Below are 492500 nucleotides of genomic sequence, written 5' to 3' on the forward strand. Positions count from 1 at the left end.
TTACATTTTTATAGGACAAATCAGACTGCTAGAGCCTAAAGATAAAAAGCAATTAAATAGGATCACGGAGTAGGGATTTTTATATATTGCATCCTAAATTCATACTGACATGATTTTCTTTCTGGTAACTGCAGTTTGTAATATATTTATAGGGTTAGGCTAGCTTTCACATCACAGAAGGGACCTCCAGAGATCATCTAGTCCAACTGTGTCACAAAAGCAGGTCCAGTCAGAACAGGTTGCTTGGGGCCTTGTCCAGCCAAATTTTGAATATCTCCAAGAATGGAGGTTCCACAGCCTCTGTGGGCAACCTGTTCCAATGTTTGAGTAACCTCATGGTGAACTCTTTTTTTTTTTTTTTTTGGTATCAATACAGAATTTCCTATGTCCCAACTTATTCTTATTGCCTCTTATCCTTCTACTCTGTGCCTCTGAGAAGAGCAAGGCTCCATCTTCTCTGCAGTCTTCTGTTAGGTAGTTATAGGTAGTATTAAGATCCCCCCCTTACCCTTCTCAAGGCTGAACAAAACTAATTCTCAGCTTCTCCTCATAATGCCATGTGACATATCTTTGGATTATAAATAAAACATGAGAGGGTGAAATAAATATCAGATATTTCTTAGTTAAGATGGACTTTATTATTAAGCAGAGATAAGAAACCCTTTCATGTCCATGAAATAAAGAAGCCACTTGGCAAATAGAGATTCTGGTAGTTGGGGAAGTGATGGTATTCGTCTCTTGGAGTACCAAGGGGTATTGTTTGTTACCAAGGGGAGTGATAAGGACATCTGTGCCGAATATTTTTTTTAACAGTTCTAATATCTGTAGACTGAGGTGGTAACAGTCAGGTCAGTTCAGAAACGTGTAGATTTTTTATTTTCATCTATTAAGTAACAGCATCAGTAAAGTAGTAGTACAGACAGAACCATGAGATGTAGTATATTAACTCTTAATTACCAAAAATTTAATTCATTTTTGTATGTATGTTTGTGGTTGAGGTGGATTTACAGGGTCTTGCTAAGTAATTAATTGAAAAAGTACTGTATTTAAGTAATAAGTAATTGGTAGAATAATGGTTGTGAGTTTTTTTCTTCACAGGCCCTGAAGTGAGAGAAAATGCAATTATTTTGATGAGTCCTGTTCCTTTCTTAAAAATGAGCTTTAAAGTTCCCTGCTGTTTCCTGTATTTTTAGATTTTCTTTCTGTACTTCTGAATTCTTGGAGTTCTGGAAATTTTGTGACTATATTTACATTTTCTGTGCAATCTATCATTTTAGCTAATTTGTTTTGCTAAGAAAGGAAATGGAGTGGTGATAGAGCCATTTGTCAGTGTTGTATGCAGTTTTGGCTGATATGCTGTAGAACATTTGTGAAATCTCTCTTCACAGACAGTATGTAGGTTTTCTATTTCCTTTTCCCATTAAGTAGCAACTGAAAACAAAAAGCGCTAAAATCTCCTAGAATATCAATTATTTCCTATGCTACAGCCATTGACCTTGCTTGTAGTCTCTACAGAGTGCTTATGCAAGCAAGACGGTTCCATGTAATTATGTTTGTAGTCCTCCATTCTCTCATAGTCTGTTTTCAAGCATTTGTACATGTGTCAGTTGCATAATAATTTCACCAGGCTCAGCTGCAAGTCCTTCTAAAATTTCTGTTAGTGTATCATATGCTGGTCATCTGTGTCTGATCATGATACCCTCTAGCGGCTTTTCTAGCACCTGTACCTTTTCAGTTATTAAAAAAAGGCATGGCCAGATTCACTTGTGAGAAGATATGCACAGATCTTGGATCCACATGTCAAAGTATCATTTCCTGGCATTTTAGATGAGTATCTGAACATTGAGAGTTGTGGCTGAGTCTAAAAGATGCTACAAAAGAGATAGGAGTATCTTTTTTCGAACACTGTATAAATACTGTTCCTGAATGGTAGGATTCTGGCATCACTGAATTTGCTTCAAGTGACCAGTTTTAGAATCCTCACATCTTCATACATTCTTCACTCTGTGAGCTGTTTTTGACCACTTAAAGACTACAAAAATGTTTTATCCTGTGAAAACCAATACTTGTAGTCAATTTGAAAGGTACATAAAATATGTTAATTGAGGATGACAGAAAATTTAGTGGGAAGGAGAGTTCTTTCAGATCTGTCTGTTTAGGATCATGGAAAATTCAGGTTGGAAAGAACCTCAAGAAGTCTCTACCTCAACCTCCTCCTTAAAGCAAGGTCATCTAGGAAATCAGACCAGGCTGCTCATGGCTTTAGCCAGTCTAATCTTGAAAACTTCCAAGGACAGAGACTGCACAACCTCTCTGGGCAACCTGTTCCAAGGCCTGGATGTCCTCATGGGAAAAAAGTTTCTCCTTATATCCAATGTGAACCTCTCTTGTTTCAACTTATGCCCATTGTCTGTCATTCTCCTGCCTCACATCAGTGTGATGAACCTGGCTCTGTCTCCTTGATAACCACCTCATAGGTATTGGAAGGCTGCTGTTAGGTGTCTCTGAAGCCTTCCCTTCTCCAGGCTAAACAAGCCCAGGTCCCTCAGCCTCTCCTCCCAGGGCGAGTGCTCCAGGCCCCTCTTCATCTTGGTGACCCTCTGCTGAACTCGCTCCAGCTTATCAATGTCTCTCTTGGGGGGGGCGGGGGGGGGGGGGCAAACCTGGGCACAATATTCCAGATAGGGTCTAACAAGTGCAGTGTAGAAGGGCAAAATCACTTCCCTCACCCTGCTGGCTGTGCTCCTGCTAATGCAGCGTGGGAGGCTCTTGCCCTTCGTGGCTGCCAGGACACACTGCTGGCTCACCTTCAGCTCGCTGTCTGTCTGCCAGCCAAGACCCCCAGCACCTCTTCTGCAGAGCTGCTCCCCAGCCAGTCAGCTGCCAGCCCATATATATTCTTGCAAAGGGCTCGCTCTTCCCAGGTGCATGCCTTCGCATTTGTCCCTGCTGAATTTCCTAAGGCTCCTGTTGGCCCATTCCTTCATCTTGCCTAGGTCCCTCTGAATGGTAGCCTGCCCTCAAGCATATCAACTTCTCCCCAAATTTGGTGTCATCTTTCTATCTGTATTCTTTTTTTTATTTATTTTTAAGGACCGCATAGCTCTTATTCATTAGTAACAAAATTTACCCACTTATTTCTGAAGACTGCCAACTTGTAATTAAAAAAATCCTGTAAAGTGTTTACTGTGCAGCAGCCATTAACCATTTTTCTCTTTCTACTTGCAAGTACATAACATTGGCATTGAAACATCTATCTTCCTTTTAAATGGTATCTTCATATTTTCACTCACAGGGTGTGCTGGTTAATATAGCTCCTGTTTTATAACTGTTAGGTAGCTATTGTAAATAGTTGTTTTTAATGGATTGGCTTTAATTGCCTGATAATGATCTACTGGTTGAATAAGAGAATGAGTTTTAAGCTTTGTATATATGTTCTGTCAACTGATTTTTGAAGGATATTCAGTGTTTGCTATGAATCAGAAAGAGACTATGGTGTTCATGTTGTTCTAATTTCATTAAGCCTCAGCAGTATTTTTCGGATTTCATTTTTACATTATGTTTATTTTTTATCATTCATGAATTGTACAACTTTACTTATCAGTATGGATACCCACCCCAGGTTTTGAATCTATTCCTGGGAAAATGCAAATGGGAGAATGTGAACATTCAAACCATGATAACTTGAAAATATGTTAATCTTAACCCTCCCCCCCCCCCCAAAGGGTTTCCTGCCATTTATAGTCATGTCTTCCTGTCTGTACAGGAGGGAGAAATGTGTATGTATTTTCCTTTGTTCTGTAAGTGGTTCCATCTACTACAAAAAAACTGTCAGAAGAATGCTGGTGAAAGAAAGAAAAAGATTTCCTTGAAGAAGCTTATAGTTTGTTTGCAGGTCCCTCTTGGGGGGCAGGTGTACCATAAGTAGGACAAGCCTCTAAGGGGATGTGGAAAGATACAGTGGATGTGGGAAAAAGTGAAGCTTAGAAATGAAGTCTCTTTTACAAAAGTAGTGCATAAGTAAAGTAAGCATGTCATTCTCTTAACTATTTCTTGAAGGAAAATTACATCTCCTGGTGGTGGTGATGTGGAAGTCATTTTGGTATTTTTACTGCAATAGGGCCTGTGATGTGGTCTATCAGAATACATGTCATCAAACGCAGTATGGTAGTAGTCTTATTTTGACATACAAATCAGTATAAACAGATTCAAATGAAGCATATCCTAGGGCTCTGGAAAGAGAGTGGGAAGAAATCAAATTAAGTCAGAATATCACAGGTCAGTATTTGAAGGAATATTTTTTTTCTGTAATAAATTAGTATTGCAGCTTCTGACATTTGTCATATATTACTGTAATTTGATGTCATACTCCTTTATTTTAATTATTATAATTTACCACTGCTGTTTTCTTTAGGTCATTTTTATCGTCTAGAAGGACAAAAGGATTTCCTGCTTTGTGGCAATAGCTCAGATGCAGGGTAAGATATACTGAAAATTACACATTACCATTTGTCTAAACAGAATATAGAAATTATCACTGTAATGTTAAAAAGCGAATTTACCTAACTTTGCTGTCAGCAGTCCATAGCCCTTCATCGTAAGTTAACACTTGAACTAGTAAAAATACTAATGAGAAATACTTTGATGTGAATTTCCTTTAAAAATTCTTATGTAACTAGAAAATTCCATTTCAACTGATAGATCTTGCATTGTGAATGACTTAAGAACATACTTTATATCAAAGATTTCATCCTATTTCTCGTCTCTAAAGTAGGCAAATCAGCTGTTTAGTTTGCACTGGGATTTATGACAAACTTTTGGGAAAACATCTTCAGGATTCTTCTCTTTATGAACTGCATGCATGGCACTGTCTTGGTCTCTGTAACAAAATTTGTTGCAACAGGATCACAGGTTTCTAGATTCTAACGATAAACCAGTTTATCCATTGTTCTGGGATGCTTATGTTTTCAAAACAGATACACTTAATCTTTTTTGTAAACATGTCAGGTATAGATATAAGTATGTATCAGATACTTTTATGTATGTGTGCTGAGTCTATGTGTGCATAAATATTCACACAACACACACGCAACACACACACACAGCAACCTTTATGGTGGCTTTCTGTGGAGGTTTTGAAGGACTGAACCTCTTCTAGCCCTCAGGAATGGAATCACAACAGAGACAGCCTGCCTACAGTTGAAACAATATTGGATCACCTACTATCAAAACTGATACATACAGTTTTAAGAGATAAAATTATCACTATGACAGTTACTTCTTGTTTTGGAAGTAGTAGAATCTGTTAATTCAACTTGACTAATTCACACACTGCCAAGAAAGCTGATATGCCAACCCTGCTGGCAGATGAAATTTAGTGTAAAATTGCAGTAGGACACATACTAAAATATCTGTATTGATTTTTTTTTTTTTTTTAACATGGAAGTGTTCATCTTATGGAACCTCTGTGCTGAGTGAATATATTATTCCCATTGAAGAGGTATATGTAGAAATAATTCAAACTGTTGAGAATAAGTTTTATTGTGTAGATAAAGGTGAAAGAAGGTTGGAGGAAATTTTTTCTTTTTTGTTTGGTCTTTTTTGCTTTTTAATTTGTTCATTTCCTCACTCATTTTTAAAATATTTTAAGCCACAAATGGCAGCCCCCTTCACAAATTAGATCTAATGAGTTTCTATTAGAAACTCAAGATATAATAATTTAAAAACAATTTCAGTGTTACCTGTTTTTTATTTGCATTGCTTTACATTTTTTTTCTAGTAAATGCCCAGAAGAATTTATCTGTGTGAAAGCTGGAAGAAACCCCAACTATGGGTATACTAGCTTTGACACATTCAGTTGGGCTTTCTTGTCATTGTTTCGACTCATGACACAGGACTACTGGGAAAATCTTTATCAGCTGGTGAGTATGCAGCAAAAATTCTTTGGTGTCTTACTGGCCTAAAATCAAAATAAATGTGGAAAGGGCCTTTATATTACCTACTGTTGATATTGTTAACAATTTCAGATGAGCCATATTTCTCAAAGAAAGCAAGTTCAGTTGCAAAATTGAGCAGAAACTTGGGCAGTTATTACAGAATCTCACATGATTTCTGTAGAACTATGCAAGTTTTTCTGAACCTTTCTTTCAGTCTTCAGCATGTGTTTCATTTAGTGCTTCATAACAAGATCTTCAAAAACTTTAGTACTGAGTTGTATAAAGATCCTGTGACAGCAAAATCTGAGTCTTGACTTTTGTACCTTGAATCCCATTTTGGGTAGCTAAGAATACGTCTTGGTATATAGACTTTTCTTGCCATAGCCTTTCATTATAAGGTATGCGAAAATCTGTAATAATAGTAAGCATTCAGTTTTGTATTATTATTATTGATTGTACCATCTTTAATTCTTCTGGTTAATCCAAGAGGAAGGCATGCTAATGCAGTTTTCAGTACTGAAGAATCTGAACCATGAAATAAGTGTGTTTTACATTGAAACTCTTAACTCTACTTCCTTCTCAAGATTATTGGGTATTAAAATAGGTTCCTCTCAAAGCAGCCAGTTTCTCAAGAATGCATTTTCTCACATAAATGCATGTTTCCTTTATTTTGATTACATTGTAATTTAGAAAGCATGTATGATCTTATTACAGAAGGAAGAACAACTCCTACGTAATACAGTTTTGCACTTTTCAAATTCAGTAAATGCTTATCAATTTCAGAATTGCTGTTTGTCTTCATCGGCTGAATCATTTCTCTTCTTCTCCTCTAGACATTACGAGCTGTTGGCAAAACATACATGGTATTTTTTGTTCTGGTGATTTTTCTGGGTTCCTTCTATCTGATTAACTTGATCTTAGCTGTGGTTGCCATGGCCTATGAAGAACAAAATCAAGCAACTATGGTTGAAGCAGAACAGAGGGAGGCAGACTGGCAGCAGATGCTTGAACAGCTGAAAAGGCAACATGAGGAAGCTCAGGTATCTTTTTAATGAGAGTTCAAGCTTTAGTATATTTCTTTGTATGTTATTTGTTCATGTATTGCTAATACATGTATTAGCAATAAAAAGACAGAGAAAGCAATCAGTGTAGAGCACTTGTGAGATATGTAAAAGAATGGCTCTTTTTTCTTTTGAAAAATATTAATGTCTAAAGTGTTAATGAATTTCAGAACTGAGAATAAAAATTACCCCCAAATCAGAGGAATAGTTTTAAAATAAACATTTCTTAATTAGGTGTAGTATCTAGTAACTTATCATGCTGAATTTACAAAATTCCTGGCTTAGAAATAATTGCAATTCTATGTTATAAATGCATTTTTAAATATTGATGTTTACTTCAGACCTTGATTAGAGTTTAAAATATTTTTGTCCATAAATTTCTAACTGCTTTATGATACTTATGTTATTTCCAGTGAATCAGGGACTGGAAGTAGTTATCAGTAAGAGCAACTTAAGGAAGCTTGAATACAGTAACAGTTAATATTAGTTTACAAAACTGAATTAACAAAACCTGAGGTATAATGGCATTTAGTTCTTTCATTTTCTGTTGTATTCATTCCAACTAATTAATAGATTTAATAATTTCCAATTCTTTTTGATGAACTTTGAGAGAGAACATGTTTTACACAACACATTTACTCCATGATAGAGACACAAAGTAGAACTCTATTAGAATGGTAACTTTCACAAATGCCCTGTTGTTTCTTTCTTTGTATTCGTAGCACATAACAATTTGATTTGAAGTTTTGCATAAACCCATCTAGGCTTTTGCTACATATATAAAAGTTACTTGATATGAATTTCAGAAACAAGGACTATTGCTTTCTTAATACAGCTGAAATGGTGTGATTGTGAAGCATCTGGTAGTTAAATATGCTTGATATTACATTAAGAAATTGCTATGACAGGCTATTGCAGCGGCTGCAGCAGAGATGAGTAAATTTAGCAGTGATGGTGGACCTTCAGATAGTTATTCAGAAGCATCCAAACTTAGCTCAAAAAGTGCTAAAGAAAGGAGAAATAGAAGGAAAAAAAGAAGACAGAAGGAGCTGTCTGGAGAAGAGGATAACATGAAGGATGGAAAGCTTCCAAAGTCTGAATCAGATGGCAGTATCAGAAGGAAAGGATTCCGTTTTTCTTTGGAAGGGAACAGACTTGCATATGGGAAGCAGTTGACGTCACCCCATCAGGTACTATGAATAGTAGTCATTTTTTGAATTTGTGAGGTAGTTGTAATAACCAGCAAACTTCACTGTGACTTTGGAAATATTACAACCAAGGAAAAAGAATTTTGCAATATTTTAAATGTATGCTGCATCATTCTAGAGTATACCTAAACAAATATTTTGCCTCTTCTCGTGTTATCATTTAGGATCTAGTGGATCTTAATATGATGCACGGCAACATTACATTTTCATAGTTCTTTTGAAATAGAAATTCTGAAATCCTTGAGTTTTCATTCCTTTGTAATTCATAAAAGGAAGAAATACACCATAAAGTATATTGATACTATTTGTATAAAGTATATACTATTTGTATAAAGTATATTGGTAATATTATTCTCATTGATACTAGGAAGTATCAATGAGAAGAATAAGGGTATTAAATGCTCTATACCTTTTTGATATAACTTATGACCTACATGGGCCATTAGAATTTCTAGAAGTCTTGATTTTCAATTTAATACAGACATGGAAACTAATATGGCCTCTGCATGTCCCCTTTGTTCTTTTCAATAATTATTTTTAGGTGTACTATAAATTTACCCATTCAGATGACTGGCATCTCCAGTGCATATCTGAACTCTGCCTGAGGCACTGAATTAAAATACAGCAGAAAGATTCTAGGGAACGTAAATGATATTTTTACAAATAGACATGCATTTTGTATATTAAAAATCTTAAATAAAAGTCTTAAAGTTACTTTCTTTGTTTCCATTATAGTCTTTACTGAGTGTTCGTGGCTCCCTGTTTTCTCCCAGACGTCATAGCAGAACAAGTCTTTTCAGTTTTAGAGATCATGGAAGAGAGGTAGGATCTGAAAATGATTTTGCTGATGATGAGCATAGCACATTCGAAGATACTGGAAGCAGAAGAGGTTCTCTCTTTGTGCTGCGCAGGCACAGTGAACGGCGCAGTAGTAACACTAGCCAGACCAGTAGAACATCAAGAAGGCTGCCAGTGTTTCCAGTGAATGGGAAGATGCATAGCACTGTGGATTGCAATGGGGTGGTTTCCTTAGCAGATGTACCACCATGTCTCTTTTCACCTACTGGACAGCTTCTGCCAGAGGTGGTAATAGATAAACCAACAACTGATGACAATGTAAGGAAGTTTTAAGTTACTCCAGGCTTCATGACCATTACTTACTGTATCAGACAGTGTTTTTACAAAATGGAATGCTTTGAGAATGGTTGAGAAGTTATGAATGCTTCTGCATCTTGAAGTACCTTTTAACATAATGAAATGGGCTTATAATAATTCTGTAGTATTTGGTATATGTATGTGAAAAAGCACTCCAAAATGAGAGGATGAAGTGTGACAATAAATGAGAACAAAGAAGCATATATTTTAGATACATTTGGGATATGCATGCACTTGCATACTGAATAAAATGAGTAATGTTCCATTGCTGAATCTGTTTTAGAGCTCAAAATAAGATGATCGGCTTTTTAAGCATTCTGTTATTTCTGCTAGTTATTTCTGCTAGTTATTTCTGTTATTCTGATTTTTTTACTTACGTTTCAGCCTCCCTGTAACTGTATTTCCTAATTATCTGTCAGTAATCTGCTGGCTTTTGCATTCCTTCCCATATATTTGGTATTGTGCAAATGTGCAAAAACAACTTTTAAGATCATGTTGACATTCTAGAAGCTCTGAAAGCTTTTTCTGGGTCTCAGAGATGGTCTGAGTTTCTCACTGCCAAGGGTATAATATAATAATAATAATTTAAAAAAGCACATTCAAATTGACCTCTTGCTCCCTCTGGTCAGTCTTCCCTTTTTCCCTCAATCCATTTTTATGAATGGGACAGAGGAATCTGTTGCACAATTTATCTTAGAAACCTTCTGTTACTGAAGCAAAAAATCTTATGCAGGTCACAGCATCTGAAAGTACATCAGCCATATTCCTTAGAGTTATGATCTCCTTGCAGTCTATTATCCTTTCATTTTCATAATTTATTTAATTTCCTGAAAAAAATTACACCCATGCTCTTATATTCAAAACTTTATAATTAAGGTGTGCTTGATGATATAATACAGCTCCGTAATTTCAAGGTCATTTAATAAAAACGTCCTAAAAAATAAGTTGTCATTTTTGGAGTCAGTTAAGGCAGGCTTGTTTTGTTTAAGTCTGAATTCAAAAATAAATCACAGTCAATAGCTATTCATTGTAAAATTTAAATCAGATCTGTTGAGTGGGTATAGAGATCAAGACTGACCTATAACAATTGTATTTGGAGAATAATTACTATTGCTGAAAATTTCCTATCATAAATTACTTCTTACGAGTATCTTGTGTTTTAAACTAGTTTGGAAGTGAAGTATAGCTAGAGAAGGCACTAAGCATGGAAATGTGAATTACGAATTTTTCTGATTCCAGTGCTACAACAGTCTTGATTTGTTACCTTGGTGATGTCATTCTACCTCTTCCAAAATTCCTTGTGTCTAATACAGAGTTAATAGTAGTTAACTATAATGCAGTGATAATATGGGAATTAATTATCAAATACTTTTTTAATATTTCAAAAGGTGCTTGAGAGTATTCAGAAGTCTAACATGACAATAACAGGGTTTTGGGTTTTTTTTGAAAAATACTAGGTTTATGTTATAATGGAAAAAATCTGATGTAATAGATGACATAAATACAAAGCTGCATATATTATGAATACCTTCAAAATGAGAAGCATCTGTGGTGCCTTTATGTTTTGCAGTATTTCTAAAGTTGAATTTAATTAATCCCCCCCCTTCTTTTATAGAGCACTACTACAGAAATAGAAATAAAAAAGAGGCATTCAAGTTCATATCAAATACCGATGGATTTGCTGGACGATCCAAATTTAAGGCAAAGAGCCATGAGTATAGCCAGCATTATCACAAATACAATGGAAGGTATGTCACAGTTGTAGATGTGTCTGTCTAAGACATAATCTTAGACTTGCTTGAAGGTATTATGTTCATGATGCACATACAGAAGTCAAAAAATAAGTAGCTATTGCAAATACGTAGACTGAATGATAGAACAAAAGTACATGAGCATAGTGAAAAAAGAAATGAAAGAATCTGATAAGCATATTAAACCAAGAGGTATGTTCTGATTAAAACAGACAAAGGTGTGTGCTTTTATACTAGCTATTCATGTTTAGCTGTCCAGTTACTGAAAGAAGTGCCTTTCCTTGTGATACTAGTATAAGCTTCCATTAGCTGTACTATAAAAATGTTACGTAACGTAAGGGGCAAGGCCTTATTTAACAGAGAGAAGGAAATTAGTGGTAGGGTTATTTTGGAAGAGTGAAATTATTACTAGTTCAGTTCTTGATAAAACTTGATAAGTTGTCAAAAACCTATTCTCAGTGAAATTAATCTTTTCATGCAAATTAATCATACGTTTGAGAGGATTGTGGAGCTGGAAGCTTTACTAAGAAAAATAACTTTAAGGAGCTTTTTTTTTTTCTTTTTTTTTAACAAGATCATACAATAGTATAAGTAGACAACTTTTTCAACTGTTAGCTATAAAATCTTGAGTTTTTCCTTCTAGTCTTATCAACTCTTGTCAGGCAGCAACAATAATAAAGTTCTAAGAAGGTTCCTAAGAAGGTTGTTTCTCAAATACCTAAATATGCAGCATTGGTCCATAGATCACTATTTCCTGACTGTGGTGTTTTATTGACTAGATAGATGATTCAGCTATTCATTCAAACATTCCCATCGAGCCTCTGTAGTAGAAATTTTGATTAAATAATTGAATACACTTTTTTTTAAGCTCAGCTCACAAATTTCATTTTGTAGTTTAAATGCTTTTTGTTAGTTTGGATTGTTTTTGACTGAGGGATAGACATTAAAACCTGAAAAATAAGTAAAAATCTGTCTTCAATTTATCATCGACTTATTCAGTCTGCATTTCTGTTTTGTCCAGAACTTGAAGAATCTAGGAAAAAATGTCCACCCTGCTGGTATAAGTTTGCCAACACTTTCTTGATTTGGAATTGTTGGGAGCCTTGGTTAAAAGTAAAGCATATAGTTAGTTTCGTTGTAATGGATCCATTTGTTGATCTGGCTATTACTGTTTGCATAGTTTTAAACACGCTGTTTATGGCCATGGAACATTATCCAATGACTGAAAGCTTCTGTAATGTGCTTAAAATAGGAAACCAGGTAAGTCCATCAAACTATATCATTTGATACATGAACATAGTTTCTATTTGGAATATAATTAATTTTGATTTTATTATTTTTATTATCATCCCATAAAATACATTTTAAATGTTTAATTGTACTAAAAGTAGTTTAAAAATACCATTTGGGGTGTGATGTATTTAGGAATGTGATTTCCATATTAAAATTTCTGCAGATAGAATTTTCATTAACAGGACTTGAGATGACACACACAGCCACAAAGATATCTGATTTGTTTTTATTTAGCATTAAAAGAAAAGTAGGATCCAAATTTGGTTCTTTCTACCGTAAGTATCATTGATAACACCAGAAGTGTTGGATGTTATTTTGCATTGGTATTTTTTGCTCTGTTTTTTGTAGTTCTATGAAGGATGTTGCTTCAATTGAGTTTTTTGAGCATAACTATTTGAAAGGCAAAGAACTTGTGAATTTTACTGACAGTGCCTATTGATACAGTTGGCTTTTGTTTCCAAAGAACCACAGTCTTGTTTTTTTTCTTTTATAATGACAATAATACTCGTAACGTTGTCTGCTACACTTCTAACCTACGCTCATTGTAAGTGGTAATTCTAGTGATTCTGGTATAGCAAAATAACAAAACAATTCAGTTCTTAGGGTATATGAAATTCTAGTTACATGTTGGGAATATATCCAGCTTTAAGTCCAGAGATGTCATGGTGTTAACACTTGTATTCTGATACTTTTAGCCAGTCTAGACACAGTTCAATCTTTTTGCCTTTGTTTGGAGTCAGAGATCATTTTTTGTGGAAGATGGTCATGTTTGGTCATGTTGCTGCTTAAAATTATGGCTAAATCCTTAAAGATGGGTAAGGGCATCTCTCATATGAGAAGCATCTGAGAGCTGGGACTCCTCAGCCTAGAGAAGAGAAAGCTCAGGGGAATCTTGTCAATGTTTACGAATATTTGATGGGAGGGTGCAAAGAAGACAGGGCCAGACTCTTCTCAGTGGTGCCTAGTGACGGGACGAGGCAGTGGGCACAAACTGAAACACAGGAAATTCCACTTGAACACAAGAAAGCACTTCTTCACTCTGAAGGAGGTCAAACACTGGAACAGGTTGCTCAGAGAGGTTGTGGAGTCTCCATCCTTGGAGATACCCAAAACCCGACTGGACATGGTCTTGGGCAACCAGCTCTACCTGAACCAGCTTGAGCAGGGGGGTTGGACCAGACAATCTCCAGAGGTCCCTTCCAAACCCAACTATTCTGTGCTTCTGTGCAAACAGACTCAGGATGTATCTGAGGAGCAAGACAGGGAGGACCAACAGCTGCTGCAGAGGATTGTCTTGTGATTATGTCTATACCTTATATCCAGAAAAAACACCATATTTGGATTTGATAAGCAATAAAATAGCTTAATATTAATCTAATTTTGAGCTCTGTAGGTATAGGTGCTCCTTCATGCCGATAAGAATTTGTGTTTACTCCAATCAGCTGAAACTTTGGTACAATACTGACATACTGTTTCATCAGTTGCTTTCTTGCTTTTTGAACTGTGTAGCACTACCTTTAAAAGCCTGTCAAATGCTCCTGTATTTTTTCCAAGTTTGTTCATCTTTCTGGTCAGAGAAATTATGAGTATCTTTCAGTGTTCTCTTTTGCATCAGAAATTCTGTTACACTTGGAAACACTACTCTCTTAAAATACACTTGCATATTTCAGTAACTCTTTAAGTTAGATCCATGTTATTGTGTTTCTGTGACAGTTTTAATTAGTATTTGAATGTTGTTCTTTGAGTGGTTAGCCATATGAAATCCCATCAGTGTTGAGAATGCCTCTCGTGCACAAGATGACATTTTACACTTCTCTTTTTCCTTGCACTTTTCTCCTTCAACTCCACAACTTCAGTGATGGAGCAGGTCCGCTTGTTACTCAGAGCACATCATGGATACACAGAAAAGTTGTTAAGTTAATTTATGCTATTCAATAGATATCTGTGGGCATACATCTACAGTAAATACAATGAATTTACTCCCTTTCCAGAGGCTTTTTTTTTGCCTTTTGCTTTGTCTGATCCTGTCAGAGGCAGAAAGGAGTTCTGCTTCAAACATGAACCTAAGCAGAATTAGTCTTTCTTGGCAGCTAGCAAGAAAAGACATGCTTACAGTTTCTGTTCTCATGAAGACTTCATTGAATAGCAAAAACTCCAAATCACTCTCCAATTCATGATCAATTCATAATTTTCCACACTCCTTTGTTAAAGTAGCTTCCCTTGTGGCAAGAACAGCTATTATTATCTTGCTGGGGAACGTTCCTTTAATTTTGCAGGGCAGATGTAGGGAGCAAATAGGAGGCTTGTTAGAAATAGTTTACTTCTTACTAGTCACTAAATGTATCTCGGGTTTAAATAAAATGTTAATAAAGATACACTGCAGTTCATTTTGATGTTGTCTTGATGTTATCTTTACTGTGAAGTTCAGCTTGTGACAATTTTCCTTACTGACATCCTGCTGTAGGAAGATTATCACACGTTTTTTAAGTTGTTCCTTGTCTTCTGGTACAACTTATTCATACTCATCTATAAAATAATAATAAACAATGTTCTTCCTTTAGGTTTTTACTGGAATCTTTGCAGCAGAAATGGTTCTCAAGATAATTGCCATGGATCCTTTTTATTATTTCCAAGTCGGCTGGAATATTTTTGATAGTATTATAGTCACCCTTAGTTTGGTGGAGCTTTTTCTTTCAAATGTGGATGGATTATCCGTTCTCCGATCATTCAGATTGGTAAATAAATTAATGATGATAATATATCTGCTAATGCACTATGTTTGTTTTTTAACCATACTAATGTACTAATGTAAATAACACTTTAGTTACATGATATATATATAACTTTTCTTAAGTGTCACGGGATATCTCTGCAAGCAGGACTTTCAAAATAATTTATGTCATTAACACTAAATAGTGTGTGCTATTTTATGGTTCAGAAGCAGCTAACTGTTTTCAAAGGGAAAGAGTTGTAATTTTATTGTAATTGTATTAACATGGCTGGATAACAACACAGTGAAGTGTGCAATTTAGTGCATATTGAGAGAAGATGTAAATAATTAAACATTCATGTCTTTTTATCTGCTCTCATATCTGACAGCTGGCAAAACACTAGAACTGCTCTTTTAAATTGTAGGATTTATAAATTTATTTAGTAAAAAGATTGATTTTCTTTTTCCTCAGGAAAAAATGGATGCTTTATTTTAATAGAAAAATATTTTTAAAAAGAGTAGTGGACTATTTGAGACATTCTGTCAGTGTGGTTTCTTTCACTGACTGATTTTCCATTATGCTTTTATCTGAAAATAAAAATATTTTATACTTTTGTTCTTTTTGCTGTGTTAGGGATAAGGAAGAATGTGAGTCGTACTTTTTTTCCTGCATAAGTGGGAGCGTTTGGTTTAGAGCTTATGTTTGGCTTTTATTTCCAAACTGTGGGCCTGATACTTTTTATATTTGTTGAAAACAATATTCTTTTGGAAGACTCTGTCCTTTGAGTGTTTTTGAATCCTTTATTTTCCTTCAGCAGAATCCTTTTGTTTTTTGTTTTTGTTTTTATTTCTCCATGCGTTTTTGCACGTAATGGTTGAGATATATGCCATGTCAGAGTTCACTAGCCAAATGAATTCAACCGATGGGCTGTTCCTTTCATATAGAACGGAATACAGATATGCTATGTAAAAGATAGGAGAAAGGTCCAAAATTTATTAAGTTTATAAATGGGGAATTTTATGGAATTCCTGTTTCTGAGTAAGTTACGGTTTTTGGAAACTTGTTGAAGTTTTTTTGGTGTTGCAGAGAGACACTAGTCCATGATCTGTTGCTTTCTCTGTATTTCTATATCATTTTTGTAACTACTACAAATAATGTCTCCGTATTTTTGTTTTTCAGTTGCGAGTTTTCAAATTGGCAAAATCTTGGCCAACTCTAAATATGCTGATTAAGATTATTGGCAACTCAGTGGGGGCTTTGGGGAATTTGACCCTGGTGCTGGCCATCATTGTCTTCATTTTTGCCGTGGTTGGGATGCAGCTGTTTGGGAAAAGCTACAAGGAATGTGTCTGCAAGATCTCCAATGACTGTATACTCCCACGCTGGCACATGCATGACTTTTTCCACTCTTTCTTGATTGTATTCCGAGTGCTGTGTGGAGAATGGATAGAGACAATGTGGGACTGCATGGAGGTTGCAGGCCAACCCCTGTGCCTTACTGTCTTCATGATGGTCATGGTGGTTGGAAACCTAGTGGTATGTAGCCAAAATAATTTGAGAATTCATTTAGAGAAAGAATTGTAATGAAACCAGTAATGGAGTTGTTTTTAGCATTAAATGTGTTATTTACCTATGTTTTATATGATTTTGAATTCATTATGAATAGGTTCAGAAATACAATTTTCTGTTTGTTAGGTTTTTGATCCTGTGTAGTAGCATCTTCAAATTGGAGGATGGGCTCACTCAAGGCTCTAGACTGTAATTCAGAGGATATGGGGTGGGGGGAAAGAGAGAGACAGAGAGACAGGGAGAAAAGCATCTTATGTTCAGGTTCTTGCAGACTACTCCTAGAGAGAGTAGAAAAGGAGTCACGAGAAGTATGCTCCCAGGACAGAGGTTACCTGCTAGCAAAAGATAAGGGCTTTTTCTCCCTAATTGGTGGAGACGTTACTTCCAATCACATACAGACAGCTTTTCTCTTTTTCTGCTCTTTCCTGTCAAAAGGCTGCTTTAAAATTCTTGGACTCTGAAGTTTAAGCCGTTTTGAGTCCTTTCTGCTGGGAAGGAGAAGCAGATTCTTCTCTTCGGAAAAGCAGCAGATTAAAATACTTCATTTCCTTCACCTTTTTTCCTCCTACTTGTTAAGTACTTTTTACAGACATTTTTAAAGCAGACTATATTTTAACTTCTTTTCCTCTTGAAGAGGAAAGTATCAGATCCACTCCATAGTTTATACATTCACATATACCAGTTTGTCTTCTTAAATATGTATTGTATTTATTAATTTGCTAGTTAATAGAGTAATAGTTAATAAAGAAGCCTTCATTGCTCTGCCTTTTGCTCTGCTCTTCTCACTGCCTACAGAGTTTCCCCATGGTTTTTATCTTCCCTTTAGGCAACTGTCAGCAGCAAAAGAGATTTTAAATTAGCTGTCCTAGTGCTATTTTTTAGGAATAAAATTTCTAGCAATAGGAATTACCTTTAAATGAGTCATGCATTAGTACTAGTAACATAGTTTTCTAAAACACTGCCTTGTCTGTACTGCTGTTATTCACAGTCATTCCCATTAAAACAAAATAGCATATTCCCATCTTCTGTTCTCAACTGCCTTCTTGTATTTTATCCCTGGAAATACCTTTTTTGGAGATATGCTCCACAATTTTGTAAAAATATCTTGATTTTGAATCCTGTGATGAAGATAAATATGAAGTTAACTGCCAAACAAAACATCCTCCTTAAATAATTTTCTAAACCAGAAGAGGGAACTTCGTGGAATGAAGTGTCCATCTCTGATTTTTTTTTTTCCAGTATTCATTGTATCCTGATTTTGTACCATAACGTTAGCAGAATTTCTTACCTGAGTAGACAGTCACTGCTGTATTTCAGTGCTCTGCCACCCGGTTCTCTTTCTGTCATCCCGCTGCATTGTTTTACCCTGTTGTCTTGAGAGCTGCTTAGAAGAATGGCCCAGTATAAAGAATTTAAGAACTGCCACTCTAGAAGTTCTTTGGACAGACTTTTCCTAATACCACCTGAGCTGCTGGTAGACACTGGACTTACATAACTGAAACCTATTGTATGTTTCTTATTGCCAGGGGAAGAGGATGAGAGATGAGTAAGATTTGGGGGGCATTTTGAGTCGCGTAGAGCAAAATATTTGTGTGTGTTTGAGCCAGCCTCTTAAGAAAGCTGTTTTCTGCAATAAAAGACACAACTAATCTTTGCAGAGTGCTCCACTGTGCCAGAGAAGTAAACATTTTGAATCTGGTCAGTCAGTAGTCAAGGCACATTCACTTCTGACCTTAATACCCTTCCACAGACATTGACGGAAGAAGAATATGCAAGTGGCTTCATAGTCAATAGCAATGTAAACCACAAAAAAACCTGCATTGGATATAGGACAGGTGTTGTGCTTACATTGTGTTTACATTTTATTTACTGTTTAATTTCCAAAATCGTATACAGCAGAGAACAACGTGAAGCCTAAGTTGTTAATAATCAGTGATAGAAAAAGCGTGTGAATGAAGAATAAAGTGGGAAAATCCAGCTGTATTGTCTTTGTTTTTAGGTATTGAACCTTTTTCTGGCCTTGCTGCTGAGTTCATTTAGTTCAGACAGCCTTTCTCCTACAGAGGATGATAACGAAATGAACAACTTGCAGATTGCTTTTGCAAGAATTCAGAAGGGAATAGATTGTGTGAAGAGAAAAGCAGGTGAATGTGTCCAGAAATATTTTTTTGGGAAACATACTGTTGTAAGTGAAAGAAAAGCAACAGATCAGTTGAATGATAAGAGAGACTGTTGCATTTCCAACCGTACCATCGCTGAAATAAAGAAAGATCTGAATTATCACAAAAAAGAGAATGGAACCACTGGTGTTGTAGGTGGCAGTGATTATGCATCATTCATAAACAACGCAAGCCTTACTGTTACAGTGCCAATAGCTGTTGGAGAATCTGATTTTGAACATCTAAATACAGAAGAGTTTAGCAGTGAGTCGGATCCGGAGGAAAGCAAGGAGGTAGGATTTCAAAATTTATATTTTGTACAAACGAATTGTTATGATCTTCTGCCATATACCAATTGTATTCTTTCATAGTATGGCTTTTCTTGCTTAGAAATAGAAAGCATTTATGATTTGAGATTGTTGGAGAGGGCTGTGAGTGAATAAACTCTGAAGTGTGAAAGTGGAGTGAAGGAGATTGGGAAACGCAGCATTATACAAAGACATACTAAGCCATTTATAAAAGAGTTTTTCAAAACTAGCTTTTCCAAATTTTTCAGTTGGATAGATGAATTAATATATATGTACAGAATACACAGAAATAAAAGCTCTGTGTCCTGAAAAGGCATATTGTTCTAGTATATAATCATTAAGTTTCTGTGAAGTAAGGATGACAGTAAAGTGCTATTAAAAATAAACAGTGGACACATTAAAAAAGAATATTAATGCCCTTTGTATCTGAATCTTAAACCCACTGAAGTCTATAGAAATGAGCATTATTAGTACAGGATAAGCTAATGAGGTGCTAACAGGTGCTAATGAGAGCCATAACAGTTAGCTTTTCTGTTCTCCTAAAGTTAAAAGAATGGGAAAAAAACAAGGGAACAATGGCAGTATTGTAAGGTGAATATCCCAAAGAAAATGAAGGAGAAAAATAGAATTACTGAATGAAAAATATTAACTTCTTGCTTGTTTCTGAGAGTTTTGAACCAGTCACTTCAAATTCAACTGCCTGACCTTAAACTGGGTCGGCTTTAGGAAAATATTCACTTGTCAGGAGCAGCAGACTGAGGAGGGCAGCAAAATCATGGATTTAAGTAGGCTCCTGAGAGAGGCTTTTCCATCTGCAGGCTGTGGCTGCGGTGCAGCCTGTGGGGAGCAGGGAGCACCAGCAGAGCACCAGGATCAACCTCTCCTGGCACCTGAGGGCACCGAGGACCGCTGGTGCAGTCAGCACTCCTCCAGCCTGGATTGCTTTGGGTCGTTTTGCTTGCTTTTTGAACCAGCAATGAATTTGCATTACTAATTTGCCGGAAGAAATAGGGTACTGCCCATATTCTTTCCAGATCATAGAAATAAGCTTGTTGTAGCAAAATGTAGTTAGATTAAATTTAAATTTGGAAGGTGTAGTAAGGTGAGTCTTTAGTAGAATGCAGTGCTGCAATAACACTGTACTTATTTGCTATTTGAACAGCTCATTTACTGAAACTTGATTTGCTCTGTCTGCTTTATGGAGATTTTGTGTATTAGCTTGACCTGTCAGTTGAGAAGACCTTAGATTACCAAGAAGCCTTTCAAAAACAAACAAATAATATTCATAAGTATTCATAAAATGTTTTAAAGTGTTAAGTGCCCTTTTTTAGGAACCTATAATTCCTGCTCAATAGCTGCTACATCTTTTTTTTATTATTAATCTGAATAAAGGCTACTGGCCTTCTTGTTAGCATGTTTGAATAAATCTTGGTTTTGTGGAATGAATATCTGATGATTCCAGGTAACTTACTTTTTCTCTGGTAACTATGTTAAATTTAACCCTTACATGGAAATTATGTAGCAATTGAAGATACCAGGTTCTTCACTCTTTTATATTAAATAATTGGGTAACAGAGTCTATGCTTTCTCACCTCTGATATTTGATACGAAACACAAACATCAGCTGTTTTTTAAGATGCAATTATCTATGGCTTCTTTTAACCTACTCCAATGTGGAGAAGTGGCTAAGGATTTGCGTAGTTAAAAGACAAACATATGAGATAAGTTAATTAAAAACATAAAACTATTTCATGTACAGTAGTTTTGCAGTCAGTAAGGAGATTGTCTTTCGTTTTGTAGACAGATCACAGCTTTTGGACAAACAGTCTTGTCAGTCACAGGTCCTCAGAGCATACAAGTGTTTGGTTTCACCTCTTCCTTGCAGGCTTTGCCTTTAAATGGGAATAGGTTATATTGGAGGTGTTAAATACCTACGTTATTTGGTGATCCTTTGAGAAGTCATTGGTGAGAAGTGTAGATGAGATTTGTACCAGAAGATTGAGACAAGATAGATTTGAAGTACTTTAGAAAATTACAGGTTTATAGCTCAGGTTTATTGCTTTTTACTTTGCTGTATATCTGTTACAATCCATAATGCACTTCGTACTATTTGAAACATTTTTCTTTTGAGTTATACAGTTTAAAAGAAAACCACACTAATGGTGATGGAGAAAAAATGCTTGCCCAAAAGTTTTTGTCTTTGACCCTGTATAATTGATATTTTTGTTTGTTTTGTTTTGCCCTGTGGTTACTTTCAGAAAATGTATTTAGCATCTAGTAAAGACTAGGGACAACCTTGAAAATGAAGTGCAAGGATAAATTTATTTCTATTAATTTAAAGGTTTAGTTACTACTATTTAAAGGACTCTTAAAGCTGTAATATACGTAGTGTGGGTGTAGTTGTCTCTCATTTTTTACGTTCAGGCCCAATCCAATATACATCTATAAAACTTCAGATATTCTGCTAATTTCATCTCTTTCAGTGTGTCTTTGGATATGCTTAAGCCTCTAATCAATGACTGTGAATGTTATGTTTTGCAAATGTGTAACATCTAGAAAAAGCATTTTTAAATAAGTTGGAATCCATACTTCTGCTGTTTCCAGAATTCAAACAACCTAGAGGGTGCCATGTTTTGAACTTCATTGCGTACAATTCTTACTTCTCACAGGAGTAAAATCAAGCTGGATCAGTCAAGAGTGCAGCTCTGGTGCTTTTTAACCAGGCAGAGCAACATGTCAGCACGTTTACACAGGTTACCTAAACAAGTCATACATATATGATCACTTTTAAAATGGACTGGCCTGCATGCTACTCAGCAACAGTATATTTTTCCCCATCCATTGTAATGTAGTGGAAACATGCACAGCTCTTCTGTAAGCTGAGTCCCATGGCTCACGTCACAGCATGGTTGGGGGCAACCCCAACATGTTTCTCTTTGTTACATCTTTGGTATTTTCTGTACTACTTCTGTAGCATAAGCTGCATGCTCTGTATTTTTTAATTATTAACTGAATTATTAAGTGTCAAGACTGTTCAGGTTTAAATGGATTAACAGCCTATGATTTTATGAAAACGCAAAGGTTTAATTGAATTTTTCTGTTCATCTGTTGAACCATGCTTTTAGCTGTCATGTAATTACAAACATTTTCTGATCATGTTCGTTTGAACAGTGGCTATTAATATCTTAATATTACAAGTATAATTATTTGTATGCTAAAATATTTTGTATTTTAATAGAAATTTTCATATTTCTTCATAATATTTTTATCATTTAAATTCCATTTTTCTCATATAAGAGAAGTCGGATGAAAGATACACTCCTGGGAACAGTCAAACATATCTTTTTTTATACATATGCATAGTCCTTTTGCTTTTAATAGGATATAGTATTTTAGTTATATTCAAATCATGAAGTTAGTGTGTATCTGTAAGATCAGAAGTTAGGAAAGCATCTGTATCAGTTTTGTTCTTCATCAGCAATAAATGTTTCTTTGTGAATTTAGTCCAGCTGATTATGTGGAAGGCAGGCATAAAACATAATTCCAAGCAAAAATTCTGTGCAGGATGTAAGTAAATGTCTAAATTAATGATGGTATTTTAAAACAATATAAAATTAGGAAGCTAGAACAAGAAAGAAAATTAAAAAAACAAAGATAAGGCTAAAATTAAGAAAATTATTGTTAAAAAGACAAAATAGCAACTAGTGTCCTCCAAAACCTCTAAACTCTTGATCTCTAGAACCAAAAAACAAACCTTAATTCTTCCAAATTATGTGCTCCCTATTCCCAATCATCTCTTCTAAATAGATGGGCAGTTTGCTGCTTGCCATTTAGGTATCGAGGCTTCCTTTTTAAAATATAAATTTTGTTCATGTGGATTTTTTTGTGCAGTCCTGCAATATATTCTTCATACATTCTTTTGTACTGTATTATACTAAGTGTTAATTAAGCACCCTGGGAGGTGAAGGATGAACATTTCTATTTTTCCTAAAACTGTTCTTACTGGAATGGTTCACAAAATCAGTTAGATCCCTGCAAACTTTGTATATAGGAAAGAAACTAACTGAATTTTTATTTAAAACAGAGCAGGAAACTTTTCCATACATAGTGCTCTGGTAGATGTTTTTATTTGTTTATTACTTTAATTTTAGTAGGAGGTTTTGGTGTGAAAAAAAGAAGCACTCCACATAAAAAACCTACTGATGTTTAATTAAAACTGCCACTCTTCAAGCCAAGTCCAGAAGAAAGAGGGAATGAGGCCATCTCTTCTTGATATCAAAACAATATAAGAGCCTCTGATCTTCTTTCTAGAGTCAAGAAGACTACCCCTTTTAACTAAACTCTGTAATATCTGATTCTTCTACCAAGTATTAAATGAGATATTTACCTTGATGTCCTAAGCACACTGCTTCTTTCCAGTTTCTTTTCCGTTTGTGATTGTTCATCTTTTAATATTGCTCATTCTTAAAAAATCTGCATTTTTTCAGTTGAATTCATATCATCTGTTCAAAATGTATACTAATTAGCTTACAGTTCAAAGGACCCAGGCCACTTCATGTTGCTATTAATTTCCATTAGTAATATAACACAAAATTTCTTTACTCCTTTACAAAAGAAGAAAGTGTTTTTAAAATTACTAATTTTTACTAATTTGTTTTATAATCTAGTTCATAAATTCAGTTTACCCATCACTGCCACAGCATTTTGCTTGCGCACGCGTGCTCGCTCTCTCTCTCTCTCTCTCTCTATATATATATATGTGTGTGTGTGTGTGTGTGTGTGTGTATATATATATGTATGTATTTATATATGCAGACTGTCATGGAATGATGAAAGCAGCATATTAATAAAGTGGTGTAGTTATATAGTGGTATCTTCAGGTTCAGTAGAATTAGTCATAGGAAAAGATGCTTGCTGTGAATATTGATATTTTAAAAATTATTTACTAAAAATGAGAAGAGGTATTTACATAAATATGAATAACGTGGGGATTCTGTTCCAGGTACTCAGTTTCCACAGTAGCAATAAAGTAGGAAATACTATTTAATCAGTTTTTAATAAAAGTTAATGTAGAACACCTTCTCTTATTAAATTATTTCTACCTTCTTTTGCAAACATAGCAAAACATAACTTTTTTTATTTAATACCTAAAATGATTTTGTCCCTTCACATTTCGCAACCAAATTGTTAATACAACTTGATTGGATGGTGCCTCCAACTTGTCTGCTATTATGTCTTAAGTATCTCTTAATCATGAAAGTCTTGCTAAATTCATGAAAGTGATATTAATTCTACAAAACTGAGGCTGTTTTACAAGGTGTGCTTACATCATTCCCTGCACACATTTATTTGTGTGTCAGTGAATCCATTACTGATGTTATATACTTATTGGTGATAACATTGTAAAACGTCAGAGAATGCTGTGATCAAAACTACTTTGTCTTAGTTTGGTACTCATACTCTGATTAATTGTACAATACACCACAGTCTTCCTTTAAAATTTCCAGAACATGATTTTTGCAAGACATACGCAGATTGCAAGATAAAAAAACAAATTCAGGCTTATTCATGTATTAGTATTTGTTTTATTACTTATGTAATTTATGTCATTTTAATTATTTTTTTAAAAATCCTTTTTTGCTGTCTGTTGAACGTACAGGTATGCGTACCAGAGTAATGAGTAGTTTCAGAATGCACAATGTTAACACATCTGTGCATTGGCAAAAAAGAATGCAAATTAATGCCAGTTGAAATGTATTTATCATACTTTTTCCTTTTTGAAACTTTTCAGTATATATGAAAAAGCATAAAAGGTATTCATATGGTAATGATAATTATGAGTTAAGACAGGTTTAAAATTAAGGATTGAAATGTGTAACCTGACTACTTTTATGCCTAATCTAACCATGCAGCTTTCTACTGTGTGACCGTTATGTTGGGGGAAAAAAATGGATGTATTTTCCCAATTTAATTTGTTTTATAAAGGTATTGAGCGAAACGTCCTAATAACTTCTCACATCTGAGTTTTCCTAATACTTACAGATTTTCTTTTAGCACTTTTCAATCTACTGGTAAGCAATCCCTACCTAGATCACATACCTAAATAATTTTTTTTTTTCTTTGAGGAATATTGCCTAATACTTTGACATCACTTACAGCATAACTAAAGAAAAAAAAAAAACCCGAACCCTAAGTACTCAATTTTATTGTAAAAATTGTCATATATGCTAGAAGTAGTTAACTCAGATCATTCTGATATTTAAGATGGCAATGTAAAAGAACTGATAATTCTTTTCCTCTTGTTTTTATGTTATAAAAAACTGGCACTTAATTAAAACCAATCCTTGAAAGTCTGCTACATGATTCTGGGACAGTTTATCCTTATAGTTAACAATTCAAAGTACTTTTGTCTGTCAGGATTTACTGTCTTAAGGTTGAGGAGACAGTTATAATGAAAGCTGCTTGTAACTTGCATCATCTTAGAGCATGCATTATAATGGGTACTGGTTTAGATTGTAGTAAGAGAAATATTTATTAAGTACATAGTATCAGAATGCAAAATAAATGGAATATTTTAGAAAATCCACTTGATAATAGTTTTAATGAATGATAACACTGTGCTATAGTTACTCCAGAAATTCTGAAATTCTGTGAAAGAGATTACATGATACACCTTCCAATCTCTAGATGGGAAGTGAAAGATTTATGCACATTTCAACAGCATTGACTGCTATATGTGGATGTTTGTGTGTATTCTTGGCCACAAATATTGTTCTTGGTTGTTATTTGCACACAGTGTTGCATGCTTAATGTTAATTCCATTTCTAAACATATAAGTATCAATAAAGTAAAACTATTATTATGGAATTTTATTTTCAGAAGCTAAATTTTTCTAGCTCATCTGAAGGAAGTACAGTTAATTTAGCTCTCTTTGGAGAAGAAAAAGCAGAGACTGAACCAGAACAAGCATTAGAGCCACAGGCGTGTTTTACAGAAGGTATGGAAAGAAAATTTGGGATTAGCAATTACATTTGAGTTGTCTGCAACAAGCATTGGCAGTGTTTAAATTAAGCTAAGCCTCAGGGAAGCTACAAGTCCCAGGTCCTAGACTGTCAGTTCTTACGATATGATTAATTTTGCCCATTGTAGATGTACTGAAGTCCATGGAGTCATTTGTGTGATACAAATTAAAATATGTGTGTACATGTTAATTTATAATATTTTAAGTAAACTTTAGATACTATTCCATAAGCTTTTTCTCAGCAATCAGTAATCCTGTTGATTTAAATGACATGTTCTCAGTAGTGAAATCTGCAAGATCTAATCCTAGACCAGATTCATTCCACTTAAATGGAACCACCCAGCTGAGAAGCTTACAACAGAATCATGATTACCCATCGTCCCTTTGTGGCATTAGAAAGCAATCCAGGGGGTGGCTCGGATCTCGGGAAGGTTGAATCAAACAACAGACAGATTATCTTGAAGTTCCACCAAAAATATTGGGGGAGGGAGGGAGGTGCATAAATATAATGTGGGATGCCACAAATACAATGAAATAGGATAAAGGAGTTCCTACATCTTTATGCTAGAAGTCCAGCAGCATACTTACCTATGTTTAGAAGATTTCATTAATTTTAGTTTTCCATACCTATATTCTTTTGGGGAATTACAATATAGGAATATTTTCCATTTTTATATTATCACAGATTTTATCTTCCTTTTAAGTCATGATTAACAGAAAATCACTCAAAACAGAAATGTTCCAAGGTTAACTCTCCCACCCCTGTCATATATTTATCAGCCATGCTTTTTTCTTTTTAGTGATATGAAAATGCCTTTAAAGGTAGGGCTCTTGTCCTCAGAAAAATTCTTATTTGACTCATTTTTAAAAATAAAAATTGTTTGGGAATATGGCGTCATTTTCAAGCTCTTGATCAAAATTTTGCACTTTTGAGTAATTTCACATTATATTAGAATTCTTCCTTATCCTTATAATGTGAGATGTCTTTTATTCCTGGGCATAGGGTTGATTTTTCAGTTATCCAGGCATTTTGAGTAACTGAAGATGAGGTAAATCATGCTCTTCATCACAGTGGTAGTAGTTTTATCTGAGCTGATGGAACACAGCATAACTTGCATGTAAGGCATGAACTCAGTGACACTCACCAGAAAACTAGAATGTTGCCTTTGGGACCCATTACAATCATTTAAACTTTGTTATGTTTCCATATGATTAATCATTTTTAAAGAAATAAGGAGACTGCCATTAGTCAGGTGAATGCTGAGGTTCTTGGGCTCTCCTAGAGACTGAAAGCCATGCAGGTAAATCCTTGAGGCCTCATAGTGAGGTAGAGAGCTCTCCAAGGTGGGGCCGAATTCTGTGGATGGTTACCACGAATCTGTACCACATGGAAAAGCTTCTCTCTGTTACAATTAGAGTACACTGTTATTTTATTGCCATATTCATTTGGGAAATTATTATGTTTTCTTGAAATTATCTTGTATCAATGAAAATATAAATTACAGTAAGTGTGTATTATTACAAAATAATCTATCTGTATCCAGATTAAATATTGGCATTGAAACTGTAGCTGAAATATGTTGTACTTTGTTAAATTTCGTACAACTCTATTTTCCATTATTTTCACATTTATTTTGACATTTTTCTACTTATTACTTGTGTAATTTCTTATATCAGTTCAAGAAGAGATTTTCAGATTTGAGGAAAAAAGTCCTATCAGTGGATAAAGAAGACAGTTCTTACTTTATTACCTTGACCAGGAATCTGGAGCTTACTTTATAGCATCTAGATTATCTCTTGATCTTGAATTAAATCAGTTGTTAAAATTGTAATTATCAAGTCATGAAAGAGGTAACCTTAGTCAACTCTGCAGCAGACCTCATTCCGCAGTATAACAAGGGGTGTTTACATTTGTGCAATTTATATGAACTTCAGGTTAGAGACAAAAGTCCTTTTAAGAGGCTGCTAAACTCTTGAAGTAGTTCATGTTCTTTATTTCTACCTCCTGACAATTCTACTGTATTTTTGTTTTCTGTATATAGATGAAAAGTGCATTTGTAAAAATACGTTTTTAAACTTTGTAAACTTTTTTGTGTTTGTGACTTTTTTGATTCTAGACTTGAGGTAGTGTCAGGGTAGTAGAAAAATTATCTAAATGCAAGTTTTCCAAGTCCAGAGAATCAAATCAGAAAGCCTTTTAGTAGCATCTGGTAATCTGACTCATGAAACGAGTTACTTAACGCTATTTTTACTGTTTTAGAATGATGAAAATTCTATCACATAATGACTTGTGATTTTTTGTATTGTTAGGCTGTGTACAGAAGTTTAAATGCTGTAAAGTCAGTGTAGAAAGTACGAAAGGAAAAATCTGGTGGAACTTCCGAAAAACCTGCTACAGGATAGTAGAACACAACTCTTTTGAAACATTCATTGTCTTCATGATTCTCCTCAGCAGTGGTGCTCTGGTAAGTAGAGCATATACCTGTAGAAACAGCACCTTTAAAAATCATTTTATCAATGATATGGTTATAGCACATCTGTGTTCATTAGGAAACAGTTTCAGTGTTGGTTTGAAAGAGAGCTTGAACTAAGTTCCCAGAATATTTTAGGTAGTGCATATAAAATAGTCATTAAAACTGTGATGTCAAATTACTTTCTGCAGATCAGTTTTTGATGAATATGTGGTCATGTGCATGTGTGAGGGAGCTTATGAAGAGGACTACATTTAAAATTTTGTTTAAGTAATTACAAAAAGATGCAAAATGAATTGTATGTATTAACTGGAACAGTTATTCTACTGTAAATTAAAATTGTGCCCAAAGCAGTACAGATACTGAATTCTTCCTGTTCTCGATTTGTTTTCTGCTTTAGTTTTAGTTTGTCAGTATCTCTAGACTATTATACAGGGATCCTTGAATTCCTTTACACTACTTTTATTGAAGTTTAGTCATTCATACAGCTGCTCGGCATTGGGTTCGTTTTGGTTGCTGCATGCCCTAGGATTTGGTTGTGGAATTTGCTTTCATTATTCAACTCGGTTCAGGAGGAGTGAGAGGAAGCAGCTATAGTTACACAACAAATACATAACTTGTGTCATATATTTGCATACTTGTGTGCATGGGTATACTGAGTTGTTTTCCGTGCCTCATGCAGTATTTAGTCAGTACTTCAATTATATCACCATTAGAGTCTCACCAGGGTTTGGCCTTTGGTTGTTGGAAGGTTGGGAAAGAGCAAGAAAATGGGTGTTCCTTTCATCATTGCACAAGTTCTCTTGTGCTTACAATAATTTTCTACAGGAAGTGGTAGAAAATAGTTAAAATTCATAAACATTTGATCATATTCAAAACACATCTCTGTGGAGTGTAAAATTTGACTGAAAGGTTCAAGAAGTCTTTTCCAGTAAAGTGATAAAGCCCCTGGGAAGAGTGAATGGTGACTTCATTTTGGTATTCAGACATCAGGACTTTTGGAAGTTCAAGGTTCAGTCTTTGCAGACATTTTTATAAGTACAGAAAACTCCAAATGATATCTGCAGCCTTAAAATGAGAGTATCAGCAACTTTTCCAAATACACTACAGATCCACTACAGATCATGTACACCATATAATCACCCCTTTCCTTTTAGTTCTTTCCTCTTGAAAATTTGATGTTGGTGTTTCTAGTGTAGGTTCCATGAGTGTTTTGTACAACATTCAGTTGCAGGACATAAGTTAAAAAGCATTTATTTGCTATGTCTTAGAATATAAATAAATGTTATTCCAAGTCACTTGATTTGTATTAACTAAAATGATTATATGTGTAAGCACTTACTTTGACTGGTAGAGTGTCTTTTATTCATGATTTAGTAATAGAATTTCCTTGCCTGCTTTACCAGGAGAATCACTGTTGTCCTGATTTTTTTTATTTTTATTTTTTTTTAAATATCTGCATTTCAATGTGGTATAATTTAAAAGATTCTTAAGTGCTGTCATTCAAAGGTTAAGGAAGTCAGCAAAAGTCAGCAGCAACCCAATGCTTGGTCACTGTAGCTTGTTACTCACTTTTGTTAGTTGAATTTATTACCGTCAGGAGACTGCATTCTCACTGAGTTAAGATTGGGCTTCTCAGAGTGACAAGTTGTAATTGTGCATGGACTCTAATTGAAATTTCTAAAACCTTTCTGGCAAGTTCCATCAATATATTGTAATCCCATCATCAGGTGATTAAGTCTAAAACTCTTTACACATTATAACACATTATAATGCTGCCTTTTAAAGGTAAAACATCTAAAGTGGGAAGTGATTTACCTTTGCCTTTTTTTCTTCCCTCCTCGTGATTTAATTTCTAGTTTGTGAAGACCTATAAATATTTGACTTATGCCACCCATTTTTCACAGGCTTTTGAAGATATATATATTGAACAGCGCAAGACTATCAAGGTTATACTGGATCATGCTGACAAAATCTTCACTTACATCTTTATTCTGGAAATGGTGCTAAAATGGGTGGCCTATGGTTTTCAAACTTATTTCACTAATGCTTGGTGCTGGCTGGACTTCCTGATTGTTGATGTACGTACTATACTCTCCGAGTAGCCTATTTCTACTTTTTCTTCTGTTTCTATTTTTAAGCAGGTCATTTTGTGTGACTCCTATATGATACATATGTATACAGTGTTAAAAATAACAGAAAATTACATACTGTTGAATAAGATTCCATTGTAGTTATTTAATGAGTAACTACATCTGCCTTTATATATATATATATTTATATATATATATGTTATCTTTAATTCCATGTCTTCTCTCTGTGTTTTACTACACTGGTTCCCAACCAGTGAGTGAGATGTATCAGCTGTAAAGGAGGGATGTGAAATACAGATTGAAATCCAATCTTCTGGATTTGGTGACATAGAGCTAGGAGGAAGCAGGAATAGAAAGGAGAGCAAGGTTTAAGTAATCACATGGGGTTAGGGAGAAACAACGGATCCTGAGCTTAATGAGTCACTGGCAAAGAACTACAGAGGAGAATGGTATCAGGACAGCAGAAGAAAAGGGGAGGCAAGGAGGCAGCAACTGGAGTGAACAGAAGCATTGGGGACAATGAAAAGGAAGAAGGAGTAATGGCCTAAGGATCACTTTAAAAGGTTGGGAATCATTCTTCAGCAATCCTTATTTTGATTTTTATGGTGCTCACTGCATGGTTAACTGCAAGGCTAACTTCAGTGCGACTCTGCTGTTTTTCATTAACAAATGACTTTCTAAACTTCTTTTTTGGAAGCTAAAATTTCTTTTAGTTTTGTTTGGCTCTGTCTCTGATCACAGAGAGAGCCCATTGTCGCCTCTCTGAATTCTGAAGGCCTGATAAGAGATAAAAGCGAGTTTTTAGGGAACAGAATTAATTGTGCTCCAAAGACGTTAATGAAATTAATGGCATTGCATGATGTTAGCATATTTTCTTACTAAGGAGTTCTTTCTCTTTGCACAGAGATTTGAGGAGAAATTCTACAAATGGGCAGGGGCAATTTCTAGAATCAAGATGGAATCTGGAATCTAGGACAAAAATCATTTGTCCCCCACCAATGTAACTGAAGCTCATGTGCTCTTTTTAAAATACTTTCTTGGAGGGAAAGGCACAAGTAGTGTTATCTGTCTTCCTCATTTAACTGTGCTTCTCTTTTTAGCATCAGGAAAGAAAAAATAATTTTATTTTTGCTCATTCTCAGCAAATGGATTAACTCAGTGAAATGAGAAATAACGTATGCTCTCTCAGGGAAATACAGTTTATATACTTCTCACTAGCAGTGTCCAACTGAAATTTTGCTTCCAGAGTCTGAGCACAGTGACTGAGAGAAGTTGAATTGCCAGTATACTCCAGAGTTTTACTTTTTAGTCACTATCTACAGTAGTGATTTAGTTCCCTCTCTTTTCTTTGAAGTAACAGAACTTTTCAGTTTCCATCCTTCTTTATTAAGCTGCTTTGCACCCTTATCTAGGAAATATCCCTTCTGGCTATCTCAAAGTCTTGCCTTGTTCTCTTCATTCCTTCTGTTCTTAACACTTAATCTCTATACAAAGTATAAACTAAACATGTGCTCCCAAAACAGATGTAGTGATCTCTAAGAAACCCAGTAAATATAATAAAATGTTTCCCTCTTTTCTTAACATTAAATTCTGCAAAATGAGGTGCCCTCAACAAGGCAAAGAAAAACAAGTTATTTAGACTGTCTCTGAATGAAGCTGGAAATTTTTTTGCATATTCTTTTGTTTTAAGGACACCATAGACTTTTGTTTTTTGATTATGACTGAAATGCTAAATGAAAACATAGGATCATTTCATAATTCATAATTAGTGGGAAATCAGCAGCAATCCTCCATTTGGCCTGTCTCTTTTGTGCATAGGGTTGTTGAGTCCATGCTTTAGTCTCATTTCCTGTTAGGATTCCAAGACACTCTGTTTCCAGAACCTCATGATATTTGAATTTGCATTTCTCTTTGCCCATTGTGGTTGTCATTTGTGAAAACAAAGGCAAAAATTAAAAAAAAGAAAATCTATTATTATTTAAGAAATATTCTTAAGAAGTATCCTTGTACAAGCCTGTATTGTGAAAGGTTGATCTTAAATTGAGTTTTGTTTAAGATGAAGTTTTGTTTGAGTTCTGTTTAAGTAAAGCATACTATATCTCCATACAGAAAGGTATGGAGTATTCTCTCTTTTCTGTGATTTCAGTGCTTTCTTGTTGCCATCTTCACCTCTTGCTTGGCATGCCTACATCTTAGGAGCCTGTAACAGCAGATCATAGAATAATTTAGGTCGAAAGGCACCTTTGGAGGTTATCCAGTCTAACTCTTTGCTCGAAGCAAGGCCAGCTTAATAGTAGGTAGATCCAACCTCAAGGTTAGATCAGGTTGCTCCGTGTGATGCCCAGTTTTGAGTAGAGATGCATGCAGATTCTGCCACCTCTCTGGACTACCTGTTTTCAGTGTTTGACCACCTGCATGGTGGAATTTGTTTTCTTAGAAAGAGTCAGGGGCGGTCTGCTTAGCTTCTGGTGACTTTACTGACTTTTTTCAGTTTTTATTGTTTTCAGGTAGTAGCCAGCAACTTTAACTCTCTCTCTTACTGCTGCTCTTCTTTCTTGGTTGGTTTAGGTAACAGGTGACCTCAACTACCTGAATCCAGCTTTGCTCTATCTTCCTGTCCTATGCCTTTATCCGTAAAAATATTGAACAAAGTAGACCTGCCAGTACCAGTCTAAATGATAAGTGTTTCATAGCGAGACAACATTTTACAGGCTCCTTTCAGGTGAACTGTTCTGTAAATGTACAGCTAAACTCTCCAGCTGTCTCCTCTTTGGGAAAGAGTCTATAGCATACAAGTGAAGATTGTCTTACCTGTTCTTCCAATGTTCACAATGTTTACAAAAGGGGATAATAGCCCCAAAACAAGCACAAATGCTGGTTTTGCTCATGCATGTGAACGTTCAAAGATGTAATGAAAAAGAGAATATGTGGGATCATGTGTTGTTTGACAATTTGCTTGAACTAGCATCAGAGGAAAGAAACCCACATAAGGCTTTCTGATATATCCTTCAGGGCCATATGTATATGCCACAGGTGACAGCTGTCTGGAGTGGAAGAGTTAGGACACAAGTCACTGACTCTCTCTACAAAACAGCATGGCCATCAACTCTTGAGCTGTTAATCCAGCTGTATTGAAGGTTTCAGAAATTCTCATGGATTAGATCCTCTCTTCCACAAGAGTAAAAATATTAAAAGAGGAAATAAATCTCAAGGCACATGCATTGTCCAAAACACAAGCAGTTAACAAATCCAAACTGGCATGTATCCACCTTCAGTTAATAGAATGTGCTTTTCTGTGCAGTGCCGTTTTTGGTAGTTAAAGGAACAGAGAGTTGAAATGAAGCAGATTGCTGAGAATGGATTCTGTCTCACAGGTATCATTACAGTGTGTTTTATACATTTTTCCCTTCTTTTTTGTTACAATGCATCTCTTGAATTTACTGTATTGGAAAAGATATATAGTACTTTCTTCATTTTACATCAGAGAAATGTTACGGTTAAGCGCTTTTAAATAAGAAAGAAAGTTCAGAGCTGGTATCAGTATGAAGGTGTGCAAACCATGCTCATATGTGAGGAGGAAGACGAAATTAAAAAAAGATGTGCAAGCATGTGCACACACACAGAGTGCCAAAAAATTAAGCTTTATTGCCACAGTGCTGTGATGAGATAAACTATCCTCTTTCCCCTTTTCCCCTCCAAAAGAAGAAACAAGCAGAAAGAAGCAATGCACTAAATTGTATCTTAGTTTCCAAAGTAAGATATAGTTATTGCTAGGTAGATGTGCTAATCTTATAGGAAGAGGATTTATTTCCATGTAGATATGCAAATAAAATAATTGCATTATCTGTAAGAGAATATGGGGATCTGGCAGCAATACTTGAAGCAGATTTTCTCTATATCTTCTCTAGAATTACAGAAGTATGGCATAATGATCTCAAGGTTTTGAAGGATTCACATGGATTAATGCTTTTTATAGAAAATATGTTTATCTGTATGTTTGAGTTTAAAGAAGCAACGTTCCTGTGAAACTAAGTATTATAGTTGCATTTGTGTAGAAAATCATCTTGCCAGCTGGCATAAATCAGGGTAGTTCCGTGCAGTGAATGTGGTCCTTTTCTGGATCCTTTCCTAATTCTTTTCCATTTTTTTTCATGAGACTTTCTTCTCTTGAACTATCTGACCTAATTATAGCTAGTCCAACAGGTGAATTATGTAAAGTTCTGGGTGGGTTATTTCATAAATACAACTTATCATGGATGACTATATAATTGTATTTCATATATTGCACAGACATTATGAGTTCCTTGAATACATTTTGGTTTAATATAGTTTATGTGACTTACAAAATTATTGCATCTTGATTTCAAAAACAACCCTGATTTTATTAAAAATTTTCATGCTGCTTGTAAAAGACATCAGAAGCTAGCCAGTTTCTCTTCATCGTGGATGTGTTTTATAATTTGTCACTGTTTAACCCACTTTGGAAGTGCACATAGTTTAAAGCATCTTTGCCAGCCTCTTAATCATTCTTGTGCTTCTTAGAAATTTTAACTTCATTTATGAGCTTCAGACACTGAAAAGGGTATTCTTTGCCAAATGGAGGTAAACACAGCTTTCTTTTCTGGTACTTCATATTATCATTTTTAAATATTCAAAGACTGCAGTAGTCTGTAGAGACAACAAATAATAGATCATAATTAAATTATTTTCCATCATAAATCCTATGACTTTCTCACAGCTGCTACTTACCAGGAAAGCGTTGTCTTTCTATGTGTTTGAGTACATTGCTTTTAGGTAATTGTACTGAAACTGATATTTCTTTTTAGGAAGCCTATCACACAATCAGGAGTCATGTCTTGTTTGGCGCCTGGACAGGAATGACCTGTCTGACTCAGTGTATACCACTTTCGAGCCTGTTACCATCTGCAAGAAATATGAATCACTAGTTACTCATATATCTGCTATCACGTGAATTACTCTGAGTGCAAATTAGCAGAAACAAATGTTCCTGTGCCACATTTTGTCATGTCTATAATAATGCGTCTGCAGTAGAGCACTGTTTAGCATTGTTACACTTCATGTAGAGCAGGAGAGGTTGTCAGTGCATTTGAAGCTTTGGCTGAGTTTATTGGGAAGATGAGCTTTTATTCAAATTCCTTTTATCCAAATTGTCATGCCCTCATAAACTTCAGTGAGAGTGAGAATGGATGTGAGAAGAATGCTTTGTATTTTGAAAACGGTAAAGCTAATTGGTTCCCCCTTTCTTTTGGATTCACTGCAAAGTTTAGTTAGCATAGCAGTTAAGCTACTATAGACTTAAACCTAAACATTTACCCTTTGTAACTAATATCAGTCTGATTTTGCTGCTTGACTGAGAATATTTTTAGGTAACATTCAAAGCAGAAGAGTAAAACTATGTATATGTTAAAAAATTCTATGGATTTACTCTTTTTCCTTTTTAAAGATTCTTTCTTGGTTCAGCTGCTCTTCAACTAATTCTGTAGCAATGTAAGTGCAAAAGGAATCCATTTATTCCTTTGCAATGTATTTCTTCGTTGATGTGATATATAATGATGCACTTCATTGTATTTTAACTTCTAGCAGTTTTACTAACCTATCACAGATTACTGCATGTGATGGTAAAAAAATTCATCCAGCATTTTAGTGCTTTTCATGAGAAATATAAGAGTATTATTTCATATATTTTCTCAGACAATAATACCAGAGAAAAATCTGATGTGTAATTCAGTGTAGCCTGTACCCTTCATGTTGCACGGGTATTTCGTGCATTCTTTGAACTAACATTTAACACACAGTGTATATCTGTGATGAAAGTTCCAGAGATTCAGATCTCTTTGTTTAAACTATTTAGAAATTTGCAAATAACTTCCTGTTCCTTTTTAACTTTTTGTTCTATTTGTTCTTGTTAGAAGCTTGGAGTTCTTAGGAACTTTTTTCTAACGTCCATATTCAAGTTTTCTTCCTCTAGTCATTACATTTATATTTTGAGGCTATTAAAAACTGCTCTTTCGGGGTTTTTTTGTTTTGTTTTGTTTCCTCTAGGTCTCCTTGGTTAGCTTAATAGCTAATGCCCTTGGTTTCTCAGAACTTGGGGCAATTAAATCCCTCCGAACATTAAGAGCTTTGAGACCTCTGAGAGCTTTGTCACGCTTTGAAGGCATGAGGGTAAGAAAAAAGGAAACTCTGAAATAATCTGTGAAATAAATACATAAAAATATGCCTAATGAATTATAAAATCATGCAGAAACACTGAACTGCATTGCTGTCATCAAGGCGGTCAATATCATGTTTGCGTGTATTACTTGTGTATTGCTATTTTTAAAGGCATTATTTCTACATATTTTAATGCAACATTTTATTTGTACTTATGTTTTGCATTAAATATTTTGCTTTATTTAGAAAAAAGAATCTGATTACTGATATATATTGTTCTTTAAAATTTTTTTTTGTGTGTTTACTTACTAGGTGGTTGTAAATGCTCTTACTGGAGCAATCCCATCCATTATGAATGTACTTCTGGTTTGTCTTACATTCTGGCTAATTTTCAGCATCATGGGAGTAAATTTGTTTGCTGGCAAGTTTGCTCACTGTGTTAACACCACAACTGGTGAGATGTTCCCACCAGAGGAAATTGCTAATAAGACTGCATGTGAAAATCTTAGGCTCACTGCTGTGGATGTCCTGTGGAAAAACGTGAAAGTAAACTTTGATAATGTTGGAGCTGGTTATCTTTCTCTGCTTCAAGTAGTAAGTGTATATATTTTGCTAAATTAATTTCTCAGCTTTAAGTTTTGTAGCAGTAAAATTTGATTCCATAATTTTCAGAGTTATATTACAATATATGCATGGATACAGTATTTTATTTCATGATTGTGCTCTGTGCAAGTACCCAATCACTACTGTCTTTTCAAATTCTACAGAAATACAGAATCTAGTCAATAAAAAACATAAAATAATTTTATTTACTTGATCTTTAACGCATATAGATGTAGATTTTTTTACCGCAGTCATCAAGTAGGTACATTCTAGAGCTCATCTGATTTTCAAAACAAAAAGAGAGTCCACTATTGATTTAGAAATAAGAGGGAAAGGAAAAATTGTTAAAATTCACTTTTTTCCTTTCTCTTTTTTGCCTGTATTTTAAGTTTGTCTCCCAGTTTGTTATTCCTGTTAGCTGCACTCCAGTCATCGCTATTGTTGAGTTTTTTGTTTGGAGATCATTTGGGCCTTGTTTTTAAACTCTAGACCAACAGTTGGTGAACTTGCCAGAATCCTAAGAACAAGCTTCCTTCTAGTGGCAGCATCTATGGAGTGGAGCTGATAGGACAGGAACATCCATTCCTAATCAGGTTGACAAAAACTTCTGGGAAAATATTTGTACACATAAGGACAAGGCAATTATTCTGTCTTTTAGACTCTCAAGCAGGTAGCTGATAGTATTGTGCTAGTAGGCTACCCTTTGATTGCTGTTGGACTCCAAGGAGGAGCAGTAGCTATTGCTACATAGCTCCAGGAAATTGCATGAATTATCAGCCTAAGAGGACCGCAGTGTTTCTGCTTTTGTAACATGTCTTGCATAGAGTGTTCAAGTACGTAGTGTTTCCAACAAACTAAACATTTGTACCTTATTTTTATATAATATCATGGTTCACAAGAATATTTTCCTGGAATATTGCAGCCACCTCAATTTATTTCACTGTAACTGATAAGCAACTTCTAAGAAATATTTAAATTCCCAAATATAATTTCTCATGAAGACCGATATTAACATAACGCCTGCCAACTGGGATTACTCAGGAAAAGCCAAAAGCTATTTGGGTTTGAACTTCTAGACAATCTTCTTATCATGTTTTTGTTAACAGAAAGTGACTTTGTGGAACATCATTTCAGGTACACAGAAGCTACATACCCTACAAAACAACAATTTCTCTAATATCTTGACAAAAGTGTGTTGTTTCTCAAACTCATTCAGATGTGGTTTGCTTATTGCTTTGCAGCATAGGAACTGCAAAAACAGATGCAGAATCTGAATGTTACAGTATATAGTATTATTATGTAATATAATAATAGTATTATTATATTAAATATACCAGTTTAATATTGGTGGTAGTTTTCCACTCATCTCCAAGTCCAAAAGCTTGGTTGAGCTTTGTTTGCCACTATAATTCCAAAAGGCAAGTTTACTGCAACTTTGAAAAGTTAGAACCTTGTTTATAACCTTTTTCTACTTTCTACTCTAGCAGTTCAGCTACTCTGGAAACCCTCAGCTTTGTGGAAACTAAAGGGAGTGGTAACTTAAATGCTGGGTTCTTCAGTAAAGGACTTTTCACTACAGTGAAGCTGAATTTGTACCTTGCAAATTTCATTCAGTAAAAGATGTCTTGGCCTGCTATACTGGCTCTCCTTCTCCTATTATGGCAAAAGGAAAATTGTTTGGGCTAGAGAAGACGCATGTTTCACACATCCTCTGAATAGGAAGAATATGTTGGTTTTTTGACATTGTGACAGTAAAATACAGTGTTGTACTATAGACAGCATCTTTTTCATGCCTACTTGGTGCTTGCAGCTCAGGATAATTCTTGACCTTTCTTTCTTTTCCCATGGTCCCACAGGTGAATGTGAGGATTATGTTTGTCTCTGGAGAAAATCCTAAAATGTTTATCTTATATAAGGTAGTAGATAGTATCTACCTGTTTTAGGTAGTAGAGTATATGGTCTCTGCATTCTGTCTCTCTTGTAACAGGACACAGCTTACACCAAATGCCCTGTGATTTTTAAACTTTGTTCAATTTTGCCACATAAAAATCTGTCATGATAGTGAGATACTAGTGTCCATATTAAGACAAACCTGTTACAGTGTTAATGTTTTTTCTCCTTTACATGTACTTTATATGTACTATGAATGCTGATGACGAGGAAAGTATATTATGTAGACATTATGGAGTCATGGAGAGAGAACTTTCATTCTCAGTACCTGCAACACAGAGATGTTGTTTGCAGAGGTGTGATGCTATTTACAGATGTGTAACAAATCTATTTCTAGACCTCTGTGAGTAAATGTTGCTGGAGCAGTTCTAAATATTGGTCTATTTCTATGGATGATATAAAAGATGGTTAAATTAAAATCTGTCTTTCTTCAGACAGTAAATGTATATTAGCTTAATTTTTCTGGTAAACACTGTCCTTACAATAAAAGCTTAACGTTTTCTTAAAATTTCCTGGGACTGCTTATCATCTGGACTTTCTTTAGGACTGTTTGCATATTCTATCTGAAGAATGCAAACCTGTTTTGACTGATTATATATAAAGGCCTTTTCCAGCTTTTTGGTGTCAGAAAGTTAAAACTGAGAGCCTTGTTATAAATTGCACTCTTTCTGTCATGCTCAGATACTGATTTCAACACATCCCACATAGAATTAGATGAAAATGAGAATTTTTTCAGAAATTCTTTTTAAGTATTAGGGATAAGTTAAATTCCACAGTAGATTATTTCTTGTGAATAATGCACTCATATTTTGCCACTAACTTTTAATGTTCTCCTTTATTTTAGTTGGTGCAAATACATTGCAGAAGACAGTGTTTTATAGTTGAGGATGAGTATAAAATAGGAGGCTTCTTTTTATTTGAAGCTTTGAAAGAAAATATTAACAAACTGTTTGTTTTTAGGCAACATTTAAAGGATGGATGGAGATCATGTACGCTGCTGTTGATTCTACAGAAGTAAGTCCAATGCAAACTTTACCGAGCTTAAACAAATACAAGATTCATGCAATGCTTCTTGAGTGGCACTTGAAATAAAGTAAAATACATATAAGAAGCATGTAAAATACTGACAATTTTTTTATATAAATCTAAAATTATAAAGTATTTAAGTGCATATACTTCAAATAGGTTAAAAATAAATTTGTATCAGTGGATCAGTGGACATAAAATATCACTACTTAAATGAGTTATCTGCAAGTAGCCTAACTAACGAAAATTGGATTCTTATGGATATTTGTCACTGCAATGTATAGATTAGGAAATGTGTTTTTGCATATGTCTCCAAAAATAACCCCAATTTGCAAGTGAGAGCATCTGCAATAGTTAATCCAGAGTTGTGGGAGTACTGAATGACTATCTCAAAAAATAAAATGGCTGAATTTTGCCTGTTTTTCTTTTAATGCGGGTATTTGCATCCAGCTCCTGACTTGCATAAAATCCATAGGAACTTAGTTACTTTTGAGACTTGCCCACTTTTGTCAAATTTAGTAGAAAATAGACAACACATCAAATGTCATTTGAGAAGAACTGGGAGACAGAAAGGGGAGAAATGGCAGCACTAAGTGTGTAATCAAAAACACCTGTATTCCTTAGAAAATTAGCCTAATTAAATAGATTTTTCAAGACCAAAGAGTAGGCAAGTTTAGGATATGCTCAAAACCAGCTATTCCCTCCCCCCCCGGCTCCTGCCCTTGTCAAGGAGTTGCTGTCCATCTGGATGCAGCTTTTATTTCTGCTCAGGCTTCTGTAAATTGTCCTTGCTGCTATTGGTGATGTATTGCAATTTTTCTTTATTAAATAGATGGAGAAACAGCCCAAGTATGAGTACAGCCTGTACATGTACCTTTACTTTGTTGCCTTTATCATCTTTGGATCATTTTTCACTCTAAACTTATTCATTGGTGTCATCATAGATAACTTCAACCAACAAAAAAAAAAGATAAGTATTCTGATGTTTCATTGTCATAATACTTCACTGTCATTGAGCATTCAGTAAATGTATGCAAGGATCAATATTAGTATCAGAAATTTCTCAGTAATACAAAGAAAAAAGGCACAGAAAGTTAATAGTTGTTAACTATTTTTTTAATTTAAAATAGTGAAATAATAGTCTTTACTTTTCAAAGCATTTGAAGTAATTTGAATTTACACTGGTATCTGCCTGTTCTCCACATCCTTCTACACCTCCATGATAGGCTGTACATCAGAAGGTAATGTATCATTTCATTTTTGCTTATTCTTACAGCACTCTGACTATGCTATGAGAAAATGCAGAGGATTTCTGCTGCAAGGAAATAGATGACAGGGAAGAAGAGACTGTGCAAAACTAGAAATAGTAAAATTGAAAAATAGATCATGTATAATAATACTGTGAAGGCGTTATCAATTACAAAAGGACTAATAAAGAAAAGCTGAATCCCGAAACTGTTGCTCAGTACTGCAAGATTAGAGAGGTTTGGAAAACTGTCTCATGTGTTGATAGTGATTTTGCAAAAGAGAGAAAATTGTTGACGTGAATTTTTTTTTAACTGAAATTTGTTTTCATTATTCAAATGAACACAAAACTGTCAGAACTCCAGGAGGATTCAAATAGATTAAAATGCAGGCTGTGATGACAAAGTAAATTCTACTTGCTATCTAAATTCAATCTAAGATCTACAGTAGTCTTATTTTTCTGTACACATTTGGAGCACAATTGTATGGGAATCATAGGCTAAAAAGAAAAGGCAAGTGAGCCACTAATTAATAGCGAGGCAAACTTAGCTTCTTCATTTGCGGTTCTAGACGGTTTGTCAAATTTGATTCTTCACACTAAAAAAAGATAGTGATAGACTTACTGAGATGGAAACTTCCGCTAAATGTTTCCATATACTCTAGGCAGAAATCTACACTAAAGACCTGCTGGGATGTTCTCTTGTAACCTTTTCTTTTTTCTCTTTTTTTTTTTTTTTTTTTTTTAATCTCTTCAGAGTGCTCTGTTAAAGTAATCTAAACCTGGCAGTAAATTTGCCAGATAATTGTGGCTGAATAGGTCTAATGAAACGTGCTCGTTCATGGTATACTGAAAATGCTTAAATGTTTTATGTAATCTACAGATCTTAAGAAATGTATTATCCTTTTGATGATTATGTTTATTTTCTCACTTGAATTCTGAGCGGTTTTGACTTTTCATTTCTTTGACAGTGCTGTTCTTCTCCTTATGCTCTGTAAGGAGAGCATACACAGTTGTACAAAGTTTTTCTTTCATTTATTTGAGAGAATATTTATTTCCAGTGAGGAAATACTGGTCTCCCAGATAGGGACTTTGGTCTGACAATTTGTCTTAGACCTGTTTTTCCTCATAGGTGTACAATAACTAGTTTGTTCTGATTTATTTTTCTCCTCACTTTCTTCAGTTTTTCTCTCAGTTTCTCTCTTTCATCCTTTGGAAGGACAAAGAAAATTGGCCAATATCATAAAGGTTGCCCAGCATGGTTTGTGAGACCCAACCCTTGGAGTCAGGCCATTTCTTTATCTGCCAGTCTGGTGTATCTGACTATAAGGTGATCCTGAGATTAGAGTATGCAGTTTCATATGTTGCTTCTTCAGATACTTTGAGTCTCGTCTGCAGACCCAAATAGTAGAAAGGAAGAGTTTGTGGATCCAAAACTGACGACATCTTCATCCCCTGGTCAGTTTGTACCTCCCCCGGCGTAATGTCAGGGGCTTCCAGGTCTTAAGAGGAAGGTGGTTCTTTTTCTTCTGATCCTAGGAGAGGAAGACTAAGGAAGTTATGTACATGCAATTGGTGTTTTTTGGCAGTCTATATGTAACAAGGTGACCTTACCCATTAATGAGGCGATTATGAGTTCTGTTAAGCTCGTTTGACAGGTGCTGACATCTTCAGTCATCATGACTCAGAAGGCAGAGAATGGTTCCTGATAAAGGGCTCCTTCTGGTAGTTCTCTGTATACATCCCTTGTATGTACGTAGCTCTTATAACTGTCACCAAGAAAGTTAAATACTAGAGATATCACAAAGGACAGTGCTAATAGAAATGCACAGAGCGTGCTGTGTGTGGCTACGCAGCAGTATCCCTCTTGTCTTTGTTCTGTATTGACATCACTGAGATCTCTCTGTTTGGGCAATGTTCTGGAGATATGAATGGAAAAGACCTTGTGTTGTAATGTACTGTCCCTGTGTGGTTAAACTGTGGTCTATTTCTTTAGTTCCTGTGTGCATCCCTCTTTTATTACATTAATTCTTATGGGAAAAAAAGTTTCACTGTCTGTCAAATTGCTAACCATCTTACTCCTCAAAGACATCTAAGGTGTATCTCATCTTGAGAGAGCTATTCTCCCTGCGGACAGCACACTGAGACAATGATGACTTGCTCATTCTTGATAACCATTACATCAGTGAGGGAGCAGAAGAAATCCTAATTCAATGTTGGTTTCCCCCATAGGGATTGTTGTGGGGTTTTTTTAACCTAACTGGGTGAAATCTCCTGTCAGATTCACACCACATTTCAGCCATAATCAGTAAATTAATTTCTTGCTTTCTTTCCAAATACCTTGCTCTCTAAGAATTTAATCATACTTGAGTATGTGGGTTATGAGAAGAGCATGCTATACAGGATCTCTTGTGATTTCTAAATCCTCATGCAATAACTAGCCATAGCTGATAGGTCCAGACACATCTTCATCAAGTATTACTTTCTCACTAAGACTGACACTGCATTTGACAAAATCAGAGTACTCTGTGACTCTGAAATTCATTTCAGAATGACACTGCTTTGGAGTCATGCACAGTGACTTATAAACAAATGCATGAAAGAGAGAGAGAAGTTGCTTGTCAAAGTAAATGTGTTTTTTGAGAAGCATTTCCATATGTGTATTACACATAGCAGTCCAGATACCCTTTTACTCAGACTGCCGTGTCCTATTATTCAGGCAAATAAAAAGAAAAGTAAACCCTTTGCACAAGTAGGGGGTGATCAAGCCACTTATGCACTGTGAAAGTACTACTGTGGCAAAAAGTATCTGAACTGAGATACCTGTACTCATATGATAAAATGTGCATCCTGAAAACTAAGTAACATCAGTAATTTGTCTTTCCTCATATATTCTCCTTGAGGATCTATCAGCTCAAAATAAATCTTTTTACCTTTGATGCTTTTTTTCATCTATGGTTGACTGATTTACAGTGTGAAGTTTATGATGTGTTAGATTTATAAGTATCTACAGATCTTGTATTTTTACAGGGTTTTTCCCTACATATGTAAATGAATTATATTTAGGTTGGGTCTATAATTTCCTATGTTTTGTTGATAACAAATAGTCAAAAGTTGTTCCATTTATTTTTTTTCCTTTCCCTAATTTGTTTTGTTTTTTCCAGCAAGACTTTAGAAACATACTAATGGTCTTTTATAAAATTGCTATAATTTGTACTTTGCAGCCATTTATAAGAATGAACAAGTAGTTCATAGAAATTGTGTTCTGCAATCTGATTTAATATGTTTAAAGGCATGGCTGTAATTTGTTTTATTTTTATTACTTTACCTTGGAGGTCAAGACATTTTCATGACAGAAGAACAAAAGAAATACTACAATGCAATGAAAAAGTTGGGTTCCAAAAAACCGCAGAAACCTATACCTAGACCAACGGTAAGAATATGTGTTATTCTTGCATCATCTACATTTGGGAACAAATTACAGTGGTACATTAACTATCCAAAAATGTCTCCTTTTACTCTAAAATGTTTTAGGCCTAGAACAATTTAGCCCTTCAAATCAAAGAATCTGAAGAAATATAAGCCTGCCATTTTGGAGGGGGAGCTTACAGTGGGCAAAGAAAATTACTGAAGAGTGTTTTTCTTGTATTTTTCAGCCTTTTGCTTGGTTACATATTTTGGGGGGAGGGATAAAGGGGCGGGAGAGAGGAAAAGGATATTCATTATGTACAAGATAATAGTACACACTTTCTTTCTTCCTCCCCCAGAACAAATTGCAAGGTCTGGTGTTTGATGTTGTAACAAAACAAGCATTTGACATCAGCATCATGGTTCTCATCTGTCTTAACATGGTCACCATGATGATAGAAACAGATGAGCAGAGTGAATTGATGCAAAATATTTTATACTGGATTAACTTGATCTTTGTTGTCCTTTTCACTGGAGAATGTGTGCTCAAACTGTTCTCACTCCGTTACTATTACTTCACCATTGGCTGGAATATTTTTGATTTTGTGGTTGTTATTCTCTCAATAGTAGGTAAGAAACTCTTATATTCAAAACCAAAATATAGTAAGATATATATGTATTAAAAGCTTTATTTCTGCCAAGTTTTCTAGATTAGAGAAATACTTAAATTTCATTTCTCTTGATTTTTTCAGGAATGGAGAAACATGCTCTAGGGTAGTAACCTTCTTAATAATTCTGTACCAATTTTAACACTCTTTTTCCCAAAAGGTGCCAGAAAAAAGCTAGGATTATTTAAGAGATTTATTAAGAAATAAAATTTACTGACTCTTTCTCCATTTATAATTTTCACTAATGGTAGAGTTCTTTATTCATTTTCTTTGTTATGGAAAATGTAAACTGTGATAAAATTTTATCCTTTTAAATCTCTTTTTATGTTTCACAGGCATGTTTTTAGCTAAGGTGATTGAAAAGTACTTCGTGTCCCCCACCTTGTTCAGAGTTGTACGACTTGCCAGAATAGGTCGAATCCTGCGTCTCATTAAGGGTGCTAAGGGTATTCGCACTCTGCTTTTCGCTTTGATGATGTCTCTTCCTGCTTTGTTCAACATTGGTCTGCTGCTGTTCCTGGTCATGTTTATCTATGCCATATTTGGGATGTCCAACTTTGCCTATGTCAAGAGGGAAGCCGGTATAGATGACATGTTCAATTTTGAAACGTTTGGCAACAGCATGATCTGTCTCTTCCAAATTACCACATCTGCTGGTTGGGATGGTTTGTTAGCCCCTATTCTCAACAGCGGGGAACCAGACTGTGACCCTCAGAAAGCTCATCCGGGCAGCTCTGTTAAAGGAGACTGCGGCAACCCTTCCGTTGGGATTTTCTTCTTTGTCAGCTACATTATCATCTCGTTTCTGGTAGTGGTGAACATGTACATTGCTGTGATTTTAGAGAACTTTGGTGTTGCTACTGAAGAAAGCGCTGAGCCCTTGAGTGAGGATGACTTTGAGATGTTCTATGAGGTTTGGGAAAAGTATGATCCAGATGCCACACAATTCATAGAATATAGCAAGCTGTCTGATTTTGCAGCTTCTCTGGATCCTCCTCTTAATTTACCAAAGCCAAACACAATTCAGCTTATTGCAATGGATCTGCCCATGGTAAGTGGTGACAGAATTCACTGCCTTGACATCTTGTTTGCTTTCACAAAGCGTGTTTTGGGGGAAAGTGATGAGATGGATGCCCTCAGAATACAGATGGAAGATCGGTTTATGGCAGCCAATCCTTCTAAAGTCTCCTATGAACCAATTACAACCACATTAAAACGAAAACAGGAGGAGGTGTCTGCTACTGTTATTCAGCGTGCTTATAGATGTTACCTTTTAAGACAATCAGTAAAAAAAGTTTCATTTATGTATGACAAAGATGGAGTTGATCTGCCTATCAAAAAAGATACAATTATTGATAAGCTAAGTTTAAACTCTGCTCCAGAGAAAACAGATATGACCGCATCCACCACATCTCCACCTTCCTACGACAGTGTAACAAAGCCAGAAAAAGAAAAATATGAAGATGACAAATCAGAAAAAGAAGACAAGGGGAAAGATGGAAAAGGAAATAAAAAATAAAGACAAAAACAGCTTGCCTGTGATGAGTGTTTACAAGCCTGAAAAGATGACATTCCTGTCAATAGCACTCTTACTGGAGGACTATGCCGAAATGACAAGTTTTTACGTATTTACCCATTGTTATAGTCAGTGCCTATATCAAGACAATGACCCTTCATTAGCAAACTCACTCTGTAACAGGAAAACAATTGCCAGAAGACTAGCTTTTATTATCAGCTAGCAGTAATAAAGAGGACACACAAAGTTTCTACTTGGACTGTAGGGACCCTTAACAGGGTACAAAATTACCAGTCATAATAAGTCTGTATTTTTGTGAAATAAGTGTATTCACTGTGTACATTTCATCTGCCATATATGTGCTATATTTGTAATTTCTTTTGATCTCATTAGCTTTAATACACATTATTTATGATTTTACTATGCTAAGAGAAAAAATACTCTTTCAGAAGTACACAAATGTCAGGAATATATACTTATGGCATCGTAATGTGAATATAGTTTTCTGCTTGGCAGTTCTAAAAACAGAAAACCAAGATCCCAGATTCTTGGACTTGAGGATTTAGATCCAGTCCTCAGCAAATGCTAACAGAAGGACAGAGTATAGTGAAACAAGTTATCAGAAAACACAACAAGGAGAGTCTACATTCATAAGGGAATGTTTTTCACAGAAAGGAGGTTGGTAATTTAGTGTCTCTTCACAGAATCACAGAATCGCTGAGGTTGGAAGGGACCTCTGGAGATCATCTAGTCCAACCCCCCTCCTCAAGCAGCGTCACCTAGAGCACATTGCACAGGATTGCATCCAGGCGCGTTTTGAATATCTCCAGAGAAGGAGACTCCACAACCTCTCTGGGCAACCTGTTCCAGTGCTCTGTCACCCTCACAGTGAAAAAGTTTCTCCTCATGTTCAGATGGAATTGTCTGTGTTTCAGTTTGTGCCCGTTGCCTTGCGTCCTGTCGCTGGACACCACTGAAAAGAGTCTGGTCCCATCCTCTTGACACCCTCCCTTCAGATACTTGTACACGTTGAAAAGATCTCCTCTCTTGTTTTTAATGTACTTATGTTTAATATTTTAAAGTAATTCATAATTTACTACACAGTGGTACGTGCTCCTATTCAGATAGAGGAATTTAAATAAGTCACACTACACACATAGCTCCTGTTTTAAACATGAAGTTATGAAAAAAAAACATGGTTACAGTCAGGATCCAAGGTATCCTTTCATTCCTGAGGGATTTAAACAGATTTTATGACAGAAAAGCTACAAACATCAAGTTGTGCTTATAGAGAATTACTGAAAATGAACAGAATGGTGGTCTGTTTTTGTCTTTGTTTGTTTGTTTTAATTTCATCAGTGGCTTCCATATTTAATTCTACAGTCTGTCTGCGCTTCTTATTTCGCATGAATAAAACCCATTTAAGACAGTAATCAAAGTTACGTGTATAAATTGACAAAGTACCTAAGGGACAAATATTGCCTTAATGTAAACCTCAGGCTGAAATTTTAATACTTTGGAGGGATGGGTCATACGAGAGACAGAAAATATGTTCATCAAAGACGTGTGGCACTTCAGTCATGCTTCCACTGGAATCTTCCCTAGAATGCCGAGGTGACCAAAAGGGTATACTTAAATCAGCTTTATCCTGCACTATAATTTAGATAACCTGTGTTCTCATCCAAGCTGACACTATGTATGTAAGTAAAATGCCCTCTGTTCTTTAATCAGTTGTTTTACGTAGTGGTACCTGTTTGAACAAAGAGACAATGAACTAAGCACTGTATTTATTGCATCAAATATGTACCTTGGAAAGTGTAGCTTATAACATTTCAATAGATAATATGATATATTCTGTAATACTCCAAATAATTGGGAAGCTTTAACTGATGCATGCTTGCTGCTATTATCCTACAGCTATTGAAGTCTAAGATGGGAAGACATGTAAGTGGTAGAATGAAACAAACTGTTCAACCAGACCATCATTCCTAGTAAGCAATAGTTTCCTGCTATTTTAGATTTTATTTTAAGTTTTTTAATCAGTAACATGCAGTGAAAAACGAGACTACACAGGACAAATATATTGTTTAACTTGCTTAAAATGTGGGGCTAGAAAAAACTTTTATAATATATATGTATATCTATTGATCTAGCTATATTGTTTTGAAAATAATTTTATTTTATAACATTTTATAATAAGAAACTACAAATATCTTCATGTTTTTGTCTTTTGCTTTCTATCCATGACGCTTTACTGCTGGGAAACCTAAGATACGATGTGAATCGGTAGTTCTAAGTTTCTGCTAATTATATTAAACATATTTTAATAAGGAATAATTTTAAAAGAAAAGGACATTTCTTCTTCCTCTCAGTAGGTTGTTCCTTATATGTAAAACGAGATGGAAGGGTTTCTTTCAAATTCATAGTCCACTCTCTGTCAATTTTCAGGTTAATCTTAGTCATAGAAACATTGTTTTCTTTCCAGTATCCTTTTCTTGTTGATTCATGCTGCAGTAGAATTGCTTTAAATATAATTTGCTGTACAGAATCTTTTTTCATAAAAATGAATAGTAAACTTGTATAATGGACAGTGAAATACTTTGTGTTTCCTACAAAAGAAATAAAATATAGTTAGGCTCCTTCTTTTACAGAAACTATTGACTTGTAGTGTACTGGTGAACTGCATGCAGAAGTTGTTTTACCAAAAATAACTACATTGCTAACAACCCAAAAGAATAAAGATAACCTTTTTATGTACTTGTTTTAGTCTTTGTGTATTTACTGTATAAAATTAATACAGATTAACATTAAGTAATTGTTGTTAAGGGGGGACCACTTTAGTGATGAGGCGGTTTTAGATGGCTAAATTTAAGAAACCCTTTAGATTTGAAGGGTATGCAGAAGGATCAAGTCAACATCTTCCATAAAAAACATTAAATTTCCCCTATGGATAAAAGAGAAAAATAATTGTAAAACATGTCATTCAATTACCATACAAATAAATGTTGAATTATATTCATTTTTTGGGGTCATTCGTAACTTCAGTGGAATCCAAAACTGCTCTGAAGAACTTTAATAATTGTTCTTGAAAGAGATGTGGATACTGTGCAATGACCCAGCATCCAAAGGCTCTAAGCACCTGAACAGGAACCATGTTATCCAAAGCAAAGAAAGTATCTGCATTTTTAAGTCCTCAGTTTATGTTACTGTAGGATTTGGGGGTTTATCATTCATTAGCATTGCAGAGGAATTTATATAGTCGTATCTAACATTAATTTCCCAATTAATGCTCCCCAATTAATTTTGCTATAATTTGGTAGTGTGCAGAAGCACATGATGTTTGCTGAAAGCACAATCAAACTGAAATCACCATTCTTGTTGACTCAAATTCCAAACTTTTTGGTCCTTTGCAAAAAGTATAATATATCTGCAGATTTCAAATGTATATATTTGAATAAACTTGCAGCCTTTTGTATTTCTTAGAAATTATTCCAGTATACCTGGAAGTCATTTGCCTTTCTGGAAGATACAGTTGACCCGCAATGTTCCTCCTTAACCTTCAGGTATAAAATACATTAATGTTTTAATGTTGATATAAGACAGATGTTTCTGCATAATGGTCTAGTCATATAACAGCAAGTGAAGCATTAAGCAAAATTCCTAGAACAGGAGGGCACTGCACTCTCTTATTGTCCTAGTTTACAGAGAAAGGACAATGAATAAGAGAGGCATTCTCAAAGTTTCTGAGGAAAAAGCCTACTTCGCTGTCTCTTATCCACCCAGGAATGTTAGTGTATTTTCTTATCTAAACCATCGTTCCGTGATGCCATCAACTCTGTTTAAAAAACAAAATCCCCCAAAATGCATTAGGACATGAAAGGGGAAAATTTCTTGTTTTTGAAAATCTTGGCCTTGCTCAACTCCATAACAAAACTCTATTTCACTTCAGTGGATTAGACTTCACCTGCATCCAGCGTACAAAGTTGTCTCTATTGTAAAATTATTAAGTGAAAGATGGTATGGGGAAGAGAGAGGATATTCCTCATTCATCTCATTGTAAAGAGCCCTGAAATCTTTTTTTCTTTTTTTGGTATTGCTTTTAAGCAAAAACACATGTTCCTGAGTATCATATGCATCAGATTCAGTAAAAGAGAATCTCCCATAGCTGTTAGCATGGGACTTAAAATAAATAGTTAAATCTGATTGCCTCCAGTAGAGGGCACAGACACCTGCCAGATGATCGTGCTATGGTGATTGGTGTCTTTGATTTAAGTCACATAAGGAATCAAGGAATAGAAATTACAGTCACAGACATAGGGGATTATACTTTGTTCTAGTAAACTAATGAAGCTGCAACGTGATAGTTGAACTTGTTGTGTAAAGGCAGCTTTGTTGTAATACTTTTGTGACTGGGCCAGCAATTTATGGGTTTAGGTTCTAAACAGCAGCATGTGGCCCTTTATTTAGGGCTGGCACCACATTGGTTAAGAACCGCCGCACTCCTCTGAGTTTACTAAAATATAGCCTTAGGGTGTCTATTAAAAACGTGCTGGGGAATTCCACAGATAGGTTCTGCTTTTATTAATAGGCATTATTCATTTAATTCCACGGTGCATCCACAGCCCCAACCTTTTAAAAGAATCACAGAAGAAAGTATCTATCTCATTTGCATGGCAGACAGTCATAAATAACATGAAGTATTATTAAAAATGCATTGATTTTTTTGAACCTAGAAAATTCTTAAGGTAGCCATTCTATAGCACATATTCAGAAAGACTTATCTAGCTTTATAATGCATTAGCAGAAATATCCTGAAATATCTACAGTATAAGAATATTTAATGGCTCACAAACCTCTGCATTATAAACATCATTTTCAGTAGGGGATGGTACCAATGTCCTTTATTCTCTGAGCACAGCTAAGTTTTGTCTGTGTGATCCAGCATGCAGCCTCCATACTTAGCATATTTCGTATTTTCTTTCTCGCTGATGAGTGGGAGCTGTTGCATAGTGAAATACAGACCTATCCTAGTGCCTGTCTTAAAAAAAAAGGAAAAAAAGAAAAGAAATACTGCAGTGGAGCCCAAGCAAAGTAAACTGCGGCACATTCTCATCTCCCTGGAGAGGGGAAATTGCATGCAGAAGCACACATGATCTCTGCTGCAAGAACAATATTTGATGAAAATAAGACATGACAGTTCATAAACAATTTATAACAGTCAGAAACAGCAGTGCCAGACATGCTCTGCACTTGCATTTTCTATTGTTTGTCTTAAAAGCATCTTGCTTTCTTTTTAACAACAATCTTAATAATCTTTGTAGAATCTTCCAGCTAATTAAAAAACCCATAGTGTTTTTCAGAAGATGAATTTCTGAGATGGAGCATAATATGCCATTTTCATTTTCAAAGTAGTAAGTATCTGCAGCATGCACATTCATAAATGGCCAGGGAATTACATGCCTTTTTGCAGTACTGCTGTATAAAACTGTCGTGCTTGCAGATACCATAGCAACCCCTGTCATGTGGTGCTTCTTGATTACCAAAATATACAGTAACTTTTTGCCCATGTTCTGCAGAAATACTTGCATTAATATCTGTGTAGATGTATATCTGTATAAAGTGTTCAGTAAATACTGCATCTGCATCCACCAAATATGGCAAACTGGACTATACCAGTGATGCTAATCATGCCTGTGGTCTTGGGCAGGCAAAGAGCTAAAATGCTTTCTCCACTGACAGGCATTGTGAATCCCTGTAACCTTTCTCTTGTTTATAACCTCTTGATGGCTGTGAAATGTGATGTTTAAACATTCACACAGCATTGCTGCAAATTCTGGTATATTATGTGTTAGACTGAACTCAACTGCTCATGCTCTACCTCTATAGGACTGGAAATTGTTGCGAGTTACATGGTAACAGATAGGTGGGGAGATAAATGCAGAGACCTGAGAACATCTGTCCGGAGCTGCATGAATCCAAGAAGTAAAATAATTTGGGAGTGATGTTCAGGAGCATTGTGAACTCTGTTCAGATCACCAGCTTTACTGCTTTTACTTTTGGGGGGTTTTTTTGTTTGTTCATTGTGTTTTAGGTCTGACATGTTGAAACATCTTTTAGAATTTAATTTTGTATGAAAATAAAAAGAACAAGGAAATAAGAATATTTATGTCCAAAGGACAGTAACCAACAGCAGATGTGTAGAAGACATAATAAAATGTTAACAGGATTTTTCTACTTGGGTTTTATGATTAAAACCCTTATTTCACATTTGAATTTTACTCTGTATGCCTTTGAAAGTACAATATTGGGAAGGGCATTGATTTTTTTTCAAGTTGACTTTGCCAAGTGTAAAGAATGGTAATATATGCCATTACTGTCTGTCTTTGATGTAAGACACATAAAAGGGGTTACAGATTTTGCATTATTATTTCACTAAAGATGCATAAGATTTATAATCTCAATGTAAATTATGCAGAAGCAGACTGTTTCAAAAATGAATTTAAGAGAATCTCATTAGATGTGTATCCAAGAGCCAAATCTCTGAAATGGTATTTACATATGAAAACAAGTGTAATAATGATAACGTACTATTGTATACCCCAGAGGTTTAAGCCACTGAAAGGAAACCATGCATGTGGAGGAACGGACAGGAAGGATTGTGGAGTCCAATAATAGATATAAATGCCCCTCTATTCCAAAAGATAATGTAAAAAACCCTTTTGTGGCATTTTTTTCTGCATCTAACTTTAAACATTGCTATCATTTATTTGTTTAATATTATGAGTGGTGATTAATGTTTACAGTATGTTAAGACTTTGCTTCTTCTGTTCATAGTTGGAATTGTTGGAAGCTGACAGTTCGTATATTGGAAAAGCCAGGCATTGGAAATGGCATAATTTTAGTGAAATAGGACAGACATTCACAATAGTTAAAAGATCTTTTTACAGGAAAATAATGTAAATTTCTAATTACTATGAAGTCCACAGGCAATTAGAAAAGGATAAATTAGTCTCTACCTGGACTATAAAGGTTAGATTGCTATGTCATCATCACAGAAGATACCCCTGATTAATTAACAATGATATTATTAATTAAGCCTATTCCATGTAACTAATACAAATTTAAAAACACATTTCATTGGAAAACTCTGTTGCTGGGAGAATTTGTTGGTTTTAGCCTACCAACATTATGGTAACACAAAAAAAAAAATCCCTACTTTGATGCTTTTCTTGTGTTAAGGCTTGAATCTAAAACGTGAAATTCTGCAAGGTTATAAATCGCTAAAATCTATAGGTTCACTATATAAAAAATAGTATCTCTAATAGCTTGTTTTCAGTGTACTTCTTGATTTATTGTCAGTTCTCTGACAATACAAAAGAGGAAATGAAAGTAATTACTTATTTAAGCACGAGACCCATCTTTCCAAGGCAGTATTTTAAAACTGCCTCTTACTGAAATAAAGAGCTAATTAAAGGGTGCAGGAAACTGTCCTGTGCTTTTTCTAATGTCTAAAGTTGTTGTTGTTATTATTTCAACAATCAATGAACAGCATCTTTTTAAAACTAAGAATTGTTAGAAAAGGGATTTCAGTTTCTTTAGCCAGCAGCTCTCTTTTCAAGATCTTTACCAGTACCTTTTCAGGGGATAGAATTATGTGCCACATACTGGAAAGAGGTATTTATTGCTTTTAGATATTATTCTAATTTTGCTAATATTTGTTTTGATAATATTTATTTAATATTAAAGTATGTCAGCTTGTCCTGGCAGTTGATTCTGATGCCATGCTATCCATGATAATGGTCAAGTCTAAGAGGATTTCTGTATTGTCATCATGTTAGATCACAGGATTATGCAGATAGCCTGGTTCTATTGTCTTTAGTAGTTTCCTGACTTTACCTTTTATCATTCACAGTGATCTCATATGTACTGGAAATGTCTGATTGTTCAACAAAATTCCCCTGAAGCCTGGGAAGCCAGTTCTAAGGTTTGATTAGTTAGGGAGCTCAAAATCAGCAACTACATTGAGATATTTTTGAGGACCTGATTTGGGAGCTCAGAGAATCGCTGCTCAGTTGTTGTTTCCTATAGTGGACAGGGACAATCTGTGTTCATCAATGGCAAGTCTAGGGAAATAACATGTAAAACTTACTTTCTGCTTTAAAAAAAATAATAAAAACTTCTTTTTTGCCTTCCTTATTCCAAATCAGTAGAATTTTTCAGAGGATGACCACCTGGTTAAAGCTCAGCAGAACTGAAGCTGCTCGAGCATGAGCAAATTTTAAGACTTCTGGTGAGGGTGAGGTGTATGCGTATAACCAAAGTGTAAAAGTTAGAGTCAGAATTCTCTACTCACTTTTATTGAAGTGCTTGATCTATAAAGCAAGGACAGCAGCTGTGCATGGGTGGTATGAGGCTCAAAAGACTAGTACAGCAAATATTTTAAAGTATGTTAACACCCGCAAAATGAAAGTCCTTAGGTTACTACTTAAGAAAGTAATCTGAAGTTTGTCATGCTAAGTATAAATCTTCTCATTGACTTCTGCTCCAAGTTTCTATTTGAGTATGTGATACGCACTGGATATGCACATATGGTTATGATCTCATACATGTTTAGACATATATGTGTATATATGTGTGTATATACATACATTCATATGTATATATATACACACACATATATATGATCTGTCCCTTTGGTAGAACAACAGATTCAAATACGATATAGCACTTTTTGTTCAAATGTTCAATCAGTATTTTTGGAGAAAGTGGGAATTGGTATACCATATCATGAAACATCTCAAATCCTACTTTAGAAGCCCACATTCTTTGTTAGTCCCCAAGTTTTGGCATTAGGGTATCAAGTCCAGTGATGTTATATTAGAAGACCAACTGTAATTGAGCCAAATGATTAAGTTACTTAAGTTCTCCATCTTCTGTAATTCTCATGCTGCTCTCATTCAGAGGTAAAGAAATGCTGAAGTATTTTTAACAGTTCAAAAATTCATATAGTGCCAATTTGATACAAAGGGCTCAATATATTTACCTTTAATACCACATTTAAAAGCCTATACCTATTCCTCTAGATAAAGGCTTTTTTTCCTTCTGACTTTGGCGGCTCTAGCAAATTATAATGCAGTCTCTTTCTCTTTTCTTTCTTCTTCCTGCTCCATCCCCAGTCAGGAAGAGAGAAGAGCATGCCTTTCAAGCAGGAAGACCAGTAATCAATTTATTGCAGCAGATGGTTCAAACAGTGGAGCTGAAGAGTAATTGGATCAGCTGTAGCAGTTATATTTCTCATGTGACAGCACCAGCAAATGGTGGTAGGTAACCTCATTAACAAATAGGCCTCACCCACAATTAGAAAAAATGTTAAAGAATGAAGAAAGAAGATACTGTTCTTAAGAAAAAGAATTAGAGACATGTTGAAGTCTTTTAGGATTAATAGATAACTGATCGTGAGGAATATCGTGTTCTACATAAAACTGTAGTTTTGTGTGTAAATGTGGTCTTTGAAAAGCAGGTGCTCAGTACTCAGCCTTCCCCCATGGGATAGAAGACACTCTAGAAGTGATTTAAAACAACTTTGAAACGTGACAAAATACTAATCAAAAAATGTCCTGCATAACTGTAGGCAGAAACAGATAATAGTTCATACTTATAGACTGATCACCAAATTACTGTCTGCTTGTACTGATTTTTTTTCATGTAAATAGGTCAGTTCTATCCTTTTAAAACATGTCCTGTCTGATAGAAGCGATAAGGGCTTTTGGGAAGTATCTGTTTTATTCATAACCCTGTGAGAGTTTCTTTAGGTTTGATTATATTTTGTTAACAGTTTCAGGAATGTAGTTACACGTGTCAGGACAATTTCAGTTACAAACTTCTCTAACACTTTAAAAATTTTCTCCTGGTGCCAAATGACTTTTCTAAGATTTTGCTTATCCCTGCCACACTGAGTAAATTAAAAAAATTAAAAAGTAGAATCTGGCAGAGCAAGATCTGAGTTTCCAGAGTCTTTATACGTACAGCTGAGATGCTGATCTGGAAAACCTTCCTTTGGAGATCAAACCAATTCCCATGCTAAGAAACCTTGAGGTACCTTTAATGTCAAAGAACTACCAAATGTACTACTAAGCTAAATTGAGGCTTAACTGATTCCCTGGATGAGAGATTGACTGATCTGTTGCTCACTAATTCTTTGTGACATTCACTAAAGATGCACTGGATAAGTATTGGCAGTTACAGAGCAGGTAGAAATTCTGTCATTCTCATCTTTTTAGCACAAGCACAAAGAGCACCTCATCTTAATCCTTTATTACATCTGTCTGTTAAAACACAGCAGTTAACAAGTCATTCCTCCACTCTGCACAGTGTGGTGAAAACCTTGAGTCCAAAACTGGCAAACTCTGTTGGAGGGGGGGTATCCCCATCACAATTTTCTGCTCTTTGTTGTTTACCAGGGTTTCAGGTGAGGGGGAGAAGGGAAGAGATGGAAAGAATGAGAAGAAGCATCTCCCTTCAGAAAGCTCACAAGGAGATGGACAGAGCAGGGATAGACACAAAGGAAAAGAAATAAAATGAAGTGTGGCAGTAAGTTCTGGAACTAATGAAGGGTACGTTAGCTGGATTTTTTTTTGGCTAGTATTATAGAAAACACACTTTAATTTAGCATTAAGAAAAAGTATGTAGTAAAATCATGGGTCTACAGAAAATAAGAAAAATTTTCAACTTTATTTCAGTGAGCGAATTCTTTAAGGGGGTGTTGAACAATTGTACAACTCTCTTCTGTATTTATAAAACATGCAAACTCAGAGTTTCTGAATGTATCTGATTAGTTTCTGTATGTTTTAAGGGATTACTGTAAATTCCTCCAAAATAATCTGGAGCTATTACTGTCAATTATATTGGAACATACTATAATCATGAATAATTATTACTATCACAAAGAATGCAATGTATTTCTATTAACCTTTCATATCACTACCCCATCCTTCTTTGGTGCTCTTAGCTAGGAGAGGAGTTGTGTTGCCTCACTGATTTTATCAGTGTGCTCCCCTAATACTCTTAGAAACTCCAGAGTTGCTCTGGCCTTTCAAAGCAGATTAAAAAGCATGGGGACATTTATACTCCAGTATAACTGAAGAATAGTGTTAGTGGCATGAGTAATCTGCTAGGAGATACTGTCAACCCAGTAGTTCTCTGACAATGAAGTTGCACCTGGAGCAAAACCAAAGATGTGGGTTTTCTGGGGTTTATGGGAATGTCCTTTCAAAGCAGTGTTGTTGACAAAAATTTGTGTTGGGCACTTTTACAGTTCAGAGTTTATATAACAGACTTCTAAACAATGCTGCTACACAAGGAATGGAGTAAAGGGGATTTGGATTTCAAGCAAGTGAATTTTTCTTCCACTTTTCATGAAGCAATTGTCATTCCTTGTATGTTATCAATGCAAAATTATGCTCATATTTTATAAATCCATATCAAATTATATCCTTTTAAATGGAATGGTGATTGTATTATAACTGGCTTTACAAAAGTTAAGGCTGTCAGTTTATTCATACCATATTCACACTGAATCAGGAGATTCAAGACTAATGCATTAAATTTCAAGGGAGGAAACTGGAATAGTGGAAAATAATTTGAGATGGCTTGCTCTCTTCCTTCTTAAAATTCCTGATAAACCTTTGGTGAGTAAGATCTGGAGCTGGTGACTCACTGTAATTTTTGTTTCAGTAGCACTTCTGACAGCTGATATCTCTAAAAGTGCCTCATCCTTACTAATTGTCAAGTAGAAGACCTAAATTAGGCCATAGTTTCACAAACATATCTAACTGCCATCAGCTGGCAATATATGTGAAAGAAGTCCTGCTCTTCCTTTTCCCCTAGGCTAGCATAACCATTTGTGTGGCCTTGCAGCAGACTAGACTGGAGAACCGAACTCTCAGTGAGGGGGAAAAAAAATGTTATTTTTAACCTAGATAATTCTCCTATCCAATTCACTGTATGGCCATACAAATGCTTGTGGTAGGCAGAAGGGAAGTGGACAGGGGCAGGCAGGGCTGGCAGTCGTCCCCTCTTATACTAATTTGGTATTCATGAAACTATGGGTTTGGGTATCTCTTAGTATGGTCCCTGATGCTACAGCCTTGATGTTGTTTTGCTTCCCTGCTAGAAGAGAATGAAAAGATAGAGTCAAAAAAAAAGCATTATGAGAATTAAAAATCAATATTCCGAGTCTACGGTATCCTGTGGCAAAATGAAATTTGCAATCTAGAGCAAATCCAAAGTATTGCGTCTGCTCAGATTACCATGCTCTATACCCCTTACAGTCTGTTCTTAAAAAAAAAAAAAGTTAACTAAAATTGGTGATTTTCCAGTTTGGAAATATGGATGAAAATCCCCTTTGTATCTCCATTGAACTTCGCTTGGTCTATTAAATTCATTTTCCTAAAACAGAAATATGTTTGTATCAACAAAGATTCATAATCATCAGAACTGTCAAATACAATCAGTTTGAAATTGGTTTAGGATTAATTTATTTTAAGTAGGAGCTCATTTATTTAAAATAGAACTCAGCAACCAGTTAAATACAGTAGTAGAAACTCAGTGGAACCCAGAAGATGCTGCCTCTCAAGAACCGAGGTGCTGCGTCTTGCTAAGGCGTGCAGTAGCAGTTCCTGCCAAGTCCACAGCTCAGCAGAAGCCAAAAGTTAGGTACCACTGTGTAACCTACCTAGCCATCCTCTCATGATCCTGTGAGTCCCAGGAGCGTGACTGCTGCATACCACTCAAAATCCAGCCCCAGACTATCTTTGTCTCTAGGCAAATGTTTGCTGACTTGTAGTTTAAACATCAATTAATATTGTGTATTGTTGTATTTTTCTGAAAAATTTCTCTCTACCATAACTTCTAAGTTGTAAACTGATACTGAAGAACTTCATTTAAAACAAATAAAATGAAACAGACATGAAGAAACTTAAGGAAACTCAGAAAATCAACATCATTCCTTCTGCAGACACAATATTTCTATTTCTAGTTTATTATTTAACTTTCCATTTTGTTAAGAAGGTGGTTGTTTAAAAAACACCGTTGTCTGATACCATATTGCTGTAAGTAAGCAGAATAGATAGGTCCCCTTATGGCAACTCTTAAATTCCTCCTCTAGTTTAATCATAATAATTAAAATATCCTCAGGAATAGCTCTTGCTTATAGAGCTTTATTTTCCATGCCTTCTGCTGCAGCTAGTTTTATAGCCTCAAATACAAAATTTCTTAATTGTGTCTTTAAATCATCTTACTTTCAGTAGAGGAATTACCTTCTTCAAAGTTTTGTCTAGCCAAAAAACTTCTTTCTTGTTCTTTTAGGCATCTTAGTAATCCCTATATTGTCACCTCCAGTGTAGGCCACTGCATCTGTGGCTACAGATGTATCAGCTGGTCGTTTTGTCTACCTGTAAGAGAAATAAAAGATGTGTAGCCTATCAACTTCTGAGTGGTGATTTTTAAACACTGATCCTTTGTAGCCCTCTTAGGACTTACCCCATCTTGCCACAAATATTACACACGAGTGTGACTACAATGCAGTGAATAAATAATATGTAGTGCACTTTAAATCTCGCCACTTGTGATGTCCTTCATTCTGGTTATTCCAGCACTGGCTTTGACAGTAATATTCTTAGAGGCATGTAGAAGTAGAAAAGGCCAAGAAACCCCACTTCCATTGTAGAGGGAGAGGCCTTTGCTCCAGTTCTAAGCAGAGGAATTTTGTCCATTAGTCGGTAGAGGACTATTGTAGCATATGCAACTCTATTTTCTCTCTGACATGAGAAGGTAGTGGCAGCAGGCCTTGGCAGGGGGACAGTGAGGGGGCAGCATGTCCAGTGGGTGAAGGCCATGGCAGTGACACAGAGAGGATGGAGGAGAAACCATCATTGTTGAAACTCGGCTACAAAATGTCTGGCAGCTACTATTATAAGCAGCCAAGGTGATACCTTTCGTGTGTGGCAGTTGTATAAAATTCAAGATGGTGTAAGATATCATCCATTCAATGAATTTGTTTTTCTGTGGGAGGTTGACATTCATCTTTTGGTTGCATCTCCCTGTATTATTTGTCCTGTAAAGATCTGTGAATTTTTACACGGTCATTAAAAAAATATATATATGTTAGGTTTTCTTTCTGCATTTTGGGAGTTCATAAGAAATGATTAGTGAAGAATGCATAGAACCAGGGGGATTAATATGATTCATTCTTGAGGATTTGCATAATTTGGAAGTGCATCATGCATAAGTGTCTTTGCCACAGTCATGTCTTCCAGGGATCAGAACAGTTTTTTTTTAGAAAGTTTTTATTCAATTAAAGATTAAAAAAAAGTCTTTGAATTCCAGTAATCTTTTTATGAAGCAAAACTTCTCCATGATTTTTTACAAAGGAGACTGCATATATGTTTGTTGCTGTGGAGTTGATTTTTTTCTAATTGCTCCATTAATTGTTCTTCAGGATTTTATAATCAAAATTAGGGATTTGTATTTTTTAGTCACTTTTTAATGTCCACCATGGCAGATAACATTAAAACATGTCCTATGAGGGTTTTTTTAACATCTTTCCACCCCAGCTCTAATGGTTTTGTATCAGTTTTAGCCGCATCAATCTTCCAACCTGAGTCATGCCATCAGGAAGCAGATTGTACCTAAGCTGAATGCGAGGATCCCCAGATGGTAAATCTTTTAGTCAACTTGATAGAGCTGCTCGTTTTGTCATGTCACCTGGAGATTTACCATAGAATAAAATAGCAGCTAAATATATCAGGACATGTAAACTCGTCTTCTATCAGTCCATGGGAACATTTGATTTCATATATGGGCTTCAAGGAAATTTGCAGGGAGAGCACGGAAGAGGCTTTGAGGAGCCACCCGGTTTCTTCCCTTAACTGAAATGAAGCAGTCTGTAAGCTGATCTGTTTAGTGGCTGCTTCCTTACAAGCCTGACGAGGAAAGTAACATAAACACAATCTCACATTTGTGAGCCAGGCCCAAATTCTCCCTCCCTCAAAATCCCTATTAATCATTAAATTTGAGAAAATCAGCTTTTAGTAGAAATACACCACTTGATAAAGACCATGCATAAATATGCTTCTTTGAGTAAACATTGTTTCTGATATAAATATCTAAGCCATGCATCTGAAAATAATTGATGAAGCTAATTCATACGTGTATCTAGTCATTACTTATGTCTCTTAAATTAAAAAGAGAATAAAAATATCTTTTCCTAGCTTTAAAGTATTTAATAAAAGCAATGTACTCCCCTACAAATGAATAGAATCATCCTCCCTCATCTTTGGGCTCTCTGCCCAGATTCCAAGTATGGAAAAGAATTAGACTGAAGGCTTTGAAATTAGATCTCACCTGTCTTTCCACAAATGCTAATAAAATGGAAAAAATACCTCATTTTCCATGCCAGACTCAGTAAATATATCACAGTTTTTTGGCAAAATTGGTGAGTGATTGGATTAGCTTTGCAGCATGCTTGTTGAGCAGGAGGTTAAATTTCTGAACCAGGCAGCCAGCATGCTCTGCAGCAGTTTGCAGGTGTTGTTAGGATAGCAGCCATTTGCGGTTCAAGCTCTCAATAACCCAGTGTTTCTGCTGATGCCTTTTAAGAGAATATTGAGAAACTCAGTAATCTCCTGATTCCTTAGAGGTTTATGGGCGTAAATGAACAAAATGAGGTCCAGATGCATGGATGAGCTAAAAACAGTCTTCCTCACTAAACAGATTCAGGAAATTCTCTATGTTACTGTAACAAATAATAAAAAACTGCTAGTGCTACTGACTAGATTTTAGGAACAGAGAACAGTAGTGACTTTAGCTTTTGGGCTTTTTGTTGCAAATGCAACACATCATTAACTGTTCTAATAATAAACTTCAAATTAAAAAAATATATTGTTCACTGTGCCAATATTTTCGGCAATAAGGGGGAGCACAAGAAAAGCAGAACAGTGCCTATGAATTTATTATTTCAGGATGAGTGTTAGAAATGTGCATATTAGTTGCATTCTGATGATTTTTCAGGGAAAAATTAAAGGACTGATTACAGGTACCATTAAATGATGTGCTAGTGCATGGTAGCGTCAGGAAGAGCCAAGGATGTTAGCAAAAAACTGCAGGCTAATGACCAAGGTAGTGGGTGAAGCCATTCATTACTGTGGTGTTTGGTGCATGCTTATTAAGCCAGGTGAACTGATCAGCATGTAAACAAAGCAGACACAGTACTTTGAGCCTTATTTAATTGATAATTAAAAAACAACATGGCAAATCAACTGCATGCAAGTTCATTTTGGTCCGCCATATGGGGAGGGAGGCATGTGGGGTTCAGGGAGCCTAAGACCAAAGACTTCTGTGGTAGAAACAAGGACGTGTTCGCTACAAGAGGCAGTTATGGAGGGTGGCAAGCAGTGCAACATCTTTTCCTAAAATCCAGGGTGTCTAGGCAAGCCAAGTCTCTTTTAAAACATTTGGTAACATAGCTGGACCTAAATGCATTAGTGCCTTTCTGTGCCTGAACTAAGGCCTCCTTTGAACGCAGAGCACCCAGAGCAGACATGCAGGAGTAGGTCTGCAGGAGTTCATTTCAGTCAGATTGAATTTATTTACCATGCCTCAACATCAGCCCTGTGCCACACTCAGCCTAACTCAATGCAAAAGCAGCTGGATGCCTTTACAGATTGTTACTCTACTACCCCCATTTTTTCCATTATCTGGATAATGAGAGTGTGTTTTGATTTTGGTGACTGTAATGGAGATTAGCCTGATTTGCTGCTGCCTTATTAATTACAAAGCAGTTTATATGAAGCAGAACCTATTTTTCTTTGGAATGAGGTAAACACAGGGAAATCACTTCATATTAAATCTTTTTGTTTTTTTTTTTCCTTTGCACGGCATGAAGTTTCTCCTGTCCCTCCTAACTCTGCCACAGCATTACTGATAAGTACAACACTGAATGAAGCTGTCTTTTGCTTTGTTCAGGATTTCTCTAAAAGATATTTCAAACAAGTATTTTTTATGGGAAACCCAAAGGGGTAATCAGATATTGCCTAAGAATATCTGCCACTGCCAGTTATAACATGACTATGGTCCTTCGCATTTCAGAAAATGACAAGACATGCAAACTAAAATGAAAATTATTGGGCTAAAATGCAATCGAGTTACTTTTAATTCACATATTAAGAAAAAACTTATTAAGGTACATAAAGAGGCATCTGGCAAATAGTGGTTCCTCTAGTCTTAGAAAATTGTTGTATTTTTGAGGGTATATTTTGTTTCCTGGAATAGCATCATTCCAATAAAAAATAAATACAGGTTATTATATCATTCTAGTGATTGAAAATGAGAATAACACCCATTTCTAGCTTTACAATGTGAAGCCAGAAGTCCAAATCTCACTGGGATTTTAGTGATGGTGAGCAGTTATCATTGGATGATTATTCAGCAGCCTGTGTGAAATGCATTAGTGATTTGTGGGGCAGTGTAAGCAAGCCTGCATTGCTGCTGTGCCTGTTCTATATATAAACAGACAGGAGAACTCTCTAGAGATGCCAGTCTGGCACCTCTCACAAGCTTTACATTTACTTACTATTCATTATTAATTGTTATGTGCTTGCAGCACACTTGATATTGTAAAAAGTACAGAGATACAGTCGCTGCCTTGAGGAGCTTAACTTTAAAAGATAAGCAAAACCAACTCACTCTTTTCCTCTATAACAAATACAGTTTCCTTCGGATTTTGTTCAAATTCTCTAAAACTCCCATAATGTGGGTTTCAAGGCAGGTTATGTAATGTTTCTTTACTAAATTTCACATTACCCAGTTCAGAGTGAAAGAACTGTCAGAGCATAGTTGGCTATATACAGTGTGACAGATTTCACTGTTCTGAACAATTGGTCCCAACTGCTCTCATTTCTTATTCAAGGTTTCAAACCATTCTTGAAAGCTATCAAATTTCATGTTAATCTCCTCAAGAGAAGAACGAATGAGCCTCTGGATGGGAAGACAAGTTGGAGTCATTGCTTATTGAATACAGGGTGAGGCATAATATTACTCAGAAAGGCCTTCAGACTAGTCTTTGTTCCCTTCTCCATAATAAAGGAGAAAGTTTTGTGGTTTTTTGGGAGCAAAAAGGGGATTTATAGGTTAAGCAAAGGTGGCTTTCCGTTAAATAAAGCATATACAGTACCCTGCATGTTATAATTCAAATGCATATAATTTTATTTGTGTGTATCTTCCTCTCTAGTAAGAATTACTATGTGACACGTTTGGTTTTTTTGTGCCCGCAGTTATACTTGCTCACTCCCATTCATTTCAGAGGCCCAAACATAGTCACCAGTGTTTGGAAGGCTTCATAACCAGTAAAATGCTAAATGTTAAAATGTGAGTAGATGAGGAGGAATTGTGTAACTTTTCTGGAAAAAAAAAAGTGAAGGGGGTAAAAAAAGGAAAGAGGAAATGGGTGATGTGAAGCATGCAGAGAAAGAGGGGTATGAATTTTGTGGGAAAAAGGAAAAATGGAAAAAAAATGTGATCCAATCATGACAAACATAAAGCTTCTCTGTAACAGTTTCTGAATACTGTATATTTTACTTGTAGTAGGCCAGTCTATGACTGACTCAGCTGTTTTAGTTTAGCACAGCAGATTATAGTGGAAAAAAAGAGGGTAGGTAGCAGTAAACCAGCTGCCTGCCTTGGGAACTCCTCACTGGACACCTGTTAAGGGACAAGGTCAGAGCAAATGAGTTGGATTCCTGGCTCTGCTGCCGCAAGTCCTACCAAAGTTGAGCTGGCGAGCCAGAGGCCTGGAGCTTCTCAGGACTGCAGGAACTCTGGCTGCAGAAAAAGGGGGACTCTCTTCAAAGAGAAGTGGTACGTGGTTGGAGTTGTTCAACTTCCTCCTGTTCAATATACAGGAAATTAGGGCACCTTCAGATAATAAGCTTTAGTCAAATAGATACTGCATATAGAACTGCTCCAAATCCTTTTCCTGTCAGTACCTTACTCCTTCTGTTAAATCAGAGCTGCCTGGTCACAGTCCACTCATCAGATTCCCAACTGGAATATCTGCAGGTGCCAGTCTCAGCTGGAACCGGGTAAGCACAATTCAGAAAAATTAAGACAGAGTCACCCAGCTCACTATGATTTCACTTTTCAGTTCAGATACGCCTCATTAACATTGCAACCCTGTCTGTAGCATACAGAACCTTTTACATAGAGGTATTCAAGTCTATGAATAATCTATTCTGAATAATCTAAAAGCATCACAAATATCTATGTTTACTTTGTCCACAGTAAGTGTGGTCCAAAGGGATCTTGACAAACTCATATTTCTTTTAAGAAATAGGCCAGGAGGAATACCAAGCTGATCCAAGTATAGCTTCTCTCAAAATGTGGCTAATGGGAGGTGATCAGCTGATGAAAAAGGCCAATTGAATACTGAAAGTGCATTAGAATAGCCAGAGAAGCAAATAACAGGTCTAGGATCGATCTTCCAGACACTTATCAGCAAATTTAAGCAAAACTGGCTTAGACACTGAATACTAAAGACAACTTCAATGTAATGACACAAATATAGATAATTGAAAGTATTCTGCACGTTTGAAGCTCTTTACTGTGTAGGCAACTCTAAAATTAAGCATTCCGGATAACATCTGAGCACCGTAAGTGGAGAGTGAGGCGAATGAAGCTTACTTTAGACAGAGCACTGAAAGGCTATCAACATCCAGAGTGCTGGAAAGGGTGTTCTGATTCTTTAAAAGGTGGCAGTATGTAAAATCAGACCTACCTTTAGCTTCAGCACAGAAAAATATTTTTTTAATTGATAATATTCATGTATCAAAATGGTTAGGGAAAATAACTTCATGCATGATGCTCTGTCAACTAATTACTTTGTATTTGCTGACTGAGATTTTGAATAACACTGGGGTCAGATCTTCTGAAACTTCTGTTGCTTGGATTTTCAAAATATTTGAATATATAATGCTTTGTTCTTCTTGAAAATAGAAATATAGATAACAGGCACATTTTAAAGATTAAGAGGTTATTGCAGACAACATAGCATAGCATATACACACGATCCTACAGAGAAGTGCGCACATTTGCCCTTATCACACACGCACAAAATTTCTGTGTCTCTCATCAGTTCTATTTCTAATGATCAAAACAAGTTCTTATTCCCAGTCTATCATCTCCTATGCTGTTTTATCTGGATATAGTTTAGTCTGGTCTGGATATGGCTTACTCTGATTCTGTCTCTGCATCATTTGGGTACACGCAGGGAAACACTGAGATGCTGGAAATAGAAACGCTTCCTCAGTTCCTGTGTCCTTCACTACAGCATCTGTAGGGAAATCAGGCCTTGAAGTCCTTAACTACAACATGTAATCATTGAGTGATAAAGGGATACTTGCCTAGATGCGAGTACCTGCTACATGAAAAAACAGGTTTTACAAAAGATTATTATTTGGTAATTTTTTCTATGCCTTGCAAAAAAAGGTATAAATTGCTCAGTTTGAAATGTCTGCTCCCAAATATAGTAGGTGCCCAACTGTACAGGTTAAAGGAATTTTTAATGTAAGCAAAGAAACATATTTTCATTCACTTTCATTATAGAAAATGATTGTGCTCTTTGTGCCAAATTGTTTAAAAAATAATATAAAAATCACACTTGCAATGACTTCAGCCTGCAAATGCAATCCTGAAAATTAAATGCAGCAGTTGCAGTATGCAACTTCACACAGACATGTGCTAGGAATACCTTGAGAAGCACAGTTAACACTTCCGTAGCAAAACTTTCAAAATACAGATGAAAATTCAGCCGCAACCATGCAGAAAAAGTCATACATTGTTTTCTGCAGTGATATTTTTCAATAATAAACTCAGGGATTTTAATGTACTGAAAACAGTACAAGTCTAAGACTTAAATGTAAACAGGAACAAAAGCATAATTTTCTACTATATTACATATTACATTTTATTCAGCTATTTATTCTGTTTGTTTTTTGAAAAAACTGATTTTTGGGGGGAATATAATTCTTTCCCCCACTGAAAAGTGTTTTAATGGACAAGATAATCTTTTGGACTATAGGTTTTATTATCTCTCTTAAAATCATTATTTTGTTTTCTTTCACAAAATTAATCGTTTGTTCTGCACTTCACTTGCAGGATTTTGGTTGGAAAATTATCTAAACATCTTTAGTAATTATTTTTCTTGTTATTATTACAAGCTTAGGATCCTTTGGGAGACTGTCATATTATATGCCTATAATTATTTCAACTCCCTCTTGTTTCTGTTCAATAAAAAGTTAAGATCAGTAGTTCTTGGCCCATAATAGCTTTGTGAAGCTCCTTGTCTCTGCAGGCAAGAAATCACAACCTATACAAACTGTGAATTCTCAGTGCCACAAAAGTCTTCATTAAGTTCTCTATTATTCACCATTTATCCAGAGATTGTTTGAATCCTCTTTCTTTGGTAGCTATATGTACATATCAGATAGACTACAAAGATATTCGGGACTAGGAGAAAGATATTCCCTGGAGCTCGCAGAAGGAGTCTTGGAAGCGTTCCATAAGCTTAATGTATTCTGGTGGCTATTCCTCATCAGACAAAGAAAATTGTAATTCTAAGACTTCAGGTTCATGTTGGATATAAAGTATGCCAAAGCATGGCAGATGATAGACATTTGAATCAAAGTAAGCATTACTGATGCATCCTAAAGAGTTGGGAGAACTGTGCTTTTAGGAAGGAAGACCACCTTTTACACTGTGCTGAGTAGTTTTTCAGCAAGTGTTTAGGCATTTTTATGGCACCTTCTTGTTGTGTGTTGGACGGTAGGAGATTCAGAAAGTAAAGTAATTACTGCTTTTCTGCAGCTCCTAAGATACACAAAAGATCTTTCAATTATAATTCAATTGCACTGACAAACTTAGAGAATCATAAAAAGTTTTTCTCAGTCACTTCACAACTATGGCTTATGGTGGAAATGTCCAGAATGTTTAGCTTTCAAAGGTTTGTAATAATTCCAGAACAATACCTTTGCATATTTATTACTAATGCTAGACAGACCACAAGAGAAGTCTTTCACACAGAAAATTATTTGTAATGAAAATTTTGAAATATTAACAAAATAGCAATACAAAAACAACAGTGGGAAGCTGGCCTGTCACGGCTTGCATAGACCTGCTGCTGCTCCTTATTTCCAGCTTCAAATCTCAATTAAAAGATGGCTAAAAATACAGAAAATTCTTTCCTACTATTATAATCTTAAGAGACTGCCAGAGTTCACTTAAGACAGTTATACCATTCCAGGTGGGGTGGCAGGTAGTGAGCATGAACAGTGATGGAAGAAAAAGGTGACCCATAAAGTGTTGTCTCTATGAAGATATATGTTCAAATGATACTGAAAAGTTTGAGAACCCTGAGGTATTTTGGGATGTTTTTCAGTTTGGTCCAAAAGTAAATGATGCGTGCATATACACTCAGTATTCACAGCACTAACAGGAGTCCTTGAGAACATTAAGGGCAAATTCCATTTTACTGCAATAGCAGAAGACAGATGGTTAAGCAACACATTACTAAGAAGAACTGGAAGAAAAGGAGAAAAATGATACATAATTTTATCTCTTTATCTCTGAATGATGAGTCTTGACATATCAAGCACGGAGTCCATTTTATTATTTATTATTTACTGTATATCAAAAGTTGAAATAACTGAGATTAAGCGGTGAAGGCTTGATAAGCAATAGTATTACTCATTATAGTTAGCATTACTTTAGCAAGCCTCAGAAAATGTGACATTCAAAACACCAGATGACTTCCAGTCTTATTCCAAATTCACAAACATTAAAAATGACCATGTAAAGAACTATTGGTTAGTTACCTGGATGCCAATTCCAAGTAAAATAGTGAACACTTTTGGATTCAAACAACAAAAAATTAGAAGCTAAGGTTGTAATTATGGTCAATCAGCAAGAGGGTAAGTCTTGTTGAATTATTCTTTTTTTGACAAGATCATAGATCTATTTAAAAAAGGCAAATGTAGAAATGTAGTCAGAATTTTTCAGGCACTTAGTATTGCAGGTTGCTTTTAATAACCATTGACTTTATTTGGAAATAATAGAGAATATATTAGGTGGGCAGCAACCTGGGCCAATAGATTTTTAAATATTACTAATAGGGAGATATAATTGAGTGGTATTGTTTCTAGGAAGGAACCCCTATGAATATGTTCTTTGTTTGGAGTCATCGGTATTTTTGTCAGTGATATGAACAATATTGTAAGGTTTTTGATAGTAAAATTTGCAAATGACATGAAAAACAATGAAGGTTAACAGTGTTACATGTGGAAGGTAGGTTACTATTTCAAGTCAAACTGGGTAGTCCAGTTAAAAAATGATAGCTGAACACAATGTATTTTAATACAGCCAAATGCTGTAAAACAATTGGGACTTATATAGGCTATATATCTACAAGATAGGAAAACTCATTTTCAAATGAATCAAGAATGAAAGACTTAAAAGTCCAAAAAACACCTCTGTGTGAATGCTTAGTGTGACCATCTGGGAAAGAAGGCCAATGTGATCATGAGATGAACAGCAAGTAGAAGCAGGGAGGTGAGCTTGGTATGAATATGCTTGGTATGTTTTGCACTGATGCTGTTTCTTTAGAGTATTCTGCCTTCTGTTCAAGAAAGATTTTGAAGTGTTACAGAATGACTGAGGGAGAGCCACAGAAGTGTTTTGAAGGACTGGTAATGACATTTACTCATTAACTTAAAGAACATTAACTTAAAGAACTCAATTTATGAATTTACTGAAGGGAAATTTAAGAAGCGAGTATGACTGCTGAAGAAGACATTATGATGGGACTTCTCAGCATGTCTGATGATGGCATAATATGACCTAACAGCTAGCAATTGATATTAGATAAATTAACCTTGTAAGATACAGTTTATTGTAAATAAATTTTGGAACAGCTTAATGAGAATTGACATACCACTGGTCTGGTCCTTTAAGTCAGGTTCAAAGCAAATCAGATTAAAACTATTCACTTCCACTTTGGAATTTGTTAGCTTAGGAATTCTTTTATTCATTACCTTCCTACAAGAATACTTTCTTATAGCCAATAAGGACAGTCCTGTTATAAGACCATGATTGTAATCAAATTGTGTGCTTTAGAGGTCAAGAAGGAATTTTTCTCTGCTACATAAATTAGTTAGCTATATTCTGTTTATTCTTTTTTACATGAATTACTTTGAGGCAAAATAGATAAGCAACTGGGGATTAGAAACTTTTTGGAATATACCTATATACTGAAGGAATAGTTGTAATTTTATTAGATGCCAGCTGTACCTTGCTCATGAACTCAGATTTAAATTGATTGTCAGGCTTGGGGCTGCAGTTCAGATCATCAGAGAAAGGTTTTCAAGGGATTTTCTCTTCATCTCTTCTGCAACACCTTGATACATTTCACCTAGCCATCACTTGGCTGTAGAGGCATTGGCAGTGTTTCTGTCTTTTCCATTCTGTGCCCCACGTCACCCAATTATTTCATCTCCTCCTGATTTAAGTCAAAATAAATAAAACCTTGGTTTCATTAGAGGAATAATTGGATGAAATTTAGTGGAGTGAAGCTCAGACTATGTATTCTAGTCCATGGGGGCCTTAAGTCCTAGGAAACAAATCTACAAAATTAAGACATGGCAGACAGCTGGGCTTGTCCAGCTACCTGGGATTTTCCATTCAACCTTTTTTTTTGCTTAAAATCACTTACCTCTCTGAAAATGTCTGGAGCTGAGTAAAGTCATCAGGGATTAGCATTAATTTTTATATTTGTATTGAAATGCTTAAGATTAATTCTCTGCAATGGAACTGCAATTTAACATACTATTCCAATTCTAGACTGGCATTAATACAAAACACTACTACTCTAGGAGACTCTGAATAACAAAATTTAGGGCTGGGGATGGTGAAGGAAAATGTCAGCATAACTCTACAACAGGGTCAGAGTAACCCTGCTTAGGGTTACAGTTTGGGATACAGCAATTACATAACTAGTGTCCTCACAGAAGTGCTATGTTAAAAATTGGAAGGAAAGATGACTTGATTCTGCTCTGAATCTTGAAGGAAAGGGATGGGAAAGTTTATTGGGTACCCCCTGTTTCCAGGAAGTGGGTGAATCAAAATAGAAATCCTGGAGGAAGGCTTGAGACCACAGAGCTGTGGTTATACTCAGGAAGTTCTGTTAATGTTTCTATTTGAGTACCACAGGAATTCTCACATCTCTGGTGAGACAGAGCTCAGTCTCCTTCCCAAGTGACTCCATTTAGACCTGGAGCTTTTAGCTAGCTTCAGCCAGTTCTTCTGGTGCAGGAGTACCGATAGATTTGCATTGCTTTATTTCTTCTTTGACTACACCTTTAGACACAAGGAGACCAAAATCTGCATTTTGCCAGGCAATGGCTCAAAGTTGACATAATCGAGATACTGGTCTTGGGTGGAACATAGTCTCTGACAGGACTGTCGTAGGCATCTGAACACTGCACTGCAAGTGACTCAAGGATGAACAGTAGAGTCATGTCTTTCTGAAGGTCAGATTGCCACAGCTTCCAACAAAAATGAAAAATTGTTGAAGAAGTAAATATGCTGAAGTAAAGAAATTTGTTTCATTAGGGTAACATACAAAATAGAATTTGCTGAATTCATCTGAGATGACCTGGAAACAAATTGCAAGAGAAAAGTATTTTTCCTCACTGACCTCTAAACAGTTAGCTATGTTTGATTTAGCTACAGCTGGATCTTGAAGAGTGATTTACTAGTAGTGACTGAGGACAGGGGAACTTCTGCAATAGACTTGTCGGATTTTGTTGTTTTACAGGGTAGAATCAATCCAAAGGGAATTAACATCAAGAGGTAATATCTTTAAAACACAAGGCTTTTCATGTACTGCTTTGGTCAGTTCATGGTTAATTTTTCACTCTGCCTGACAGAAAGACAAACGGTGGCTCCCAAGGACATTCAGTTTGCTTTTCTCACATAAGGGAATGAAAAAGAGTCAGCTGTGTTAAAAAGATGAGCAAGATAAGCAAAATAACGTCTCTTTTCAAAAATAAAACATAGTTGTATGGCTCTTTGTCCTGTAAGCTTTAAAATACTGTTGCTGGCTATATAATTATTGTATTAATTGTTTTTAGTTCAGAGTTTGCTTAAGTAAAAGTACCTTTCAGTAAATGAATTAATAGTGGCCAAATGAAAACCTGTTCTGGCAAGGAATACAAATTTTTAAAAAGAAGGCATTCTAGAAGTTACTAAATTTTCTCTAGATGTGATAGAGTTCCGATCTTTTTCAAGACTTATATGTAGTGCTCTGAAGCTCAACACTGGCCACGTGAGCATTTAAATTTTAAGTTAAATGCATATGCAAACCTGAGTATATAAAGAGAGTTGTCAAGGAAATATCCTGCTAAATAAATAAATAACGCACTGGATATCGGTCAGCCAAGGACTGAGCTGGAGAAAGTGAGAACTGCAGGGTGTAACTGACAGCACCTTGAATCCTCTTGCTCTACAAGTGACTATCCTTGACTTACAAAGAAGGTTTGGAAGAGCTGGCGGGTTGGACCACTGCATCTCTCAGACTGAACACAGGTCCACATTTAGGTCAAACATATTGACCTAAAAGACTAGTCTCATTCTTACTAATCTTTATCTTTGCATTGGTGAAGGACAACTGAAGACAGAGAGGCATGCTCTGGCCTATAGACCTGTACATCATTTTCTCTAACCCTCTGCATAGTGCAAAGGCTGAACAAAGTCTTTTACCTTGGAGTGCTTGTAGTGTGCCAGTCTAAAGTCTGAGCATGAAATACATATACTGGAGACCTCTGCTTACTGCTCAGTAACTCTTTATTGAACACAGCTGCAGCTGTTAGAGACCTCAAAAGTTACCATAAACATAGACTCTTTTTTTAGGTAAATGTGAGTTTTTACATGGTAAGCTATGAACAAATGCCTAGGAGCCTCATGGAAAGAAAAGCAAGAGATCAAAGAGAATCATTGTGACTGGAAGCATCCAAACCATGGAAATAAGAAGAACAGAATCCAGGGGTTGAAATATTTTCTTTGATGGGGGCCAAATAGGTCTGTTGAAAGCATTTGGCAAGTCACCTACATCTTTCCTACCCTACAGTTGTTTAATGGATTTCTAAAATTCCTGGTAAAGTACAAAACAAGAAGCATCACTTTTCTATGAAGAATCAAACCTGAGTTATACTTTTCTCTAAATTTAAAATAGGTATAGAACTACAGAAAATTCAAAGATTTGAAAGAAGATTAAAACCTAATGCAGTTTGTTTAAAAGGGCCAGGTGCCATGTCAACTGAAGAAAGATAAAAATAAGCCATTTGGGTTTAGAATGACATTAAAATGATGAATTTATGCCTTTTAGCTAAAAGTCAGCACTGATTGTATCTTTGTGTGTTGCTAGAGGATATGACTAGTCTTATGAACTTGTTTATGCAGTAGGTCTTTCAAGCTTTTGTGTTAGGCAGTTCTGTATCTGCGTTGAATCGATATCACAAATGATGCATGCTGTGGGCTATTTAGGAGGGTTTTTGAAAAAAAGCCTTATTGCTTTTAGTGCTAATGGTACATTTATTATGCTGAACCATAAATCTGCTTTGCCTGATGGCTGCAGAACCACCTCCCTGACATTGTTCTTAGGCATCAATAACTCATGGCTTGAAGTTCAAGGTACTACTACTGCAATTTCTAGAATAGTTTTCAAGGGTGACTTACAACTCTCAGTCTCCTATACTAAGTGTGTGTTATTAATTGCTCTTTAGCTCATAAGGTCTAGTTTAGAGAAATACTAAAAAGATATAATATCTAAATTCAACATGCTGGTATAATTGACAGAGAGAAAAGTACAACAGAAGAAAAAAACCCTGCTAGTACTGATTGATTTCAGTTGATAAAGTTCAATCATTTGCTCAAAATAAATAGGCATATTTGTTGAAGACTTAACTAAATGCTTTTTAATTTTACCTTTCTCCTATTTTTGTCATTCTGATTTAGCATTAATATACAAAACAGCAGGTGGTTTTTTTGTTTGTTTGTTTGTTTTTTACGAGAGATAAGTACAAAGAGATTGGCTTGGGGAGTCAGTTTATAGACACTCTCAGAGCTATAACAGGCAGCTCTTTAGAAAGCTTACCAAAATCTGTGAAAGGAATTAAATAGGCCATCATGGCTAGTTTTACTGGTAGAAGAAAAGATGTCAAGGAGATGTAGAAGGCCACAACTATTAAGATTACCATGCCCTTGACCTATTAAATGTTCAGAGAGCTGAATTTTAGAAAGTTTTTAGGTTTATTTGGGTTATAATTTTTCAGTTATTTCCTAGGATAATATATAATGTTGAATATCAGAAACTGCAAGTGTATAAAAAAATACAAGATCATTGATACCTATCTGAGGAATTTGCACTGAATTTGATAATTTAGTTTTCAACTGTTTCTGGAATACTTGAGCATTTAGAGGATAAATATGTGGGGTACAAGGAAAGGAGCACTGGAAACACTGTCATAAGTTTATATCTGAAACACAGAATTTATTATGTCTAGAAATATTACCACCTGTTAAAATCTTCTTTAATGCAGTCGCAAGATTAGTAAGGCAACATCTAACAATAAAAATAAGAGTAATTAGAGTTGTACTTCTGCCTATTTGGATATTGGCATCAGTTAGACACTCTAGGAAGTTTAGCCAACTAAGGAGAAAAATCTTCCTCTTTGACTAGCCTTCCAATGATCATCATTGTGATATGACGGGGTCAAATCAAAAAAATAAAATACATGTAGAGCAAATTTAGCATGCTGTAATGGTGTTTAGCTGTTAGACACTACTGAAAGAAACAAATTAACAGCCATTGCTACCTATTTCAAGTTTTTTTGACTTTTCTTTTGTGATTCATTTACCTAAAAGTCACAGAGTTTTTAGTGATACAAATGGAAGAATGTCACTGTTTTTGCTTTCATTTGTACAAATACTTGAAATATACTGCAGACTGATTTCCACTAAAGGCACTAGCCCCATACTTGCTGGTACTTTCCTTTCCAAATGGCCAAAAATACATTTATTGTTTTTGCTAACAGAAATAGCGCATATGTAAGTATGACTGAAATCTTCAGAGGGACTTAAAACTTTGGTAAGGGACTCAATTGTATATGAAAAAACGTCCATTGATAAGAAAGTGTGTGAGATCAAGTCTAAATATAGGATTCCATTACTGTATTGAGTTTTATTGTTTGAAAGTTGTGAGCCACTGTTTACACATTTTAGCCTAAATCACTTGTGAAAGTTGTTCAGGAACACAAGGGAGAAATTATTTTGAGAGAGAAAGCAAGGTCAGAGAAGGACAGAAAAAAAACAAAAATCTGCACCTCAAGGTATTGTAGAAGTCTCTCCAGTCAGTGATACTAGAGCATTTTAATGTTTTGTCAAACCCCAGATGGAATATATCTTAGTATGAACAAACCTCAAGTAATGATTTATTTATGTGCAGGGCATCTTAAGAGCAATGTGTCTAAAAAAAATTATCCTGTTTACTCAAGGTTGTTGGCAGGAATAATGTCTATGAGATACTGCTTCCTTCATCTCAGCATGGAACAGAACCCTTTGCACAGAAACTCAGCCAGTAAGGATAATTTAGTGGTAAGCCTTATTAACTTTTGCTGTCAAATTTTACATTAAAGAAAAATTCCAAAACTTGTTTCATATGCTTACAGTCTTTTGTGAAACATCACCAGCAGTGTCTTTGTAAGACACGTACAGCAAAAGACGCTAGCTTGTTTTGTATTCCTCACACGTTAAACACTCTAACATTGTTAATATTTTCATTTCGGTCTTTACAGAAGGCATAATCGAGTCCATTTGTCTTTTCCAATCAGCAGCAAATAACTGCTGATATCTGTCCTACAGTTATTTGCAAAAGAATACAATTTTAAAAAGTATTAAAACAAAAACCTATTAATATTCACTTTGACAGAAAACTTTCTGACCACTAGGGTATTAGAATAACTAAGTTGGTAATGAAATAAATGGGAGTGATATAAATTTGATTTTTTTTTTCCTTACCACTGTCAAAAATTACACTCAACTATTCACATTATCAGTGCAGTTGGCTCAGAAATAGTCTTTCGGTAAGAATCCTATATGTCACCAGGCCCTGCATCTCTCTGGGTAAGATATTTTTGACTTGCCACCAATAGATCAGGATTTTTGGCCAAGTTAATCTGGAGCAAAAGTACTTATCAAAATCATCATACGCCAAGAAGTTTCTGGGCCCTGTGGCAGAATGAGTTAGTCAGTTCCTCAGTAAAGTAAACAGTTTTTACAATCTGGACAAAAACTATAGGTTTCAGATATATTCTCAGTGACAATAACTTGTGTTTACTTGTGATTACTTTGTAGTTTATTTATCTTTATGACCAAAGAGTATGGTGAGACTAAGTCATTGTTCTGCAAACGCACATACAGATTATAGGCAAGATGAAGAAAATAAGGCCAGCAAAGCTTTGACGGAGGTACTTGGTAGTACATCGTTCTGCCTGAAGATGGAATCAGCTGTATCTAATTTGTCCAACAGATGTTTGCCTAAACTGGTCTTAGTAATATCAAACAAACTGATTATGCCTTTATAATGCTGACAGTCATGTTTGCTATTTTGTTCATTTGGGCAAATTTTTCTGCTCAATTCCTGTGGATGGTTTAACTGGCTGAGCTTTATTCTATGATCTATTTATCTGCCTACCCTATACAGTCAACTCTTCAGTATTTGTAAGCAGATTATCCTGGTAATGTATTAATTGTGCCATGGCTGTGGAGGCATTTGAGCTGGCTTTAGGTTGAATAGTTTGGGTGATTTGCTGTTCTCAGTTCCGTGATCAACAGAAGCCCCAACCTTTCTTACCTCAATTAAACCTTAATTAAATATTGTGGGCTCTTGTAGCCTCATCCAGGTCTTCATACATTATGTGAATAGTTTTCTTGTAAGAAAGTACTTGCATTTAACACTTGGAAAAAAACAAAAGTAGTAGTCAATAATTATGAATTATATAAAGTTTGAATAGGGATTTCTCGTTAACAATCAACATCAATATGTGAAAGAATGAATGCACCAAGTTATTTTTGTCATTATTTGCTGTTGTGGTATAAATAAACTGCACTGGATGGATAAAAAGATACTGGTTTCAAATACAACAATAATTGTTAAAACAAGTTCATTTTCAAATGAAATTTCTCTTGCATTTTTTGGTCTCTAAATTATACTTTAGACCTACATCTGTTATATCCTGGTCATTAGTGACCTACCTTTTCTACTGTATGCGGTTTTTTTGCCTTTTTTTTTTTTTGTGCTGTTCTCAAGAAAACGGAAAGAAAATCATTTCCACAAGGGACTAGAAATACATTTATTTCAAAAGAAGGTGACACTCAGGCTAACTGCAGATTGTTTAACTTGATAAAATTTGCTAGAAAAGCCATAATGTGCTTACTTAGCAAGGGGAAATAATAATTAACATATATATATTTTTTAATTTGGATAATTTTATCCCTTCCACCTCCACCTTGATTTTCATATTTAAGATCAGAGCTCAAATCATGTCTGCACTCTGGTAAATATAATAGTTCCTATACTTAAGCTGTCTTTTGTAAATGCTCACTAATGCTCCATATCTCATAAATTTCAGGCAGGAGTAATTTTGTAGGGATACCCTGTGATATTAAAACTTCCACTGAGTACAGTGACCTGTTCTTTTGATGTTTTTGCAATGGTGTTGCTGAGTTCCTCTTTTCTCTTGTATTTATTGAAGCCTAGGATTTTAACCTGGCGAGTTTCAGAGCTGTATTGAAAGTTATGCTCATTATCTCACCCACTCACCCTAAACCTATTTCGTTTAAACAAGAAGGAGCACCACATCTATCAGTACTTTCATCAACTGCAGCATTAAACATGAGTAAATATTTCATACCTCCTTTTATCCCTCAGTTATTATATTCATTGTCAACACAATATTGATATTTATATTGATCTGTGACATTAGAAATTTCAATTCAATTGCCATTACTCTTGATCAAGCCCAATGAAGCTGTTTCAGGTATAACCGGAAAACTTAAGATGTCTCATTTCAGTGAAACCTTCGGTTTCCTCTATAAGGAGAAATTATATCACTTAAAATGTTCATAGGATAAGAATGACTTGTATATAGATTATCAGTAGTTAAGGTTCTTTACTATTCAAATAAAATAAAATACAGAATACAAATCATATGCAGTGATTTTAATTAATATGAACCTGCTTCTAAGCAAGGCTGTGTAGGTTTCTAAACTGTTGGCTAAGCCTAGATTCTCATTTCTCCTCATGTCCTCCACAGAGGAAGTGCTGATATGTTCCAGACAATAATAAACTAAGAAATCCCCCAAAGCTTCCTTCCAAAAAATAGCAAAGAAATACCAAGAATAACTGTAGACAGCTTCACAACCAGGAATATGTTTTATCCATCATTTTCTTGAAAATATCAAAACATCTGTAATACAAGCAGTTTAACCTCTGTAACACCAGGTAAAACAGATAGCAAATGGTTCTTCTTCCAGAAACTAGCATTTTTGCATGCAGTAATTTAGGGGAATAGCATGTTCCCTTTGGAAAATAATTCCAGTATATCTTATACCTTTGCTTTTCTGCTACTCACCACAAAGAGCAATATATAGACCAGTGTATGCAGCAGCAGTCTCTGTCTCTCCTTCCTTACTTTGCCTTGCTGTTGCTCTCCTATTAGCTGTAGCTATGCAGTCCTCTAGATACAGTGTGACAGGAACTGTGTTACCTTGATAGTAAGTACAGATGCAGCTTTTGCACTTGCCGGCTGCCTCATGTTTGTAACACCCTCACTCCTTCCGGTCATTCATTCCAGGGGGGGGGAATGACACCAGCATTTCTGAGCTGTTCTTGTCTTTTCTCCCAGAACACTCAGGGAAAGCAGACTTCGTGATCTCCATGCTAACTACCAGCCTGCCTGCTGCCAGTTCTCCCTACTTCTGCCAGTGATGACATTCAGCTTGCTCCTCCACGCAGGATACAGCACTGATTCCTCATTATGTAAGGCAGTCTAGGTCAAGTGTAGGAGAGACACTGCTGGCCTGAGCAAGCTAGTGGATTGCTCCCTCAGCTTAATGCTTCATGGGGTCTGGAAGCTGGATCCTCATCTTTGCTACATCTTGGGTAAATGTTTTTGCATGATTTAAATGGTTACTGTGCTATTTTTCTATGCAGATAACTGTCAGCCATGCTGTGAATTGCAGAGAGAATTTGCTAGGTGAAACCAGCTCTGTCAGCATGATTGAATTATCAGAGTAGTAGTTCTTCTAGGCATCCCAGCTTTAAGAAACTTTGCAAATAAATAAATCCTAAATTAGGCTTGTTTAACAAACATCTTTTCTAACCATATGGGGATTATTGTTGATTTGACTGATTAAGCAGTGAATTAAACCCACTTGCTTGAAGGTGGTGTGGGAACGCATTATTGGATATAGCTATTAGCTCTGAGAGGTTTACTGCAATCTTGGCTGTTGCATTGTTTTAGCCTTGCAAATTGCAAATATGCTTCCTTTATTAAACAAAACAAAATGGGGAAAAGTACCTGGTATTTAATTGTCTTGCACTCTTTGATCATTTTTTGAAAGTAGCAAATAAAGCCAGGATGCTGTTTGCTGTTTACTGCATGAATATGTGAATCTATATGCTTCTGGTATAGAGAAGGTGAATACTGCAGATAAAACTACGTTCAGTGACTGCTCTGCAGAATGCCAGAACAGCATATGCTGGCTAGATTTATATTAGAGGGTACCTTTTTTTTTCATGCACCATGTAGAACTCAAAGAAATCTTTTATATTTACATCCTGTTGAAAACCAGTCATTAATAAAACATGGAATGGGTCTGTCTTCAAACAAATTATGCATACTGAGGATTGTCAGATGCTGAAATGTATGATTATACTGGAATGCAGTAGAAGAGGCCCTGGAAAGTAACAGCATAACACTGATACTGCAGTATCATGTAGGGAATTTCAGCAAGGCTAGCGTGCTTGCCAGGGGCACTTACCATTTAATAACTTTGAAATTATTTTTTATGTGTAAGAAATACTAATTTGAAAACTTCTGCATATGTACAGTACCTTGGACAGCGACTGCCCCCTCTGTCCCCCCCTCCCCGTCCCCCAGTACTGTAGGGTCTAATTTATGGGAGCTGGCAATTCGTAAAAATTAAATGCTACTAATTTAAGATACATTAATGAATTCCAAAATATAGGGGAATTTATTGTAAAAATGCCCAAAAGGAACTTTGGTCAACATGTGTATCAACCAGGTACAGTTAACACCTTTCTACCAAGATTTCATTTAATGTGTAAACTTAAAAACAGTGATGTTCACACTTAATTATGTGCCTCTGTTCATAAGTGTCTAAACAGAAAATAAAGAGTAGAAAATTATCATCTATTGACAATATGGCATTTACAGACTTTTCATGTCTGATATGTAACTGTTCATTCTCAAAATAAATATTGAAGCCCCTTTCTTGAATCAAAATAAGATTAAATGTATTTCCAAGAACTAATTTTGATGAGAACAGTGGAAGTCCTTTAAATTGTTTTTTTTCCCCCACTAGACACTAGCAATTCTTCACACTGTGCTAGAAATAACAGATAGAATTTCATTTCAAAACTTGTTTGTAGGTAAGGTGAATTGTTTTATCATTTTCATATAATCTTTAAAAGATTTCTTTCTCTGGAAAAGGAAAAGAACTGCCAAGCAGTCAGCTGTCTGTTCATCATGATCTTAGCTTACCAGTTACCAAATTACTTTTTATCCTTTGATGACAGTTACAGAGATCTGTACTGTGATTTAGTAGAAATGCCAGATTGGTACCTTTATTATTTATTTTCTGAAGGAAGTTAGGTTCAAGAAAATATGACTTGGTTTTGGTATCTTGAAAACAGGTATCATTTTATAGTTGAAAATATGGAAGTATTTCTTGCAAAAAAACCCTATTAAAATCATAGTATAGTATGGGAGGTTAGAACAAAACTCTTAGGTACCACGCAGTATTGTGATGATGTACTTCAGATTCTTTGCTTCTTGCTGCCTGAAGTGTTCTAAAATATCTATGCTGCTTTATATGAGTACACTGTGTTCTGTCCCATTTCAACAATGGGAGCTTCAGGTATTATCTTACTGGCTTAAGGAGTATTAAAATCCTATCTATTAAATTTCAAAAAACATTGATTTAATGTCTTTAAATGTAGGGTGGTGTTCTGGAAATGATATTTTTATTTTCTGCATCATGGTACATAGCAGGGCAAGCAAGCACTGTTCCTCTTGGCATAACAAGGTGCAGATGCTTGAGTAGGACACAAAGTGTTAGAAGTCTGTGTTTCATATGTGTGTTTTTGTATCCTATATTCTGGTATACCACTTTGGGGCTGAGAAATGGAATCCAAACTGTAAGGCATTTTATGAACCCACTACGTTGCAGGGTATGGATCATTAATGGTCACTGCCTCCTCCTGCTATATTTCTGTGATTTTACAGAATTGTCCAATCCATGGCTACCTCAGTAGGTTGCTCTCAGTATCTTCTATTTTCCCTTACATCACAATATGCACCTTGAGCTTCTGAGAAACTTTTCTCTCTACTTTCCTCACAGTACTAGAGTTTTCTGTTCTATAAGGGACTTTCTATACCTTGCAGCACTGGAAATGCCACTAAAACTGGGGAGCATAAAAACAGTATGAAAATATGCAAATTAAACTATTTTAGACTAATTTGTTTAGCATAAACAATGATGATACCAGTTCTTTAATCTAAAATATAAGCAAAGTATAGCAGTAAACATTAGACTTTTACTTTCCATAAAGACAAATTTACATCTCAGATTGTACCTGCCCTTTTTAACTGAGCAGTTGAGATACATATTGGGATGACAAACATATGCTTACTAAATCCACATTTAATTTTAGTGATACATTGGAAAAGAAAGTCTACGAACAACTGTTTTACTTTATCTCACATAACATCTAAATATAAGTCTGTAATTCTATAATTCACAAACTTTCCAGGTAAGTTTGGGCTCTCAGAAATTCAGATCTTTCACTGTCTAGAACTGCCAACTTTCATTTACATTTAGTACACAAAAACATTCCAAATGTCTCAAAAATCTATTGATGTAGAAATGGACCATAGCTATTCTAAAGATACCTGTTTAATAACTGGCAGATGTGCTCTGTTCTTTGGCAAACAGTTATTATTCTTTCATTCAGAGGATTCCCTTACTTTTCACTGAACCTAACTGTAAGTAATATTTGGTTCCATACTGCTACATTCCATGTCATTTTTCCAGCTCCTGGTTTTTCATGATGACGTTTTTCCATCCTTGACTGCTCGTATAGCTCTTCTGTGGCTGCAGTATAGCTGATTCACATAGTTTAGAGAGAGGAAAGGCCCTCTGGACTATCAAGTTCACCTGCTTGTCCATGGAGGATCTTGGATGGCTCCTTCGTTAGATATTAGACAAATTACTCCATCACCCATTTTTCACATTCAGTGCAGTTCACAGAACTTGTTCCCAGAATAACTAGAAAGAGATATTGTACAAGAGTCAAGGGAGATTTCTTAATGCGTTGATAAACAAAATGTACCTTAGACATTGTCACTTCAAAAAAGGTTCTCTGAAGAAAACCAGAATGCCCCAATGCCTTGTGATCACTGAGGGTGGGCAGTTTGTGGCACTTGAACTGAAAACTTACCAGTCTGTTCTTCACAGCATAGTAGTTCCTGAGGCAGAGCTAAGAGTTGAACTGGTCAGAATTTGTATGAGGACATGTGGACCACACATCTCCGTTAATGCAAATTTACCAGATCTGCAGAATCTGAAACCTGCAAGATTGCAGGCGCAAGGCTGAAGTTATGGAGTGTCTCCTGACAGCCATGCCCCTGCTGTGCAGGGCATGCACATGCTCTCTGTCGTGCCTTTGGGTGGCTGCTTCAGCCTGTGCCCGTCACAGGGATTACTCATACTGCAAACAGGATGGGAGAAACTCTCACTGTATCCGCAGTGAGGAGTGGCCAGGAATTTCGAAAGTAAATGCAACATGTATCATAGGCTTGCTTGTCTTTGAAAGTTATCATATTTTACTAGCTATTAGCAGTGTCCTGTGCATTTAGAGACATGAAAAGAGGCAAACTGGGTTCTGGGGGGGACGGGAAAAGAAAATCATGTTTTATTTACTAACTTTAGAGTTGGAGCAGCCAATGTGACTGAGAAATCTATACTCAAAACTATATATACTGTATCTTGAAAAACATACATATACATATCTTGAAATTTTTTTTTCTGCACTTGTGGTGCAATGTTTAAGTTTCAAACACTGAAAATATAAGAATTCAAAGGATTTAGCTCTGTAGCAGTGTGAGAGAAGTTGCTATAGTCTTGATAAAGCCTTCCAACTCTCTCAAACTCCATATCAGATGTCTTGGTCTGGTTCAAGGAGCCACCAAAGGAGTTTAAGACAATTACAAACCCTATCCATTTTCCAAATACTGTCTGCTGATAGAGCTAAACTTGAGCACCTGTTCATAAGAGTGTGTCCAATGAAATGGGAGCCACAATAAATCCAGCTTAAAAAAAGAAGACTTCAGTATTTTGTTAATAGTCCCTCTAGGTATCTTAAAGTCAGTGGCTATATTAAGTATGCTAAGCTGCATCTCTACTGATGCTTAAAGAAGGACATTTTAGGACTACTGAACACTGGATGCTTTCATAATACACTAAAATTATGATTAAGCTGGTGGGAATTCAGTATGTTCAGTGTTTCACTTCACAGTGTACTAAGGTCAGTGATACATTCAGGACTAAAACTGAAGACACCTGAGGAATCTCAAAGATTTTTACTACACTGTGTTTATTGTTTAAGCTATCTAGCTTCTAGTTTATTGTTTTCTGCTGTAGTGTTTAGTTCATGTCAAAGTGCAACATTTTAAAGGAGCTATGCCTGTAAAATACCAAACAAACTCAGACTGTGGCAAAGACCAGAGGAACTTGTATTAAAATTTCAAGCTGAGGGGTAAATATTCTGCCTTTTAACCTAGTGACAAATCTGTATTTATAAACACCTGGCAATTCTATCATTTCCAGAAATGTCATCTATGAACAGAAAGACTTCTGGGAATGATCAGCTGGCATCAGCAATAGTGTCTGAACATCTGTTAAGTCTTTCAAATTTTGAGGGCAATTCTGTGTCATGTGTTCCTACCACAACAAAGTAATTTGTCACCTGCAAATACTCTTGAGCACCCTGAAGAACTTTGCCAATGTATGAAAAAAGCTCTCTCAGGTTTTATAGTTAAGCCTGAATAAGAATCAAACAGTTCAAGAGTCTGTTGCAGGCAGTAGAGAACAGTTCACGGGTCTTTCCACCTCTAGGTCATAGAATTGAACTGCTTTTGGGTAGCAGGGACCTGCCTTGCAGGATTTAGTGGCCTAACTGTAGTGCCAGCATAAAAGCTAAATTCAAAACTGATGATTATAGCAGCATTGTCAGAAAGCATGAAAAGTCTTTCAGGCTCAGGTACTCAAGGCTCTCAAGGAGAAGGGTTGCATGGTTGTATCCAGCTTGCTCTTGTCCTGTGCACACAACATATGAATCTCCACTGCAGGCAACCTTCCATACCGCATCTATGATTAAAAAAAAACACACACAAAAATTCCCCAAAACAAAATAAAAACCCGCCCATTTTTCTTTTGATGTTAGCCTTTTCAGAAACAGAAATCTGTCTAACTTCTGTAGGAGATGTAGGTTATATAGCTTTTTCAGTATCTCAGCATCTGAAGGTTAGTGTTTGGATGTTTTGGGGGGTATTTTAACTAAACGTTTAGAAGTTTCTTGCTGTGTTCTTTTAATCACTGCAATATTTGCACAGAAAACATTTAACAGTATGTGAGATTAGAGTTCATTGTTTTTGTTAGAACAGTTGCTCATAACATTCTACTATTGTTAAATACTTGCAAATTAGATATTATAGTGAAAGAATCCAAGTGCTTGTTGTGAGGGGCCAAGCATATTAGCTGGAGAAATTCAGCTTCACATAGCTTGGATTCAAGATTTAAGCTGTCAAAATTTCATGAGATACATATACAAAAAAGAACATAGAAAGAACAATATTGGAATTGAATCTAGGGGATCACATTCTTTATAGCTGCCTAGGATCATTGAATTGCAGGTTAATGTGTCAAGTGTCTGTTATATCATAGGTGACAGCCTTGTCATACACAGATGTTAATTTGGTTTATTTCATTTTATCTTTACATGCCAAAACCGTATTACATAATGAAAGAAATGCAGTACTATTTTTGGCCTTTCTTCTGTGCACCTCCCACCTTCCTAGTCATTCCTAGTCACTGCCCCCTTTCCTACCAGCATGACTCATCCCGCACCCACCTTCCTCCAGCACGGATGAAATTATGCTTTCCAAAAGCGTTTGCTGATGGCCAGCCCAGTTTCACTTTTTTTTTTTTTTTTTTTGTCAGGAAAGCAAAACTAGAAATGTATAATGCTGTCTGATTTAGCTCAAAACTGAGGCTGATCCAGCGCAGCTGCAGTTTGTTGTGTTAAGAGTTGGTGTTACTTAGCAGTCTGAATTTTAAAAAGGAGCGTTTTTTTGTCTAGTTTCCAGATTTGGCTGCCCAGGTGTCATCTGAAAGCAGTGTAATGTTGAGCTCTGCCATCACAGGCAGGTGGACCAGTATGCGGGACTGCCAGTGCAGCCTGGGGTAGATGGACACATCATCATATGATGACTCTTGCACTTTTTTTTTTTGATTGAACTTGATTGAATTGAATTTGATTTTCATGACTGAACATGTTAAAAGCACCACTACTACTCAGTGGAGAGGTGTAAAACAAGACAAATGATATGTAGCATTTAGTTGTGGAACATTTTACACATGTGGAACATTATGGGCTGAGTCTGCAAATGCTTCCGGTGCCTTCAGAATAGACCCCACAGCTTGTTTTCATATTAAAAAACAAGTATTTCCTTCCTATGTTTCAGAGGCAAATAATTAACAGAAAAGAAATGAAAAGTAATGACAACTTTTACTCGTTTAACACCTGATAAAGTAATCTATTTCCTAGCCTAATCCTTGCCCTTTGTTCCTTTTTGAAGGAACTGGGTGCTGTAGATCTTCAGACTCTAATCAAGTCAGAAAATCTTTAAAAAAGCCGCCGGCTCCAGCCTGTTCATTTCTTTTGCCGGTAGATGGGGCTGTCCTTCAAGGTGATGGCTCTCTCTCTTTTTTTCCCCTTTTTTCTTTCTTCACCCTGCTCTCTATCTCGCTTCATCCTCCTCCCATCCCCCCCCCTCTTTTTTTGCCTGCTATTTGCTGATTTGCGTTAGGTGCCATAGAGTGAGCCTCAGCGCTGGAAGCCGGGGACGAGGCAGAGAGGATCCTGCAGAGGTGGTTTTTCTTTTTTTTTTCCTTCCTCCCTTCCCAGTGAGAGTGCAGCAATTACAAATACTTGGTAATCTTTTGGAACTGGGAACCTAAGCAAATTTTTTAGAGAGCATTTTGTCATCACTAGTTCTTGGTTTTGTGTTTTTGTTCTCATAATACATTTGAAATTCATGTTTTATCAGGTAAGTGAGCAGAATGTTAAATCCTAGACCTTAGTTCATTTATGCTGGTTATCTCTATGGTTCCCCCCCACCTCCCCCTTTTTTATCTGGTATCATTTGGGAATGCTTGCTTTATAGTTACTGCTAAGCATAAAACAGAGGAGGAAATCCAATTTAGTATTTTTTTTAATATTTCAAAAGCTGCAGTCAGGTCTGTTTGGCAGCACAGCATTTTGTTACAAGGTGGATTTCACTGGCCTTATATTTTTGGATATTTGCCAGGGTTGTTTTTTTTAATCTTTTTTATTTAAGATTTTTCCCTGAACTATTTAGAAGTAGTAACTATATAATGGAGGTCATGTTGTTTCTTCACCTGGAAAACATGTTAAGGGCTAAAGCAAAACAATGTGTAGTCAAAACCCTGGTACTGCAGGAGCGTAGTTTTCCTTCCCATACAGAAGTCCTGCTTTAAGGCTAAATGCTTTCCCCAAGCATTTGGGGTTTACTGAAGGTGGAGAAAAGGGCTCCATCCTTTTCCCCTCCCCACTTCCCCTCTTCCCACCCCCCATCTTTCTGAAGGGGTACATAGCTAGACAACCTTATTTCCATTTATACAGAGATCGGGACTGGTTGTAATGCTGTAGATATGACTTGGTTCATAATCTGAACCGTCTTGCTTTTTCAAACAGCACAAGAAATTTGCCAGGTGGACATCAAGCACTTTCAGCATCTTTTCTAAAATGGATTTCTTCTCTTCTGCTTGTCTGAGGTATGTGCTTAAAAGACTCCCACTGAATTAGTTTTTCTTGGCTCAGACTGTCTGCTCCCCCCTCTGCCCTCCCCCAAAAGTTTTTTTGCTCATTCTGCAGTATTTGAAAATGGATTGGTCCTTTGGTCTCAGTGTTGAAAGCCTATTCAGTTGTATACTTTTTCTAGAAATGCTTATTTTGTAGTTGTGATATCAAACTCTTGAGCTATATTGGCTGATGTTACTACTGCATCCTCGAAATGCACCTACTTTTCTATTGTGTTTTTCAAGATTGACCCAGGTTTAATAAAGTACAAAGGAAAAAAGGCTGTGCTAAAAATGTCTTTGAGAATCTCATGTGAAACAATAACAGGGTGATTGCTGTCAAGACTTGACACCCAGTTAGTTTGTTTTGTTGAACCTAATTTGTGTTATCTTGAATATTTGCTGAAATATTTAGACACAAGAAAGCAAGTTAGAGACAGGCAGCCTTAATTTGATTGTCCTTAGTTTGTCAGGTAGAGTAACAGATAATTTTCATTATTTTAAAGAAACTATTGAAGATGGTGGGAGGAAAGTAAGGGCTTTAATCTGTTCCAGGGATGTCAGGTTTTTACTGCACGGTAGTATAATCCAAGTAATTTTAGGGAAATTCTAGAAAAACAATATCAGTTTACATGGTATCTTGTACTAGAAATACAAAATAATGACTGACTGTAATGATCTACAGGAAAATAATATAGGTGATTATATGTAATGAAATCATAAATCTTATAGGCTGTTATGCAATGCTACATTATATCAGGAGTTAGGGTAGTTTATTATTGATCACTGAAGTCTACAAATTTTTTTATGTTATATTATAACATAAACTTGCTTTGAAGTTTCAGAAACTGTAAATGTCAACTACTATAAATAGCTGGGAATCTAAAATAAAATAATGAGTGATTATCTCATTTAAAATTGAAGTGGCCTTGAACCTTTAGAATGTCTATGAATATGACTCCTCTATTCAATATATTATCCCAATGCCAAGCACTTTAAAGGACAGCTGGTTGCTGACTTTAAGGATGGCATCACTGCTACTGTCCATGTCACACCACATCCTGCCCTCTCCCAACACATGAATTCCTACAGAAGTCTGTAAGAGTTTTGCAGATCAATGACAGAAGCGGATGTAGTCAGGGGCAAAACCACAAACATTAGCACTGGATTTTGTCCCTTAAATGGTATCTTTCTCATCCTTCTCTGTCATTTTTGGCTACCTTAAATTGTAGAACTGAGATTAGAGAAGTCTGAAGGTTTCCTTGCTTTTAGTTATGATAAATAGTCTGACATTATAAGGGAGAAATGAATACTTTCTTGGAAAAGTTCTTTGGAAAAGTGGCACAAACTTGCTCTGTATTTTTGTTTCTGCATCTATTAGAACTGTGTTTGATAATTTTCTGGATGAATATGTTTCTTTCATTTTATTATTTTTCTGAACTCCAGTACCAACTCACCTGTGGGAAAGCATGCTGGCTCTTTTGGGGTGAAAACATCACAAATAGTCTTGTTAATTCTCTTCCAATGGCAGGAATATATTCCACCTTCAGTTTCTCCATTGAGGACAACTGCTACATATACTGGCGGCAGTGGGATTCCACAGGAGTAAGCGAGAGCTGTATTTGGCCCATAGACTTTCTTTTGCTGCCAAAAGGAATAGCAGAAGACAATCTGAGTTCTCTTTGTTGGCAGTTGTATTAAAAATTGAACAATATATATTCACACAGGTAAACTGAGAGAAAAATTGTTATGTAGTCAGTAAGATATATTAGATAAGGAACACCATTAGGCTCTTTTTAGCATAATCTTTTAGAGCACTTAAGAGATCAAGTTGCTCAAAGGGAAAAAAAATCATAAAGTTGAAATATTCTAAAATGGAAAAAAATGAACCTTTGAGTAAATTTTCACCTGTAAACTACAAGTGATGGTTCTGATTAAACCTAATATTGTAGGGAGTATGATGCAAAATTCTCCAAATGTTTTTCCCAAAGCTCAGTAGTTCTGGCATATGTTACTTTAGTTATTCTAGTTGTAGGGTTATCCTTAGCAGATTCCTATGAACAAAAACATCTAAAAGTTGGATGGAAACAATCTGAAGTTTGGTGTAGGTGAAGTAATTAGTTAAATCATATATGTGGACACAGAAATCATAGTCCTTTTCATTACTGGAATTAGTCCAAATTCTGTAAAATGAATTTTTTTATTTAATATTAATAATATTTATTTAAAGAATCACAGTGATATCTTACTGAATACATGGATGTTCAGTGTTTTCAGGCTTCCTGTCTTTCACTGATTGTTGTGTCACCATTTCCACCACTATATATGGTTCCAGGGGCCCTTTCACACTCTTCTAATGCACTATTTTGTTCTAACAAAAATAATTGATATTTATTTTGCACTTATTACCAAAATTCTGGGTAACACCCTTTCCTGTCATATTTAATATCACTTGAAATACTACATTTCTAACTGAGACACCATTTCACTTATTGATTGTCTTTATCATCCCCAGAAACTTTCTCCCTCCTGCTTCTCTGTGCTAGAAAATTCTGATTACCTCGCTTTTTCTATACCCAAGTTTCCATCATCTTCTCTCTCAGTGGTATCCGGTGCATCTCTGGCCATCTTTCCAGTGATCCATTTTACAATGTTTCCATTCTTCTTTTTACTCATTTCCTCTTTTTTTTACAAGTCTCTGAGAAAAGCAGGACATAATCCCTCTATTTTTTGGTCTCAGAAACAGTTATTCAGCTAACTTTGTGATTTCAAGCAGTATACCTTCTCATTCCCTCTGTCTTGGTTGTTTATTTCAGTGCCTCGTAAACATTCAGATCAACTGTTTTCATCTTTCTGCTCTTACTCCTTCAACAGATTCTCTGTCTTGCTTCCAACATTGGCTTTTTTTACTTACTGCTACTTAATTGTAATATAATTCAGAAGATCCTCCTTCTGGTTAAAAAAAAGAAAAACAAAAACAACAAAAATGCTATGTGAAATCCTGTCAAGGTCAGAAAGAAGATTTTAGGAATAAATCGAGAGGCTTATGTGACTCTATTAAGCTTTTTCAATAGTGGTGTTGGTCAAAGATGACAAAACTAAGCTGAAACTGCGCTACTGTATAGTTAAGTAACATATCTGAAGGAAGCTTTCAAATGTTTGGTTATTTAAGTGCATTTTAAACCAATGACTTGACTGTGTTCCAGATGTATTTGAATGCAATTCTTCCACCCTCTCATCCCTCCCTGGACACCATTTTCTATTTACTCTTTAATGGTATTTCCTTCAGAGTAAGATCTTTCATTTTCTTTAATGTTTTCAAATGTCTAACCATTTTGTTTTACTGTAAATTTATTTGCCAAAAGGTAATCTTGCAGACTAAGATCTTTCTGAGGACGATGATGGGTGTTTTTCTTAGGAATGCCTCAGAAGGGCGCTTTGTGTAGTTTTGGCAGGGTTTCTGGAGCAGTTCTAGAGATTAATTCTGTTCTTCATGTCCATGGTGGGTAGGACAAGAAGAATGCAAAAAAATACTAATTCAGAGCAGATACTGGGAAGAGCTTTCTGATGGTGAGGACAGCAAAGAACTGGAACAGGTTGTTGGGGGAAGTTGCAAAATCTCCATCATGAAGGTCTGTAGGAAGAGGTTAGCTGAAACGTCTGTTGGGAAATAGGTAGTGATCCTGCCTTGGGCAGGGAGGTGAGCTAGATGGCCTCTGATGATCTTTTCCTACCATGTTTTTCTGTTAGTCTATAAAAGGAAATAGATATCTGAGGTAAAACAGACTTACAGAAAAGAATGTCATAAGTTATATAATGCATATAAGTTATATAGTCTTTGACATCCTAAAAACATTTCCTCTAGGCTTTATTCTAAGTATGTTTTGGTAAATATACATGCTGCAACACTTTAAATAGATCTAGAAAGAGCTGAAAACATGTGCCAAAAAGCTATTTAATTTCTTAGTGTTTCTCTTAGATTAAATAGGCTTTACTGGATAACCACAGTGCATTTATGAATAAAAAGGGTAAAAAAAGAGTATATGGCAAATCTGTTAAATTTTTTCTCATTATCAGGAGAATACTATACAGTTAATTAAAAAGACCTTTTTTAAAGAGAGAGTTTATCTTTATCAGAGGGAACTAGGACAGTTCAAAAGCTGATTAAATGAAAGTGGGTGTACCAGACCCATTTCAATGTTTTATATTATGTTTACACTAATATTTAGTATTTTTGGTGGCTGAAAAACCCAATCTGATACATTTCTTTTCTAAAACTAAAGCCTAAAGAATGCTAAATATATCATCTGAAATACACAGTGAGGTACAGGGACAGAGAACTATTTAGAAACCCATGCTGGCTACATTAGTAATGCTTAATGGAAAGAGAGGTTACTCAACATTTTTTTTAGGAATTTTTTCTTAACATTAACTGTGTGATCAAGACCTCTTCTAGAAACTCAGCTCTGAGTATCTTTGTCTTCAGCTCAGATTATTTGCTTTTTACGGGCACACTGGTGGACATACACCAGAAAGAATGACCCTTTATCATGTTTTCAGGACTTCATATTGTTTTGTAATAGAAATTCTTACATTTCTACTATTTGGAATTAATAAACTATTATACTTGAGAGAAATATATATTTTTGGTTTAATGTTATGAATTTTCACTGCTGCAAAGTGTCTTGTCCTCCAAAACCTGGTGGCCAGGTGCACCCTATCTACAGGGACTGCCGCCTGAGGTGAGCTAACTCTTCAGTCATACCCACAGACTTTGGGAAACTACTAACTAACATGGGCCAAAACTGTGCCAGTGTCACCTCTAACTATTTAACAAGACAGGTGATGTTGTGTCCCAGAATCCAAAAGTATTTCTTAGCATTGTTTAATGTATTGGTAAGATGTATCTTCTAAGCTACAGAGGAAACAAAATAAATGTTATTCATATAAAGACATTAAAGAAGATACACCAAAAATACTTGTAAATGTGCTGCAGAATATTTTACTTTATTCCATAGCACTGTTTCCTTGGACAAGGGAGCTTTGTAAAACTGCCTTTACTGACAAATCTAGATAAGGAAGGTCTGCTGGATGTTATTTCAGGATGTTTTTTTCTGTTTTGTTTGTCTGCCAAATCCCAGAGCCTATACATCTGTAATAAGGGGCAACTATGCATCCAAAAAATATATATATACACATATATATATATATATATATAGCAGTGCTAAGGTAGACACAGTCTTGAGTCACCAGGTGTGAGGGGTGTACCTGCCCTGAAGTCAAATTGTCGTAATTCATGAATGGGACATACAGTAGACAGTATTTTACCGCTTTATTGATATACATATTCAATGATGTTAAAAAAGTCACAATTGCTTTGAGTACATTAAGTAGAATTCAATTTGAATGTTAATTTTATTCAAATAATATTTTTAGTCTTTTATTTTTCAATCTTTTTTGAAAGTGGGCTTTTGGAACATAGGTGGCACTGGTGCTACTGTTTGCTTTTGCACACAAACTTCAGTCTAAACTGGAAGAATGCCTTGTCTCTTTTCGTTTGCTAACAACCATGTTTATTTTGGTTATCACTGCAAAGAGCTGGAAATGAGTAATAGCTTAGAAGGGCCTACACATTTCAGATTTTTTTTTAAATCTGTAATTGTTATATGCCAGCCTCAGGGATTCTTACGGGAGTTCTAGGGCTGCAGTCTGGTAAAAGCTATAGTATGTCTGGTAATTTTGACTCTAGATTATATCCTGCTTAGCTGCTGCACAGACTGTCTCTGAATCTGTCATTCATGGGCACTGACCTCAGACTTGCCCTCTACTTTCCCTTCAAGACAGGTTTCTGTACATGTGTAAAGCTGACTAATCTTGAAATGTCACTAAATAATATTTAATGACTCTGCTGGGAGAAACTAAAATGCATACTGCTCAAGAGCAGGCAATGATAAATTACCACACATATTAACAAAAGAAAGCAAATTAGCTCATACAATGCTCTTTCTGTTATGACTACATGCCTAATTCCTAGAGAGTAGCTGGCATTGAGTTTCCTAAAGTTTGTCCCCCCTGCCTCCAAATTTTTCGATAAACATCAATCAATTCATCAAGAAGTGTAGGGAAGTAGAAACATTCAATTTTACTTTTGTAAGCTATTTCTCTGTTCTAGAACAGATCTGTCTTCAATACATGAAGATATTCTATTTGAGTGTATTATGATAGTAACTGTTTGTATTAAAGATTTTCTCTCCCCTTTCCTTTGGCCTCTTTACCCACAACATTGCCATGGGTCTCTCTGCAGTGACATTTATTGATCAGGGTTATATACTTTGTAGGATTCTGAAACGTAGGTTCTGGTTCATTCTGGCCATAGCTTTTTTCTTTTGTCCTGGAGCTAAAGTAGGACTGACTATGGGCTATGGCTAAAAATTTGTAAGATTAGCCTAAGCTTCTGTGTCTAAGTTTATATTTAGGTGCTTAAATAAAAAATATAATTTCCAAGAACAGAGTGTCCAGAATTTAATATTGACTTTTGTATGAGTTCTTGATTGCTTAGCACTTTGGAAAAGGTTGGCTTAAGTCTTTCGCTGTCCATTCAGATAAACTCCAGATATGAAATATAAGCCATTTGTTCTCTTTTATGTGAGAAAACATTGTGAAAATGACTAAATAATGGCTGAGTAGTGAAACTGTGATTAGCATTATTCTGAGGTCCTGCACTGTTAGCAATTTTCCCTTCCTTTTAGAGGTCTGCAGATTTGTTTTCTGTGTGTAATGCTTCTAAATCAGATGGCTTTCCTGAAACAGTAATTATCATTAACTGCTTTGGGGGATTAAGAAAAGAAAGATATTTTCTTGAGGTGTTGATATGTTATCTCAGTTAAAATACAAGATTGCAGTTTTGTAGGGCATATTTTCATTTCTGGAAGTTTCAGGAAGAGAATCACTGCCTCAAACAGCGCACAATCCAAGTGTAAGGAAAAAGAGCTCAGATGGTACAGACAGAAGTATGACCTTTAAGGAGATGCTAGAAGTGATGTTAGCAGCTGAGCAGCCTAACCACTGCAAAATTTTTGAAGGTATCTATCTTGAAAAAGAACAGGTCAAGAGGAGGATAATGAGACAGCTTTGCAGATATGTGCACCTCCTAAATGTGACTGGGCACTTTCTTCAAAAGCACCATGTAGGTTGTACATTTAAAAATTGAACAATGGATTTGACATCCTAAAAGGTAATTTCAGATGATAGATAAGGAAGAAATAGACTGGAAAGACCCTTTGAGAGGAAAACAGTCATCTAATGGCTGATGGGATATGAATAGAGAATTTGGACAGCAGGGTGACATAGTTTAAGCAAGGGAGTAGAAATTGATCTTCCTTTCATCAAGGGCAAGATGTGTTTGATGAGGCCAAAGCATGATGCAAAAATGGCTGGCATTTATAACCTTGTGGATGGATAAGAAAGACAGTATCTTAGATATGCTATAGGAAAAAAAAACAAACAAAAAACCAGTAAGATTTTGACATAGCCTGGCTGCAAAACTTAGACAAGGATGTCTGAGACATGTAAGACTTGGATTTGTCATGAGTGTTAGTAGCATAGACACCACCCAACCCTAGCAGCCCTTAGGCTTGGCTGAGCCCTTAGGCTTTCATGTGCCAAGCTGTCGTGTTAAGCATTGGTAGACTGGAATTAGTCACTACACCTCGAAATTGAAAACACTTTTACTGGCAGTAGCAGTGGAAGGAAGTCTGAAATAACTAAAACTCTGGTCAGCTGGGCTGCACTTACACTGCTGCATAGAATGTTTCTGAAGGCAGCTTGGAGACCAAAATAGGTACCCATCCATACTGCCTTCTTTCAGCAGTGCCCGTGTGGTTTGGACAGCTCTGGTGCTATTCTGAAACCTTCAGAGGAAGGGGTAAAACCCCATTTACCTGCAGTATGAATACGTCTTGGCTGTTTGCTATTCAGGGGCAAGAACAAAATTAACTCATCTTCCTAGAAAACCTCAGATATCCCCTGGTGCAAACTTGGAGATTTGCAAGCAACCTACCTCCTGAATCCAGAAGGACTTCCTAAAAAAGGCAGTATGGATGGGTTCATATTGTCACAGGAGCAGCTTGTGATAGAAGGCACTTTTGGCAGCACTCAGGCAAATATAGTATAGATATAGCCTATATGCATAGCTAAGAAAAATAAGTAGTAAAATGAAATGGAATCTTAACATTTCGTAGCTGCTGATAACTCTATGTCCTCAAAATTCAAAGCAGGCATCTTAAAATTTGATGCTGTAATAAATCGCATCTTTCCACACAGATCCCTTCTTCTCAAGGGACATATTCACTTCAGTTTCTGACAGGCCTTGTAAGGTATCTGCTCACATTTGTATGCTTTGGCCATCTGTTATGCATCAGATCACTGTGCAGTCATTGAAAAAAATGCCCTGTATTTTACACTCTCATTACTTCCACTGGATTTCTTCTTTCAGAAAAAACAAGGTCCAATGAATATTAGCAAATGTACTTGATTTTGATTTGGAAAGTGTGATTGCTCTTCTTTTCTGCATTGAATTCTACACAAGACAGGTAATTTGATTTAAGATAAGATATGCTTTAAAAGAGGCTATTCCTAACAAAGTCACTTTTTAGCCTTTGCTGTTACTTTCTGATTCATCACTAAAATATCCTTTTGATATTTTACCTGCACCCTATTTCCCTTCTTTTTTTAGAAAAGTCTAAGCATGCAATATGATAGGATTTAAAATATAGTTTCATTGTTTTGATTTGGTTTAACAACTCTCAGCCTTCATTCTGTGTCATAAATCCTCTTATTCATTTTATTACAAGTCATTACAAGTGTCATGAGGAGTATGGGCAATGGAAGCAGGATATCTTTTTAATTCTTATTGATCATTTAATGTATAAATTACCTACTAGCTGCTTGACTGACAGATACCCTTAAGGAGTTTTCACATTCTCAAAAATGGCCTTGAAAATTTCTTAACCTGAACACATAAGAGTCACCCATAAGAATCAAAAGCAGTAGAAGGAGGACCAGAGTATTAATATCAACATATGAATTTTTACTTTCCATATAAAAATGCAGTCTTTTATTTTTCAGTTATGTACTTTACACTACATGTATTTCCTCTCATCATTCTGTCATCTTCACTTTATGCTTAATGATGACAGTACATGTTACACAGATATCAAACACTATGATTACTGCAAAAAAATTCAGCACAATAATGGTAGGTTATTATACCTAGTTAGGTGCTGGCATATGCCCTGTCCTGGCTTCATCTATACAGAATGACAGGTTGGAGTAGAGTGCATTGCTTTTGCTTGCTGAGGATGTGACAAATTCAGGTTGAAAGCATTATGAATCTACAAGGGAAAATGTCTTAGAACACATCATTAATTTGCATGGACTGGAGAGTATGGTAAGACTTGTGCACATAATAGTTTCTGAGTGTATATGGACATTCAGCTTTAACGCTTACCTTCAGTAGCTCTCTAAAACATGTAAGGATGTGTGCAGGAGTAGATTCAGGGACTCTTTTCCCACTCAGTAGTCTCTTCTAGTTCCACTGATTTCAGCATCAGGTTTATGTCATTATGGAGGTATCTGATCCTGGAGTCGGGTTTTGTCCTATTACTCTTTGGAACCTGCTTGGTGAGCTCTAGGACACTCACAGAGAGCATGCCGAGAGAGCACAGTTTGACCTGTGCTTTGGGCCAGTTCACTGTGTTTTGGACATCACAGCCCCCTGTAGGAACCTGTGATGTGCTGAGCTTTGTAGGACAGAGTACAAATTCAGCACAGATTTTAGAAATGTTGGTAGACAACACTGCTGAATATGTCTGGCTTATTTTGCTTGAACAGCTTTGGCACAACAAAAGTTAAAGACTGAGATGTACTATCTCCTCTCCTTTCACATCATTATTAAATAATTCTGTCAAAGCATCCAGTCTTTCACAGTGGTAATTCTCAGACAGTTTTGATCTTGACCTCTGTTTTTGGAGTACTTTGGATACATTCACCTCCCTCCCCACTTGCTGGCCTGCTCCATGTTTCTGCAGTTAACCTCTCCATCACCCATGAATTCCCTTGCCCCCTCCCCCCCCAGCCCACCAAAAAGCCTAACTTCACAACCACATACCTGAAAACCCAGCCCCAGTCCTACCCAGCCCAGCTGGTCTGTCATCAAGCACGCGGCTCCCAGCCCCACTCCTCCCAGCCCTTTCCCTCCCCGCAAGCCTGGCTGCCCACCAAGGGTGAAGGTGGCCTTGGCCAGGGAGGCAGGGAGGGCAGTACCCTCACATCTCACTCCCTGCAACCCACTCACTTACACACAAGGCTAAGTTCAAACCCCTCATGGATTTGCCAGAGAGGTGAAAACATTTCAGGAGGGAAGAAAACATTAGAGTAAGAGAAGTAAAAGGAGAGGAAGGGAAAATGAAAGTCTGGATGAAATTTTCACGCATTTTCTTTTGACTTTCCCTGGGCTAAACCACTGTCCCCCCTTCCAACCTTCCCCACTTTGAGAATCACTGTTTTACAGCAATCTTTTCCAATGACATTACATTTAAAAAGCATTTTACATTCACTATGACTTCAAGTAGGATAAGTAATTTGCACTATAAGTAACAAAAGATGACCTCTGTCATAATGAATTTATAAACTCTGTACAAAATTTTTAATAATTAATTATTGAATGATGGAAAATATATGTGTATTTCAATTACTTGCATTTATTAATTTATTAATACAAAAATTCACTCACTTGTGTTTCTTATTTTATTTATTAGTTCTACAGCACTGAAATACCAAAAAATGTTCAGAAAAAGAAACTGCATCTTTTTAGCATATATAAATGTCAGCTGGTAAAATTTCAGTATATAAAGCAAACTAAAAGGAAGTATTTCTCCAGGTTTATGTGCCTCTTCTTTCAGGTAAGACAAAATAGTCTGAGTTGAAATTACATTTTTACCTAGCTCAAATGAGAATTCTTCTTCAAGATAGAAATCAAATATATTGATCAGACAATAAAACTTACCTGCATGAATAGAGTCAATAACATGTTTTGAGAACAGCTTCAACAGGATCAAGAATTCATCTGCTCTATTGCAAAGTAATTTACTGATATAATTTAAATCATAGACAAACCCAACAATTTTAAGAATAATAAATACTGAGATACTTGAATAACAAACCAACTCTTTCTCAGAACAGCTAGGCCCACTAAATTCTCTTTCTCAGAACTGCTAGGTGCACTAAATTCTCTTTGCATCTATACTTTTCATTGACTTTTTTCTCTAAAACAGATTAAGATTTGTTTGATCTCAATTACACTTCTTAAGGTATTCATATATTAGTATATTACCATTTGTCCTACGCTCCTAGTTAATGCAACGTGATAATTTCTTAGCTTCTTAATTGTGCATGTTTCCCACAGCCTTAAATTTTCTTTGGTGCTTTAGGGCCACGACCTACATGATACTTTGATCTCTTCTCTGACAATGTTCATTGTTCACATACTAAAGATTTACTTTTCATAACTGGATATTCTTATCTGTTATGTAGTGTACTTATTTCCATTGTTGTGCACTCTCTCAAACACATTGATAAGCTATTTTAAAATATGCAGTTTCCATCTTTGGCATCTTCACTGCAAGCTTGTTTATGCAAGTGCAACTAGGTGGTATAAACGGCACCTTGGAAAACATTATTCAGCTCTGAGAGTCCAATACGAAATGGTGCCTTGCCTTCAGATCCATTGATCAGAAGTGAGAGTGATGTGCTGAGGAATGCGTCTGTGCATTGCTCTCCCCTGGGCGCACTGTAAATCGATACCTCTCTCTGGGAGTTTGAGTGGCTGGAGCTCTCTCGCATCTAGTAGGACTAAAACTAGCTTTTACAGTGGGTCTGCTATTAGCGGAGTAAAGATTTAAGGGAGAATAATGACTAATCTTATCATTTATCTAAAAACTATTTAAAATATCGCCCTAGATACTCAGTGCCAGAATACCATAAGGCGTTATAACTCACTACTATAACTTAAAAATCACTATTTAGAAAAAATACTCTAAAATACTGTAACCACTATTACAGGGTTAAAGAATGACAATTTAGAACAGCAAGAAGCAGCTCAGTGCTCTAAATACACAAATGCACAGGTACTTTCAGTCATTAAAAAAAAATGTGTATTTTTGAATGATAAAAATAGCTGAAAAGCATTTTTAATCACAAATCTCAAATCCTTTAAAATAGGTAAGCATTGTTATTCCCCATTTTATAGACAGAAAAACTGAGGTTGAGAGAGATGTGATTTGCCATTAGTCCGATCTGCCGTTACTTGCTGTGGTGACCACTGTATCATGTTGCAGTTCTTATTTCAGCTCTCATCTTGCAGGTGGGTCCACATAAACAGATTCCCATGATGCAGATGTGTCATCTATCAGTTTCAATTCAACTGCAGGATAGAAGCCTTTAAAATTATTAAATATGTTCTTGTTTCATTAGCATAGTTTAACTGCAATACATTTGATGTGCACTGAGTGATATTTATAGGAAGTGCTAATCTTAAGCGTCTTTCCTTTTCGCACTTCTGTACCTATATTGACAGTGGTTTCTTTGCAAAATGATCCCTAAACATGCACTACAATTATAGTTTTAACCACACAGTTTAGGACTGTATTTGGTAAAGTAAGTGTAGCCTGCTTTTTAGTAGGGAAAGTATCAGAAGTGACTCAGATTGTGAAAGGTTGATTGTGTTGCTGCAAAATTTGGGATCATTTATGCTATTTGTAAGTATATAGCTATTACTTCAGAAATTTTTGATTAATGGTTTTATGTTACACCATGTTTTGAACATTATATCACATTTTTTGGCATTCAGCAATGTTCCCTTAGTTCTGCTATTTTTGAACTTTGTTGTCACCTGCAATGTACATTTTTTCTGTTTTTTCAGTATACTTAATAGCATTAAGTTCAGAATTTTGGAACGTGCTGGGCTGGTGTACATGTAAAGCCTCTATACTGCAAGTATATATTCTTGTTTATTTTAAAGAAACACATTTCTCTCATCTTTCTTCTTGACCAAGCATAGGTTTGAAAAATAACAGAAAAACCTCAAATCTCAATACTACTAGATTTCATACTCTATAATTATATTACTTCTAGCTTCTGCCTTATTATGTATTATATCTTTAAATTCTGAAATTTTCCAAAATCAAATCAATATCCTGAACATCTATTGTAGAGTTAGAATATAAAATATTAAATCACTGGAAACTCACCAGCATCTCAAAAGAAAAAAAAGATGAACTCTGGTTTTAAATAAAGTCGGTGTGGCTAACAGTCTTCATTCAGCAGCTTTCAAACCAACTGCTTTGCAGAAATACTAATTCCCAGGCTCTGCCTTTCTTTGCAAATTTGAAGCTTTTGACTGTAAGGCATTGCCCAAAGGGTGTGGCAGAGACAGCAGCTGCCCTTGCTGCTGCTTGTAGTTAACCATTTAGTACCATAAACAATTTCATTGCTTCTAGGAATTTTCAACAAAGATTTTTTTTCCCTTTATGCAATCGTAAATATCACGAGTATAGCACAGGGCCATTTAGATTTCAAAACCAGCTAAAAGCTGGAGGAGTCCTGGACACCCAGCAGAACGTCTGGGCACTTGCAGGGCTGTGTGGCTTGGTGCACCGCAGCCATCATCAGGCAAGGGGAAGCTCTCTACAAACATCCCTTAACTCCCTCACTCGGCTGCCTTTCTCTCAAGGCTTAATGGATTAATGTCTAGAGGACCAATTGCTCCTCTGAAGTCCAGCTCTTCGTAATGGCACTTCGCACCATTTCGGACCAGGCCCACTCAAAGGGGTGCACCTTGCTCCACAGGAGCTGCCAGCTGGAGGCAAGGATGACCACGCTCAGATTTTCTCGAGCTCTTCCTCAGCATATACAAATGATGATTTCTAAAATGATTCAGAACTCCTCTCCTTGTCCTGGGAGACCAGCCGCTGTGGTGTCTGGCTTCTTGCATACCAATCCCGGCTGTGCACATGAGGTGGCATCTCTGTCCCTGGCCATGAGCTGTGGGCTGCGTGTGGCTGCTGGTGTTGGTGGCTGGATGCGAAAAGAGCTAAGAAGGCCGGGAGCATCTGAGGGAACTAAAAGACTATTGACACACAGGGCAAAAGTTAATTCAGAAGAGAAGAATCGTGGCAGGAGTGAAAATGATGGCAAGAGCAACCAGCGGTGGGAATTCTGAAAAGCAGCCATCTCCTTCTAGGTTATATTCCTTCTGCCCAGTCTTTGGCTTATCTCAGTTAAAATTGTATCGCCTCAATGGCAGGGCTGGTTTTCGGAAAGTGCTCTGGGATTTCTTTGCGGAGAACACCTCCCAGCCTCTTTGAAAAAGAGTATTTACTCTCCCATCAGCCTCCAAAATTAATCATGTAACTTCTTCAAACTGGAATAAAAAGACCCTGGGTGCAGGATCCTGCCACCATGGCCCTAAGTTTCATTGGCCAATAAGCAGCCGAGCTATAAAACAGATATATCACACATGACTTCTGCAACTATTTGAGGCTGCATTGCCTTTCTCCTTGTCAATGGAAAAAGTCCAGAACAGAGCAGTATTTTTTGGTATATTTTTCATATAATCTGAATACATTACTGGCTTTTGATGTCAGTTCCTGCCAGCTGACAAACCGTCGCATTTCTTTAACTTTTCCACATGATCAGCATTGTACAGAGAATGAAATTTCCCGTCAGTTTTGTGTGTGTATATGAATGTTTATATGTATGTACAAGTTTCTTTTCATTAACACATCCAAGCAGAGATTTCAACTTTTGGTATAAATTTATTTATGTTAAGTACTGAAATATATGTAAATCTCTCTAAATTTTCGAGACAGATTCTTTAAGCAAGTACATTAAGAATGTAGAAAATCTTAATGACATTTATATTTGTGCTTTTCATTTGTATTCATAAGCCACTAAGGTATGCCACACATAGGAGTGTACAGTTAGATTCACTGTGATACCTGTTTTAAACAAACAATATATATTTGTCTGTGATGCAATTGTGAATTCGGAAGATCAGGTCAAAAAAGTGCTTTTCTTTTTAGATGTTCATAAAATTGACTATTTTTAAAGATGATGATATTATCTTTTTTTTTAACGTATACCTTAGGTTTCGAATCTTTTTTTTCTCTGTCTCCTTTCTTTTTGATTTTCCCTATAGTTTCTTAAGAAAGGTGAAATCAGTATTTTAAAAATTTCTCAGAAAATTGAAATGAGGAAAGAGGAAAAGTGAAAGGAAATAAGTCTTGAGAAATGCTTGGAGAGTCTTATGTACAAAAAGCCCAGTTCAGCTCTTAAACCCAGCTGTGATCATTTGGATTTAGATATTACAGTTTATCATTCTGTCCTTCTCTTTATTCCTAAACCCTTATAATTGTCAATATTATGTTTTAATTCATGCTCCCTGCGATAAAATGCTTCATATCTATGTAAAATGCTCTCACAAATATTAAGACTCAGTTCCTACCTGGGATGGCCATCACTAGGTGGAAGTTAGTGCTCACCAAGACTATCGATGCGAATTCAGGCTTCTTGCAAATCCCTAGACGTCTTCTAGGAATGCCTGTTAGCCTTTCTCTCTGCCCAGTGTCAGTTGCTTAGAATATCGCAAGGGCAGCTATGGACAGATGGAGCAGGTAAATATGGCTGGGACCCATCCACACAGGAAGTCAACATATGTCATTTAATGTCATCTAGATTATGTTCATTTTTAGTAATTCTTTCTGGGGGCGTGCCAGCTGGGTCACCCCACAGCTAGTTTCCATGGTGCTCCAGCAAGGAAATAGTGCAAATTTTTCCTTTGTTTTTTTCTCCTTTATTCTGTTCAAGGGAAAGCATAACTCTTAAGGACTTCTGCAATGTCTCTGTGCCTTATCTTCAACTGCTGTTTTTCTAAGTCACATGCTTCAGCGACTGTTTTTCTAAGTGGTGAGCTGCATGCCTGTGTGAGAAGTTTGAATCTTTGGGATGAAACTGTTTAAGACAGAAGTGAGTGTGGCAATATGCACTGGTGTTGGGATTTTAGGATGCTTCTGAACCACAGGACCCATTTGTAGGAAAGGTAGCAGAAAGTCTTTGCCTAAGAGATGTGCCAGACAGACTAAGCAAGGCGGTGTGTAACCTACCTCATACCAATTGCAACGGAAGGCAGAGATACAGCAGCTAGCTCTAAACGTGCTTGCTCAGGCACTAGTAGCAAAAATTTGTGGATGTTAGTGCAAGCTGATTTATCTAATATTCAATAGGGTATATTCAATATTCAATAGGGTGTGCAGCCGTACTGCCTCCAGGGCAGAGGCTAGCAAGGCTAGAGCACTTTCACGTCTCTAGATGACTGTCACATATAGACGTGCCTGGTCGCAAGATTGAAACATGGGATGTCTACCTGGAAGAACCTGATGAGGACTTCCACAAAATGACATTCAACTAACGTTTTTAATTCAAATTTTATTGACAACCAGTTCAAAACTAATCATGAAATTGGTGAGAGTCATTTGCTTGTTTTGTTTTGACCAGGTCTGTGTTTTGGAAGAAATTTCTTTACAGCAGTGATGTAACACTTTGTATTAATTTTAAGAAATTTTGACAGATGTAAAACATGCAGTAAGATTATTACTTTTAGCATGCTTGCAACCTATCTGGGTATCTAAAACAGTTTATAAACTTAAAATAGTCTATAAGCTTAAATAAATTTGTATCTGTGAGAAGGTACAAACTGATTATACTACTGTAAAAATAATTAATCTCCTAGTTATTATAAACCATTTCTTACATATTGTTACCAAATTATTAATAAGCTAAAACCAACCTATTAAGAAATAAGAGCATTCTCTCCCTGCTAGTAAAAATGGCTGATATTTATGAATTCAGACTCTCAAAACCGCAGAGGAACATGGAAGGAGAACTGTAGATGCATTGTCTTAGCAGGACCTGAAGCGGCCAGTCAGAAAGGGCACAGTGTCCAGGGCTTGCCCACATGAGCAGGAACAAAAATGCCATGTATTTACCGAAGCCATTAGCATAGCCTACAAGTTATTTTGACAAACACTTGATTCATGTGTAGCCTGAAGAAAACATTCGTTGCATCTGACCCAAACCTCACGAGAGGCTGACGCCTGCAGAATGGGGTGAGGAGCAGGAGCTGCACAGAAGCTGTGTAGCGGCAGTAGTGTTTTGGAGGCTGCAGAGCTGCTGTGGTCTGAGCATCTCCCGCTCCTTGGGCACCCCCCTCTTTTCAGAGACGATTTCTGAGGTAGATACCTCATTTTGGGTACTTCGCTGCACTGACTTCAGCATATAATATCCTGCTTCTAAAACAGCGGGGCTGTTGCTGCCTGATCTCTGCACTGCGCACTAACTAGCGTGTGCTGAACCATGCAGTAAGTGTTACAGCAGGGCAGAAACAAGGAGGAAAGCAGAGTATATTAGGGATCAGACAGCTCTGATCCCTGAAACAAGTATCAGAACTTGTTTCATTAAACTGGAGAAAAACAAAGCTGGAGCATGGCTACTCAACTCCTACCCTTCAGAGGGTGCCCAGATTTCCTGTGTAGTACAAAGAGTATTTCCAAGTTTCTATAGGTTTTTCCTTTCACTTCATAGCAGTCCCATCATCTTGTTTGCAAACCAGCAGCTCTTTTGGTTTTCTTAGTTACAGTTGATTTTCTCCATTATCTTCTGAGTTAAATGTGTTCCTGTTGTCCCCACCTCTGCTTCCTTGACTCAGGGGAACCTCCAGACAGAAATAGTGCTTGCTCTTCTATGCGTTTGCAAGAAACATACATAGACAACTACAACTGTCACAATTTTTTTTAAATGTAAATACTTTTGGCATTATATCTATAAGGCTATGATGTCAGACTGGCCTTCCCACTGACCAGATGAGATAGCAAGAACCAGAATGCTGTTAATAGGGTTAAGCAACCCGCAAAGGTCATTGAGTGTGGAGATGTCTTTGAGTTTGTTAGCTCTGTAAATTTGGTGTTATTCCAGAGTATGGAGCAATCTGTGCGCCATCATTATTTATTTGTTGTTTCTCAAGTACGGTAATGTGCCAGTAACAGAACTTAAATCTTGTCTTAAATTAAACTTTAATGTAAAGGAAAAACATCATTTTTCAAGACTCAGTTGCATTATAAAATTTACCCTCCACAACCTTTTATTGCTTTGTTTATTTTTTTAACCAAAGAAAGGTGTTCTTGTGTTTGCTAAGATAAATGGAGAAATATGTTTCAGAAATTTCTTGAGAAAATTAATATTGAATTGTTAATGTAGATTCCCAGGAGGAGGGGTCCCTGCACTGACTGAGGAAAAGAAAGCAGAAAGATTGCTACTCTCTACTGCAGTCATTTGCTGCACAAGATACACTGCAGAAACACAGTACATCTGGAAACCATTCAGCCTGGTAGCAGTCCAGTAGTTCTAACCTATTAAATGTATTTGCTAGGATGGAGTAGCAATGCAGATGCCTTGTGATTTATGCCATTAACATTTTTTTTTCTTTCTGTGGAACTACATAACTAATTTTGTTCTTTCTGCTTTCTAAAACAGAAATGACTCAGTTGCAGTTAATGGAATTAAGCTAGCAAAGCAGCAAACAGAAGCAAGCTCTTTATTTTTAATCTAAAGCAAAGCACATTAGCTATGTTTTGGTCTGGAGATAAATTAGTTATATTAAAAAATATAAAGAGAAATCCACTGAAAAACTAAGCAATACATATATATTACTAATGCTGATGAATAAAATGCTGCATCCAGCATCATGTGGCCTTCTGATTTATTCTAAAGCAACAAAGAAGGATGGGACTGAGAATCAAGGCTTTAGGGGGAAAAAAAGCTGCAGCTACACGACATTCCACTTTGACTAGAGAAGACACCAGTTCTTAGCACTGATAGCTCACAGTCTATGTTCTTGTTTTCCCAGCATAGGGTTTTTATTTGGTTTGTTATTTTGTTTGTCTGGGGAGGGGAGGTTGTTTTATTTCATTTTATTTTTTCAAAACTGAGGCTTATGCTTTCTCCCTGAATTGAAGAAATTAATTGGAAGTGAAAACTAGAACTAAACACTCCTTTCCCATAGATATTCCTAGTGTTTTTTCTTTTCAGCTATGAATACAGCTCCAGCGATTTTCCATTGACTCTTCTTAGGTGCAGTTATGAGATATAGCAGAGAAATAGCCCCAGGAGCAGGCGCAGGTATGAGAAGCCATGACTACCTTCCTGAAGGAAGGCTTACCATTAAGATGCCAAGCTCATATTTTCTCATGGTCTTTCTTTCTATCCCTGCAAATTTTAACATCATTCTTGGATAGTGATGGCAAAGAGAGCTCAGATGGTCTGTTGCCCGGTGGTCAGGTAAGAGTTTTGCTCATTGATGGAGAATGTGGCTTTGAATTCACCAGAGCTGATGAGGGAGTTTAGCATAACACTCACGTAATGAGATGTAAGCTAAGCAATTATATAAAAGCACGGATATCACAGACATTAGCTGTATTTCCTATCTCTGTGTCTGTTCTGCTTTCTGCCTGTTGTGCAGCCTAGTCTGGGGCACTAAACTGCCCTCCTGAATCGTGTAGGATGAGCTACCCGTGGCTGCTTGAGATTCTGTGGCAAACGAAATAGCCCCCCTCTGCCCTCATCTCTCCCCCACTGCGACTGCTTCCCTGTGCCAGTAACCTTGCTAAGGTAATGGAAATGCCTAGCTGCAAAGCATAGACTTTCACTTGAGCTAGTATATGCTATTTGATTGCTTCCAATATTTCAGATAATTCATTTATAGGTCAGTACGTATGTATGTTCACTATTCTGATGTCTGCAGGATTGATGTGCCCTTTATTTAAAACTAATAAACTTTACGTAAGTATAATTAGCCAAGTCCAAGTAATCTAATACAAGAAGCAAGTGCTTGTGCCCAGTTCTGCATTAGCCATGCTGAGAGGGAATATCAAGAAGAGAGTAAAAAAAGATATGGGAGAATCCCATTATCAGTCTAGTAATATGCATGTTTCCCTTATAAATCTGTCCATGAAAATTAAATTTAATTTTATATATAAACTACAGGGAGTCATAAAAAGTCCTAATATTCTAATCTGATTTCTGCCCTTCTGCCAAGTGTGTTGCTTTGGATATGCTACCCAACTTTGCCTCTTAAAGTAGCCCTAAAATGGAGATAAGCAGGCCAGATACAGGCTCAGTTTCTGTGAAGGAAGGAGAAGGGCATTCTCCTTATCTACAGCCTCATGTACAAAGCTGCAGTAGTGGGTAGTACATCCCTTCCTCCCCTCCCACAAATCCACACTTTGAGGAAGGTAATTCATGTTTATTCCATATTTTGAAGACATAAAGCATAATGATTAATTGATATGTTAAATCAAAAACAATGAGAAATTGTGCCAATAAGCAATAAGAACAAATATAAGTAGAAAATTGGGCTGTGAATTTAGGCATGTGAATTTAAAATGTAGATTCATTCATTTATCTTTATTTTGTGGTAGCTTCATCTGTTGGATTGTGCATGGCTTTGAATCAGGAAGGTGAAGTTCCCTGTGCATATTACAGACAACCTCACTAATTCCCAGTTAGTCGTTCCATAAAAATGAAATTAATGGCATTACCTTAAACATTTAAAGCACTTCAAAATATTATTGTACCTGTTTACTGCTGTGATGCTTTTTCAGAATAGTAAGATACATGATTTTTAATAGAAGTGATTTTTTTTAGTTTATGCCAAAAGCAAAAACATAATGTGTGTCACAGGGCAAGGGCAAAGTGAAGGGCACAGATTAAATTCTGCTTACTCTAGCGGATTCTCCCGCCGGAGTTTTCCCTGAGCAATCAATTCCATGGTGCTGCACAGTACGAGGGAGCGGCACTGGGAACAGGCGTTTAAGGGTAGCTTTCTGAAATTCAAAGGAAGATTACCCAGGCAATGAAAACAGTACAGTTACATTTGCTAAGTTCTTGATGTTTGATCTGATATGTTTTACAATGTGTTTGATTTGATTTAGTGTCATTTTTGTTTTTTAATAAGCAGTGAAAGATGACATATTTCTTGCATCACCAAATATAACAAGTTGTATTTTATGATGTATGTAATGAAGAGTCCTGTGAGTCATTAATTTTGCAAGCAGCAGTGCAAAAGAATCACAGAATCACAGAATCGCTGAGGTTGGAAGGGACCTCTGGAGATCATCTAGTCCAACCCCCCTCCTCAAGCAGCGTCACCTAGAGCACATTGCACAGGATTGCATCCAGGCGCGTTTTGAATATCTCCAGAGAAGGAGACTCCACCACCTCTCTGGGCAACCTGTTCCAGTGCTCTGTCACCCTCACAGTGAAAAAGTTTCTCCTCATGTTCAGATGGAAGTGTCTGTGTTTCAGTTTGTGCCCGTTGCCTCGCGTCCTGTCGCTGGACACCACTGAAAAGAGTCTGGTCCCATCCTCTCGACACCCTCCCTTCAGATACTTGTGCACATTGATAAGATCTCCTCTCAGCCTTCTCTTCTCCAGGCTGAACAGGCCCAGCTCCCTCAGTCTTTCCTCATAAGAGAGATGCTCCAGTCCCCTAATCATCTTTGTAGCCCTTCACTGGACTCGCTCCAGTAGTGCCACATCCCTCTTGTACTGGGGAGCCCAGAACTGGATGCAGTACTCCAGATGTGGCCTCACCAGGGCTGAGTAGAGGGGGAGGATCACCTCCCTCGACCTGCTGGCAACACTCTTCCTGATGCACCCCAGGATACCATTGGCCTTCTTGGCCACAAGGGCACATTGCTGCCTCATGCTTAACTTGGTGTCCACCAGCACTCCCAGGTCCTTCTCCGCAGAGCTGCTTTCCAGCAGGTCAGCCCCCAGCCTGTACTGGTGCATGGGGTTATTCCTCCCCAGGTGCAGGACCCTGCACTTCCCTTTGTTGAACTTCATGAGGTTCCTCTCCGCCCACCTCTCCAGCCTGTCCAAGTCTCTCTGAATGGCAGCACAGCCCTCTGGTGTATCGGCCACTCCTCCCAGCAAACTTGCTGAGGGTGAACTCTGTGTCTCATCCAGGTCATTGATGAAGAAGTTGAACAAGACTGGACCCAGTACTGACCCCTGGGGGACACCGCTAGCTGCAGGCCTCCAACTAGACTCTGCACCACTTATCACAACTCTCTGAGCTCTGCCATTCAGCCAGTTCTCAATCCACCTCACTGTCCACTCATCTAGCCCACACTTCCTGAGCTTGTCTATGAGGATGTTATGGGAGACAGTGTCAAAAGCCTTGCTGACGTCTAGGTAGACAACATCCACTGCTCTCCCCTCATCTACCCAGCCAGTCATTCCATCATAGAAGGCTATCAGATTGGTTAGGCATGATTTCCCCTTGGTGAAGCCATGCTGACTACTCCTGATCACCTTCTTGTCCTCCACATGCTTGGAGATGGCCTCCAGGATGAGCTGCTCCATCACCTTTCCAGGGATGCAGGTGAGGCTGACTGGCCTGTGGTTCCCTGGGTCCTCCTTCTTGCCCTTTTTGAAGACTGGGGTGACATTGGCTTTCTTCCAGTCTTCAGGCACCTCTCCTGTTCTCCATGACCTTTCAAAGATGATGGAGAGTGGCTTAGCAATGACATCCGCCAGCTTCCTCAGGACTCGTGGGTGCATCCCATCAGGGCCCATGGATTTGTGGGTGTCAAGTTTGCTTAAATGATCTCTAACCCACTCCTCCTCCACCAAGGGAAAGTCTTCCTTCCTCCAGACTTTCTCTCTTGCCTCCAGGATCTGGGGTTCCTGAGGGCTGACCTGAGCAGTAAAGACTGAAGCAAAGAAGGCATTCAGTAACTCTGCCTTCTCTGCATCCTTCGTCACCAGGGCACCCACCCCGTTCAGCAAAGGGCCCACATTTTCCCTAGTCTTCCTCTTGCTACTGATGTATTTGAAGAAGCCCTTCTTTCTGTCCTTGACATCTCTCGCCAGATTTAATTCCAAATGGGCCTTAGCCTTTCTCGTCGCATCCCTGCATACTCTAACAACGTTCCTATATTCCTCCCAAGTGGCCTGTCCCCCTTTCCACTTTCTGTATACTTCCTTCTTCTGGTTGAGTTTTGCCAGGAGCTCCTTGCTCATCCATGCAGGTCTCCTCCCTCCTTTGCTTGACTTCCTACTCATAGGGATGCACTGCTCTTGAGCCTGGAGGAGGTGATGTTTGAATATTAACCAGCTCTCTTGAACATCCCTTCCTTCTAGGGCCCTCACCCATGGGATTCCTCCAAGTAGGTCCCTGAAGAGGCCAAAGTTTGCTCTCCTGAAGTCCAGGGTTGCGATCCTACTTGGTGCCCTGCTGCCTCCTCGCAGGATCCTGAACTCCACCATCTCATGGTCACTGCAGCCAAGGCAGCCCCCGAATGTGCAATGTATTTGTGAAATACTGATGTGAATTTCCTGTTGCACCCCTCTTTCCACTTGATCGGGGAGGTAGATTCATATCCAGCAAACTAGAGTGCACTATCTCTGATTGCATCATATAACTGTATACAAATCTACTCCCAGTGGCCTTTTGCCTAATTAGAAACTGGAAAATACAACAGAATTAAGGAGGGTGAGGGGAGAGGTATAAGTATTAATTCACCACCACTTCCAGTGTCTAAAAATTCTGTCTACAAAATTAAAGAATGTAATCCCTTCTCTACTTCATGCCTATCCCACCTTCATCTGCACCTGGCATGACTATGCCAACAGAAGAGCAAATATACAGTTCTGGTCTGTTCACTCTGTGTATTAGAAACATGTTCGCATCACTCAGCACCTGCTGTGCTATCCCTAGGAGAAAATGAACATTTATGTAGTATGTTCTAACAAATTATTCTGCTGATCACTAACATGGCAAATCTGAGAAGCTACAGCTTTTTAAAGTTAATCATAATTTCAAGTATGTTTACTGAGTAAAATTAAATATTATAAGTTATCACATTGCTGAGAATCTTGACACTGCAAGAATGGAGGGAGAGGTAGGAAGAAGTGTGGTTTTTTAGAGATCAGGTTTGGTTTCAGCATTCTGTTAGAAAAAGTGTTCATATATGTCTTTATATAGCTGTTTATACAGGTGAAAGTATAAAGCTGAATTAGCCTTGTTGTACCATAAGCATTTTTTAAACCAGTCTGTTAGGATCAAATGCCTACATTTCTAGGACACAGGGTCCAGTGGAACTTCTGCATCTCAGCACTCCTATGAAGATGAATTTAATTTACAGGTTTTATCATAAAGGGTAAAACACAGAAGCATATTACAGCTTTAAATTTAAGCATATGGACAGTATAAAGAAATTAGCTTTATAGAGCTCAAATGTTTGCAGGTTTTGCTTGTATGCTAAGTTACTGCTGACCAAACTCTCCCAGAAACTCTTGTTGCTATTACTATTTGTAAGGAAGGCATGAAGAACATGAATGCTAGTGATAAACCAGATGCTTGTCAGTTTAGGAAATAACCCTCTTCTTAAAAGCTGCCTCCTTTCAGAGTGTTAAGTATTGCCTAACTGACTTCTTCAAAGGCTAGTGTGCAACTGGTTTGAACTCACTTTCAGATGAGGCACCATCTCTCCATCTGTTTGCAGACATGTCCCTTTATTTTGCCTAGAAAATTTATCTGGGTAAAATCTAAAGACTGAAAATTTGTAAAAACTCTGTGGATATTTGACAGCTTGGCTTATCCCCTAAGCATGTGTGGGTCTACAACTGCAGAAGGTGTATGGTACAGCAGATGCATCCAGAAAGTGCTGTACAAACTGCATGCATGCTGCCCAGAGGGTCAGAGTGCGCATAGCTAATTCAGTGTAGTTTTGGATGCATCAGTCTTCATATGCATGGGCAGATCAACTGTTCACATGCGGTAACACAGATGCATCTGAATAACTTCGGACTTATTCTGCATGTGCTTTATAAATGGTCTGTGCATACAGTCTATCAAGTATGCTCTGGAATTACCTGGCTTACAATAATGCATACACTGCAAAGTATGTATGATCGTATTTTGTCTGGGAAATTTCCAAAGAAATAGAATGATCCTATTCTCAAAAGTCCTGAGAATATATATATATATTAAAAAATATATATTTTATATATTTATTTGTGTGTGTGTGTGTGTGTGTGTATAAATATATATATATGGCTAGCTACTTGAACATTTGAGAGACCTTGAAATGTAAGAGACCATTCTGAGATTAATTAGAGCTAATGTAATTTTGCTTTCTACAGAAAAATACAGATATTATTAGAAAAGCCCACAGCATTTACCATTTGTAAATTCAGTTTGTAAACACAGTAGCTGAATAGGATGTTTTTGCAACTGAAATAATGAATATAAAATAGCTTTTTTCCATGCACCTGCATTGAAATCCCGCGGGGTTAACTCGTTGTTCTGAGGAGGGCTCAGCGCTCTCAGCTAAGCTGACATTGTGCCATAAAGCCGCAGAGCTCGCCTGTGCGGGCTGGCTGCCGGCTGTCCTTGCCTCCTCCTGTAAAACACGGCACTGCCCTTGTTACTGTCCAGCATCTCCTTCTCTCCTTGCCGTGATTTGTTCGGCTGGTGGTGCACTAGAAGTGGGCATAACCAAGCAAGTTGGGGAGCACCTGGGGTATGGTGTTTATCTGGAGGAAGAGGAGGTTTTAAATCCTTGTTGGTTGACATACGCTTACTGGAGAGAGGCTGGGATGATTCTGCGATGCCTTTCAGGCTTAGAAAATGGAACAGTTCAGAATACCATTTTTGGCATGAGTCTGCACTCTACGTGGGTCAATACTTTGTGTTTTGGTAGGAGTTTAGCACCCTTTCATTTTTTACAGTTAGAAATCTTTCACCCTGCTTCTTTAGAAGCCATTCCTCTGATTGTGGATAATGATCCTATAAAAGCAGGTGAAATATGTTTTTAAAATTTTCCTCTAGATTCAAGAAGATTGGAGTTAGAGAACCCATGAGCACTTTGACCCCTCTTTACAAATTTATCTACTATATTCCACTATTCAATATGTCTGTGTGATTAAGGTATTTGTGTTCACACTGTCATTATGATCTAGAAGATTTGGGTTTTATTATTTGATAGATTTTAGTGAACTACTCTTTCATTTCCCAGCTATATTTTGCTTTCTTCTCCCTTTAGTCCTCATTTAGTTTCTCACTCTCCTTATTGACTTTTTCTAAATGCAAAGTTTAACCTATCTATTTTTGCTACCCTTCCTGCTCCTTTCTCTTCTCTTCTCTTCTCTTCTCTTCTCTTCTCTTCTCTTCTCTTCTCTTCTCTTCTCTTTGACCTATTTTCCTATTTTTCTTTGCTTTCAGTTCTGTATTGGTTTTATACTGCTTATCTTCCAGTCTTCCTATTTTTTTTCATTTCACTTCCTTCATTTTGTCTCCTAATTCATTCTACATTCATTGATATTACTGTCTCCTCGTCTTTCCAGTCTTTTTGCCCTATTTTCCTCCTATTTTTTCAGCTTCTTTCCATACTTTCTGCTTTGATTTGTCTCCTTTTCAGATGTGTTAAAATGTTTCCCTTCCAACTATCTCTTGTATTCTTACTTCTCTGGCATTTCATATCTCTTGCTTATTCCAAGGTGTACCGATCTGCATCAGTCCTGAACTCTCCTCAGATGTAGACTAATCATTTTGCAAGGAGCCAAGCAATGGGCAGAGACTGCAGATATCTCTTTAGATTCAGATGTAAGGGATATGCTCCACTGTGTATCCAAATATTGGTTTCAACTGCATGTCTCATGTCATGAGAAAGCCATTCAGCAGACTAAAAATGAATGCTCTGTAGCTTTTAACAGGAATTCATTTTTTCTCTCTTGCCAGATTTATTTTTTCAGCTGCGTTATATAAATAAATACATATATTAGAATACTTCCAAAATTATCCAGTTACAGCTACTGACTAAAGCACCAGTTATATAGCAACTATTCAAATGAAATAAAAATAAGAAATTATTCCTCTTGTTATCCAGAATAACTATTGTACAAGTGCTTGGAACCATTAATTTGCTCCCTCCTATAATATACAGAGCTGATTTTTATCTGTGTAACAAAAATTCTTATTCGACAATGCTTGTTTAATGATAATCTTACTGAAGTCAGTGGAAATTTTTGCATTAGGACTGATGAACTGTGCTCTTTAAAACTACCAGTATTATCCTGATCAATTCAATACGGGTGTGGGGTTATTTTAAGATAATTACAGTTACATAGAAAGAATGTATCTGATTGTTCTTAAGTAATATGCTTTTGCTTATTCTGTGTAAAAAGAGCAGTATATTTCTATAGTTGAGGAATTATTGCAGTTTATATAATTAGCATAAGAAGCACCAAAGAAGTGCTTTTTTTAAAAAGTCAAATCACCAGCTAACTGCTATTTCATTGTCCTTTACATTTGTTTCAATAGGACATATTTGAATGTTCAGCCATAGCATAAACACAAGCATTTTAATATAAATGTTATATCTTTCTTAGTTGGTGGTTACAACGTGTTTGTCTGAATCTTCTTTTCTGCTTCCTTCTAGTATTTTCCTATGCAGAAGAATAAATGGTAATTAAAATGTGCAGGATGAAAAGATGGAGCAGTCAGTGCTTGTACCACCAGGACCAGACAGCTTCCAATACTTCACTAGAGAGTCTCTTGCAGCTATTGAACAGCGCATTGCTGCAGAAAAAGCTAAGAACCCTAAACAAGATCGTAAAGACAACGACGATGAAAATGGGCCAAAGCCAAACAGTGACTTGGAGGCCGGAAAAACACTTCCATTCATTTACGGCGACATACCTCCAGGAATGGTGTCTGAGCCCTTGGAGGACATGGACCCATATTATATCAATAAAAAAGTGAGTCTAATACCAGCCTTGTTCATATTGCTGTGTTGGTAGTCTTTTATCATTTTCATGATATATAATTTCCTTACAGTGCATAATGTAGTTTGCTACTTCGGTTTATTAATTGACAAACATGTAAAAAATGTCATTCTAATAACGTGGAAATGGCTGAGCATTGCTGAAGGGCGTAGGTATGCAAAAAGTGTAGAGAATGTTTGATGCCAAGAATACATATATATTCTACCTTCTAGAAAGTTAGTAAATAGATAGTTAGCATCTTCTATATACAAAAGTTGATTTATCTAATTCATGTTTTCAGAACACATTTACCACTGTAAGACTGCTTTTGGCACACCAATCCTCTGACTTTAAAGGTGGAGTAATTTTACAATAATAGGATTTTTAGCATTAAATTAATCACATTTGCAATAAATGTAAAATTATGAATGATGATTGCTTAATTTACTTCTTCAATGTATGTAGTAGCATATATATAAATAGTATGAAAATGTAGGCTCCTGTCTCACTGCTCTCTATATCAGTAGCAAAGTGCCCACTGCCTTCAGTGGTACAGGGCAGAATCCCTAATCCTTAATGGGTATCAGCCTTTCCTCCTTTTTTTTCATTTTCATCAAAATTTACACAATTTATATCCATTGATATAATTTAATTTATATCAAAGGAACACTTATATCAAAGCAGAAACATAGTACATAGTCTTTGACAATAAGCAAATTTAGGGATTCTAGGTGTAATAATATTACCTACAGAAACATGTATGTATACATAACAGATGACATATTTTGCAAATTTTAGAAAAGTGAAGATATATTGAAACTGGTTACATGAACATGGCACCCTTTCTCTAAGGTTCTTTAGATTTCAAATTAGCAGCATGAACCAATCCATAGCAAGTTTTGGTCTCAGGAATCTGCTTTGGTAGCAGAGACCTCCTGAAATTCTTAGGAGATTTATGGAATCAATAGAGAAACACACAGGTAAGCAGAAAATGTCATAAAGAGAATGTAAAACTGATTTAAAAGTTTCTGGTGGAACTGGCCTTTAGCAGGTCTGCAATCCTTGCAGGGTGATTCTGTTGCACAGCCATATACAGCAGAAAAGATTCACAGTTTATAGTGATAGCTTGCTTGGGTGATACTTTAATTAATAAATACTGTCATTATGGAAACTCTATAAATACGAAGAGAGGAGTTATTTTGATTTCCACAAAGTGCTGTGTTCTAAGTGTCTTTTAGCCTGCTAAATTTTATGTGATTTATGAGTCCTATTTTGACAAGAAGAGAAAAAATAATATGTGAAAGAACAGTATTTTTGTCTTTATTATTTGATGCCTCTGAAAGAGCCTTTATCTGTCATTCACAGTGTACAAAGATTTATCTTTAAATCCCAGTTCTACTTTTGCAAAGATAAAAGATGTGTTTCCATAAAAGCAGGCATTGTGGAGTACTGTACTAATTGTGTCTGACTGTTTATCACATAAAATCACATATAACTGCACCCCTACCCGCCCACAGCCCATCCTGGACTTTCGTAGCCAAATAAGCCTGTCCTGTGTGTCACAGCAGTGGTAACAGGGGAAGGCTTGCTGGGTGTGACCTACAGGTACCTTGTTCAGTCTCCAGGCGTGGAGGAGCATTCACCGAAGTAGCTGAGAGCCGAGTACAGTACCATCCACCAGGCCCTATCAGTCAAAGACAAGACAGAAGTTTCTCACCCACCACAATTCTTTCCATTTTTCCTTCCTCCGGTAGCAGGCAGCTTCCCCAGACTTTCCTAAATAGAAATTCCAACATCTATTTCAATTTTACATCAATAGTTTGATTTAAAAATATCTTTTTCCTGTATTTGTTATCTAGCTGTATGTGAATTTGGAAGGATTTTTGTCTTGCTCCACTTGTCTTTTGTGAGTAATGGTAGCAGGGGATGCTTCTGCAATGCTCCAGCTGGTGCCGCTGTGGCTTCAGACCAATGTAAAGACCTCTGCATAAACTGTACCTGGATTTGTCTGCAGAAACTATATCAGTTTGGATCCCAAACTTTCAAATGGGGAATAAAAGTGGTTACTTAAAGCTTTGATCAAATGATACTAACGAACATGGTCATAGTGTTTATTCAGAAAGCCTAATAAACTGTGCAAGGTTTTTAGGAATATCTTTTTATTCCAAATTGGAGTCATGAGTGAAATGATCCAATATCAGCCTCAGATCCAAGTATTACATCCCACTCACTGTTTCTTTTCCTATTTTTAGAGAATCATGAACCAGCAGAGCAGAGCTCTTCTTAAAACGTCCAAATAAGTATTTAACTAAAGGCTGTCAGCCACTTTGCCACCCTCAGACAGTTATGTTTTCAGATAGAGAGAGCCTTTTTCTTTTCCTAGTTCTGCACATGAGACCAAATTGTAATGATTAAATTCTCTGAGATCATGGTAACAGTAGTATTAACTGTAGGGGAGAAGAAGATTTTCCACACTTTTGGGAGTAATAATTCTGATGTGTACGAAGAGAAAACTGAAAGAGAAACACATGATGATGCTGGTTCTCAAAGTAGCTAGGAGAGGATATAGAAATAGGCCTGAGCTGATGAAGAACACAAAATATATTCATAAAAATAAATCCAGTTCTTACTGGAGCTTATTTAGCTTTTGAGTACACACAGAGACAGCTTTTAATGATCCGCATTTCGTAAGATACCTATTGAGTAATTTCTGATATCCCTTTCCCACCTCAACATCTTATACATTTAAAGTTTAATCTTGCCTTCCATTTTAAGGCCCTCTGTTATTAAATCTCTTTGTAACTAGTTTGTCACCCATAGTATGAAGAACAGAAAATTGTGTTTGCATCGATTTGAAATTTTCCTTTCATGGAAGAGCACTGGCCACAGGTCTGGCCTGGCGACCCAGAAAATACCAGAAATACAGACAGATGTGAAGGATCTGGCCTGGTTCTCTGTAGGTGGTACTTACACCTCTTGCAGCAGAAGAAAATTTATGTAGCATGTATCTGTTGTTTAGGAACATCAATGAACATTGTTCATTCTACTTATGGAAGTTTTATTAACTGAAGGAAAATACTTCTAGAGGCAAAGTATTCCCAAGTTCAAAGCAGGCTTTCATACCTATTGCTATATACTTTAAGTATTTTTATCTTTTAGATATTTTAAATACTGCGTGATGCTGCAGACAAGCTAAATTCATACCTTTATTGCGTGTGTTACAGTTTCCTTCTGCATTTCCTGTCCAGTTGGTACACATAAATCAACATGACATTGATTACATTTCAGCTTTAACAGCTGATTCTGTTTCAAAGTCAGGAGACACATTGCCCTAAAGCCGCCCCGAAGCTCCGGTCCAGCCTTGCTGAAAGCCGAGGGCCAGAAGCCCCCCGTAAAGGGCTGAGACTCGCTGATGCCAGCGCCTGCCACCTCAGCCGTCCTCGCGCCGAGTCCCGCTCGCTCGCCCGCTGGCAACACCGGCCGGAGCACAGGCGGGTGGCATCTGGCCAGCTGGAACGGCGATTTTGGGATCTTCCTTTGGTGCCTCGGGGCTTCCCAGACAGGGCCGTGGGGAATCGCAGCTGGCCCAGGCTCTCTGCGGGGAGGGACCTGGCCCCAAGGAAGCCGTTTTAGGGCACTGTAGGTGCAGTCACAGTTGTCCACGGCAGCCTCCTCTTGGTGCTCCCGGCAGACTGCGGCACAGGCGTTCGAGAAGGCTGAGGCTTACAGAGCCATTAAACTGCAACAAAACAGGGATCGTCTGTAAAATCAGCACCTTGTCTCCACTGTCAGTGTTTCTTCAAAAATAATTCGGCCCTTCTTATTTTTTATTGACCGTGCCTATTTGAAAATATATCCTTCCAGATCACCTCCTTTCACTGTGAAAGTAGCAAGAATCAAATGTGTACATGTACAATTAATAGAACATTTCAATTATGTAGCAAGATTGAACAAGTTTGTTGTATTTTTGCATGCATTGCATGTAGAAACATCATCTAGAGCGTTTCACGTTTCATCTTTAAAATTTTTTTCTCAGCAATAGGTTTGCGCATGCCATGTTTTTATACAGTTTAATATAGAATAATACAGGAATAAATAAGTATGTGCTGAGCTGAGTAAGAGCATTAATTTGTGGAGAAGGTAGTCCTGAGATGGAATGATAAAAAAACAGGAAAACCTGCCAAGAGAAACAAAAATGGACAGGTGTGCTAGTTTTCTGGTTTTGTAACTGTTTCTATGTAAATCAATCTTCAGGTACTTATCTGAAGTGGGAAAGAAAAGATAAAAATTGACAACCTCTGTTTAACAACAAAGCAGCCCATTATAGCAAATTCAGATTATTGATACACACTGTATTGCAGGTAGCCTAAATGCTAGCAGCTGCAGCCTTGGGACATAATTATTTATTGCAATAGAATACCTGTTCTTATATTCTTAGAATTTTATTGTAATGAAATACTTTTGACCTAGCGTTCAATAATGTTAGTTTTTAGAACCGTGAAGTTTAGAATCCAAAGTCATTGCAATGCTCTTGGGTTTTTTGCTCTAAAATTGAGTAAAAATGAACTTGGGATTTTACCCGTTTCTTGTGTTCCACTTCTGTGTAAATGAAAATCTGTGTTCCCAGTCCAGTGGTGCCTGCCTGTTCATGCTCCAGCTGCCTCCACAAAGGATCAAGGAGGCCCCATCACTGTGTATAGAAAAGGGATCAGCTGGACCTCCTTAAGATCCTGACCTGCAGGTCTGCATCAAACTCTAGTCCGCCTGGTTTCATACTTTGAGGGCTGGCTATTTTCTCTTGAAGCTAGCTTGCTACATTAAAGAGGAGGGAAAGAATAACTGGAACTACGTGGGCCTTACCTCACCTTCCTCCTGCTATAGTTATAGATTTAGTATTGTCCATTGCCTCCCCATGCCCTGCCTTGCCAAAAGGATGTTGAATGATGCCTGGCAGAAAAGATGCCTCCTTTTGTCCTGGCACTTGAGCATATCAGTCCCAAATCTGATCAAACCACTGTTTCCTGGGATTTAGCCATAGGAAGTGGAAATGCGGGGCAGTAGCCCTAGCCCTCAGCCTGCTAAATATTACCTTCCAGAAGCTACTTTTAAAGCTAACTTGGAGGAAGGAAAGGAGAAATAAGGTTTTAAAACTCTCTGTCCTGAGAGGTTCTCGGAGGCCATGTCTTCCTTGTCCAGCATGGGTTCATCTTCTCTTTTTCCTGCATCTTTTCAAAATTCCTCATTCTTTGCTCTGGTGAGAATGCAGTTCCTCGATTTATATCAAATATGGCAGAAGCAACAGAACTGCAATCCATGTTACAGACTGCAAAAGTTGCAAATCAGATACTTCTGTTTTCCTACTAATTTCTTTTAATTTATATTCCCATTGGAATCTTTGAGTGTGAGCAGCTTTTCTGCCTTTATAAAATGAATAAAACACTTTATAACAAATAAAATTGGAAAAGTATTCATAATACTTTATATACTAATACTAACCTCCTACTTATTTAGAATTTATTTAACTTTTCTCAGTGTATGTCTACATAGCCCTGACAGCTTTGGGTACAACGCTTCATGTTCACCCACACTGCCTACGCATTGGCTTGCATCTGGGTTGAGACTGGCATGAGATAGCAGGCTTACCACAGAAGGAAGCTTGCATAGGGATTAGATGGTAGTTGTTATTTGGATTTTCGAGGAAAATTCTCCCTCAAAAATGAGATATAATTTTGCTTCATATTTAAGGCTAGAAGTCAGGGGACCAACAAAGTCATTTTGAAGGCTCCAGTCATGAAGATGATTTGAGTGAAAAATTAAAACCAAGACAGGAAATTTAAGTCTTGTTGGTTCTGCATATGCAGGGCAGGAAAAAGTAGAACAGCTAAAATAGCAGCAGCTTCAAGCTGAACCTGGAGCTGTGCCAGCAGGCTGTTATTTTCCATAAGGTATGATAGAAAAGAGATGTATGTTTAATATGCTTGTGTTTGAAGATTTTAAAAAAGATAGGGGTTGACTAAATGTAGGTGGTGTAGTCTTGGATACAAAGTAAGTAGGGAGTGTGATTTTTAATGTATTTTGTCAAGTACCTCATAGCTACAAAAGCAGAGAGCGCAAGCTTCAGGTTTCTGAGCTGCTGTGAGTTGGGGCAGCCGGGGACAGAGCTGGGAGGGGAAGCTGGCCTTCCTCCTCGGAGGTGGGGAGGGAGGCTTTAAAACAGTGTACCAAAAATCATTCATCTCCTTGGTGCCTCAGTATTTAAAAGGAAAGCTTCATTTAAGGTCAAATCATATAGTGTTACCATTTGAAGGTCATCATTATCCGTAATCCATAACTGGAAGTTTAATTTGGAAACATTAGATCAAGTTTTATCCCACTGGTCTCAGTTTTGTACGCAGTCTCTCTGTTTCCGTGCAGACAAGGGGGAAATCAAATACATACGTTATACGTTTTCCGTACATCTTGAGTCTGTACTCAAGACTCAATATTAAGCCTCAGTATTAACATCCCTTGCTATTAAGGGTTTAAGTCTGAATAGGAAGGTGTTTGACCAGGAAAGTGAGCAGGCTGTGACAGAGCTGTGATGGAGAACGAGAGCAGGGGAACAGGGCAAAATAGGATGTGTTACCAAAAAATCCAGAGCGTGCAAGAAGCCAACAAGTGATTTGGGATGGGGACATCCTCAGGGATTAATCCCTGCTTCCCCTCTGCCTTTAGTAACTAGAAGCTGTCAAAGACCAGAAGAAACCCTCACTCACCTCCCCATCTCCCTCCACATCTGCACATCGTGGGCTGTACATACTAAGCTGCCCAAACCCAAGCACACTTAAGAGTTGTCTTTCTTGAACCTCCTTGGCATATTTTCTCTGTCTGCCAGCCTGTCCAGAAATAGAGGCTTGTAGCCTGGTTGCTGGCAGCCGCGGAGCAGCGCCAGGTCCCGCAGGCAGCTGCACACAGCCTTGCCCACAGGTCCGCCGGCGCTCTGGCGTGCAGCTTGCTTTTCACCAAGGTAATGAACACAAGGAGTGCTACCACGAATCAGGCTTTATCATAGCTTATCCAAGAAATGAACTACAAAAAAACAATTTTAGGCATTTCTCTTCTTCAGATTCTTCATTGCCCTTTAATGTTATTTGAGTTTAGGCCATAATCCTTGCATCATCTCTTCCAATGCGTGCAGCTTTCTCCCAAATTATTCATCGCTCTCTCTGCAGTATATTTCATTCTTTTTTGATTGATCCTGCAGCTGAAGAGCACCTCAGTGCTGCAAAGCAGTGTGACTGTCCACATTTCAGTGCAGGAGTGTTAGTGTTGTTGCAGCCACCATGGCTTATGGTCTAAGCACGGCAATGTTTGCAGGGTTTGCATTCATGCAATCTATATTTGCCCCACTGATGTATTTGAGAAAAATAGACAAACTTTCAGACCCAGTCTTCTTCTATTTGCTAAAGAAGGGCTTGCATGCTTAAAAGCCTCTTTTTTCAAGAATATGAGAAATTTCAGTAAAAATATTACCTCTATTTAGAAGAGTTTTCAAAATTCCTATATGCCTTGAAGTTTCTCTAAATTTCATAGGCTCTTTAGCTGTTAAAATTTAAATTTAACAAGCTCTGCATGTTCTGGAAAAGTTTCATACCTTCAAACCACAATTGCCGCAGGGAGGCGAGCTGGGATATATCTCTTGTTCTCCTCGGATAAGGTGTGTTCAGATGGCCATGGTCCTCAGAGATCCACCTAGTCATGGCTAGATGTGTTATTGCCATTTCCCACTCTCCTTAGCCCAAAGAACAAGAAAGGAAGTAAAATAAAAACTATAAAGGAATGGGTAGTCTATAAAATCAATTTGTGTATAGATTTCTCATGCTAATACATTGATAACATCCACAATAAAGTGACCCTCCTCTCTATGGTATTTCAAACAGGAATAGAGAGGCTAGTTTTCTATGGAAAAGCATGAATAAAATTATCATTTTAGTTAATCATTTCTGCACCTTTTGTTAAAGAAATGGATCATGTAAATGTATCATAGAAAGAATTACACTGAGATTGTTTAATGAAGTGTTATTATAAGGTTACTAATGTTCTATCTTTAAAATGATTATTTTCTATATATCAGGTAAGTACTGAAAATAAGTTTCATATACAAAGTAAGTGTGAAAAAACATGTTTTTTATGTATTATCTATATAAAAAGTTAAAATTTAGGTGATTTTCTGTAGGAAAAGTTTTAAAATGAGCCTCTACATTGAACATACACTTATAAACTGCTTTTTCTTTCTCTTTTTCAGACCTTTATAGTATTGAATAAAGGGAAGGCAATCTTCCGATTCAGTGCCACCTCTGCCCTGTATATTTTAACTCCTTTCAATCCTCTTAGAAAAATAGCTATTAAAATTTTGGTACATTCATATCCTTTCTCAGTGGTTGTTCAAAATGTTGGTCTTAAAAATTAAGAAAACCCATAACTGTTTTTGTGTCATTATAAATAAAAGGGTTTTGTACCCTTTAAGTTTATTTTAATTTTACAATGTAAGACTTAATGGTAAAATTCTATAAATAATAGAAATTTTTTATACGTTATATAGATACATTTTAGCTATTCTTTACAATTTCAGTATTTCTGTTGTAGAAGTCTATGGAATGGATAGATTTAAGGAAACACTCATTCTCTTAAATTGCAAATCTTTTTCAATTTTTTTTGCAGTCTCATGAATTTAAAGACAATTTAAATTTGTAGAAATTTTCCAGAAAAAGTTTCTTCAGATTAATTTAAACATTGAATTGTTATGTGTGCCTGATTCTTTTTTTTCACTGTGAAGCTATTCATTAAATGATTACTTTTTTTTTTTTATTTAACTTGCAATTTGTGCTCACAAATTCCAGATAAACTTTTGGTTTCGCAAGCAATTAAGTATGTATGCAGCTGCTCAGGAATAGCAAACTTGGGGGTGTTTATACTGCCTTTTAGGGGACCTTCTGAGTCTACCCTCAAGACCAGCCTTACAGGCTGTTGCAGTGGCGTGCCTGGCACCCCGTCCAGACATGCCAAACCTCAGATTCCCAAACCTGCCCGTTTTGCACTCTTTAACGCCCTGCCAGAAAGCACAGGCAGGCAGTCCTGTGGGCGGCTTGCACAGCATCTGCGTGTGGACAGACCGGGGATCGGGCCAAGGTTTTAGACTGGCGTGTGGGCTTGGTGCCTGGTGGTCCTAACGCTTGGTGGACATTTCCAGCAGGAGAGGTTTAGGTGCATCATTCTTGTAAAAGCCCGGGAGTGGGAAAAGTAGTCACCAAATGAGAGCTTCAGTGTCCCAGTAAGACTTTTAACATTGATCAGTGAGTCAAAAGCGGAAGTCCAATGCTAGAGACTGCTGGCAGATCTGCTGGGTGTTTGGGGAAAAGGAAGAAGCGAGGGCAGCTGATTGCCTGCCAACTCGGAAGACCTTTTCCCCAGAGCTCACTGGCAGTTGAAGCAGCGGGAGAAGGGGAGGACGGTGCCCAGGGAGGCAGCAGCCAGCGGCTGAGGGACCTGGTAGAGACCTATGGACACGGTGGTAGGGATGGTGTGAAAATGCAGCCGCATACAGGCAGACTGAGGTCTCTAATGAATGTTCATCCATTCACATGAGTTATACACTCTAACTTACAATAGCTGCTAACCCTGGTGCTGTGCTCATTATGGTTAATGGTTTTCACACTGGTATTGTTCACCGAGTGGTTTTTTGCTTTTTGCTTTTTGTTTTTTTTTAAGTTCCTCCTCATTGTGTTCAAAGAGTATCCTGCTGCTCTTGGTGGCAATCAAGCAAAAGCAATTCTAATAAGCCATATGCATTTCTAATGCTTTTCATTCTCTCTAGTACCAGCCTGTGTGATTGGGTAGTCTTGGGTAGACTGGTTTACCTCTGTTTTAGGGGGCAACTCCATTCACTAAATAGACTGATTTCTTTTGTGACCTGCCCGTAGCAACTTAAAAGTCTAGAAAGTTCAGGACTACCAGCTATGGGTGGGTTATTTGTATCTTAGATATAGATGTAGATCTCATATTTTTATTTTTTTATCTTAAATGTAAGAATAAAAACACTTAGGTTCACTTTTTGCAATTCACTGCACTACAAACACAGCAATGCGACTGGGTTTACCAAGAGTCACTTAATACTTTCCATTACGCAGTTGGATTTGAGTTGCTTATATTTTGTCAAATTTGTCAGTCTAAGTGTTTTGGGGATATTTCACCTAAAACAGGTTAGCCACTTACAAGAAAAAAGCTAGAGGATCATGTTGCTTATTATTTTTAATAATTTTATGACTGTGTTATTGAAAAGATCTAGTGCCCAGATGTTTTGAGACAGGTGCTTGCCATTTTGGCCTCTCTAACAGGACTGGGCCTTTCACTTTCCCTGGGACAAACTGTTCAAGCGTGGTGAAACTGGCAGATCTTGGGAAACCTCAGTGTGTGCGTGCTCCAGATTATCAGCGCCTGCGTACGCTGTGCTCTGGTCACGTGTGCCCAGCCTCACGGTGACCTGGTGTCCCCCTGCAAAGAGGCAGCACGTGGCCTTTCCCAGCACTTGTGACTTTTCCCCGCAGTTATTCCTCCTCGCTGCTGGTGCCTATTGTAACACCAGAGACAGGAGCTGGTAACAGCACAAACTCCTCTCTTGTGCTCTGTCATTTCACTGCCCGATATTCTGCCTTTTTTTTTTTTTCTCTTGTGCCCTGCCTGACTTGAACTAAGGCAGATCATGGAGAAGAGGGGGCAATGCAGGAGCACTGGGAGGTGGCCAGGGCTTTGCAGGAGCGCTGGGAGGTGGCCAGGGCTTTGCAGGAGCACTGGGAGGTGGCCAGGGTTTGCCGGGAGCGGGAAGGGATAGGAATAGGTGCAGGGAGCAGAGAAGAGGGCACAGTGGCTGCAGCTGAGGAGCACAAGGCAGATTAGAAAGAAGCAGGGAGATGCTCACTGTGTGCGCTGGATGGACAAGCACTGCTCGGCCCTCAAGCAGTGGATTTCCCAGCACTGAACAGCAGTTTTCACTGCACAGAGTTTGTGTGACAGCATGATTGTCAAAATCAGCTAAGTCACTTAACAAAAGATATCACAATATTCACTGCTTGTTCAGGAATTCCACCAAAGGTCACCCGCCTCTCTATGGGAATCAGGCAGCTAAATCCTTCCCTGTGATTTGAACATGTACTTGAAAATATCTATGAATTGTTCAGCAGCTCTAAATGGTGATCTTAATGTTAGCACCTATTTTCTGCAATGTTTAGACTGAGACGTTACCTCTATTCTTCTTTCACCTAAAGTTACATTTTTTTTGTCCAGAGCATAAAAATATACTCAAACCCACAAAATATTATACACTTAATTTTAAAAATAAGATTATATACTCTGGGCTCTTATATACAAGTTTATCTGTAAACTGCTTTCTTTCATTTAAGCTAGCTTCTGTGCTAGCTATTTTGATGCAGCTGTTCTTAAGGAGCACATCATTTAGAGAGAGGGCTAGAGGAAAAAATTAGAGTTCACCTTTTGGTATAAAAGTGTAGCATTTCTTATTTTTTGCTGCCATCATGTGGTCATTTTGAGTCACTTTTTAGTCTAGTTTTGTTACTTGTGTCATTCTGATTGTTTGGATAATCAAAGTTATTTTAGTACCAAGAAAAGGGAAGGACCTACTGTTTATAGCGTGAGGGATCCCTTAAGCCAAGCTTGGATCAGTGTAATGAAACCAGTGGATTGCCCCAGGTCTTCATCACAAGTCACTTTGAGCTATCAGTCTGGGTTTGATAGTCCCAGAATAATTGTGGCAGTTGACCGCAAGACAGTATTGACCATTTTGACATGACATCATTGGTAGAACAAGGCGTGCTTCTTTTCCTCCTGACATCTGTTATATGTCCAAATACAATACAGTACAGTACAAAACCCCCCAGTGTTCTGTGTTTTGATCTCATCCAGCTGGTCAACAGTTAAGTCGTTCCAACTAGCTGACCTTTGTGTAAATACTAATAGCTGGGAAGGTTCAGTTTGGCTAGACCAGAGCTAAATCTTGTATGGCAGAGAGAGCAAATAGAAAAATGGCCAGAAGTTATTCTAGCTTCTAAGACAGAGTAAGAAACTAGAGTCTGTCCACATACCCTTGGCAAAGTAGGCCCATGTTTTTCACTTATTTGCCATCCTGTAAGTCTTGTGTTTTCTTCTGGAATGAAGGCCTCTAGAAAGAAGTAAGGACAGAAAGAAAAAAATACGCAGTTTTTTAGGGCCTACTTACCAGAGCATACTCAGGAAAGCTTGGTGAACTGGCTGAAAGGAAATTCTGAAGTTAATGCACTAATCAATAAATATGTGTTATGCGTTAAGGCAACTGACTCAGCTACCTGCTCATGCATCAGGTAGCAGGTACCCTGCAGTGAGGAGGACTGGCTCGCTTCAAGCCACGGACGTAGCCAGCTAATGTGGCTGATGAGCCCCGCCGGTCCCCTCCGCATGCAGTGGTGAGAGGTGGCTCGTCCAGGGTGAGGCGGGAAGAGTCCAGCTTTGCCTGGACCCCTTGCACTGGCCACATCCAGGGGCAACTGCTGGCTGCCCGGGGTGCTGGGTGCTATCTCTACACCTCTACTTCATGGTAAATAAAAAGGATAAAGTGCTCTGGCTTTTCACCCAAGCTGCTTTTGCCTATGCCAGCTGTTAGTACTAAAACTGTAGAAGTGGAAGACATGCTTATTCAGTCAGGTTAGGTACCTATGTAAAATAATACTTTTCTGCAAGTTATGTCATTTTGGACTGTTATTCAGCTGGCATCACCTACCAGGCATGGGAGAGCTTGCTTGGTCATCTTTCAGCACCTGCTGAAAGCAAAAACCCAAAACATCAACAAATAAAGACTAATATTAAAGTTTAATGTCCTAAAGTGAAAACTACCAGATTAATCAAAATAAATGTGCAGTGTGAAGTCAAAAAGGTTTGTGTAAGTGGTAAGATTTTATTGTACTTAAGATGCATGACTGGTGTGATAGTGTGAGATTTACTATTGTATTTTCCTTAACTTTAATTTACATTATTCAGCATGCTTATCATGTGCACTATTTTGACCAACTGCGTATTTATGACCATGAGTAACCCTCCAGACTGGACAAAGAATGTAGAGTAAGTTGCATGTTATATTTAAAGAAATTCCTATCTCTGCCTCTGTCCCTCTAGGAGTCAGGATGCTCATGACTGCAGTAATGTGTGCTGGCAGGAACTACCAGGAGACACTGGTGCTTTTTCCTCTCTAAACTATGTAGAAATGTTGAATAATTATTTAAATCTTCTTGTAGCAGAACAATTGGGTAGAAAAGATAAAATGGTTGTTTCCAGGCAGTATTCTGCTTTGATTCCATTTGAAGTTTTCTCTCATATTCACACCTTACCAGCTACATATGCTCTTATGCCTCCTTTACACCCCTGCATTAATAACAGAACAACGGCCATCCACTTGTAGGTGCCAGTTAAGGAGGACATATAAGCACAGGTATGCCTAGTATGGGACACAGGTGCATGTTTATATGCTGCCTTTTTTAGAGTGACTGCTACATGTTTTAGATGTTAGTGATTCAGACAGTATCCAATAACTTATTCCTACAACATTATTGGATAACATTAATGGATCTAGTGTCATTTACTTTTAACCTGAATATCACCAATGAATTTTTAATGTGTGTCATTTATTTGATTGCTTTATTTCTTTTGATTTATGCACAAGATCAGGACTGGTGTACTTTAACATATGTCACAAGTAATGCATGTAAATACACAAATATGTGTGATGAATATAATGAATTTTAGGAGTAATTGCTTATTGACTCTATTTCCTTTCCAGTTTTGAAATCAAATAAGTCCTCCATTTTATCATAAGATTTATAGCAAAATAGAAATGTAAAATGTTGCTACTTATTTCCTCCATTAAATTTTCTGATATTTTCCAGGTATACATTCACTGGAATATACACGTTTGAGTCACTTATAAAAATCATTGCAAGAGGCTTCTGCTTAGAAGATTTTACTTTTCTGCGAGATCCATGGAACTGGCTTGATTTCACTGTCATTACCTTTGCGTAAGTTTTTGTTTTTTGCTTTTTCTTGGAAAGTGAAGGGTATAAAGGGCATGAAATTAGTATCAATAAACATCAATTTTATTAAAAGGAAATTGTTCTATGGATTTACTTTGTCTAAAACAATTTTCACATTCTAAATGCATATTTTAATGTAAACATAAATACTGCAGAAGCCATTAGTACAGTTAGTATTAGAGCGGCTAATTTCATGTCCTGAATTTTTTTCTCTGAGCAGAAAAGGAGCATCTCTTTGTCTTCCTTCTACAAACTTACCAATCTAGTCTAGATAAATTTTAGGCTTTCAAAGTTAAATCACTGTGACTCACTTCAGTGACATTTAATTTAACTGAAGGCCCTGAAAGCGTATTAATGCAAGGCAAACTGCAGTGAAAGGTAAACCTCTGACTGTTGCTATTTAATTTTTTGCTAAACTCGCCAAAGTGGTCTTGATGAAAGACCCAAGTAAGTAGCATAAACTTTGCCTAAATTCTGAATAACTGTGATTTAATCCTACAGGTATGTAACAGAATTTGTAAACCTAGGCAATGTTTCAGCTCTTCGAACTTTCAGAGTATTGAGAGCTTTGAAAACTATTTCTGTAATCCCAGGTAAGAAGTAGTTGGTGTAAGGTGTTAGGCCCCTCGTACCTCCCAACTGTTCCTTTTTATCCTGTCATTGTGTTTGTGTGTGAACTCCCCTATTACAGATATGTGACAGAGTTTGTGGACCTGGGCAATGTCTCAGCGTTGAGAACATTCAGAGTTCTCCGAGCTTTGAAAACAATATCAGTCATTCCAGGTGAGAGCTAGGTTAAACACTGAGGCTGACTTTAATTCGCTGAAACTGAATTCACATTTTTTTAAACATAAGCCTAATTTAGTTCCACAAAAAAGCAGGAATCAGAAGATATTAGAATTCACCGAAATCTCTGATTCATTGCTTTTTAACATGAGCTCTTTCCTTTTGAAATCAGCCTTTGAGTTTAACAGATTTTTGCATGAGACATTGCAGTACACAGTGTGTGTGGTTTGCATCTTATGATGTCAAGCTTTCTTCTCCACATTCAACGAAAATCAGTAATCCTGAAGTTTTCTTACCCATGTGTATTTTACCTACATGATGTTATGTGTTTTTTGTTGTGAATATTTGTGACAAAAAATAAAAATGTTTGAAATGTTGACTTAGTAATGAAGATAAAGAAATAAGATAATAAAGAATAGCATGGGCATTGCATGGGGGATTTATTATCTTAAAATTCTACAATTTTCCAAACCATCTCCAGTTTTATAGCATTAAATTTTAATCCTATTTATTGTTGAATGGGCTCAACTATTTGCTATTGTTTTCTCAATCTAGTATGTTATAAAACTGATAGTAGCAAAGGTTTGGGGCAAGAGGTATTGGCAAAAAGAAGGAAGACTTTTATGTGAGATTCATGTACAGCATGAATAATGAAGTCACTTGTTTTAGCATTAAAACAAGTGTTTTGAAATATATGCAACTCATTCCATTCACAGTTTCAAAAGAACATAAACTTCTGCTGTTTATTCATTTTCACAAGTGAAAAAGCTCTTCACAAAAATGTTATTTCACAGACATTATAATCATTTATTTGGGCTTCTGCATGAAATCTATAACTTTACTGGGAGACATTGTCATTTTTATGCTTTAAAAATGTTTTGAACATTGGAATAAAAATTCCTTTACTTTTGCAGGCTTGAAGACTATCGTGGGAGCCCTAATTCAGTCTGTGAAGAAGCTCTCGGATGTCATGATCCTGACTGTGTTTTGTCTGAGTGTATTTGCACTAATAGGGCTGCAGCTGTTCATGGGCAACTTGAGGAATAAATGCCTGCAGTGGCCTCCAGAAAATTTTACTTTGGAAACAAATATTACTTCCCAGTTCAACACCACAACAGGGGAAAATGGTACACTGGTTAATTCAACAGTGACTCCATTTGACTGGAAGGGGTACATTGAGGATGAAAGTAAGTACTGTTAACATAATTCTTACTGAAATGATTTGTGGCTAACACAGTTCTTAGAAATAAGGCGAGGAATAGGGGATATGTTTGGCTGAGAAGGAGCAGAAAAAGTGTTTTTTCTTTCTCATAGACCTGCTCCAGGAGCCTGCGTGGCAGAGGAAGGAACAAGGAGCACAGTCGCTCTAGATGATGCAGCTCTTTTTCTCAGCTCCCTCTGCTAGATCCACAGCTACATGAGGATAGAGAGCAGGCGAAATTAGTCTTCAAAATTAGTTCAGAATCTTAAACATTGTCCATTCCCATATTCTAAAGCAAGATCAGCAATAGACTGCAAGGTCATTTCTGACATATGTTCACTTAACATGTGGTTAGAGACTTCCAGCAATGGAGTCTTCTTTATTTTCACCTTCTACCCATTCTTGTGCTTCACTAGCCTTATTGTTAGAAACTTTTTTAAGGTCTAACATAAATCTTCCTGCTTCAGTTTAATCTCATTGTTCTAATCATATTCTCCTCAGGCATGAAAAACAAATTACTCTCTACTTTTAAACAGTGTGTCTGAGGTATTTAGAGACGGTTCTCACGTTGTCATGCCCTGCTCTCTCCTCTTTCAGCATGCTGTTAGGTAAGCTAAGCGACCCAGCTCCATCACCGTTTTCTCCTAGTATATATTTTCTAGATCTGGATCTCTCATTTGGATCCCTTCTTGTTGTAAACATCCTTCTTAAAGTTCAGTACCCACATCTAGGCATTTCTTCTCCACATGAAGCCTGCTAAGTAAAGAAGGATTATGTTGTAGCCTAGTAATTTACACTTCTGGGCTTTGTACCCTGGCCTAGTGTTTGCCTTTGTTTGCAGCTGAAATCCTTAAATACTGTTCAGCTTGTAGTCTACCTGTCTCTTGAATCTTTTACAGACTTTTACCACATTAGGTCCTCACTTTGATTTGCACAGTTCATTGTTCCAGCCTGAACAGTGCCCTGTTTTTTCAGGCCATATCTCCAGTTGTCCCAGATCTTGTAAACTGTAGTCGTTTCCTCCAACTCACTTGCCATGTTTATCAGATAAGTATAATTCACAAATTTAATAAGCATAATTCCTCTTCCATCATCTAGATTAGTTAAATTCTTGAATAGGACCAGTCCCAGAAAAATCTCTTCAGAAACCCACTTGAAACATCTTTCTGTTTGATAATATCCCAATGTATGATTTTCTAACGAGTTTTGCCGAAACAGAGTAGTCTGACAAACTGGAGATAGATGAACAAATGCATTTCAGTGCAGCTAAATGTGAGATTATGAACCTAAGCTCCCTATCCTAAAAAGCAATGCTGTGCAAAGCACATTGGGACAGGTTCACATGCACAAAGATTTCTTAGTGGGGTTTTGTAACTGATAGGATACGTCATCCCTAACACTAAAAGTTATTTTTGGCGAAAAATAGAAACAAAAGGGGAGAGAGAGAGAGACAGAAAGAGGAAGGGAAAGGGAAAACTACCTAAAGTGGCCAGCTGCAAAGAGAAGTGTTGGGGTCCCATGGTGAGTGTCCTCTGCTGGGTTCTCACTTTTCCAGTGAAGTAGGTGGTTCCCCCTTTTCCCATATTAAATATATATTTTTCATTACGATTTGCTCAAATTCCCTCCTGGTTGTTCCTTCTTATGATGCTGTTAGTGTTGATGAGAATTTGCTTTGATGGGGGCTGGTGCAGCATGCCTAACTGTTAAGCTTTCTGCATGCATATATTGGCTTTCCTAATATAAACCAAATGCTACAGCCAAGGAGGAGGAGAAGCGGGGGAAGGAAGGGGTGCTTCTTGTGCCAATAGCAACCACAGGTGCAAGGCCAGGAGAACAACACCAGAGGAAAAACAGCATGCAAACAAAGGCAAAACAGTGCCACAGAGGCTCTGGAAAACAGTGCCACAGCAGCGCATGTGAAGGGTTACAGAGTTGCAACCGAGAGGCAGGGTATAAAATTGCAATTAGAAGGCCCTTAGCCAGGTAAAGCTGAGGCCCCTAAGGCACTGTGCAAGAGCCATGACTCTGGAAAATTAAGGCCAAAAATCTGCAGCCAAAAAGCTAAATACTATCCTGTTCACATAAATAAATTATTGAATAGGAAGGCAGTATTACCTCTGTATTTAGCACTAGTGCAGTTGCTACTGGATACTGTATAGAGTTCAATTTAGGTAGGATGTTGAAAAATTGGACAATTTTCAGAAAGAGAAAAATGATTAAAGGATTGGAAAACATGCCTTAAACCAAGATAGACCATGAGCTCAACCTACTTAGCATATCAAAGAGAAGGTTTTAGGGGTGATTTGATCACAGTTGAGAAAAACCTCATGGGAAACAGAAAATTCATCATAGACATCTCTTTGATCTAGCAGGCAAAGATATAACAGGTTCAATAGCTGGAAGTCAAAGCTAGACAAATTTGAAGTAGAAGGAAGACAGTTTCTAATTGTGATCGCAGTTAAGGAGCTGATCAATAACTATGATGGATTTTTCATCCGAATTTCTTAAATCAAGATGCAATCTTTTTATGAAACACACTTCATTTAAACATGTGTGCATTCAGGAAGATCCCATGCTGCAGCGTATAACAAAATCTAAGCAAAGTCTCCTAATAATGACCTAGTTTTCAAGGTCAAACTTTATTTTCTAGCTTTATAACAAAGAATCTATAAACTCAACCTCCGATTCCATTTGGCTTATGGAAGTCCTGAAGTCCCTTGAAAAATGAAGTTGAATTAGGCAGAGAAAATACTTTAATGGACTGGCTACTTCAACGTTTGGTATATTTACACAGGAGTTCATAGGTATTATGAAATTTATTATGAAATTTTGAGGCTTATTATGAAGTTAATAGGCTTGTCTTTGCTTACAGGCAGCTGCACAGAGAAAAATGATCTTCTCACAGCTTACTCCTTTTGCAGTGGGCAGACAGGATACAGCAATGGGGATGAGTTGCAATTAGTTCTTAAATCAGTTTTGTGACAGAGCAATAAGAAAGGACTTATCTGGAGCTCACAGCAGTGCAATGGCAATGTCTTTGGTAGAAATTATAAAAGTTTTGAGGAAACAGTTCTGTGTACTATGCAAAAAAGGCATGTAGGCCCTAATTTTTCTTCTGAGCTCGTTTTTGGAAATACCATTTAGAAAGACTTTATGTAAGCTCTGTTGACATTGGTGAGTCAAATGCTTTCTTCCTTTTTCCATTTTTTTCTATGATATCAAATCTGATAAATTTAATATTAGATCAGTTTAGGTTTACTCATTAAGCTTGTCATAAGCAAATTTTCTGGGAAATAAATCTTGCACTGAGTGTTAAAGCACACTTTTCAGCTAGTAATTGCTATTTCCCAGTTAGTATTATGTATTTAATGGTGTGCTCTGGAACATTGCAGGGAGACTTTCAGAACAATTCTGAAATTCATCATTGCTTGTTAGGGAATCATTCCAGTGATGGCCACATTATCTACTCTTCTGATGTACTGTGCAGCTCAAGGCCATGAAATTAAATTTTTTTGGTTTAGCAGAATCTTTTGGGATGTCCCTGTGCCATCTCTGTTCTTTCTTTCCATGTAATTGAGTTGAAATATCTATTTTCTCCTTGCCTCTGCATTTTATTAACCTTGTAAATAGGTTAAGAAAAAATAAAATACTGTAGTACATTAAATTAAATTATATTATTATATACTATAGTAATAATGTATATGGTTATAATATATAATATTGTGATATAATATTTATAATATTATAAAAAACAAAATAGGTTCTCATCTTAAACGCATTGCCAATGAGTCTGCTCAGGAACAGAGGGAAACAGCCTAAGAGATGTGGACATGCTTATCAGGTAGTGTTCTGGATCTTTCAAAGACCAAGGCTGGTAGAGAAACTAAGTTCCCTACTAAGCTACTTGAAAGGAGCAGAAAGAAGCTACAGTGGACACTGAACAGAGGCCTCCTGTGCCTGGAACTGTGTAAGGTGAGGAGCCACCACCGCAAGTCTCAGAGCCAGGGGCAACAGCCCAGGTGCTCTCTCTAATGTCCCTGCACAATCGTGGTTGCAGACACTGAAGGATTTGGTACTGCTGACCCCAAAATACATGAATTTGTCACTGTCTCAGTGTTGCAAATGCTCCTTCTCATCATCTGGTGCCAGATCTTGCAAGAACTGCAAGGTTCCTCCTTTTCCTCATGCTAGGCTTTGCAAAGCCTTGATCTTTCTCCTGTCACAGCGGTTGTCTCACTCCTAGATGCTGGATTCCCTCTGAGGTTCTAGTGACTGTTTACTTATGAAGCAAACAATCATTTCTAGTCTTTACCCTAAGTTTTGCCAAACAAATTTAATTTCTGTTTAGGTGTAAGTTCTCATATATCAGGGATAAAATAAAAGGGAATCAAACATATACCTTTGAGGTAGTGAGGGACTTTCCACACTAATTTGACAAAGTGCCATTCTGAATTTTGCATATAGTTAGGGGCACATGCTTATACCGTTCATCTTGTGTAGTTATAAAAATTTTCCTGTCATGATAATATTTTGAGCATTTGTATCTGCCATCCTGCATAACATGGCTGTATCAGGGCATTCAGGGAAAGTCTGGATGGCTATTTCCTGTGGATCTGGCAAGAACAGACTGCTTTTAGGGCACATGTTGTCTAAACTACAAAACTTTTGTAAAAAAACTATTCTGAAGATTGAGTTTAGCTGATGCCACACTGAGCATGGCTGACTGCTCCAGATAAACATGTAATCAGATTTGGGTTTCTCCCAGCACACTGTTAGGTTCCAGCTTGTTTTAATTGGGATAGGCTGACATAGTGCAGAATAAGATTTGCTTTATATGGTCAGTTGTGGTCAGCATCATGTCAGCTAACTTTACTATTTGCAGCTCCATTTCAGCACACTGCTGCTCTGTAATGCATGCCAGCCCCGAATGACGGCAGCAGTGCAAAGGGCTGTGCACACTGCACAGTACAGAAGATTGTGCGCTGTAGGATGCAGATGTATCATTAGATACCGAAATTCAGTCCTGCCCAGAGTGTCGGAACAAGAGCTACATACAGCTTGAAGCCTTGCCTTTCTGAATGGTGGATTTCACTCACAGAATTGAGAGAAAAGAGCTGCAGCTGGCTCAGATATTGTGTCCCTGCTGCAAAAAGTCAGTGTGCTAGGACCAATCACTTGTGACACCTCTTCAACCTCCAGATTTGTTACCTTCCATAATAACGGTGCTCCAGCAGCACAGCGGGTACCAACGGTCATGTTTAAGCTGAACGGTGCTAGCAGCATCGCAGATGGGCTCCTAGGGAGGCTTAATAGACTGGTTCAGTGGAGCAGAAATCCAGTGAGAGTTACTAAATCTGTAGCAATCGCCTTAGGAAGCAAAAAAGGGAGCATCTGAACTCGGAAATGCCTGTGCTTCAAAACCGCAGGAGGCTGGGAGGGCGCTCGGGGAAGTGCCAGGGTGCCCCTGCCCCATCCTTAGCATCTGCCTGAAGCATCAGTTTCGGTCCCTGTCAGAAATGAGACACGGGGCTACGTGACCTGACCCTGCATAAACTGTGTCTGTCCCTATGTCTGTCATTAAACGGGAGCTCTCTACTACACTTACTTCTATGGTAACTCTTTCAAAATCAAGAGCCCAGCAACTGCAGGAGTCTGGTTTGAGGGGAAAAAAAGAAAAGCACTTTTCAAGGATACAGTCAAAGTAAATCTTAAAACCCACAACTTTTTACTTACCATCACTTTTTATTTTTATAAGAAAAGACATGTCAATGTCACTGCTGTTTAAACCATCTGAGCTGTCCTTTAAATACAAGATTACTATGCAGATTATCAGATGGTTAGCTACAGGAGAATTAGGTGGAATTTACCCAAGTTTTCTTTCCTAAAATGATCAATGATTTCATCATTTCTGGGAGGATGTGAGCCTCACTTCAGAAGTGGAAAGCTATACAAGGAGGAGCAGGGAATATTAATCAACCTCTTCTACTGTGTGAGAAAACATGGTGCAACCTTAATACTTTTAGCCTGAGTGACTCTCTTCTCTACTCACATTGAAAGTTTTACGTGAATAAGAGGTAGCATGTGCTGGCAGAAACTTGTCAGGATCCGGAATGTGCTGCTTTGCAAATGGGCGAGATCCTGCCAGTCAGCTGTGAGCCATACCTTGGCCTGGGCAGCGCAGTGAGGACAAAGCAGTAATTCTAAGCATTTAATATTTTTAAATATTTGTAAAACACCCAAACTGTTTTGTGCATGTTCAATGCCACCTTAGAAAAGTAATAATAAGCATTCTATGATGATAGTTTGTGCTAAACAATATTTCATTTTAAGGATGTTCATTTAGCCAGGACTGCATTATGTACAATCTATGAAATAAATCAACTTTAAAACGTTTTTTAGATAGGTAAGACATATCTAGGATTAATTCATCCTTCTTCCTATATCAAATAGCTTCAGCTTTGGGAAGTGGAGATCATCAACTCACTCTTTCAAAGTTCCTGAACATTTACCGCATTGTTGAGCATTTACCAATGCTGCATACCTTCAGCTTCTATTAATTAAATAGGCACCTTAAATAGGCACCTGACGTTGAATTACTGAGTTTTTTATTGTATTACTTATAGCATGAATTACATTTATCTGACCTAGGAGAGGTCAGAAGCTGCTTAGCATCTCATAGTATCAGCTTCTAGATTAACTGCGGCAATGTGTTAAGACTTTCATTTTTATACATTTATTCATTTTTAGCATGGCTGATGTCTTATATAGTTTTTCTGTCTCTTTAGATTATTCCCATTCTAATTTTAAATATCTTTCAAGCCTCTTCTCTGTATGTCTTTCTTTGGGGTGCACATGAAGTGTGTGTGCTGAGTCAAGATTTTGTCATGAGTACTTCTGAGTTTTCTCTTATTAAATAAACCATGTCTACGAAAGACAATGTGACGAACAGTTGCTCCAGGTCTTTTATACAATGCATGATCTGATGTGAAGCTAGAATATAGCATAATTTAGTATAGTTTATTGTGCTTGTCATTTGAGAAACATTTAATTCCTTCATTACATTTTGTGTTTTTTTCATTAATTTCTTTGTTCAATTCCTTCATTGTGATGTCCAACCATCCAGGCTTTGCAGAAGAGTCCTAAAAGATTCCCTTGGTTTCTGGGGGCATCACATGGGGAGAAATCATTTCTCTGAAATGTTGTATGTGCAAATGCTTTAAGAAACCTGAGGAAATTTGAGTCAGGATATTTCCTACAGACAAGTCAAAGACACTGGAATCTGACATTTGTCCTTTAACCTTCCCTAAAAGTGGAGTTAGGAGTCATGGAGCTCTCCTTCAATTGCAGGAACCTCAAGAACTGTTAAAGGATTTCTACTTATCTTGCTTTACCTACACTGCCGAGCTTGGTACTTCATCTACAGCTACGTTGTTCTCATTGAAGTCATTTGATCTTGCATATTTACTTGAGAACCAACTGACACTTAGGCCTAAATGTTATTCAGCACACTTTTTTTTGTAGCCAGTTAGGTACACTGCAGGGCCAGAAGTCTAATTAAACCCTTATTCTTCTCTGTTCTCTAGGCTAGAATGTATTGGATTAAATACAATGTACTGGAAGCAGTTAAAATTTGAAATAACAAATCCTAGTTTTTAAAATAGCTTTACTGTTTAGCATTTAATTTTTATTTAACTAAAACTTATCTATAATTCACAACTAGTTTTGCTTCAACTGCTTAAACAGAACTAGAAAATGAATTTAAATGTGGCTTTCAAATTGTGTTGCCATTCTCATGTGTGTGATTAACTACTATTAATTACTTATCAATAATAAAAAATTAATATCTGCTTTCAGGCCCCTATTTGTGCAATTCCAGTGTCGGTGGCTGCTCACGCTAACGGTGTGCCTCAGTCACAACACATAGAGATACCTGCAGCAATACTGTAATAAGTAACAGTGAAATAAAATTGCAAAGCACCTAAGTGTTATTTAGTTTAGTGATCAGTCTAAAAGGAAAGTGGTGCATTTCATCTAGATCCAGCAGCATTTGAGAGGGATATTAGAACATTTTTGTCATATTAACAGTAAGAGTTACAGGCAGCACTTATTGCAATTCCTTTTGTCATTTATTCTGAAGTTGTGATCCAGCTGAAAAATAGTACTGCTTGTTTAAAACTGCATCAGGAAATCACCTTAACACTTTTAGGTCAGCACTAGTTATTTCATAGAGCTTTAGTAAAAATAAAACTGTAATATTCAGGGTTCTTTTATTATTATTCTTTTCTAAACAGGTCATTTTTATTTTCTGGAAGGGCAAAATGATGCTCTGCTCTGTGGAAACAGTTCTGATGCTGGGTAAGAACAAATTTCACCGTATTATTGTACAATGTAGAAATTAGAGTCATCATCTTAAGACACACAGTTTTGATTTTTTAAATATATTAAGTGACTGATCACATTCTTTCCCAGAAGATATGTTACTAGGATTTTTCACTGGACTGTGGCTTTGAGTTCCTGGTCAATGTTCAGTGGACTGGTCATAAAAACTTAATCTTTGTGTGGCCAACTCAGTAATTCAGTGTTAGTGCAGCTTCTGCCTGGATGAGAAAGTAACAGAAACAGCAGCTGGAAAACATGTTATTTTGCAGTTCCAGCCACTTATACAAATATTAACAGGTTCAGGAAGAGACAGGTAGAAAATACTGAACTTGACATAAATTATAACATTAATAATTAAATAAATTATTGGGAACATTATATTTTAGAAGCTGAGATTAAACTTTTGATGCTAATTTTTTTATATGCCTTTCCTGCATAATTTTTTGGGTGTTCTTTAGAATAATTTTCTACTAAAATCAGAATTATTATTATTTCTAGTCTGATTAACTAAAGAAAAATCCACTTTTTAATCCTAATCTTCTCCTGGACCTTCCAGATGATGATATTAAAATAACTATATAAGGTAACACCCAATTTATCTTTATAGGCAGTGCCCAGAAGGATATACATGTGTGAAAGCTGGTAGAAACCCCAATTATGGCTACACAAGTTTTGACACCTTCAGTTGGGCTTTCCTGTCACTCTTTCGCTTGATGACTCAAGACTTCTGGGAAAACCTGTATCAACTGGTGAGAAATTTTTATGGCAAGTAGATTAAATAAGTTTATACCAATAACGCAAGAGGCCTAAAACAAATTATCTTATGTCATCTTAATTTTCACAGTATGGAAAACAGAACTTTTATTAACCTTTTCTTGCTTATAAATGTATTGTTACTTCCAGACTCTACGTGCTGCTGGGAAAACATACATGATATTTTTTGTTCTGGTGATTTTTCTGGGCTCTTTCTACCTAATCAACTTGATCCTGGCTGTGGTTGCCATGGCTTACGAAGAACAGAATCAAGCAACTTTGGAAGAAGCAGAGCAGAAAGAGGCAGAATTTCAACAGATGCTGGAACAACTGAAAAAGCAACAAGAAGCAGCTCAGGTATAACTTATGCTGTAGTGATGCAAAAGCATATGGAAGTAACTTTTCTAGAGATATGCAGCCTCCTTAGATTTAGCGTGCTTTCTGAAATTTGAGTTGTAAACCCACCTGTTGGTCTTTCAATAACAGAGTTAGCTCAGAGATTTTCCCTTCTGATTGCTGCAGAGCAATCCAGGCATTACTGTGAATAATCCAGGCATAAGCAAGAAGGAATATTCAAAACTATGAATACAATATTCATTATGTTTTTTTTTCTAGTCTAATACCAGTAATACAATTCCACATTTAAAAACTACTCATTCATGATCTGAAATGCTTGCAATCTCAGAACAAAAATATGATATGAAAAGTGGAAGAAGGTTATGACCAAAACATGCACATATTTAATCAATTAAGTGTTAAAAAATAGAAGAAACTAGGGAGAGGATTCCCTATGGAAAGTGTTAAGATCCAGAGGTTTGGGACTAAAAATTCTCTATAAGTAAAATAAAAAAAACCCTGATGTCGTGGCTTGCTCAGTGACACAAATGCATTCTGCAACATGGCAGGCGGCAGCGGTGGCGGCAGTGGCAGTAACAGCGTCCGCAGAGTCCAGAGAGCCCAGTGTGGAGGAAGGAGCTGGGGGTCTCTCAGAAAGTTCTTCCGAGGCATCAAAACTGAGCTCTAAGAGTGCAAAAGAGAGGAGAAATAGAAGGAAGAAAAGAAAACAGAAAGAACAGTCTGGAGAAGAGGAAAAAGATGAAGACGAATTTCACAAGTCTGAATCAGAAGACAGCATCAGAAGGAAAGGTTTCCGATTCTCTATTGAAGGGAATAGACTGACATATGAAAAGAAATACTCTTCTCCGCATCAGGTATTGCATATTGTTATTTTTAGTGGAAGCACACATTTAAAGTATCATAGGCCATTACAAAACTGCTTTACTCTTCCTGGTACAGTAATATGACCCTACTGTGTAAAGAAAGGAAAGACTGAGATTTTGATTAAGCTCAATTATTGTTGCCAGTGCTTGAGAGAAAGTGCTGTAGCTGCTAGATTATCCTGTATAAAAGCACAAAGAATGAAATGTAACCTCATAATTCCATTCTTGTAATAGAACTATTTAAAATCATATTAAAATATTCTCCAATTGATTCTGTGGGTTTCTTAGAGTGATTGTATGTTATCTATATTCCTATTAAAATGCTACAGTATTTTTCTGTAATGATATCCTCACATTTTCTTCTTGCTTCAGTAATGTTTGTAAGTTGGCTCAATATGTGAAGGATGCTGTATATATGAAACCTACGTGCATGTTTAGATTCCCGTTTTTGCTTGACAGGTATTGTGCAACTACTCAGCAACTCTAACTGACATTAGGAGCAGGGAATGCTCAAAATTGTTTTTGTCTTAAGGATCCATAAATAGCGATATTTCTATCTGCAAAATATAAATGTAATGAAGTACATACAAAAATCTCACAGCAACATTTAGCTTCTGGAAATAATGATTTCACTCATATATGAAAAAAAATCTATCTCATCCTAATAACAATGCTACGTCTGAAGGTTTCAGCTAATAATTACAAGTTTTGTTTGCCTGCAGTCCTTGCTGAGCATTCGCGGCTCCCTGTTTTCTCCAAGGCGCAATAGCAGAACAAGTCTTTTCAGCTTCAGAGGTCGAGCGAAGGACATAGGCTCCGAAAATGACTTTGCTGATGATGAACACAGCACTTTTGAAGACAATGACAGCAGAAGAGATTCTCTCTTTGTGCCACGCAGACATGGCGAACGGCGCAACAGTAACATTAGTCAGGCCAGCAGGTCATCGAGGATGCTGGCGGTGTTTCCAGTGAACGGGAAGATGCACAGCACTGTGGATTGCAATGGGGTGGTTTCTCTGGTTGGTGGACCATCTGCTCCTACATCGCCTGTTGGACAGCTTCTGCCAGAGGTGATAATAGATAAACCAGCTACTGATGACAATGTAAGGAAGTTTTAAATAGTTTAGGCATTGTGGCCTTTTCTCGCTGCACCAGCCAGTTTTCTCCAGAATGGAGTCCTTGGGAATGATTCCTGGTTGGCCAAGCTGTGAATGCTCCTGCATCTTGTAAAATCTTGAATAAATAACACAGATAAGATAGGTTTGCAATCTAAGCATTTATTTACAAACATTCTCAAAACTAACAAATACAAATTTCAGTTTCCAAACAGTAAAATATTAATTTACTTATACACTCACAAAAATATGCTACACTTTACTTTTGCTACTATAAAGATCTATCTGGCTGTGGTCTGCAAAATCAAAGTTACCACACAATTGAAAACAGTATACAAAAATATTATCGTATAACTGCAATCAATATAACACTGCTGATACCAGTTTATCAAAATTAGCAGTATCAGGTAATTTTGATAACATTCTTCTATATCAGCCCCATGAAAATGGAATAAAGTTGTAAGTAAGTTCATTATTACCATTCACTTCTCATTCTTATTTATTTTCCATCCTTTGCTGGTATAGTTCTGTAGTGTAGACAACAAATAGCTTATTGGAAGATCACATTTATATACACACTTCCAAAAATACAAATGTTTTTGTGAGCATTTGTGCAGCACATATTGCTGTCATTGTATGTGCAGATAGGAGAAGATGTCCTGAAAACAAATTTCTTGGCTTAGTTAAAAGTTGTCTACTTACATTACTTTAAAAAAAATACTAGCATGAGGAAGCATGAGGAAGTCATACTTTTCTTATTTGTTACAGTGTGCCTGGAGGAAAAGATTGTCAGTGTTATAAAAAACAGGCTGTTTTGTCAGCAGAAAAAAAAATCATTTTGCAAATATTTTATTTTGAACTCAGTCACTTTCCATTTGTTTAAATCATTTTTCGTTGCTTAATCTGATGATTGAAGGAAAGAAATGCAAAAGTTAAGAAATATCACACACTGTTGAAGTCTTGAACAGAAATGCGAGCAGGTGACTATTCCCTCATATATCCTTTTAAAATTATTTTAAAGATGTTAAAAAGTAAGAAAAGTCTGACGTGATAAATAAAAATCGCAGTGCACGAAGCACGTATCCAAGCTAAGACATTACTAACAGGGTTCTATATATTATTTGCTTCTCTCATTACTCAAACATGGCCTTGCCTGTTATTGTTCTCTGTGTAGGGCACGACAACAGAAACAGAAATGAGAAAGAGAATATCAAGCTCTTTCCACGTTTCTATGGACTTTCTAGAAGATCCAGCTTTAAGAGAAAGAGCAATGAGTATTGCTAGCATACTCACAAACACTGTGGAAGGTGTGTACCATGTGTAGTTTAATAGTGAATTACTGTTTTTTCAATGAACTTCTGTAAATCTGAGTTGAAACTTAAAAACTGATTTAAAATAGATTAATTGATATTGTCCCATAAACCAGCAAATATTTATCAGTAAACCCAAAACTTCATATTCATTGCTATATTTGCTATATATTAAGTAAGTAAGCATTTATATCTCACTATTCTGCTATCATCTATCTCATGTGCACATTAGGACTAGAGAGTTGCATTCAAGGATCAGAACTGAATAGAAGCTTATGCATATTAACTAAAAAACATATTGTTGGACACAAAATTTGAGCTTGTATAAAACAGTTTTCAAATATATGCAATCATTCTTAAAATACATACATTTTTAGCAGTTATATTTATTCAGTTACTCTATAAAGAACTATTCTAGCTGATAAGAATTTTTTTTTTAAATAGGAATTAAAATTATATTGAAAATTCATATCTAAACACCACAGATTTCAAAATAAAAATATTCACATAATGGAACAGCAAGCTGGGGAAACAGGCTGAAGTTTAATCAGAGAATAATAAAATACAAAGTGCAAATCAATACATAAATTGCTAGTGACTAGAACAGCAATTGGAATACAAAGAAATTGTGTTAGGCAGATAAGCTTTAAAAAAACCTGAATAAATATATTTGATAAATATTTTTAAAGGGTTTATAGAAAAGATCTGTAAGAATTATAAAGGGTATGCTTACAGGAGATTAATGGGTACCAGTGCAGATTGACAATTTGACTGATATAATTCATATAGGTTTGAGAAAGGTTCGGGCAATCATATACTCACCTGACATGTTTTTCCCCTAGAACTTGAAGAATCAAGACAGAAATGCCCACCATGCTGGTATAAATTTGCAAATATTTTCTTGATCTGGGACTGCAGTCCGCATTGGTTAAAAGTAAAACATATCGTCAACTTAGTGGTGATGGATCCATTTGTCGATCTGGCCATTACTATTTGCATTGTTTTAAATACACTCTTTATGGCCATGGAACATCATCCGATGACTCCTGAATTCAATAACGTTCTTTCAGTCGGAAATCTGGTAAGTCTATTTGTTGTCATGTGACATGTTTTTACTTTTCTGTGTTTACGATTTTGGAGGAACTATACCTGAAGTAACTGAAAGCAGGAGTTTTAAAAGCTTTCCCCCACCCCTTTAGAAAGTGAATGTATTGGCCTCTAGAAATATCTCTGTCAGAACATTTTTGGAAATTTCACCTTCAACTCTGGCTCATGTAAGTTAGGATTCTATAAAATCGTATATGCCAATGTTCTACTAAACCAAATTAAATATTTAAAAAATGGCACCAATGCTACATTAAGTCCATCTTAAATAAAAGTTGATTTATCTAACTACTAAACCAGGAAATGCATTACTTCTGTGCAAGGGAGACCACGCAAATAAATGTAGTGGTGCTTTTTCAATGAGTACATTACAAAGGTGTAAATTATGAATGTATTTTTAATTGTGTTCCTCTTGTTGCTCTGTTTCCTGAGCACAGGCTTGCAATAACTGAAAGCTATTTAAAAGCATTTCTAGTATTTTCTTTTTTTCTTTTTTTATGGGGATATGTTGATTGTTTCCTCTGTATGCTTAATGTAAAACTAGAAAAATATCCTGCAGTACTTTTTATCTTGGAGTTTTAATATTTTTTAGTATCATAAAATTAGTAAGATATCTTTTCCTCATGTTGTCAACTCTATTTTCTCCCTTCTACTTCAAAAAGATAAATTATTAAAGAATTCAGCAGTTAATTTTCTGTAGCTCTGAGGCTTTTGAGCTGACAGGTTTGATCACGTAGAAGTATTTGCAGCTGCAGTCCTACTTTGTCTCTTAGTTTAAGAATTGATTTCTTGTAATGAGATTTTTAATATGCCTGGTTTTGTAATGAGAAAAAATATTTAAGATCATGTAAATAAATACTGGACTTATTATGGAGAACTAATAGATAAATGCATAACCTCTTTCATATACTTAAAATAAGTGAACCTCTGAATATGTGCTTCCTAGTAAATTGTAAAATCTTGTATTGTAGCATTTTATAGTTTTGTTTTCCAACCAGAAAAATGCCATCTAAACCTTGATGAATAATATGGGAACATTAGACTGTAAAGAGGGTGGGAGAGAACCTGGCTTTAATCTCGGCTCTCTTCCAGTCTTAAACTCCCAGATGTAAACTCCTTCATAAACTTCTTAATCTGCGCTGGGAAAGCTGCCGGAGTTTTCACACACCAGTAGTTCCACTCTAGAGCTCCTCTAGAATTTCATTTTTCTTATGCTTATTCACATTTTCAGACTATATTTCTTCATTCCCACCTCTTACTCCAAATCTATAACTTAAAACAACAAAAAAAATCTTTTCCTCTCCAGTGTTCATATCTGTGATGTATTTAAAAACAGCAGTAAAATCTACCTTGAGCATAGAGGCTGAGCAAGTCAGACTCTTCTGGTCCATCTTCTGATTATCTCAGTTAGATTATTCCTGTTACCTGACCCACTTTCTGTTCAGCTTACTTGAAAATGGGTTATCAAAACTGAAAAAAGCATTAGTACTTTCCTATCCTATGGGAAGTTCTTCTAATACTCCTAGGACCTGAAGAGCTTTTTCTCAAAGCTACTCAGGGTCACTATTTTGGTGGCTCTTAAATGTGATTTAAGTATATTGTATCCCATTACATTATACTGTGTCCCCTGGTAAGAAAGTGTTATGAGTAATATCACTTTTAAAATGCGTTATTAAATGCTATCTCCTTCCTGACGTTAAAGTTAGTGATCCGGTGTTCAGTGCGATTAGTGGAAACACCCATATGGAAGTTCCTCAGCTTTTGCAAATTATTGTAACTCAACTGAGCCTCAGCTGGTATAAATAAGCTTCTCTATAGAACTGAATGGAATTATGGTAGTTTGCACCAGAAAAGGAGCTGACAGTCAGGAGTCTTGGATTTGGCCTCATTAATGCTTCTGTAGAATGTTATTAGTATACCAAGAATGATGTTATACCATATAATTTCTTGGAAAGCATTCTGTTTTATGTTGTGAAAATCAAATTTGAGACATTGTTTGTACAGTTAATGAGAAAGTCCATATCCTGATAGAGTTAAAATTGGATTATAAACATTATAAACCAGAAGTTTATGTAATTTGTTTAGTCTAAAGTTTAAATAACCAAAAAAAAATTACTTAGTGTGTATGGCACTTGTTAAGAGAAGGTGAGCATAATAAATCATTACAGTACACTGAACTATTTTTAAGTACCAATTTTGGATGAGGCTTATTGCAGTTATGTTGCTTGAATGTAAAAACAACAGCTAAACTTGTAATATTACATTTTACACAGAAATAACAAACTGCATTTTCAATTCAGGTTTTCACTGGGATCTTCACAGCAGAAATGTTTCTCAAGATAGTTGCAATGGACCCTTATTATTATTTCCAAGAAGGCTGGAATATTTTTGATGGTTTTATTGTAACCCTTAGTTTGGTTGAACTTGGTCTTGCAGATGTGGAAGGACTCTCAGTTCTTCGATCATTTAGATTGGTAAATATACATCAATTGCACTGATTTTTTCAGTGGGGCTTCATTACACTAATGATATTGTTTGCCTTAAAAATTTGCTTGATGCTTGCCATGATACTGATCCTGAAATCTCTTTCATTAGTACACATTCTTATTACGTGCAGTATTCTACTGTCTTCAATGGGAACTGGTAGAGACCCAGGCAAGTGGATAGCAAAGTGTGCCTGGGCCTATTTCCAATTTGTTTATTGCACATACACGCTTCAAACATTCCATGATGCAAAAACAAGCAGACCTACTAGATGTATGGTGCTCTGGCTGACAGCACAGGGGTAGATCTGCTCTGCAAACAAAAATAGAGAAGTGGGGGGCCCAGATGTTTTGTAAGAGATGAACCCTAGATTTTAAATTCCTTTTAGTATGTCTAGTAGCTGCTTTGGCTTTCAGTAAAAATTATGCTTTGAGGACACCTAGCTCTAACTTCACAAAATTTTGTGGCTGGCACTTCTGTCATCCTACTTTTATATAAGAGGATACCATCTCAACAGTCATACTCCGGTCATACTTTGCAGTAATACCTTCCCACAAATTAACTTTAAAGTCCTTTTGTGTCTTTCTTGCTGCTTGTCCTAACAATGGCTTTTTTTTTCTTCCAGTTACGAGTTTTCAAATTAGCAAAATCTTGGCCAACACTAAACATGCTGATAAAAATTATCGGTAACTCAGTGGGGGCTTTGGGGAATTTGACCCTAGTGCTGGCCATCATTGTCTTCATTTTTGCTGTGGTTGGGATGCAGCTGTTTGGGAAAAACTACAAGGAATGTGTCTGCAAAATCGCAAGTGACTGTGTACTCCCACGCTGGCACATGCAAGACTTTTTCCACTCTTTCTTGATTGTATTCCGAGTGCTGTGTGGAGAATGGATAGAGACGATGTGGGACTGCATGGAGGTTGCAGGCCAAGCCATGTGCCTTACTGTCTTCATGATGGTCATGGTGATTGGAAACCTAGTGGTATGTAATCAAAACATTAACAAAAAAATTTATTTGGCAACAGGGTGGGCTCAGTCCTGAAGTGCACTAAGAGTTCTGGCTCTGCTTCAACAAAGCACTTAAGCAGGTGGTTTGAAGCAATGCTTAAAGTTAAGCATAAAAGCTTTTTTGAATTGGGAACAAAGTATTCTGCACCTTGCAATGTCAAAATCCAGAGACTTAATGTTGGAGTGAGCACTTAGTCACATTCTTAATTTGTCTTTTGGCTGTTTGCAAATATTTTGTGCTTCACATAATTTTAGTTTATGTGCTCTTTATAAACCATTTGCTATATTTTTTATTATTTATCACATATAATTAGTCAGCTAAATAATCTGATATAATTTCTGCTGTGTGATGGGATATATTAAGCTTTCTGATGATATTGAATAGCAGTTAGTCTCCCTTTTTAGATGATAAGCTTTTGCACCAAAATACTTATATACTGTGGGGATTTAAAGACACATTTCCAGATATAAGGCAGTTGTAGGATTTTTTTCAGTACTGAACAGGACCTAAAGCAAAACAAAAACCTCAGATTTTTATGGAGGAAAGACAAGGTATTGAGGATGTTTTTGTTTGGTTTTGGTGACTTATTGGGACTTCAGTCTTAGGTGTTACCTAATATGACAATTTTTTATAAAATAAATATTCCTCATTGTGATAAATTCTAGAATGTCCTTTTTTATCTTTCTGCAGGTATTGAACCTATTTTTGGCCTTGCTGTTAAGCTCATTTAGTGCAGACAACCTTGCCGTCACGGATGATGATAATGAAATGAACAATCTCCAGATTGCTGTAGCAAGAATGCAGAAGGGCATAGATTATGTGAAAAGAAAAGCACGTGAATTCCTCCAAAAAGCTTTTGTTAAAAAACAAAAAGCATTAGATGAAATAAAACCACTTGAAGATTTAAACAATAAAAATAGCTGTATTTCTAACCATACAAATATGGAAATAAGCAAGGACCATGATTTTATTAAAGATGGGAATGGAACAACTAGTGGCATAGGCACGGGCAGCAGTGTGGAAAAGTATATCATTGATGAAAGCGATTACATGTCGTTCATAAACAACCCAAGCCTCACCATAACAGTGCCCATTGCTGTGGGTGAATCTGACTTTGAAAATTTAAATACAGAGGAATTTAGCAGTGAATCAGATCTGGAAGAAAGCAAAGAGGTACTTAGATATTTTGTGCAAACATTTCTCTGTGATCTATTGAACATTTTTCTTTTTTTCAGCAGAAGCCAGCATATTCAGTTCTACAGCATTTGTGATTTTGACACTTCTTTGTACATGGGCAAAAATGAGTGTATAAAGGAGGGCTTAATTCTTGATAAACGAAAGTATGAGGAGGGGTTAAAAACTACAGTAGTTCCAAAAGCAGATAGGATGCCAGGCAATGAGGGACTGAATCTATACGAACTGCCTGTGATTCTCATGGTCATTGCAATAACTGGCAGGGCAAAGCAGTGCATCTTATCTACATCCTTATTTCCCCAGAAACACTTTTCTTTGCCTCCTGTAACAAGGGTCCCTTTAGGAGTGATAAACATCTCTCTGCCAGTCAGAAAATCCCATTTTATGCTATGTTTTTTGTGAGCAGGGGTAAACCAGAAAGCATAGAGTTAGTTTATGCATTTTAGACCCTGGAATTCTTTTAGATTTTTAAATTGTCAACTCTTCTAGACCAAGAGTCCAAAAAAAAGGAGTTTTTAACCATAGACCTTCCACATACTCAAATATCCACTTAGCTGTTAAAACTGAAAATAGTATCAATAGACCAGACCATCTCCTGTTGCTAAGTAAATGCCAAAGCAAGCTATAGATATAAGGCCTTGTTGAAAATTGTGTTAAAAAAAAATTTTTTTTTGAGCCTATAACTGTTCTTTTACACAACTTTGTGTCCATGACTGCTTTAACAAAATAATTTAAATAAATTTGATGATATTATTTGCAAAACAACCACACCCTCAGTGATTTAATTTGTTGGCAAAATCAGAAAATTATTTCCAGATATTTAACAAATTTAAATTCCTGACTAGAAGAACCTGAAGTTAGTCTTTAAATTATCACAGAAGAGAGTATCCTTAAACTAGCCATTTTATGTTCTGGTAGTGATCAAATTTCTTGGCGGGATAGCTCATCTTCCTTCTGCCACTGTTGTATTGCTAACAGTACTTGAGATACTTAATTTTAGGCTAACTGAATTCTGTGCTGCTGTCACTTCTGTGTATGTAAGCCCTCTAGTGTTCTCAGTAAAAATCCAGTGTCAATCCAGGAGCAAGCTTTGGATCTTTGCCTGAGAAAGTAGCTTGACCTAATAATTTCAAATATGACAGCCTTGCAAGTCTTTTACTTAAATTCATATAGATTAGATCTACAGTATTTCTTTGCCTATAAAATGAGTTATTAAAGAGCCTGCTGTAACACAGCTTTGCTGAACCTATATTGCAACCAGGCCACAACTGCATGTTACAATTCTTTTAGAATTTTATGGAGGGGATTAGCTTAAATGCATTCAGTTTTTTGAGTTTGGTTTCCACCTTCCACTTCCCACTCTTTATGCCCATCATGTTACTAAAAGCTTGACTAAATTATGAAATGGAATTTAATGTTTTATGGGCTGTCATTAATCTACCTCAGCCTCATTGTCTGCTGCTTCTACTTCCTTCTGAGCTAGACTTTCAGCAGTTTTAATCTATCCCTTGCAGACCTCTAAATTATAGCTTTCTATGCTGATCAGTGCTTTTTCCCCTCCTTCCTCTGAGTTCCCACCTTGTTTATTTTGTTATATTTAAGCTCTTACCTACCTTTCAGTGGACTCTACAAATTCCTGTATGTATATTTAGCTTTATTAGTTCTATTCAGTTCAATAGATCATTGCCACTTATTGCTACTTGTGGTCATAACTCTTTGCAGGCTTTGCAGGCTTATCATTCACACTTTTCAGTTTTAAAAGGTCATTTTGTTTACAGCATTATCTATCACTGATACACTTTCTATTGAAAGGACCCATACAGTGCAGAAGGAAAACCAAAAAATGTACAAATTTCACTTAAGTATGTTTATCAGCTATTCACTTATATTAAATATTAAAACATTCAAAACCAGCAGAATTATTTACTTATTCTGAAAAGTACTATTTTCCTTAAAAACATTTATTGTGCATTTATAATCCGTTTTTTTTCTTTACAGAAGCTAAATTTGTCCAGTTCATCTGAAGGCAGCACAGTTGACATCGGACTTCCTGCAGAAGAGCAACCAGAAGTTGAACCTGAAGAAGCCCAGGAGCCAGAGGCCTGCTTCACAGAAGGTGTTTGGAACAAAAATAATAATACTTATTCATGAGATATGGAATAAAATGAATAATCTATTTAAACTAACTATTAATATTTACATATTACTTACTCTTTTGTCAGTTTTTAAACTATGATCTGTACTTTTAAAGCATAATTTACAATATGAATACTGATAGTGATACAATCTTTCAGATAACAATTAAGAAAACATAATAGTTTATCAGAAATTTATCATTATTTTTAAAATGACAAGAAATATATTACTCAGTTTTATTTTAGTACCAACTACTACACTGCTCTGAAATGAGTTACAGTCTAATTAGATAATAAAATAGCACACTTTTTATAGCACTCCTCATAGCTATCAAAGTGCTTTGCAAAGTGTATATCACTGAAATTGCTGTTGACTGGTAAATAAAAAGTGCAGCTGGATGAACCTTCTACAAATTGGCAAAAGGAGAAGGAAAAGCCCTTGTGTGCCCCCTGAGGGAAAAATAACAGGCACATCTGGTTGATTCATTCATCTTTCATGCTTCCATCCACTGGACTTTTTACACAACTTGATATAACGGGAATATGGTCTTAAACGTTATTTGCTAAGTTATTTTCTTTCCTTGTGAGAAACATCATGAGTATATGCGTGTGTGAAGGAGGTGGGGAAAGAGGACTAGGTTTACAATAGTAATGTAAGCATACAAATGCCAGTTTTAGTACGTATAATCAAAATTTAGATTCTGAAAATGCAAGTAGACTGGATGATGCCTTGATTCAAAAAAAATCATAATCAATGTGGGTAATAATCTAACTTCTTGCTTCTAGCTGAGAAGAGAAAATTACTGCCAGATCCTGCTAGAAACTGGCTATGGCCAGTAAAAGACAACAGCAGTGTTTGGGTACCTGCCAAGCTGCCTGTAGACCAAACTGAGGAAAACTCAATTACTGTTACAGATATGTAGCAGTATGATATGTCTGATATGATAGAGATTAAAATGCTCTAATCACAACTAGAACCCAGTAATTAAAAGGTATATCCAAGAAAAACAGAAATAGTTGGCTTCGATAGGTAGCATTGTATATGATATATGGCAAAGGTGAAAACATAAGAAAAGGATATCATTGATAAATCCAAATTTGTTTAGGTCAGTATCACCTTTGGAATGTTAATCAAAGAGATATTGCTGGGAGAGTCTGAAAAGCTGACTATAGATTCCAGAGTTGTCCTGGAACAGGGTGGGTGAAGTGAGGGGCTCTGTAATAATACAAGACAGAGAGAAACACAAATGGAAAAAGCACCTTCATAGTAGACTAGTATGAAGTACTAGCCCAGATAGAGTTTGGAAAATAATTGCTACTGTCAGTGCTGGGAATGAGTTATTTCTGGATGTGATAACAGACAGATTTCTTTACAAATTTACACTGAACTGGTGAGAAGTAATACTCTTACAGACTTGACTTTGGTGAAGAAAATAACATTATTGATTATAAGTATTTTCCACCTAAAATAAATGAAAGAAGAAACAAAATCAAGTCAGCAGCTAAGTGAAAGGTAAACTTTAAATAAATTAAGGGCACAAGTTAGAGAAGTCACCTGGTACTGAAAAGCTCAGAACTCAGAAAGGGGGCTTAGAATTTATTCACACTATAAATATAAAAATTGTCTAATCCAGTATCCCAAACAAGAAGAAAGTACAATTTAATAACTCTTGCACACATATTAATACATAAACCTACTTTAAATTTGGATGACATTTGCTAGTATATTTTTACCTCATATTTTGTAATTTGCCTTCATATTGCATGGACTTTATCTTTTTGTATGTATCATATTGAACATTTGATTAGTTCTTGATAAGTGGGAAATAATTTTTCTCATTCTTTCATTTAATTGTAAATTCTAATCGTCTCAGTGCTTAATTTTCTTGCTTTGACAAAAAAGGACATTTAGGTAAAATCTGTTGGGTTTTACTATATAGCACTGTTTGTGGAAAAGTAGTGGTTGTATCACTAACAGAATGCATAATCAAAAGTAATACAATTCAGCAAAAATTCTCTTTTGTTTTCTCAATACACATCTTTTTGTAAAGGCTGTGTACGAAGGTTCAAGTGCTGTCAAGTAAGTGTAGAAGAGGGGAGAGGAAAACAGTGGTGGAACCTTAGAAAAACCTGCTTCAGGATTGTTGAACACAACTGGTTTGAGACTTTCATTGTCTTTATGATTCTCCTGAGTAGTGGTGCTCTGGTGAGTAAAAAATGAACAAAGCGTAATGATTTTGTGAGAAAACTTAAAAGTTGGCTTTTCAAATATTGCTGTAGCTTGGTTTTCTCCACTAGGAAGGAAAAAAAAACATAATTCCATGTCTTTAAATGATGAGGACTAAATTTTAGTCATGCTTTTGAAAAAGGGTAGAAAAAGTCTCTTTTCAACAATATGTTCAAAAAAAGAACAGACATAATTGATCAGAGAGGGTTAACTACATTCCTGAAAGAGATTGTGATATGCCTGAAGCAGGGAAAGTGACACCATGCAGTACAAGAGGAGAACATAGTTAACTTTATTATGTGAGTTTCCTTTCTAATTTTAGCAGTGTTTACTGGCCTAACTTGGAAAAGAACTGTACCTCAAGAAAAAAAACACCTTGGAGGTAACTGTGAGGGCACAACCAGTTTACACTACTTTGTAAGAGCCGCAGCTGGCTTAAACAGCCTTAGAAATGTTGCAATGTGCTGGAAAAGTAAAAAAGATTAAAACTAGGTTTTTGTAATTATTGCTCTCTAAGAATAAGAACTTATTATATATGCTTCTAATCCAGCCTCTACAGAGTCATACTCAAGTAGACTAAAGGGATATCTCTGCAAATGCAAACTTACCAAACATCATGCTGTAAGTTTAGCAAGAATGTGAGGACAGAAGAGAAGCCAACCTTAGTATAAAACTATAAGAATAAAAGAAAAAAATACCAATATTAGTTTACAAATACAAATAATTACAAATAATACAAAAAATGGAAATGAATTGTTAAATAAAGCTGAGCCTAGATACACATTGAGCTGAAGTTTCTTAGGCAAACTATCTACCCCAAGACAACCTGTAGTATAGCTGGTGTATACCCTGGTAGATGCGATTACCCTTTAGTATGTAACCTTTTAGGCTCAACAACAGTGCTTTGCAAAAGTATATCAGAAACTTCTTAGACTCCACCCAAATTTTAAAATACTGTTAATGGTTAGCAATTTATGAATATACCTGGAGTTAGTTTTGGTTAAATCTATAACCAAATCTACAACAATCTATAACCATTATGCTTTTGTTTGGTCTAATATCGACATATCAAATAAACAGCTTTTACTAAACACCATGTGCCTGTGAAACCCAGAGGCAGGAGCATTCAGTCAGAGAGCAGACATACTTCTAGCTGCCAAGGGCAGTGTTAACTTAGCCTCTGGGATAGTCTCAGCTATAAAATGGAAATGATATGCACTAGTAGTTCCCATTTTTGTGAGATAAAGTTGTTAGTGATTATGAGATTCTCAGGTACCATAGTACCTGTTCTAAGTATCCAAAGTTACTGACACAGATACTAATTTGATAATTGATGGACAAACACTAATCATTTGAACTTACAGGTGTGAAGTGATTCAAAAGCAGACTGGGTAAAAATGAATAATAGATAAATATCTGAATCTTTGCAAAGCTAGCAGATGATTCCAGTCCTTTCAATCCAATAAAACCGACTTTTCTCTTCGTATAAAAACAATTAAAGGGAAAATTTTTTGAAGGATGGGAAGAATTTCTGAAAAGCATAAGTTGTATGTTTGAATAGCTTCTTTTTCAAATCTCTAAAAATGAAAACAATACTGTCTAAATGATAGTAAATGATATCTAAATAAAAACACAAAATACTATCAAAAGGATCATCATAAAATGTGAGAAATACAAAGGTATTATATTGACCTACACAGGTAGGAAAAAGAAATACATTTCTTTTAGGGAAGAAGGAACTTGTTTTATGATTTATTACCTACAATTTTGAAAAAGCAGCAGGACTTAAAAATAGAAACTATATTGTCATTGTTGTGAAAATTTTACAACCATGGCCCCTAATTTTGAAACTTGATCTGCCTGCATACTAACCAAATGATTTCACTAGAATTCAGCTCAGGCACATCACTTTGCAGAATCAGAACTATTTGTAAGTAGCATAAACAACCTATTTAACAACTCAGCAATAAAAAAACCATCAGTGACTAATGAAGCTATGGCTGGGTTGCTGCTTCTACCTCCTGCTAACTGTAAAATACAATTCTATAGGGAAAAAAAAGAGATACAAACTGAGTTAGCAGAAAAGGAAACATGAGATAAAACACATACTCCCATGTGTTTTCCTGAAGAAAAACTTCCTTTTTTTTTGTTGCATGTGCCCACAACCTAAGCTATGTGCAGTAACAAAATGGAATAACAAATATTTTTGAATATTTTTACTTACAGGCATTTGAAGACATATATATTGAACAGCGCAAAACTATCAAGACCATGCTGGAATATGCTGACAAGGTCTTCACTTACATCTTCATTCTGGAAATGCTGCTAAAGTGGGTGGCCTATGGCTATCAAACATACTTTACTAATGCCTGGTGCTGGCTGGACTTCCTGATTGTTGATGTATGTAGCATATTTCCTCAGTGTTAATTTTATATTTATTTTATCTGTTTTGTATTACTTTCTTTGCAACTATAATATCTATGTATACCAACTAATTTACTGTTCAATTTAAAAACAAGGTAGATGATAGAAAAAATTCCATAATTCACTGTTTTTCACTTTACGCTTGCAACACTGTCTTCCTATATTACAGAGTTAAGAAAGACTGGAAGATGTTCTGCTATAACACTGTAGATCTATAAGCAGTTAGAAAGAGTATAACCCAGCACTGCAGCTGAGAGAGGTTGTGCTGTCCCCCCTTGTGCTCCTGGCTGCTGGTTCTTTCAGATCCACTTTCTCTCCCTCTGTGGTCTAAAGACATCCAGCAACATGATGAACCAGATCAGACATTGATCTGAATTAAGACTTCCCTGGCAAGAAAATGACTATCATGTCCACAAATTTCAGCATGTGGCTGAATGAGGTTTTTAAAAGGAATGGAAGAAGTAGCTGTAGAATTGGTGGGGTGGCTTACTGTATTAGAGTCCCATACCTGTTACTGAACCTACAGTGTTCACAGCTGTGTTTGAAATCAGGCTCAATAATCTTTCTAACAAACGATAGTTATAACTCTACTGTGCTATGCTGTGAATGGTGGGATACCATTTCTTGATGTATTGATCCAATTACAGATAAAGAATTTAAAAGGTAATGTCCTAAGTATGGCCCTTTGAGAAAACCGCTAATGTACAGAAACACATGCTGTTTCTGCAGTCCATGACGTTCTGTGTGTGAAACTAGAATACTTTGTTTTACATAGTTACAAAAGCAAAACTATTGGCTTCATTTTTTAAGAAAAAAATGTTTTGTAAAACTTAAGGAAAGCAAATATTAAACAAATTCAAATTTAAAATTATGATTTTGTCCTGATTTTAATGACTTAAGAATGGACACTGACTAAGTAAATGGTCTTACTTCTTAAGTAGTTAATGAACCAAAGAATTGCTAAAAATTCAAGGGGCTTTGACTGTGTTCCCAACATACAAGGCTAATCAAATCAAATTGAGCTTTGTTTTGTGGCTGGTGTTGACAACATTTGTGACTTGTGTACATTATGCATTAAATATATATAGGATTCAGCATTAAAAATACAATTCCAGATAACCATGTTCAAATATAGTAATCATCCAAAGAAAGTACTGTGTCTCTATGGAAAACAGTCACAGTGGTTCTTTAGTATCTCAACTCTCCTCAGAATGGGTATCTAAGTAGCACCTCTAACAAAAAAGCTTTAAGAAATGTGCAAATGGAAGCGATAGTGCCTTTCCTAAACTCATTTTCACTTATCACTGTTTTAATAATATAAATATTTAGTAATATTTTAATAATATCTGAAACTCAGCAATCTTGTGAATGTGCAAATTTGAATACTTCTTTGCATGAAGCTATAACACACTCAGGTGTCTGAATAAACTCATGATTAAATTGTGGATTTACACACCTGGGTATTTGCTTTAACTTGGCTTTAGATTATGGCAGTTTGAAAAGCTAAGTTTCCTATAGCATGATGAATGGACTGGAGAAAGAAATTCAGATTTCAGGAGGACGTAGTTTCATGGGACACTAGAACTCAGGATTGCCAAGTATAGCAAAGTTATTAACACTTAAAAGCTAAAGCTTTCACATATAATGCTTGCTTCTAAATATGGTTAATAAAAAGCACTGTCCTAGAAGTCGGATACATTGTTTTTATGAGAAAACAGCACATTAGATTAATATGCTAGTTTTTTCCCAACAAATAGTTAAAGAGGAAAAGGTTACTGAAGGAGCAATTAGGGGAAATGTGAAAAAAAAGATGGTATTATGTTGGCCAGAAACCATAGTGAATGTAGAGAACACTGTTTTTCACTGAGGAAATGTAGGGACATAGAATATGTATAGACCTGTGGAAATGATACTTTATTAGTTCTGCTGCCTAAGGAATAGTTTTTATAATGTCTTTTAAGAAACAACTTAATCCAGGTTAATGTCAGCCTATAAAGCACATAAATTAAATAGGCAAAATCTGTTAATTCAAAACAGGTTTCTATCATTTCCCTTTCAGTTGTGGGCAATCAACTGGGTTTTATCAACTTTATTTATTGATCCCAACAGCATTATAAAATAGAGAAAAAGTGAGTTCAGCACCTAGATTAGTAAAAATGAAAGATTAATTTCATTTGCTTTTGGGGGTTTAAAATGTCCTCAAATCACCAGCAAAATACAAAATTCCAAAGTATTAATGTTTCCAGATATTATTTAACTGTTAACTTATGGCATTCTTGTTCATTTATTTATTTACCTATCCTACTCTTCTTTCTTATTACTTCTTTTTTATTGAAAAGACTTCCTGTTCTTGAAGAAAGTGGTGCAAAATTAGATCCTTCTAAAGAAGGTTGTATCTCACATTTATGGTATGTAAAGTAGTATGTACAATATAATAATTTTTACTTTCCTGTTTTCATATAGGTCTCTTTGGTTAGCTTAACAGCAAATGCATTGGGTTACTCTGAGCTTGGTGCCATTAAGTCCCTTAGGACACTAAGAGCTTTGAGACCTCTAAGAGCTTTGTCACGATTTGAAGGCATGAGGGTAAGACAACATGAAAGAATCTGAAATTATGCATGCATACAAAGAACCATGCATGCAGAATAAGGAATGACAAATCCATGCAGAAAGGCTGCACTATCTCTTTATCTATTGCATACCTTTTACTAACAGATAAGCAAAAAGCTTCATCGGCTCACCTAAATCCATATGCAGTAACACATAAAAGTTGTGTTCTTCAAGGTTACTTTACTTTCTAGCCAATCTCAGGAGTTTTTCATTTAAGGCTTTGAAATTACCAACTATGAACTCTCTTAACACACTCTTAATAATGAATAAAATGTAACAGGATTTTATTAATTTTTTACTGATCACAATACTTATGCAGGAATCTAAATTAACATTAATTAATAAATGTATTTTCTGTTACCTCTTCAAATCTTCCATTTTTCTTTATATTTGATAAATCAAATTTGGTCTATCCCCACTATATTTTACTAGATCACACTAGAGATATACTCATACTAGCTAGTGGTTTAAATCTCAGTCTGACTGACTTTAAAAATAAAAATAAATCAAATGATTTGATTTCTCTATGAAATTATTTCTTTGTGTAAAGTAAGTGCTTTTATTACTTCAACAAAACTCCAATTATTCAATATTCAATACAAAGTATATAAGATTATTCAAAGTTATTCTGAATAATTTAGAGGCCCCGCTTACTTACATTTCACTCAAGAATGCATTTTAACCTGTTTTTTCATTTGTCTATGCCTTCTGTTCCTTAAAGCCGCTGAATACAAACTAACTCTATGTGCATGTTATTGAACTATGTTTTAAGAGAATGCTTTTTTCTACTTCATGGAAACATGAGAGGAAACAGTGTGGTACTCAATTTCAAAAGTCATGTATAATCTAATGAAATAGCCTGCAATATAGTGTCTGAACAGTTTTGAGATATAAATATTAGCTTAATGAAATCACATTCAGATTCTTTGAATTCTGTTTCTTAAATTGTATTCATCAGGTTGCATATCTCTACTTCAGAATGCATCAGAAAAAATATTGCTAACAGATGATTACTAGATTAATTAATTTCAGTTTCATGTAACAGTTTGACTTTTAACAGTTTTCTCATCATTTGAAATTCATGAATTGCTAATTCAGCAGGGTAAGAGCTGGTCAAATACTACCGAGTGTATGACTTTTCATTTAAGTTTAGAATGACTATTTGATTTGATTTGTCTTTGTACTTACTGTTCATGAACATTCAGATAAATGTGTTTTTTGTACAGACAAATGTTTGGGAAATTGCTGTCAGTTTTACTTCTAATAACTTCCTGGATCAGCTGCAGGAGGACTGTGAGACTAATACAAAAGTTACACAGGGACAAGAAATACACCTCTTTAGATGATGTTGGAAAAAAACAGAAAGATAGAAGATAATGTCAGCTAATTGATGAAATTAGAAAGATAATGTTGAAACTGATTGCTAAATGTTTTATTCCATTCTCTGTATCCTTACATGATTTCCTTAGTAAATCTTTCTACTTAAAAAGATTCAGGATATTCATGCTCAAAGAAAGGTATCTGTTATTTGAGATCTGTTTATTGCTTTCCCTTATAAAAAGTTTTTCTCACTGAAAAACTACAAAACTATGCCAAAAGCCCCATCATATAGTAGAATCTCAGCTATACAATATGAGTAATTCATGAGCAGCACATCACGCAAGAATCACAGACAAGCCTGGAAAGGCAAAAAGGGTTACAGTTCTGTCCTGCAAAATTAATGATAATCAGTGAAGTACCTGATTCCAGTCACTTAACAAATTTGGCCAACTGCGTAGTCCTCATCCTCACTGTGAATTATGTGCAATTCTGAAAATCATTTTTCCACAGCACTTGGCAAACATTTACAACAACAGTGTATTCGGAGAGATTAGCATTAGTTTATGAATGACTCACGAACAGTAAAAAGTTTCAAATAACAAATGGTAACAAATAATTGACCAGCTCATGATAAGACTATTGCCATATCAAGTTACAATCCTCTCAGAAACTTAGTTCATTTCATAAAAGTCCATAAAAAAAGATTCTTTTATCTGCCAGAAGGAAGTAAAAATAAATCAAGCTCTTTGCTTTCCTTTATTGCTTATAACTACATTGAGCTGGGACAAAACAAGCTGAGGTTTTTTATTCAGCATGTATTTATAATTTTATGATTTTTGCCCATGTTCAAAACTGTGGAAAAATTTGTCTTGAAAACATAAGAGATCAAACGTATTCCAGAAAATCCCCTATATGTAAGAAGCTCTGTATCATTTTGGAGAATAAGAGGCTAATTTCTCAGGAACTTTAAATTGATATAGTTCCATGATTTTATTATGAAATGATAGTATACAGAAGCTATGTATCAGACACGCATTTTTTGTTTCTTTTTCTTAAATAAGTTTACAGTTCTGGTGAATTAGAAGAATACAGCTTTTTACATAATCAGTAAATACTAATAACTGTTCTGTTATCCCTAAATGTGAAATGTACTTCACTTTTTAAATCATTATATAGTCCACAGTTACAGGTTAATTTTGTAAATATGTTGTTTCATAAGTGGGTTAAACAGATCCTCTTCATGGAGCCAACATAAGATCTATGAATCACTTGCACCAAAACAGGATAAAAGTGGTCTATAGCTTGTGCTTGCCCTAAGTGAATTTTGTCATTCTAAGGGCATTTAAAATATCTGCTAATATACTGCATTCTGAGAAATTTTAATACTTTCTATAGTGAATCTCAAAACCAACTCCACTCAGACGCTGGAAGGCAAAGTAAAGAATTGCTTTCATTTAATTCAAATTTCTATCATAGGGTTTATATTCTCATCTCAATTAATGTATGTACTGAGCAGAACTCTCTGCAAACTGAGATTTGAATATACCCATTGCTTTTTGTTTAGCTTTTTAGTACTCGCAACATAATGCTTTTGCGCTAGTTCTGAATTGGTATGCTACTTGTAAATGTAGAATACTGAATATACATTGCTTTGCTGAGTTAGAGAATTAAGTGACAATAACGCATGCATTTGTGTGTAATTTCACAAAATAAAGCATGTCATGCCGTGCTTGATTTATTTATTAGAGAAATAGTAGAAGGCAGCAAACAATCTGAAAACCACTTGCACTTTCAGTTTTGCATGCCTTATGCATATTTCTGGCTGATGGCTTTAAACATTTACTGTATTTCAAATTTCCAGTCCAATTTCATAACATGTAAAACTAATTTAGAGTATATCTCTAAATATGTTAAATATGATGTCTTAAATATCCTCTAAAATTCAATGGCTATTCCTTAGCTTCCCTTACCAGGAAAGTGATAATGAGGCATTTTCATGAGTTCTCCAAACTTCATTAATAGGAAAACAACAATTTCTCATATGATTAGTTATAAAACATAACATCAAGTGTCTGTCATTACAGATTCACGACTAATAACAAGCCATATATTTCTATTTCATATAGGATAACCTTTCTTCAACTGGGATGGGGTGGAGCACTGGTTCCTCCCCTTATCTATATTATGGGTACAGTATTTCCCCTTTTCTACCCTTAATGTTTATAGTGTGACAGATCACTACATTGTGGATTGAACATTAGGAAGGAGAAATAATCTCACTGGAGAATCTTAGTAACAGCAATATTAGTTTATACAGTCATCCTACACCCCCTTCTTAATTGCTTTCAGTCTCTGAAAATAATCATTTGAAATTCCTGATGTTACAGAAATAGCATGAAAACTTTTGAGAAAATCAGTATGGTTATTTTGAGTTATCTGAGTTCTTTTTGCACGAGAAAGGTGTTTCAGCTGCTTTTAGATTTTTAGATGCTCTTTTACTGAGAAAAAATGTTTTTCTTTTAAACTAAAAATCTGGCTTTTACGTCGTTTTTGAAAGATCTGTGCTTTACTCTGTTACTCAGTTTCTAGTTACAAACATTTGAAAATATCCCTTTGAATAAGTTTTGAACATTATAATACAGTAAATGCATCAAAATACTGTGATCTGAATAATCACAAGTACAGATATTTATATAATTGTAGTTTAAATTTTTACAGAAGCTTTTAAACTCATATATCTTACTTAAGTAAATCACTCCAAGTGTTTATAGATCACACGAGATATCGTATGGCATATATATTCCTTTCTTAGAATCTCTATCACAGAATCACAATAGTTCAAGTAGAATGGAATTGAGCAGATAAGGGGAAGAAAGTTATATGAGAAAACAGGACATTCAGTGAGTTGTTGTAAGTACTTATTGTTATTGGCCTTCAGTCTTCATTGTGATAGGAACTGGTCTGTGTTGGAAATTAATGTTTATAATTTTCATAAAATGCCAATAACTTCCTGAGCATTATTTTTATAGCATCTTCCTTGGAGTTTAGAAATGTTATGCAAGAGATATGTTAGTGATTCAAAAATTTGCATTCATTATCACATCTTTAGGAAAAAAAAAAAAGATCTTTGACTATACCATTTGCAAGCACCAACAGTAAGAGGATATCGCTTGTGCAGCATTCTTTCATAGCTTCAGTGTAAATGCTGCATCAACATAAACACAACTCACTGTAAATTTAGCATCTTTTGTCACAGTTATGAATTGTGTATTTACTCTCAAGAAAGTTCTGCAAGTTTCCCTTACATTTATAGAGAAATACATTTTGTTGATCACATGGTTATGAACTATGAAGGATTTTTGTTTGAGGACTGTGATCTTATTCACTACCTTTGAGTTTTAAGGAAACTCTACAGGAAGTCTGCCTCCTGAAACACAGTTACAAAATTTACAAAATTCAGTGTAAGAAGACTCTGTGTATAGGTGTTCATAAGTCAAAAAGTAAATATTTGAGTATTTTGAGATTTTTCTTAGCCTATACTTCTTCAATTAAAAGAGAACTTCTGAAGGAGTTCCTTATATAATTGAAACTGATATGATTTCTGTCAAGATTTGTTTCTTTGTCGTATCTTGAAGAAAATCCTTACTTTTAGGATCACAATTTAATGAAATTTTTATAGAAACATAATATAGTTTATACTTTTATAAAAAATTTTAAAGGCAAAATAAAGGGCAATATCATATTTATGCAACAGCAAGAGCAAAATGTAATTTTTTCACTACATCCAGTGAAATTTAAAGATATTGTTCCCACATCAACTAATTATTCTGTTTTCAAGTTCATATGTGTTAACAATATTTATGGGTCTTCTCATATAACTGCTGCCATGTGATGTATTGCTTGGCAGATAATTATTGTCCTCCATCACACAGTATGTTAAATAACATCTTTTTCCTATGTTATGTCTTCAAAAGTATTTTGTCATATACTTGCTCTCTGGTAAGAAACAGAATTAAAGTTGCTCTGGGAACCCCAGGATTTTATTAAATGTAAAAGTGTAGTTTGTTTTTAATAGACTGTTATATGAATAAAAAAGCTACTGGAGGCATTCTGCAGAGTCAGCCACACTTGTACAGTAACAATTAAGGAAAAGGAGAAATGACCACGTTGCCTTGTTCAGGAAGCCATTTTCTTTTCCTCTGAGATCTTTCCTCTCTTGCTTCAACTTTATATTTCACTATTGTTAAGACTAAGTTGTTTCTCCTTGTCAAGGTCCCTCTCTGATCCTTTCCATCTGCCTGTCTTATCTTTGCATATTCTCAATTAACTCCAAAGTTTTCTTCTACTTGCTGCTCTGAAAAGTAGATTTCTTGTAATTTTCACCCTATGTCCTTAACACAGTCTTCATTTTAGTCAGAAAACTGAAAACTTTGTCATAAACCTTGTCATTTAATGCTCAAATTTTCCAATTGTTTCATATCAGGTGTTTCATGTGCCATTTCTAAGACTTTGACAAATGTATTCATGTCTTTCATGATCTCTTTCATGAAACAACCTTTCGTGATTATTTTCTTGATTTAAATAACATTCTATTTTCACTGTTGTAACTTCCTTTTACATACTTTCTCTTTTCTACATTTTAGTGGTCCTGAATTAAGGATAAAAGAATTAGTTTGCTTAAATAAGATTTGACTTTTATCTCTTCCCTTGCTTCTAACTATTGTAAACATTCTTCTAATTTTTCTTCTAGGCTTGCTTAATCATAGGTCACATATTTAGGAATAAATAATATGGAGATACATGGCATTAAGGAAAACTATGTAGCAAAGGTGAATTCACGACAAAATTCTAGTTCTTTTACTACTGAATATGCACTTTGTAAAGCCAAATTCCATGAAATACCTCTAATTTTTGATTGGAGGATACAGAGAAGACAAAGAGACTCTTCCCTGATGTGCACAGCAATAGGACAAAAGGCAACAGGCAGAAGTTGGAACATAGGCAATTCTCATTAGACATAAGATTTTATTTTTTTTTATCATGGGGTAAATAAATATTGGAACAGGTTTTCCAGGGACACTTGGGAATCTCTATCCTTTGAGGTGTTCGAGACTTGAGGAGACAAGTCCCTGAGCAACCTGATCTTTTAGACATGCTTTGAGCAGGAGGTTGGATTAGATAAATCAGTAACTAGCAGATTATAGATTACACGTTCATACAAACATGGTTCACCACCCTGATTTCTGTTTGCGAGATACAGGTTTGAGAGTTTCTCAGAAAAATTCCATTAAAATGTTATACTGGGGAGTAATTTCCTGGAAATTAGAAGGTTTTAACAACCTGGATGAAACTACACTTTTAGAATCACCTTACTTTCTCTCTGCAGTCATTGTTTGGAAGATGTCAAGCAGATTACACTTCCTCTCACAGAAATATCTAATTCCCATCCTCTGTTGTCTCTAAGGCCAGCTCATATCTGGTCATCATATATGTGCAGCATACATCTTTCCAATTTCTTATTGTTTACTTACATCCTAAAGTATCACTTCCAACCTGCTCAGTGAGAAACTATATGATTTTCAGATGCCTTATTACGTTACAGATTGGCACATAAAACAACTAAAAGCAATCTGTCTCTCTCTCTCTCTCTCTGTAAAGACAGCTTATCTTTTTCCAACTTTTATATCAGATAATAAAACATATCTGGCAATGCAACCTAACAAATGAGGACAGAATGAGGGAAGAATATTATCTTTGAATAAAAATTCCCATCTACATTACCATTGTGGAAGAGTACATATACTTTATCACTTCAGCATAAAGAAATTTTAATCCTTACCTATCTAATGTTTTAACTCTGCAGCTGAGAAGGAACTAAGCTTCTGCTGAGCCCTCCCTCATCCACCTTATAAACACTCATAGGACACATGAGGGAAGGTAGACTATGAGTGAGGCTGCTGCCCTCCCATGATACTGCAGAGACACAAACTTCCCTGGTTTCAGGCCAGCACTATAAACACACAAAGGGAATGTGCACTACACTACCTGCATGTATACTACACTTTGAAAAAATGAGTAGTTATTGATAAATTATTTCTGAGTCTTTTTTTTTTTAAGAAAACAGGTTGCTCCCAAGTGTCAGGTTTACTGAGTAAGAAAATAGTACTTCTAATTTTCAAGCTTTGGGGATTTTTGAAACAGTAGAAATTCAGGTGACACTCCTGCTTTACCATTGAAGTGCCAGTTCTTTGAAATTCATACCCTGTTTTAAATTGTCTAGGAGGAAAACTCCTATACACTAATTTTTAGATTCCAGATTTTAGGTTTAAAGAGGACAAAATTATGTGTTCTTCTGTATGCATCTGTACACTTATGTATAAATCACTATGTTTGGACTAAACTGTCAGCAGAAATCTTGAATTGATTTTAATGACTATAATTCACTGTTTCACAAGTCAAATCCATCTCCTACCTGGTAAAAATTATTTTGGTAGAGAGTGTTTACACATTACTTAGGGACAGCACATTGCTGATATTATCTCAGTGCTGTCACGAGATGCTGTCATGATGAAAATGAACTCAAATAGTTATCATCTGGCCATCTTCCAACTGAATTATTTTAAGGATTTTACACTTTTAATTTGAATTATTTAAATGTTTAAGCTCACCTTCACCATTGTTAACCTGAGCACAAACCTGGATACTAGCAAATTTCTTCACTGCACTGCTGGATAATCTGATAATTGATGAAAATTATGTTTGCTGAGATTTCTTTCTGTTGATTTTGTTTGTTGATTAAGAATTTATCATCACTGATTGCCCTGCAGGTGCATGCATTTCCTCTTTCTACTTGACAAACCAAATGAGAATTTGTACATTTCCTAAGGTACTTCTCTTCTAGAAATCTAGCGCTCTGTTTTGCATCACACTACACATCTACAAGGTTCCAGATTATCTTTATCTATATAATTTGAGTAGTGAAAAGCCAGAAACCACCAAGCCACCTCTGAACCCCAAAGTATGAAAAGATAACAAAGAGATACTCTGCAAGAGGGCTTCAGGAAGTTCCCCATTCTTCATAAGCACAATTACGAGAAGAATTTCATCCCGGAGACTGAGGAGCCATTCAAGTATTTTTTGGAAGGTATTTAAAGAATTCTTGGGACCTTCTGCTCTACATTACCTTCATTTGCATTTCTCATTACCTTTCAAAAGGGATTTTCAATAGGTCAATTCATATTTTGGAATTGGATTTACTGTGCAATTACCAAAAGTCTTTTTTTTTTTTTTTTTTTTTTACTTTGGAAAACACCATCTGTAAATAGAAAAGTTCCTATTGTATATTTCTGACCTGGTTGGACTGGTACATGCACCCATGTTTAGTGATGAGTAAATTAGAAAATGAATAGTATACATATGATAGAGGATGAGCACCGGTAGGAGAATTCATAAGACAGTGAAAAAGAAATCAGTTAAATGTACATGAAGGAGAGCCATACATTGAATTCAAGCTACTGGACAGCTGATGTCACTGTGTTGGTGCTTGGCTAATGACAGACTGGTGGTATGCTTATGCTGCCATAATAAAAATAAATCAGCTGATGGGCTGAGCAGGGGGTGATAGCTTTCAGGACAAAGGTTTGTTCCAATGATTCTTTGCCTTGGACTACCAGGTAGCACCATCTTTTTGATTCAGGTATCGGCTTTCTCTATGGTCATGCTCAGATGTGCTTTTGATCTCCTGACTAGGAAAGTTATTGTATTCCTTTTGTCTTTTCCTTCCTTGCCTCAACTCATCCACAGTTTAAGTCAGAATACAGCTGTAGTTATCCTGATGCCCACTTCCTGGTCAAGTCAGTGTTGTTTCAGCATCTTCTAACCTTCTTAGCATGAAGTCCCCAAATTTATCCATTGTTCTATGTGAACATGCTAAACTCAGACCATGGATGTCACCTGAGCCTCTGTTCCTTTCCACTCATTGCATGCCTACCTGCTCGTTCCAGCATCTTACCTCTGTGATAGGCCAAGCATCAAAAACAACGGGCCAAGCATATAAACCAATGGCTAATCTTTCAATGAAATGCTCTCTCTGAGAGGTTTGTGTACATCCAGACATTGGTCAGGTGAGCTGGAGAGATTCGTGATCTTATGGCAGATGTTCTTATATTATATTTGTTCAAGACAAGGCAAGACTTACAAGTCACTCTCAAATCCTGCCCAAGGCAGTTTCAGAGGTTCATTTGAGTCAGTAATTGATTTTCCTTCCTAATGCTAGGTATACTATTGCCAAACTCTCTCTGCAGCCTATGAACAACTGGTTCTTCAGCCTTTGTACTGCTGAGAGACATGAATGGCTTTTTGTAAAATGCACTGTCTGATGTCTATGACTGCACGACCATGCAGATAGTCACTTAGAGAGAAACTCTTCATCTCTGAGATATTTGTATTCAAGCCTACTCTTTACTCTTTTTCCTTGAAATTCTTGAAGGTTTTCTTAGGCTTTCTCAGCTGGCAAGGAATTGTGTATGGGAGAAACACATCCCATGCTTGTTACAGTCATTTAGCAAGCATACAGAGAAGACAAAGTTTGCTCTCATCCATAAAGGTACTGGTGAAGTAAAAAATGTTTCACTTTCTGTGCTTGTGTACATAAATCTTATTTAAGAAAGCATGTACAGAAAAAAAATTTGAGGAATCATAACAGTTTAATAACCTCTCTAGCCTTCAATAGGCTCCTTCAGAGAACTGAGATACGAGATCAGACACATCAAATCTTTGGTGAACTTCTATTATTTAGATTAAAAAATATTAAGCTGATGACACTCAAAGTGGAAGCAAATAAAGTAGGCAGTCACATCAGTTTTTCATTTTTATTAGGAAGAATGTTCCAGACCTAATCCTATAATCTTTCTTTTTATCTGAAAGATGGTAACTTCCTTCTCTTTTGTACCAGGGACAAAGAGTTTGGAACTTCTGTGAAGAAGCTACACATTTTACTGACAAAATCGCTAAGTACTACTGAAGATTGTTCCTGGTTTGTTTACAGATATCAGGAGGTCTTGATATATCCATTAATCAGATGTAATGTCAGAGTTCCTAGAAAGCCTGTAGTTGCTGAGATGCTAGGAGCTACTGAAACTGTTTTGCTGTGAGCCCTAGAATACAGTTATATCTATGAGACTCACTACGTGCTTTAGGTCCTGTCGTGCAGCAAGGCTGAATCTCATAAAACTTCCTTATATTCTACTCATATGGCAGGGATAAGCTGTTACTTTGCATCCTCCAGTGCACATTCCTCATGCTATACATCTAAACACACTGTCTTCTTTGGTCAGCTGTCTGAAAAAAGATACAAACAACAACAACAACAACAACAACAACAACAACAACAACAACAACAACAAACTGGACTACTAATTTGTATTGGCATAGTTTCATGTCAGCCAGAAGATTAGACATACAGTTAGCATTGCAGTAATTCTTGCATCTTACATGCATATCTGATGCTTGGAAGACAAACGTTATGAAAGTCTAAACACAAAAAAGCTGTGTATATATATGGGATACCATCCCCAGCCCTGAGAGAATGCATAGGTAATTTTGAAAGGAAAACTCTGAAAACATCTTTTTCCAACTTATTGGCATTCCATTCAGTATCAAGGAATCACAGAAAACAGACCAAAAAGAACAGCCCCTTAAAAATTACATTTAGAATCACATACATTTGATCTAGATATGAAGAAAGAGCAAAAACACTGGAGTTTTCAACATGTTTCCAACAAGAGGAGACTGGCAGTTTTTTATTCATTAAATTGTTCAACTGATGAAGAAATGCTACTTGACTTCTCTTCTGCATTCAGCTCGCTTTTTAATTGGTTCTCTTTTTTTGGTGTCCATTTGCAGTAACTTATGTGTGAAGGTGTTGTGTTTGTGTATGTATGGGTGCTATCTTGGATATTTATTATGTAAGATAATATCCTCATTATCCTAATATACCTCAGATGTTCCCGAATACAATACAGAAAAAGTAAATGAAAAAAAAAAAAAAAACACTGAAAAAGTGATTGCCTCCAACTGTACATGTTGAATAAATTAAAGGCTTCTTCCCAAAGTGGACTTAACAGTCAGCCCTGTAGCATCTGACTAGCATGTAAAAATCCAGTTTTACGTTATACATAGGTAGGACAAAGGCTCAACAATGGTGCAAAAAAAAAGAACAAACAAAAACAAAACAAACAAAAACACAAACAGAAAACAACTTCTAAAAATTTTAATTTTCTTTTCTTCTTTTCTTAAAAAACCTTCCAGGGGGACTGGATAGCTCAAGGGGTTGGTAATAGGATACAGAGCCTTTCATCTCTAGGTCACCAGTTCGCATCCAGGCCAGGTCAGTAGTGACCAAAAATTGTTACCATTTGATGGGTATTCAGTGACCTATATGAATTAAGTTGTTGGAACCGTTGTTGGAGCAGTTGTTGGAAGCTGTTCAGTTCTTATTCGAGAACATGTGGCTTCTTTTTTGGCAGTCTTAGTAGAGAGACTGCATTACGTGTTCATCTGAAGATGCGAGACACTTTGATGGCATTTTGTAGAAAACTTTCTTTCTACAACTATTATCAATTCATAACTGTTGTAACAATTACTGTAGCTGTTAGTATTCTGCTGCCTGTTCTGGATCTGTGCTGTAGTCCAATGGATCTCAGGGTTGTTAATAAGGTAACTGCCACAGGCATTCAATTTATACTACAAAACCATTCTTCACTGTGAGTGCAGGTAACCTTAATTTATTTGAGTTGTGGGAATAAATTCCGATCTTCCTCTCTTGACATTTCTATTTTCAGGCTTCTCATAAAGACTAAACAGATGAATCTCAATCTGTATAATGCATCCTGAACAGAATACAGGCACTAGCTGGCCTAGAATTTCAAAACAGCAATACCATAATGCAGTGACATAGATCAGGTCAGACTAAGAAAAAATTTCCGAATCATTCCTAATTTTTATGTTGTTCTCAATTTCATCAACCTAAATAGCAACAGATTTATTCCCCCTACTGGATAGTAAGACAAGATTTCCCTCAGTCCTTTGAGACTGGGATTCCTATGTTCAGACCTTATTAGCCTTTTTAAACAAAAATTTTAATAAATGGCTAGCTTATGCACACATGACCTAAATACTTCACATTTTCTGTAATAGAAATCTCAAGAATGCAAGCATGCTTCCTATAAAATTATCACCAAAACCAGAAGCTGCCGATAAAAGTTAAAACTTTAAACATTCAAGTTTTTATAAGTGATAGGATAATTCTCTGTTACAGAAAGGTCCCATTTCTACCCTCTCGCAAAAGAGGAGGTCCTTAAAATGAGAAGGAAATATGCCCTGAAAATAACATTTCTACCTAAGATCTCTAAACAGGTCCTAATTCCTGACCATAACATTTGGGAGGAGGAGGGTGCTGAGTGACGAGTAACACTGCCACAACACTTTGCTTCCAAAGGCCTTCAAGAGGCTGTGAAACACAGGTAGTAAGACTGAGCAGCTCTGAGCTTGCTGGAAATCATATTGACAGTGGGGAAGATTCCTGCATGCTGCAGAAAGCAGGGACAACAAAGATGGAATAAGACACCTTAATACACCCCAAGTACCCACCCCAATCCATTCCTGCCTTACTGCAGGAATTGGATTACTGAGAAACAGACCCCTAGTATATATTCTATTTATCTTCCTACAAGGTCATAAAGTTTTACAGAAAAGAAAATAAATTTCAAAATAAAATTCAGCTAGTAAATGAGAAGATCTAGTACTGGATATTTAAGGAGAAGTGATTGCTCAGCTGTTCAGCCAAGCAGATATCACAAAAGTTTTGGTAGCTCTGACAGACACATGCAATTACTTACTATATCTATCAGAAAATATATTTTTTCTACATAAGTAATTATTGACCTCTTGCCTACAAGGGGCTGAGCAGGCAACTAGCCAAAAATAATTTAAAATGCAAAATCAAAATCCTAAATATGTCCTTGATACTTGTCCTTCTTTAGATAAATGAAGGGTGTTACCGACTTAAACTCAATAAATGAAACAATAAGACTGGAGCTTGAAATAATTATGTTGATTCAAATAGAAACATATTGCAAAACTGTCTTGCTTTTCTATACAAAGAAATTAATCTTTGTTATAATCTTGCATGGATCAATAAGGCAATAAAGATACGTATATTCCTGCATAATCCTCTTAATAGAGACCTTAGTTTCTAGATTCATGGCATTTGTGTTTTCAGCTTAAATTTCAAAGCTATGTTGATCAAATCTACAGGTTGCCACTTTTTTAAAAACCATTTTAAAGCTATAATTTGTTGCATTTTTCGATTATTATTATTTCCGTATTTGTATTTAACACATATCTCTTTTTTTATATAGAAAACATCAGTGTCAGGCTTCATCTTACTACCACCAGGTCTTCTATTTTGTTTTACTTATAACTATTTTATTTTTCTCACTTATTTTTCTTTCATAACATGTACTAATATTAAGTGTTTAAAAGAACAGTGCAATGCTACAGTTATCAATGTATTGCATTAACATTTATAGTATTAGTTTCTTAATAAACATTTATTTAGCATAGATAAAACAGTATACAAAACTTTATTGCTGTAAGTATTCTTACACTCTTTTCTTTTTCCCCTGTATTTGTGTACTAGGTGGTTGTGAATGCCCTTTTAGGAGCAATTCCATCCATCATGAACGTGCTTCTCGTTTGTCTTATATTCTGGCTAATTTTCAGCATCATGGGAGTAAATCTGTTTGCTGGGAAGTTCTACTACTGTGTTAACACCACAACTGATGAAAGGTTTGAAGTCGACCAAATCAACAATTTTAGTCAGTGCGAGGAACTCATAAATAACAATCAAAGTGCCCGATGGAAAAACGTGAAAGTAAACTTTGATAATGTAGGATTTGGGTATCTTTCTTTACTTCAAGTAGTAAGTGATCACTCTTTATATACCTCTTATTGTTTACATGTAATAGTGAAAAGCAATACTAGCTCCAAAAATTGAAAAGATAAATATTTACCTGATGATTTTTATCTGTGACTTAGTAATACCACTGCATTGATAACTCATTACTCTTTTCATAGTAAGCAGCAGATAAATGCTACTAAGAATAAAGAATTTTTAGGACATCTGACAGAACATTTATTAGTCTTCCCATTAATATCTCCTTTAGACCTCCATTCACTTCTAACTTTAAGAGTTTCTAGAGGTATTTGAATACTTTAAGTTTTACTGTTGCTGAAAATCAAAAATCTGCATTGGTTTAATTAAGTCACAGAAAAGAATTCCAGACAGGAAATCCCTTCTCAGTGATGTGGCTGCCACCAGTGCAGACTTATGTGATCTAAGAAGAAATTTCTCATTAGGAAGAGAAATAGGAGAAAAAAACATTAGATAGTATAATCTATGAAATATTTTCCCTGGTATTTTGTGCATTAACACCTAGTGGAGTTTATTTCGCAAAAATAGAAGGAAGAAAAGAGTGTCAAATATATGTGGAAACAAACTATAAGTTATGTCTTCACTATCAAAAATTTGTGTTCTCAGAGCATTAGCTACTGCTTTGTGTTTTAGAATAGCTTACAATCTGTCCCAGCTTTCGTCAACAAAATGTTGGACTCGAACCTGAATTATGCGCAGTCAGCAAGCTCTATGTTTTTTGAGGTTTAATGTTTAAGTCAGTAGTTTCCTTTTTTTAGTTTAGTTAACATTTTAGTTCAGTTACATGATGCTGTGATTGATGTGGGCCTGCAGAGAATCTAAAACAACAGTTCTGATGATCATGAACTGCCCCTTCCAGCTAATATCATAGTGTCTCACTTGTGTGACTCTGATAACTCTGACAATTTAAATTTCATTGTGATTAATTACTGTCACATCAGGGAAGAGCAGAGAGGGACCAGCAGTATTAAAGAAATATACATAAACTACTGAATACAAAATTGGGTTGTACTAGAAAGACCTTGAATATTTCTTTTCTCCCAGTCTGATTTTTGAAATCCATCAGCCTAGAATGGGGAAAGGAAGGTTCAGAATGCTTTATTAGCCATGCTCAAGAGAAGCAAGGCATCAGCAAAACTCTTCCCAGGTCTGCATCTCCTCTAGTGGTAACCTAGTCTATTCTGGGACAGGGGTAAGACCAGGGATCCTTCTTCCTGACTTATGGCCTCAGTCGCCACCCCTCAGCTATTTGCAGAGTAATATATACTTCAGTGTCTCAGTTATGCGTAATTTATACCATCTTCATTCCAATGGTGACAACAAAAAATATTTTTGACATGAAAATTTAGATACTTAAGTATTTGCATTGCTCTGGGAGCCAGGTTCAGAGAAATTTGCCTATTGTTCCCATGCTTCCAAATGGGAATGGACTCCTAGGAGGGATGTCAGAAAAGAAGATAAACTAATCTTGGTTTGTGTATTGTATTTTTTTTTTGGATGGAAAATCCATGGTATTGATAGCAATGTTATAATTCTTTCCTGCCCAAAAATACAGGCTAACAATATGTGCTATCAATGTTACCAAATTTTATAGACTTTGGTGATCAGAGACTGATACCATTTTCCAAAAGTCTTATATAATTTGCAATTGGATATATTTAACTGGAGTGTAAATATTCATGCCATAGGTCATACTAGTTCACAACTGTCTCTGTAAGACATTTATCTTCTATGATCCAGCATAGCTCATGTTGGTCTATGTGGATCTGCAAAGTTCTTTTTTCACTTTTTGGTTGGAATTTGTACGAGTATTTCTCTGTTCCTAAAGAGAAGCATCAAAGCAAAGACAGATCTGCTGGAGAAACTCCTTTCACAATTCTCATGCATCAGTAAGTCAAGAGGAAGAGGTAGGTGTGCACAAAGAGATGTGACATCTGCCTGGATACTTTTACAGCGTTATGCCTTTATAAGATAAATTTGCATTCTAGTGTTTGGATTCTTTGGTAAGTAAATCTCCTGGAAACCTAGACACTTACCAGCAGATAATACGTGGCAAACCAGTGGGTCTCAAAACACAATATTATATACAACATAAAACAGATCTTGGTAAGTGTAGGGTAAAAAAATCAGAAGATGAAGTCTAGGGCTATCAGAGAATTTAGGATGGCTTCAAAGCTCCAACAGGTTAGTACTTTAAAAAGAAGATACTATTGTATCTCAGAGGGAATGAGAATGTTCCTGACAGTTATTTCTGATAAAGAAATAGAGTGGTGTAACTCCAACATTACTTATAACTTCATTGGAAATTATTCATCAGGAAAAAAAGTTGATATATTTTTAACAAAAGTAAAGTAAGTTGGATGATTTTTGGTTTGTTGTTTTTATAACTACATCTGAAATTATGTCTTTCAAATTTCCTTGTGGGAAACACATTTGGAACAGATGCTGATCTCAGTTATGCTGCTGTAATCTTTGAAATTAATGAATTACTCCTGATTTAAATTTGTGTCACTGAGAATATACAATATATCTGTATAACTGAATACCCAAAAGGGAAATTAAGATGTTGATCTCTTAGTCATGGTTGTGTGTTATTTTCTACTCAGTATGCCCAAATGCCCAAATAAAACTTTATTTCTGTTAAAGAAAAATCATTGCAGACAAATTTAAGCCTAACATAAGCAGGCATAAGCATCTACTGACTGCAGTAGAAATGACACTTTCATTACATTTGATACCTTGACAATGAACCTCCAGTTCAACTGTTCTGCTTTGCTCAGGCAACATACTTAAAAAAATGAAAATTCTCCCACTGAGCTGAGGCTTCTGCTTTGGAAATTACAGAATCAGGTTTGTTTGCAGCTAAGCTCCCAACTAATGTAAATATTTTTGCATAATGATGATTATATTCACGGTTTCCTAATGATTCACAAGAAGGATCTAAAAGAAAGACAAAAAATATGATGATGGAGCATATTTTATTATTGAAAGAAACCATTCATCATTTTAATTAAGTTTTGCTTTTGTTTTTTTTTCTTCACTTCTTCAAGAATGGTAATTTTTCATAGGTTTGTTTAACTGAGTTGTGGCAAATACAGATTTTATTTTAGATATTTTGAACTACAAGATAGTAACATATAATATTTAAATCTTTTCAGTCCCCACTCTCTTTTCAAGTCTCCTTTTTAATAATAATAATAATAAAGCCTACAACAGCTCTGATAGTTCTTCAGATCTTTTTCCTAGCTCTGACTAAAGGGTACTGTCTGTTTATAATGGAATACTTTTTTTACTTTTATCAATAGAGGATGGTGAAGCTTAATATTTAAAATTAGGAGTTTTTTCCTTCCACTTTAGTCAGTCTAGGTTACACTGATAAGCTTACAAAAAATAATTCCACTTTGCCTAAAGATAATATGCAAGGATTCAAGCATCATGGGCCTGAATCAGAGGCAACAGCACACACTTTGCAGAAGAGCCAGTCCATCACTTGCACCATCCTTCTGATGTAAAAGTATGCCTATTATTTGCATTTAGTGTTTTAGGTGGAAGAGCTGATTTCAAAGTCATGCTGTTCCAAAAAATGCACATAATGTACTGAGAGATAGAAACAAATGTAGTGCCTGTTAGACATATATAGTAAGCATTCTGCCCCATATAGAATAGGACCTCAGCTGAAATACTAAGTCTGGTTTTGGACGACACTTCAGATGAATCAGTCGGAAAGAGTCCAGAGGAAAATAATGAAAATGATCACAGTTCTGGAACACAAGATCTACAAGATCTACACTGAAGAAACAGTGGTTATTTAGCCTAAAGAAGAAAGGCAGCATTAAAACAATTGTGAAATAAGTAAAAGGTGCTGCACAAAGGATGGTAGAACTCTTTTCTCCACATCCGTGGTGGCTAGGACAAGAAATGACAGTCTTAAATGGCAACAGAGGATTTAGATACTATGAAACAATAAAGGCAAGTGCTGGAATAGTTATTTTTGATGATGTTGTGGAGTGTCCATCATTGAAAGTCCTTCAGAACAAGTTAAACATCTATTAGGAATTACATAAATAAAGTTGATCCTACCTCTCTTGCAGTTCAAATATTCCACAGGGACTTTAGACTGTTCAGCTGAGAGTTTCACTTTTTCAGATTTATTGGTGATTTACTGGTCCTCTAATACTGCATTTTGAATTCACCATCACACCATAAATTGCCTGAATTATTTCATTTTTTGTGTGTTGGCCCGAAGGTGTGAAAGTTGTTGCATGTTGGACTTATATCTCAGGATAACCTTGCTTGTTTTAGTATTCTACCATTTCAGAAGTGTAAGAGACTACTTTTCCTTTAAGAAAATAACTTCTCATTTGAAATCCATTTTATGACGATGTCAGTTGCTTTGTATGCTGCATAGGCAAAACCCTTTTGAGACCCCCACTAGTAAAGAAACCTCAAGATGCTGGAGATACAAGAACAATCTTGGATGAAGAGTGTCCCATTCTCAACTTGTGCCTACCACTGGTCTCTACTGCAAGGAATATGAAGCAATCAATGACCTGCAGCCTTGTTTAGAAAAATTGTAATAGGGATTAAATGACAGAGAACTATCTCTGATTTTTGTTTCTTTATTCTGGGCACAACTGGATGAAAAACAGTGATTTCTACTTGGACGTGTCTGCTTGGACATGTTGCCTACACTGTGACTGCTTCAGAAGAGAACTAACTGCTACAACAGAGAAAATGCCTTTCTATTTGGAAACCTCAGATGAAACAATATGCACCTCAATGTGAAATGTGAAAATTTACAGATTTGGGGCAGAGGAAACAGCTATAAAAGTTAACTAAATGCCACTATGTATAAGGCATCCTCAGTCTTTGATGCATGTAGAACACATATGCTCTTGTTCATCTCTGAACATATTTGAGGGATCTAGCCTCTGTAAAACACAATAAAATATATTTAAAGTGAAAACAGAATCACTAAATCAGGAAAAATCTTTTAAAGTAGAGAAATCAGAATTCTGATTACTAGAATAGTGTTTCTGAGCCTTTCCTAAGCTCATCAGATCTTCGGTTCCCTTTGGTTGACACTTTTCTGACTGATATGAGAGGGAGGGACTACACATCAGTCTTCATTGGTGGCGAATGAGTTACAAAAGCTATTCTCAGCTGTACAGAGTCTTCACAATTGATGCGACCTTGATGAACTTTTAATCCATTAAAATGATACTGTATTGTATCATTTGTGATAAATTAGTTGGTTATACTTATTGCCTATAATGCCACTGCTCATATAGAGACAAAACAGGGGCACAGTAGTGTATCAGCTAAGCAGCTCCAAAGAAAGTCAAGAGATTAAATTATCTAGAAATCTTTGTTATGCTAATAATTCCTGGTACTGTATTCAGTTGGAAATTGTTATATAACTTTCTTAAAGCAATATGCTTAAATAGGTGTGTACTGTTTACAGGCTACATTTAAAGGCTGGATGGATATTATGTATGCAGCTATTGATTCAAGAGATGTAAGTACTGCAAATATTTTAAAGTACCTTTTTTCTTGAGGTCTGCTATCAGCAAATATATATTTATATATCTTACAAAAGCAATTAATATCTATATAATAGAATGAAGCAAATTAAATGATCTAATACGAGACAAATTCTGCTGTAACAAATTGCTGAAAACTGAAAGTGAACTGCCAGATGCTGTTGGCAGTAGATATAATGGGCAAAAATACATTGATTTAAGTGACAAGGATATTGTCCAAATACAAAATATTCTGGACATTTTGTCTAAGGTTGCTGCTCATTCAGTTGAAATTTTCACATGAAATCTTAGGAATGATATTTCACATTTTTTCCTTAGGTGCAACTGCAACCCAAGTATGAAGACAACCTGTACATGTATTTGTATTTTGTCATCTTTATCATTTTTGGTTCTTTTTTCACCCTGAACCTGTTCATTGGTGTCATCATCGACAACTTCAATCAACAAAAAAAGAAGATAAGTATTAAGTATTTCCTTTTGCTTCTAAAGATACTGCAAAACATTGATTTTTCAAAGGTTCATAATATATGGAACGTACACCCAAGCTTTGTTCAAAATTGAAAAAGCTGAAGAACATTATGATATAAAATCTTAACCAAGATATAGTATATATGAACTTTGTAAGACTCTACATCATAGTGAATGGAACACACTCTTCTGTTTTCAATGTCCTGTTTAGTCTTCCTCAAGTCATCTGCTTTTTCATGGCTAAACTTAATGAAATCTCTTTATGTGATCAAACTGCTGATTTAGGCCTCTACATTCAAGCACTCAAATTTTCTTGATTTTTCATTCATTTGGGTATAAATAATTTTTTTCTTTATTTGTAATGAGTTTATTGCTATGAATTTTTAAAAGTAGCTACTTGGTTATGAAAAATAAAGCATTATTTCTACACACTACTACAGATACTGTTATAAGGATCCTGAGTATTCAATGGCTTGCACATTTTGTGTGCAAAACACTTGCACATGTTTTGTGGCACTGAATAATATAGAACGATACAGAACAGGACTGATCTGTAACTGTTTCAGGGCCTTTTTTACTGTTTGGTAGTGCAGATGTGGAGAATCTTGCAGGTATAGGTGGTCTGAGTATCAAATGCTCATCCTTAAAATAATTTTCTGTAAATTGTTTAGACAGTTAAAGCTAAGTGAAAAAAGATCTATGATTTACTGAAATACTTCATTAAAACTGCATTTAATTTTCTTTCATTCACATTTCTTTCATTACATTCACTGGACTTCCTCACTTTCTTTGGGCTTATGCCACTAGCAACAGACCCACAGAAAGATTTTGGAAGCTATACAAGCTAGACACCAACAGGTATATGATTAGGGAGCTTGTGTAGTGCACAGTGTATGCATTCCCATGTCATCAATAGCAGTTCCTAAACACCTATCCAAAAAAGGGCTGCCATCCACTCCTATGTGTTCATAGATATTCCTGGAATTAGATGTCTGCAGGTCTCTTTTTTTATCTGGGAAAAATGAACTCCAAGAGGTATATAGAGTCTGATGGGTTTTCATTCAAGCCATCTCCCATTATGACAGGCAGTGGATTTTGGTTAGGGTGCCATGAAGGTCCCATACATGTCTCTTTATCTTCACCATCAGACTCCAAAGGCCAATTCTGGCATTTGCTAAGAATTTCATTAAACAGAGAAGCCAATCAAGATAAAAGAGTTAAAAGAGAGCACTTTGCTGGTAACAATATCAAGACTGCTTCCCTCTTTAGTTCAGTTTCTCCAAAGCCTGGTAGCCCACTTTCTCAAGAACCTTGAAGACTTTGAGCCCCAATGCTAATGTGATTGCTAAACCAGAGGTATCTAAAGCACTGATGCATTCACATGCTGAATTTATCCACTTCCTTTGTTTCACTACAATCACAGATGAGAAACGAAAGCACTTAACAGCTCAGACTACTTCAGTTTATCTCAGATGCTATTTTCCATACCACTTCCTATAAAAGAAAAGAGGTATTGAAAATGATTTGTTGGAGTCCAAGGAAAATAACTGTAGAAAAATGTCACGCTACTCGTTTTTGGTGACATGCAGTATTGGATGTTCAGCAGAGAACTCCTAGACTAAACGTTCAGATTGCCAACAGCCATATTTAATGAACTAAGGGATTTTTCCCCAGCCAGTCTTCTTGCTTTTCAGGAAATTGCTGCCTACATCAAAATACTCTGTCTTCCAGGTTTAATCTGAAGTTGATATGTAGCTCAAAGCCATAGATCCATGATATTTTTATGTTTGTCTCAATGTGTTAACTCTGCTAAGATATTAATGTTATGTTTGTCTCAGAACTAAACAGAAGGCAGCAGGCCTTAGATGACATCTCCTGTCAGTTCCATAAATAAGCAGCATTTTAGAAGATTTTGCATGAACCTTTAAGATTACTCAGTACTGCCATATGATATGGAGAGACTAAGCCAATATAAGAACTATAATTAATAATCAGGATTCAAGTTGAATATACATCTAATATTTATCAAATGTATGCAAAGCCTTCCCTGTTTCATTTAAAAGAATGATCCTAATGGATGTCAACACTACCATATAATACATAACCAAAATTATTGCAAGGATATGTACTTTCTCTTTGCTTTTGTTTTACTCGACAGGCTGTTGCAAAGCATCAAGGAACAACATCTATCTTTTGAAATATTTGTGCCATTTGAATTTTCAGAAAACAGAATCATACCTCTGCACATCTGATGTTTACCATTGCAAATACTCCTGTAACATTTTAGAGCAGGAATATTACTGAATACACAGAATATGTTTTTTTCTGACTGCTGCTTCCTCACGTATGGCTGAGACAATTATGGTTCACCAAACTACTGAAGCTGTCAACAAGTTGTATTTTGACTTTCAGCTGCCATTAAATAAAAAATGCCAGGAATTGGTGCCTAGACTCCTGGGAGGGATATCCACATTGCCCAACAGTCTCTGAATTCTCTTCAGATCTATGATCCACTCAGAATAACTTTGAACATTACCTAGTTGGTTCTGGATGTTTTTATTTGGGAATTCAAAGAAAACTTTTTCACACCTGGAAAGCCACCATATTGGAATTTTATGCATTCACATAGATATGAGTTAACAGGGGTTAACGTAAGGTAATTAATATCAGTTTTCCCACGGACTCTGCTTTCAGCCCTCCTGGATTATTCAGTGAACCTTAATAATCAAGACACCATGATAGCTTTCATGAAAATTCACTTCTTTTCAGTATCAGCATATCTAACTATCCAAAGGAGTATCTCTTTAGTCACTCAGTAATCTCCACTTCCTAAATGATTAATCAACATTTGCCTGTCTAATAAGTGACTTATATTCAGTGCCTTTTATGAACTTTTGAGGGAAGGATCTTCCTTAAGGCGCATTTTTTAGAAAGCTGTTATTAGTTGAATTTAAAAAAACTTCAATATAAAAATTACTAAATCTGGTGAAAAATGACTTATTATCTATCACAGACAATGCCATTTCAAAACAGATACAAAAGTGGGTCACCTTTGTCAGACATGACGCTTCCTAGTCAGCATCTGGTATTTGAAGTTTAAGTCTGACAAACAAATGATGCTGAGGGTCGGTGCATGTGATTACGTTAGATGTCCCGTTTATCATTACTGACAGCATACATATGCCTTATCTCCAGATATAATAAAGCCTTAAACTAAAAACTCACTAGCTTATTGGTTAACTAGACTTCATAATGCATGTTAATATTAAAATTTGAAAATAGCTACTGAAAAGAGCAGTAGCTCAATGTCAGTGTAGTCTTGTGTCGTCATAGTAACATATATATATATATATATATATATATATATATACTAATCACTTTTCTCTATAAGTTTTTTTTAACACTGCATATAAATGTGATTATAACCAGTTTTGATTTCATGTTTTTACTTTGGAGGTCAAGACATATTTATGACAGAAGAGCAGAAGAAATACTACAATGCAATGAAAAAGTTGGGATCCAAAAAACCACAAAAACCTATACCAAGACCAGGGGTAAAATTATTTCTGTTCATCAGGCCAGTAGTTTTTTATGAAGAGCTCAGTTTTCACTGATATATACAAAACAGAAATTTGCTTATGTACAAATTATCTCTAAATAGTGTATCAGTCAGCAAAAGGGGGAAATAAAAACACAGAGAGAAAATTGATTAATTTTTCCCTTGCAATCATTTCATGTGTGAATTCCAGAGTTTTACTTTTGCTAAGCAAACAAAAGACATGTATCTTCTTTCACTATGGCAATGAAAACAGAAATGAAACCATCGGTTTACTTACAGCTAAGATTTTTCAAAAATGCCTGGGGAATTCAAATGCCTATATCCTTAAAGTGCAATGACATCTGTCAAAACATTTGACAAAAATTTTGTCAAAAACATTGTATTTTTAAATTATTCATGGAACTGTTAGGAATACTTCTGGTTAAAATTACCTAACACTCCCCATGGATTGTAATCTATCAATCATAATTCATTTTGAAATTCCTATACTTTGCAAAGATTTGGTTAAAATTTCTCATACTTGCTGATTAACTTGACTTGTTTTTCCTGGAAATTTCCAGCAAAAAATGTTCAGAGAAAAGGGGAAAAATGAGTAGATTGGTCAAAGATAAATTATTTGAAGCAATTTTAGAAAGAATGCTAAGATAGCAAAACCAGACCCGCAGAAGTTAAGACATATAAAATTAAAACTGATCATACAATCTCCATTCATCCATTTTCATGGCTATGCTTTAAGGACTGTCTTTAATCACATTATCTCATTGTGTATTTTTTCTGTAAGGGCTCAGTCTTATTCATTTCACAGAACAGAAAGTGTTCGAGGCAAAAGCTTCAAGGAAAAAAGAGGTGGTGGTGAAACCAGGACCCAATAGAGCTAAATTTCATTCATAAATCTGCCAGAAGGATGGATGGATGAAGACTGCCACATTGTACACACGCAAAGGAAGCTGAACTAAGCTGTTGTATTCACTTTGACTAGTCTAGTTAATTTCACTAATTACTTTTTTATTGAAGTTTTATAGGGATTGATGAATATAATTTTCTACTCTCTAATAGGAAATGAAAAACAATTATAATTCATATTTGATGTTTCTTTTTTCTTTTCTCCTCAGAACAAATTTCAAGGCATGGTCTTTGATTTTGTGACCCAACAAGTATTTGACATCAGCATCATGATTCTTATATGTCTTAACATGGTTACCATGATGGTAGAAACTGATGACCAAAGTGATGAAATGGAAAATATTTTATACTGGATAAACCTAGTGTTCATTGTTCTTTTCACCGGAGAATGTGTACTGAAATTAATTTCACTTCGCCATTACTATTTCACCATAGGCTGGAACATTTTTGATTTTGTAGTTGTCATTCTCTCTATAGTCGGTGAGTATTGTTTATTGTACTTACAAAAAAGAGGGCAAAATGAATATAAAGTGAACATTTACTCAAGGGGCTGCATGATTGGCTTTTGCCACTGGAAGGTTTACAAATAAGTCATGCAACTTTCATTTTCTCTAATGATTTATCTAAGCCAACAATCAAAACTGTTATTACCACTCAACATATATTGTACCTGCAAATTTTAAATGTCATAGAAGAGAAATTATGCAAGTGGAATCTACAGAATATCTTTGTTACTGTAACCAGCAACTTTAAAATTACTTTTATATCTAAATTTCTACCATAATATGGAGAGTAAGCAGTAAAACCTCTTGTCTTTTTTTTTTTTTTTTTCTGTTTTAGGTATGTTTCTAGCTGAGATGATTGAAAAGTATTTTGTGTCCCCTACTCTGTTCAGAGTCATTCGACTTGCCAGAATAGGTCGAATCCTGCGTCTCATTAAGGGCGCTAAGGGCATCCGCACTCTGCTTTTTGCTTTGATGATGTCTCTTCCTGCTTTGTTCAACATTGGTCTGCTGCTGTTCCTGGTCATGTTTATCTATGCCATATTTGGGATGTCCAACTTTGCCTATGTCAAGAGGGAAGCCGGTATAGATGACATGTTCAATTTTGAAACATTTGGCAACAGCATGATCTGTCTCTTCCAAATTACCACATCTGCTGGTTGGGATGGTTTGTTAGCCCCTATTCTCAACAGCGGGGAACCAGACTGTGACCCTCAGAAAGCTCATCCGGGCAGCTCTGTTAAAGGAGACTGCGGCAACCCTTCCGTTGGGATTTTCTTCTTTGTCAGCTACATTATCATCTCGTTTCTGGTAGTGGTGAACATGTACATTGCTGTGATTTTAGAGAACTTTGGTGTTGCTACTGAAGAAAGCGCTGAGCCCTTGAGTGAGGATGACTTTGAGATGTTCTATGAAGTCTGGGAGAAGTTCGATCCAGATGCAACACAATTCATGGAATTTGAGAAATTGTCTGATTTTGCAGCAGCACTTGAGCCTCCTCTTCATCTACCCAAACCAAACAAAGTCCAGCTTATTGCAATGGATCTGCCCATGGTAAGTGGTGACAGAATTCACTGCCTTGACATCTTGTTTGCTTTCACAAAGCGTGTTTTGGGGGAAAGTGGAGAGATGGATGCCCTCAGAATACAGATGGAAGACCGTTTTATGGCATCGAATCCTTCTAAAGCCTCCTATGAACCAATTACAACCACATTAAAACGAAAACAGGAAGAAGTATCTGCTGTCATTATTCAACGTGCTTATAGACGTCACCTTTTAAAGCGAACAGTAAAACAAGCTTCCTTTATCTATAATAAAAATAAAACTGAAGGAGGGGCTGGTCAGGGTATCAAAGATGAAATTCTAATTGACAAGTTAAATGAAAACTCATTTACAGAGAAAACCGATATAACTGCGTCAACAGCAGTTTGTCCACCATCTTATGATCGTGTAACAAGGCCAGTCAAAGAAAAGCATGAAAAGGAAGGCAAAGATGTTCAGAAATAAAAGTAAATTGCAAGCAAAATCATCTATGTGCAAAATAGTTCATAGCCTGTAAGGGTGATGTGTTTGTGTCAACAGGACTCCTGATGGGAGGTCTATGCCAAACGGACAGTTTTTACAAATGTACTGTATACTTAAGGTCAGTGCCTATTAAAAGACAGTGACCCCTCGTCAGTAACTGTGACTGTGATATGGGGAAACAACCTTGACAGGAGGTTACTGTTTTCACTACCAGCTGACACTGCTGAAGAGGAGAGAAAAAATGGCTACTCAGGCTGTAGGGACTAGTTAAAGGGGTGCAAACCAATAATTTGTGTGTTTAGCATAAAACAATACAGTAACTGTATCCACTGTTTGCATTTCAACTGCCACATATGTCATATTTTTACAAGATCTGTGTTGGTGGATTCATCTTTTTTTTATTCATATGTTGTTTATTATATGTGACTATTTTTGTAAATGGGGCTTCTGTTGGGGAAGGGTTAAGTACTACTTTACAGGTATAAGGACCAGGTGTTCTATTATATGACTCTCTAATATACAGACAGAAATGATTTGCATGAAGGCATGCTGCACTTATAGATCATGCATGAAAAAACATTAAGTCACAAAGAACAACAGGTTTTTTAACTCAGTGTCTCTGGAAAGGAATAATAAATTTTGAGGTGCTTAATTAATGTATTCATGTTGTATTACATCCAAACAAGTCTTGGTATGCCTGTAAAGTCCCCTATAATTCACAAGAGTAAAAATGGATTATTTTTTTACACAGACCATTAAATTTCAGAAAGAGCAAATTTCTTTCTAGGTCTAGAGTCACAGATTTTGTCAAGTTTTTCTGCATACAAACACTAAATGAATCTGCCCCAAACCATAGAATTGATTGAAAAGAGCCCTTTATAAAGTTGTTCTGCTTTATCCTGCAGTATTGTTTAGCCATCTTCAGCTCTCAGTAAGGTTGATGTTGTATATGTTAATGAAAAGCCCTCTGTTATGTAAATAGTAATTTTTAACCTGTGGTGCATGTTTGAGCAAACAAAGAATGACCTGAGCACATTTATTGCATCAAATATGTACCACAATAAGTGTAGCGTGCAAGCTTTTGACAGGTAAAATTATGTATTCTCTACCATTATAGATAGTTTGGATGCTATCAGTGCATGTTCATATTGCCTATGCTGCTGTTCCTTTTACTGTCCAGGATTCTTAAATATGGGAAGCCATACATCAGAGCTAAAAGAAATAAACTATTCAACAAGACCTCATTCCTCCATACCATTAAGCAATATTTTGCAGCTGTTTAGGAGCTTATTGGTTTTACATTTTTGAATTTTAAGTGAAATGCATATAGTGTGTATCCAAACTGTACAGACATGTTGAAAAACTACTAAACCTGTTGAAAATAATGTTAGAATTTTATAAGCAAATATAAATACTGTAAAAATCATTTTATTTTATTTTTCAGCATTATGTACATAAAATAACTGAATTTTATCTTCAGGTTGATGTCACACGATTTTTGTTACTTTCTGTTCATAGCACTTTTTCACAGAACTCCAGAGAGCAAGAGATGTCTAAGAGAATGGATAGCTTGTAGGTTCTTACTTTTTACTATATTTGCAAACATTTCAATACTGTCTGCAAAACAAGTTCATAATTTGCTTCCAAAAAACTAATTTTTTTGCAGCTGGGAAATGATGTAAAGTTTTAATTGAATGTCTAAGTAGTGCCTGCATCAGAAATTTTCAGATACAATTTTTCTTTCCCAGAATTTTTGTTTTTTTCTTTTTTTTTTGATTGTGATCTTTTTTTTAGTTTCATGCTGCATTAGAACAGTTCTAAATGTAATCTTGGGTCCACAATATTTTTTCACAAAGAGAAAGTAGCAAAATTGTATAATCAAACACATCAGGACATTTTATGTTTCTTACACAAGAAAATTAAATATAGATTACTTTTACTAAAATTATTGACTAATACTGTATTAGTGAACTGCATGCAGGAAAATGCTACTATTACCCTAACTGATGCTAAACAACATTACTAATGCGCCAAAATAATAAAGATTACATTTTTTATTGTATGTTCCTGTTGTTTTTATTACCTGAAATTAAAAAAGGTAGAATTTAAAAATGCACAGAATACTGAAAATAGGATACTGAAAACTTTTACTATTAAAATCCTAGCGCTGTCAAAATGCTGTCCTAAAGGTAGTACTGTTTTTGTATTAATGAGAAAGACAAAATACAGATGAGATATACTATTTCATAAAAGGAAACAGCAATATATAAAGATAAAATTATTATTTTTTAATTCCTAAAGAGGAAATGTTTGTTTTGGTTAGACTTTGTTTTGGTTTTGTACATAATACTATCTTTTTCAATTTTTCCATATATTGCCATGTAAGGACCTGCTCCTGCAACCTTAACTGTATTACAGTAACATTTTTCTGTATGAGGAGCATGCTACAAAGATATGCTGTATACTCTGGAATAGACACATTACTTGCAAATGGACAAAAATATGCTCTGGCTATACAAGAGCATTAGGCTACAGAAATACCTAGACAGGAAAGATATCACAGTGGGGATACTAGAAGAATGTCGATATCAAATAAAGTTTTTTTGCAGTGTATTTCACCTCCCACCTGAGTAAAAGAGAGACAAATCAAATATATTTCTTAAGACATTGCCAGATAAAACAGCTCATTCCATATGAAAATCACAGATGCAGGAATGTCATTGTTCAATAATAATCTCTGGAATATCTTGGAAGGAAGGGATGGATGCATGCCACTGAAGAACAGCCACCCTGTAAAGGTATCAGCAATATTTCATGACTGAAGGTAAGAGAGATTTGGTAGTTAAGAGGTTAACTGTAATGTTCAGCCATTACCAGGAAGGAAACTGAAAACATCCAAATCAACTGTAAAAGTTTTTTTGCCATAATACTGAAGTTCTTAAGCTAACAAACACTGATTCACAGATAGATCACCTGCATCTAAAGCCTTGTAGCACACAGAGGACCACAGGATTATGCGAATTTTTCTTCCACTAAGCAAATCCTCGTGACTGTCCTGTTAATCACCAACTGAGAATTTCTAATTCAACACATTAGACACTGAACATGATGATTCTGTGTGTTTCAACAGTACTGCATTGAGTGACTTCATACAGCAACTCCATGCAATGGAGTAATCAACAGTCAAACACTTGGGCTGTCCCAAATATATCCTAGGAGGCACATACCATTTATTTGAATGTGAAGAACTGAGCATTCTTCAGTTTACAAAGAGAAACTGAGGACAGGAAATAGTACTGCATGCATAATATTCCCCACATTAGATCATAAGAACCACTTTATTCTTGCTAATTCCTATTCATGAATAGGATACAGAACATCTCATATTCAAGTGCATTTCTGAAAAGGTGAATCAGTGTTGGAGTGAGTAACCATTTGTTTTCTTCTCAGGAATTTTTAAGAACATTTTCAGAAAGCATCACTATCCTAGAAGCTATCTTTTGTGGATACTAATATTGACAAAGCAAGCACAGCTGGAAAGTGGGACTGTCATTTACTCCTTATGGATTGTTTCAATGAATTTCTGAAAATATTCATTTTATATGCTTACATAATTTTACATTGCAGTCCCATACAACTTGTACTGAAGAAAGTCAGAAGTGAATACTGACCTTAGCATAAAACCAGTATGTGAGCAATCATGTTCTGTATGCTTGGGCAGGTGCTAATGCAGAAATAAAAATTCAAAGCATCTTTCCTAAAATTCATTACAGATCTTTTGAAGGAAGAAAGAGTTTCTCCTACACACAGAATTCAATTTCTCCTTCAAATTGCTCTGAAATGCATTATGGAAAAGAAAGTCTAAAACTTTGATACAAAGGCTTAAGTATCAAAGTATAAAAGATATGTATTTTCAGATTAGTATGTAGACAAAATAGGTCTTAAAAGGTTATCTTAAAAGGTATGTAAACTATCCACAATCTGACAGAAATAATAGACTGCTTCAAAAATCTAGCAGTAAGTTGAATAATATTATTCAATATTCTGTCTACAGATTTTAAACCTTCCTTTGCTCAAAAAATAGCTTTCAAGAAAAAAATAGAACTATACCATTGTAATTGCCGATTACAAGTCATAGTCACACAAAAATAAGTTTCTCACACCTATCTGAGGTTTTCAATGTTACAGAAGCTGAAATATTACGTGCAAGATTTGAAGCATGGTTTGCCTCCTTGTATTAAGCAGTAATTTTGATGGTTTTGCAAAGGATACTTTGTTTACATGTTAGATGGACTATGAAGGAAAATTATTTAGGAATATTTGTTTGGTTCTGGTAACTCTCAACAATGAAGGAAGATGCTTTCATATCAAGTGGAAATCCTGAATTTTACTAGTCTTTCCAACTCTGTAATTCACTGGGAGGAGGGAAAGAGCAAAGAATGGAACTTTCTACATTTCATTTCGATTTCATTTCTACAGAGCTTTACATAACCTGAAGAGCTCAATATTGTGGTCTTTGACAAACCTTACGGAGCTTGGGCCTCTTAGTAATCAGTCTAGTCGTGTCTAAGATTACAGAGCCTAAAAAAAACCCAGAGAATAAACATAGATTGTCAAAGCCTTCCATTCAGACAACAGCTTGTGTAAATATTCAAGACAGTGGGTCAGTGAGATGATTCATGAAAAAAAAATCCTCTGTAAACTATGGTTTCCTGATCTTTTAAGCATGAGATGCCAAAACTAATTTACTAGTGTACAGAATTGCTGAAAAAGCAACTGCAGTCCTAGATGACAATTTGGAGGTAACCTGCACAGCCCATACTGGGATGGCACAGACATCATGGCTCCTGAGCAGCCAGCCGGAATATCTTCATACATGTCAAGATATGCAATGGGAAGTATTAGGCTTTTTCAAAAAGAAAACGCGTGCAAAAAATTATCAAGCTAGCAACGCAGATCCAAGTAAAGCCTTTACAGCATTTATACCATTTCATACTCTTCACAAAAGCGATTCGGCCACCCGCCCCCGCGCCGTTAGCCGTCGGCCATTGGTCGTCAGCCGTTGGCCATCCGCCGCTGACCGCTATCCGAGCTAGCCCCGCCCCCCCGCCGCCAGGGCGCGCCGCACCCCAACCACCACCGACCAAACAAGGCGTGTTCCACCCTCTCCCTCTACCTGGTCTGCCGCCCACCCAATGGTTACAAACTCCCGTCGGGGGTAGCAAATGGGAACTCGCTCTGGTCTTACAGTCCCGCCTCCATCTCCTGAGCTGCCAATGGGACCAGCAGGCACGCTCTGCCTCTTCGCTGGCTTTCTTCCCTTGTCTCTCCCGCCTCTTTTCCCTCCAAGCCAATGGCGGCGCGCACTCCTGCCAGCCAGCGAATGGTACTGAGCTCCCGCCCCTCAGGCCCTCGCCTTTCTGCTGGCCCCGCCCTGGCGGCCCTGGCTAGCAACGCGCTGAGGCGATGGACGCCGCGGGGCAGCAGGTGCGGGCGGCTGCCGCCAGCCGCGGGGGAGCCGGGGCTGGCGGGGAGGAGGGTGAGCGCGGCGGGCGGCGAGGTCTCCTGCGGCCCCGGGGCGGAGTGCCTGCCCGAGGGCCCGGCTCTGACCGGGGCCGCCTCCTCCGCAGGCCTTGTTGAACTACTACTGCCAGGAGGGCTACTTCCAGCACGTCCGCGCTGCGGCGGAGGAGGCGCTGGCGCGGCTGGGCAGCGATCCCGTGCTCCTCTTCTACCGGGCCTACGGCGCCCTCAGGGCAGGTGAGGCGGCGCTGGGGGCGGGCGCCGCTGCCGCGGCGGCGCTGGGGCGGCTCCCGGCCTGCGAGGGGGCTCGGCCGGGCCTTGGCGCAGCGAGCCCGGCGGTGGCTCCCGTCAGGGGCTTCTCCCTTCCCAAAAGTCAGCTGCAGCGGCTGGCCGGGAGCTCGCGGTGCTCCTTGTCTTGGAGCGCCCTCCGGCCGCTTCGCAGGCGTGCAGATTCCTCGAGTGCTTGGTTCGGCTACTGTCTGGTCCCCGCTGGCTCTTTGAGGATACGAACTTGAAAAATGGTATGTGAAAATAGGTTTGTCTGTGAATGGGTGGAAGTGATGAGCAGATCAGGATATGCTGTGCTGTCCTGGTCTGTGGAGCTGAAATGCTTGTCAGCCTGCCGTTTTTAAGGTAAGCTTGTTGGCTCTGGGGACAAGGGACAATTTAGTAGTGCCCTGCCCAAATGCCCATTGCTTTGTATCACAAAGATAAATTTGCTGGTTGTTCCAGCTAATATCTCCTCTCTTCAATACAGTTATATGTAACTTTGTACCCATCTGCTTCTGGGGAGCTGCCAAATAATTCCTGTTGGGAGAATCCTCATATGCATTAAACTGTTCTGAGAAGTTGGTTAACTAAATCCATGTTGCTGAGAGTCATAGAATACTAATCAGTAACCCAAAGCTTGTGTTACTACGGATGACTGTTTGTTTGTTTTCTAGAAGTAAACTGGTAAGGTAGATACACTTCAGCATCTGCCTGGCAGTATCTGCCCATGTGCTGAACTCAGTTACTAAATGCATATCTTTAAAAAAGTTGTTTATGTGATAGCATTTACAGCAAGTTAAATACCTTCATATAGGCAGTCAAAAGCTGCTATTTCATATTACTTCAAAGAGGTCCCTCTATATTTTGGAAATTTCCAGTCTAAATAAAAAAAATCTAACGAGTCCTGGAAAACAAAGCAGGTATAAATAAACAAAAAGTATTTTTAGACTTCATTTCTGGACATCTTTTAAATTATTGAAACTAAAATAAGGTAAAGTATATTAAATTGGATTTTTGGGGCATCAGTAAGATTTGTGTAACTTCTTGTGGGGGAAGAAGGAGGAGATGGCAGTAGGAAGCATTCCAAGGGTAGTGAGATGCTGCATCTGTTCCCAAACTCCCTGTTTGTTTTTGTGTGGTTTTACAATCATACATTCCTATTTTTCAAAAAACTTTCTTTCTTTTTCTATTGATCTTCAAAAGATTCTCATGAACCAAGCAAAAATTCTGGCTATATGAAGAAACAGGAGTGCAAATGGCTGCTGAATGCCCCATATAAACCAAATAATAAAGATGTTTTTCATCTTTATGGCAGTTGGCAGAACTAGCACATAACTGCTTTCCAGTTCTTTGCACTGAGGTGCTTTTTTCTTTCGTGCATTTGAAAGACTTGCACAAACATGAAAATGGTTGTGTGAATAATGATGTAAGCTCTATAGAAAGAGTTATCAAAGGCAGAAAATAAAAAATTAAGGAAAAAAATTTAAGTCAGGTTTTGGTGCTGATATTTTCTGTCCTCAAAGAGAGAAAGCTTATTCTGCTCTTGTTTTCACTAGGTGACATTCAAGACAGTATTTGGCAACTGGAGTCTATTAAAAATAAACAGGAGGTGTCACTTTGTACAATGATGGCTCTAATTTATGCCCATAAAAAGAGCCCTAATCCAGGTATGATCAATAAGACAATACTGTTTAAAGTTTTACGTGGTTGTTTAATGTCTATAAAAGAGTTTTGTAAGTTATGACCTGAGAGCTGTAGATTATTTCAGCTTTTTTTTAAAAAGATACACTTCAGCTTTGTGTTTAATGTAGTGTCTAGTAGTATAATTGAGTGAAATGTATCAAGATTGTAAACAGCAATACCAAAATACAAAACTACGAAAAGTAAGATTGAATTTTAAAATAAAACACTAAAAAAACCCTCTAATCTTGTGTTATCTACCACAATGAAAAAGCTTCCATGGCGAATACTTGAATCAAGATGTTTCTGGTTGTTTACTATTGACTGATGCTAGTTCTTCTGAGCAGAGCTGCAACTTAAGTAAGGAGTCATGAAAGCCAGGCCATTTCTATCTTTCACGTTACCTTTACTTTACAAATGGATAAAAGAATTTGGTAGACTTTGGTACTCCTTTCTCCAATCTAAAAACTGCAATATTTTGCTCAAAATTAGATTCTGGAAAAAAAATGTGAAGAACACAGATAAACTGAGTTGTCATTAAATTGTTGCCATAGTGTCTTGACTCTGCAAATTGATAACTCTATTATTGCAAACCTTATCAAGCAGCATGATGTGAAACTTAGCTCTGACTAATGGCATCGCTCTTATTTGAAGTCCTGACAACTACTACTGTAGTAGTAGTGAAATTACTGTTCACTTAAGTACTCCTTGTGAAAGTCACAGCAGTAAGAGTCTGGCTTTTAAATTTACTAGCTCATTAAAAAAACCCCAAAAAACAACACAGAAATGAATGCTGATAAAAGTGAAATATTTGGCAGCAAGTCCCACACAGTAAACAAAACACGTCAACAGATGATTAACCTGGTGAGAATAGCTGACAATAACAATGAGGATGTGAGGAAAATGAGCTTTAGATCACACGTTTTCAAAGTATTCTGGACTGCAGTCATCTTGTATTCAGCATGTTAGAGTCACTCTACAACTACTGCTTACTTAGCAGCCATTGATATAAATATGAAACTTATTGACAGGTTTCTGTTTACCTGGCAGAAATCTCAGCTAGGAGGTTTGTAAAGTAGTTGGGTTTTCACATAAATGGCTATGTTAATGGGACCCCTGTTCTGCCTTTTATGTCTGTATGTACTTGATTAATATTTTCAGTTGGGAGGGAATGCCTATATGTTTACCAATATACAACACAGAAAACAGTGTTTGCTTTGGAAGTCCTTGCTTTGTATGCTGCTCTTCTGTAATATTTTGAGACGGTATCACAAAAGACCTGAACAAAACCTTTTCAGATCGAGATGCTATTCTAGAGTTGGATGCAAAAATGAAGGAGCAACGTAAAACTGCAGGACAACAAGCTCTGTACTATGCAGGATTATTTTTGTGGCATCTTGGTCGCGAGGACAAAGCCCGTGAATATGTTGATAGAATGATCAAAGTTTCTAATGGTGGTAAAGAGGTAACTCTCTTTTTTCTTTTTTTTTCCCCTCCTATATAAAATAAGAGTAGGAATATGTATACTGTGAAACTAGACTTACTGATCCAATGCTATGTGGAGGCTAATCAGACTGTTTTGTGTTTTCAGTATTTTTTTCTTCTTAATATCTAGTTACATCAGTTTTGCTATTTGAGGCTCAGCGTCATGGTGATTCCTAGCAAAAACCTAAGAGTGATGGTCTCTTCCATTGCTCTTAGAGAGGGAGGCATCCCCTTTTAAATAGAAGATTCAAAAATATCTGGAGTATCTGGGCTTTAAAATTTCAGCATTTGATAAATAATAAAGGCAAAATTTGTCGAGGGTCTTACTGAATGTAATTTATTTTAAAATCTGCATGAGTATTGTATGTAGCAACACCTTCTGCATTTATCTGCAGATATGAAAGTTTGCCATTTTTAGAATCTTTAAATGGAGTTGTGGAATTTTTTTCCCCCCTTCCTTGAATTCAGGCTGATTTTTCTCCCCTGCCCCCACCTAAAAAAAAATAAAATAAAAATAGATCACTTGAAGGCAGAGCTGTTTAAATTGTTCTAAGTTGTTCTCTCTCCCTGTGAGCAGTGCAATACTCTTACAAATGACATCAGTATTTAATGTTTTCTCTGAATTGTTTCTTTGTGTGGTACAGTAGACTGCTCACTTTGAGTTGTAATTCACAGTTTTATAGTTTCTATGATATTACAAGAGTTAGAAATCTATAATTATTCTTAACTAATTTCTGAAATTACATTACTAATTTAAGTAATATCTTAGCTTTTGAACATATCACTAAGAAAATACCAGTAATTGAAGAAATAGTTAAGGACATTGTAAAGCCTATGTGTTGATTCCTAATAGGAATAGAGATATACTTATTTTGGCACAATAGCAGTATTTGTGACTCTTTTGGAACGCTGCTCAGTAGGAAATATTACAAGCTGAAGTATTTAATGGCTTTCAAATAATTTTTATTTTTGTGGAAGGACATGTGCATATATAAAAATACATATTAGTGTTTAAATGTATATAAAAATATTTTCCTTTTTTCCAGAGTTCCCTGTACACTTGTGTGTGTATATATATCCCTTTTCCTGATTTAACACTATGAAGTTATGTGTACATTTATTGGGGGGGGAATGTTATGCTTAGACTTAATTTAGTACTATTGCTTATTATATATAGGGTTTTTTGATCGAATATTTTATTGTATACTTGTTACATAGAAATAAAATCCCTCCTATTCTTTTAAATGCTTTAGTATATGAATTTCATCCCATTTCTGTTGCATAAAAAATCATAACTGATTGTTAGCAAAATAGGGCTCTCGTACTAACCTTGGGGTTTTAAATATGTGGTGCTTTTTTTCATTTCATTTTAGAAAATGACTAGCAATATTTTCTAGTATGAACTTTTTTGTTTTGCTAGTGATTATAATTTGGTAAATAATCCACTTCAGAACACTTCAAAGTAGATTAAATTTACTTAAGTAAACCTACAATCAAATAGCAGGAACATATAAAAGAAAAACATATTTTAAATGTGAAAGGTAGCTTTTCATTAAAGGAACTATTCTTTAATTAATGAATTGAACTACTATGTTTTTGTTAGAGTACTGTTTGGGATTTTGGAAATGTCAGGTCTTTGTCCCCTCGCACAAGAGGGTTTTTTTTTTCTTTTAGTCAGATACTAGAAGAAGAAAGCAAGTTTCCCTTCTTTTTCAGAACCCCAGAAGTTTCTTGGTGTCTGATGATATAAACCAAACTTTAAGAAAAAGATACTCTGCAGAAATATGTGCAGAAAATACTCTTAAAATCTAGGTGACGACTTCTGCAAGATTTTGCTCTGACTGCCTAGCATGTTAGTCTAGTTCAGAGGCATTGTTGTTTCTTAATTCTGTAATGCTATTTGATTATTTTCAATTTAATGTTGTAATGAATTATTAACATTTTAGCTTGTGTTGCAGACTGGTTATAATTTCAAATGTGTTTTAAAAGTTAATTAAAATGGATATTTTCATTTACTCTTACTTTAAGTCCTAATTTGTTATTAGATTATTTGGACTTATTGCTATGAAATATCTAATTTCTTTTGCTACCTAGTTAGTGAAAAATTCCAATTTATATTTTGCTTTCAGGGATTGATTCTAAAAGCATGGCTTGATCTCACCTGTGGGAAAGAAACTCATATTAAAAAAGCTGTGAAGTATTTTGATGAAGCACTGCAGGAAGGGAATGATGTTTTTGCTCTGCTTGGTAAAGTAAGCTTATTTTACAATTTTAACACTTTATAAATACCGTATTAGTAAAACTCTGATAGAATGATTAGAGAGATGCTGAGAAAAATTATCCATGACAAGCGCGCTTGTCAGAAGTAGAAATTTAGCGGGGGGGGAAGGAGGGAGCACAGGGAGCAGGGGAGGGTGGGGGCAGTTGTTTGTTTAAATAATTTTCCATTTTTTTTCCTGGCGAACTACAGCTGGTAACTATTTGTTTCTGCACATTTATGTTTCTTTTAAATATGTTAAAATGATACTGTTTCTTTCTTAGAATATAATTAGCTAGTGAGTGAAACTTAGGGTCCACCAGCCACCAATGTAAAAAAGAAGCTATAGGTTAAATATGATCACTCCAACCATGTACTGAGCTTATGGTTATACTATAAACACAAGAAAAACTTTTTTTTCTTTCCTGTATTGGTATATTAGAGATGAGTTTTCAAAACACTTGAACATGTAAAATTGAAAGCAAATTCTTCCTGTTGCAAGAGACACCTGTCAACATCACAGAATTGCTGTGTCATCACAAAAAATTGTAGTAGTTAGACCATGAAACTGCAGTGTTTATAAACATCTTATATGGTATTTTAATTGTCACTTGTCCATTTCAAGTGTTTGATTATATTTCATTAAGGTAACACCATGACTTTTTTTCTTTACAACAATTTTTGTTTCAAAACTTGGTTGTTACTTGTGGATATAATGTTTGTTTAGTCTTCTAAGACTAAATGCAGACTTCTAGAAAAAATTGCTTAATTAATGAAAATAAGACTAACATTCGGAAAAGTATGCACAATAGTATTTGGGTACGCATGTGTTCGTGGCTCTATGTGGGCTACTGAATTCAATTACCAGTGTATTTCAAATTTAGTTACAGCAATTACACTTTAGACAGTTACCTTGCTATGGCTTAAGAAACTAACTTTTAGTACGTACTATATTTGCACCAGCTCTATCTCAAAATTTGAAATAAAATGGCATGCACTTAGTCACCTGGTGTATGGTAACTTTTAACCATTATAGCAGAATTGAGCATCTAAGCCCTAAGTTGATTTCTACTCAGAGGGAATTAAACGAATGCTGCTCTTACCTTATTTAAAAGTGTGATATTCAATACCTGTGGAGAAGCCTTATATTTAGAGTATCCCATAAAATGCTTTATAATGAAATATTGTTAATTTTGAAAACAGTGAACTACAGAGTGTGGGTTTTCTAAATTCTGCATATCTCAAGGCTTGAAAAATTGTTTAAGTTCTACAGGTTGTGTTCAATATCCTAAAATTTTGAGATTCTTAATACATAACTATTCGAAAGCTAACAAGGAAATAATGCCTCTCAGTTACTACTTTCAGCTGCGTCCATCTTTTTCTTATGGGTAACTGACCAGTAAGTTTTAAATACTGTACTGCAGTTACTTTTGTTATGGAGGTGCTTAGCAAGCACTGGGTTTTACATGTCATCTTTTGCTTTTTGATTGTTGCAGAATCTCTAATTGTGGTTGAAACCGAGGTAAAAATATTATTGAAGTGTGTGTGTAGTGTGTGTGTGTGTGTATATATATAATAATATATTCCGCACAGACTTTTCCAGATTTTCTTGTGAAAGAACTTCTGAATCTTTTCACTTCTGTGAGAGTACAGGCTTTTGATGACTTCTCTTCCTTTCATTAGGCACAGTATTTTGAGGTCCGCCAGAATTACTCAGGAGCTCTGGAAACTGTGAACCAGATAATTGCAAACTTTCCAAACTTCCTTCCTGCTTTCATAAAGAAAATGAAGCTACAACTAGCCTTGCAAGACTGGGAACAGGCAGTCGAAACAGCACATAGGTTGAGTATGAAGTAGCATGTCACTGGTTATGCTCTTGCCGTGCTTAGAGATTAAGAATACTTTGAAAATAGGTAGCTGGGTTTTCATTCATGTTCAAATAATCAAGAAAATATTTCTGTGATCTAGTATGTGATACTAAGAAGATTGATCCAGATCATCTAATATATTTTTAGTGTGTGTATGCTGTCTGAATTTTAAAGTAAATTGATTTTTAAAAGAACCTAGCCTCGCAATGCATGGGTATGTGGGTTGATTTTGGAGGGAGTGCAATGGAGGGCCTGTTCTGAGATAGACATGAAGCGTTAAAGCTGCGCTTTCAGCAGAGAATTACAATTCAAAGTGACTGTGTGATACAAGTTATGACAGCTGTCTCTGTCAACATTTTTTAACACTGTCTCCTTCATAGCTTGATTTTTTTTTTTCTTCTAAAAATTTTTCTCCTTTCTTTTTGTTAGAGGCATATTAGCAGAAAAAGTTTTGAGATCATTTTAAGATGGATAGATTTTGTGAAAAGCTTTTCTTGATAAATTTTCTCATAGCTTTATGTATGATAATATTGCATTTTAAAAACTAGCTCAGCTTAGGAACCTCAAGTGAATTTAAATGTTATTGAATATTGAGGGGATCCTTAAAACAAAGGAGGAGGAGCCTTAAATCCGTATTTTTAGTAATTGTCTGCCTGATTTTCCATGCACCAAACAGTTTGCATTGTCCAAAAGAATCATTTGAGTTTTAATAACTGTTGAAAATAAGACATGTCTAAGTATAGAATTCTGAACCTAACTTGGCACCTGTTGTTGTGGGGTTTTTTGTGTCCCGCCCTCACCCCCGAAGAATGACACTAACCTTTCCTTGCACAACAAACAAAACTCTGGAAAAGCCACAAAGTCTTTGAAACAATTTTCTTGATAATGGGTGCTACAGCTGTTGGGCACCTCGTCAGTAAAAACTTTCAGTTCGTTTCTCAGAGTTCTTGAAAACAGGGAGTATTACTTTCTATTTTTTTATGTACTGTTTGCACATGGATAGTGTGTGAGAGATATTTGTATGTGGATCTCATCCTGTAAAACTTAAACTCAGTGGGCTGGAACTTTTTTCCTGTATAATTATGGCCAGGATCTCTGATCAAAAGAGGCTGTATCCTCCGGGTTCTTAAACTATGAATTTTCTACTATTTTAAATTATAAGGCAAATAGTACTAGAAAAGCTGTAAATAATAGAAAGATAATACAAAACCATCTGGATTAAAGACCTTTTAAAAAGGATTTTGATGTATATAAAGTAATATCTATATTAAAGATGTGTTCAAATTTTATGCAATTTAACTGTTTTCCACTGAAAATAAGTTGTATTTCCTCTCTTAATTTTCAAAGTTTTGGCAGTCCATCTTGGTGTCAAAAACATAAGGTGCTTATTTGGAGGGGGAAAAAAACTAAAAAAACAAACAATTTTTTTAACACATGTTATTAAAGTGTATTTTAATCCCTTTTAGGATAAAAGAAATCATTGAGCAAAGTTTTTGGTTTCTTCAGATTCATCTTTATTTGTTTTTAGACTGTTGCAGAAGGATACTCTCAATTTAGAAGCCATAAGAATGGAGGCTCTGCATTATCTGTGTAGGGAAGGAAATATATCTGAGGTGAGTCTATTAGCAGACTGTTGAGCATAACTTAGCTTTTATAGTGACTAGATCCCACATACATGATCTTCCTTGCGTCCTTCCCCTTGGATACTCTGTCTGGTCCTGTGCTGCACTACATACTTACAGGAGGAGGTATGTTCCCTCTTTCTGATACAGGAGGAGGTGTATTCCCCTATTCTGACCCATGTGGCTGCTCTGGCATTTTGTTGGGATGTTTTCCAGGTACAGAAGGAAACATTGGCTGCCCAAGTGTATTTTACTTCCTGTATGTTCTTTTTATAAATTCTTAAGTTATTGCAAGTATGTTGTTTGTTTTAAGTATATTATTAATAGAAATAAAGTGAGCTCTTGTAGTGATAAATTTTTGGAAGGGGGCCATGTTCTATTAACACTGTATCTGCAAGATTAGATTGTGCAATCCTGTGTTTTGTCCACCCTTTTTTTGACAAGGAATGTTTTTATAGGTCTGTGAGTTCTCTTTAATGTTTCTTTCCTCTCCCTAGATCCCTTTTTGCACAGGAGTGCATATATGGTGGTTCTGCCACTTTTCAGGAAATATCATGGAAAAAAAATCATTGAATAACTTTAAATATCTTCTTATTTTATGAAAATGCTAGTATAATAAATTTAAATGTAGATTTAGCAGTAAATGAAAAGTGATTTTGGTGTTTTATAGGGTTATTTAAGTTTTAGAGGAGAAGATATTTCAGGTTGTTTAATGCTTTCTTTAAGCTGCTGTAAAGAATTCTTTAAAGTTGTTAATCAGATTAAAAAGTCTTACTGGGCACAGTCAAAGGAAATGCAGAAACGTATATCTTACAGTAGCAATTGCAAACTCCGATTCATTAAAGCTTTCCAGGAATTTATTAAACTTGCTTAACATCATAAGATGCAAACAGAAGATTCTGGAGTAAAATGTCAAATGTGACCAAGACTCAGATCTAGGAAAAAGATCGTAAAAACCTTAAATGAGACTTAAGCATGAATCGAGTGCCTACATCAAAAATCATATAAAAAGCTTATAAGCATTTAGGTTATTATTTCAACCCTAGAGATGCCTGAAGTACCTTAAATGTTTAAGAAACAGTAATGTTGAAAGAGCATCTAGAAGTGCTTCAGTTTTGCAAGGAACTGAAGAGCATGCATGCCTGTATCACTCTGAAGCTCTAGGACAGTTAACAGATCAGACATTCCTCAGACTGTCTTGCTTCATGGGACTCTTCCCATGAAGAAGAGTATTGATTTGATCAGACTTGGCTCAAATCAGTCACTTCTAAAGCACAGCAAGAGGCTGTGCGGTGATCTACTTTATTGTCTCTTTACTATTCCAAAGTATTTTTCTAGAAATTCCTGAATAAATCTAACTCCTAACCCTGAAAAATTCTGACTTTGAGTTTCAAGATACTTTACATAGTAAAATATTATGCAACTAATTTTTAGTGAAAACTTTTCAGTTGTCCTAATGTACTTGTTCCTTCTTTTTCTAATTATGATTCCTTTTTTTTTTTTAAGGCTTCAGCAAGATTGGGAGACTTAATTAATGCACTGAACAGATTGGAACCACGTAATCCACAGCTCTGCTGTAAAATGGCTCTAGCTTTCAGTAGAACAGTGAGCATGCTTTTTTCTTATGCAAGATGCAGTTATGTATACATCCTCGTTTTGATTTATTTTCTGATAGATGTTAAGTGTCTACTAAAAAACGCTTTGCAGAAAGTTGAAATAGGTTAACTTGTGTAGCCTTTGGTATCTGAAGTTTTAAGTTTCACATTGTGTGAACTGAAATACTTGAGCCATCTCATTGCAAGAAGTGTTTTTACTGCTTGTTTTTAAATGAGAAACAGATTTCCAGTGAAAATACCCTCAAATGTCCACTGACCATGTTCTTACCGAATGTAGGAAAAGTGACAATGGTTGGGTAAGGTTAATCACACAGCCTTGAAACTGAAGTTTTCTTTAATTTGTTTGTTGTAAGCTTTTTAAGGAAGCATTCAAAGCAGCTATCAGCTCTCCGTGTAGAATTATCTTTGCTATATGATATTATATATTTATATTTGAATCCAACACACTTTAATGTCACAATTCCATAAAATTATTGCCGATTAAATTAATCTAATGAAATGTTATTGTCTTAATTGCTGCAGCAATACTCAGTGTGCAAACTTTAAAATTCTGGAGAGATTGTTTAAGTATCTTTTTCTAAATGAAACTGAAAAATCTGAACAGCTTAGAGTAAAAGGTTATTCTTATCTTTAGTGTGGCCGCAACCAACTCATCCTTCAACATACACAAACCTTAGTTGAAAGAGCATTTGGTTTGGCATCTGATAATGCAGAGTTTGCTACTGAACTTGGCTACCAAATGATTTTACAAGGGAAAGTCAAAGAAGCTTCAAAATGGTACAAGACTGCTATGACACTTGATGAAACAAGTGTTTCTGCACTAACTGGTAAGGCCTTATGCTTGCTTTTTTGCTGCTTTTTTTTTTTCTTCTTTTTTTAACTAATAGGTAAAGAGCATTGGGCAGTGTTTTCTGTGTTCATCTTATGCTGTCTTCCTTATAGCAATGGTTTCCCCTGTTTGAATAGGTCTTTCAGTCTTCCTTTTCAAAAGAGAAACTTTTCTCCTTTCAGTTAGAACTCTTAAAGTAACGGTAAGGATCAGAGATTTAGGTGTGTATACCTATGTGTCGTGGATGGTTTTTAATATGAAAGTATTTATTACATTTTTATTAATTTATGAAAAAGTGTTTAAATTAGCAAATTGCACTCTTTTCAGCAGGCATTACCATTCCACTGTGTTTTAGTACAATGCCTACATGGTCCAAGACTAGAGAGCTCTTAGGCGCTAGAGGGAACTTCAAGGTCAGTTGACAGAGCAAGGTATTATCTTCCATGGCTAAGACTGAAGTACATATTTAGGCACATGTCTAAATTAAAGAAACACAATTCAAAATATCTGAAACTTACTGTAACTTAGGTGTTTGAGGTATGCACATATTATGTTTTTTGAAAAAAGCAGTCCGCTTTTGACGAAACCCAATTGCTATCAAGAAAATGGACAATAAACATGGCACACTTGCATCACAGCATTTTTCCTGTGTTTTTCTCCATGACTGTGCCATTGCCTTCTACTTTGTTATTTAAACAATACTAAAAACTTAGTGTTGTGGGGGTGGGGGGAATGGCTGTCTTTTGTTTATTTGTTTTTGTGTTTTGTACATGTTTTGAGTTTGGAAGCCAAGCTTTACATTGCTTTTATTCATGTTATCCTGGAACAGATTGAAGATACAATGTTTTAACTTTTAACTTTGTAATACTAGGAATGAGATCTGTTATGCAACTACTTCATAGCATTGCATATGTTATTGTATTGCTTATACATCATCCAGTCTAGGTGTTTCTAAGTACATTACCATTATAAATCTTAATCTATTCTTTTTCTTATCATCACTTTATTAAAAGGCTGAAGAGTTTGCAGTGTACAGAAAAGCTGATTATAGAAAAAGTTACTTTTGGAGAACAAAATGTGTGCTCAGCTATGAAGATGAATCTGAAATAAAATGTTTTAATATGTTGCAGGAATTATTCGCTGTCAGCTAACACAGGGGCAGTTAGAAGATGCAGAGCAGCAGTTGGAATTTCTTAATGAAATTCAACAGTCCATTGGGAAATCTGGGGTAGGAGATGTCTTTCTGCATTAAAATACTTCAATTACAATCTGAATTTTAGTCCTACTGATACCAGCTAGTTTATGTTCCATATTTCTATCACTTGAGCAGAGCATTCTTAATGCAGCACCATTTTATCTAACTCATTTTTTTTCCCCTATCAATCTAAGTTAATGTGTTACTTAACTTCGCAACACAAAACTATTTGCTTATTTAAAATTTATCTCTGAAGATAAGATTGAAATAGCGGGGAGGAAGGTATACTAATTATTTTCAGGATTTTGCAGTTAGAAAGCTTTATAGCTTCTTGCACAAATTAAAGGAATGCATCGATACAGTAATTATTGGTGTCATTTACAATAAACATCTTAAATATTCCTACACATAAAGAAGGAATGGCTAACACTAATAATTACATACTACTGCATGAGTATGAGATGAATGTATCTGGAATGTTGAGAATGTTCTGTTTTTTTTCTGTAGGAATTATCTTTCTTGCGTGCAGTCTTAGCTATGAAAAAACATATGAGACAAGAGGAAGTTATTCCCTTACTGAATGATGTTCTGGACACTCACTTCTCATCTTTGCGTGGTTTTCCTCTTGGAGTGGAGTATTTTGAAAAATTAAATCCTGATTTCTTGCTAGAAATTATTAGGGAATATCTTAATTTTTGCCCAGCACAGGTAAGCAGCCAGAGACCACATCTGTCTGAAAATGGGAATTATTCTTGGGTTTTATTTTGAGATCACTTAGTTATGAAGCAAAAATTTAGAAAATTTTCCCCTTCAAAATGTGAATTTATATGAAGTAAAAAATGTTTTATGTTTTACCACTTTTTAATCTGAAACTAGGAAAATATATCTTTCATGAAGTGAGCAAGATGCAATAATGATATTTGAGGAAGATTTGGGTATAGGTTTAATAAACAGCATGTATTTGTAATTTTTTAATATCTCATTTGATCAGGAAACTATAACAATACAGTGAACAGAACTATCTTAATGTGAAGCCTGGATGTTCACAATGTGATTATTCTGTTCTTGAAATATTTTATCAGCTCAGGATATCTTTCCAGTGAACATTTGTTCCATTTCATTTCAGTTCCTTTTATGTGTTGGTGCAAGTCAGCAGAATACTAGTATTTTTTCTTCTGTTCTTAAATTTTTATTAATCCCAAACAAAAATCTTCCTTACCTAGATAGCTAATTTTCTGTGTCTGAATTTGCTCTAGTTTTGGCAATAGTAGAACTTCATAAACTGAATGGGGACCTGACATCTCCAAAGCAGAAAAGAAAAACATTTACGTTTCCTTAAAGTATGTTCCTTAAAATAGATTATTCCTCTGAAATGGCTGGGAGAAGACTTTGTTATCCTGTAACGTAGCAGAGTTATATAATTATAGCTGCTAAATGTAGAACCTTCCTGTAAATATTTGCTTATGTACCATTTTAATATCTCAGCAGCAAATTAATAGTTTTCCATTGTTATGCTCTGTCACACCATCTGTAATGAAAGGGCAAGGTTTGAAAGTCTAAAACTTTAATAGCAATGTCAATGTCATCTAGTTTTGTATGCAAGTGAAGATAGCATAAATAAGCAATGTCATTCTATTAAGTAAACCTTATCTGAAGATTTCCCTGCGGTATTTTCCAGAATTAATCAATGATGATGATGGTTCTTTAGCTTAGAAAGAAAACTGTTTTTGAAACTATTGTCCATAGTAGAATCTGTAAAAGACAGATAAAGAAAACCAGGAAAATCCTTTTATTACAAAAAGAGTTTGTGACATTAGAAACTGAGTTTATTCAGGTGGCAGGGCTTCCATTTTGCTGGCAGAGGATTGCTGCTCCCCCAGGACATGTGTCCTGAGGAAATGTGTTAGCTCTGAACAGAAGGCTTTTTCCTTGGTTATATACAACTGATTCCCTTCAGGGAACTAATTAAAGCAGTAGAAGGAAGTGAACAACATTTCTAATACAAGCAACTAAAATGTCATACATTATACTAGCAGTTTATATGAGAGCAGCTGTTTCTCAACTGCTATTTTCAGTTGCTAGTTGTGTGGATGTATTCTGTGGAATGAAATGAGGGCAGGAGGGACAGGTCTGGCCCAGTACCTTTTCTTTCCATCCTTCTGGTCATTCCAGCATGGCTTTCTTGAAATTTAATTCATATTACCATTATGTAGAATCATTTGACATGGTAATTCAGAGTATATGGCCAAACATTTGTACCTTCGCTCTTTTTAGCTTATGTCAGATTTGAATTGTTAGATCTTCCTTGGGGTCAGTGAGGCTATTTTGTGTTCCTGCTGATATTCAGATTTTATTTATTTATTTATTTATTTAACTCCTAGCCTGCAAGTTCTGGGCAGTCTCCTTCACCACTTCTCAAGCACTGTGCCTCTGTTCTTGAAACTGTGGTAAGAACTGTGCCAGGTCTTCAACAAGCTGTCTTTTTATTTGCGAAGGTGAAATACTTGTCAGGTAATACTTTAGCTAATGGCTAGCTAGTCACCCTTTATATGAATTGAATGAATGAAATTATTTGCACACTTTTAAAACTTAGTCATAATGAATAAATACTTTTTCTTCCAGTGCAGTGTGCTGCATTACAATTAAGTGAAGAGCACTTGCACTTTTTTTGTGTGATTTTTATGAGTATATTCTAATTCTAAAATGCACTTTTAAAGATGTAGAGATATGGTATTGTTACTTCATCTATTGTTTCCAAAAAAGATCAGTTAGTGAATGATTTAGGGATGGGACACTGGGGATAAAAGTCTCGTCTCTGACTTAGCTTTGATTTCAGTTTATGACAGCAATTAAAAAAAATACCTCATGTGAGTTCTTTTTCATAAGTGTGAACATTTAACGAAAAGTTATGAATTTATGAAATAAATAGTAGATGTAAATGTATTTATTTATTCATTATTTACTACCACCTATTTTTTCCACTTTCCTCCTTTTTAATTTCTTAGGAGATATTGAAGCAGCCCATAATAATCTATATCACTGTCTTGAAAGGAATCCTTCTTATGCAGATGCACACCTACTGATGGCTCAGGTGTATTTGGCTCAAAATAATACTAAACTATGTTCTCAATCCCTAGAACTTTGTTTGAGCTACAATTTTGAGGTAAGTTAGACAAAAAAAAAAAAAATTGTTCAATCATCCAAAGTTTCTTGTATGTTTTGGATACAGTGATTTTTTTTTTTTAGCAGAACCTTTTATGACTCTTTCACTACAAGTTCAGTATCTAAATGTTTATATGAGCATGGAATCTGAATATTTATCAAAGAAATGACTGTTAGGACAAAACTAATCTCTTCTGCAACATACAGAAATTCTCTTGGAATACGAGAGAAAGAAATAGTAGCTTTTTTTTCAAATCCTTACACAGATGTTAAGACTAAGTTATATAAACTGAATTTGTAGTTCCAGACAAAACTTGCAACAAAGTCTTACAACAGAGTCTTTAAAAGCTTACATAGAAGGACTTGAAGAATGACCCAGTGTTGTTTCTAAACTTCTTGCACAGATGTACAGTTACTGATGAAGATAAGCACAGATTCATGAGGGTGTGAGAAAGGGTCTGTTGCTTCTTCCTGGCAATTCATGCTGCTCTATGCACTTGAAGTGATAAGAGAAGCAGCCGTATGGCTATGCTGGTCTTCTATTAATGTCAGGTCTTTGTTCATCTTCTCTGTCCCTTGGGTAGCAAATCTGGTAAATCAAGCATTGTTGTGGAATAAATAACTTTCACTGTTTTGGAGTGGTTTTCTCTAGTTTCATTTCTTGTGGTCAATACATCGCAATATTGGGATTTTTTGATTTGTTGACATCAGTGGAATTTTTTATGATGAATTACGATGAATTAGGATCACTCTACTCTGCACTCTGTAGGACTAAGTTGTGCTAAATCTCTTGATAGAGAACAAGTACATGCTTAGCATGTACAAATACGCTTCTAGCTGAAGTGCAGAGCAAACTGATTTTTTTATTTCCTTATAAAAAGAGTCCCATATTAGTTTCTTGCTCCAAGTGATGTCAGAAAGCTGAAGGATAACTACCTAATCATGAGATACTGAGGAGCTTGCAACTTTGTACACAGTAATATTTCTGTTACTGAGTTTTGGTTTTCACATGAAAATTCTGTTTTAAGAAGGTGGAGAAATGGCAAGCAGGACTTAGGCCAAATAATGATCATGTACTTCCTATACTAATATTTTTATTAACAGCGTAATGAAGAATGTGCGCTGCAGTTTGAGACACACTCAAAATCCCTTAAAATTCAAGCTAGTTTCAAATAATGCTGTAGTGCATGTTTTTTCTATCCCTAAGTCTTGTGTCATGAAGTAGTCTGATTATTAAGCATTTAATTATTGATTTGCATACTCCTTGAAAATCGTAATGTTTTCATTAATAATTTATTGAAATTCAAGCTGGACATATTGGGAGAAAGAAGAAACTAAGGTCAATATTTAGGAAAATAGAATAAAATAAAATCTTTTGGGGGGTTGAATATTATACATAAAGTAAAATTTAAACTCTTCAGCTAATTATTTTTTAGGTGAGAGAACATCCTGTTTATCACTTAATTAAAGCCCAAACCCAAAAGAAGATGGGAGAACTATCAGAAGCTATTAAAACCTTACAGATGGCTAGGAATTTACCTGGAATGAGAAAACCTGTAGCTTCCTCGAAAGCCAAAGCAAAAAGAATCGAAATTGATGCCAGTGATCGTGTGTCTGTCTTTCTAGAGTTAGTAGAAGCTCATCGTTTGAATGGAGAACCGGTATGATATCAAACTTGAGTAATACGTATCTGAAAGCATTTCCCTTTTCCCATTAACAAAAGTGTCTGTCCTCATTAGTTTAAAATAAAAAACCATCTCTTCTTTTACCAAGAGGATTTGCTTGGGACAATGCCAAAGACATGTAATATCTGACTTGACATTTTATACCTTAAATTCTACCGAGGAAAAACCTGAAACAAAATGTTCAAGTCTGATTTTTTTCTTCCTTTTCAGAGTTACATTAACACTTTTCCTTTCAAGTATTATGTGTATTTTCATATGTTATATAGTATGTATTATTACTAGTCTACATCTATTTCAAGTATATCCTGTAGATTTCATTGTGTTTGCAGGTTTGAGTCTGCAAGTCCCTTTTTAAATTTTGGGAAGGAGTTACTGTCGATTTTTCTCTTGTTGGCATATAGATGCCTGTTTTGCTGTTAGAGTGCTATGAGAAATATTTTAGATAATGATCTTGCTTTAGTGTAGCAGCATTCTTACTCTCAGCTGTATTTTAATATGCAGTAGGACAGTATATACGTATGAGAATATACCATTATCTATAGAATCGTGTAGTTAGAAGGGATCTTCAGAGGTTATCTAGTCTCACCTTCTGCTCAAAGCAGGGTCAGTTAAAGCAGCCTTCTCTAGGCATTGTCCAGTTGAATTTTGAGTATCCATGGATATATGCAACAAAAATGTTTATCTACGTTTTTTCTAATAATTCATATTACATAACTTTCATTTACAAAATCAAGAGAAAGATAACATTTTTCTACCTTCTAGATGTATTGAGCAAAATAAATGGGGACACTGTGGTTTGGTTTCCTGGTTTTCTTTTGTTTGTATAATGCCCACAGTCATCTGTTTGCTTAGAGTGTCTTTATTTTCTGGCTGCTCAATGACAAGAAATACCTTAACTCTACTGGTTTTATTATTTGCAGCATGAAGCTGCTATAGTACTGCAAGATGCCATTAATGAATTTTCTGGAACTCCTGAGGAACTAAGAGTCATGATTGCGAATGCAGATCTGGCACTTGCTCAAGGAGATGTAGAACAAGCGTTAACTTTGCTCAGAAATATTACACCTGAACAGCCTTACTTTGTACAAGCTAAAGAAAAAATGGCAGACATCTATCTTCAGTGCAGAAAAGATAAGAAGTTATATGCTGGCTGCTATAGGTAAAAGTTTGTGTGTGGGGGGGGTATATATGTTGTTTTCCTAGATGTTAAATGCTAGCATTCCATTAGTTCCTATTTTATTTTTCTACCAAAATAAGTCAGAAATACTTTTTTAGGTAATTTAATGAATTAATTTAAATGCTGTAATATTCAAAACAGTAATTGGAGTTTGTTTTTGAAAGGTATATATTTTTATTTTGTCTTAAGAAAAAAAGTCTCTAGAGAATAAAATTGTTCTACTTACTGTATTGTTTAAGTCCTGGTACTGGCATGTTAAATAATGAGCAAGGTTCTGTCTTCTTTCCAGAGACCTGGTAGAAAAGCTGCCAAGTGCTCATACTTTTCTCCTTCTTGGTGATGCATACATGAATATTCAAGAGGTAAGTGCTTGCTAGAGATGAGTAGAATGACTGAGTTGTGGTCCAAAGTCATTGGCTGACTTTGGCAAGTTGAGACTATGTAACATACTCATATCAGTAAGTAATTAGCAAACAAAATGTGCTTAAGGATGTAAATTTTTTTTACTTGCTATAAACATAAGTTTTATATTCAAAGAAAAAGATACTGAAAATGCATTTCTTCTAATAACTGAACCAGTGGCAAGTTGAGTAGAGAATTTTATCTTGAAGAATACTTATTTAACCATAAGACTAATTATGAATCTAAAGTGAGAGCTAAATCTAATTCAGAAAGAGGTTGGAGATGTTTAGAGGAGTCATGAAGCTTAGAATATATCTAGTTAAATTAGTTCATATATGAAAAGTTGTATTTCAAGCTCAGTTAATCTTAAATTATTGAATTCCTTTTATATTTTTTTCAGTTAATTAAGAAAGTAGGGATGTCATTCAGTATTTGTAGAAGAGGCAGTGTAGTGAGGTAGACATAAGAATTTGAAAGATGTGCATTTGAGTTCAGATTTTGAAAGGATAGATTGGGTTGGGGCACACAACTAATTGTTTAGATGACTATTCTAGTTTTGGGAACCACAGGTGATTAACCATCATTTGGGTATTAATGTTTGTGTATGTTTTTCTCCTTAATAGAGAACAATAAGGCAAAAGGGAATTTGTGTGCTAGGTATCTCTACTGTAACAGCTGGAGGAGAGAAAAGGCTGAGCTTCCAATACAGTAAAAAATTTGCATGTGCTTTATGATATAATCTAGTGAAGTTGTAGAGGAATCATAGTGGAAAAAGAATCTAAGGTTAATTCAAAACTCATTTGTTTGCCAGACCCTCTGCATGTTTTAACGTGAAAATGTATATTAGAATGGGCTTTAGTTTTCTGCAATCTTGTAGTGATCATTCTTCTCTCAGAAGTATTGCAGCTTATGAACAGCTAGTACTGGAAATCATTCTTGGTGGAATCACCAGATTTTGCTTTCTTCACAAACTTGTTATCTTAATTTTTGAATTCTGTGTTTTTGTCCGTTACTTTTCAAGCCTGATGAAGCCATAGAAGTCTATGAGCAGGCCTTAAAGAGAAGTCCAAAAGATCCAGCTTTAGCAAGTAAAATTGGAAAAGCCCTAGTCAAAACACATAACTACTCAAAGGTATGTAATAAATATTGCATTAGACTAATCAAGTATTGTGTCCAATATTATCAACATGTGAGTTTTGCCTGCTTTTTGTTTCGTTTTATTTTCAGGTTGAGTAGAAAGAAGCATTTTACTTTACAGCACTTTTGATCCTGAAAGTCAGCTTGAAGGTTCCCTTTGAAATATCTCACCACAGTTAATTTCAAGGGACTATCTCCTTCCCTGTACTGTGTATTTTAGGACAGCCTAGGAAGGGAGCAAGGCTGTAATACTGAGGGAAGGATGTAATGTAGCCTTAGTGCTTACATATAAGAATTGAGAACTTGAGTTTTTCATGTCTTGGTTTTATCTCCCTGAGTACTCTAATACCATGTTTTTAAATAGGTCTCTATGTTGCCAAAAAGGCTTAACATTTTTTGTGCTCACGGTATTGTTTGCATGTGTGGTGTGAAAGAGGCTACGAGTTTTCTTTCTTTTTTGGAAGAAGCCAACATCTTCCCTAGCTGACATACTCTTCCATACAAGTGGCTTTGACATGGGCTAACAGACATATTCAGATTGCAGAGAAATAGGTGTCAAGTTCCTATCTTTCAATACCTGCATTTCTTTCCCTAGTTGCATATATTGAAATAAAAAACACAAAATGGGTACAGAAAGTGCATGAATTTCCTGCGCTCAGCCCCAAGCAGTGACTGAGGAGTTCTGTCACATTGAAATCCCACTACAGGTTTCTCTATTATCAAAATGAGCGTGAAATATTCAGTGTTTTATTCCAGGGAAGATACAAGTTGGATATTTTTCATGTATAACCTGGTTCTTGAACACGTACATTTCCTAGTCTTTCTGATACATAGCACAATCAACGGCACTATCACTGCTAATAGCTGTATGTTAACAGATACAATTCTGGTGAACAGACCTTTGCAGAATATCTTCTCGGGCAGTAGTAGCACTGCATTCAGGTATGAAAGCTGAGTCTATATTTTACCTTGTGCATGAGACAAGAAGTGAACTAAAGCATGGTGTGCGTTCTGACTTGAGTTTGAGAGTCTGCATTGCCAGGTGCAGGAATCATGTAGCAACATGCATTATCAGCAGCCTCCCACTGCCATCTGCCATTAGGGATAATGAGAGCTACATGTCAATAAACTTCTAAACAAGGTAAACAACTTGTAACAGACTTGCAACTGATATGTGTTTAGGCCTGCACTCAAAACTGTGGTTAAATAGTTTTCCATTGACCCAGTCATGTTACATCTCCTAGCCTTAATATTGGCTAGGAGAGTAGTAATAGAGGCTTTTAACTTAAACAGGAAATTTTGGGGGGGATATTTACAGGACCAAATGATGTTATCTGGGTAGCCTCAGCTGTTAGAGAGTATGTCCAGATTGCATTGTATGTTTAGGAGAGTTAGAATATTCATTTGCTTCTGTTTAGGTCAGTATTATAAGCAGCTCAGTACATCATTCCTGACTTGCTCACTGATACTTCAGACTTCTTGGGGAATAAACTAATAATATACAGTGGGGACATATATTATGCATGTTTGAGCATATTCTATTTTAAAGCAATAAAAGTTAATAAAATATTTGAAAGTCGCTCTGGAAATGTAATTTTTCAACATAATTCCAGTTCCAATTTTCCTTCAGCTAGTGAAGTCAGTGTTTTCAAATGTATACTTCCAGTAGCCAGGGGCTGTAGTTGCTACTTGCATCTTGAAAGTAGCATATTCATAGCTACTTGAGCAATCCAGAAGATATTGAAATACGTAAGACAAAAATTAGAAATGCCTGTAAACAAAAATATTTTTTTGCCTTTTTGATTTAAACCTACTGCAATGAAACCTAAAGCAACACCTGATTTCAAGACTATTTAAGTTGTTATTATGAACTTTTTTGAAATCTATGGTAATAAGCTATTGAGACAGAACACTGCTTCTTTTCTTGAGTAAATACTTTAGATATTTTTTCATAGACTGTCACTTTTTATATTTTAAAATATAAAGAGACTAGAGCGACCCCTTTCTGTTAGGTTATAACTGGTTCATTTTTTAACCTTTTCATGACTTCTCATCTTCATGTTTTGCAGGTAGACTTAGGTTTGGGAAGATACTTGTCCTTGGAATTCAAGTTCTGTTTTACTATTTACAATCTGACTGGACTTGTACAGTTTTATCAGCTAATGAAAATGTAGTTGAATCGGCAGTGATCCTGTCAAAATAGAATGTGATTCTGTGATTAGGTTTTGTTAATGCGTATTTACCGAAATGTAGGCTCTGGTTATTCTATTTGTCTTTAATTTGGCATTTCTAAATTTTTGAAAGCCTGAACTTGCAACTAAATGCCATTCTTCTAGTATAGTATTTATTTAAAAATAATTGATTACAATAGGAGTGAGGAAAGTAGATATGTCATTAAATACCTAAGTAGCAAGGTGGTTGTCTTTTTAAAACTCCTGGGTTTTTGTTTATTCCTTTTAGGCAATCAGTTACTATGAGGCTGCGTTGAGAAGTGGTCAACAGAATTTCCTTTGCTATGATTTGGCTGAGCTTTTAATGAAATTGAAGCAGTATGAAAAGGCAGAAAAAGTACTTCAGCAAGCTTTAGATCATGAGCCTGGTATGAATGTCATTAATTTACAACAAAACACTCGATTGCTGCTGTTCTTTGTTTGTATTTTCTGCATGACTGGAAGGAGTAAACAAGTTCAGTGTAAACATTTTATTTGAACTGTAAACTGCCTGGAGCTGTTAAGTGAAAAATAAGTAGAATACTCTAAACATGATTCTTATTTAAATGTGCTTTTGTCAGGACTTCTAAACTTTGGACATCTTTGATATATAATGTAGCCCAGTAGATACAATAGTAAAACTCCAATGGGGCAAGTTTCTTTCTCTTCCTTGGTGAGGGAAGTTCTGGTTCTGAATTGATCAAGAATAGATGAGTCATTGCTGCTGTTGGGAACAGTTGTTCAAGTGATAAATGCTGCTCAGTATCCTTCAGGGAAAAGAAGCTAAACTGGGTTCAGATACCTGTTAGGACCCCACTTTACATGTTAGGAATATGCACTTACAAGGCTAAAACTTCTGAATTTTTTTTCCTTATTTTTGTTAAAAGACCACTAAGAAGTATTAAGAGGTGTTTATTGTGAGAAATTGAGCCCTTTTTAATTAAGGGAGTCTTTCTGCAGTGGCTTAATTCTAATATTTAGTTATTGCGGATACTTGAATAGAGAAATAGAAATAGTGTTATAAAGTCTTGTTACCAATTCCTGTGGTAAGCTTTTCTTATGTCACTGTTTTATTAATCTTTCAGACTGCAGGGAAATGTTTGTTTTCGGTCTTGTTTTCTTTTTTATTCTCAGAAAAAAAAATCAAACCACTGTTCTAAAGTCTTACTCCTGTCTTAGCTGAGCCCTTTTGTAGCTTTGGCTAATCTAATAATCATATGCATATGATCTCCTAGTAAAGACAAACTAGCAATAAATACAGCTTGCCCCATGTACTTTAAAATCTTTTCTTCCATCTCAAAATGAAGCAAAAAGTACACAAATCAGTGTGTGTTTGTTTGTTTTTCTTGTGGAGCAGGTGCATGTGTCTGCCACTGACTGGGTTGTTCCATTGGGTGAAATACAGAACACTTAACTATCTTTTGTAGAACTTCAAAAATATATATGTCCTTTGGAAAACAAAAATGAAATACAGGAAATGTATTAGAGGGAATAATTTCACATGGTTGAGTACCTGGGCTAATCTTTGACTTAAAATATTCTCTGTCACAATGACAGCTCCTTAAAGACAGTTTGCTAAGAGAGTATAGCTCAATACCTTAATGTTTTTTAAAATACATAGGTTTTGGTGGTGTTTAAATAGGTAACTGCATTCAAGATATTACTTTGTCAATAGATTAAAATTAATACAAACTAGGGAATAACTCGTATTTTTCAAGGATTATTTTATGCATATGTATTTCAACCACTAATCAAAAGTAGCTTGCTGCTTTTTGAGTAAATACTAAATTATTTAGTTAAAATAACTGCTCTTGTTCATGTCTCTTGCTCGGACTCTAGCAAAAGGAAAGTAGTTTGAGGTCTGACTAGAAACTTCATAATATGATTTTATACGTTTTTTGGGGTACAGTTACACGCTCATCAAATTGGTTTGGACATTTTTCATTGCCTTAGGGGAGGTTTTATACAAGAAATATCAGGAGTAGCTTTACTTCTCTTGTCCATTTAAATCAAAAGCCTCTCTCATGTATTTCTGAGAATGCAAATAGACAGACTAATGTATACTTTTTTGTATGTTTTTTTTATGGATCTTCAACATCCTTCTGCCTCAAATCTCACTCTGTTCATAAGTTGTGTAGTGCTTGCTCCTTCCATTACCCATTAACTTGAAGCATAGAGTCAAATCACAATCCTAAACACTTAAAACCTGAGCTGCAAGCTTTTCATTTAAACTTTTGCCTGGAGCTTCATATTTCTTTGAATTTCCCAGGTTCATTTCTTGAAAGAATCATGTTTGTTTAATGTTATTCTTATAGTTAATGAATTGTCTTCTCTGATGGAAGATGGACGTTATCAGGCTCTTCTGGCAAAAATTTACAGCAAGATGGAGAAGAATGATGAAGCTATTGTTTCCTTACAACAGGTAAAGGAAGGAAAAAAAAAAACAAAAAAAACTTGTATTGTCTTCGCTTTCGTTCCAGGTTCTGACCATAATATTTTTGTGAATGAGGAAAGACTTGCACATGATGGTGATAAACCATCAGTGACTGAAATGACCACAGTGATTTCATACCAGTGACTGATATGAAATGTAAGGAACATAAGTGATTAGAAAAAAATGAAGCTTTTTGTGACGAGTATCATCTGAATTCCAGATCAGAATTCAAGGTACCACTGGAAGCCTGGATTCATAGTATAAGTTGGGTTTTTTGTTGTTTTTGTTTTTTTGTTTTTTTGTGGAGCATAGTTTAAACAACTATGAAGACGGTTAGCTTACATAGCTTTAGCTCAAAACTGAAGACTAGTCACAGAACAATCTGGGACAGCTTACAGTGGATGCCTGTTGCCTTGTTTTTTTTCCTTGGTTTTTGTTCTTGTGCTTTTTGTGTGTTTTCTTTATTCCTCCCTAAAGATAACATTAATAATAAGGTCTGTTAATCATAGAATTGAATATTATCACTCAGAATGAGGCTTGAAAGGAGCAAAACTGAAAGCTAGAGATAATTTTATCTATTCAAAAGATAATTTCTCAACACACAAATACTAAATATGTCAAGGATTTTTTTCTTCCCTAAATTGTTCATAGTAGGAAAGCTAAGTAAGATGTTGTGTCAATATATTTTGCTCTTCCATTACACCTTAATTCCGTTACACAAACAGTAAGCCTTGGTAACATCTTCTGACCATGAAGAAGAGTCAGTCACATAGATTGGTTAGAAAGATAATTTTACATAAAAAATAAAATTATGTATAAAATTGTTTTATTTCAAGATTGTTTCTCTCCTCTTTTTCTTTTGTCACTGTTTTTGTTACTGGCCTCACAACTGTTCTTCCTTGTATCCACTCTCTTTGAAGTCTTTTTCTGCTGCTTCACCATTACTGCCACATTCATTTCTACAAAAACACTTGTATTTTGGTTATTTCAGTAGGAGTAACTGCACAATCATGTTATTGCCTCTTTCATCGAACAACTTTCTTCCCTTGCTTTTCAGAGAGATATTAGAATTCCCCCCAGATTTTATGTTTGTTCATTCTTCTTCCCTGCCAGGCAAAAAGGCAGGGAAAAAGAAAAAGCAAATGGTATTAGAGCTTCCATCTTTTCAGCTTGTGAACTTTTAAATGAGTGAGCAGCTCCTCTCAGATTTGATTTCAAAGTTGAGATAGATAGTTAGGTTTCTCCTTTCTGCTCAAGAGGTCTTCTATCTGATGTATGCTAACTGGGTAGAATTCCAGTTGAAATCAAAGAGAACAGATCGGGTATAATCAGAATTGGGTGTAGCTATTCCCTTATCTTATTCTTATTTTTGTCTTATTGTCTTATTCTTTTGGGGCATCTGATACTAACAAAGAGCTCTACTTCCTTGCTTCTGCTGTAACCTTCTTAATCACTCTGTAAGGGAAGATCCTCAAAAAAACCCAACTTTTTTGCATTTTTGCTGAGTTTTCTGTGCTTAATAAAGGACTTTGGGCCCTTGAAGTTTTGTTTATCCACCTTATCAAAAGCTTAATTTTTTTAAAAAAAATTAGAGAAGGAAAAAGACATTAGGTACCACTTCTATTGAATAATTTTGATGTTATGAAGTAGATTTGAGAAAAAGCAAGTTATTAACAGGAACCACGGACATGATGAAGAAAGTTCTAAGCAAAACTATAGGATCTGTGTGCCAAAGCATTGCTTTTCTCTTTAATAACTAGGCTTTGTTCAATGATGTCCTAGGCCACCATTTTTGTTATTGCAACTCCATTAGTTATAAATTGGAGCATAACCATTTAAATTGGAGAAGACATTAGTTATAACTAATGCAAGACATAAAAAAGGAGGAAATATAGATCAATAAAAATGTGACATCTTAATTGAAATTAATGCATTTACCCTAAATATTACTAATATTAAACTAATCCATATAATCACAAGAGTGACTTCAGTTTTAATTAAGTCTCACTACTGCTGTTGCTACAGAGACAGAGTTTGAAGAACAGTCCTTTGACTCATTTACCTTTGGTACTGATATCTTTTCTCTAATAAAAGTTAAGGAAATCTATACACAGATTTACCTGAGGGTCTTTGTCCATACCACCCTTTTCATCCAGTATGCAAGGGATAAATTGGAACCCTCCCTGGCTTTTTGTTTTAATGCCCTGTTCTTACATATCACAAAATGTATGGTTACCTCAAAATTATGTTGTATGAAGTGTAGATTTTGGATGGGGAAGTATTGCATTGGTGTATAGTTGTAATAAGGAGTAGTTTAGAAAAAAGAATATTGGGATTCCGTCTCTTTGGAAGTGTTAAACACTAGGTTGCTTTTCAATGTGTTTTTAATGTGGGTTTTGGGGAGACGAGGCAATTTAACGTGGTTGTTGAAGGAGGGATTTGTGGGGGGTTTGTTTCGTTTTACTGGTTTTCTTTGTTTTGTGAAGCAGGGACACTTTTACCTGCCTTTTTATTATTTGGGGGTTATATCTGTAAAATGTACAGGAGAATTTGCATTTATAGGCTTGTAACATTCATTTCGTTAAAAATTTCTGATCAGTCATTCTTTGTTCTTTTCCCTCTACTAGGCTCGAGAATTACAAGCCAGAGTACTTAAACGGGCTCAAATAGAACAGCTGGATGCAGTTCCTGCACAGAAGCAGTTAGCAGCTGAAATTTGTGCTGAGATTGCAAAACTTTCTACAGCCCAGCGAAACTATGAAAAAGCAATTAAATTTTACAAAGAAGCTCTTGTTCACTGTGAAACCGATAACAAGGTCAGTCCTCCCACTGGCTATTTTACATTGCTTTTCATTCCATCATTATATCTAAAATATGTTTTTCCAATTACCACAGTGTAGAAGCATATATTAGTTATGTCTGCTTTACAATGTACATAAAGCTTTTAAAGTTTTTGTATTTGTTTCTACTTTGAAGTTTCTTCCTTTACTTGTTTATTTTGATAAAACAGTTTTATTTACTACCAATTCCTGTCTGTTTACACAAATCTCTGATTCAAGTGGTTGTCTGCATTCACTCAGAGTTGTCCATTAGACCATACAATATACCTGTCTTCGTGCACGGGTGGAGGACGTGTAAGGTAAAGTAGGGAAATAGCAGAGATTGTGCCAGTCCTGCTTGTTGCCGGTGGTCTGGAATGAAGTCCCAGAGTCCTCAGTCAGTTCAGATGGTTTGTTTCCCTCTTCTGTTTAACAGTTTTAGACTTCTAACTGTGCTTGGTAGTGTTCTGGTTTTAGTAACTTGCTATTGTTCAGCAGTGATTATTGTGCTGCTTCTCTCTCCCTGAACTGTCTTTTTCCCACAAATCTGCCTGTTGATAATTGCTGGTAAATTTGAGCTTATTTTTATCCCCTCTTCCTTCTTCCCCTTTAATAGTCCTGTGCTCTAGAAATAACAGAGGGAGAAGGGAAAGGCTGAGAAACTTACCATGACCTCTGTATCAGAACCAAAAATAAGTGTCAACTTCGGGGTTTCTTAGATTAAAAATGAATTTTTATCAAACTTCCATAATGTTCTAGCATAAGCGTATTATTGTATGTTTGGGTGTACATGAAGACTTCTTGTTTTGCTTCTTATTCTCCTCTTATTGGACAGCTGTCAGGTTCACCAGCTGCTAAATAATCAGCACGTCACCTGGTTTTAGTATTTAATGCCCATGCCTTGTGCTCCCAAGAATTTAGGTCCTTTCCAAAGCTACAGCTTCAGGATCTTTGAGACAGGCTTTCTTCAAGGCAACTTGCAAGAAGGATAAAAGAAAAAAAATTGGGAGAGGGAATAAAATATCCTTAAAATCTTCAAAGGAGGCAGATTTCCTCATTCCACCATTAAAGCCAGGAGACTGCCTATCCTAATGCAGGTACAGAAGTGGCTTCGATGGTATGCAGTCCTGGTAATTCAGTATCAAAGCATAGATCTTTCCTTCATACCACTACTGAAATACCAGCAAGGCATTTCCCTGCATTTCTTGCTAAAAGCTCACAGCTGAGATTCCCATTGTTATGATGTATGTTATGCACTGACATTGTACACTTGTTTTGTGCGCTTACGGGGGGTGGGGGGGGGTGGGGGGAGGTTGCTTGTGTGTGTGGTGGGTGTGATTTTTTTCGGTTTTTTTTTTTTTTTTTTTTGCTTTAATCCTTTCTCACTAGCAACATGAAATACAATGACATCTTGTTTGGGAAAACTTGTTCCCTGTTTAGAGTACTGAAAGCAAAAACTCTGTAACCGACAGCTAGAATAAATGAATCCCCTCTCTCTGCCTGTAGTTTCAGTAGACTTGAACTTGTTTTCTTCCCTTCATTTTTAAAACCATTGCTAGTACAAGGTCTGAATTGAGTGCTTATTACTGTGAAATTTAAATCTGAGCTGTTAATTACATGCCCATTTTTTTCATGCCTTCATAGGGATTGCTTTCCTTAATTATATGTGGAAGAATTGGCAATTTCTTTGTCTGATACCATCTATACCTTATTTCATCCTGGACTTGCGCCAAAGTAACCCAGAACAGAATTGACACGCATTAACCAAACTATTCAGCTAATTGAGGAGACTGCAACCCACATTAAGTTTTTTTTCACATAGTTAGACCTTGTATGTAATACCCTAGAGTCCTAGTTTCTCTTACCAAATAAGAGGTAATGCAGTTTCCAAATGCAGACTTGAATTGACACGAGTATCATTGTTTTGGGGGGGTGAGGGGGGAGCTGGACTGAAGATTTAGATTCCCCTTCCAGTCACTAGGATCCGGTGTAGATGTCCAGTTTTCTTGGCTTTCATCCCATGCTCCAGGTGGGAAGTGTCTCTTAACTAGAATACTGTTTTTATTTATTTATTTAAAATCTTCTGGTATGCACATAGGAACAGCAGCTTGAAGAAAGTTTACATGATGTTTCCATAATTAAAATTCTTGCATATGTGGTATCTCCATATGCATGCTGCTCCTTGCTCACTTGTGTTTGTTTTGGAATTACATAGCATATATTTGAATAAGTAAATAACACAGTAGTGAGCAAAACATGAACTTCACAGTGCGCAGTATTTTTTTGCCATACGTCCAGCCACGGTCATAATTCCTAAGGTTATGCATATGTCTACTTCCATGGTGGAATGTACACAAGAATAACACATTCCAGAGATCTCTGGGGCTATATTGGAAATAATGTTAGATTTCTTTGTTTCTTTTCTTGCATTTTCTGAAGGCAGTTCTGTGATTATGGTGAGAGATGCATGTGTGTACTGTTTAAAGAGAAGCTTGAAAGAATTGTTCAGGTGTGAAGGATATGTTCTCCTGTATGGCTTGTTTATTCTTTTCTTGCAGGTTTGCTTTGTTTTAACCTTTTTGCCCTTTTCCTGCAGGCAGTGAGTAAGGTTTTAATGTATTTATAGGAGAGCTAATAGAGAGGAAAAGGTTGGGGGAAATACTTGTTCTTCTGTAGCTGAATTTTGTATAACCTGAGACTTGTAATCGGTTGCCTTGACAAAATAGCAAGGCAGATGTTGTACTGATCTCTTTTAAAAAGATGTCCAATATTAGAGTTTATCTTGGTTAATATTAAATCCACTGAAATATGCTAATGTAAATGTATTCTGGACTTTCAGTACAAGGTTAACTAAATTTTTTTGTTCCTGATGATTATTTTGTATCCTTTGTGGTTGCTCAATTCCCTAGTCTGTAAAAGAATTATATTGGCTACCTTAATACTTGTGGGGAATAAATTAGTAGATAATACACAGAAAACAGTTCTTAAATATTATGCAAATAGCCTTTTTATGCTGAACAGGATGTTCAAAATACAATTTCCATCCAGAAGTGCCTTTCACAAGTGTAACCAGAGGGAGAATTGAGATGCAATTATAAATGTCTCCTTTTAAAAACAAAATCAACAAAAAGAAAAACTTTAAAATTAACCAGGAGTGATATTGCTTACCATTTTGCCTACTGCCAGTTTTACTTTGTAGGTGGTTTAACTCCCTTTTGCTTCAATGGCAACTTAATTAAATCTGTGGTAACTCTGGTGTTTACAAACTTTTGGGGGATTTTATTCAGAATGATGGGACTTCCATCTTAATGATGCATGCTTATGCAAATTGCAGTTTGTTAATATCTTTACTGCAGTTGCTTCTCAGGAATGGATCCACACACAGTCTTAATGGGCTTGAAAATGCAAATAAGAAAACTGCTGGAATTTGTTAATACTCTAATACTAATCAGTAAATTTTGATGAGATATTTGCTTCTGTCAATGAGTTTAAAACTGCTTGCATTTACATTTTTTTTCCAAGGGAACTGTTTTTACTGAAGATAAAGGTATTATCTTCAGGGCAATAGTAAGCATCTGTTTTCAATATACCTCCAAAATATCCCTTTGAAGCAGAAAATTTATCCATTTTACAGGTGAGGGAATGGAAATAAATGAAACTACTTGGCCAAGAACCCACAGTGAACAGCAGAGAAAGCTTTCTCTTTAGAAGAGAAGAAAATTGTACCTGAGGGTCTCAAATCTCAGGTTAACACTCTTAGAACTGAATGAGCTTTCTTGTATCTTTGAATTACATATGGTTAAATATTTAATCTACAGGCAATGTTGGAACTTGCACGTTTATACCTTGCACAAGATGATACTGATGCCTGTCAACACCAGTGTTCTTTGTTACTGAAGAATGACCAAGATAATGAAGCAGCTACAATGGTAATGTACCTTTGTACTAATTCTGTATCAGAAGTTTTTTGAGATATATATGCTGTCTAAAATGTGTTGAAACCATAAATATTACTCTTGAAAGTCTGCATTATCTGATTTCAAAAATGTAAAAAATCTATTGCAAGAAAATGTCCTGTTTATGCTTGATAATGATTCAGTACAAAGTTTCTAGCAGTTGTAACCTTCCTTTTACCTCAATGCAAAAAGTGTGCTAAAAATACCAGTAGAGGAAGAAAGAGTAGTTATAAGATTGACTAAAGCATGGCTTAATGTTTATACTTTTAACAGTAGACTAATGGTCAGGGAAAAAATTATTTTTCCATGCACAGTAATACTGAATCAAACATCTAAGAAAAACTTCAGTAGTAACTTCACAGTTCCAGAGGAACTGTACTTTAAGTGATTTTGAATCTTTATAGAATTATGGCTAATTGTATTCCTACCTAGCTGTTTTTAATCACAGCTACAGAATCTCTGTATGTGTTTTGTCTACTTTTTTTCCTTAAAAGACATCTCAATGGGCTAAAAATCCTTTTGCTTTTTATGTGCTAAAGCAAAAGCTGCTAAGACAGGAGCAACTTATTCTCTCACAGCAATCTAGGTAACATCTGAAACTTATCCTAGTATGGTACAGGGATAGGGTAATAGTACTTTAAATACATCTTATTAAATTTACTCTTAGCTACCTCTCAGTGGAAAGAAACTGAAACTACATCATTTGTTTTACCTGTACCTGCTCATTATTATTATGTGTGTCTATGCCTATAGTGTGCTTATTCTCCAGAGAGTGATTTTAAAAAAAAAAAAAAAAAAAAAAACCTCTGTTACTTATTGCACAATTCCTGGAACACTTTAAAGCTATAGTTTCAGCTGCCGGTTTTAAAGAACTAGAGTTCATTATAAAACACCATTTATAATGTTTTGTTTTGTTTTCTCTAAATGGGTCACTGCTGTAGATGATGGCTAATATCATGTTCAGGAAGCAAGATTATGAACAAGCTGTCTTTCATTTCCAGCAGCTCCTAGAACGCAAGCCAGGTGAATACTTAGTAATAATATCTTTAATTTTTTCTGATATGTAAGTCTAATGAGCGAGAAGCACACATTTTAAAAATGCTTTGCGTGATTAAAAAGAAATGCACTGTCTAAAATATAGAGGATATTTTAGACCACTGTGTATTTAAAAATATATTTTTTTAATATGTGTGTATAAAATTAAATTTTTTATATATGTAAAAAGGTTTCTACTGCAAGGGAAGATGTGAAAATTACATTGCCGTGAAGTAAATTACTGTACCTAGAAGAAATAATGTATATTGCTTACCTAAAGCCAAATATAGCTACAGGGTTATTTAATTGTAATTGTAAAGCACTTTCTCTTGTGCTTAAGATATCAAAGTGCATACACACAAACCTAGCATTTCCTTTCAAGATTAATGTAAGAAACTTGAATCTGACAGGATAAAGTTTCTTTGAGCTATTTGCAAATTATGAGAAAAGAAGCTATGAAAATGTAATAAAATAATACTGTAATGAACGCAAAGCTTTCTGTTGGACTTTATGTGAAGGAAGTTGTGAGTATACAGCAAATGTTTTTGGGTGTTTCTGAAAGTGGAGTACAATTAAACTTACCTTTTACTGCTTTTTTAGTAGTATTGCAAGTATCACTTGTTATATTCATTTTTTTTATCTGTGGTCATTATGTAATATGCCTTACAAAAATAATACAGGGTATAATATGTATCTGAAAAACGAGGTTCTTCATTTCTAAATCCATTCATACTGCAAATAACTGGAACTATAATGTCCTGATTATTGTATATTTAGATAATTACGCAACCCTTTCACGATTAATTGATCTGTTAAGAAGAGCTGGGAAGCTAGAAGAAGTCCCAAGATTTCTGTTAATGGCTGAGAAACATTCTTCCAGAACAAAGCTTGAACCAGGCTTTCAGTACTGCAAAGGACTATATCTTTGGTACTTGCAATTGTAATTAAGATAAGGTTTATCTGATTATGTAATACATATAAAGTAACTTTCTTGTTGTCTGTTATCATTCAGAGGTGCCACTTACATTGTGCTAAGTCCTATAGCACTATTTTGCTAACTGCTTTAGATGCTAGAATTTTAGGAGAGGTTTCCTCATCTCTTCTAAAATACTTTCCAATGAGCTCCTTTTGAAAGTGAAGCTATTCATTTCGTCTGTCTTGCATACATCTTCCATATTTGCTGTTTGTTAAAGGGGATATTCTTGTTGATTTAATAATGCAATAACATTACTTATTTTCAATTCTTAGAATTTCTCAGACTGTTTTTAGTTTGCAAAAACATGTTCATTGCAATAGTGTGCATGCTATTCGAAACTTGTATTTTCAGTGTGTGCAAGTATGTGATTTTTTTTTTTAAATGCTTGGGTTTCTTCTTGGGTTTTTTTTTGGGGAGGGGGATGGAGTTTTACTTGCTCAAGCTTAAATATTTTAATTTTCCATTTAGGTATACAGGTGAACCAAATGATGCGCTCCGACATTTTAATAAAGCTCGAAAGGACAGTGACTGGGGACAGAATGCTGTTTATAACATGATTGAAATTTGTTTGAACCCAGATAATGAAACTGTAGGGGGTGAAGTTTTTGAAAATTTGGATGCTGACATAGGGTAAGTGAATGAATTAAATACTGTTTGTGTTCTTCAGTCCCCCTGCTCCTCCCTTAATAAAGTGCTAGAAATTGAATTCATCTGATGCTTTGGATATTATACCTACTGTATTGTGAGAGACTATCCTGGACTATGAAAGAAATCTATCAAATTTCAAGTAGAAAATAAAGAGGATTTTATCTGGAATTCTAGTCACTTGTAGGATTAAAAGCCTGCCTTTGTAGATAGGTTGGAATTGCCTTTGTTACAGAAGAGAGTCAAAGTAGCATACCCATATAACAGATACGTGTTATACAAAATGGTATGCCTTTAGCATGGAGTCTGTAGTAACTCATAATTTGGTGTATAATAAACATGGTTTTTATAAACACTTTCTTTCTGATAATAGTAATTCAACAGAGAAGCAGGAGTCTGTGCAGTTGGCAGTGAGAACAGCAGAAAATCTCCTCAAAGAACTCAAGCCACAGACTGTTCAGGGTCACATTCAGTTGCGAATCATGGAAAATTACTGTCTCATGGCAACCAAACAGAAATCAAATGTTGAACGAGCACTGAACACTTTCACTGAAATTGTAGTGGCTGAGGTTAGTAATCTCATCCTCCTCACTGTCCTGCCTCTCACCTATTATGGTTATTTAACTAATGTCACAGTTTACGTTCAGAAATATTATGTGTCTTTATAATATTGATTCTAAGGTCTTTATTTTTCTCATTAAGAATGTTTTATTTCAAATTGATAAAAATGATTTGCTGAAAATCTTTTACAAGTTCTCCATTGAATAGCGAGCTTAAACTATATGCCAGCCTTGCCACAATTATTAAAATGTGAATTGGATTTTTGGCTTGGGTTGTTGGGTCTGTTGTCTTCTAATTCCTAGTCTTTGCCAACAGCATGTCTGATAACTTCATACAGTGCCTTCATTCTGTAAGCACAAACAACTTGGTAGAAGCTGCCTTCATGTATTTTATTGGCAATTTGACAGAATTTAGACTGCAGTGCAAAGTTATCCTTCTGCATAAAAGGTGGTGATGATGAGAGAAGGGATCTAGCTTTTCCTTTTTGGGGGACATTTTTTTTAATTTACTACATTAATCCTATTTGCAGCACTGCCCTGAAGAGGTGTGCAAGCTAACTTTCTGATGCCCAGTGAAAGTCTTATTTAGAAAACATTTTTTTTTCTTAAAGCAATAACAAAAAAACCCAAGCAACTATGCTTTTTATTGCAGAAGGATCATATACCAGCACTTTTGGGAATGGCCACAGCCTACATGATCTTAAAACAGACTCCACGAGCCAGAAATCAGTTAAAACGAATTTCAAAAATGAACTGGAATCCCATCGATGCAGAGGAGTTTGAAAAGAGTTGGCTTCTGCTTGCTGATATATATATTCAATCTGCAAAATATGATATGGCAGGTGATTTACTAAAGCGATGCCTTCGTCATAACAGGGTAAGTGACTACGTATTAAAAACATTCAGAAGAATTATAATGGAAGGTTGTTTAGTTTTCCCCTGAAATATGCTTACTAAAAATGTCTTTTTCCAACTGCCTAGTATTTAACTTATTAAGCAGAAGTAGACCAAAGCAAACTAGGAATCCAGCAATTTGCTCTGGAGGACAGAAAACAAATCTGTCTGTAAATGCTTCTTAGTCATTTTTATTCATACTTGGTTTTAGCTGTGGTGACACTACAGTCTGAAGGTGTTTATGGAATGTCAGAGATGCATTTCACCAAGTCTTGTAAAAGCTGTTGAAAATGTAGCCATATAAATTGTGGACACTTGTTCCATTTATTAAGGAAAGTTATCTTCCTGTCTTGAAATATGTTTTTAAACATTTAAGTTTATAAGCCTTGTTTTGCAAGCCTGCTGCTATGCAGGATTTTTTTTTTTTTAAATAAGGCCTGTATTAATTCTCTGCTGTGAAGCTATTATTTTGTAAATTGACTTGAGACAAGTCCTAATGTTTTACCTCAGGATTTCTGAGCAGACAAATTAAAAAATACTCTGCTTTGACTACAGGAACAGTTGTGGATCTTAGCTGTTTTACTTATTTCCCATTTTTGTGAAAAATTGATTGCATTTTTATTTCTAAATATACATTTCACTTTCATTCATATGTGATGCATGTAATGGTCTAAGTCCTCTGCAGATGCTATGCTACAGGTTCAGGATGCTATTTCTACTGTGCGGGTTTGGTTTAGATAAGAACCTTACACTATATATTTCTCTTTCCTAGTTAGTCAGGGTAGAGGGTAAGGTTTCTCCTTCTGTCACATTTCTGGAACCTCCACGAGAGGCTGACTTTTTCAGACATGTGTTCTTTTTATTTTTACACATAAAACTAAGAGGCAGCCACAACGAATCTTGGCATAATGGTATCATGTACTTCTGCTGAGATGCCTCTTAAAATAGGATGTGTTCAGTTTCATTTTTCAGAAAACTTTTGAATTTAGTTAAGAAAAAATTCTATGAGGACAGTTACTTGCTTGTCCAGATGACCAAGGGAAGCTGTAAAATCCTTATCATTGCAGGGTAGATAAACATGAGTCATCTTTCAAAAGAAGACATATCTCAAAATAGATGATCTGTTGGTCACGTCTATACCACAGATGACATCTTGCTGCAGAAGTATCCACGCAGCTCTACAAGCATAGTCTACATCAGACTACCTAATAATTTGTTTTCTTCTAAAAGGTTTGAGATGCCTGAAGTACTTACATAAACAAGCTCTGGATAATAAAGGGAGGATAGCAAGTTAGAAATCTGCACCTCCGTTTTTTTACCAGCACAGCACAGAAAATGCTGCTTTCTCTCCAGCTAGCATACAAAGCAGGAAGCCAGGCAGGAATCATACTGTACAATTAGATGGTGAATGTTTTAGAACATGTATTTTTTCTAATTCACTAGAAAGTATTTTCTATGTCATTTTCCAAGTTAGAGGATTTGATTAGATTGAGAGAACACATTATTTTTGATTATTTAGTTTTTAGGTTTGTTTTTAGCAATCAGAAATGAATGATGTGGATATGTATATTCAGTGTAAGTAGTAAATATGTTGAGTGAAGACTGTATAAAGCCTAATATAATGTAATATGGGTTTGTTTCCATTTAAAAGGCTTAGAATTAGTCCAGTTCATGAGCTGTATCTCAAACTAGTGAGAGCCCAATGAGCAGATGACTGATTTCTCTTCCTGGATTTTGAGGCCTTCCTTCCCCTCCCCCCGCAATTTATCACAAATGAGAGAGATTATAGGGAATACATTGTCCTGATCCTCCAGGCACTCTGTTTATCCCAATATGCTGTGATTTGGGTACTTTTCATCAGTAGACTTCGGAAGCCTAATTGGGAATGGCAAAGCTAAAGATGGAATGTAATTTATCTATCGGTATTTATCTTTGCTCTGCTGTATGATAAACTAGGTGCATATATTCATCACAGTTTCATTTTTGCCTTGAAAATATTTGGCCTACTGGCAACATCATGTAAACTTGCAAGCTTATAAGCTGTTCAAACTAAGACCTTAAAGTAATTTGCATTTTTGCTTATCTGATAATTTTTTCCTGTTTTATATACTTAATATAAGATTTCTGCATGATTTTTTTCTGAATATAGGACTGTTTAAAATATGGAATTAAATTGATTTTTATGTATGTGTAACATATGAAACCATTAGTTTTGACTGTAGTGCTTGATACTTTTTGGAATTTGCTTTTCAGTTGCTTGTAACTTGCCAGTTGCTTGTAACTTGCCAGTTGCTTGTAACTTGCCAGTTGCTTGTAACTTGCCAGTTGCTTGTAACTTGCCAGTTGCTTGTAACTTGCCAGTTGCTTGTAACTTGCCAGTTGCTTGTAACTTGCCAGTTGCTTGTAACTTGCCAGTTGCTTGTAACTTGCCAGTTGCTTGTAACTTGCCAGTTGCTTGTAACTTGCCAGTTGCTTGTAACTTGCCAGTTGCTTGTAACTTGCCAGTTGCTTGTAACTTGCCAGTTGCTTGTAACTTGCCAGTTGCTTGTAACTTGCCAGTTGCTTGTAACTTGCCAGTTGCTTGTAACTTGCCAGTTGCTTGTAACTTGCCAGTTGCTTGTAACTTGCCAGTTGCTTGTAACTTGCCAGTTGCTTGTAACTTGCCAGTTGCTTGTAACTTGCCAGTTGCTTGTAACTTGCCAGTTGCTTGTAACTTGCCAGTTGCTTGTAACTTGCCAGTTGCTTGTAACTTGCCAGTTGCTTGTAACTTGCCAGTTGCTTGTAACTTGCCAGTTGCTTGTAACTTGCCAGTTGCTTGTAACTTGCCAGTTGCTTGTAACTTGCCAGTTGCTTGTAACTTGCCAGTTGCTTGTAACTTGCCAGTTGCTTGTAACTTGCCAGTTGCTTGTAACTTGCCAGTTGCTTGTAACTTGCCAGTTGCTTGTAACTTGCCAGTTGCAATTAATCAAGATGAACTATTTAATAGTTGGTGTTCTCTTCAGGATATTTTTGTCTTTGTTTTGCTTTAAATGGAAAATTTTAATGCAAAACATCTTCCAAAAACAAGGCTAAGAAATTTTTTTTCATTTTTAAGAAATAGTGAAACAAACTATTTGTGGAAGATCTAATACTTTCAGACTGGACTTGAAATGTGGCTGCTATATAGGATTATTACTATTAAGAGAGGTATCTACTGGACTTCTGGAGGCTCTAAACATTTTTGGAAGATGAATTGTATCCTCTGAAGAGCTCTGTACTTAGAGTAATTTAGAAAGTCACTGTGCAGAATTCCATACAGCTGATTTGTATTGCTGGTATTTTAAATAATGAATGTCATGTCATAGAAGTTACACAAGTATTGTTTATGCTTTCTAGTTGTACAGATTTCAAGTGTTGAAGCATTAGGCTGTCAGTACTATATGAGCTTCTCTAAATAAAACTTTGAATATTTATATTTTGCAGTCATGTTGCAAGGCTTATGAATACATGGGATACATAATGGAAAAAGAACAAGCGTATAGGGATGCAGCAATAAATTATGAGATGGCCTGGAAATATGGAAGCCAGACAAATCCAACAATAGGTATGTTTATATGGCTACATTTATGATTTCTGGCAATACGGTAGAAATGAAACAGCCACCTTTTATTGGAAAGACTGCATTTAATTTGCCAAAGTAGTAGAGTATGTTTACTGGTTGTCTTCTCGTAAAAGCCTTAAATGTTTAAAGGTCCATTTAACAGTCACTTGGAGAGCCCTCCTGGCAAGAGAGCAATTTTATAATACTTAAGAAGTTTCCAGTTACTCTTTTAGCAGGCTTCCCCACGAGGTTTCTTTTGGAATCGTTTTATAGTTTACTGTCTTTGTAAACAACTTATATACTGATCATAAGTACAGTATGCATTTTGAATGTGTTTATAGGAATATAGGATGTACTATCACATACTAGAACTACTTATAGTACTTAAGCATCATATGGTGGCAGATCATTGATTTAACTATTTCATTTTGACAATCATACAAATATCTATATGGATATGGGTGTGTATACATGACTAAGGACTTTTAAAATAAATTATTTAAATATGTTTTATCTCTCGTTTAAAATTGCTCAACTGAAAGCTTGGGATACTATTAAAGTTCCACTTCAGATGGTTAATAAGTCTATCTTAACCCTTTAAAACCTGTACATAGGATAAAATCCCCTTCCTTACTCAGTTCCCATGGTCTATTTCTAGGTCCCAAGGATGGTGGTTTTTCCAACTTTTGTTCTCAGTTTTGGGATAAATTTTTGATAGCTTTTTGCTTAGAAAACTACATACATGTTACAAATTGCAAGTAGCGGGTTTTTTTTGTTTTGGGGTTTTTTTTGGTTTGGTTGGGGTTTTTTTGCACCCTTATTTTCTTTAGTGTTAGGGTGAGACAGCTTTCCATGTCATCTGAAACACCAGTGCTTTTTAACAAGATTATAATTGTTATGCATATGAATGATCATACCTGTTGTTTTTCTAGCTGCAGCTCCTTGATGCCGCAATGATTTGGTTTCATGATTATATCTGATATATTCTGCAGGATAAAGAAATAGGTGTTTTGTTAATGGAACTAAATGTTCTGTTGTTTAGCTCCTGCTTTTGTAATACAGTTAAAGATACAGTAATGGACAGGCATGGATGGATTGCCAAAACTAGATATGGCCCTGCATATTCTGAGTCACAAAATCAGGAGAGTGAAAGCAGAAATAAGACTAGAATGTCAAAACAGAAATAAAAAGGACTGCTAGAAATCTGACTTGGTTTATATGGAAAAATCTCCAGATTTTAAGATGCAGTAATTTTAATAGTAAATAGTCTTATAGGAGGACCTATGAGTGTCTTGGCCAAGATCTTACAGTTATTGTTCAAATAAATACATTAAATACAATTTTAGTAACAAAAAGGTGCTTTTAATAGCAAAAAGGTGTGGTAATTTCTTGAGTTTGTAGCAAACATATGTTAATTTTTTCTTGCTATTTTGAAACCCTCCTGAGGGTCAGAATTAAGCAAAAATACAAAATCTGATTGTCATTTGGTGTCTGCGTAAGAGTGCCTTAGCAAAGTGAAATGTATACTGATCTTGCATACAAAAAAATTAAAGGTCAAATTGAAGGCATTACATGCTCTGTTTTCTGTTTTTGTGTACAGCATTCTGAGACTTAGAATTGCCATGCATTAAAACTAAAATGGTTAAAGCGGCAAAAACTGGGACTGTCAAGTAAAACCGTATAAACTGGTCTCAGATCCCTCTTACTCATTTGCTAGAGAAGGATAGATTTGTAAATGAAAGGTTTGAAATTCCAAACTCCATTTTACCATCTTCTGGAAACTACGTATTTTTAACCTTTTTTTTCTCAGACCTGAACTCTGTCCACACTCGTATACTTCAACTATATCTATTACCCTGAAAATCAGCCTGACATGTTGCTATGGAACTTAGCATGTAATTTTTTTTTTTAAAATCTATGGTCTGCTGACAGTGAAACAAAGTAGCATTTTTAATTCCATAGTTTGTTGTTGATAACCTGCTATTTTTTCGTTTTTGTCCTTTAATAAAGGAATTACTGATTTTTGTTGTTGTTTTGTTTTGTTTTTGTTTCTAGAGGAACGGTGTATTGTAGATCACAGTGAGAAATTATGTGGGGTACTGCAGTAAATGAATGAGGACAACCTTTAGGTGTTCTCTGTAGTAACACATACTCATTGGAATAATGTTGCCTTTTGATTCAAACATAACTATTAGGGTAAAGGATTTTATTTACTACTTAAAGTGAGTTTAAGAAGAACAGAAATTTTGATCTTTACAGGTTTGGGTGAAAGAATATTAGAAAACAGTTATACTATCTGTAGAAATATACAGCGGACAAAATGAATTTGAATGTGATGTTTTCATTAGTTAATACAGAAACAGTAATTGTTGCCTTTTCTTTCCTGCTACTTACAGGGTACAAGCTTGCTTTCAATTACCTGAAAGGAAAGAGATATGTTGATGCAATTGATGTTTGTCATAAGGTAAAATTTTCATACATACTTAATATTCTCTCTACTATGGTGACTCTTTCATGTACTGTTTCTTTTTGTTGACTTTATAAAATATACAGCTTAACAATAGAAAGGGTTTGTGTTCTCTGTTTTTTTGTCTTTTGACAGGTCCTTGAAGCACACCCAAACTATCCAAAGATCAGAAAGGAAATACTTGACAAGGCCCGTGCATCATTAAGAAATTGAATTTTGTTTGTATGGCTCATTGGTGTGTGTGTGTTTAATCTGACTTTGGAAATTATGAATGAGATACTGCAGTGACAGAAGGCATATCAGCACAAAAGAATTGAAAATATGAAGAATTTAAATTGTATTAGAGATCTGGATTATTTTCAAGAAAAAAAAATCCACAGCCCTGAAAGGAATTTTATTTATTTTTATTCAGCAAAGGAGCCTTTTATACAGAAGGATTTAATATATTAATATCAAAAAATTGTTCATTATAATTTTTGAAATTAGACAGGAATCTAGATGACAATTGTGGGTGTTTTTGCTGCTTGAATAGATAGTATCTTTATACACAAATAGCTAGATCTGTAATACTCTTACATGTGGGATATGTAACGTATCATCCAAAACTAAAAATAACAAATGTAAGGGCCATGAACATCTCTATAGAATACTGCCTAAGTGTATTTTAGATAAAATGGTTCACCCACAGCTAGGGCAGTAGTGACTTATTTACTGTAAGTGCTTTTCAAATCTATTTTTCAAAAATTTCTTATATATTCTACACTGTGTGGTAAGAAAACTGCACTTCTCTGTATTTTTAAGAAAAACTTTAAATAACATAATTTTATATAGAAGTACATATGGCAATCTCTTTTCAGAGAAACAGTATAGAGGAGACTGAGTGCAGTTTTTTATTCCTTTGAATCTTAGCATTAAAAAATGTTTTAAAGCAAATGCTTGATAACTCAGTACTGTTCTTTGTCCATTTGAAATAGCATTCAAAACAACAGCCTATCCTTATTAGTGTAGGTTCTCTGTCTTCATTTATTATTAAGATGATGAATTTCAGTCCTAGCAAATCATTTATTCAGAACAACAATATGATCTTTATATTATTACTCCAGGTGTATTTCCAAAGTGTGTGTGTGTGTGTTGTTTTGTTTTTTTACGTATTTTTAAGCATGCTTTATTTTTTTAATGTTGAAAAATGAGTTATATAGTTGTCTCAATGAAACCTGTCTTTTTAAAGAAAATCTAGTATTAAAATCCTCTTGTAAATTTTCAGTAAAGCTTTTAAAGATTCTCTGAGCTTTTTTGCACAGCATTTATTTCCTAATCATACTGTCCATCATTCACTTATTTGTCAGATTTCCATTAGAAGAAATGTGTATTGCTTTTCATTTTGTAGCCTTTAGATTTTAAACATGTGTAGACAATGGAGTTGTATGTGCAGAAACTATAACTAGTCTCATTTAACCCATATAAAACATCTTTCTGGAGAAATTGTTTTAATTACAGGGGATTATGATCCTGTCTCATGTACATAATACACTTGTGGATCCTTAAGGAAGCAACAGCATGTCATAAATGAGATGAAGGAGAAGGATCAATTTTTTTTCTTTGTCATATCTTTGGAAAAAAACAAATATCAAACGCTTATGCTGCTATATTTGATTTTCAAACAGCACATTATGTTATGTATTGGGAAAATTTAGATTTTGGCATGAAAAGAGAATTCTTAAAACTAGTAATTATTTTCTTAAAATAACCAATTTCAATTTCCTCCTTAGGTAATTTTAACTTTTTATGTTGACATTTGGCATTGTGTGAAGTCACTTTCGTTTCTTTTTTTTTTTTTTATGACAACTCAATGTTAAGGGTACAAAAGGGAGCCAGTTTAAAATCGTATCTAATCTTGACTATCAATAACTGGTATTGTATCTTGGGTAGCTTAATAGCCTCGTCTGCATAAATCTCATTCTGTTCAGGAATGATGCTACCTGGGGGAGGACAGTTGGGGGACGGGACGGGACTGTGCAGATGTCCAGCCTCAACATTTCGGTAGCTGTTGAGCTATTGGTAAGCTAACGTAAAATTAATAGAAACTTACAGGTGTCAGATGTATAACAATTTTATGGACTTTGTATGAAAATTGGAGTTGGAAAAAGATCCAGATAAGCCCCTCCCTTTCCCCAAGGAACCTTGAAACTTATGCTGCAGCCTTTATCCCTTGTGTCTGGGCACTGGCTTAACTCCGAAGCCAGCACAATATGGGCTTCCTCGTTTTTGCCTGGTAGTTAAGCACCATGGTAGAGCTCTGAGGCAAAAGTAGGTTTTAGGAGATTGGGGAGAAACTAGTGGTATGATGGTGAAATGAGCAACATAGAAGGATCAGAAAAGTACTGAGGCTGGGGGAAAACTATAAGGGATCTGGGCTATAGGAGTCAGTAGGCTACAAATCCATAAGAAACTATGCTGGACGTTTTCCACTGCTCAAAGAATAAGTATGTGGACTATACCATGGCAGCTTCTTCTTTTATCCACAGCTCTTTTCCTACAGGCTTAATGTCTTTTTGCTTGCTCAGTAGCATTGGAATAATGTTTAACTTGAGAATAAAAACAGGTGCTTTCATATCAATACATACAAGAGAGGTGTTCAAAAGAGGCAAGATAATCTGTATCTGCATATCCTCATTCTTTGTTTTTTATAATGAAAACTAATATGGGTTAGAGATTGGGTCATGACACTGATAGGATACAAAAATCAGTTGATAGAAATTGAACTGAGACTTCAAGGTTTTTCTTGCTAATTTTTAGCAAAGAGCTTTTTTCAGATGGCACACCAGTAAAAGGTTTCTAAAATCCCATTAGCAATCCTGAGCATATCCAGCCACTGATGGTTTTTATGGATGAGGTTTTAAAAAAGAGTGCAATTGAGGCATATCTTTAGATTTCAATTTAAAAAAGAAACTGTGGCTATAAATGCTCCTTTGGAGAAAATCTTGCTTTAATATAGTATTCTGAGAAGAAATGGGTGGCTTTTCCATTTCCCCTGCGGTTTCTATAAACCAGTCTAAGCTTCTGTCCTTGCTGTATCTTTTTTTTTTTTACTTCCTCTGCAGAAGGAATGGCTTTGTGTGCTTTCTGTTTTTAGTTAATTGCTAGTGTTAACTTCTGTTTTCCATTTTTTTGCTTTTACAGTTTTCTATATTAAAATGGATGTCTTTAGTCTTTTTTTTTTTTTTTTTTTTTTGCCACCTTCTTAATAAATGGGTTTGAATGGGAAAGACTCCTGGGACTGAGGGGAGTCAGTAAGGCTAATTTCAAAGAGTTGCAGTCTTTATGTTGTTGCCTAGCAACCCATCTTCCAGTTTTGCCTTTGAATAAAGGAGGAGAGTGAAGCTGTGTTTTCTATTGATTCATTCACCAAAACTGGAAATTTAAGCATCTTGTAACTATAGCAACATAAACCATAGGTGTCTCTTCCTCCCCTCTTTCCCCTTCCCCCTGCAGGTACAGAATGCCTGGAATATCTTTTAGAGGATATATAAAGATTTCTGGTAATATTACACTAAATAATACTTTTGTCTTAATTCTCCACTGTTTTTTTCAAATTTGTACCAATATTAGAAAAATGGCTTAGAAAGTATCATTAGGTAAAGTAACTGTATTAGCAAGAATCCTATAGAAAAATAAAGCAGGAAAAATAATTTACAGAGGTTTGTTTTGTTGGTTTTACTTTTTTGGACTAGGCCTGACCATCTCATGAGGCATCTCACATGTGGCTACAACAATTTAAAAAAGGCTCATAATTCAAACAACTCTGGATTAGGAGCCTAAACCTTAATGTTGTCAGGCATTAGATGAGTGAGTAGCTTTACAAACAAGAAATCTTTTTGGAATAAGAGACAGTTTGGGGACTATGGGGGAGCTTGTTGAAATAGTTGTGAAACTGTCTTTGAAAGTGTTCGGGTGACCAAATTTCAGTGTAGCTGTGATATCTGGGGTAGAATCCTGGATCCGAAGATGTTGTTGGCAAAGATTTCATTGTCTAACATCTTTCCTATAGAAAGATGAATAGAACAAAAATGTAAGGAATTGTTCCACTACATGTACTTCATCTGCTTGTGAATATGCTGCTACTTAAAGCAACATCACTGGTTTATCACTTTCTGCTGCTACAACTGTGGCTTCAGTTTTTGGCTTCATTACCTCATGGTTCATCTTGCAATGAAATCATAACCCTTTTTCTTTTCTCTTTTTTTTTTCTTGAAACATTAACATCCTTTAAAATGCTTACACTTGGACTATTGTTACTTCAGATATCATCTGCTAAAACTTTTGGTTTGGTAATTATATGAAAGGGCACTTGCTAAAATAGCAGCAGACTGAATGATCTACATCTTCCTTTTAAGTACTTTTTTTTTTTTAAGGAGTAAATATATCTGTTAATGTAAACTTTATTCTGAAAAGGCACCTTTTTAAACTGTCTTCCTGCTAGAAATTTGCTGTACTTGAATTTCATGACACATGGCCAACATTCAACTTAATTGTATAACTGAGATGCCTCAACTTTTAAAGGTAAAAAGATGGATTTTAACATGCTAGAAATAACAGCATATGCTAACTGTGATTAAACTCTGGTCTAAATCTTGATGGATAAAATATCCCCTAGGGAAGAATTCCATCATAAAACTTAGTAATAAAAATTTTGTTGAGTCAATATAACGGCTGCCAACTAATGGTATATTTGCTCAGCAAGTTGAGCTACCTGGAGTTCAGCAAGCATAAAGAAATCAAGGCTGAAAGGCTGGGCTGAGGCTGTAATTGCGCTACTTCTATTTGAGGGTAGGAAGAAAAGGAGAGACAGCACTATATTAAGGGAACTTCGTTCTGCTGTGGAAGGAAAAACTGTGCTTTTCTAGAAAAGTGATTTTATATCTGTCCCTCTGGGAAAGCGTGTATCGTAAAGGAAGGGAGCGCAGTGTGATACCCCTTCCTCCGCCTCTGATCTCACCTCGCAGGGATTTTGTGCTGCGTTTCCCAGCAACGCGTGCCGGGAGGGCTCGGTCCGCCCCATCCTGCCCCATATCGCACTTCGGTGGCTGAAGGAAAATCGCAGCTCCCTGCTGGGCCGCTTGAACTGCGATCTGGCGTTGGGATCCTAAATCACGCCTCGGTTCTCCCGCCTTCCACCGGCGCGTTATGTAATTGCCTAAAAATTACGGTTTCCCTCGGGGGCGAGAGCGGCGGCGGGGACGCGCCTTCCCCGGCGCTGGGCGGCTCCCTGCGGGGCGCCGATGGGGCCGGGCTGCCGCCGCCCCGCCGCGCTCGGGGCCCGGGCGGGGCTCGCCGCCGCCGCCGCGCACCTGGGCAGGTGAGGGCGGGGCCGTGCGCAGGCGCAGCGCAGCGCCGCCGCCCGCGCGCACCTGGCCGCCGCTGAGCGGAAGCCGTCGGACCGGACAGGACCGGACCGGACCGGACCGGCTGCAGCCTCGCCGCGCCGTGGGCGGCCTCCCGGCCGGGGCGGAGGCGGCGGAGGGCGCCAGGCTCGGCCGTCGCCTGCAGCCGCGCTCCGGGCTGCGCTTTCGCCTTTTCCGCCGCCGGACCGAGGTGAGCGCCGCGGGCGGGCGAGGGAGGGGGAAGGCCGGTGCCCTCAGGAGCCCCCTGCGCCGTCCCCCCTCCCCCTCGGCGAGGCGCCCCATCCCGCGGTGCAGGCGCGCGGCCCCCGCCCCTTCTCCTCAGGCCCCGGCGCTGCCGCCAACGGCCGGCGCGCGCGGCGCTGCGGGGGGCGGGCGGGAGGCGGCCGCGGCGCGAGGGAGCGGTCCGGGGCGGCGGCGCCGGCCCGCGGGAGCCCCGGCCCCTCCCCGCACGCCGCCCCGCACGCTCCCCTCCGCACCCCCTTCACACGCCCCTTAGCCCCTCTGCACCCGCCAACCCCTCACAGCTTCCCTCACGCTCCCCCCCTCACACACACCCTTCCCCCCCCACTCCCATCGCATCCCCCCTTGGGCCGGACCCGAGGGTCTTCCAGGGGGCCGTGGGGGCCCAGCTCCGCCTGCCCCCCCGGGGGAGGCGCGAAGCGGAGCCCGGAGCTCGGGCGGCGGCGCAGGGCTGCTGCCTGCCAGCTGGGCAAACAGGTCTCCAGGAAACGCTGGCCAGCGGCTGGATGCAGCATCGAACCCCGGTATTGACCGAGGGAGGTGTCCCTCACCACATGCCGATCGCCTCCAAATATTTGTCCGTGGTACCGCGTTGATTTGATAACAGCGGGGTGACGTTTCCATTGAGTTATTTTGCCACCTTCCTCTGGCATCTTTCATCCTATGTTATTGATATTGATTAGATAGAAAATATCTTATTGGAAACATGAATTCTAAGTGTTCATCTCAGTAGTGTTTTACACGTTAGTCTTCTCTTACAAAATAGTATCTTTTGCTGAAAAATTGCAAGTGATACTGATCTCTTCAGTCTTGACTAAAGCCATACTTGCAATACTGCTGAGCCTAGAGCCAGAGCTAAAGACTCAGCCCAACAGAACAGCCAATTTATGGCTTGCGGTTTCTTTTTTTAGCTTAGGGTTTGCCTAGTGGCCTGGTCAACTTGGCATGTGCTACTGTCTTCTCAAGGTTTCTCAATAACATAGCAAAATGATAATTAAGATAGTTACAGAGAGCCAGACTCAGTATTTTTAGTGCACTTGGTGGAGGGCCAGATGAACAGCTTTCCTCTCTCTTGTAATTGCTGTCACCATTTAAGTCTGCCCCCTTCTTTGGGGGCAATACCAACAGCAGCCTGGATCTCTTGACTCCTGTTGAAATAGAAACAGGATATAACTGTCCTTTCTGAAAGTCTGCTGTTCCAGATGGCAGCCCTCTGCTTAGCGACATTACGTTGTGTTTTGCACAAAGGTGTTCCTTGGTCTATCAGTCCTGGGAGCTGGTATCTAGTGCAGGGCTTCCCCTTTCTTCAAAATCAAACTAGAGATTCATGTTTGTCCTGTGAATTGCTGATCAGGTACCTGCCAGCGTTGATGAGTTTGTTGTCCTAATCTGCTTGTTCCTGTGCGTATCTTCTAGAAGATTTGAAAGTGCCTCAAGTTTGTATACTATGAAGTGCTGTATTTTGTCCACTTGTGTAAAACACATTTTTATTCTCTTGCAAAACTGTCCTAGCATTCTGTCTAGCTCAGAATCTTCTGAAGTTTTGCTGATATCATGTCACAGCTGTGAATTCTGCTTATACACAGAGAAATCATGTTCACAACAAATTGAGTGTGGAGAGGAGAAAAGAGAAGACACCTTTGGTAGGTTCTGGCAAGATTAATTTAGGTCCTGAGGCACAGACAGGAAAACAAAAAGTTCCCTTTGATATTATCCAGGGATTATTTGCTGGTGCCTAAATAAAAATCAGGCACTAATCCATCTAAGTTAAAACAGCACTCTACAGCTGATATGGCACTTGCTATCTTGGCACTTTTAGGGACAGTCTGAAATTATTTTATCAGAGGCCCAAACCAAACTGGTCAAGAAAATAGGAAGCTGCAGTGTTGCATGAAATTTAAATTTAACTCAAATTTGATGCAAGTTCATAGTTCCAAGACTGTAAAAATAAGCCGTAAATCTTATTGTTATTATAGTTACTGTATACTTTTAATGTACTAATTTCTTGTTATGGGGAGCTTTTTTTCAGTCTCTGCCCATTCTGTATAGTGTTTAGCTCTAGAGAAATAGTACCAATGCTTATTTGGAAAGAGTTTTTAGAAACACTTCCATTAGAAGACGTAGAAGAGGATACTGGTGGGGGGAGGGGGCATTTGTTTGCTTGTTTTTTTACTCTCAAGTAAATTGCTGAAGAAGATAGTTTACAAAGTTGGAATACAGCTAGGCATTCCTGACTGCTGATGCTGATCTGAATTTCTTCAGGGTATTATCAGCCAGTTATTTCTCCTGATTTTTCCTTAATGATCACTGGGGCAGATTCCTTCCAGTCTTTGCTAGAATAGTCCATGCTCTTAGAATTTCTAAAACTACAGCTCAGGAACTGAATGCAGTCAGTATTCCTCTTACAGCTTCCTCTTTTCAGGAGTAGAACTAAATTTCCACTGGCTGAGCTTCAAAGAGTGTCCCTAGAGGAACAGCATCACGGGTCTGTGAATCTGTATTTCCTTTAGGCTTGTGTGCCCTAACTAGGAGTGTGTTCAGTAGGAATCCTTAGTGGGGCAGATAGGCACGGGATCTTTTGTTGCAAAGGAAGAGATGGAAGCTGGCAGACTGATTCTATTTCTTCTTTTTACCTGAAGCCTCAATCTGTAACTTCTTCATGCTTCGTTTTGTAATTTGTTCCTTTCTTTAAGCTAAATACTAATATTCTCCTAAACAGTAGCATTGTTTGGTAATCTTAAGCAACTCTGTCTTCCCCCTCCACCACCAAGCTTCAGAGAATGTTCTTGATTGTGTGGAGTGCCTTGCTATTCCATGTTCACCTAGATCCATGTGAAAAGTTCACTCCGAATTTGACATTTCTTAATTTGTCACAAGAGCTGGTAATGTGGGTGGATGTTCTGGGAAGTGAACGCAACTAGTTTTGTTCAGTGACTTTTTGCTTGTAGAAAAATCTCCCTTTCCATGGTGGCAGAAGAAGAGAATATCACTTTCCTAAATTATAACTTCAGTAGTTAATATATTAATAACACCTACACTGGTATTCATAAAGGAGGCAGAAAGCACTGTCTAGCATTTTAGATAACCTTCAGAAATAGCAATGGTGAAAGTAGCATTTCTTATTGGTGAAGTATTCCATGTACATAATCTTTGGCAGATTTGTGTTAATCTGGTGAGAACAGCTGATCATCAGTATGAGCTCCTTTTTCTCAAGAATTTGTTCAGTGTTTCTGTTCACACACATGTTAAGGGGAACCTTAAGGTCTTTATGAAAGCATTGTATACTAACCTAATGAGAAAAGATAGACAAGCTTTTTAATGAGACTGATGCAGGAGTTACAGAAGAAATTAAATTAAGGGTGAAGCTAAATTGGGTAGTTAAATAGTTGTGATTAAAGTCATTCTTAAGGCTTAAATTATTATTTATTTCTTAAGTATTTTTTTGTTCCATAAGGAACATTTTCAAGTAACATTAGAAACCTCTTTAACATGCAGATAAAATAAAGATATATTTTTGTTAAGTTTTTATTAGAAAAATAAGGTCAAATATAGTATTGTTAACAGTAACACCAAGAAATTTCTCCTTATGAGGATGATCTAAAAGAATTTCTGCTGATTAAAGGGTAGCATCATTAAGTAAATTAAAGGCTGAAGATAGAGAAGCTGGGGGAAAAAAAACCCTGTAACCTAAGATCTACCACTGATTTGGGTTATTTTGAAATTTTTATTTTTTTTTAAAAAGAGTGTCTACAGTGCTGTTCAAGCTAACTAACAAAAAGTCAAAGTTGTCTGCATGTTGGCTGCCAGAGTGAGGCTTTCTTGTAAACCAGAGTTTTTGCAGACTGACATCAGAGTTAGTGGGTGGCAAAATGTAACGTACAGTGGATACTGAATTCACACACTGCCTGTGTGATGTGGTTTAGAAGTAGTGTGGCAGCTGCTTTTTTGGCACTTTTTTAGAAGACTTTTATAGTGCATATTAGTTTTCTGGTTATTTTCTTCTAAAAATTTTCCCCTAGAATGAAACTTCGGATGTTCAGGGCTAATTATTTCAAAGTCCTATAAGAAGAATACTGTCAGTGAAAATAACACTAACTGAATAGAAGATGAAATACTTAACTAAACAGTAACCTCAGGGAATTTAATCATGCCACATATTTCTTGAGCGTGTCCTGGACGATGGAACAGTACCTTGATCTGTGCTTACAGACATGCCATAAAAATGTGTGAGGAGTTTGTGTGGAATAAAGATTGCACTTCTGACTGCAAAATTATCCTGGCAAAATCCTTAAGGAAGATGCAGCTTGCTTGACAGAAGTTCTTTTGACAATGTAGTCTGTGTTCTGGAAACTGCTATTATTTTGTAAGACACATAGCTCTCCTCTTATTATAAGCAGCATAACTATAAAATATTTTGTCAATAAAATTACATTCAGGATTTGTCTGTATTGAAGAGTTTGCTGTATGTTTGTGGCAAACAAGCCCATGCTTGTCCACTTCACTTGGGCTGTATGTGCTATCCCAAGGCTATCCGCTTCTTCTTCACCCTATGAGGCATCGCTTGTGATTGTTTCTATTTGTAGCATGCTGCCATGTATGCTACTGCAACGCTATGAATCCGCATTGAAAGGGTAAGTTGTGCTGCTCTGCCTGCGCAACCCACTTAAGTGAGTTGTCTGTTCCTTTCTTGGAATAGACACATTTCACCTGTGCATTATGGCAACCCGCTGCAGCTGGTCCTGCGCAGCCAGGACAGACATCTCCAATACAAGGAGATGTGGTGTCAGAGGGAAGTCAAAGTGCATGCATATAAAAGCGAATATAGTTATGAAGGAAATAAAATGCTGCATGAATTGCTATATATTCTTGGTTGCTCATTAAGTCTGCTTATTACAGCCTTGAACAACTTGTCTGAAGACAGATGCATGTAACACTGGAAGTATAAGAAATATTCTGAATAGATTTTAGATTTTGGTTATTTTGGTTTACAGGTATCTTGAATATTATGTTGTACAGATCATGAGTATCCTAAGGATTTGTATATGCTTAATTTGTACAGGAGATATTCCCAAATAAAATTAGCGCTAATTAACACTAAATTAACCCTAGCACTAATTTAGTTTGTTCACATTTTTGGTAAAATGTACAAATGTACTTTAAAAGTTTTGTGAAAAATAGGTCAGTGTGTAACCATCAAAGCCATCAGCTCCAAAAGATTTCATTTATCTGAAATATGTGTTAAAATCTATAGAAGAAATCTGTGGTGTCATCTAGTTCATGTTTCTTTTTTGTCACTGGAAACATGAAGCCAAATTTCATGTAATATACATAAAATTGAAAAAAAAGTCTGATGAGGCAGTGAGCTTAGTGTAAGTAAATATTACTGCATTGAAAAGTTAAAGATGGGCAATGGAAATCTGACAACTGAGACTTAACTCTCTCTCTCTAACAATAATTGATAAAGTAGTTAAAAGGTTTTTTCAGGTACTAAAGCAGAGAGGAGATGTATAGCCATATCATGTATTTTTTCTGCCATTTCTGAGCAATCTTCTGCAAGCTCATTAAATCAAAAAGAGTCAGTCTTAAGTATTTGACTCAAGTGCTGATAAAGTTCTCAAACAGAAGGATAATTTCAGTGTCTAACAGTCAGTGTTCCTGTTTGGAATTAACTTTAACCTCTGTTTTCATGATATATCTCATACCATAATGTTTATTAAAACGTAACTGTTCTCTTGTCGTGGACAAACATAGCATCCCTTTTCCAAGAGCAAGAGGCCCAGAGGAGGAGGTTGGAAAGGATTGTTGCTTGTTTAGTAATACAAAAGAAATTTGAGGGCAACGATGTTTGGAAACAACCCTGCTGCCCCCCGCTTCCCCCGGCCAGATGTTTGTCTGATTGAATATGCCTCATGACTGCTTGGTGAGATAAAGAAATTCCCAGATCTCTGTTGTAATATTAAATCCCTCAAATATGAAAAACATGTTTCTTTTTAAATTTGAGGAAGATATATTCTATATTGCTTATCAGTTCCTAAGATTTAAGATTTACGAATATCCGTATGCATGTGCACGGATAAACAATAATGTGTTTTTTATGGTGCCACAGAAAACATTCATGGTAAACAGGTTGCAGAGGCTGTAGACAGCTGAGCCCTTGCAAATCTAGCAATAATAGTGTTATAAGTTACAGTCTCCTTGCTGGGTGCTGAACTTGTACATTTTCTTAATGTTTTACATTGCAATAAAGCAAGGCAATTTTTCATCTGGCAGTTTCATAAGTTGATTACAGTCCTTTCCCCAGGAAAAAAGCCATTTCTGTTCTCAGTGGTGCTGTACAGAGGCATCAATATTGTAGTGCAAAGCCTTCAGCACTAAAGTGTGGAAAATAATGTGTGAGATTGAAGTTGGTTGGGTTTTTTTTAATGGGTTTTCTTGGAAGTCTTGTGAGCCTTGTGAAAGGTATTTTTGATACCTTTTAGTATCTTATGGCTGTGCCATAATGAGTTTAGAGATAGTTCCTCCCCCTTCATCCTTAGACCAGTAGGTCTATGGTAAAACTACTGTGATTTGAACGTATGGTTCTATTAAAAAAATGGCATAAGCTTTGAAATAAAGTATAATATGAACAAGTCCTGATGCTTAGCTTATCCCACAAATTCTTGAAGGAAAGCAAGTGATTTTTTTTTCTTTAACTTGTATATCTTTCTGAGTGTTTGTTATTCCAGTTAACAAATGAGGAGTCTGTATCTATTTTAAAAGATGAAATAGAAAAGTAGCTTTCTGCAATTCTGTACAGTGGGAATTAACTATGGCTTTTACCTGGATGCTGCTCATTTCTTTTCTCAGTTCACATACATACAACTTATACAAAAATAAATTGCTGCTTTAAATTCAGGCTGGTTGCCATTTTTTCCACATCTCATAAACTGCCAATTTTGCGGTGAAAACTTAATTCAAATCACTTGGATGCTGGTAGTCCTCAAATGTTTTTCACGGTTCCCTATCTTTCAAAGCCACTGAGTTTTTGCTTGTCTCTGAAAAAGTAGTGGCACAGTTCCTGAAAGAGAACTCTTTGACATGCTCTCTTGATGAGTTGCAGCAGCACATGCCAGAGAATGCAGTACAGGTGAATAAAAAAAAGTAGGAAATAGATACTAGTTGCTCAAACTAAATTAACCTACTCCAGATTACCTGTATGAAGTCTGCATTGAACATGTATCCCAGATCACTAAATGAATCTAAAAATTTCCCACTCAGAAATTTGATTACTTAAGTTCGAGCTTGAAACTGAAATATTTTTAAAATTATTGGGAATTTCAAAATTGGTGTAATAAGATTCAGTGGATTGATTTGAGAAGTCTTTCTTGTCCTTTACAGTTCACATTTGATGTGGATCTTTATACGTAGAACCTACCATATTGATCCCATCTGGTTTCCTTCTATTCCATTGTTGTACTAAAATTCCCTGCTTCTGGAAGACCTAGAGCAACACTTTCCTCCTCTAATTTTTAAAAAACGTAGTTTTCAAGATTGGGAAGAAAATTTATAACTTTGTCTAGAAACATTTTTATTTTATTCTTGTTGGTATGCTTGCTTTCTGGTTCTTCTATTTGAAGTGTTTAAAAAAAATGGGGGAACATGCATCTTGGGTATCTTGGAGATCAGTTTGACCTAGATTTAAGTGATAAAGACATGATGTTTGACCATTACGACTTGTAAATTAATTCCTAGACATTCACTTCTTCTGGTTTTATGTTGTTGTATATGTTAGATGTCTAAATTAATACTTCTTTATTTCAATTTACAGGTGTTACGATTTCAAGAAATTCTGTGACCTAGTCAGTATTAAAGAACGTCATTCCCAGAAACTTTTTTCTTGTGATAAACTTCTAAAACTAGCATGGCTTTGAAAAAAATACTTAAACTATTCAAGAAATTAATTTTTCACTGGAAACTTTGGAAATTTAGTATTATTGTTCTTGTCTTTCTGGTATTTTTGCTTTTATTACAAAGAGAAGTTGTCATTGAGGATTCTAAAGATGAAGCAGGAATTGAGCCAGTTGTGGGAAAGAAAAGTCACGTATTAGGTCTCATGTTAAATGCAATGAACAATATCAAAGGTGCAAAACCGAAAATGCAGATAAAAGCACCTTTTAGGCAAACTAAGGTTCCTGGAGAGAGGCGCTGTTTGCCAGGACACTATACAGCAGTGGAACTAAAATCCTTTCTGGATCGACCCCTTCAGGATCCTAATGCTCCCGGAGCTTCTGGTAAAGCGTTTAAAACTATCAATTTAAGTTCAGAAGAGCAGAAAGAAAAAAAACGTGGAGAAGAAAAACACTGTTTTAATGCATTTGCGAGTGACAGGATTTCTCTGCACCGAGATCTTGGACCAGACACTCGACCTCCTGAGTATGTTGAAATCTGTATGTGCTGAGAGTTGAAAAACTTGTCAGAAATGCAAAGATGTGCAAAGTGTTTGGATTCAGCGTTAGGTGATAGTTTAGGAAGGGGAGTCCCTTAACTATACATAATGATTGACTGATCCACAGTGCCAAAGCCAAGAACGTTTAGAAAGGCTCACTTACTTCATGGTTGTTGAATTCAAAGCAGCCATATTTAAATACCGTTTTCTGGCTTTGCCTTTAAGCTAAATTTTCTCAGTGACTTTCTGAGATCCTGCTAAGTTTTACTTAAAGAAAATGAAAAATGTGTTTGATATTTTTACATTTTAAAGATCTTTTTTTCCTTTTTTAGTATTACATATTAATAAAAACCACTAGTATAATTAATAATTAATGAATTAATTAACTGGTAATAATTAATAATAATTAATTGGTAGTAATTAATTATTATTAATAATTAAGGAATTGTAAATTGGTGAGGAAGACAATGGAACATCTCTGCAACCTTATAGTATGGAGAAATTTTATTAATGAAACCTGTAGGACCTGGGGGTGGGATTGTTTGGGGGGGTTGAGCAATCTTTTAGTGTCAGAAGTGACTAACCTTCTTGAACTGCTGCTGTTAGTATGAGCACCACGTTACATGCGGTGCAGCTCACAATACCCTGTGGTAGAGGATAACTGATGAGATTTGGCTTGTATATTTTCTTAGAGCTTTGGCTGTGGCTATGATATTTGGCTTGGGAGTGTTCCAGTCTCTAGCGTTGACAGACAGTAACAGTTAGTGTGTAGCTTACAGCATGCAGAAGTGTTGTCTTGTTGATCTTGACTTGGAATTGGGTTTAAAGCTCTGTTTAGAATACATCAGACTTGAAAAACTAAGTTTAAAATCATTGCCCCTAAATGGGATATAATTCCCTAAGCATTATAGGGTATTCCTGCAAAATTTTGTAGTGCTGAATTAGATTTATTCTCTCTTTTCAAACTCTGCAAAGCATATGATTCTATAAATGCTTTACAGGCTTCACAGAAATTTTGGAGAACTAAATATTTATTTAAAGAAACCTCCAAAATGCAATCTTCTATTTAAATGATGTTTGCAGAGATTCAGGGGATTCAGTAATTAATAGGGATTTTCTTTCATCTTTACGAGTTTTAAATCTATGTCCAAGTAATAATGGATGAAAGTTACCATCTGATGACCCCCTAATATTCTCTTCTTAACTGATTTGAGTATTTCACTTACAAAATTGTTACCTTTATTGACAAAAATATAATACTGTCTTGTCTCTAGAAATCTTGAAAAACTTAAATATGAGGAACAATATTTATCATTTAAAAATTAGATAAGATTTAATCAAAAGAATTGCAGATTTTTAGAAACAAATCTGATTTAGGTGTTAAAGGTTGAATGTTTCCCCTCATGAGAGGACCTTTACCTATATTCTTGTAGATAGTGGGAGATGATTAGCATTAATGGCCAAATAATGCTCGGTATCTTACAAACTGTGAGTAGAAACCATCTTTCCTGTCCTTCCTTGAAAAGCTTGGAAGGTTCTGGACAGACAGTCTTCAAGTGACACAAAATTCTGCAAGTGTGGAATTATGCTATTGCTCTGCATTTTTCTGTTCTAAATATCTAAAGTATCTAGATAGTAATATGTTGGTATTGTTACCAACATTGGTATTACACCTCTTGAGAGAGTAGGAATACTTACGTACAGCTTCCTCTGGAGGTAACATTTTCATAGTCTCCAGTATGGAAAGTTTGGAAATTCTTTCACTCCTCAAAATTTGTTCTATATTAGTTCTATAGGTTAGCTACTCATCAAGAATTTTATAAATGTATCTTCTGGTAAATATCTGTCGTCTTATTTTTGGATTGCACTTTTCAACAGTAGTGGTGTCTTAACTTTTCAGCTCAATGTCTGTTGGACTCAATAGAAGTCATATAGTTTTGTCTGGAAAAGACCCGGGTGCTATATCAAACGTACTCAAATGTTTGTGAGGACAAAAGCAGGATTGAGCTAATTGTTCAAGTAGAATTTTTATTCATCAGATTTTTAAAAATATTTTTTACAGCTTTTCCAGTTAATACTGGCTTTTGTGCTCTAAAGTTTGGCTAGAAATTTTAGAGGCTGAAACCATTTAATTTCTGTTCTTTAAACTTTGCCTTAGAAAGAGAAGGGTTTTTTAAGAGTCTGAGTCAAAACTTTGTGTATATTTTGTAACATCTGACACTTTTTAATCTGTAGATGTATTGAACAAAAGTTTAAGCGTTGCCCACCGTTGCCAACCACAAGTATTATAATAGTTTTTCATAATGAAGCATGGTCCACTCTGCTCAGAACTGTTCACAGTGTGATGTATACATCTCCTGCCATACTGCTAAAGGAGATTATTTTGGTGGATGATGCCAGTGTCGATGGTAAGGAAAAGTTTTTCTATTTTGCCTTGGAATGTGTTTTTTTGATTTAATACATGTTAAGTTTGTATACAGAATTGATTAAACAAGGATATCTCTTTAGTACCATTGAGATATGTAACAGTATTTGAAGTGCTTTTGTTCCTTTCTTTTTCTATAAAATAAAAAATAGTCGCCCCCTCATCTTGTCTTCATAAGGGTGATTGAATATGCAATTCTTGTCTGCTAACAAGAACAAACTAATGGGGTTTTTAAACCCCATTTCTGCTGATTCCAATTATAACCTAATTTTTTAAGTTGTCTAATGCTACTTAAACTGCATAACTGGTAGCATGACAAGTAACACTCTAATGTGTGTTTAAAACTAATTACAGTTTATGGAACAAAGTATCCAAGGATAAATCAGTCAATGCTTATAACAGCTTTCAAAGATTTTATCATATTGATTACCTTTATGCAAATGAATTTCCTTAATATGAAGGGAAACTTATTTCCTAGAATGTAAAATTATTTAATATAAAAATAATCTTTGATACTCAACTTGAATGCCAAAAATAATTGAATGTATACTGAGAGTGATCACAAATGAAAGTTCGGAAAACTTCATATGCTTAACTTCAGATGAACACATCTGTGTGTACATGCTTAGTACTGTACTCAAACTTATTTTTAAATCTTTTTAGTATATAGACACACAGATGTGACATGTATTCTGCAGTACAGTTAAAAACTAAGGGGCAGGAGGATGTAGGATGTTTAAAGTGGAATGTAGGATTGTTTTTCAAATTTTGCATATCTAAAAAGATTTTTGTGTAGTTTCTGTCACAAATATTATAGCCTTTGAAAACTGTATTTAAAATGTGCTGTAATTAAGGAGAAACAGTTGCAGGTGCTGCAGATAACTTGAGTAAGTAAGTACACAATCTATTTGCCATGAAAATGGGTTTTGAGTATTTTACTGTTGATACTGCAGAACAGATGTACTAGAAAATGTCCTTTTATAGAATATTTTTAGCACTCTTCCCTGTCCCCTCTCCTCCAAACAAACAAAAATCAGACACTAAAAGTAACATTTGACTATCAGGAATTGTTTTCTGCTTTGATGTAGAGGTCACTCCTTGCATTAATTAGAGTGAACTTCTTTTTTACCCTGTTAGTTTAGTAAAGTGTAAGTAAAAGTTTAGGCAGTATATACTGAATATCCTAAAACTGATTTCTTTTTTTAGAGTACTTGCATGATAAACTAGATGAATACATGAAACAATTTCAAATAGTTAAAGTAGTCCGCCAAAAGGAAAGAAAAGGTCTAATCACTGCACGGTTATTGGGAGCTTCAGTAGCAACAGGAGAGACCCTTACCTTTCTGGATGCTCACTGTAAGTGTAACTACACCAGGTCTGGTTTATAACATCGTTTGCTTTGATTTAACCCTGCAAATATTTATGAACATTAACATTGTGTAATCTCTCCAACCGCTATTTTATATTTAAAGTATATTGGCATTGCTATTTAAAGACATTGCATAGTTGCTTCCTGTGGGCATGTTAAAGTAGTCTGTGTGCTACTATATAGTGAAGTCAAAATTTAGTGCTTGTTCCAATTTTTTCTTTCTCTGCAGGTGAATGCTTTTATGGATGGTTAGAGCCGTTATTGGCAAGAATAGCTGAGAATTCTGTTGCTGTTGTAAGCCCTGATATTGCTTCTATAGATCTCAATACTTTTGAATTCAGTAAACCGTCTCCTTATGGGTATAACCATAACAGAGGAAATTTTGATTGGAGTTTGTCATTTGGATGGGAGTCTCTTCCTAAACATGAAAATAAAAGAAGAAAAGATGAAACTTATCCAATTAGGTAAACAGAATTTGAAGACTATTTTAAGTGCTTCAGTTCTCATGCTTTTTGTTATAAACAGCAGTTTTTAAACGAACTAGTTATTTAAATGAGTATGATCAAAAGTCTTAATGTCTGAGGGTTTTTTTATAATACTTTCCTTAAATAGCAGATAGTAAATTTTAAAGCTTTCATAAAAATATACATAGCCTCCTTAAGGCTATGCATTTCTTTTATCCTATATACAGTAGGAAATATGTACATTACTGTGATTTCAAATTTGAGAAAGGAGCCTAGAAAAGAAGTTCATAAGCAATTTCTGTTTTTTTTTTCTTGGGGAGGAGAGGATTATAAGTTGTTCTTTTCAAAGACGGTATGGCAGATTCTGGATCCCCCTTCATCATTCCCAAAATTATGACAATAAAGGTTAAGAACCCTGAAAAACTAGACAGTTATGGTGGTGCATTCAGTGATAAGTGTATGTGCTTTGACCTCAGACTGGTTACTGGTCTAGTAGAGTAATAACTTTGCTTGATATCCTCTGTACAGGGAAAAGTTGCTATTTCTCCTGATGCTGTCTATTACTCCAGCAGTCATTTGTCTAAATCTGTTTTTAATAAATGATGATAAAACTGTCAAATGAGACTTGATATGGGTAGATTTAATTGCTTGAGATATTAACTGTGCTAGGAAAATGTATCAATGCAGTAAAACACTAGCAAGTTCATTGAAACTTCCTAGAATAGTTGTACAGAGATTTTAAACCTAGAGTTAACATACCTTAAATGCAGTTTGAATCCTGATTTCCTCAGTAAATTTCTTTTTTTGCAGAACACCTACTTTTGCTGGAGGTCTCTTTTCAATATCAAAAGACTATTTTGAACAGATTGGAAGCTATGATGAAGAAATGGAAATATGGGGAGGTGAAAATATAGAAATGTCTTTCAGAGTAAGTTTAGCTACTTAATTCTTGGGTTGAGGTCTCTATGCTCATACTGTATAGGATGTTTGAGGGCAGATTAGTCGATCTTGACTTCTCTGCTGAATCAGCCAGCTAGGACATAGAAAATGGGAAATGAATCACTAATGATCTATGAAATAAACTAAAAACTTGCTCAGTGAAGTGATTTTTCTAAAATGTTTTCAGGGTTGATAGCCAAAATGTATGTTTCCAGAGTATACCTGAATAGGAAATTCACTTACGGTACTCCTAATATATGCACTGTTGCTAGTTTTGGGGGGGGGGGGGGGGGTTAGGTAAACAGTAACATTGCTGAATTTTTTTCCACCCTTCTAATTCTAACTGCAGCGCACTTACACAAAAAATGTTATTATTAGGTATGGCAATGTGGTGGACAGTTGGAGATCATGCCTTGCTCTGTTGTTGGCCATGTCTTTCGCAGCAAGAGTCCTCATACTTTCCCCAAAGGTACCCAAGTGATCACACGTAATCAAGTCCGCCTTGCAGAAGTCTGGATGGATGAATATAAAGAAATATTTTACCGAAGAAATACAGAGGCAGCAAAAATTGTGAAACAAGTAGGTGGTGGTGGTGGTATTAGAAATCACGCTTGCTGCGTTGAAAGTTTTGGTGAGCAAAAGTTATTTATTGACAAAGTACATAAGAATTCTAGATATTTTAATGAAAAGTCAGGCAGAGTTCGTTTTGCTTAATACTGTAGCCCCAAAACACTTAGGTGTTTGGGTGATGGTTATGGTGGGGTTTTTTTGATTGGTAGAGTTTTTCATGCATTCTTGAAAACTCTGGGTTGTTTTCATTGAACAGCTATTGGAGCTATTAGAAAAATACTGAACATAGAAAATGCAAATTTCTTATTTTGTGTGAGAAATGTACTGTCTCATTTTTCTCAGGTTGCTTAGTATTTTTGTCCTAAAAATAGCTTTTGTTGTTCTTTAACTGCAAAATAAAGCTTACTCAGTGATATCAGTGCTACTTCTATCTGATTAAAACCTTAAGCTAAATTCAGATTTGGGGCAGGGGTTGGTTTGTTTATTTATTTTTATGTGTGTTCTGGAACTTAGGTGTTCTGCCAGCTGGAACCTATACTTCACTTTTTGAAAAGCCAATTTTTCTCCCTTCATGTGATGAAGTTTTGAGAAAAATAATATCACTAACAGAATTAGCTTTCTTAAGTATGCTTAATAGCTAAAGATAACTGCATTTGCTCTGGGAGATTCTGCATTATACTGACTATTATGCTGATTTTTGGATTAATCCAATTCATTATTTCAGCACATTATTTTTGGTGAGATGAGATGTATTCATCTAGCTTTATAGCTGTGGTCAATATGATCTTTACCTGTGTGTTGTTTCCCCTCTTACGGTGCTGTGCTAAATCACTCTTGGGACTAAGGATGCTTGTATTGCTGCCACGTGGCAAAGTACATTTCCTGCATATGCTTTGAAATGCTGTTTGCAGGAGATCGGTGGTGTTATGCTACTGGAAAAAAAGCAGCATTGATGGTGGTAATTTAGTATATTAAAAAAAAAATCAACAAATGAAGCTTAAAATCTGTTTAATAATACTATACAGAATATCAGTACAGAATGTCATAGATTTATATGTACAACGTTGATATTAGTAACCTGAACACAGTCCTCTTCCATCTATCTTTCCTTCCTTCCCTTCATCAGAAAACATTTGGAGACATCTCAAAAAGACTTGATTTAAGGCAGCGTCTGCAATGTAAAAATTTTACATGGTATCTAAATAATGTTTATCCGGAAGCATACGTGCCAGACCTGAATCCTTTGTTCTTTGGATTTGTAAGTTTATTTCTAATTTTACTTACTTTCTATAGCATTTCAGAATTCAGAAAGTTCACTAATCTTTTATTCTACTTTAGCAATCATTACCATTGCTCTAGTGTTTACTTTCACTCTGGACAAAGAATCTCTTCTGCATATCTTGTTATTTAAATATTTTGACACTCTGTCAATGCTGATACGAAACTTTAGCAAACCCTTGTCCTGACTAACAGTAGCAACTCAGCCTAAGATGAGCAGTGTTCTGACCATTACTTACAATGAAATGACTAAGTCAGCGGTGAGAAATTTTCTGAATTGTCAGAGTAAATTTAGCTTTAAATAGTAAGACGTTTGAGGGAATTTTTATTCATGTTAATGAGGAAACCTGTGCTTTGACAGCTGTTTGCTTCTCAGAATTAGATTTGTGGTGAGGGAAATGTGTGTTTAAAAAAATAAACTGTGTGCAGCTGTATACACCAGTGTATTTTTTCTACCAAATAACTTCTTAGGTATTACAGTCCTAAAAATAACAAAATATTAAACAACTATTTCTTAATTTCGGGTAAATGTGAATGTTTAGTATGTATTTGCAAATAAAACTTTCCCTTCCTCCAGTTTTGAATATTTTATGTTTATTTTGTCAAATTGTAGTCTGAATAATATGGTAACCATGCACTAGTAACCTGATAATTCACAGTGCGTGGCTGGAGATAACCATTACACAGTTACTAGGCTTTGGCTAGAAAAGATTAACTGAGAGACTTGTATTTTTAAATCTGAGCATAACTAAGTAAAAATGACTTAACAGTTGTAATTGTTGTCAAGCCAAAGGATTGTTTTATATATAAGCGAGGCAATTTAATTCTCCTCATCCTCACTGAGTTTTTATTTCATTTTTGCTGATAATGCATTTTCTTCAGTTAAAAAATATAGGTAGCCGCACCTGTCTAGATGTTGGTGAAAACAACCATGGTGGCAAACCCCTGATTATGTATTCTTGTCATGGACTTGGAGGAAATCAGGTAAAATATTTGATACCTAATTTTTATGATCTGTTCAGCTTTCAACTTTAGCATGTTAAAGCTTTACATTTATTTTAGAGAAACTGACTCATTTTTATTATGTATTTTTCTCGTGTATTTCACACTTCATATTTTTTATAAAGAGTTAACTCCTATATATATTTACGCAAGGAATCTTCTAACATTGTATGTTCAGCATGCGAATTCACATTTTATGCTTCTGGTGGTGGGACATTAGAAGCACAATGGGATAGCTGTATGCTTATAGTATGTGTTTGTATGTGTTTCCTAGAGGTTTTTAAAATTATTTCAAGTATTTTATGTCTTGAAAATTATATTCTTTCAAAAGTATGCTATAGGCACCTTTGGTATCTCCACCTACACTATGTTACATTGCAATCATTACGCCAGGAAACAACTAGTAATATTTAAGCTATGGAATTGCCGACACAAACTTTTGAGAACTTAGTTTTATAGTTAAGCCTCAGTTTTGGACTTGAATCAACAGAATACAATTGTTCTGAGAGCAGCATACAGAACCAGTTGGACGAAAACTCTGCATGACAAAATACGCAAATTCCTCTACGATGCAATTGCACTTCTTCACTTGATCTCTCTTTTCTGCTATGCACAACCTTTGCACCCTACCCTTACTACTTTCTTGTAAGTGTTGTCTTCTTGTTTCTTCCTTTCCTCATACTTCCTCCTATTGCTTCTTTCTCTGCCACCAGGACTCGCACTGTCAAGGAAGACGTTGATGAGAATCCTGTCAATGGGAGACCAAGTGGCCAGGCGTGAGCCACCTTTCCTATCACGATTGCAGCCTTGTAGTGTGAGGTCAAAATGGTCTACCCTATACTGGCTAATGCAAATGAGTAATATGACTGAATTTGTCCAAGAAGAGCTCTCTCTAATCCATAGCTCTTGAAGGCAGCAATGGTCTTCTGTTTCTTCTACAGTATGACTTGCAATGTATGTCAGAGAGTGAATCCCTCAGGCTCTACTGTAATACTAATAAAGTATCATCTCCCTCCCTGCCCAGAAACACATAACACTTTAAAGCAACAGAGAAGTATATGGGGAATACATTTTACTAACTGGAGATCCTTAATTATTAAAGCTCAATAAAGGTTTAAACATTTTAGTTAGAAAATGGTTGTAGCAGTTACCACTTTGTATAAAAATTTGCTCCTAAAAGCCATCCAGTTAATGGCATTATGAAAAGTCAGATACCTTATCCTGAAATCAGTTGATGCTTTCCTAATTAATTTCTGGGGGAGCAGGAAAACTATGATTTAAAAACAGCTACCCTGTTATGTTGGTATTTCTTACAGTTTTTCATTTTTCTTTGGATTCTGTTTGTGGATTAATATTATGTATGCCTTTTCAGATTGTCACAGTCCCTGATGCAGGAACACTGTACTGAGATATTATATTAATGCATTGAGATATTATATTAATGCATCTGTTTTATGCTTCTATTATCATCTATTTCTAAGTTATCTTAGGGCATACTAAAACTCTGTTTTCAAGTTTTATAGTTTTTGCTTTTTCTCCTGCTGTACAATAACAGTCTGAATCCCTTTAAATGCCAGCCTTCAGAGAATTTTAATATGGATTGTGCTGGTGGTGCACAGGAGTTGTACATATTTGATTACTTAACCCGTTTCATAGCAATATCCTGTTTTCAGATGTTTTACGTTCTTTGCCGAACTTTAGCAGTGTAGGCTGAAATTTTCCATTCTACTTGTCCTCTCAGTCCATATGTTTGAGATGGGAGCCTAGTTTTCAGACTTGTAGAGCAATTGTTTATCATTCTTCCTTTTTGGCATAGTGAATGATATTCTGGAGCTGGGATCATACCATCTCAATATAATCTCAATATCCAAACTAAGGTTCATTAAGCTAGCTTTCAACTCTTTTATTCAGGACTAGTAGAGATTTTGGAGTTCAAAAGATGAATAAGAGCAAATTAAGTCTTTAGAGTAAATTATTATGGCTAAGAGCTAAGTGACAAAGCAGGTCACTCCTTTCAGTATCCCTTTCAGGCAATGATGCTGGGCACAAGAACTAAGAGTAAGATACCTGTTCCTCAATGCTATTCGCATTCATGCCAAGGCAATGAGGAGAGGGAAGCTGACCAATTGCACAGGTAGATAAAAGCCACTGGGAGCTAACTGAACCTGGACTTAATAGTCAAAGGAAGGATTTGGTGAAGAAGGCTGGCGTGTGGAGCCAAACGCATATAATGGTAGGAATCCTGCTGTTTGAAGAAGGAGAAAAGGAAGAGACCAGGCTAGAAAAGAGTAAGACCAGAGGTATAACAGGACAGCTGTGTCTGTAACTACTAGAATCCCTTTTAGACCTGAATTATGGCCTAGAATTCCTGAGTCTTAAGAGTAGTCTGCTGTCAGGAAATAACAGTAGAACTCACTGGCAAAATACGTACTTACATTATACTTTTCTAATGCCTATCTCGCACAGAACATGACAGCATCCTATTGTTAGCATTTATTGTTTAATTCAAGCAGTAAAAGTTGGCAAATGGGAATCAGTTTTGTTCCACGTGATAAAATTTGTTTTCAGTTGCTCTAAGAAAAATCAAAATCCCACAACAAAAATTGAATAAGACTTCTAAAGTTAAGAAATAACAAATTTAAAATTATCCATGAAACCACCTCCACTCTTCCTTTTGTCTCCTTGTGTTAGTTACGATTCCTGGGGAAGCAAGCAATGAGATCTTGCCTCATAATGCCTTTGCACCAAGTGTTTTTACATGTTTTACTTTAAAGTACTACTGACTATATTCAGTTGTATGAACATTCAAAAATGCTTTTATATTTGTACTTTTTTTATAGTGTGTATGCTAAATATTAGAGAAATGATTTCTTAGTTTCAAATTGTTGAATAACAAAATAAATCTATTTTTCTGTGTATTGGAATTTCAAGGGATTAATTTAGTTTGATATTCTTGTTTGTATTTATTTACTAATCTTTTAAAATTGTTTAAATAGTATTTTGAATATTCTGCACACCATGAAATTCGACATAACATTCAGAAGGAGCTTTGTCTGCATGCTTCGAAAGGACCAGTACAGCTTCGTGAATGTAACTACAAAGGCCAGAAAACCTTTGCTCTCAGAGAAGAGCAATGGGAACATCGAAAGGTATTTAGACTGTGCTGTGAACAGGCATCTTTGTGATCTTTTATATCAGTTCATTCTGGTTTCCAGTAAAAGAGAAAACCCCAACAAAACAAAACTCTGAAGCCATTAAGGAGGAAGTTCAGTTCTGGGAGAAGATGTAGATAATTTCAGCTTTTAGGTTACCAGGTTAAAACTTGACGATTTTGCTATTGTAAATGTAACTGGACTGATGGCCTTATTCTACTAAAGTAGAAACGTCACTTGCAAAAACGATTGATATCCTGTAGTGTGTGTATGTGTCTGGGCAGTGTGCATCTGGAAGTTGGACCAGATTTTTTGTATCTTTTAAAATATTTAATGTTTTTTCTTCCTATCAACACAAGTTCACACTTGTGTACTCCTAGAATTCTTTTGCTAGCCCTATTCTGCTCCATCTGTATGGCCCAACTCTTTTTAATGACAATAAACTTGCCAAAAAAAAAAAAAAAGGGTAAATAGCATGCTCATTGGATGCTTATTTTCATTTTGGATGCTTATTTTCTTTTTTCTTCCTTTCTCCCACTTTAGGATCAAACACTGTACAATGCAGCACTACACATGTGCCTTACAGGAAATGGAGAGCATCCGAGTTTGGCATCATGTAACCCATCAGACCCCTTCCAGAAGTGGATCTTTGGTCGAAACAATTAAGATTTGCTATTTACAGACTAGGAGGCATTTTATTAAAAGAACAGATGCATTCTAAACTGTGACCATATATGTATACTGCATTTTTTAAGTGATGCAAAGTTTAAATGTAAAGTGTTTAAAACAGTTTCTTTTCTCCCTTTTTTGAAGTTGGATATAAAATGTGTCATCAGAGATCCCTTAGGAGACTTATACCAAAGAATGTTTTGAGGTCTCACAATTAAGAAAAATGTTTACAGCCTTTCCATGATTCTATGTTAACGACTGATTTATGGATGTTACAGTCCCCCGTCATCTGGGGGACCAAATATATATTGTTTTTCCACATATTGTAAGGACTTCTGAGGAAGGCTATTTTTTTTTTCTGTAGAGTTAGGAGAAATTCTTGTATACTGTCTGAAAACTAAGATGATATATATATGTATTTTATATATATATAAAATGCTTAATTGCTTGACTTTGTTTAATTTTTTTCATCATTTATTTTCCTCAGTGAACCTTTCTCAATATTTTTTAACTTCTCTCACTTGAAAAAAAAAAAGAAATATTTGACTTTCATACTGAAACCAAATGGGCCACATTGTGCTCAGCTTCTATCAAGTCAATCCTATTGTTGTGGATGAGTTCCTTCTCCCTGAAATATATTATTTATGTATGATTCTTTTAATGGAAAATCTGCTCATCCTGATCTTAATCTCCTTTTATTCAGCTAAAACTTCTTGTATAGCTTTTCTTATAATTTCATGAACTTTGAATTTTATGACAAAGTTATATCGTAACAGATTTCCTGAGCTGCTTAACATTAACACATTTTTCAAGTATTTTGTTTATTATTGCTTTTAACTTGCACATATCTACTAACACCACTTTTCTTTCTATGGTCTGTAGTGATTTGTGCAATGTTTACCTAACAGGTTTCTAACTTTATATGTCCATAATTTCTTGTGAAAACACTTATGTCTTAACTTTTTTATTGTTGTTTTCCCTTTTCCAAAGGACAGCTTATCAGTCAAAGTGAAAACTTTGCCCTCCTAACTGTTCTGCTGGCTCTTTTAATGAAATATTTTATTCTTGTAGTATCCAGAAGTATACTTTAATAGAGCATGTAGAGCTGTGGCTTTGTAAATAGCCTTCCTTTGATTAGGGACTTTAAAAATATATATATGTCTTCAGGTATTTTACTATATGCACAGTTGTCAAACATCCTTCACTTGGTCTTTTATTGCAGTCACCAATCGTGCCCATTTCCTGACCTTCTTTAATGAAGGTATCTCTTCAGCATAAGAAATGTCCTCTTAAGGAACAGAGGTGTAACGTTGTTTAAAAATGTCTGCTTCAGGGTATGTATGTGAGAGTAAACACCATTGCACCCTTAAAGTATCTAAGATCACATAAAAACTGCACTTTAATAAGGTAAACTCCATTTCATAATAAAATTCTGTAGTTTGATTGGAGAAGACTTAACTGGGTGATGTGAATTATAGAGATTTAAATAAACCTCAAATTTGTGTATTTTGTGATATGAGGGGAACGTGATTATGAAATAAGAATCAAACTTCCACAAAGTGAAGGAAGCAGCAAAATAAAGATAAGGAGAAGATTTAGTGTAATCTGTGCCATTGTTGTTATTAAGTAGTTATGGGAAACACATCAAAGGTAAAAAGGCATTTCGATTTGGCAGCCTGTCAAAGGAATTGCATCAAACATCTGTAGTATCTATTTAAATAGGAAAAAAATGAGAGATGTAAGAGCAGCCAGCATTGCTTAATAGTAAACTCTTTAACAATCTAAATCTCAAGAAAGGTGCACATAAGAATGGAAAATGGAACAGTAAGATCAAGCCTAGTTAGATGCAGCTAGTAAGGAAAATAGTATTTTCTTTAAGTACTGTACTTGTAAGAGGAGGAAGATAAAGGAGGAAGTCTCACTTTTTTTAAGGTGAAGACAAAATTGGCTGCATTATCAAATATAAAGTTAAGACTTAAAATGAAGGGTTGGGGACTAATTTCAAATTTGATTTGTCCTGATGAACTGTAGTCTATGGTCTATAGTAAATATCTCATTTTAGATATTATATAAAGGTAATTTACCTTTAGGATTTGGTTAATGGATGGATGATAATATAAAAACAAAATGTGGGCAGGAACCTGTCTTTGGTTAATTTCACAATATCTGACTAATGAAAAGTTCAACTTCTGAAGAAAAGCAAGAACAAATCCTTTCAGTAGGTGTAAGGTAACAAGATAACAAGAGCATAAATAAGGACAAGCAAAAATTTGCCAGGATCATTAATTTAAGCTAACTTCTTTTTCTGCCTTGATAATCATGTTTTTGATTAGAAAAAGTTAAGTCCTGTCTTGGCTTCTGTTAAGGCTTTTGGTGATACCTGTGAGAAAATCCTAGCAAGTAAGTAAAAGCAATGAGCAAATAGCAGCAACTAAGCTGCTACAAAGTAGACACAAGTTATTGAAAAGCATTACTGGGAAAGGTTATTAATGACACTTGCAAAACTCAAAATCTGTATCGGGTGGGATTCCACCAAGATCAGTTCTATGCCCTAAGATCTTTCAATGAATAGATTCAATATGGAATACAAAGCATTTTTACTACTTTTGCAGATCAAACCAATATGGGAAGGGCAGCAAATGCTCTTGACAAACTGGAGAAGCATTTGAGGAAAAATAGCATGCAAGTCAATGAGAAAATTGTTCAACAAGCACAAATAGAGGATGAGTACGTAGATAGCAGCTATGCTGTGTTGGTCCCCAGTTATGAGATGAAAAACAAGAGTGTTCAAGGAACCAGTTCTAGAAGACAAGGTATTTAGAATAACTGATTGTTTAAAAAAAACTTCAGTGAACATAGGTCATGTTATACAGCAAATGCATTACATTATTTTTAATAGTGCTAAAGTGTAATTTTTTCATGCAATGTTTTCCTTACAAATCTGCCAGACTGGTATTTACATATCTGAACTATATTTTTACTGCTCATTAGTGTTTCTTCTTTTTAGAGATAACATTCAAAACTTGGATAGGATTTAAACTGCAAGGAAACAAGGGTCCTGTTGCGCTTGGAGATAGGAATTGCTCCATGAACAGGAGTTCAGTGCTGTGGAGCACCACTTCTGTCTTCTTTTATTCACCTAAGTGTTAATCTAAGACCATATTATGACAGATACAGCAAGTATATGTACTTGTCCTCCTGTTTTCTAGGAAGATCAGGTATAGCAGTTAGCTTAGTTTTAATATTCTGTGGTAAGTTCTAGCTGTGGGAGGGGAAAATTTATTCTGTGATCTCTAAATGCCTGTAAGATTTTCCTTTTTTTTTTTCTTTTTCTTTTCTTTTCTGGCATAACACGTGTCAATAGTCCAAAACCTGTAAAACACTTTAACATAAAGGTTTTTCACCTACTATGAAACACACTCTAATCTTTTCCCTGTGTTTCCTATCTGTTCTTTAAGTTATGGGCAGATATTTTAGTCTGCATTTTTGCAGCACTTACTACAGCAGCAATTAAGTTTGTTACTTGGACTCCTACTACCTGCCAGAGGTTTACAGCAAAAAAGAGCTGGGGATTATTGTGCAGCTGAAAAATATTAACAATGCCATGCTCTTGAGCAAAATAAAAGAGGGAAGCAGATGTATAAACAGTGAAAGATATTAAGTAACATCTGCTGTTCTGTTCTGTGCAAAGATCTCAAATGAAGTTCTGTGCCTATTTTGGGTATCACTTCCAAAATATATATATATATATTGGACAATTTTAGATGAGCAAGATGAGAGCAGTAAATATGATTGGAGGTTTAGAAAAGATGAACTATGAGGAAGGACTGAAAATATTTATCCTTTAGGCTCCTCTCTATTAAACAGTATAAATCTTAAATTTGTGACCAGTAGTGGCAGAGAGAAAGGGAAGTGTGTTCTATATCCCTAGTGCAAAATGTTAGACTTAAGCTTTCCCTGCTACAATTCACAAAACTAAGAAGTAACTGTTGACTGCTCAGGATACTTAAACATAGGAACAGATGTCTAGAAAGATGTGGACTTTCTATTGGAGTCTTAAAAAGAAAGTTAGACAAGTGTATCTAAGTGGAATTTGTGATCCTTTGACAAAATACTCCTAAAACACAGGAAAGGTTTGCAGTGACTAGCAGCTAAAACTTCTTACAATTTTTCTTTAAAATGTAACAGTAAAGCAGCAGTAAGAAAAATTGCAAGGGGTTCAAGTATTAGTCATTGCACATTTTTTCCATGCTTTTTTAGCATTACTCTTCAATCTTTCTTGAAGAGTAAGCTTCCTTGCAGTTTTTTCTTAGAAGGCAGAAGCAGATGTGCTTCTTGGCATAACTTACTCTTCCAGCATGACTCTCTTGAGTAATACAGCACATTCTATGTTGTGGTGCTGACTTTCATCTACTTGATTGTTTGCTGTATGTGTTTCTTTAAATATATTGAGTTACTACAACTGAGAAATATGAGAAACTGCAAGAACTTGTGGTCACTACTTCCTGTAAAAAAAAAATCTTCCACTTTTTGTGAATTAGCCTTATGCAATCTTATGCATCTGATCAAGATTAAAATACTAGATTGTGATGTAGGAGGCCTGAGGTCAATGGCCTCCAAGGAAGGGGCATGTAATCTTTGCTTCTTTTCTATACTTTAACCTGTCTCCTTAGTTCTTCAAGTAGGGAACCTCATTTATAAAATGTTTTGTCCAAAACTGCCCTTGTCTCTGGCGCAAAAGTATTTCAAGTCCTAGTTTAATTTTATAGTGTTTAGGAAAAAAATCACTGATTTTATTAAAAAGCTTTGCCTTATAAATATTAAATCTTCAAGTTATCCTCTTAACTGTTTTTAAAAGTGTATTTTTAAAGTTAAATCTCCAATAGTTGATTGTCCTTTATAATCTAAATGTTAGCTTGACTTTCTATTTTTTAAAGGGTGGAAATAATAACTTTAGTATGTCTTGCTTAAATGTTAAATTTCTCCCCAGCTGGATGGAGAAATTAAAAGAAGATTACTACTGCCTAGAGGAAGCAACAAACTTTTAAAAGTAAAGCAGTATCACTGTGTAGAAAACCAGGAGAAGAAAAAGAATAGGAAAGGAGTTTGATGGATGGGGAAGGAGCTGTTTTAGAAATACTGCTGTCTAGTTCAGGTGCATTCATTTGCAGAGAGGGGAATGGATCAGGATACAAGGATTTAAAACCGTACAGCTTTCCATACAGAGATTAGAATTACACATTGCTGTCCCCAGGCTTGGCAAAGGAGAGTGAAATCCACTAAACACTGAATGCTCTGCCCAGTCCACTTCCTCATGAAATAATAGTTTTACGTGATGAAGATTCTGACTGGTTGGTTTTATAAAAGGAATTGCATTTAAAAGTTGCTTAGAGCAGAGCAACATATTCACACACTGAAAAGCTAGGAAATGATGGTTCAGCCATTTATGTCTGTGCAAAATAAAAAAAAGATATGCTGTATTTTCTGACAGGTGCTGCCTCAGTTGCATAGGATAGATGAGTTTCAGGAATAAATAAGCTCATGGGTAAGGAGTAAGATTTGTTTAATGACAATTTTGTTTAATTTGTTTAACATTTTTGTTGCTAATGTGGCCTTTACTCCTAAAGCCATAGTCTCTACAAAAAATTAATCTCAAAGGTGGACACTTCCAATAGCACCCTTGTTTGCTCAATATAAATTTTTGTAGGTTTTTCTATGTCCCTAATGTAGTTTCCTCTTTCTCTGTTCCTTTTAATCTATGGCTTGCATGTCAAAACACTGTTTTTTCTCTCTCCTGGTTGCAGCTCAGGACAACACCAAAAACAAATTTTGAAGTGTTATTGCAATTAAAACTTCAATTTGATATATATATATATATTTTTAATTATTATTATTATTTTTTTTTTTTACTGTGAAATAGTTTTATCCCCATTTGGGATTGTCTCTATCTATAACTAACCTAGAAGATGGCTGATATGACACATCTCCTTTTGTCACTTTATGACTAAAGCTGTATATCCTAGTTTCTCTTTTTAGATATGTATTTCATCTACTCTTCACACACTTCATTATAAAATTATTATACAATACTTCATTATATTATACTTAAATGATAGGCATTAAAATGGCTAGTTGTTACAGTTAATTTTTGTAAACTTATTGTGCTTTCTCTCTGGTGTATTTTCTTATGCTGCATTGTGCTAGAGTGCATAAAGCACCTGGAAAAATGCTATTTTTGCTAATAGTAGAGAATTTCGTAGGGATAATGACCTCAAAACAAATGTGAAACTCTAATGTATTATGTTCCCAGAATATAATGTTGTACATGAGATTCTGTTCTAAGTTCAATTCCACTGGCTTATCCTAAAAGGTAAGACTGATTAATTGTGGAAATTATCTACTGATGGTTGAGTGCTGTGATGCAACCTACTTAATTGAGGCAAATTAGCCATCATCTTGGGAATATGTTGTCCACTGTGATTCAGTAGGATCCTCCCAGCCTTTCTGGTAGAACTAGTTATCAGATAAAACTAACGGGACACCTGGAGAACTACAGAGTGGAATTCTGGACGCATTGACTCAACGCTCAGCACAGCTTAAAAGCAGCAATACAAACTATTGGTAATAATGTGTCTTTGTTGCAAAAACTGTTGCAAAATGCTTAGGGAGGGATTAGAAACAAGTAGTTCCTCTCTTGAATGTGGCTATCTATCTCACTAGCTTTTTTTTTTTTTTTTTTTTTTTCCTTCCTCCTGGCAGTCCTTTAAACCTCCCAAAGGCATCGCCATCTCTGTCTCCTTCTCTCACCAGGAGGAACCTTGGCAATAGCAGAGAGATCAGACTGAGACATTTTCATGTGGCTATTGTATTTTTTTCAAGCCTCCAGAATGGACTGCTTTATGTACTAAGTTATAATTTTGTACCTAATATGGCTAGAGTGTAGAGACAGCTTAGGGTAAATCCTTTCTCGCCAGTAATGTCTTGAATATTGTGGATAAATTTAGTAGGTGTTGAACAGCCAGGAAGGAATATATGATGTTTGGGATCATGAAGGAGAAATACATATGGGAGTGTCTGGTAAAAGAAGGGAATGCTTACAGTAGTATGAAGTGAGTGAAATAATAACAACAAAGAGTAACAGAATTTGTCCAGGAAGGAGAGAAGGTAGGTGCAAGAAAACTCAGAGTTACAGGGGAGCTCAGGCAATGGTCTAAGGATAAATAGGTGTATTTTGCTGGTATGTGGTAGTAATTTGAGAGAAGAGTTGGGAGAAAAGAGCTAACACATTTGTGGAAATTTGGATGTTGTTTGAAGTTAACAGGGGAGGTGGAACTGAGAGGAATTGCTGGAGGGAGCAATGTGTCAAATGGGAAGGATCAGGAGAAATAGCAGGTCCTCAAGTGGAGGCTTCAAGTTAGCCCTGTCCTTCTCCCCATTCTTCTGTTATCATCAATTCTGTTTCCCTTCTTTTTGTACTTCTTGGTGGGCTCAAAGGAAGCAGAAAGGTGAAAGTCTCTGGTAGTAGGAAATCCAGAATCAGGGACTGAGTGTATGGTTGATAATGTCTTTGTAATGGAGTTGCAGAAAGGATGATCTACTTGGCTGAATTTGTGATTTGTGAAACTTGGCAGTGCTGCCGCTGTAGTCAAATTTCCATCTGGATTCAGTCAGTACGACTGAGGCCTGAAATCACTGGCAGTAAGTCCTGGGGTATGTGTGGAAGGTGGAGAAATATTTCAAGCTAGTAAATAACTGAAGTTGAAGTAACACAATAATTTGCTCAATGGATATAAACAGTCTGTGTGGTGTGCAAATGGTTGGTGAGGACAGCTGCAGAAGAAAGGTTGGTTCTGCCTAGCAGGTGTTAACTCGTGAATAAGGAAGAGAAGACCACTTTCTGGCACGCTCAGAGCTCCAGAAAAAGTGGCCTTCTGCTAGAACAGAGAACTAATGGAGCCTGAAGGGCAAGAACATACTGTTGGGAAGCAGTGACCAAGGCAGGAAGCTGGATGGCTAGTCAAGGACTGAGTGGATCTGGAAAAGTAACTGTGGGAAACTTTAGGGAGAAAGAAGAGATGTGGGAGGGAAAACATAGAAACAGGAGGGAGCAGGTTCCTCTCCAGTAGGACTGAGTGTGGGACAGCCAGTGCAAGTGAAGGACAGTTGAGAATTTGGCAGAAAGCTAGAAAAGTGAGGTAGCAAGCTATGTTTGAGGAAAATAAGGAATCCAGAATTGGTGGTGGGAAGAATATTATCAATCAATCAGAAATGTAACTCACACAGCAAATGTTGGTGAGCATATTAAGGAAGAGCACCAAGAGTTAGAATCATACAGTGCTGCTGAGGTTTCTTAACGCCAGCTTCATTTGCATCAAAGTTCACCGAAATAGTGATTCTTGTGGAGTGCTTCTGTCTCCTGGACTGTATAGGTTTGAGAAGTTTGGATGCTGTCTTCCCCATTTGCCTAAACCCATTCTGCTCCAAACCTGCAGCTGTGCCTGGAGGAAGAGAAGTGGTTGACAGTGGTTATGCTATCACAGAATCATCGCAAGGCCTCGTGATTGATAACTGGTCAGTTGACAGGCTGCTGAATACTGGGCCTGTTGCCAAGGAAAACAATTGTATAGTTTTGGTCACATTGGTATAATTGCTTCTAAATGCCATTCAGTAAAATACCATTTATTTGCATAATTATCTTGTATCTAATTAAAAACCTTTGCTTTGGTATTAACCCTTGCTTTCATAATAAATAATTACCATGAGAATATAAAATTTGCAATTTAGCAGGTGACAGCAGTTAACAGCGACACAGCACACTCACCTAAAACATTAAATTGTTGTACTCTGGGACCAGGAAACATTCACTGTATGTGCTATGATGTTCTCTAGCCTGACTGCTAATCCAAGAGCTCCTGTGTGTATTTTTAAAAGGGGCTGGAATCTGTAGCCAGGGAGAAAAAAATGGAATAAGGGAAGAGAGAGATCTCAGGCTGAATCATGGCTGCTACCTTCTGTCTAGGTAACAGGATATTAAGAGCTGGAGGCCACCTATTATTTACTTATTCGAGGCCTGTGTTCAAAGTGTGGCTTGCAGTGTGTTTGCTGGCTGTGGAACAAAGATCAGTTTCCGTGGGTGGCTGGTCCTACCAGGCCCAAGAGCCATGTAGAGGCCAAGAGAGATGAGAGGTGGCCTCTGCCTTTGAGGTGAATGGAGAGGAAGAGGCAGAGGTGTGGCCTTAATGTCCAGTGTGCATTCCCACCCCACCCCCCCCCCAAAAACCCTAGAATTGTAACTAGAAACACTTTCTGTATGGTGATTTGCAGTACAAAGTTTAAGTGGGAAAGCTCTTCTGGAAATGCTCATTTGCTATTATCTACAGCTTGTAGCTGTTCGAACCAGTTAAACACAAATGTGGAAATAAAAAGGGTTTCTGCAGTGCATGTGGTATGTATATAAAGCTGAATAAAACATGCAAACAAAAGCTATGCAAGCTAAATCCCATCTCTGTGTCAGAAACCAAGAATTATTTGTTGTATAATTCAAAACTCTCCTTGGTAATGAGATAATAAGATAGAACAATGATTCATTTCAGGGAGTTGTATCACTGTCCTTTTAACAGCTTAACGGTTTACAGGGTTTCACCATGATCATTTGAATATTCCCCTTGCTCTGCACTCCACTTTATATCAGGTCACCCTACTTTCAAAAATTCTTTCTCTCTCACTCTTTAGCAGGAAATCTAAAACAAACAACATGCCTGAAATGTCTATTGAATATATTTAGCTTTGTTCCTTTAGCAGTTTTTTTCATTTGTCTTGCAAACTTGGTCATAGTATATACTGAAACATCTAAATTGTAAGACTTTAAGCTAGTAAATCAAGTTAAAGAGTTTTTTTTCATATACTTGATTATATTTCTAAGAACCAACTAAAATATCTTCAAGAGCCTCCCATTATTTACAGCACTTCTGAAATCAGGCTGATGTTGTTAACATTCATACAAATGGCCCATTGAAAATCAGCTTGTGACAGGTGCAGTTTCTCTTTCTTTTGCTGCCTTAGATTTAATTTAAAGCACTTTTAGTAATGGCACTATGGTCTCCTTTTCCCCCAAGCGGGGGAAAAAAGTAATACTATTTTATATGTAAGCTAGCATCAGTGATAATCTCCATCTCACTGTGCTCTTACACATTCATGAAAATAATTGCAAGCTTTGAAGAAGGCTTGATTTAAGGCAAACACAGCCCAGCCTTACTCCCTGCAGGACAGTGCAAGTCCTGAATGGTCCAGAACAGCAGAACCTGTGGCTCTGAGCAGCCTCGGCCCCTGTGAATGACCATCCTGGATCCCTGGAGGCTCCCTGGGCATGGTGCTATTAACTGCGATGGAGCTTCAGCAGCTTGCTGCACCTCAGGATTTTGTCTCCTTACTTCAGGGGTAACTACTGATTTACACCAGCATGAGCAGAGAACATGTGAGTACTATTTATTAATCACTACATAGGTGAACCTTAGTGTTAAGCTTTCCTATGTCTGATCTGGCATCCTGAATGAGAACACTTCTCTTGACCATTGTTTTATAAAGACGACTTTATCCGTATGTCTTACCAAGTGCTGGAGCACGGTTAATCATACGTAGCTCATGGCGGCTCAAACACAGTCTGATAGCATATGTTCGTGTATTCTCTTCTCTGTAGCTCCTAATATATTAAAGCTCTGAATGCTACCTTAAATCCTCCAAGGACTTTTTTTTTTAATCTAGAGAACAGCACCAATCTTTATCAATTGTTATAAATAGAAATAACTTGTCATCAGTGAAGACTTACGGACAACTCACCTTTTACAAATCTAAAGCTCAATTTTTATAAATGTCATAAAATAAAGATGGCAGAGAGCTGTGATTTAAAATTATTGTTGTAATAAAGGAATGTTAATCAGCAATTTTAAAAATAATTAAGCAGTTGTCCTGAAATCTAACAGTATGGCTTATATGCCTTTGTAGTCATTGAAATAATGAGCTGCTATACAAAATTACTGAAAAATGTCCACCAGAGGGAGTGATTGCAAAATTTTTTTCTCTAACAGTTGTTGAAAACCTTTCTTTCATTAATCTATAACCAAACTGATCAAATTTACTATGAAGTGTACAGAGGAATCATGTAGTTTATATTCCATTGGCCAAAGAAAAGTGTAGACGGTAGTGTTCCTTAAAGTGCAAACAGATACACCAAAAACGGCATTTATATTCATTTTCTTAAATATTTACATGCTGGTTAAGATAAAAAAATTTTTTTTTAAAACCATTTCTTCTTATGCTATGGGGAATGGGAGAAATGCTAGAAATTTCACAGTGCGTCTTTAAGAGAGGCACTGTGGGTCTGGGGGAGGAGATGCAGTACTAATCCTGGTACTGCTAGACAAGAGAGGAATGTCTAGACTGCGTAATAGAAATAAGATGCACTGTTGATGTAACGTAGAAACCTGTTTTACTTCATTGCAAACAAATGGACAATATATATTGTACAATATATAATAAAAATACAGCCGATACAAGTGCCACTAATTAACAAAAAACCCTAATGTTAAGACTTAAAAATGCTCATTTTTGTAATATATACATTGCAGTAATAAGCCACAATAAATACATCAAATTCCATATCATTCATAATAAATACTGAAAATATAAATACAGAAGAATACAGTTAATTTGAATAAATTATTACAACATAAGGTCTAGGTTACGTTCTGTTGAATATTATTGTAGCTTATATTACCCTTTGGCATCTTTGATGTTACAACTTATTAAAGAAAGAAAAAAAAAAAAGGAAATGTGTAATTGTAATTCATGAAGCTGTAGAATTATTTTCATGTACATATTTTAAGATGAGCTTTCTTTTCCTTCACTTCTTCAAACAGTTTTAAAGTAAAGTAGCAGTCCAATTTAAAATGTTGCTTTTCTGTTGAGACCTCCATAATTTTAGCATGTAAGATTATCTGTAATGGAAAATGTTAATTACTTTACATAATTATTTTTCTCAAAAATTGCTAAAGTTAGAAGTAATGTACAAATTTTAAACATATGGCTGCAATTATACCACAATTTTACTAGTCCCCTTTGAATGGATTACATGTCTGAAAGATCATCAACTTAAATGCTTTTGAATCCATGCTGCAGTGTATTATTTACTACTTGCCAACAATTACTTGCCAGCAATTTTATATTCTTATGGGGATATATATCTATATATAGATACATAGATATACAGAGAGATGAATCTTCTGAAAGACAGGGCTGGAATAGACAGTGTAAATTTGACATAGTCCATATTTGTTAAAACAATGAAAATGCTTAACGTAGAACTGTAATACTAAATGTTGATTTTTTTCTATTTTTATTTTTTACAAAATTGCTATCTATTGGCTGTAGATGGAATCAAATCAGAATAACAAAATGACATGTTTTATGTTAACAGGTATTAACCAGCACATCTGTATTAACAAATTTATTTTCAAAAGGTTATTACACCAGAATGCAATATAACTTAAAGATCAACTTTACTAAGACACTATTACAGGCTGAGGCTGTTAGGAACGGATTTGTAATCTACAGATTTTGACTATTTTTGCACTGTTAAATGTCTAGCGCTTATTTTACATCAAACACTTTTTTAACATGTTTCACAAACTACACTTCGGACATATTTCCATAGAAGTGCCTACAATCAGTCAATTAAAAGAAGGGCCCAGTGGTTAAGCATTGTTTACACGGGCGTTGTTATGTGAGAACTAAAGTGGCGGTATTCTGTGTGTGATGGTTTGAAAAAAACAATGCTTTTTTCTGGTCTTGTTTTAAGAGAACCAGCTCTGCTGCACACAATGACATAATCTTTTGAAGAAGCTGAACATCTGTGCTCAATCTGCGTATCAAACTCACAGGTGGGTGGCTGTTTTTACAGTAATGCCCCAGTACCCCAGCAAGGTTGACCTTCACCCATAATCCCAAACAAAATTGCATACCTAAAAAAGTTTAAGATGGAGAAACCTAGAGGAATTAGCTGCCATAAGGTACTAAATCTCGTTTGAAAAGCCTAAGCTAAATTGCTAGTAAGAAGGACACCTGTTTCTTCTTTGCCTTTAATGTCTCTTTTTATCTGAGAAATCAGTTATATTAGAACGTATGCCTGGGAGCTGAATTAACTAAAATGGTATTTAACATGCCTCTGCAGTTGACGTAGGCAAAGAAAAGACATGGTAGTGGTGTTTCTAGGGTTTCATTGTGTTTTGTTATTTTTTACCCCATGCTATTGGATAATGTTTTATTTAACGTTTATCTGCATCCAACTGCTATGTAAAAATGACATTTCCTGTTTGCACTGAGTTCATGGTTCTGTTTTAAAATATATTAATTGGCATAATTCGTATCATGTTCTAACATGACCTAACTTGTAGTGAACATACACACTTCCATCCTTGCTCTGGGCATGTCTTTATTTCCTTTTTTTTTGGTTATATTTTCTTTTGTCTTCTAGGAAAAAAATTGTCCTTCTCATCAATCTTACCTCTTGCCTTCTTCCCTCCTTTCCTCTATATTGCCCTTTCTGTTGTCCCCTGTCTCCCCCCCCCACCCAGGGTGTATCCACCCACGCCTCAAGACAAAGGATTATCTTGATCCTTGGGTTATAATAGTGGTATTGATCTATATCTACCATTGTTCTTCCTGCCCATACAGAAAAGCTAGTCCAGTCTTCACAGGTTGTTGAAGAAGTGCAGTTAGAGAAGCACACGTGAGACGTGACTTTGTTCCATTCAATATTCATAAAAAAGCTTAAAAAAAAAACTTGCTAAAGAGTCATTGCTAAGCTCCAAATGAAAATAATTTGAGCAAAGAAATGGAAGTTTGCCCTCTGATTTTTTTGTCTCCTAGCCTGGATGAAAGACTATCATCTTCCCAATTGAGTAGTAACATTACAGAGCATCATGAATATGGTTCTCCAGTTGGTGGTACCCCTTCTACATGCTGGGTATCTTCCTAACCATGAAGTCTACGCAGTAGTAAAGCCAAAAATATTTTAATTTTTCTTTTTTCAGATCTAATTCACTTCCATTTTACAAAAGGGTGTTTACATTAGAAATAAATAAATAAATAAATAAATAAATAAATGTCTCTCACCAGTAGTTTTAAAGCAAGATTTTTGTTTCCCTAGGTGATGGTTTTCTGCTTTCCCTTATTTTGGATTTTTCATCCAGTACTGGGCTGTGCTATATCAAGAGTGACGCTCTTCCCCTAGATCTACGCATGTCAGGAGACAGTGAGTATCTCATACCGTACGTCTGCAGCTGGTGGGGGTAGGTTTCCTTCATGCTTGTTTGCATGCATGGAGCGGGGGAGCCTACAGACCTTGCTGGGATCAGCCCCAAAGACTCTCTATTCAGAGCAATGGGGTACGCTTTTCACCGAAGTTCCAATCCATCTGCGTGCTAATGTAAAGTGAAACATAAAATTAACTTTTCTAGCAAGGTAAGGGATAGCACAGAGGACACTAGAGTTGCCCTCACATGCATTTCAAACCTTTTTTTAAAGGAAAAACCTTATTGTAAAACAAACCTGTCTTACAGACTAAGGTGTGAAGAGAGGAAGGAAAACAAAAGGCTGCAAAACACTGAGATATCTTGTAAGTTGGATGTGTTTATAATAAGTCAAAACTTGGTATCAGCTAGCAGGGTAGCAGAAAGTTCTCAAGGGTGTTTATAGCTTTCCTTCTCCTTAAGTGATAGCAATGCTCCTGTGGCATATTTATTAGCAAACAAGTTAAAAACTGCCTCTGATTTGGGAGCGGGAAGAGATAATGCACAGGAAGCACTTATGAACAACTCAAGTACATGTTCACTCAGATGTCTTTGCAACTAAATCACACTTTTTCATCACTTCACAACGTTCTTGCTTTGGATTGCACACCTCTTGGAGAAAACGGACAATTATTAATTAGCATATAGACCGTGATTATTGAGAACAGCAAAATTAAACAAGGTACATTGTTTTTTTTAAAGAAATTTTGGGAAACATTCAAAAAGGCAAATGTTGAGATTTCTCTTACTAAGGAACATGTTAACGAACCAGACTCCATGTATCTATTTTCTGAAAATAACAGTACTTTTCTACTATTTTAAAAAAATAGTAATCAGATTTAATATTTTAGAAATAAATTCTATAGAATATATTCTCTGAGTTAATTCTATTTTTTTTCTATGTATTTTACATCAAATGTTCTGTAACCATAATAAAGTAGAGGGTACCCTTTAGCCCCAATAGGAAAGCGTAACATCCCTAAACACTTAAGGATTTCTCATCTCATCCTCTATAATGTCTGTTCCTGACTCCTTCAGGAAATTTAACAACTGGCACAATAATTAAGCCCAGATCATGACATTGCTTTACAGTATAGACCACAGTATAAACACACGAGTTTCTTAGTTAGCAAATGCCCTTAAAACAATATTGTGGGTCTGATGTCTCTTTTGCGTTAGCTCTGAGTAAGGGCACCTGCCTTGCCTCGGAGCCTAGGCATGGAGTTTTGACTGAGAGAATTAAGCTGGCAAAGGAGGAAGACAGACAGGGGAGTAAGACTGCTTTTGCTGCCCTGTGTGGTGTTGTAGGCAAATTACAGCCTTGCTGCTCAAACAGTAAGCAGGCTATAGGTAAATGTTATATATTCAACATAGCTTTTATTCTAATTTTCCCATTTTTACAGTGAACTTTATTAAATTTTTGCTCGTTAACTTGGTCCATGGAAAGAAGAGTTTGCTTTTGCTATGTTTCTTGTCTGTGGTAAAATTTCTCTTCACTTCTGAGCAGGACTGGGCTGGACTGGGAAAGTAACTTAGTAGTACAGAAATTTAGTAATGATGCCAAAAAAAGATGCAAATGATATTTTGGCTGTTCTATAGATTTTTTTTTAATCACTACATATCCAAGTACCTTACAAACCAGAGCACAGAGAACGGGAGTGACAAAACCGGACAAAGGCAAAGCCAACAACAGAATCCAGGTCTCTTCTTTCCTAGCCCAGTTCTCTATTAAGTAAGTAGATCACATTTTTAGCAAGATGTCATAAACATCTGAAATATTCAAAGACACCACAGTTTCTGCTTTGTGTACAAATGTATGTATACAATCTTTTTCAAACTAATTGGGCTTATTGATGATACATTCTCAACTGATGAAGAGGTGCTACAAGATTGGCTTGTTAGGGCATTTACTGAAATATGACACCCAGGTAAGATGAGAAACTGGACCTATATCTGTTAGCAATCCAGTGAGTAACACCACCATGAACACTACATGCAATTTCTGTAAAACTTGTACAAAAGGCAGGCTAACATTTTTAGTTCACTCAGAACAATTTAACAGATCAGTGAGAGGGCTGAACCATATTTATAGCAAGTGAAGATGGTTACTAAGAATAATTAAATGGCCTTTAAAGAAATGATAGATGTCAACTCAAATTCTGATTCATGACCAGCGACTTGTGTAAATGCAAAATAGTAAAACTTTTTGATCTGAATGGCATACAGCTGATCAGAAATTTTCTTTAAAAAAATGAAAAGAAATACTAGAAACTTTTACTGACCAGCATTTAATTTTTAAAGGATGTTCTAGTGGGCATGAATTATAGCTCTTAGGAAAAAATTGCAATCACTGTAATTGCTTTTTGCCATGAAAGTTCCAGTTTCACCTCTAACATCAGTTTAAGCTTTGTATATAAACTTTAACAATGCATTTCCCAAGAGAGGCAAAGTTCACATTATGGGGAAAAAGGCAGTTTTATGTGCTGTTTCAGTGATCTTTAGTGTGGAAATTCTATTTTATCCTTACAGAGGGAAATGCTTTTCTTATTACTAATTTTTGCGAACTGCCTAAATGTAATCTAAAATTATTTGCTAGTTAATTATCTGCCTTCTTACAAATAATTATTAGTAGCTAAACACCTTGGGAAATAAAGCTGATACAGGCTATCAATCAGTAAACATTTCAACAAGTGATATGCCAGATCTATTCAGAAGCACAGACTGCTGTATGTTTATCATTTTTTAACATAACTCAGCAAGCAGAAATAAGCCTACCCATAATGAAAGGAGTGGTTATCAACATTAATGATAATTACCTGGGAAATGGGACACATCATATATTATTATATATAAGCCCAGAAAATGAAACTAATAAATTCTCTGTCCCATGCTGTATTAAGCCTACTCTTCCTTATATGATGACACTTTTTTCCTTCTAAGCAAAACCTGAAAGTCTAACCAAGGGGTAGGAGTCTTGACTCTCACCTGATGTCTACAGCCTACTCTCAATTTCACATTAGCATATCTACTTTGGTTAGGACTATGATTATTTTTTCATTCTGGTCTACTTACTTATAAATGCTAAAAAAGGCCTTAGTATAGTCTTTTGCTGGTATGGAGTCATTTGGGGAACAGGTTTAGCCTGTATTAACAGAAGATGAGGTTCTTTCTTTTCTCAGTACAAGCTTTATATCTCTTAGAAGGCTTGTTAATATTATTAATATAGCTACCAGGAAATCTCTGTCAATTATAAACAAAGACTTCACTTTTTAAGTTGTTCCAAGAATCAAACAAGATTTGTTTAGTTTGTATCCTGAAATCAAATCTGGATCACAACATATCAGACCAGATGAAGGAGGACAAAAAAAGGGTATTACTATCTACACTGTCTATATCATAGCCCAGTAATTAAGAATATGTTCTCAATATTACTCTTTACTAGGCATATTTTACTTTTCAATTCCCAGGAACGAGCTCCTTTAAGCAAGGGAAAATAGTGTAGCAAAAGCTCTTTATATAGCCAATGCCTTCTTTACCCCTCACTGTATCAGCTACTTGTCATCCTATGCCACATGCTTTAAGAATTTAGCTATATTCATCTCTGATGCCACAGTGGCATAGAAGATATACATCTGGGTACTCAGAAGCTAATGTTAAGAAATCCTGGGTCTGAAGCCTGTGCCAATGGAAATATTAAATAACCACCATCTCAGTATTTTAAAGCTAGCTGAGATGCATTTTATGAAGTTAATTATGTACTGTGCTTGCTAATATTATTAAAGATATTTTTCATGTGAAAACATAGGGACCAAGAAAATTTCTTATTGCTCAGTAAGGGGGTGAATAATGAAACAAAACTATTTCATTTAACTTTCCCCTGAGAGTAATACCCTGGTAAAGTGTGCATGATCATATCCTCCAGTGGCCAACCCACACTGAGGTTAAAAAGCTGCTACTGATTCACAGCTACTCTTCCAGCTCAAGTAGTAGGGATTTGTGCTTTTGGTGCTGGTGTTGAGTGAGATTGCCAGATTTAAGCCTGCTGTTAATGCAAGATGCCTATATACAGAGACTTGTTATATTTGCCTGTAAAATATCTTGAACAGAGTTATACTATTCTCATTCTTACATGCAGAACTTTCTAAGAACTGTTCCTAACAGGTTTCTCTTTAAAAATGAAGATGGGTATTTACTATATAGAGGGGAGAGTACCTGCATTTACCTGGCTACTCAACCTTTACAGAAAGAGACTAGTGTGTTCTGTGAATAAGAGGAACAGAGTTCAAGGAACTGCTAAACAGAGAATCAACATGCCTGCACTCACCCAGCAGATGGAATACTTTGCAAATGTGGATCCGGTCCCTAGAGAGCTAGGACTTTTTAATGCAATTCTTATAAGATAAAACATGTAGGGCTTGGCGTGGAAACAAATAAATAAAAAAAACCCCTTCCTGGCTACTACATGGAGTAAAAATATTTTGCCAATTTATGTAAAAATAAAAATTGGAAATCATTGTGCACAGATTTCATAAAAAATCCAATTAAGTCACCGTATTTTTAAAAAAGCATTTTTTAAGTCTGGCAATCTTTTCTACTGGAGTATTGTACATGATGTTATAAAGAGCTTCTAACCAGAAGAGTCACCGCTATGAGCTAAAATTTACACTGTGTTTACATGCATACTGGTAACCATCTAGATTTGGCTAGATAAAAGTTAAGATGCTGATCTTTAATTCAACAAATAAGACATGTCTACACTTCAAACTGCTGGATAAATAATAAATAATATTTCAGTAGTAGTAGAACAAAAACAACAAAATAGATTTTGAAATTAAATAAGGCAGTGAAGAATTATCAGTGTATAGAAAAACAGGCTCCTACATCTCCTTCTCTAGAAGAAAGCAACTTTAGTTAATAAATTAAAGGTCGAGACATAGTAGGTCTTTTAATTCCCTTTTCATTTTAAAACAAATGGAATACAAGGTAATAGATATCCATATGATGCACTTGATATTTTGCTTGCAAACTGTAAATTTCTGAAGCTATGTTTCTCATTGAATATGCAGGTTCCCGCACCTAATTAGACCAAGTAGCTCTGTAAATCTAGGATACGATCAGAAGTCCACAAAAAAGGCAGTCTCATATTTTATAAAAACTGCTAAATATTTAGGAAAACCTAGACATTTTCACTCTGTTTTCCATGCTTCATTTAAACTGTGATCAGCAAGACTTAGCCTTTATAAATTGCTTGCTGAAATATTCATAAGTTGGCTTGGGAAAACCTACCGGTTTTGTTACAGTGAATTTTAGGATGCCGTTATGTTACATATACCTCAGAGTCTGGAGCTATGGCATTTCTCCAAAATAGTTCACAGTTCCCATAGTTAATAAAGTACTGCAAAATGGCACTAAAGTGCATAAATATCTGAATGTTTTGCAGGGCTAAAAGGTGCTGTGTAAGCTTAAACTACTGCTTTGCCATTATATACAAGATCATTTTTCTTTGGGGAGGGAGAGGTTAGTTCTGAGAATGCCACTGATTGATTGATTCTAATTTTAATGGCGGATTGTCTACTTTTCACCTTTCTAGAAAATGTAAATGCCCCCTTTCTGACTCTTCAGTTTGTCCAAAACAGTAAAAAGAGAAAATGGTACACTCTAAAAATGCATTTCAAGATAACTTACAAGGAATGGTGTTAAAAAAAAAAAAAAAAAAGTACATGGTACTCCAGATGAAAAGTGGACATGCTCTTTGTTATTAGCTATGGATCTTCTGTTCAAATGAACATACTGTTCATTTTTATCAAAACATGAGTACTAAACTACCATAAATTAAATACATACAGTACAGAACAATTAAAACTTTTTTGTACAGTAATTACTTTTACATTAAAACTCACCATCTTTCCAGATATGTTGAAAAATTAGGACTCTAAATGCGATTATTTCAAAGTACCATTTTTAACAATCTTGCACAGGCCCGACAATCAAAAACATGAAGCTTTGATTCACATAGCTTGGCAGGTTTCACATACTTTGATAGGTAGGCTACTTTGAAAAAAAATATTTTTTTTACTTACGCTTTTTTGTAAATCAAAAGACTGTTTGTTTGTTTGCTTGTTTTATCTTTACATGAACTGTTTGTATGCAATGCCACTGCCAATGTATCTCAAAAAAAGTGTGTCTGGAACATTGATCATAGTCCAAGTGTTGTCTACCTCTTAAAAAAATGTAAGATTCTAGGAAATCCAATTTGAGTGCATTTAATAAAGGAATTCAGTCCTAGAATAATTTTAATATTAAACAGGTACTGTTTCTACCACTGGTGATTTGATGCACTCTTCGTGCAGTCTGCTCTTTTCTGGGAGGTTTAGCGAATTCTCTGCAGGGTGCTCTTGTAAACGACTGTCACCATTCAAAGCCGAAACAAATCCATCTTGAGAGGGACCTTTCAAGTATGAGTGAAATTCCACTTGAGGGTGGCCTGGCCTATGTTCAGTGTATAAACTGTTACATGGAGCGCTGTTATCACCTTCAGACGATGAGCAGCAAACAATCACTGAGGGATTTGCAGAAGGGTAATGAGGGCTGCTAAAAGTTTCCTCTGATTGCCGCGTGTAGTCAACAAACTGTTCTGAAGTCATGTTGTAAGGCACCAGAGAAAGACTACCATTCTTGACAGCATCTCTTTCTGAGTAGGTCTCACCAATCTGGTTAGTAGTGCCAGCAACATGGTTCTCTATTTGGTAATACAGATTTGAAGAGTTAGTATAGTATGAGGCATTTTTAGAGTGGTTTTCATGCACAGCAGTGCCATCAGAATAGCAAAGGACAGAAGGAAGAGGCACCATGTCAGCATGGGAGCCCATGCTTTCCACAAAATCATCTGCTTTTTCTTCCTCCTCCTCTTCCTCTTCCTCCTCCTCTTCATCATCATCTGATTCACTTGGGGCTAAACTTTGTGTGCTAGAATCTGTAACTCCACTACAAAAGCTACTCCCATCTTCCTCTTCCTCATCTTCCCCTGGGCAGTCCAAGTCCTCAGCTGACTGAGAATGCATAACTGCAGCCTGCGGTTCAGGTTCAATCTCAAAATTCTCTGCAATTGAATATTCAGCTGGATGGGGTCCTGCACTCATAGAACTAGTGTGTGCACTTATCTCACTGTGGCAGCCATTTAGTGCAGGAACTTGCTGCTCTCTATTTTTCTCCAATTCAAGTTTCATTATTGTGTGCAAAAAGTGAGTCCGTACACGGATAGGATTAAATTCAATTCTACCTGCTGTATTGCTACACCCTTCTTTAGTGCAACCACATGGAAAAGACATACGATCCACCTTTTAGAAAAAGAGAGCACAGATTAATAATACATATCATAAACCTGGTGTTATAACAGAACCTAGACAGCCTAGAGAAACAAAACAGTGAAGTAGGATTCACCTGAGAAGTACTCGTGAGAATAATCTAAAATAACAATAATTCAGACAGTTAACCTGGAGTTTAGCAATACTGCAAGTAATTGTAAGGCATGGATTTACAATGTTGCAGAATAGGAAAAAATATTTCAGTTTCTTAGCTGTAGGCACTACACAGTGGAACAAAGAATACACATTTTTTCTGTTTATGGATGTGCTACAGCTACACTAAACGTGTTCAAATCCTGGCAAAATCACTAGCAGAAAAAAAAGTTATCAAATTTGATGAAAATTATGGAAATTAGAAACCTAATGAAACATGAATTATGTATAAAAAGCTTTATATAGTTTCCAATAGGGGGACACCTGACCACAGAAGATATAGGAATGGAAACTTGAATATGTTTTAAAAGATACTTCAGTCAATTGTAGATGCAATGTTGTAAGCCCAACAGACTCTGTGGGCAGAACTTATGTATCTAATAATACCTATCTTAAATATCTAAAAATGTGAGTGAATCCACAAATGAGGTACTTCATTCAGATGGCTTAAGGTCTATGATTTTATCTACACTGTGATACGTAAGCATCAAATGTAATGCAGAGGAGAACCAAATAAAGTCCAGACACCTGAAGATGAAAACAAACAGCAAGGAAGGGAATATGTTATTTAGAACAGCAGAGAGAGTTTTGCTTGGATTTAAGTAATTATCAAAAATGTATTCATGGAGAAATCAACTGAGGTGCTAACAGCTACTCAAGAGAATTAGTGGAAACATCTTTTAGGGGACATTTTGGAACATTTACAGCTGTACATAGGAGACCATGTAAATGGGTGACACAAAATACCTTTTCAGTTCACAGAGACAAAAACTACATGACGTATTAGCAGTTGTACTTTATTGCTGACACCTGCATGTTAGGTAAGGACAGTATCACAGGGTTTCATTTGTTGCTTCTTATTGAGTTTGGATTGTAATTCACATTTGAACAGTATGTGAACTGTCTCTAACTAAAAGCTAATATCCCTTCTGACATCTGCAGGCTACTGATTCTTCTGTTTTCTCTATTTGAATGTTTAGATAAAGGCCAGAGAAGAACATGAGGAACAGTGTATTTGTATGTGAATGAAAAAATATCAGATAAATGTGTGTGTCTAAAACAACTGTAAAATAAATAATGGTTTTAAGGAGCTAATTTGTACTGCGCACAATATACTATTAAACCTGGGCCTTAAAAAACTAGTTTGAGAGCCACAAGCATCATCATATAATAATTCATTTAACTATTTTCCATAATATGTTTACTTATCACTTTAACAACAACAAAAAATACACACACACACACACACACACACCCCTTGTTAGTTAAATAATGACAACAGTATAGATATTTACCTGACATTTTATGCCTGCAAGACTGCAAGTACAAGTTTCCGGATCACAGAATACACGGCAGTCACAGCCACAATCCTCTCTGGACAAGCGGATGGCCCGCAGTTCGTGTTTCTCTTCCACATCAATCTTCTTCACCCCAGAAGCTCGTAGCAGTGCCCTTCGCTTTTTTGTTGGCAGGGGTTGTAGAAAGAAGTACTCATCTACTTCAGTGTTGTCTAGATCAATATCATCGTCAGAAATGTCATCCAGCGTCAGGGTATTAGCTTCTTCAGATTCCACTGTACCATTCTTTGTCATCTGTAATACAGAACAATTAACAAAATGTGTAGACTATATTTACAAATGTGTCATATATGTAAATACTTGTAATGAATTACAAATGTAGAAAGCCAAATGTAAAAATCCTATTGCTTGTCATGCCTTGCTCTGGTCTCCACAACTGTCAGTAAGTTCTATATTATAATCGTAGATGGGGGTGAAAAGGCAATTCATTTAATTAATCTGCACTTTTAGTTTCAGATTTGTCATGAAACTAAATTTCTTCTAAATCTCCAATTTCTTAACTGTTCTTTATGTCCTTTATCATATGCTGTAGTTTGGCAGATCTCATGCCTTTATAAGATTCTAGCCTTTATGATATTTCTGCATAAGATGATTTTTTTGAGCCCTTAATTGATTTTAGTTCCTATTTCTGGGCACTTTGTAATTCTTCATTATCCCTCTTGAGCTTAGTAGTTATCCTGCCAACACTGTTTCAGATTAGGTTACATCAGAGATTTCTAAAATGGCATATTTTATGTACTGTTCTCTATCCTGTTCCTCATGTAGCCTGACAACTTATTTGCTATGTGTACAGCTGAGGTCAAAAAGCAGTATTTCCACTGAAGTGTTTGGCCAGATGCCTGTATCTGCTTATTTAAATTTACCTTTCTACCTCTGTAACTTCATATTTATTTGCAATGGATTTCATGCTGCTGATGCATATAGCTCTTCTGAAGTTCTTTACAGTCTTCTTAGGTCCTGAATATAACCTAAATAGCTTTGTGCCATCATGTATTTTAGTACTTCACTAACCAGTCCAATTATTCTTAGATTGTTAATGAATAAACTAAGAAACAAAGGAACATGGTGTTAACCTGTTGTGGCGGATGTTGAGAAAAGCTTTTTCCTGCTTGTTTCCGAACAAGACGAATTTTTTGACTCTCTGTATATATGAGTTCCCTAGCACTATGAGTTCCCTAGACTATTTCCAATGTATAGTTTCCCTCTCAAATCTTTCTAAATTTGTTTCAAAATTAAATGTCCATGAGCATCGAGCACAAAACTCCAATGCCACCTTCCACTTCCGTGAATTAGTACACTTCAGTGCCACATGCTTGTAAACCATTTCATATAGAAAGGCGTGTACATATTCAAGACGAAAACAAAAAGATGAAAAAGGCCACATTCTTTCATCTGCTGTACTGAAGGAAGGGTAACCTTCCTATCCATGGTACAGCTAGCTTGCTATACCTGCCAGATAATACAACTAGAGGTTTTATAAAAGTTCTTCTGAAGAGAAAATTGAGAATCAAAAGAATAGCAAGTGCTAAAAAAATCTTGAGAGGGATGATAACATTCACGACATGGAAATGTATTTTCTCCATCTCAAGTTAACTTACGCTATAACTATACATACTGAGCATAGTACCACATAGCAAACATCTGTAGCAATTGCAGTTATATGACTGTTTTGTCATGCAATGAATCCTTATTCTTTGATTATAGTTCTATGAAATCATTTTGCCTAAGATGGAAAAGCAAAAAACCATGTTCCCAATGTTCACCCTGCACTAAGCAATGTTTTGAATTGAGGCTCCTGACTTACACTAGCAGAGCACCTGGACCCATAATTTTGTGAATAGAATATGATATAAATTATGTGATATTTGTCCACTGGTTAAATCTCAAGTCTTGTTTGCATTAAAACACTGTTTCATCATGGGCATCACCATGACCTCAGAAAAATGGCTCCCAATGAATGCAATTTGATTGTTTCTTACCTTTAGAAAGATAAGCATTCAAATTAATTGTTTGCTTTATTAAGCTGCAGAAAATTTCAGCTTGACCTCTTATCTCAAACAGATTTTCAGACACCAGTTTCACACAGAGATACAATTCTGAAGTCATAGCTACTGTTTCCTGTTTTTTATGCATTTCAGTGTTAGACATTTAAAAATTATCACTGCGTAGTGAACTCCCTTTTTTTCTACTACTTAATCCTGTCACCTCCTCTCCTGATGCTCCATCTAGCTACGCTTACGAGTAAAAAAGCACTCCTGAATCTTACCCATATCACTATTTCTGCTTTTTTAACGTTCCCAGATGGGTTAGGTAATTTAATTTTCCCATTTACATTAACAGTTTGGCCTTTCCACAACCTTCTGGATTGCAACTGTCATTTTATGGCATAAATGAATTAATCAACAGTGGGCTTCTATTGACTGTTTACTGTCTTTGTGATTGCAGCTTTGTGTTTATAGCAACTGGATACAGTAAACAGAGGGGAAAAAAAGATTACTCAGCTATTTCCTTAAGTCAGGTTAAAAGCAATACCCTTTGAGGAGAAGAGTCCCAGTATCACGACTGGTAGTCCTCATATACTGTGTGAAGACTATACATTACACTATATAAGGAAAAAATCTCCTTAGCATCAGTAATCATTCATTCCTCTTAGCAATTCAGAACACTGAGTTCATGCAGAGCTGCTCTGCCATTTCCACAGCTCCGCTTTATAGGCATTACTCTTTCCATCTCTTTCCAGTGCGTTCTCACATCTTAACTACAGCCTTCGGAGTTCAATGCCCTCATTTTATTTCATGTTTCATTTTATTTACCATATCTGTTATCCCATTATAATGTTCAAATCCCTTTATGTGCATACAGTTCCAGTTCTTTCTTCATCTTAAATGCAGGCATTTTCAAAATGTCCTCTCGAACTACTTTTATATTTTTTATTACTCTGTTTTTTATTATTTATCATTTTTTACTGGGGCTAGGAAAAGAGGGGTAAGAGCTCCCAAATCAGTTCTGCCTGACCCTGGGGCAATGGAGAGATTATTTACTCCAGGTACTTCGATGTATTAGTTCAGTGAGTTAGGAGAGAAGCTAACATTAGAACTCTTCCTTTTTCTGTACAATCTATAGTGAGAGACAGGTAAATCCATGGATTGATTAAGATCATCTTGAATTAACTGCCTGAAGTTAGTGTGTGGGGATACCCCACTATACATGCAGCTTAGCCTGAACGTTCAAATCCAAAATGCCATCTTTTGAGCAGATTTCAGGGTTTTTTTATTTTTCCTTTTTTGTTAGTTAGGTACAGCTAAGTACAGTATATTTATGTTTCTTTGCTTTGTTTTTCCATTCAATAGGAGAGTGACCTAAGAATTCTGATTTCTCCAGATAATAAATAAATACAGATGGCTCAACCACTTCTTTAGCGGATCAGTGTTATTTAATTGCCTATCAGAATTTAAAATTGAAATTGGAAAAGGGGGAAGAATTATGATCCAGTCCATGCTTCTGTATTTTTTTTATTATATGACTATTTAATAAAAATTAAGTTGCAGTCCTAGGAGCAGAGGGCTTTTACCTCTGAGGTGAATGCTGCAACTGCTCAGCTTACAAAGGCACATACAAAACCATACCAAACCTGTCGTGTTTTTTTCTTCCCCCTCCTGTAAATCCACACAGCAGCAGAGCATTAAGGAGTGGATACCAGTCAGGTGCTGAATGCTGTATGCAAGCCAGCAGACCATAAAGGCAAATATCAGGGCGTCAGGTGAGATTAGACAGCAGTTTGCAGTTTCAGAGAACTTTAGCTCATCCTGAGTCTTTTGCTGGATTACTCTGCACTCTAATTAGTCAACAAAAAAAGTCTACAAAATCATTATTTGGAATGGAACACTACAGGGTTTTTTTGAATAAAACTGCATTTTGTTGTATCCTCCGATTTTTTTCTCAAATTTGTCACCCAGAGAACAAATGCTAATGGTGTCCATTATAGAAAAACAATGTAAATTCTAGTTTCTCTTTAGAAATACCACACTGAAAAAAATGACATATACTTGGGAGGCTTCTTGGGGGTTGAGAATTTTGGGGGTAACCACTAACTAAGAGAGATTTGCTATCTAGGGTGGGAAATATGAACACACAGAATTTTTCCAATTTTGCATGAAACACAGGGACAAATTGATCTCAACAATTTCAACAAGAAAACAGATTCTACTTCTATTTTTGCTTTGGAGGAACCAAACCCAAAAAATCTAGCTCCAGATGCAAATTCTGTAAACATTCAGATCCAGGGTTTTAGTTGGAGCCTACTGAATTAAACTTTGGCATATAGATGGCTAAAAGTTATCTCCTAAAGGTAAATTTCATGACAATCAATATGTGAAGTCCTTGGGTGAAATTCACTTCAGTTCTGTAAAACCTGTAAAATTTAGGTTAGTCACCTAGCACCTTTACCTGCCCTAGCTGGAAATTATTCCTTACAATTTCCTACACTGGAAACCAAAACAAAATATAGAGTTTTAGTTTCTGCAGTTTTCTCTAGGAAAATTGAACACATTTTCAGTTCAACTCATTTTAATTCTGCCTGTTAGAACTACTGGCTTCTATTTGTACCATTCAGCTGTAGAAATTAAATAGCTCGTGGCTACGTACACTAGAGTAGGATACAACTTTGAGTTAAAGATTTGCGCACGTTCCTAGACAGCACTAGAAAGCTGAAATTTGACACTCTGTCCTAATATAAAACTAATTTGCCAATTACTGACAGCTCCCTGATAGACTTGAATTAAGTTCATTCATATATATCTAATGCAGATAGTGTACTGCTACTTTCTTTTCTTGGAAATTGCTGAGCACACACCTTCATATGCACCATCATAATCACAACACTTAGGTTTCTTCAATAGCTTTTTACCTAGCTTATAAAGAAATCATGAAACAGCGCAGAGATTTTCAAAGCAGCTGTTCAAGGATTATACCATTCCTTGCCATATATTCATGCACATTCCCTAATGTCTTATGGAGATAAAGACAGGAAAAGGGCTGGAATCTTTTTAAACACATCTTTTTTTAAAAAAAGGAAAAAGACTCCTCGAATAATTCTGTTCAGAGGTAAACCCACATCCTTTTCCATTTGCATTTGCCCTGTTTTCAGAATGAGAACAATCTCTGCTGTTTTATCTATCAGTCCACAGATCCATGAGCCTTACCATCATTAGGGTCATGCTAATTATTTTAATGTATCTTCGTGTGAGGAAACATTATGAGTAAGCAGTAAGGAACACTCCAGCTAATTTATTGTGCTTGCTCATAATGTTTCCTCGACTCGCAACACATTGAAGCGAAGCCTACCTTGCACCTTTCAGCTCAACAAGATGGCTTTTGTGCCCAGACTGCCATTAGGATTTTCACGCTCAGCTGCTAATAGTGTGTATGCCACAACCAGCAGTGTTTACACCAAAGTGCCTACAAAACAGTACCTAAAGGTCTCAATTCTCTGTATTACTGTATAAGTTTGTTTTTTTTTAACAAATTCTACAAGAAATAGTGCTCTCTACCTATGGACTTGAATAGTTTAATTCAATGGAAAAAATTAACAAACCAAGAAAACCAAGATTTAAAAAAATAACCACTGAAACTTATTTCTTTCCTTTTGCATGTGGCTTTTCAAACAAAATAAAACCCTTTTTGAACAAACTTTGCCTTACTGCAGTTTCTCATTTTCTTCATTTTTCTTTGCAGATGTACAGTAATTTAGATGAAAATCCTGATCAGTACATTTTAAATAAAGATCATAATCACTGACATTATCACCTTAAATCCCTATAGCCTCTCCTTGTTGTGTTTATTTAGAAACCAGGGAAATGGCAAAACAGCTCTTCCATCTCTGTTACAGGAAATCACCAAGGCCCAATTGTCATAAGCAGATAAAACATCCTCAGTGCTTTACAGTGATTCTTCAATATAAATCAAGGATTCCCAGATAGGTTTTTGGGAGGGAAGGTGGTTTTTCTTTTTTAATCTCAAATGTATAATCAAAACTATTTCCAAAAGGAAGTGTTCTGTTTCCTATGTCTTTATATATGCTCTAGAGTGAAAAGAAGTATTTTAGTCTACTAAAAGATTTAACACTAATTAGATGCCACAATTTTTAGGACACTCTCAGGATTCTGCAGACCTAACCACGATTTCTTCATATCTGAATTTGAATCTTTGGAGTCCGTTTACTAGTCTCAGAAAGGTTTGTAAACTATTCCTGTAGCAGTTGCTGAGGACTGATGAAGAAAGAATCTTGGCGATGCTGAATTAAGTGTAGGGTAAGGATTTTTCCATTTGGGAAAAGGAAACAATTAAGACACAGGGGAATGCAAATCAGGCTTTCATTATTTACTCAATACTTATGGAGAGATTTTGCAGGGGTTTAACATTCAGAATAGAGATTATCATCCACTTAAGTATTCGTGGTGCATGGGAAAATATGACAGGGCAGACGGAAGAACGCATTGTGTTTGGAAGAGGAGCCGAAAGTAGAGTTTCTGTTTTAAAAAAAGAGTGGGCTGGAGTGAAGTAATTGAAAGAAGAAAGAAGATCCATCACAGACAGGAGGCGAATTATGAAAGCACACAGAGGCAAGCTCTATACTCAGTGTAGATGAAGGCTAAGAGGCCTCATCCAGTCTTTAGAGGTAAATAGGATTTGTGATTTTTCTTGATTAACTTTCTCCCAATAAATAGAAAAGGAAAAATGAAATATTTGCATGCCTTACTATTCTTTACTCACTCCACTGGGGATTCCTCCCTCTCTCCATTTCATCCTCTATCTGTATTTCTGGGGAATATATGATCTGAACTGAGTCCTGGAAGTCTGCCAAGGGATCTGTGCAGAGTCATTGGTTACACTGACACAGCTCAATTCACATACAGTGCTCTGAAGATCCTGCGATGCAAGACATTTAGAGGTATAGTCTCTCTATTCAGTGGTTAAATTAATATTACTCAGCCTTTCACTTCCAACCCATACAAATATCCGTCTTCAATTTCCCCTTGTCCTGAGTGATTTTGTTTGTTTTTATTATGCCAGCTGAATTTTTATAAACTATTTAAGAATCTATTTAGCTATTCAAACAAAAAACAATTAGGAGACTGAAAAAAGTAATTACAATAATAAGAGTCATATGCACTTCTTCAGGAGTTCAGATATAGACCTGTGGGAAAAATGCTAAAAGGCATTTCTCAAACTGGGTGGATGACAGTTTACTTTGGGCAACCGTAGTAGTGTCTGAAACAGAGATATAATATCACAAAAGGGCTGTGAAGCACAGTAGTTTGGCTACAATTCAAAAAAATGTTCAATTACAGGATTCACCTGAAAAAAAGCCCAAAATATATGGGGGACAAGCAATTATACAGGAAATATTTCACTCACCAAAAATATTACAAAAACGGAAGTTTTGTCATCAGTTTGAAAAAGACACAAGGGACACTTTCAAGAACATAATCTTCTCCTCTATTTGTTCTCCTCAGATGCACAGTTTATCTTCTCTATTCTGCTATATTTAAAAAGCCAGCTTCAAATCTATAGTGTGGATTTGATATCACTTGGTATCTCCAGTTCTGACCAACTGAACTGATATAGATGGTTAATCGCCCTTTTGTGAAATATTAAACACTCATGCTGGTAATAACACGATATATGATCTTATAAATTGTTACATTAAAAAATTAGTATAACTGTTTCTTACTTTTTGCCAAATTTGCTTAAGTTAGCCAGGAAAAGAAGCTGTTTCTCTTCCTGTACTTATTACCATGATGTTACCATCTCTTGCCTAATAGGGCACCATGCAAGGTCTCAGAAGACTCATTCTCTTTCTGGTGCTTCTAGACTTCTGCTGGACACCCTGTTCAAGGCTCAGTTACACTGTCTCTCTGCCTTTGTTTCCTATCTATAGAAAATAGGGAATAAACAACCACCTCCCTGAAAAGCTCTTTGAGGTACACAATAAAAATAGCTACACCAGTACTAGGTATTATCAAACAAAAATATATCTTCAGTAAAATAAAAAAGGAAAATTCAGTATTTCCATTGAAATTAGAGTGGATTGCAAGGAAGGGGGTTCGTTTAAAATGTACCAATTGGGTCCATATGACCCTATCACTGCCCATTTAAGTGCGTGAGGCAGGGATCAAAGTCTCCAAGGAATTTTTACCTTTAATTTTAGAGAATTAAGTTTCTCCTCCCTTAGATGCTCTCTTAACATTTCTCGGTGAAGCCTCTCTTGTTCCATTGCAAACTCTCCAAGCGTGTATTGGCGCACGCTGTTGTGGCGAGTGGACATTCCCAATGTGCTTCCCCCTTGGCTGGGAACACTGGTGAAGCCTTGCCTTCTTGTGAAGTAGTACACAGTAACACAGTTGAAATGGACATTCTTTGTTCTCTTACGCTTCTCTCTCTTCAGGATTGAAGAAGCTAGAACAGAAGCAGATTGCATTTATGATAACTTGTAGTCATATAAGCAAATACTTTGTCACTTGAGTAGCTTCATACCTTAATAATACCTGATTATGCTAAAGTTCGGGGTAGTGCACTCCAAATGAGGAGATAAGAGCTGAAATATTTATGGTATAGGCAAACCTAGAAGCCATTACAAACTGATACAACCATGAACATCATCATCTATTTTAGAACAGAAATTCTTGGCCAGGACAATTGGGCTTTCCCACAGCACTTTAATAATGTGTTACTGTTTCACCAAGGCAGCAAATAAAGCCTAGCAAAAGGAACTTCTTTTATTGCCTCACCTCAAAGATAGTGACTGCACCTCTTCACACCCAGTGAACACAATGACACTACCTACAACAGGCGGCAGGAGAACAGCGGACCAATGTCCCTCACAGAGCTATATACTCCATTATTACTCTGTCAGGAAGGTTACAGCTGCAGAGATCTACAGCTAGATCTTCATAGCGCTGGATCATATTAGAGGAAAAGATTCCTATCTTATATTCTTGAATATGAGCAATTAGTGTTAGAAAAACTATAAAGGCAATATATTTAGTGTTTCAGACTGTCTCAGAAATTCATAGCATCACCATCACAGAATGATAATATATGAATAATGCTGATTAAAAATCAGATTGACTTCCTTTTTCTTTCCCTTCATCCGTATTTCTGTTGCCATCCACTGAATACATGTGTGTGTGTGTGTATATATGTATGTATACTCACTATAATGTATAGTTTTGATTTAAAAAAAATCTAGTCCTTTCTATTTTCTAACTCCCCATACATTCATCTCTCTTGCTCAGTTTTTCTTATACATATATGCAGTTTCATATAAAATGGATTTATTTAAAAATAAATGTGACATTTTAACCTTTAAATATTATTATTTTTGTACAGACATTTAGTAACTCCTTCCAGTGATACCGATATATTGTTTCTCACTGGTAACAGTGGTGAGCCCTTAGAGTAAAATAAGAGACACAAATTTTAGAGAAATGTGAGACATTCCTTGATTTTTGAGATGCGCCAGCAACCTGATTTATTTGATTTATTGCAAAATGACAATAGGATGTTGAGAAAGTAGATAATAAGCTACAATTTTGCAGCTTAGATGCAACATTTGAGCAGGTGCAAATGAGAGACCTAATTGCCAGAATTCAGGCAGTAAAATTATTTAAAAACTGCCTGATCACTTTTGAAAGAGTTGGAACCATTTTATAAAAGCAGTAAGGTACAACATGATGTACAGCATTGGTCTAGAATTGCACTAGAGACTGGAAGCACTTGGCCTTCAGCCCTGGTTTTGAAACAGGTTTGGCTTATTGTCATAGTTAAAAAATAGTTCATTCTCAATAATATTATGTAGCAAAATGATAATGATCAGAAATGTAGAAAAAAAACAACTTTTACATACAGAAATTCTGTCCAAAAATTAGTATGATCTACCTAACTATATAAGAAAAAAGTATATTAGAAAATATATTCCTGTAACCAAACTACTGTTGGCATGCCTCACTAACATAAAAATATTTTGGGTTCAGTATAACATTGAAATAATTATTTGACTAAATACTGCTAAACAGCTAAAATTATGGTTTGTTAAATAAATAACATGCTTTTCTTCAGATATGCTGAAGGTGTGCTAGATTTCATATCAATAAACAGAGGTCCTACATTCATATAAATGTTCTCAGTGATACAATTGCTTTCCAAAAAGGATGTAGGATGTACATAGAAGAATCAAAAGACAGAATCAAATAGATAGATATCAGGTATATTTAAACTTGCATTCAAATTTAAGCAAATCTCATATCAACAGAGCCTGTCAAAAATATTTATAGGAAGGTTTTACTGGAGGGGAGAAAATAGGGATGTGTCAATTTTGTATAATACTAAATACTGATTTAATGTACTCTTATTTTTCATATATGCCGCATTTTCAAAACAAAACTGTTACCTTTAATAAAACCAAGTTTTTAATAGAATCTGAAAGATGGGGTAATTTTGATATTGATATTCTCTTTCAATTTGGAATGAAAACGAACACTCTTTGAGCCAGAAACTCCATTGCCTATATGCTCTTTTACACAGGAAAGTGCATATTAAAAAGTCCTGCTCCTAGCGAAGGAGGCTTCTGAACCATTCTGCGATGTATCCAATATCTGATGTAATGTGTTGATATTATTTGAATCTCAATTGCATCTTGCCCGTATTTGGGAGGCAATACTGATAGCTACCAAAGTGCAAGCAGCATTTTTACCACGTGAAAGAACCAGCCATAAATAGGATGAGAGATAATACTATGGTAAAATATTAAAGGAAAGAAAATAAAGAAGGTTAAATCACAAAGAAAACAAAAACTGTCTGCTTCTGGATGAAACAGAAGGTAAATATGCCCATAAATTGCATATACTAATGCCTTTGATTCTTTATCTGTGAACTTCATTATCTACTACATAAGGTCTAAATTTAAAGAAATTTGTTTTAGACCTTAGCTATTGGATTTCCCTGACATCTTTGCTTACTGGCAGGAATACCAAATGCTGTAATAAAACTTCTCTGTTTTATATCTGTCATCCTTTTCATGGAAGAGTTGTATTAGACTACTTTCTTTCTATATATAAAAAAATCAACTTTAATTTTATTTACAATCTAAACACTAATTTTAATAGTTAAATGAACTTCGGAAAAAGACTGTGTGATATAACTATTTCCAATCCAAAAAAAGAATGTAATCTACGGTAAAAATTAGATTACATGAATAAGCTTTTCCAGTATGTCATTTGGGGAAGGGGAGTGCACACGTGTGCAGGTGCTTTGTCAAAATTCAGAATGACAGTTGTAATACATCACTGCACACAACATGCTAACTTTATGCCTATATGTTAAGTCAGCAATCTCTCTCCAGGAGTCTGTAGTTTTTATGAACTGTCTTACAGAACTTGTTTGTGCATCTCCTCAACTTCTTTATATTTTTTATCACTTTTAGTGAATAAATTATCAATGCCAAAGTTGAAGGGTTTTTTTTATTATCACTGACAAAAACTGTGTTAAAATGCAATTAAGATGAACTTCAAGGTAATACTGGGATACTGTAACTGCAAAATGACCAGCACTATCAGCCCAGCACTATACAACTGGAATGAAGACAGGGCAAGAGCTGATGTGCGTTGTTGCAAATGTCATTGAAGTTCATACTTTTATTTATTAAAGCTGTAGTTCCTAGTCAAGCAAATTATATGATAATCTGTGTAAGTAAGCAAGCATGTAAACATTCAGAGGCCTCAGATTACATGCAGTTGTTTTTTTCTGAAAGACATCCTATCTTTTGGTTCTGCTTCCATGTCACCCAGGAGCTCATTAGAGGGAAGAGCTAAAGTTCTACGAATAATTCTGTAGTCATCTCTTCTATGTTACTGCTAGGAAATAGTCAGAATATATTCATATTTATGAGAATGTTATTTTCAAGAACAGAGCAGGCAGGAACTGCAGAAGATTATAAGATTTTATTTGGTTACCCAGAAACATAGATTAGAGATGTTCAGCTCTGCCTTGTTTTTGAAGACACAATCAGCTTGCCATCAGTGAGGGGACTGAAGAATTGCAACCACCTCGATAACAAAGGGCCCACAAGGAAGCACGGTATAAGACACTCAACTGCACAGAGCTGGCACTGAAAAGGCACTCTGTTCTTGTTCTACTACACTTCCTAAAACCTCTGAGCAGAGGACTGCTTTACAGAGATCTCTCCCTCTCAAAAAAAGTAGATATTCAATGAAAATGTTAAACATTTTCAACATCAGTGACAAAGCTCTCTATAACCCATTAAGCCCTTTTACTTCAAGCCAACCAAAATTCAAATTCTCAGATCATCTTATCAAGAGTCAGAGGTATATGTTATTTTCCATGCATAATACCTTAAATAGTAGGGTCAAATCAGTCATAATTACTGCTGGGGACTTTGCTGACCAAACAGAGCAGAAAGGATGACAGAGCAAAAGGATACATAGGACATATATTTTCTGATATATCAGAAAACATGAACATAGATCCAGAAAAAATTCGCTGACATTAATCCACCAGCAGGCTCCTTCTGGAGTGATGTACACAGATCATTAACTGGCTTGTGTGCCTTTCTGGAGACAGTTTCAAAAGGTTTTGCAGGGAAGGAAGAGCCTGCAACTTAAAAACTTAAGCAAAGAGAGTGTAATCACCAGACTTTTCTGGAAGAGATCTGGTAAAGACTTCCTTATTTGGCCAGCCTCAGAAAAAGGTATTTACATGCCATCTGCCTGTGCAACAAGTGGTATCAGTGAATGCCATTATCAAGTGTGCAAAAGGGCTGATACTGACTCGTTCCAGCATCTGCTGCATACGTACTGCCAATAGGAACTGAAAGGTGATTTTTGGAAATGAACCCCCACTGTCTTGGGTCTACCAGTTTGAGGCTGGAGAGGATGCCAGTGGGAATATAAATATTCATCATCATCTAAAACTGTCCTATGGATTGCACATGATGTTTAATGTATATCTACATTATAAGTCTGATACCTAAGTCTGCTATACTTCCATAAAGGGAAAAAACATTCCACTGTCACATATTTAAACAGTGAATATAATTTTTAGGCATAGGGTTTAAGAATACATGGAATTAAATACTTTTGATAAATACTTAAGTACTGCAATGCATAAAATGTATCTATGACCAGAGGGAAAGATGATATTCTTAAGAACATAATTACTGGTACAGAACTGTCTCAGAAAAGGTCACTATAACTGAACAACTTCTTCAGACATATATATCTTCAAAAAGCATTGTTAGAATTTGTCATCTGAAATGATACCAACAGCTGAAATTTTGAGTTTTGGCACTTGACATTTGAGTGGTTCAGTTTCTGGGTTGAGCAGAGCTGAGCCCGAATTAACAACCTGCTTGCAACTGGCCTGGCCCCTCACGGAAGCAAGGCTGATCCTGTCGGGTGTATTAGCTCCCTGGCTTTGCTATGCAAAAGCAGCTGCTGTGCATCGAGGCCTGTATCTAGACACACCATCGCCACATTCATGCAACGCTGAACCTGAGCTAACAGCCACAGCATAGGCAATCTGCAACACAGATTATTTATGGAAACTGAGAATCATCTGTAAACAAACTAAAGATCAGGCCCAAAGACTTCAAAGCAATCTTGGAAAAATTATCATCTGTGTTCTTTTAATGGAAAAAAACTCTTAACCCAAGCATGGTTAACTCTTCGGAGAAACAAAACCTACCCTTTGTTCTTGCCCTTTTGTTATCTTTGTTCATGATGTGCATGCACACACATACAGCAGAATGCCTTTATTTCATCTTTTTCTCAACTACTGGTCTCTCTCTCATAACAATGCTCTTTATCCACAACAGTTATAATTATTTCATGACTATGTAGGATATTTTTGCCATTTCTTGGTATGCACGATTCCTGGCTTATGCACTTCTCTGGCTATTAAGGACTCTCCAGCAATTCCAAAATTTAAGAACATCTGTATGACGAGCCAGAGATTTACAGAAATCTACAGTGCCTAAATACAAGATATTAAGTATTTTAGTTACAGCCCTTCAGGTTTCAGTATTTCAGTAAGGTCCTTTTTTCAGTCATCCACAGTATAACTGTAGTACAGAATACAGGAAATTGCTTAGCAGTAATTCAAGAAGCTGAGGTTTCTTTCAGTGTTTTGCTCACCACGCCACACACCAACACCCAACAAGCTTCATCTAATGCAATACAATCTGTTTCTCAATTGCAGACCATGCAAGACATAGCAATATATATTGCTAAGAATGCACACATGTACATACATACGTATGTACATAGATTTATATATGTATGTATATATACATGCACGCACACACACATGCGAGCTACCCTTCCAAATTACACAGATTAAGGCTTGACTCAGTAAAGCTCAACCTGTGGTCTAGTAGATATTAGAAGATGAACTGTGAAATGATTAAAAATAAACACACAAACATCACTATGGTTGTTTCAGGAGGAGGTGAACTACAGATATAGTTGGGAACCATCTCCTGCATTGAGCCACCAAGTCATATCTTTTATTACTATTGTTTATATTAAAATGTTTGTAATTTAAAATAACACTTTATTTATTTAAATGCAAAGTATGATTTTTATCATCCACTGACAAACATTAATGCCATACAAGACAGTTTATGGATCCCTTTCCAGAAAGACTGAATTCCTTAGATTTTTTTAAAGCTTATAGTTACTTGATCGAGTGCATTAAACTGTTTTTATCTAGACTCAGTGTGACTTGTATGTCTGCATGAAACAGGAGGCCCCACTAATTCATTTTTCAAAGATAATCCAAAAATAAAAATTTAAAGTAAAAATTGCAGAAAGTATCAATGTAAAAAGAAATACACCTATCGCAAAAAATACAACAATAGCCTTAAATAAAACTATGTAAAATAGCTTCCGTGGCTGCTGTTCTTTTCTCATTTGGGCTACCGTGTTGCATAGCTCACCAGTCTATTGACAGTTAACAGGAGAAGGGCAAATATGAATAGCAGTTTTAACTTGGCAATTCATTCTGGCTAATGTCTGCTGCACAAAGCATTTATCTTTGCTAGAATTCTCTGACCAAAACACACAGTCAGTGAGGAAACACTTTCTGGCTTTGGAGAGTCACTCTTATCAATGAGGAAGGCAAGAAAAACGAGAACCATTCAAGTCATGTGAAGTCAGAAAATATGAGAGGTTTTTGTTCATCAGCAAATTATATGGAATAAAACACCAAGTCCTGCTGCTAAATTTCTTTGAAATAATGGTTGTCATCACCATATTCATACCGATAGGCTTGTAATTTTAAGATTTTTTGTATTTACTTTGCAGATTACAAATGAAATTTATTTTTCATTTTATATGTCATTGGGGGACTGAAGGTTACTACAGATTAGAATTTCATTACTAACTCATTTTCCACAGGTTACTTAAAGCTATGTATCAGAAGCTCTCCAACTTCTGAACTTGTGCCCCCTTCTTTCCTGTCTTAATTTGGCTCTCCCTGCCCCATACCAAGGGATTCGCAAAGCATGGAGTAGAAAGCTAGCAGCAGAGGATTCCTACTGATGACCTCTGTGCGCTGCGGTGGGCTGCTTCCGCTAGCCCTTCCCCCAGTAAACGAACCATGCTCCCAGCATGTCAGGAAGGTGTGGGGGAGACAACGGCAGGTGCCGTGTGCCCACCAACCTCCCCAGCCAGCGCCCACTCCCACGGCTGGTGTACAGTCCTGCAGCTGGTTCTGCGGCCCCCTTCCTTCTCCATCTCAAGCTGTATTTTGTGCCCTCTTCCTTGAGCGTAACTATATATTTGTGAGTTTCTGAGATTACCTTTTTATAAGCATTAAATACAATAAATAGATAATTAATAATAGATAAATACTTTTTTTTTTTTTTTTTTTTACAGAACTACTAGTTGTAAGCAAGCATAGATTTGACACAAAATGAAAGATGCAATACAAAAAAACAAATACAAAAATCCAACCCTTTCCACGTTTGAAAAACTCAGGTTAACATATTTCTTATATCTTGGTAAAAGACTTCAATCATGGGCCCACTCCCCAGTCCCAAGAAAAGTAAATTTTCAAAAGGGAAAATCAATATTATACACATATCAGAGTTTAGCCTAGTAGTCTGGTATATCTTTGAAAAACATCCAAGTCTCATTCCTATATGAATAAACTATAACTGATGAAATAGGTAAGCAGCAGAAATAACGTACTGGCAGACTGAAACAAAGTCTTCCTCAATACCTCTCAGCACTAACATACGACGCACTATGCATTCACACTTGATCAGCCTCCGAACATTCTCATTTTGTTCTCTGTGCCTTACAGACGTCAGTGGAACCACAGCAGTGAAAAACCTGGAAAGATAGAGTATTTACTTCTGCACATTGAGCTGCCAAAATAGTATCCAGAACCCCACAACTGGGAATGGATCCCTCTATAGCTGTATCACTGTCTACAAAATGCAAAGCATGCTTCCTAATTTTATAAAATCCTGAAAGGAATGACATGTTAAGCCCATAATGTTTTTCAAACCACTTCTACTGAGAAAACTGGTAGTTCTTTGATTACTAAACATAAATAATCTAAGTTCTGGCCAAACTCCAAAACATAAGCACTTTCTTCTGCTGTCTCAGCTATTCTCCTGATGTCAAAGACACATTAAAATAAATGTGAACCATATGGCTACGCAGCAGATTACTAGCACTCTGGCATCAATGAGGGCAAAGCAATTCATTGCCACCATCACAGAAAGATCTTAGCCACGTGAAAATTTCAAAAGGCTGAAAAAAACTGCAGGAAGCAGCCTTTTTGATTAAAACTCTGTCTCTGACAGGAGGGAAGTGCTGCTTTTCTTAAACTCTACTATCCTGTTTGTCTGCTTTTTACATACCATATGAACCAGTATGGTGAGGAGGATTAACACCATTCTGCACCTGCTCCATGACTTTCCCACACAGTATTTAATCAAATCTAACAATACAGAACAGTCAAGCCTAATACATCGTGGTAATCCAGGTCAGAACATCACTTACAAAAGCCGGCTTGCTTAGCAGTCTTCCTAGAAAGCAAAAACTGGGGAAAAGAGCATACTCCAGAAACTGCTTCCACCTTTTTCCCAGTGCCTCCCAAAAGATAAATTTCTACTAGTCTCCATACACTAAATCTACAAATTTAAACCCCTTAAAAATTAAATGTTTCTCCTATATGCTTAGAAATCCACATTAAGAGGCAATACAATGACATACTATATCCCCTCCCCAAAATACACATGCATTTGAGGGCAGGAAGGTATTTTCTGAAGGAACTTTGAACCTGAAAGTCTTTAAGGGAACTGTGCACTCAGGAAAAAGTAAGTAGAGGAGTGGAAGTGAGGCAGGACGGGGGCAGTGCTGAGGAACAACCCCTGCTCCGGCAGCGTGCTGCTGCTCCGTCCTTCCGGTGCCTTCCTCTCAGGTAAGGTCACAACTACACTCCCCTCACAGGAGTGGCTCAGTGGGAACGCTTGCCTAGTGCTAGATTTATTTATGTCATATTTGAAAAGGTTTTTGAAAAGTACTAATTCACAGAGGAGTTTGACATGAATAGGAGATGTTTTTCATTTAATGTTTAAACATTCTGTCAGAGTTTTGTTTAAAATTTTACAGAAATGTCAAATTCTTTGAATGCAAGCCAAAAGCTGGAAATTTACTGCTAAAATTTCAATGAAAGCTTTAAGTTTCCTTCATCATCATCCTTTATCTCTGGAACACTTTTCTGTGACATTCCTCATCATAACAGTCCAGCTTCTCCATTCTGCAAATATAATCAGCCTGCAGGGAGAAGTGGAGACGGTTAACTGCTCTCTGCCTCACCATTTCCTCTAAATGCTCTAAATGCCAGCTGCTGTTTCTTGGATGATTATTTCTGACCCTGGCCCTAGTTTCTGACAGTGTGAGGAGGAAAGCTGTCACCATGTATCCTTGCAGGAACACCCGTGCATAGCAATTGCATGCATTGAACTCTCCTAAGGCTCTACGGTCTACCTCTTTCTCCCATCTTACGGGTGACTTCTGCAATTATCCGTCTGATACAACTACCCATTTAGCTGCCGCGTCTTCACATTTTCAAACTTATTTTGCATATCTGTTATAAACATTCTCAATGCAGAATTTTTGTTTACGAGTTATTTCAGACCAAAAAAACATCATTTAAGGAAAAACCTGTACCTCTGTTTGTATAATGTGTGAAGTGCACTAATTTATAGGAAAAATTCTCAAAACCAGAGAAATAGAATTAGTCACATAAACCCTTCTAAAAATCAGTGGGAGCCTGCCTCCTAATCCCTCTTTCTCTTTTTCGAAAAACTCCCTCTACAATAGTCATTGCTCCCAATGAAAGACAGCAGGCAAGATTCTCTCGTGCCATATCCTGCCCTACCATTTTGCATGACTATTTAAGCTAAAACATTGCACCACACTTCACTGAATTTCTTTGCACTTCTTGTTTACTGCCTGGATGAACCCACAACTTTTAAAATGAAAAAAAAAGAGAATCCTCAACCTGTTTGCATTTCATAAGGCGAGTCAACAAATAACAGTAAGAACGTATTCCTCATTAACAAGGAAATTCCACGCCTGGTTGCAGGCAATATAAATAATTCAAGTGGTCATGAAAAAAGAATGCCTACATATAGTTGCACCCTTTAAGTGTTTTCCCATAATAAACCAGCATCACTGTGTCTCACTTCTTTAGATTTCTACCATTAACCAGTAATTAAACACACAGTTTAAACTCAAAGCTCAGGTAATGCCCTATGTTATCGACCTCACACCAAATAAAACTTGTATCTTTTGCATAATGTAAGAGAATCTAGACTATCCTAATGATTTCAAAGGATTTGATACAATTCTTCAAAATTCGAAGTGACCACACAGACAAGACAATCTCAACTTGTTAGCGATTCTAGAACACTTGAATGAGTAGTTTTAAGGGCATATGGAAAGAAATGCAGTGGGGCTGTATTTGTATTTTTGAATCCTTCTGGTATTTTTAAAGGTGAAAGCAAAAGCTGGAGGGAATATTTATTGAGACTGAAGGGTTTTCTCAGAACCCATTATTGACCAGCCACATTAATAAAGAATTTCAGGCATCCAATACTCTTAAAGAGAGTATCGCTACTACCATAGCCACCCTAATTAGCAGAACAACAGGATGTATGATAATATAGAGAGAAGGCTGGCTGGCTGTAGGATAACCTTGTTAATGGCACTGTTATGCAAGATATGGATAACTGATGAAGGATATCCACTAGACCATGTGATAGTTCTGCCTCCTGTTGATGAAGATTATATTATGAGGATCATCTTTTCAGATGAGCTAGTGTTGGAGATTCTACCTGCCTGAGAAGCCTCTGTAATAACTTCATTAGCCTGAAAGTTTCAGCTTCACTACATGGAAGTCAAAATGACAGAGGAAAAAGGCAGCTCCTCAAATTGTATTCCTTAGGAGACTCATCTGTGATTAATTTGGTGTAGGGAGTTTTCACCAAAACAAAAGAACCAAAGGCTGGACCTAATGAGGTCTTCACAGCTCTTTCAATTGCATGTAATTCTGCAACTTATATTTGGATATTTTTCTTTACCAGAAAAACAGATCAAGCATTTATTAGGGATAGGCATCTCTGCAAGGCACCAACATGGAATCCAGTGTCCATCAGTGCACACAATTGTAGAAACTGCCACAGAGTTGTACAGATATCCTGTATGGCAACTGCCAAAGAAAACCTGCCGGGCAGCTGATAGGGTGCCCTGTCTCAACAGGGCAATTAAAAGGAGCTGAAATGACCTTGGGTGTACAACCACCCTACATACCCCTTCCCACAAGAAAAAGTGAACAAATATTCTCAGGCCTGACTAATAACATATATGAAGGTTTGAACAAATATTCTTAGTCCTGACTAATAATAGACTGCACATTTGGACTCTTATTTGAAGATGAACATCCCCCTTTCTGATATGGATGTGGGGCTGTGAAATGGGACAGGTAAGCAGACTGGTTAGTAATGCTTTGAATATGCTTTGGCATCTATCAAGGTAAATCTGTGGTCTGACTAGTGGTCTGCTGAATGAAACTGAAATGATCTCAACAGACTGAGGAAAGTAAGTAAAAGAGACAGTGAGGATTATATCTGTCATGATAATGTCTGATAATGAAGGTGCTTGATCACCATTTGACAGGAGAATTAAAAACCTGCAGATGTACACACCTACCCGACCAAGAGAAAGCAACTTTTTTTTTTCTTTTTTGGTTATGAACCTTGTAACAGTTATCTATGCTTTATGGAGCACTTTGTATTTTATATAAATATATACTGGACTAACCCCAAATCAACTGAAAGCTCTGAAGCAGAAAGCAACAACCACTTTATTTAGCAGTATACTTTGCCTGAAGCACACTGTAATTTAATTTCATGACTCAGAAAAAGATATGTGTAACTTGGGCTAAGAGATTTTTCTTACTGCTGTCTTGATTTGTTTAAATGGATATATGGTTAAAGAACCTAGGTAGTTATCTCTGTGTAATAATCACAATGGATAGCACTTAGGGACATATTACTCATGTATTTTCTGTCACCACCCTGCAGGGATAATTGTTCAGATTAAAGCCACCTTCTGGTTCTGCCCCACTTGCACGATCCACAGCAGCCATATGCCTAGTTTAGCTGGCAAGTTAAACTGAACTTAATGGCTAATGGAGCGGGATAGCTGAAGCATTCTTGCTTATCTGACCCACCAGGTAGCATTTCAAGGGTTACCTAAATACAAGGTGCATCAGCTGTTCTAATAGGTTTATACACACTGCATGCTTGCTGATGCACTGAAAGAGTGCTAGCTACAGCTCTTCTGCACGGGCTATTTTCAGTCTGTTTACTGTCCTGAAGGAGTTTCACAGAACTCCTTCTTTCCATATGCCCTTAAAAGTACTCATTTGAATATTCTGGATAGGAAAGCTTCTATCTCTTATTTCAGTAGTTGAATGTGCCTAAAGAATGAACAAAATGTATTTTAATGTACATTGCTAACAATTTTTTTTATTGCATAACAGAACGCCTGCACGCAGTTTTCAAATAAGCGTCACTTACAGGAGAGCTCTAGTGCAGCAGCTCTGTAAGACACCTGTGTATTCATGCAGTAAGTGAAATAACACACTGAGTACAACCTTGTTTATACAACACTGGACTGTACTCTTGAATATACAAACTTTTTTTGAAATGCAATAGTAATGTACATTCAGAGTGCCTGGAGTTGGCAATGGTCTCCCCACTGAGAGAAAACGTCTCTCTGCTGCCTTAGTTAATTAGCTGGTGCTATGATTCAAAGCTATTTCAAACAAGAGAGAAGCATCTTTGTATCAGGCACCCTTCCTGGCACTAGGCAAACCCCTCCTGTCTCATCAAGGTTATCTTTTAATACACAGACTGGATGATGGGCATTAAAGGTTGCATTTTACTAAAGAGCGAAAGGAAACTTACTCCATATGTAAAATGCACAACATGACATACATATAAGATTACGAGAAGTACTATTTCCACGTATTTATTGCTTCCACAAGACAGGGCCAAGTACCACAGTAGGATCGGCTCACTTTTCATCACTAAAAATAGAACTCAAAATAGGTTTTTCAAATAATATTATTTTAAAAATTTACAAATCAAAAAATCTAAGAACATAAAAATAAAAGTGTTCTTGTCCTGAGAAGAATACAACCAAACACACATAACTAATGTCAACCAATTGACATGAACCAAAATGCAAACAAATTTTCTATGTGTATAAAAACTTCATGAATTCTCCATTTAAAATGTATTCTTTCCAGGATAAGGGGCATGAAGTCTCTTCCATGAAAATGTAAACAGAATAGAATAAAAAAAAAAAGCCACCTGAATATAATTTTTTTTTTCTAGAAGGAGGCATTTATCAAGTTGAAAATCTATCAGCATTTATCAAGTATCTAAAAATAAATCATATTTAATTGGCAAAACAAGAAAAACATTTATATTACTCTTTATATTTACTTTAAATGGGAAAGGAATTAAGATCTTTTCTAAAACATGAGTAGTTTCTATTTCATACACCTATTAGCTTTTACTAGCATACATCATCATCAAGACTTACCTTTTTAGAACAGAGTTGCTCTTAGCAGATGTGTCTAAGGCTAGCTGGAAACTAGTGATCTCAATTTTTCTAACACTGCTCAACTGGTAGAGATTGACTGTGTGAACATATGAATAACTAACACACTTTAATATTAAGAAAGAAGAAAAAGTCTCAAAAAGCTCATTTGTACCACCTTAACCATTAGTTAACAAAATCTTTCTCATCAGGTGTAACATGGCTTAAATTAGTGTGTCTGGTAAAGCTAGGAAACAATGATGCAGATTGGAAGAGAATCTGGATGTAAGATGCAAGTAAGTAAGTGGGGATAAAACTATCTTTCCATTTTGTATTCCACCTGAGCATCAACGTTCTCTATTTTCTTACCAATAAAAAAAATTACTACCGTTATCAAACCCCTCCAAATGCACTGCATACAGTAATAGCAAAGCAGAACGTCAGACTCTGAAAGATGCCACTTTCAGTCATACACCAGTCTCCAAAAGTCATTTCGCTGGTGACCCTGAGACTTGCCTATTCAAAACATACACCAAGGCCACTCATTCAATTCCTTTCTTCCCAAATCACTTTTATATAAAACTGTGAATATTCTGTACTGATTTCTTGGGATTTAGGCCATTGCATCTATATTAAAGACAGTACTTTGTAAAAAGTAGTATCGAAGCACATACAAACAATTTACTCTTCATATTTCCATATTGCCAGCTGATATATATGTATGTATAAATGTTATTTTTATATATTTTTTTAATTTTTATAAATTGTTAGATAGATAGACAGACAGACAGACATTTATTACTCTGGTCAAAAATACCAGTTGTATTCATCATAATACTCTGAAATGCTACAGTTTCACTTTGCACTTAAAGATTTTATTCAGAAGCTAAACTGTAATATTTATTGTGTCAACTACAATCAAAGCTTATTGTTACGTGCATGTATTGTATCTTCCAAGTTTTGCCTCTGAGTTATTAGCCTTCTTCGTATTATCTGTGTATTCACAATAAAATTGCTGTCTTCTGTGTAGGTGACAATGACTGATATAAAAGGACTGCTTTCAATCTATGATGAATAAGCATGTAAGGCCCCAAACAGATGCAAAAGCTGAAAGATCAGCATGCAGATAATATTGTCACTGAGCTATTGCTTAATACTACTAATGAGATTTACTGGGTCACTCATCCCTTTGTGTCATTTCTATAAAATAAGGCCCCCTACTAATACTGTATCTTAAATGTAATACATCTCATCAAGATTGTTACACATAAACACATTTGAAAAGCTGTGCCTGTGTAATCCTTTTCACAGATGTGTTCCACACTAGATCAAAAGATGATTTGGACCTTCATGTCCAGATCAAGCTCAAACTGCACAGCAGCATTTGGTAGACAAATCAGTTATGAGATCCTTCATATCACATGCAACAAGCATAATTTCTAGGCACAACCTAACCCATACTTAAAAGGATCACCTTGTATATGGGTGGTGACCAGGAGCCCTCACCTGCTGCTTGGTCCACAGTCTTAAGGAATAGCTATATAGTCACTAGCTTCAGTGGACAGATTTATAAAACTGAAGGATTCAAACCCCAGCTGTTTAAAACATGCAGCCCACCATTAAAATAGCATAACCACCTACAACAAATATCATAAACAACAATAATAAACCCCAAATTCATTCTTGATAGATAAGCTGCCCACATAATCCACCTAGCTTTGCTAACTTAAAAGCAAACACTTATCCTTACACAAAACAATTGCTGAATACAGAGATACCCACGTGAACGTGGAGAACAAACTACTGCAATGATCAGTATCTCTTTGCCTAATATACAATGTTCCTTGATTCCTAAATACAAGAAATTTTATTACTTGCTTTGAAGAAAAACTTTCACCAATACGGTACTGCAAATAGCTGACAGCTGCGCTATGCTTATCCAAGAAAAATAAATAAGCTTACCTAAAACACTTTGCTAGAGTACCTGTTTGAAATATTTTCAGTATGACAGCTCCAAAGGTTAACTACAAATAGCTATGAAATTCAAATAGCAAATAGTTAGGGGCTTCCAATTTTTAGATTTACAAATAGTTTTACATCAACAGCATGAAGGCAAAAGGGTACAAGTCTACTAGGTCACTTCGAGCAAGTCACAAACTCTCTGAAAGTCAATTTTATCATCTGTAAGTTAAGGATAACTCACCTCCTTGTAATGTACCAGGTGATCAGTGATGAAAAGTAGTGTATAGGAGTTCATTTTTACGTCATCACATTTATCTAACCATAAAATCTAGTTTGTTTTGAAGAACAGGAAGAATTATTTAGGTACACAACTTTTAATACTTACGGGTAAAATGATTAGAAGTGGATGGATTGACACTATCACCACTGTCAGCACTTTCACTGCTCGATACTTCATCATCTGATTCCCGCACAGAGGAACAAGGTGAGGAGCCATCAACTTCTTCAAACTTCCTCTTTAGAATTCCACTCATAGCTGCAATGCTGTTGCATGTACCTGCAACAGGAACAGAAGCAATGAAGCACTGAAACATCCAAAGGCAGAGTAGCAAGTCATAGTCTCCAAAGTCATTTTTATTTAGTTGCCACTTACAGTCTTGAACAACCATTCAGCATGAAATTAGATAAAATGTATCAGGAGACAGTGAAACCAGAGGAAAGAGAAAAGCCCTCATAGGACAAACTCTAATTTGCTATCCATGAAGATGGCTCTTTTGTTAGAATAATGTGTATCAGATTGCTTTCTGAGGGGTGTTTTTGTCATTTTGAAGTTACCTCTTTTCATGGGAAGTACACAAATTTTATTTGAAACACAGACTCCTTCAGGCCAGAGAGAACTGTAACAGCAACAGTCTGATCTTTCAAGGTGCTTGGAATCCCTGATTCCATTGACATCAGCCCCTATCTGTGCTAAATTGTGAGATTGCAAACAAGGAAAGAAATTGGAGTTTCTCTTCAGAGATCCTTACTTGGGCCCTCACATAGACATGAATATCTGAGGCCATCAGTGGAGGAAGGAATGTTCACTATTAGAGGTGGATTTAAAAGACAAGAAATCACACTGAACACTCCAGTTCCCAGTGCCAAATATGCATGCTCTAATTAGTGTTCATGTCACCCCTATAAGACATCATAAGAAAGTATTATCTGATAATTCCTGTATTACAGACAGATAAAATGCGATGAATTCACAAAGACCATATACCAATATTGTGGTCAGGAAATGCCTGGAATTCAGAAATTCCCCATTCCAGTCAGAGACACTAATTGCTAGGCAATGCACCTTTTATTTATTTATTTATTTATTAATTCTGGAGGAAATGCCTCCCAAACTCTCCCCTCCCCATATTAAGAAATGAGAAGCCTAACATGGCTAAATGAGAAGCCTTGCATTTTAGCAGAAGATTAAAAAGGTAAGTATTCAAGCAGAAATTTAGCAGCAGAGGTAGAACTTTAACATGAATTGTGCATCATTTAGGAGAAAGTGTACTCTTAACTAACAGAGAGATCAAGGACACTTGGAGCTTGCTCAGTGGACACACACCTGTCACAATCTCGAGCTTCTTACCACAGCACTGCAGAAGCAAGCAGTGCAGATGCTTACCCAAGCAAAAAGTTTAACTAGGATTGATGAAATGCTAGATTTATCAGGTAGGACACACCCTAGAACTACAGACTTACCAAAGACTACTGCCAAACCTCACTGAAAGCAGAAAAAAAGAAATCTGCATTCCTCATTGAAATGGAACTTTTTAAATCACTGCTGCTGACCTGAGGACTGATTAATTCCAGGCCAACACTGCATTCTGCTTCGACCAGGAGGTTGGATTAGATGACCTCCAGAGGGCCCTTCCAGCCAACATTTCTATGATTATATGTTAAAAGAAAAAATCTAGTCAAGAAACTAATATATGTCAGGCTGACTACTATTAGAGGAGACAAGGCTAAGACACAGACTAAAGTAGTGGCCATACTGTTTAACAAATAGCAGATTTCTTCACAGTTTTGACCCAGGCCAACTAGCACTTTCCTCAATGTTGCAAGGTGTAGCAGGTGCCAAAACTGGAAGGCCATTTGAATGAGGATGCCCTGTTCTTAGCAGAGGGAGGACAGCTTAGCCTTGTGGACAAGAACCGTGCCCCATCAGTTGGCCTCAGAAGCCAGAGAACTATCCCTGGTCTGCACCTTTTCATCTTTTTAGTTAACACAGGGGGAGTCTCAGGGACGTAGCTGCTATATTCTGCTCCTATAAGCACAGCATTTCAGTAGATCATCATAGATCTGTGCTGAACTTCAGACGTGGACTAGTATTCAGTAGTTTCAATGACTGCTATGCATGCCAGAGTTCCTTTCAACCTCTAACACACAGTTTCCTTCAAAAAAACCCCCAAAGTGATAGTGTATGAGAGGGCTGATGCACAACCAACTTTTAGCCTGATGTGAAGCTGCAATAAGACAAGGGTGTGCATATGAATCTGAGCTAGGAAAAAAATACTGAAGGGCTCACCAGGTTACAGACAAGCTACAAGACTAATTAAAATGGTAATTCAGTAAATATTGAGGTCTGTCTATAGAAGTCCTAGGAATAAGACCGCAGAATATTATGGTTTCATCCCAGCGCAGCACAAAGTTCATTATCGTTATTTGCTCTGCTTTGCTGACATTTTACATTGTCTGCCAGCACCTACGCAGCAGAAGGGAGTTATGGGCAAGCTTAAACTTGGCTTTATAAGCCAAAACTAGAAATTAGAGATACATAATACAATTGTTTTATGTTATTTCATTGCAAAGACAAGAACAGAAGTCTTAAGTCTTATAATATGGGAGATCATTCACCTCTTAAGAAGCAAAAGCTCTTGAGGAGCTCATACATGACTGCATCGAGTTTGAACATCCTGTCTTGGGTAATAGTCAGTATTTGATACTTCAGTGGAAAGCACTGCAGTGAGAAATCCAGCCACAACCCATAGTAGATACACGGCTCTGCTCCCTGATCCCTGTAGTCAATTTCTGCTAAGCATACGACTGAAATGTTGCTATATTACAGTGCACACAGCCTCTTATAAATTCATTTGACTTGCTCTCCTGAGGCAACAAATTCCATATTAGTGTATCAAAAAAACCCCACCCAAATCTTTCAAAACTATAGTCACAGACTCTTCAAAACCACAGCAAAGTCAGCCCATATAATATTTTGCACAGTAAAAAGCAGTAGAAGTGTGCCAGTGTCTAGCAGTATGCTGTACTAGAACTCTTTACGCATATAGGTACTTCTCACAAAGTGGAAATAGCTGAAGAGTTCTTCTTACATTTTCATAGTGATATTTCCATTTCAATACCAAATAGCGACTGTATTACAATGGAGGTGCAGTACCTCCACTGACCCTGTATGGAGCTTGGAAAGTCTTTAAAATTGGGGGGGAGGGGGAGGGAGCACTAAGCCCAAAGCTAGGAATCTATCATACCACTTCAGTCTCCCAAAAGCACCCAGCGTGTTAGTGCCTATATTTTCAATCTCCTAGCTTTGTAATTTGTAACATTCTGCTTTTGGGAAATTCCACAAAACAGCACGGGCTCTTGCTGATACTATTCCGGTTTTAGTATGATAACTAAAGTGTTCACTGGCCAGAGCAAGTAAGAGAAAGAGTAAGAAGAGCAAAGATGAAAAAAACGCACAGATCTGAAAGCACTTGTCCAGTCAGTATTATTCAGATGGATTCTTCACAATCTTGTGTTAAAGATTCACAAAACAAGAAAGAGAATCCCATTAGAAGATACCTGATTCTTGAGTGCAATGTATAGAGAGCACTGGTCCTTTATACAGGTTTCTTGATTCTGCTGTGGGAACTGGTGCCAAACTCCCTATGGCCAGAAAATAAGATCAAAGGGGTCTCTGAGGAATCTGGACAAGTACCCATCGCCAAGCAAACACATGACAGTCACCACTAAGAGCGATTACACTCGCTCATTCTACTCCTTGCAATGGAACAGGGGTGCACAAATGGTTAATTACTGTTTGTTGGTTGAGAAATAGCAGCTTTCACCTGAAAAAACGGTAACTTTTAAACCACTACAACGCTCTTGTCTTTGACTCTCTGGTCCTTAAACCAAAACCGCTTTCCTAAAAGACTCTGCTCACCTGTCAAAAAACTTCAAAGGCATCTATACTTTTTCAAGGTCTCACTTTTTGACTTTAAAGTTCCCCTGGCATCTACAGGCTGCTTTTGCACATATCCAAAAGTTACCGAGATTTTAGAAGTCTGAGCAACTTGATGTCTAAGCCTCCCTGGGAGCTTGAAACTTGGTATTCTTTGAAAGGAGGTATCCAAAAATGAAAGAAAAAATGGGATATGATTGTAGCCCATGTTGAGAAGGAAAAGGGAAGGAAAGGTAGAGTTGGGCCCCATTCCCAGAGTGATTGCTTATGCACCTGAAAGCTGTTTAATACGATACAATACGCTGCATGCTACCTTGTGCACACTCTCTCTGGACTATGAATCTTGGATTATTTTCTGCACAGTGAAACAGTCTCTACCTTACCAGAACATTAAGGTGCTCTCTTAGGAAGCTATAGCTTAGAGGCAGCAATTACTGGACAACAGATTTGGCCATCCAGTGTCCTGCTGAGTTCTTCAGCCATTAAATTACAGTGTAAAAGACAGGACACCCATTCAGTACCAGATTTTTTTAAAGAAAGATGTTTTAAGAGAAAGAGTGACCTATGCTCTGTTCTTAAAAGACTTATGGGCCTGCCTTTGGGAGAGGGTGACTAATGAGTATAGGGAGCTTAGATAACAAACTACCGAGTTCTGGTTCCATGCTGAAGGCTATCCATCCAGAATTTATGTATTAAAGTATTTAATTTTTAAGCCTCTAACCTCAAATTGCCTTGTTTCTTATTATTATATTAATGTGACACTACTTAGGACTAATCCTAAAAACTTATTCAGAAGCAAAAGACCTGCGGTCCTCAAAGACCACAGGCTAACCTTACTACGTAACAAAATACATTTCTGCTTCAAGGCAGCTATTGGAAGGAAAGGGTATTCTACAGTTATTTTGACACACGCTCCTTCCTAGAGTGATGGAGTTGCATTATGTTACTAGGCCATTGCATGAGAAAACCAGCACTACTGGCATTGAAATTTTGCCCTATCTTCACACACAGTGGGATTCTGATCTAAAACAGTTTGAAAGAAGATGTTTGAAAAGCAAAAGAGGTGTATTAAATAACAGGATCTCTGTGGAAATGATACCTTGGCCTGTTCATTTCGTAACTCCTTTTCTGAACATTGAACTCTCTCCCCTTTAATAAAAGGGAACTGAATTCCTTTTATTTATCTACTGGCCACCTTAAAATCAATTTGGCTCTCTTAACACCCTTAATTAGGTTAAATTTGTCTGTCACATACAATTAACATATAATCACGATTACAATTTAAATATTTAGTTGAAACTTCCCCATGAGGAAATATACATCTAAACAACATTTGATTTAATTGAAAAAGCATTAACAACTGGAGTTAAACGGTGACACCCATTTAACACAAGTATTTCCAGCCATTATGACTTTACGTGTGGAGGAAGTGAAGTGTAAGTAGCAACAATGAAAGAAACTGCCAAGGAGATGGTCAAAGAAATGGCTATAATAACTTAAATGGCTAAATAAATACAGGCTAAAAGTCAAGTCAAGGGTAAAGATATAAATTACTACTGCCTCTGGCAGGAATCAATTACGCTGACTATTCTGACCTCTAAACATGTTCTTCTGGAAAGGAGAACATAAAGAGCTTGCTCTTCTGTTCCTTCACTTTTCACCCATTTGCTCTCCTATCTCCTTCTCACGTTTCATACATCCCTTCATACAAGTTTAAACTTGGCAAAAAATATTTAAAATGTTAAGAGATAAATAGCAAAAGTATTTGTGCAATGATTCACCTATAACACATGAATGTGTCATGATGTCTACGGCTAGATTTGCTTATGGCCTTCCACTGTAAAACTTGCTTTCATTTGCTTTTTAGTCTGACCACTTCTAAAAATAAACACCAGGGAAAATGTTTTACCTGTGTTAAAAAGCAAAAAAGTACCAAAAAAACCCTTGCAACTTGGTTGAAAAGCACTCTCCCAAGGACTTTGAGGAAAAGACTTGAAATTTAGCAGAGGCATCTTTCAGATGTCAAAGATGTGCCCAAACACACAAAAAATTGCCCAAATTAATGAGCTTTTGAGAATGACAATAAGGATTTAAAAGCAGCACAATGGGAGAAATACAACAGGAGAAAGAAGAAGGATAAGAAGGGGCTGAAAGGTTAAGCAAACTTTAGAAAAAATTCCTTTCCTATGGAAGTTGGAATCTGATCCAAAAGTGCTGAGTTTCAAGTTTTCTTTGTGTTTAAGAGAAGTATAAAATCAACCAGCAAAGCCATGTGGTGTCGTGATCACTGGAGGCCAATTAAAAGGGACAAGGTAAATAAAGCAGGTATTAAAAAACAGGTATCCTCAAAGCTGAGTGCTGCAGCAGGTATTCATCTCTTCTTTGTATTTGAACATGTAGCTAAGGATATGCTTCGTTTGCTTTGAACAAGCTATCACAAGCTATCACAAACAGCAGAAGCAGATCAGCTGGATGAATATACCCAGCTTACTAGCAGAATTAATTTGTCAAGGCAATGCTGCCCTACTACAGTTATGCTGTTTGCAGTACTCTTCCGAAATTTGTTCTTACCTTCAGTAGGCATCTCCTAAGTGTAGATATGTATTTTGGGGGATATTGTAACAAATACACAGTAAAGGGTCATATGATTGCAAAAATTCTGTTATTTCCCAATTATTCATTGCAGCTTACCGCTGCAAATTTTAGCACTCCTCTAACATAGCTTTTCTTTTTACATACACTGATAAAACTTAATTATATATACATGTTTAATATAGAGGTTTGATATGTCTCAAGAGATATTGTTAAAAAGAATTTATAGCACAGGTAGCAAGAAAAATACTCTTAGTTTACTGTGCACCTAATCCTGAGATATTAAAGAACTGCCTCTGCACTGAGAGCAGCCATTTGCCTTTCAGTATTGCTGCAGTTTGTTATACAATAAGCATGCTCAGCACGTTCTGCGATGGAGACTGCGTTTCAACTTTCCTCTTCCAATTCAGTGTTCAAATCCCAGCTTGGCAGATGATTCTGCCCAACTCAATGCCTTTGTCTTGAAGAAGCTAATGTCACATCCATCTAAGAAAAGGCAAGGCAGCAGGAATACCATCTACAATGCCTATGCAAGTCCTACCACAGACTTGGGAGCTCCTGGAGCCTCCAGGTTTCCTGTGATGGAGAACATTTTTAAATTGGTGTAGAGCCCCTGATGCTACAAATGGTTAGATCATGTTCTTCCAGCTTCAGTAACAAGTCATTTAAAATTGAAGGTGTGAGCTTTGGTTCATTGGATCTGGTACGCAAGGGGTTTTAGTCTGTTGGGATTTTTTTTTTCCAACTGATTTTAAATGTGGGAAGACATTTTATTCCCAATAAGCAAAAAAAACTCCCTAAACATCTTGTTTTTATCTTTGTACAAATTGTTAAGTAGAAAAAACATTATTAGCCCAATTCTACAATACACTCACAGGACTGTGCGCATTTTTAAGACACCAAAGAAATATCTGGTGCAGTTATTAGTAGCAATTTGGTGACGGATCATTGTCTCTGGTAGCTCAAAGCTTACTTGAAGAGGTGACCCTGTGGTCTCTTTCTACTGGAAAACTCAAAGAAAATGAAAGAGACTAAACAGAAGCTCAAAAATATCAGAAAATCTATTATTTTCTTTAGCAGAAATAGTTAAGGAATGGTGTACAAAACAGGTCCCTATAAACAAAAATAATTTTAGTCTGGAGGAGCTCAACATTTAATTACCACCAAAGAAATGAATATAGCTCCATGGCTTAAGAGTAGAGTCATGACTTCATTCTGGGCTTGGCCTCAAATGAAGCCAAAATTAGTAAAAAGATGTTTAAGTGCATACTTCTCCCCAGAGAACAGATTCAGTAAAAATATTTGTACTGGAAAACATAAATTATTAATATCTACTGGAAGGCTGTGATGTTTTGAAACTATCTTCGAAAATAGCTTCATGGCCATAACAGTTCAAGCTTTCATATCTAAATCGAGGGCAATGTACAACCAACATATAATATTACAATTTGCAATTCAATGCAAATCCAAGACAGTCTTAAATAGACATTCAGGCCCACAAAAATCACACTTATGTTAAAAATAAAAGATGTAAAATTAATGAGTATTTGCTTCTATTATTTGCCTCTTGATTTTTCATCCTTTATGATGAGATTTTTTAGCAATTGTATAATTTCAACAGTAAACACTGAGGGGGAAAAATCACCAAAAAAGCATAAGACTCGCAACAAATTACTGACTTTATGTTAAACAACTATCTGCCACTGACACACATGCAAAGTGTTGATAATTCACCTTCTCTTCTTAGAAGAGCACAAGGTGAAAATCTGCTACCCAATTATCAGCTATAAACTACAAGTAGAATTTAATTTCAAGTTTACAAAAAATTATTCTGTAAAACAAACAGAGCTTGATTCATTATGGATCTGCCTCTTGTGGTTGGATCACCTGAGGCACAGTAAGGGGTTTGCTTCATTGATGCTTTTCCCCACGGTAGGTTGGGGCATTTAAAGCATTCTTCTCTGTGGTTACTTTGGCAAACAGGGACTTACACTGCAGCCTTTTTTTTTGTGGCGCAAAGTAACAGCCTGTTCTCTATCTCACCACGTACTTGCATGACACTTGAAGAAGAGCTACTATTTCTCTTTCAAATTCAGCTGAAATGAAGTAATGGGTTCAAAAGCTAATAAGGACAATACAATAGGGATATGTGACAGTGTGACAGGTATAGGAAAAGCATAACTGCATTAGCGTAAGAAAACAGGAAAAAAGATCAGCTGCACTAAGATTTCAAATTCCTGAATTTAGTGACCACAATATCACAGGCTAAACTGCCCGATTTCTATGAGGAGACAAAACATGTATAACCAACAAAATAACACCTTTCTGTATAAGTCTGTGGTCGTTTCAGTAATTTCAATAAAACTAATATCCTCAGAAAGGTAGGATTCTTAAAATAAATATTCAGTTGCAGCCATTCTTTCTCAATATGACTTCATATTTTTGGCCAGCAAAAATTATGCATATACCATTAACTGCAACAATGCATTTTTACTTAAAAGCATGTGCAGGAAGGGGTATGGTGTTATCACAATGTGAATGTGTAAAGCTATAGAACACAACAAGATTGACCCAAAATAATTGTATTAAACTTAAACGCTGACTCTCTCCCTCTTTTTTGTAGTATTAAAGAAAATCTGGACTTTAAGGATCCAGTGAGTTGGCATCATAATAACCATGTCTAAAAATCTTTCAGTCCACTTTATAATTCATAGGCGAAAACCCTTCCACAAGGCTGACAGAAGAGCTGCAGTTCTGGTAATAAGTATGCACCCATCCAATTCCCAAGACACTCTTGTCACCGAGACAGTGATGAATAGAAACTAAGCAGCTACCCCATTCCCATAACATTGCTGGACTTGTAAGCACCTACCTTATGACCGTTCAACAACATCTCAGCCAGAGGACTCTGCTGGGACAAAATTAATCATCTGTCCTACGCTCTCCCGAAAACCTGCTGTGAAGGTATGCTGCTTATGCTTTTAATCCCAGATTTTTTTTTTAATGATATTTTCCTTTATAAAATCACTGATTATTTTCTCTTTTCCAAGACAGCTGATACAGGAAAGTTAATATTCTGTCATTTCCACTTTTTCACTTTCATCTTGAAAAGACATTTGTTTAGAAATGTGAGTGGGTTTGTAGGAGGACATAATGGTAAACAACTGAGTGAACTTAATTCAAGCTACGAATGTGAATGGCCATTAGAAGTTCAACAAAGACTGTGGTACCACAGGAGAGCAAAACAATGTCAGTATTTTAATTCCCACAAGAGTCATGGGGCTTTCCTCCCCCCACCACAGTAAAATATTTTAAGATAGAGTATTAGTCTGAGAGAAGGCTGCTAAGCTGTCATACCTCCTGTTGGAAATAAGTAGCGCTGCCATTTGTTATCCACACTAAAAATAATGAATAAATAAATTTTGTGTATTTCAACTTTTTTTTCTTTATCTTTTCACTCCCACACAAACAGCATTTGCTAGAGATTGCTCTTTCATAGGAAGTGCAACTGAAAACATCTGCAACCCATCTTACTTTTTCTTTATTTTTGCTGTCTTAAAAGAAGACTTCATTCACTTCTAATAAAAAACGAATTTTGAATGCCTGAGAAATCCACTATCAAAATCAGATTTCTATTCAAAGAAACAATCAGTTCCTGAAGCCACTGCTAGATCAGCACATTCACCCTTGCAGCAGTACCTGCCAGAGGCCCCGTGGGTGGGAGACGCCCGCGAGGGGCTCACGAGGCACCCAGGGAGATGGGCTTGAACAGGCAGCCTTCTTCCTCCAGCTGTGCCCCCTCGCATGGGGACGAAAGCCCATGTGCCAGGCTGCCAGCCCTTCCTCCCCAGCTCTGGCGGCTGCAGTGCTTCCCGCTGCTTTAAGCGGACAGGACTTTTGCTGCAGCGGTGTACAGATCCCCCAGCTAGTTTTAAACCAGCTAGCTGAGGTACTCACAGTACAATAGCTGCAGCAACATGGAGCTCGACACAGACCAACTTACCCTGATTCTCAGCACAGAAGACAAAAATGATTTATTTATAGGCATACATAAAAATGATTTACCAGTTGGAAATAGGTATATAACACAACCTCAAATTCCTCCTGCTATCCTCAAAGCGGCAGCATGCTAACAAAAACTACAACTACCATGGAGGCTTATTCACTCTGCAGTCTTACCCTACGTAACAGTAGCACTTGATTAAATTTCTAAAATCCAAGAACGTACACAGGATGGTGATGCTACAACTGGTAAATGTTCTAGTTCCTGCTCAGATCCCTCAGAAAGACTCTAATGAGGGCCAGGCTCTACACAATGTACTCTGTATTTCCTATTTCACACTAGTCAATAAAGATAAATATGCAAATCCCCATTGCTTGGGAAAAAGAAGTATACTATCTAGCCCCAAAATAAGTCAGGAAATCAAGTTAAATATTTCATGAAAAGATTTATGAAGTATTAACTGATCTATCTTTTCATCAGAAAGCCTAAATATAAGCAGTCTGATGCATTTAAATGTTAGCTTTAAGAACAATCCTTGCTTTTAATTTTAGCATTTAAATAAACAACAACCTGAAAAACTCAAGAAGCTTCTCGTCCTTTTTCCCAACTTTCCTTTCAGACAACCTAAAACTTAAATACTGAGTGAAACTTTAATCACATTTTTATGTTGATACAAATTTCTTTGCCTCTTCTCATTTTCCTTATTCCTTTGTGACAAACAGGTATAAAGTGACGGAGAACTGAAGGAGAGGTCATAGAAATATAAAATTTTGAGGGGAGGGGTGAGAATAGAGGAAGAGGGAAGTCATTGAAGAGAATTATATTTAAATCCAGAATAGGAAAACAGCCAGAGGTTTTTTTGTTTGCAATTATTCACAACTCCCATTTATCACTGGTTTCACTAGAATGTTGTATCCCTATTTGTGGAGGGATGGGGAAATTAAAGACACAGATGTATTTTAACCTAGTAAATCTTTGTGGCTTCTGTGTATGTTTCTAGACAAGTTATATCCATGTTTTAGCTACATTCAATCCCCTTTTCAGGGTCAAAAAAACTATAAGAGAGCAATGAAGCAACAATGATCAAAATTCACCAGTAGGACTTCAAATAGAAACAACATTTTAAAGATCTGATGGTGTTTGGTGATATTTTGGTGAGAGAATGGCACATTACTAATCCAATTTATCTCAGCTTCATAATTGGTTCAGAGCAAGGACAAAGATAGATAGCAACAGAAAACATGGCAATTTATCTTTCAAAAAGCTTTATCAATCTTGCAATAGATTATACCTGCCTCACTTCAGCATTATCTTCCCATCTGTTTTTCAAGGGAAAAAACACCTAAACTTCAGGGTTCTGTTGTTAGAAGCCTCTTTTAAGGACAAGAAAGAGTTCCAGACACAGCAGAATCCTTTGCTGCTAAAATAGGGAAAACATTTAAACTTCAGAATGAATTTCCAAACATTCTCCCTTACGAACTCTAAAACATGGCTTATATATCTTCAATTACTATTAAACCTTATTATTCAGCCATTGTATCTGCCCAAATCAACATATTTTTAAACAAAAGTAAATTCCTCTTTTCAATCAAAAAATTAGACCAAATATCTAAGACAGAAAGCACTGAATATGATAAACTTCACGCATGCTCAAAGCAGGATGCTACACGGCAGACTTATACTTCTCTGATCTTGAAGTAAATTAGGAATAATACAATTAACACTGAATTTCAGTGATGCAGGTGGTCAAGTCTCTGTCTTCTGAATTTCTTATCTATACAGAAATATTTGGTTCTATTTATGATGCTTAAAGGAGCTCAATATCCAGCAATCAAATGGCAGCAAAATGTTTTTATAAACCATAATTTAACAGAAGTATTAATGGCATCTAGATTAGGAACAAAATATATTTCATGATTACCAGGACTTGGCAGCAAAACATTAACACCTGTTTGCTTCAGAAGTTCTTTGGATTTTTTTCTCTTCAAAATTCTTTAAAACACTAAGTACCTGAAATTTATGAAGGTATTTTCCACAGGAAAACTATTTTTTGTTCCTGTTTGCACATATGGAAAAGACAGGTGTATCTTAATGTTATGAATCCGTTTTAGCAGTGGGGATGCTGTTCTACAGTGATGTTCATATTGTTATTTTAGTGAAAGCTGTTAATTTATGTGATGTACCTACTGTAAGTACCTAACAGCCTCATAAATCTAATAATACATCATATTTGTTTTATATTAATATGGAAATTGTATGACTATATATTGCTTTTTTTTCTTTTATAATAGTTTAGAACAACAGGTTCAGTATAGCTCAACCAGTCTGATAGTAAACATCACAGGTAACATATCTGTGCTTTTACCAGTGTTCTTCTTTATATCTATTCTCAAAAACACATATAAGTCTATTTTCAAAGAGATGCCAAGCTACATCTTTTTTATATATAATTTTTACAGGAAAAATGTTTTAATACAGTGATTGCAGAGCATCTTCACTTGAGGTTTAGCAGTAAGTGGAGAATTCTGCATTTAAAAACACTCGAATTTCTGACTCTAAAACCAGCATGGTTTAAACAGACCTCTGCGAAATAAGAGCCACCCGGACCAAATATCTGCAAATATTCTGCGATCAGAATTCTTGTTTTGAACAGCAGCCAACAAAGAGCCGTTCCTCATCCTTCCCCGCAGGGAAGCTGAGAAGAAAGTGCCGTATCTTAGATGCAATTAAATAATATTTTAACGGTAACGTTTGACAGCGTTAGATTTTCCAGCCGAGAAAACCAGCGAAAGCGCCGCAGGCGGACGGCAGCGGCAGCTCCCCCCGGCAGCGGCAGCTCCCCCCGGCCGCCGCGCTCCCCCCGGCCACGGCCGCCGCGCTGCCCCCTGCCGCCCGCCCCCGCGCTCGGCCTGGCCCCGCCCCGCGGCCCCGCCCCGCCCACCGCCCAAGGGCCCCCGCGCGCGGCGGGGCGGGGCGCGGCGAGGCGGCCCCGAGGGCGCGGAGCCCCCGCGCCGCGCTGAGCCGAGCCGAGCCGAGCCGCTGGCAGCCAGGCCGCGGGCGGCCTTTTTTTAATTATTAATTAATTAATTAATTAAAGAGGGCATCGACTTCCGGTTAGAAATTCAGGGATGTAATTTATGTAGAGCTTGGTTCAAAGCGCCCGTGAGAATTAGCATCACGTCCCGACACAATAGTAAAACGGGATGAAGATGAGCGAGTACAGCTCGAGCCCGTGCTTGTAGTTGCTGGGCATTAGCAGTCACAGCAATCGCGGCTAACTCGCCCGAACGGCTGGGCAAAGCCTCTGGCTGTACAAATCCCTTCTTACTCGTAGCTGGACAGCAACACAAAGTAATTTTCTTTTTCTTTTTTAACTATTCAAGCTGTTATTTATAAAATGCATGTCTCAGTTGAAATCATATGAGGTTCACATAAAAATGACAACCTGTCCCGAGGAAAAAGATTCCACGTTCTATTTTAATTTTTTTTTTGCACTCCCTATTCAAGGGCTCAACCTCACTATTGCTGAAACAGTCTCTCTCTCTCTCTCAAAAAAAAAAATCCATTTCTTTCAGGCACTGCCAATATATATACCTTACAATTTTTGAAGTGGTGGAGAAATAAAAAAACCACTACTAATAGGAGATTTACGGGTAAAAAGTTTTAAAAAGGTTAATTTCAATGTGGTGCAATATGATGGAGATACTAAATGTCTATCCTGTGTAAAACGCAGGCCATTAAAATCTTTGGGACCAGTCCTCAAAAAAAGAAAAAAAAAAATTATGCATAGTTAACTGTAAGAATTAATAACAAATAAATACTTGCTTGAAAAATAAATATATATTACATGAATATTATAATTAAATAAATGCAGAGCATTATAATGTATCATTCTTGTGTGTATACAGTTGTATTAAAAGTAAATAAAACAAAACACCACTTCTAACATTACAAAAGAAATGTAAAAAATCTAGGTGCACTATTAAATATGTTCCAATGTTGTATTTTTTAGGACCACAGACACTACAAATTTCCTATCAAGAAAGAATTAGTCTTGAACATATAGCACAAAAATAGATTGTTGTTATTATTTTATGATATTGGTAAATGATCCATCTAGCATAAATTTAATTTTACTCGCTATCCAGTTTTTCATGCATAATTGAAGTTTGGATTGCAGAGGAATAATAGTAAAAACATTTGTACAATGAATCTGATCACAGAACTTGCACAATTTATTTAGCTTGGTAACACATTGGTGTGCATCCTTCCAATCCCGCCTTACCAAATGCAAAAAAATGATTCAATTAAAAATAAGGAAATAGCAAAAACACGCTTATAGTTAAAATACTGAAGTGTGTGAATAATCTATAAAACAACTGACCTGTTCAAATTGTTGTTTTTCCAATCCATGCACTGTTTTTATTAATTAGGAACCAAAACAGATTGATCGTCATTTTATAACGTTTGACATATTCACTGTCTTCCTAGATCCAGCAGAATCTTCTTAAATTTCCCAGCACTGTGTTTTATTGCTGGTACCATATGCTTTATTGTTCAGCGACAAGAGCTTCACTCTGCACAAAGACTCATTACCTACTGCTTGCTGAGCAGCTTCAGTCTCACTGAGGCTGCCTCTGTGATCACATGGGAGTTTTGTCTGCGAAAGCCAGGCATGCCACTGATTTCACTGTCTATGGATATTTTTATCAGCTGAGGTCTACTATGGGGAAGGAATAACAAATTCGAAAGCTTCTTTAGCTCATTAAAGAGGCAGAAATTATGGAAATCCCTCTCAACTTTTTTTTTTCGCTCCCATTGTAACAAAGATTCAGGTAGAAATTCAAAAGAGTTAAAAAGTAATTTTTTCATGAGGGGAGTGGCAAAAATCTTGCATTGTCTGCATTGCTCCACACACAGCACACACTGAAATTAATATTCTAAAGAGGTAATATTTTGCCAACACACTAAGTCTGCCAGCATTTATCCTTTATGTAGAAGGTAGAGCTTCTGAATGAAAAATTGTTCCTAAAAAGCAGCCCCTTGATTTAAAATTGTCTCATCAGTCAAGGGCATTATCCTGTAATCTTTGGTTATAAAATTAATCTTACTGATTTCAGTGAGACTACTCAGGTGAACTAGAATTGGCCATTTGAGTAAGGATTATTCCCAAATCTAAATGACAAATTATACAGTACAATGAAGTCTGATCTCTTTTTGATAATAGCTCAGGGGTTTTTTATTTGCACAAAATCATAAATTCAAATAACATTTTATATTGGTTAAAACCTTAATATTTAAATAACATCATATGTTGGAGTAAATGAAAAACTACATTCACAATTATGAAAGCACTTACATAAAATGATAAATATTTAATGACTGGTTCACTGATACATTATCAGTATCAGTTATTCATTTCCAAATATTTGGCCTAACTTCTACTTCAGAGAGAATTCACAGAATATTCTAGTTTAAAATTCTAATACAGAGCTACAGATGATGACCAAATGTCTCTTCGCTACCCTGAAAACTGGTACCTAACAAGTAATTAACTGTAACATTAACATTGCAAAGATGCACTATGAAACAGTGAATTATCTCTGGAATAATTCATAGTATTCTGAAAATATAAATTGGCAAAAAGAAGTAGTTTACTCATTAAAATTCCACAAATGAAATACCTACTACTCATTCTTTTTAACATCTCTCATTAGAATTACTGACAGCTTGTTGCTCTTTGTTGGCTTTATTCTGCTTCTATGGAATTCAGTGCGAGTTGTGCCACTGATTTGCATGGAAGAAGGAACAAGCACGATGAGCACTGACATTCATGTGCCTTACTGTGTCGTCATGCAAATCAATGACAAAACTTTCGGTTTCTTTGTTGTTCCCGGCATCTTGCTCATCACGTACTAAGATTTTATTAGAACAGTTGATAGGCGGTCTCTATGATTAAACAGAATTATTAAGACAGTAAAGGATTCTGAATAATCCACAACTAAATCCACTGATGAATCTCCTCTAGAACTGAACGTTTGTTTTCTCAAAACAAAAAATTCCCCTATCAAGAATGTATTTATTTCAAAGCGCCACCATTTTTATCTACCCAAAGACATGGTCTGAGCAGAAGGTTTGTGCCTGAGAACCTTCTACACCTCTTAAGCAGGAAACACTATCGCATATACAATAATGAGAAGAAATGAAAGCAGACTAGATGGGTTGCTAACGAACAGCTGGTTTAGCTACAGCTATGCATATCTTTTCCCCTGGCAATACCACTGATGATGTCACGACGCTAGTGTAGAAAGACATAAACAAAAGGCAGGCAGGCATTTTTGCTGCAGTAGCGGGGGGGGGGGGGGGGGGAGCAACACACCAAATGTTTGACAGATGGAAAGAACAAAAATTGATAAGGAAAAGAGAATTATTGTCACATATTCTGGGTGTCATTATATACACTATGGAGCCTTTTTTAAATCTTAAAAGGGGGTTAGAGCAGAAAGTATGCAGGAACATGATACAGTTAAACCAGTCAGCAGGCAAGTGTTGTTTTTGCAGGGAGACAATACAGCAAGCAGTCTTAAAGATAAAGCCTCAGTCAATCAGCTGTTCAAGGTTGGAAAAAAATGCTTCAGTCTTCCACAGTGGAATTTAGGGTTTCCTAATTGCAATTTGACATTTTTAGGAAGCTAAGTATATTCCATCCCATAGGCTCTTCTTACAGGTTTACTAAATAGGAGGAAGTCTTTATCAGATCCATCTGTGGAATTTCTGCCCAATCAGAAAGTGCTGTTTTACCACCATGAAAGGAGTTACAGATCGCCCAAGAGTTTCACAGTAGCGAGAACCCATGCTGACGTTAGAAATCAGACCTCCCTTGTCACTCCTGGGTAGGAACAGCTCCAAATGAGCTGATACTTTCATACCCTTCTCATATTGATGCATCTAGCATCCCTTATACCATAATTCTCCTGTCACAGAGAAGGCTTCTCAGGAGAGTCCAAAATCACCTCTCAAGTGGGAGAATGATGTGCATTTGCTTAGCGGTCCCGTCCACCCAGAGAGTCTCCCATGGGAGTCAAGAGCAAGCAAGGGCTCTCTCTTTTCTCTAACATAAAGCTTTTTGTGAATCTGAATGTAAACAGAATTGAGAACCTGCTGGCAAATTGTAAATAAGGGCAAACTGTCAGATCCTATGTCTGCTTTGTAGGAAAAGCAATTCATAGGAACATTCTTACGTTTTTCCATTCCACAGAAGCTACAGCAAAAGGGGATTGTTAAGAGAGTCTGGACTCTGAATCACCTCCTTCATTATAAAGGAATAGTTGAGTAAAGTCTGGTTTGTTCTACTCCATATGCATTTAAATCTGCATATTTTTACACAGATTATATGCACCAAAATACAGATCTTGCACAGAATTCAGAAAACAGCCATATGCCACCTACCAGAATACAGGCTGAGCCTGAAATCTGAACTTCAGGTCATTTTCATCTTATAACCACTAATTTCTTGTTAGATATTTAGTCTGATCTGTCATTCAGTATCTTATCTCAAAGTTGAATGATTCAGATATGAATCAAAGTAATTGTTGGAACAATGCAGTTCAATTTCATTAAACAAAAGGAAGCAATTTGCATTCAATCCCTTGTTATTCTAAGGGCCAAATCCTGTACCCTCCAGTAAAATGCAAGAGTACCAGTTTCTCCAAGTGTACCAGAAATGCCACAATTTCTACAGCACCTGAGAAGAGACAGTTTAGCTTAAACTCTCTATTGCAGTTTAAGAAGATCAGAAGCCCAGGATTTATTAAATGAGTCCAGTGGACCACACGTGCTCTGCACTACAACTGTAAGCAGCAGCATGGTTAGAAGGCCACAGCTTATATTCTATGAGCTATAGCAGCAGCGACTTGGCTTTCAACTGAGCCTTGGCTTTCAAGTTTGAAAGTAGATGGCTTATGGTCACTTCTTTGTGAGATCTATAAACCTTGCCCATGCAACATCCTCTGGTTTGCGCTCAGGATGAGGCATAGCTGCAAATTTCCCGTGGAACTCTGTCATTTCAGAAGCAGTTCTACAGAGCTAAAAAACCTACATCCTTATTCTGTGAGTGAAAGCAGTATAATACTAATTAAAGCTCTCCATCTGAAGTTACTGTCAATATCACCATGGTAAAATAATCTTAAACATAAATTCCATGTATTTCTTTCTAGACCTAATATAATTTAATCAAATTTATTTAGTCCCCTCACCCTTGCCCTAAACATCTTGCTTTCTATGGATATCTCACAGCCACAACTAAACTGTCTTCAAGCAGTACCACGTTAACTGTTCAGTTCAAAATACTGGGGCTTGATGTATTTTACTAGCCTGCTAAGAATAACAACATACTTTGGATTCTTGAATTACACAATATGAAAAACTTACTTGTTCCCAAATGACATTTCCAACAAACAAGTACAACCATAGTTTTGGTTGTAAGAGTCTAGTCAGTGAAATGCAGGAAAACAGACAAAAATCTATTTGAAAGGTAAGAAGATATCCTCAGCTCCAATAGATGGAGGGAGAAAGCAGATTATAACTGAAGGACAGGCTTGTCAGAGCCTGTTCTGACTTCTGGCATATTAGCAATCTCATCTTAAGATGTCATGCAGTGACCCCTATCATGTCAAACGATGCAAGACTGCCTAGGCCACCCTTCACACTTACTGTGGATAATCTTCTGGCACATTTGCCATGCGGTATCAGCTTTAAGGACAGTCTGTAGAGTTGCCCTTCCTTCTGACTCTTAAAAGGTTTCTTTAACCAAAAACAACTTCCCAAAAGATGCGATGCAAAGCAGCCACAGTGCAAGAGTGAATTTTGTTTACATATCCTAAGAGGTATAACACCATCATACCATTTCCCAAGTGATTTTTAACACACCAGCTCTTGAAAACAACCTCACTTACAATGATATATTCTTGCTACATCTTACAGTACTTGAACTTTTCTAAGATAAAACAAAATCTTAATGCATTTTCTCACCAGGGTGAGATCTCAGAGGAAAGTGCACTTCCTTTCAGAAAATAACTCAATGTACTTGAAGAGTACTATGCATTAGAAAAGCTACTGGACTCAAACAAAAATACTCTGTAGTAAACATGCAGGCCTTCTTTCTCCTTTGACAACCTTCCTCAAAACTGCTGGTTAACTACCAAAAGCAAAGAGCATATTAATGCTGTGGCAGGCTAATTAACGCACTGAGAGATGTACAGCAAGCGGCAAAAGAATCTCTTAACTGCTGTTGATTATTCACATCACCTAATGCAAAGTAATTAATTTTGCAAGGGTTGCTGTAATGCTTGACACAGCCATGGCTGGCCATATACAAGGCCCAGAACACCAGCAGAGCATGAAGTTTCTCAAGAGTTTGCTCTATTTTAAAGAGTCAATGTCTTGTTATCTTGTTAAAAAAGGAAGAAAAAAAAAATTTAAGAAAAGGCTATATATTTTAAGAATACAGAGTGCCTGTGCTGTCTTCCATCTACTTCATGAGCCAGCTTTGCTCTAGCTAGTTTCCATGACAGCTCAGACATCACAACATGAACCATGCCAGCTAGTAATTCAGAGCTACACAGAGCTATTCCTAATGTGGTTAGAAATTGCAAGATGTTAACAGTAGAAACATAAAGGTGGCTTTCAGTTATTAATTGACATACTCCCTTCCTTTTCTATTGCTTGTTTACCAAGCACACCTTTTCTCCAAGTATGATTTTCCAGCTTATAAGTTTCATTTGACTGTTGACCAGCAGAAAGCTTAAAAATAAATTAAATTACACAGAGATATTTGAAGCAAGCATGATAACTATTATTTTCCCTTTCTCTTTCCCTCCAACTATTTGGTTCTAATCTCCCTTATACAACAGAAAACCAAAAAGAAATTTACTGAAGTTAATGCAGTTGAAACAGGAATAAAATCTGGTCAAGAGGAATCAGACCATCTTTTCCTACTGGACTTACTCTCAATAGAACTTTCTGAAGTCTTCTTCACCACCATAACCAGCAGCATTACCTCTTTCCTCACTTTCAAGATTTTCATACCAGAGCAGAAAAGCTCTTTAGTTTTTTTCAGCTACTAAAGATTCCTTCCACTGGAAGATGAATCTTTCATTAAAATCTTGGAAACTGTTCCTGCCTACAATACATGCACAGGTATATTACTCTGGACAGAGACAAAGATAAAATAATAGGCACACAACAGACAGACCTCAATAGCAACGTAAAGTATTTTTGCATTTTACAACAGCTAGGCAGTAACTTACAAAGAGGCCCAACCTACAACACAAGACATTTCCAATGCACTACTTAGAATAAAGTATACAGTGTTTGGACTTTTATTCTTATAAACAAGAAGATACTTAAATACTAAAATAAGGTGTCTGTATTGAATTACATCAATTAAAGATTTCGTTCCACAGGAACTGAATTGGCTGCAACACTCCCACCTTTGTACACCCCACATACCACCTTAGATCCGTCGTTTAAAGTTTAAAAGGCCACTATTTTCTGGGCTGTATTTTCAGGTCCTTTTTATTTTTCTTTAAATGTTCACCGTTTCAAATAACCTTTATGGCCTAGAAACTGATTCTCCTTTAATAATTTTGCCCATTTCCATTGGGCAGCATTGATTTCTTTCCCATATATGTATCCAGCAGAGCTTGAAAATAATTTTTCTTCACTTCCTTGTTTGTGTACCAGCATCATCGATAACGTCAGCACAGCACTGGGAAGTTTATTGCTTATGTTGAATTTTCCCTACCAGCAGAAAACAATACACTTTTCCCTCATATGTTCCATGACAGAAGACTACATTAAGAAGGTTATTAGGCAGAAGTATTTTGCAGGAGATTTTCCTCCTTGTCCCCTAAAAATATGGTGATGATGTGGCTTCCTCTGAAATCAATGTTAAAGTAGTTAAGAAATTCAATAGAGAAGACTCCTATCATATATTTAGAATCCAAAATAAGTTTCATAGCCTATTTGCCAGATTGCCATCAAGATAAAATCTGAACCATAATACGCTTACAGCAATTCTTTGATTATTTCATTATAAACATTAATGACTTGGAGATGACATTGAAACATCGAAATAAAACAAAGTGTCAGTGAGCAAGACCCTCCAATTCAGAAATATGCTTTCTAAGGAACAATGATTTCCATTTCTTTCCTATAGGAAGGAGACTGATTAACAATATTCAAATAACCACATTCAGATTAGAAAATCAGTGGACAGCTTTAAGATGTCTCGTTATGAATCCACGACTTCAATGAACAACTAAAACGGACCACTGATTTACAATTCGATTACACGTTTTCAACCGGTGTTCAAGGACACTGTGCTTTGGGTCTACCCTTCCAAAGGTATAAAGGATAACTGCACTGTCACATGTCCTAAACAGTACAAAGATCAACATTTCTGGAACATGCTGAAGTCTGGAAGTTCTTTTGTAGAAGTGGTAATCAAGTGCTTGTTTCATCTCAGAACTCTACCTGAAATGCATTGAGACTGAATAAAGATACCTTCAGACTATTTTTAAAGCCCGAACGTCTTTCAAGATTTCAGCATTTCAGATATCTTCATGAATTTTTAAAGTTAAATTGCTTGCCACCTACCAGCTACAGGCCTTAATGTTCCAATTAGACTTTTCCTCACAGTATTAAGCAGATATGCTGATCTCTCAGATTGAAGTACAATGCCAAGGGTTGAATATGTCAGGTTAGTCTTCAAAGACGGTGTTATTTCAGCATTTTATGTTGTATTTGTGCATTTTAATGGAGATTAGTCCCTATTTTATCATTATTCCACATCTTTTCCAGTGAGTAGTTAAAAAAATGTCAAACTTCTGTCCAGGATTTTATGCAAATATTTTGAATAAGGCTCACCAATTTATGGCACAGACAAACTCGGACTGTGTGGACCACTGATATCACCTGGTAGGAAGTTGCATCACTTGGTGGTTTCCTATGTTGCAGAAAAGAAGTGATTATTAATTCAGTGTGATTTTTGGAATCCTCACAATAAATGTATCAGTGAATAGGTCTGCCAACCAAATTTATCCCTTTGGCCTGACATCTTGAAGTACTGTGGATAGTCCTGTCTCTGTCACAACATTTTCCCTTTTAGCAGCATGAAGACCCTGGTTATTTCTGCTAAAATAGATGGAGATAACACTAGTCTTGTCAGATATTTAGAAAGAGCCTAGTCAACTTGCCTGTTTCAACCTTCCAGGTTACAAAAAAGGTGTCAGCTGACAGCACCAGCTGTCATTTACTGTTAGCAGCCTTCTACCAGGTCAACAGCTCCAAGCTCAGAGGAACTAACCAGTTTTGTGACTGAAGAGAATGAAGTCAAGGTTCTCTGTGTCTCATTCGATCTCTTCAGGCAGGTGGATTTCAATGATCCTGCTGCTTTAGCTGTGTCCACATAACTATTCTCATTCTGCAGTAACTCCACTGTCAGTAATGACTATGTAAGTCACCAAGACAAAGGATAGTAAATGCAGATTTCAAGAACTACAAACGTTTGCCAGGGCCAACTGTTCTACTCTTCCAGAGAAACGACAAATTTCATGCCAATTACAATGACAATGAGTTCACAGCCATGCATTGTGTATCCTGCAGTTTTCTTATTATCTGCAGCACTTAAAAGAATTCCTGAAAAGTTGTCATATTTAGCTTTTAACATACTTACCATAGCAAATTGGTATTTACTCAGTGCTGATCTTATTATTCTTTTGCTGCAGTTGCAAACTCTTAAAAATTACATTCATAATCATGAACAGACACAAATTGATAACTGATAGCCCTTTCATGACATTCGGTGTGTCAAGCAAAGATATAGGCAGTTTGCAGAGAAAAGTAGCATCATTAATTAGACCAGCTAAGATGACTAGGAAAACAGAACGCTTTAAGAACATGAGGAAGGGGTCATATACACAAAAGTCTGCCTGTATAAATTAATCTAATTAAAAAAATATTACTTTTCCCACAAACCTCGCCTGGTAGATATCCTTACATTATCATATCACAATAACAACAGCATTAAGAGAGACTAAAAAAGTTGGTCTCTGTTTTAAAAGTAATATATCTTAAATGTCAAGGAAGAGACAAAGATCGATTCAAAGAGATGGGATTGCAGAGAAAATGAAGAGATGGCAATTGTCATCTCATAACAGCTATTTTTATATGGCATCTGAAAAATTTTTAGGCATAATGGCAAAGGTGAGTTTTACAAAAGAATCTAAAAACCAATGAAGTACATTTACAGACTTACAGGAACTGTTCCAAAACATTAGAAACAGCATGGGAGTTGAAAATTTTAAAAGTTAACAATATTAATAAATGCTGACAGGTAAGTGGAGAGGAAAAGATCAAGAAGAACTTGTCTCTACCAAGAAGCAGAGTCAAATAGCACACATTTATGACAGTAAAAAAGTGTGCTGCTGAAGGGGTTGCAAAGAGATGCATGAGCTGGTCAAAGTAACATCATCTTTGAAGTAACATTAGATATACATGAGAACACAATAATACTTGAGATGGGAAATACTAAAAAGTTTGCCTCCCAGTGAGTTGAAAAGCCCAACCAAAGAGATGATGGGTAGAAGGAATCTTTAAGACTTAAGAGTAATGAAGACTGCGAGGAATAGACTTAGCTTTTATTAAGACTCATTGGTTAAGTTGTGGGCAGGATACAGAGACTGTCTATAATAGACAAGAAATCGAGCGCACAGGTAGAAGGCTTAACAACTCAATTTTAGTTGGAGACCTTCAGCTCAACATCAGTTAGACATGTTCACGTTAAATATAAAAGTTGTTCAGTTAACTATCTTGCAGGAGATGTACAAGACAAACTACTTGGTGAAAAATGAGCTTAAAGTAAAAGTCCAAAAGGAACACACCTATGAGCTGTTAGCATAGACATCAAAACTAATTTTTTTTTGTGAGATTAGCCAGAAATAAAGTACATATAGAAATGTAAATCTACTAAAGACCTAACTGTATAGAAAGCTGGAGGGTTGGGAGGGAAACAAAGTATCTTTTGAAAAATAAATTGAGTGGCAATTAGAGAAATAGAAGAACCAAGAGCAGGAAAAAGCACAGGCAAGACAACATTTCAGAGGGTGGACCATGATAAACTGTTGAAAATGAGGCTGGAATGTTTACTTTGAGGTCTAGGAAGTTTTTATCTAGTGTGAGTACGCAGAAAATGGGGCACATGGGTCATAAGTAACTGAATGACAGAGTAAAGTAACTGAGTGAGAAAATCAGAAATACCATACTATGACACTGATTGTCAACCTGTGCTAGGAATACACTTCTACCCACTCCCCCTCCCCAAAACTCATTTGCATCCAAACCCTCCAGCAAAGTTAGAGGTAAAATTCACAAAAATGCAATATGCGCTGAGCAGAAAGTGGGAGATAGTAAAGGCATCACATAGCTTCATAAAATCACAGAGCAACTGGTGAAAGTGTACAAATGACCTCAAACTTCTGTGGACAGGGATAAAAATAGCTAAAACCCAGAATACTAAACAGGCCCAGTGCCTGAGTCAAATCTGTCCTGAACCAAAACTGGAGTAAAAATTCCTGCCTGTCCACAAATCTGGCAATTCGTCTGATCTGAGCATATAAACAACGTACCAGGTGACTTTACTAGTGTTAGGAGCACTGAAACACTCCATCCAACACTCAGTCTTCTACCAAAGCCAAATCATCTTCAGAAGACAAAAACAAAAATTCAGAGGCCAATGTGTACACTAAATATCAAATAGATTGTAGTGGAATTTTTACTAGACAGTGAGTAATCAGTGAAAACCCTACAACATAGCCTGATAAGAGAAATATTGCAAAGAATCAGCCAAGCAATTATTATTAATTGCAGCACATTTATTTTCATTATACAGAGGTACTAATACTTTAGCTAATGGTTATATTTCAAAACTCTTCTTTTGATTATAAAATGGAGAACCTATCTAACTGTTAGCACTGGCCAGGCAGCAAAGACCTGAAATCAATTTCCAAAAACAGTTAAAGCCCTGAAAACCATTTTTAATGCATAATTGTGTGATCTTGGACAGTTTAACTACTCTGAACTTAGCTTCTCCATATGTAAAAAGTCAAACAACATCTTATTGTTACTTATCTCACAATTTTGCTCTTAGTGAATTAAGAGGATAAGGTGTGCTTCAAGACCCCCAGAAAGATCAGTCTGACTGAACAAGTCAAAATAATTAATAGGAATAAAATCAATCAGGAATTATTTTGCACTACTGCCATTTAAAAAGAAAAAAAAAAGCAAATTACAGTGGCAAACGTGAAAGTTTAAGCTTAATATGAACTTCACAATTTTACTTATGTCTAAGTAATAGGAATAAATGCATGGAAATGTATTGTTTCTTCTGATAAAGGGTGATATCCTGCCAACTGAAGTTACAAAAAATCCTTCAGATAAGAAATATCTAAAACATCTAGCATTATTTTTGTACACACAAACCGTTAAAAGCCATTTCTTTCTCTTCTCAAAGATAATCCCTACTAATTGCTCTAGTCATGGAAATACATTCTGTGGGAAAGGGTAATGAGAGCTACTTGTCAAATTGGTCATGTCATTCTTTCACTGCACAATCCAAACAGTATAACCTGACCCATTCCCAGCATGTTGAATATCCACCTACAGAAAAGGACCAATGCATCAGCCGTTCTGACCTTTCCTGCTAGTTTCTTCTAACCTTCCTGACCTCATTAGACTGCTAGGTGGGGAAGCCTAAGTAAAAAAATAAAGGAGCTGTTGGGTACTCTTGATGGATTAGAAATAGCAAGAATGTGTCTAGGGCTTACTAAACTGGACCGCTGAATTATAATGCTTTTCAAACAGTCAAAATGACAGTAGGGATGATAAAGAAAATGAGGCAGGGAGAAACAGTTTGTTAAAATATTTAAGCACAAATTATGTGCATTTTTGAAATTGCTCATCAGCATCTTTCAGCATTTATTCAGCTGCAATTTGGTTGGATTTTTAAAGTCTCATTTGAGTGAGTGCAGATACTAAAAAACAATGGTCCCCAGAGTTATTTTTGTTAAGTATGACAATAAAGCACCTTCCTAAAAGAGGGCCCTAATCTCTCCTGGCCAGATTTACTTAATGAATTCCTCAGATACCCAAAGCAAGGGAAGGCAACAGCCTTGAATACAAGTCTCCCAAGTCCCCAGTTCAACCACTACATCATATTATGAACAAAATCTGTATCTTAACAGACAAAAGAGCAGAGTGAGAGAAGAGAAGAGAGAAGAGAAAGTGCTTATTCGTTAAAATTATTCACACCTTCTCCAATGGAATTACTGAGGATTTCTAAACTGGTTCCCATCCTGAAATAGACAGCTTATGCATTTTTATAGCTAACATTTAATAAGAAGTACACAATATATAAATTAATTTTGCTCTCTAAACATTAGGTTTTGCCATGCCCAGTAAACATTTTTTTAGCTAATACTACCATCATTTTTGCTATGCATCAAACATTTTAAATTATTTTGTGAAGTTATTAAAACACTATACTGATTATACATAGTTCTCTGAACACATTTACTACTTGAAATGTATTGGCTAGGTTTTAGTGGTTGAATAGATCATATTGATTACTTCCAGTCTTTGATTAGGTGAACTTTCCAAACAAACAAATGAACAACCCATCACATCATAAAAATTAAAATACAAGCTTTAAAAGTACCTCTTCAGACAACTGTGTTTCCTTTTCCAAAATATTAAACAGTTTATACCCTTGCTAGCAAGTGAAGAAAAATATAAATATACAATAGTTAATTAGTTTACAAACACAGGTAACAATTTAGGAATGTTTTTCCTGTACCGATCCAATCACATTGCAACTGCTGATGTATAATGATCTTCCAACAGCTTTTAGTGTGAATTGTGAAAATTTTAAAGTTGCAGTGGGAAATTGGAAAGTTTTCACTAATATGGTTCTAAAATTGCTAATAAAAATCCCTGCAGCTTAAAATATAACATCATGTCTTGCACCGTCAGATGGTACAAAATTGAAATTGGGGCTGCATAATTGTATGGATATATGCACATGAATAACTGCTACCGTACTACTGACCTTGTGATCTCAAAGAACGCCAGTTTCTCTCAGGAGATTTTTAGACCTCTGAAATCATGTTTTCAGTCTGTAGACATTTCCTTAATCTGTCCTTAAAAAAATGAAATTCACATCTCATTACTGTTAAAATGATACCAATGAACATTTAGAGTTTCTGTCAAAGTATTAGTGATGCCTTATGCACACTCACAGGACAAACAGTTTGTTTGCAGTGAAACCAATTAACATATGAGGAAAAAATCTCAGAAGACAACATGTGAGTCGTGTATAAGTAAGCCATAGAGGTTATTTCACCAAAATATTTAATATAAGAACAATTATAATTATTATTTCTATAAGATGAAATATTTCATAAAGACCAGATCTGAGTTTTTAGTTTAAATAAATACATAATCTTTAAGCACATAACTGGTACACAAATTTGGTTTCCAGTATGCTGCAGCTACTTTTGTTCTGACACAACAGGAAGTCTGAAAACCTAGAAGGCATCTTTCGCAGAACATGACATAATTTTGTAACAGCAAGGACAATTAAACATTAATCTTGTTTACGAAGGCAGGTGGCAGACTTGCCATCTGTTGAAGTCCTTAAAGCAAGGTCTGATATTTTTCTAAAAGACATTCTTGGATTTAGGTTTTGGAAACGACATTTGGTCCATACTGCATACTTGTGCATGTGGCTATGGTAAAGGGAGCAGGAAACAATGGCACAAGCCAGTGACGGTTTTGGCTTCGGAATTACAGCTACCAGTTTGCATCACTTTCCATTCTGGCCCATAACATGTGTGGTCCTGCATTAAAATAACTTCATAATAATATCTTGGTTCTGTACTTCAACTCAACTTGTGGAGGACCAGAAAGGAATATTCATTTCAACACTTCTGAGTGCAGAATCTGGTTTCTGTGGTTTGACTGATCATTATTCACCTTCTTCTGTGGCACTGAAAATTGATCACAGCTGGAAACTGGCTCATGCCCAGAAGTAGTACAGAGACACTTCAAAGGTGCCGGGAAGGTATTTCATGCCCAAAGCTAGTTTATAATGATGTGGTTGTTAAGAGGCTAGGTCCAGAGTCCAGACAGACTTCTGGCGATTTTCATATCTTCCTTCAGCGCAGGGCATGCTGTGATTCTCTGGGCATATAACGCATCTCATAACTTCTCTGTCTTTACTGTGATCTCAAGTGTCAGTGATGTGATGATTGATAAATACTATTTTCTATTTAAAGCACACTTAAGATTTTTCGGGATCAAAATAATTTGAGAAAGCCATGTTTTTGATCAGGATACAGGATGTTCAGGTGATAATTAAATCCTGTAACATAAAGGCAGACTAGATCAACTCCTAAAGCACCTAGAACTGGCCATTTTACACAAAGTAATTAATATTTCTTGCTGATCCTGCTGCTGCTGTTTTCATGTATCACAGTGTAGGCAGATGTGATGCAACTCAAACTTTCTAGGGCAAAAAACAGGGTAAAAAAAATGTTGTAATTTTTGAGGTATGCAAACAAAAATGGGTCAGTAGCCCAAAAATGGTTCATTAGCTGATCTAGTAATACATGGCTAAAGTGATGGAAAGTAGCACGCTGGGCAGCACGGACCCACCTTATATGCTTATATAGCATATAAGCAATACAGGGCTGCAAAATATGCTTAAGCATTGAGCAGAAATGGGGAAGATGGGACTAATCAGGAGGTGGTTTCAATATCAGCTGCCAAAGGTGTATGATACTGCACATGTGAACAGTTTACCATTGTGTGCTGCCAGTGGGAGAGAGAGCAAGGACTGCAGATATCGGTAGTTATGGACCTGTGTATTCCCACCATAGCCTCAGGTAGTCCCACCAAATGTCATGTTAGGCTCTGATGGCTACGGGAGACTGTTTCAGCGATTAGCAGATGGCTCACAAAATAATTAGGGAATATATATTTGGCCCCAAACAAATCTGTATTCTAACTTTTCTCTGTCTTTAAATTCTATGAAACTTAAGATTCCTTAACACTACAAAGTACATTAAACAATTCAAAGTAGAACAAAGTTTTATCTAAACACCAACAAAACCACCCAAGTGAAAATCATTAAATTTAAATTCTTTTTGAGAACCTGTTTTAATAAAATCTTCTGAAAATCCAGGCCTGGCTCATCTGTAAGCTATAGCTTTAGACAAACCAGAACAGCTAACAACTTCATTAGACACATGCTCTAGCCCAAAATTTATCTTCTATGTTATTCTTGTTGCGTGAAACGTGTATCTGAAATGCCAACTGAAGCTTTATTTCAAATGTCATACATCATCCTCTCTTCTGGCTGCTCATTTCTTCAACAATCTCTGCAGTACATTTTCTTATTTTATGATAAAATTCTCACTTCCTTAAAGGCAATGACAAGCTGAAGTCACTAAAGCCAGAAGCATCTTTAGTGTTTACTCAAGGCCTAATAGTTTGAGTAACTATTCATACAGTATCCTAGAGAGTTGAAATGTTAGTCAAATAGATAAATTTGTGTGAATTGGCCTTCCACTGCAAGCCATTATAGACCATACACTAAAAGCTATATAAATAATAAATTATTATAATAACACACTTTGTAATTAATTGTGTTATCTTCTTCCTAAGAACATATAATTAGGCATGACAGAAAGGTTGCAATTTCTATTAACTTTAGATAGCAGTGTAACATGGAAATGATATCTCTGCTCCAAGATTTGTGTCAATCCCACACTAATCACTCCAAACTAAAAATTGTTTGAGTAAAACAAGGAGCAAAAGATGAAAAACAGTAGTAGAAATAAATTAAATTAGATGTGTTTCATTAAAAAAAAAATCACAGAAACTTTATCACTTTTTGGTAAAATGTAGGTCACTTACTGTTTCCATAGTAACCACTGCTGAACTATGGCTCTACAGATGACCATCGCCTGTAGCTGCTTTCTTTGATAATAGGTGATGTACAAGTACAGCTGTGCCTCAGTTAAAATACGAAAGAGGTTTACTTTCAAACATAGCTCCTGCTTTAATATTTTCAAAAGTATCCACTAATATCCTTGAATAGATAAACTAGCTATTCAGTTGGAAAAACATAAAAACTGATTTTCAGTACTAAAAATCTACCGTTTGCCTGCATCCCAAGTCTGGAGCCTCAAAAACAGAGACAACTTTAGAAGAAATTGTGAACAAGCAAAATATTTATACAGAGCAATCCACTAAAGATCAGGAATACAGAAAGCTCAAAAAGCATTCATACTAGCTTCAACCACCCTTGATAAGCACACAGTCAGTTCCGTGACGGCATATTCAGTGCATTCATTGCAAGTGGGAGCTTACAGGTTGGTGTATTATCTTGCACACAAACACATAGTGAAACCCAGTAATATAAGGCTGGAATCATAGGTAACATCAGCTAATGCCTCGTTTTGGAGGTAGTAGTAGAGTTTTCAGTCAATCTGATGGTGAAACCCCCTTTTTCATCACTATTACTCTGGGACATATAGAGTAGAAGATGAATTCATTAAAATACAAAGACTCCACGTTACAAAAATACACTAACAGCTTTGATAGTGAACTAGAAAAGAGCAGGACAGATCAGTGTCCTTGAGGACTGCTAACTGGTTTTCCTCTTTTAGAACAGAGTCATTTTATTATGTGAATTCAGATTGAACCAGCTACTTATCAACTATCCAACTATTTTTTAACAGGTATTGTGAAAACTCTGAATTAAAAGCTTTGAGGTCTGAACTCTATCCAGATGCCTCATACATTGTGGTATGGTAGTATCAGCATTCATATACACAATCAAAACACCCAAGATGTTACAAGTTCAGTGAACAGAAGAATGACGATTAATAGTGTTGATTAGCATTGAGGAGAGAAAGTATTTCTGATTTTTTTTTTTAAACCAGGCTCAGAATCTTAAATAGTTAAATACTACAATTACTAGCATTATATGTTTTTCTAAGATTAACTGAGTAACATCTTGGCACCTGCCAATTTTAGCAGTTTAGCTGACAAAAAGATAAGGCACTTCAGCTGCCATTGCCAGAAGCACAAATCACTCTCACAGAACATGGCCTTGAAAGACAGCACTGCTAATGACAAACTGGGTCATAAACTGCTTTCTGACGTTCCAATAGGCTTCAAATGAGAGTAATAGTCATATTTTGCATTTTTAATATCTCTATTCAAGAGCAAATGTATTTGTGAGAAAGGCAGAAATCTTTCCTAGAGTTTCTATGAGGCAAGTACAGCTCTTATAGCTCTACCTTGCAGTTTGTTTCTCTTACTGTATAACTTGCATACTTTGGATCTTAATGTAAGACTTTACTGTACCTACTTCTGATGACTCATAAAGCTCTCCCTAGGAAAACGTTCCAAAATGACAACTAAAAATAAGGAATTAACTCCCACGTCTCAGGAAGGCCAATCTATGTCCCTATTTCCCTAGCTTAAAGAATGTATTCCTTAAATTTATATAGTCAGTCTCTGGCAGAACTGAGGATAACGGTTGCAACTCTGGACTTTCTCCCCTATGTTTATACATTGCAAGGAGACAACTGCAAAATTGCATTGTTATACCTCAGATATAGTACATCCCAAACAATTTTTTTTTCAATTTTAATTTCCTATTGCTTTCATTCATCTCTTTATTTTGATGCCTGTTTAACCTCGCTCCTGTCATCACACTTGTGCAACACAAGCAGAAGAATGCACCTCCTTAAGTTACCACAGTATTGGCACTTTAGATGGTAAGGTCCTCAAGGACACAGATGTGATCCTCTTGTTTGTTTAAAATGCTAGACATAAGAAGCCACTAACTGTGAAAATTTGCACAATACAACTTTATTGCATCATCTTGTATTCAGCCGATAATACTAAAATAATGAGCAGATAATCAGTAATAAGAAGGTAACCCACTCTCCTGCAGTGACATGTTGTAATTGCAGCACTATATAATTCTACACAAATAAAATACCTACTCCTACTTAAAGCTCCACTTATTTCAGTGAAGACTGACCACAGAAAAGAAAAAAGCCTCAGGCAGCAGAACCCAGGGAAGGGAAATAGTCCATCATGTAGATTGCATGTGACTTCTTATGAAGTGAGCAAAATTGTGTAAAGATCTTAAAAAAAATTTGCTGAACAAACCTAGCTTCCCAGATATGGAATACAATTATCAAAGCTATACATTGTTTAGAACTTAGTTTCTCAAGTATTTAACTTAAGCAGTCTGAATGTGATATAGTCAAAGCTCCCTCAAAAATATGTTTAAAGTAACAGTAATCTCCTCCATTGTCTAATTTCTTCTTTTGACATTATACTATGGCAGTATAACCATACCCTGCTTTCTGCCAAGGATATATTCCTGAGGAGTACAACAGTTATCAACTCAAGGGATAGCAAAGCAACTTTTTCCTGTAAGAATTAACAGAACAGTGTGGTGATGCATGCAGGGTCTTAAGAAATACACACAGCTTAAATACACAGGGACAGTATGCCTGGTACGGAGAATGGAGAAACAGGATTATGAGAATTGTCAGCTGCCAACTCAACCTCCAACCACCATCTAAACCGAATCAATTCCAAGAGATCTCAGCACTTCATCTATGAGACCAAACATCAACAAAAACCTTTTAGCGTGAGCATTCTTGCTGCCTCTTTCTGCCTTGTTCTCAGATGCCCATTGCTTATCAATATCAATCAAGTCAATCAAGGCAATGACAGAGAGAAAAGCAGGCTAGCGATGTTTATTAGCAGAGCATGGTGTTAAATGATTGACAATGGAATTCCAAAATAACAGATGGAAAAGCAAAAGATTAGTGGAATGTTAATGTATATCTATATTATCTGAAAATACAACATTTTCTCTAGGAGAGTGAAACGTGCTGTTAACATGTTTGTGATTTTAATGGCTGAGGGCCTTGCTCCATGTTGCCCTTAATGAAAGAAATGCTCTCCTTGAACTTAAAGACTGCTAAATGTGAAGAACGCAATCTTCTTTTACTTAACTTTTCTCAAAGTCTCACTTCTATCAAAATGCCTACAAGAAATCTTACTTCTAATGCAGATCAGTTTAGTGTGAAATTGAAGACATTTAATTCAAAAATGGAAAAAAAATATTGGCACACAGTATATGTATATGTTGTTTTTCTGATCTCTAATTTAGAGTATGTCACTGTTTCTCTGCTGTTTTTCTCCCCTAGTGGTAAACCGATTGTTTGTGTGGGCAAAGAACAACAGGGCAGGGTTCAGGAAGGAGAAAACACTATCAGCGGCTCATATATTGAGCGTGATACACAATGAAAATAATTAAAGCTTAGAATAATTAACCATTGATTAAAAACACTAATTCTAATTTGGCTTTAAGTTTTCACAACAGCAGAACATGCTTAGCTTATTAGCCACCTTTAAAGACTGGTACTAAAAAGCTGTAAACCAGCATAAAATGCAGAGTATGTACTAAACATGAAACAAGAAAGATAGCACTAGATATGAAAAGAGATATGATAAGAGTCTTTCTGAAGCTTCCTTTGCTTCGTAAGAGCACATAAGGATAATCCACAGGAAGCTGCTGAAAGGCCACTGAGACTCTCAGTAGGAATGAAAGCTAGTGTTAGGATAGAGCAGCCTTGAGAAAGAAAGCACAAAGAAAAATTTTCAGACAAAAATGAAGACATTAGAAGTTACAAAATGGTAAAAGAAAATCCATTTTCCTCCTTATAAGAATCTATGATTTTCTCACAGAAGCAAATGTGATGATATCACACCACCCATAGCTTTCACTATTTGTCCAGGTACTCATACTGTGTCCAAAATGTTATCCAAATATTGTCACAATGTTTCTTCATGTCTTAAAAGCAGGACAGCTACTTTAGCACCCAAGATATTTAAGTGCTTACCTTTAGGAAACAAGTTTTAAAATTTTGATCTTATTTTTCCAAGACTACAGAGGAAGTCTTCACTAAAAGAAAACCCATCTACATTCTAACCTTGTGGTTTCTCCAGAAAAGGCTGTTGGGTAAAATTAGCTCAAAGTTAGCTCAATTAGCTTAAGGTTAGTTGAAAACAAGAATTTATGAAAGGATTTTAAAGACTGTGGATTTAGTTACATTCCTCTTTATCAATAAAATCACAGTCATTATGATTTTATGTTGTTTAAATTGTACATACATGTCACAGGAGAGAGAAAAGAAGCTACATATGCTATTCTTGTAAATTATTTTCATGCACTCGTAAAATTCATAAAATTATCCAAATCATTTTGCATATTATAATTGCACCTGAAAACATCATCTGCTATGAAAAGTCCAAAAATAATGGCTTACATTTGATCTGGTACACTTCTTCCATTGCTAATCTGCTTTTTATTTTGCACCACAAATCAAGCACAAAATGCAACTATCCTATTTAATTTTTAAGAAAACTCTCAGACAAGAACAGTTCAGAAAATCTCATTTCATACATCATGATGCCCTCATTCTGATCTAGGGATTTCAGATCTGCCTGCAAAAGATGGTTCCAGACCTGCAGTCAGTACATACTACTGAATATGGGCCAAGATTTATAAATACGTTCTCAGCACAAGGGGCTTTTCACTAGCTAATAAAGAGAGACCAAAACCAGAAGTACTACAGAATCCAAATCAACATTTTCCAGTAATTTTCTGTGTTACCAGATATTTTGAAATATACACATCAATATAGTGAAAGAGGATGACTCACTTTCACTGACTATGAATTTGTAAACTGCTGGAGCATTAAATTCTTTTGATCTTGATAAGCTGGCTCATTCTCATTTTGTTCATTAGCCCTCCCTCTTTTCCCAGTTATGAGCCAGCCAATCTGTAGCCCTTTCTGCAAGCTGACATATTTACCAAGTGAAATCTGTTACCACCGCTTTCTTGCTCATACTAACAAAAAAAAAAAAATTGTTGCCTGTCAAGCTCCTCCTGTCTCAGGGAACCTCTTGGGTCCCTTTTTTCTTTCATATATGACACCATCAGCAATCTGTCTTCCCACACTGATCAGCTCTCTATTTGCTCCTTTCTGTGTTACCCCAGTCTGACCACTCTCTCTGTTCTCTTATAACCCAGCAATTTATTTCCTTACTCTTCTCTTCTTCCTTTAGACTCTCACCTGATGAAATTCCATCCTTAGTTGCCAACTATCATTTTGCTGATGAATTGCAAAATTGCCAAAGAACCTCAGCAAATAGCCTGCTGCATTGCTTAGGGCCATGCCTTGTAAGTCCGTTTCTTGAAGCTGTTAACATGGGCATGTAAATATCTACATGATTTGAAAAGTAAAAGTGTCTTAAATTCTAAGTATAAATGATCAGGAGTTTTCCAGACAGTTATTCAGCAACTTTAATAAGGCTATTTTCTCATGTGTGCTATCTGAAAAATTAGTATACGTAGAGTCTGCCACAAACAGGAATCCATGTTTAAACAGCAATTCAACTACAATACCAATTAGTGAAAAGCATCTTGGGTTTGCTTACTCTACTGCTTTGATGGAAAAATACTATATGGTCTTAAAAAGAAAAAAAAATCTTTTAGTGCTATTATTATTCGTTACCAATCAAAAATCACAGTTGCCATAGAAACTGTAAAAACTGAGAAGTCAGTCATGACATAGAAATGGGATAAAGGAAAATGTCTCCTGGCACAGGTTTTCATGCTGGAAATGCTTCAGTGAATTTAACTAGAGAGTCAAGTAGCTCCTCAAATCTAACATGGCATCTTCTAAAAACAGGTATGATTATGGTTTTCAATAATCTGCTTAGTCTGTAAAGTAGTATTATCCCTGCTCTACTCATGGGCTATATGAACTACAGAAAGACTATTTCCAAAAAATTAAGTACAGGCCTCCAATTTGGGGCACAGAACTTCTTTGATTGCAAGGTTGAGATACCCTGGAGGGACTTTTGGACAGCGTCCTCAACATTCCTGAGATCCCATTTTTGGCGTTTTAAACTAAGGCAAATCAAATGTCACTTTAAAAATATATAGTGCCATCAGCTTCCTTGACTCCTACATAGTCTATTCAAAAAAAGAATTCTAAGCTGCAGCCCTCCGCTCCAACCAAGGAGGTCCAGCTCCATGCCAAACACTATTTCAGGCTATTCCCATGCCACACGGAATTCCACAAAGTACAATTCTGCTCTCAACTAACAATGGCTACAACAGCTTTTCACTCTCCATCTCCTAGGGCCAAATCACAGACCAAATCACAGACCAAACTCCACCCAAGAGTTCTTCCAACCTGTTACTGGAACCACCTGACACTTGGTAATAACTAACCAACAGGAGTTTCTTACTGCAGCCATTTGCCCTTAAGCAGAGACTGTCCTGCTGAAAAGGAAATAATCATAATACACAAAAAATACTGTAGCTTCTCACTCTCCTCTTCAGTTCTGTGGTATTCTGTCACAAATTTTACATTTGAAACATCAGCAAACACTTCTATATCCGGTTATTGCATTTACTGTACTTTTACATATATACACACACAAACACACATATTACTATATTTTTTTTTTAAAAAGGATATTCATATCCAGTGCACATCACCAGGGAAATCTAATATAACACATAATGCTACTGTAATCATTTAATTGATTTGAAAATGCCCAAAATTTAATTTTGAAAAAAATATGTTACCACAGGAGAAGAAGTATACACATTAATGCAAAAAGTTGAGCATTAATAATTAACAGCAGTCTTAATCTATGTGCAATTTATGATATACTGTTACAATATTACATTCCACTATCACAAAGAATTACTATGTACTGACAGGGATTACTGGGGCTCATGGCATAACAGAGCGTTTTTTAGGTTGCTGTTACGTGTTTCAGCGATCCCTTGTAAAAACAATGAATCAGCGTATGCATCAATAAGAAGAGGGAAAGGAATTCATACTAATTGTTTTAGGTTTTTCTGAAAGGCACAGTGGCCTTGCGCACACAGCAGGAGCCTAGAGTTCAAGGAATGCGTATACAGAATAACCGCATTACTGCATGAAGTGAGCTGAGAAGGAAAGAATTTGACAGTGATCTCAGATGAGGTTAGAGTAAACATGTCTTATATATTCTAAAAGCCTGCTGCTATGCGTATAACATATGCTAGTGAAGATATACTTGTCTGCAATAGTGAGGCATGTTTTGCCCTGTATTCAAATACTGTATGATCTAATCCTGCAACTTTCTCCCACAGATAATCTTTATTTCTGAATATTCTTACTGACTTCCATTTGTATATCTAGAGATCATAGCCTGTTAATAAATTTTAATATCTGGGTTTTGTAGAAGCTGATGACTAACTGAAAATCACAATGATAGAGAACCAGGTTCTTAAAGCAGGAATCTGAAAACAACTACAGCCAGTATCTGGCTGAGAAGAAATAGGTTCTGGTACAAAAAAAACAGTCATATTCCAGAACCTGTAAGAAGGAAAAACAAAACAAAACAAAACAACCTGTTCTAAGTAAAAATTTGTTGCAGTAATTGCTCAAATTAACCCATTCTCTCCAGAAAATAGTATATTTCCAAAAATGATGAATGCTAGCAAAATTAGGGAAATAAAACTGTTTTAGTATCATATTTTCACAAAGGAATCACAAAATTTTCTTTGAGGTCACAAAGAGAAGAATAGTCAGAAGTTCCTGAGCTAATTTACATGAACTACTGCATTTTCTTGGACTATAGGTCTGATTCTCCATCACCTTATATAAGCACAACTGTAAGAAGAAGTGGATGTGGCTTCTATTCTGATTGTGTGCTAAACTGTACAACTATGGAGAGCCATGCTCCTTAGATTCAATCTTTGTTATCTCTTTGTTGTCTCTTCTGCTTCACAAAAACAATGTGATTTATTTACTTTGTGAATTATAAAGTCTACTGTTGTAGCGGTCAGTTTTTTTTTTTTTTCCTCTCCCACAAAAACCTTACAAAGTAGTTACCCAAAATGAACTGCTTTAAAGAAGTACTGTCATTGTCTATAGAAACATGAGCAAATAAGTTCCAGCTCTGTCAGGAATGAAACAATGAAAATGAAAAAACAAAACCCACATAAAAATGAAAAACAAATGAAAGCTAAGCAAAATAAATGCATCTGCATCATGCCCTGAAGCCTATTCACTAGACTGAAGCACCGGCACACTGCCAAGTGGAACAAATTGCAGATTCTGAGAACCCCATCCCTAAGCTAGGGAGTTCAAATTCAAGAGCCAACAACAAAAGCCTTAGATGCAATCAGAACAGGGTAACGACTTGGGGGGGGGGGGAGGAAGCCCTCACATCCACCTGTATCTCAAACCATTCCCAATCTCTGTTCTTCTCACTAGCATTTTAAATTCTGGAAGAAACCTACTGCCTTTTCAAAACCACTCAGTACTAGCTCTTCTCTGCACCCACAGAGGTAAGGCATCAAGATTCCTGAAAGTGCCAAATCAGAACACAGGATGTATACATTTGGCAGTGAAAGGGGTCAGATAGCTACCAGAGCTGGCAGACACTTGAGCTAGTAAGTTGATGAAGCAAAACAAGGCTCCCTACAGACTTAGCAGAAAAAAACAACAACAACCCCCCCAAAATCTAGACACATGCTTGCTATTACCACATCATGTTCCCCAGTGAACCCAGTTCTAAAATTAGCACCAGCAGAGCTAGTTCAATTCTCTCTGAATCTCTCATGTATGTAACCCATAAAACCAGAAAATAATTCAGGTTAGAAAGGACCTCAGCAGGTTTTTTGTCCAACCTCCTGATCAAAGCAAAGTCAGCTAGGAGATCAGACCGTTAAAGGTTAAAGCTCATGGCTTTAACCAGCCTGGTCTTGAAAACATCCAAGGACAATGACCACGCAACCTCTCTGGGCAACCTGTTCCAAGGCCCAGATGTCCTCATGGGGAAAAAGTTTCTCCTTACATCCAGCGTGAACCTCTCCTTTCAATTTATGTCCCTTGTCTCTTGCCCTCCTGCCACATACCACCGTCAAAAGCCTGACTCCATCCTTCATAACCTCCTCATAGGTACTGGACAGTTTCTCTCAGGTCCCCCTCAAAGCCTTCCCTTCTCCAGGCTAAACAAGCCCAGGTCCCTCAGCCTCTCTTCCCAGGGCGAGTGCTCCAGGCCCCTCTTCATCTTGGTGACCCTCTGCTGAACTCGCTCCAGCTTATCAATGTCTCTCTTGGGGGGGGCGGGGGGGGGCGCAAACCTGGGCACAATATTCCAGATAGGGTCTAACAAGTGCTGTGTAGAAGGGCAAAATCACTTCCCTCACCCTGCTGGCTGTGCTCCTGCTAATGCAGCGTGGGAGGCTCTTGCCCTTCGTGGCTGCCAGGACACACTGCTGGCTCACCTTCAGCTCGCTGTCTGTCTGCCAGCCAAGACCCCCAGCACCTCTTCTGCAGAGCTGCTCCCCAGCCAGTCAGCGCCAGCCCATATATATTCTTGCAAAGGGCTCTTCCTCCCCAGGTGCATGCCTTTGCATTTGTCCCTGCTGAATTTTGCAAGGCTCATATCGACCCATTCCTCCAGCCTGCCTAGGTCCCTCTGAATGGGAGCCTTGAGGCCATCGACTACTCCCCCTAGGTTGTGATCCTCTGCAAACCTGATGCAAGTGCACTCCATCACCTCCTCCAGATCATTGATAAAGATGTTAAACAGGACAGGTTCCAGGACAGACCCCTATGCTACCCCATCTGTTACCAGCCTCCAGGCAAAGAACAATCCATTCACCCCGACCCTCTGAGCCTGATTGTCCAATCTATCAATGCGCTTTTGAAAAGTCTGCTCAGAAAGAAGGCAGCACAGGGGTTCCTTACTCAGAGGAGCCCTTTTTTCATTTTCAGGTAAGGAACTACACTAACCTTCCAGTTGTGATTCACAAATAGCACTAGCCTAGCTTTGTAAGACAGAATTGCTGCTTTCTTTGAGCATCTCATATAGACATCAAGAGCAGACCTAATATTCCACTTGAGAGAATTACACACTGAGTTTACTCCTGTAACGAGTGAAAGAAAAGGACAGAGGGGTATGTGATTGCATTGGCTCAGGCAGTATGGTGGAAAGCCATAGGGATTAGCTATTCTAAAACAGCAGATAGCGCAGGCTACTCTCAACTCTGAAATGCCAGGGTCAAGCAAAAGCACTGGACTTCAAGCCAAGTTACTGCTGATAATCCCTCCTCCCTCCTCACCCAAATCACCACCCAAAACAGAAAGTGCTCTTCCATATACTTGAAACATTTCAATTTCTCTAGATATAAATGAATTAGTAAAAAAAGTGAAGTTACTGCTGAATCTCACTCTGACAGCTACTAGATTTTACATAAACAACTATTAGAGAAATAGTTGTTTTTTTAAACAAGAAATATTTCTAACAATCTCAACACTGAAATGTAATAAAAACAGAAAAAAGCTTCAAAATAAATGCAGATAGCCTACACTACATTTCTTTCAAGTAAGCTGAATCCTTCTTAGGTCATGTAAAATGGAGGATCATGCTTACACACCACTTTAGTACTTACGGATAAAATGATTAGAGGCTGATGGATGAACATTATTTCCACTGTCAGCACTTTCACTGCTAGAAATGTCATCATCTGATTCCCACACACAGGAACAGGATGAGGAGCCATCAACTTCTTCAAACTTCCTCTTTAAAATTCCACTCATAGCTGCAATGCTGTCACATGTACCTGTAACAGGAACAGGCAATGAAGCACTGAAACATCTGCTGGTTATCCATGCAACAAAGATCTTCAAATTCATTTATCACGGAGGAGTTTATATATCAGCCAGATCCTACTACCTTTAGCTAAATGGCTCCTTACCAAGAGTTTTAAACAACTTTACCAGGAAGGAATCAAAAATACATATAATAAGTATATTCATCATCTCACTGACTTTGTTACAGGCAGTCTTTAAGAGTAAAAGCTGCCAATTCAATTTATTTTATAACAAAGTTGATTTCCTCCATAAGTTTCATTATGCCTTTATGGATGTGTCCAATTTAGAGAAAAGACTTCAGTATAGATGTGGAATCACAATATAATGCTAAAAACAGATGCTGCATAAAATGATTTTCAGGACTGCACTTGTTTGAATGCAGAGCACACTAAAAATTAAATAATGAATATATTAGGTTTTAATACTGTCAATCACACAGAGAGCTTTAAGTGCATCTGCCTGTCATAATCACCTCAGCCTATTCTGCTATTTATGAAAAATACGTTTTCCTGAGAGGGGTTTCTTCAGGCTAAAGACATGACTTAAACTGAACATGCTTAGCTCGAAGCCCTTGCCCTTTTGTCCAAAAGTGAGTTATCACAAACAGCAAAGAAATCAGTATATTCTTATCCCGAGGACAAGAAAAGGAACATTTTGCATCATTTTGTAATAACCTCTGCAAGCAACTTAAGAATACACCAAATTGTTAAGCTTCAACCATTAATTAAACCACATTTACAAAAAAGGGGAAAAAACACACACACAAAAAGGAAAAAAGTGGGGGGAAAAGGGAAAACCTCAAAAGATAGGTTCAGAAACAACTCTTCTGAAATGCCCCCATGTCCTCGCTGTACCTCTTTTCCCAACCACCTTTTCCACTGCCTCCTGCAGTGCTTATAGCACTGAATTTGTGAAATCACAATTATTTCCATGGCAACAGACTGCAATATCAAAACCAAAGGATTATAGCTTGACTGTAGAAGAGGGTGAAGAAGCAGCTGGAGTGTGAGAAAGAAAATGCTTACATTCAAACATCTCAGTGAAGAGACAGGAAAGTGAGAAAAGGGCTGACAAAAGGTTTACTGTACAAGTGCAACCTAGGTCAAATCCATGTCCAAGCATATTCAGATTGTGGCTACAGGAATCTTAAAGTTTCAAGTCCGAATAACCCCTGTCGAAACTGAATTCTAAGTCAAATCCAATGGCTGTAATCATCACTAGCATGCAGACTGTCAGAAAGCAAGAACTAATTTCATAGCCTGAAACAATCCCCCCCCAAAAGCCCTTTTGTCAGACATTCTCTTCTGCAAGTATGCCACACAGTGACTACATGACTAACATGCATCTTGCACATCAGTAAGGCTGTTACAGCTAGTAGCAGAAACAATTATTTTTCACACCAAAGGACTTTAAATTTCCTTGCATCTAGCATAGCCTACATTTGTATCAAGTGTCGTGACCTGGCAGCAGCAGGGCCATTTTATTAAGACAACAAGAATTTCTGTTTGAACTGTAACAAGTGATTCCTAGAATCCTTGGGAGTGACATACAGGTTAGTTCCATACCCACTACCTGATGAAGGTAAGCCAGAAGATAGGGGAGCACCGCAGAAGTTGAGTATCACCATGACTCATAAAGAAAGCTTAACTATTCATTGCCTATTTTTTGTCCTGAATCTCTCTTCCAGGTACAAATGTTGTTTGACCAAGCATTCCCACTAATATTTAGGTGTTGCCACTTGTCTGGGATCTGTTGATCCTAGTCTCTCTGGTATCAAATCTCTCCAGGAGATAGGGGGAAGGAAAAACACTTTCATTACTCAGAAGCTCAGATATCATACCAATAGACTAACAAGTATCCAAAACTGTTTGTACACATTATGTATCAGCAGCAGATTCCTTTAGAATAACATCTGCATTAACAGCTGCCACTCCATAAGCCAATATTCTTCAGAAAGAGGCACATCTGCACAGAAGTAAATAAGGAATGTTCTGATACATTTAACCCACACATTGTTTACATGGACAGCATGCAGTACCTGAGCAAGATCCACATCTCCAGGAACTAGGAGACAAGCATGGTGACATACAACATGATACTGTTCATCAGGCTGTTATTTCGCACCCTCTGTTGATGATGTGATATATATCCCAGTGGAGGATAGTAATCAACAGGAAAAAGCAGCAGTCAAACTTCTAACAGCAATGAAGCCCCAAAGCCAGTGATATAAAGGTTCGCTAAGTCAACAACCATACCTTCCAGGGAACCAAGCCAGGCAATTCTAATTGAACTGCCATTCTTTTTCCTGTACTGCAGCTACACCTGAATCAGTATTTTCAGGTTTTGGGGACCCAAATTAAAACAACTACAGTCACAAAAAAACCTGGATCCTATCTGATCTTAACTGAAAACTCTACTGATTTCAGGGGCAGGACACAAAGGAGTTACAAAAGTCATACTTTCATATATATGGACAGAAAGTAAACCTATATGCAAATAAACAACTTATCAGATAACAGAACCATAAGGATAGCATAACCACACAATGATACAACTTTCACTGAAAAAAAGTCACACAGTAAGCAGAACAGTAGGTCATATGGAACGGGAATAACCTCATAGACACAGACATACTATAGCAACATATATATTCTGAAGAAAAATAACAAAATCTCTGCATTTCTGCATAGAATACAATACCCAAAAGTAAATGCCTGTATATAGGAACCAAACAGCATCACACGACTAAGAAAAACAGATGCACAGAATAGATTAAAAACTGAAATTAAAAGAAGCGATAATTCAATATGCTTAGACTCCCAGTAAGACACCAGTCAGTTCCAGCCTCCAGAGGCAAACACTAAGACAACAAACATCTACAGCTACAGATCTGCTACACCAAACTTTTAGGTGAAATGGGGATAAAGCTGGGTGGAAGAGTTCAATTAAAAACAGACCTTTTTGTGTAATTATTAAATAGTTATCTAACAGCTAAGCTGCTTCTTGATTTGGACCAGCATCCTGCTGACTCACACAACTGAGTAACGAGTTGGCACTGGAAGCATTCCTGTTTGTTGATGTATCCTTCACCAAAGCGCTCACACAGAGATGTGATGCATCATCCTCTGCCATGCTTCTCACCATGCTAACATGGCACTAATCCACAGAAAGGCAAAACAAAGCTGAAAATGGAGGGAAGAACATAAAAGCAAGCAAACCCAACCCCACACATGCATCATGTGAGCTACAGATCAAACACCAATTGCCTGACACAGATACGGATTCCTAAAGGAAATGGCAATTTGCCACAGCAGAAGCATGTGATGGAAGCCTGCTGGGAGAAGAATGTGTTTTTCATAAGCCCCCCGCCCAATTTTCTTCCTTTTTTCCTTAATCCTCCTCCACCCTGAAGAAACCACTCCTACAAAGCGATCATTTAACAAGTTCTCTAGTTGCAGGGACACTGACTGGCAAAGCAAGACTACAAAGCTCCATGGCAACAGGCTTCGCCTCGCTACAGCGCCAGGTACTGGGCAGGCACCACACACTGGAAAAGTTCATAGGCAACATATTATCACTAGAAGAAAAAAAAATCTCTTGTAAATGGGGGGGGGGGGAAGGGTGGTATTTAAAATAGTTACAACACTACCCAAAATATACCGAGTAAATCGATGTAAAAGTCTGGCCAGACTGACATTTTAGCACACCATGGCAACAATCTCACTGCAGCAGTCCTTTAGAAAGCAGGTGTCTCCAAACACCAGTGAAAGGCCCCAAACTGGCTGTGTTAGAATAGCTGGGGGGGGGGGGGAGAGAGGGGGGGGAAGAGAGAGAGGGGAAGAGAGGGGGGGGAAGAGAGGGGGGGGAAGAGAGGGGGGGGGAAGAGAGAGGGGGGGAAGAGAGAGGGGGGGGAAGAGAGAGGGGGGGGAAGAGAGAGGGGGGGGAAGAGAGAGGGGGGGGAAGAGAGAGGGGGGGGAAGAGAGAGGGAAGAGAGGGGGGGGAAGAGAGAGGGGGGGGAAGAGAGAGGGGGGGGAAGAGGGGGGGGGAAGAGAGGGGGGGAAGAGGGGGGGGGGAAGAGAGGGGGGGGAAGAGAGGGGGGGGAAGAGAGGGGGGGGAAGAGAGGGGGGGGAAGAGAGGGGGGGGAAGAGAGGGGGGGAAGAGAGGGGGGGAAGAGGGGGGGGAAGAGGGGGGGGAAGAGGGGGGGGGAAGAGAGGGGGGGAAGAGAGGGGGGGAAGAGAGGGGGGGAAGAGAGGGGGGGAAGAGAGGGGGGGAAGAGAGGGGGGGAAGAGAGGGGGGGAAGAGAGGGGGGGAAGAGAGGGGGGGAAGAGAGGGGGGGAAGAGAGGGGGGGAAGAGAGGGGGGGAAGAGAGGGGGGGAAGAGAGGGGGGAAGAGAGGGGGGGAAGAGGGGGGGGAAGAAAGAAAGAGATTATGTACCACATGCAGTAACCATAACATAAAATAGAACAACTTACATAAAATAATAAAATAGGTCCCTGCCTCAGATAATATATCCTCATGCTTTAGAGAAAAGCCTCACTGTAGGAATCAGTCATTGACTAAAAGCTCAGGAAAAGCAGGAAAAAGCCCAAGAACTTACAGGTATTTAGAAAAAAAAATCCAATAAATGGCCTCTTTCATTCACTAATGAAATCTTATTTTGTATCAATTCCTTCTTGAAAGTAGATCACATATGATGATAAAGTCTACCTGGATAATAATTCACATCTGAAAATAAAGGCATTATAGACTGACCTATGAATCAGCTGCACAGCATTTTGCTATGTCTCAAATATATCAGCTGGAAAGTATGGAAAAATTGAGACAAAGCCCATAGCAGCAATATAGATTCGCTTCTAAACAAAAACACTTCTATGCAAATGATTGCAAACTGAACAGGAGGATGCAGAAAGCAGATGCTAGACATAAAACATTACTGCAAAGTACTCATCACAAACAACTCCCACCTACTGGCCAGTCAGCATGTACTGTAACTTGCTAGGGGAGACTTGGCAAATAATTTCACAGTTAAATCGTGAATATTGATGCTCAGAAGCAGAGATGTTCAGATTATCTGTTGTGATTAATATTCTTTCTGAATGTACATCTTTTTTTAGCTTGCAAACTGAGCTTGATTTCTTTAAAAAAACAAATTTTGCTTATCTAATCACCTGCTGAACAAATGCCAGTAACAGAGATGGTCATGAACTGTTCACTAATCAAGGTGTTTGCTTCGTCACACATATCACACTTAATTATTTTGCCCTTTGTGCAACTGACAGTTATAAAAAAAATGGTCAAAAACAAAAGTGACAACTTCACTCACAAAGAATATCATTTGCTTGTGAAAATGACTATTCATGTAAAGCACTGCATTAATGCAGACAAAAATCCATTTGCATGAATGCTTGCAAACAGTGAACAACAGAGGTACAAGAATATGAATCAAACAGCTGTTCAGAATTCAAATTAATGTTTGCAATACATGTTTTGCTGTAGTTGGCAGCTCCAATTGCAAGCAGCAGTTGCCAGAGGTAAGCTCTGACAGTTTCACCAGTACAATCTGTAAAAACTAGCAACACAGAGCAAGATAATGCCGCATAGAAACTGTTCTCTGTAGGTCCAAGGAATACCACTAGTTGATCCCTGCAAAGTCAGGTGCCACCTTTACTGTGCAGTAAAATCCTACAGCTAAAAGTCTGGGGGAAGAGAGATACAGTGATTCGCACCAATGGTTGCTCTACAGGTGCATGACTTCAGACAAAGTCTTTCAGATCTTCTTTTACAATTCCCAAAGAGATAGATTATGCTGAGAAGTCTATGTGCTTTTTACCCCCCCTTCAGCTATTCCTTTTCTTTTGCACTTTTCATGCCTCTTCCTCTGGAGAGGACGAGAGGGGCAAATAAAAATGCCCTTTTGAATTTGTTTCCTTAAGAACTGCTACTCTATTTAACAGCACAAAACCAGAGACAGAAAAATCACCACATAAGTTACAAAAACTCTAAATTTTAATGGGAGGTAAGAGTGAAATTGATTCATAAGATGGGAGTTCCATGCAAGAACACACTCAAGTTCACAGTTATGAGGAACTGCTTCAAAAATAAATTAAAAAATGAATTGAGCACTTATCTGTAAGTTGTCCAACTTTTCATTTGTAGGATGGAAAAAATAAAATCTGCTTAGAGTCATAGGATAATTCAGGGTGGGAGAGACCTCAGCAGGTTTTTTGTCCAACCTCCTGATCAAAGCAAAGTCAGCTAGGAGATCAGACCGTTAAAGGTTAAAGCTCATGGCTTTAACCAGCCTGGTCTTGAAAACATCCAAGGACAATGACCACGCAACCTCTCTGGGCAACCTGTTCCAAGGCCCAGATGTCCTCATGGGGAAAAAGTTTCTCCTTACATCCAGCGTGAACCTCTCCTTTCAATTTATGTCCCTTGTCTCTTGCCCTCCTGCCACATACCACCGTCAAAAGCCTGACTCCATCCTTCATAACCTCCTCATAGGTACTGGACAGTTTCTCTCAGGTCCCCCTCAAAGCCTTCCCTTCTCCAGGCTAAACAAGCCCAGGTCCCTCAGCCTCTCTTCCCAGGGCGAGTGCTCCAGGCCCCTCTTCATCTTGGTGACCCTCTGCTGAACTCGCTCCAGCTTATCAATGTCTCTCTTGGGGGGGGCGGGGGGGGGCGCAAACCTGGGCACAATATTCCAGATAGGGTCTAACAAGTGCTGTGTAGAAGGGCAAAATCACTTCCCTCACCCTGCTGGCTGTGCTCCTGCTAATGCAGCGTGGGAGGCTCTTGCCCTTCGTGGCTGCCAGGACACACTGCTGGCTCACCTTCAGCTCGCTGTCTGTCTGCCAGCCAAGACCCCCAGCACCTCTTCTGCAGAGCTGCTCCCCAGCCAGTCAGCGCCAGCCCATATATATTCTTGCAAAGGGCTCTTCCTTCCCAGGTGCATGCCTTTGCATTTGCAAGGATTATGCATATCCTCTATGAAACCACAATTGTTTCCAACTGAAAATGTTTTAAGTTTTCTCTTTATATCAAACCCTTTTGAAAAACCTTATATAAGATATGCAGAATACAGCAATTTCTACTGCTTCAGTTTTTTGACTGATGGAAATAAATTAAAAAAAAAAAAAATCCCTGGTTACTACATACCTAAATTTGTGCTTATCACAGTGGTCAAGTTACACAAACTAGGAAAAGTCTTTCCCTGTTTGTTTGTTTCAGTCTAGCTAAACCTATAGCACTAGGTAAATCCTGCAGGATAAGGCTGTGCAATTCAACCTGGGAATTTGTTCTGATGTTGCAAGCCAAATCCTGCCAAGTCTGCTCTTTGCAGGGTTTCTATACCATAACTTTTGAGCACTCCTGATTTCACACTTGAGTACTAATCCACTAATCTTCTAGACTGCCTACATATCGCTGTACGGCTCTAACACATGTCAACTGGCTCCACTGGCAATGAATTTGGAATGCAGAGGGGATGTTGGCATGTGCTCAGCTCCTATATGCAGCATGGATACAGCCATGGTAGAACGAGCTCCTTCAGTTCTTCAGAAACATCTTTTAAGGTCCTGTCCTCCTACATGCTTGCTTGTCTGGGCCATCACACAACACTACCAATGGTCCAAATATCCTCACCTCCATCATGCAGTTATAACCCTCCCCCCCCCCCCCCCACAGACCAGTAGTGAAGCAACCTTCTTGATGTCTCAGTTCACTTCTTTGCTACAACACCTAAGGTTCAAGCAGAGCAACAAAGAGCACAGGAGAAACACTGGTCAACAGTTACAGGAGATACGTTCACACACAATCCTTCAAACAGAAAAAAATTCTAGGCTAGCTTTTCTAAGTCTTCTCTCAGAATGACCTTCTGAAGTGCAAAGGGAGATGAGTAAGAGGTATTCAACCAGGAATTCAGGAGCTTAGCATTCAGATCTCCAGCAATGAGGGCACAACCCAGCAGCAGAGAAGGAAGGCTCAGAGGCAATCAACAAGACTGGGCTTTCCTGTCAACATGAGAAGACTTGTCCATACAAGCTGTTTAGTTTGAGGTTGTGTTTCATTTAGAACACTTTTCTAAGCTCACTGTTGTGTTAGAAGCAAGAGCTGCTTCCACAGGAGTCCAAGATGCATAGAAGACACTGAGTCCTAGAGGAAAACGAGATTAAAGAAGAAAGCCATGCTGAAACTGGGTTACAGACTCAGATATATGATACCTAACCTCCACCTAAGTCATCCACAACACTTTTTTCTGGGCTCATCATGAAGCCCCCTCCAAAGTTTTCAGGTGACATCACCAAAGACCTGGTGTTGGCTAGTTCTCTTATGTAAGGCTTTAAGCTTTCACCAACGAAAAAATCTATCCAGCAGAAATCTTTGTGGAAGCAACCAGGTTATTTTTTGCTTTTGTTTGAAGAAAAGATACAGTGCACTGTATTTTACCTCCACCACAGAAGCATCTGTACCCAAAAAGAAATTTCTAAAGTTCGTTGTTGGATTCTCTGAAAAGGTTTTTACTTTTTAGACCATGTTCCAGGAGGCTGCTTGTAGCGAAGCTCTGGCCAGCAGTCATCACAGCTGCTTGTAAGATCAAAGTGTGGGAGAGAGCGCAAGACACTGCCAACAGTTCTGCTTACTTCTATGGAAATGCAGACTTTGAGGAAAGAGGAAGCTAGCACGTAGATGAGGGAAGAACTCGTCTGTCTGCTGCATAAGACTCAGCATACTAACAATGCATCCTTTTGCACCTCTTTGCAAAAGGACTGAGAACCTTTGGTTTGCTCAGCACCCCACTTGCAACTGGAAAGAGATTTTGAAACCAGCAGTAGTGTTTTCTGCATATTTTCAGCACAGCTGCTTTGCATTATGCTGCTCCCAGCTCCCCACGCAGGAACAACAGTAGAGCCCGGCTCTGTAAAACATGCTGTTTAACATAACATATAGCCTGGGCACTCATTCAGCATTGCCACCAAAGCCAGGAGAGACAGCATGAATCCAACAGCTCTCTTCTTCTGACCCATGGTTTCTTGAATTTTGGTTCAGGGTTAGCTACTCTTTCCTCTGAAATCTGTAGCGTTTCAAAAAACTAAATCCTTCTTACCTTGCTCTTGCCATAACTATTGACAATAACAGTGCTACCTATATGTAACATGATAGAAAGCAGCTAATTTCAGGAGATGAGAAACAAGATGAATGGATTTCTTTTCTTTTGGAGAGCAACAAATGTGGCAAGACAGCCTATCTTCACACACATGGTCTGATATCAGCTGTTTAGCATAGAACAATTAAATCCTCTTTTCTGCAGGCAAGAACAAATAATGCAGAAAAATGCTGGAAAGGCCTAGCCTGGCAGAAAACTGTAGCTCATCTGCCTACAATCAACTCATCAAAAAAAAAAAAAAAAAAGTACTATTCTAGTTTTCTCTTTCTCTGTGTTATTGTCACTATCTTCCACAAGCCAAAAATAGTGACAGGCAATGTGAGACAAAATTTCTCATTACTGTTTTCAGCAGAGGAGAACTTCTGCTTCTATATCCAGAAATCAAAGGATCCATGTCAAACTGGTACAATTCCACTACAGATGTAAAATTCACTGTTGTTACTTCCAGTAACTTCTCATACCCTTTCTTCACCAAAATAACATTCAGATTTACTTATTACCTGAGATATGGGCATGGAATCTTAAATTGTAACTCTGCATATTATATTTCTATAATTAAGTTGTCATGTACTATAGGAAATTGTCTTTAAAATTAAAGTGATTCACAGGTTTGCTCATCTTAATACAAAACAAATTATTCTCAAGAAGGCCTGCTATGATTTATATTGTCCTCATAGAAAAAAATCTTATAAACCATTCAATAATCTGCCTTATTAATATGTTAATACTCTCTTATAGAATGAAAGTTACCATATCACTTCCTCTTACTCATTTCAACTAATCAAAACCAAGTATTCAGCTTTTACTTTAAATCACCTTTGGTACTTCTGCTGTCACATAAAAATGGATTTTAGTATTAATTTGCAGAGGATTATTTATCTGTGTAACAATAAGTTGTAATATTTTCATGTTGCCTTTGAGACATTGTAGAACGGGAAAAATGCCTCATTCAGTGTTGGAAAGTTAATCAGCAATTGTGATTTACGCTAAAACAACAACAACAACAAAAAGGAATTAAAACAAAAACAAAACACATTCAGCCCACCATGCAGTATTCAGGAAGCGTCTGTCATTGGCTCTGTTTCCTTGGCACAATCAGGAAGTCATCCCATGGAAACAAAGGAGAGGTCAAGGAAAGGTACCACAGCGGTGTTTTCGTATATATTGAATACCAGCGGTGGTTTTGTATATATTGAATATCAGCTAACAACAAAAGAATTTGTGGTATGTGGAGGCTATAAATCCATTAAAAATATATTTCTCAAAAAAATGAATAATAAAGAATTGAATGTAAAAAAAAAAGTGACTGTACTTTCTTAATAGCAAAGAGTTAATTCTTTAGAGGATGAAACTTCCTAGTAATGGTAACAGGTATTTTTTGTTTAAGACAAGATTTTTAGTAATTTAGGTTTCAGCTTTTGCTTAAGGTAATTTAATATTAAACTTAAAAAGCAACTGCTAATCTGTTTGTGTAATATTTTAGCCATCTACACACACAACTGATGAGGAAGTCATATAATAACTGAAACATTTTATTGACAAAGAGTTAACTTACACTGAAGGACTAGATACAAAAGGCAGGTTTAAACATTCTCTTATTTAAGTAGGGCTCCTACCATTGACTTCAATGTGAGTAAACCTGGAACCCCAAATATTACGTTACATAAACACACACTCTCATGAACTTTTTTTTATTCCAACTTTCTACCTGCTTTCAAATCTTTTGGCTATTCTACCTCCCACGCATATGCTCCCTTCTCAGCAGGGTGTGCAACCAAGGCTAATGAGCTTATATCATTTCAAAAAAGCTGGTGAATGCTGCCAGCATCTGAGAAGGAACCTTGGATGGAAAATGCAAATCTGTGGTTCAGGTAGTATACCTGAATCATTAGGAAACTATAAAGCTAGTGACAACACACAGTAGTTTTATTCAGTATCTTTCACACTGTCATTATTAAGGAGTAGATATTTTTAGCCACCAAAAGCCAAATCCATCTGCAGCAGCAGCAGCGTTTCCAGGGAGACAGAATAATTTAAATACATGTGGAACTAAAATCTCTGTTTTCATCAGTTCCTCTCTGTTACTGGAGCTGCCTTGAGTCAAATTTCTCATTTGATAGGAGGAGGAAAAAAAAAAAGTGATTGAAGGGTGATTGGAATATATAAGTTTCAGATTGTATTCTAACATTTTTGATTATGGCTTCAGATACATATCCATTCCCTACAAATAACAAAAATATTAGGATGCAATTCATGTATTTTTCAGTCAGTATTATTTACCAGTGTTTACATTTCAGTATAAAACATTGATATGGAAGTAGTTTGTCAGTCTTCCAGAAAAATTTTATAAATCATTGACATTTGCTGCAAGTCTTAAGGTTTTTTTGATTGCTTGTTTAGCAAATTTGCATTAGGCTCTATTCTCTGAAGGAATAACTTGACACCATTCCATGTTTGCAGCTGGTAAGGTATATAAATAATTGGACAGAGGATAGAGCTTTTTCCAATCCTCTTCAGCAGTCACTAAGAGTTTTATTGACTTTTTCCATTTTTTTTTAAAATAACAACACTTTAAGAATTTTGAGTCTGCTTAAAGTGAATTCACTCAGTGAATACAACAAAAATGGATACCTTCATTTACTGTTTTTGATCTCTGAAATCTATTAAAATTAAATTCCAAGCGTTTAGTAGAATCTAGCTTTATAAACATATTACATGACTACATAATCTCTAAAAGGCAGAAAGCTTCTACCCCTTTCCTTTATTTCAGTATTGCATAAATGGACTGCGACAATTAAATAATCCCATCATTGCATTTTCAGTGTAGTATAAAAATGAACAGTCACAATAGAAGTATATAGTGGTAGCTTGAGTATCTGCAGTAGCTCCTTTAAAATAATTATGAGATGAAATACACCAAAAAATAGTAATCTAAACCATCAGTAATGTGAAGCCATATAAATGACTGATTGACAAAAAAGGGCAAAAAAGGCTATAAACAGGCAACAATTTTTAATCACAAGTCATTTATTTCAATGAAGACTTCTGCTTCAAACCAGCGTAATAGGATCCTGTGGTATAACAATTATTCACCACATGAATAACATGCTGAAATACGTCAATAGAGAGTTCATGCATTGGTATCTTGGCTCCAGTGAGGCCAGTATCAAAAACCTTGATTCTTTCAGTGAGGCCAGGACTTCATTCTCCAGTCCTATATCCCCAAATAATGTGGCTAGATAAATAATCCTCTTTTCTGTCCCGAGTTATTTGATACTTGCCATCCCAATGTCTATGAATTAAAATCTGCTGATAACATGAAAACTCGGTAGCATAGGTTTCATACAAAATATTTCAACAGTTTATTAAATCTGGTATGTAACTGCTGTAGGTACTACAAGATTTTTCCACTTTTATACACATAATTTAATTATATGCAACATATTTTTAATGACAATTTTATGATTGAATTACAAACTACATTCATTCCAAACCAAATAGTAATGTAAAAATCCACAAAAAAATTAAACCTATAAGTTGTTTTGAGGCTCTATTTTCACTGTATATTCAACATTCTAAATAAAATACATACAATTTTAGAAGCAGTCCATTTGCAAGTCCTTTCTGCACCCAGACTCAAGGAAAACAATTTTAGATCTTCCTGCACTGTTTAACAGCTGATACGATTGTATTGTTCAACAGCGAGTTTTTCCATCACACAAAAGACCTGCTTTCCCGTGGCTTACTGAGCAACTTCAGCATCAGTGAGATGGAATGCTTATACTGTCACATGAGAAAGTTATCAGATAGCATCAGGCACGCCTATGATTTCACTGTCTTTGGATCTCATAGTAGTTGAAATCTCCTAGAATGGTGGAATAATAAACTGAGAAGCTGCTTCAAAGTCATGAATGAGGCACAAACTGCAAGATGCTTGCACATGCATTTTTATAGCCGAGAAATATTGTGGCAAGGACCAAGAGCAGCTATTCAGAAAAGGAATTTTCTCTCCCTTACCTGTAAACTGGCTTTGTGTTTCAGCTCCGTCAGTGCAGACTGAAAGGTTTACTCCTCCTTTCTCCATCCATCAGACAGCAGTCATCCAATAACTGAAGTCATCCTGGCATCCTCTGGAACATGCTCTCTCTTTATTTCCCACTCCCCGCCCCCATCTACACACTAGCAAAAAGGGAAAACAGCAAGGGGAGGAAAACAAACAAAAAAAAGCACATCTGAAAAACAGCTTTGATGAGCTACTCAGTAATCAGTGAGGATACTCTGCACTGGAAGGTAATGACAAAATTTAGAGACAGGAAAAAAAGAAGTCTCTCTATTAATAACCTGCAGCTCCACTAGTGAATAGCAATTCTCCCCTTCAGTGCCTTTTTCCTAAGAAAAAACAAGCAAGCAGCTGTACGAACACATTTACTGCCTATACACATTCTTTGAGGCTGACTCAGCTACCCAGATTTTCAGTGAAGAGTGCTGCTGTGTATTTAAGAAATTCTAGGATTATCAAAACAACAATGGAGCTTTTATACAAAACAAGGATCTGAAATCTCAATGCAAATTAGAATAATTCAGAGATTGATGACAGTGATTTCCTACTACCATTCAACTGCAAATGAATACCAAGTGTAAGGGGTAAAAATAATGGTCAGGCACTGAGATTTGCAGTATCACAAGCTTGAAGGCCAGAATAAAAAGGAAAGAGAGAACTCAGATCTTCTGTGACTTCAATTTCTATTGAATTGTAACTGTACCCCATTCATTTTAATGTATATAACCCCTAAGATCAGCTAAACACATTTTCTTTTATTAAAGCATACTAATGTTTCTGCTTGAGGCAGTTTATGAGATACCTGTAAGAGAGTAAGTACTAGACATTTACCCTTTTCTTTAAGTTCTACCTATATAACCTGTGCTTGTGTATCTCTATTACTTATAATATACTAGCCAAAATCCTGTGTCAAAATCCAATGTGAACCTCGTCCTCACAAAACTTTCAACCTAAATGAGAAGTCATCAAATGCAAAGAATGAAAGAGCAAAGAAATTCAGTTTGTGTGCCTCAGTTATACTAAGTCTATTTGTAACCTTTTAAATCTTAATGAAAAATGTCTTTTCAAGCCCAGAGAAGCCTGATTTTTCCATATATCCATATCAATCGGGTATCAACTCAGCAGAAGACAACAGCATTACACTGATTTTATGACAATTTAAGTTAAACTAAAATCAAGAATGAACTTTCAGTCTTAGCAAAGGCAAGTTTATCACCACTTCAAACCATTTGTACTCCAGGATTTTCATTTGAAAGGAAAACATTAAGCAGCAGAAGCTGACAAATACATGTCTGTTTACAAATTTCAATCTTCGGCTATGACTCTCTCATAAATTTAACTATTAATTCTTTTAAATAACAGCATCTATCCTCTTCCCTGAATTATTGATCTTTAACCACAGTGAGACCATATGAATTAGCATACTTCCACTGTAAAGTAATAGCTGCTTTAGCTTCTGAAAAAATTAGCTGTCAGACTTATCATAATGAACTGTGAGTGGATCATGTGCACAACATCCAGATTCTGTCTGAACAAGCAAAGTAAGTGTCTTTTTAACCAAATTGCCTCAGTTTAACTTAAAACCTCTTCCTAGGTGTCTAGAAAATGGAAATTCATTCCTCCAAAAGTGTTAAAAACACTAAAATAAATATTAGGCTTAAAATTCAGAAAAAATCTTTTCATGCAGAAGGAATTTCAAGAATATTGAGGAAAGTGTAAACAGAAGTTTTGCCCTAATGATTGACTGGCTGGAAGATACCTGTCAGACTTTTTTTTGGTCTGTAGGAAAAAGTTTAAACTAACCAGGCATCTATGTATGCTTTCAGAAACTGAGCACCAAGGCTTCACCTCTCAACCAGCCTGACTGCTGATGGAGACAGAATGAAGTAGAGAATGGTAGTCTCAAAATTGGATTTAATAATCTTTTCAGTACAGATGCAAAGTGCAATGGTGTTCCAGCCCTGAAGCATTATTAGAATAATTAATCACAGAGTAGTGGGCAGCACACACACACAAGCCAGAATGTCCTGCAAAAACCTACTGCAAAAAAAGACAGTTATTAAAACAAAACAACACAACAAAAAACACAAAAAACCCTCTACATTTATCCCAGACTGAAGCAACTCCATATTACAGACAGACAATGTTTCTAAAATAAACAGTCCTGCTCCAAAAATGATTATTAAGTAGGCTGATGTTTCCTCCACACTTCATAAAAACTGCACACACAAACCTCGCTAACAGACTGGTGTTCTTGATTTTTTGAAGAAACTGCCAAGTGGAGGTTATAAATTCTGAATACTGTTCAGTCAGTCCATGTGAAATTTGCAGTTATGTACATCAAAAGTTAACTCAAGTCATCTGACTTCATAAATACCATTTTAACATATGAAATGCTATTCTGCTAGTATGTGAGGACCCTGAGTGCATCTCTCTTCTGTCCTGGGGGTTTGGCTGCCTGGGCTTAAGGCCAATTTAGAATTGCAGCTTGTGGCCTTGAAAGACTGAGCTAGAGGAAGCCCCAGCAAGGGCCTGCCCCTCCTTTGCAAGGAATCTGCTTTTAAGTGAAGCCTCTTGCCCTTGGTCCCTGCCTGAGCTATGCTGCAACATTGCAGCCATGCCCATACCTGGCACAAACCCCCTCGCTCCAGATCCTGACCCTGATCCACAGATTTGACTTCCTGGTTTGACCCCAGACCTGCTTCACGACTATGGCCCTGACCTGCAGGGCAGCCACAGGACTCTTGGCCTACCTGGCCACCATCCCTGGGCCTGCCTCGCTCGGCTACTGCAGCACTGTGCCCTGCTGGGGACCAGTCCCTGCCTGCCTTGTTGGCACCCTCGGCTCCCGACTCACCTGCCCTGAAAGCAGCCTGCTGCCCTTGCAACTCCCTGGCACCACGTATGAGCCAGACTAGCGGTTTCTATAGCTAACATCTGCAAAGTCACAACAACTCTTTCCAGCTCTGAAGTGCTATTATTGGACTAATTAATCACATATACACAGAGATGGGGAAAGGGAAATTGTATCCTTTTTGAACCCAGGTTTGTACCTACTTCCTGCTGTGACTCAAGTGATTAGTAGATGTGCTTATAATCATTTGACTGTTTCATCTTTCTTTGAACTTCCAGCACTCTGTTCTCCCCTCTTTACTTCTACTCCCTACAATATACATTTTAAAATTTTTCTCTAGAACAATTATGCTAGGCAAAAGGAAGGCTTCAGCAGGAAGTAAATTCCCAAAATGACTTTTTCACTTCTCCTTTCCCTGATTATGTCTGTGCTACTGAAATATTTGCTTGCATTTTCTCTGACTCTACAAAGAATGAGGCTCCTTTTTATAATCCCTTTTTAGAACTGCACTATGTTGCAGTAACAGCTCCTTCCTGGAAAAAAAGCTTCAAAGAAAAAAGTGTAGAAAGTCTATACAAATTATACCTCAGTAATCCCCTCTGCTTTACCATACAATGGTACTGAATCAGTAAATTGAAAGAACATAAGTTGAACTCAGAACCTGCTAGGCTGCCAGTGTCCTTTGGCTGAAGCTATATAGCTATGTTGCCAGGGCTGAAAGCAGTTCCCTACTTGGCTTGGTTCATTACAAAACATTCTTGAATCCTGTTTCAGGTTTCACTTGCAACTTACAGTTCTTTGTGTCAAGGCTTACCATTCAAGATTTTTACTTCTTACTGTAACCTAATGATAAGGTATGGTGGACACCAGCTTCACAGGTGCTGCACTGACTGACTGGAAACAAGCAAAATGACACTCGCATAGTACAAGTTATTTACAAGGATGCTTAAACCACACACACTTCCACACTCAGGGATCCGGGGGGGAACACTCATGTTTATCTTAATGTCTTAGAGGACCCTGATTTGTGAAGGTGAACTGACACAGTTTAATAAGAAATTAGAATCTCAGATGATCTCTTGTATTTTGTAACATAACCATGACCCTTCCCAGAATACCTTCTTTTAGCCTCTTCCTTTAATAGAGCTAATTGTTCCATGCCCCTCACTCAGTAGGCTCCATCAGTAGTCCCTTTTTCTTTCCCTTTTGGTTTTATACTTATTTATATTAAAAAAAAAAAAAACACTCAAAACAGCAGTTCTGTTTTATTTGATAACTCTTTCTGTTTCCTCTCCGTCCTTTATTCCATCCCATATCTGGTCCATAGCGCTTTAGGGCACACACCAGTCTCCTTCCTAATACCAAGGAGAATTTATATATCTAGAGACAGAGGAGTTTAAATCCTTTAAAGCTAGATCAGTACAGAAAACTGTTTACAGTAGTGTTTGATATCAAAGAAGATCCCTGGTTAAATTCTGTATCCGGTTTTCTGTTAGTGGCCTTTACTCCACAGTTTGAAGAAAGTACGTAGTGAGATTTGGGGGTGGAGTGTTAGGGGTTGAGAGCTTGCTTACTAGTAACTATAGTTCCTTATGCTTCACACGTAGATTCACATCAAGACTAGACAACTTTGTTCCTCCTACAGTCCAGTATAGGATGTGCTCATGCCCCATCTGCCCTCATGTTTAGGAGGCCGTGCAGCATAGCCTGCACCATTTTAGTTTCTTCTGAAATGCAAATCACAGAATCACAGAATCGCTGAGGTTGGAAGGGACCTCTGGAGATCATCTAGTCCAACCCCCCTGCTCAAGCAGCGTCACCTAGAGCACATTGCACAGGATTGCATCCAGGCGCGTTTTGAATATCTCCAGAGAAGGAGACTCCACCACCTCTCTGGGCAACCTGTTCCAGTGCTCTGTCACCCTCACAGTGAAAAAGTATTTCCTCATGTTAAGATGGAAGTGTCTGTGTTTCAGTTTGTGCCCATTGCCTTGCGTCCTGTCGCTGGGCACCACTGAAAAGAGTCTGGTCCCATCCTCTCGACACCCTCCCTTCAGATACTTGTACACATTGATAAGATCTCCTTGCAGCCTTCTCTTCTCCAAGCTAAACAGGCCCAGCTCCCTCAGTCTTTCCTCATAAGAGAGATGCTCCAGTCCCCTAATCATCTTTGTAGCCCTTCGCTGCACTTGCTCCAATAGTGCCACATCCCTCTTGTACTGGGGAGCCCAGAACTGGACGCAGTACTCCAGATGTGGCCTCACCAGGGCTGAGTAGAGGGGGAGAATCACCTCCCTCGACCTGCTGGCAACACGCTTCCTGATGCACCCCAGCATACCATTGGCCTTCTTGGCCACAAGGGCACATTGCTGCCTCATGCTTAACTTGGTGTCCACCAGCACTCCCAGGTCCTTCTCCGCAGAGCTGCTTTCCAGCAGGTCAGCCCCCAGCCTGCACTGGTGCATGGGGTTATTCCTCCCCAGGTGCAGGACCCTGCACTTGCCTTTGTTGAACTTCATGAGGTTCCTCTCTGCCCACCTCTCCAGCCTGTCCAGGTCTCTCTGAATGGCAGCACAGCCCTCTGGCGTATCGGCCACTCCTCCCAGTTTTGTATCGTCAGCAAACTTGCTGAGGGTGCACTCTGTGCCTTCATCCAGGTCATTGATGAAGAAGTTGAACAAGACTGGATCCAGTACTGACCCCTGGGGGACACCGCTAGCTACAGGCCTCCAACTAGACTCTGTGCCACTGATCACAACTCTCTGAGCTCTGCCATTCAGCCAGTTCTCAAGCCACCTCACTGTCCACTCATCTAACCCACACTTCCTGAGCTTACCTATGAGGATGCTATGGGAGACAGTGTCAAAAGCCTTGCTGAAGTCTAGGTAGACAACATCCACTGCTCTCCCCTCATCTACCCAGCCAGTCATTCCATCATAGAAGGCTATCAGATTGGTTAGGCATGATTTCCCCTTGGTGAAGCCATGCTGACTACTCCTGATCACCTTCTTGTTCTCCACATGCTTGGAGATGGCCTCCAGGATGAGCTGCTCCATCACCTTTCCAGGGATGCAGGTGAGGCTGACTGGCCTGTAGTTCCCTGGGTCCTCCTTCTTGCCCTTTTTGAAGACTGGGGTGACATTGGCTTTCTTCCAGTCCTCAGGCACCTCTCCTGTCCTCCATGACCTTTCAAAGATGATGGAGAGTGGCTTAGCAATGACATCCGCCAGCTCCCTCAGCACTCGTGGGTGCATCCCATCAGGGCCCATGGATTTGTGGGTGTCAAGTTTGCTTAAATGATCTCTAACCCAATCCTCCTCCACCAAGGGAAAGTCTTCCTTCCTCCAGACTTTCTCTCTTGCCTCCAGGATCTGGGGTTCCTGAGGGCTGGCCTGAGCAGTAAAGACTGAAGCAAAGAAGGCATTCAGTAACTCTGCCTTCTCTGCATCCTTCGTCACCAGGGCACCCACCCCGTTCAGCAAAGGGCCCACATTTTCCCTAGTCTTCCTCTTGCTGCTGATGTATTTGAAGAAGCCCTTCTTGCTGTCCTTGACATCTCTTGCCAGATTTAATTCCAAACGGGCCTTAGCCTTCCTCGTCGCATCCCTGCATACTCTGACAACGTTCCTATATTCCTCCCAAGTGGCCTGTCCCCCTTTCCACTTTCTGTAGACTTCCTTCTTCTGGGTGAGTTTTGCCAGGAGCTCCTTGCTCATTCATGCAGGTCTCCTGCCTCCTTTGCTTGACTTCCTACTCATAGGGATGCACCGCTCTTGAGCCTGGAGGAAGTGATGTTTGAATATTAACCAGCTCTCTTGAACACCCCTTCCTTCTAGGGCCCTCACCCATGGGATTCCTCCAAGTAGGTCCCTGAAGAGGCCAAAGTTTGCTCTCCTGAAGTCCAGGGTTACGATCCTACTTGGTGCCCTGCTGCCTCCTCGCAGGATCCTGAACTCCACCATCTCATGGTCACTGCAGCCAAGGCAGCCCCCGACCTTCACATCTTCCACCAGTCCTTCTTTGTTTGTTAGTACGAGGTCCAGCAGCACACCTCTCCTTGTTGGCTCCTCCACCACCTGTGTCAAGAAGTTGTCACCAATGCTCTGCAGGAACCTCCAGGACTGTTTGTGAAATCTTTACATGTAGGAGAAAAGGAAAGGGAAGAGATGACCAGGAGGCAAAAGGTACTTGTAGATTTATGCAAAGAACTCCAATTACTGGTAACATCTTTTATCTTCACTTAATAATCCACACAGACATTCATATACTGGATGACTCCCATCAGCTATCCTTAGATTAAGCAACTTTTTGATAGCTGATTGCATAATCCTTCATTAAAAACAATTACTGTAGATCTCTTCTGTCAAGTGTGAGATCAGCCCTAACTTACTGCTTAATGAATATATAGGTAGAGCTTGATACTTGGTGATAGAGACAGACAGTTGGAACTGTTACCATCTTGTTCATCAGCCTACTAAACACTGGATCAGGCATTTGCCTAAGAAAAACAGTAGCTACTGTCTAGCTCAGCAACAAAAGAGCTATCATTTCCCCTACTAATATGGGAAGCAAACAGATCTCCAACAGCATAATGGCTCTCACAGAAGACTGTTAGTAGGACATCAGAACAAATCTCTTACACATGGTCTAGAAATAAGAATTTTATCTACCTTTCTGCTAGCAGGATCCCAGGAAGATATGTCATGTTCTACACATTAGATCTCTTAGATCTCCTGAAAGGGGTCAGACTTCAACATTTTGTTTCTCAGTGTTCTACATCCTACATGTCTGTCATGACTGGAACATACAATTTGAAATAGGAGATAAGTCCTTTGCATGCATTCTAAATATACTTGTGTTCTAATACACTGATGTGCAGGCTCTGTTCTTCCCGAGGCAACTGGCTTTTTGCAATCTGATCATTCAAAAAATCTCCAGGATAAACACATGTGTTTATGTCCAGGGTTAGGAGAGAGGTTCCTGAAAACACTGCATGGGTATTGCCACATTGGGAGATGCTGTTATACAACTTGAGGAAGAGCAACTTGCCTGCCGAAAGATCTATCAGCGAAATAGCACAGTGAAGCACATCTAGAGGCAGCTGAGAAAGTCTGGCATAGAGGAGCATTACTTAGGTGTCAGAGGCCAGGTAGCCTAGGAAAGACAACCATTGTCAATGCTTGGTTGGAAGATCAGCTGTAGAATTAAAAATCTAAAGTGACCAGGAACCTGTCTAGAGGAAGAAAGGCTCTCACTGCTTTGGGTCAAGAGTTACACCAATGACTAGCACAGTTTGTGAAGGGAAAAGGTTCAACTTCTTAAAAGTCTTTGTCGTTAAGATGAAGAATGAGCTACGTAAAGATCTGCTCTTTTATACAACCAACTATCCAAATGGTGAGGAGGGGGAAAGACATCACCATCCATCTGAGGATGATCATAAAGATCTAAGAAGCTGTGGAGGTACAAAATGAAAGGAATTTGAAATTATATTTCCTCTTGCTTATGGACTGGGATTATTCATTGCTGAACTTGTATTATTACTATATGAAACCATGTTCAATGTTCCAGGTGCATCACAAACAAATTCCTTTTCTTCATACCAGGAATAATATTGGCTACTGACAACTCTGAATTTGAACTTCTGGATTCTGAGGTTTAGCTGCCTTAAATCCAGAATGGGTTGCCAACTTCCCTTCCTCTTTGCAAAATAAAGTAACCATTGTAAAAAAAGCAGCTATTGTGATGAGTAGGAAGTACTTCTGTAGCTCCCAGGGACTTCTGGATCTAAGCAGATACTTGTGAAAAGATCCCCGAAGGGAAACAGGGACCAAGCATTGTGAAGCAGCAACAAGATTATATGAATTTCACAGCCACTGCTAATTCCATGCAGCAACTCAGAATCCAGTGGTATTAAGAAATGTGCCAGTATGGTCTCAAGTGGAATGAACACTGATAGAAGAAAAAGAAGAAAGTGAGGAATGAACTATTTATGACTTTTTGGTGTACACTCAGGGCTGCTGCCTGGAAAATCTTGCTTGGTCAGAAGAACTGATCCATTGATGTTCTGTTATGAAATCCACACTAGTCTTGCTTGCATTCCTTTAATTTGAATGCTGCTGCCATCACGGAGAAGTTACTTACAATTTATGGCAAAGCAAATGGAAAATTGAGGTTTCTTTCTCACAAATAGTGGAGAGATGCCATCATATTCCAGCCCTAAAAATCTCCTGACACAGGTAGAATTACAATAATCCAAAGTTTAAATAGTGAGAAGCTATCATGTAGGGCAGGTGTGACAGAGTTTCCCCATGTTTCTGAACAAACCAGAGCTCTGAAGTCAGAAGTATCAATATATTAAAATGCAGAAGCCATACACTTATTTTGGCTTCATAAAGTTGTATCAGCATCACTGTCCTACTGATTGCATTTAATGAAGCCTGAAGGGATGGCTGTTGGGGTTGGAGAAGAAGTTGGATAATTATGGACAATACTGTGTATGGACATACACAGTGAAAACATATTATCCTATAGTTTGAGAATTTAAACTGCGTCACGAGAGCAGAATAGGATTACTTTTCCATAGCATTCATCCATATTTACTGCTTAACAGAACCTAGAGGACTTTGCCATCTCTGAACCAGCTGTGCCTAACAGAATGTGTTCCAGTTTACCCCTTTTGAAACCAAGCCCTTTTTATACAGTACATGAGCATGCTAACAAGCGACCATATTGGTCAGTGGATCTGACACTTGACAAAAATGTTATTTTAGGGAGGAAAAAAAAAAAACTATTCTAAGATGGTGAAGAAAAGGAATACACTGCTTGCTGTGCAGATGAAAGGATGCCAAAATCAGAAAGCTTTAACTCCTTCCTCAGTTTTAAGAGACAGAGTACCGCAGCACCTCTGTTATAATAGGTATTATACCTATTATACCAAAAAAGCGTTGCAGTTGGAAATGAAAAGAAGCAGAGTAGAAACTTTTTCTTTATACTTTAATAAAAACAAACAAATGGAAAGACTCTTACTTCCTCTCTTATATGTGTATATATACATACACACACACATATATATGTACACGTAGCTTGTGTAAGAATACCAGAAACCTCCATAAAACTACTGTCAAGTGGGAACAAATTTGAGGAAAAAAATTAAGAAGCATATTCAGGCCATCTAATTTTCACCTCTTCAAAATGCAAATTACATAAATTTCAACTTCCTCAGACTCCTGCCCACTTACCAACCTCCATTTATACTCCTTCAATCAACTTAAGAGTACTGTCATCTGCCTTCAGTGAAATCAAAAGCAGTATAATAAATGACAAAAGATTAGGAGAGAAAATGTAAGAAAAGAATGTCTGTGCCAGAGTATACACAGATTCCCATTAATTCATCTGTGGCAATCATAGCTCAGCTTTCTAGCATGGCAATTATTTCCAACTCCAATTACTTACGCACCAATAACTAAGATAAGTTCTTTCCATAATCAGAAATCCACTTTTCATGATAAATAATAGAAAACAAGACTGAAACATAAAACTTTGAAAACAAGTCTCTTTTGAACCATAGTCTAGACTTCATGACTGAAAGACAATTAAGCAAAACTAAACAAATACATACTAACCTAGTTTTTGCTAGCTGTAAGAAAAAAGGAAGAAGAAGAAGAAGAAGAAGAAGAAGAAGAAGAAGAAGAAAAAAAGATTAGTTTTCAGCCACATCAGGTCCAGGAGCATAATGCTTCAACAGTACTGGAAGAAAAAAGATGAGGGACCACCCCTTCTGGAACGAGCACAGACACAAACTGATGGCAAAGGGGAAGCTGACACCTAGTTCAAGTACCACTTTTTAATGCTATAACAGGTTGCTTATGAGTCTTAGTCACCATAATTGAACAACTGAAAGATTAATAAGGTTTCTTTTTCTTTCTGCTTATTTACCAGGTTAGATGAGTCTCTTTTACTTATATTCCTTCCTTCTCTACTAAGGCACTGCCTCGATGAAACCTTTAAGATGACCTTGAGTCAAACCAATTTTGACCTAGCTAGCAATTAGGCATAAAGATGCCTGAAAAAAAATGCTTGCATGTGTCCTAGGCCGGCCTGGAGATTTTCATTTTTGCAGAAATAATTACTTTAATAAATACCATCAAAGACCATTTGTAATTGGGAAGTATAAGATTTTTTTTATATTCATCTGTTTTCCAACCGTAAGAAATTCTTATCAATGAAAGACGTACAAGATCAGTCTTAAATACCTACACTCAGATCAAATTTTCTGTTCAAAACCAGAAAATGTTTTACATGGAATGCTTATGGCAAATAAATCCCACAGATGTTGCTACTGAACCTGCACTTAGGGAAAACACTTGAAATTTGATTTTAGATATCATATATGCACACATGTGTATGTGTGTGCTCACACACATCTGTGTTCTTGGAGGCTTATTAATATTTAACAAACAGACATCATGTAAATATTCTTCCTTTTTTGACAGTCTTTAGTGGCTCTTTTAGAATTCACTGCAGACAGTACTACAATATAATAAAAATCTCCAAAACGTAAACCCATGAATCTGAATATTCTGTGCTTAACTAGTTAGACTGAACTTAGTTACAAACATCTAATTCAGAAAGGGAAGGTGGAAAACCATCAGGAAGGGAGATAATACCAAGTTTCATTTGCTCCAGACATTTGACACTGACCCTCTGTTAGCTTTGTGGACATCTCTTATTTTACAAAGAAGAAAATTAAAAAACAAACAAACAAAAAAACCCCACTTAATTTATATTAGATAAATTGAGCCCTGAGTGCCACCACTGATTCCAACTACATGTTGAGTCTCCTTGCTCTCCCAATCCAGTTCTTCTCCACAAGGTCTGCTCTCCCTGCACAGCCCAGCTTCATGCGTAACTCTACAGCTTCCCTGTCCTCAGCCTCACATGTTGGTCACATTCACCTAAAACCAGCTCTAAACCAAGACACAGCTAATATTGAGGGATTGCCCACAATCAGTCCAGGTACGTTACCAGAGAACTCACAAAACTACCCTTAGTCACCCTTATTTTAGGCTTTTTCTGTCTCATATTTTGCATATGCATATGCAGCTCCAGTGATCAAAGAGGACACCAAATGGTAAGTCTGGTCCTCAAGTACATTATACAATCATAAAATAAACATATTTTTTCAAAATCTAATTTCTCTTTAAAAAAAACAAAAAGAGAACATCACTTTACATTCTTCCCAATACAAGTACTAAATTTTTTATTTCACTTGTGCAAAATGCAACACCAGAAGTCACTGAAGGAGCTACTGCTTTAACCTGTGCATACTTTTAAGAAAGGCTGTGCACAGTTGCTATCATAGTACTCATTTTTTATCCCCCGTGCTGCTGAGGCACGGCTCACAAAAACAGACAGGGAGAAACAACATCTGAGGAAACAGTGTCCAGCCCATAAAGACATGCAACTAACCAGTAATCATCAACCTTTCAATGACATTGTGTTCTAAGAGCCATTCTTTCACCTGTTCCATTTATGTTTCTTCTGGTATGTATTTTTTAAAAACATAATTGGCTTTTTAAAGTGAAGTTCAATATTGCACATCTAAAAAACATAAGAACTTATGCACCATGTAAGCACTGGATAAAGATCTTTGATCTTAAATGATGCTCTGTATAGCACTGAATTAAACTATTGAAGGAAAAGTAAACAAATATAAAGCTTGTATGTAGCAGAGTTGCTAAGAGTACTCTAGAGAAATAATATGAAAGAAGATTAGTTGCCTTTTGAGAAATTCACTGGGCGTCTGATTTATCATGCTCTTTGCAATGAAAAGGTCCTACATAGTTTACCTTCTAGCTCTATCAGAGCTAAGGTAGAGTTCATAATGTTGAGCACAGTTTTACTCATAAATTGAGATATACTTGGTTGCTGCATGACATGAACTTCAGCCACACCCCAGTAAGAAAACGGGATTCTGCAAACAATCCACTTGTCTTCTCAAACAGTTTGCAAAAAAGTTCTAGAAGAGGAAATGCAGCTGGTAGGGAACAGCCCGTGGTCCTAGTCCCTATCCCCAAAACATTGTATAAAATACAGAAGCAATTTTGTGAGCCAGAAAGCAAGCCCAGATATCCCTTTGCCTGATGAATGACACAATCATTAGCTTTTAGAGTATTATGTTTCTTTTTGTTCTTCCTCTCCTCCCGAGATTACATTTTTCACTGATCTCCAGTCTTCCACAAACTATTTTGCAGCTTGTCAGTTATGGCATGTTTCTGGAAGACGCAGGTGTAGATTTGAATACTTTCAGGCAGAGGAAAGAACTGCAACCAAGCCTCTCACTCTCTTTGCAACTGCTCTCAACTACAATAAAAAAAGTCAATGTCTAACACTTGTAAAAGAGAAAATTCTATTATATTAAGAGTCTACCCATAGAGGAGGGATCAGTGCTTTGGATTCCCAGTATACACAACTGCCCATACTCCAAAGAAAGTCAGAAATTTTAGACATACTATTGTGCTAACCTGTCCATTTTAGCAAGTGAGAAGCATCCCCAGTCAAAACATTCCAAATAGTCTTAGACAAGGATTATTGCTTCTATGCTAATCCGACTACATAATCTCTGGACTGGAGCTGGATCAGTCTGCCAACGTGGAACAGAAAACTCACTACCAGCCATAGATTTGACAATGTAAATGCTTCTTCATTGACTGGGTAGGAAAAACTAAGGCTAAATTAGACATTAAGGATTATCCTGCTAGGAACAGGCACCTACATTCTAGAAGTGATGCCTAAGGTGCATGACTAAAATAAGTATTCTGATCCTTACAGATCATAATGAAGAACCCACATGGAAGAGTGGGATGCTATGCTAAAAACACAGCAATGTATTACTCTGTAAGTGGCAGCTAAGAGACCCATCAAATTGATTTCCCAGGTTGCAAGTGCCTTTTTAATCACCTCCAACATATCATTAGGGCTGCAAAAAATGCATCACAGAATCATGAACTTCACAGGAACCATACCAAAAAAAGTGTCACGGTTGGCAATGAAAAGCAGCACAGCAGAAAGCACTGGCATTGATTTTAACGAATTTCTCAAGATATGTCAAAAGAGGAAAAATAAATTATTTGCCACTGAGCAAAGAGATCTCTTTTCAGACAAATCAACTTCTGAAGAGAGGTCCTGAAAGAATTTCAAAGTTGTCATTAAAAACAAAAATCAACATTTCTTATACATAGATTGTTAAATCTTAGTTAGAAGCAATTAAGACAGTGACAGAATCTGCTCTATTTTCCATCATTATGAATCAATAGTAATTCTGGTGAAGCTGATGAGCAACTGAGGCTGGAGAATGGGTTTTCATCCACTGTTTAGAGAGACAAATGCAAAGAATCATATACAATGAGAAGATACTCAAACTCTCTTACATTAGGAGCTCGTTATACACATTTATATTCCGTATGTCAGTAAAAGGGAGAGGCATATGTTAGACACTGGTCTACCTAATCCCTGCTTGTCTTATTAGCCTGTATCTTATGGATCTTCTCTATGCAAGCTAAATCAAAATTAGTCTTGAAATCTGGCTAGCTAGGTGGCTGCATCCCATAGTGAAAGATGTAGTGCACAAATCTCATTATACAATGTAACAAAGAGGAGATCAAGAAATACTCCTCTGTCTCTGACAAACAGATAGAAGAGTATCTGAAAGTTAAGTGGTATGGATAAACAAAGATGACACCAATGATAGGTTCTCTTTTACAGCTACAATAGGGAAAATACTAAATGCCAGCCATCAAGTGATCAAATCATTATTTCCACTACATATTGAGTATGCGATTAAACTAACTTCTTTTATCTATTAGCACAGGTATTAACAACTTCCTTACCATACAAGATAGTAGAGTTAAGGAAGGCCTCACCTGTAAATAGATCAGGCATAACAGTTGTGTATAAACGTGTGTTTATCACTCACTAAGTGGCATGAATTGAAACCTAATAAGAAGAGTTCTGTATGAAGTGGAAGCTACAAGGAAGCCAGTGACCTACATTTCAAATATTCATATTCATCAAGTGAATGACAGACTATATTTTAACCTACTAACGTATAGTTCCCACTGAATACCTCCACACACAAGACAGAAAAGAGCATAGTTCTGCAACAAGTTAAAATGCTAAATGTAAGCTTACTACCCTTTGCAGAATTAAAAAGATACTTCCTCTAATCATCTGTCACTAAAATCAGTTTAAAGCTAGTTTAAATATTCTGAATTTAAATCTGCTGAAAAAACAGCCTAATGCTGAGATGCATGTAATTCACACATTAAGAGATATTCTAATAAACAACATCACATTTCATTCTAGTGACAAAATATGGCAAGAGAATAAGATAATTTGCCTAAATAAAGCCAGTCAATTTTAGCTGTATTCATAGTGTTTGTCCTCCACTTTGATTGACAACTATGGACCTGACTTTTATAGCCATTATGGAAAACAACAGTTTTGCAAACAAGTGAATGTGTTTGTGTTACAGATAATGTATCATTATGAAAACTATGATTTTTTTCCCCTCATCTTCATGGAAATTTTAGTCATACCCAGGATCAGAAGCAGTATCATGTACAGTGTTTGATCAGTACATCAAACCATCAGATACAGCAACATTTCATCCTCATCAGATCTTGTCAAAAAGGCTAGATGATGATCAACCCATGGGCTACTGTAAGTCTTCAGAATACCTTTACTTAGCATAAAGCATGATTTTAAAATCAACCTTTCTATCAGAACCACTCCTAAATAAAATATATTGAATCGATTGCTTTTAATGAGCTTTTATTCTTAAATTTAAGCCATGTTACATTCTGAAGGCAAAAGCAGCGGTTTCCTTTAAAATCCCTATTCACAAGGGAGATACCATAGTTTTCACACAACTTCTCAGCAAGAACATCAGCTTGGCGTGATCATGCACTGACACCTAGTGAATACTTTCAGTTAAGAAATACTGTTGCTTATCTTCTAACTGCCTATGCAGAACAAATGTTATCAAATAATATTATATTCATGCTGACAAGATGCTTCACATATGGACTGTTTCCCTCATTCTAACTGGAAAAACATTAGGATGTGTAGCATTTCTTATACGCAAGCATGAAAGAACTTTTTTTTGCAACAGTTCATATGCATACATACATACAGTACACAGTACTTGAACTGTTTGAAAACCTTGTACGTGCCTACAAATAACTTATCACCTCTTTTTGTTTTTCATCCATAATGACAGCATAGTGACTAGTGCAGAGTATGTCTTTGAAACCAACCTGATAAACAAGTTCTTAGAGACCAGATGTATTTTTGCAAATCCTCATCTCTCTGCGCAGGTCTTTTGGCTCCCCACGCGCAGAAATTGTTTTGTTTCCTTTACGTAGCAGATGGTGATAGAGATGATCTGAAAAGCCCTTAAATGTGAACAACACATGCTGAAGGAACAGTGGAGATTGCAATTGAAGGATTTATAGCTGAGAATAATCTGGGGTCAGTGATTATATCACTGCATTGTTCCTTCTTCTAATGTGTCCCTAAAGAGCTACAGAAACTAGTTGTCTGACATATTCATCAAATTTTACATGGAATCACCAGTCCTTCATCCCTTCTGTATGCAATGGAAAAGATCCAAGACTGCAACCCACAACTCTTCTTTTCATTCTTTAAGTACAGTTAAGGGATCCCTTCTCCTGACCTCAAGCACAAAGTCTGAGCTAGCAACCACCTCTTGAATTCTCACCAAGGGAGCACTGGACAAATCACTCAGTGAAAAACTGCACTGCCTAGTACTACAAGCAAAACTAGAAATTGGTTTTCTTGGCATGGCAGAGGGAGGAGGGGCACACAATAAACCACCAGATGCTATCACGCTTTGCAGACCCACGTTCAAAATTCTCATTTTCCCACTCTGATTTTCTTGAATTTCCAAATATGAGGATGCACAAAAATCATATAGAGCCTTCTGAATGACACATTACTGCTGGCTATAAGCTGTTATTCAACATACTCATATTGTAATGCATCCAGGGAATGCATGCATGGGTACAAGGGTGAAGCTTGGTCTCTCCCTTATGTGTATGTAACCATTGCTTTGACACAATCTATGACATTTAAAGGCGGCCATGCTAGTGAAAAATCTTTCACACATGGGTGTCTGGATGAAGCTATCATCTTAGTAGTAGGTTGCCATACTCCCATCCCATACGCTACTTCCCCAGCAGAACTGCACGTGTTTGATCTCTGCAGAGATCTGGGAGCAGACTTCATCTCCCAAATTTGTTTTCAATGCACTTTTATATTGCCTTTCAGATGCCATGTAGATGTTTTTCTTCGTTGTAGAGGCTTTCACAAAATAAACAATAATTGTGTAGTTTACATGTGCCATTTGTTTTAGTAACAGTGCAACATCCCCACTTTCTTTGTTGCCAGTTATCAAAAGAGTGAAAAATAGAAATAATAACAAAATAAAAAAATCGACAAGTTGGAACTGACTTAATTTTTTTCTGAAAAAGTGCTCCAGTAATATTTTGCTTTCCTTCTTGGGGGAAAACAATAATAATAAGAAGAATCTAATTTAGAAAAAACGGCCTATGCACTAGATGTACTTCCTCTATCAAGGGTCTTCCTATAAGTCTTTAGTTCAAAACATCTATGCTGTATTCAGGACAGATCCCAAACCTTTCATTTCCAATTCTAACCTACATATTGAATTCATGTTCTTACTTGAGTTCAAATTTAATAAGTCACCCCTCACTAAGTCATTTTATATGCTGAAAGTTTTGTTTAGGCACCCAGCCCTATCAATATCATTATTCTCAAGAGTAATAAACACTTTAAGTCTGTAGAAATGGATATGCAAAGCTGTTGTCAGAAGCCTTCCTTTCAAAAAGGAATTATACAAAGAAAGCAGTAATAGGTTTTACCATCCACAGCTTTCAGAAGCAAATTTTGGCAATGCATCCGCAATTTGGCTCAGAGAAAGAACATGAGAGGAAGCAGTGGTGTCCCCATTGCCTACGTCGCCAATACCCTACTGCAGATACAGCAACTTCAGACCATGTTACCCGAATTCAGAAAGCGCAAAAATCTCTCGTCGTGACACTGGGCTTCACCCTCTGTCTTTGTAAACTATCTTGAGTAAAATAATCAAAGCATTCATCTTAGAAGGTAAGAGATACACACACACACTTATGAGATTATTGACCCTTATTACAAATCTTGGCACGTGAACTGCAGACAACATTTGAGATTCTTGTGTTAAAATGTGCAAGTCCATTTAAAAAGTAAATATTTTATTAATGCATCTTGGAAACAGGTCCATTAAGCCAAAGTAAACATTAGTAGAAGCCAGTACAAATCCTGAGTGAATTTAAATCTCATTACTTTGCTATATGCATATACAGTGTTTACACATGTGGCCTCCTGTTTGTCAAGATTCCCCCTGGAAGACAACATGCTTTCCATGCTAAAACTACAATAAGCCTTCACATTTTCCAACACCTCTTACACTGTGACAAGGATTAGAAGTGGTAACCTTATTTCTGCCATATAGAAATTCATATTTACATGTAATCTTATAGGCAGAACACAGATTATTAATGAAAAAACACACCAGGGTGCCTGATCAGCTCTTTTCATGGATCAACACTTCTTCTGTTATAAAGAAAATTTATACCTCCCCAAACCATACACAGCATTCCCTTTTGCAGAGCTAAAGTCCTGGTTGCCATGGGAACCGCAAAAAAAAAAATTCAGTCATGACATAGCAAGGCTATAATAAAAACATGTCTGCTGGGAAATTACCAGTACTCCAGGCTTTCATATCAGAAATATTTGGGTGTTTTCAACCTCAAGACAAAACACTTCCTCAAATCTTACTTCCAAACCCTCCTTCCACACATATTAGCAAATTTTCATTAAGAAGTGCTCATACATATATTATTCCTACAGAATAAGGCAAGAAAATTTGTGTTAAAAATGCATTAAATACAATGTAATATCAACTTGAATACATGTCTTTTCCAGACCTACTTGGTACAACATGTGCACTAGTTAATGATTCATGTTGCTCAGTCCATCTATACATTGGACAATAAAGAGACCTTTCAAAAAAACTGGGACAAAGGCACTTGATGAAAAAGACACCCAAAAAAAGAACATCATACGGGACAGACTACATAAAATCAAGATTTAGAATGCACTCATTTAAAACAGTATTTCAAGGTTAGTTATACATGCCATTTGGCCTTTGTGTTCTCACCAGGTAATAAAAATTAAAATTTGATTACTAAAATATAAAGTCAAACCTTTTGAGAAGGCTGTTGTCACTTCAAAGCAAAGCGAAAATCAGTGTCCAATCTAGCGTCATCCAATTCCCCCTTGAATATAAACAGCTCCCAGAAGTGTGAATGACAAAGGAAAAAAACAACAATCAAAACATCCATGTAATAACACAGAATTCATGATACTATCAAACGTACCCTTTTCAGTACCCCACTATAATCTTATAGATGTAAAATGACTTGATAACACTGCAAGTACTACACATAAATGCTGTTAAAATTATCGGAGCTTTAGGCCATAAGCTGATTTGTAATACAGCAATGATATTGGGAAGATCCCTGGAGAAGGCAGTTTTTAAATGCTGCAGAACAGTATCTGCAAAAATTGCTTCTCTATGTATAAGCAGTTTCAATATATTATAAAGATATTTTTCTTTTAACATCATAACCTTTTAAATATTGTACCAGGAGAAACTACTTAAAAGAGAAACCTTGGAAAGTAAGTGGAAGTTTGATCTGCAGACAGCTTCATGGTTTTAAGATGGCTCTGCAAAACCTAATTAGGAAATACATTTTACTTTTTTTTAACCTAACAACACTTGTTCATCAAAGAGCACATTATACAGAATGTAGTACTATTGAAAATAGTTAGCTTTGATTAGCTTTTCACTTCATTCCCTGGGCAGATTACTAGGAGAATCATTTATGGCAGCTACCTAAAACTTAACCCCACCTGCCTCCGTTTTGGCCTAGTCTGCATACCTCAGCACAGAATTCCACAGGTCTCATGAAATGCTTGGACAGATAATCAGAATTGAGGGTATTCAGAGTAATGGAAGTCATTTCCAAGGGGGACTGTTCTCATTGGGGAACTGCAACGGGACTTTTTCATCCATCAAAGCCATAAAACAAACAGGATGATGGTGGCCAAGGGGGGATGATACCTGCATCTTTATTAATACTTTACAAAAATTGCAAATATTTTTTAATTGGACTCAAGAAGTTAAGCAATTTACAATAGAGTGAAACAGTTCAGTGTGCAATATTTTTCAAAGTAAAATGTTATATTTATAATCATGTGGCATTATTCATTTGACAAGTTTTTGGAATCAGCAAAAATAAAACATCTTAATTTCTTTCCCTCAGAGATGATTGGTGACAAAGAAGGGCTATGGAGTAAGAAAGTAACTAATACAAAACAATACCTAAGTGTATTAGAAATAGTAAAAGACACAGAAAAACATTTATTTTTCTAGATAATCTTCCACTTAAAGTTACAGCTTTTTGATGAGTCCTTATTTCAGTAATAAAGATGCTCTCCCTTTCTCAGATTCCTATAAACATTGGGCAGATGTCTGCCACTGCCAGGCACACACAACTCCCCTTTTCTCTGGCCCATTGTTTCTCTAAATTAGTCCCTACCCACTATCTGTAGAAGATTCTCCAACCCTATTTAGCTATTTAAAAAAGAAAACAAACCACAGTTCAGCCCCATTCACTCCACTCTCCACTTTGAACAAATAGATCAATGGATAACATCAGTTCTGTGATTACAGCGTAACATCTGTCTGTGGTTAAAGAGAGCTGCTACTTCTACTACTGTGCTGTCTATCAGTGTCACAAGTACCAAATTAGCCTGTACTCTGTCCTCTATCTTCTTTATGAAGGTTTTTGTTTGAAACTACAATTCACAATAGCTGATGCATATTAAACAACTGTGGCATATTGTAATTGTGTTGTTACATCAGTTATTCCCTCCCAACCCCCAACCATTACTACAGATTTCAGGAAATAAACGTAGAAGAACAATCCAGTACAAAACGAAAAACCCAGTAAAAAAAAAAAAAAACACGTCATTCAGCATATCCCCAAATTTAATGATCTCACTTCAAAATCAGGTGGACCAATTCACCAGTATGAGTGAAAGAACACAGAAAACTGAGCACTTTCTTCATCCTGAACCAGCCTGTGTATTTTTAGCTCTACTAGTCTGCTCCAACCACTCTCCTCCAAAATAGTTTGCCTTTCTTGTCTACCTAGACCAGAAGGTGCTTCAAGCAAAGAAAGAGCTTACAATTTTTGTTGCTCCAGAGTTTGCTGCACTAAGCAGATTCTGAAGAGTTTCTCACATAGAAACCTGGGGGGGGGGGGGGAGAATACAGCAGTACCCTGTTCGAGCTAACTTGAACTAAGCAAGAACTAGCACAATATTGCAGCAGTACATAATTTATCGAGAAACACCATAAGAACACACAGAAAACCCGCAACGTGTTTCCCATTCATTCTGCTACCTCAGGAGGCAGCCGTAGCTATGCAAGATGTTACCAGCCTCCCTCGCATCGCCGCCACCTGCGCGGCCACGCGGGCAGAGCGGCGCGCACCTGCCGCCTCGCAGGCGGGCGCGGTACCGCAGACCCACGTCCAGGGGGCTTCGAGGCCCCCGGGGCCGGGAGCTGCAGGCGCCGGGGCGGCCGCGGCGCCCGGGGGCAGCGCCTCGCCCGCCGGCTTCACAGGCCACGATGCGGCAAGTCTTGAACAAGCCGCGCTATGCACTTGCGGGTCCTCCGCTGAGGCATTAGTACTGCGCCTGCTCACGACACCGCCTAGATTAATCAATCCTACAGTGCCAGTTATAAATAATACAAGTAACGGGAACGCCTGCCCTCCTTTCGTCTACCTACCCCTTCACTGCTAGCGGAGGGCCCTGTAAGCGGCGCCTCCGTGCCCTCAGGCCGGGTGATACCCAGCAGCTCCGCAGCCCGCGAAGGCCGCCGCCCCCGGTCCGCCCGCGCCTGCCGCTGGGCTCGCGCCGCCCGCCCCCCCCTCGGTCCGCCCGCCCCTGCCGTTGGGCTCGTGCTGACGCGCCCCCCAGGCCACGCGCAGGCGAGCGGCGCAGCCCCCCGCGCCCGCGGGACTCGCTGGCTCCGCCGGGCCCCGCTCGCAGCCCGCCTCCCCCCGGGAAACCGGCGGCCCTCGCTCCCCTTACCTGGGCCGGGCGGCTGGAGACGCGGGAGGGCCCTGAGGCAACGGAGCGCCGCCGGCTCGGAGCGGGCTCCCGTTACCTGCCCGCCCGGGAGACAGCCCCCTGCGGCCGCCCCATGCCGGGCTGCGCTGCTCGTCCCCCCGGCGCCGGCGGGGCAGGGGGCGGCGCCGCCGAGGCGCGGAGCAGCGCTGCGGCGGAGCCGGCGGCCGCGGGAGGTGCGGCCCGACCCGGAGCCTCCGCTCGTTGCGCGGCGGCGTGGTTAACAGCGGCGAGGGAGGCGCGACGAGGGCTGTTCATGGGCTCATTTCTGACGTCCCTCAGCGCCGCCTCACGCCGCCTGCCCGGCGCAGCGGGCGGGAGCGGCGCCGGCCCGGTCCGCAGATCGCGTCGGGCAGCGGGTAGCGCCGTCCTGCCTTAATCGGCTGGGCAAAATACGTGAGTTTCCGGTGATGGATAAAGCTGTGAATGACTGCTTTGCAAAGTGGTAGGATGTGTTTTTACTAAATCTACAGATATAGAAGAAAAAAAGGGGGGGGGAAGTACCAAGCAAAAAAAAAAAAAAACTGCTCGTCAGGTTTGAAGTATTTTTTTTTATTGTTTGTACTATTAAGTATAAATCATCTCAAGAAGCATACTGATTATTTTTTGAATGGTCTAATTCATACAAACCTATTATAGATATCTGCATTTAATAGCTCTCTCTCTCCACAAAATCAACCAAACAGCCATAAATTCAGTACCTAAGTTACGGAATTTCAGATTCTCCAGTCTCTTCCTTTCTTACACAACTGCTTTTTTTGTAGGCGGAGATAAAAATTCTAATTGCAGCACTGTGGCCCAAGAGCTTGCTGCATTAGTATAATAATACTGATTTCCCAAATCTGGATTAAACAATCTCAACAGACCATTAGTGGCTGAATACTCTGAGAAGATGAAGGAAACCATCCTACTGCTCCATTTTGGGCAAAGGCCATTTGGGAGGTTTTGTCCTGGTCTAGGGTCCACATCCAAAGCTAAGATTTATACATCAAATACACGATTAGGTATGTCTGGTTATCCTGACTGATACTTCATAGAGACCTGCACAAATTCAGGGTAGGATTACAAGACATATAGTATCATTCTTCATGTAGATGAGATACAATATAAGGTATTTGAGGTGATTATTTGGGATTGTGGCCATTTTTCCTGGCTTTGTTTAATGTATCCCACCCTAAAGGCGTTACTGGAAATTTACAACAGACAAAATTTCTATTTGGAGATAGCACTCAAATTTGATTGCTACCTAAAAATTTGGCTGTTCTTCTAGTGTCTCAGATGCTATTTTTTTCAAAACCAGTTTTAGCATTTTTACAGGATCACAGACCACTTTGCAATAGTGTAAATGAACAGTCTGTTTAGTGCTTTGAGAAGATAATCACGTCATAGTCATAAGATAGCCCTATGACAATTTCTTGTTCCTCAAGTTTACAGAAAATGCTGTGTATCTTGGAGTTTAGGAAGCCCAGCTAGGGAAGAAGCAAGGAAGACTTTGATAAAATGCATTTTTCCAACATAATTTCAAGCACCTCATAATAGAGTCTGTAAAGTGGGGTTAGGTAATTTGCATAACAAGACTGACATATGGTAAAATTGATTTATTTAAGTCCCTCCCCCCAACATTTCTCCAATAGGGAGCCACTGAATTTGTGAGCACTGAAGGTCATCTAACAGAAGACAGAAAAATAAAATATAGGATAAATTTACCTAACTTTCTTGATGACCTTTCTGTTGTTTTTATATTAGAAATCTCATAGCACTTCAGTAAAAATGTATATTTCACATCTCTGTTCTCATTCAAAATTTTTCAATTCCACTGCCACTACTGTTGTGATACTGTTCTACACCTACCTTCCATATTCTGATACTAGCACTTCCATAGGCATGTGTGCATCATTCAGTGCATATGCCAGCTCCTCTACAGTGAAAAGTGCTGTGTATAAATTCACCATAAAAGTTTAATATTATTTTTCATATTTTTCATAGTATGAAAATAATATTAAACTTTTATGGTGAATTGCACTCAGCACCCTAAGATAAATAAAAATCTTATGGATTTGATGCTTTATCAAAACTTCCAGCAGAGTTTCCACTGACTTCAGTCACCTCCTCATGCCTTAAAGTAAAATAATCAATTATAAATATTTTACAAATTCTGTAGCATACAAAGTTTTCCTTATAACATAAAGATGATTCTTGATTTCAAATGTAAAGTATCATTGAGATTATACATACTGGTTTGCAGGCTTGGTAGCTAGATAGTTTCTGTAACATCTGCTTTTCTAGTTGTCTCAGAATACCTGGCATCAAAAAGGGTTTTAAGCATCATGTATATAAACATTATCCTACTGCACAATAATTTCAAATAGGATTAATCACCTGAAGAAAATAAGTGCAAATCAAATTAAATATAGATATTTTTGAAAGTATACAGCTTCAATTTTTTACTTTTTACAGTTCTATTATTATAATGACTTTTAATCACTACTCCTGATTTCTAATATTTTATATATTAATTTTTTCATAGCACCTTTTGATAGCCAATAGCTTTTAGTAATGAAAACAAAGACAGAACAATTAAATACAATAAAAAACGAAGTCTTTATTCTTTTGGCTCAACTGTAATGTGGTTTACTGTTCTTTATGGTAATAGCATTTTCCTGCATGCAGTTCACCGACACATAAGTCATTATTTTTGTAAAAGGAGGAATCAACATTGAATTTTTGCTTGTGTTAGAAACACAAAATGTCCTGATGTGCTCAATTATACAAGTTTGCTATTTAATTCCTGTGGAAAAAAGAAAAAACCGTTGTGGATCCCATATTATATTTAGAACAGTTCTAGTGCAGCATGAATCAACAAGAATAAGAATAGTCTATGTAAACAAACACTGGTAAAGATTTCATGAATAAAAAGACTATCTTGAAACTTCTGATGCAGTTAGTGCTAGAATTTTAAACAAATCTTCCCAACCACATTTCAATTACAAGTTATATCTATTTGGAAGCAAGTGCATTTTGGACTCAGTTTGAAACTTATTTCACATTAAAATGTGTGCAAAAATACAGTACTAATAAAAAAGCAGAAACCTAAAGCTACCCCATTCTCTCCTTTGTTTCTTATTTTGTGAAGTTCTTGAATTAAAAAGTGCTATGGATAGAAAATAACAAAAGTGACAGCGACATCAACCTGAAGATAATTCTCATTTCTCATTTTATGTACAAAATGCTGAAAAATAAAATAAAATGATATTTTTACAATATTTATACTTTCTTAGAAAATTCTATCCATGTATTTTCAACATATTAAGCAGTTTGCAACATATCCTGTACAGTCTGACTATACACCGTACAGTATTCACTTAAAATTTTAGAATGCAAAGCAAGAAGCTCTTAAATAGCTGCAAACTATTGCTTGATGTCATGAAAGAATGATGACTGATTGGACAATTTGTTTCACTTAACCACTGAGATATGGCTTCCCATATTAGACTTTTAACAGTGGAAGGAGTAAAATTACAGCAGCAAAGGCAAGATAAACATGCATCAGTGATAGCTTCCAATCTATAATGGTACAGAATACTTCATATTAGCTGTTAAAAGCTTGCAAACTACACTTATTGTGGTACATATTTGATGCAATAAATATTGTGCACAGGTCATTATTTGTTTGCTCAAACATGCACCACAGGATAAAATAACTATTTACATAGACGGTATTATTTTATCAACACATACAATGTCAACCTTGCTGAGAGCAGAAGATGGCTAAACGATACTGCAGGGTGAAGCAGAACAACTTCATCATCATTTAGTTTTGTGGGGTTTTGGTAAATTCAATTTCCCAAGTTCAGGTAAGCTGTTTTCTACAGAAGAATATGTTAAAATGGACTTTATATCCCCCAGTGAATTTTTTTATGCAGAGTTATTCAACTACAGTTTAATGACTTATGAAAAAATAAAACATCTGTTCTATTACGGTAGACTCTATGGGACTTTACAGGCACATTAAGAGTTCTCTGGATGAGACACTAGATGGATACTTTTATTAAGCACCTCAAAATATAGAGCCACCCTGAAACGTGGAAGTAGTTAGACTCTGTTGCTTTGTGCGACGTCATGTTTTTCCATGCATGAACTACAAGTGCAGCATGCCTTCATGCAAATCACTTCTGTCTGTACATTATAGAGAATCCGAGAGTAGAACACCTGGTTCTCATACCCCCTTCCCCAACATAAAACCCATTTACAAAAATAGTCACATATAATAGTAAACAACCTGTGAATTAAAAAATGATAAATTCACCAACACAGACTTTTGTAAAAATATGGCAAATGTGGCTGTTGAAATGCAAACAGTGGATACAATTATTTTACTGAGTGTTTCATGTTAAACACAGATATTCATAGGTTCGCACCTTTTTTTAACTGGTCCCTACAGTCTGATTGGCCATTTTGTCTTCCCTTCAGCAGTGTCAGCTGGTAATAAAAACAACAACCTCCTGTCAAGATGTTACCCTGTTTTACAGAGTTGCAGTTTGATGAGGAGGGGTCACTGTCTTGTTATAGGCACTGACCTTTTTATATATAATTATTTATATATATATTTATATATGTAAAAACTGTCAGTTTGGCATGTACCTCCTACAGGAGTCCTGGTGACACAAATACATGACCTTCTCATGCTGTAAACAGTTTATTACAAACAGAATTCTCCGTTACTTTTTAGTTTCCCTGCTGTCTTTACCTTTATCTTCTTTCTCTGATTTGTCTTTTTCATATTTATCCTTGTCCGGCTTTGTTACACTGTCATAGGATGGGGGAGATGTGGTGGATGGGGTCATATCTGTTTTTTCTGGAGTGGAGTTCTCATTTAGTTTATCCATAATCATATCTTCTTTCATGGGCAGATCATCCTCATCTTTATCTTTATCCTTATTAAATATACCTGAAACTTTTTTGACTTTTTGCCTTAAAAGATGACGTCTGAAAGCACGCTGAATGATGACAGCAGACACCTCCTCCTGTTTTCGTTTTAATGTCGTCGTAATTGGTTCATAGGAGACTTTAGAAGGATTGGCTGCCATAAACCGATCTTCCATCTGTATTCTGAGGGCATCCATCTCTCCACTTTCCCCCAAAACACGCTTTGTGAAAGCAAACAAGATGTCAAGGCAGTGAATTCTGTCACCACTTACCATGGGCAGATCCATTGCAATAAGCTGGACTTTGTTTGGCTTTGCTATGAGAAGAGGAGGATCTAGTGAAGCTGCAAAATCTGAGAGTTTACTGAACTCTATGAATTGTGTTGCGTCTGGATCAAACTTCTCCCAGACTTCATAGAACATCTCAAAGTCATCCTCGCTCAAGGGCTCAGCGCTTTCTTCAGTGGCAACACTGAAGTTCTCCAAAATCACAGCAATGTACATGTTCACCACTACCAGAAACGAGATGATAATGTAGCTGACAAAGAAGAAAATCCCAACGGAAGGGTTGCCGCAGTCTCCTTTAACAGAGCTGCCCGGATGATCTTTCTGAGGGTCACAGTCTGGTTCCCCGCTGTTGAGAATAGGGGCTAACAAACCATCCCAACCAGCAGATGTGGTAATTTGGAAGAGACAGATCATGCTGTTGCCAAATGTTTCAAAATTGAACATGTCATCAATCCCAACTTCTCTCTTGACATAGGCAAAGTTGGACATCCCAAATATGGCATAGATAAACATGACCAGGAACAGCAGCAGACCAATGTTGAACAAAGCAGGAAGAGACATCATCAAAGCAAAAAGCAGAGTGCGGATGCCCTTAGCGCCCTTAATGAGACGCAGGATTCGACCTATTCTGGCAAGTCGAATGACTCTGAACAATGTGGGGGATACAAAATATTTCTCAATCATCTCAGCTAAGAACATGCCTGTTGAAAAACAAGTTAAATTAGTAAAAAATATTATTACATTTAAAAGCCACTGCTAAAGATTTACTCTATGAACATTGTAGATCTTTTAGACAAATAGCAAATTTGAACAGATTTTAGAAATTTGGCTTCCAGCTTTTCAGTTCTTTTTAAAAAAACTTTTAAACTTTGGTACACTATGGAAATCCATAAATCCCAACAGAACTTCTGAAGCAGTTTGCAAAATAATGAAAAAGTGCATCAAAGACATTTCTATGTATTAATTGTATGACTATATATACAAACACACATATACAAGGCAAGATTTTTAGGACAAGCTGGTAATTAGTATAGTGTAGATTAGCAAATGCTGAGATTAGAAGAATATCTTTCTATTTAATAATAATCTCAGTCTGAAGAAAGATATTTACAGTAGTATTAAATTACCACATAACCATCAAGTTACAGTATTCAAATAAAATACATAGGTTTGAAGAGAACTGTAACTTGCTTATCACATGTGAAATAACATGACCACAAATTTAGTAATAATGACACAGCAATTCCAAACATAAATAAACTGATAATATAAAGGCTTCATAGAACCCATTAGAGAGCAGCAGAGGTAGGCATTATATTATGGGCCTCAGAGAAGCAGAAAAACAGTAACTATATCCTGTTTCCATCCAAAAATGACAGAACCAGTTTGTTTATAAGGAGCTCTGAGAAGTTAAAATGAAAGAAATTTTTATTCAAGTTCTTTCCAAGTTTCTGCTCTAAATAAAGGAAAAATTAGTGGAGCCATATATTTATTACTACCTGTGCTTCAGCTCTGCTTGTCCATTTGCTCACATTAGCTCAGGTGTAAGACCTCTCCTTGGCAAATACAGCCCTGAGGTAAGCCAAGGGTTTTACACTGCTGTCTGGTGTCCTAATATGCTGCCTAGCGTGTTAGCCTAACAACAGTCCCACACAGATTTTGCTCTTGGATTTAGGCACTGTTAGTGTCAAAATCGCCTTTCATTTATTGGTTTGTTTCTGTGCTGAGGTGCTATGGAATTTCTACTGAATTCAGAACAAAGGTCTAATTTTGACTAATGGAAAAGTGAGAGTATATGAAAACTATTGATAAAATTCTCTTCCATGCTGTTCAGTTATTTTATGGATAATATGAAATCAGAAGACAGAAAAACTGAAGACAGACATTCTAGTGACAGTGCTGAACCCAAATGCAAATAGACTTTAAATTCCCAAAATAAATTTTCAGTTTCCACTGAATAAGCTCTTTCATGAAAATGAATTGCTCTTACCTACTATGGAGAGAATGACAACCACAAAATCAAAAATATTCCAGCCTATAGTAAAGTAGTAATGGCGAAGTGAAATCAATTTCAGGACACATTCTCCAGTGAAAAGTACAATAAACACCAAGTTAATCCAGTATAAAATGTTTTCCATTTCTTTGCTCTGGTCATCTGTTTCTACCATCATTGTGACCATATTAAGGCAGATAAGTATCATGATACTGATATCAAATGCTTGTTTGGTTACAAAATCAAAGACCATGCCTTGGAATTTGTTCTGTGGAAAAAAAAAAATCAGTTTGATATGCATTGGTAGAATTTCTTTTTCTAAATTGTTACAAATTAACTGAATCTTGTAGATGTACATGAAAACAATTTCATGTCTTCCAAGAAGTCCTCCATTTGTATGAATTTTTCCGTTTGTATATGTAAACACAAATCAAATAGGCATGCGATTATTGTATTTACAGGCATTGAAGGGAAGACTTGAAAACATGGTGCATTTTTTAAAGTTGCAGGGAAGACTGCCATCTCAAACCAATTCACTGTAAGCTTTTGCGAAACAGACTATTAAATGAACGTTTAACTTGGCAAACTTTGAAAAAAAAAGGGGGGGGGGGTTGCTGGCAGGCAGGCTGAAGAGTTGATAGCACTTCATTTGCCAGAAAATATATAAAGTTTTCAAGCCCAGAGTTCAGTACTCTCCATGCTACCAAAATAACCTTTAAAAAATCTATGTTCCATTTCTCAGCTATAGAGAAATTACTGAGGGCTGAACTGGCCACTGAACTGGCTCCACAAGGTTTCACAAGCAGGACTGGAACTGCAGAACTGGCATCACGTTCAGCCCCAAGCCAAGCCCTGCGCCGTGGCACGCAGGTAGCGCTGCTCAGGAGAGCAAGCCGTTGTAGGGATGTGTACAGCAGGAGAAGAGTGGGAGAGACAAGAAGGACTTTTTTTCCAGGCAATAATATAGTAAGTTGCCGTTATACAGCAGTTTCAGAGAACATTTCTTGGCTATTAAAAAAGACTGTACCCTAAGGCTTAGATGTATTTTGACAAATACACTGGCACAATTGATTGTTCTAGTTAAACCAGTGCTTTGAAAAAAATACCATGTAAAATGTCATTGTCATCAGCAGAAAGAAAATGAGAAAAACAAGGAAATGAAAGAGTCCTTCATGTTCAAGCAGACTACAAAAGACAAAAAGATTGGATTTTGAATGGATGAAGTTTGTCTTATATCACTTGTTCTTTTAGATTACAACTTAATTCAGCCTACGGCTTAGTTAAAACAGTCCAACTATTAAATAAATGTAAAAATAAGAGACAAGATTTTCATTCTTACTGCTGGTCGAGGTATAGGTTTTTGTGGTTTCTTTGAACCCAATTTTTTCATTGCATTGTAGTATTTCTTCTGTTCTTCTGTCATAAAAATGTCTTGACCTCCAAAGTAAAGCAATGAAACAAAAACTGGTTACAATCACATATCTTGCCTTAATTACTTATAACCAGAAATACGGAGCAGTAATAATTAGCACTCTTGTTCACATTCTCATCTGTAGAAAAAGTTAGGAGAGAAATAAAAATCTTGTTTTGTTGTGATTATTAGTACATGGGAAGCAGAAGGATTACTTTACACCTTCCATTCTAAATGTTTAGGATCTTTTCTGAGAGGCTCTTGAACTTGCAATTTTTGTAATGGACCTGTGATGTTCACTGGGGAGAGGAGAATTGCGGAGGATGGGAGCTTTCAGGCAAGAGAGATGCTTTTTCTTTCTTCTACTGAATTCCTTCAGTTATTCTGAGACACAAATTGATAAACTATTCCAATTCCTTTCGCTTGTTTCTCCTCTATAGTAAATTTTGGAAATTTTTCAGTATTGATAACTATGATGCCACAGGAGAACTAGAAGGGATCCAGACAATCAGATTTCACACCCTCTTCCTTTCCCAGCACTGGGGACTTAAAGTGAGAGATCCTAAAATTACTATTTGGAGTGAGTAGAAAAAAAAGCATCTCTCCATCTCAGCCAGTTTCTAAAGGAAGCACATGGATTCAGCAGCACTTCCAGTACTGTAATAACTTTTTGTGTTACCATACTTTAGTTAAGTCCTGCAGCTAAAAGACTGATATTTTGGATGCAGTGCTGACAAAATACTAACACTAAAGAGAGTACAAATAAAGATAACACAATGTAAACATTATTGGGGTTCAAAACCAGCACTGATGAGCTCTGAGTTATGAAGGCAACCTAGATAAGAATTTTTAAAGCTACATTTAGCTATTTCAATGGTTAGCCTTTTTATGATTCAGTTAAAGGCTCCAGCACCAAATCCACATCTTTACACAGATGATACTGAGTGTTTCACTATACATGGACAGATTTACACTGTCATTGTCCACCAACTTCTCATCATACCAAACTATACGGCTTTAATAATTTAATGTATGTAATATGTAAGGCACATGTTAATTTATCATAAAATATGAAAGATATATTTTTATTAATGAAATCACTGTGTGGGGGCCCAAAAGAAGCATTTAGCTTTCTTTTCTGAATAATGATGAAGTACTTATCTTTTTTTTCTGCTGGTTGAAATTGTCTATGATGACACCAATGAAAAGATTCAAGGTAAAGAATGATCCAAAGATGATAAAGATGACAAAGTAAAGATACATGTACAGGTTATCTTCATACTTAGGCTGATCCAAGACCTGCAAAAATGCATAGATACTAAGCCTTAGTTTAACTGTGAACACAGAATCAAACATCTGCGGGGTAGAATTTAGGGCTTTGTCACTCTGACCTTTGCTTCTCATGCTCAAGGTCACACATATCCCACTGTTGTGCAATCTCTGAATTTACAACCTTGACAAAGGACTCTGCTATAGAACCTGATCTTTCATTTAGAAAATGTAACTGGCCTATTTGAGTGTAGAAAAAATACTGAAGACACAATTGGTTTAAACTAGCATAGTACCATCTGTCTGAATCTATAGACGGCATGAAAAAACAGCTCTTAAAATTGTGAATTTTCCCATATATCTCCTGGGAAGGCCCTGATGTGGGCTTGTGGAGCTTTCACTGCTATGGGTGCTCAGTAAACTGCCCTGGATTTTAGTATTTGTACCATGAGTTGCCACTTTTGTATAACTTCTTCTCTTATTGTTTTATATCTCACTGCTCTGGCAGAGTTTCCCTGCAGCTGACCCTTGCTTTAACCTGAGTTTTAACTCAAAGTATGCACTGGTCAGGTTACAGCACACGTCCTCACAGCTTAATGGGCACAGGCTGTCTAAAGGGAGGCATCCAAACCATGTTTAGAGTAAAGCATACTTTCTTGGTAGAGCTAAGCACATTCATTACACTACAACAGGCCTCTCTCTGTGAGCGTAGCTAACCAAAAAAGCTAGGGGGTTATAGTTTATTCAGTTCTCTACTTAGAGCTAGAGCACAACTTGTACCCAGGGAGGAAGGGGAAGACAAAAGGGTAAGAAAATGCACAGGCCAAGTTGAGAATAGGAGCTGTGCCCTGAGGGAAGGAGCCAGGCTGCCTGCAAGGCTCAGTGAAAGTATCAACCTTAAAAAAATAATCAGTGTTACAAACAATCATCTCTAAGCTATCAGTTCCTATTTCCAAATGTAAGTAATACCTCAAGGCACATAACAACAGGAGGAAAAAAAATTTGATGGCAGTAGTGTAGTCTGCTGTGGAATTTAGGAATTTGGGTCCGACTGTACCACTGAGAACGTGGAATGCTTTGGATTGCGCCTCTGCTTTGTCGCTTGTATTTTTTCTACGGTCCCCATTTGCTCTAACTATAAAACTATAATAACTCCTTGTTCTCTCATTTTTACTGTTATTTCTGAAAGATGTTAAAATTACATTCTTGAATCTTGGAGCTCATACAGTCAAAACAAATGGAGGCAAGGGAGTATACTTACATTACGAGAATCCACAGCTGCGTACATGATATCCATCCATCCTTTAAATGTAGCCTATAAACAGAACAGTTGGGTTTATCTTATGCTTTTCCTGGAAAATGGCTCATCAGGAACACTGTTTAAGAGCTGAACACTAAATGTCTTGATGGCTCACAATAAACACCAGTATGGTACAATATTAATAGGTGATTCTTGCCTTCTATTGTATTTTTTATTCATATATAAGAATTGCAAGCAATGTCTAATATTTTACTACAGAGGACACAACATCTTTTAAGAACTTTTTATTCATTACGAGTAATACCTGATATCAAAGTTATTTTCTGTGTTACAGGAGAGTAGGTGTATTTGATGTAGACTCAATGCAGCTAAGTTGAATGCAGTTTGAATTACATATTTTCTTTTATCATAGTCTTTATAACCTTTACTGTTTATATTACTTCTGTGGAGTCATGAATTTATCCCACACTTTAAGCCATCACCAGTTCTTGGCTCAAAGGCATGACACTTTTCAACAGTTGCAGTGATACACTCTAGTTCCTGAGCAAGAGCTCAAAATTATTCACCCTTCTAGTTCACAGAAATTAACTTAACTCTAGACCAGGAATTATTATTTTTCCAGTGCCCATGACAACTAATCTGTCATAATTAATTAACACTAATTATAAATGATAAATACAGGAAGAACTAGCTTATCAATTATGATGAAGTGCTTCCCTAAAATACGCAGCCTTGTGGAGGGAAAGAAGTTAACAGAGGATATCCCAACTGGAAAGGATATATTATAACTCTAAAAATCAGAAAGATAAGGGAAATATCTGCAATTCCGAATGTACAAATTCTCAGGATTCTTAGAATCTTCAAGAAAGAAAGAAAAAGTATCTTACACGTGGCCGGCATGTTTGCATATATTGGTTTTAAGTCAGCATCTTGTGAAATATAAGGATTTCACTAATATGAGAGATAACATTTTGGAAAAGTTTTAAAAACAGGGATACAAGTGTTAATAAAAATGAATGGAATGTCCCAAAGTTAAAGCTTTGATCTCAGTTGTGGGTATCCTGAAAGCACCAAACCTTCCCATGTGCCCCAGAAGTTCACATCTTATGAACTAATCTCCTAAATAGTATTCTTTCCAGCCCCACAGGAATTCTGTACCGCTGACATTCATCTGCTCAATTTCTTTCTAGAATTCATTTTTGCCTTTTATTTGGTTTATAGGTGTATTATTTTGGCTATATACTTTTTATAATTTTCCTGATTACCAAACTTGACTTCCAGCGCAGAAGGAGCTAGTATAATCAGAGATGCAAGGCAGATATATATTTGAAGAGAAGTTCACAGATACACCTTATATATGGTAAATATCTATTTCTGCTTACCTGAAATTTCTTTACATATTGCATACATACATAAATACACACACACACACACACACACACACACACACACACACATGTGATTCTGTGTTTTTAAAACACGTACTCCACATTTCTGTGTAAGGATTTTTATAAGCATAATTGCAAGTCAGAAAGTGGTCTAATCTAAATGATTTCTTAAAGAAATTACTTTTGACTGTTACAATTAAACAACAGAAATACAGAAACAGAAACAGTGACTTACTACTTGAAGCAGTGACAGATAGCCAAGGCCTACGTTATCAAAGTTAACCTTCACATTCTTCCATCGAGCAGTTTCATTGTTTTTTATGAGCTCCTCACACTGGCTATAGTTGTTGATTTGGCTGATATCAAATCTCTCATCAGTTGTAGTGTTAACACAGTAGTAAAATTTTCCAGCAAATAAATTTACTCCCATGATACTGAAGATCAGCCAGAATATAAGGCAAACGAGAAGCACATTCATAATGGATGGAATTGCTCCTAGGAGGGCATTCACAACCACCTAGTGTACAATGAAACCAAGGAGACACAGTGTAAGAACACAGGCACCAGTATCTTACAGATGCTTTATCAGCTTTAAATATAACACTCTATTTTAATTCTAACATCTGTATTACGCTTTTTGAATTGTTGGGAGTAACAAGTAAGAAAAGAGGTACAGAAGAAAGATAAAATGTCAACATAATATGAAGGAAAAACATAATAGCAAATGGTAACTTTAAAGAATGAAAAAAAAAACAAATAGGTAAAGAGAATTCTGAGAAAAACAGAAAAACAGCATTATTTAATTCTTTTTAGACAATTTACTTAATGCAAGTCTGCAAAACCATATCTGTATTTTTATGTATTCTTCTAATAACTGATTGCATCAAACACAACAAACTTGTTTCTACTATATGTTTACTGGAGAAACAGTCCAAATCAGTATTACTGAGCAAATTTTTACTTGAAAGTGATTTTGAAACCTCTTTTAAATAAAAGAAAATTAAGGGATGTGTGCATGTTGATTTGGATGGTTATATACAAAAACAGAAAAGCAGACATATATTCAAACCAGGAAATTGGCTAAGCATCCAAACACATAAAAGCTGGTAGTGTTCAGACAAGTGGCAAATAAGACTCCAAGAACAAAGAGACTCGATTTAATTTCCAAATTATTTGGGGGAAAATCAGACCTCAGGAAAGAAAAATGCAGAATGTGTTAATGTATGATGAATGATGATTAAAAACATGCCAGAATCAAATAAAAAAGTAAAGAAAAGGCAGTTGGGGAGAAAGTAGGTCCATTATGAATGAGAATGATTTATTTAATGATGAAATTGATGAACTGCAAGAAAGTTAACTCCTATTTTAAATCTGTTTGTAAATAACTCTAATATTATACACTTTAATAACTATGGATCACCAATGCCAGTTTTGCAAAAACAATTGAATCATATCCTTATAACCTAATGAAGATTTTGTTTTAAAAATGCAGGACATTAGGCATTACATAGATGTGATTATTTATAATTCATTTAGTTTATATGATGTAAGTATTACAACAGATCTTTTAGCACACTATCTTATCTGTTTCTATTTGAAATATAAATATATAGCTTAAGCCTGTAAAACATTTTGGCATTAAGCTTATATCTACAATTAATAGGCTCCATAGATTCAATTACTTGTTAAACTAGTCATCCAGGTAGATCATCTCTCATTCATTGGCATTTTATACAATAGAAAAAAAAACTTTGAATGTTAGAGTAGATGATGAACACCACCACCATGAAGGAAAGGAGAAATACTTCTTGAACTTTCATGGATCCATTCCTGTCAAAACAATACCTTTTTGGGGTGCTGCATACTTTGGACAATATTCGAGATCTCACATGTCTTCAATGAAATTATGTTAAATTTAGGAGTTGGACCAGATGAGGTTCCTTTCAACATAAATTGCTCTATGACTCTCTAAATGCATAGAATGGTGGACGAACTTTCTCCATACTTCAGTGCAGATTTGTTTTTTTGCCCAAATGTCTTTAAATCAGACATTTATATGTCATAATCAGAAAAAAAATCACATATTGTAAAAAAATGTTGATTTTTAATAGGGAAATTTAAAAACTCTAAGTAGTTTGTTAATCATACTAAAAATCTCTAGCGATACCTATTATAGATCAATAAGCAAAAATAATACAGCATTTTATTGCTCATCAGCAGGGCAGAGAGGATTCCCTCACTAATGGGTAAATCCTGAGTATTTCTGCAGTGCTGTTTTATGTTGACCAATCTGTACTCTCACCTTTGTCAATGACATGACTGTGGAAGGCCACGGATAGAGGAATAGTTTGACCGAAACAAATTATGAGTTTAATATGAATGTTGAAATAATTTAAAAGTGAAATCTATGAATCCACTGATTTTAGTGGGAAACTTGAATAGAAGTAATAAATGGATACAGAATTTTTTTGCGAACATCTACGTATTCTGGAATATTTTTGAAAAAAGGTAGTATTTAAGAAAACATTTTTACTTAAGCTTATCTTGATTCTTCTACTTAAAAATATAACTAGATTTCTAAAATGTAGTAGTATCATCCATCAGAACTAATTATTGAGATACAAAGGGATAGTTATTGAAGTGAAGATATTTTTCCTCAAGCTTTCAGTCTCATTACACCCGAGAAGTCTCTTTCTCTTACAGCTGCAGGTCCAGTCATGTTATTCTTTCCATAATTGCTGCATTTCTACAGCTGACCTATTTTTCCTCTTTTTAGTCTAAGTCCTGAAGCTATAACAAGACCAGCTTGTCATATGAATCATTTGAAGACAGAACATCAAGGAAAACAGTGATCTAGACACCTCCTGGCTTCCACTGGTGGTAGGGCTTAGAGAAGAGAGGGCAAGGCCTGACTGCAACATATAGCTAGTGAAAGTGGGGACAGTATTAGAAAGAGATTAAAGAGTGCCTTTACTGGTTAGGAAAAGATAGCATGGGACTAGTACCATACAGGAGTAAGTGATGCTGGTTGGGAGAGAGCATAGCCGGATCATGTCTCAGCATAATTCTTAATTATACTCCCACAGGCTACTTTCATGTAGTCCCAACTGCAAATTCAAGTGTACTTCCCCTAGCAATAGTAGTGGTGAGAAGATGCAGGGGAAACATCACATGCTTTCCATTGGGGGAAGGTTTTCTATGAATTATGAGTTCAGGGTGGGGGGGGGGAAGGGGGGCAGGGAGGGAGCAACAAATCCAGATTTTAAGGAATAGTATGGCAGACTAAAAATTTAAAATGTGTGGAATGGAATTTCTTGCACATATATGAGAAGTATAATACTCACTGGAAGTAATTATAAGTGCCCATGCAAATAGTAAACTATACTACATTGTCATATTTTCAGTTTATAGATTTTAAACAGCAAAAAGATTATGTTATGAACTGGTATCTTGAATTTCCATATATCAGGCCTTAGAATTTCCTGGTACTAATTTCCTCACCACCTTGGGCTACTGTATCTTTAAATACATTAAGCCTGAAATTGATGACTTTAAATAATGCAAAATTCATTATATCCATAGAAAAGTTATTCAAATGGTTAATCGCTTAACTAATAGAAATCTGCATCTCTCACACAGAATGAAGTTATCTAACTTCACCTACTGCTTCCTATTATGTCTTTTGCTAAAGTCAGAACTCTCTAGGTGTTTTACAAAGAGATACAGTTAGTAGGTCAGGATCAAATCTCTAGGTAAAGTTTACACCCGCATGAAAGTTACGGGATTCAAAACTGCCTGTAAATCTTCATGATAGGAAGTGATTTTTTTTTCTCCTTACCACATTAAATTGCCACTTAAGCAATGTACTGCACATATAAAATCTGTAATATTTTGTATTCAGTTTTTTTGCTCATCACTCTTGTTAAAAAAAAAATGGGGGGGGATAATGTGCTTTTTACCCAGGTATTATTGAAGTTTTACATGGGTCTTATGTCTGATGTAAGCAACCTAAAGTTTCAAATTTGCTTCAGCATGGTTCCGGAGGAATTTTTTTAAATCAAGAAGAGGTGTATGCTTAGGCAGTCTAAACATGGGAAACATTTTGACAAAGCTTGCTAAGAAGATTTATGAAAACTTTACTTTCTCTTTATCTGTAAAAACAAGTACGTCACATCAGAAGAGAAAATATGTGCAGCTTCGTAGAACACCGAATGGTTACAGGGCTGTCAGACATGATCTGAATATGCAAACTTTGTCATAGACAGCTCCAGACTTTTTAACTTTCCCAAAAAAGCTGTAGGAAAAAGAGTGTTCTATTGAAGAAACTAGGAGAATTCATATTCTGACAAAGCATTCAGAATCTCTCAAAGATGGTGAAGTGGTGTGCAGACTGATTTTCAGATAGAAAAAGTCCAAGGAATATGAAGTTCTGTTACATAGTGGGGTATAAATATACTACCTTTACCTATGAAGAAGGGCACATGACTTTTTAAAGAGATCTCCACAGTTATGGTGATGCAGAGCTATGAAACAGATTTTGTTTGAAAAATATTTTGATAAAATTTTAACAGACCTTTCCTGTAGCTATTCAGCAAGAAAAAGAGCAGTAATCAATCTAAACATGCAAACCAATCTCACTTAGTTTAGAGATAACTCTTGGATAAAGACAATTAGTAAAAAGGACTTTGATTGCTAACTTTAGTAAAATTTGTTAAATGGTGACTGAAACCTTTCTATTGAAATTATTTTTATGGAAATCGGGGGGGAGGTTGACTGAAATACATTTTTCAAAATTGAAAGGGTCTGCTTTCTGGAGAAAATTGAGATTTGGTAGTAGAAAACATACTCAAAAAGCAAGCTTAATAATTTGAAGGAAAAAAAAGCTTAATAATTTGAGCCAAAAAGGGTTTTCTTGGCTATCATCCAAAAGTTTGGTTACAGAAATATTTTCATGGATTGAGTATTTCATAGTCTCAGCCTTCTCTATGGCCCTGTTCCCCAGCTGGACTATAATTCACTTAGCTATTGCTCCATAGTTGTTAAGAAGAGATGTGGTAGTGTACCACAGGAAATGCAGGGTAGCTTGGCAGCCCATGAAGACAGGGCCCACGAGACCCTAAGATTTCTTGGAGGCAAGGAAGTGGTATTTTCTATTTAAATTGTTTGGTTTTCATCAAAGCGTGTTTCTTTTTCGGTTGAAGTCTATTAATTTCCATACACACAGAACATTGCATTTCCTCCAGAAGCTCACCAAATAGTCATAAGTAGTTAACTTATAAGTTTACTAATAAGCTTGTAACCTGGGCTGCCAAAGGGCAGTGATTCCAGCAGGGAGCTCACACATGGATCCTTTTTAATTATAGCAATAGCTTTTCAGCTCAAGTGCATCTGCTGATTAGCTCTATGGCAATATGCCCCAGGCAGACAGATGGACTCTGAAGGCTTAAGTCAGTCCTTGATGTGGTTGGAGCTAGAAATATCTACCACCCCCAGTTGTTGACTACTGACCCTAAGAGAAATGTTTCTAGAGCTTTCATGTCATGGATTATGTAAAGTCTTTGTCCATGTCAGCGCACTAAAGAAGTGATTTAAACTAATCAGTCTGACTTTGCATTGAAGTAGACTGAGCGCCCAGCTGGGCAATTCAGGGTTTCAGATGTGGAAACCGATAGGGTGATGACAAACAGCTAGGGACAGTAACTTCTCAAATCTATCCAACTCTGTCAGCAAAAAGTCTTCTGATATGTTTTCAGGCCACTTAGTGCTCTATAGATTAAAATCAACATTTTAAAATCAATATGGAAAGCAGTATGCAGCCAATTTAAGCCAGAAGTCATAAAATAAAATACCAGCTGCATCTCTGATATACTAGAAACGTTGTCTCAAATAGACTGCAATAGTCATCTAATCTGAAAGACAGAAAGCATTTAAACACTGCCAATTTACTTATTAACATATGAGTTCATAACAAACCCTTTAAATTGCAAAAAAAACTGCCAAATAATATTAATAGAATAATATATTAATAGATTTTTGAAAGACTATGCATTTTATATTTATATGAAATACACATTATGCATATATGTGTGTGTATATGTGCACACACTTGTATGAGGAAGTACTGTTTTTTTAAACTGTTCTATCTATAGCAGGATTTAATTATATGGGATAAATTCAGTTTTGTATTAACATAGCATAGATCCATGCAGTTGATAATTCCTTGGGCCTTCCAGGAAAACATGAAATTGGCTGAAAAGCCAAGGAACCTAAATAACTGTAACAATGTGTGCAGTAACACATGCATTCATATAAGCAGAGGAAGCCTTTTGCTTATACATGAGTGATAAATGTAAAATATATAGGATGACAGTGGAGCATTTCTGCATGGATTTGTCATTAATTATTCTGCATGCATTTTTACTGTGTATGCATGCATTATTTCAGATTCTTTCATTTTGTCTTACCCTCATCCCTTCAAATCGCGACAAGGCTCTTAGAGGTCTCAAAGCTCTTAGTGTCCTAAGGGATTTAATGGCACCAAGTTCTGAGTAGCCCAAGGCATTAGCTGTTAAGCTAACCAAAGAGACCTACACAAAAACAGAAAGGCAATATTGCTCATTCATCTTGTATATCCATATGCATATGGTGGGAATGATGTGTACCCTGAACTTCTCAAGAAGATTCAAGGCTGGACCTCTTTCTCCAGGAATCCTTCTACAATGCAGAAAGATCTTTTAAGTCAGACAAAGTAGAACAAAAGTATATTGTAGGTACCTGTTGATGAAATCATGTTGGCAGAATGGTATAAAAATATCTCCAAAATTCACATAAAGCAGTCATCATTTGGTGTATTTAAAGAAAAAATGAAGTCTCATGCAAAAAGAAAACTTCCAAAAGTTGGGTGAATTGGAATGGTCAGTTTAGGACAGGACTTTCCCTGGTACCTTCAGAACTTGATAAGAATGTCAAAGCTCTCAAAATCCACACTCAGACCTGATCTTTAGTCAAATGTAACTTTCTGCTGTCTATAAAATCTTATTCAACAGCCATAGCTACCAGTGCTCTTCAAATTTAACCAGACTAATCAAGACTGATAAACAATTTTTTTGTTAGACAATAGCAGGAGCTTCATTGTTAGGCATATTCACACTTCATTACATTCCCTGTGACTCCTTTAACCACTTCATTAATTCTGGCTTGTACAACGCTGGTCTGGTCTGCAGGCAGATGAGAAAATATACTAGAATAGCTGTAAAATAAATAATACAATTATCTTTCATCAGTAATCCTTAGAAATGTATTTATAGTAAACCATTGGGAAGGAGTGGCCCTAGTAAAAAAAAAAATTAACATCTTCCATTACCCAGCATTTAATGCCCTTCCCTTCCAACCTTCCTGTTCTCTCTTATTTCTCTCACTTCCAAATTAATCTTTCTGCTTGGTTATCTCTCCCCTGGCTAAACACTAAAAAAAGAAAAAGTACTTCAGAGATTAACTTTTTTCCATGAAAAAATCCATTAGAATAAGGTTGCCATGAAAAACTAAGAAAGTTTTTCATAAAGTTCACAGAAGTAACTAAACCACAGACTATCAAATAAGAAGTATTTGTTAAAAATACAATAAACATACAATGAAAGTATGAAGTATTATTCATCGTGTCTCTGTAAACTCACTGATCATGATGAATTATGCAATCTCATTACTGAGCCAGTAACTTCAGCAGGGTACAGACTCAACCAGAGAATACTAGGTGTGCATATAGCCACTTTTTACCACAGAATCAGCAGTGCTGGTGTGGATATAAAAGTTGTTATGTTTTCCAAGCTCTGTGTAGTAAAGACTTCATAGTCTATCATATCACTGCATTCTGAGAGAGACGAATAATGTATCATGATTTCTACAGAATCCTGCTGCTAATCACGACGAGTGAACATGAGTGAATTCAATGAGTTAATCCAAGACACATCCTTACCTTGCATTCCACGTGAATTACATAGGCAGAACTGAAAGGTGCCCTATTAGTACATACAGATGTAGTCAGGCTATCGGGGATGGAAGGGAAATGAATGTCTGCTATACAGTTAAAGATCTGTAGACTTCCATTTTTGCTACCCAAAACTGTGAGCAGGTAGGCTTGAAGTTATGCCACTCCTCTCCTTGATGGGGAAGCCTTTTGAAAGTGATTTGAGTACCCCGTTCTAAGGGTGCTCCTCTACAGTGCTCCAAGTGCTTCTTTAAGGTCCCCATGTGATGCAGTGAAAACTCCCAGAGTACTGCGTAGTACAACAGAACTGAGAGTTCCTTGCAGCATTTTCCTTTCTGATTACACTGACTAAGTGATAGGACATTTACAGTAATTGATTAAAATGTTACAAAACCTTAAAAGAAATTGCCTTGAAATATTCAAATTCCATATGCAGTAAAAACTAAAGAAGATGAACAGCATCCTTTCCATACAGCAAAAAAAAAAAAAAAAATTAAAAGGCATCATTTAAATTAAGCATTAAAGCATCGTAAAACTACAGAATATCAGCAAAACACCTCTATAATAATATCTATGTAATTTTTCTCTTCGAAGGAGAATTATAAACTGTATCACAATAACAGTTTTAAAACAGAGTTCCCATTGGATAGAACAGAAAGTTTACCTTAAAAACAAAATATTCTGATTCTTACAGCCTGTAGTACAGGATATGAAAAAGAATACATACATCAACAATCAGGAAGTCCAGCCAGCACCACGCATTAGTGAAATAGGTTTGAAAGCCATAAGCCACCCATTTTAAAAGCATTTCCAGAATGAAGATGTAAGTGAAAACTTTGTCAGCATATTCCAGCATGGTCTTGATAGTTTTACGTTGTTCTATGTATATATCTTCAAATGCCTGTGAAAAAAAGATTTTCAAAGATATAATTAAATGGCTTCACAATTTGCAATAGAGGATAGAATAGCCAAGAAAGAATTTGAATTGGAAAGATACAGGTGATATAAGCTATATATCCTTCCCTCAAGCATAACTTTCTCTTTCACTCCAAACTGTATTATTTTTTTCAGAATGCCAAGTCTAAATACAATATTGTATTTCTCTTGGCTGAGCTGAATGGTGATCCATGAAACTCACTGTAATACAGTTCTCCAGATCACATTTTCTCTCATTTTCATGAATAGCAATTCTTATTGACATAAGGATTTCCTCTGTGGTAGCTACAACTTTATAGCAAAATGATATTAGGGATTTAATACTGGCTCTTGTGATACAGAATTTTTGAGAAAATAATAATTGAAATCAAACTATACAGAGTAACCCACAAAGCAATCCAGAATAGAAATTAATAACTCTCCCTTCAAAAGGAATTGTCTGCATTGACAGAGAATCACCATGCATTCAATTCCAAGTGTAGCAAGTATCGTATAATCTGCTCCTGCTACGAAGTACTAATTACTTCAGTACTTACTCAACACACCTGATTTAACATCAAGTTGGTAAAATGTGATATTGGTAAAAAAAAAAATTTTAACTTTTAATATATAGTTTCATATATAATATATAATAATAATCTGTAGTATAATAATAATTATTATCGCATACATTATGCAATATATAATATATTTTATAATAATTATGTATAATATATAACAATATATTATATAATTCATAGCTTATGATTTTTAAATATTTTTTTTGTAAAATTTGGTAAATAATTGAATCACTTTTGCACCTTACATCTCAGTTTGACAGTTCAGGTTGCTGGTGATACATTCCTAGCTCAGCTGTGGCTTATTATAATATATAATAAGAATATTATATATAATATATATATTATATAATATATATATTATATATTATATATTATACATTATATATTATATATATTATTATATATATATATATAGATATTATATATATAATATATAATCAGAAAAAAGCTAACAAATCATATTGTATTTCTGACTGAGGAAAACAAAAAAAAATTTACTAGCATGTAAAAGGAATGTGAAGGCATGTTAATACCAGTCTGATACAACTAAGTTCTTACTTCCATGAACAATAGGTATTTTGACCTTTCCGCACACATTTCTTTCATAGCCTGTGAGAAAACGTACATATCATACAATACATGCTAAATGCTTGTTGATATATTTCAATATTAGAATATAAAAGAATTGGCTACTAAGTTCTGACATGTCTTCTGTAGCTATACAATTAACTGTAATTCTAAAAGCTTGCTGCTTAAAATATTGCACAACTGTTCCACACTGAATTTACCAGGGCACCACTGCTGAGCAGAATCATGAAGACAATGAAGGTCTCAAACCAGTTGTGTTCCACAATCTTGTAGCAGGTTTTCCTAAGGTTCCACCAGATTTTCCCCTTCCCATCTTCTACACTGACTTGACAGCACTTGAATCTCCGCACACAGCCTGGGAAGTGTGATATTAAGTTGTGAGATGTCAGAGCAAGGCAAATATTTATTAGGAATCACAAATGAACAGAAGTCATCTGGCTAATTTCAGTATTACTGCAATAGGTGCTTGTAAATAAGTATCTTCCTGAGTATCTGAGGGTTTTAGTTTCAATATTTGAAGTGAAAGTTTTGTACCTCTTATAATACCAACCAAAGACAGACAGAGCTCCAGAACAGTATATAAGTGGCAGCACCTCTGAAGAAGATACTAATACAAAAAGAAGATATAACCGTAATTACAAAACTACCTCTTAAGTCTGACTGAGAGTAGAACCCAGCCCAAAAAGCAACATAGTTAGGTCTAATCACCTTGGGCATATTTTGCTTCACTTACCTTCTGTAAAACAAGCCTCTGGCTCCAGAGCTTCTTCAGGTTCTACTTCTGGCTGTTCCCCTTCTGGAGGGAGTCCAACATCAACTGTGCTGCCTTCCGAAGAACTGGATGCATTTAATTTCTGTGAATTAAACCCCACATATATTTTTTTTAATTTTTATTTATTTTGAATTGATGTTAATGTTTGAAATGCATACCAAAATATTTTGCATGTATTCCATGCTCTAACATTAAAAGAAGAATTTTTTATCTACAATATATATTGCAAATTGCTCTACTACAGGTGAGGTCACAAGATTAGAAACTACACCATGTATATTTTCCCTATTGAAAATACTCTGATATTTTCATACAAGGAATTGCTGAAATGATTACACTACTATTCTGAGCCACATGTAAGAATTCTGAAATGAAATTTCAGTAAGTTTAGAAATGGATGCCTTCCATGCTTTATACTGTTTAGTTATTCCAATCATGTGGCTGCATTTTAGATTACACTTCAGATAGCAATGTTAATACAAATAATTTTTCCAACATCATGACCAAACCAACAGCAAGCTGCACAGATGTATTTTCATGTCTCAAATACATGTTATTCTATCAAGTCTGCAAAACCTAAAAAGTTTGAATATAAACTTTTCACTGTCATTGACATGAAAACACATATTACCAGCCATATAGGATATTTTAAATCTATTTATTTCCAAAAGAGCGGCACATTACTTTTAGAGCAGTAGCTGTTATTTTGCATTCTCACTTGCCAATGCATTTTCTGAATTTATTGTGCAATTTGAAACTACTTATTACTCTGCTACAGTACACATACATGTCAAATAAATAGCCAAAAATCCTTTTTTTCAGAGGGCTGAAGTGAAAACAAATGCTTTAAAAACAATACTGCACCAATGAATCATACTGATAACATAAGCCAGATCTTCAAAATGATTCTTTTACACCCTCATGTTATGCTGACAACAGACAAATATGAGTACTATAATAAGTAAAAGCAGTTCTATCACAGCATTCTATGACTCTTCTAATGTTATCACTATGTGGAGTATAACATCAGTAAAATGGCTGCATTGATAAGTAGCTAATTTTATAAAGGGAATGATGTAAGCAGATTTAAAACACAGTTTATGGGGAATTAACTTTAGACAGAGGGATATTCCATGATAACATTAAAGATGTATCTTTGCTGACGCTTAAAACTTAAGTTAGAGGCATTATTCCTTTGAAACATGCTCAAGAAGCCCCAATTTCTATAAAGTTTTTTTTTAAAGGAAATGTAAATAATACTAGTATGTGCATTCAGAAAGTACTGGAAGCCTTTGATATCATTTTACATTGCAAACAACATTCAGTATGTTCTTCAAACACAGAGAAAATTAATTTCTCCCCACTCTGATTTTATCAAGTCATACTGACAATCTACTGTGTTGTGATTTTGACATAGGTTTAACTTTGATTTCTGTGTACCACAGTGGTCTGTAGCCCACATTTTAGAGGAAGACCATATGAACAGAAACATTTAGTGTATGCATTATTGTATGCATGTAATTTCAATGATATCTGCAAACCCATTTCCTGTTTCTTTTAAAATCCCAGTTTACACATTCACGTGTCATGTTTGTGCATGACCTTTAGCATCTATGAGGTTAGGTTCAATTTACACACATGGATGCACTCTTTTCTGAAGACTAGCATTTCCAAATTTCTCATTGCAACATATTCAAAATTATAGATGATGCATGGCAGTTTGGCCATTGTGGAATACTGCCTCTAAAACGGTGAAACTGGAAAGTATGGGATAAATTCTGCAGTCCTCAAGTAAGGACCACAGTGTTAAAACATCAGTGAATGTCCATCATCCATTTGAGGAAAGGCCAGAAATTCCATAAAGCCAAGGTATATTCCAAGGAATTTTATGCATGGCATTTAAATTATCTTGTATCAATACAATACAAAAAAATCACTTTTAAACTGAGAAGTGACTATCTGTATTCCTTAGAGTTTTATTAAAATGTTGCTTTCATCATTCCGATCTGGACAGCATTTCTAGCAAAATGCTGCAGTAGTAGCAGAGCAAACAAAAATTATGAACTGGTTTAAAATATAAAGTTGAAAGACCTACTGTCCATTTTTTTAAAGGAAAATGAAGAGTTCAGTAACTCAGTCATTATGCAGTGAGTTAATTCAGCATGTGTTAATTTTAAGAAGTAACAAATTCCTATTACTGAAGTTGCACAAAACTAGCAGATAACTCAAGATGAAAGATTAGAGATATCCACTGTAAGGAGAGATCAAAATGATCAGGCAGAAATATGATACAGTAGAATGGTCATTTATCAGGAACATCGGAAATCCATCTTTATTTATGTGGGGCAGTATGCATGGTGAATTGTATCTTACAAGTCTCTTCTCATTGAAAATCTGGCATGCTTCCTGTAAGGAGTTGCAATAATAATCACAGGAGTTAAGCTGATAAATCCTAAATTGAATCAACAGCACTTGTTATTTAAAACAAAACAACAACCAAACACTTTATTCCACTGATATTTCAGTTACTCTCCTGTTGTTGATGTGACACAGCATTTCCTTAGCGTGCTGGCCTTGTATACCTGAATTTAGCTCCAACTAGATCACTGTGTGAAGAAGCATATTATAAACTTTATTCAATAAATTCAATCTGTAATGATTCAGTATCATCTGTGAAAGGAAAAGTTTAAATTTATTCAACAAAAATAATACTTATCTTTTTGTTTCTTTGTTATTTTTTCCACATTGAATTTATTGTATGGCATTCTATGCAATATTAAAAAAATTAAGCATGCATTAAGAACAACTAGGAAGTTTTTGTGATACAGCATCTTAAGATGTCACCAAATCAACTAAATTCAGTATGCCAAGAAAATTTTTCAGTAACACTCACATATTTCCACAGCAAACTTCTTCCCTGGTACAAAGCACTTGACACAGGGATGTTGCACTGATTTCTATGTATTCAACTCAAACCCATCTGGGAATGGAACATGTTACTGCTGATTACATATAATTCCATGTGCTTTAATACACAGAAGGACTTTCCTTTTTCTACCACTTACTGTGACTTGCCAGTGTCCACATACACAAAAGCCAGCTGGGTGGCTAGGCTACCCCTAACTGCAGACCCGGGTATGTTGGGAATGCAGCGTATGCCCAGTTATTTACCTGAACATATCTCAAGGTACCTGGTAACTTCTCTTCTCACCAGCATTACATAAACTTGATTTAGGCAATGCTATGTACTTAACATGCATACAGCTTTTTTAAAAGAATGAACCTGTGAAACAAGGTAATCAATTATCAAAACCAAACTTTATCTTTGATATGGCAGCAAGTCCTTTTTGATTCTTATTTGATACCATGCTTCTAGGTTTCAAAAATATTCAGTCACCCAGATTATAAATGATCTATCAGGATCAGCTATTAGACATTGTTCAAGAGTCATGATGCTAGATCGTACATGAGAAAGGTTTTCTGAATAATATGCTAAGGAAATTATTCTCAGAGAAGTCTACTTTTCAGAAGCTCAGAATGTGCGTCCTCCATCTCCTTTGCACAGAAGACAATACTGGGACAAAAGTACTTACATGGTTTTAAAGCAGCATTATACTGATCATCATAGATACATATATCGTGTATGCCACATTTACCAACAGCATTGCCAGTCATGCTTCAGTCAGCAATACAATACAAGATACCATTTTTAGTTTAGCTTTCAATATAGAAACTGAAAGTGGAAAGCAGCTTGCCCATCAGAGAAGCATTGCAGAAAGCAGCAGCCAAGTTTAGGTCAGGAAGTTTTGGACATAATTACTTTCTGAACCTTGACAACATCTCATAGATTCATACAATTCTGCTTCACTTACAGCCAGGCCACTTTGAACTTCTAATGTTTCTTTCTTTCTTTTTTTCCAAAACGGTAATCTGAGAGTAGCAGAAAAGCTCTTACTTTAACATTTTTAACAAAGCTTGAAATTTCATTATTGGCCAGGATGTCACTAATTGCTGTTGAAATCACAATTTAAGGGACTGAAGGAGCAAAGAGCAGAACACACAGAAGCAGGAAGATGGCTCCATGAGAAACCACCATTCTGGTTTTGCTTTTAATTTCCTTTCCTCCCAAATACCTGTGAAAATGTTAAATAATGGAAATTATATATTTTTCAATTTTCTCAGAACTGTATGGGTATCAGCATGAAAATCAGATGATTTGTGATATAAATAGTGATGTTATATCCAAACTTAGACAGTCCATTCAAGTACAGCTACACCACCTACAAAAATGACCAAGTGGCTGAACACCCTTGTAGTTCTACTGGTATAGCTATAAGAGAAATCTAGATGTTGCTCTTTATAGTGCTTATATAGTCAGGCATAATAACTCTGTTCAAAAACCAGAACATGGTAAATCAAGGCAAAACAATTCTGTGCTGACCCTTGTTAGCAAATACTGCAAAAACCAGGATCCTTGAACTATAGTCCACTCTGTAGTTTATTGCTATTCATAATTCCTTTGATCTACTTATTTATGAACATTCGAGAAACAAAAATATTTGCAAGAATGTTTGATGAAAGCAAAAACATCCTAAGTAGCAATGCAAATATTTGCAAAAGCACTCCCACTGGAAGCTACTTTAAAATGGCTCTTTGATTCACACAAGCAATAGTAAAAGGATATTTCTGAAATAGAGAAAAGAACTGCTGCTTATAAAGATTAATTAAGCTAACTGCAAAGTGAAACAATACTTCCGTTTAATACCGTCCACTATGAATCACAATATGCTAATGCTGTGTGACCAACTGACAATCCAAAGACTAAATTTATCAGACTATTAAAGAATTTTGAATGATGAATATTTGCAAATAAAAGTCAGACTTAGATAAATTACTCATTACAAAATATAAGACAAAAAACTATGCAAAAATATATTTTAGCTCCACTGATTTACATTACATTTTGTGATAATCCAAACTGAAAGTAGCACTATATTGTGTTCTGGTGTAGTAAATACTACAGTAATGTTAAATAGGTGAGATATAAATCATACTGAAGCTAGGGACCCTTTTGTTTGAAGTCCATAAGTTATTTACTAGATTGCTGAACTGTATTTACTACTCAAAAAAATGTCAGTAAGTTTAAGTTTCTCACTGCAGACTATTTGAGATGTATGGGGAGGTAGTCAGTTTGTGAGCATAAATTAAGAGCTATGGCCAGATTTTGCTATCAGTTTTCTCTTTGCACCTCTACACTTTTAAGTGTGGGTGTAAGTAAGAGCAGAACTGATCTCTGAATGTTTGACCAGCCAAATATCAGTTTTGTATAAGCTTTTTTACCAAATGATGGTCACATGCTTTGACTGTGGAAATTAAATGAATTTCATGCTTAATGGTGCTTCAATTACTGCATATTAATCTCCAATATAACTAAAAGCTTATATGAAATTTACTGAAGAAAAGCATTTCTAAAAAAAAAATTGTAAAAAGTAAACACGAGTATATAATAATATGAGTTTGGCAGTTACCTCCATTATAGCCTAAAATACAATAGCATGAGGATTTTCCGAAACAGCTAGCAGAGTCAAACTAACAACACAGTTCACACATAGGCTTATTATAATTTTGATGAGAAAAGTACTCTGTGTGTTACATATTCTGTCCTCCTTTCAAAAGGAAAGAAACCCCTTCAAAATTAGAGTCCTGAAAACTTTACCATCAAGCCTGGGAAACACACATAGCATGCACTACAAATACTGTCAGAGGATCATGAAAACTACAGCGTCTGAACCAAGGAAATGGTGGGGCTGCCAATCCCGCCTGACCATGCCGTGACGCGAGTCCCACGACTCCGCAGAGAGCAGCTGTGCATGTTTCTACTATCTTGCAATGAATGGCACATAGCTGAGTAGCATGCAGGCCAGTCAATATCCATTAAAAAGTGATTAAATAATATATATATATGTATAACTTGTTTAGGTAACCTGCGTAAAATTGGTGACACGATGCTCTGCCTCGTTAAAAGGCACCAGAGCTGCATTCTTGACTGCTCCAGCTTGGTTTTACCCCTGTGAGAAGTAAGAATGGTAGGAAATGAAGTTCAGGATACAGCACCACTGCTTTTTTGCGCTGGAAATTCTTATATAGATATAACGGCTGATTAAAGATTTCACACATTTACTTTTCAGTAGTTCAGAATAATATGAATATGGGTGAGAACTGGAGACAATAAATATCTTTTAGATTGCTGAATACTGAGTAAAGTAAAATGTCCATTGTCAAGGTGTCTGCAACAGCATTAAGCGATCCCACCTTCTTTAAGGCATTTAAAAATATCTTGTAACTCTGTATAACTTGGTGTAACCAGCCTAAAAGTTACACTTTAAATAAAAATCTAATTATTACACAGCTATACATGCACTATAAAATTTTCTATATAAACCATCCCCATAGTACTTAAGGACCTAACATGAAAGGAAAATTTTTTTTTAAAGCTTCTGTGCTAGATAGCAGTAATGCACCTCAGATCTATAAACCTTTGTTGATAGGACAACAGACTCAGCATAGTGGCCCCGTGTATATTAATGGCTCTACTTCCTCAGTAAAAGTTTTATTTAGTATTTGTTCTTTAATTTCCTTTTTTCATTATATTTCTCTATTACATTTTTTATAGACACAATGTTCTCATACCTATTTCTCCTTTTTTAGGTTTCAATGGCAATTTTCTAGACAAATTCCAATCTGCTTTTTATTATGTAGATTCACATGTACTAACCTGTACAATATTGTACACGTTTCTAGAAAGGCATAATCTAGTTAACATTCCCATCAAAATACTGGAAAAGATGTATGTCATATGTCACAATAAAGAATTCACCAAACATTAATGTACTTAATTAAAACTTCTAATAAATGATAGTTACTCTGTAGAAATTCAGCTCATTGCCTTATACTGCAATGAATACAGGTATGCATGTGTGTACGCAGACACAAACAAAAGCACACAGACACACACACACACATACATACATCAGTATCTGGCTATCTTGTGCCGTGCAGAGTGTTTTCACAGTAGATCGATGCCTACGTTGCCTGTCATTAGAGAATCTGCTACGTGAACGTGGTTTGGCAGCAGGTTCTATTTTCAGCACTTCTAGACTGTGGCTATAAGCAATAAAGTGACTGCAGAGAAACACTTAGCAACGGCAGAATCATATAAGTGGGAAAACATGAGAGTGCAGAACGTTATGGCATGAAGAAAAAGAGAAATCATTGAACAAAAAAACATTTTCAGACACTTTTTTGACTAAAAAAATCATTTTACGTGCCTACTTTTGCTATGGATCATTTTCACGACAAGAGTGTTGGTCCTGTGACTAGTATGTCCCCACTCATCTTTATACCAAAAACCATAGCAGATAAGAATCATCCAGTCAGAAGCAGGAACTAGGATTATGATCAAAAAATGTACTTTTGTGCTTAAAATCTGATTGAAGTTTGGGCACTTAAATCCAGAAATATTCTCATAGTCATTGCTTAACCGCTCTCTCTCTCTTTGAGGTGCCTGAAATTTGTAAAGGCTTCCCTTCAATTTTTCACCTTCAGTTTCTACAGGAACAAGAAATTTTGGTCCTAAATACACTCAGAAGTGTTTCAGCCTTGACCAGCCTAGACTGCCTGGCAGTAGCTCATTCCTGACTGAACATGCGTTTCTTTGTCTAATCATCCGAGGTATTTGTTGGAGTTCTCAAAGCAAGATTAACACACACTTACAAAGAAGTAAGTGCCTCCAAGAATGCAGTGATAACACTTTTTTCTTTTAAAATATCGCATCTGGAGGGGAAAGGCTGCCTTTCATACTGGTAGCATAATGACTGGAGTCCATGTCTCAAATGGGAGAGAATCCACTTTGATATTCTCCCTGAAGGAATTCAAACCAGTATTTTTGTCTCCTTGAAGAATAACCAAGTGGAGTGTCCACTGGGAAAAGGACAGACTTAGATAATTAGGGTCACTTGTCATACCATCCTGTTAAACGATGGAGAAATAGATGTACCACTGTCATTGTGCTCATATCCAGTGCTAACCACCAGCCTACAGGTTGGTTTGAGTAAGGGACCTCCCCCATCCCTTCTGCTAGTGAGGCTATGCTCCCATGCAGTAAATAGTTAAAACTGAATGGACTACAAAAAAGAGGGAGAAGCAAAAGGGAGAATGTTGCTCATCAGGGAATTCATGTGGGAAATTCAGGTTTTACTCCATACTCCAAGGTAGTTTCTGTATTTTAGCCATTGACTATTGTTTGTAAAAATTTATAAACAGTTTTTGCAGCAAGAAAAGAAGGTTTCTTTATCAAAATAAATGCCATAATCATTAGGCAATAACAAAAGTCATGCTCCTTCTTGCTGCCACCATTCAGTGAAAAAGAAATTTCTCCTTACTGCACAATAGCTGCAGCTTCAGCATGAGAAGTGGAGAATACTCCACAAATATGGAAAATTCCTGCGATTACATTTTCAAAAATAGATTTCAGCATCAAATAAATCTAATAAACAGCAATGAAAATATTTAAAGTACTTTTTTTTCAGTGATTTTAACGACATATAGTATTTAAATTAGTTCAATTACATTTCCAGATTACTTTTTTCAGACAAGTTTCCAAATAAAAATTATCAGAGCTATAATCCATTTTGATAAAATTTCAGTTAATATGTGCATAGCTGCATAACCATAAAAAAGAACAAGCACAGGAAAAGTACATAGGACACGTTGAAATATGGATTGATTAACTACTAACAGGAATGAATTTGATATGGGTGGGAGCTCAAAATAAGGAGTGAAGGGAGGAGAGTTTACAATAATGTTTTTATGAATATATAGGTCTGATCCTAACAAGACTTACCAGTCATCATCTCAGACTATATCTATGTCAGAGGATTCTCCTTTAGCATCATCCGTACAGTAAGATCACCTGAGACATCATTACCAGTTACAATCCATCTACAGAATGAACTAACAGTATCTTCTTCACCCTTTCCAACTGAGGTATTTAGAATGTTTTATGAAAAATAATACGTTTAGGCTGACAGCACCCTTGAAACTGATAGAATTATTACACTTACTTTACAGACAAATACAGAATGACAGATGGGTATTTGTTACCTCACCAAGATAGCACTAAATATTTTGTAAAGAAGATATCCAAAGTATTCTGCTTCCTAGTACTGAACTTTAACTTATGACCCTTTATTCCCAAACTTTCAGTGTATGCTATGGGTATCGCTAGTTGCTATACAGGAAAACGGTGAAAATGATAGATGTACTTGAGCATGACTAGCAGGAAAAACAAGCCCAAACCCAGAAGGTCCAGGACATAGGCCTCTACTAAGAAGCTATGTGATTTACATAAAGACAGAGAAATAACCTGTGCCATTACAGTCCTATGCAGTCATTACAGATGATCCCACTGTTGGGTGGAACTGGACAAGACTGGCAGTAGAACTGGCTGCTCCTCTGGCAGCAATGGCAGCTTCGGAACAGCTAACAAAGGAACAACAGAACAACGGAACAATGGAACAATGTACTAGCCCAGTGCTCTGTGAGGTGTCGGAACAAGGTTCCTTTTCTCACCCAAAGTACAAAGATAGAATAGAATCAATCAAAATCCTACACTGAGAGCAAGAAACTTTCATATAACCACCCTATTCATTATACAGATCAATTAAAGGACAAACTGCAACAGTTTCTGTGGTTTCACACCCAAGACATGATTTTGAAGCATAAGAGAAATACTAATACAAGCAATTTGTAAAAAAAAAATTGTTTAGTGATGCTAGTCCAGTATTCAGATGTACTTATGGTGTATTCAGAGGCTTTTGAAAGTATCGAAAACATCAAAATGATCAGGATGGACTGTTAATTTGACAGGAAGCCATTCAGAAAGCAGATAAAATAGTAAACTGCACAGATGAAGTAAGTATGGAGAAACTTGTACAACCCCTGCACACTTTCAGTATCCAAGACTTCAGTATCTAGGACTATCAGATTGGTTCTGGTTAATGATTTAACTCAATAAAATAAAAGAATATTAATTTTCTAAAAAACTGTCTTATGCATCTTGATTATTACTATAAATACAATACCATACTACCACTTCATTCAAAACTAGCAACCTTACATCAATTTATCTGAAACATAATTGCAGGTTTCTGTACATTACTATACAGGAATGAAATACAGATTTTAAACCACCACTAGAAGCTTTAGAAAAGAAAAAAACATCAAAGTCTTTTTTTTAATATAGAATTAGTCCTACCTCTTTGCTTTCTTCCAGGTCAGACTCGCTGCTAAACTCTTCTGTATTTAAATTTTCAAAATCTGATTCCCCGACAGCAATCGGCACTGTCACAGTGAGACTTGGATTGTTTATGAATGACATGTAATCACTTTCATCAACAACATATTTTTCCACGCTGCTGCCTATGCCACTGGTAGTTCCATTCCCTTCTTTAAGATAGGCAAGGTTTTTACCTATTTCTACTATGGTGTGGTTGGAAATACAGCTGTCTTTCTTGTTATTTAGGTCTTCCAGAGGTTTGATTTCATCTAAAACTTTCTGCTTTCTAACAAAGGCTTTCTGGATGAATTCACGCGCTTTTCTTTTCACATAATCTATGCCCTTCTGAATCCTTGCCACAGCAATCTGCAGATTGTTCATTTCATTATCGTCGTCCGTAGCAGCAAGGTTGTCTGAACTAAACGAGCTCAGCAGCAAGGCCAGAAACAGGTTGAGTACCTAAAAAACAGTAAGGAGAAAATACACTGGATCTCTTATTTTTAAGTCATAAAAGTAATTCTGTTATGGCTTGTTCAATATGACACAATTTTTATTTCACAGCTAGAACTTTATGTCAAACCACCTGCTTGCTATTCTTACCAGGCCATACTCCCTGTCCCCCATATTTTATTACCTTGCCAAAAACATTTTCTAGCTTTCATAACTTCACTAACTTAGGTGAAAATCTAACCTTTACCTTCACCTTTTCCTTCGCATTGGAAGTACTGTAGGTCTGCTCCTCAAAGTGGAGAATGACACAGGGAGGAAGGATACAGCATGATGTAATAACCTATACAAACTTCATCTTGAGTAGTGTTCACAGGTGAAGGTAAGGTGGGCACAAACTCCAGTCTTCTGGGGTTCAACAAACAGTAATTTTAGTGCCTCTAATTCAGAGTATAATAAGCTGATATATTTACCAAGAAAATATCAGTCAATCTATTTTTGTTTTGGACAGGAAAACTAGCTAAGGGAAAGAGAATTCACAGGTGTGACATATCTTGATTTTAGGAAACTATTTCACACTTTCTTGCATGACATTTTACAAACACACTGGAGTAATTCAGACTATATGCAATTCTGATAAGGTATGTGCAAAACTTATTTAAAATTGTGTTTAAATAATATTTATCAATTCTTTTTGTTCAAACTTGCAGAATATTTTTAGAAGGGGTGCCACAGGAGTCTCACATTAGTCACATTAGACTTGGTATTTCATTATGCCTGTGGATAGGCAAGTTCATAAACTTTGTGGATGATATCAAACGGAGGTGGGATGCTAGTGAGCATTTGGCATAACCATGGAAAATTAGTGAAATAATCCCAAATCAATATGCCATTCAATAATGAAGTAGTAGTGTAAAAATATTGATTAGGAAAAATCAAATGTATAAATGATAAAATGATAAAAACCAAACATAAAAAGGAGTAAAAACTGGCAAAGTGGAAGCACTGCGAAAAAAGGGTATGCCCTTTTTTCGCAGTGCTTCCATTTTGCCAGTTTTTTTGTGGCTCATATAGAGTGTGTCAGAAAAGCAATGCAGTTATAAAATTTTCATATGACATTTGGGGATATACCGTGAGGAATGTTGGGTGTAAGACATGGCATATAATTACTTCACATTATTTGGTACTGGTGTCTATCTAGAACATGGCTTGGGAGGAATTCAGAGGCCAGTAAAAAAAAGGGATAAGTATTTTAAAAATCATGGCCTATGAGAAAAATTTGAACAGCTAGGCTTTTTTTGTTTCAGAAAGAAAAGACTGAAAGTGGAAATAGTAAGCCTTTAAGTATTATAGATGTTGGTCTGAAGAAGCTGATGGCCAACTGTTCTCCATGACTATTGAGAGCAGTCAGTTTAATCTGCGGCAAAGGTGATTTAAGTTGGATATTTTATTAAAAAGCATTTTTAACTGTAAGACTCATTCAGCACTGATCTTACTAAAGAGGTTGTAAACTCACAGAAGATTTTAAAGAAAAGGTAGACAAAAATTTTTCATAACTGATCAAGGTATATTTGAACCTGCGTTAGAGAGAACAAATGAACTACATGATCTCATAAAGTCTTTCTCCAGTCCTCATCTCTCTGATTTATAAACTATGAAAAATATGAGATACATTCTAATAGTTTAAAAAAACCCACTGATTACATACCACTAGGTTTCCAATCACCATGACCATCATGAAGACAGTAAGGCACATGGTTTGGCCTGCAACCTCCATGCAGTCCCACATTGTTTCTATCCATTCTCCACACAGCACTCGGAATACAATCAAGAAAGAGTGGAAAAAGTCATGCATGTGCCAGCGTGGGAGTTCACAGTCGCTAGAGATCTTGCAGACACATTCCTTGTAGCTTTTCCCAAACAGCTGCATCCCAACCACAGCAAAAATGAAGACAATGATGGCCAGCACCAGGGTCAAATTCCCCAAAGCCCCCACTGAGTTGCCAATAATCTTAATCAGCATATTTAGAGTTGGCCAAGATTTTGCCAATTTGAAAACTCGAAGCTGCAAAACAGAAGATCAGTATATAGTTACTCATGTTACTAAATATAATGAAGTAGTTGTTATACATTTCATATTTCAGATACTTTGCAACAAAATCATGTCCCACATAACTTTTAGAAACCTTAAGTACAAAACTTATGCTTCCAGGTCTTTGCAGCATACTAGACATTGGCAGTCTTAAGTCCTGATTCAAGTCATAATAATTCAAAAATATTGTCTATATGCTCATTTCAACTACATAAAAATAAACCTGTGCATATAAAATACAATTAGTTTAGCAAGACTGTAAGCGTACTGACACTCTACCTACCTCTGGCTTCTTAATGGGCAGAAAGAAAGAGGAAATAGTTTTCCCCAAAAAAGGCACAACCAAAGTTTTTAATGACAGGCATACAGGTTACTTGCAAGTATCTCTAACAACATCTTCTGCATCATTCAAAAATCCTTATCCAAAGAAAAATCTCTAATATTAATCTTAATACTAATCTTAATATCTCTTCTAAAACTAACACTGTAAGTTACCATGGTAATGGAAGTTTATCAACTAAAATTGTCATAAACTTTATTGTAATAAATTGTAATAAACTTTAGTAACTAATGAGTTATTTACTAACTAAGCAATTTACTAATCTTCAGTCACAGGTAGTAAGAAGGAATTGAAAGTGGGTTGTGGCTCTTGCACTTTTTATTCCCTCATCTATGCAGAGAAAGACTCTAAAAGATACTGCTATTAAAAAAAATCATTCCTTAAAGCACATTCACTACAAGAACAGAATTGGTGTTGACAATGTCTTGAATAAGAAATACACATTATCAAGATAATACGGAAAAGAAACTTGATATTATAGATGCGTGTCATCTAGTGGGTATGCAATTTAGTATTTTGTAAATTCTTATGCAAATAACTTCTGACTCAGCCAAATATATAATGTACAATGAATGATACACAACATACATGCACAAATATAAAATATAAGGTAGAAACATGTTGTTTATTTAGTATATTTACCAATCGGAATGACCGGAGGACAGATAATCCTTCTACATTTGCAAGGCCAAGCTCCATTAAACTAAGACTCACAATGAAACCATCAAAAATATTCCAGCCTTCTTGGAAATAGTAATAGGGATCCATGGCAATTATCTTGAGAAACATTTCTGCTGTGAAAATTCCAGTAAAAACCTGCATGCAAAATAGTTTCTTACTCAGTGTAATGAGAAAATATTTTAAATTAAAACTAACATTATCCATTTCTGTCACATTATATCTTCAACCCGAGATAAATCTGAATAACTCCTCTATATTCCCATATATTGGGGTTAGGAATTATACTCAGATATGAAGCTTAAATAGGCATCACAATGTTTGGTTGCTAAACACAAAGAGGTAAAGGGCAGAAATATGTTTTCTATTCAGGCTGCTAATATGCATTTATAAACACTGATACACAGAATCTCTTCTGATTTTAATATCCAGATTTTCCTCCTTAAATCTCATCTTTGCCTTGGGACTTTTTTTTGCTTCCAGGAATAAAGATAACTTTATATGAGGGACAATTATTTCATTATGAAAAAAAAGTTATATTGAAGGTTGGGTGGAACGAGTCTTCCTCAGGATGACCTGCAGAAGGGGCTGTCAACCCTCCACACCACCTGACGAGCTGCAGTACATCTGCAATGCTCAGTGGGCCTTTCCCCTCTATCCTCCTTTGAATGCCCAGGACATCAGGAGATGCGAGCAAGCAGTGGCACAGTGCGAATGGACCTGAAGGTTCTTCGGATTTGCAAGTATCCATCTAAGAGAAAATATCTGATAGGAAAGTTTCTGTAACCTAACAAACCAGCTACAGTGACAAAAGCTGAAGGTTTTAAAAATTAAAATGCTTATTGGCTCTATAACTCTTACTATCTTCTGCAAAGGGAAGAGAATTCAACTTCCCAAAGCAAGGCTGGAGAAGTCCAGGAATGTCAACAAGGAGGCATTCAGTATAGCTTAAATGTTTCAAATTCAACCATCCCAAGTCTATAAATATCTAATCAACATTTTCTTTTAAAGATGTGTACAAATATCACTCAAGAATTATTTAGAAAAAATACATACATGGTACATCATGAAAAACTTACAAGGTTTCCTACTGAAAGCACACCACTAAACTGTTCTGTCATTGGATAGTGCTCCATGGCCATGAACAAGGTGTTAAGAACAATGCAGATAGTAATGGCCAGATCAACAAATGGGTCCATCACAATCAAATTTACAATGTGTTTTACTTTCAGCCAGGGAGTGCAGCAGTCCCAAATCAAGCAAGTGTTAGCAAATTTATACCAGCATGGCGGGCATTTCTGTCTGGATTCTTCAAGTTCTAGAGAGAAAAGTGTAAATAACACTTTAAATAATATTTCTCTATTTCTGGACCACTACTTTTTATACTGATGTTAAAAGAATACTAAATATTCAGTAAATAAAACAATCATTCACAAACAAATGCTAAGTAGGATGCAAAACAGAAATTTGTCTTAGAAATCTGGCAAACATAGCAGGAACAAAATATTTCAAATTTTATTCTTGAAGGTTAGATACTTTGGACTACCCTAAAGTCAGACAACTCTTTACACAGTATTATGGTCCAAATGTGCAAAATTGTTCATTTTTACCTTCCCATTTGCTGTCTTGGGCATAGTCATTTTTGCCTCAAAGCAACATTTTGCCCTTTGTTAGAAGTAGTAGTTTAGTTCCGTGACTCAGATTCATTGTACTTATTCTTGCAGAAAGAGCAATTTGGTCCTTCTTTGTACACGGAATTTTTTTCAGAAACAGCATGTCTGATGCATCTGTAGAAGGGGATTGTTCTACTGCAAGAATCATAGCCACTTCAGTAACTGAAATAGAGCTTTTACCCAAAAAGGTAGCTCCTCTAGAGAAACACTGCATTGAGCAATTGCTCTCCACTTGCATTTAACTTTTAAGTTTGCTGCTTCCATCTCAGACCTGTTTGTATGGTGAAAGCTTGGCTGATTTTTCCAAATATATCAGACTATCTTATAAAAATACTACCTCTACTTACAAATCTTGTCTTGCCTATACCCTTAGATCAACATGGCTATATTAAAACATCACTACTACATAATGTATCATATATTCAGTAGCCCTTTATAGCCCTGCCATACAAAAATTCTGTGTTACATACCTTCCATTGTGTTTGTAAGCATGCTGGCTATACTCATTGCTCTTTGCCTTGCACTAGGATCTGTTAGATAGTCCATAGGAACATGATAAGAACTAGATCGTCTCTTTCTTAATTCGGTTTCTGTAGTAGTGCCCTGAAAATAAAACACTGATAAAATAGACTATCAATTGTTCATTTAATAACACTGTAAAGTATTGCAATAATATAATGGTTTCAAACATTCTGCTGTCCTGCACCCTGCTTCATTTACATTCTAGTTCTGCAAAGACTAATGTCTACATAACTTTGTATATAGCAAATAGCCAAATATATCAGTAGGATTGCTCTTGTTCTTAAAGTATGTGTTTTGAACCATGATTTTGCTGAATCGGGGCTGAGATTAAAACAGATTCATGAGTTTTAAGTTTCATAAAAAGTTTCATAATGCTTGTCAATGAGCTCTGCCAAAAATATCTTTCTAATGAGGTAGTGAAGTCTTTTTCTAAATATGAAAATGCACAGCCCACATAGCCAGCTGTGAGAGCACATAGAGTGAATATGTTTTCTTAAGATATCTCCTAATTTGGATTAAATTTTTAATTTCCTAGCACACATATCCAAACAAAATAAAAAAAAATTAATAATGTTGACATCTCCAAAAAAATTAACTATAAAAATTAACTATTCGATAGGAATGCTATCACAACCCATGTAAATTGTAATATCAAATAGTGCTGCTTCAAAAGTTTCATGCATGGTCAGTGAGAATTACATTCTCACTCAGTATATTCCATTAAGCAAATACATCTCATTCGTAATTTTTTTCAGTTTTGAAAACCTGTCAGATATAGGAATGCAGAACCTCCGAGTTAAGTCTTCCATTAGCATAATGAACTAATGACTATAAGATATTACATATTACTTTATTCAATTGTTTACTATGCTACTGTGTTAATTCCTAGTGAATTAACATATATTTTCATGCATTTAGTTAACAAGAGCTAGACAACTTCATTTTCTACTTTAGCTTATAACTACAATATATGAAAGGAGCATTCACAGCTTGGCCAAGAAGGGAATCACTCCAAAGTGATACTAGTTAATGATACAGGGAGAGGTCATCATGCCTGAGCTATTGTAGACTTCCTTACATTGCTAGCAGTGGCTGCTTTATCAATCATCACCTCTGGCAGAAGCTGTCCAGTAGGTGACGTCAGAGCTGGAGGCCCACCAACTAAAGAAACTACTCCATTGCAATCCACAGTGCTGTGCATCTTCCCATTCAATGGAAGTGGAGGTACTGTCCTGGATGACCTGCTGGCCTGACTAATGTTACTGTTGCGCCGTTCACCATGTCTATGAGGAACAAAGAGAGAATCTCTTCTGCTCTCATTGTCTTCAAAAGTGCTGTGTTCATCATCAGCAAAGTCATTTTCTGATCCTACATCCTTTGCTCGACCTCTGAAGCTGAAAAGACTTGTTCTGCTATTGCGCCTTGGGGAAAACAGGGAGCCACGAATGCTCAGCAAAGACTGTAGGCAAATAAAAACAATAATTATCAGCTGGAAATTCCTTTAAATACATTTTTTTTATACTGCGGTAAAAAAACCCAAACATGGTTAATATGTCTTAAAAGGTAAGGTCATCTACAGAGAAATAAACTAGGATAACCTCCCATTCTCATACACTCCCTTTTGGGTAGTAAACAAAGTGCATGTAAGTGACAGACAAAGACTAGTTATTTTACTACTTTGGAAACATGAAATCATTCAGTTTAATTACAGTAAAAGAAACTGCTTGACAGAATTGCTTTCTCTGCCATTCTGCTTGTTTTATTACCAACTGTTCATAAATGGAGTAAATACATCTAAACACTATTTGCCCCAAGTTGGCATTAGTCTGCACAGCTGAATAAATAAAATTTTAGGCACATTTCCTGAGACTCAGTCTGCACATAGAGGTAGCTCCCAAACACCACCTATTTTTAAAAAATATATATATTTTCAGGGATGCTAGTTAATAGTAACTAGTCAATAGCAACAGTACTGCTAAGTTTGTATTTCTTGTGTTTAAAGTTTGTATTACTGTTCAAAAGTGTTAGCTATCCTGAATTTGCGAAGACATACATGTCATTTTGTATGAACAGTCTCACCAATCTTCACTGACTTACTCATATGAGTAAGTGTTCTGCTATGGGAGGTTCTTTTCAGGATCAGAGTCAAAACAAAGCTCTAATCTTGCAAATATTTATGTATGTGTTTAACTTTTATTCACATCAGTGGTTCTCTTGACTTCATTGATTGCATATGATGGACAGCTATGACAAAAACACTACTGCTGCACAAGGACTGCTACCTTGTGTTAACACCTAATTTCACTCAAGACCTCTATGAACAGCGGAAGTACTTAAAGCAGTATCTTTGTTTCTCTTCTGTAACTTCCCTTTATGGACCAGGGCCCCATTTGTTCTAGGTACTGCAAAATGCAGAACAAAAAGGCACGCTGCAAGAACTTATTATCTAAGTATAGCACAACAGATGGATACAAAAAGAGAGGGTGTACAAGGAGGCAAAATTGATGGGTATGATAAACAGTAGTCTTAGCTCACCTGAAGTCACTTCCCTGCCAAGCTTTCTGTAGGCAGCATGGTAAAAGAGAGTTTTAAAGAGGGATTTGAGGAAAGCAATGAAGTGGTTTTGTGAAAACTCATGGGGAGCTTCTTCCAAGCATGAGGGGCAGCATACAGAAAGAGCACAAAGAAACTAGTTTGAAAACTTAACAGGAGGTCATAGATGCTGGCATGGGTCAGTCAAAGCTGGGACTTGAGCTGCTGACAGTAAGTAGACAGGGCAGGTTAGGAAGAGCTTTAGGCACTATATGTTTTATGGTACTGAAAATATTTACAGGTAATGATGTTAACTGGCAGATTAGGTAAAAGCAATGATGGTTAGTGCTCTTTGCAACAACATTCTTGATGAATACAGCAGTAACTGGGACATGGAAAGAGGTCCAAGTTGAAAATGATTCACAGCTGTGGGGCCAGAGTAGAGTTAAAAAAAAAAAAAAGGAAAGAAGAGAAGGGGACCATCAACAGGGCCTAGTGGAAATCCCTTAGAAAACTGGAGAAGGAATAAAAGGATCTTCTGAAGCACAACTAAATCAGGAGAACTGAGAGGAGACCAAATCATGAATGTTAGGAAGAATAAGTTTTCAAGAAGAACAGAATGGTCAGTTATGTTGAAGGCAAGTGAAATGTCAAGGAAGATGTCAAAGATGAGATATAAATTTGAGTTTTGGCTAGGCAAAGGTTATTAAAAACTGTGGTGAGTGGAATTTTTGTTGAGTGTAGTGGCCAGCAGCCAGAGTGGAAAGGAACTAGGGTTGGAAAACCAAAGGGAAGGGGAACACTAAACTGCAATAATAAACAGCTGTAAATGAACTTGGAGATGAAAAGGTAGGAGAAGCAAGTTGGATGAGGAGTGCTTCATTTCTTACAAGATGCATGAGCTGAGCTAAGGCTGCAATTTGAATGAAGACACAAGTAAGAATATGTACCTAAGGGATCAGATGGGTCTTCAACATGGAAGTTGAAGTCAATGGAGGTAGATGTGAAAATCTGTAGAAGGAACAGAATGGATCATGAACCAAACTCAGCAACGAAGTCTTAACAGAGATTAGACAATTAACAACATAAAACAGTGGCAGACCAAGAAAAAAAACTGGATGCGGTGCAATTAAAAAAAGAAATATGTTGAAAGAAGTGAAAGGAGGAGTTAACTTAGCAGGAATGGAAGCATTATATTCCCATGACAGCCTGATCTAAGGAAGACAGTCCTGAATAAATAAGAGAACAGATGAAGAGATCTGAACTTCTGTGAGAATGGGAGCTGCAAAAAGTGATACATGAAGAGAACATGGATGCTCTTGATCTTTTTAGGGATGGACAAGCTTTCCAGAGACAGGAACAGAAGAGGATAAAAAAGGAAGGAATGAGTTCAGTAACAGTGACTAAAAAGAGGGAGAAAGCAAGTCATAAAGACCAGGGAGAATCAAGAAGGTGGGGACAAAAGGAAGAGGCATATTGAGGCAAACGTCACATGATGGGGCACAAAAAGGATGAAATGGATGTGAGATCTGGACTTGAACTGCTCAGGGGAGAGTCTGAGGTGGAGAAATGAAGAGGAGCTACTGAAAGCTGTAGAAGGGATAACATAACAAAGCTATCAAATGAAATAAATGTCTGGATGTTAGATGCAGATGGCACTCTTTCTGAGTCACTGGTGTATCAATGTAGGAGAACACATGCAAGGATACATTGCCGCAGATATTTCCACCTTAAGATAACACAATTAACAGTCTCAAATCAATGAATTTATCAAATTTCACAATAACATTTATGCCATTTCTACCAGGTTTTTTGCACCCCAAATTTAGCAGTTTTCTCACTGAAAATGTGAAATTCCTGGGTATGTGTGTACCAAATTTTGAATCCACTGATCATGCTGAATACATCATTCTTAATGAGGAAGTAGGTCCATTTTCAATAAGAAATTTGCAAATACAATTTATTTTAATTAATATACATTATTTTGATTTTCATGCATCAATTTAGAATAAAAAGAAAAACTCTCAAATTCTTACTTTTCATCTTTTATTGCAAGTATTAATTAACTTGGTCATATTTTGATTTAAGATATTAAACAATCTGTGGTAACTTTTGTAAAAATTGAGATTTTCATGTCCTGACCAAACAACTTTACAGGTTGGATTTTTTTATGATCAGTAGATTACATCAGTGTTTAAGAGGTAATAATACTAAGGTACCTGGTGTGGGGAAGAGAATCTCTTTTCATATGTCAGTCTATTCCCCTCAATGGATAATCGGAAACCTTTCTTTCTGATGCTGTCCTCTGATTCAGATTTGTGAAAATCTTCCTCATCTTTCTCCTCTCCTTCAGATTGTTCTTTTTGCTTTTTTTTCTTTCTTCTATTCCTCCTCTCTTTAGCACTCTTCGAGCTCAGTTTTGATGCCTCAGACGAACTTTCAGAGAATCCACCTATTCCACCTACGCCACTATAATCTCTCGAGTCAGCTGCTGCAGCTGCTGCTGCTGCCTATATATACAAGCACATATGCAATTTACAGCATTTATACAAATATACACCATTCACTATTTTAAATGTTTTGCCATTCATAAAAAAGAAAAGAATTTGAAATGAAAGCAGTGATCCCAATTCACTGAACCCAGCATATCATAAGAAGTGTAGTTTGCAAAAAAAGCATAGGAACAATAATTTGCCACTGCTCCATAATCCAGAAATTAGAGCAGCCCGAGGGAGAACTGCACTATCAAAGAACCAAGCTAACAAGCATCTGCTCTGGATTGAAGCAATCTGTTGCAGTGAATTTTTCACCTGCAGATACTACATTAAACAACAAAACTATGTAAAAATCAGGAATCAAGATTCAAACAAAGGAAAAAATCCCTGTTAGCAGGAAACAACATTTTCTTACACCATTTTGCTGTATTTTGAATACTTTCTCGTCTGTTCAAGACGTGATGTAACATTATTTATCTCAGTGTTGCAAATGATCATCAGAGACCTGAGATAATCTGCAAGCTATTAGAGTCCTGTTGCTTTTCAAAGCTTCAAACATTTGCAGAGCATTTGTTTAACATTTATTTACAAGTTGTCACAAAAACACCTGACTTTAGTCATTTGCTTACACGGAAGACATAGTTCAATTCTTGCTCTGTGTGGTCACAAGCCAAGTAGACGTTATCAGTTATCCTATTAAAATTTTCAGGATCTCCAAAAAAAGAAAAGAAGATTCAAAGTAGTATGAAATCATGATGTCTGTACCAGAGAAGCATTTTCTCCAGTTTCTCTGCTTTTTCCAGCTTTTTTTGAAACTGGAACACTATTGCTTTCTGCTGAGAGAGCTTGGGAGGGAGTAGAAAAAGCCAAGTGTTGCTGAAGCAAAATATTTCTCCCACACTACCTAAAATAATTTTGCTTGTGTTACTTAAATAAGCAGAACTCCTGTTTTTTTTTCTCCACATCTTCATTTCCATTTTCATCTCCAATTTGAAATTCCAATATTTTAGCTTATTGGCTCTTTATCATTTTTGTCACTAATTAGAAGGTCCACTCAAGCCAGCAGAATTCGTGCAATGGAAGACATTAATTAAAGATTGAATGCAAAAGGAAGGAATTTATAAGATGGGAGGTAACAAATTCTTAGGAGTAGGGGGGTGAAAATATTCTCACATATGGTCATAAAACATTTGATCACAAGGAGGAATTTTAATTCACAGGGATACCTGAGCTTCTTCCTGTTGCTTTTTCAGTTGTTCCAGCATTTGTTGAAATTCTGCTTCTTTCTGTTCTGCTTCTTCCATGGTTGCTTGATTCTGTTCTTCATAAGCCATGGCAACCACAGCCAGAATCAAATTAATCAGGTAGAAAGAGCCCAGGAAAATGACCAAAACAAAAAATATCATGTATGTTTTCCCAGCAGCACGTAGTGTCTGGGGAAAAAGAGATATACACATTTTTAGCAGACTTTTAAATATTACTGTATAAAATGGTGGCATCTGTTTTATAATTTAGAAATACATTTTAAGATTGCTTGTGTTAGCACAAGCTTAGTTAATTTTTCCATAAACAAATATTTAGCATTATATCCTGGCTACATGGGCAAAATTCAAGTTTTGTGTCTGCTATGGTCAAAGTAAATAAGATTCTATAGCTTGAATACTTCAGAACTTCTACTAATGAGAATCCATAGTAGCAGTTGCTGCCCCCACTATACTTCTATGTTATGTCATAGTCTTTAAATCTAACAGTAGAGGGGCCACTAGCCAGCATCTTACCTTCTTGTCTCATCAGTCCCAAACTACAGTGCCACAAAGACCGTGCAGTGTATGAATTGTCATGCTGCACAACAACATTGTCCTTCAGATTTAGGATCTGTGTAGTTTAGCAATGTGATGTAGCCTTTCCAAAGACAACATATTTGTACTGGACTGCAAGTCAATTTTACTGTAGTATCTACTTACAGCACGTTTGGGCAAGAAGTTTTAAGAATTTACAGTTCATTTACTCATTCATGAAATGGAACCAATAATGCTTAACCACCTCCATAAAATAACAGCTATTTCTTATTATTATGTATTTGAGTAGCACATGGGAACCTAAATTATGGACAAGGCCCCTACTGTTTTAGACAGCTTACATATATGACATAAAAGATGATTTCTGTCCCAAAGGTCTTAGGGAAACGTGAATGAAAATAACTATGCAAATACTATGTAGTAATGGTATTGGTGATGGTGCTGTTTATTTTAGTAAGTCCTCACCAGCTGGTAAAGATTCTCCCAAAAGTCCTGAGTCATCAATCGAAACAGTGACAAGAATGCCCAACTGAATGTATCAAAACTTGTGTAGCCATAGTTGGGGTTTCTACCAGCTTTCACACATACATATCCTTCTGGACATTGACTACAAAAGAAGAGGAAATGCTATTTTTAACAACTACTCTAAATTACGATATGCTATAGTAAATCACAAAATTGTTCAGGAGTACCAGTTGCTAATGAAATTATGAACAAGTAAAATTTTATTCTACATACCTAAGATAAAAATTGAAAATCAATAAGATATATTTTTAATTCATTTCCTACTGATATTTCAATGCTTTAAAATATAACTAAGAATAAGCTACCCTTCCCCACAAATTTGTCATGTCAACACATCTCCATCGGGACAGCAGAAGAATGTCAGCTACCACGGCTGATGATAAGCAGTTGTCAGCCAGCTGGCAGTAACATTTATGTAAACAGTATTCACGTGGTTACCTTTACAATATTAGCCTAAGATGCTGAGAAAATGCCAGTGTAAACTCAAATCACATAGATGGTTATATTTAGGTATAGTTTCATATTCCAAAGCACTGGTAATTTGAAACTGTACAGTACAGTTGATGCTTAACTTGACCACCTGAACTATTCTGAGTAGGCAATTATTTTTTCTTGATGCACAATGAAAAACAATGACCATTTTCTTACCCTGCATCTGAGCTATTGCCACACAGCAGAGCATCATTCTGTCCTTCCAAGAAGTAGAAATGATCTATTTTTTTAAAAAAAGAAAAAGTGGTAAGAAAGATATCATTTCTACCTAATACCAGCTGAGCAATGATATAGACTTTTACACTTTAAAGAAACAAACAGAACTAAGAAACAGATTAACTGGAATATCTGATGATTAGAAAAAAAAAAAGCATGGAAAATACTGTTCTACAGGAAAATGATTTTCTAAAGAGTCTTGAAGTTTGGCCTACCTATTTAGAAAATGGAAAGACAGTTGCATAGTTAATTGTCAGTAACCTATCAAAAAGATACAACTAACAGACTATCAAATTTTGTATGTCAGCAAATGACTGAACAAATGCCAGGAAAATAAGACAAAGGATAAGGGATCCCCTGTCTTTGTTCATGCATTTTAATAAATACCATTTAGTGTTACTCATTTGTAATATTCATTACATACTATTTTATCCAAACATTACTTGCAAACATTTTGAAATCTTTGCAACACAACACAACATGCAAAACAAGTTGCCAGTGGCTCTCGGTTTGAGGAGCTGAGGGAGAAATCAAGCTTTTATTGTACATGATACAAAATTACTAGGCAAAATTCTCCATTAGAAGAATCCACTTGAAATTTCTATATGAATTTTGTTAATAGAACTAAGGTAAGAATACGTTAAGGCTAGGCTAACAATTAAAATTAGGTAAAATATAGTTTAAAAAGATGGAAGTTTTAAAATCCTCAGACACATTCTTTTCTTCGTCCTGCTTTAAGGCAGAAAAGGAAAACCAGTTTGCCATCAATTCCTTGTTTGGGATTCTTATGGTAAAATGGGAATCTCTAGCGTAGATTTTTGGCTCAGGTGACATATTAAGTTAAAGGGAAACGGCCACAATTAGGTTATGTTCTGGCTGTTCCCAGGAAGCAGATGGTTCCCTGAGATCCACTGCCAGCTGGCACAGTCTAGCTTAGCTGGCACAAACTAGCTAGGGGCCAATACTAAACAGACAATCAGGGAACTGCAACCAGTTCCTACTGACTTTTTGTACTCTGCCACCACCACTATACAGTGGACACAGCGTAAGATCTGCTTGATTTAAAAATAGAGAGATTATGCACAAAACTTCTACACCAGCAATCTATTCTCAGATATCAATAGGAAAACAGTGGGTCTTCAGACACTCTGCTCACATAATCCTCAAGAGACTTGTTTCCATATCCTCTCAGAGATTTTAAGCTTCTAAATAGGGGTTAGGCATCTAAAGATGCAGATAGGCACCAAACTGGTTTTTCAAAATTGTTTGTGTCCCTAATTCCCATTCCTATCTAGCACAGCTCTTCCTCTGGTAAGCAGAGGACCCAGATGAATATCCAATCAGCTTAACTCTCAGCCCAGTATTTGGGGGGGAAAAAAATCATTTTGTCAGTACACAGATGATAACAAAGTAATTAAAAAATAGTCAATATGAGTTTATCAAAATATGTCATATACAAAATTATTCCTGACTTCTTCTTTGCTTAAGCTGTTAACACAACAGCAGCCAGGAGAACAAGTCCTACATGACACTCTCATAAGCAAATTAAGGAGATATGTTCTGGCTGGAATCATCACAAAATACTTGAAAAATTATTCTCAGAGAGCAGTTACCAGTGGCCCAGTGTTAACTTAGGAGGGCATTTTCTTGAAGATCCTAAAGAGATCTGCGCTATGCAAGGTTTTCATAACAAGTTTCATTTCCAATTCAAGACAGAATAATGTGAACATGCATCAAGTACTCTGAAGACATCAAGCTAGGAGAGAACATGACTGAAATTTAGAATGACTTTTACAAACTGATGAGCTGGTCTACAAGCAATTGGATTTATTTCAATAGAGACAAGTGGAAAATGATACTGTTGACAAGGAAAAATCAAATACAAAGTGCAAAATAGACTGTAACTGTCTACACAGTGTACTGCACAGGCCATAGCCAGTGCAGTACAAAGGGATGCTGTGACTGTCATGAACCACAAGCTGACTGTGAGTCATAAATATGGTGCTGATGTAAAATATAGTGTAATTTTGAAATGTGTTAATAGGAATGTTGCATATATGGGACATGAGTTAATTACTTCTCTCTAATTTGTACCTTTACTGGAGTAGAAAGTAAGAGGTTGAGCACCTCACTTTAAAAAAATACAGACTAATTGGAAAGAGTCTAAAAGAGCAAAAAATGTGAAAAGAGGTATAGAAAACACGCTTGCTTGATTTAGAAAACACCAGAAACAGAGAAAATAACAGTTTCAAAATATCATAAAGATTATTGTAAAGCAGACTTGATTATCTTATTTCTCAGACCATAGGAGAAGTAGTAATACATTCAATCTGAAATTCACAACAGGTCAGGTAGTAAAAAAACTTTCTATTTGTGTGATGTAGTGCTAGAAGAAGCTAAAGGGTGAACAGCATGGAGCAGAGTAGAGCAGAACAAAACAGAACAGAATCTCTTTTCAGAGGTTTTTAAGAATAGGTTATCATCCAACATCTCTTCCAATCCAACATTTCTATAATATTACTAGCATGTTGAGAGGATAAGTGTATTAAAAGATTATAAGGCAATGAGACTCAGATCCAAACGGATTTAGCTGTTAAACTGAGGTTTCCTAACTTTCAATAGAAGTCACTGAGAGCCAGGTGCTTTATAGGAGTTAGACACCCAAATACCTTGTGGACAAAGGCATCAGTTACAACATTTATGCAGACTTTATAAAAAACTTAAGGTCGTGCCTAATTACAAAGTTAAAACACTAAATACAATAAAATAGGTAAATAGAAGAGACAGAAGCTATCTACCATCATGAAAGACAGAGTAGCAAGGTATTGCAAAAACTTTCAGAGTTGTTCTACCTGAATTTTAAAACAATTTTTGTTAATGCAGTAGTGACATTACCTAAGACAGAGAAAATACTGCATTATGAGGTATAAAGGAGACTAAAATGTTAGCTTCTTGATTTTCCACATATTAGCAACAAATGAAAAGATATATAACATGCAATCTGCTTCCTGGTTTGCTAGAAGAAGGTGCATAGGAAAAATTACTAGAAGGATTCATGAGCTAATTGATGTTCAAATATGGGCTTATGATTTTGGACATTATCTTGGACATTATCTTGTGCTAATGTAGCTATATTAGATTTCAGATTCCATATTAGGACCATCACACTACTTTAGCAGGCTTGAAAATAGCTTGGAAACCTCTGCATTGTGCTGCATTGTAGATATGCCCTAAAAGTCATACTTACTAAACGGTAAAAAGACATTTCAGCACCCAGCACGTTGTTATGAGTATGTTAATACACATTATGACTGTTGCTTTATTTACTACACATGGTGGATTTTTTGATGCATCTGGGTTGCTAAATCTCTGTTTTTACGTCTTTTGGCCAGATTACACCATTTTAATTGCAATGGAAATATACAAGCATGCTTTTGCATCTGTTTTTAAAATTTCGAGACAAAACAATGCAGTAAATTATATAATTAATTCTTACTTCTATCTTCGATGTACTCATCCCAGTTAAATGTTGTCACTGTTGTATTAATAAATGTACCATTTTCACCTATAGAGTTATTAAAGTAGGAAATAACAGTTGTTTCAAAAGTAGAATTGTCTGGAGGCCACTGCAGGCATTTATTCCTCAAGTTGCCCATGAACAGCTGCAGCCCTATTAGTGCAAATACACTCAGACAAAACACAGTCAGGATCATGACATCCGAGAGCTTCTTCACAGACTGAATTAGGGCTCCCACGATAGTCTTCAAGCCTGCAAAGAGAAAACACTTTTATTACGATGTTAAACAGATACTAAACACAAAATATCATGTGATTTTTCCTGACAAGATAAAGATTGCATGCAAAATGACAACTAAATGAGTCTAATGTTTGTGATACAATAATTTTCATGAAAAGCCTGATTATTTGTGAAGATGAATGAAAAGCTGTAAGTTTATGCTTTCTTGAGAGTGTACGGAAATAAAAAGTAGACATTCCCCAAAACATTGTTTATGCCAAAACGAGTGATTTTATTATTCATGCTATATCTCAACCCTACATAGAAAAGTATCATTTGCTTTTACTGATGCCTCTTGCCCAAACCTTTTTATATGAACCATTTAAAAAGTATTCTGTATTAATAAATCCTCACAAAGACATTATAAATTCATCTGTGAATGATAACCTCATGATAATATTCTTATAATATAAAAGGGGTGATGGTTTGGAGAAGAAAGACATCTTTAAAACAATTCCCCATGCATGGCCCATGCTATCCTTTATAGTTTTATTTTTTATACATGACATTCAAAACTGATTTAAAGTTTCTATATCAAGTGCCTGCAATAAATGATAAAATTTGCATCACTATGAAAGCTTAAAATTAACTTATTTTTAAAACATGTAAAGGAAAGCTTGATGTCATAAGATGCAAATCACATAGGCTGTTTACTGCAAATATCTCATGCAAGAATTGTTAAACTCAAAGGCTGATTTTTTTAAAAGAAAATACAGCTAATCTTAAAGAAGCAGAAATCAATTTAAATAAAATTACTAATCTTGATTCCTGCTTTTTTATTTTGTTAGCAATGTTTAGCAAACAACAAGGCTTATGCTTTAAAAACGTGAGTACAGCCTTAGTGGAACAAAAGTCAGCCTCAGTGTTTAACCTAGCTCTCACCTGGAATGACTGATATTGTTTTCAAAGCTCGGAGAACTCTGAATGTTCTCAACGCTGAGACATTGCCCAGGTCCACAAACTCTGTCACATATCTGTAATAGGGGAGTTCACACACAAACACAATGACAGCACACAAATAACAGTTGGAGATACGAGGGGCCTAACACCTTACACCAACTACTTCTTACCTGGGATTACAGAAATAGTTTTCAAAGCTCTCAATACTCTGAAAGTTCGAAGAGCTGAAACATTGCCTAGGTTTACAAATTCTGTTACATACCTGTAGGATTAAATCACAGTTATTCAGAATTGAGGCAGAGCTTATCCTATTTACTCGGGTCTTTCATCAAGACCTCTTCACCTTTCACTGCGTTTTGCCTGTATTATTAATATGCTTCTGATCATAAAATTAAACTAAATTTTGCCAAAGTAAACCACATCACTGACTTAATTTTTGAAACCTAATTTGGTAGTTTATGACAGGAAGTCAAAAGGATGCCTTTAATTCTGGTGTACAGAAAGAAGACAGGATATGAACAGTTCGGTCTGATGGCGTTGGCAATCCTTACGGGCTGACACACCATACTGGCCTCTGCAGCACATGCTTAGTTAGAAACACTAAACTGTACAAAAGAGGTAGAAGAAACATATTGAAACTGCAGGAAGTCCAGGCTCCAAATGTTCTGGCTGACAAAATATGAGGCAATTTTTAGTCACCAATTTCAAGCTATCAGAAAAAAAAAAGAGGAGGAAAAAAAACAAGTAGAAGACTTACGCAAATGTAATGACAGTGAAATCTAGCCAGTTCCATGGGTCTCGAAGAAATGTAAAATCTTCTAAACAGAAGCCCCGTGCAAGAATTTTGATAAGTGACTCAAAGGTATAAATTCCCGTGAATGTGTATCTGAGGAAAATATGCAAAATGAAATTTATAGAAACAAATATATATGATCTTTATACATTATACTTTCTAGTTGCTCTATTCTCATTATTTTCTTCTCTTTAAGTTGTATAAGAATTTAATGGAAGATATAACCAACTTTAAACATCTGCAGAATTTACTGGGGGGGGGGGGGGGGAATGAAATTGCAATCAAGAGACTGCATGAGAACCCATAGGGGAAGTTCAGATTCTATAATCCGCACCAATGACTCAGTTACAAAATTCCCCATTATTTCATTGGTGCACATTTATGTCCAAACTGAATCCATGTTACAGCACAGAGATGATTAAGTTCTGGTTTCAGGAGAAGTTTCTAGACTAATTTTTTTTTCTTTCTAATTGTACTTTTATGCCAAAATGTTGGTTAGTAGCAGGATCTGGCAATATGCCAACCCTCATCAGTCCTCATAGACTTTGTTACAGGTAAGCACGCTCAGTACTTCACATTCTGCAAGAAAAGCATATAGTACTGGAATGAGATGAGTACTTTCAGATGCAAAATCCCATGTGAGATCAACCAAAAGTTTTTACAAATTCCAGTAAAATTCAGCTACTCATTTTGACTGAAAAAATATGGTTGAAACTTAAAAAGTGAAAATATTTAATTCTGGCATTCTGAGTGATTTAAACTTTCCATCTTTAAATAATGTCATCTTGAAATTTATTTTCATTTTTATCTTCAACGGAAAAGAAGATGAAACATGCTGTTTCATATTGAACTGTTTAAAAGGCTCAGAGTGGATTTCAGACTTCAGTCAACCAGAAACCAATTTCCCCATGTGATTTTTTTCAGTACAACCGCTAAAACAAAAATTAATTTCCTGCACAAATCTACTCAACAGATAATCAGGACTTCTGTTGTATATCTAGTTGACGCAATATAATGACATGAAGAAATATTCAAGCTAGCTATCTTTACTCATAAATACTCACTATATGCTAGACATCCTAAATACATGTATGTTCGTATTGAACTCAAAATGACAATACTTCCATCGACTTTAATAGAGCTATGATTGCACTGCTAATAACTGCAGATTAATCTGATAAATAACATCGAAAGCAATAACAGTGAAACAGCAGAAGCACAAATTACTATTGTAAAAATGAAGCACCATGAAGAGCAGTTTTTTCAAACTGTGGCCTACAGCCGTGGAATTATCACAAAGTCTGTGTCAGTGGTGTATGGGGATCTAGGGGTCGACACTGTGCTGGACCTTTCCTTTCTGGGGGTTGCTTCCCATGGGAAGAATAGCCAACCCCTTAAATACTTAGCCAATAGCTTCTTTTTTTTTTTTTTTTTACAAGTTTGTAATTTTTGGATTGTCTTTGGTAAAGGCAAGCTGCCTAATGGTGAACATAGTCATCCATTAGACACTCCCTTTATTTATAATGGTTACATGATACAGACAGAAGGGTATATTCCCCCACATCCTTACACAGATGCAATAGAGAATACAGTGGAAAATATTTATAAACCACTTTTTGCATTGTCATAAAGCCACCTTCTTCTTCATACATTCCCCATTTAGTACTGCAAATAGAGAATGGAAATTTAACAACTCATTATGAGGGAAGTGTAAAATGTATTGACTTCATATTACACAGAAGAAACTAGCATCAGAATAGCTGTTGAAAACATATGCCACAAAGCAGCTGCTGTCAGTAGATGTCATCCTTATTAATATAAAATCATTTACAGCAGTTAATTTCAGATTTCTGAATATTATTCAAAGAAAATCCATTTAACTTACTCTACATTCTTTGTCCAGTCTGGAGGGTTACTCATGGTCATAAAAACACAGTTGGTCAAAATAGTGCACATGATAAGCATGCTGAATAATGTAGGTTAGGAGTTAAGGAATGTAAGCCAGAAAATCTCTTTAAAATAATATCAAATAACATCCTGTTTTGGCAGATTTCCAGTATCAAGAGCTATTTATCCCTCCACTGCTCTGCTGATGCTCAGGGAAAAGCCCTGAGTATCTTAAAATTTCCATAGTCATTGCTTAATAAGTAAAAGAGAAAAATCATGCACTGAGAATTAGAAAATCTGAAAGATATAAAGAAAACATTAACTTTAAGAAGGTCCCAGATAATTTTTTCTTTTGAAATAAAAAAGTGAAAATTTAAACTGATGGCTTCTAACATTATGTAATGACGCAACAAGCATTTGTATTGGAGGATCTAGATAAATCTGATTTGCTTCATGAATACAAAACAATGAAAACATTTTCTTCATAATACTGTTATGTTTCACCATAAAATGTCAAATACCAAAGTTTTTGCTTAACATTATAATACACATATTGAAAGCTAGAGTTATCATTTTGTAGGAAAGAGTATAGGAAAATTCTAGGGCAAAAATCAAGTTATCCATGTTTGTTTTATATATGACTTCAGTGATATAAATGTTGGTGGAGGGGAAGGCACATTATATTCTGAGAAAGAGCAATCTAATGAGAATCCAGAACAGTTCCAAGTCATAAGTAACTTCACTGATTTTGACTGAACTGCTCTGGATTTACATCCTTGGCTCTTATGACAGGTGACATTCATCTTAGAAATGAAAATAAAACAAACACCAAAATGAAAAGCAGACAGATAATACACAAAACATCCACATGATGGCACCATCACCCAAAATTAGAAAGACAGCTAGATTTTTGAGAAGAGCTTTAGATTCTGAACTAAAATGCAGGTTCATATGGTGCTCCTGTCCAGAAACTTGAGCAGATTGGGGTGGAAAGTACAGTGACACTCCCCTCACAAAGTTTCCTTTGCACGTCTAGATTAACAAAAACAATCTTCAAGTGACAGTAAATATTTCTACTTTCTGAACCGTCAAACTGTTGTGGCATGACATGCAGCAATCCTTTGAGTTGTTCTGCTCAGTAAAAATATTTCAGATCTTTTACTCAGAATAAGGCTTCTTGCTATATAATTCTTATATAAAAGAAGCAGAAGAGAAAGGTCAGTATTTTAAGACCTATTCAGAAACATATAAAATAACTTGTTATAAGCTTTTTAACATTCCTATATTGTGCACAGGCTTTTGAATTTTTTTTTGATTAAATACCCTCTCAGCTTTGCAAATCCTCACTATTCTTTTACCAATGGAGAGATGACTGGAATACACCTTTCCATAATTTTAAACAACATTTTTAAACATTCTGACTTCCGCTGTGTCAGTTCCATGATTTTCGATTATTCTGTGTAATAGAGTAATACTGTTACATGCTTAAAAGTGTCACATAATTGACAAATGCATATTTGTTGTGACACCTGTAGCAAGCAAACATGAACCAAACAACCTAGAGTTGTGAGTAATTTTGCATTCATTTGTAGGCTAGCCATTGATACAAACATTCATCACATATTAAACTAGGGCAACTAACAGACTTCCACTATACCAAAATTTAAAAAGTTTATTTCAAGCATTTATTCGACATGATCATAGGATCCCTACAGATAATGCTACATAAAACCCCTTTCATTAATACAGAGTGTATATGTTAGACTCTTTTGAGATGTGATATTGCAAATGTTTGTATTTGCTCCTTAAGGAAGCAGACTTGCTTAAGCCAGTCTTAAGCAGACTTAAGTAAGTGAGTCAATGCCCTCACTGTTCATGTTAGCATTTGGGATCAGACCAATGGGATGCCTGTTGTGGTCATATATTGAAACACTGAAAAAGACAAAATGATAGAATTAGATATGCAACTACTAGCATTAGCTTTGCAATCCTCTACCTACAACATGGAAGTCTCATGACCTACTTGAAGACTATAGGATTACAAAGACATAAAGTAATAATGATCAAGAAATAAAATAGACAGGTAAGATACATACAGGATTGAGAATGTATGATAGAACAAGAAATCAACCTATCCTCTGCAATTGTGATGTGAATCATGAAATGAAAAGGAATAATGAAACCATATTTTTACTAAATAGTCATGCAAGCAAAAACCTGGAATCAAAGATTCAATTTTAACGCAGAACATCAGGGAAGGACTGAAAGGATTTTGAGCAATATATCTGCAGTTTGTGAAAAATGTGGAGGAGGGGAAAAGATGAAAAAAGATTTGAACACTACAGAAAAAATAGAGGGAAGGGAAAAGAAGAAATGGGTGAGGGAAGAAAAAAGACACAGGAAGAAATGTGTAGAGGAAGAAGACTGGTTGTCTGGCTTCTGATATTACTATATTAAGATCCAGCAATGAGCATAAATGCAAAAAGGGAAGAAGAGAAAGAACAGAAGACAGAAATAGGAGAGAGAAAAGGGACAAAGCACTGTAGATCACGTCCATCCTGGGACATGTGCCAGAGAATGATTTAAATACTAAGTAATATTTCATTCACTACAATTTTAAGACTAAGCACTTGAAAAGGATATGAATGTACCAAAATCTTAATAGCTATTTTTCTAAGAGGATTGAAAGGAGTTAACATGTACAGGGCAGAGGTGGCACTGAATCGGAATATTGCCTTTCCTTTATTCAATACTATAAAGGTCTGGAAGAAGAAACACAGAATGAAAAATAGCATTTAAAAGATATCAACAATTACAACTTTCAAATCCAGCATAATTTTCATTTCAGTACTAACTATATTTGGTCAAAATCTTCTTTCATTTGTACCCCTCGGCCCCAGTCAGAGTCTCCTTGTCTAGTTCACATATAGCAGCATCCAGCCAAATTACTACAAGATGAAAGCATTTTAATAAGTTATTTTAGAAACCATAAGCAATCCAGATATTGCTAGCTAGAAAACAGAGCCACAGGTATATAAGGTACTAAGGTATATAATATTTGAAGTATTAGTGTACTTTGTGTAGCTTTTAACATATATATACTGAGATATATAACATTATAAGAGTCATTAAAACTTCAGCCTTTCCTGATGAGATACCAGCATTAATTATCAAATCAGCTAAGTACAATACAATATTACAATGGAGTGACATGATATTCAGGAATGATCTTCATAAAAACAAATGAAATTGCAAGTGTTTGATAACCAGTTTTTAGACATAGCACCGATGTAGTGGATTGTTTTCTCTGTATTTTAGGAATAGAATAACATACTGTTTCTCTTTTCAAATGTTTCTTGAGAGTTTAATACCTGCAATTCTGTCTATTTTTTACGTCATAATTTACTTTTACCTAATACAGAATTCAATAATCCATTTATTTTCACTGTCTGTCTGTGGTTTCAGCAATAATTCATACATACTGCCAGCATTAAAATAGCATTTATTAGCTTTCTTAAATAGCTTTCTTAAAACCTGGGAAATAAAGAAGGATAAAGCCTTTTTTTGACATGCAGCAAGTTTTTTAAATATTTACATTTGCATGCATTTGAGCAAATTACTATCTGTTTCTATCATCTTTCTCCACACAGGACAGCCAAAAGTGGAAGTTCGTTCTCATTGAAGGTAAGAGGATCCAGCTAGTATTGCTGGCTGCACTAGAAATCCCAAAGGGACCATGAGCCATGCAAAGCTGGAGCACTGCCAGTAGCCATGCTCTGCCTCAGCTGGGATTAGAGGGCAGCGTTTGTAAAGATTTTGCTCTGCTTTCCGAGCAGGTGTGCCAAATACAGCAGCTGAAACCCTGGAAATATGATGCCTTCCCCTGCTGGAAATCATAAACTTCAGCTCTTCCAAACTGAACATATTTTTGTTCCCAGCTACCCACTGTTTCTCACGGCATATTTTGGTCCTTAATTGGAGAGGAGAAAGAATTGGTCTCTAAAATACTACCTTCACTACCATTGCTTTTCAACTGTATTACTTTCTTCCTTGAGTTCAAGAAACTCTGGCCAAAATCAGAGATTTTCAAATACTGTTGCCTTTCCTCTGGCAAAACCTCCACTGAAGCACCACTTATGTGATGTTGGTCTATCAAGATATATTACAGTTTAAAATGGAACCTGACCTAAATAAACAAGGCTGTTCAAAGATATACAAAGACAGCAAGAAAAATATCAAGAGAAATTATGACTGCAAAGCACGTACTTTAGGGTCTTAAATCTCCAACTAGAAACCACTGTGCTTTCAGAAAACACCACCACAATGACTGTGTCTGTCTCACTCAAACAAGCAATTCAGAAGAAGGAGTCTACTTCATTTTCACAGTTAATTGCAGAATTACTCTTCTGGTTTCCAAAGCATGATAATGCGTGTGCTAACTTCAGGATTTCCAGCACTGAAATCGGTATTTTTATTACTGCAGAACTGGGAAAGAAGGAAGGAAATGGAACAGCACTTTGACCCAAATACCATTTGCCTTACTTCCAGACCTCAACAGGATTAATCACTTGAGGAAAAGGAGCAGAACACAGTGCTTAATTGAAAACTTAGTTTTCAAATTTAACTCGTAGTTATCCACAGCATAAAATGAGCTTTAAGAATGCTGCACTGAACATTTAAGGTACAGCTTATTTTTTTTTAAAGCTGTTCTCCTTCTTTAGCTTAGCATGATATGCCTATATTGCTGTTGTCTCAAAGGAACATATGAGTGATGAGGCATATCCCTAATTCCTGAAGGAAGATCTTCACTTCTTTTTTTCCTTAGTTCAAGTTTGACTCCTAAAAATTCTTGGGGGGTGTCTTTCTTTTCCTTTGAAGTATTTTTGTGTGTGTGTTTTTTTAATTCACTTGTTTTTATTCACTAATTTCCACAGAGAAGAACTTTACCTACACATGTAGAAAAGACGAAGATGGAAAATCAAAAGAATTTCAGTAGATCTTTCTTTACTGGTAGAATAATGATGGTGCAATAGCTGTGATGCCATAATCTGCGGGACTGGGAATCTGGAGGAAACCCAAGGCCAGCTGCACAAAAGTCTAAAGTTTAGCACTATTGTGCTTGTCTCCAAGACTTTTTTTTAAACAAAAGATATGGGTTGGGTGTTTTTTTTAATAAAATATTTAAACAATTTTTTTTCAAATAACATAACATTTTATTTTGTGGAAACTGCAAGAGAAATTCCTACCTCCTCTTTATTTATTTGCCTCTTTAAACACCCCCTCTTTGACAACAATCATAGAACATCATGAATCTGGATAAGAAAAATTTTTCACCCAGAATATTCAGGAGAGACATATGATGCCTCTCTAGAGTACAGCATGAAAGAGGAAAATCTCTGGCATATACCTGAGAAATAACCTTTGCATATTCCTCATCGTTCCCCAGCAAAAAGAGAATAAGACCTTGGCTTTCCACATGACAGTGAAGAAAGTTAGTGAGAAGGTGTTTAGCTACCTTTGAAATGTGTTTCTTAATGAAAACACTGAAACTGTTAAGGAAGATCTGCTCCTTTCATGTTTATAATAGAGCAATTAATAAAATAATAACACTCTAAAAATAACCCTTGTGCTACTTCTTCAATAATTTTTCTGCGTGTAAAACACTGAAAGCTACAAATTAGAGTAAAATGCCAAATATATTAAAAAAACCCAAATGCATCTCTACCTACAAACTAGGTTCTGCAAACTTTCATTAGGAACTTCTGTTCTTACAATTGAGATTTCTGCCAATGAAGTCAGTTGGAATAACATAATTAGAAGTAAAGAATGGGCCAAAAGCAGTTGAAATATTATGCCCATCAGAGGGTTTGTTGTATTTTAATCTTCTTAAAGTCTGATAGAAATATACCATTCACTAGTAATAAACACTCACTTTTTTATTGATATAATATGGGTCCAGGTCTTCCAAGGGTTCGGACACCATTCCTGGAGGTATGTCACCATAAATAAATGGCAGTGTCTTTCCTGCCTCCAGGTCACTATTTGGCTTTGGGCCATCTTCATCATCATCATCTTTGCGTTCTTGTTTGGATTTTTTAGCTTTTTCTTCGCTGATACGTTGTTCAATAGCTGCAAGTGATTCTCTTGTGAAATAGCGGAAGCTGTCAGGTCCTGGTGGTACCAGCACTGATTGTGCCATCTTTTCATCCTGCACCTCTTAATTACTGTTTAGCCTCTCTCATAAAAAAGTGCTAAAAACATAAAAAACACAGAAAAAATTTAGAGCAACACACATAGTCACAAGCAATTTACAGGAATACACCTTTATGTAATTTTCTGTGGGACAACTTGTTAAATACAGTAATCATCATCCAAAAGGAGGATTTTTTTGTTCATTTTTATTTCAAGACAGACCATGTTCCTTTGCAGTTGGCCTCCTGGAGGTGTCTCAAAGGCATCAGTTCTTAAAATGTTTCATTTAAAATTCTCTTAGTGCTTCTGAAGATGATAGATTGGCAATTCTATAAACTGTATAAAGTAATGTCACATACAATACAATAGTGACTTCTTCTCATTTCCAAAGGTAATGGTTTGATCACTCCAGTGGATAAGGTAGGAGATGTCTTCCAGCACATTCACTGTGAGTAATCAACAGTTTGAAGTGTTTATGGTGTGGTGTTGAGGAGTGAGACTACTGCCAATTCACCTCTTCATTATCCTAAAAGCTGTATGCTGGATGAACCCTCCCTCTAGCTAAAAGGACCAGAAATGACTCCTAGAATCCACCACTGACATTTAAGGCCAGAGGGATCAGTTGAAAGCAGTGTGACATGCTCCTCCTGTTCAGGTGCAAATATGCTGCCTTTGCAGAGCTGCCAGCTCAGGAAACAAGGAATCGGGCATAGACACCTGTATTCAGATCCCCTGCCTTGCAACATGCTGCGCATTGGAAGAATTTCTGAATTAAGCAAAAATTATCTTTAAGCATTAGACACTGCATTTTTAGCTCTTTTAAGTGTGATATCATATAAATTGTATATATTTTTCAAAATTTTCACTACCAAGAGCAGAACCATCTCTGCTTAATGCCTCCAGACAGCTTGGTTAAAAACAACAAATAGAAAATATTCCCAATGCAGATACTTTGATATGAAATCATAAATTTGATCTCTGCCATAGCCTTCCACAATTTCTCTCAAGAATCCTTATCCTGAGTAAGCACATTAAAAAGACAGCAAATAGAATAAAAAAGTAGCATCTTCTTTGCAAGACAACATACCCCAAAACAATTATCAAATTAAAATGATACAATAATCAGACTACAATCAGTACGATCCTATATTTTATTGCCACACTAAACACACATGCATCTGTCAGACTCCAGCGCAGCTGCAACAAATTCGTATTTTTGAAGCCTGCTAAACTGCAACACGATGTTTTCTCCTCGTTATCCTTATTATGCACATAGCCATTTCCATCTGCAGGCACATGCACACGCATCCCAGCTCCTGCAGGTCTCCCTGGGGAACATGCTCTGCCACTGCGGTCAAACGCACCTGGTGCATTCTGTCATGGACGGTCTCTAGAAAACTGCTGCTGAAACACATGCAGAGGCTAGTAGCAGCAGAAGGGTTAATTAGGAAAAGAAAAGTGGTCCTGCTGCAGAATCCTGTTAGATTTTATTGTTAATTACAGAAAAAAGGCATAGCCCTGTCTTAATACTGCAGGAAGCAATGAAAAATTCATTACCAGCGTAGACTCTTGCACTTAAGTGGGTTTGGAATGGCACCAAGGAAGACTGCAGCTAAAATTCCATCATGTCTTTTCCTTCTTTTTTTTTTCTTTCTTTTTTTTTTTAATTCTCCTTCTGAAGACCACACCTAACTTCCTGCTAAAGGATCCTGGTTATTGAAGTCAAATCCAGCATTTCCTGTGGAGCCTACTGGCTGCTATAACTCTTACTGCCACTAGATGGTACTGATATATGTACATAAATCCTTGTCAGGAACAGTTTTTAGATTTCTATGAGAATTTTTGCATGTTCAAACACTTGCTTAAACTGAGACTCCGGGACTAACATTCACGCTTGCACAGAACCGACCATGACTCAGGATTCTCCAAAATTCTTTCGAATATGTATCAGCTAGTGAGACCACAGCTGTGAAGATGACACAGAAGAGAAAGTAGGAGGGACAGCAAAGTCAGATAAATGCAAAAACGTAGGTTGCCCAGAGAGCATACAACTAAAGCACTTGCTGGGACTCACAACAGTCTGGATTATTTTGAACTACAGCCTGTATCAATTTTCTCATGTAACAATATAATTGATGTGTATTCTGTCTAAGCATCCGGGAAACCCGGCAATGCAAGGGAAGGATGGCAGGTATGAATGTTCACTGCAGTGGCAAATTTCTGCACAGAAATCAGCCACTATTAGCAGTGAGCAAGACTAGATACAGAATCAAGAGCCTTGTAAGCCTCTCCTATCTGGCAAATCAATGGGACATCATCTTCAGGCCCCACTCCATCTAAATGCCATCTTCTCCCTTTTTTTCTCTCCTGCTTTATCTGTATTTTTTAGCTAACTGATTTTCTTAGCTCCTTTTCTCTTCCTCCCTCTGCAGTATTATCATTCTTTTTATCCTCTCTCTCTCCCTACCATCAACTTTCTACCATTCCCTCCTACTCTCATGCATATCCAATCTCTTTCAAACATTTCAAGCAGCGCATGCCTGTATCTGTAGATTCAGTCCTTCAGGTAGTCATTTACTTCTCTCCCTTATGCAGCTGTGAAGAGGATTAGAGATGCTGTGGCAAGGAACAAAGCGCACAGGGTCACTATAAAGTGAGAAAGGAATGGAAAAGGAATGAATACAGTAGCTAAAGAAAAGCCACTTCTGGTGCTTTGACAAGAGGACAGTGAAGAGGGGGACAAATATTGATAATCTGTTTCACAGCCAATTGTGGTGAGAGGAAGAACAGTTTGATTGTACCTAGATAGTGTTTTCAAAACTCAGCAACTTTCAGCATGGGTCTACAATATTACTAGGTATAAGGTGAAGAGAACAAGTATTTCAGAGAGACAGTAATGGGCATGAAATGCAGTATGATCTTTGCTGTCTAAGAGAGAAATATATATACTTATAAGAGTAGACCACAGTAGTACACCTAGAGAAACTAGTAACAACCATAAAGATATATTTAGGCATAAACATTGTAAATACATGCTACATATCTAGATAAAATTAATAAAATAGGAAGAGCTATTGATCAAATCAAACAAATGATTACTCAAAAAACAATCAAACATAAACTACATTTAAAACATTGTTCAAACACAGTCAAAAATTACCTAAAATACAAACATGGAATAATAAGAATTTCAATAATAGTTACTTCTGACTGCTGCCTAGCTTCCAACCTAAAGCCATGGATAAACTTTATGAGTAACTTTCTCACCAGTGGTGTCCGCATTCCCACTATTATTGCACATGTCTGAGACCTTAAAGTGGATTCTGTCCTATTCCGTCTTTTATTCGTTCAGAGAAACACTCATGGCCCATATAAAGAGTAGAGTTTAAGAACTGTTCAGTGTCACATGAAAGGAAATTCTACAAAAGTGTGAATGATTTCTGACAGAACTGAGCAGAGAGACTTCTGATTCTTTTCCTGTCTGTTTAGGAGGCCTTCATCTACAGACAATCCTGATGAATAAAATCAGAAGGAAAGCAAATTACCAGCTTCTCCTCAGAGATCTGTAAAAATTAATTGTGTTTGTTCAATGTTAAAGTTGAGCATTTAAATGCACAAGTGGCAACCTGCCATCATTCTGCGGTTCTATGATCCTTTTACCCCTTGGTTATTTCCAGCTGCGTGTTCCTGTACTATAATAGAATAGTCCCTAAGTGCATGACTTTTCATTTATAGTTCTGAATTTCATCTCATTCCAGTAATGCATCCATTCCATCAAGCTCATCTAGCCCTTTCTGTATGATAGCCTGCTCCTTCTTTGTTTGACAATGCCTCCTAACTTTGGGATAGGAACAAATTACACCAGCATATTTCCACTTTTGGCCTGAAACAATTAAAATAAAAACCCTAAAAATTAAAGTAAGATCTCTCTTAAAGTAAGATTATAGTGGTAACTAGTAACTTTTACCAAAGTATAGGATTACTGTAGTCTTTGCTATAATTTACAAAGTATGTTAATACTACTCTAAGAACTTTAATCTTAAAACATTTCTGCAGTTTATGCTTTTAAGTATAATAGTATTTTTGCATTGAAAGAGGGAAGGGGGGAAGAGGAAAAGAAGAAAAAGGGGAAGAGGGAAAAGGAGCTTTTCTTCCTGTAAGTACTGTACATTCAGTTAAATACATTGAATATAAACAAATTCCTGCCACCTTGTGGGATTTGTGTGGGTTTTTTAACTTTGAAAAGATTGATGGAAGACACGATCACAGCCTTGATGTGTCTAGAAGGCTGCTCCAAGGAAGAAGAGGAATTCATTTTCTTTTTCTGCGGCATACAGGCAAAGAAGTTGTAGGCTTAAATTGCAGCAAGGGTTATTCAAAGGAAGATCTTTTACAAGTAAAAACAGAGAAGGATGAGAGTAGACGCACTATAGTCATTCAAGGACTTTAGAAAAGCTAGGCCTTGTAAAAAGAGGCTAGAAGAAAGATCAGTGATGAGTGTGAGTTTTGTAGCAAAACTGAACAGCCTGAGAATCTGGAAACTTGTCACAGGACCATTAAGAATTTTAGGGTCTTAAATACAAGCATAGGTTTCTCATGTTCTGTGCTGCTCCATCTGTTTCATTTCTCCCCAGGTCTCAAGGGAGTATGAGCTTTTTGTTTGTATAGAAACAATATTGTTTGTATATAGCAAAGCAGGAAAGAAAGAGGTTTTGCTTGCAATTGCTGTTGGCTGAGAAAGTTCTTGAAGAGTCAGTGTCTTGCAGGACAGAGGAAAGGATTCTCACGTGCAGCAAAGTCCCAAGGATATTTTTACAGAGGAAGAAAGGAGAGAGCCTAAAGAGGTAGTGGTGTGGAACAAGAGAGATCTGCCCCCAATTTCTCATTACTCACCTCTCTTTCCTTCCAGTTCTTCCCTTTTCTCCTAGGCTGTCAAAAAGAAATTAAACAATAAAGTTTAAAAGAGCCACTCTGTAGTCTCTTCTCTCACTTGTACCTAGCACCACTGCTATTCCCATACATGGGTAAAACAACTGCTGGAAAAAACCTGTTCCGTCTCAAAGGGCTATAGCCCTTCTGGATGTGTTAGAGCCCATGGCACTACACAGAAGAATGTATACCACTTGATTGCCCTGTCTGAAGGAGGAAGGTTTATAGCTGGTGCAATCTATGCAAGGATTTATGGTCACACCACTCCACTACTGAAATTAATAGACAGCAGATAAAAATCAGTCTTCCTGTGCTTGAGGTGTGCGTGTTTCATACCATGCTGCACTGTATGTTCAGTGACCAGACCAGACTCCATCAGAGTCCATTCCGCACCTACATTCTGAATGGTGAGATTCAAATAGTAGGTGTATCTGTACAACAAATTCTTCCAAATGGCTCTTACAAGAGCTATTCCAAAATAATGCTTTCTATACATTGTCCAACATGTACATTTAAATATTTAAATATTTAAATAACTAGCAAATCACCTCTGAAACTGCAGTTTCTGAAAAATCTTAAGCCAATATAAGATAGTGTTGCTGTCAGAAGGGACAGTCCTGCTCTCCACCTGCTCTTACCTGTTCAGTTGCCACTGTGCTGGCTTTAGTGCTTGTCCAACTGTACATTGTAATCAGATCAGCTCACTGTTCTGTCTGATAACTAGAAATAAGTGACCAGATTTCAGCCAGATCAAACAGCTGATCCATCACACCATGGGGTCATACCAGTCCTAGTGCTGGTAAAAACAAGGAGACAGGAAAATACGGCTGAGCAAAGGGAATGCTTGCCAGTAGGAAAATACATGTTGAGAAATAGGAAAAGAAGTTAAGAGGTTTACATTGTCCCCTTGCTTTTAGGGTGATTATCTGCAATGTTTTTCAGATTTTACTGCTTCTCCTAATTTCAAAGCTCCATAAGGCTTAAGGCTCCAGAGTATGAATAAATGGGTTTTCAATGCTTGAACACTGGAGCTGAACACAACTCTAATGGTTGAACAGTTAACAAACGTATGCACAGATCTGCAGGCCTTAGACTTGGTGCAGAACCCACTACAGGGAGGACAGAAAAGCAAAAAGGCTCATTATAATGCCAAAACACTAGAGAATCTAGGAATCGTGTCAGGCTAGCCTGCAGTTACAGCTGCCTCCGGACGGCTCTTCCAGGATCACCCTCCACCCTCCAACAAGAACTGTGTATCAGCATAGCATTTTATGCAACATGGGTGGCAAGGATTATCTAATAGGAAAACAGATGCACAAAGACCTTTATTGTAAAAGTTGTGGAGTTCCTTCAAATCAATTTTCTCACCCTATTTAAAGCTTCTTTCAGGGTACTGCTCATCGGCTATGGTAAGATGTACTTTAAGGAAGTATGAGAAATATATTGGTAAAAATAAATGGATCAGTATCTTTACTTACTGTTAGTTGATAACTAGCAATGACTCATATTTGGTTATAGTTACATATTCTATTTTCCTCTTTTATCAGAAATGGTATCTAAACAGCTGCTAAATCAAAAGTCAGTGAATAGACAAAAAAAAGCTATTTGCTTCTCCAGATAAGGAAGAGGCCCTTATGTCTTCCTTTTTAGCATTAGACAATTCATTTTTCACCAGATGGAAGTACCATTCTTTACTTTTTTGCACAGAGTGAAATAAGCTGTCTGCCAGATTTAGGTGAGCTCCTCTAGTGCTCCCTCATGACCAGAGGAACAAACAAAGGGTGAGTCCCACCTGAGCGAGATTCAAAACAGTTCACATTTCCCTTTTCAAAAAGACAAATACAGTGACTTCTCCAAAGCAAACATTAATTTGGGAGACAAAGTCATGGGAGAAGAGCATTCACCAAATCCCAAGCAAAGCTGGTTAAGGGATAAAGGCCTTTTGGCCATCTAGATGAGGTGGGCTTTTCATGAAATAATTAATCTTTGGCCTGGTATCTGTTGTGAGAAACTTATGGGGATAAGTATGTTTGTGTAAAAGCAAGTGTCAGGCTTGAGATATATCCATTTTTAGTGTGTTTGTGTGGGGAGAGTGACTATACAATTCAAAGATGTAATGATAACAGAAGTGCCATATGTATGGGATGAGCTAGATATTTCCAGATGCCAGAAGAGGAGAATGTGCTGACTGCTTATGCTGTTAATAAAACATGCTGTGATTTCTTTCCTGACAAACCAGAATCCTGAGTTTAACATTCCCACTATGGGCATTATGTAAAGATGTTTAGAATGAAATCTCTGTTAATCCTAACCACAGCATTGCTATAGAAGATTCAATCACATACAATTTACATCCTTTTGAATAAAAGATGCTAGGTAGATATGAGATTTTAATATCCCTGTAACAACCAGCTAGCAGTTTTGGACAAACAACATAAATCATGATTCTGAACCCACTGACAGGTGATAGTAGAAAATATTGTGCATTTCCACTTTTATCATGTCTTACTGAATCGCAATGCAAGCACACTTAGTTCACAAACAAAACATCCCCTGGCAGTTATCACTCGGGTACACCTTTCGTCAGGCTCGGACAGTGAAGCCGGACCCCATTCCTTGCGGGTCACAAATTTTGAGAGTTAAGGACCCCTCCGCCTCAACGAACGGCTACATTTAGCTCTCCGTTTCAACACCCCAAAGTGTTAACTCCTCTTTTTAACCTAGCAGAGTGGATAAGCAGGTAAAGCTTTTGCAGGCTTCCCTGCAGATCAAGGATTGGGAAAGCAGAGCAGGCGGCAGGCCTGAGGGTGCTGGCGGCGGCTCCCCAAGGGCCTGAGGCGGGGCAGCCCGAGCCCGCGTCCCCACTAGCCACCCCGCCAGGGCACGCAGGCCACAGAGACAGACAGGCCGGCGGGGGCCACTGGAAGGGGAAACACCGAGCGAGAAACCGGCAGGAAACACCGGCAGAGCCGCTCGCTCACGCAAAGAAGCGGCTCTGCAATGGCGGCTCTGCCTTTTCCTGCCGGCGCGGCGGGAGGGGCCGGCGGCGGCGCTGCGCCGGGAGGCAGCGGGCGCCGTTGCCTAACGACGGGGCCGGGCCGCTGCGGTAGCGGCGGCGCTGCGACCGGGCAGCCCCAGCGCCCGCCACCATCGCCACCACCGTCACCGTCGTCACCGCCACCGCCACCGCGCTGCGGGGCCAAACCAGCCCGCGGGCAGGTTGGCCAGGCAGAAAAGCTCCCCTGCCCGCCTCAACGGCGCCTAGCCGAAGGGGAGGAACAGAAGAGAGGGAAGCCGGCAGCCTCAGCATGGATGAATAAAGGCGCCACCCCGGCAAGGCAAAGCCTTCCCGCGCCAACGGGGGGTTTCGCCTCGCCTCGCCTCGCCTCGCCGCGCCGCGGGGTGGGCCCGCACCCCACGGGCAGCGGGCGCCCACCGCTCACGTTCACTGGGGTGCTGCCGCCCGGGGCGGCCCCCACGGAGCGGGGAGGCCTCGGGCGGCCTGGGCAGCGCCCGGGCGCCATCCTGCCGCCGGCCGGGCTCCGGCTCTGCCCCGCTGCGAGAAGGGTGCGACAAGCAGGGCGCTCTCAAACCCAGGCCTTACAACAGATCGGTAAAAGGATGTAGGGAATTATTCGCCCCTGGTTTTTTAACTTTGTTTACTGTGTGTTCTGCATGCAGTCAGCCTTGCTGTCTGCCATGCTGTCTCCTCTCTAAGCAGCCAATTTCCCTTTTTCATGTGGGTGTTTTTTGTTTTTTTTTTTAAATAGGAAACAGTGACTGTAAAGCCTTAGAAACAAACATGGAGAATTTGATGCTGGGACAGTTTCTAATTATCTCCACTTTTAAAAGAAGGTGTCCTTATTTCAAGTTGCTGGTATGCTTTTAAGAATAAATAGCCTCTTCCACCATATGCCAAATAACCCAGAGCTTATGTTTTGATATACACAGGTAAGAGAGTATCAGGAGGAACATACTTAATTTGTAACTTTACAAAATGAAGAAATGGAATCTGAATCTAAATTTTGTGTGTGAAAAATAGGCCCATGATTGCAAAGGTAGTTTATTAGTAACAAACACAACTGCTTCTTGAGGAACTTCTAAAATCAAAATACAATAGACCCAGAAAGCACAAGGACCAGTCTGCATGGGGGAAACAAACATCTTCATGGATAACATATGTGCATTTTCCCCCAGGAACTGAGCTGCCGCTGACAGGCTCCAGTACCAGCTGCTGTGGGATCTCGCAGGAGTTAATGCAGCTCGAAAGAAACATTAATGCCGTGGCATAGCTGTCAGCCTCAGGGGGCAGCACGCTGCAGACCTGCTCCCGCATCAACACTAGCCAGGCCTTTACCTGCATGTCCCAGTATGCAGCTGCAAAAAAAATAACTCTTCTGCAACTGAAGTGCTGTGTCTCTATAGGCCTCGCTGGTTTTGGACACAGCCTAAGAGGAGGAAAGCTTTCTTCTTTGTATTCTCAATCATCCCGTATGTTGGTTACTAAAAAAATGCAAAACTTAGATATAAAAGGAAAATGGAGGGGGGGAGGTAGGAAGAAGGGGAGACATATCTGGGATTGAAGTCTGGCAGCAGAAAAAACCTCCAGGGAACCAGATCTGGGAGGAGAACTGTCTGCCTGGATAAAGAGACTGTCTTGAAATTAGCTGTAGGAGTCCTGGAGGCTGGTTGGAGAGATGTGAAGAACTCAGAGATATGTAGATTATTATGTCCAAGAAAATCATCTAGGTTGATCGGTTTCACCTCACAGGAAACCAGGCTGGGAACAAGTGAAAGAAAAAGGGGGATAAGAGGCAGTATAATGGAGCAAGCTGAGACAGGACAAAGAGTGAAAAAGCTTGGACTGAATGGGCAAGAGAGTGACTAAAAAGCTGAGGTAACTGGACTGGAATTAAATAGGGCAAGCGGACAATAAAGTAAGATTTAAAAATGAGTTTATAGAGAGCCATAAAGATGACAAGCTCAGAGGTCTGCAAAGTATATGTAAACATTCAATAATTGCTAATAGTTCATATGGGTATCAGTATGCTTTCTCTAAAATTATATACAAACACTCCAATAAAAGATGACTTTTATTGTTGGAGGAAGGACTCAAATGATAGAATATGCTAGAATGAAGGTTAGCCTTACTTTTGGACCACTTGTCAGTAGGTACTGCAATGCATCATTCTATTAAGTGGGTAACATTATCTTCTGTAGTACACAATATGGATGATCTCTTAAGATCAGTGTGAGATTTGTTTTGAAGGAGAGTTCCTTGATTCATTGGTGCTGAACATGGACAGTGAAAAGCGGATAATGGGAACTGAGAAAGGAGGATAACTACGCAGAGAAAAAAGTACAGTCCATTGTCTAAGGTAACTGTATGTTGTCTTGGAGAACTGGATGTTACCTCTCTGCCTCTGGCACAATGAGCAGGACTCACCTTCCCTAACTTCAGGTGTCTGTATCTGGAGACATCTGCATCTAAGTCAGTCTGAACTCCTTTCATATTCACTGGAAAAAAACAGGTACCTTAAAAGGCAATTCTGACCTATTTTAGACATCTACCTTAGGATGAGACAAATTGTGCTCTAGAAGTGCCTATCCTCTCCACTGACTATAAAGAGAGAGAGATGAGATGAATCCCACTCAGTACTCTGATACGATGGCAGGCAATTCACTCAGATCACACTTTTCACAGGTGGCTACAAATTGCATGTCTGATTTCCTGAATGTAAAGACAACCTTCATTTGGTGTCCCACAACTACTGTTTGACTCTGCCACTTACTGATACTCTTAATGCTGCTTATGCCTGTGAAGTATTTAGATGGAGCCTTATATTTCCACACCTCTTTATTAAATATCAGCTACTTATTTTGTACTTACTGCCATTACTCCCACTTTACATTTTGAGAAACAGAAGAACATGTGTTTGGGAAACAAATGAGATACCACAACATACGTGGTTTGCCTACTGATCCAGAATAACAGACACAGGGTGGGAACTGAGTATTCCTGTTATGGAATTAGCATATATATTAATTACAATAATTATAATAGTTATGATACATTACACTTCTGCCAGCTGTCCAAAACTTCACACCACAGGCACCTTTACAATTGAGGGAGAATGACCTTTAAATAAAGATGTTGCCAGTGTAGTGCACATAAGGCAGGATGTATATTCAAACTTTGGCAACCGAAGTGGGGAAATGAAATCAGATACCATGGTGAATAATATGGTCGAATAATATGGTATAACACAGCTGGGTGATTATATAGCCTTTCCCAGACCACTGTTTGCGAGAACCACTAAAACCTAGAACTTCACCTTTCCCCCCCACCCTGCTTTCTCTTTCTCTCGCACAAGGGAAGGCAGGAAGTATCACCAGCACTCCCTGGTGACTTGACCAGCATGCTTACTTCTCTGAGAAATTAAAAGCTTAGTCAGATATACAACATTAGGAAGCACTAAACAACCATCCAGTAAGTTTGGAGGGGTTTTTTTATCTGAAGGGAAACTGAGTGGTTAATTGGCCCATGATTAAACAGAAATGCCATTTAAAAAAAACTGAAACAGCTTGCCAAGCCTAGTTTCTGCTTGCTTTTTATACTGTCATGATAACCTCACTGTCATATAAAGACATTAATTGAGAATATTATGAACACTGTAAAAACATCTTTATGGATCAAGTTATCCTGGGGGACAAAGTGCATGTGGCTGACATATGCAGTTAAGTAAGAGCAGAAAGGTGATATCACTATTCCATCAAGAAATTTGAAAGGCCTGAGGGAGCAACAGAGATTCATCAATGTAGGATCAGAGCATCATTCATTATGAGTGTTTGTTCTGACATTCTGCATAGTACAGCTTATAGCATTCCCCTGATTTAACGTCTGCCTCAGTTGGAGCATAACTTTTTAAAGGGTCAGATTCATGATAATCCCTTAGTAGGTTGTTCTGATGGCTTTGTATTATTGCAGTAAAATGTATGCCTTATTTTAAATGTGAATTTTTCTATCCAAACCTCTCTCAATTCATATCTGAAACAGCAGGAGGACACATACATTTTAATATAGGTTAAGATTGCATGCTTAGCTGCTTTTACACTTTTGAAACAAGTTTTAATGCATTAGTATTTTTAATAATTTTCTATATACTTAGACATTAATTTCCTGTTTAGCAAAGCTAAGAAAACCTCTTTGCCACAAGATTCTTGTCCTTTCAAGTTTAAGAATGTGCTGGAAATGGAAAGCTGAACAGTCACATTATATATCTGCCCAAAACTCACCTATTTAAGCCTCCCGAGCTTTTTTTGCAAGAAAAGGGAAAAAACTCATGAAACTAACCATAGAGATCCAGCAGCTGTAAAGTTCTAGTCACTATCTTGGAAAAAGTGGTTTCAGCTTCAAGGTAACTAAAAAAAAGGGGGGAGAGGGTTCAGCCATTATAATATCACTTTATAAGTATAGAGGGGAAAAAGGATTGCCCAGCATAATCTACAAAACTCTAGACTAAAATACAGCTGTAGCCTATTATAGCTGGGTAATTGGGAACTTCAGATTTGTTCACTTTCATGGAGTTATGACAGTTTGCACCAGTTCAGAATCATGTCTTAATGTAAATTTTCTTGGGAGCATACTCCATTTGCATTTGTTCGTACATGTGAATAAGGGAGCAGATGTTGAAGATCTCCTCAGGAGAGCTTTTCCTTCCCCCTTTATATTTAAGCCGGCATAACTGGTTCTGACTGGAGGGAATACAAGAGCTCCCCAAAGAGCTGGTACCAGAGTTCCTTCCTCACAGCATCACCTGCTACCTGCAGGTGCACCACTGCAAGGAGATCTTCCCACTGGAGCAACGCATGTTGCACTGTTCACCTCCATACAGAAAGACAAATACACATTTAAGTATTTGCTTTACAGTGCTTTACAGTTTTTTTTTTCTTTCTTATGAACGGAATTTGTGTTCCTTCCTAAAATTTTTCACTGCATCTCCTTTCCCCCTACCTTCGATTGCTTTTCCCCTGTCAATCTCTTTTCTCCTCTTTTCTTCAGATTCCTACAGGATATTTCCTTTCCTTCCCTTATCACAGATTCAGAGCTGTTCTCCCATCTCCACATTATTTAAACAAGTTCACTCAACTTCTGCATCATATCCATCATCTTTCTCACTAAGGACAGATTATTTTGAGAATGTGTGAATCTTTAAACTAATTTGGAAGTGAGATCAATACGCAGAAAAGCAATACAATCTCTTTCCCAGCAATGGAGAAAGCTTCTGGGTTCCCAGTCTCTGCCACCCCAGGGAGCAAGATATCAGCATCAGTAATTGCACCCAAGTGTCCTACATAATATTAGAGGTCATCATGTTCATGCCTTTAGGCTTACACTCAAATTTATTTATTTTTTTTCCTGACGAATACTGGTGGAGTAGAGTAACAGATTTTTCTCTGTATCATTGCTGACCTGCCTTCGGCTTGACTTAGAGAGCCAGCGCTTTGTTTCAGATCAAAGATCATTTAATTCATAAAAACTACAGCTGGCAAAAGCACAAGATCTTATTACACTCACAAATGTGAATGTCCACAGAGTACTTTAAATGTTAACTGTAACTGAAAATACTGTATTGGAAAAAAACTTAATTTGAAATGGTAACTCTTGAAAACGTTCTGTGACTGTTGCATATGATTATCTTACAAGACTACAAAAGCAAGCCAGTTGCAAGATGTAAAATGTTATTCTAATAAGAAGTGACTCTCAAATGTGGCCCAATGACAGTTACAGTCTACTGCTTCCTAATCAAACTGATTCCCTTAATAACCTTAATATTTGTATCTTATCATTACCACTGATGGTAAGATTGGGTGCTTTCCATTTTACCCAATAGTATTAGAAATGCCACAAGCCAAATTACTGTAAAATGTCCTGCTAACTGGTATTTTATAAGTATTTTCTCAGTGCTTCATTATTAGGAGAATTTTTCAGTTGTATTATCATGGTACCTAGGATGCTGCCTCCCATCAGCACTTTTGTGGTACCTGCCATTCTATGAAATGGAAACCAGTCTCTGCACTGCAAAATCTAACCTGTGCAAATACATTTGCCGTTAGGATGTTTCTGCAGGTATCACTGAGGTCTCAACATGGAAACAACTGTGCAGTGTTTGGCCCATGTCTGCTTTCAGGTTAATGCAAATACAGATGGGAGAATTTTTCATTCTGCCTGGTATCAGTTTTCTCAAGAGCTGCTATAACTTGTCTTCTAGTTTCCATGGTTTCCTTATTGACTCTCAGTAAATAGAAAACATATGGAGCTCACATACATACTCCACAGATACACCTGTTATACTCTTGTAATATGACCCTATGTTGCACAGTCCCAATGAGAATGACCTCTCCAGAGAGTTCCAGTGTGGAAAACTGATCCAACAAAGCTTTCTTTGTGGCCCCAAAGGTAGGATTTTCCACTCTTTTGCATTAGGTACAAATATTTATAAGCAAAAAAATACAATGAGTATAAAGTGCTACTAAATCATTTTCATTTCAGTAAAGATAGACAGTCACACTTCAAATATATTGGGCAGAGTTCTCTTTTCATAGTAGTTGTGGTTGCTGCAACTGTACAGAAATTTGCCATTAACTTTCCTATAAGCACAACCTTCTCTTTGTCAGTGCCTGCTTATGGAACTAATTTCTAAACACCAAATTCAGACCACAGTCTGTCTAGGGAAAGGACTGTGTTTACTCATTTCTGACCTTGGTCTAGCTGTATGCTGTCCATAATGTATTAAATTCAGGCCACTCTTCTTCTTGAGATCACAGACTGTCAAATCTGTTTGCATGTATCTGACTCCATTTTGTATACATGTGTGTAATCTAGCTCCTAACAGATCTGTGATCCTACCAAGACAAATGGGTGAGTCTAGAACAGAGTGTATTTGCTTTGGAGAACTTGAGTCAGACTCCTAATTTCAGAATGAGTCATTTACATTTGTCATCAAACAAAACCACATTGGGGTCAAAGTCTGCTGAGAATTTTGCAGTTGCACTGATATGGTGAGGATGGTATAAAAATATATATAAATAACATCCATTCAAATAGCAAGACTAAGTTTCTGCCCCATAGTGAAAGCCTGCTGATAATGATTTAACTAAAGCAAAATCTGCACTGCAGTCAGAGGTATGACAGCAGTAGATGTGAAAATATTCTAGCTTTAATTTAGCTATCTCGGTATCAGTGACAGCAAAGCTATGGAGTGATAGGCTAGCAGGCCAAATAAGTAGCCAAATTATCAAATGGGTACATACAGTTCCATACAGCACATAAACTGCCTTTGAAACCTGTGTACTAAGTTGAAAGCTGGCTCAGATATGTCTAAACCTACCGCAATCATGCTTTTTACTGCATGTTTGAGATATGCAATTACCAGAGCGGTAATCAATTCTTTGGTTGGAATGGGCCATTTGACATCTTCTAAAAGTACTTAAGGGCTATACATTACAACTCCATCTAAGACCAGACAAGCAGCAGCAATGACAAAAATGCAGGCACCTCCTGCCATATGACAGGTCCATGTCAAAACCTAGACATCTGTCATCCTAAGATGCATGTCTGCTAATATTACAGGTTATCAGTTTGTCCAAGTAAGGTGACTACGCACTGCATGTAGGAATCTTATTGAAATTACAGACTTCCCCTATCAAGAAATAGGGTATTTTCATCACATAACAGGAAATACCCATGAGGAGCTCAGGAAAGAAGATGACTGAGAATTGGCTAGCATTAGCGGGTCAGAAGACCAACTCATCTGGCCAAAATCTCATTCCACTCACATCTAAGGGGAAACTGAACTAAGAATTAAGAAACAAGTGTAATGGGAGTTACACAAAACCTAAAAAAACTTCATATAGAAACAATTACTTGACTTCAGATAGAGACACTTAAGACAGTTATTGTTGGATTTTTTTCAACTTTTCTGTACATAGCATGGACAGAGCTGACAGAGGTTTGTTTGCCTAATATTTTCCATCATGAGGATCAATTTCCAATGCATTCAGTTTTTTCAAACCATAATTATTCAGACTGAATTTATCCTGTCAGCCTCACCCTAATTTTTTTTTAATGTCACTATAAATGGTCAGATATTTCTTTTAATGAAATTGGAAAGAAATCTCAGCTTGACAATGCAGAGCCATGTGACCTCATGATATTTTCATGTAGCTTGAATGCTTATAATTACAAGAACTTTCCCATTTAATAGGAAAAGTACATTTCTAGTCTGCTTTTTGGGAAAGGTTTGAAAATATCATTTCACTAATTGACAGGTTTAAAAATGAAAAGTCAAAAACAATGAATCTAAATTTTTTTTTAATAGGAAGATTAGAAACTAATTTCTTGATTATTTAATGAGTACGGTTAGTAATACTGCAGCATTAAAATATTTTTCCAACCATTTCATTAAGAATTTTTGTTACAATCTCGTTACTCTGAATTTTGGCACCTGGACTGCTCAGGAAACCTGAAAGTTTGTGTTTTGTTGTTCCTGTTCAAATTTATTGAAATCTAGCTATTCAGCACGTCTCAAAAATAATTTCTAAACATGCTCAGAAAAAGCTTCTTAGCAGCTTGCAATAAATACTTAACAGAGCTTCCATATGTGTTGACTGCATTTCTGCCTAGCGTTAGTAGTGCAACTGATAATCATTGCTGCTGAGAACTGCTGTGACATCAAATGCTGAAACTAAGAGCAGAAGCAAGGCTCTTTTGCTGGTCCCAAATCAGTACAAAGCAGAAAGAGGAAGCAACCTAACTTTAAATAGGAGGTAGGAAGAGAAAAAGGAACAACAGTAGATTAAGCAACAGAAACAAAAGAGATAAAGTTGTAAGCTGGGAAACAATAGGAATGTGAACTGAATAACAGGACTACGGTTATTTGACATTTCTTTAAATTGTTCTCTTTCAGTATTTTGGTCCCAAACCTTCTTTTCTGCATATCTTTCCAAAACTGCAATGACTACAGAATTATTCATTTCCTCCTCAGTTTTTCTGATTCTGATTCTTTACAGTATTTAGTGATTCACAACATTGCTTGCCTCACCTCCATTAACACCCCTTTCAAATCAGGTACATTATTGTCTTTCGAAAGATGACTAACAGAAGAACAGAGAGATTAAGGCCAAAACATCTTTTACTGCAGCAGTTGTCAGACTGGCAGGTGCTGGTGAGAGGTGAGGAAGGACAGAAAAGGGATTATTTCAGGTGGCTTCTGGAAGCCTCTAGAAGAGAGGCCTGCAGGCTCTCCTGCGCCTCCTCAACACGCTGGCAGCGAGGCCGAAGGCAGCGAGACAGAGGGGCCCCGGGGGACAGGGAGTGAGGCTCTGTCCATGCAGGTGCATCCTGTCCTGTGGAGAAGCAGGTGTGAGACCGTGTGCGCATGCATGTGAGGCCGGAAAGCAACAGGAGCAACACGGAGAAAAGGCTGTTTGTGTTTTCTCGCTTCAGTGCAAAACCGTGTGTATCGGAAGGGCTTGCTGTAGATGCTTGTCCTTCCATTCACCAGTGTCTAGCATGATTCAAACAATTACGCTATATTAGACTTGTGTCCTCTCTGTTGCCTTGGGGTGGAGTTCAGGGGCTAGTCAGGGTAGAGTGGAGCTGCAGGGAGTGACCAGGCAAATCCGTTAATCAAGACACGCAATGAAGAAACTGAGCAAGGAGCACCGGCAATGTGACCATTGCTGGGCTCTTGTTCTGGCTGCAGAGTGGGTCTGTTGGGTTGGGGAGATCTGATGATTATATGGATACAGAGAACACCACAATTACAGTAAAGTAGACTAATGATTTTTTGGAGATATTTAAGTCTTCAGGTTATTTAAATGTCATGAGAAGAAGGGAGGGTCAACTTTCTCTTGAATTCCTCATCTGAAACATCTGACATTAGCCATTGCTACTGAAAGAGATCATGCTTTGATATGACATGGCCATTTATGTGCTTGTATTTCCCAATGACTACTGTTTACAATTACTTTGTAAGGATTCAAGTCAAGACTCAAAGTCTGTAAGGATTCAGCTTCAATATTTTCCTTTAAGGCTTGTAAAAACTCACTGGAATTTGTATGTAAATCTAAAGCTCATCTTTGAAGCTCTGCGCTAGTTTGGCCTACTAACTGCATTCTATGAACAATGCAAAATCTCTGTCATAAAAAAGTTACTCTTTCCCTGAGCACTGGTGTAGTTTAAAATCAAGAGAATAGAGACAGGTACTCATCCACTTGCCTAATATTAAGAATGTGAGTCATCCCATTGACACGCCTGTTTGTTGTTGAATTGGGGCCTATAGACAGAAGGGAGTATCATTTATTTAATGCATTTATCACTAGAGAAAATTGCAGATCATTTGGATGTGATTATTTATCTTCTGTCTAAATCTGTTCAAGAATGGATGGTCCTTTACCACCTAATGAAGATATCTTCAGAACTATAATGGCTGAGCCATACACGTACACACATATTGTCAACATTGATCAGAAAAATACAGGCAAGCAGGAAACATGCACAGATTACAAGAATATGTGTGAACCTTCTTAACATTTCACATATATCAAAAGAATCATCTGAAGCCAAGACAGCATCTAGCACTCAAATCCCAATAGGCAAATTTCTGTTGCTGCAGTAAACACTGTTAAAAAAGTCTACCTTTACAGAGGCATGTGAAATTTTTGAATAAATGCTTTTCTACTTACCTCCTTATAGCAAAAAGCAAAAAATATTTTATTTAATCAAACATTCTTTTTTCTCACCTATTCTCTCCTAAGTCCTTTCTCTGATCTGTGACTCTGTAAATCAATGTATTTCTATGCAGTTTTTCCTGACTAAATACATTATTACTGTAATTAAGGGAAAATAAGAAAAAAACAGAAGGTTGGAAAGAAAAGTCAGGGGGTGCTGCATGAGCTTCCCACCTCCTGAGTCATTCTGCTGTCTCTCCCAGCATGTACCATGTATCTAAAAAATGATGATAGAAAAATATTTCTTTCTCATGCAATATGGAATGAAGTTTTTGAAATAACAATTCATTCTTATATGTAAAACAATTCACGTTATATGTTTCATGATAGCTGCAGCAGTGAAAAATCATGTTTAGTTACAGACAAGTCCTCCATTCTGTTTTCTACCAGGGAGAGGCTGTTTTGGGAGATGAGGGAGGAGAGAATCCCATACATCTCCTATACCTCACAGAAACAAAATGATGAATTTAGAAAGCAAAGAAAGTCTCTGCCTGAAAATGCTATAGAGAAGCAACAGCACATTTCTGTATTAAAACAGGCTAGCATTAAAACTGGGCAATCCCAGGGATGTGTTAATGTGCCTTAAAATATCACTCCAATTTGTATTCTGGATACAGCATCAATATAATCTCTAGTAGAAAAGGAAAACACTTGTAGATGACCACCTGAAAGCAACAACAACAAATTACCACAATAGGGACAAAAAATAAAAACCAAAAAGTAATTCTAAATATAAACATGCAATCTTTAAAAGATGTAGGACCAGAAAATTCCAAAGAACAACAAAATGTTTTATTATTGCACTAAGACCTAATTAAATACTATGAAAAATCCATACAGCTACAAAGATGGCTATTATTTTCTACTCCTCTTGTTGTATTAATATTAATTGAAAACTAGGTGTGGCACCATGAGAGAAGAACCTTCGTACAATAGGACTGAAATTTGTTGCATGAGTATTTTAATTAAATATCATGTTGTCTTACCTGATTAAAAGAGAATTACAAATCATGGCATAAGAAATATCCATACACTTGCAGATGATAAGGGTCCTTTTATTGCAGGTTCAGGTTCCTTGGCAAAGCTTATAAACTCTTAATCTCACTGAAATGAAAAAGGAAAGAAACGAAGAAAGAACCTTCCCATCAAAGCAACAAGGAACCTCTGCAGTATTCTGTATTCTCTGCTCCTGCTTCCTGTTCTGAGATTCACTCTATGAATCCCAGCATCGATCGGAAAATTGGTTGTGGGAAAAAAAGGGGAGGAAGAAGAGGGGTGGGGGGGGGGAGAGGAAAAAAAGAGACAGCATATTACATGCTAGCTCCACCTACTGGCAAGGAATTGAGCTCAGCTGGCTTTTTAACACCCTATCAAAAGGACTGCATTCTAGTTTTAAATCTCATATTAGCTTTGATTATAAAGCTTTAAAATAAAGTAACTAGGTTAGGACTAATGAATGCTTACATATTTTTTAAAAATCGTGTGAGATTCAAAGTGCACAGAGACTTACAGTTTTTTGATATTAATGAAGTATGCATTTGGATTCATGCATACACAGATAATTACAGAAAACTCAAGGTTCTGCCAGACATCTTTATTTCACTATGTATTAATGTAAGGTATCTTTAAAAATGAAAAGGATCATTCCTTAGTCAGAATCCACCCCTACAAAATAATAAAAAATAAGAGTGCATTTTTTTTGGCTTTAAGTATTAACTCAACAAAATATAAATAATATGTATGTGCTTTTCTAAAAGCCAGAGAAGAAAATTTATTGTGTAAGACAAGAGGAATGGATGCTTGGATTTAGCAAGGGATAATACATTATTGCTCAGTAAAGAGTTATTACAGTGGTCTGTTTTACTGAATTTGGTCCAAGGCTCTCTTCCGTATTTTAGAGCATCCTGAAACTGCTCTGTGCCACTCTAGATACGATTAGTTATAAAAGACTAACGTGCAAGTTCATTGCCCCACCCTGGCTCTCTCTACCCACGCTCCCCATGACAACAGTGGAGGATTTTCTGTTACTAAAGGACGCCCTATACCAGGATGATTTATAGCTGAGTGTGTCTATAGGTAGATTTATTTTTCTAGGAGTACAACACAAAATGATTATATTGCAGTGTTTTTTCTCTACTTACTTAAAATTTTCTATTATTTACACCTACTCTATCACATCAAACACAACTACCAGGCACCTGCGTGCAGAGCTGGCTCAACAAATCTCAGCTGTGGAGGCAAATTTTGTAGCACCATAACATGGGAATATGGAGTGGAAAGAATGCAAGAAGAGTTACTTAGGAATTGATCTAGATGAAAAACATGGAATCATGATCTAGCTCACCACAAAAGTCACTAATGATAACATAGGGAGGTTGCTGGAGAGACTGTTCCTTTCAGTAGCAGCTCATACTTGTATCAGCTTAAACCACTCATCCTAGTTATTACAAACCCTTGAAGTATCAGTTCTTCATGAAAAAAGATCAATTTCTGTGTTTGTGCAATCTCTAAAATGGGACCCTGGACCATGAGAGAAAATGAAAATACTAAAATAGTTCAAGTAATGATAATGATGAGTCAAAATCCCTAGTCTATGAGCATGGACTAGGAGTTTAAAAAATCTTATTGTCATCCAAAAAAACCCCCTACTTTCCTTTGACCTTGTGTCTAAAAAACATTTTATATAACAAGGAGTACTTATACTTTAAAAAAAGTTCAAGGATTTCACTTAAAATTACATAAATTTTTTATCAACTTTTATAGCTGTACTTAAACACAGACGGTGAGTTAAGTGCTGTCCTTGGTGCTGAACCCCATCTTTGCATTCCATACTTTGCACTTCAAAAGAGTACAAAATGTATGTAACTCTAAATACTTTGGTAAGTACTTTGATAACGATTCTATAAATATGGAACTGCACTATGAGTGAAGATAGGCCTACTATAGGCCAAAATTGGTGAAGCTGATATTCTAAAACTCTCTTAAGGTCACTTATTGAATGTACTTTTCAACAATCATTTCTCCACAAGCAAAATTTCATTGTAATATATAACATTAGAAGTTTGACTAGTAACTTAACCTGCTTCATAAGATGGATAAGATTTTCTGTTCTCCTTGAAAAACAAAGAAAATCTGAATTAATAAAATCTTAAAATATTAAATTTTGAGATAAAAGTATTACAAAAGATTCAGAGATTGTATTATTTTATTATTTTATTATGTTATTATTTATAATAATACTAATATATAATTCCTAGCTGTACAGTAACCATTTAGTTAAAGAATAAAGGGGAACAAGTATGCATTACAGCTCCATTATAAACAACCCTTTTCCCTCTCCCAGATTCAGTGAAACTTTTATTCTTTGGACTAGTATCTATTAAATATAAAACACAGATTGAATGTTGTAATCTGATTCTCTTACACTATAACAAATTTTTCTAACTAATTTTTTTGCTGTATTATGCAACCAGAGCCGCCTCAGTAGAGCAATGACACTGGCCAGATATTTTGTAGAGGCTAAGAAAAAATGTTTTAATTATTTTTGATTTTTAAAGGATTTTTTCCTACATTACAATTATATGTATATCATCACGAAATTCACCCCCATTCCAGAAAACCTGTTAAGTGCTGAAGTTCCCTTTTCTCATTTCCTCTTTGAGTAGTCAAAAAAGTCATGACTTTTTTCTCTTCAAATTCATCTTGCAAACTTAATTCTTCCTTTAATTCCACAGCTGTGGGTCAATATCTTCATAAATTAAAGACAGATGAACCAGGATAACTGTGTTTTGTATCTGTATATGCTTACCTGGATACCTGCATTCCATCACTGTAATCCTCATCCTTCTACAGTCTATCACTCTCTCACTTTTTTAATCTGGACATACGGTGTCACAATTACATCTCCAAGATAAAGTTCATTCATTAGCTAGCTTCACTTCTCTGTATCCTCTGTGAAGTGTACAATAAAAATGAGATGTGATAATATTTTGCATATACCACAGTAAAATGCCACAATAAATCAGACAATAAAAAAGTAACTTCTGAAATTCAGGGTGATTTTTAAATTTTACATTTAAATAGAAAAACTGCACCTGTCAATGGTATATACTTGCCAAGTTACAAGTGTGTGAGAAAAGAAAGACAGTTTTTTTGCGAAAAATTCAGAAGAGCACTGTGAGAATCAACAAATTATAGTAAACCTCCCAGAGGTAATTCTAAAACTACTAATGCTCTCCAACAACATCTACAAGCATGGTTCATTCATAGTTTAATTAATCATATTAATAATAATTACGTAGGGTGAAAACAAATATCCATTGAACAAATCTCATTTTCTGAATTTTTTATTTAAGTGTCTTAAAACTAGGATAGCTAGAAGAATCTTTCTGCTTATTCAACCATGCTGATAGAGCTAGTTTCTATTCAAAAATTCTCTTTGCCTCTCAGAGCATGGCTAACAGTCATCTGCATAAAAAATAACCTTTCTGTTAAATCATGCAAAAACATTTACCCAGAAGAGATGGAGCAAAAGGTCAAACTCCAGTTTCCACAGCACATAGGATATTAAACCTAAGGAACAATGCCATCAGCTGTTCTGGCCAACAGACACTTGTCTACACCTGTCCTTTACATGCCTCAAAGAAATAATTATTTCGCATATTTAGAACCCTTATTTTTCCTTTCTGTAAATTTTTATCCATAAATCTCTTAAACTCTAAAACCTTAGGCCTGATTCCGTAAAGTGCTAAGGCAAAAGACAGGTCTGCAGAGTGAGTAGGTTCTTCTTCCTTGATGTGTCATCTTATTTAAAGACATACATTAATCTCAATGAAAAGTTATCAACCTTCGTTATGTAGTTCAGATGAAATCCATAAAGTCTATCATTCCTGACTTTAAAGTCTGAGAGTCACCTTTGCAAATGACTCATTGAAGTGAAACTGAGATTTAAGATGTGTCTGAAGATGAAGCAGGTTTTTCTGCCTGCTCCAGTCAACCAGTCTGGTTGACTATTAAATATCTGCAATCTTTTTATTTCATTACATTTCTCTCACATCTAAAATATTTGTATTTGAGCTGTATTAGTGCACACTGCTGGTTTTTAAATTCAGCCTAAGAAGAAACTAGATTACTTTTGGAATTTAAAAAAATTCTGAACAATTTTCTACATAATGAAAATTATTTGGTCTTGATAATTACTTTTGATGAAGGGAGTATTTTAAATGGGATTCATAGTATTTTCAAAATATAAAGTCAGACATTTATTGGCTGTCTAGGACTAACACTGCCATCACTTCTAACATCCAACTTGAAGACAGATGCAAAAAATGAATGTGTACCAAGTTGTTGAAAGTACTTATCACTTCCCTCCCATGGAATGGGAACTCCACCATTTCTCCACAAAAACAAATTGTTCTTGATTCCGTCAGGTTCACTAACAAGGGCATTTAGTGCTAGCCTTCCTTTCCATAAGTGCTAGACAAAATAATCAAACTCATACAGCACACACATATTTCAAAGCTGGAACTAAAAATGTATTTTTTAAAACAGCTGTTCTTTTAAGGATGTGTCTTTGCTCTCTGAGGCAATAGTATGCCCATAGCCTGAACCATTAAGGCATCAGCCTGTGTTCACCTCATGATTAACTGTGCCAAACAATTTACTTATTCTGTATCTTTATAATTCTTGGCCAAAGGCAGATCAAGGTAAAGTTTTTCTCTAAACTACTAGAGTCAATTTTTTGAAATTTTATATCATCTCTCTCAGTGCAGTATTTTTTGATGGTTTAACTGTAAGGTACTGTTTTCAGTGCAGATAACTGGTAGGCATGCTGAGAAACTTTCTAATGCAAAATCAACCTGGCAAGCATATGTTATTAAACAGAGCAATTCTTCCAGGCATTCCAGCTTTAAAAGAGTAGCAAATAAATAAATCATAACTTGAGGTTTGTTTAACAAAACCTCCCCTCTCTCCAAATGATGATTACCTTTCATCTGACCAATTAAACCACATGACTCAGTAGCAATAAATGGAATGGAAACATATGAATGCAATCTCTCTGTTTATAGGTGTCCTGGGAGAACATTATTAGATTTTGTTACTAGCTCTGAGAGCACTACTGCACTTGTTGCTGAAGTATCATTTAATTCATTTGTCCACCTCTTAAAATCTGTTTATCTGAAATTGTATTTGTTCACTTTGAAATTGCTGGCTTGCATTTCATCTTTGTTTATTTGTCTTGTCATATATATATAGCAAATTATTTGGAACATGGTCTGTGTTCTGTGAATATATGATGCCAAAAACAATAGCTTCCTAGGTATAGTTCGTCCTTTGGACATTACGAAGAATATTTTAAAACTTCTTCTGTCTTGGTCTACAGCCTGGTTGACTAACAAAATTTATTTATCCTATAGCCCCTTTAAAGTCAGGAAATATTATCCCCATTCCATAGATGAGGAACTGAGCTACAAACATACATTATTTTCTGGAAGTTACACAAGAAACTTGCAAATGTTAGGTACAGAATCTTTATTATCTGAGTCAGTGCCTGCTCCCTGTTCTAATACTTATTACTCACAGAAATATCTAGTGCTTTTCAGAATCCTCCTAAGCTGCTGACCTGTCAATCTGTAAGTTCTACAGGTATATTATATGCCCTGCAAAAAAGTATTTTCTCATAAATTACTTGCCTTCTGTGCTCTCCTCTGTTTTGCCAAAGTAGACATCAGATAAAATAAAAACAGTCATATCATACAAGAAGAAATATTAGAAGAAATATTGCTCTAGCCTTCAGAAATTCCTAAACTACTTCTGTAGTGGAACTGGATGCAGGGCCTGCTACATGCTAGACGATAGATACACCTAGCACATATATGTTGTGAGAAGGCTACATCTTTCCACTTAACCTATGAAACATTTCACGAACTGGAATCTCCCTCAGCAAGTAACCAACTATGCCAAGTGAAGTTGGCCATGAAGCTCCTGCAATCTAGTAGTGTGCAAGCTAGATCTACCCCTAGCTTGGGGATCAATAGCGTAAGAAAAAAATCTTTCTGTTGACTAGTTATTTTATAATTGCCCACTACTGACTATCTTGAACTTAGAAACCTGTACTGGCCACCGTTAGAATACTGGACTAAACAAACATCCATCTGAGATGAGTGATCTCATTTATTCAAACTGTAGATACACAAAATGCATACAAAATACACACACACACATACATACACACACACACACAACACATGAATATTTTAAGACATCACTAAGCTCTGATTGTTGTGTACATTATGTTAAGTCCACAATAACTTTATGATTGTGATTGTAGTTCACCTGAATGACAGGAAAGATGTAACTATAAGTCAACATTTTGGAAGCACTTAGGCGCATTGGTAAGGTGGTTGGGGTGGTGATTCTAGGTTAGGTTCATCTTTTGAGACTTATTTTTAATACATTTTTACTAAAGCCATGGAGTTATTTGGACTGCATTTAATAAGGCCATTTGGATATGGCTTTAGTGTGATGTATGCACTATATGGCCAGTAGTGTGATGTGCAGTGTTCATAAAAGTGCCTGAAAATTAATAAAGAGAATTATTGTCCAGAAATAATGGTATTAACCAAACAAAACATTTGATGTTAAAATAACTTGCTGACTGCACTGCTGAGAAGTTACATGGGATCTGTGTACAGGGCTCGCCTTTGTATGAGACATCATGAGGGGCCACAAAGGCTGTATCCACTCATGATTAACAGCGCAAAACTATGTTTTTCTTTGCAACTAAGATACTTTCAACATTTTTGTTTCAGCTGTTTAGTTAAAAGTGACTGAACAGCTTTGCATTTATTCACTTGTTACTGAGAGCATCACTGCACCTGGGGCAGGATTTCCAAACAATCAGATTATTTAGAAATGTCAGGGCTTTTCAAGTCATGTTTTTAAATATAATTTCTGAAATGATCTTTCAGTGATGATTCATTAAAATTGTACTAATAATAATTTAAATTAAAACAACTGCCTGCCTGGCATTGTAACAAATTGCTTTCATCTAAGTGGTCTATTTTTTTGCTGTCTTTTAAATGAACACTTGATTTTCAGATCTGGCCCAATACAGCAGTCCAGACCATCACTATTCCGATTTCTGTTGAGCAGAAACTGGGGAAGGGGAGGAAAGGAGAGAGAGAGAGAGAGAGAGAGAGAGAGAGAGAGATTTTGTATAAAAAAGGATTGGGTACATACATAGTATATATTGTATGCATGCACTTTATATAATTTGGGGTGAAAGGTCATTTTTAAACTGAAATGTTTATTTTCAAAAATTCAAGTATTTTTTGATGCATATAGATGTTCCGATGCATTTATAGTACTGAATATATTGTATAGCTATTTGCTTCAGCCCTGTTGTTCAATCAATCTATTAAAAAGTGTTAAATTCTTAAAAACTTGATTCAGACTCAACTTCAGTAAATCACAGACTGACTGATTGCAATGAATTTGAATCAAGCAATATACATGCAATCCTGGACATCTCTAAAGAACAATATGAGTCATATTAAATGAATACGTATTACCACGACTTTGTTAGGTATGATCACTTCTACAAAAAAAATCTTTTCTGGATCTTTTTTAAGTGATGAGGATTGATCATGGAACTGTTTGAGTCAGTGACACAACACTTCTCTGACATCAGACCTACATCTGTGCGACGACTGTCTTAGTGTAGAAGTAAACAATATGTATAGTCATTGTGACAAGTGGTACATCACACAGAAGATTGCAATCAGTATAAGGGATCTAACACAAAAAAGGAGGACGGGGGGGCTCTCTGGCAGTATGATGCTACTCCATTAGTCTTTCAGAACATTAGCACACAAAAAATTAGAGTTATGCTAAGAGTATGCAGTTATAAAACATATCAGAAAAAATGAAATCTCTGAGCCAGCCCAGGATCAAAATTGCTTTTTAAATACCCTTCTCTTCTCGATTTATACTGCTGCAATTAAGGGCTATTTTTCCCATTTTTATAAGGCTAAAATAGTTTGTTATGTAGATTAGAATTTCTTAATTTTTTCCAGGAGAAACAGATTAACATTTATTTCATAATCCACTCTTAAGTATGATGTTACTAGAGGGCGTGCAGACTATAACATAGAGACTTTCTAAAGAAGATTTTTAAAGCCCACTAAGACAGGGGGTTTTTTTTAGAGTAAAAATAAAATAAATAAAAGAAATGCAGCATGGAAGCAAATGGAAGTCCTATCTAAGGACCAGTTTACTTTTGAAGACAGTATCGTTGCACAACAACTTTCCTAACCAGTTTAAAACCAGGAAAACTGCTTCTGTTCATTCATGTGGTTTGCTGAATTAACATAATCCTATGAATATTTTTGATTAAAAATATATTTCTTTGTAACCTCAGAAAGTTTGAAAATGTAAATATTAAAATCAAAGGGAAAACATGTCTTTTCTTCTTAGAATACTTAGTATATGATCAGACCCTCTAGTTCTTTGGGGATAAAGGGAGGATTTGCCAGAATAATGTGAGCAGGAGTGTCCCCTTGTGTCCCAGTCCTACTAAAACAAACAAGGAGAGTAATGCACCTGCATAACAGCTCAGTAAAGTCAGTAGGTCTCTACTTAGATCAGAGAGCACACCTGTACCCATCACTAGCATATATGGGACTTAGACCAGTTACAAAAAAAAAAAAGGAAAGAAAGATGACAACTAGGATTAAGTGAGCAAGTGAAGACTTCAGATTTGCAAGCGGGGGCACATCTTTGCTTTTTGTCACTTCTTACAGAGATTGTTCTACCTCTGTTTTAGGATTACTCTCTTTATTAGCCAAATACCAGAATTCAGTATTTGTATCTGTCAAGCGTGCAAAAAGTTTAACCAAAATCATCAGGACTACTCACAAATTTACAGGAGTGCATAAGGATTGTGGTTTAAGTATGTTAATTGACATATGGATGTATGCATGATATTACAGATAACAGACATCAGTTCTAGGCAGTTGTCACTGCTACTGCTGCTTTGTGCAGTTGTGGCTCTGCTGCAGCCATCAGGCTGGTTACAGCTGGCAGCCCTGGTCTCAGCAGTATCCAAAACAAGTATGTGACCAGTCGGACAGTGAACAGAGGTATCTCCATCCCCTACTAAAGAGGTACTCAAGGAAAAATTAGGGGCTACCAGATAGCAAAATATTTGTTGTCTCTTGTACTCATTTCCCGTTCTGTGGCATAATATTTGTTCAATAAATCCCACATGACTGAACAAAGCTTATGGCTTGATTTTAAACTAGTTAGGAACTGTCGTGGTCTCTAACCCAAGGCTGTTAGTCAATATATCGCACACATTTGCTGACACTGCTCCGTGTTCCTACAGCTTGCTTTCCACAGACACAGCATTCCTCAAATTCACATGGAGGACAAAATACTGTTGCCTGAAGCACACTGTTCACTCAGGCCTGTTGCCCATGGACCAGGAGATGTCGGAGCCACTGCCATAATAATTCTCCCTAGGATGGCCAGAGGAACCCTAGGTAAGAGGATGGAAATCTGCACACTCGCAGGAATCCTGCCTAAGGGAAAGACTTTGAGCTGTGCTTTTACATAAGCATAGTGTATTTTACATGCATAAAAAATTAAAATGATGCCAAAAATGTATGACAGTGTTTAATGCATAAGACAGTATCAAGATAATCAGCAAGTTCAGCATACACCAGGTAGGGGGAACAGAGAGTATCTATACTGTCTTATTTACACATTCCTCTTTTCTCATGGATTTTTAAGGGAAACAACAGATTTACAATTAAATGCTCTGCGAAATGCATATGCATATGCAATTTTCATATTTGATTATTAATATTTTAATGAAAAGTTTCTTAAAGTGTTATTCAATAATCTGTGGCGTTTTGTCGGTTTGTTCTGTTCCTTGCCCGGAGGAACTCACTACACGGCAGCTGCTTCAAGGGTAGGTCCGGATAAACTGCGATAAAGATGCTTTACAGGCTGATGCTTTATCCGTATTCATCATCTTTACCAGTAGGTGGAGCTGCCACGTTAGGTGCTGCATTTTTTTCATTTCTTCTCCCCCTCCGCTCCCCCACCCTTCACCCCCCTCCTCCCAATAAGCTGTTTTCTGATATATGTTGGGTACCATAGAGTGAGGCTGAGAACAGGAAGCGGAGGCAGAATCAGAGAGGATTCTGGAAAGGTCTCTGTGTTTTCTTTTCCACTGAGAATACAGAAATTGTAATTAATTAGTACAGCTTCGTGGCTGGAAATCTGGACAATTTCAGGAGGAAACATTATATTATCATATTATTTTTGGATGCTGGGCTTTGCAGTGATTTGTCATTCTCTTTCAATCAGGTAAGCTGGCAAAACATTTAATAGTCCCCATAATAAATCTGAGCAGTATCATCTTCTTCATTTTGGATTCAGATGGTACCCTCTGGTTTGCTGTTAAGGTAAAACCAAAGATGAAATGGGGAATTCAAAGCCATTTTGTACTGACTGATTGTGATGATGGTGTGATTTTTTTCATTTTAGCCTAGTTAAATCTCATATTTGGCCTCTTACTCTTAATGTGATTTTGTGATGCAGTAGTCTTACTTGCAAAACTATTTTTTTAAATACAATCAAGGTTTAAGTATAATAAATTTATTCCTAGTATTTTATGGAAGTGACCTTGTTTCCTAAGAAGAAGAAAAATCTAATGATATCCAGACGCAGGAATAGCAGGTCTCATACAGGTTATTATTGCCATTTGCAATATAGATGGTATTTGAAGAAATTCCCTTATTGGTTAGAATTTTTTTTTTTTAAGATATGTAAGGAAATATTTTATTTCTGTGCCATTTTTTTTCATGGAATACAGGTTGTGTGTCTGTGTGTATGACAGAATGGGCTCACCAACTGTTCATTAATCAGCGGTTTGCACTGATGATGCAGCTCACATCTTGTCTGTAACATTAATATATGCTTAATATATGCTTCTTACTAGGACTGTTTGAAGAAAACAAGCACAAGAATTATTGTATTTCTTCATGCTATTCTCCATTTATCTATTGTCTCATTCATTGTTATTAGTGTAATTAGTTAGTTATTAAAGGTAAAAGGAAAATATCTATTAAATATCACTTTGGCATGTGAATTCTTATTTCAAATATCATTCCACAGACACACATTCACATAAAGCTATATATGTTATCGTAGCATTAATTTGGAAATTGTTTTCAAGAGAAAAGAGTAGAAATAAAAAAAAAAAAAGGACCAAAAACATTGAATAATAAAGAGCCTACAGTTTACAAAACACAGTCTCTGTCTATGTAAGGAAGAAAATGCAGGCTTGGGTCTCAGGTATTACTCAGAGTAGCAACTGAGGCCTGTACCTGAAGTGGTGTATGAAAGAATGAAGTTTATAATTTGTAGTTTTTATGGTGCAAAATCAATGTGTCTATGACTTCTTTGTGTAACTTCAACATAAATAATAATAATAATTATAATGATGATGATGATGATGTTTGTTTTAAGCATGTTGTGTTTGCGCTTTCATAATTGATTTGTCGAGAAAAGAGTTTCAGAAAAAGGCTTTTTAATTCTAACAATACATTTCGTTTTTGCTCTCTCACACATCTCCATTTTGGGAGGAAAGATTGTTTTAAAGAGTAGCATATGAGATGCTGCAGTAATCTGAAGCTTCACAACACCCATTAACAGATACATTGTTTATTAGGCCTCGATGTTTACAGAAATATATTCATGTTGTTAACTCATGGTTTTTCCCCCTAATGGGCACAAGTTAAAAGCCCAAACTGATTTTCTTAACTGTGTCAGTTCATCTCAATATTGTGAATTCGATAATAGTGGATGCTAGCAAAGGTAGGGACTGTCACCTTTTCAGCAGAGAACATTGAACAATTCCCTTGTGCCCTCCTAGACTATATCGGAGTTGTAGTTGGTCATTTCCCATTAATAACAAGCATTTTGAGGGGGAGGGATCAAGGGGAAGGAGAAAAATATATGAGAAAGTACGTTATTTTTAATCATATGCAGATGACATACATTTTATATTTCACTTTTTTTTTGGTTCAACAGATAGCATTATATGAGTTAGCTAATACCTGATGAAGATTAGGTATGGAAATAAGTTTATTCACTCAACAGACTAATAATTTTACAGGCCGCAAGGATGGTGGGATGTAAGATGGAACTTTCTGATTGATGGTATCCATTTCCTTTTGCTACTCTCATTCTCAGCCCAGGTAATTTGCTATGTATATGCTATGTATTAATTACACTGTTGGAGTCCCACAACCTTTGATGGATCAGATAATAGCAGATGCTGAGAGTTCTTTGTGCAAGGCAAGAAAGTTGTGACCTTGTTCTCTAAAATGCAAATCCTGACCCTTGTTACCCGTATACTGTTATTGTCATAAGTTGTCTAATGAAAAAATTGCTGGAACTCTCCTTAAGTCTAATGGAAAATAGATCTGTTAAGATGACCTTTTTGTTGACCTCCAAAAATGAAGCTTCATTTCCGCTGCTGTTTTTCATCAGAAAATTCTAGTTAGAAGTTAGAAACATAACTTAAAAAAGTTTAATTAGCTTCTTTGCTGTTCAGTGCAACTCACTGCAAAATTTTTTCACCTTGTGGCTGTTAAAGTCATGTATACTGTTGCCAGTTGCAGGCTATATAGTTTTGTCATTGTCATCTTGAATAAATAACAAGTTACAAATATCATAATAAAATTGATATTTACTAGTTCAGACTGCCTACACAATAAATAGACACACTGCGAACTCTGACTGAAGTGGGTACATCCACTAAAGTGTCAACCACAATAAAATGGATATATAGAAAATTACTTCCTCCTCAGTGGAAAGCTGCTGTTACTCATTATAGTTATCACTGCTGATTAAAAGCTCTGAGACAGACTGCCAAAGGCATCTCATCCTGATTATGGTACTAACTGCCTCTGAGGATCTGGGCCCATGATAGTAAAATTGATATCTTCTATCCAGTTCATCTGCTTGTATCAAAATTTTCCTTATTGACAATTTGAATCCCTAGTATGTTATTCTCATCACATTATTGCTTGATTTTTCTTTGTCTTATGGTCAGATAAATGCAATGCAGAGGGACTAGAGATAAGAGCAGTTGAGGCAGGGACTGCCTTACTTACAGAAAAAATGTTCTTATTTAAACAGATTTTATGAGTGTGTTTTCCATTAAAAAGCACTCTTTGGATGGCAAGATCTCTGAACCCCTAAGTTAAACTCAAAAATCCAGGTTTTTGGAGAGAGACAGTACTTTTAGATGATGAGTCAAGGCATATGCCTAACTTGCATTCTTGCACCCTATCAAGGAGCAAAGCAAATTCCATTCATCATAAAGCACTTTGAATCTCTTTTAAATTTCTATTTCAGTATATTTTAACTTAAAGCCCAATAGTCCGTAGAACTTGTGTAAGACAGATGAAGACAAAAGTGCCAGGGTTTACAAAAAAGAAAGGCCATCTATTTATAATGTTATTTTAGACTTTAGTGGAATAAACAATGACAGAGTATGTAGGTAATCTCAAAAGGGTTCAAGGTCAGATTAAACGGAAAAAACAGAGAGGGCAATCCTAATGTTTGCTTGCAGTCAAATGCAATGTCTGAAGAAAAGCCTGTCACTAATACTTAAGGCCAAAGTCTTCATATGAAGAGCTCTGACCCAAAACAGAAGTTCTGACCAAAAACAATACAAAAAAATTTCATCCTGTGTTAGGAAGGAATTTCTTCCTACCGAATGAAACTGTAATATGTAACTGAATGTAACTGTAACTGAATATTAAAGGAGTCCTCCTGCAAGGCTTTTATAAACACCAGTTTAAGTTAGTTGCCATATATTTCCTATGAATCAAATTGCTTTAGTTTGAATTATAATAGGAAGAATATTTTCCAGTAGCTGTTACAAACTTTGACCATGATTTTGTAGTCTATATTACTTAAAGCTATAGGCTTCTAATTAGTACAACACTTGAGTAACCTACTTCATTTCAACATGACAACAAGACATGCCTTTTAGAGAGATGATAGAAATTATATCTCATAGGGTTTAGCTCCTTTGAATTTATTAAATACAAGGAGTGACAAGATAAAAAATGTACTTACATAATCCATTTAGAAAAGTTTCCAAACTTAGGGCTTAATTAAGTTTTCCCAGGCAGTTCCATGCTGCCTGAGTGAATGCCTTGAAGAAGTCCATTTACATTTTTCAGAGACTGTGTTAAACAACAGGCATAAAGCACTGTATTTTCATTTTGAATTTTGGTGTTTTTTCCTCTTTGTGTCGTAACTGTGACATTCAGCTGAGAATTCTGGGTAAGGCTCTCAGTCAGAAGTTTCAAATTTTTTCTTTCAGTTTCATATATGACTGTCGAAGTCTAAATACAATCCCTTAATCTTGTGCTATACAAAGTTTATTTCTTCATATTTTGTATTGATTAGTTTCTGGGGCTTAGTAAAACTAGGGAAATAACTGTTCCAACTACATGGTTCTTAATGATTCAGATAAATTTCTGAGTTTAGATTATTTCTTGTTAGATTCATAAGCGATTATTTTGTGTCACAAATGGGTTTTCATAAGTTACCCTACAAAAATTTAAAGAAGAGTATTGATTTACAAACAGAGCTTTCTATTTTCTTAAGAAGTATTGTGATGCATTTAGATCACTGACTGATGCTTTATTGTGACTTCCTTAACACCACCACAGGTGATACTGGTGTATATTCAAGTGGTTCATTTGTCAGCTCATCTAAAATTTAATTAGAGTTCAAATGATTAGGGAATAATTGAATCTAGAGTATGAGGAGCATGCAATAAACAATTCTGAATTTGGAGAATTAGGTTTGTGGATAACTCTGTTTTTTTTTTGTTTTTTTTTAATCTAAAATAGGGCTAACATTTGAATAACCACTTAACACTTCAAATATCCATATAAGTTGTCTGGGATTTTCATTCATTGTCTGGCTTTTGTCACTGACATGAGATTTCACTTAGCTGAAGCCAGTGCTGGCATATTGTCCTACACTGATCTTTATAGAAGTGACTCATTTTGAGTAACTCCACTTCTTTTCTAAATCACGTTTCAGGTGGAATCAACAAATGTAGCCATGGCACAATGTGACAATATGCAGCTGTCTTTTCCAGCTCATCATTACATTGAAAGGGAGCCCTAGTGCATGAGGATCTAGTTCAAAACTTTTTTTAAAATAATATTTATATCTCAGAATTTGAAAGATATTCCAAAATGTCAGAAAAAATGCTGACACCGCATAAGCAGAAGAGTTGAGGAAGGAGTCCCATTGTCAGGAAGGAGTATATCCAGCTTGTCCAGTAGGAGTCACTTCGGGCTAGACCTCATATTTTACCTATGATTCACTCTTACAGGCTGAATTTGATAATCTGCTCCAAATCAAAACAATTTTGGTCAACATCACGTCAGCCAAAATAATTCTCTACAGCTGAAGAAAACTTCAGCTGTAGTAAAACTGTATAATTAGACCTCCCCATGCAAATTTCTAGTCTTGGGGTTAGGACCAAAGACATTAGATTAAAACCCTACAAAATGAAAAAGCAAAATAACAAGGAAAAAAAAGTAAAACATTATTTTAATGTATCAACAATACCTACATTATACAGAAAGAAGATGCTTAAAACAGAAACTATATGAGATTAACTATTAATTGAAATTCTGTGATGAAATTACAGACATGGCCCAGGCCTATTATAAATTCAGAACAAAGAGCTCACAATTCTGCCAAAAGACTTCAATTTTTGCTGTGACTACCATTATTGTGATGTACAGAGTTAATCAATACAGAGCTGCATATCCTGTCCACTGAAAATATAGCCAGTACAAATGTGTGTAGGATATAATACATAAGGAGATGGAGGCTATGCCCTGGGGCTATGTGTGAACAATGGTTCTTTATGACTGCTGTGTGCTCTAATTCAAAATAAAGATTTATTAAACTTACCTGCACTGCAAACATTATTAATATCATTCCTATTAAAGGTGAATTCCTCTGCTTTTATCAAACTGGCAAATATTTTAACGACTGGCTAGAATTTACATCCCCTTTTTTCAAAGCACTTGTCATATGATGCTTAGTATTAGAATAATAATTAATATAATTATTCTTTTATTAGGAAGCTATGGTATCGCTTTTATATTATTTTAATGCCTGCATGCAACAGTATTTACAAGTTTTTTTTGCACTGTACCTGACCATGACATTGGATTTCAGCCACAATGCTACTTCAGAGGCAGAATCCAGATGCACCCAATAGGTAAAGGGACAGGGAAATCCTCTAGATACTCCCAGGGAAAGCTGCATTCAGAGGAAAATTTGCATTGGTGGATAAGTATAGTTGGTGGCAGTATCCGAGTCATGATCCCCTGAGGGCAGTACTGGAGAACACAGCTCTCACATGTCTTCAGTGGAGCCTCTTCAGTAGTGACTCACCACAATAAGCTGTGCTGAATCAGAGCATTACTCAAGAGGACGAGAACATTAAGGGTTTGCTAGGAGCTCTGAATTGCTTTACCTTACATTACTAGACAAACAGAACAAGATCCAATTCTGATACCACATCCGTTTCTTTGGTAAAATGTAATTCTAGATTAATAGCAACTAGTAGTAGATAAATTCTAGATTAGTACTTTAAAGATATTTTCTTTAGGAGTACTGGGAGATCATTTATCTTTAGTTATAAGAGAAGCGGAAGTCCAGTAGAAGGCATGTTTCTGTTTTCCCAGCTTCTGCGTTCTCTTTTGACCAGATCTGGGCCTGCACAGATTTTTTAAATTCTACCTACCGACTCTCGACGATGGCTGCTCGTTCTCACTATATTTGGAGAAAAGTATTATATGGGCTGCTTTGGCAGGAGCAGAGACCCAAAAGAGAGGGATGCCTTCTTTTTCTTTTCTTCTCTAGGAATAAGAAAGAAAATAAGGACAAAGTAAAAAAAAAAAAAAGAAAAGAGACAGAAATAAATCTAGTTTCAATGAAAACAAATATCACCAGAAAATCTCATCGCAATCTCAATGGCTGAAGACTAAAGTTTGCAAGATGTAAGTAGACTATTTAAATTGAATGGCCTAGATCTAATGGCTTTAAAGAAGGAGGAAGCCACAGCTAAATTCTGGTCAGCTCTTGTAATGATGCAACCTTAAATTGAAGAATCTGGTGAGGAAGTGGCTTTTTCTGCTATTACTTCTGCTTGAGATTGAAGTAAAATTTTGTCACACAAAGAAAAATACTTATACAGAGACTCTCTAAGATAAATAAAGTACAGAAGGATAGTATCCATGTTTTAATTCAAATATAGAGCAAATGTACTTTTTTTCCTGTTTAAAGACAGTAAATGCAGTGGGAGTAATGATACATTATGCTGTTCCTTAAGCAAAAGATGAAAACATTCCTGAGAGTCTGGACACAGTTAAACAATGTCTATTAAGGACTGCACTAGCCATGTAGTAATCTCAAGAGATTTACCTCTTCAATTAAAGCATGCAGGTAAAAGAATAAATGGAATTTTTGAAACTTACACCATTTAAAGAATATTCTTAAGTGTATTGTAGATCTCTGTTAAGTTTTGTGGACTAACTCATGTTCCATCCTGCTTTTCCTAAGTCTCTCTGCTCTTAGATTGGAAAAATGTGGCTATGTGAATATGTAAACTTATCTTTGTCTACTGCAATTAATTTTGAGAAGTTCTGGACACAGGAACAAAGCATGAGAAAGCCGTGAAGAAACTTCAGTCTTAAAGAAGCTTCAGCTCCCAAGGAGGAACTTTTCTTACCAGTTCCATTTTCTGCTAGAAATGCAGGCTTTTTCTTTTCACTATAGCAAATAATCTGGTGGCTAAATTCTGAGATTTGCCATTTCTCAGAAACATAAAGGTAAGCCTATCTTTTCTTCTCAGCCAAACAAAATGTTTCTCTTCAGATGATGCCCATTTGTTATGATGCCATATAGGTTCTCTAAAATATCATTGGGAAAATAAAATGTAAATCTTTATTGAGGTCTACCTATAGTAATTTGTGCTATTAGATAATTACTGAAGATATTTTCCATCAGAATTTCGGGAACTTTAACACTGGAAGGTGTTTGCAAAATGTTAATTAAATACTGCATTCCAAATAGGTTGATGGATTAAGGAAAAGTCCCTCTTCCTCTTCATCTGCATATGGTTTTCATTTGGCCTTCTCCAGACGTCTTCACAAGTACTTCAGGTATCCATGCTTGATCTATTTTCACACCTTCTCAGAAACAATTTATGGTATTAAAGAAAATATAAGGCCTCCATTTAAAGAAACCCTAGAGGTATTGCTCCATTTTTAGGAATAAATAAGCCAAACCATTTATTTTCTTGATTCTGCCACAACTGAAAGTAGTACCAGTACCTAGGAAGGACACATCTTGCCATTGCTGATTTAGCAGGTATCAGCAAGGGCTCCAGCCTTTGTACAGCCTCTTGTACAGCAATCTAAAAACTAGTAAAAAGAAGTTTCAGTATAGCAGCATGTTATAAGGTTGCCTGCTGGAGACTCTGGCTGACTTAACAAATTCTTTTTCAATTTATACTGCATCAGTACCTCCAATACCCTCCAGAATCTGTGATTCTTACATTACATTAACTCATGGTCCTCCAGGCTTTTCCTTGAGAAAAGCTTTCTCCATGTCCACATTACACTACCTTTTGTTTTGATGAATTTATGGTCAGATATCTCAATTATTGTCTTGTATTACTCAGATACTTGGTGCTATAATCTACTGATTATATTATTTCAGTGATCTCAGTGCTGATAGTATGAACTGATGCTATGCTGTCAACCCACTCCTAAGAAAAAGACTTGATTTAAGGTGGCACGGGAGTAGACTTATCCACCATATCACTGGACTGGTAATTCAGATTTAAGAACATGCAGTTTCATTTCTTTCCTCCAGATCTCTACTGTAGATTCTTCAAACACTTTTGATTCACTTGCGGAGGAATCCATTTTTTTTCCCAGAAAATCATTATTGCTGCACTTTGTAGAAGATTGTATGTGTGTAACTTCTACAAAACTGCTCCAGACAGGCAAGGAGCTTTAGAAGAAAGACTACTGAATGAATGCAAATAAATACAATATTATTTCTCAGATCTAGTTGTGGCAACTCAAACACAGGTGTTGCACATTTATCAGGTCATGCAGGGAAAGTTGTGTGCCTTCATGCGCAGCAAGCACAATTAGAGGAACTTAATTCAGGTACTGAAATTCACTGAGTCTTAAAAATTTGTTTTCATGATTTCTCAAATACATAGACCAATTAAAATAACTATTACACTATGCCACAGACTTTTGCAAAGTAAACATCAAATAAGGCTACAATTTCTTACATGGTGGTACTGCTGCTTAACCAGATCTGTCTTCCTTCTGCCCTTTACCCTCCCTCCAGCCATTCAAACCTCTTTGTTGTGCTGGCCAGTGCATCAGTTTGAGCAACTGGTCCAACTTGAAATGGCTTGGAAAAAAGAAAAGAACGCTATTACCAGCCAACTGACTGCACGGCTTCATAAAGAGACTTGCTGTACAATGGAGAGTTTGGTGCAAAGAGCAGGAAAAAGTAGCAGGGGCTGCATAACAAGCATCAAAGACATTCACAGGGAACCACAATCTTAGATTCCAAGTTCGTTTTGTTCTGAAATGATATTATGACACTTGCTCTGCAAGGAAACAGGAGCAACATTCTTCTCCCACATGGTCTTGATCAATCTGTTTCCTTTTGCTTAAAAAGCTTATGGTTTTGATTCACAGCTCACAGTCCATCAATAAATGGCACCTAACCTGCTTTGGTACATAAAATTAACCTTCAGCACAGTAAATTGTTCAGTGAGAAAGAATCATGTTTATTCCTCTCCTAATTCAGTTGCTGCCATTTAAATAGCATTAATCATACAAAAACTTCTTTTTGGTTTAGTGAAAGTATTTTAAGTTTATAAAGTTTGATTACTGATACATGAAAAATATGTGAAGATAAATTTTATTAACGAGTAAAATATGTTTACATTTGTCAACAGTTTTTCATAGAATATGTATTTATACTTGCTGTGAAAAGGAGATCTATGGGTAAAACATTTGTATCAGTATCTTGCTCTAACTGTGACAGTCTACATACACAGGCAGAGCAGCGTTTGTAGATAAAAGTAGTGTCTTTTAGTAGACTAACTGGAAAAAGTTGAAAAATAATTTTAAAAATATCTAATTTCTGAGCAGTTGCTTTTAACTTTTAATCAGCTTTGAAATATGCTACTTCTATTTCAGACCCAAAAAGGGGTTTCTGTGCAAATGTTTTTGCCTGTCAGTACAATCTAGTTTTCCTAAATTATCTTCATTTTTCTTTTGTAGGTCATTCTTATGCAAGAGGCTAACAGTAATTAAATTTGCAGGATGAAAAGATGGCACAGGCACTGTTGGTACCACCAGGACCTGAAAGCTTCCGCTATTTTACTAGAGAATCTCTCGCAGCTATTGAAAAGCGTTCTGCAGAAGAAAAAGCTAAAAAGCCCAAGCAAGAACATACAGATGATGATGATGAAAATGGTCCAAAACCAAACAGTGACTTGGAGGCAGGAAAGACACTGCCATTTATTTATGGGGACATACCTCCAGGAATGGTGTCTGAACCCTTGGAAGACTTGGACCCATATTATATCAATCAAAAAGTGAGTGTTGACTACAACTTTAGTTAGGATAATAAGCTTGTGAAACAATTTAGAGCAAACTAATGTTGTTATTTTCCCTTATTCTCCTTTTGTGAAAATAAGTAAACTATGTTATATTCACGTTACTTTACTTCATCATTTAAAACAAGTGTATATTTTAATATTTTATATTTCCAGAATGGGCAGGAATAATCTCTTGCACAAAATATAGTATCATTTTCGGCACTAACTTACCAACCACTAGTGAGAAAAGTGTACTCACAAAATATGATGGTTAAAGCCGTCCAGCCACTAACTACACAGAAATATCTTTTCATCTGATAGTACTGACTCATACTCTTCTATATTGTGACTCCCTTGACTTCAGCTGAGTTACTTGTTATTTACTTCAGTGTAAGGAAGACGCAAATTCCTTGAACTTGCCTGAACTTGAGAGCTTAACTGAATTTTCCTTATTATGTAGCAACAAGACTGGATGTGACAAAAAGGTGTTTCAAGCCTGACTTTGCAGTGGAGACAGTTGTAGATAACTAGGTAGCATCCATCCAAATTAGTCAGTGAAATAAATGGCTATAAGCATATTCCTTGTTTCTGTCATAGCTATATAACATAAATATATATAAATATATATATATAGCATATATAGTGTCTGCATAAATATTGGGCCATACAGAACGCCACACAATGAAAAATGGCAGTTGAGGTGCTTGGGACTGCCATGATAGGTCTCTGCTACACAGCAGTCAATTAGAAGTCTGTGGTAGAAATCACAGTAAAGGTGGGCTTTGAGGAAGGAATTTAAAAGGACAGTTTTGTGGTTCTCAAGACTACATCAGTAATTCCATGCAGAAAGAGCAGAGAAAAGAGTTACATCTTGTGAGAGAAATGTGTTGAGTTGCATGAAGTAGGCCATGAGACAACTGGACCGTTCATAATTTATTTTTACTTAATGAAGAATTTGAAATCCTAGAAGAGGTGCAGTTCCCCTCCTGATTTGCATAGTTATATATTGTCCCCATTTTCACATGATAAGCAAGCCATGGAGTTGGAGATAGACTGGTTAGTTCAAACAGATCCATTCTAGTCAAAAATGTTTGTCCTTGATCTTTCTAGAAGTCAGGACTTGCAGTACAATATATGATTTTGGCGCTGTGGCAGTGAGGCAGTATAACCTGGAAAACAGATTATCATTATATGACTTCAGAGAAAGACAAGGAACAAACGTATCTCTGTAACTGGGATTAGTAGTAGACTACTGTGTTAAACTCCTCCATGATCTGAAATGGTCCAGTGTGGGGGATAGTTAAAAATACCTTATGTCCTGTGCAGATCAGTAAAATTTACAGCTCACAATATGAGCAGGTGCTCCTCTGCACTGTCTGCTTATTTCTGCATACTTCTTTAGCACCATCAAGATGTTCTCTCAGTTCCTGATAGACCTGTTAAAAGTGTTGTGGATAAGAAGAGTGAAGGGAGAAGGAAGAAGCTGTGGATAATAACTGGAGATTCAAAAATTCATAAGAAGGTTTAAGGACAAGTGCTTGGCATTATTGTTTGCAGTCCCTCTGAATTAAAGAAAGAAAGTGCCCCAGGTGTCCCGATGATGGCTGCAGACATTACAGCCTTTCTAATGTTCTATTTATTCTGAGCAGCCCATCATCTGTGTTAAGCGCTTAAAAAATTTGACGCTGAGCTAAGCATAAGAAAAAGAAAACACAAAATACTTAAAACTGTAAAAAAAATTACTTTTTTGTTAGGAAAAAAAATCATACCAATAGCACTGTCAATTTTGTGGTTAAATGTGTGGTTGGATTTGGTTGGCAATGTTTTTTTTTTTAATTACAGTTTAAGTAGTGGGGATGGAAAATAAAGCATATTCCATATGTAATTGCATAACCTAGCAATTGCCAAAGATTAAGTAAACAGTACTATAGATAATACAGACAAATATTAAGGTTATTAAGGAAACTTAAAGAAATGGAAGTTCAGAGAAGAGAGGGAGTGTTGCCAAGGGTTATTTCTAGTTGTTTGCTTTTGGATATATCAGCAGTTTCATGGAGATTTTTACTTGCAATATAATTGTGTGCACTGAACCCTTTTCTTGACTAGCTGCAAAGCAATTCAGAAATGAAGTTACTTGTTTAAAAAAAAACCTTCTATAAATGAAGTATCAGATAACCTGAGAAGTGCTGAAACCTATTTTCTCACTGCCAATCATCAGCAAAAGTAGTCAGTTTTTTGGAACAAAAGTGTAAAAACCTAGACTACTGACGGACTTGTTAGTCCATTGAGAGAGGATATGATTAGTAAACTGCAGAATCCTTTGTCACAAATGGCATCTGTATTAATGTTATGTACCGGTCTAATCTGCTCAACAGAAAGCAAATGGACATCTTAAATGATGAACTAGAATTAGTCATCCCTCCTCCAATTTCTAGTAGAAACTTCTCTTAATCATAGACTTTTCAATGCAGAGAAAATCGTACATGAATCGGAGTCTGTCATCAGACTGCAGCAGCTGTGATCTTAGGACCGGCAACCTCATTCTACCATGTCTAACTGGGGGAAAGACTGTAGCGCAGAGAGAATCACCAGTGAGCAGGAGTCCGTGCCACGTCAGCCCTGATGCCATGCTTGACGCTATCCTGGGAACAGGCACTGGCAACACTCCTTTACCAGTTTTCCTTCCCACCAGAGTGAGGTTTGGTTTCTCTCTCAGAGAGTGGAGACCTGATAGAAAGTAAAGGCCAGGGAGAGGGCAGCACTGCTCTGTGATCACAGGCTTGTTTTAGCAGAGAATGGGAGTCAACATGGAAACCAGGGATATTATATAGCTCTGCTGAGAACATAACAAAGACACTATTATGATACCACAAAGCACAGCCATTACCATTGACAAAGACGGAAAGGAATGAACAAGAGTAATGTCCTGAAGACACTTCAAACAGCACTGAAGCTGCAAGTAAACCTCAAACACAAATACACTTGAAATAAAAATGAAAACACTTAGGTGATGACCGCCAGCAGGAACAGAATGGAAGTGAACACTAACTGTATGTTCATCAGGCCAAATTTTAAAAGAGAATAACCACCTGAATTTGTAGTTCATGGATAAGGAAAGTAAGACCATATAATTATAAATGAAAACAATTTTTTATTACAGTTTGCCCAATTCTGACTTAGGTTTGTTTCAGACTGCCTGGAATGATGTCAGCTTGCTTTCTAATCATCCCTTGTATTTGCTCACAGAAAAGTTTTAGGAGATGCATATAATTGATACCAGTAGCATTTAAAATCTAAAATAAAATCAAAATTCTTTTTAAGTTATGTAAATTTTTTAGCGTCAGATGTTTGTCCTTTGGTCACCACATGTGTATATAATTCTTTTAAGTATTTGCTCTGAATACGAACTGGAATTTATACATCACGATTGCCCTATGGCCATTTTGGTTTTGTCTGTGCTTGAGCACAAGGTAGAATGTATTTGATTAATTTGTAGATCTGACTTTAATCAAAGACCTGTTACATGTAAAATTAAAAAATATTTTGGTGATGAAATGCCATATTTTGCTATAATTGACAAACTGACATTGGACAATTCCCACCAATTTTAATAATACCAGAATTCAATCCATGTGCCAGGAAATTTAGCAAATTGAAGAATCAGCCACGGAAGGTTTAATCCATTGTATTCATAGAAATCAGTTATTTTCCTACCACAGGTAGAAAATAGAATGAAACTTGAACCTACCAGCTGGAGAATGGAATCCTATAGAAGGAGGTAAAGACACTAATATAGTCAACATTGTATTTTAATTTTATATTTCTTTTTTGCAGACTTTCATAGTATTGAATAAAGGGAAGGCAATTTTCCGATTCAGTGCCACATCTGCCTTGTACATTCTAACTCCTTTTAATCCCATCAGAAAAATTGCTATCAAGATTTTGGTACATTCATATCCTTTTTTCTTAATGTTGATTTAAAGGTTGCCACTTAAAAAAATTTAATTACTGAAATAATACTTTTCATATGGATATACAAATTACGTCCATGTGGGTGTACTATGCTAACTAAACATATGCTGATCACACATAAAAAGCATCAATGTCACAAGTGAATTGCAATATGATCTTTGTTCCTAACAAGAGATTCTCTACTGAATCACCTAAACCCGTCAGAGTTTAAATATCAGGCTTTATATACAATAGGAGACCTGATCCTATACTAAGCCATGCAGCCAAGGCAAAATCTCCATTAGTCCAAACCATTGCATTTTATCATATCCAAGGTCACACTTTTACTAAGACCAGTAGTATTATTCATAAATTTGACTCACTCTGCAAGGACTAAAAAGCATAACTAAAGTGCTGCTTGTTTGGGCATACTTTTTCAGCATTTTTTCATCATCAGTTTAGGTGTCCTGTAAAGCATACAAGACAAAATAAGGGACAATATTTTCAGATATATTTCAGTCATGTCCAGTCAACAACTTGGACATAAACCACCAACCTCTGCATAAAGATCTTTTAGAATGATCCCCTTGGCTTCAACGAGGAATTATGTTTGGGTACTCATTTCATATTTTTACACCCTTAAGGATGTTGACAGCTTCACTTAAATCCAGAATCTGTTATAATTATAAAAGTAAAGCATTGTTTTACAATGCAGCAAAATGTGCCAGATGGCATATCATTTAAAATAGATAAAATTATGTGCAAAGCTTTATTTTCAGATTTTATTTCGAATGCCATGTTTTCTGTTTATATTTTTATGCACTAAATATTTTTAAGGCTTTCAGTATTATAATACTGTTATGTTTTCCTGACTTACATCCCTTGACTATAACCTACATTATTCAGCATGCTTATTATGTGCACTATTTTGACCAACTGTGTGTTTATGACCATGAGTAACCCTCCGGACTGGACAAAGAATGTAGAGTAAGTTAAACATTTTTACTTCAGCAATTTTGCTTTCATGTGGTTCCAAGCAAGAAGCCTTTTCAGATAGTTTGCATGTCAGAATGTGCTTTTCTAGACTCAGAAGAATCAGATTCCATGAGATCAGCAATATATTTCTTGTTTTCCACTTGAATAATTTCAGTGGTTTAGAAGTAATGCCGTGTTCTTTAAAAATATGTCTGAAGAATATCTGAACTTCTACTGTAAAGTACTAACATAGGTTCTTGTCCTTGGGTGATCTGAGTTGCAAAACAGAAGATAGGCTCCAGTACATCAAATGCGCATCACTGGTGAGGTCAGCCACAAATTCCC

At 36.6% G+C, this 492500-nt stretch overlaps 7 protein-coding genes across 10 annotated transcripts in view; 5 read left to right on the forward strand and 2 right to left on the reverse strand.

Annotated features, from left to right (window-relative positions):
• LOC106499211 (sodium channel protein type 2 subunit alpha-like) overlaps nucleotides 1-50081 on the forward strand; it is an 83041-nt gene extending 32960 nt beyond the window's left edge. The window contains exons 8-27 of the mRNA XM_067299107.1: nucleotides 4415-4478; nucleotides 5780-5921; nucleotides 6770-6976; nucleotides 7906-8187; nucleotides 8941-9321; nucleotides 10976-11108; nucleotides 12133-12371; nucleotides 14966-15139; nucleotides 16295-16651; nucleotides 18684-19136; nucleotides 26031-26148; nucleotides 28483-28637; nucleotides 30551-30724; nucleotides 36800-36922; nucleotides 37223-37504; nucleotides 40424-40477; nucleotides 41322-41459; nucleotides 45061-45165; nucleotides 45500-45770; nucleotides 46144-50081. Of these exons, the coding sequence (XP_067155208.1) occupies nucleotides 4415-4478; nucleotides 5780-5921; nucleotides 6770-6976; nucleotides 7906-8187; nucleotides 8941-9321; nucleotides 10976-11108; nucleotides 12133-12371; nucleotides 14966-15139; nucleotides 16295-16651; nucleotides 18684-19136; nucleotides 26031-26148; nucleotides 28483-28637; nucleotides 30551-30724; nucleotides 36800-36922; nucleotides 37223-37504; nucleotides 40424-40477; nucleotides 41322-41459; nucleotides 45061-45165; nucleotides 45500-45770; nucleotides 46144-47327 (5036 nt within the window). The 3' untranslated portion in view covers nucleotides 47328-50081. The remainder of the gene's footprint in view (nucleotides 1-4414; nucleotides 4479-5779; nucleotides 5922-6769; nucleotides 6977-7905; nucleotides 8188-8940; nucleotides 9322-10975; nucleotides 11109-12132; nucleotides 12372-14965; nucleotides 15140-16294; nucleotides 16652-18683; nucleotides 19137-26030; nucleotides 26149-28482; nucleotides 28638-30550; nucleotides 30725-36799; nucleotides 36923-37222; nucleotides 37505-40423; nucleotides 40478-41321; nucleotides 41460-45060; nucleotides 45166-45499; nucleotides 45771-46143) is intronic.
• Nucleotides 50082-116561: 66480 nt separating this feature from the next.
• LOC106499102 (sodium channel protein type 1 subunit alpha) lies at nucleotides 116562-189769 on the forward strand. The gene is made up of 26 exons (XM_067298539.1): nucleotides 116562-116828; nucleotides 125119-125237; nucleotides 129888-129977; nucleotides 130799-130927; nucleotides 131634-131725; nucleotides 132643-132915; nucleotides 141221-141284; nucleotides 141916-142057; nucleotides 142212-142418; nucleotides 142967-143272; nucleotides 144004-144384; nucleotides 145571-145703; nucleotides 146549-146787; nucleotides 149111-149284; nucleotides 149920-150276; nucleotides 150994-151476; nucleotides 153496-153613; nucleotides 155684-155838; nucleotides 158086-158259; nucleotides 160747-160869; nucleotides 174914-175195; nucleotides 180672-180725; nucleotides 181069-181206; nucleotides 184668-184772; nucleotides 185890-186160; nucleotides 186521-189769. Exons 1-26 carry the CDS (start codon nucleotides 116562-116564, stop codon nucleotides 187687-187689), a joined length of 6045 nt encoding a protein of 2014 aa, XP_067154640.1. The 3' UTR covers nucleotides 187690-189769.
• A 3388-nt stretch (nucleotides 189770-193157) lies between these two features.
• TTC21B (tetratricopeptide repeat domain 21B) lies at nucleotides 193158-236851 on the forward strand. The gene is made up of 29 exons (XM_067299109.1): nucleotides 193158-193194; nucleotides 193338-193467; nucleotides 195057-195167; nucleotides 196479-196645; nucleotides 198795-198917; nucleotides 200606-200763; nucleotides 202319-202403; nucleotides 203919-204017; nucleotides 204663-204855; nucleotides 205988-206085; nucleotides 206560-206760; nucleotides 208434-208563; nucleotides 209058-209215; nucleotides 210651-210875; nucleotides 211820-212058; nucleotides 212366-212438; nucleotides 213500-213610; nucleotides 216076-216214; nucleotides 218141-218247; nucleotides 220887-221075; nucleotides 224897-225007; nucleotides 225976-226057; nucleotides 226847-226997; nucleotides 227514-227675; nucleotides 228064-228259; nucleotides 228903-229127; nucleotides 232607-232727; nucleotides 235121-235188; nucleotides 235327-236851. The coding sequence occupies exons 1-29, from the start codon at nucleotides 193174-193176 to the stop codon at nucleotides 235402-235404; spliced, it is 3951 nt and encodes a 1316-aa protein (XP_067155210.1). The 5' UTR covers nucleotides 193158-193173; the 3' UTR covers nucleotides 235405-236851.
• Nucleotides 236852-237237: 386 nt separating this feature from the next.
• GALNT3 (polypeptide N-acetylgalactosaminyltransferase 3) lies at nucleotides 237238-261577 on the forward strand. 4 transcript variants are annotated; one of them, XM_013960788.1, is made up of 11 exons: nucleotides 237238-237249; nucleotides 248641-249245; nucleotides 251494-251666; nucleotides 252890-253039; nucleotides 253282-253516; nucleotides 254327-254444; nucleotides 254834-255034; nucleotides 256152-256283; nucleotides 257186-257287; nucleotides 260302-260454; nucleotides 261001-261577. In XM_013960788.1, the coding sequence occupies exons 2-11, from the start codon at nucleotides 248734-248736 to the stop codon at nucleotides 261121-261123; spliced, it is 1899 nt and encodes a 632-aa protein (XP_013816242.1). In that variant the 5' UTR covers nucleotides 237238-237249; nucleotides 248641-248733; the 3' UTR covers nucleotides 261124-261577. The 4 variants fall into 4 exon arrangements, with proteins under 4 accessions (XP_013816242.1, XP_067155211.1, XP_067155213.1 ...); XM_067299110.1 differs by lacking the exon at nucleotides 237238-237249 and adding an exon at nucleotides 240682-240783; XM_067299112.1 differs by lacking the exons at nucleotides 237238-237249; nucleotides 254834-255034 and adding an exon at nucleotides 240682-240783.
• Nucleotides 261578-272637: 11060 nt separating this feature from the next.
• CSRNP3 (cysteine and serine rich nuclear protein 3) lies at nucleotides 272638-385674 on the reverse strand. The gene is made up of 8 exons (XM_067298540.1): nucleotides 385609-385674; nucleotides 350019-350189; nucleotides 308902-309072; nucleotides 292544-292803; nucleotides 284284-284580; nucleotides 281372-282808; nucleotides 275296-275603; nucleotides 272638-273119 (listed from the first exon to the last, which is right to left on the reverse strand). Exons 2-6 carry the CDS (start codon nucleotides 350164-350166, stop codon nucleotides 281771-281773), a joined length of 1914 nt encoding a protein of 637 aa, XP_067154641.1. The 5' UTR covers nucleotides 350167-350189; nucleotides 385609-385674; the 3' UTR covers nucleotides 272638-273119; nucleotides 275296-275603; nucleotides 281372-281770.
• A 2576-nt stretch (nucleotides 385675-388250) lies between these two features.
• LOC106499228 (sodium channel protein type 2 subunit alpha) lies at nucleotides 388251-448388 on the reverse strand. The gene is made up of 28 exons (XM_067299113.1): nucleotides 448292-448388; nucleotides 446475-446793; nucleotides 443178-443304; nucleotides 440541-440631; nucleotides 438620-438748; nucleotides 437845-437936; nucleotides 436663-436935; nucleotides 433107-433170; nucleotides 432399-432540; nucleotides 431361-431567; nucleotides 429859-430149; nucleotides 426186-426566; nucleotides 425056-425188; nucleotides 423992-424230; nucleotides 422877-423050; nucleotides 421511-421867; nucleotides 419335-419814; nucleotides 408981-409101; nucleotides 408448-408602; nucleotides 406891-407064; nucleotides 404644-404766; nucleotides 398415-398696; nucleotides 396792-396845; nucleotides 395423-395560; nucleotides 394190-394294; nucleotides 392848-393118; nucleotides 390392-391558; nucleotides 388251-388432 (listed from the first exon to the last, which is right to left on the reverse strand). The coding sequence occupies exons 2-28, from the start codon at nucleotides 446739-446741 to the stop codon at nucleotides 388422-388424; spliced, it is 6048 nt and encodes a 2015-aa protein (XP_067155214.1). The 5' UTR covers nucleotides 446742-446793; nucleotides 448292-448388; the 3' UTR covers nucleotides 388251-388421.
• Nucleotides 448389-486959: 38571 nt separating this feature from the next.
• Nucleotides 486960-492500, forward strand: part of LOC106499132 (sodium channel protein type 2 subunit alpha-like) — a 62048-nt gene continuing 56507 nt past the window's right edge. The window contains exons 1-3 of the mRNA XM_067298541.1: nucleotides 486960-487226; nucleotides 491064-491182; nucleotides 492078-492167. Coding sequence (XP_067154642.1) covers nucleotides 486960-487226; nucleotides 491064-491182; nucleotides 492078-492167 — 476 coding nt within the window. The remainder of the gene's footprint in view (nucleotides 487227-491063; nucleotides 491183-492077; nucleotides 492168-492500) is intronic.

This window comes from Apteryx mantelli, chromosome 6 (genome assembly GCF_036417845.1).
Source record: "Apteryx mantelli isolate bAptMan1 chromosome 6, bAptMan1.hap1, whole genome shotgun sequence".
Taxonomy (NCBI): Eukaryota; Metazoa; Chordata; class Aves; order Apterygiformes; family Apterygidae; genus Apteryx; species Apteryx mantelli.

Coding starts and splice junctions, on each gene's coding strand:
- LOC106499102 (XM_067298539.1), top strand. CDS start 116,562: ATGGAGCAGTCAGTGCTTGTACCACCAGGACCAGACAGCTTCCAATAC. Junction 153,614..155,683: donor AGAGGCCTGCTTCACAGAAG/GTGTTTGGAACA, acceptor CTTTTTGTAAAG/GCTGTGTACGAAGGTTCAAG. Junction 158,260..160,746: donor TGGACTTCCTGATTGTTGAT/GTATGTAGCATA, acceptor GTTTTCATATAG/GTCTCTTTGGTTAGCTTAAC.
- TTC21B (XM_067299109.1), top strand. CDS start 193,174: ATGGACGCCGCGGGGCAGCAG. Junction 206,086..206,559: donor AGTCCATTGGGAAATCTGGG/GTAGGAGATGTC, acceptor TTTTTTCTGTAG/GAATTATCTTTCTTGCGTGC. Junction 210,876..211,819: donor ATCGTTTGAATGGAGAACCG/GTATGATATCAA, acceptor TATTATTTGCAG/CATGAAGCTGCTATAGTACT.
- GALNT3 (XM_013960788.1), top strand. CDS start 248,734: ATGGCTTTGAAAAAAATACTTAAACTATTCAAGAAATTAATTTTTCAC. Junction 256,284..257,185: donor ATCCTTTGTTCTTTGGATTT/GTAAGTTTATTT, acceptor CATTTTCTTCAG/TTAAAAAATATAGGTAGCCG. Junction 260,455..261,000: donor AGCAATGGGAACATCGAAAG/GTATTTAGACTG, acceptor CTCCCACTTTAG/GATCAAACACTGTACAATGC.
- CSRNP3 (XM_067298540.1), bottom strand. CDS start 350,166: ATGAGTGGAATTTTAAAGAGGAAGTTTGAAGAAGTTGATGGCTCCTCA. Junction 284,581..292,543: donor TTAATTCTCTAAAATTAAAG/GTAAAAATTCCT, acceptor TCTGTATTACAG/ATGACAAAGAATGGTACAGT. Junction 282,809..284,283: donor TTGCAGGCATAAAATGTCAG/GTAAATATCTAT, acceptor TTTTTCTAAAAG/GTGGATCGTATGTCTTTTCC.
- LOC106499228 (XM_067299113.1), bottom strand. CDS start 446,741: ATGGCACAATCAGTGCTGGTACCACCAGGACCTGACAGCTTCCGCTAT. Junction 409,102..419,334: donor ACCTGGAAGAAAGCAAAGAG/GTAGGACTAATT, acceptor TTTAATTCACAG/AAATTAAATGCATCCAGTTC. Junction 391,559..392,847: donor TGTCATTCTCTCCATAGTAG/GTAAGAGCAATT, acceptor GTTTTTCAACAG/GCATGTTCTTAGCTGAGATG.